The 576,716-nt window shown below is 47.8% G+C and overlaps 1 protein-coding gene and 1 long non-coding RNA gene across 14 annotated transcripts; one reads left to right on the plus strand and one right to left on the minus strand.

Moving 5' to 3' along the window:
* Nucleotides 1-72,067: 72,067 nt before the first annotated feature.
* Nucleotides 72,068-108,871, minus strand: LOC146863312 (uncharacterized). Its single transcript, XR_014978238.1, has 2 exons — nt 108,651-108,871; nt 72,068-72,909 (listed from the first exon to the last, which is right to left on the minus strand). It is a non-coding gene; the product is annotated as an uncharacterized LOC146863312 (long non-coding RNA).
* Nucleotides 108,872-108,880: 9 nt separating this feature from the next.
* On the plus strand, nt 108,881-474,866 carry LOC146863313 (uncharacterized). Of its 13 annotated transcripts, none has more exons than XM_085642735.1 (7): nt 108,890-108,995; nt 109,678-109,757; nt 110,425-110,617; nt 131,257-132,156; nt 143,257-143,288; nt 184,023-184,072; nt 279,053-282,930. In XM_085642735.1, exons 4-7 carry the CDS (start codon nt 131,698-131,700, stop codon nt 279,637-279,639), a joined length of 1,128 nt encoding a protein of 375 aa, XP_085498861.1. In that variant the 5' UTR covers nt 108,890-108,995; nt 109,678-109,757; nt 110,425-110,617; nt 131,257-131,697; the 3' UTR covers nt 279,640-282,930. The 13 variants fall into 13 exon arrangements, with proteins under 13 accessions (XP_085498857.1, XP_085498852.1, XP_085498860.1 ...); XM_085642727.1 differs by lacking the exon at nt 279,053-282,930 and adding an exon at nt 331,775-333,062 and having other exon boundaries at nt 108,891-108,995; XM_085642733.1 differs by lacking the exons at nt 110,425-110,617; nt 279,053-282,930 and adding an exon at nt 473,754-474,866 and having other exon boundaries at nt 108,891-108,995.
* Nucleotides 474,867-576,716: the final 101,850 nt, after the last annotated feature.

The following is a 576,716-nucleotide window of genomic DNA, read 5'->3' on the forward strand; positions in this document are numbered from 1 at the left end:
TCGCAACACCGCGCTTAATCTGCGGCGTCTGCACGGGGTGCTCGCGCGGGTCCCGTTCATACGAGAGCCAGCCATTTTGGCGTCCTTGGACGCCACTATGGCGTTCGACACGCTTGAATGGCCATATATTTGGGCGATGCTGGCGAAGTTTGGTTTTGGCCCGGGATTCATTGGCTGGGTGAAACTGTTATACTCCGGACCTCTGGCGCAGGTGGTGGTGAACGGTAGAGTGTCGGCTCCGTTTGAGCTGGGAAGGGGTACGCGGCAGGGCTGCCCGCTGTCGCCGCTCCTCTTCGCGCTTGCCTTGGAGCCCCTGGCGGAGTGGCTGCGGTGGGAGCCTTCCATTCGTGGTCTCCGTTGGACCCCTGAGTATGAGGATCGCGTATCTCTTTACGCGGATGATATCCTTTTATACCTTGCTTCCACGCGTAAATCGCTGATTGTATTAGTGGATGTTTTGCATTCTTTTGGCCGTAATTCTGGCCTAGTCATCAACTGGGCTAAATCCTGTGTGTATGTCCTCTCCGGGGAGACTCCTATCCTACCGCGGGGCTGCCCTATCCAGGTCGCCTCGCAGGGATTTAAATACCTGGGTATCTTTATTACCCTGGATGCTGAGGCCCGATATAAACAAAATTTGCTCCCCCCCCTCCAGCGCCTGAAGGAGGACGTGGCGCGTTGGAGGCGCCTGCCGCTCTCGTCGCTTGGCCGTGCGGCATTGTTTAAGATGATGTCGCTGCCATGTTTCCTATATGCTTTACAGAACACGATGGATGTTGTCCCGGCGCGCTACTTTCGCGAGGTAGAGAGTTTGCAGCGCCAACTATTCTGGGATGGGAGACCGCGTATCGCCCTTGCGAAGCTGACACTCCCGTGGTATGACGGGGGGGTCGCCCTCCCAGACATCAAACGGTATTACTGGGCCTCCCAGCTGGCCGCGATAAACCACGGCCTTTACGGGCCTGCTTTAAACCCGGCCTTTGAGATGGATAAACTATTACTGCCGGGTGGTGACTACAATCGGGCGCTTTATTCTCGATCGCTCGACGCGCGTCTGACGGGCCCTACGCGGGTCATGGTACGGGTGTGGCACGCGGCAAACTTGGCGATGGGGTGGAAGGATCGCTTGACCCGGGCGACGCCACTGTATGCCTCTGAGCGGCTGGGCTCCCTGTGGACCTCGAAGGGTTTTGAGAAGTGGGACATGATAGGCATCAGCAGGGTGGGCGATCTCTGGACGAGGGGGGGATTCAAGACATTCGATGTGCTGCAGACGGAATTCCAGTTGCATGACAGGGAGTACTTTCGATATCTACAGGTCCGTCACGCGCTGGTCTCCGTATTCCCGGATGTTGCCTCCATCCCGGAGTACTCCCCTCTGGAAGATAGAGTGCTAGATGGGCATGTGCCGGATGGCACGATTTCCTTGATTTACAAAAAGCTCATCAATGATCGCTCGGGACTGTTGACTAGCCTTCGTGAGGCGTGGGTCGCCGATGGATTGGAGCTGGACGACGAGGACTGGGTGTCTGCGGTGGCCTCCCCGAAAGAGGTGGCCATACCGGCCCGCTTTCGCTTCGTCCAGCTCAAAATACTCCATAGGGTCTATGTTACGGGGCCGGGTTTGCTGCGTATGGGATATTCCGTGGATGGGTTGTGTAAGCGTGGGTGTGGTTCATTGGGGACCTTCGTCCATATTTTGTGGGAATGTCCGGAGGTGGCGCGATTCTGGCGTGGTGTGCATGCGGTGTTGCGGGCGGTCACACATGTGCTGCTGCTTCCTGAGGCGAGGAGGTGTCTGCTAAATGTGTGGGAGCCAACTGATTACTCAGTGCCGCAGATGTGGTGGGTGACTCTGGGCTATATGGTGGCAAAGCATGACATAGCGCAACTGTGGGGCTCCCAGAGGGCGCCTACGATCTCGGCATGGAAGGACAACATGGATTGGTGTATGTTTCGGGAAAAAGTGGTGTATGTCGCGAGAGGTAAGCCTGGGAAATGGGTGAAAGTGTGGGGCCCCTGGAACTCCTACCGTGGCGGAATTTGTACCCCGCCGCTGATGCCTGAACTGGCACTGGCCCCGTCTCCCTAGTCTCCTTGTCTCTTTGGTTCTGGGTACGGAGTCCGCTTTGTCTCCGCTCTGGCCTGTCCCCCCCCGCTTTTCCTGTGTATCGGTAGGGTCCTCCCGGGGGAGCGCATATTGCTGCTTCGATTTTTTGCTGCCTTGTGGATTTGTATGTTATTTCTTACATAAAAATGGAACTGCCATCTGGGGGGTCCGGACGGTGTGGCCGCCAATGTTTTTTCTTTCCAACTCCTGTGATCTCTCTCTCGCTGCAGCGTGTGTTTCTCACTTGTATTCTATGTTCTTATCATTTGCTAGCGGCCGGCCCGAAGGTTGTAGGCCCATCTTTGTAACTCTTTTGACTTCTGTAATAAAGGTTTCAAAAAAAAAAAAGAACAGGAAGTATAGGACCCCTGGCACCTGCGAACGCCACGACGTCCGACTCTGGTACGACTCCAGCACCCTCCACGCACTCAATGCCGGACGATCACGCACCTGCTGCCTGGCCGTCCCAAAGCGCACCCAAGGACCTTTCTCCTGCTGGAACTGCAGCTTCACCAGCATCCAGCCCGCCAACCCACCTAACAAAGAACCCAACCACCTCAGATGCATCCTTCTCAACACCCGCTCCGCACGCAAACACGCCGTGGAACTCTGTGACCTACTGGAATCCAACACCCCAGACGTTGCCTTTCTGACGGAGACCTGGCTGAACCCCTCCTCGGCACCCGACATCGTCATAGCCATCCCGGAAGGCTATAAGATCACCCGCAGGGACCGCACTAATGGAGTAGGAGGAGGAATCACCATCATCCACAGGAACTCTCTCAAAGTCTCAACCGACACCAACGACACCCTCAGCACCGCCAAACACCTGCACTTCCAGACCCACACCGATCCCAACACCACCCTCAGAGGAACCCTCATCTACAGACCCCCTGGACCACGAGCACAGTTCAGCAACTCCATCACCGACCTCGTCAGCACACACGCCCTCGCCTCCACGGACTACATCCTCCTCGGGGACCTGAACTTACACCTCGAGAACAACGACACCATCTCCTCCACCCTGATCGACAACCTCAACAACCTCAGACTCAGACAACTCGTCACTATACCCACCCACTCAACCGGCCACACGCTTGACCCCATCTTCTCCACAAGCCCCCACGTCTCCTTCAACCACACCACCGAGCTCCACTGGACCGATCACCGATGCATCCACTTCACTTCCGGAAACCCACCACGCACCACCACACCCAACAGATGCCGCGCTGCTGCTGGAGCAAAGTCACCGAAGACCAGCTTTCCACCACCATCACCCGCAGCCCACCCGCAGATCCGACCGACCCCGACACCGCCGCTTGCAACCTCAAACAGTGGATCAACGACTGCGCCAACACCCATGCACCGCTCAAGAAGCCCTCCAACACCCACACTAGCAAGAAAGCCAGCTGGTTCACCGAAGACCACCAGGTCTCAAAGTGAACCTGCTTAAAACTTGAAAAAAACTGAATGCGTGAACGAACACTGGAAAGCTACACAGCCCACAAGAACGCCACCCGCAGACACCACCACCTCATCAGATCCGCCAAAAGGACCGCCTTCAAAGACCACCTACGCACACAACAGCAAAGAGCTCTTCAACATCGTTAAGAAACTCTCCAACCCTAGCTCCAACACCAACGACATCCCACCTTCACATGACCTGTGCGACTCGCTGGCCACCTTCTTCCATCGCAAGATCGCAGACATCCACTACAGCTTCAACGCCGTCACCACCCCGGCAACCACTGACACCCCCGCTCCTACGACCACCACCTGCACCAACCGCCTGATCGCCTGGACAGACATCAACGACGACGACACCATCAAGATCATGAACACCGTCCACTCCGGATCCCCGGAAGACCCCTGCCCACACCACATCTTCAACAAAGCCAGCAGCACCATCGCACCCCATCTCCGGAAAACCATCAAAATCTCCTTCGAGACAGCGACCTTCCCGGAGAGCTGGAAGCACGCAGAGATCAACACCTTACTCAAGAAACCCAAGGCGGCGAAGATAATCAAAAAGGCCGTCAACAAACAACTTACCAGCTTCCTCGAGGAGAACAGCATCCTGGACCTGTCCCAGTCTGGGTTCCGCAGCAACCACAGCACCGAAACTGCCCTCGTCGCCGCCACCGATGACATCAGGACCCTGCTAGACAACGGAGAAACCGCGGCCCTCATCCTCCTCGACCTGTCAGCCGCCTTCGACACGGTCTGCCACCGCACACTATGAACATGCCTCTACGATGCCGGAATCCAAGAGAAGGCCCTGGACTGGACCTCCTCCTTCCTCTCCGGCAGAACACAGAGTGTCCGCCTCCCCCCTTCCGCTCCGAAGCCACCGAGATCATCTGCGGCGTACCCCAAGGCTCATCCCTCGGCAAAACGTTGTTCAACGTCTACATGGCACCACTTGCCCACATCGCACGATGGCACGACCTCAACATCATCTCCTATGCCGACACCCAGCTGATCCTCTCCCTCACCAAGGACCCTCACACCGCCAAAACCAACCTCCATGAAGGAATGAAGGCCGTCGCCGACTGGATGAGGAAGAGTCGACTGAAGCTGAACTCGGACAAGACGGAGGTCCTCATCCTCAGATCCACCCCCTCGGCCTGGGACGACTCCTGGTGGCCGACTGCACTAGGAACACCCCCAAAACCCACCGACCATGCACGCAACCTAAGGGTCATCCTCGACTCTACCCTCTCCATGACGAAGCAGATCAATGCCGTCTCCTCCTCCTGCTTCAACACCCTCCGCATGCTTCGCAGGATCTTCAAGTGTATACCCACCGAAACAAGAAGGACGGTCACCCAGGCCCTCGTTAGCAGTAGACTGGACTACAGAAACGCACTCTATGCAGGAGCCGTGGCCAAACTCCTGAAACGGCTTCAATGCATCATGAACGCCTCGGCACGCCTGATCCTCGACATTCCTCGCCACAGCCACATCACACCCCACCTGACAGACCTGCACTGGCTCCCTATCAACAAGAGGATAACCTTCAAACTCCTCACCCACGCACACAAGGCACTCCACAACACTGGACCAATGTACCTCAACAGCTGACTCAGCCTCTACACCCCCACCCGCCAGCTCCGCTCCGCAGACACGCTCTCGCCACCGTCCCCCGCATCCGAAGAGTGATCGCCGGTGGCAGATCATTCTCCCACCTCGCCGCCAAGACCTGGAACACACTCCCCATCCGCCTGCGGCAGACCTTCTGACCTTCAGAAGACTTCTCAAGACCTGGCTCTTCGAACAGTAGCAGCTCCCCCCCTAGCGCCTTGAGACCCTTGCGGGTATGTAGTGCGCTTTAGGAATGCCATGATTGATTGATTGATAGATAGGACGGTTACATGTGCTGCCTTCTGTTTCTTTTATTATCTCCTAATGTATTAAATCAGAGATAACCTCTTTGAGACCTTCCTCCCGGGATATTTTGTATTGAGGCAAGGCAACACCTTTTTTAACAGTGATTACTATGGGATCTATGTCCATTTTACCAGCATCATTATCTCCTGATGCCCAGACCATTTTATCAATTGCCTGTAATTCAGGTGGTAGGTGAGTAACATCTGTCATTGTAAAACATTTGCTAAATTTATCAGAAGCTATTGATATAAAGACACCATCAGGATAACAATAAATGTTAGCATTTAGTCTTTTCACTAGGTCCAGACCTATTGAGTTCTCAGCACAATTTTTAGTAAGCGTATAGAAACATCTAGGGGTTTGGAGATGAGGCGCTGGATGGTAATATCTGAGAATCCCACTTATGTATTCATTCTGCGGGAGAGGGGAGCCCCTGGAAATTGGTCATGAGCCACAGAGGTGCGAGTGGCCATTGTATCAGCAGGAAGTTGGATACTTCCCCTTCTATATCCACGGTGACATATGGATCTGCTTGATTAACTGGAATCATGACCCTATTTCCACCCTTTCCATTGCTGTCCGATTGAGAATACTTAAAGGTAATGTAATCAATGTCAGTAAAATCTTCAGTATAAAAACATCTGTCAACTTGTTGACTATCAAAATAATTTTGACATCTGTTGTCATTCTGACGCTGGATGAAATCTTGCCTCTTTGCACGACCTCTCCCTGTACCTCTTGGCACTGAACTGTGGAAACGTGTAATATTTGACGTTAGCATAAGCGACAGTCATTTTTGCTGTGGTGTCCATTTCGTTTCCTTCGTAACGCTTCCGTCCTCTGCTGCTCTTCGTTTTCACTCTGCTTGTGTTTTCTATTTTAGTTGACTTCCTCACTCAGCTAAAGCAATGTACGTGCTGGGGTTTTTTTGGCTGCTAGTGCACCTGGTCTTAGATGTTAACTGTTGGCCATTTACTGCTGCCATAAGCCTTCCTGCTCCCCCTCCCACTTTGCTGACCAAGTGGTTATTCATCTGCCCTTGTTTGCTGATAGCTATTTCTAAAACTGTTCTTTCCATTTCTGTTCACATGCTTTCACTGCAACAAAATGGTATAAATGGGACGATGGTTTGTGAATTCAGTGTACTACCTCCTGCAGTACTTGAGAGTGTTGTGTGGATGTGGTCCCACTCATGAGTGATTAATAAACTTGTTATTTATTCCAACTCCAGTGCCGATCGCTATTTTGTTGGTCTTTGGACCCGTGGACAAGAGGGCGACCCTGCACCAGTGTACCCACTTTTAGGCACATTTCCACTGTTGGCACCCGACACGTGGGGCCCCATCGGAGACGTGGCCGTCCGAAGGAGTGGTCTCGACGGAGGATCGGAATATTACTAAGGAAGCGCACTGCATGAGGAGACCCTTGTCTTCGCAGGCCGACATGACTTTTCCGGTTTTCCCGATTTGACCCTCCAGGTGGTGGCCGGTCTCGACAGGGGTTTTCTTTTGCGTAATTTTGCAGTGACCATTAGGTCAACCAGGGATCGGCAGGTGGGAGTTGGAGACTTCTGTTTGGTAAGGTCGCTGAAGCGGCACTCTTGATTTGTTTGGCCTAGGTCTTTTGATTTGGATTTGTTATTCACTTTTTGTAAAAATTGAAGGCAGGTAATGTGGAGATTACTCTCCTTTTGGAATATTTGTTTGGAGTAGTAATATTATACATATATTTGTAAAACATGCCTGTTCTCAGCACACTCTGTAAGTGCTGTTGCTGCTTGTGTGGTACCAAAGTGAGCTTGGAACAAAGTCAGCCGGCTCCCACAGAGGGGACACCTATTAGAGACATGTATGTCAAATATGGTATTTCTTCCATATGTACGGTACACTGTGGAACAAATACACAAAGAAAGATTCTGATCTGCAATGGCCAGTGAATAGGTCATTCTATCCTAAAAAGGTTCAATATGTAGAGCAGTGTTTATTTAAAAGAAAATTGAGTGTGTATGTGGGAGAAAGAAGTGCGAGAGAGAGCAAAGAGAGCAGAAACTATAGCAGAAAAAGAACAGCGGAAAACAATATATCAAAAAGCGCTAGAATTAAAAAATGAAGAAAAGAAGGAAAAAATAGAAAAATAAGATAGAGAACGTCCATTAGAGGTAAATGGCCAGTATCCTATTAGGCGCCCTCTCTATTCCCTACTTGATAAGTCTCAGGATGATTGCATCGCATTAGAACACCTCCCACCCCTGTATAAATTTCCCACACCAAGTGCCCCTGATGAGGTTTCTGACGACAAGCACGTCTTCAGACGAAAAAGAGCAAGATCAGCAAGGTGGGCGGCAGACTCGCTCTACTTTTACTGAAGCAGAAAAGGATAAATTGAAAACCACTGCTAGAGAGGAGGCTCGTCGGCCTCACACTGCATCTGTTATCGTAGCTATGGTTCAACAGTGGCAAAAAATAGAGCAATTTTATTTTGTACAAAAATTTATTTGGGAGGTAATATTTGATTAAAGACAAATTTCTCAGGAATTAGAGCCAAAGGCTATAAATACTGATTATAAACGATTAATAGATGGGACTTTCCCTTTTTCAGCCTTATCTGATATGATTAGACGAGTGGTTAAAATACGAGACGCAGCATTGCGTTTACGAAAGGAGCAAGAATTAGCTAGAAAACAGAAAGGTTTAGAAACAGTTCAATTCCCACCACAGAAAGTAGATGCTCTGGTCGATGAGGTTGCACCTGTTAGTAGTACAATAATACAAAACCTTCGGAGGGGATAAGCAGATTTAATTGTTTTTTCAAACCGTGACTATATATACTGCGGCTTTCTGTATACCCTTGAGGAGCGTGCGTACATTTTAGGGAACACCCTTAGAATAAAAATGAAAAAAGGTATTGACTTCCTTTAGCAATGGACACAATAGAAAAATGATTTTTTAAATTTTTTTATTAAGCACAGTAAAATATATGTCTGAAGACAGAATCATGGTAAAAATAGAATTCATGTCAGGAACAACAGGCTATTGGGGTACTACAATTGTATTTATAGCTCAAAGAGCAATCACTAATGCATATTTATGAGGGATTCCCTCTGTGGGTTTTTTAAGAACAGGAAGTATAGGACCCCTGGCACCTGCGAACGCCACCGCGTCCGACTCTGCTATGACTCCAGCACCCTCCACGCACTCAATGCCGGACGATCACGCACCTGCTGCCTGGCCGTCCCAAAGCGCACCCAAGGACCTTTCTCCTGCTGGAACTGCAGCTTCACCAGCATCCAGCCCGCCAACCCACCTAACAAAGAACCCAACCACCTCAGATGCATCCTTCTCAACACCCGCTCCGCACGCAAACACGCAGTGGAACTCTGTGACCTACTGGACTCCAACACCCCAGACGTTGCCTTCCTGACGGAGACCTGGCTGAACCCCTCCTCAGCACCCGACATCGTCATAGCCATCCCGGAAGGCTATAAGATCACCCGCAGGGACCGCACTAATGGAGTAGGAGGAGGAATCACCATCATCCACAGGAACTCTCTCAAAGTCTCAACCGACACCAACGACACCCTCAGCACCGCCAAACACCTGCACTTCCAGATCCACACCGATCCCAACACCACCCTCAGAGGAACCCTCATCTACAGACCCCCTGGACCACGAGCACAGTTCAGCAACTCCATCACCGACCTCGTCAGCACACACGCCCTCGCCTCCACGGACTACATCCTCCTCGGGGACCTGAACTTACACCTCGAGAACAACGACACCAACTCCTCCACCCTGATCAACAACCTCAACAACCTCAGACTCAGACAACTCGTCACTATACCCACCCACTCCACCGGCAACACGCTTGACCCCATCTTCTCCACAAGCCCCCACGTCTCCTTCAACCACACCACCGAGCTCCACTGGACCGATCACCGATGCATCCACTTCACCTTCCGGAAACCCACCACGCACCACCATACCCAACAGATGCCGCGCTGCTGCTGGAGCAAAGTCACCGAAGACCAGCTTTCCACCACCATCACCCGCAGCCCACCCGCAGATCCGACCGACCCCGACACCGCCGCTTGCAACCTCAAACAGTGGATCAACGACTGCGCCAACACCCATGCACCGCTCAAGAAGCCCTCCAACACCCACACTAGCAAGAAATCCAGCTGGTTCACCGAAGACCTCCAGGTCTCCAAGTGAACCTGCCGAAAACTTGAAAAAAACTGAATCCGTGAACGAACACTGGAAAGCTACACAGCCCACAAGAACGCCACCCGCAGACACCACCACCTCATCAGATCCGCCAAAAGGACCGCCTTCAAAGACCACCTACGCACACAACAGCAAAGAGCTCTTCAACATCGTGAAGAAACTCTCCAACCCTAGCTCCAACACCAACGACATCCCACCTTCACATGACCTGTGCGACTCGCTGGCCACCTTCTTCCATCGCAAGATCGCAGACATCCACGACAGCTTCAACGCCGTCACCACCCCGGCAACCACTGACACCCCCGCTCCTACGACCACCACCTGCACCAACCGCCTGATCGCCTGGACAAACATCAACGACGACGACACCATCAAGATCCTGAACACAGTCCACTCCGGATCCCCGGAAGACCCCTGCCCACACCACATCTTCAACAAAGCCAGCAGCACCATCGCACCCCATCTCCGGAAAACCATCAACATCTCCTTCGAGACAGCGACCTTCCCGGAGAGCTGGAAGCACGCAGAGATCAACACCTTACTCAAGAAACCCAAGGCGGCGAAGATAATCAAAAAGGCCGTCAACAAACAACTTACAAGCTTCCTCGAGGAGAACAGCATCCTGGACCTGTCCCAGTCCGGGTTCCGCAGCAACCACAGCACCGAAACTGCCCTCGTCGCCGCCACCGATGACATCAGGACCCTGCTAGACAACGGAGAAACCGCGGCCCTCATCCTCCTGGACCTGTCAGCCGCCTTCGACACGGTCTGCCACCGCACACTATGAACACGCCTCTACGATGCCGGAATCCAAGAGAAGGCCCTGGACTGGACCTCCTCCTTCCTCTCCGGCAGAACACAGAGTGTGCGCCTCCCCCCCTTCCGCTCCGAAGCCACCGACATCATCTGCGGCGTACCCCAAGGCTCATCCCTCGGCCAAACGTTGTTCAACGTCTACATGGCACCACTCGCCCACATCGCACGATGGCACGACCTCAACATCATCTCCTATGCCGACACCCAGCTGATCCTCTCCCTCACCAAGGACCCCCACACCGCCAAAACCAACCTCCATGAAGGAATGAAGGCCGTCGCCGACTGGATGAGGAAGAGTCGACTGAAGCTGAACTCGGACAAGATGGAGGTCCTCATCCTCAGATCCACCCCCTCGGCCTGGGACGACTCCTGGTGGCCGACTGCACTAGGAACACCCCCAACACCCACCGACCATGCACGCAACCTAAGGGTCATCCTCGACTCTACCCTCTCCATGACGAAGCAGGTCAATGCCGTCTCCTCCTCCTGCTTCAACACCCTCCGCATGCTTCGCAGGATCTTCAAGTGTATACCCACCGAAACAAGAAGGACGCTCACCCAGGCCCTCGTTAGCAGTAGACTGGACTACGGAAACGCACTCTATGCAGGAGCCCTGGCCAAACTCCTGAAACGGCTTCAACGCATCATGAACGCCTCGGCACGCCTGATCCTCGACATTCCTCGCCACAGCCACACATACCCCACCTGACAGACCTGCACTGGCTCCCTATCAACAAGAGGATAACCTTCAAACTCCTCACCCACGCACACAAGGCGTTCCACAACACCTGACCAATGTACCTCAACAGCTGACTCAGCCTCTACACCCCCACCCGCCAGCTCCGCTCCGCAGACGCGCCCTCGCCACCGTCCCCCGCATCCGAAGAGTGATCGCCGGTGGCAGATCATTCTCCCACCTCGCCGCCAAGACATGGAACACCCTCCCCATCCGCCTGCGGCAGACCTTCTGACCTTCAGAAGACTTCTCAAGACCTGGCTCTTCGAACAGTAGCAGCTCCCCCCTAGCGCCTTGAGACCCTTGCGGGTATGTAGTGCGCTTTAGGAATGCCATGATTGATTGATTGATAGATAGGACGGTTACATGTGCTGCCTTCTGTTTCTTTTATTATCTCCTAATGTATTAAATCAGAGATAACCTCTTTGAGACCTTCCTCCCGGGATATTTTGTATTGAGGCAAGGGAACACCTTTTTTAACAGTGATTATTAAGGGATCTATGTCCATTTTACCAGCATCATTATCTCCTGATGCCCAGACCATTTTATCAATTGCCTGTAATTCAGGTGGTAGGTGAGTAACATCTGTCATTGTAAAACATTTGCTAAATTTATCAGAAGCTATTGATATAAAGACACCATCAGGATAACAATAAATTTTAGCATTTAGTCTTTTCACTAGGTCCAGACCTATTGAGTTCTCAGCACAATTTTTAGTAAGCATATAGAAACATCTAGTGGTTTGGAGATGAGGCGCTGGATGGTAATATCTGAGAATCCCACTGATGTATTCATTCTGCGGGAGAGGGGAGCCCCTGGAAATTGGTCATGAGCCACAGAGGTGCGAGTGGCATTGTATCAGCAGGAAGTTGGATACTTCCCCTTCTATATCCACGGTGACATATGGATCTGCTTGATTAACTGGAATCATGACCCTATTTCCACCCTTTCCATTGCTGTCCTATTGAGAATACTTAAAGGTATTGTAATCAATGTCAGTAAAATCTTCAGTATAAAAACTTCTGTCAACTTGTTGACTATCAAAATAATTCTGACATCTGGTGTCATTCTGACACTGGATGAAATCTTGCCTCTTTGCACCACCTCTCCCTGTACCTCTTGGCACTGAACTGTGGAAACGTGTAATATTTGACGTTAGCATAAGCGACAGTCATTTTTGCTGTGGTGTCCATTTCGTTTCCTTCGTAACTCTTCCGTCCTCTGCTGCTCTTCGTTTTCACTCTGCTTGTGTTTTCTATTTTAGTTGACTTCCTGACTCAGCTAAAGCAATGTACATGCTGGGGTTTTTTAGCTGCTAATGCACCTGGTCTTAGATGTTACCTGTTGGCCATTTACTGCTGCCATAAGCATTCCTGCTCCCCCTCTCACTTTGCTGACCAAGTGGTTATTCATCTGCCCTTGTGTAGGAAGGTGGATGTCTGACTATGGTTACCCCCAACTTTTTGCCTATTGTCTAGCTGGTTTTTCGACTTAGTTGGCCTGAGATCCTGCCATTCAGGGTCTCAGGCTGTCTGCTCTCTCTTTAAAATGGACTCCATGTACCCTAGGTACATTCCCAATTGGTAAGGATCACCTTATTGGACCCTGTACAGTGTACCCTAGGTACCCAGGGCATAGGTGTACCCTAGGCCTCCCAGGGGCTGCAGCATGTATTATGCCACCCCTGGTCTGGCCTTCCAATCAGACACAACTGGCTGATCACTCAGCTGGGGCAAGGTCGTGTAATCACCCCTTGCTTAGATATAGTATGCCTATATCTACCCTATATATAGACACATGTGTACCTGTCAGTCACTCCTATGGCAGGCCTTAACAATCCTGGAGGCAGAGTGCTTGGTAACATGTGAGATGGTGCTCTAGCATGAGCTGAGCCTGTCTGCAGCTTTCGGAACCATGTCCTTATAGCTGTTCTATGATATAGCCTAAGCCTACCATATACTCTTAAAGTGCCTTATAATCTTAAACGGTTATGGTAACAATGGTTTGGCTTTATCAAAACATGTCGTGTAAGGTGTCTAACACTTTGGAATAATACCCCCATACCATTTCTGGTGATGAGGATATTATTCCTCCCTTCTAGAGGGAGAGACATGTTAAAATCCTACTTTGCTGTTTAACTCTAACCAAAGCCTCAGCATCACAAAATGGATGCTGCTGCCACAGACACAAGTCTGACCTCCTGCTGCTGGGAGCCCTCCCAGCCAGGGAGGCTTGGATAATAGATTTCCTGCTTGGGGAGGTGCTAGCACCTCCCCAGACAGACTTTAGTGTATTGGGGCAGGGAGGGCTGAAAGGAATGAGACATGCCTGGGGCACACAAGGTGTCCCATGCATAGTCCAGTTCAAACCGGTGCTGGGGCACTCCAGCCCCAGTCCTGGCGCGAAACTGGACAAAGGGAAGGGGGTGTAACCACCCCCCTCCCAGGTCCCACCCATAAGGCGTGACCTAGCAGGCAACCCAGGACCCCCGGATTAGTATAAGAGTGGTAGCTGGGCCCCAGGAGATTAGATTATCCTGAACCTGCAACTTGAACAGAAACTCTGGTCCTTCGACATTCGATGAAAGAAGAAGACTGAAGAATCTCCCTTGTGGCCAAGGAGTGGCTACCCTGTGCAAACAGGCACCATCAAGAGACTACCCTTTGCTTTGCTGAAGTTCTACGAGGGACCGACTGCAGAGCCCAACCAGAGCCTTGACTTCCAGACTTCTCCGACCCTGATCCACATCCACAGCCGAGCTGAGATCCGTGGAGGCGACGAGAGACGTGGGACCGGCTACCTGGGAAAAGTGGTGAGTATCTTTCAGCGCAGCTTCTGAGGCACCCTCGAAGTTGTGCACCGGGGATTGAGAAGCCCCAACCCCAAGCACCATCTGCACCGAAGATCAGCCCCCCGCACTCCACGAGTCCTGCGTGGGGCCCTTCTGCATTTTCCTGCTTGCCGCGTCTGTCCGGTTGCTTGCCCGTTGGCTAGCGGCCTTTGTGACGACGCACCCTGAAATCTTCACTGCTGGTTTGGCTCCTCCAGACTGGCTCCCGCTTCCTGGCAAAAGAGAAGCACCCCAGACCTTCCTGGTCTGCACCAGAAGCAAGTCCTCCGTTCTTCGTGGGTTCCGCTTGCCAAGGCTTGGTGAGTCCTAGTTCGACTTCGACGCCGCCGACAGCAAGAGCCTTCGTGGGACAGCTCGCCTCCTGGTCCTGGTCGTCCTCGACGTCTCCTGGTACCCGTGGCTGCAGCGACAAGCGTCACCTTTCACCTGCAATCTTCACGACATCGCCTGGTTCCTTCCTGGTTCCACGTGGTCACTGGCTAGTGACCTTGACTCTGTCCCTTCTGCTTGCAGGTATCCTCTCTTCTTGATCCCAGCCTTGGGATCTACCGGACACTCTTCACTGACTGCCTGTCAGCAACTTTCCTTCAGGCACCCATAGAAGTCCACGACGAAACCCGACGCAAGTTCACACCTCTGCACCCGCAGCCCGTGGGCTAGGTAACTTGGGTACTTCGGTGCTCACAAGGGTAGTGACTATCCTATGGTCTAGTTTCCGAGTCTCGACTCTCTAGCTGCTTCAGAAGTGTCCTTAAACTGTTAATTTCTAACTGCTAGTAATTCTATCGACTTTTACGCATTACGCGTGAGTGTTTCCACTCTGCACCTGAATCCCGTGGGCCTCCCACTTCCTAACTGTTGCTAGTGTAGTGTAGCCCCAGCGATTCCCTAGGCCTAGGCCTATCCTATTTCCGTGACAGTGGTCCTTATACCACTTCTTTAGTATATGGTTTGCGTGGCCCCTAGGACCTAACTGTATTACTTACCTGTGTGACTTAATGTATGCTTAAATAAGACTGTGTTGCACTTACCTCTAATCTCATAAAGAGTGCTGAGGGTTTGACTAGAATAAATACACTTTATTTTATATATATATCTGTTGTGGTGTCCTTTCATTTGGTATTCAAGGGATTATATATGGTATCATAGCTGGCTTCACATGCCATTCAGAGTTTAGCCTAAGACTGCTCTTGTCCATGCTACCACTAGGATAGCTGGTCTATAAGGTTGACTTTACAACCAATCACCATAAGGGTTGTTTGGACTGATATAAGGTGTACACTAGAACTAGTGACATCATACATCAGGCCAACTTCTCACATTGGTGAGCAGCGGTTGGGATCTGAGCTTGCTGTTGTAATACCATTGTAATCTTGAGATACTAAATTGAAAGATCACACAGATATTGTTTAGGTACATATAACATAGATTATAATACTTAAGTCCTACTGGACTTAGTGGTTGTAGGTTGAAGGGAGTAACACACCCTGACTACAACTACCAGAGAGGTTTAGTAGAAACAACTAGTGTAGGTAGGTGCACACACCACACCCTCACTAGATCATGTCTCTGGGAGGAGATCAAGTAGATGCTCTCTCAGGAGGGGCAGGTCTGAAGAAGACCCCCTCTAGATATGATACCCTAACTTTTCAGGAGATTAGACAATTGTGTACCTCCAGAAAGTTAAAACAGGGTGCAAACCCTACCCTCCTTCAGCTAGTACAACTCCTAGAGGAGTATGATACTTGTAGGGCCTCACAGGCCAGTACCCTAGGTACAAAGGAGGGTCTACCCACCACAGATGAGTCAGATGGGACTTCAGATGAAGAGGTAAACAGCCAGGGCCAAGTAGGAAGACTTAGCCAGGCTAATCTAAGCTTACATGGGAGTTTGCATGGGGTCCCCCCATACAGACCCCCAAGTGGGCTTACACAGAGAAGCAGGAGAGACAGATCCCCTTCAAGGGAATCCATCCACTCCCATGTCTCTAGCATCTCTAATGCTTCCTCTCACAGGGGAATGACTTCCCCTGAGAGAAAGGAGCATGAAGCCAGAATGAGGGAAACTAATCTGAGGATTCAGAGGGAAGAACTTGCCCTTGCCAAGGAGAAGCTTGCTCTGGCTGGAGAGCAAAAGTTAAGTGGGTCAGAACCCACTGGTGGCAGCAATATCCCTAAGGATAGAGATAGGTCTTATGACCATAGAAACCTAAGCAAGATAGTCCCCCCATATCAGAATGGGGATGACATCCACAAGTGGATGACTGCTTTGGAGAGGGCCTGCAAAGTACAGCAGGTACCCCAGAGTCAGTGGGCAGCTATCTTGTGGCTCTCCTTTTCTGACAAAGGTAGAGACAAGCTCCTCACAGTCAGTGATGAGGATGCTAACAATTACAAAGTCCTGAAGAGTGCTCTGATAGATGGGTTTGGCTTAACCACTGAGCAATATAGGTTGTTGTTCAGAGACACCCAGAAGACACAGACACAGGACTGGTCTGATTTTGTGGATTGTGCCACTAAGGCTTTGGAAGGTTGGTTAACTGGCAGCAATGTGCAGGACTATACAGGATTGTACAACTTGATTATGAGGGAGCAGATCCTTAGTAATTGTCAGAACCAGCTTCTCCATCAACACCTGGTAGACTCAGATTTGACCTCTCCCCAAGAATTGGGAAAGAGGGCAGATAAATGGATCAGGACCAGGATTAGGCCTAAAAATCAGGGTGGTGACCAAAAGAAAGATACCACCAAGCCTCAAGAGAAGGGTGGGGATAAAACAAAAGAGAAATCTTCCTCAGGGCCCCAAAACTCCACAAAGGGTGGTGGGTCCCAAGCTCCCTCCTCTACCACAGTTAAAAAGCCTTACTGCCATGAGTGTAAAACTCCTGGGCATTGGAAAACTGACAGCAGTTACCCAAAGGCTAAAAACAAAACTGTTCCTCCAACTACTCCTGTCACACTACCTATTACTGTCAGCAGTAATCACCCAGGTGGTGGGAGTGCCCCCAAAAATTTGGTTGGGTTTTCTTGGGGAACACAGGGGGACCCTGGCTTAGCCAATTCCCCTACAGCAGCTACTCTTGTCTGTGATGGTGGCATGGGGTTTGCCAACTTCACTGCCTGTCCCAACACTTTGGGTAGGTACAGACAGGAGCCCTACATCAATGGTAGAAAAGCTGGGGCCTACAGAGACACTTGAGCTAGCATCACTATGGTGGCCCATAGGCTAGTTCCCTCTGAGCAGCTTTTGCCTGGTTTCTCATACCAGGTAACTAACATTGATGGCAAACAGAACAGTCATCCCATGGCAGAGGTATGTCTCAGCTGGGGAGGTGTCACTGGCCCTAAAAGGGTGGCAGTGTCTCCGACCTTGCCTGTGGACTGCTTACTGGGGAATGACTTAGAACTCTCAGCTTGGGCTGGAGTTGAACAAGACACCCATTCTAAAATGGTAGGCCTTTCACAAAAGGGTAGTGGGGTTGTGCCAGCCACAACCCCTGTCCAAGTAGATTTCCTCCCTGAAAAGGTTGGAAGGGCAGTGGTAGCCACAGCCCAGGCAAAGACAGACTTCCCTGTAGAGATTGGCAGAGCTGTGACAGTCACAGCTCAAACCCAAACTGAGTGCCTCCCTGAAAAGGATGGCAAGGCTGTAATGGTCTCAGCCCATACTCAGACTGACATAGGTGTAGTGAAGCCTGAACCTATGGATCACTCCACACAAACAGAGAGTAGTGGGGAGGAAGAAAAGTCTCCCTCTCCCCAGACATTAGGAAAAGGTCAGCCTCCTCAGGGATCTGACCTCACCCCTTGTGAAGGAACTGCCCCAGAGGTAGCCAGGCCTGGCCTGGCAGAGCCTCTGATGTCAGTGGCCCCTTCCAAGGTGGGACCCAGTCTGGTGCAGGTAGCCTGCCTCTCTCTACCCTGCCTCAGTCAGCCCAGAGCTGCAGAGGTCAGGGAGGCCAGTGGACCCCAAGAGGGCCCCTGTCCACAAGAACCCCCCCGTCAAAAGAATGAGGATTGCCTGGCTAGTAGCCTTAGCCAGGTGATGGTTAAAAACAGTCCTGAGGGATCTCCTTTACAGGTAGTTAGGGACCTCCCCCAGGGGGATTCTGTTGGGCACAGGCAAACATGGGACCTTAGGGCCCCAAACCTGACCTGTCCCTCCAGTAAGCCCACAAAAGGGACCCAGCCTCCAGCTTTAGGTAGCCAGAGGCTGACCCTGAGAGCACAGTGCAACTCAGTGAAAGAAAGAAAGGCATCCATGGTGGAGGATGATTGGAGGAAGCTGAAGCCTCACTTTAAGGACACTCACTTCAGTACCAGCCTTTTACTTTGCAAAGACACACCAAAGGTAGAGATTCCCTATGGCGGAGACCCTATGATACCTTTAGGGTGAGGGATTGCTTAGTGGACCATGAGACAGGGGGTAACCATGCCAGTGCTGGTTCTTCCTTATATGGCCACTTAGGCAATAGAGACTTACCTTGTCAAGGCCAGCCTTATCTCCTTTTGTTTGGGGGGGGGGGGGGGTTGTGTAGGAAGGTGGATATCTGACTATGGTTACCCCCAACTTTTTGCCTAGTGTCTAGCTGGTTTTTCGACTTAGTTGGCCTGAGATCCTGCCATTCAGGGTCTCAGGCTGTCTGCTCTCTCTTTCAAATGGACTCCATGTACCCTAGGTACATTCCCAATTGGTAAGGATAACCTTATTGGACCCTGTACAGTGTACCCTAGGTACCCAGGGCATAGGTGTACCCTAGGCCTCCCAGGGGCTGCAGCATGTATTATGCCACCCCTGGTCTGGCCTTCCAATCAGACACAACTGGCTGATCACTCAGCTGGGGCAAGGTTGTGTAATCACCCCTTGCTTAGATATAGTATGCCTATATCTACCCTTATATATAGACACATGTGTACCTGTCAGTCACTCCTATGGCAGGCCTTAACAATCCTGGAGGCAGAGTGCTTAGTAACATGTGAGATGGTGCTCTAGCATGAGCTGAGCCTGTCTGCAGCTTTCGGAACCATGTCCTTATAGCTGTTCTATGATATAGCCTACCATATACTCTTAAAGTGCCTTATAATCTTAAACGGTTATGGTAACAATGGTTTGGCTTTATCAAAACATGTCGTGTAAGGTGTCTAACACTTTGGAATAATACCCCCATACCATTTCTGGTGATGAGGATATTATTCCTCCCTTCTAGAGGGAGAGACATGTTAAAATCCTACTTTGCTGTTTAACTCTAACCAAAGCCTCAGCATCACAAAATGGATGCTGCTGCCACAGACACGAGTCTGACCTCCTGCTGCTGGGAGCCCTTCCAGCCAGGGAGGCTTGGACAATAGGTTTCCTGCTTGGGGAGGTGCTAGCACCTCCCCAGACAGACTTTAGTGTATTGGGGCAGGGAGGGCTGAAAGGAATGAGACATGCCTGGGGCACACAAGGTGTCCCATGCATAGTCCAGTTCAAACCGGTGCTGGGGCACTCCAGCCCCAGTCCTGGCGCGAAACTGGACAAAGGGAAGGGGGTGTAACCACCCCCCTCCCAGGTCCCACCCATAAGGCGTGACCTAGCAGGCAACCCAGCCCCCCAGATTAGTATAAGAGTGGTAGCTGGGCCCCAGGAGATTAGATTATCCTGAACCTGCAACTTGAACAAAAACCTCTGGACCTTCAACATTCGACGAAAGAAGAAGACTGAAGAATCTCCCTTGTGGCCAAGGAGTGGCTACCCTGTGCAAACAGGCACCATCAAGAAACTACCCTTTGCTTTGCTGAAGTTCTACGAGGGACCGACTGCAGAGCCCGACCAGAGCCTTGACTTCCAGACTTCTCCGACCCTGATCCACATCCACAGCCGAGCTGAGATCCGTGGAGGCGACGAGAGACGTGGGACCGGCTACCTGGGAAAAGTGGCGAGTATCTTCCAGCGCAGCTTCTGAGGCACCCTCGAAGTTGTGCACCGGGGATTGAGAAGCCCCAACCCCAAGCACCATCTGCACCGAAGATCAGCCCCCCGCACTCCACGAGTCCTGCGTGGGGCCCTTCTGCATTTTCCTGCTTGCCGCGTCTGTCCGGTTGCTTGCCCGTTGGCTAGCGGTCTTTGTGACGACGCACCCTGAAATCTTCACTGCTGGTTTGGCTCCTCCAGACTGGCTCCCGCTTCCTGGCAAAAGAGAAGCACCCCAGACCTTCCTGGTCTGCACCAGAAGCAAGTCCTCCGTTCTTCGTGGGTTCCGCTTGCCAAGGCTTGGTGAGTCCTAGTTCGACTTCGACGCCGCCGACAGCAAGAGCCTTCGTGGGACAGCTCGCCTCCTGGTCCTGGTCGTCCTCGACGTCTCCTGGTACCCGTGGCTGCAGCGACAAGCTTCACCTTTCACCTGCAATCTTCACGACATCGCCTGGTTCCACGTGGTCACTGGCTAGTGACCTTGACTCTGTCCCTTCTGCTTGCAGGTATCCTCTCTTCTTGATCCCAGCCTTGGGATCCACCGGACACTCTTCACTGACTGCCTGTCAGCAACTTCAGGCACCCATAGAAGTCCACGACGAAACCCGACGCAAGTTCACACCTATGCACCCGCAGCCCGTGGGCTAGGTAACTTGGGTACTTCGGTGCTCACAAGGGTAGTGACTATCCTAGGGTCTAGTTTCCGAGTCTCGACTCTCTAGCTGCTTCAGAAGTGTCCTTAAACTGTTAATTTCTAACTGCTAGTAATTCTATCGACTTTTACGCATTACGCGTGAGTGTTTCCACTCTGCACCTGAATCCCGTGGGCCTCCCACTTCCTAACTGTTGCTAGTGTAGTGTAGCCCCAGCGATTCCCTAGGCCTATCCTATTTCCGTGACAGTGGTCCTTATACCACTTCTTTAGTATATGGTTTGCGTGGCCCCTAGGACCTAACTGTATTACTTACCTGTGTGACTTAATGTATGCTTAAATAAGACTGTGTTGTACTTACCTCTAATCTCATAAAGAGTGCTGAGGGTTTGACGAGAATAAATACACTTTATTTTATATATATATATCTGTTGTGGTGTCCTTTCATTTGGTATTCAAGGGAGTATACATGGTATCACAGCTGGCTTCACATGCCATTCAGAGTTTAGCCTAAGACTGCTCTTGTCCATGCTACCACTAGGATAGCTGGTCTATAAGGTTGACTTTACAACCAATCACCATAAGGGTTGTTTGGACTGATATAAGGTGTACACTAGAACTAGTGACATCATACATCAGGCCAACTTTTCACACCTTGTTTGCTGATAGCTAGTTCTTTCCATTTCTGTTCACATGCTTACACTGCAACAAAATGGTATAAATGGGACGATGGTTTGTGAATTCAGTGTACTACCTCCTGCAGTACTTGAGAGTGTTGTGTGGATGTGGTCCCACTCATGAGTGATTAATAAACTTGTTATTTATTCCAACTCCAGTGCCGATCTCTATTTTGTTGGTCTTTGGACCCGTGGACAAGAGGGCGACCCTGCACCAGTGTACCCACTTTTAGGCACATTTCCACAGTTGGCGCCCGACACGTGAGGCCCCATCGGAGACGTGGCCGTCCGAAGGAGTGGTCTCGACGGAGGATCGGAATGTTACTGAGGAAGCGCACTGCATGAGGAGACCCTTGTCTTCGCAGGCCGACATGACTTTTCCGGTTTTCCCGATTTGACCCTCCAGGTGGTGGCCGGTCTCGACTGGGGTTTTCTTTTGCGTAATTTTGCAGTGACCATTAGGTCAACCAGGGATCGGCAGGTGGGAGTTGGAGACTTCTGTTTGGTAAGGTCGCTGAAGCGGCACTCTTGATTTGTTTGGCCTAGGTCTTTTGATTTGGATATGTTATTCACTTTTTGTAAAAATTGAAGGCAGGTAATGTGGAGATTATTCTCCTTTTGGAATATTTGTTTGGAGTAGTAATATTTTACATACATTTGTAAAACATGCCTGTTCTCAGCACACTCCGTAAGTGGTGTTGCTGCTTGTGTGGTACCAAAGTGAGCTTGGAACAAAGTCAGCCGGCTCCCCCAGAGGGGACACCTATTAGAGACATGTATGTCAAATATGGTATTTCTTCCATATGTACGGTACACTGTGGAACAAATACACAAAGAAAGATTCTGATCTGCAATGGCCAGTGAATAGGTCATTCTATCCTAAAAAGGTTCAATATGTAGAGCAGTGTTTATTTAAAAGAAAATGGAGTGTGTATGTGGGAGAAAGAAGTGCGAGAGAGAGCAAAGAGAGCAGAAGCTATAGCAGAAAAAGAACAGCGGAAAACAATATATCAAAAAGCGCCAGAATTAAAAAATAAAGAAAAGAAGGAAAAAATAGAAAAAGAAGATAGAGAACGTCCATTAGAGGTAAATGGCCAGTATCCTATTAGGCGCCCTCTTTATTCCCTAATTGATAAGTCTCGGGATGATTGCATCCCATTAGAACACCTCCCACCCCTGTATAAATTTCCCACACCAAGTGCCCCATATGAGGTTTCTGACGACGAGCACGTCTTCAGACGAAAAAGAGCAAGATCATCAAGGTGGGCGGCAGACTCGCTCTACTTTTACTGAAGTAGAAAAGGATAAATTAAAAACCACTGCTAGAGAGGAGGGTCGTCGGCCTCACGCTGCATCTGTTATCGTAGCTATGGTTCAACAGTGGCAAAAATAAGAGCAATTTTATTTTGTACAAAAATTTATTTGGGAGGTAATATTTGATTATAGACAAATTTCTCAGGAATTAGAGCCAAAGGATATAAATACAGCTTATAAACGATTAAAGATGGGACTTTCCCTTTTTCAGCCTTATCTGATATGATTAGACGAGTGGTTAAAATACGAGACGCAGCATTGCGTTTACGAAAGGAGCAAGAATTAGCTAGAAAACAGAAAGGTTTAGAAACAGTTCAATTCCCACCACAGAAAGTAGATGCTCTGGTCGATGAGGTTGCACCTGTTAGTAGTACAATAATACAAAACCTTCGGAGGGGATAAACAGATTTAATTGTTTTTTCAAACCTTGACTATATATACTGCGGCTTTCTGTATACCCTTGAGGAGCGTGCGTACATTTTAGGGAACACCCTTAGAATAAAAATGAAAAAAGGTATTGACTTCCTTTAGCAATGGACACGCTAAAAAATGAGTTTATTTTTTCTTAATTAAGCACAGTAAAATATATGTCTGAAGACAGAATCATGGTAAAAATAGAATTCATGTCAGGAACAACAGGCTATTGGGGTACTACAATTGTATTTATAGCTCAAAGAGCAATCACTAATGCATATGGATGGTAATATCTGAGAATCCCACTGATGTATTCATTCTGCGGGAGAGGGGAGCCCCTGGAAATTGGTCATGAGCCACAGAGGTGCGAGTGGCCATTGTATCAGCAGGAAGTTGGATACTTCCCCTTCTATATCCACGGTGACATATGGATCTGCTTGATTAACTGGAATCATGACCCTATTTCCACCCTTTCCATTGCTGTCCTATTGAGAATACTTAAAGGTATTGTAATCAATGTCAGTAAAATCTTCAGTATAAAAACTTCTGTCAACTTGTTGACTATCAAAATAATTCTGACATCTGTTGTCATTCTGACGCTGGATGAAATCTTGCCTCTTTGCACCACCTCTCCCTGTACCTCTTGGCACTGAACTGTGGAAACGTGTAATATTTGACGTTAGCATAAGCGACAGTCATTTTTGCTGTGGTGTCCATTTCGTTTCCTTCGTAACTCTTCCGTCCTCTGCTGCTCTTCGTTTTCACTCTGCTTGTGTTTTCTATTTTAGTTGACTTCCTGACTCAGCTAAAGCAATGTACGTGCTGGGGTTTTTTAGCTGCTAGTGCACCTGGTCTTAGAAGTTAACTGTTGGCCATTTACTGCTGCCATAAGCATTCCTGCTCCCCCTCTCACTTTGCTGACCAAGTGGTTATTCATCTGCCCTTGTTTGCTGATAGCTATTTCTAAAACCGTTCTTTCCATTTCTGTTCACATGCTTACACTGCAACAAAATGTTATAAATGGGACGATGGTTTGTGAATTCAGTGTACTACCTCCTGCAGTACTTGAGAGTGTTGTGTGGATGTGGTCCCACTCATGAGTGATTAATAAACTTGTTATTTATTCCAACTCCAGTGCCGATCTCTATTTTGTTTGTCTTTGGACCCGTGGACATGAGAGCGACCCTGCAGCAGTGTACCCACTTTTAGGCACATTTCCACAGTTGGCGCCCGACACGTGAGGCCCCATCGGAGACGTGGCCGTCCGAAGGAGTGGTCTCGACGGAGGATCGGAATATTACTGAGGAAGCGCACTGCATGAGGAGACCCTTGTCTTCGCAAGCCGACATGACTTTTACGGTTTTCCCGATTTGACCCTCCAGGTGGTGGCCGGTCTCGACTGGGGTTTTCTTTTGCGTAATTTTGCAGTGACCATTAGGTCAACCAGGGATCGGTAGGTGGGAGTTGGAGACTTCTGTTTGGTAAGGTCGCTGAAGCGGCACTCTTGATTTGTTTGGCCTAGGTCTTTTGATTTGGATTTGTTATTCACTTTTTGTAAAAATTGAAGGCAGGTAATGTGTAGATTATTCTCCTTTTGGAATATTTGTTTGGAGTAGTAATATTTTACATATATTTGTAAAACATGCCTGTTCTCAGCACACTAAGTGGTGTTGCTGCTTGTGTGGTAACAAAGTGAGCTCGGAACAAAGTCAGCCGGCTCCCCCAGAGGGGACACCTATTAGAGACATGTATGTCAAATATGGTATTTCTTCCATATGTACGGTACACTGTGGAACAAATACACAAAGAAAGATTCTGATCTGCAATGGCCAGTGAATAGGTCATTCTATCCTAAAAAGGTTCAATATGTAGAGCAGTGTTTATTTAAAAGAAAATGGAGTGTGTATGTGGGAGAAAGAAGTGCGAGAGAGAGCAAAGAGAGCAGAAGCTATAGCAGAAAAAGAACAGCGGAAAACAATATATCAAAAAGCGCTAGAATTAAAAAATAAAGAAAACAAGGAAAAAATAGAAAAAGAAGATAGAGAACGTCCATTAGAGGTAAATGGCCATTATCCTATTAGGCGCCCTCTCTATTCCCTACTTGATAAGTCTCTGGATGATTGCATCCCATTAGAACACCTCCCACCCCTGTATAAATTTCCCACACCAAGTGCCCCATATGAGGTTTCTGACGACGAGCACGTCTTCAGACGAAAAAGAGCAAGATCATCAAGGTGGGCGGCAGACTCGCTCTACTTTTACTGAAGCAGAAAAGGATAAATTAAAAACCACTGCTAGAGAGGAGGCTCGTCGGCCTCACACTGCATCTGTTATCGTAGCTATGGTTCAACAGTGGCAAAAAATAGAGCAATTTTATTTTGTACAAAAATTTATTTGGGAGGTAATATTTGATTATAGACAAATTTCTCAGGAATTAGAGCCAAAGGATATAAATACTGATTATAAACGATTAACAGATGGGACTTTCCCTTTTTCAGCCTTATCTGATATGATTAGACGAGTGGTTAAAATACGAGATGCAGCATTGCGTTTAGGAAAGGAGGAAGAATTAGCTAGAAAACAGAAAGGTGTAGAAACAGTTCAATTCCCACCACAGAAAGTAGATGCTCTGGTCGATGAGGTTGCACCTGTTAGTAGTACAATAATACAAAACCTTCGGAGGGGATAAACAGATTTAATTGTTTTTTCAAACCTTGACTATATATACTGCGGCTTTCTGTATACACTTGAGGAGCGTGCGTACATTTTAGGGATCACCCTTAGAATAAAAATGAAAAAAGGTATTGACTTCCTTTAGCAATGGACACGCTAAAAAATGAGTTTATTTTTTCTTAATTAAGCACAGTAAAATATATGTCTGAAGACAGAATCATGGTAAAAATAGAATTCATGTCAGGAACAACAGGCTATTGGGGTACTACAATTGTATTTATAGCTCAAAGAGCAATCACTAATGCATATTTATGAGGGATTACCTCTGTGGGTTTTTTAAGAACAGGAAGTATAGGACCCCTGGCACCTGCGAACGCCACGACGTCCGACTCTGCTACGACTCCAGCACCCTCCACGCACTCAATGCCGGACGATCACGCACCTGCTGCCTGGCCGTCCCGAAGCGCACCCAAGGACCTTTCTCCTGCTGGAACTGCAGCTTCACCAGCATCCAGCCCGCCAACCCACCTAACAAAGAACCCAACCACCTCAGATGCATCCTTCTCAACACCCGCTCCGCACGCAAACACGCCGTGGAACTCTGGGACCTACTGGACTCCAACACCCCAGACGTTGCCTTCCTGACGGAGACCTGGCTGAACCCCTCCTCGGCACCCGACATCGTCATAGCCATCCCGGAAGGCTATAAGATCACCCGCAGGGACCGCACTAATGGAGTAGGAGGAGGAATCACCATCATCCACAGGAACTCTCTCAAAGTCTCAACCAACACCAACGACACCCTCAGCACCGCCAAACACCTGCTCTTCCAGATCCACACCGATCCCAACACCACCCTCAGAGGAACCCTCATCTACAGACCCCCGGACCACCAGCACAGTTCAGCGACTCCATCACCGACCTCGTCAGCACACACGCCCTCGCCTCCACGGACTACATCCTCCTCGGGGACCTGAACTACCGCCCCGAGAACAACGACACCAACTCCTCCACCCTGATCGACAACCTCAACAACCTCAGACTCAGACAACTCGTCACTATACCCACCCACTCCACCGGCCACACGCTTGACCCCATCTTCTCCACAAGCCCCCACGTCTCCTTCAACCACACCACCGAACTCCACTGGACCGATCACCGCTGCATCCACTTCACCTTCCGGAAACCCACCACGCACCACCACACCCAACAGATGCCGCGCCGCTACTGGAGCAAAGTCACAGAAGACCAGCTTTCCACCACCCTCACCCGCAGCCCACCCGCAGATCCGACCGACCCCGACACCGCCGCTTGCAACCTCAAACAGTGGATCAACGACTGCGCCAACACCCTTGCACCGCTCAAGAAGCCCTCCAACACCCACACTAGCAAGAAAGCCAGCTGGTTCACCGAAGACCTCCAGGCCTCCAAGTGAACCTGACGAAAACTTGAAAAAAACTGGATCCGTGAACGAACACTGGAAAGCTACACAGCCCACAAAAACGCCACCCGCAGACACCACCACCTCATCAGATCCGCCAAAAGGACCGCCTTCAAAGACCACCTACGCACACAACAGCAAAGAGCTCTTCAACATCGTGAAGGAACTCTCCAACCCTAGCTCCAACACCAACGACATCCCACCTTCACATGACCTGTGCGACTCGCTGGCCACCTTCTTCCATCGCAAGATCGCAGACATCCATGACAGCTTCAACGCCGTCACCACCCCGGCAACCACTGACACCCCCGCTCCTACGACCACCACCTGCACCAACCACCTGATCGCCTGGACAAACATCAACGACGACAACACCATCAAGATCATGAACACCGTCCACTCCGGATCTCCGGAAGACCCCTGCCCACACCACATCTTCAACAAAGCCAGCAGCACCATCGCACCCCATCTCCGGAAAACCATCAACATCTCCTTCGAGACAGCGACCTTCCCGGAGAGCTGGAAGCACGCAGAGATCAACACCTTACTCAAGAAACCCAAGGCGGCGAAGATAATCGAAAAGGCCGTCAACAAACAACTTACCAGCTTCCTCGAGGAGAACAGCATCCTGGACCTGTCCCAGTCCGGGTTCCGCAGCAACCACAGCACCGAAACTGCCCTCGTCGCTGCCGCCGATGACATCAGGACCCTGCTAGACAACGGAGAAACCGCGGCCCTCATCCTCCTGGACCTGTCAGCCGCCTTCGACACGGTCTGCCACCGCACACTATGAACACGCCTCTACGATACCGGAATCCAAGAGAAGGCCCTGGACTGGACCTCCTCCTTCCTCTCCGGCAGAAAACAGAGCGTCCGCCTCCCCCCCTTCCGCTCCGAAGCCACCGAGATCATCTGCGGCGTACCCCAAGGCTCATCCCTCGACCCAACGTTGTTCAACGTCTACATGGCACCACTCGCCCACATCGCACGATGGCACTGCCTCAACATCATCTCCTACGCCGACACCCAGCTGATCCTCTCCCACACCAAGGACCCCCACACCGCCAAAACCAACCTCCACGAAGGAATGAAGGCCGTCGCCGACTGGATGAGGAACAGTCGACTGAAGCTGAACTCGGACAAGACGGAGGTCCTCATCCTCGGATCCACCCCCTCGGCCTGGGACGACTCCTGGTGGCCGACTGCACTAGGAACACCCCCAACACCCACCGACCATGCACGCAACCTAGGGGTCATCCTCGACTCTACCCTCTCCATGACGAAGCAGGTCAATGCCGTCTCCTCCTCCTGCTTCAACACCCTCCGCATGCTTCGCAGGATCTTCAAGTGTATACCCACCGAAACAAGAAGGACGCTCACCTAGGCCCTTGTTAGCAGTAGACTGGACTACGGAAACGCACTCTATGCAGGAGCCCCGGCCAAACTCCTGAAACGGCTTCAACGCATCATGAACGCCTCGGCACGCCTGATCCTCGACATTCCTTGCCACAGCCACATCACACCCCACCTGACAGACCTGCACTGGCTCCCTATCAACAAGAGGATATCCTTCAAACTCCTCACCCACGCACGCAAGGCACTCCACAACACCGGACCAATGTACCTCAACAGCTGACTCAGCCTCTACACCCCCACCCGCCAGCTCCGCTCCGCAGACGCGCTCTCGCCACCGTCCCCCGCATCCGAAGAGTGATCGCCGTTGGCAGATCATTCTCCCACCTCGCCGCCAAGACATGGAACACCCTCCCCATCCGCCTGCGGCAGTCCTTCTGACCTTCAGAAGACTTCTCATGACCTGGCTCTTCGAACAGTAGCAGCTCCCCCCTAGCGCCTTGAGACCCTTGCGGGTATGTAGTGCGCTTTAGGAATGCCATGATTGATTGATTGATAGATAGGACGGTTACATGTGCTGCCTTCTGTTTCTTTTATTATCTCCTAATGTATTAAATCAGAGATAACCTCTTTGAGACCTTCCTCCCGGGATATTTTGTATTGAGGCAAGGGAACACCTTTTTCAACAATGATTACTATGGGATCTATGTCCATTTTACCAGCATCATTATCTCCTGATGCCCAGACCATTTTATCAATTGCCTGTAATTCAGGTGGTAGGTGAGTAACATCTGTCATTGTAAAACATTTGCTAAATTTATCAGAAGCTATTGATATAAAGACACCATCAGGATAACAATAAATGTTAGCATTTAGTCTTTTCACTAGGTCCAGACCTATTGAGTTCTCAGCACAATTTTTAGTAAGCGTATAGAAACATCTAGGGGTTTGGAGAGGAGGCGCTGGATGGTAATATCTGAGAATCCCACTTATGTATTCATTCTGCGGGAGAGGGGAGCCCCTGGAAATTGGTCATGAGCCACAGAGGTGCGAGTGGCCATTGTATCAGCAGGAAGTTGGATACTTCCCCTTCTATATCCACGGTGACATATGGATCTGCTTGATTAACTGGAATCATGACCCTATTTCCACCCTTTCCATTGCTGTCCGATTGAGAATACTTAAAGGTAATGTAATCAATGTCAGTAAAATCTTCAGTATAAAAACATCTGTCAACTTGTTGACTATCAAAATAATTCTGACATCTGTTGTCATTCTGACGCTGGATGAAATCTTGCCTCTTTGCACGACCTCTCCCTGTACCTCTTGGCACTGAACTGTGGAAACGTGTAATATTTGACGTTAGCATAAGCGACAGTCATTTTTGCTGTGGTGTCCATTTCGTTTCCTTCGTAACGCTTCCGTCCTCTGCTGCTCTTCGTTTTCACTCTGCTTGTGTTTTCTATTTTAGTTGACTTCCTCACTCAGCTAAAGCAATGTACGTGCTGGGGTTTTTTTGGCTGCTAGTGCACCTGGTCTTAGATGTTAACTGTTGGCCATTTACTGCTGCCATAAGCCTTCCTGCTCCCCCTCCCACTTTGCTGACCAAGTGGTTATTCATCTGCCCTTGTTTGCTGATAGCTATTTCTAAAACTGTTCTTTCCATTTCTGTTCACATGCTTTCACTGCAACAAAATGGTATAAATGGGACGATGGTTTGTGAATTCAGTGTACTACCTCCTGCAGTACTTGAGAGTGTTGTGTGGATGTGGTCCCACTCATGAGTGATTAATAAACTTGTTATTTATTCCAACTCCAGTGCCGATCGCTATTTTGTTGGTCTTTGGACCCGTGGACAAGAGGGCGACCCTGCACCAGTGTACCCACTTTTAGGCACATTTCCACTGTTGGCACCCGACACGTGGGGCCCCATCGGAGACGTGGCCGTCCGAAGGAGTGGTCTCGACGGAGGATCGGAATATTACTAAGGAAGCGCACTGCATGAGGAGACCCTTGTCTTCGCAGGCCGACATGACTTTTCCGGTTTTCCCGATTTGACCCTCCAGGTGGTGGCCGGTCTCGACAGGGGTTTTCTTTTGCGTAATTTTGCAGTGACCATTAGGTCAACCAGGGATCGGCAGGTGGGAGTTGGAGACTTCTGTTTGGTAAGGTCGCTGAAGCGGCACTCTTGATTTGTTTGGCCTAGGTCTTTTGATTTGGATTTGTTATTCACTTTTTGTAAAAATTGAAGGCAGGTAATGTGGAGATTACTCTCCTTTTGGAATATTTGTTTGGAGTAGTAATATTATACATATATTTGTAAAACATGCCTGTTCTCAGCACACTCTGTAAGTGCTGTTGCTGCTTGTGTGGTACCAAAGTGAGCTTGGAACAAAGTCAGCCGGCTCCCACAGAGGGGACACCTATTAGAGACATGTATGTCAAATATGGTATTTCTTCCATATGTACGGTACACTGTGGAACAAATACACAAAGAAAGATTCTGATCTGCAATGGCCAGTGAATAGGTCATTCTATCCTAAAAAGGTTCAATATGTAGAGCAGTGTTTATTTAAAAGAAAATTGAGTGTGTATGTGGGAGAAAGAAGTGCGAGAGAGAGCAAAGAGAGCAGAAACTATAGCAGAAAAAGAACAGCGGAAAACAATATATCAAAAAGCGCTAGAATTAAAAAATGAAGAAAAGAAGGAAAAAATAGAAAAATAAGATAGAGAACGTCCATTAGAGGTAAATGGCCAGTATCCTATTAGGCGCCCTCTCTATTCCCTACTTGATAAGTCTCAGGATGATTGCATCGCATTAGAACACCTCCCACCCCTGTATAAATTTCCCACACCAAGTGCCTCTGATGAGGTTTCTGACGACAAGCACGTCTTCAGACGAAAAAGAGCAAGATCAGCAAGGTGGGCAGCAGACTCGCTCTACTTTTACTGAAGCAGAAAAGGATAAATTGAAAACCACTGCTAGAGAGGAGGCTCGTCGGCCTCACACTGCATCTGTTATCGTAGCTATGGTTCAACAGTGGCAAAAAATAGAGCAATTTTATTTTGTACAAAAATTTATTTGGGAGGTAATATTTGATTAAAGACAAATTTCTCAGGAATTAGAGCCAAAGGCTATAAATACTGATTATAAACGATTAATAGATGGGACTTTCCCTTTTTCAGCCTTATCTGATATGATTAGACGAGTGGTTAAAATACGAGACGCAGCATTGCGTTTACGAAAGGAGCAAGAATTAGCTAGAAAACAGAAAGGTTTAGAAACAGTTCAATTCCCACCACAGAAAGTAGATGCTCTGGTCGATGAGGTTGCACCTGTTAGTAGTACAATAATACAAAACCTTCGGAGGGGATAAGCAGATTTAATTGTTTTTTCAAACCGTGACTATATATACTGCGGCTTTCTGTATACCCTTGAGGAGCGTGCGTACATTTTAGGGAACACCCTTAGAATAAAAATGAAAAAAGGTATTGACTTCCTTTAGCAATGGACACAATAGAAAAATGATTTTTTAATTTTTTTTATTAAGCACAGTAAAATATATGTCTGAAGACAGAATCATGGTAAAAATAGAATTCATGTCAGGAACAACAGGCTATTGGGGTACTACAATTGTATTTATAGCTCAAAGAGCAATCACTAATGCATATTTATGAGGGATTTCCTCTGTGGGTTTTTTAAGAACAGGAAGTATAGGACCCCTGGCACCTGCGAACGCCACCGCGTCCGACTCTGCTACGACTCCAGCACCCTCCACGCACTCAATGCCGGACGATCACGCACCTGCTGCCTGGCCGTCCCAAAGCGCACCCAAGGACCTTTCTCCTGCTGGAACTGCAGCTTCACCAGCATCCAGCCCGCCAACCCACCTAACAAAGAACCCAACCACCTCAGATGCATCCTTCTCAACACCCGCTCCGCACGCAAACACGCCGTGGAACTCTGTGACCTACTGGACTCCAACACCCCAGACGTTGCCTTCCTGACGGAGACCTGGCTGAACCCCTCCTCAGCACCCGACATCGTCATAGCCATCCCGGAAGGCTATAAGATCACCCGCAGGGACCGCACTAATGGAGTAGGAGGAGGAATCACCATCATCCACAGGAACTCTCTCAAAGTCTCAACCGACACCAACGACACCCTCAGCACCGCCAAACACCTGCACTTCCAGATCCACACCGATCCCAACACCACCCTCAGAGGAACCCTCATCTACAGACCCCCTGGACCACGAGCACAGTTCAGCAACTCCATCACCGACCTCGTCAGCACACACGCCCTCGCCTCCACGGACTACATCCTCCTCGGGGACCTGAACTTACACCTCGAGAACAACGACACCAACTCCTCCACCCTGATCAACAACCTCAACAACCTCAGACTCAGACAACTCGTCACTATACCCACCCACTCCACCGGCAACACGCTTGACCCCATCTTCTCCACAAGCCCCCACGTCTCCTTCAACCACACCACCGAGCTCCACTGGACCGATCACCGATGCATCCACTTCACCTTCCGGAAACCCACCACGCACCACCATACCCAACAGATGCCGCGCTGCTGCTGGAGCAAAGTCACCGAAGACCAGCTTTCCACCACCATCACCCGCAGCCCACCCGCAGATCCGACCGACCCCGACACCGCCGCTTGCAACCTCAAACAGTGGATCAACGACTGCGCCAACACCCATGCACCGCTCAAGAAGCCCTCCAACACCCACACTAGCAAGAAATCCAGCTGGTTCACCGAAGACCTCCAGGTCTCCAAGTGAACCTGCCGAAAACTTGAAAAAAACTGAATCCGTGAACGAACACTGGAAAGCTACACAGCCCACAAGAACGCCACCCGCAGACACCACCACCTCATCAGATCCGCCAAAAGGACCGCCTTCAAAGACCACCTACGCACACAACAGCAAAGAGCTCTTCAACATCGTGAAGAAACTCTCCAACCCTAGCTCCAACACCAACGACATCCCACCTTCACATGACCTGTGCGACTCGCTGGCCACCTTCTTCCATCGCAAGATCGCAGACATCCACGACAGCTTCAACGCCGTCACCACCCCGGCAACCACTGACACCCCCGCTCCTACGACCACCACCTGCACCAACCGCCTGATCGCCTAGACAAACATCAACGACGACGACACCATCAAGATCCTGAACACAGTCCACTCCGGATCCCCGGAAGACCCCTGCCCACACCACATCTTCAACAAAGCCAGCAGCACCATCGCACCCCATCTCCGGAAAACCATCAACATCTCCTTCGAGACAGCGACCTTCCCGGAGAGCTGGAAGCACGCAGAGATCAACACCTTACTCAAGAAACCCAAGGCGGCGAAGATAATCAAAAAGGCCGTCAACAAACAACTTACAAGCTTCCTCGAGGAGAACAGCATCCTGGACCTGTCCCAGTCCGGGTTCCGCAGCAACCACAGCACCGAAACTGCCCTCGTCGCCGCCACCGATGACATCAGGACCCTGCTAGACAACGGAGAAACCGCGGCCCTCATCCTCCTGGACCTGTCAGCCGCCTTCGACACGGTCTGCCACCGCACACTATGAACACGCCTCTACGATGCCGGAATCCAAGAGAAGGCCCTGGACTGGACCTCCTCCTTCCTCTCCGGCAGAACACAGAGTGTGCGCCTCCCCCCCTTCCGCTCCGAAGCCACCGACATCATCTGCGGCGTACCCCAAGGCTCATCCCTCGGCCAAACGTTGTTCAACGTCTACATGGCACCACTCGCCCACATCGCACGATGGCACGACCTCAACATCATCTCCTATGCCGACACCCAGCTGATCCTCTCCCTCACCAAGGACCCCCACACCGCCAAAACCAACCTCCATGAAGGAATGAAGGCCGTCGCCGACTGGATGAGGAAGAGTCGACTGAAGCTGAACTCGGACAAGATGGAGGTCCTCATCCTCAGATCCACCCCCTCGGCCTGGGACGACTCCTGGTGGCCGACTGCACTAGGAACACCCCCAACACCCACCGACCATGCACGCAACCTAAGGGTCATCCTCGACTCTACCCTCTCCATGACGAAGCAGGTCAATGCCGTCTCCTCCTCCTGCTTCAACACCCTCCGCATGCTTCGCAGGATCTTCAAGTGTATACCCACCGAAACAAGAAGGACGCTCACCCAGGCCCTCGTTAGCAGTAGACTGGACTACGGAAACGCACTCTATGCAGGAGCCCTGGCCAAACTCCTGAAACGGCTTCAACGCATCATGAACGCCTCGGCACGCCTGATCCTCGACATTCCTCGCCACAGCCACACATACCCCACCTGACAGACCTGCACTGGCTCCCTATCAACAAGAGGATAACCTTCAAACTCCTCACCCACGCACACAAGGCGTTCCACAACACCTGACCAATGTACCTCAACAGCTGACTCAGCCTCTACACCCCCACCCGCCAGCTCCGCTCCGCAGACGCGCCCTCGCCACCGTCCCCCGCATCCGAAGAGTGATCGCCGGTGGCAGATCATTCTCCCACCTCGCCGCCAAGACATGGAACACCCTCCCCATCCGCCTGCGGCAGACCTTCTGACCTTCAGAAGACTTCTCAAGACCTGGCTCTTCGAACAGTAGCAGCTCCCCCCCTAGCGCCTTGAGACCCTTGCGGGTATGTAGTGCGCTTTAGGAATGCCATGATTGATTGATTGATAGATAGGACGGTTACATGTGCTGCCTTCTGTTTCTTTTATTATCTCCTAATGTATTAAATCAGAGATAACCTCTTTGAGACCTTCCTCCCGGGATATTTTGTATTGAGGCAAGGGAACACCTTTTTTAACAGTGATTATTAAGGGATCTATGTCCATTTTACCAGCATCATTATCTCCTGATGCCCAGACCATTTTATCAATTGCCTGTAATTCAGGTGGTAGGTGAGTAACATCTGTCATTGTAAAACATTTGCTAAATTTATCAGAAGCTATTGATATAAAGACACCATCAGGATAACAATAAATTTTAGCATTTAGTCTTTTCACTAGGTCCAGACCTATTGAGTTCTCAGCACAATTTTTAGTAAGCATATAGAAACATCTAGTGGTTTGGAGATGAGGCGCTGGATGGTAATATCTGAGAATCCCACTGATGTATTCATTCTGCGGGAGAGGGGAGCCCCTGGAAATTGGTCATGAGCCACAGAGGTGCGAGTGGCATTGTATCAGCAGGAAGTTGGATACTTCCCCTTCTATATCCACGGTGACATATGGATCTGCTTGATTAACTGGAATCATGACCCTATTTCCACCCTTTCCATTGCTGTCCTATTGAGAATACTTAAAGGTATTGTAATCAATGTCAGTAAAATCTTCAGTATAAAAACTTCTGTCAACTTGTTGACTATCAAAATAATTCTGACATCTGGTGTCATTCTGACACTGGATGAAATCTTGCCTCTTTGCACCACCTCTCCCTGTACCTCTTGGCACTGAACTGTGGAAACGTGTAATATTTGACGTTAGCATAAGCGACAGTCATTTTTGCTGTGGTGTCCATTTCGTTTCCTTCGTAACTCTTCCGTCCTCTGCTGCTCTTCGTTTTCACTCTGCTTGTGTTTTCTATTTTAGTTGACTTCCTGACTCAGCTAAAGCAATGTACATGCTGGGGTTTTTTAGCTGCTAATGCACCTGGTCTTAGATGTTACCTGTTGGCCATTTACTGCTGCCATAAGCATTCCTGCTCCCCCTCTCACTTTGCTGACCAAGTGGTTATTCATCTGCCCTTGTGTAGGAAGGTGGATGTCTGACTATGGTTACCCCCAACTTTTTGCCTATTGTCTAGCTGGTTTTTCGACTTAGTTGGCCTGAGATCCTGCCATTCAGGGTCTCAGGCTGTCTGCTCTCTCTTTAAAATGGACTCCATGTACCCTAGGTACATTCCCAATTGGTAAGGATCACCTTATTGGACCCTGTACAGTGTACCCTAGGTACCCAGGGCATAGGTGTACCCTAGGCCTCCCAGGGGCTGCAGCATGTATTATGCCACCCCTGGTCTGGCCTTCCAATCAGACACAACTGGCTGATCACTCAGCTGGGGCAAGGTCGTGTAATCACCCCTTGCTTAGATATAGTATGCCTATATCTACCCTATATATAGACACATGTGTACCTGTCAGTCACTCCTATGGCAGGCCTTAACAATCCTGGAGGCAGAGTGCTTGGTAACATGTGAGATGGTGCTCTAGCATGAGCTGAGCCTGTCTGCAGCTTTCGGAACCATGTCCTTATAGCTGTTCTATGATATAGCCTAAGCCTACCATATACTCTTAAAGTGCCTTATAATCTTAAACGGTTATGGTAACAATGGTTTGGCTTTATCAAAACATGTCGTGTAAGGTGTCTAACACTTTGGAATAATACCCCCATACCATTTCTGGTGATGAGGATATTATTCCTCCCTTCTAGAGGGAGAGACATGTTAAAATCCTACTTTGCTGTTTAACTCTAACCAAAGCCTCAGCATCACAAAATGGATGCTGCTGCCACAGACACAAGTCTGACCTCCTGCTGCTGGGAGCCCTCCCAGCCAGGGAGGCTTGGATAATAGATTTCCTGCTTGGGGAGGTGCTAGCACCTCCCCAGACAGACTTTAGTGTATTGGGGCAGGGAGGGCTGAAAGGAATGAGACATGCCTGGGGCACACAAGGTGTCCCATGCATAGTCCAGTTCAAACCGGTGCTGGGGCACTCCAGCCCCAGTCCTGGCGCGAAACTGGACAAAGGGAAGGGGGTGTAACCACCCCCCTCCCAGGTCCCACCCATAAGGCGTGACCTAGCAGGCAACCCAGGACCCCCGGATTAGTATAAGAGTGGTAGCTGGGCCCCAGGAGATTAGATTATCCTGAACCTGCAACTTGAACAGAAACTCTGGTCCTTCGACATTCGATGAAAGAAGAAGACTGAAGAATCTCCCTTGTGGCCAAGGAGTGGCTACCCTGTGCAAACAGGCACCATCAAGAGACTACCCTTTGCTTTGCTGAAGTTCTACGAGGGACCGACTGCAGAGCCCAACCAGAGCCTTGACTTCCAGACTTCTCCGACCCTGATCCACATCCACAGCCGAGCTGAGATCCGTGGAGGCGACGAGAGACGTGGGACCGGCTACCTGGGAAAAGTGGTGAGTATCTTTCAGCGCAGCTTCTGAGGCACCCTCGAAGTTGTGCACCGGGGATTGAGAAGCCCCAACCCCAAGCACCATCTGCACCGAAGATCAGCCCCCCGCACTCCACGAGTCCTGCGTGGGGCCCTTCTGCATTTTCCTGCTTGCCGCGTCTGTCCGGTTGCTTGCCCGTTGGCTAGCGGCCTTTGTGACGACGCACCCTGAAATCTTCACTGCTGGTTTGGCTCCTCCAGACTGGCTCCCGCTTCCTGGCAAAAGAGAAGCACCCCAGACCTTCCTGGTCTGCACCAGAAGCAAGTCCTCCGTTCTTCGTGGGTTCCGCTTGCCAAGGCTTGGTGAGTCCTAGTTCGACTTCGACGCCGCCGACAGCAAGAGCCTTCGTGGGACAGCTCGCCTCCTGGTCCTGGTCGTCCTCGACGTCTCCTGGTACCCGTGGCTGCAGCGACAAGCTTCACCTTTCACCTGCAATCTTCACGACATCGCCTGGTTCCTTCCTGGTTCCACGTGGTCACTGGCTAGTGACCTTGACTCTGTCCCTTCTGCTTGCAGGTATCCTCTCTTCTTGATCCCAGCCTTGGGATCCACCGGACACTCTTCACTGACTGCCTGTCAGCAACTTTCCTTCAGGCACCCATAGAAGTCCACGACGAAACCCGACGCAAGTTCACACCTCTGCACCCGCAGCCCGTGGGCTAGGTAACTTGGGTACTTCGGTGCTCACAAGGGTAGTGACTATCCTATGGTCTAGTTTCCGAGTCTCGACTCTCTAGCTGCTTCAGAAGTGTCCTTAAACTGTTAATTTCTAACTGCTAGTAATTCTATCGACTTTTACGCATTACGCGTGAGTGTTTCCACTCTGCACCTGAATCCCGTGGGCCTCCCACTTCCTAACTGTTGCTAGTGTAGTGTAGCCCCAGCGATTCCCTAGGCCTAGGCCTATCCTATTTCCGTGACAGTGGTCCTTATACCACTTCTTTAGTATATGGTTTGCGTGGCCCCTAGGACCTAACTGTATTACTTACCTGTGTGACTTAATGTATGCTTAAATAAGACTGTGTTGCACTTACCTCTAATCTCATAAAGAGTGCTGAGGGTTTGACTAGAATAAATACACTTTATTTTATATATATATCTGTTGTGGTGTCCTTTCATTTGGTATTCAAGGGATTATATATGGTATCATAGCTGGCTTCACATGCCATTCAGAGTTTAGCCTAAGACTGCTCTTGTCCATGCTACCACTAGGATAGCTGGTCTATAAGGTTGACTTTACAACCAATCACCATAAGGGTTGTTTGGACTGATATAAGGTGTACACTAGAACTAGTGACATCATACATCAGGCCAACTTCTCACATTGGTGAGCAGCGGTTGGGATCTGAGCTTGCTGTTGTAATACCATTGTAATCTTGAGATACTAAATTGAAAGATCACACAGATATTGTTTAGGTACATATAACATAGATTATAATACTTAAGTCCTACTGGACTTAGTGGTTGTAGGTTGAAGGGAGTAACACACCCTGACTACAACTACCAGAGAGGTTTAGTAGAAACAACTAGTGTAGGTAGGTGCACACACCACACCCTCACTAGATCATGTCTCTGGGAGGAGATCAAGTAGATGCTCTCTCAGGAGGGGCAGGTCTGAAGAAGACCCCCTCTAGATATGATACCCTAACTTTTCAGGAGATTAGACAATTGTGTACCTCCAGAAAGTTAAAACAGGGTGCAAACCCTACCCTCCTTCAGCTAGTACAACTCCTAGAGGAGTATGATACTTGTAGGGCCTCACAGGCCAGTACCCTAGGTACAAAGGAGGGTCTACCCACCACAGATGAGTCAGATGGGACTTCAGATGAAGAGGTAAACAGCCAGGGCCAAGTAGGAAGACTTAGCCAGGCTAATCTAAGCTTACATGGGAGTTTGCATGGGGTCCCCCCATACAGACCCCCAAGTGGGCTTACACAGAGAAGCAGGAGAGACAGATCCCCTTCAAGGGAATCCATCCACTCCCATGTCTCTAGCATCTCTAATGCTTCCTCTCACAGGGGAATGACTTCCCCTGAGAGAAAGGAGCATGAAGCCAGAATGAGGGAAACTAATCTGAGGATTCAGAGGGAAGAACTTGCCCTTGCCAAGGAGAAGCTTGCTCTGGCTGGAGAGCAAAAGTTAAGTGGGTCAGAACCCACTGGTGGCAGCAATATCCCTAAGGATAGAGATAGGTCTTATGACCATAGAAACCTAAGCAAGATAGTCCCCCCATATCAGAATGGGGATGACATCCACAAGTGGATGACTGCTTTGGAGAGGGCCTGCAAAGTACAGCAGGTACCCCAGAGTCAGTGGGCAGCTATCTTGTGGCTCTCCTTTTCTGACAAAGGTAGAGACAAGCTCCTCACAGTCAGTGATGAGGATGCTAACAATTACAAAGTCCTGAAGAGTGCTCTGATAGATGGGTTTGGCTTAACCACTGAGCAATATAGGTTGTTGTTCAGAGACACCCAGAAGACACAGACACAGGACTGGTCTGATTTTGTGGATTGTGCCACTAAGGCTTTGGAAGGTTGGTTAACTGGCAGCAATGTGCAGGACTATACAGGATTGTACAACTTGATTATGAGGGAGCAGATCCTTAGTAATTGTCAGAACCAGCTTCTCCATCAACACCTGGTAGACTCAGATTTGACCTCTCCCCAAGAATTGGGAAAGAGGGCAGATAAATGGATCAGGACCAGGATTAGGCCTAAAAATCAGGGTGGTGACCAAAAGAAAGATACCACCAAGCCTCAAGAGAAGGGTGGGGATAAAACAAAAGAGAAATCTTCCTCAGGGCCCCAAAACTCCACAAAGGGTGGTGGGTCCCAAGCTCCCTCCTCTACCACAGTTAAAAAGCCTTACTGCCATGATTGTAAAACTCCTGGGCATTGGAAAACTGACAGCAGTTACCCAAAGGCTAAAAACAAAACTGTTCCTCCAACTACTCCTGTCACACTACCTATTACTGTCAGCAGTAATCACCCAGGTGGTGGGAGTGCCCCCAAAAATTTGGTTGGGTTTTCTTGGGGAACACAGGGGGACCCTGGCTTAGCCAATTCCCCTACAGCAGCTACTCTTGTCTGTGATGGTGGCATGGGGTTTGCCAACTTCACTGCCTGTCCCAACACTTTGGGTAGGTACAGACAGGAGCCCTACATCAATGGTAGAAAAGCTGGGGCCTACAGAGACACTTGAGCTAGCATCACTATGGTGGCCCATAGGCTAGTTCCCTCTGAGCAGCTTTTGCCTGGTTTCTCATACCAGGTAACTAACATTGATGGCAAACAGAACAGTCATCCCATGGCAGAGGTATGTCTCAGCTGGGGAGGTGTCACTGGCCCTAAAAGGGTGGCAGTGTCTCCGACCTTGCCTGTGGACTGCTTACTGGGGAATGACTTAGAACTCTCAGCTTGGGCTGGAGTTGAACAAGACACCCATTCTAAAATGGTAGGCCTTTCACAAAAGGGTAGTGGGGTTGTGCCAGCCACAACCCCTGTCCAAGTAGATTTCCTCCCTGAAAAGGTTGGAAGGGCAGTGGTAGCCACAGCCCAGGCAAAGACAGACTTCCCTGTAGAGATTGGCAGAGCTGTGACAGTCACAGCTCAAACCCAAACTGAGTGCCTCCCTGAAAAGGATGGCAAGGCTGTAATGGTCTCAGCCCATACTCAGACTGACATAGGTGTAGTGAAGCCTGAACCTATGGATCACTCCACACAAACAGAGAGTAGTGGGGAGGAAGAAAAGTCTCCCTCTCCCCAGACATTAGGAAAAGGTCAGCCTCCTCAGGGATCTGACCTCACCCCTTGTGAAGGAACTGCCCCAGAGGTAGCCAGGCCTGGCCTGGCAGAGCCTCTGATGTCAGTGGCCCCTTCCAAGGTGGGACCCAGTCTGGTGCAGGTAGCCTGCCTCTCTCTACCCTGCCTCAGTCAGCCCAGAGCTGCAGAGGTCAGGGAGGCCAGTGGACCCCAAGAGGGCCCCTGTCCACAAGAACCCCCCCGTCAAAAGAATGAGGATTGCCTGGCTAGTAGCCTTAGCCAGGTGATGGTTAAAAACAGTCCTGAGGGATCTCCTTTACAGGTAGTTAGGGACCTCCCCCAGGGGGATTCTGTTGGGCACAGGCAAACATGGGACCTTAGGGCCCCAAACCTGACCTGTCCCTCCAGTAAGCCCACAAAAGGGACCCAGCCTCCAGCTTTAGGTAGCCAGAGGCTGACCCTGAGAGCACAGTGCAACTCAGTGAAAGAAAGAAAGGCATCCATGGTGGAGGATGATTGGAGGAAGCTGAAGCCTCACTTTAAGGACACTCACTTCAGTACCAGCCTTTTACTTTGCAAAGACACACCAAAGGTAGAGATTCCCTATGGCGGAGACCCTATGATACCTTTAGGGTGAGGGATTGCTTAGTGGACCATGAGACAGGGGGTAACCATGCCAGTGCTGGTTCTTCCTTATATGGCCACTTAGGCAATAGAGACTTACCTTGTCAAGGCCAGCCTTATCTCCTTTTGTTTGGGGGGGGGGGGGTTGTGTAGGAAGGTGGATATCTGACTATGGTTACCCCCAACTTTTTGCCTAGTGTCTAGCTGGTTTTTCGACTTAGTTGGCCTGAGATCCTGCCATTCAGGGTCTCAGGCTGTCTGCTCTCTCTTTCAAATGGACTCCATGTACCCTAGGTACATTCCCAATTGGTAAGGATAACCTTATTGGACCCTGTACAGTGTACCCTAGGTACCCAGGGCATAGGTGTACCCTAGGCCTCCCAGGGGCTGCAGCATGTATTATGCCACCCCTGGTCTGGCCTTCCAATCAGACACAACTGGCTGATCACTCAGCTGGGGCAAGGTTGTGTAATCACCCCTTGCTTAGATATAGTATGCCTATATCTACCCTTATATATAGACACATGTGTACCTGTCAGTCACTCCTATGGCAGGCCTTAACAATCCTGGAGGCAGAGTGCTTAGTAACATGTGAGATGGTGCTCTAGCATGAGCTGAGCCTGTCTGCAGCTTTCGGAACCATGTCCTTATAGCTGTTCTATGATATAGCCTACCATATACTCTTAAAGTGCCTTATAATCTTAAACGGTTATGGTAACAATGGTTTGGCTTTATCAAAACATGTCGTGTAAGGTGTCTAACACTTTGGAATAATACCCCCATACCATTTCTGGTGATGAGGATATTATTCCTCCCTTCTAGAGGGAGAGACATGTTAAAATCCTACTTTGCTGTTTAACTCTAACCAAAGCCTCAGCATCACAAAATGGATGCTGCTGCCACAGACACGAGTCTGACCTCCTGCTGCTGGGAGCCCTTCCAGCCAGGGAGGCTTGGACAATAGGTTTCCTGCTTGGGGAGGTGCTAGCACCTCCCCAGACAGACTTTAGTGTATTGGGGCAGGGAGGGCTGAAAGGAATGAGACATGCCTGGGGCACACAAGGTGTCCCATGCATAGTCCAGTTCAAACCGGTGCTGGGGCACTCCAGCCCCAGTCCTGGCGCGAAACTGGACAAAGGGAAGGGGGTGTAACCACCCCCCTCCCAGGTCCCACCCATAAGGCGTGACCTAGCAGGCAACCCAGCCCCCCAGATTAGTATAAGAGTGGTAGCTGGGCCCCAGGAGATTAGATTATCCTGAACCTGCAACTTGAACAAAAACCTCTGGACCTTCGACATTCGACGAAAGAAGAAGACTGAAGAATCTCCCTTGTGGCCAAGGAGTGGCTACCCTGTGCAAACAGGCACCATCAAGAAACTACCCTTTGCTTTGCTGAAGTTCTACGAGGGACCGACTGCAGAGCCCGACCAGAGCCTTGACTTCCAGACTTCTCCGACCCTGATCCACATCCACAGCCGAGCTGAGATCCGTGGAGGCGACGAGAGACGTGGGACCGGCTACCTGGGAAAAGTGGCGAGTATCTTCCAGCGCAGCTTCTGAGGCACCCTCGAAGTTGTGCACCGGGGATTGAGAAGCCCCAACCCCAAGCACCATCTGCACCGAAGATCAGCCCCCCGCACTCCACGAGTCCTGCGTGGGGCCCTTCTGCATTTTCCTGCTTGCCGCGTCTGTCCGGTTGCTTGCCCGTTGGCTAGCGGTCTTTGTGACGACGCACCCTGAAATCTTCACTGCTGGTTTGGCTCCTCCAGACTGGCTCCCGCTTCCTGGCAAAAGAGAAGCACCCCAGACCTTCCTGGTCTGCACCAGAAGCAGGTCCTCCGTTCTTCGTGGGTTCCGCTTGCCAAGGCTTGGTGAGTCCTAGTTCGACTTCGACGCCGCCGACAGCAAGAGCCTTCGTGGGACAGCTCGCCTCCTGGTCCTGGTCGTCCTCGACGTCTCCTGGTACCCCTGGCTGCAGCGACAAGCTTCACCTTTCACCTGCAATCTTCACGACATCGCCTGGTTCCACGTGGTCACTGGCTAGTGACCTTGACTCTGTCCCTTCTGCTTGCAGGTATCCTCTCTTCTTGATCCCAGCCTTGGGATCCACCGGACACTCTTCACTGACTGCCTGTCAGCAACTTCAGGCACCCATAGAAGTCCACGACGAAACCCGACGCAAGTTCACACCTATGCACCCGCAGCCCGTGGGCTAGGTAACTTGGGTACTTCGGTGCTCACAAGGGTAGTGACTATCCTAGGGTCTAGTTTCCGAGTCTCGACTCTCTAGCTGCTTCAGAAGTGTCCTTAAACTGTTAATTTCTAACTGCTAGTAATTCTATCGACTTTTACGCATTACGCGTGAGTGTTTCCACTCTGCACCTGAATCCCGTGGGCCTCCCACTTCCTAACTGTTGCTAGTGTAGTGTAGCCCCAGCGATTCCCTAGGCCTATCCTATTTCCGTGACAGTGGTCCTTATACCACTTCTTTAGTATATGGTTTGCGTGGCCCCTAGGACCTAACTGTATTACTTACCTGTGTGACTTAATGTATGCTTAAATAAGACTGTGTTGTACTTACCTCTAATCTCATAAAGAGTGCTGAGGGTTTGACGAGAATAAATACACTTTATTTTATATATATATATCTGTTGTGGTGTCCTTTCATTTGGTATTCAAGGGAGTATACATGGTATCACAGCTGGCTTCACATGCCATTCAGAGTTTAGCCTAAGACTGCTCTTGTCCATGCTACCACTAGGATAGCTGGTCTATAAGGTTGACTTTACAACCAATCACCATAAGGGTTGTTTGGACTGATATAAGGTGTACACTAGAACTAGTGACATCATACATCAGGCCAACTTTTCACACCTTGTTTGCTGATAGCTAGTTCTTTCCATTTCTGTTCACATGCTTACACTGCAACAAAATGGTATAAATGGGACGATGGTTTGTGAATTCAGTGTACTACCTCCTGCAGTACTTGAGAGTGTTGTGTGGATGTGGTCCCACTCATGAGTGATTAATAAACTTGTTATTTATTCCAACTCCAGTGCCGATCTCTATTTTGTTGGTCTTTGGACCCGTGGACAAGAGGGCGACCCTGCATCAGTGTACCCACTTTTAGGCACATTTCCACAGTTGGCGCCCGACACGTGAGGCCCCATCGGAGACGTGGCCGTCCGAAGGAGTGGTCTCGACGGAGGATCGGAATGTTACTGAGGAAGCGCACTGCATGAGGAGACCCTTGTCTTCGCAGGCCGACATGACTTTTCCGGTTTTCCCGATTTGACCCTCCAGGTGGTGGCCGGTCTCGCCTGGGGTTTTCTTTTGCGTAATTTTGCAGTGACCATTAGGTCAACCAGGGATCGGCAGGTGGGAGTTGGAGACTTCTGTTTGGTAAGGTCGCTGAAGCGGCACTCTTGATTTGTTTGGCCTAGGTCTTTTGATTTGGATATGTTATTCACTTTTTGTAAAAATTGAAGGCAGGTAATGTGGAGATTATTCTCCTTTTGGAATATTTGTTTGGAGTAGTAATATTTTACATACATTTGTAAAACATGCCTGTTCTCAGCACACTCCGTAAGTGGTGTTGCTGCTTGTGTGGTACCAAAGTGAGCTTGGAACAAAGTCAGCCGGCTCCCCCAGAGGGGACACCTATTAGAGACATGTATGTCAAATATGGTATTTCTTCCATATGTACGGTACACTGTGGAACAAATACACAAAGAAAGATTCTGATCTGCAATGGCCAGTGAATAGGTCATTCTATCCTAAAAAGGTTCAATATGTAGAGCAGTGTTTATTTAAAAGAAAATGGAGTGTGTATGTGGGAGAAAGATGTGCGAGAGAGAGCAAAGAGAGCAGAAGCTATAGCAGAAAAAGAACAGCGGAAAACAATATATCAAAAAGCGCCAGAATTAAAAAATAAAGAAAAGAAGGAAAAAATAGAAAAAGAAGATAGAGAACGTCCATTAGAGGTAAATGGCCAGTATCCTATTAGGCGCCCTCTTTATTCCCTAATTGATAAGTCTCGGGATGATTGCATCCCATTAGAACACCTCCCACCCCTGTATAAATTTCCCACACCAAGTGCCCCATATGAGGTTTCTGACGACGAGCACGTCTTCAGACGAAAAAGAGCAAGATCATCAAGGTGGGCGGCAGACTCGCTCTACTTTTACTGAAGTAGAAAAGGATAAATTAAAAACCACTGCTAGAGAGGAGGGTCGTCGGCCTCACGCTGCATCTGTTATCGTAGCTATGGTTCAACAGTGGCAAAAATAAGAGCAATTTTATTTTGTACAAAAATTTATTTGGGAGGTAATATTTGATTATAGACAAATTTCTCAGGAATTAGAGCCAAAGGATATAAATACAGCTTATAAACGATTAAAGATGGGACTTTCCCTTTTTCAGCCTTATCTGATATGATTAGACGAGTGGTTAAAATACGAGACGCAGCATTGCGTTTACGAAAGGAGCAAGAATTAGCTAGAAAACAGAAAGGTTTAGAAACAGTTCAATTCCCACCACAGAAAGTAGATGCTCTGGTCGATGAGGTTGCACCTGTTAGTAGTACAATAATACAAAACCTTCGGAGGGGATAAACAGATTTAATTGTTTTTTCAAACCTTGACTATATATACTGCGGCTTTCTGTATACCCTTGAGGAGCGTGCGTACATTTTAGGGAACACCCTTAGAATAAAAATGAAAAAAGGTATTGACTTCCTTTAGCAATGGACACGCTAAAAAATGAGTTTATTTTTTCTTAATTAAGCACAGTAAAATATATGTCTGAAGACAGAATCATGGTAAAAATAGAATTCATGTCAGGAACAACAGGCTATTGGGGTACTACAATTGTATTTATAGCTCAAAGAGCAATCACTAATGCATATGGATGGTAATATCTGAGAATCCCACTGATGTATTCATTCTGCGGGAGAGGGGAGCCCCTGGAAATTGGTCATGAGCCACAGATGTGCGAGTGGCCATTGTATCAGCAGGAAGTTGGATACTTCCCCTTCTATATCCACGGTGACATATGGATCTGCTTGATTAACTGGAATCATGACCCTATTTCCACCCTTTCCATTGCTGTCCTATTGAGAATACTTAAAGGTATTGTAATCAATGTCAGTAAAATCTTCAGTATAAAAACTTCTGTCAACTTGTTGACTATCAAAATAATTCTGACATCTGTTGTCATTCTGACGCTGGATGAAATCTTGCCTCTTTGCACCACCTCTCCCTGTACCTCTTGGCACTGAACTGTGGAAACGTGTAATATTTGACGTTAGCATAAGCGACAGTCATTTTTGCTGTGGTGTCCATTTCGTTTCCTTCGTAACTCTTCCGTCCTCTGCTGCTCTTCGTTTTCACTCTGCTTGTGTTTTCTATTTTAGTTGACTTCCTGACTCAGCTAAAGCAATGTACGTGCTGGGGTTTTTTAGCTGCTAGTGCACCTGGTCTTAGAAGTTAACTGTTGGCCATTTACTGCTGCCATAAGCATTCCTGCTCCCCCTCTCACTTTGCTGACCAAGTGGTTATTCATCTGCCCTTGTTTGCTGATAGCTATTTCTAAAACCGTTCTTTCCATTTCTGTTCACATGCTTACACTGCAACAAAATGTTATAAATGGGACGATGGTTTGTGAATTCAGTGTACTACCTCCTGCAGTACTTGAGAGTGTTGTGTGGATGTGGTCCCACTCATGAGTGATTAATAAACTTGTTATTTATTCCAACTCCAGTGCCGATCTCTATTTTGTTTGTCTTTGGACCCGTGGACATGAGAGCGACCCTGCAGCAGTGTACCCACTTTTAGGCACATTTCCACAGTTGGCGCCCGACACGTGAGGCCCCATCGGAGACGTGGCCGTCCGAAGGAGTGGTCTCGACGGAGGATCGGAATATTACTGAGGAAGCGCACTGCATGAGGAGACCCTTGTCTTCGCAAGCCGACATGACTTTTACGGTTTTCCCGATTTGACCCTCCAGGTGGTGGCCGGTCTCGACTGGGGTTTTCTTTTGCGTAATTTTGCAGTGACCATTAGGTCAACCAGGGATCGGTAGGTGGGAGTTGGAGACTTCTGTTTGGTAAGGTCGCTGAAGCGGCACTCTTGATTTGTTTGGCCTAGGTCTTTTGATTTGGATTTGTTATTCACTTTTTGTAAAAATTGAAGGCAGGTAATGTGTAGATTATTCTCCTTTTGGAATATTTGTTTGGAGTAGTAATATTTTACATATATTTGTAAAACATGCCTGTTCTCAGCACACTAAGTGGTGTTGCTGCTTGTGTGGTAACAAAGTGAGCTCGGAACAAAGTCAGCCGGCTCCCCCAGAGGGGACACCTATTAGAGACATGTATGTCAAATATGGTATTTCTTCCATATGTACGGTACACTGTGGAACAAATACACAAAGAAAGATTCTGATCTGCAATGGCCAGTGAATAGGTCATTCTATCCTAAAAAGGTTCAATATGTAGAGCAGTGTTTATTTAAAAGAAAATGGAGTGTGTATGTGGGAGAAAGAAGTGCGAGAGAGAGCAAAGAGAGCAGAAGCTATAGCAGAAAAAGAACAGCGGAAAACAATATATCAAAAAGCGCTAGAATTAAAAAATAAAGAAAACAAGGAAAAAATAGAAAAAGAAGATAGAGAACGTCCATTAGAGGTAAATGGCCATTATCCTATTAGGCGCCCTCTCTATTCCCTACTTGATAAGTCTCTGGATGATTGCATCCCATTAGAACACCTCCCACCCCTGTATAAATTTCCCACACCAAGTGCCCCATATGAGGTTTCTGACGACGAGCACGTCTTCAGACGAAAAAGAGCAAGATCATCAAGGTGGGCGGCAGACTCGCTCTACTTTTACTGAAGCAGAAAAGGATAAATTAAAAACCACTGCTAGAGAGGAGGCTCGTCGGCCTCACACTGCATCTGTTATCGTAGCTATGGTTCAACAGTGGCAAAAAATAGAGCAATTTTATTTTGTACAAAAATTTATTTGGGAGGTAATATTTGATTATAGACAAATTTCTCAGGAATTAGAGCCAAAGGATATAAATACTGATTATAAACGATTAACAGATGGGACTTTCCCTTTTTCAGCCTTATCTGATATGATTAGACGAGTGGTTAAAATACGAGATGCAGCATTGCGTTTAGGAAAGGAGGAAGAATTAGCTAGAAAACAGAAAGGTGTAGAAACAGTTCAATTCCCACCACAGAAAGTAGATGCTCTGGTCGATGAGGTTGCACCTGTTAGTAGTACAATAATACAAAACCTTCGGAGGGGATAAACAGATTTAATTGTTTTTTCAAACCTTGACTATATATACTGCGGCTTTCTGTATACACTTGAGGAGCGTGCGTACATTTTAGGGATCACCCTTAGAATAAAAATGAAAAAAGGTATTGACTTCCTTTAGCAATGGACACGCTAAAAAATGAGTTTATTTTTTCTTAATTAAGCACAGTAAAATATATGTCTGAAGACAGAATCATGGTAAAAATAGAATTCATGTCAGGAACAACAGGCTATTGGGGTACTACAATTGTATTTATAGCTCAAAGAGCAATCACTAATGCATATTTATGAGGGATTACCTCTGTGGGTTTTTTAAGAACAGGAAGTATAGGACCCCTGGCACCTGCGAACGCCACGACGTCCGACTCTGCTACGACTCCAGCACCCTCCACGCACTCAATGCCGGACGATCACGCACCTGCTGCCTGGCCGTCCCGAAGCGCACCCAAGGACCTTTCTCCTGCTGGAACTGCAGCTTCACCAGCATCCAGCCCGCCAACCCACCTAACAAAGAACCCAACCACCTCAGATGCATCCTTCTCAACACCCGCTCCGCACGCAAACACGCCGTGGAACTCTGGGACCTACTGGACTCCAACACCCCAGACGTTGCCTTCCTGACGGAGACCTGGCTGAACCCCTCCTCGGCACCCGACATCGTCATAGCCATCCCGGAAGGCTATAAGATCACCCGCAGGGACCGCACTAATGGAGTAGGAGGAGGAATCACCATCATCCACAGGAACTCTCTCAAAGTCTCAACCAACACCAACGACACCCTCAGCACCGCCAAACACCTGCTCTTCCAGATCCACACCGATCCCAACACCACCCTCAGAGGAACCCTCATCTACAGACCCCCGGACCACCAGCACAGTTCAGCGACTCCATCACCGACCTCGTCAGCACACACGCCCTCGCCTCCACGGACTACATCCTCCTCGGGGACCTGAACTACCGCCCCGAGAACAACGACACCAACTCCTCCACCCTGATCGACAACCTCAACAACCTCAGACTCAGACAACTCGTCACTATACCCACCCACTCCACCGGCCACACGCTTGACCCCATCTTCTCCACCAGCCCCCACGTCTCCTTCAACCACACCACCGAGCTCCACTGGACCGATCACCGCTGCATCCACTTCACCTTCCGGAAACCCACCACGCACCACCACACCCAACAGATGCCGCGCCGCTACTGGAGCAAAGTCACAGAAGACCAGCTTTCCACCACCCTCACCCGCAGCCCACCCGCAGATCCGACCGACCCCGACACCGCCGCTTGCAACCTCAAACAGTGGATCAACGACTGCGCCAACACCCTTGCACCGCTCAAGAAGCCCTCCAACACCCACACTAGCAAGAAAGCCAGCTGGTTCACCGAAGACCTCCAGGCCTCCAAGTGAACCTGACGAAAACTTGAAAAAAACTGAATCCGTGAACGAACACTGGAAAGCTACACAGCCCACAAGAACGCCACCCGCAGACACCACCACCTCATCAGATCCGCCAAAAGGACCGCCTTCAAAGACCACCTACGCACACAACAGCAAAGAGCTCTTCAACATCGTGAAGGAACTCTCCAACCCTAGCTCCAACACCAACGACATCCCACCTTCACATGACCTGTGCGACTCGCTGGCCACCTTCTTCCATCGCAAGATCGCAGACATCCATGACAGCTTCAACGCCGTCACCACCCCGGCAACCACTGACACCCCCGCTCCTACGACCACCACCTGCACCAACCACCTGATCGCCTGGACAAACATCAACGACGACAACACCATCAAGATCATGAACACCGTCCACTCCGGATCTCCGGAAGACCCCTGCCCACACCACATCTTCAACAAAGCCAGCAGCACCATCGCACCCCATCTCCGGAAAACCATCAACATCTCCTTCGAGACAGCGACCTTCCCGGAGAGCTGGAAGCACGCAGAGATCAACACCTTACTCAAGAAACCCAAGGCGGCGAAGATAATCGAAAAGGCCGTCAACAAACAACTTACCAGCTTCCTCGAGGAGAACAGCATCCTGGACCTGTCCCAGTCCGGGTTCCGCAGCAACCACAGCACCGAAACTGCCCTCGTCGCTGCCGCCGATGACATCAGGACCCTGCTAGACAACGGAGAAACCGCGGCCCTCATCCTCCTGGACCTGTCAGCCGCCTTCGACACGGTCTGCCACCGCACACTATGAACACGCCTCTACGATACCGGAATCCAAGAGAAGGCCCTGGACTGGACCTCCTCCTTCCTCTCCGGCAGAAAACAGAGCGTCCGCCTCCCCCCCTTCCGCTCCGAAGCCACCGAGATCATCTGCGGCGTACCCCAAGGCTCATCCCTCGACCCAACGTTGTTCAACGTCTACATGGCACCACTCGCCCACATCGCACGATGGCACTGCCTCAACATCATCTCCTACGCCGACACCCAGCTGATCCTCTCCCTCACCAAGGACCCCCACACCGCCAAAACCAACCTCCACGAAGGAATGAAGGCCGTCGCCGACTGGATGAGGAACAGTCGACTGAAGCTGAACTCGGACAAGACGGAGGTCCTCATCCTCGGATCCACCCCCTCGGCCTGGGACGACTCCTGGTGGCCGACTGCACTAGGAACACCCCCAACACCCACCGACCATGCACGCAACCTAGGGGTCATCCTCGACTCTACCCTCTCCATGACGAAGCAGGTCAATGCCGTCTCCTCCTCCTGCTTCAACACCCTCCGCATGCTTCGCAGGATCTTCAAGTGTATACCCACCGAAACAAGAAGGACGCTCACCTAGGCCCTTGTTAGCAGTAGACTGGACTACGGAAACGCACTCTATGCAGGAGCCCCGGCCAAACTCCTGAAACGGCTTCAACGCATCATGAACGCCTCGGCACGCCTGATCCTCGACATTCCTTGCCACAGCCACATCACACCCCACCTGACAGACCTGCACTGGCTCCCTATCAACAAGAGGATATCCTTCAAACTCCTCACCCACGCACGCAAGGCACTCCACAACACCGGACCAATGTACCTCAACAGCTGACTCAGCCTCTACACCCCCACCCGCCAGCTCCGCTCCGCAGACGCGCTCTCGCCACCGTCCCCCGCATCCGAAGAGTGATCGCCGTTGGCAGATCATTCTCCCACCTCGCCGCCAAGACATGGAACACCCTCCCCATCCGCCTGCGGCAGTCCTTCTGACCTTCAGAAGACTTCTCATGACCTGGCTCTTCGAACAGTAGCAGCTCCCCCTAGCGCCTTGAGACCCTTGCGGGTATGTAGTGCGCTTTAGGAATGCCATGATTGATTGATTGATAGATAGGACGGTTACATGTGCTGCCTTCTGTTTCTTTTATTATCTCCTAATGTATTAAATCAGAGATAACCTCTTTGAGACCTTCCTCCCGGGATATTTTGTATTGAGGCAAGGGAACACCTTTTTCAACAATGATTACTATGGGATCTATGTCCATTTTACCAGCATCATTATCTCCTGATGCCCAGACCATTTTATCAATTGCCTGTAATTCAGGTGGTAGGTGAGTAACATCTGTCATTGTAAAACATTTGCTAAATTTATCAGAAGCTATTGATATAAAGACACCATCAGGATAACAATAAATTTTAGCATTTAGTCTTTTCACTAGGTCCAGACCTATTGAGTTCTCAGCACAATTTTTAGTAAGCATATAGAAACATCTAGGGGTTTGGAGATGAGGCGCTGGATGGTAATATATGAGAATCCCACTGATGTATTCATTCTGCGGGAGAGGGGAGCCCCTGGAAATTGGTCATGAGCCACAGAGGTGCGAGTGGCCATTGTATCAGCAGGAAGTTGGATACTTCCCCTTCTATATCCACGGTGACATATGGATCTGCTTGATTAACTGGAATCATGACCCTATTTCCACCCTTTCCATTGCTGTCCTATTGAGAATACTTAAAGGTATTGTAATCAATGTCAGTAAAATCTTCAGTATAAAAACTTCTGTCAACTTGTTGACTATCAAAATAATACTGACATCTGTTGTCATTCTGACGCTGGATGAAATCTTGCCTCTTTGCACCGCCTCTCCCTGTACCTCTTGGCACTGAACTGTGGAAACGTGTAATATTTGACGTTAGCATAAGCGACAGTCATTTTTGCTGTGGTGTCCATTTCGTTTCCTTCGTAACTCTTCCGTCCTCTGCTGCTCTTCGTTTTCACTCTGCTTGTGTTTTCTATTTTAGTTGACTTCCTGACTCAGCTAAAGCAATGTACGTGCTGGGGTTTTTTAGCTGCTAGTGCACCTGGTCTTAGATGTTAACTGTTGGCCATTTACTGCTGCCATAAGCATTCCTGCTCCCCCTCTCACTTTGCTGACCAAGTGGTTATTCATCTGCCCTTGTTTGCTGATAGCTATTTCTAAAACCGTTCTTTCCATTTCTGTTCACATGCTTACACTGCAACAAAATGGTATAAATGGGACGATGGTTTGTGAATTCAGTGTACTACCTCCTGCAGTACTTGAGAGTGTTGTGTGGATGTGGTCCCACTCATGAGTGATTAATAAACTTGTTATTTATTCCAACTCCAGTGCCGATCTCTATTTTGTTGGTCTTTGGACCCGTGGACATGAGAGCGACCCTGCACCAGTGTACCCACTTTTAGGCACATTTCCACAGTTGGTGCCCGATACATGGGGCCCCATCGGAGACGTGGCGGTCCGAAGGAGTGGTCTCGATGGAGGATCGGAATATTACTGAGGAAGCGCACTGCATGAGGAGACCCTTGTCTTCGCAGGCCGACATGACTTTTCCGGTTTTCCCGATTTGACCCTCCAGGTGGTGGCCGGTCTCGACTGGGGTTTTCTTTTGCGTAATTTTGCAGTGATCATTAGGTCAACCAGGGATCGGCAGGTGGGAGTTGGAGAATTCTGTTTGGTAAGGTCGCTGAAGCGGCACTCTTGATTTGTTTGGCCTAGGTCTTTTGATTTGGATTTGTTATTCACTTTTTGTAAAAATTGAAGGCAGGTCATGTGAAGATTATTCTCCTTTTGGAATATTTGTTTGGAGTAGTAATATTTTACATATATTTGTAAAACATGCCTGTTCTCAGCACACTCCGTAAGTGGTGTTGCTGCTTGTGTGGTACCAAAGTGAGCTTGGAACAAAGTCAGCCGGCTCCCCCAGAGGGGACACCTATTAGAGACATATATGTCAAATATGGTATTTCTTCCATATGTACGGTACACTGTGGAACAAATACACAAAGAAAGATTCTGATCTGCAATGGCCAGTGAATAGGTCATTCTATCCTAAAAAGGTTCAATATGTAGAGCAGTGTTTATTTAAAAGAAAATTGAGTGTGTATGTGGGAGAAAGAAGTGCGAGAGAGAGCAAAGAGAGCAGAAGCTATAGCAGAAAAAGAACAGCGGAAAACAATATATCAAAAAGCGCTAGAATTAAAAAATAAAGAAAAGAAGGAAAAAATAGAAAAAGAAGATAGAGAACGTCCATTAGAGGTAAATGGCCAGTATCCTATTAGGCGCCCTCTCTATTCCCTACTTGATAAGTCTCGGGATGATTGCATCCCATTAGAACACCTCCCACCCCCGTATAAATTTCCCACACCAAGTGCCCCTGATGAGGTTTCTGACGACGAGCACGTCTTCAGACGAAAAAGAGCAAGATCAGCAAGGTGGGCGGCAGACTCGCTCTACTTTTACTGAAGCAGAAAAGGATAAATTAAATACCACTGCTAGAGAGGAGGCTCGTCGGCCTCACACTGCATCTGTTATCGTTGCTATGGTTCAACAGTGGCAAAAAATAGAGCAATTTTATTTTGTACAAAAATTTCTTTGGGAGGTAATATTTGATTATAGACAAATTTCTCAGGAATTAGAGCCAAAGGATATAAATACTGATTATAAACGATTAACAGATGGGACTTTCCCTTTTTTTAGCCTTATCTGATATGATTAGACGAGTGGTTAAAACACGAGACGCAGCATTGCGTTTACGAAAGGAGCAAGAATTAGCTAGAAAACAGAAAGGTGTAGAAACAGTTCAATTCCCACCACAGAAAGTAGATGCTCTGGTCGATGAGGTTGCACCTGTTAGTAGTACAGTTGCTGTAAAACCTATGAGTAAAGCTGCACCCCTGTATGTTCCTCCTAAGGGCGCGGGAACAAATTATGATAAAACTTCGGATGATGCAAAGGGGTATTTTATATATAATTGGGTTATACTTCTTGGAGTAGAACAGATGTGATGGCTCTCAAGGCTGCTTTGCCCGACCCCTGGAAAAATCCATTCGCCTTCTATGAGGAGGTGGAAGGAGCCATTAGCTCTTGCACTATGACCGTGCCAGATATCGATATGTTCTGTGGGCTTATTTTGCCCCCTGATATGTGGAGAACAATACGTAAAATAGATGACAATGTAGCATATGGTGATATCTGGGAACATTTAGAAAATATTGATGCGGAAAGGGAGCCTGAGCAGAAACCTCAGAAGGCGATATTAGATCTTCCTGAAGCTGTTGTGACGAAGTTAAAGACTCTAATACCCCCTAAGAAAATAGATTGGACTACGTTAGCGTCCTGTAAACAGAAAAAGGATGAGTTAGTTTCTGATTACTTTTCAAGATTTGAAGAGACATTCCCTGATTTTAGTGGTCAGTCATTGGCCAATGATATGGGTAAGCATTTGTTTGTTGATAAATTTGTCGCTAATATGTTACCAGAAATAGCTAGCCGCTTAAATGCCAGCGAGAGTTCTTGGACCACGTCTTCCCCAGTTTCCCTTTTGACTATGGCCCAATATTATGGACGACAGGAACAGGAAGAGAAAGTCAGAGAGGAAAAGAAGGTTAAAGAATTAAAGACAAAAGTTATGTTGGCTCAAGTATATGGTCCACCATTTAGGAAAGGTGAAAGAGGCGGACGTGCAATATATACACCTGGGGTGCCCCTTCTTCCTCGAGCAAATGTATCCCCTGATCAGTGTGCTTATTGTAAAGAGACTGGGCATTGGCGTTCTGAGTGCCCTCTTTTGCGAAGTCAGCAGTACCAGCGGGGAAGGGGAAGTACGAGAGGACGCCCAAGGAATTCAGGAAACCGGGATTTGAAGCAGTTGAAAGGACCGAATTACTCTAATACTTTTGATAGACGAAATCAATATCAAATGTCTGATTATTCTGCTGATGCCCTTGCAGATTCCGATTATGCAGAGGAATGCCTAGGATGGGGTAGGGAACCGGTTGAGGTGCCAGTAGATCAAATGGGTCCTTATGTTGACGCAAACGTCTTGGGATCTACTGATCGGTTTCTGGTTGATACAGGGGCTACCGTAGTGCACTGTCTAAAGAATTGGTTCCTAGGGCTCCTCTGTCCAGCAGAATGATAACATCGATAGGATTCAATGGGACACCTACACCTAGCCCACTTTCACAGCAACTTGAATTCAGACTTGATAAATTCACTGCAGCATGTCCATTTTTGCTTCCCTCTACCACACCAGACAACATTGTGGGTATCGATATGCTTAAATATTTTCATGGCACAATATGTTGTTCTCTGGAAGGTGCGCGTGTTATTTTGAATGACAATTATCCAATGGCTGAGAGATCTTGTCTTATCAATGAGGATGTCGCTCTGGCGTCCTTACCTAGTACTTTGTGGGCTAAATCAGATACTGATGTAGGTCAAATGGTTATTCCACCTGTACACATTCAAGTAAAGGAGGGTGTTTCATTGCCTTGACTGCCCCAATACAAAATATCCAGAGAAGGTGAAGAAGCATTAGCACACATTGTTCAAGATTTGATTAAAGTGGGGGTAGTAAAAGAAGTGCCCTATATTACTTGCAATAACCCTATCCTTCCTATTTTGAAAAAAGACACGGTCACTAAAATCTACAGATTCATTATTGATTTGCGAGAGGTTAATAAAATTGTAGTGCCCCAATATCCAGTAGTTTCTGATATGACTACACTTCTCACTATGGTCCCTCCTACTGCCACTACATTTTCGGTGATCGATTTGAAGAATGCTTTCTTCTTGCTACCTATTCACCCTGAAAGCCGCTATCTTTTCGGATTTACGTTGAAAAATAGATCATTCCGGTTTTGTAGAGCTCCACAGGGCTATACAGAGTCCAAGGGGCATATTATCAAGAACGGAGTTAAAATTATCGCCGCTTTAGCGGCAGCAAACTGCCGCTAAAGCGGCGATAATGGGCTTGTTAATATGGCCTTGAGAATTCCAATAGAGGCCCATGTTCTGGTGTGAACATGGGCTTCTATTGGAATTCTCTAGGGCATATTTTCAAGCCCATTATTGCCGCTTTAGCGGCAGTTTCCTGCCGCTAAAGCGGCGATAATTGTAACGCCCTTCTTGATAATATGCCCCCTAGTATGTACAGTCAGGCATTAAAAAGACAACTTTATTCCTTTCCTGTACCAAAAGGGGTGGCTCTTATCCAGTACATCGACGACATCTTGTTGGCTGCAAATACCCCTGAGATGTGTGAAGAAGGAACACTGTTATTGTTCTCCTTTCTCGCCTCTCATAATCACAAAGTCTCGCGAAAGAAATTGCAATATTGTAGACAGCAGGTTGCCTATTTAGGTCACCTCCTGTCTAAGGAGGGACGTGCACTCACACCAGACCGCATTCAGACTATTTTAGATACCCCTGTGCCCTGTACTCAGAAGGATGTCTGTGCACTGATTGGCCTCACTTCTTTTTGTTTCAAAATGTTTTTATTTCAATTTTTCTTCAGAGAATGCAACAAAAGCATTACAAATGTGACAAATTTCAGACATATCATCCGCCCAGACATACATATCGTTCATAAGAGCTTCAGTTTACCCTCATGTCCAAAGGAATGAAGTTTAATATATGACACAGTTTCAACAGGACAGGTCGCAAACCTGTTAATGTAAGCTGATAACCATCTACCCTCCCATGAGAGTAACATTAAAAGGAAACTTAATTATACCTAAGAAGAAACAAAAAAGAAAGGAAAAAGGAATGTATCGAACTAAGATGTCATGGTGCAAATGAGAAATGAGCGAGAAGGTTGGGGAATCGAAGTCTACACCCCGATGTTCAGCGCAGCAGTCCTAGCTCTCTACGATGGTGAGTAATTAGATTAGGAATAAATGGAGGGCCCTGAACCTTGGATTACAAGCAGTCAATGGGAGCCCCTATGATAGGTATCTGACCAGTGGAGACCAAATGTAATCAAAACCGTTCCTGGTGTCCTCAACGATATGTCATACACTCCAATGCCAAAGCTTGCCACAGTCGTGCATGCCACTGGGTTAGGGATGGGGCCTTTGGCTTATTCCAAGCCGCGGCTACTGCCATTTTCGCGGCCCCCAAGCAGAGCCATAGTACGGATTTGTCACTCTGTGTCTGCCTTCTTAGGAGTGGTCCCGAACCCCCAGCAAGACATGTTCTATAGAGTCGGGAATGAGATAGCCTAAGATAAGTTTTATTTGGGGCAGGATCTCCTTCCAAAAAGGCTTGATGACAGGGCAATCCCACCAAATATGTCTGAAATCGCCTAAGAACCCACACCACCTCCAGCACCTATCAGAGGTTCCCGGAAAAATCGTATGTAGCTTCTGAGGGTACAGGTACCAGTCATACATCATTTTGTAGTGTGCTTCCCTGAGATACATGGAACGATTGAATTTCAACATATCCCTATCCATGTGGTCCCACTGCTTGTCTTCCAAAGGGGCATCCAACAAATTGTTCCAAAAATGTTTGAAGCGCGGTGTTGCCCTGGGGCTCAGCACTTGGATAAGAGCATACAAGAAGGAGATACACCCCTTGGAAGAGGACCCCAATCGCGCGAACCTCTCAATAGAGAGCAACTCCCTGGTAGCGGCCTGCCGCACCAGTGGCTGCTGCACCCAATGTTTCAGCTGCAAGTAGTGGTATTCTTCTTTATTAGTTAATGCATACTGTGCCTTGCATTCCTGGAACGTGAGTTCTCCCTTATCAAACAAGTGGGAAATCATGAGGCAACCCCCCTCCCGCCATGCATCAAAGGGACCGTCCTGTAAAGCAGGGGGAACGCCGCATTAAAGTGTATAAGAGTGTGAGGGGATAGAAAGGTCATAAGCTGAAGTTTGGAGGTCAGAGCGTCCCATACCCTGAGTGTGGTGGAGGTAGGAGTGCTAATGTAAGCATTGAGTGGCCTATCTCTCTTATGTTTCCAGAGGAGATCCTAAATAGTGTGCCCAGTTATCTGTCTATCTATGTGAAGCCAATGCTTCTCTGATTCCCTCAATGACCACTCCGTGATCACACGCATTTGTGCTGCTCTATAGTAGGATTGAAAGTCCGGTAGCGCTAGGCCACCCTCCTTGCGTGGTCTGATGAGCAGTTTATATGGAAGGCTAGCCCTCTTCCCCTGCCAGATAAATTTGGACAGCATGGTTCGCAATTACCGAAAAAGTACTCCTTCAACTGAAATAGGAAGCCCCTGGAAAAGATAAAGTAGATGGGGGAGAACATTCATCTTAATGGCATTAATCCTGCCTAACCAGGTGATGTAAGCCGCGCTCCATTTGCCCAAATTGCTCATCAGTTGACGCAGGAGGGGAGGGAAATTAGCCTGATACAGGTCCTGCACCCGTGGGGTAAGCTTAACTCCCAAATAGGTAATTTCCCTCGAGGTGCAACGAAAAGGTGACATCCCTTCGATCCTCCGCCATTTATCTTTGGGTATTGTTAGGTTCAGTAGGAAGGACTTTGTCAAGTTAACCTTAAAGCCTGCCACCCCTTCGAACGCTTTCAGCTCCGATTGGGTGGCCAGGAGGGAAACCTGGGGTTCTGTCACCGGGAGGAGCACGTCATCGGCGAATAACAATATCTTATGATCATCTGTGCCAAAACTCATCCCCGAATCTCCTCATTACTCATGATCCTATGCGCCAGAGGTTCAATGCTCAAGGCAAAGAGAAGGGGAGATAACGGACAACCCTGTCTCGTCCCACGCATCAGGGGAAAGGAGGAGGACGCCACACTGTTGACAAGGACCCGAGAGCTAGAAGAGTGATAGTTAGCGCGAATCATTCCAATGAAGGTTTCGCTGAAGCACTTTAAATAAGAAGGACCATTCCACGTGGTCAAAAGCTTTCTCCGCATCTAGCGAGAGAAGCGCGTGGGAATATTCTTCTTGCGGGCCTTTTCAATGATATTTATTTATTTTGCACATTTATAGAGCGCTCTAATACCCGGAGGTGTCCTGGCGCTAGAAAGATAGACTGGTGTGTTGAAGCGTGCTTACTGAGTGAAGAGCCATGTTTTTAGATCTCTTCTAAAGGCCATCAGATTCTGGATTTGTCTGAGCGCGGGTGGAAGTTTATTCCAGGCCTCTGCGGCCCCAAGAGAAAAACTCCTGCCTCCCCAGCGAGCTCTTTTAATTCTGGGGACCGTGACCAGAGCCAGTTGTCCTGACCTCAGAGTTCGTGCTGGTTTATGCCAGCAGAGAAGAGATTTCAAGTGCCTAGGTCCCGAATCGTGGAGGGCCTTAAAGACCATGCAAACTGCCTTGAAAATGATTCTTTTACGGACCGGCAGCCAATGAAGCTTGACCAGCTCCTGAGATACCGAGGCAAATTTGGGTGTGTCAGTGATTAGGCGAGCGGCAGCGTTTTGCAGAAGTTGGAGTTTACTTAATACGCTCTGCTGGGCGTTAAGCATCAGGCTGTTGCAGTAGTCTAGGCGTGAGAGCACTAGACCCGTAACTATTGTTTTCCTGTGCTTCTTCTCAAGATAAGGTAATATTTTCCTGATGGTTTTAAGTATGAAGTGAAGTGAGGAGGAAAGAGCACTCACCTGGGATTTGAAGGTCAGGAAGGTATCCACCAGAATACCGAGATTTTTCACTTTGTCCACCGGATCTGGGAGAGGTCCCATTTCGACTGGCCACCATCTCTGGGACCAAAAGTTGTCTCTGTCACCAAAGAGCAGAACCTCGGTTTTTGAGGAGTTCAGCTTAAGGCAGCTTTGTGCCATCCAGCGGCCAACTTCAAGCATACAGTATCTGAATCTATCGGCGGTGTTTTCTGTGTTGCCGGGAAGGAGGGACACCACAATCTGTGTGTCGTCGGCGTAAGCCGTGAGTTGAAAGCCGAACGATCGGATCACCGGGGCGAGGGTGGACACATATACATTAAAAAGGGTTGGGCTTAACGAAGACCCCTGGGGGACTCCGCAAGGAAGCACAAAGGAGTGAGATTCGTGGCTGCCCAGCGCCACTGTCTGGGATCTGTCAGACAGGAAGGCTTGTAAGATTTTTAAAGCCTTACCCTGAATTCCACAGGCCCTCAACCGGTCCACCAGTAACTTATGGTGGACCGTATCGAAGGCCGCAGAGAGATCCAATAGGATCAGAGCTGCTCTGCCCCCTGTATCCATCACCTGCCTGATATCTTCCATAGATTTAATCAGGGCGGATTCCGTGCTGTGCCCTTCTCGAAAGCCATGTTGGGAGGAATCCAGTACATCCGCAGATTTTAGGAAGGCGCTAAGTTGTGCGTTCAGGTAACCTTCTATTATTTTAGCCGGGAGGGGGAGTCTGGCAATCGGGCGATAATTGTTCATCTCCGTGATGTCAAGATTGGGTTTTTTGAGCAGGGGTAAGATGGAGGCTTGCTTCCAGCTAGAAGGATATTCCCCTTTCTCCAACATCTGATTGAAGAGGGGAGTGAGACCCCTGGCAATTGCGTCTGGTGCAAGTTTAGTTATTGTTGTGGGGCAGGGGTCATGAGGGGAGCCTGATTTAATTTTTAGTAGGCGACTTCTCACTTCTTTTTCCGTGATGGACGGGAAATATTGAAGCGTGGGTTCAGGTCTGGCGGGATCGGGGGCCTCCCTCGGTGAAGAAGTCATCACTATCCTATCTAAGGGGAGAAAGATGTTTTCCACCTTTTCACGAAAGAATGATGCGCCTCAAGTTGTCATGAGTTTGCCTCCCCTTAATAAAACCGGATTGATCCGGATCCACGAGAGCGGGTAAGATAGTTTCTAGCCGTGTAGCCAGGATTTTGGAGTAAATTTTGGCATCATGGTTCAGCAGAGCGATCGGGCGATAGGAGGAGCAGTGTACTGGATCCTTGCCAGGTTTAGGAAGTACTGCCACTATTGCTTCTCCCATGGAAGGAGTAACCTTGTGTGTAGAAGCGATGAAATTAAACAGTGTAGGCAAGAAGGGGACAAGCTCCGATGCTCACTTCTTTTTGTAGGCAGTGGATTCCCAGTTTTTCGCACATTATTAAACCTTTGTTGGCCCTCTTGAATAAAGACACTCTGATGCCCCTCCCATGGACTACTGAATGTCAGAATGCCTTTCAACAGTTATGCCAAGCTCTTTGCTCTGCACCAGTATTAGGAACTACAGACTACACTAAGACTTTTACACTCTACGTACACGAGAGAGAAGTTTGTGCCCTCTCGGTTTTAACACAGACACACGGTGATAAACAACGTCCTTGTGCATATTTCTCAGCTGTCCTTGACCCAGTTGTCCATGCGCTGCCTGGATGTTTCCGAGCGGTGGCAGCAACAGCTGTATCAATACGTCAAGGAATAGTTTTGTCACATAAATTGCTTGTGTTAGTACCCCATTCTGTTGATGCTTTGTTAAATCAAACGAAAACACAGCATTTGACTAGTGCTCCCTTGACAGGATATGAATTGACACTTTTGGCCCCTCATATTACGCTGAAAAGATGTCTGACCCTAAACCCTGCCACACTATTGCCATTTCCAGCTACTCAGTCTCAGTCGCAAGAGTTATATGATTGTATATTCCTTACTGAAGAGCAAACAAAAGGCCGCGTTGACCTACAAGATACACCTCTCTCTAGTGTTGATGGGGAGTTATGGGTTGATGGCTCGTGTTTAAAATTGCCTGATGGCACTACATCTGCTGCCTATGCGATTACACCACTTCAGACAGTAGGGGAAACAGCTGGCATCAAACAGAAGTCGAGAGCATGTGAGCTTAGTACAGACTTACTTGTTAACATTTTTACTGACAGCCAGTACGCTTTTGGGGTGGCACACACTTTTGGTTGCTTGTGGAAAGAAAGGGGCTTCCTCACCTCACACAGGACGCAGATAGTGCATGGAGAATTAGTGCATAATCTTCTTACTGCCCTAAACTATCCTAAGAAAGTGGAAATTGTTAAATGTAGTACACACAAGAAAGTGACTGATAAAATAGGAGCAGTTAATGTCTTTGCGTATCACACAGCCCGTGAGACCGCAATGCAGCGAAGTACCACCTCCATGTATGTGGCAAAGTCACAAGCTGAAGTTGGCATGATGCCAGGCAAGAGGTGCTGGACATGTAACAATCCGCCTCCACTGACTAACTAGACCAATGGTCTAAGGAGGGAACACTAGATGATGAGGGCTGCTGCAGGAATAAAGATATGAACAAATGGAAGTTACCCACACAGGTTGGTGCAACCTCAATGGCAAAACAACTTATGCAACTTTGGGATCATCCTGATATTGCCGGCACTGCTAGAAAGATAGTCCAGTCCTGTCTACTCTGTCTCCAGTGTAACCCTGGAAAGGGAACACAAACTCCAACAGGAGGGTTTGCTACACCAACTGCACCTTTTGAGGTCCTGCAAATTGACTACATTCAGTTTGAGCACTGTAATAACCTAAAATATGTCCTAGTAGTGGTTTGTGCCTTCAGTAAATGGGTGGAGGTGTATGCTACGAAGGATAATACAGCTCTCACAACAAAAGTTCTCCTAAAGGAGTTCTTTCCTTGATTTGGCATTTGTCGGGTCTTATGGAGTGACAACGGACCACATTTCATTGGGCAAGTTGTCGAATATGTCATGAAAGGGTTAGGGATTAAACAGAAATTTCTTGCCGCTTTTCACCCACAATCAGCAGGCTTGGTGGAGCGTTACAACTCCACCCTGAAATTGAAATTGGCTAAAATACAGGCTTCCGCGTCTATGAAATGGCCTGATGCCCTGCCCCTACTTTCTATCAGATCAATACCACATACACGATCTGGCTTTACTCCGCATGAAATAGTTTTTGGCAGGCCCATGAATATTTGGGGGGGTCCCTAAGCCTCGCCCTATACATGATGTACCCCATGTGTTGATGAGTGACTATTTGTCTCAGTTAACTGACAGCTTGTCTTCTATTTATCAGCAGGTTCGGGAAACCCTTCCAGACAGGTCGCAGGGTGAGGGCCACGATCTGCAGCCTGGTGACTTTGTCTTGACAAAGTCGTTTCAACGAGCCAGTTACTTGGCACCTCGTTGGCCTGGACTGGAACTGCAGGGCGAGTGACAACCGGAAAAATTGAGTGCATGCCACCCCTTGTTGAAAGGTTCCGCATGCCCTCGTGAGCCTGCGTTGACAAATCACCGCGACATCCTGTTCACCGAGAAAGGACGAGCTGCGTCACCTGAAAGACCTGAGGAAGTCTTCCCGGACCACACGATCCCTGGTACATCTAGATATCTGCTTCAATCCAGGAAGAAAGACATTTCATCGCAGAAAGAGACTGTTTGAGCCACTGTCCTGAGTGGTTAAAGACTGACTACAAAGGGAGGTAGTCTATTAGTGACTACTCGTCTCAACGTTAGTGAAGAAACCAACGTCTGCCAAGGACCTTAGGGCACCATCTGTTCTGTTGTTTACTGACGAGATGAACATGCCTGAGGAGAAGAAATCGAATGCTGAAAAAATCTGTAGCAAATACACGTTTGTTACTGGTCTAACTTCGACTGCTGTTATCATGGCTGTGATAATGTGGGTTAAGGAAGAAGTAGCTTCGGCTCGAAACTTACTGCTACTACTCCTGTCCCCACCTAACAATATTTCACTCTTCCTTATCATGAAAAGAAACACCGAATGTCATATCTCGATTACACTTTCATACAAATGTTGCATCATACTCATAATGCTACGAACACTACCAACTGCTAGGTATGTGGAATGATGCCAGCTCATCAGAAGAAGGGATGAACGCCTTTCATTTCCTTGCCATTCTTGCATAATGGCTCCTGTCTGGTTCGCACTATTGTGGGCCTCTGAAATTGCTAATATTACTCTAGCTCATGGGTACTCACAGACTTTCTCTCGGGGGCCAAATTTACAGTGTGGTTTGTGGCCGAGGGCTGCAACATGGGGGCGGGGCTAGAGCAACAAAAACAAACTGTGACCATGAGGTGGAACACAGGCCCCTGCAGCGGATGCCTTTATCCACTGAGCCACTGGACCCGGCATACACATCTCTCTCACTCTCTCTCTCTCCCTCTCTCTGTCTCCCTCCCTCTGTCTCCCTCCCTCCCTCTCTCTATCTCTCTCTCCCTCCCTCTGTCTCCTTCTATCTGTCTCCTTCTATCTGTCTCCCTCTCTCCGTCTCCCTCTCCCTCCATCTCCCTCTCTCTCTGTCCCCCTCTCTCTGCCTGTCTCCCTCTCCCTCCCTCTGTCTCCCCCCTCTCCCTCCCTCTGCCTCTCTCCCTCCCTCTGTCTCTGTGTCCCTCCCTCTGTCACCCTGTCTCCCTCCCTCCCACTCAGTCTCCCTCCGTCTCCCTCTCCATCTCTCTGCCTCTATCTGTCTGTCCCTGTCTGTCTTTGTCCCTGTCTCCCTTTCTGTCTCTGTCTGCCCCGTCCGTCTGTCTCTATCTCTCTGTCTGTTTCTGCCTCTATCTCTGTCTGCCCCGTCTCTATCTGTCTCCCTCCCTCTGTCTCCCTTTCCATCTCTGTCTGTCTCTGCCTGTCTGCCCCGTCCCTGTCTCTGTCTGTCTCTATCGCTGTCTGTTTCTGCCTCTATCTGTCTCTGCCTCTATTTTTCCCTGCCTCTATCTTTGTGTCTCTCTCTGTCTCTATCACTGTCTGTCTCTACGCCCATCTGTCCCTGTCTCTGCCTCTATCTAGCTCTTTCTGCCCCTATCGCTGTCTCTGCCTCTATCTGTCAAGTCTGTCCCCGTCTCTATCTCTCTGTCTGTTTCTGTCTCTCCCTACTGCCCTCTGTCACCCTCTGTCACCTCACCCGACTCTCACACTCTGCTGTCCTCTGTCGTTCTTTGTCACCTCACCCCCGCTTGTGTGGCAGCTGAGGCAGCTTCCCTTTCTGGGCACACACACAGGCACTTCACCCGAGTACTTCACAGGTCTTTAAGAGACCATTTGCCTGATAACGAGGCTTTGTTGTATTTCACTTCTTCTTAGCGCCCCTGCAGCTCCACTCGGACTATCACTTGAATCGCCTGGCCCCCACAGAGCAGAGTCTGTGTTAGCTGACAATGTAAAAAAAAAACGGTACGATGTCTGCAAGGTCCGTGGGCCGCCAAGAAAGGCTTGCCGGGCAGCTGGCGGCCCGTACTATGAGTACCCGTGCTCTAGCTGATGTAGGAGCACTTAATGCAAAACTTAATAAAGTTTGTTACCCCGATGAGGATGGGGACCCACAAGCCAAAGGAACTGTATGGGAAATGGAGGAGAATTGCAAAGGAAATTCCTCCACACGTTATGTTTTCCCCAACACTCGAACGGCCAAGGGTAACGGGCCTTCTGTTATCGCTGTTGCTAGAGCCCGAGCAAATCTTTGTGTGAGCAGTTTTGGTAGTATCCCAGTGGAAAAAAGTGACTATACTACAGTATTGAACATTACTGGAACAAACAATAGCAGTTTTCTATCTTCACACAATACTTACTTTGTTTGTGGAAGTAAAGGTTACTATCATTTACCAATCGGATGGTCTGGAATATGTTATGTGTCCTTCTTGCTTCCTCCTGTGTTCTTAGCACCTGCCTCTTATTATAAAGATCAAAAACTGTTTAATGAAATTTCCTTGAACCGATTCAAAAGATCTATAAATAATGATGAAGTGGATCACACTGAGACTGCATTACAGCAATATGTTGACTTTAATTTGGGACTCTATTTCTTCATTGGTGCAGCTTTAAATAGCAGGAAAATCAGACGCTTAACCCGTGTAATAGAGGCTGTGACTAATCAACAGCAATGGCTCTTGGAAATATTACAGAACTACTCCAAATTACGAGAATTGTAACTTTGCAAAATAGAATGGTACTAGACGTTATTCTAGCTGATCGTGGTGGAGCATGTTGCATTATCGGTAGTAGCTGCTGTGTGTTCATACCTGACCATGCCCCTTCTGTTTACGATGCTATTTCCAAAATGCATAAAATAGCTACTGAGATACATCAAGACTCAGGAACATGGACTTGGGCTGGATGGTTCTGGAAAATATTTTCTGTATGGGGTTTGACAATATTGTCGGCCTTATTCATAATTATTGCAATTCTTTTCTCTTGTTGTTTATGTATCCAATGCGGGCCAATGCTTTGTTCCCTCTGTATTTCCACTTGTACTACCTGTCTACCATCTAAAACGAATGTCCAAAATGTAAATGTCCGTTTAGCAATAGACCGAGAAGTCAGCAATATGCTGCTAATTGATATACATCAAATTTATCATACCCCTTTTAAAGCATAAGAAAATGTCTTAGCTTATGCTAAATGGGTCGTCTGTAGAAACGTTTAATATTTGACGTTAGCAAAAGTGACAGTCATTTTTGATGTGGTGTCCATTTCGTTTCCTTCGTAACTCTTCCGTCCTCTGCTGCTTGTCTTTTTCAGTCTATTTGTATTTTTTATTTTAGTTGACTTCCTGATTCAGCTAAAGCAATGTACGTGCTGGGGGTTTTTAACTGCTAGTGCACCTGGTCTTAGATGTTAACTGTTGGCCATTTACTGCTGCCTTAAGCATTCCTGCTCCCCCTCCCACTTTACTGACCAAGTGGTTATTCATCTGCCCTTGTTTGCTGATAGCTATTTCTAAAACTGTTCTTTCCATTTCAGTTCACATGCTTACACTGCAACAAAATGGTATAAAAGGGACGATGGTTTGTGACTTCAGTGTGCTACCTCCTGCAGCACTTGAGAGTGTTGTGTGGATGTGGTCCCACTCGTGAGTGATTAATAAACTTATTATTTATTCCAACTCCAGTGCCGATCTCTATTTTGTTGGTCTTTGGACCCGTGGACAAGAGGGTGACCCTGCACCAGTGTGCCCACTTTTAGGCACATTTCCACTGAACTACCTTTACCTCTTGCCATAGTTGCTTGGCCCCGTAGGCTAGGGCATTCATCTTTCCAATGACCCTATTGAAAGCGATAGGCACACTGATTTTGGCCTAATCCTGCTCTGTGTTGCTGCGCAAGAGCTGATGAGGCTCTGCCAGCCCCTCTTCCACGTCTACCTCCCCTCACATTGCCCATACCCCTTTGTCTTCCCGTGTCTGGGAATGCTTGCTGTAGCAAAACCTTTGTTTTTAATTCTTTCAGTTTCTTATCATTATTTTCTTTATTTTCTGGTAATTCTCATAATATGTAGCCATTACCAAAATATCTGCAGGTTCTTTAGTTGGCCAGGTGCTCTCTGATACTTCAATCAACTCTCCAAATTTTTTTCATCAAATTATTCACAAACTTGTCAGCAAACATTTTTTTCCCTGGGACAGTTGCCAAATTCTGACCACTATGAGCCCTGAATATTTCCTCCATCCTAGTGAAAAAGTCTTAGACTTCTTCTGTAGGTTTTCCCTTGGTATTATTTGTAGCAATTTAGCAAGAATAAGATCAGGTAAATCAAGTATAAGTTGATCTGGTCTGTCTCCTGGTCTTCTCTGTGTGTCAATATTTTCAAAATATACCCAAGCACGTCCAAAGTGCGCTACATGATCATGTCTACGTATTCCATTCCATATTTCTCTGTGGAGTAAGGCATCAAAAAAATACATACTAGCGACTTCGCCTGGTTCAACTCAAAATTCTGCACCGGGTGTATTTCGATGCCAAACTGTTGTATAAATTGGGTAGACGTCCAGACGCACTCTGCCTACGGAACTGTCACCAGACAGGTACATTTCTGCACATACTATGGGCATGCCCCCACATTCAGCAATACTGGATAGAAGTCACCCGACAGATGGTGAGGGCAATAGATAAGCCTGTCACCCCTTCCCCCCAGCTCTGCCTCCTTAATGTGTGGGAAGATACGGACCTCATACAGGTGGAACAGGAGTGGGTGGCGGGGGGTTGGGCCATTGCAAAAAGGAATATTGCCCAGAAGTGGGAAGTAGACACCATGCTGCGCGACTGGGCCACAGATATGGATCAGGCCATGGTGGCGGAGAAAACGGTTTACAAAAGTCGAGGCTGTCCGCGGAGGTAGGATCGCAAGTGGGGACGCTGGAATAAATATCGGGGAGACATTTGTATCTCTCCAACGGTGGAAGTTAGAAGGGAGAGACAAGCTATCCTGGATAAAGGAGGGGCAAACGCAGTGACCTAAAAGCTCAAGACCACCATTCATATGCTGTGTATGGGGAGCTCCCCGATCCTAATATGTGTATGTAACCACCTCTGTAATGTTTTACTGATCAGTTTGATTCCAGGCATACTACCCTGGGTGTATTGCTTGCTGTCTCCAAAGTCCGGATGTATATTTTGCCGGAGAAGGAGTTATTTAAGTGTCATTACTGCTGCAAGGTTGTGGATTTTATTTTCAATAAAATTGTTATTTAAAAAAAAAAAAAATAGATACAAGTCCTTGAACGTCATTACACATAATCTTGTGGCTGATTCTTAGGTTTCATAAAACCCAAAGTCTGGCAAATCTTTCTTTATTGACATTAATTTTACCTACTCCACGGAGTATGAACAAATTGAGGAATGGGGTTTTGAAAAGGCACACAGGGCAGCAGGGGGTGCAAGGGGGTGTTTTCCCTCATGAGATATTCCCCATTCATTTTTTTTTATATTTTCTTCTAACCTTAACACCCCAATGCAAACAATTTTTAATAGCCTGTGGACCATCTGGGGAAGGGATCATGTGACCCTGCGCATCATGCCACAATTGTAACACCTCTGCGCAATATTTTTATTACACCATGTCCAGCAGTCCTCTATCCTTTCAGTCATATATTGAATGAGTACGTTTTGCTGAAAAACATCAAACCTATTTACAGTTGGCATACAGTATGCATGGTGGCATTATTTATGTCATCCATCCATCTATAGGCTATCCTTTTTAACTCTTCTGGATCTGCTCTCTGTGATCCATATCTAATATTAGGTGTGTCCCTCCAATTCCCACTCCTATCTCTCAAATTACCACTATGCTTGTGAACCAAAGGTGGGATACCTGCAGGCATATTTCCATCAGTATGGGATGCAGAAGGGGTTTGTCCAGTCACTAGCCTTGGTAAAAAATGGACCTGAGGGGTAGTCAATACATTTGGTGCTGGTATCGGTTGTCCTGCTTGTGACTGCTGTTGAACAGCAGACGGATTAAGTATTGATCTGGGTGGGATAGGCAGTTGCTGACCTGGTAATGGAGCAAGAAGGATTGTTTCATTTAAAATGGGTACTAGAGGTGCATGCTCCTGCTGACCCATCTGTAGTGGTACATTTTGTTTCTGTACAGCAGGTATGGGAACCTGTGGGACATATGGTTGCGGATTTTCCAATAGTCTCTCTAATACCTCATCCTTATCCATATGTTCTTTCTTTTGCGTCACATACGTCTTGTTAGTGGTCAGTCTAAACTCTCTGTCCATACATCTAATACTTTCAGTTTATTTTAATTGTTCATATGCTTTGGATTTCCGCAACACTCCCTTTTTCTGTTCTCATTCCTTCTCTTTTTGTTTTTTAATTACTAACAATGTAGCAAGTTTTTCCCATTTATTAAAACTGTACCACATTGCTTGTCTGACCATTCTCTCAAACAAACATTGCTGCAAATATTGAATTTTATCTAGATCAAATGAACCGTCCAACGGCCATCTCAAATCCTCCAATCCCTTAGTATATCGATGTCATAGTCTGTTTCACAAGTTCACACCTGTCCCATATTTTGTCATCTTCCATGCAGGAGTACCCTCAACTGGGACGGGTTGGGACTCATCCAGGCATGGACTCATGAAACAGCAACAACACCGTGAAATATATTTCATTCGTTTTCTCATTGTGCCTTAAAGCCAAAGATCATCTAAATGAGAAAACTTACCAATACAATCAATAGAGGCCTATTTATCAGGTCCAACCTGAAACCCAACCAATATAATACAATAAAATTCTCAATACCAATAACTAATAAATAATTCAAAACGCTTGTTACAAAATAACTCAGAACAATCGCACCAGGTATTTGCTGAAGACATACGACACTCTGTAGTCTGCAATTCAGCCACTTTTCGCTTGATCAGTTTGGAACCTCTGCAGGGGAGATTCTGTTGCCGAGGGACAGCAGTTCGGGACTTCAGATGGCAGCTGCGAGAAACTAGTCTCATTAGCAGGGGCCCCAGCAATCCGTCAGCCTCGGGTCGTGTCATCTCAGCTACAGACATAAATGCTGTTGGATTACCCATGTAGAGCTCCCACATTACGCACCATTAGAGAAAACGCACCTCTTGTCCACATTAAATCAAAAGGAGTACAGGGAGTCGGAGGTAAAACATTTGGTTTATTCAAGCTTCAGCGGATGCAAGACCAACAAGGAAATAGCTGTTCTGTGTAGGTAATGAACAACCACAAAGAATAATTCTTTCAAATTCATACTATACTTCATAACAAGTCTGCCTACACCCCTTCACTCCCCCCCCCCCCCCCCCAATCCATTGGAAATTTCCTTCCAGATGTACATACAAAAAGAATAGCTAACCACACTCCATTTTCAAGATAAGTGATCACAAGCCAATGCTTAATTGCAAATTGAATGGAAAAACACCAGTGTGACTTTCCAAGGATATGGAGAGAAAAAAACATAATAGAATGTACAATGTCAGAACTTGCATGGAAAATTCCTCAAACAACATTGTACAAAGTCAGGTGGACTTGAAAAAATGTCTGCACTTATGTTCATATTATATAACCTTTTCCTCAACGTTACTCTAACCATTTCTTTAGTACATTTTCTAAAGTTGAAAAAATAAAATCTTTTTATCACACCTAATTATAATGCTACTTTAACCTTTGCTTTTTTCAGGAAATATATAATATAAATACATACAATGCACCTATCAGGAAGTCAGATTGAGATACCACTAACATGATTCTAGCGACCAGCAGGGGCGAAGTATGAGGCTATTAAACCTTTCTCGCCCTTATGGTGTCTCCTGTGAGTGAACGAGTCACAGCTCATACAAAAGACCACTTAGGAGAAAGGGAAAAAAGGGATAAAATAATAAAGATAGAGACTGCTGTGCAGTGTTGGACCAACGGCTTCCGCTTTAGCGAGGATGACATCGTCCTATGCTCTCTGGGGCAGATAGGCTGGCAAATGTGTTTCTGCAGAAAGAAGGAAGATATAACATGAATGTGAACTGCATGCTTATGACCTCAGCTTGTCAGTCCGTGCTACATACTTACAATTCTCACACACTGCAATCAACCAAGGAATAGAGAGCAATACTAATTCTTTGAAAGGACAGTGTCTTGATAAGGATGAGAGCACTGTAGAGGAACAGTCCTTCAGGAGATCAAAGCACTACAGCAGAAAAGAAGCAACACTTCATACTCAAAGAAATAATAAGAGGCAATAGTACTTAGCTGTGGCGTGCCCCTTGTGCAGCAGGATTGTGTCACACTCTGTATCCGTCACAAGGTGCATTGCAAATGAGGCTCCCAGTGCAGACAGGACCTTGGACTACCATTTACCCAGGCGGTCGTAAAACAGTGAAGAGTTTCTGCTCGTTATAACCTCTCATGGGCAGTACATCCACTGCAGCTTCTGCCAGAATCCTTCACGTTATCAGGCACGAACATAAAACAGGGTTTTACAAATGCCTAGCACCAGCGTAGGCTGAATCGTCATGAAGCGGGCAAGCTCTCCAGGACGTGAGGAGCTGCCCGTAGACTTCAACAAAAAGAAAGGTTTGCGCTCCTATGCGTTGAACAACAAAAATAAAGGTTCGGGCTCCTACGCGTTGAAGGGAAGCCCGCAAAATCAGCATAGGAAAGACTTGCACATTAGCGAACAAAAAACAACTGAAGGTATGCCCTGTTCGCTCTCCTGAGCTTGAGGGCAACTACAGAGCCAAAAGGAAGTTGCGCCTGCGCGAGCACAAGAAGCCCAGTGAGGGTTGATCTCCAGAGTGCCTGAGAGAGAAAGTCAAGGTCGCCTCGCTCGCCTGAGAAAGAGTCCTGATCCTCTGGAATCTAATGCTGACTCGGATTGTCAAGCACCTGACATTCTGAGGGCGGAGCTTATATATAGGCCTGATTGCTGAGGTTTGGGCAGCAATCTGCACTGTGCCCTGGAGGTTTCCTGGTTTTTGTAGTCCCGCCTATCCCGACACAGAATCATTGATGCCGCACTCAACCCTGTTTCACAGCAGCAAATACACTGCCCGGGCATGGCATTTCTGGATGTATTTCCCCTCTCAATCGCCTGCAACCAGGGTCATGACAGCAGCACAATGTCGACTTCATTACTTTAAAAAAATAAAAATAAAATCTTTTTATTGCAAACATGCTCAGCACAGAACTCAACTAAACAATTAAACAGATCTCTGCAGTCACCCACCTGTCAGGTGATCATGGCACAGAAATCAAAACATTGTGTTAAGAATTTGAGTGCACTTAAAAGAAGGAAATAACAAAGACAAAGTAAAGAACGTAGGAAAGAAAGAAGAGGAAGAGAGAAATAAGTCAAATAAAGAAAAATAGCTAAAGAAAGACCGAAGAAAACAACAAGAAAAATAGAAAGAGGAAACAATAACAAAGGAGGGAATGGAAAGAAAGGAAGAACAAAACAGCAAAAAGAGAAGTAGAATAAACGAAAAATTTAAGAAAAAAAGCATAAAAATCAAGAAAAGGGGGAAAAGGAATTGGGAAAACATGGCGGCCGGCGAATAGCAGTTCACGGGTGTGCTCCTGGGACGTCCGTGAACTCTCAGTATGGGACTTAACATGGGATTGTAAGCCTTGAGTTTTGCCTTTAGAAAGGAAGGTAAAATAGATGACCCGCTTCGGTTTTTAAAATATCGCATATTATTCCTACCTTGCTGGTTCGTGTTCGTCTCCAAATCTCCCGGCTTCCCGGCATTTGGCTCCTGTGTGGTAGGAGGGCGGTGAGAGGGCCTGATAGGAGCTTGGCGAGCGAGGTGGCGTTTCCATCGGTAACACGGCGCCGGAGCGAGTGTGGCGCAGAGTGGCCCTGGAGCTCCGTAAGGGGAGAGGAGCCGCGGCAAAAATCTCCTTCCGGGGGACAGAAGATAGCGGCGCAGAAGATAGTGGTGCTGGTAAATGGGGAAATGCTTCTTTGGGTAAGGAAGATCTAGCAGATGACTACGAGCCGAGAAGAGTACTCGACGGAGTAAAAGTCACCGCGCCCCAGAAGCCCAGCGATATTGTGAATGTAATTAAAAGAAGCAGGAGGAAAGGGGCATTTGGAGGCGGGTTAGGAGAAGAGGAAAATAGGTATGCCCTGCGGAGTGCAATTGAAACGCAGGACAAAGGAGCTAGCTGGGAGGCAGGTGAAGCCCAGAAGGATAGAGAGCTACCTCGAACACGAGATAGGAGGCAAAAGTGCGAGAGAAGTGGGAAGAGAGAAAAGGAGAGGGAGTGTGGGGAGGTAGAGAAAGTAGAAAAAGGAGTAAAAGCAGGGGTTTGCAAAACCCCATTCAGTACAGTGAACAAAACGTTTCCCCTCCCCCCTAAGACAAAACATAGGAAAACCCCACAAGAGCCCTTACAAAATAAAAAATTACAAAACCTTAAAGTTAAAATTATTCCCTCTCTCAAAACCTACTTTAGAGTCCTTCCGAAAATTCTAATTTTGGATGAAAAGACGATGGCGGGGTCAAAGAACAACCTGGCAAAGCAAGCTGAGAGACAGCTAACTCTCCCTGAAGAGCCCTCAGGCTACTTCGAGGGGAAAAGGCATGAAGTAGGTGGGCCACAAGGAAACTTTGAAAATGAACTGAATAGGCCAACCACTAATCTTGAAAAAGAAACTGAACAGGGCTCAAATCATCCGGGCAAGGAAGATGTGTCAGTGGGTGCGCTTCTAGGTGCATTATCAGATGAAATTAGGAACAGATTTGAGATATCGGAGTCTAACCAGCTAGAGATTAAAAAAAGCTTGCGAAGTGATGGAAAAGAAGATTGATGGCCTCAGCTGCAGAACAACAACCCTAGAGAAGGTCAAAGACCTTAGAGAAACAGTGCAGGCAAAGTCTGTCGAAAAAGAGAATATGGATAGAGTGGAAAGGCTGGAGAATTTCTAGAGACGCAACAACCTGAAGATTTTGAAGGTGCCTGAAGGTAGAGAAGGGGAGGATATTAAATCTTATATTGTAAAGCTGATCAAGAATAAACTTCAGTTGGAAGAGTCAGAAGAGGAAATAGCTAGAGACTTACAACGAGTTCATAGAGATCCTTTCAGACTCAACACAAATAAGGCAAAGCCCAGGAAGATCTTACTAAACTTTTTAACTTACACATTAAAAGAGAAAATTCTCTCGAAAGCCCTGGGGATGAAATCAATAGAGGTGGATGGAGTCAGGTACGAGATAAGATCGGATGTTTCTGCTACCACCTCTAACAGACAATAGGAGATGGGGCAAAGGATAGACAGTTTGAAACGCCTGGGCGCGTCAGTACAGCTAAGATTCCCCGCCTATTTAAAGGTTATGTTCAATAACAAGATGTACATCTTCCACTCCGTGGATAAGCTAGACGTCTTCATAAACGACATAAAATATCAATGCGCTTCGTATCCCTGGCCCACTTGTTGGCCAAACGCTGTATAGCCATGCACTGGCGCGCCACATCAGGCCCCCCATTGGCGGCATGGGTGGGGGCGGTTCTTAAATGGGCGGCTGCAGAGGAGGAGGCAATCCGTGCGGAAGAAGCCAAAGGTATCCGCAAAGTCCCAATTTCTCTAGAGTGGGCGCTTCTATTGTACCAATTCAGACAATCCCAGACCCCGGAAGACACAGTCACTGCCATCCAGACCCCCAACGTGGTACAGCCATCTGCTCTGCAGGCTCCCGAGACAACGGATTCTCCACCACGACCCCCTGTACCACTACCGGACCAGCCGGGTCCGTCTTCGTCCTTTTCTCACATCCAACGGCCCCCCACACTAATCCACACACCCGCCTCCCCCTAGGCGAGCAGCAGCTGCACTATCGAGTAGGCACTAATGGATCCATCGCGTATGCCCCCCCAAACACTATAAACCCCATGGCACACCCCAGTTCAGTTTCTTTTACTGGCAATGCTCTGCTATAACACAGACCACATCCTCACTGCACAAGACATTGATGTACTCCCTATTGTGCTGAAGGTCTACTCCGCTACTTATGAACCACATTTACTTATACGGCACATGTTGTATGTACGTTTACATCTTAAAAATGCCAATAAAAAGAATTTTCAAAAAAAAAAAAAAAAAGCTAGACGTCTTCATTAAAAGTTTCCAATCAGGGAGTTAGGCCGCTTTACTACTGGTTTTAAAACACTGCGATGTTTTGACAGCAGTCACGCTTATGGGTATAAATTAAAGTGAATTAAGTTTACAAATAAGCGAAATTATAGGCAAACTCACATTGTAGCTGAAATAATACTTTAATTCTTTTTTTCCCCCTTGTTTTTTTCTTCTTTCTTACACACGTTCGGCCTGAGGGGGGAGCACCCATATGGCCATGTGCCATGTAGTAGTTGGGGAGGGTCTTCCAGGGGGTGGGGGGTGCACGTGGTGGGGAGCAGTGGGAAAAAATAAAAAAAGAGATCCTCAGATGCCTCTAAACTTTTTTTTTTTTTTAGAACTGATTAGTCCTCTTTCGTTTTTTGGCCTCGTGATTTTTTTTTTGATAAGATGGGTGATAAGAGAGGAGAATTAATAAAAATTCTTTCATGGAATGTTAATGGTCTTAAGGTACGAGGGAGAAGGTACAAAATATTACAATATCTAAAAGACTGCCCAGCCCAGATTATTATATTGCAGGAGACACACTTACCAGAGGGGAAGGCTTGGTCTTTTTAGGCGCCAAAGCTGAATCTCTCAAGTAGCTTGTACATCCCACTTGGCTGTGACAAAAGGGGTTGCCATTTTAGCAAAGAGAGGGTCGCAATGGTTTTTGATTCCCATATTTCAGATAGAGCTGGAAGATAGTTATTGGTCAAGGTAAAGGTTTCAGGTTATCCTTTTACTCTAGTGGGATATTATGGCCCCTTCTGGGGGGAGTTACTAGCGGAACTAGTGGACTCTTCGGACCCAATTATTATGGCTGGAGATTTCAACGCAGTTTTAGATCACAATTTAGATAGGACTTCATGTAGTAGAGCCCGTGTCAACCCAAAAATGTCAATGCTTATCAAACAAATAATGTCCCAGTTGGGACTTTGCGACATCTGGAGGCAGACGGCGGGGCAAAGAAAGGGTTTTACATTTTATAACCAAAAATACAGACATCAGTCTAGGATAGATTATTTTCTAACTGATGATAATCTGACTAGATGGATTGATAAGGTTGAACATGTGGGTGTTCATCTGTCCGATCATTCGGCAGTGGTTCTACATTTAAAACTATACGAGAAAGCCTCCCAACCTAGGTGGACTCTAGACCGCACTATTCTACAGGATGAGGATGTAATAGCAACACTGTCCAGAGAAACAGAGGAGTTTTTTCATTTTAATCAGGGGTCAGCCTCATATGGAATAATTTGGGACGCTTATAAAGCTTTTCTTAGAGGCAGATTAGGGACAAGAGCGTCTGGAAGAAGGCGTTGTTACTATGAGGAGGTATCAGCAGTAGAGGAACAGCTCCGGTTTCTAGAGAAAGATCAATCAATCAATCAATCAGTGCATTTATAGAGCGCGCTACTCACCCGTGAGGGTCTCAAGGTGCTGGGGGGGGGGGGGGCGTGCTACTGCTCGAAAAGCCATGTCTTGAGGTGTTTCCTGAAGGCGAGATGGTCCTAGGTCAGTCGTAGGTGTGTGGGGAGGGAGTTCCATGTCTTGGCAGCCAGGTAGGAGAATGATCTTCCTCCGGTGGTGGTTCTGCGAATCCGTAGGACGAGGGCGAGGCTGGCGGAGCGGAGCTGGCGGTGTAGAACGAGTGGCGGCTGTTGAGGTATTCGGGGCCCATGTCGTGGAGCGCTTTGTGTGCGTGGGTGAGGAGCCTGAACGTGATCCTCTTGCTGACGGGGAGCCAGTGCAGGTTTCTCAGGTGGGCGGATATGTGGCTATGGCGAGGGACGTCAAGGATGAGTCGTGCGGAGGCGTTCTGTATGCGCTGAAGCTGTTTCTGAAGTTTGGCAGTGGTTCCTGCGTATAGGGCGTTTCCGTAGTCCAGTCGGCTGGTGACGAGGGCCCTGTGTGACCGTTTTTCTGGTTTCGGTGGGGATCCACCTGACGATTTTTCGGAGCATGCGCAGGGTGTTGAAGCAAGAGGACGAGACGGCGTTGACTTGCTTGGTCATCGTGAGGGAGGAGTCCAAGATGAATCCCAGGTTGCGTGCGTGGTCCGTGGGTGTCGGTGTGGTGCCCAGCGCTGTGGGCCACCAAGATCTGACCGACCTTATGATAGATGAAGAAGCTCGGGAGAATTTACTACAAAAAGTGCAGACAGTAAAATCTAAATTTGGCGACAATTTTACATGAAAGGGTGAGAAACAAATGGGAGGCAAGCAAGCTGGCTCACTTTGAATATAGTGAAGGCTGCAATAAGCTGTTGGCCTGGAAGACTAAAAAAGAACAGGCGAGGAATAGAATTGACCAGGTCAAATGCGAAAGTACAGACGCCCTTACTAGTGACAATAAGGAGATCGAGCAGGCTTTCCATAAGTATTACAGTAGGGTGTATCGAGAAGATCAAAAACCCACTCAAGATGAGGTTGGAGCTTGGTTGGGCCGGGGACAGGGCTCAAGAAAGACCCTTACAGATGAAAAGAACAGGATTTTAAATCAGGAAATTAAGGAAGAGGAGATTGAACTGGTATTAAGACAAGGAAAGAAAGGGAAAGCTCCAGGCCCCGATGGTTTACCCCTTGAAGTCTATAAAGCGATGGCAAACACATTAAAACCTATTCTTTCAGAAATCTTCAACAATTTTTTTATCAACGGGGCAGATATGCCTGCCTCTTGGAATGAGGCAAATATTTCCCTTATTTTGAAGCCTGGCAAATGTCCAATTAGCTGCGATTTGTATCGGCCGATATCTTTATTAAATTGTGACTATAAGATTTTCGCAACGATACTGGCCGATAGGTTGAACGGCTCCATTGCGGAGTTGATCCATTCAGACCAAAAAGGTTTTATACGAGGAAGGTTTTAAAGGAATTAACTTTTTCTCTGATGGGTTCAATAGATCTGGCATATGCCTACCAAATGCGGTCATAGCTTTAGATGCCACTAAAGCTTTCGACCGAGTTAATTGGGTCTTCTTGCAGTCTGTGGCTGAGTCAGCGAACTTGGGCCAAAACTTTTGCAGAGTATTGGAAGCTATATATAGGTCCCCAAAAGCTAGACTATTGATCAATGGCTCTTTGAAGGACCCGGTTTCTATCAGCAGAGGCACGGGGCAGGGGTGTCCCCGATCACCACTCCTATTTAATTTATATATAGAGCCTCTGGCCAGAAAAATCCGAAAAGACCCGGAGATTATACCTTTCCAATTTGCGGGATGGAGTAGGAAACTGGGTTTATATGCAGACGATATTCTTATCTACACAACTAACCTTCAAAACACCCGAAGTCGTATTATGGTATTAATAGCGGATTTTGGGAAAGTATCGGGATACAACATAAATTAAAGTAAGACTGAAACTATGTCCTGGAATTTAGAAACAGGGGAAGTTGCTAAAAAAGAAGTAATGAGACATCTAGGGATATAATCCCACATGATATATCTAAACTAACAAAAATTAATTTGGAAAAGGCAAAAAAGAGATTAGCGGGCTTTTAAAAATTTGGACACATCTCCAGCTTACTCTGCTAGGCCGAGTTAACCTAATAAAAATGATGTTTCTCCCCAAGCTAACTTCCTTGTTTGACACTATTCCTCTCCCCTTTGAAAGTGAGACGCTTAAAAAGCTGCAAGGTCAAATTAGCAGTTTTATATGGGCAAGCAGAGGTCCAAGAATAGCCTGGAAGAAATTAAGAAGGAGGGTGGAGAAAGGGGGCCAAGCATTGCTGGATCTGCTTTTTTATTCCTGGGCTTTTTTTATTAAAAAACGGGAGAATGCTATTAAACACACCCACACAATCGGAAATTGGGAGACTGTTGGGAGTTATGTCAAGACAGGAGCTAGGAGGCAGCCAAGGTTTCATGTTCAAGTATGCAGACCCTAAATACTTCAAGAAAGTTAGGTTGAAGATCCTGAGAGGCCTAGCTGAGACCTGGTACAGGGTTAGAAAAGCCCTTAAGATATCATATTATAGTTCTAGGGCTCCCATCTGGGACTCACCAGGCTCACCGGGATGGACAAAAGATGCTCTGGCTAGGCATTTGAGAGAGGCAGGCTTAACAAGCTGGAACAATATTACACTGGATTCGCAACTAATAAGCTGGGAAACTTGAAACTTTCTGTCGAACCAGCAAGTTTCTAGATTTAAATATATACAAATACGGAGTTGGTTCCAAGATGTAAGCACGGAGATAGGAAACACAAATGAATTGGAGGACAGACTTCTGGATGAGACAATTACTAAAAAAGAACTGGCGATGAGTTATTGGCTGTTAGTTGAGATGGAGGATGGTGTTTTTACATTACCTACGGAACTATGGGGAAGATGCTTGCAGGAGTCCTCACTGGAAAACAAGTGGCAAGTATCAATTTCTACGCTTTTTAAAATGGTAAAACCTGCACACCTAAGGAGAAATCCCCTTTTCTCCATACACAGAGCTTATTGGTCGCCACAGAGGTTGTCAAAGATCGGGAGAGGAGGTGACGTTGCCTGCCCAAAGTGCGGAAGTCTGAAAGGAGACGATGTGCATATGTTTGTGGATTGTCCTGAGATCCAGAGATTTTGGGCTGACGTGAGTAAGGTTCTGTCCACCATGATCGGTTCTGACATTAAGGTAAGCGCTCTGTCGATTATTTTTGGCTGTGAAGACTCCCTCGAAGGATCCACAGAGAACAAGGCAAAGCTGTTTTTTTTGTTGTTTATTTATGCTTTTCTGTTTTCATACAAAAACCTCAACAAACGATATACAATCATTCAGAATGCGGCATCGGCATAATACGCATATGACATTCATGTAGAGTACGTAACTCAGATTGCATCATGGTACAAAATCCAGGGCATATGGAATCACAGAGACAACAATCTCAGAAAATACAGTGCAGGGCTAACATGCGTGAGAGAGCAGACGACCAGCTTTTGGGCCTCAAACACCATCAACTGCCAACAAATAGGACGTTAGCGGTCCCCATATATCCCGCGACTGGGACTTAGCAGGCAGTTCCTCTGCATAACACGTGAACTGGTCCCGGCAGTAGGTCAAATCCTGCAGCCATAGCTTAGTGGTAGGTATTGCCCTACTGCCCCAGCACAAGGAGATCCTACGTTTAGCCAAGAGCACCGCTATGGAGACAAATTTTTTGCTGGATGGTTTCACCTTTGCCCCAACCCCCAACACACACACCTTTGGACCCCAGTCTACCGCCTCATCAATCATTTGGCCAAGAGCTCTCGTAATCGAACCCCAATACTCATTTATTTTGGGACAAGCCCACGCCAGGTGATAGAAATCAGCCCCCTGGGCTCCACAACGCTTACAAATGTCTACCGGCTGTAGCCCATACCGATGAAGCTGCGCCGGCGTGTAGTAGAGCTGATGCAAATATTTATAGTGCACTAGTCGCAAATTACCATTTGCTGTCAGTTTACCTGTTAGGCGGCAGCTATCCAACCAGTCAGTCTCAGATAACGGCTCCGGAAGCACAGCATTCCACCTGGCCAATGCGGCCGCCGCTCCCGGTGGCACTTTCTTCTGTGATGCGTTATAAAGCCGAGTAACTAATTTGGCTCTAGACGTTGCAGTGTATAGCAATTGCAGTGCCTCCAGCGACGGAGGCTCCGTAGGGAAAGTAGGGTATAGGGCCCGCATCGCAGAGCGCAATCTAGTGAAGGCAAACAGATGCATAGTGGAAACGTTGGCTCGGGCACTGATGCTATCTAAAGCGATGAATCGACCACTCGGGAACACATCTGCCATTGTGGTCAGCTCCATGTCTTTAAGGAGGTGCCGCATGCCAGCCTCACCAGTGACCGAGAGGTCCGAGTGGCAGAGGAGCGGCATCCCGGGTGCATATAATGGCAGCTTATGCGCTCGCCTATCTAGTACGCGCCAGGCCCCAGCCGTAGTCTGCACAGTATCAACTTCCCCCTTGTCAAACACCGTATAATTATTTACTATCATCGCCTTGAGCGGTATAGGGCTTACCACACCGGCCTCCACCGCCACATGTGGAATATAAGCTGGATCGTGTTGCCAATAATAGGCATAATGCGCCTGCGCACAAAGGTAGTAGAGGTGAAGGTCAGGCGCCGAGAAGCCGCCTTGATCATATGGAAGGGTTAGAGTCTCCCACCTAAGGCGAGGCTTTTTACCTCCCCAGGCTAGCGTGATCAAGAGGGAGCGCAGCCTGTCGAAAAAGTGTTGCGTCAGATGCACCGGAATGTTCAAGAAAAGATATAAGAAACGCGGGAGAACTACCATTTTTATCAGCGCTATCCGATCCGCGAACGAGAGCGGCAACTTAATCCACCTGTTCACCTGCTCCTCAAGCCGCGCTATGGCAGTGCCGAAGTTAGCCTGTATAACAGCCTGCGGGTCCCTACACAGCCAAATTCCTAAATATTTCACAGCGTCTGAGCACCATGTTAGGGGGTATTCCACGTCGAATGGCTGTGTACTCTCTGTGAGCGGCAGTATAGTCGACTTGGACCAGTTAATGCCCAGGCCTGAAAAGCGCTCGAACCGAACATATTCCCGGATAAGCTGCGCGAGAAACCTCGCCGGTTCTCGGACATACAACACCATGTCGTCCGCATACATGGAGACTGCAAGCGGACGCTGCAAAAACCGCAAGGCTGTCTGGGCATGACGCTGCCGTAAGATACAAGCTAGGGGCTCTAACACCAGAGCAAATAACAGTGGCGATAGTGGGCATCCCTGCCGCGTACCCCGCTGGATAGGGATTGCTTCGGAGAGCTGCCCATTAATCCTAACTCGAGCCACCGGATTAGTATATAATAATTTAATCCAGTTCGTGAAAGCAAATGGAACCCCCATACGATGCAGGACCGTTATCATATATGACCAGGATATCGAGTCGAACGCTTTCGCAGCGTCTAGGAGGACTGCTACTGCTGGCAGCCTGGGTTCCAAAACATGCATGACCGCAAAAATCGTACGCAAATTGTGCGACGTGGATCGAGTGGGGACAAACCCTGACTGATCCGGAAGGACCATAACAGGAAGAAGCAATTGCAGTCGAGTGGCTAATACTTTTGCTAAAAGTTTTACATCTGTGTTTATAAGGGATAAGGGATGATAAGACTCGCAGCTGTCTGGGGCCTTCCCCGGCTTTAAGAGTGCAACCATTAGCGCCTCTCGCATGGTTGGCGGCAAGCACTGAGCCTCATACGCCTCCTCATATAACTGCAGGAGACGTGGGGCCAACTGATCTATATATTCTTTATAGAACTCGGCCGGCAATCCGTCCGTGCCTGCAGCCTTTCCATTTGGCAAAGCTGCGATAGCATCGCGCACTTCACCCAATGTAAGCGGGTGCATGAGGAAATCTTGCTGCCTACGGGACAGCCAGACCAGAGCAATATCCTCAAGATAGCGCTCGAACTCGGCCGCATTAGCAGTGGGCTTATGAGCATACAGCCCGGCGTAGTGATCTGTAAAGGCTCGCAACATACTCGGCGTGTCATAGTGTATGCCCGTATCGGTGGAGATTGCTTGGATCGTGCATGCTCTATTCTGGGGTTCCAATATACGACTAGCCAACACCCGACCCGGCCGACCCCCCTCCCCATAATAGCGTGCCTTGCACCGACGCGACATGTGGTTTATTTCTTGGTCAGCCAGTGCATTGTATTCCACTATTTTCTCCTTAATGCGCGCCAACGTACTGAAGTCCGCACGGTCATCATATTGGCGTTCTAAATCACCTAGCTCCTATTCCAGCTTGATCATGGAGCGACGCAACGACTTTAACACCCCGTCCTGAAGACTAATACAGTTCCCCCGTATAGTTACTTTAAATGCTTCCCACAGCAGTTCGAAAGTCTGAACGGACCCTGTATTCAATGCAAAATACTCAGAAATAGCCTCCCGGATCCCCTCCCTAAAAACCTGATCTAGTAATGAGGATGATTGTAGGCGCCATTAAAAGGGGGGAGGGACTTGAGACGGCAAGGCCACATCCAGAGCAACCGGTGAGTGATCCGACAATGTTCGAGGCAGATGCCTCACCATCACGGTCCAGGTACAGACCTCCGGTGTACCGAGCCAGTAGTCCAAGCGGGACCAAGACTGTCGCGCATATGAATGACACGTACCCTCTCTATCCTGTGCGTGTCTAAAGCGCCAGATGTCTATAAGATTCAGAGACCTCATCCCCTCCTGCACAGCTACCGCAGCTCGCCGGAGGGGAGAGCCGCCGCGGACATCCGATCCAATGCTGGATCTAAAACCACGTTAAGGTCACCCCCACAGATAATCTCCGCAGGCGATAATTGACAGAGTTTACCCCATATTTTATCCAAAAAAACGGGATCATCCACGTTGGGACCATACAAATTCACAATAGTCAGTTTTGTGTTATACAGCTGACCTCGCACTATAATAAAGCGTCCTTCGACATCTTCATCCACATGCGTCGGCACAAACGGAACACCCCTTTTTACAAGGATCATAACTCCCCACGCATACGAGGAGTAGGAAGCAGCCAGTCGCACCCCCGCCCACCTAGCGAGAGCCTGTGGAATTTTCTGTTTCGTAAGATGAGTCTCCTGCAACAGGGCAATATGGATATGATGCCGGTCCAAGTAAGACAACACCTGTCGCACTTTCTTGACAGTGTTAAGACCCCTCACATTCCAGCTAATCCATGAAACGTTAGACTGTTGCATAGCCATCATGCCCGTACCCCTTAGTCACTGAGCCCCACACAGGATTGAGAAATCTTGAGTTACACCATACTGCGCTCGCTATGCCAGTCCAGCCAATCCAATCCAATCCAATATTGAACCCCAACCTCCCTCCCCACCCACAGCAGCACAAAACACATACTGCAAGCAACCCCCCCGTGAACAGAACAAAAACAAAAGAATCTTCCTCTCACCTCCCACATTAAGCAAGGAATGGAGAAAAACAGTGCCCCCGTAAGGACGCCCAAACAAAACCCAACCATAAACAGAGCCTTGAGGGGTATTCCCATATGGTGGTTCGCTAGTAGCCCTTCGGCCCCCCGCATAAACAGGGTGGGCCGAGATAAGTAGAGACAGGCTAACCAATACATGACGTCGCATCAAATGTCATTAGCTAAGAACCTCAACCAATCAATAAGTCAGCATCTGGTGCTGAGTACTCCCCAGGGCCCGAACCACTGCCGACATAACTCCCATCTATGCACAGTCCCCATTAAACAGAAGAGAAAATATTATGGATGACTTTCACACTGTGGAGAAACAGAGACCAATCAAACGCTTTGCACATTTAAAATTATCATCAGAGGACTAGCAGTATAGTTCTAAGGAACTCCAACAAAGCCACAAGGGCTCAGTCTTCCGGATCAGAGTTCCCACCCTTCTCCAAAGGCTTCTCCTGTCGCTCAATTCGCCGGATATATTGAAGAGCGTCGTTCGGTGTCATAAAAATACGTGCCTTCCCATTGTGCTGGATGCGTAGGCGAGCAGGGTATAGCATGGCATACTGGATCTTGACAGTTTGCAGCTTTTTCTTGACCGCTTGAAACTCCCGGCGAGCTTGCTGTACTGCAACCGTAAAATCAGGGAACAGTTCCACCTTCATCCGTTGGTACTCCAGCCGTCCCTTTTCCCTAGCCAGCCGGAGCGCAGTGTCTCTGTCCCTATAATTCAGTAGTCTGGCAATTATAGGGCGCGGAGGAGCGCCTGGGACCGGCCGAGCAGCCAGAGAGCGGCGGGCCCGCTCGACTAGGAGTACCTTTGAGAAGTGCTCCGCCCCCAGCAGTGTTGTGAGCATCGTTTCGACATAAGATTCCATGGGGCCAGTGTTGGTGGTCTCCGCAACCCCAGTAATGCGAAGATTATTTCTGCGGGAGCGTGCTTCAATGTCCCCATTCTTCGCCCTGATTACCTCCAGTATTTTTTCCATGCTGACACATGTAACACTAATCGCCTCCACGCGATCCTCCGCAGTCGAAATGCGCTGCTCAGCCTCTGCGATCTGCGAGTCGTGCTTTGTAATCTTCGAGGCCATGGTGTCCATACGCATGTTGATATGGTCAATCTTGGCGTCAATAGTGTGCAGACTCTGCTGCATACTGAGCATCATGCGCTCTAGTTTGGTAGTTGCACCCGCCTCCAGGTCAGGTTCCGCGTCCGAGGCGACGGGCGCTGTGGCCTTAGTGTGTTTCCTGGCCTCAAATTGCAGTTTGGTTTGCTGCTTGTTAACTTTGCCAATGCTGACAGACCGCTAGCTATCAATCCAGCAAGCCAGGGGACGCCACCTGAGGAGCCAGAGACCAGCGAATCAGCACACCCCAGGGCGCAAGCAGCTCAATCCACGTAGAAACAATCCAGCCCCAGAGAGCCACAGCACTTCAGAGATCGCATCAGTGGCGGGGCACAAAATCCGGCCTCAAGCCCAAAATGCTCCCAGACTGATAGAGCACAACCCCCAGCGTCGCCTGCCAGTTGTGGAACAAATCACACTGCGCAGAGGATTATCCCTTGCGAAAGCCCTCCACTGTGTTGAATCAGTCCAGCCCAAGGCAACCAGGGAAGCGAGCCGCTCACCATGCCAGTAGTGACCTCAGCCCCAGCCCCATCTCAGGAGTTAGACTGGCACGCGTGAAGTGCAACCCAGGGCCCAGGAGAATACAGGCAGGGCGAGTAGGGCGCCAGCCAGTCTGCACACAGTCGCCCCCAACTTCCTTTAAATATGCCAGCAGTAGCTGTCAACACCCTTCCACAAACGCTGCAAACAAGGGTCCGCAGGCAGTGCTAGATCTCCACACGTCACCCAGTGGGTACCTGTAGTGCAGTAGGAGGTGGCGTCAGCGTCCTAACAAGATCCTCACTGAAAGTGACAGGCAGGTGAACAACAATACTGCAGGGTGGCCAGAGCAGACTGTGTAGGATTCATCAGCAGTCTATACGGTAGCAAGAATGTGCTCGCAGCTCACTCCCAGGCGCTGACCAATTTCTGAACGGAGCCGCCGCAGCCGCCACCCTGTCGGCCCATACTGCGTAGCAGAGGAGCTCCCGGCTGCCTGCCAGGTGACTGCCGCCACGCCGCAACCCCAGACGCGGCTGCAGCCCGCGCTCAGGGCCGCGCGCACCAGCTGCCAACCACAGACTCGCCGGAGACTCGCGGGCACACCGGAGCGTTCTACAGGGCCCCCGCTCAGTCCCACTCGCCGCTTCACCTCACCCCCGGTGCCGGCCCGCCGCTCGCGAGCTTCCGGATCAGAGCCCCGCCTTCCAGCTACAGTCCGAGGCGGAGGCCGGCAGGTAGATGGCAGCCTCCCGCCCGTCCTCCCTTCAAGCAGCGAGGCAGCAGCCAGGCACACCAGCAGCGGGGGGCAGCGCCAGCGATCCTTCCGAGTGCCAGGGGCCAGACAGGTGCCCCCTAGTGTAGCGCCCTGCTGGAGCAGAGTTTTCTGTTGAAAATTTATTGAGTTTTAAGCTCCAGTTTTGTTTATATGTTATGATTAAAATTACCGATTTATAATCACTAATTATTAGTTTTGTTAAAAGTCTTGATTAACCAACATTACTAATGAGAGAAATTACACGTGGGGATGCATATATGTTGCTTAAATAATACGTGAACTAAGTTGGTGTGCAATTTAATTAAATAAGTGTTGCTAAAGTGCTATTTGTTTGGTGTTTACGCTGTTTAAATAACGTGCTATAATGCTTCCTTGTGTCGCAGATGGCTAGGTAATTACATACACATAAGGGTATTAGTGGAGATTAACACTGTATAATCATTATGATGTGGTAACGTTGTTTTGTGTTTCTTTTAATTAAGATGGTTCGTTTTGGCCTAAACAAAGATGGCTGCTATTTACAGCCTGCGCTCGAGTGATTGAGATGTGACGAGAGGCCTTGCTGAACATGGTTGAAAGTCACCTGACCACAGCCTCTGTCTGATTTAAAAGTTTCCGTGAGGACAGCAGCTCCGGGCATGCTTCCAATTGTCCTTGGAGAAGAACAAAGCCACATTGAACTATGATAAACCTGCGGTGGCTCTGCTATGGTACCAAGGAAGAGCATTCATGAATGTATCGCTTCCAAACTCGAGTTTCCTTCTTCCGTGTTTTTATTTTTGTGATTTTTCCTGAGCGGAGGTTTTCTAAATGTTGCCAGATGACATCCTTTCCTGCTCGCTCTGCTCAGCGGCTCAACGGACATTCAGAGTTTATTTGTTACATTTATTTTGCTAGTTTTGTTATAAATATTACTAGACTAGAGAGGGTCTGTAGCATTTTGCGATTGAGGCCACTTCTTCCTGAACCTATGTTCGTGAGGATCGATGCTGATCGAGAGGACGGCGACTCGGGAGACTTTACTGAGAGACCTGTCCTGACCCATTTAGCTAGATTAGGTAATTATGAGAATAATGATCTTGCTATTGATTGACTTTCATTTGAATTAATTTAGATAAACAACCATTTGTTTGAATTCCAGTGTCGGGTGGTTATTCCTTTGTCATTTATTGAGATACAAATGTTTTCCTTATGTTTAAAATCATGACTCAGGACAATTTCTTTATGATTGCATTGACCTCGTTTAGATGCAGATTGAGAAAGTACCCCCGAAAGAGACAGACTGGGTTAAGATAGATCGAACACATCAGGAAGCGAAAGAATCAGTTCATGCTTTTTACGAAAGGCTGATACTGGCTTTTAAACAGTTCAGTGGAGATGAACACCTGGGTGACAAGGATTTGAGTCATTTTGTTTACAGATTTGTATATGGCTTGAGACCTGAAATCAGTGAAAGAATACGTGAGCATACAGTTGATTGGCAGAGTAAAAAGATTGATGAAATCTTTAGACATGCAAAGTACTTCAGTGATGAGATTGAAGCAAAACAGAGAAAGCTGAAAGAAAAGGCAATGTGGGCACAGGTGAAGGTTGCTGAAAGACAAGAAGCACAGTTGGTGGAACAGGCAAATAATCCAGGAAATAGACCCAGATATGCAGGAAAAGGAAAGGGGAATCTAGAGGAAGCAAAGAAAAAGTTCCCTTGTCACAACTGTGGACAATTGGGGCATTGGAGATCCGAGTGTACCAATCCACCATTAGTGAGTAATGAGAATAAACCCTTAAATCAACAGGTGCAGAACGAGGGGTGTAATCATCAGCAACAACAGCAGAAGGTTGTCAGACAGCAGAGTCAAGAGCCAAAACCGCCCTTGCCGCAGAATAGAGGGTCCCAAAAGTATAACCAGGACTCGGGATTCTACAATGATGAGCAGGTAAACAAACCGAGACGTTCAAACCCGGTACAGCAGTACTGGTTAAAGAATGAGGGGAGTGAGTCTGAAGGGGACTATTGACGGTGCCGAAGAGAGGAGGAAGAGTGCATACTTGGTGCAACTCTAGAAATAGACCAGGCAGGACCATTTGTAGATGGGAAAATAAATGGGGAAAGTGTTACTTTTTTGGTAGACACAGGAGCGACGAGATCAACTGTCAGGTCAGCAGATATTAGAAATCTTCCTCTCTCGGACGAAGCAATTCAAGTAGTTGGTGTAGCAAATACACAGATTAAGACTCGTCTTACCGAACCAGTAAGGGTAAGAATAGGGAAATTTTCAGACATGCACAGGTTTGTAGTCTGTGACACCAGTCCAGTGAACTTGTTAGGTAGGGACTTATTGTGTAAGATGAACTGCACAATTTTTTGTACTCCGGATGGAATAGCTTTTGAGACACCTGATGAGGATGTTTTGTACAGGATGACTCTAGATAATAGAGAGAGTGAGATTGTTGGTACATATGCAGTGTTTAACCCAGATGATTTGCCTCAGGAGTTGAGACACACAGTAAAAACAGCGGTTTGGGATTTTACTGGAGAAGATGTGGGATTGATGAATAATGTAGATCCAGTGAAGATTTCAGTGAAAGAGGGGATTGTTTATCCTAATATTCCTCAGTACAGATTGACGCCAGAGATAATTGAGGGAATAACCCCTATAATCGACAAGATGATTCAACAGGGTGTTTTGAGAGAATTACTGAGTAGCCCGTGTAATTCACCGATAATGGGGCTAAAGAAACCTAATGGAAAGTTCAGGATCGTACAAGATTTGAGAAAGGTTAACAAAATTGTGGTGGCATGTTGTCCCATTGTGCCAAATCCTTCAGTGATTTTGTATCAGATTCCTCATGATGCTGAGTGGTATACGGTAATTGATTTGTGTCATGCTTTCTTTTCAATTCCATTGCATCATGACAGCCAGCCAATTTTTGCATTTCGGTTTGGACAGCGTATTTTAGCATGGTGTCGTATCCCACAGGGGTATACAGAGAGTCCATCGATATTCAATCAGTTATTGAAGAAATCATTGGAGAGTTTGATCATGCCTGAAAGCTCAGTACTGGTGCAGTACATCGATGACCTACTTGTGGCATCGAAGACACGTGAAGCTTGTGAAGTAGATACCATAGCTTTACTGAATCATCTGGCAGATGGAGGGTTAAAGGTATCTCCAGCCAAATTGCAATTTTGCAAGAAAGAGGTGCATTATCTTGGACACAAAATTGAAAAGGGTTTGAGAAAGGTGACCGATGACAGAATCAAAATTATCAGAGGAATGAGAGCCCCGATGACCCAGAGAGAAGTGAGGATGTTTCTGGGGATGGTGGGTTATTGTCGTCAGTGGATAAGTAATTTCTCCCTGATAGCAAAGCCACTGATTAAATTGACTAAAAGTGAGGTGAGAGACCCATTGGAATTGGATGGAGAACAAATGGCAGCATTTGAAGAGTTGAAGAGCAGAATGTGTGAAGCCCCTGCTTTGGGAATGCCAGACTATGAGAAAGAGTTTCAGTTGTACTGCAGTGAGAGAAATGGTTGTGCACTTTCAGTGTTAATTCAGAAACATGGACAACTGAGAAGGCCAATTGCGTACTTCTCATCGACACTTGACCCCATAGCTGTGGGTTTGCCAGGTTGTCTGAAAGCAGTAGCTGCTACATGCAGAAGCTTGGAACAGAGTGAGGGTATAATAATGGGATATCCTGTAAGGGTATTCGTACCTCATGATGTGGCAATTCTTTTGACAAGAAGCAGGACCCAGTACATGTCACATAGTCGGCTGACTAAATATGAGAAAATCATTCTGGGAGCATCAAATGTGACTCTTGAGAGATGTGTGAATGTGAATCCAGCAACTCTGTTGCCAGATGCTGACAATGTGAATGTGGGAGATGATGTTGATCATGATTGTTTGGATGTGCTTGATTACTGCACAAAACCTAGACCAGACATAAGAGATTTGCCACTGCCTGAGAGTGATCATGTGTTGTTTGTGGATGGATCTTGTCTGAGAACTGATGATGGTGTGCTGAGTGCAGCATATGCGGTGTGCAAGGTTTCAGAGGTTATGGAAGCTTCACCTTTGAAAGGAGTAAGATCTGCTCAAGTGGCTGAATTGGTGGCATTGACAAAAGCTTGCAAGATTGGGAAGAATCTGAGAGTGACTGTGATGACTGATAGTCAGTATGGATTTGGAGTCGTTCATGATTTTGGCCAACTTTGGCTACAGAGAGGTTTCTTGACGTCGAGTGGGACTTCAATAAAGAATGCTGAAGTGATTGGGAAGTTGCTTGAGGCGAAACAGCTGCCTAAAGAGCTAGCAGTTGTGAAGTGTGCTGCTCATGGACAAGGAGATGATTTTGTTACTCTTGGTAATCGTTTTGCCAATGAGATAGCACAGTATTGTGCAAAGAACAATCATTCGATTAACAGGGCACGAGAAAGGGAGATGTCTTTTTGTTCTGTGATGTTTACTAATGTCCTAGAAACGTGGGATGAAGTGAAACAGTTGCAGGATGAGGCAGGAGATGAGGAAATGAGAGATTGGATAAAGGCAGGTTGTGCCCCAAGAGAGACAGATCATGTTTGGATCTATAGAGACGGTAGACCAGTCATGCCTAATTCCATGCTGTCGACAATGGCAAGAATGTATCATGGCCAGGGACATCTGGGGAGGGATGCTGTTCTGCTTTGGTTTTTCCTCCAGATAGAACCTGCTCCACAGAGCCTTTTTAACCCAAACCAGAACGTTACCCCCTCCCTAGGGCCTTTTTACACCTAAATAACCACATATATATGTACCACCTAAGGACAGGGAATTCCTATTATATATATATATCAAGACCTCACAGCCTCGCAATCTCAGCACCCACAGTCTCGCGGCCTCAATCAGACCCAGAATCTCCTACCTATCTGGCAACAACACACACAGTCTCGCGGCCTCAATCAGACCCAGAATCTCCTACCTATCTGGCAGCAGCACACACAGTCTCGCGGCCTCAATCAGACCCAGAATCTCCTACCTATCTGGCAGCAACACACACAGTCTCGCGGCCTCAATCAGACCCAGAATCTCCTACCTATCTGGCAGCAACACACACAGTCTCGCGGCCTCAATCAGACCCAGAATCTCCTACCTATCTGGCAGCAACACACACAGTCTCGCGGCCTCAATCAGACCCAGAATCTCCTACCTATCCGGCAGCAACACACACAGTCTCGCGGCCTCAATCAGACCCAGAATCTCCTACCTATCTGGCAGCAACACACACAGTCTCGCGGCCTCAATCAGACCCAGAATCTCCTACCTATCTGGCAGCAACACACACAGTCTCGCGGCCTCAATCAGACCCAGAATCTCCTACCTATCTGGCAGCAACACACACAGTCTCGCGGCCTCAATCAGACCCAGAATCTCCTACCTATCCGGCAGCCTTAGCACGAGCTCATCCTATTATTACCGTAGTACACGACAGGGGAATCGGGATTACCATATATCAGATCACACAAAGACTATTAGTTGAGCACAACCTGTTCTCTAGTTTGAGGAGCTCGTTTCCCCCTCATCCAGTTATCACTCACCTGACCAGGATTAACCTCTGTTCATGTTAAGACAACCCTAACTACAAGAATAGGCTATCCTCCTATACAAAAGTACACAACACATGCTAACGTACAACAAGCTAAATACTTTATTTAAATGCCACATGCACATTCGCAGAATACATTATATATATATATAGACAACCTGCAAGGAAAGTGAAAGGTTAAGTTGTATACTCTAATAGTAAAGGGTTAACATCACCTGATTATATACAGCCTGTACTCAAAGGTCATCTAGGTTCCCTTCCCATCTGCGCCTCGGCTTCGCCTGGAAGTCACACCTCTGTAGTCACAGATCTACTCCCTTCTCTTTTTCTCCTAGTCACTGGAACCTCCTCCTCATCAGCTGCTCTCTCCTCTTTAGATTCAGGTTCGTCATCTGTCTTCCCTGGAATAAGTAGTAGCTTTACTGCTAACGGCCAGATGCCGCCTATGGACTAGAAGCAAGTGCAAGTGTCTGCCTCAGACTTTCACTAATATAGATGTGCATTCTCTCATGGAAATTTCCAGCCCGAAACCTGCCGCCCACCAAATTCCTGTACCTCCCCGTGCCAAGGACACGTTCCCAGCCGGCCGGCCTGATGTAGCGTCTTCGGCATGAGGGAGAATACAATCCTTCGATAAGGGCCGGCCTGAACCGGTTCTCTCCAAGCGAATAACACCTCCTAACTAAAACACTGCCTATGACCTAGAAACTTCCCAAGCTGCCAGAGCAGGAGGAAAGATGGAGTCTCTCCCGTTTAAGGCCTACCAGGCCTGAATGCAGCACAGCTCCATTAGATACCCTCACTACAGAACAGATTACCCCTAATGCTAACGAATCTATCCCCTAGGATATGTATGCAAACCCTGATCTATGGGGAAGAACACAGGATCATGTTGAAGTGCCTAATAAATAGGCTCTATACACTACTCTAACCCTTAGACTTGAATGGAAAGAGACTGAAGTCACATTAGGCCCCCCTTAACACGGAAAGGCCGGGGAAATCGAGCATTACATTCCACCCTTGACTTCAGTCTATTATACATTCATTAAAATAGGACTAACATCGGTGGAAGAATAATATCTCTCCCATTTAAGGCCTACCAGGCCTGAATTCAGCTCCATGAAATACCCTTACTACAGAACAGATTACCCCTAATGCTAACGAATCTATCCCCTAGGATATGTATGCAAACCCTGATCTATGGGGAAGGACACAGGATCATGTCGAAGTGAATAATATCTCTCCCGTTTAAGGCCTACCAGGCCTGAATTCAGCTCCATGAAATACCCTTACTACAGAACAGATTACCCCTAATGCTAACGAATCTATCCCCTAGGATATGTATGCAAACCCTGATCTATGGGGAAGGACACAGGATCATGTCGAAGTGAATAATATCTCTCCCGTTTAAGGCCTACCAGGCCTGAATTCAGCTCCATGAAATACCCTTACTACAGAACAGATTACCCCTAATGCTAACGAATCTATCCCCTAGGCTATGTATATAGACCCTAAGCTATGGGTAGGAGCACGGGATTGTGTCAAAAGTGTCTAACAGATAGGCCCTATTCACTACTCTAGTCCTTAGACATGGATGGAAAGAGACTGAAGTCATATTGGTCACTTTACAATACAGAAGAGCCGGGAAAATCAAGCACTACAGATGCGATGATTAGGTCTTTCAAACAAACCTGGTACAATGCAAAGTTCAGGCTGATTGCAGAGAGCATCTGTCAGAGATGTTTGATTTGTCAGCAGTTCAATACTGGGAAAAAGACAGTGGTGAGTCTAGGAACAATAGGCAGGGAAGGAGGTCCTTTTACCAGGATGCAAATAGATTTCATTGAAATGCCTCAAGTGAACAGATTGAGGTATGTTCTAGTGGTAGTCTGTTTGTTCTCAAGATGGGTGGAGGCCTATCCGACTAGGAGAAATGATGGAATAACAGTGGCAAAGTTACTGTTAAGAGAGTTGATTCCTAGGTATGGGTTCCCAGTGACAATTGAGTCGGACAGAGGTGGACACTTCTACAATGAGCTCATGGGTTTAATTTGTGAAGCATTGAGCATACAGCAGAAGCTACATTGTGCATACAGACCAGAGGCTTCTGGAGTTGTTGAGCAGATGAATGGCACAATCAAAAACCGAATTGGTAAGATGTGTTTAGCCACTGGAATGAAATGGCCTGATGTCTTGCCTCTAGTGCTTATGACTATTAGGTCTACTCCAGATAGAACAACAGGTTTGAGTCCACACGAAATATTAATGGGACGTGCAATGAGACATGCATTCGTACCTGTCAACAAGTTGATGACAATAACTGATGACATGATTTTGGATTACTGTAAAGGCCTGGCTGACGCAGTTCATTCTGTGTCTCACCAGGTTGGAGAAGACGCTACCACACTTGAGAAGAAGCAAGCTCATGATCTGAGTCCAGGGGACTGGGTGAAGATTAAGGTGCACAGAAGAAGAAATTGCTTGGTTCCAAGGTGGGGAAGGCCAAGACAAGTCATTCTGACTACGACAACTGCAGTGAAGTGTGCTGGTGTGAAGAACTGGGTTCCTGCAAGTCATACTCTGAGAGTTCCAAATCCAAAGGATGGAACTGGGAAGGAGTATTTTGAAGAGTCAGATTCCAGTGATGATGCAGAAACTGAACCAGTGAGAAGAAGAAAGAATCCTGAAAGGGGTGAAGGAGAAAGAGAGTCAGGTGATTCTTTTTTCTTTCCAAGAGAGGCTTCAAGGGAAACATTGGGAGTCTCAGAGGAGAGATCGGATTCTGTAAGAGTGCCTGAAGTTCCAACAAGCGGTAGAGAAGAAAGAGGAGAAAAGAGCAATTCCACAGAGACTACACCTGAATCAGATGGGGAGGTTGAAAATCCACTTGAGATTACACTTGAAGAAGCAGGGTCAGTAGAAGATAGAGAGGGACAGATTGCGGAAGACCCCCGAGGAGGTGTATGGAACATTCCTGATAAGCTAGGTGAAGGGACAAGTAGACAGCAAGAAGATTGCGTGTCGGAGACCCGAGGAGGGACAGAATTAGGGAAATCTCAATCAGTGGTGGAAGAGACTGTGGAGCGAAAGAAAATTGTTGAAGAACAAGGGGCAAATGAAACAGAATCAGATGAGAGTGAGAATGAGAAATTAGAGGGTCGAGTTCTGAGAAAGAGAACTTGGATTGGAGAAAGAAATAATAAAGAAGTGAGACCAAAGAGGGTTGTAAGAGGAGATCTTTGGCCTAACAGAATAAAGAGACTGAGGTACAGACTGACACGAGCAAATTCATCGAAAGCTGAGCAGGTGAACGAGGTGTCGAGTCAGAATCAAGCAAAAGGTGAAAAACAAAAGGTCACAAAGGAACCGGAGGAGATTAAGAGAATGAGAAAACCTAACCAGAAGTATAGGTCACCGGAATGGACGTACGTGGCACTGTCTGAAGGTGAAGAGGCAGAAAGTCAAGGAAATCCAGAGGGGACCATACGAGAAGTGGTTGAGGAGAAAACTGTTGGAATCCTGAAAGTTATCCTGACTGACATTGGAGAAGAGTCGGATGCACAGGATTTTGTTGAAGATCTGATACAATTCGATGTTGCTGAAGAAGAAGTGAAAAGTGATGAAAATCCAAATTGAGTGAACTAAAGGAGTCACTTGGAGAAAAGTGCAAAGAAGAAAATCTAAAATTAGCTGTTTGAAATAATCTAGTGATCTAAATTTCAGTAGTGGAGTAGAAGAGGCTAAGTCAAAAGACACTGCCAAAGTAGTAAAATGGCTAACACAGAGAATAATCAAAGTAGATGTGCCTTCTTGAAAAGATGGTGTAGAATGTGCTGCTTCTGTACTGGATTATTAATGCCATTATGGGGTGTATTAGCTTTACTAGTTACTTTTAGAGTCACGATAGACACTTTTGGAATACATACTGAAAATGTGACTAACATAGAGAAGAATTCACAGAAAGTAGTTCCAACTAGAAGTAGTAATATTTACATACATAAGGATAGGTCAATTAATGATTTTTCTAGCAATGTTTTTTCAAAGTTGTTGTACGAATACGTAAAGACAATGGAAGTGAGGGATTGCTACGTCTGTATGCAATTACCTGCATCCGTTTCAGAAGGTGTTACTTATCACCATTTACCAGCTACGTATGGGATTTCATGTAGTGTGTTAAGTAGTGTTTTTTACTTGTTAGGGAAAATAGATTATGAGATGTCTAACAAAGATAATATTTTTGGGCAATTGCTTATGAATAGAAAGCTGAATCCAGCTAAAGCAGCTAACATTTTTGGTGAGATTTTTATTGAGAAAGAAGAATTAACATTAGATTACATTTTTAAAAAACAATTTAACTTGTAGTTTGAAAGAAGAAGAGAAGGCTTTCCTAGACATGGTAGAGGAAAGGAGAATGAGCATGCATGAAAAGGCAGGGAAATATAAAGTGAGTGAGACAATATGGGATATTGAGATGGGAAAGGAATTGAGGAATGGAGCTAGTCCAACTTTAGCTTTAGATGCACCACAGAAGGGTAAACTATGCATTACCAGAAAAAAATCCCAATATGATAGGTATTTTGTTGGGACTAGTGAGTGTCATGATACATACTTCATTGCGACAGGATGGGGTTTTAAAGGTGGAGAAGATCCAGTTTTCCCAGGAGTGTATTATGTTTGTGGGAACAAGGCTTATTACAAGTTGCCTGACCATTGGTATGGCACGCGTTATGTGGGCCTGGTCTTTCCAAAGATTTTTCATATAGATAGGATAGAAGATGTAGAACACATTAATTTACTAACACGTTTTAAGAGAGAAACTTGGTCAGAAATTGTGGGTGATATTTTTGGAGCTTTAATTCCAGCAGTGGGAATTTCTTTAAATGCATATGGAATTCGGAAACTGTCAACAGTGGTGGATCGCTTATCGACAAGTACCGCTGGAGGGTTTCTTTTAGTAAATACGGAGATGATTGCCGTACGTGCCATGTCTATGCAAAATCGACTTGCCCTTGATATTCTATTGGCCAAGGAGGGTGGAGTTTGTGGAATGCTGAAGGTTCAACATTGTTGTACTTACATTCCTGATGAAAGCAAAGATCTAAAGGTCTATATCAAAAATATTACTAATTTGCATGAAGAATTAGTACCACTGGAAGCTGAAAGTATCTGGACTAAAATAGCTAATAAGATAGTTGCTGTTAAGAGTTTTATTGCTAAAATAGGTAGTACCATTATTGGTAAAATATTATTTCCATTGACATTAGTGATTGTCGCTTTATTGATACTACGATTGGGGTGTTTGTGTTGTAAAAACAGGGGAGGGAAAAAGAGAATAATTAGAGGAAATACTGAAAAGAAGCAAAAAAGGTCAAGGAGAGACCAACAAGAAATAGAATGAGAAGAATTGAGGGAAAGTGTTTATTTGGAGTCAAAGAGGGATGATGAGAGAGAGTCTGGTGTTTAATGTTGTGTCATAAAAGACATTTTCAATTTCTCCTAAAATGGGACTAAAATTTTTTTTTAGGTTGGTTTTTGTGGTGATAATATATCACCAAAGGGGGGATTGCTGGAGCAGAGTTTTCTGTTGAAAATTTATTGAGTTTTAAGCTCCAGTTTTGTTTATATGTTATGATTAAAATTACTGATTCATAATCACTAATTATTAGTTTTGTTAAAAGTCTTGATTAACCAACATTACTAATGAGAGAAATTACACGTGGGGATGCATATATGTTGCTTAAATAATACGTGAACTAAGTTGGTGTGCAATTTAATTAAATAAGTGTTGCTAAAGTGCTATTTGTTTGGTGTTTACGCTGTTTAAAGAACGTGCTATAATGCTTCCTTGTGTCGCAGATGGCTAGGTAATTACATACACATAAGGGTATTAGTGGGGATTATGTCGCGATCATCGGCCAAAGGAGGTATTACACTACAATCCCCAGAAGCCCCGGAACCCGTCATCCCGGAAACAGGAAGTTGCCCCCGCCCAGCCGGAACTACAAAGAAGCGCCGCTCCCACAGGAGGGGGCTTGTCAATCCAGAAGTTCCGGATCCTTGAGCTGCTCGCTGTAAAGCCACAACCAGCGCGTCGCCAGGAGCGGCGCTTCCTCAGGCTTCGGTGTTTGTTTTCCTGGTGCCAAGCCTTCGGGATATTTTGCCCCCATTCCACGAGACTCGGTCGGCGGAAGGTGTTGTCCCCGCAGGACGACCGAGTCTCACTCCTGCCACTGACCTCAGGACAAGGGTAGCGGTTGCAGACGCTTCCCTCCATCGTCGCCCCGGTACCTTGGATTCTGCGGTGACGTAACCGTATGGAATCCGACATTCCCTACTGCACGACGGACGCTACGGTCAGGTAACGAACAGGCCCTGGATCCCCAAGGCCTTGCTGATTTTGGTTTTGTTTCTTGTTGTTTTTGTTTTGGTTTTCAGAGAAGCTCACGGGCCAAAGTCACGTGTGATACTTCTAGCGCCTGCGCTTTTCCTCCTTGCTGATTTTTGGGTGCATTGCCTACCTCGAGTTGCCTGTTCTTCCTTGATTTCACTTATTATTCCCCGGAGCACTATTCCTTCGACGTCACCCTGATTGCTGCTGGGAGAACCGGTCCAGTCATCCCCGTGCTTCATTTCCAGCTCCATTCCCAGAGCACCCCAACTCTCTCACAGGTACAGACAACGTCAGGAAACCGAGGTCCCGCAAAAGGGAGGAACGGGGGTGGGTCTGCCTACCTTCTCAATTGTTCTTCTCTCTCTCTTCCCCTGTGCAGTTTCCTTCACTGACCTGGCTGAATACTTAAGTTACCCGGAAGACCGGAGAAACGCTGTGGTGTCACATATTATTTCCCCTTCTTCCGTACCTTCCCCAGAGGGCAGTCCCCATAGCGGAGAGTATTCCCATTTCCCTGTGAGGTGCTGCGCCCTGGGGAATCTAAGGGGTTATTCGTCAGTCATCGTTCCTGCTGGTGTTCTACAGAGGTTAGTGGCTATCACAGGTCGCAAGCTGCTAGCGCCACGACAGATTGACAAGCCCACGTACACCATCAGCCTGGACGATGGATACCAACACAGTGTTAGCCTCCTTAGTGGAGAGCCTGGCTGCCTTACAACAGGAGGTTCACACCTCCAGACAAGAATCCCAAGGGCTGAGAGCCGAGATTGGGACCTTACGCAGAGAAGTCGCAGGCATCTCCCGTAGTGGAAAGAACCCCGTACAAGGGAAAAGTCAGTACATCAAGGACTGGACTTTGCCCCCACCGACCACCTCTTTAGGGGCTGGTAGCCCGGCCCCGGGTTTCTTTTCCACACCCACTCTCAATCCTCCAACCGTAGGAACTCCCCCCACAGTGCAGGTGATACATAACCCAGGGATACCATTGGCCCCCCCCCGAACGGTTCTATGGGGAACCAAAGAAGTTCGAGTCCTTCTTGAACCAAAGTCGTCTCCATTTCCTCTGCAAACCTGCCATCTTTCAGGAGGATGCGGCGAAGACTTCATTCATGATGTCCTATATGGGAGGGAATGCGGCCAACTGGACCATCCCCTTAATGGAAAGGAATGATCCCGTCCTACACGATTTTACGGCCTTTTGTCTCGAGATGAGGAAACTCTTCGACAGAAAGACGCACATGTTATCATTGGACAAAGAACTCCTCACCCTTCGGCAAGGAACGCAGGACCTGTTAACGTACATCACCGCGTTCAATCGTTTGGTGGTAGAAACCGGCTGGCCCCCCGAGAAGAGAACCACGCTGTTTTACCAAGGGCTCCGAAATGAACTCAAAGACGTACTAGCCCAAGTGGTACAGCTTCCCCAGTCCTGTGAGGAACTAATCGAACTCACAGTGCAATTAGACCATCGAGTGCAAGAGCGGAAAGGGGACAGGAGCCGAGGTGATATACGCCCCTTCACTGTGCGATCACGACCCACCCAGGGAGACGCACAAAAACCCTCCGACAGGCCGGAGCCCATGCAGATCGGAGGATTAAGAGGGCCCCTGTCAGCGGAAGAGAGAGAAAAAAGACGACAGCAAAAACTCTGCTTGTACTGCGGGAAAAGCGGACATTTCATTAGAGAATGCCGAGCACGAGAGAGAGGTCCCGACAGAGGCTCCATCCAAAAACCACAGGCTACGATATTTCAGGAGTCGGAAAACTAACGAACCCAAGGAGCGATGGGACCAACGCCTTGGGTTTTGCTTCCTCTATGGTCCCGGCGCAACTGGCCAACACCATCCAACCGGCAGTAGCCCATATCACAGTAAATGTCGAGTTGTGGATCTTAGACGCCACCCCTCTCAGTACCTCAGCGATGCTGGATTCGGGGGCTACAGGAAACTACATCGACCAGCAATACGCAAAACAGGTCGGAGTGTCCTGCGAACGAAAAAGGACCCCAGTAGCAGTGACAGCAGTTGACGGAAAGGCCTTGACCTCAGGACCGGTCACACTGCATACCCTGCCCATTACCCTACAGATAGGGGGGCATTTCGAAACCATACGATTCGACCTGATAGATGCTCCACATTTTCGCCTCATCCTGGGAATGCCGTGGCTGACGCTACACGACCCAGTCATCCGATGGGCAGAACGATCCGTCTCTCTTACATCCACGTTTTGCCAAAACCATTGTACTCAAAAACAGGTGATGCCTGAGCTACAGACCACCACGCAAGCGGAGTTGCTGGCGATAAGTTGCAGCCCTGACAGGTACCAATGTCCAACCGTCTTGCCCGATGACTACCAGGAATACGGAGAGGTATTTGACAAACGAAAAGCAACACAGTTGCCGCCCCATCGATCCTACGATTGCCGTATCGACCTCGTTCCTGGAGCAAATATCCCCTGCAGTAGAGTGTACGCGCTTACTGAACCAGAAACGCGGTATCTTCAGGAGTACCTGAAGGAACATCTCGCATCTGGATTCATACGTCACTCAACATCCCCGGCTTCGTCTCCCCTCTTTTTCATTTCGAAGAAGGACTGTGACGAGCTCAGGACCTGCATAGATTACCGGGCACTTAACAAAGTAACGATAAAAAAATCGATACCCGCTACCTCTGATTCCAGTCCTGTTGGACCAACTGCGAGGGGCTCGGATCTTCACCAAACTGGATCTGCGGGGGGCATATCACTTGGTGCGAGTGAAGGCTGGAGACGAATGGAAAACCGCATTTCGAACCAAATACGGCATTTACGAGTACCAAGTGATGCCTTTCGGATTGTGTAATGCCCCTGCAGCGTTCCAGTATTTTATGGATGACGTTCTCCGCGGCCTCTTGGACACTCACTGTATTGTGTATATCGACGACATCTTGGTATACTCGGACAACCTACCAGAACACATTATCCACGTCAAGAAGGTGCTAGACCGACTCCGTGCCCACTCTTTGTACGCCAAACTAGAAAAATGCTTGTTCCATGTGGAAGAGGTCACCTTCTTGGGGTATGTCGTGAATGCTCAAGGCTTTCAAATGGACGCAGGGAAGGTCGAGGCCATAACTGGATGGAATCCGCCCCGTACCGTAAAGGCAGTTCAAAGCTTTCTGGGATTCGCCAATTACTACAGGCGTTTTATCAAGGACTTCTCTAAGGTCATACATCCCATCTCAAGGCTCCTAAGGAAGAACGTCCGGTTCCAGTGGGACGCAGAAGCCAACCAAGCGTTCGAGACATTGAAACAAAAATTCACTCAGGCCCCTATCCTCAGGCATCCCGATACTTCCTTGCCGTTTGTGGTAGAAACGGACGCATCACAATATGCCTTGGGGGGCATACTATCCCAAAGACACCCCGAGACGGGACAGCTCCATCCTGTCGCATACTTCTCCAAAAAGCTTGCTCCGAGTGAGATCAATTATACGGTGTCGGATAAAGAACTACTGGCCATCAAACGGGCCTGTGAGGAGTGGAGACATTACTTACTAGGAGCAAGACATACGGTGGAGATCTACACCGATCACCGCAACCTCCTCTTTTTAAAAACCGCTCGAGCTCTAACTCCCCGACAGCTACGATGGTCCCTGTTCTTTTCGGATTATGATTTTCTGATCAAATACAAACCCGGACCCCAGAACGGAAAAGCCGACGCCCTGTCCCGGCAAGAAGATGAACCGAGTGAGACCCCGGAAGAAATCCCCGAACCTCCACCCATCATCTCAGCCGCAGCATTTCGGGATAAATGCATCGCCTTAGTGATGTCCCAGGATTTCATAGACGAAGTGAAGAATGCAGGAACCTACATCGACATCCAGACCTGGTTACGCGAAGACCCGGAACACAGAACCTCCAACGGGGAATTGTTGTACCACCAACAAGCGTTGTACATACCTAATGCTGCTCTACAACAACGAGCGTTACACTGGGCTCACGATTCCAAGTTGGGGGGCCATTTAGGGGAAAACAAGACCATTGCTAACATCAAGAGATCCTTTTGGTGGCCTACACTGCACAAAGACACCAGAGAGTATGTGAAACAATGCGCAGTGTGTGCACAGGGGAAAACCATACATACCAAACCTGTAGGGCTCTTACGGCCCATACCAATCCCACCAGTTCCCTGGCATACGGTCTCTATGGACTTTGTGGTAGAAATGCCCCCCAGTGAAGGATACACGACCGTCCTCGTGGTGGTGGATCATCTAACTAAGATGGGACATTTCATCCCCCTTAAAAAACTGCCCTCTTCCGCAGAATTAGCCTTGCTCTTCCTACAGCATATCGTGAAAGCCCATGGGATCCCCCGGATCCTCATAACCGACCGGGGTTCCCAGTTCACATCCCGTTTTTGGAGGGCATTGTGCACCTCGATGGACCTAGACGCCCGGTTATCCACAAGTTACCATCCCCAAACAGATGGGAAAACCGAGCGGCTCAATCAAACACTAGAGCAGTACTTGCGATGTTTCTCTCTCCAAAACAGTGAGGACTGGTATTCCTTGATTTGGACAGCCGAATTTGCGTACAACAACGCAGAACACTCCACGCTAGGTTGCTCCCCCTTCTTTTGCTTAAATGGGTTCCACCCAAACATGCTACCATTCGACTGGCCAGTGAAATCACGACATCCGTCTATACAGGAACATCACGCCCACCTAAGAGCGGTGCTCGCAGACGCCAAACAGCATTTGGCCCAGGCCCAGACCACACAGAAACGGGTAGCAGACACCAAAAGAACACTCGAACCCACATATCAGATTGGGGACAAAGTATGGCTGTCCACAAAGAACCTCCCCCTAAAAGGGGCAGGTAAACTAGCACCAAAATACGTTGGGCCATATGAGATAGAGGCTATCACAAACCCTGTAGCGGTACGGCTCACCTTACCCCCCACTTGGCGAATCCACCCTGTGTTTCATGTGTCCTTGCTGAGACCATGCCCTAGAGCAATGAGGTTACCTGTCACGCCGACTGCTCTGGACATAGATGGACAGGAAGAATACGAAGTCCGGGCCATACTCGATTCTCGTCTCCTAAGAGGAAGAGTGCAATATCTCATCGACTGGAAGGGCTATGGGGTTGAGGAAAGATCGTGGGAACCAGCCGGTAACCTCCATTGCCCGCAGCTCGTACAGCGGTTCCACAGGACGCACCCCGGTAAACCCGGACATCCGCCGGGACGGCGGTCGGTAAGGGGGGGTTCTGTCGCGATCATCGGCCAAAGGAGGTATTACACTACAATCCCCAGAAGCCCCGGAACCCGTCATCCCGGAAACAGGAAGTTGCCCCCGCCCAGCCGGAACTACAAAGAAGCGCCGCTCCCACAGGAGGGGGCTTGTCAATCCAGAAGTTCCGGATCCTTGAGCTGCTCGCTGTAAAGCCACAACCAGCGCGTCGCCAGGAGCGGCGCTTCCTCAGGCTTCGGTGTTTGTTTTCCTGGTGCCAAGCCTTCGGGATATTTTGCCCCCATTCCACGAGACTCGGTCGGCGGAAGGTGTTGTCCCCGCAGGACGACCGAGTCTCACTCCTGCCACTGACCTCAGGACAAGGGCAGCGGTTGCAGACGCTTCCCTCCATCGTCGCCCCGGTACCTTGGATTCTGCGGTGACGTAACCGTATGGAATCCGACATTCCCTACTGCACGACGGACGCTACGGTCAGGTAACGAACAGGCCCTGGATCCCCAAGGCCTTGCTGATTTTGGTTTTGTTTCTTGTTGTTTTTGTTTTGGTTTTCAGAGAAGCTCACGGGCCAAAGTCACGTGTGATACTTCTAGCGCCTGCGCTTTTCCTCCTTGCTGATTTTTGGGTGCATTGCCTACCTCGAGTTGCCTGTTCTTCCTTGATTTCACTTATTATTCCCCGGAGCACTATTCCTTCGACGTCACCCTGATTGCTGCTGGGAGAACCGGTCCAGTCATCCCCGTGCTTCATTTCCAGCTCCATTCCCAGAGCACCCCAACTCTCTCACAGGTACAGACAACGTCAGGAAACCGAGGTCCCGCAAAAGGGAGGAACGGGGGTGGGTCTGCCTACCTTCTCAATTGTTCTTCTCTCTCTCTTCCCCTGTGCAGTTTCCTTCACTGACCTGGCTGAATACTTAAGTTACCCGGAAGACCGGAGAAACGCTGTGGTGTCACATATTATTTCCCCTTCTTCCGTACCTTCCCCAGAGGGCAGTCCCCATAGCGGAGAGTATTCCCATTTCCCTGTGAGGTGCTGCGCCCTGGGGAATTTAAGGGGTTATTCGTCAGTCATCGTTCCTGCTGGTGTTCTACAGAGGTTAGTGGCTATCACAGGTCGCAAGCTGCTAGCGCCACGACAGATTAACACTGTATAATCATTATGATGTGGTAACGTTGTTTTGTGTTTCTTTTAATTAAGATGGTTCGTTTTGGCCTAAACAAAGATGGCTGCTATTTACAGCCTGCGCTCGAGTGATTGAGATGTGACGAGAGGCCTTGCTGAACATGGTTGAAAGTCACCTGACCACAGCCTCTGTCTGATTTAAAAGTTTCCGTGAGGACAGCAGCTCCGGGCATGCTTCCAATTGTCCTTGGAGAAGAATAAAGCCACATTGAACTATGATAAACCTGCGGTGGCTCTGCTATGGTACCAAGGAAGAGCATTCATGAATGTATCGCTTCCAAACTCGAGTTTCCTTCTTCCGTGTTTTTATTTTTGTGATTTTTCCTGAGCGGAGGTTTTCTAAATGTTGCCAGATGACATACTTTCCTGCTCGCTCTGCTCAGCGGCTCAACGGACATTCAGAGTTTATTTGTTACATTTATTTTGCTAGTTTTGTTATAAATATTACTAGACTAGAGAGGGTCTGTAGCATTTTGCGATTGAGGCCACTTCTTCCTGAACCTATGTTCGTGAGGATCGATGCTGATCGAGAGGACGGCGACTCGGGAGACTTTACTGAGAGACCTGTCATGACCCATTTAGCTAGAATAGGTAATTATGAGAATAATGATCTTGCTATTGATTGACTTTCATTTGAATTAATTTAGATAAACAACCATTTGTTTGAATTCCAGTGTCGGGTGGTTATTCCTTTGTCATTTATTGAGTTACAAATGTTTTCCTTATGTTTAAAATCATGACTCAGGACAATTTCTTTATGATTGCATTGACCTCGTTTAGATGCAGATTGGTTTAGGTTTCTCTCATATATTCAGTGTGGATAGAGTAATAGAATGAATGATAGTGTTATGGGCCCTAGCGTATGATGAGTGTATGTGCGTGCGACTGTAGGTTTACTCTGTCTGTGGAAGTAGGGAGAATTTATATGCTCCGATCTGCAGCACAGATCCTCCACAGAGCCACGCCAACCAGGGACAAAGCGATCAGCCCACGCTCCGGGGGACCGCCATTTTGCTGCAGGCGAAGTCCAGCCAGACGACCTGCGACGACGGCAGTCAGAAGCGACCCGGGGCCCAGGAAAAACAACCAGAGTGCTCCACAATGTTATACAGCCAGACACTGCTCCAGCTCAGCCATGGATGGCGCCAGGTAACGCAGATATTTGACGGATTGATATCTCGGCCAGCAGAGCTGCACTACTGTGCGGCCATTTTGCTCCTGGCTCTCTAGCGCCCCCAAGGCAAAGCTGTTTTTTAATTCTATGTTACTAGCACGCAGAGACATATGTAAGCAGTGGGTTTCTGTGTCTCCCCCCAGGTTCCTTGATTGGCTATCTTCTATTAAATACGTGGCTAGTCTAGACATGAAGGCTTTTAAAAAGCACAGTTTTTGGTCTCCTGTTTTTGAGTGGTGTGAACAACAAACAAATGCTGATATCCAATGATTATGCCTTATCTGCCGGTACGGCTGGTTTTCGTTATTTCTCCCCTTTCTCTTTGCTTCCCAATCTGTGCCCTGGCGCATGGGGGATTGCAGACGAGTGATAACAAGGGAGCTGAGATCGGAAGGCGGCACTTCTTTTTATACCAGAGCGGGAACAACTCTGAAGCAGGCGTCTCCTCTCCCCCCTCATTCCAGCATAAATGTACAGAACGGCAAGATACTCTCCATTTTACTGATGCAAGTGGAATGGTGCTTTCTTTTCTTTTAAGAGGCAAATGAGGATTTAAAAAATAAAAAAATAAAAGGGGGAAAAGAAATTGAAACCAGCAGAAAGAATGCAATATGTTAAGGTTACAAAGAAAGGCGAACGAAAGCAAAAAGGGAGAAAGAAGGAACGAGAAAGATAGACATGGAAAGAAAGGCGAACAATAATCATCCAGAGAAAGAAGCAATGATACCTGCAACAAATGTGGTACACCGCTCGCCATCCTCTTCTGGATCCCATTCCACTCAACCAATAAATAACGGTGAGATGCGGGAAAGTCTACGGCATCCTGAGAGCCACGCATCTCTAAGACACGAAGAGATTCGCCTCCGAGTCATGACTGGCTGAGGAGCGCATGCGCTAACCGTTCCGCCTCACGCGCCATCTTGCCAAATGGTACCTCCAGGCGCATGCGCTTCAGTGAGGATTTTCACCCAAATATGACGTAGCAGCGTGTGTGTCGCCGTTTTCATACGTTGATGTGGTTAGTTCTGTTTCGGGCGAGTTCGAGAAGGAGAGCTCAGTGAATCACCCGCAGGTAAAGAGAAAGATATACGCGCACATTGTTTGCAGTGATACGGGAAAAAAAAGCTTGTTTGATTCGCCGCTGGTCACGGGTTGCGTTTGTAAGCAGGCCATGCTTGCGGAGTTACACTATAGTTGCGTGTGTGCACTCGAGGACGAGTGCTGCTTTAGGCTATGGGCTCCAGCGAGACCCTGCGCTGCTTTCTGGATCAACAAACACGTGTCTCGTTCCTCAAAGACCTACCGTGTACGTTTTTCAAAACCAACCCCAAATGATGCCCCTCCCTTCATGGGCTAAAAGCACAAATGTATCAAACCTGTTTTTTAAGGATCAAGGGCAAGACCGGGTAAAGCAGTAAATGCGTTATTTATTGTGTAATATGCGAGATTATATGCATAACCAATAGCTGCAAATCTAGTGTGAATTATAATTGTACTGGCACGTAAAGATGGGCATTGCTACCAAGCAGTCGAAAGCACTCTAATTGCATGTTAAACAAGCATTGAAAATGCAATAGGTCTCGCCTTTGATTACGTTAAAGTCATTTGTTTTGCTAATGGTATTGTTTAGCAAAGCAGATGGCTTTAACTTAATGAAAGGCGAGACCTATTGCATTTTACATTTTTGTTTCTCATTGAGAGGCAAGCTGTTGATGAACGCAGTGGCATGTACTTCTGTTTCTTTTGATTGATAGATGGATGCACACCATCAGAAGATATTGATGGACCCTCTGAATAGCTATCTCCTAAACCTGTCCACCCCAGCGCACTCCAGGTAGAAACTGAGCTGCCAGTGCTCCGTGGTCTGCTAGTTACTAAAGCTAAGTAGCAGTGCATTGAAACTGTTAGTGGGCAAGAACCAGGTAAACGGAGAGCTGGCGGTTGTACTATGGTAATGGTGTAGCCACACTTCATTTCCTAAAGGAAACTTTAAGCTAAATTGTTCATTTGTTTTACTCTGAGTTTAAAAAAATAAATCATTGCTACGGCTGCTGTTTCATGAACAAAATACGTGTTAAAAAGGAAAACAATATAATAAGAAACCTAACTGAAGTGTTAAGTTGTTTGCTTTGAAGAAATTTATATTTTGCTTCTGGTGTTAATTTGTCAATAGTCCATGTGCTCGATTCAGTTAGGATTGACTTCTGCAGTTGATTGCCCCATGTCCGCATTGTAAGGTTGGATGCAAGATACAAAAGATTTCACTTGCTCTGTGATCTGAGTATGCTTTCAGATTGCGGCAAGTTCCCAATGATACAATAGGAAATTGATCTATAACCACTGTGGCCACGCGAAATGAAATTAACTTACCAAATGTATTGGAAAAACATTGTCATGTGCTACTACAAAGCTTGTCAACTAAAACACAGCTACAATAGTATTACAGCAGCTATGTAACTCGAGAACTAACATGCCTCCTTTGCATTTCACTTCTTCCCTAGCCATGAATGGAGGACTGAAGAGGATTGAGGGCTGAGATGTGAAAACATAGCAATGCAAGTGTATTGGCTGCGGCGCACAGCCCTCCCCATCTTTATTCGACCTTCTGCCATTTGACAGCAGGCTGCACCCCGTGCTACCCACAGTGCCCCGCGCCGCTCGCTCACGCGTGCACATACAGTCAAAGTGACAACGGCAAGTACTAACCACCCAGCCAAGTTGTGTGTCCCTAGCCCCTCCCCCCACAGGTCCCAGTGTGCCGCGCGCCCTACAAATTGAGAAGGAATATTAAGGGAAGATAAGATCCCAACTTACCCACCAGTTGTGTGTCATGAAGTCAGGTGGCGCTGCTTGCTGCCGCTATCCGACCTCAAGGTATGGGTGCAACGGAGGCCACACCTATACCTCAAAGGGGGGGAGGCAGGAGGCGCCGACAGCGGAACAAAGATGGCCGGACCAGCTTTTAATCCTGGCGCTGAGCTGGGGCCAGCAGCAGATCTCTGGCGCGTGCTCGCTCCCTTCTCACATGCAGAGAAGCAGACATGAATAATTAAGTGCCCGTCTCCCCTGTGCGACCCAATCACAGAAGCCCCGCTGCTAATGGGCTTCACAAGCTCTTGCCAGCAGGCATCTTTTATGCGGTTGCGGCCCCCACGGAGACAATGGAGGTAAACCGGGCTCCGGCCAGGTGACATCGCCCGTGCAGACCCGAGCTACTATGGGAAGGAAGAAGCTTGGGCGGAACGGCATCTTTACTGTATGACCAGGGCTTGCACATTAACTATCCAGTTAGCCCGAGGTATTAAGATGCAGCTTTTCTTCCAGGGAAAACAGAAAACCTGCAATTGGTAAAGCCACCCTGTTTTATCACGAGGACGTCACAAACAGCTTTAAAAAAAAATACATGTTAGGCCAGTCGGCACAGCAATTGCCTATACACAGACCCGCATGGCGTCCTCCCATGTCAAACATTACAATAAAGTGATATTTATTGAGACCTCATCTCAGTCTGCATCCTGGTATGCTGCTACTTTGTGCGAGATGCAGAGGTGGGGCGCTGCCACCTCAAGTACCCCCAAACCACATAAGGCATGTGAAACGATAATTATTATTTTTTTCCCTTTGCATTGGAATCTGGGGTAAGGCGAGTGGGTGTCCTAGAACAAGCCGTGTGGTGTCTGTGCAGCTGGCTCTGTGCTGTTAATGTTCAGCTACATGGTGGAAATAAAAATTAAAACAGACTCGTGGAGTTGGTGAAGCGGGCACGGTGCTGTTTTAAAACAAGCTCTCGGCATTGCGCAAAGGCAGCTGCGTGTTAATAATTGCATCGCGCTTTCACTTTAGGTGAAAGCGTGATACAAAAATAAACACGCGGCTGCCTTTGCCAAAGCCGATAGCCGAATGAGAACAAAAAAGTGCGTAGCGGCTAATTGGGAGACACTGTCTCCCGCTGCCAGTAAAAGATGCAATCCCGGTGGGCGGGGCCAAAAACGGACAGGGTGGTGACCAGGAGGGACTAAAAAGCCTCCTGGGCAATCATAACACCCGGTTTTGCATAATTGGTGACGCAAAATGAAGCGCACCAATGCAAAACACGGGCGGAGCAGAAAGCGAGCTTCTGGAATTGTATCGATTCCAAGAAGCCCTTGCATGGCGAGAGTAGCGCAGCACGCTGCTAACGCCAGGTGAGACCTAAAAACTATCTTCTTGGTCAAGATTGTATATTGGGTTACTTCCAGGTCTCTGCCGACTGTAAAATTAGAAGTTTATCAGAAATATTTGATTTGTATTTTTAAGGATAACGGACTCCACTTTAGGTCTCTTTTTCCTGCACTGTCTTCGTACAGCGGGGCTGCCAAGTTTTCAGTGTACTTATCTGTGACTTTATCATGTCTGCGATGCACTTATGTAGTAAGTGTGACATCTCGAGTGACTGTTTATCACAAGTTTGAATTAAGTCTATGCTTATCTTAAATGAACACACTTTTTAAATATTGAGCACTCTTCTGGGGCTAATATTTAAGTTCAAACCAAATTCTTCACTTAAGCTTTCTTCTCCATCACTCATGTGATCTCCGTCCACCATGCTCCACAGGTACTTTCTCCCTTGGCTATCCATCTTGCTGTCAACTGCATCCCTTCTAATGTAATTCCCCCTAATCTTGATTTATCCTGGTGTATTCCTCTGTGGGACTCTCACCCTACTCCTTTCACTACCTCCTCTATAATCCTAACTCAACCCCACTCGCGTTCTTTCTGTTCCACACTTGTTCAGGTCATCTGTGTTGTGTCCAAGTAACCATTCCTCTATTTTTTTTCCTAGGAGTTTCTTTATCCACCTCTACTTGAGTTCTTAACCCCACAGTCTCCCTCAGGCATGCTTTAGCCACCACAACCCCATACTACTTTGTTTCTGTTACCCCTGCCTCATGATGTTTTATCATTTCTTGTCAGATACTCCTCTCATCTTCCCCACACAGCTAGCATCTACTCCATACCTGTACATGCAATCTTTGGGAGCCCTTTATTTCAGTAATATCTCCCATTCGTCTCGGGTATGTTTGCATTCTCTTCCCTCATGTACTCTTTGTCATCCTTTCCATACTTTTTGTCACACACCTCTACCACCATTTTCTTGCAGGATTTTAATCTCTTGTCTCAATAAGAGGTCACCCGCCCCTACAGGTTTACTTTACCTGTAGTATTTAGGCATTCTCCAACCACTTTGCTGTATCTTTTATCCCATCAGCCACGTTCCTTCACCCTCCCCTTAAGGAGCGGTCCATGCTATTTGGGCTTTCTTCACCAATAGCCTCCTAAGGCTTTCTGCTTTCTTTCAGATCCATTTCTCCACTGTCCCTCTCTTATTAATACTTCTCATATCTTTCCTATGCACCCTCCATCTCCAGTTGGTATCTTCAGTTTCCATGGTTCAACCTCGGTGTTTTTCTACATTCCACTCGAGTAACATACAAACATTGCTCCTCAACTTCATCTTGGATGTATGCATTTGCCCACTAAGCCCACCTTTTGTCTTTGAAAGCGTGCTCCCAATGCTCCGCGTTGTTCCTTTAAAAAAGAATATGACAAAATGTGGATTCCGTCTGTGTTTTAGGATTTTCATCACAGTTCAACCTTTGAAGGTGGAGGAGGGAAATGTTTGACCACTCGCTGGACGATGGATTTATACAGACTCACATCTTGCTCAATCTAGTCCCCACACCAGGTTCAGCTGTGTAGGCTGCTCAGTGAGTCTAGCTTTAAGGCATCTGCTACTCAATCAGCCAAAACGGTGATTACGAGGTGCATTTTTCAAAAGATATATATTGAACTACTAGGGAGTTTGCTCTATACGATTAGAGAGTCTTCAAGAAATTCACTATTAGATAACTATGCTATCTTTATTTACAAGATGTAATATACACCAGCGTCAATATGAAAAGTATATGATGTTGTCTTGCATTGTAGAGATACTGTTGGGAAATTGAGATTGGAGGAGCGGTGATCCCCTCCCATCATTGCCACCATTTATTTGGATCGATCTGAGCTAAAGATAGTCTATATATGAAGCTGACATAATTCGATTACATTTACTTGTTTTAATCTTTTTAGTGACAGCTCCGACATTTTTAGGAGCGGGGTTGTTTATATCTCCACGATAAGGACTGATCGTGTTGAGACGGATTAGAAAAGTAAGCATGGCTATTTTGATAGAAACACGTTTGTAGCCAAGGGTGGAGATAGACACGCAGCATGCTACCATCTCTTGACCTGGAATTTATACAAATTGTAACACTGCATAAATGTTGGATTAATTAGGTTGCCACCGTAGAATTGTTTTTGGGTTCTTGTTTGCACACGGGTATCTTGATCTACTGTTGTATCAAATGGTCACAGTTCAATTATGTTTACATTAATGTAACTGACTCTATTATATTTATATAGGGGTCCTTCCTCATATGCAATATCTACTGTCCTGAAGATGGTCTGACGGACTGACGCCATTTAAGACCGAAACGTCGAATCCATGTTTCCGAAATACTTTTTGTATTCAAGTAACCATTATTCTCAGTAGGAGATATGTCACTGATCTTTTTAGGTCTCGTGACCTGCGTTGCACTGCGCAGCAGTGCTCGCGCAGGAGAGAGTCCTTTTGTCCGGGGTTCAGAAATGGGCCCTGGAATCACACAAGCTCGTGCGTGTGCGATTCCTTTTGTGCAACGCGATTGGCCATAGCGCGCGTCTTTTTATAAATGACTGCACGCAATTGGCCAAAGGCAGGCGCATTGCTCCGCCTATGGCGTCTATACGCGCCTGGTGCGCGTAATAGACACCAATAGGCCGTCATGTCGTTTCAATTATCGTGCCTAGACACGGGCGCGAGAATTGAAAGCACAGGGCTCGCAGTGGCGCGCGCGCGCACCACTATCTGGCTTTTTTTGAACACTTTCCCTGCTGCTTGGTTTTTTTTTTTTAAGTTGAATTCTGGATCTTGTATTCGGGGTTTTATAATGAGATGCACATGGCCATAAATACCACAGTGCACCGAAAAACACCTTGAGCTACCCACGCACAGAACTCGGACACACGAGGGCCGTGGTTTCAACGGTGTGCTGAACCTGTGGTAAACTCTGCTGCTGGTGACGTCTGGTTTAATTCAAGGCAGATATGCCTTGAATGACCACGACACGACTCACTGTTGCGCATTTTTGAAGAGTGTTCGCAGCTGGCCGCATGGTGGAATTGGACCCTGGGCCTGAGTTATGACTGCCGAATGGAATGCATGCCTTTCCGGGGAAGAAGGTATTTCCGGTCAGGGGCTCAGACGCCCTGGGTCACTGAAATTGAACGTACAATACTGTTTTCTGCGCACTGCTAGGCGCTTGGAAGCCACTCTGCCGTAATCTGGGCGGTGTCTCGCCAAGCTTTTTACGACCTTTCAGTGTTTGAAAACTTGGAGGATTATTTGTAAGAAAGTGGGTTTCTGTTGCAGTAACCCCCCCCCCCCTTTTTTTGCCTGATAGCTGATGCACTTTTCCCTGTTGTGCCCTGGGCTCCTGCCAATCGGGTGCCCAGGGCCTGTGTTCCTTCCCTAAAAACTGCCTAACAGCCAAAACCCAAATTGGCAGCCCCTGGTAAATGGTACCCTAAGTGCCCAGGGCCTGGTGACCAGGGAAGGCCTCCAAGGGCTGCAGCACTCATTGTGCCACCCTTAGAGGCTCTGTACCCTAACACACAGACTCTGCTCCTGCAGGCTGAGTGTCTGGGTACAAGACAAAACAGTCGACATGGCACACATCCCTGTGTGCCATGCCCACCACCTACACTGCCCTGGCATATATCAGCCGCCCCTCTAGCTGGGTGCCCTATGCCAGTGGTGTGGGCACAGGAGCATGAGCCCTGTGCCCCTACAGTACCCAGGTCCATTCCTGGGCACAGTAAATGCAGTGCTGCCATTTAAGAGTACATGGTGTTGAGAGCTCGTCCGACACGAACTCCATGGCAACACTGAAGACTAAGAAGTTTGCTATCAAACTTCTCAGCACATTAAACCTGCACTAATGCCAGTGTGGGATTTAATGTACCAAGCACCCCAGAGGGCATCTTAGAGATGCCCCCTGAAACCTAACCTACAATCCACGTCTGGTCTGAGAGGCTGCCTAGGCTGCCACACAGCAGCCATGTTGCTGGACCCCTGGGAAGGGGAGCCCCTGCTCTCCTGGGCCTGCAACAATGCACATCCTGGGCGAGGTGCTAAATCTCCTCCCCCAGGATGGGCAGGGGGAAGCTTCAAAGGCATGCCGCCTCTGTGAGCTTCCCCAGGCCACTGGCAGCCCCCACTCTGGCGGGAAGCCTGGCCGGGAACCCCAAATAAGGACAGGGGATGTGCCAGTCTGCCAACCCCACCCCTCAGGTGGGGGAGGCGAGGTGAAGCACATCTCCGGGCGCTCGCCATCTTGAAGATGGGAAGCCCTGCCCAATCAGGACTAGGCTACTGCCCCCCTCCCACAGGAGAGAGGCAGGATAGGGGGTGTACCCACCCCAGGACAGGGACCCACTGGTCCATGCCCTTCACCTACCTGTAACACCCCTAAATCTAGTATTTAGGGGCACCCTGAACCTTCCTTCCCCAGATTCCGAAATACAAAGAAGAGCAAGAAGAAAGAAGACCTGCCATGCAGCTGCTAAGAAGAGGAAGACCCCAACTGCTTTGGCCTCAGCCCTACCGTCCTGTCGACCCTCGAACCTGCTCCTGCTCCTAATCTTAATCTTATGTGGCCAGCAACCTCACAAACCCCGGAGGACCTGGCTAACTTTTGGCTCTAAGCACCTGGGACTCCCATGAGTAGAGGCTCTACTCAAAATCTGCTTCTAATCCCTGGCATCAGACGGAACCGCGAACCCTTCACATTGGCCTGTGCCGAAGTGAACAAAGACCACGAGGACGACCCAACGGCGACTGTGACCCCGAGTCCGGCACCCAAGGACTTCCCTCGATGCTCCCGACTACGCCTAAAGCCTCAGAACCAGGTGCCCCCCCAACCGCGATCAACAGAAGGTAAGATTTCCTGACACTAAAAGGCGCCCCGCGGCCCCCTGTGCCCAACTTTGGGATACCTACCTATCCTCCAACTACACAACTTCATCTGATATCCTTCAGAAAGGAAGTCAAAACATGGCTTTTCTCCACACAGCCTTAGTCATCATCATCAGACCCAGTGGTATATCTCAGCGCCAAGACGCCCTCGGGCAATCGCGCGCTATACAAATAGATAAATCAAATCAAACAACTTACCTCTCGAAGTGGTGGTGGCACCTGAGGAATCTTCGTCCCCGAGCTAGCAGTCTTTTTCTAAACCGGAGTTTTCCCATTTAAATCAATTGAGCGCCCGAAGGCTCAAAAGCACCCTGCACCCAGCCGCCCGAGTGGCCCTGGCAGTGCAACCTCTACACCTATCTACTTCCCCATTTGCCCTGAGCAAGTGACCAGGAGCCCAGCTCCCACAGCCGCGTGGCCTGCGTTTCAGCAGCCACCAACCAAGGCCCCCCCTGCCGCCCATAGGATAACATTGGGCCTAACTCTCTCTGCACCCAGCTGCCCCTATGCCGCTGAGGGTGTAACAACTGTACCTACCTGACCCTGGGAGACTACTGAGTCTATGCCCAGAACCTTAACTCTGCCAGTCGAGTACATACCTTTAAACCGATGACTCAATTTTCTCCATAGGGTAACATTGACTGGTTTTACCTGAAATTTCTTCTGCGTGTTGACTTTTCAAAACTTAAAATATTCACCAAAAATCAGCCGAGTAACAAATACTCACCTGCTATTAGGTGAGCTCCCAGTGCTGGATCTTGGTGCCCAGCACTGACTCTGAAAAGTATTCACAACCGTACTTACCACTAACCCAATTTTCTTCCCTAAGAAACCACTGACTGTTTTTCTGTGAAATTTCTTCTGTGTCGATTTCTGCAAACTTTAAATATTCTTTAAAAATCGTATAAATTGTGAAAACGTAATTACTTACCTGTTTTGGATAAAGGTCCAAGTACTGAGTCTAGGCACCCAGTACTGGATTACAAAAGTAACGAGAACATACTATATCTGCAACTTGAATTTTCATCTATGAAATATTTTGTAAGTGTCAACTTTTAAAATGGCAAAATATTGTCTAAAAATCATAATAGTAACTAAGTCGACTTTTATCACTTGTTTCTAAGTACTGTCCCAGGACTGAATCTAGGATCCAGTCCTGGAATCACCAAAGTAATCCTAAAAGTAATCTATTGCAAATAACTTGAAAGTTCCATTGACTTCAATGTATTATTGTGTTGCCTATTGCAACCACTTGTAATTATTTACAAAAGACAATTGCATATTGCAAAAGTAATTGTATAAAGCTTCTCATTCTGAGAAAGTATATTTTAATACCTATTGTTGGTTCTAAAATAAAACGAGCATATATTTTTTTTTTATATATAAACCATTGGCCTAGAGTTAAGGTTGAGTGTGTGAAACCATTTGCTGGCTGAGTGTGTACAACAAAGTGTTTTACACTGTCCTCTGATACTGCCATACTGTTCAACCAAACTACCACTTTAGAGAGTAAGGTTTATATCTAACTTTAGCCTCTGCCAAACTTCTGGGGACTGTGGACTCTGTACACACTGTACCTATTTGGGAACAGTATATACAGAACCACTTTCTCACAGTGCTGCATAATTTCCCTTTTTTGCTGCAAGATTTTACAAACCAGTCACATCATTTGGATTTCTCCTGCCACATGATTCCAGTGGCATGATTATATCAAGGCCACTGGAATTATGTGATTGTGCGGCCACAATGATTTTTGTATATTTATAGATTTTCTGCATTTGCCACATAATCCATCATCCACTGCATAATCTGTAGATTTTACAGCAAAAACGTTTGCTTCTAGGTTATACAAATCAAAAGTTAATAAAAAACAAAGTGTTGCAGCGTACTGGAAGGCTCTTTGCAAAGCTTGACGTAGCACATTTCTGTTGCTTATTGCTATATTTGCTCTCAAAACTGGTTGCATATGTTAGTGTTTTGAACCTAGCGACTGACACTGAAAAGTACATTTGGCACAATATTTTCTCTAGAAGATAGAGTGAATGAAGCCAGTGTGTGTAGTGCATAAAAAGCAGTGTGTAAACTGATCCTGATTGCTGGGGGATGGGGGGTGGGTCAAACTGTGATTACTTAGTTGCTTTTTCATCTCCAGGTTACTGCATACCAAATGATGCAAACACCCTAAAAAATAAATGCAGCTGTGAGACATTACTTAGGAACACTTAAAGGGTGCTAAAAACAATCTTCATAACTAGCAAACATTTCCATTACAGCGCCAATAGCTCGAACTCTTTAAAAGGAAAAAAAAAAATAATAAACAATTGCTTGTTCCCTCTTCTATCCCACCACTATCCTTAATACAAATAACTGACTAACCTATCCGCCACTCAAATTACTTTCATATTTTCACTATACTAATTCACCACTAATCCTTTATGGGTTCCGGTGTAGTGTGCTACTCTCCGAAAAGTACTTTGATGCCTCGTCAGGGGTAGTAAGTGCTATATAAATGCAATTACAAATAAGTGAATATTGCACACTCCTAGTTTTCATTGCTACTTCTCTGCATGTGCCCTGGTCTCGGGTACCTTCATACATCTGTGTACTGTAGTTTCAGCAACCATCGTGCTCTTTGTCTTAATTGTAGTATCCATCAGGTCTCTTTTCTGGATTATAGTTTTCGTCGGGTCCCTTTGTCTTACTGCCAGTACCTAGCAGGCCTTTTTGTCTAGGTCGTAGTGTCCCTCAGGAATCTTTCTCTTGGTCTAATGCCCATTAGATCTCTCTGCCTATGTGCCAGAACACATCAAGTCTCTTGTTCCAGTTTCCACTAGGCCCATTTATCTTAAGTTCCAGTATCCATTGTCATTTTGTCTAGCCCTTAGCCATCAGGTCCCTTTGTCTTGGTTCTAGTACGAAATAGGCCTCTTTGTCTTTGTTCCAGTGCCCACGAGGTCTCCCTGCTTTGTTTCTAGTAACCATCAGGTCTCTTTGCTAGTACGTCAGGCCTCTTTGTCTTAGTTCCAGTACACAATAGGGCTCTGTGTTTGAACCAGTACCCAGGAGGTCTCCCTGCCTTGTTCCTAGTAGCCATCAGATCTCTGTGTTGAGATCTCTTGGTTCAAGCAGCCATCAGGTCTCCATGTATTCTGTCCCCAGACCTCAGTCCGCTCCCCGTGCACCCTGGTTCACTTCCACTGCGTTCCTAGAGCCGAGCCCTGCACTTCCATGACTCAGGCTTGGACGGGGTCCCTGGCTCACGTGAGACTCACACTTGTGCCCCTGCTCGCTGCGAGTAACAGCTCACTTGTAACCACAACAGGAAGCGCTCCGCCTCCAAGGGGCTCGCGAGAGCAAGGGCTGTGCGCGCGACATGCTCCAGAGACGACGCGGGAGGCGTCGGGGTTACAATACTTTCTCCCGCTCCGAAGAATAACAGGAAAACTACAAATATGACCGAGTCCTTCAGAGAGGGGAGGGGAGGAATGAGTTAAGGGAGACCTGCCGTTATGGAAAGGTGAAGCAGTAGGGAGCGCACAAGCGGAGGGTAAAAGATGTGGGAGAGTTGAAGTTTTTTTAGGATTTCACTTGAGAGGGGCTAATTCTAAGCACATTTTCCCTGGGTCTCGCTATTCAGGCCTCTGTGCTCCCATGTAGTAATGCGCCGTGTGACTAGGCGGCGTCAAACGCCGGAGCTACATAGTACAGTTACCTTATTTACCTGTAACATATGTGTTTGAGGCATATGAGCTGCAGATCACACACTTAGGATATTAGATCGCCATCTGGTGTTGAGCTCGGATGCTTGCAGATTGTTGTTGTCTTTGGTCACGAGATAGGTGACTCCTCCCTTGGACCACAGTGCGCATGGGCATCCACTCCATCCTCAGATTGTTTTTTTTCCGCCATTGGGTTTGGATGTAACTTTTCCACTCCGGTAGAAAACTTCAAAAACAAGCTTTCGAAGCGAAAAACTTTTACAAAACTACATCGAGGCACCGTCACTCGACATCGGACCGGTTCCAGACATCGACGCGGGCGATTGGACCCATCCGTGCCGTGAGGCCTACGGCTCATGGAAAGAATGACGTTTAAAAAATGCCCCCAGTGTGGAGCAATATTACCACACAGTGACCATCATAACGTCTGCAACCTGTGCCTCATAAGGTCTGCAACCTGTGCCTGTCGCCAGAACACCACGAGTCCAGATGTCCAGCCTGCGCCGCAATTCGATCCAAAAAGACCATTCGGGATCGACTAGCTCGACGCCATATCATGGCACACAGACCAGCCCCGGAACTAGAAAACATTTTCAATGAGGGTCCCGATGTCCCGGAAGAAGATTCAGAGGAACTTCAAATGATCTCAGAAGCAGACGACTCAGACGACCCCATTACTCCGGGGCAACGCATGAGTACCACTGCCCCTACCCCAACCCCTCCAAAACCAAAGGCATTGGTCAAGACTTCGCCAGCTGGCCCCAGTCGAGACCGAAAACACCCTTCAGAAGCCCCGCCTTCGGGCTCTGCTCCGAAGAAACACAAACCTTCCAGTGGCTCGGGCCCGAGCAAACCACATAGCATTGTGCTACCGGCACCGAAGACACAAGACCTCTCGGCACCGAAACCGTCTCCGGCGCCTTTGCCACCGAAAACACCGAGGCCCATAGACAAACCGGCACCGAAAGCTCCCAAGCTCAAAGACTCCACTTCGGCGCCGAAACCTTCATCGGCGCAGAAACCACCGGCTAAGGACTATAATACAGCTCCTAAAGCCAAAGACTCTACCGATCACCCAAAACCTCGATCGGAACCGAAAAAATCGGCGCCAAAGTCTGTTCCTGAAGACCAAGAACTTTTCCACCCAGATCCAACACAAAAAAGGATCTATATTAATCCAAAAACTGGACATGTCACTGCTGTACCTTGTAGGAAACTGAAACCGGATACAACACCTGCCACATTTCCTATAAAGAAGTAGGACTCGGCAACATCACCAATTCCTCCTTTCTCTCCTGTACCACCTCCTACCCCACCGTCTCTGCCTACACCACCATTACCTCTACCATCTCCATCAAATACACCACCCCCACAGGATGATTATGATGACCTAGGGGGAGGGGGTGATCCTGATGATCTTAATAATCCGTTCACAAATCCAGATACCGTACCATTGGACGACTGGGCATACCCTCTACCAGATATGCCTGACCCTACACCATATCCCTCCAAACCATCACCTCCAGATGACCACCTGGGGTTTGGACAACTAGTACACAGAGCAGCACTTTATCATGGCGTCACCATGCACTCAGATGCACCTGAGGAAGACTTCCTCTTAGACACTTTTGAACAGTCTCAGAAGTCGGGTCAAATTTTACCCATTGATTAAAGGGGTCATAAAACACGCCACAGAAGTATTTAAAGACCGTGTACGGGCCAGGGTACTCAACCCAAGAATTGAGAAAAAATCTAGATCTGCCCCAGAAGATCCTTGTTACATCAAAGGGCAGCTCCCTCTGGATTCTCTGGTCATTTCCAACGCAAGGAAATGCGCCAACTCCCAAACTACGGGAAGATACACCACCCCGACAAGGAATCCAAACTATTGGAGGCATCGGGCAAAAGAGTAGCAGCACAAGCCGCTAATCATTGGCGTATCGCCAACACCCAAGCCCTATTCGCACGTTACGATAGGGCTCACTATGATCAGTTAGAAGATCTGATACAACACCTACCAGACGAATACAAGGCCCAGGCAAATGACCTTATACAAGAGGGAAAACTTATCTCAAATGCCTCAATTAAATGTGCACTTGACGCCGCAGACACTGCCTCTAGGGCAATAAACACAAGTGTACTCCTTAGGTGCCATGCATGGCTACGCATTTCAGGCTTTAAGCCAGAAGTACAAACTACTATACTTAGCCAACCATTTAATCAAGAGCAACTGTTTGGACCAGCAGTAGACCCTGCACTTGAGAAAATGAAAAAAGACGCCGAGACTGCTAAATCCATGGGAGCATTGCAGTCTCCACAACCACGTGGCTCCTTTCGACGCTCCTTCTACAGAGGAGCCTCCAAAAACATTGGAACTGACACCTCCTCCACATTCAAACCCTCTACACAAACATCCCCCAGTCGAGGATATTTTAGAGGAGGATATAGAGGAAACAACACCAAGAGAAGAGGTCGAGGCAGTACCAACACTCGTACCTCTCCCGCCACAAAACAGTGACTTTCCTCCACTCCCCCCAGACCATTCCACTCCAGTCGGGGGAAGACTCAAACAGTTCCTACCTGTCTGGAACTCCATCACAACAGACAAGTGGGTAAGACAAATTATCCAGTATGGTTACTGCCTGGAACTCACCACTACACCCCCACACATTCTACCCAAGCAACGCTATGTCACCAGACCATCTTACGCTCCTCAAACAATAAGTGCTCTCATTGCTTCAAAAACACACAATAGAACCAGTTCCCTTACAACATCAGGGTTCAGGGGTATACTCACTACTTCCTAATCCCCAAAAAGGACGAGACGCTCAGACCAATACTGGACCTCAGACTCCTAAATCAGTACATAAACTCAGATCATTTCCATATGATCACTCAAGTACTCCCACCACTACAACAAGGTGATTTCCTTGCCACATTAGACCTCAAGGATGCCTATTTTCACATCCCCATGCATCCTGCTCACAGGAAGTATCTAAGATTTGTGGTGGACGGACAACACTATCAGTTTACAGTCCTTCCATTCGGGGTAACAACTGCGCCCAGAGTGTTCACCGAATGCCTAGCAGTAGTAGCAGTGTATCTCACGAGACAACAAATTCATGTCTTCCCATATCTAGACGATTGGCTCCATAAAAGCCAATTCATTCAAAAAATGCATCCTACACACTCACCAAACTATTCAAATCTTACACAACTTGGGATTCACAATAAACTATCCCAAATCTCATCTCCAACCCTCCCACATACATCAATATCTGGGAGCCACCATAAATACCTCCAAAGCACTAGCATATCCCAGCCCAGCCAGGATAGCCAAAATACAAGCTCTGATCGCAAAATTTCAAACCCAACACTCTCTTCCAGCAAGAGTGTTCATGCAGCTCATAGGTATGACGGCGTCATGCATCTTCATTGTGCCTTATGCAAGACTTCAAATGCGACGCATCTCACAGGATGGGGAGCCCATCACCTAACACACACCACTCAGGGCACATGGACCACTCAACAGAAATGGCTCCATATCAATTACCTGGAGCTACTGACAGTATTCCTAGCACTAAAATCATTCCAATTACATCACCAGAACAAAACTGTCCTCATCCGGACGGACAACATGACAGCCGTGTATTGCATACAAAAACAAGGAGGCACACATTCTCTCCAGCTGTCCCAGCTCGCACAGAACATTTGGAGATGGGCCATTCCCCAGAACATATACCTGCTAGCAGAACACCTTCCAGGAGTTCACAATCAGATTGCCGACCTGTTGAGTCGACAATCTCAACAGATCCACGAATGGGAACTACACCCACAAGTCCTACTCCCATTCTTCCAAAAATGGGGCCAACCAGACATAGACCTGTTCGCCACACACAAACGCAAAATGCCCAACCTTCGCCGCCAGATTTCCCCACCCACAGTCGAAGGGCAATGCAATATGGATGAACTGGTGAGGCAGATTTGCGTACGCTTTTCCGCCTCTCCCACTCATTCCATTTGTGGTACGCAAACTCAGGCAACAGTCTCTCAAGCTGATACTAATAGCTCCCACATGGGCGCGTCAACCCTGGTTCACAACACTGCTGGAACTCTCTCGTTCCACACCAAAAACTGCGCCTCTCCCTGTCCTTTTTAACCCAGAACCATGGAGAAATCAGACACCCAGATCCACATCAACTGAACCTAGCGATCTGGCTCCTGAAGTCCTAGAGTTCGGTTACCTCAACCTACCACCAGACTGCATGAATATTATAAACGAGGCCAGACTGCCTACTACTAGAGCCTGCAACGCTGCAAAATGGAAAAGATTTGCCATTTACTGCACTAACAATGATATATGCCCACTGGATGCATTCATCCAGAACATCATTTGCTACTTACTACACTTGCAAAGATGTAATTTAGCGTACTGAGATTCACATCGCTCCTCTTCTCGGCGTCCTGCCTGGTTTTCCAACACGGAGACACTTCAAATCTGCGGCAACTCCCTCCATCAGCAACGCCTGCTTTTGAGACCGCGACGACGCCAGCCTCTGATAAGTGCTACACATCACCTTCACACATACTCTTACACGGCCAGGTCACCCAAAGCATATATACTACACTCACATCCCTCAACAATACTCCACACGCTGTCTTGTTTTTTTAAACTTTCGCTGTTAGTGGCACCTGCAATTTACCTTTAGCCATGTTCAGCTAAAGCGCGGGTGCAGCCATTGTTGAAAAAGAAAAAATCTATTTTTTTGAACTTCTTTACTTTTGCAGCAATCGCGGCACCCACGCTTTAGCTTCACATGGTTAAAGGCGAAGCACGGGTGCCGTGATTGCTGCGAAGTAAAGAAATAGGGGGGGAAAAAAAGTGGTCCGCCATGTTTTTTTTTTATTTGTGTGTGACGTAGGAAGGTCTACTGCTAGCTCAGGCAGAGCGCGGACAGGCTCTCCTGCAAGCCGCCGGTTAACTGCATAGTACAGGTAGGAAGGCGAACATATTCAAATGGAAATTAAGCGGCTCTATTCAGCAGGAGACAATGCAATGATGACACCTGTATAGCGCTCCCTATGGGATTAGCCGTTTCTGTGCACTAAAAGCAGGTGATATTACTACCGGCTGAGAAGGGGGTGATGCCTTGTTTGTGTAACCTTTAAACCCAACGCTTGGGACCTTTTGGTGAAATAGCTGACGTTGTGTGCAGATAGAGGCCTCTCTTGGTGGTGGGGGGGGGGGGGGGGAGAGAGTGCCGGTGTGGTCGGTGCCCCCTCCGTAAATGTTCCAGCCCACCCTGGCAAAAACGCGCACCGGCTTCTCAGCCTTGGGACAGATGTTGTTTCCTTTTACATGTCATGGTTTACTTGCTTTTGCATTTTTTTCGAGAATTTGTTTTGTCCAGGAAGTTGTTTTTCTGTAGTTTTCATGTAACATATTACTCACGCGTAGTTCGGATTACATGCTCATCCAATGTTTGGCCTCTCTGCAGAGCGCGCAAAGCAATGGTCGGGTGTGCCGGTTGTGATTATATGCAACAGTGCGTGAAGGATGCAGACACCTGTAAATACTGAGATTTATTTAATGCATTTTTATATAGCGCGGACTTTACCCGAAAGTGTCGGAGCGCTGTACAATAGAACCAGTTACGTTACATGAGAGAAATATTACAAAATAGAACGTTACAAAAATAGACAGGAGACTAGAAGAGGTAGGGTAAAACCATAGAAGGCAAGAAAGTGTAAAAGTTAAAGAAACTGCCGTGCTTACTGCTGAGTGAGCGTGTTGCGGGGGTGGGGGGCGGTTAAATGAAGGAAATGCAAGAGAAGTAGACGCAGAAGAGTGCGAAAAGACAAATGAGGGCACTGAAGAGGAAAGAGATGAGGTGTGAGACATGCAGATCAACTGTTTCCGAAAGATGTGCTTGTAAAAAGAGCACACGTCCATTTGCGAGACTGCAGAGAAGAGTGGTGTGCAGAGGAGAACAAGAGAGACAGAGACACTCCGACATCTGTCCCTTCCACGGAGATAGGAATGGAGGGCAGGGAGGAATGGAGAACCAGAGGACAGGCGGAGGGAGAGGAGGAGAGAAGTGACAGTCTTTTGGGTGGGGGGAGATGGATGAGGGGAAGAAAACCACAATTTGAAGACGTAAAACATAGAGTATACGGGGATATAATGTACTCTGGAATAAGCTAAAGAGTGAAAGAAGGGGGCATGGTGGGGAAGAGGGGTGAAGGATGGACTGCAAGGGAAAGAGAGAGCAAGGGATGGAGGGCGGGAAATAGTGAAAGGAGAGAACGAGAAGCAGGGAGGGAAAGGGGCAGCGCAGGGCAGTGAAGGAACACAGAGGAAGACACAAGACTGGAAGACATAACCATAGAATCTTATAAGGAAGACTTTGAGGGAAGAAGTGCATGAATGGAGGGAATGGGAGATAGGGGGTGAGAAGGAAGGAGTGCAGTGAGGAAGTATTGGCTGGTAGAAGTTGGGTAGCCAGCAAGGAAGCAGCGAAGGACAGGGTGGATGAATGAAAGGAGGAACACACATGAAGGTAAGGGGCGATGGAAGGGAAGTGTAACAAGCTCCTGCCCCTGTCTTATTTATCTGGTTTTGTATAATGCTCATGTTGTCTGTACTTTATAAATTTTTGTTGCACTACCTTTCATATGCTTTTATACCCTATGTGCCTTATACTATCCTTATCTTGTAAAGCGCTCTGATGCCTCTGGGTCTAGCCAGCGCTATATAAAACCTTCAAAATAAATAAAAATAAACAAGAAGGGATGAAGGCAGGCGGGACGGCGAAGGGAGGGAGGAATGAAGTGCTGAAGCTCTTTGAATCTATAGCTTCAAGGCACTACTTGCGTATGAGGAAGCCCCAAGCAATTTCACATTTGCACGTTTTGAGTATTTTTCCACAGGGGTATTTTTTAAAATTTTTATTTTTGCAGTTTTATATAGCCCGACCCGAAGGTATCAGAGCACCTTACATGAGAACCAGTTGCCTTACCAACGTGCACATTCATATTTAGGGCACATTCATATCTAGGCATGGGGAGATGAAGTGATTTGCCCAGAATCGCAGGATGCTTCAGCCTTCAGGACCTTACTGGACGCACTGTTCGTGTGGTGGCAACACCGTGACCAGGGATGGTTTATCAAGGCGGGCCTGCCCTTCATCCGTTCTCATACACTGAATTGACAACAGGATTTATTTCTTTGCACAACCTGACACGTATCCGAAATCTGACTCGATTGGGTTCTTGCTCTATCGTGATTCTTGACATACCGAAGATACTCTCGGTCATCGCTTGAGGTTCACATACATGTCATCATGACTCCACTGAATAAGTGTGGCCTGGTTATTTTTCTCCAGATTCTCGTGCAATCTGGGATCTTGACTATCTTAGGATCACTGCGATGGACTTTGATCTGTGCAATCGCCTTGATAAAGTCTGCATACGTATTGTGGTACAGACGAAACATGTGTTGGCCTGATTTCAATTATTTGCTGCTGGGAAAATCCTCATAAAAGAATAAAAAGAAGATGAATACACATTATCGGACATTTTACTGAGAACGCAAGCATTCATTATTCTGTACTTTAGGCGAGCATCGCCAAGTGTAACATTTTCAATTCAACTGCTTCCGCCGAACTCGAACCTTGTTCCACAGCTTCAAAGTCGGCGGCTCTGGCCCTTAAGCCACATTTGTTTATCTCCGTGCATAAGTGTCAAATTGTGCACCATATACGTGTCGAAGTGCCTCCTCGTGACGTGAGAAGGTCCTCGGGGAGTGCTGGGCATGACTACCTGTGCTTTGCAACGACAATAAGGCTGTGCTTTACTGTAACCAACGTTTCTATTTACTATCCCTCTCCAAGCTTTGGCTCAGTGCCAGTGAAGGGCGCTGTTTAATGCAAACAGGAAGCCGGAGTCTGCCATAGATACAGAAATCATACTACAAAGGTAGCTGCAGTGTAAGCTTCCCTCACACATACAGGACAGGGTGATGCAAAGGCAGCATTAGTGCATGCTTCCCTCAAACATACAGGACAGGTATTCCAGGGGTAACAGCAATGCAAGCTTCCCTCACAGACACAGAACGGGGGCTGCAAGAGTAGAAACAGTGCAAGCTTCCATCACAAATACAGGACAGGTGATGCAAGAGTAGCAGCAGTGCAAGCTTCCCTCAAACATACAGAACGGGTGCTGCACAGGAAGTATCGGTGCAAGCTTACCTCACACATACAAGACTAATGCTGCAAGAATAACAGCAAAGCAAGCTTCCCTCACACATACAGAACTGGTGCTGCAAGAGTAGCAGCAGTGCAAGCTCCTTCACACATATAGGACATGTGCTGCAAGTGTATCAGCAGTGCAAGCTTCCCTCACACATACAGAAGGTGCTGCAAGGGTAGCAGCAGTGCAAGCTTCCTCCGCACACGCAGAACACCAGCTGCAAGGGTAGCGGCACTGCAGGCTTCCCTCACACATACAGCAAATGTCCTTCAAGGGTAGTAGTAGTGCAAGCTTCCCATGTAATGCAATACATGGCACACAGGACACTCATCCAAGATGCTGGCATACTGATGGTGATTCTTGGCACAGGATACCAATGGGGAAAATGTTGGTGCAGCATACTGGCGGGAACCCTTGGTGCACGGCGCCATGGCAATCCCTCGCTCGCCTCTTTCCCTACAATTCAGGGCAAGAGTTATGCCCACCACTTGGCAAAGACCACCAGATCCCACTGCAAGAACAGAAGGTAAACAGTTTCTTCTTGACGAGCAGTGGTTACTTTAATCAACTCACATTAGAACTAGAAACATATTTTTAAACCAGTTGTTGCCATGTTTCATTAATGTGACTACATGAAAAATGATGGGTTGAAAAAATCTTTTCTTTGCTTCGCACGAGTGATTGTGCCTTGAAATCATCATCAATCAAAATGTACTAACAATAAGGAACAATTGAAGCTAGCACTATAGTTCATAATAAATATTTGGTTTATTTCAATAAATACCCCGGGGTTATAACTAAGATTATTTTTTTTTTAATCTCTTTTCTCCCTCCTGTATAATTTATCAATACATTTCTAATTGTGGTATACACGCAGGGCGCTATAAAATACCAGTCTGTGGTATAAATGATTTCACCTCCGAGTGCTGTGTTTTTTTTTTTGTGGGGGGGGGGGGGTTTTGTGCTATATCCTACTCACATCATCTTTAATGCAATACAAAGAGAAACGAGTCATGCTCTCTTGGCAAATCTGATCAGTTCCCTAGTATAGGTGGCCCTTCAATTTCACATTTGTCTGTGTTGTGGTGTTATAGTAATAATGCACTTATTAAACATATAAATACATCTGCATCTCTATAAAAATGAAAAAAATACATGCATACATATGCATGTATATTCATGTTTTCACATATATGCACCTATATACAGGCATACATATGCAAATATATATAGATGTAAATATGTATGGACATGTCACACATAGAGATATATATATATATATATATATATATTATACACACACAGAGAAAATGAATGAAAAACCATAAATATGCGCACGTTTGGATACAAACTGTGTACACATATATGTATATATCCATCCGCATATGCAGATATCTATTTATTTATACATGTATATATGAATCCCTATATATACACATCTGCATCTTTATAAAAATGAGAATCAATACATGCATACATTTGCATACAAGTGCATGTATATTCATGTTTTCACATATATATTCACTTGTATACATGCATACATATATATGGATGTAAATATGTATGGACATGTCACTATATATATATATATATATATATATATATATATATATATATATACATATATCTATATACATATATGTATGCACATATAGAAAATGAATGTTCAACCCTAAAAATATGCACACATGTTTGTATCCAACCTGTGTACATATATATGCATATATCCATCCACATATGCAGATATATATATATATATATATCCCCCTATACATAAACCTATAATTACAACTGCATATCTATAAAAAGCATTGAAAATGCAATAGGTCTCTCCTTTTTATTAAGTTAAAGCCATTTGCTTTGCTATACAATACCATTAGCAAAACATATACAAGCCAATTACAACAATGAAATCCAATGCATTTGTTCCTCTGAGGGTTTGACTCCCCCAAGGAACCCCCATGTTCAGATCATGAGGTTTAACGGAGTTCATCACACCCACACATCAAATGTTTGCATTTCAGTGTCTATAATGTCGGACATCATTGTCAGCTGTGCCAGTGAAAGACTGCGGGACTCCGCCCATCGCTGCCAAATGTTTTGTGTTTCTGTGGGCTTCCGATTTTGAAAAATACTAGCTGTTCTCATTAATGTCCTTTTAATGCCTGAATCGAATTGCTTTGAAAACTATGTTTGCTTTTGTTGTGGACTACTGCCGCAGTTTCCAAAATTAATGGAAGGTTTTCTTTTTTACTTTACATACACAGAGAAGACTTGAAGCTGCAGTGCAAGCTGGGCTTCGCGCAAAAAAGTCTGAACGAGGCAGCACATTGAAAATCGGCGGCAATCACTCCTGAAAAGCTGATACAGCACATCATCTTAAAGCAGTTTAAAAACGAGCTTGACTTTCAGCTGCAGATTCGTAAAGGACATTGGATTTGGAAGTACTGGTATCTGAGATCATAAAACAGCGGCATCCACTCCTCAAAAGTTGTTACAGCACACCAGATTAAATCAGTTTAACAAAGAGCTTGATTCGTAAAAAGCATTGGAATTTAAAGTACTAGCTTATGATTTTCAACACATGGCATCAGCAAAGAGCCACTGAAGATCTCTCTCTCGCAACACTTGGATAACTCTGATAGCAGGCTAACTTTACTGAATCCTGGTAGTACACTTCTGAGCACTAGCACTGGCAACTTCTCCCAATGCCTGGCGCATGCATATCTTCTGCAGTGCTTGGCCAGGGCAGTTCTTTAAAGAAGGAGAATAAAATGTCAACCCTTCTAGTGGTTGCAAACAAATCTAAAGAAAAGGCTGATTCTGGCTGTGAATCAGATTCGGATTCGAACTATGCTTGTGAAGCACCTGCCTTCGATGAAGAGCTCGGTAGAGCGTTCAGCAGGCCCTCTGGAAAGCAAAACTGTGATACTGGTTTGTACTCCGCAAAGACTGGTGCAGGTAGCTCTCACTTTGAGAATGTCAGCCTTGACTCTGCTGGAAGGCCTTGTAAGAAAAGGAAGACTGAAAGCTTAAACCCTGTGAATGCTTCCACTGTTAACCTGACAGCCAGCAAACCTTGCTCTGCTACCACATTGCCAAACAGTTCACATGTCCCCCAAGAGTCCAAAAACAACTCTGTTGATGTATGTTGTGATGTCCACAAGGTATGTAGCTTTCATTCAGATCAATTTCCTTGAATGTGTGAATTAGTGAGGTATGCTATTATCAGAATTTCTTCTTTCTAGACTAAGCACTTCTAAGTATGTTGCAATAGTAATGTTTGTGTTTTTTTTAAAGTGGGGAAAACCTTGTAATAGATACAGCTATGATACTTTTATTTGGCCCACACTTTTAATTTATGTTAATAACTTACAAGACTGCAGATGTCCATTAGTCAGTTAACTATTCTAGTGTTTGCTTAAATTGATAGAATTAGGCTGCAAAGCTCTGCAATTACCCCAGTGTCTACACATCCTGTGGCCCCCAAATCGTTCTTCTGACACTAGAGCTCCCAATTACAACTTGGGTCTAGTGCTTTTTTTGTAAATATTTTTTTGCATTTTAGAACCGAGCACAACAGATCCAATGCATACAACAAAAACACACTATAACCAGCAGGCTAATCGCAGGGACCTATCAGCTAGAATCAGAGTTCAATGACCAAGCCACAGTGGGCAGGCATACTAATGGCTACATTTCCAGCAGTAAAAAGACTCTCCCTGAACAGAAGAGGCAGGGAATCCTGCAAGAGAAGCACCTACAGACAGTTACAATCCATTCCAGCCAGTCACACCTCAGTGATCCTCGCTCACAACCGAGGTGAGGGGGGCGGTAAGAGTAGAACCAGGGGATCAGGGAGAAAGAAGTACTAATACCTGGAGCAAGCTGGTGTAAGGACAAATGCACCATCATCCGAGTTTGACATGGAGTGGCCAACAATTGTATCCCAAGTCGACAGTCTTTCCATCCTTCTAACCCCCATAGCTTCCTCTCGGTGAATCTCATCCCTTTCACAATCCACCCACCTCATCAGTTCAGCCCCCAACAGTCAACATTGAGACCACGAGAAGACTTCCAGCTTGTGGTCAGTTGCTGGTGGGCTAGAATTAGGGCCTGTTTCAGAAACTTAACAGTAACCTTCCTGGCTGCCAAACGTTAATGATGGTCCAGCACGCACTGTGTGAAACTATCAAGGAAGTATCTGTCTCCCTGCACTACTTGCAGAACTATGGCCCAATAAGGAAGTAAAAGTGAGCATTACCAAACCATGTGAGAGAAACTCTGCAACAGAGCAGCGGGGGCATGCTTAGGACGCAGTCAAACATATCTTGGAACACGAGGGGGTATTCAGTGTGCCCGATGTAGATAAAAGAATTAGATATGTTTGAAGCAAGCGTTCCTGGAGACCCGGAAAATATTTTCCAGTATTCTCCTCCAAGAGGAATCAGGAAGGGGTGTTTGCAAAGTCGTTCTCCCAGCTGGCCCATAGGGTCGCAAGCATCCGCCAAGCCCCTTCCAGTAAAGCTCTATAAAGCAACGTGACCGCCTTAATCCGGCCTGATACAAGGAAGAAAGGTTGCATACTGTCATGCTCGGAAGTTCCGCGCTGCCAGACCCGCACCACTCATGTATCCTGTATACCAGGACACCATGGAGCAGGAAATGGCCCACTGGTATGTCGTGAGCTTCCCGAAGGCCTGAAAACTAGCATAATTCTCCCCCTGCAAAAAGATCACCGGGAACATCCATTCCCACAGGCGCCCACTCGGGGAGACCCGGCCAAGCCCGTGGGCGGCTCCAGCACCAATATTCAGACGGGGAGACGCGTTGGACTACCGGTAATGCCTGTTCAATTTCGTGGGTCCGCTCCAGTTGTCGGGCTGCCTCCCCCACCTCTTCTATGAAGTTTCACTCTCCACCGAAGTGAGGTGGAGATACATTGCGGGTTCCTGAGTTAGGAGCTTGCTTTCACTTATTGAACATCCCCTTAATTAGGGGAGTTGGTAGTTGGTCCTCCACCATTTGGGACCCTTCACATTTATTTTTGGTCCTGAAAAAGTGTCCCTCGATTTTGGAGCCTTAACGACAAGAAACATGCTGACCACATACACCCAATAGCTACCTAGGTACCTTGAGTCCGTGTGGTAGCCCCACTGTTTTTACTTAGTCCCAGTTCTAATACCCGAATTAAAATATTCATAGGGCTGGAGCCTATTTTAAATCACCTTGCCACCTAAAATACACGCTAAGATTCACTCACTGTTTACTCACACACACCCTTCACATAAGGCGATCTCAGATCAAAAGAACTCCGCTAAAGATGCCACCAGGCCCGTTGGACATTGCAGCGCCGGTCTGATGAGAAGTGCCCTATGATGAAGCATGACACCCCAACAGGTGTGTGAGGGCATTATGATCTGAAAGATAAACTCCCCTGAGACTTCAAACAGTAGGCACACCGTGACCCTTAGTACTTCTGCCACATTAGAGGAACTGACTCCCTTCCATGAATCAGATGTACACATATAGGAGCATAGGAACAGGACCTCTTTAAATAATTAGCTCTTGTGTCCCCCTGTTGATTATAGGCTCCAGCACCTGACCACAAGATGTAGCTCACGGGTGTGCGGGTTATGAGTCTGCTGTAAAGTGGGGGTCCAAACAGCTCTTGGTCCTAATCAAAATGTGCAAAGTCTGCACCCTTGAGGGCACGCAATAAGCTCCGCCGACAATCCTTGGACGGAGAGCCATACTTTGCCATCCACATACCCTCCCAGAGAATGGCTCGCCAGCATGCTACCCACTGTAGCTGTGCCACTAACTAATGCAATTCAAAGTAATATCCCCTTAGCCAGTGCTAAACGCATCTTCCAAAGTGCAACCCGGTAACTGATGTACCCCCAAGAAAGTGAGAATAACAGACCATCAGGTTCCCGAAAGAATCTTTGTGGCTTCTCCAACTGGAGTGCCGCAAAAAGATCAAGTAAGCGGGGTAGCATAATTCTCTTGGATAAAACTACTTGACCGAAAGAGGCAACGTGGTCCAGAAGTTAACAGAGCGACGCAAGCAGGTCAGTACATGCCTGTAGTTTATCTCCTATAGCAAGTCTGGAGAGTGGTACACCGCCATTCCAAGATACTGCACCATTTCTCGTTCCCACTGTAACGTTGGTGACAGGGCTGCGCTTGGGGGGCATCTCTCCACAGGGTATAGGCCCAGGAGTTGTCCCATTTGACCAAGTTCTGAGCAGGTCCAAACATGATTGTGAACAATCTGACAAAAGGTCAGAATCACTCCCTCAAAGATACAGCAACATCTCATCTGCATACAGAGATGGGTAGGTACAGTTCATGACATTGGTCAGACTCTGAAAGTGTTCACGCTGAAGAAATACCAGGCCCTTTGATGTTAACGGCCATAATTATTACTTCTTACTCAGTGGCTTCTTAAACATTATGCGCTCAGAACTGCAGAGGAGTTGATGAACGGCAAACCATTTTAAAGATTGGTTTTTTGTATGATCAGCAATATTGGCTTGATTCACTGTAGAGACAGACCAGATGGTGCTTTTGTTGCCTTAGTTAATGCTTTAGGCAAGTTAACCAGAAAAGCCATATCGGGCAACCATGGGAATGACCACACCTCCAAACATGATTGTGAACAAGATTGTATGTATTTATTTTTTCTTCCTAAAACAAATTTTATTGTCAGCATTTGGGGTCACTTGATTTCGTACAGGATATTTTCGATAAGAAACATTGATCATTGTGACATCAGATCTGCCGACATCAATATAAAGTTTATGAAGAAAAAACACAAACATTATGAGCTTAGATATGCTAGCTTGCAACTGTTCACCGTATTGTGCCATATCCATTGAATTTTTTGGTGACATGGGTATGTCCCATCCCAATACCGCTGAAAGACTCCCCTCTAGAATTTGAGAAGTTCAGTGCTTTGCCAGATTATATGAATGAATGTGCCCTCGGCACTGCCACAGCGCAGGCAGACGGGAAGGTATCTGTCCCGCCCTCCACAGCCTGTGCCTAGTAAAATAAGCTTCGTGTAGATATTTGAATTGAATCCGCTTTATTTTGGTAGCTATTACGGCCCCCCCCCCCCGTGGGTGCACCACAGCCTCCGTCCAATCGTCGTTATCTAGGGGACCTAGGTCCGCCTGCCATGTATCTCGGAGTGTATCTAATGTGGTGGGAATACTTGTCACGAGGCATTGTTATATCGATATTTCATGCTCCCCCAAGTCTCCCTAAAAACCCTTGGCCTCTATCGGGTTGAACTCTGATGGGGACTCTAATTGTGTAATATATGGAGTCAGTGCGTGACGGAATTGCAAATATTTATAGAATTGTGAATGTGGCATGTCCAAATCCTTCCAGAGGTCCTGAAATGACTTCAGAGTGCTGCCATGCATGTCAATTCCCAAAGTAGAGATACCCATAGCACCCCAACCTCTGAAACCAGACAGTGTGGACAGTTGGGGAAGAAGCCCACTTTGCCTCAGGGGTGTGTCTCCCGTCAGGTGGCCGCCACCAACCCATTCTGTGCAGTGATTGTTTTCCATGTCCCAAACACCACCCTTGTAGCTGGCAGTAGTAGCCGAAGTTCCCTTGGTTTATGAAGGAGAGAATGAGGTAATGCATCGCCCACCAGCCACTGCTCCAAGATATATGCCGGGTCTCGTCTATCACCGTACCACCATTCATTCAAGATGTGGCAGCATAGTATGATTGGACATCAGGGGTTGCTATCCCCCCACAGAAAGTTGATTATAAGCCTGTGTTCATAGCGACTTGCAGTTTGATCAGCCCATAGGAAGCGATTCAATCCTGTGTTAATCTGACGGAACCAGGCGGATGAGATCGGGAAGGGGTGGGTCTGTAGCTGATAAGAGACTGGGAAGCATAACCATATTGAAGATGGCTGATCTCCCTAGGGTAGAGAGCGGCACGCGCGCCCATGTTTTCATCTCGGCCTGTGCTTGTAGCCAGATGGGGGTAATGTTTTTCTCCCAGGAGATGGACTGAGATGTCGCTAGATATACCCCTATGTATTTAAACCCTATTGTGACTATCGTCACATCTTTTGACCTTGCACCTATTTCTGTTATCCTCTACAGTGGCCAGAGTATTGATTTACGGACATTCATGTATAGCCCCAATGTCCCTCCGAATATCCATTATACGAAGTAACCTTGGTCCTGTCCAGTGCGGCATGGTAAGGAAAAAGAGGACATTGTCCACGTACAGGGCTGTAAGGTCCAATATCCCTCTGGACCACTCAAAACCCCTGACCTGCACGTTGATTCTAACCCACGAAGCCAACGGCTCCATGGCTAACGCAGATGGGTATGGGGACAGGGGCACCCCTGACGGATACCTCGCCCAATAGAAAAGGTGCTAGACACTGCACCCGCTACCCGAACTGAGGCTGTAAGGTCTGTGTATAACAGGCGAAAATATGAGATATAGCAGGGCCCAAGATATAGGCGTTGTAGGACGACAAATGGATAACGTCCAGCTCAGTGAATCAAACACCCTACCATTGTCAGCCAGTAACAGTGTAGATGTACTTTTGTTGTATGATTGTAGACCTTGTTCTTTTTAAGAGGCTGGTACAGCTCTCTTTATGGCTTATGTTTGAAAGGTTAGTGAAAGGCAGCCTAAAAAGAGGGATTCTAAAGGTTTGCTTGTTTGAACTTCATAAGTCGACTTTTCATTCTACTATCTTGGCTAATTTTAGCATTTGGTTTTGCGTATGTATGCTGAAAGCTGTACCATCCAAATGTCATTCCATAAATTTAGAGGAAAAATACGTTTTTCATTCCCTATGGACCATTGGTGTGGTTTGTCATTTTTACCAATGGGTAGGCACAAAGAGTTAATCTAGGATCGGAAGAAAATGTATAACAAGCATTGAAAATGCAATAGGTCTCGCCTTTTAAGTTAAAGCCATTTGCTTTGCTAATGGTATTGTATAGCAAAGCAAAAGGCTTTAAGTTAATGAAAGGAGAGACCCATTGCATTTTTAATGCTTGTTTTCTTTCGAACTAGGATGTATTAAGATGGATCTTTGTAACAAAAAAAAACAACCACAAAAAACAGTTGTTGTAAGCGTATCTTATGCAAATGGATTTCTATGTAGGTATGCAAGGCAACTCTGCTGTGCGAACTTAACTATCCCGTTATGGAATGTTGTACTAAATGAGGGAAAATATAGTAATTGCAGAAAGCTGAGTTCACAGATGCACATCAGCAGTTTTGGGGTCTTTTCCAGGGTGCCTGATCACCGCTCGCACAAGGATGAAGTGGTGTTTGAAGAGTTCTATTTTGGTGGCTCAATGCAGTCGCGAGCCCGCATGAAAGCACAAGATCTTTTTATCACTGCAGACCTGGCTCGGGGTCAGGTTGTGGGGGGTGACTAACTCATTTACCCTTTACCTTAGCTGTGGGTGACCGGGTCAAATGGGCTAAAATCCAGTGTGCCCAATAATGCATATATCACTCCACCTCTTGCTCATCCCAAGACGACTCCTCTTGCTGTGAGCTCCAAACAACCCTTTTCAAGCCAAATACCAGACCAATATGTCCACCACTCAAATTTCATTTTCAACTATACTGATTCACCACTAATCCTTTCTGGGTTCCAGAGTAGTGTGCTACTCGACGAAAAAGCGTTTCAACACCTCATCTAGGCTAGCAAGCGCTATATAAATGCAAAACTTTTCCCCTCTTCTATTCCTACACTACCCTTCTCAATCCAAATAATCAACATATCCACTACTCAAATTACTTTCATATTTCACTATACTAATTCACCACTAATCCATTATGGGTTCCGGAGTTGCATACTACTCTCCAAAAAAGCGATCCAACGCCTCGTATGGGGATAGTAAGCACTATAAATGCAATTCCGATACAATCAGTGCTTTAAATGGGGAAAAAATAAGTGCAAGTACTCCTTAAAATAGAGGTGTGGCAAGTGGGCGGGGCTAAGGGCAAAATATGATCATACATAATGACTTTTGTACCAGTTGCAGCACATATCAAAACACACAATAAATGTGTTTGTCAATAAAACAGATTAACTCATAACACATGAAAGCCATGATGGCACTTTCACCCGAATGGTCCCTGCGCACCTGATTGACAGTGCAGGGTCTATCTAGACTATCTAGAGACCCTATCCTGTTAATCACAGCGTGACACAAGCCCTCTCAAACCCAAGCAGTTTGGGGATCAAATGGGCGCTGCGGGAATCTTCACAAGTAACTCTGCAAAAGGCCACTCCACGGCTCCGTTAATTACATGCTCCACGGAAGCAGAGCAGAATGTAGAGGAGAAGCCTAACCTGTGCCTGCCGTGCTGTGGATCAGGGTACTGGTACACTCCCAGGCTACAGAGAATTGCCAGTACTGAGAGCAAAAAAAAATGGAAGTGCCGGTACTCGGTACCGGTGAGTTGCGGCTCATTTAAAGCAATGAGTACAATACCTTGCGCTGTATCCAATGGCAGGATTATCTCTGCCACGGTGACCTGCTTCACGCACGAGATGGAAACGCTTCCCCCAGAAGTTCGATGCAAAAACAGCACCCTCCACCCTTGCCACTCACTCACATATGTCCCAACACCATACACAAGGAGAAACTAGGATATAAGTGGGAGAGAGACAGCATACGACAGATTGTCAAGGACTCTGGAGCAGGAGCATTTTCATTTGAAAATAGTTTGCAGGAGCCAGAGTGTGCCATTGCATCCCTGGGCGGAAGCTGCCTGTGTGATAGACACCCAAGGTCTCTTGCGGTAGTGGCATTTGTATGGGCAATGTGGCAGGTTTCAGTGCGTGATCGGTGCATGAGAATGAAGCACAGCATGAGTCACATATGTGGGGCCTGAAATAATAGGGGCTCAGTATCTAAATGTCCCTGTCTCCTTGCTCGTAGGTACAAGAATCTGGATTAGCTGTCATTATTTTATTTTCAGGGCATCAAGATGGGCAAAGTTAATCAATTGAAACTACAGCCTGAGTGCACAAATTGCATACAATGGCTCCACCAGCGTGATGCTGGAACACAAATTAAGGCTTGATTCAAGAGCAGGCGAGAATGTGTCTACTATACTGGGGATACACCTAGGGGAATAAACGTACTACATTCGGTAGAGGCCTGCTGCTCCATCACATGACATCCACACTGTTTAGATTGGCTGTGGAGCCTTTAGTGTGTGATGACTTTTGGTCAGAGATAATTCCGTGTGTGGAATGGTGGTGTGCTCGGTCACACTCGTGGTTGAAGTCTCGGAGATGAGTGAATGCAATGATACAGAAGTTCACAAAGAACAATAGATTTGGCTCATTAGGCATGGACCCCTTAGCGGATCGTTTGTAAGTTAACCCTGCTTGTGTATTGCACAAAGACCTTTTGGAGAAGCTTGCAGTAGATTTTTCCAGCAAATAGTGTGATCAGTTTTGTGAGATTTAAACTGCCTGTCTGCCGTAAGAGCAAGAACAACAAATGACAAAGGGGTTAGGGTTGTAAATGCTAGGTGTAAGGCCACATCACCCACAAGGGGGACATTAAGGGGTACAATCCCTTAGTCTAGTGTTTTCACACTGCAGGGGGATAGTATTCCTACAGTGGTCACTTGGCTAAGCAAAGTAGCTGTAGCCAGGTGTGATCTAAGCCCTTGAAGCTTGGGCAAATAACGTAGTCTGGAGCAGGTTGGGTGTGTTTTTTGCAGGCGTGCACTCCTGCTCTCCCACTTTTCGTTGACAGCAGCATATGAAAGAACTACGCCCACGCGTCATGCACCGAGTCTGAAATACAAATAACATGTTGAGTTACAGCACTGGAAGCGGGGTTAACGGGAGAGCCAAGGCAAGATTTACCCAGGATACGTTGGGCTCGATCTGGAGGGAGATCCTTTGTGTCTGGGAGCCCAAACCTGGAACCAGCTTCCGGCGACCATCGGAGCCACAACAGATCTGACTGTTTTAAGGAAACAGCTTAAAACCTGGCTATTCTGCAACTAAGGGGCACAGCCAGGGAAAAGTGGAGCGATGCCTATTAGCGCTGGTACACTCTTGCTGAAAATCTGTGCGCTCTACAAATGCGAGTTCATTCAAGATGCGAAAAGTACTCCGGAAGGAGAAGGGGGGTCGCAAACTTTAATATTCTCAGGCCAGAGGGGCCACGAGAAGGACGTGATGGCGACTCTGCTGCCCTGTAATGTGTATGGCAAGTACGCAATCGCTGCGTTTCCAGGAGGCTCTGTTTTGGTCTCGTAATAGATGTCGGGGGCTAGTCCTAAATAGTGCTGAACACTTGGCTTGCCCGTAAATTAATCCCACAGACCTATTGCATAAAGACATTTTGAATATACTTTCAACAGGTTTTCCCAACAAATAGTACGTTGTCAGTTTTGTGAGATGTAAACTGTGAGTCTGCTGCTGCAGCAAGAACAATAAATAGAGGGGCTGGAGTGGAAACTCTAGACATTTTTTAATTTATGCATGTATTTATTTTGACTTTTATATAGCGCGGACATGGCCGGAAGGCATCTGAGCGCTTTATAGGCATTCCCACGACACTGAATTTTCTCATTACCTTTCACTCAAAAGCATCCCAGTCACGTCACTCTTGTTCAGTCAAGAAGATGTAAACACATACGGTCCCCCTGAGTAGGGCACTGACATTCACCTCTGCTTATCACAGCGCCATGGGAGGGGCTAAGAGTCCCATGCTCAGGCGTGTGCCATGCCGGGAGATCGCTCTGCCTGTAGCTTCCTGTGGGGTTGTGCACAATGTCACCATTTCCGGTGACCTATGTGGTGTTGTGTGCGCAGTCACTGCATTCCAGTAGTTTTAAAATATATAGACCATTTTTGTGTCTCATGAAGCGGTTTTATACTCTTTGCCTTTTGTACGCTATGTTAAGATTTTGTGTGTGAAAAATGTTAAGAATTTAAGATAAAAAAAAAGACAAAACATCACGGTTTAGAGTTAAAACGCAATCCGATAAAGTTGCGGTTTTACCCCCATTACGTTCCGTTACATATTACTTTTCATCAGGCTCATACGTACCAAAAACTTTATACAAAAATATACGAGTAAGTTTAAAAAAAAAAAGAGAAGAAAGTATATCCGCCTCGATGACTGACTAAACAGATTTGCGTGGGGTAGAAAACCTAACACGCCGTGTCTTTCCGCTCTTGTTGGTAATAGCACGACTTTTCGGGAATTAAATGTTTAAAGACAAGTGTTTCCAAATGATATCTGAAACCAAAACAAACATCTTCTATTGTACTGGAAACAAAAAAAGCATCGCCGCGCGAAAGCGATCGCGCTAAGTCCACGCTATTTAAAAGTACGCCGCCATGCGCGCGCGAGTGCGACGGGAAGACCCGAGCAATGAGACTATGGCATGGGACTGTCCACTGTCCCACGGACATGCGCATGCTGTCTGCATTGGACAGATGGCGAAAGCAGCCATCTTTGTCTATGCAGACGCGTGCATGAGCCCACGGGGAGAATTGATTCCAAAAGGTCTCTGACTAGTGCCGCGCATGCGCTGTTTTCGCCAGGCGAGACCTAAAAAACGGTTTTTGGAGCAACGTCTTTGCCACCTATGTTGTGGCAGATGTTTCCCCAGTGCAGCACCGCTAGATGAAGTCAAAACAATATTGAAAGCCAAACTCTTTGGAGCCTATTGCAAGCAGGCAGCCGTAGAGAGAGAACCGTTGTTTTGGGTGAAAGTTCCAAAGTAGGCTAGGTGATTTAATATTGTTTTTTGTTGAAATCATTAAAGAGATGTTTTTAGAGCAGGGTTGAGTCATTTCCTCTGGAAGCAATTACCTTCATTCGAATAGCACCTTCCATCTACATCCCTTGGCTCCAAGAGATAGTAGAGTTCAGACCTCATATGCTTTGAGAGGTAGTAGATAGAGGAATGTTTTTGCTTTTCATCTTTCTTTATTGAAGCCATAAAATCATTAGAGCCCTGAGGCTCATTTGAAGTTAGATGTGTTGCTCCGAGTTGATTCAACCGTCCAGACTGGTTCAGTTATCCAATGACGACACTTCAAGGACCATAGCAGTAATCTGTATGTTGGTGACAAATCTATCAAATACATTGTTATACAAATGTTACCAATAAAGTACTTCTGAGAGTTCCTTGTGTGTAAAAAGCTTCTACTTGCCACCTGCTTGTCTCCGCATTTTCACTTAAATACTTTCTATATTTTACAGGCTGATGGAGAAGAAGCTGCCCACGTGGAAGAGTAAGTATATAAAGGTGTTGATGAGCTACTGTTGGTTTTAGTGACTGTAAATAATTGTACTCAGTGCAGAAAGGCTCATTTAAATTTCAGAAAATAAAATGTGAGCAGTCAGTGACAAAGTGCTTTATGGTTTACATTTTTTTTTTGTGTGAAATAACTCCTAATTTTAGACTTTGTTTAGAGTCTCTGGTATAGAGTAAGTATCTTTGTCAGGAGCATGTAATCCAGGTTTTGTTTACAACCTTCCTAGGTCCCCAAATACGGTAAGACTTCGGTTAAACTCTTCTTAATGTGAAAGCTCCTTAATAAATTATCATTTCTGCGGGCCTAGAACTACCCTTTTGGCAGAAAATAAAACAAATCCTCTGCGTCCCAGTTCTTTCTTTGTAAACATTGTAGTCCACCTTGCAAGGCACTGAACAAGAATATTAACTGTTTCGAGTTCTTACAGTTTGACTGACATCTCTGCTAGTTTGAAGACCTTCTCTTAACGAAGATTAGTGTGGCAATGTGCTTCGTTATTTACCTATCCATTTTGGGAATGTTTCTACCTGGGGGGCGGGCATTCAGGATGTGGATCAGGAATTGATTGCACTCAAGATGATTTTAAAGTATCTCTGAATGCATCTTTAGAACATCTTTTTCTGTTACATTTTCTACATCTGACTCTATGCGTCGTCCCTCCGAGTTTTTCTTTGAATGATTTACAGTTGCTCTGCTAATTGTTAAACCTATAGTCCTCTTAAGTGTGCTTTTCATACTTGTCTATGGCTATAACTTGCTTATTGTCTGGTATAATGCAGTTCCCTTGACGTCCTTTAGTGTTCGCTCGCCAGGTACACTCATTGGGCTTCTGTCCTGTTCTGTCGAGGACACTTCCCTTTTTTTTCCGCCCTTAAAGAACAAAAACCCCTGCATTACTTTGAAATGGTCTCTCCAGAGGTTGGGACTGGATTGAGTTGGAAGACTGGCTGAAGGTGAGAAAGAGGAGTGCCCAGTGGCTTGATTGCATTTTCCCACTGGTAAACAATTAAGACTTCCCACCTGTGACAATGTACCTGAGAGGAAGGCTTGCTCACCAACACATCATGTAGCATCTGGGAACGGGAATCCTTTTCGGTTGGGAACAATGTGCAATTGTTGAATGAGGGCCATGTAAGCCATGACGGGGGAGACGGGAGAAGGATGGGCACTTGTGTTTCTATTCTTTGTCATTGTAACCCATCAGTGCTCTTTTACTAATGACCTTGGCGGCAGCTGAATTTTAGGTCTTTGTATGGCAGTGTCTAAGTAAGCTTGTGACCATCTCCCTTTGCTAGTAGCAAACTCCATTTCTCCCTACTGTATTTAACCACTGAACAGATTATTCTAGTTGATGTGATTATCTTACCTATCAGTAGGTGAAAATGTACGTTTTGTACAATAGAATCTGTTTTCAGCATGTGTTGTAAATCAAATGCTGTGCTCCTTCTTGCCATCTAGTGTTGGATTCAGAATATTGCATGTTGGTCTCAGACGTGCTTGTGATGACTTGCAGTGGCTGCTCCCAAAACACCAGTGAACCAGGGTATAGACTCCACTGTTGAAATCTTATTTCCATCATTGAGTTCAGAACTGTTGCCAAACGCTTAGGGCACAGTTGACACTGGAGACTGGTAACACGGCAATGACGTAGCCACACAACAACATACTTTTGTGAAAGTGTAGTGATACAGAGGAAACACTCCACAAGAATGACTTGTTTTGGGTTGGAAACCCCCTTTTAAATTTTGACCAAGTTGTAACACAAATGTATCAGAACCCTACTGGGTCAGGATTTATGTCTGCTGATGGACTGCAATGAAAGTAACCGCTGATTCAAGAAGACCACTCGACAGTACAGAAATGGATGCTGGGGGTCTCTAAAACCTTATAATACACAGGACTCTTACAAAGTCACCCCAGGGTGCATTTGTGGAATATTATAATGCTGATATCATTGAGGGGGATGAGACTAGCTGCCTGGTAGATAAATGAGGCTTAAGAGGAGAGGAGCCAATCCCTTGGCATGATGACTGTACATACTGGCAGTGGAGACACCAATCCTCCTCCAGGGCACCCATATTCACCCTTGACATTTAGGACTAGCCTCAAAAAGCGCTGCAAATCCATTGTTATTATTGACCTCAAAAATATGCTCTCAACTGGCTTGACGATTGATATTAAAATCGGAATCGACTTCAAGAACTTAACTTACCTCAAAATTAGTTCTTTTGTGAAGGGCATTCAGCTCCGAAAATGAGCATGTCAAGTTGTATCCCATGGTGCTAAACCTAAAGAATTGAAAGAGCACAGATATTCACTCCATAGAGGCAGATCTTAACCATTGATCAGAACCAGTGTGACACATAGTAATCACCTGATGGGGGTCTTCTAATGGATGCTCCTCGGAAGAAGAGGAAGCTATTTTTCTAGAATCTAGAGCTTTTTCAATACCAAACGAAGAACAGAAAATCTTTGCCTGACTCCAGTACAAGAGGGACTCAGTATACATTTCCGGAACTGGCAAAGACTGTAGGCAGACTGATATGAGCAAATGTCTCCAATTATTAGTTTTCTCCCCCAAAAGGTGCAGCAACACTCTATAGGCATGCCTCTTTGTTTGACGATTGAGACCAACTGTGAGGGGCTTTCAGCAACTTTCTAATCGATGAGGCAAAGCATCCAGTTAAGACAATCCTTTGCAACCCATCATTATAAACCTGCAAACTAAGCATCACCAACAATTAATTTGATTCAAAGTATTATTTGTGATCCATTATGTCCACCTTGAAGGCATAGGCATACTGTAGAAAATAAATCTGTCAGCGTGCTGAAACCAGTCAACAAAATGAGTGTTTCCAGAGTTTTTACTGTTTAAAAGTTGAATGTCCAAGAAGTCTCAGCAATACAACACAAGTACAAGCTGAAGAGCAGTAAGTCCTCAAGTAGGAGCGGCTTCTGATACCATGTACATTGTTTCTGCATCATTGTAGTCCTATAACTGACACTGCGTTATTTATGATAAAGAGGAGGGCATTGCTTCAAGTTCCAGACACTACCACACTGACAACTTCCAACTCTCCACTGTCAACCCAACTAGAGGGAGAGAATATCACACGCATGTTTCCACAGCAGTAAAGTCAGTCACATGGCATTTGCCCCAGGATCAAAGGCTTACATTTCCAACTTTTAGGCTCTAACGTCTCAGACGGCACACGTCTCCGTGTAGACTTAAGTTTTGTCACCCTTCACCACTTTCCACTTTGCTGAATATTCTAGAAGCTGCCATGTTCAAGTGTATAAGATCCCTCCTAATAACCTGCAACTCCTATCCACTTTATTTCATCATTTTACTCAGACCAGGGGGAGAGACACATTTTGTTTCCTGATTTTCTGCTTTGCAGCAGCCCACTGGACAACTACTCTGACCGAGACTGGCTCATGCTACAAAAATTGGATGTGCTCCCATGGTCTCTGGTGTTTTTATTCCTGGGCTTGTGAGCCTATCAGCCTTGTTAATAAATACTTAAGGTTCTGCTGCCCCTTGCAGCGCGTCACTTTTTAGACAACTGCAATTTCTATCTCTGACTCCATTTTGGAGTAGTTCCTCCCACGTTGAATGAACCGTGCCCTCAGTATCCATTTGTCCACATCTACTGATGTTCTCTGCCTTCTCTTGACACTTACCTTGTGTCTCGTTGCCGAGCAGACCGTCTTTAGCTTGCATCCTAATAGTGTAGATTCTCAGTTAAACTTGGGACTTAATGCCATAGACAGCCAACACTCTGCAATGTGAACCTTTGGGGTCAGGAAAGTACTGGCCCCCTTCCTTGGGTTTGTTTTCATTTGAGGCCCCCACTCTCACCGCTGCCTATCTTGTTGCAATGTGATGGGTTCGACCTGTCCAGTGTATGTGTTTTCTGTTGCAGGTTAAGCGATCGGGTCCTAAAAAGTCCTTGAAGCAGACCTGACTTTGCCATGAAGTCTAGGACTGCTCTTCCTGGGCTCTCCAGTGCCTGCCTTGCCCCCTGGTATAGCATCTCAAACTGAGCACTGAGCATCAGACAATTGTCTGCTTGTACTTCTGTCTCCGCATCACCATACCCAACAACCTGCCACATTTTACTTATGGGGCATGGCCATAGTATACAGGGAGGCATCTACAGCAAAATTATGGCATACCGAAGGTAATTCCTAACATGGGATGGAACGATTGCAAAGGTTTGAAAAAAATAGGGTCCGCTTCTGAGGGAAAAACAGGTTTTAGTGGCACACCGTGAATGGACTGGAGTATGTCAAGAGCCTCTCCTAGAAGAATTGTCACTCACTTTGCTCACTGCGTTCGTGGCATGTTGTACACCACTCACTTTTAAAGATCATGACCAACCACTAGTTAGCAGGAGTGGCAGGGGCCTGAGAGGCACTTAATGAGTAGTGGGGGTGGGGAGGGGGTGCAGAGGAGACAGCAACAGATCTTTGGCAATTAAAGTAACCGCACGGTTCAGTCTTAAAAATGAATTAAATTGGGTAAATTTCACAAGGAAATAAGCCTGCTGCCCTCGGTGCTTCAATGATCCCAAACCATGCTGGTGCAACTGAAAGTAACATTGGCAAAGGCGCTAGGTGTCTGCTGTGAAAGCATTTGCTGCATCTAAGCACGGATTTAAAAGGTAGAACTAAAAAGGGTAGTTTTCCAAGGGTGGAGGATCTGGTAGAAGGGTGAAGTGAAAATGAAAGAACAGGGACTAACAGACCTTAAAGACTGCAACCGTAAATCTTCCCTCTCAGTTCTAATGTCTGACATCTGTGGATTGACTAGACTGCTAGCCTGGAGGCTTGGAATGGTACAACTTCTACACACCTGAATATGTCCTCTGGGAGGAGTATCTATGGCCTAAACACCATCCTGTCAAATACCCTCCTCGTCAATATCCTGTCAGTTTAATATTGCAGAACTTCAATTATATGGAGGTTACAGACTGGCATCTTTTGTCTTCATAATTTGTGAAAGGTAGATTTGCTTGGACAGGTCTTAACCACCATGATCTCTGCATCTGCAAGATGCATAAAAGAGCACCATGGAGAACCTAGCCACCTTAGGGTGATCTACTGGGTGGGTGGGGGCAGGAGGCAAAATGAGCAGGGGGAGAAAAGGAAAAATTGGGAGAGGGCATGAAAGCGCATGCATTCTGATGGCATGTTTAAAACAAAGTCTCTCAAATATACTGTGGAAGGATACAGTTCTGAATTGAGGCTGAAATGCTGCTGTGCAGTACAAACTCAAGAAAAGAGAGGAAAACAGTTGAATTAAGACAGAATGTAAAACTATCCTAGCTTGTTTAACGGACTGACCCAAAAGCCCACTCAAAGTATGTTGCATATTGGAAATAAATGTCTACCTCCAGGTGTCTGAGGCTTTAGCAGAGACCTCATGAGTACTGTGAACTGCCATTTTACTTATTAGGTTTTATAAGAGGGGTAAGTTGAAATATAAAGCGATGTTGCTTTTTCAGTGTGCCTTCTGGTGTGCCAGTTACTTATTGTGACTGTTATCTTGGAATGTTAATTTATAATGCGCACTAATCACCCCGGGAGGGGTATCTCTGCGCTGTGCAGATCATAAGCAGGTGGTCAGACTAATTAGGCCATACATAACAATATGTTCGAGGCATATGAGCTGCAGATCACACACTAGCATAGTAGATCGCCATCTGGCGTTGGGCTCAGATGCTTGCACATTGTTGTTGTCTTGGAAGAAGTCTTTGTAGTCACAAGATAGGTGACTCCTACCTTGGACGATAATGCACATGGGCATCAACTCCATCGTTGGATTGTTTTTTTCCGCCATTGGGTTCAGATGCAACTTTTCCGCTCCGGTTGGAAATCTCAATTCCAAGCTTCTCGAAGCGCAAAATTTACAGAAAAACCATCCAATCACCTTCATCTTCGACATCAGTTTCATCGGCTCGGTTCCGGACGTCAATGTGTGCCGCTGGGCCTATCCACGCTGTAAGGCCTACGGCTCATGGAAAGGACGCCTTTCAAAAAATGCCCCCCATGTGGAGCAAAATTTCCACACAGTGGCCATCACAAGGTCTGCAACCTGTGCCTAACACCTGAACACAACGAGTCCAGCTGTCCAGCCTGTGCATCCTTTCGATCCAAAAAGACCATCCGAGATCGAAGGGCTAGAAGACACATCATGGCACAGAGACCAGCTCCGGAACCAGAGGACATCTTTGAAGGCCCGATGTCCCAGAAGATGATTCCGAGTATCTCAATCATCTCTAAGGCAGAAGAGTCAGACGACCTCATCACTCCTGGGCAACGTGTGAGTACTACTGCCCCTGACCCAACCCCTCCAAAACCAAAGGCAGTGGTCAAGACTTCGCCTGTTGGCCCCAGTGGAGACCGAAAACATTCTTCAGAAGCTCCATCTCCGGGATCGACTCCGGAGAAAAAAGAGAAGCCTTCTGGTAGCTCGGGACCAAGCAAACCGCATGTCATTGTCCCGCCTGCACCTTCGGCACCGAAGCCCAAAGAACAAAATGCCCCGAAATCAGCTCTGATGCCTTCCACCTCCAAATCGGCCCCGAAAACGCCAAGGCCCATAGATAAGCCGGCTTCGAAGGCTCCCACGCCTAAAGATCCAGCTTCGGCTCCGAAACCAATATCCTCGGCACCAAAACAAACGGTTAAGGACTCTTGATACACCTCCTACAGCCAAAACCTATAAGGATCAACCACAACCTCGCTCGGAACTGAACAAATTGGCACCGAAAACTGTTACCGAGGAACAAGAACTTTTTCACCCAGATCTCATCGATCCAAGGCAGAAAAAGGTTTAGATCAACCCAAAAACTGGACATGTCATGGCTGTGCCATGTAAGAAACGAAAACTGGATACACCATCTGCTCTAGTTCCTGTACACAAGAAGGACTCTGCAACATCGCCTATGCCCCTTCTCCTACACTGCCTCCTAACCCACCTCCTCTGCCTACACCACCCTTACCTGTAACTTCTCCACCACATACACCACTTCCGGATGATGATGATGACCTAGGGGTTGGGGGTGATCTTATGACCCGTTCACGGATCCAGATACCTCACCACTTGATTGGGCATTCCCTATCCCAACAGACCTACCAGACCCACAGCCATATCCCTCAAAACCATCTCCCCCTGATGATCACCTGGGGTTTGGCCAATGATTAAATAGAGCTGCACTTTATCATGGCGTTACAATGCACTCCGACGCACCAGAGGAAGATTTCCTCTTGGATACTTTTGAACAATCTCAAAAGTCAGTGCAAATATTACCTATGATCAAAGGAGTCATTAAGCATGCCCCCGAAGTATTTGAAGACCCTGTCCGTGCCAGGGTTCTTAACCCTAGAATAGAAAAGAAATATAGGCCTGCCCCTGAAGATCCTACTTACATCAAAGGACAGTTGCCTTTGGATTCTCTGGTCGTTTCCAATGCTAGGTAACGCGCCAAATCCCAGACCCCCGGAGATGCACCACCCCTGGATAAAGAATCCAAACTGCTAGAAGCTTCTGGCAAGAGTAGCAGCACAAGCATTTAATCACTTGCGTATTGCCAACACCCAAGCACTCCTGGCACGATATGACCGGGCACACTACGACCAGTTAGAAAATCTCTTAAAACATCTGCCTGACCAGTATAAAACCCAGGTTAATGATCTTATCCAAGAGGGCAAGCTAATTTCAAATACGTCAATTAAATGTGCACTTGACGCAGCAGACACTGCCTCTAGATCAATTAACACCAGTGTGCTCCTTAGACGACATGCCTGGCTACGCATTTCAGGCTTTAAGCCAGAGCTGTAGACACTGCCCTTGAAAAAATGAAAAGACACCGAAACTGCTAAGTCCATGGGAGCATTACAGTCTCCACAAATTCGTGGCTCTTCTTGACGCAGACACCTCATTTACATTCAAAGCCACTACACAAACATCCCCCAGTAGAGGATATTTTAGAGGCGGATATAGAGGGAACAACAACAAGGGACGAGGTCGAGGTAATAACACTCGCACCTCCCCTGCCACAAAACAGTAACTTTCCTCCGCTCCCCCCCCCAGACCATTCCACTCTAGTCGGGGGAAGACTCAAACAGTTCCTACCTGTCTGGAACTCCATCACAACAGACAAGTGGGTAAGACAAATTATCCAGTATGGTTACTGCCTGGAACTTACAGCTACCCCCCCACACATGCCACACAAACAGCGTCCGATGTCTACAGACCATCTTGCGCTCTTCAAACAAGAGGTTCTCTCACTGCTTCAAAAGCACGCAATAGCCAGTTCCCTTAGAGCATCAAGGAACAAGGGTATACTCGCTGTACTTCCTAATCCCCAAAAAGGATGGAACTCTGAGACCAATACTCAACCTCAGACCCCTAAATCTGTATATACACTCAGATCATTTCCATATGATCACTCTTAAACAAGTGCTCCCACTGCTGCAACAAGGCGATTTCCTTGCCACACTAGATCTCAAGGACGCCTACTTCCACATTCCCATATATCCTGCTCACAGGAAGTACCTAAGGTTTGTGGTGGACGGACAACACTACCAGTTCAGTCCTTCCATTCGGGGTAACCACCTCACTCAGAGTATTCACAAAATGTCTTGCAGTAGTAGCCGCACATCTCAGAAGGCAACAAATTCATGTCTTCCCGTATCTAGACGACTGGCTAATAAAAGCCAAGTCATTACACCAATGTGTTCTACACACTCCCCAAACCATCCAACTATTACACAACTTGGGGTTCACTATCAACCATCCCAAGTCTCATCTCCAACCCTCTCATATACACCAATATCTAGGAGCTACCATAAACGCCTCAACAGCCCTAGCATATCCCAGTTTAGCCAGTATACAAGCTCTTATCACAAAATTTCAAAACCAACACTCTCTTCCAGCCAGAGTGTTCATGCAGCTCATAGGCATGATGGCATCTTGCATCTTCATTGTGCCTTATGCAAGATTTCAAATGCGTCCCTTACAGGAATGTCTAGCACGTCAGTGGAACCAGGCTCACGGACAACTCACAGATCTGGTGTTGGTGGACAGCCGCACACATCGCTCTTTACAGTGATGGAACATAACAAACTTGTCCAAAGGGCGGCAGTTCCTAGAGCCTCTTCCACAGATAGTGCTGACAACAGATGCATCACTCACAGGATGGGGAGCCCATATCCTCGGACACACCACTCAGGGCAAATGGACCACTCAACAGAAAGTGCTCCATATCAATTACTTAGAACTGCTAACAGTATTCCTAGCACTAAAATCCTTCCAACTACATGTACAGAACAAGGCTGTCCTCATCCGGACGGACAACATGACAGCCATGTATTACATACAAAAACAAGGAGGCACACATTCTCTGCAGCTCTCCTAGCTCTCCAGAACATTTGGAGATGGGCCATTCCTCAGAACGTATACCTACTTGCAGAACACCTTCCAGGGGTTCACAATCAGATTGCCGATCTGTTAAGTCGGCAAACGCAACAAATCCACGAATGGGAACTACATCCCCAAGTTCTACTGCCCTTTTTCCAAAAATGGGGCCAACCAGACGTAGATCTGTTCACCACACACAAACACAAAATGCCCAACCTTCGCCGCCAGGTTTCCTCACCCGGAGTCAAAGGACAATGAGATATGAACTGGTCAGGCAGATTTGCGTACGCTTTTCTGCCTCTCCCACTCATTCCACTAGTAGTACGCAAGCTCAGGCAGCAGTCTCTCAAACTGATCCTAATCGCTCCCACATGGGCATGCCAGCCGTGGTTCACAACACTACTGGAACTATCTCTAGTTCCACACCAAAAACTGCATCTCTCCCCGTCCTTAACCCAGAACCATGGAGACCTCAGACATCCAGAACATTATAAAAGAAGCCAGAAGACCTACTACTAGAGCTTGCTATGCTGCAAAATGGAAAAGATTTGCGATTTACTGCACTAACCATAATATACACCCACTGGATGCATCCATCCAGAACACCATTTGCTACTTACTACTCTTGCAAAGATGTAATTTAGCATACTCCTCCATACGTCTCCACTTAGCAGCTTACTTACAAAATCGACAGCACTTGTCACTCTTTAGAGTCCCTGCGATCAAAGCCTTCATGGAAGGACTTAAAAGAATTATTCCTCCCAGATTACCACCCTCTCCAGTGTGGAATCCAAACATTGTTCTTACTAGGCTCATGGGACCCCCATTTGAACCTCTACATAAATGCGAACTACAGTTCCTCACATGGAAAGCAGCTTTCCTTATTGCAATCACATCCCTCAGAAGGGTAAGTGAAATCCATGCTGTAACCATACAAGAACCATTCTTACAATTACACCGTAATAAAGTGGTTCTTACGACAAATCCAAAATTCCTTCCAAAAGTCATATCTCCTTTTCATCTTGACCAATCAGTAGTTATCAGTGTTCTTTCCAAACCCAGACTCTGTAGCGGAAAGAGCTCTTCATACCGTAGATTTTAAAAGAGTCCTTCTTTACTACATTGACAGAACCAAATCTTTCCGCAAAACAATTGTTTGTAGCTTTCTCTCCACCACATAAGGGCAACCTCCATCTCCAAATCTGGGATTGCTAGGTGGATAGTTAAATGTATCCAAATATGCTACCAGAAAGCTAAACGCACACTAACAGTTCCCCCTAGAGCGCATTCCACACGCAAACTAAGGGCTTCCATGGCATTCTTGGGGAACATTCCCGTAGACATTTGTAAGGCAGCCACATGGTCTACAACACACACCTTCACTAAACACTATTATGTTGACGTACAAGGAAAGCAACAAGCTTCTGTGGGCCAAGCTGTCCTTAAAACTTTATTTCAAACTGCTGCAACAGATACGGGTGATCACCGCTAGGGGAGATACTGCTATATAGTCTGCTAGTGTGTAATCTGCCGCTCATTTGCCTCAAACAGAATATGCTACTTACCAGTATGCATCTGTTCTTGGCATGTAGAGCTGCAGATCCACACACGCCCACCCACCTCCCCGGGACCTGTATCTGTTCCAGCTTTATCTTACTTAGATATCACACATGGACATCTCTTCTACTAACTCCATCATGGCGAAAAACAATCTAACAATGGGCATGCGCACTATTGTCCAAGGGAGGTGTTGCCTATCTCGTGACTACAAAGACTTCTTCCAAGACAACAACAACGTGCAAGTATCCGAGCCCAACACCAGATGACGATCTACTATTTTTTTTTTTTGGGAAAAAAACCTTTATTGTTCACTGTCATTATCCCATAGCGTACATGCACCATCCAAAGTGGCAAGTCAATTAGACAATAGGTATATGCGTCCAGTCAGTATGACACAGCCATTCAGCCGACAACCCGGGGGTCCGGCGGCGTTATACACGTTGGCATTAGTACAGTCAGTAGATGTGTAGTTTGATTAATCGGCAGGTCTATTTTGTGTTTTTTGGTGTTTTGTTGTGGTGTACCTTATTCGTACTGGCAGCAACAAAGATGGCGCTATATACCAGCCCGCATCGCGGCCACCGCGGTCGCCACCCAGGCCCCTGTCTAGAGTTGTGCAGGTCATCGCGGTTAACCTCAAGCTGAAGGGCCTCTGGGCAGCTCAGCGTCATTCTCGCAATGCAGGCCGGAGCGCGACAAGTGTGTCGGTATAGCTCACTGAGACACAGAAGCTAACGCTTAAGTCCGGCAGATCCAATCTGCAGCTTCGCAATTCGAGTCTATGTGTGGGCCACTCGGTGCGCATCCGACTCCCCAGCGCAACGTCCGTAGAGCCGCTGTGTGTCGGGGTACGTCCAGTATGCAACACAATGTGCCCCTAGCAAGGCCTTTCTGCACGTTTTGGACGTACCCGTCCCTGGTAGGGTACGCATGTCATCGCTGCTCCGCTGCCAGTGAACAGGGTACGCTAATTAGGGTAGCGCTTCGGGGGCGCCGGAAGGCGTATCCATCGTCTACTATCTGTGATTAGGTAGAAATCCGGTCAGAGAACGTGACCAGTAAACAAACTGTTCCCTACGCATATGCAGCGATAGGGGGAGTAGGGGTTAGGGTCATAAATGCAGGCAGGATCAAGGGGGAGAGGGGGGGGCATTGGAGATCATCTTGCGTGTGAGCAGGGGGGCCAGCAGTTATCGGGTGGGGCACAGCGGGCCTGCGCGGTGCACGCGGGAAGCAGCGGGGGGGGTGGGGGGGGGACCTCCTAGGAAGATCTGGATCTCGAAGCGCCAACGTCCACACGTATGGTCTTGGCGCAGGGTGCTCCGCTGCGGTAAAGGGGGACCGGCGGGGTGAGGCGAAGTGGCCGTGCCTTCTCGTCTGGGTCCTCAGCCAGGCATTATGCGTATTTCTACAGGGCTTGGCAGCAGCGTTCACTGGGTGCGCGCGATATCTGTACAGTGATAGATCCCTGGTGGCTGGCCCATTTGGGGCGGGAGTAGGGTCCGCCAGAGGCGAGCGGGGGGGGGGGGGGGGGGGGCTCCGTCGCGGTTGTAGTGTTGTCGCTGCCAAGCAGCAAGAGATCGGCAGATCCCAGAGATTCAGGTTACCCCTCGATCCTGGCAGGCCTCCTGAAATGCTTTGAGGAGGTTATCCCAAGGCTGGGCAATGGGGAACTTTCGGAGCCCCGCGGTTTCTTCACGAAGGAGCACCGCGCTCTCGGCTTGCGCCCAGTTAACGAAGGAGGTTTTCCAATGTCTAACGTGTGGGGGGGCCGTGGCCTTCCAGTGTTTGGTGAGCAAGCGCTTGGCCGTTTTAAGGCCCATGTCCCAGAAGCGTGCCTGTACTTTGTTGTTTTTTGTGCGCTTATACAATCCTAAGATGCATGCTTCCCATGTGTGCGGTAGTTGCCCGTCAGTGTCGCGCGCAAGTAGTGTCAATACATCGCCCCAATACACCCATACACCAGGGCAGTGCCACAACATATGTAGGAGGTCCGCTCCTGGTAGCAAGCAGCGCTGACAAGTTGCATCCGTCCGCGAGAAGTATCTATTTATCTTGTCGGGCGTGAGGTATGCGCGCTGCAGTATGTAGTATTGTATTATTTTAAAGCGGGGGTTGCGTGGAATGTTGGTCGGGCCGGCCAGGATCAATGCCCATTCTTTGTCTGTCCAGTCTCCTCCCCTGTCCGTCGCTCAGCGTTCCCTCAGTGGTGACGTGGAGGGTTGCGAGTGTGTCTGCAGTGCCTGCGCTAGCCAGTGTATAATGTGCGAGCCATTGCCCATAACATGCAGGTATTGTATGAAACTGTGCGTCGGGAGTTCTACGGCAATGTCGCCCCAGGAAGTAGTGAGCGTGCGCAAGAGGGACGCATGCAGGAGGAACTGTCCCGCCGGAAGAGTAGTGTCAGCAGCCAGGTTCGCGAAGGTGAGCAAGTCACAATCTGCGTATAGGTCACTCAGCGTGTCCACCCCCGCGCGCTCCCAGCTAGCCAAGTGGGCCTCTGTGAGCGGCCCCGTCGGGCCAGGTGTGCCTAAGAGCGGTAAGATCGGGGCATATGGCGTAGTCGCGCGTGTGAGGCGAAGGCACCGCAGGAAACACCGACGCGCCTCCGCCAGGTATATCTGGGAAGGGCAGAGCGCGCGGGTTATCGGGTGGAACAGCGTGTTTTATTTGCGTACGTGTCCAGGCAGCTGCGTTCGAGGCGGTGTCGTCGAGTTGTTTGCCACTCATCCATCCCGCTACCCATTGCATCTGTGCTGCGAGGTAGTATAGTTCCATATTAGGGACTGCCAGGCCCCCTGAGTCCGTGGGCATGTACAACTTGGTCAGCGCTACGCGCGGTCTCCCCTTGTTCCAGATGAGGCCGCGCAACAGCACCTCTAACTCACGGAAGAGCTTGGTGGGAACATACATGGGCATGTTTGCAAAGTAATAGAGTAGTCGAGGCAGCACTATCATCTTGGTCAACGCTACGCGGCTAGGCACATTCAGGGGCAAGGTGTTCCAGAAGCCAATTTGTGCTCGGATAGAAGCTATCCCCCGGAGGAGGTTTCCCTCCAAGAAGTCCGCTGGGGCTCTGTATATTCTTATCCCCAAGTAGCGGAAGGTGGTGGGGTACCACTGCAGTCTGTCCCCTCCCAGACGGATGTCACATTCAGGCGTGTCCGGGCTAAAGGGGTAGGCTCCCGACTTGGACCAGTTGACTCTCAGGCCCGACACCTCCTCAAAGGTGCGGAAAATGTCAGTGAGGGAGGCGGGGATGGCGGTCATGTCCCTGATGTATAGCAATAAGTCATCCGCATACAGTGACCCCGCATGCAGACCGTCCGCCAGTGGGATTCCCCACTCCAGCCCACGCGCCCTGAGAGTCGCGGCCAGGGGCTCCATGGCCAGGGAAAACAACAATGGCGACAGTGGGCAGCCTTGTCGAGTGCCTCTGCGCACCCGTATGGCGGCTGAGAGGAGGTGGCCCGTGCGGACTCGGACTGTCGGCCTGTCATAAAGCAGGGCGACCATGGCTCTGTATCCTCCCCCTAGTTGGTACTTCTCCGTGACTGCGCTCAGGTACGGCCACTCGACCGAGTCGAAGGCCTTCTCCAGATCCAGTATCAGGTATCCCGCTCTGGGCCAGTGCTGTGTGGCGTATTCCTGCACCCGAAAGAGCCGTCGGATATTGTAGGAAGTGTGGCGTGTGGGGACAAAGCCATTTTGGCCCCGGTGCACCAGTGTGAGCACATGGGGGGCCAGTCTCCTGGCTAACGCAGAAGCCAGTATCTTGTAATCCGTATTTAGCAGCGCCAAAGGGCGGTAAGAGCCCACCTGTGTGCTATCCTTGTCTGGTTTAAGAATAGAGATCAGCGTGGCCTCGTTTAACGTTGTGGGTAAGGCGGCGTCTTCCGTTGCCGCATTATACATTCTCAGTCGCTCCGGGACGAGGATATCCACGCCTGCTTTGTAAAGCTCAGCTGGTAGCCCGTCCGGGCCCGGGGTTTTGCCATTTGACAGGTGAAAGATAGCTTCTCGGAGCTCGTCCGACGCGAGCGGGGCTCCCAAATCATCCTGCTGCGCAATGGTCAGTTGTGGCATTGGCAGGGGGGATAGATAGCCGGTTATATCAGGGCAAGGGACCGGTAGGCGGGAGCGATATAATGCTTCATAATGGGCGATGAAGGTGTCGTGTATGCGCCGCTGCGTGTTTACTAGATCCCTCCGCCCGTATGGCCGCCACTGGGGCTGAGCGGGCAGCTTGAGAGATCAGCCAGGCTAAAAGTTTGCCAGGCCTGTCGCTGAGGTGGTGCGTTCTCGCTGAATGTGCGGCATAATTGACATTTCGGAGTCTCTAACAGACGCGCATGTTCCGTGTGGGCTTCGTGCAGTGGGTCCACATCGCTGTCCACAGCCCCCTCTCTTGCGAGTAAGTCAGATTCCAACCTAGTGAGGTCCCTCTCCAGCTGGTGCCTCACGTGGCCCTGCGCGTGTAGACAGTGTCCTCGGAGCACTACCTTGAAGGAGTCCCACTCCACCTGGGGAGTGGATGCCGTACCTGCATTATCTTCAAAATATTGTGCAGCGCGCGCGAGTAAGGAGTCACGGAAAGCCGCGTCCAGCAACAGCGCAGGCTGCAGACGCCATGTGGGCACCGGGGGGTGCGGGTGCTCCCAGGCTATGGACATAAAGTGTGGGTTGTGGTCAGAGTGCGTGCGGCCCTTGTAATGTGTATCTGTCACATGGGGTAGGAGGCCAGTGGATGCCATGAACCGGTCCAGGCGAACATGTAAATCATGAGCACCTGAGTAGTAGGAGTATGTCCGTGACCCCGGGTTGCGTGTGCGCCAAACATCGTGCAGATCCCACCGTGTGGCCCACTCCAGTAATGCTTTCGTGGCTCCCCGTGTGGAGGCGCTAGCTGGGGGTGGGGAGGAGCGATCCAGTGTTATGTCTAGAGTGCAATTATAATCGCCCCCCAGTATCCACGAGGTTGCATGCCAAGGTGCCATGATCGCTGAGAGCCGCGCCAGGAAGCTGCCCTGATCGACGTTGGGGGAATAGAGGGACACTAGTGTAATGTGCTGTCCATCTAGTCTGCCCTGTGCAGCGGTGTATCTGCCCTCCCGGTCTACTACAACATCCGTGACTACCCAAGGGGTCCCAGGGCAGATCCATATCAGTGTTCCGCGAGCGTATGAGGAATAATCCGTGGCATACAATTGCCCGCGCCATCTGCGGTGCAGTGCCCGTACCTCAGCTCCGTTCAAGTGTGTTTCTTGGAGCAGCGCTATGTTAATTTTATGTCGCTTTAGGTAGGAGTAAATGTGATAGCGTCTAGCCGGTGTGTGCATTCCCCGGACGTTCCAGGTGCAGATTTGTACACTAGCCATAGCGGTCGTGTGTGTGCGTGTTCCCCGCTCCTCTCCAAGGTGGAGTCCCCAGCTCAACGATGCCCCGGCGGTCCGCCCCCATCACATGGTTAGAATTAGTGCCGGGCACGCATTGCCATGATCTCCAGCAGGATATGGGGAGAGGACAGAAAGGGAAAACATATAGCCTCAACATGGCAACAAAGTCAAAAATACCAAAAGGTCGGCTGCACAACATGTCGCCGTCCAAACACTCGAGTGAGCTCGTAAACTATACAGTCTTAGGGGGTATCTTGTGGTTTATAGTCCAACAGGAAACAAGGCGGTGTAGACTTGGGAGAGCCCGACGTCCCTCCCGGGTAAGGTGTGGAGGCCGATACTGTCCGGCGGTCGCGCAGCGTCTGCCGCGCAGTGTCACAACGGCAGTCTGTCCGCGTGGTGGTCAAGCGCGGGCGAAAGCCCCAGGGGGGGGCGCACCATTCTCCCAGCAGCTCATGTGGCGGCAGACCGCTAAGAGAGCACCGCAGGGCACGTGTGCGTGCCTGCGATGCGGGTGATTGAGTCTCGTGTTTATAATTAGAAAATGTACTCACAGTGACTGGTTCTGTTCTCGAGTCTCTGGAGCGGCGATGGTGTGGGTGCAGGTAGGCCCAAGACTTCTCCAGGGGAGGGCGGAGCAACCAAGCAGGAGCTTAGCAGGTCCGTGTCATGTAGCAGGTCGCCACCGTGTTCCCATCAGCCAAAGAGATCCACGGTTTGCGGCGTGACGTCCGGGGGCCCCCCCGAGCTCTGAGTATCCGGGATACCATAGATAGCCTCATCATCCGTTAAGGACACAGCAGGGCTAGCGCCCGGGTGAAGTGAGGGCGCCAGGGAATTACTGATTGCCGCCACCCTGCGCAGGGCATCTCGCTGTTCTTGCTGAATGAGGTCCACCGTCTGGGGAGTGAATCATCGCTTCTCTGACCAGTGGTGGCGTGGGCGACCTGCGACGTCGTCGTCTTGGCCCTCGGGTCCGTTCTGTGGTGGTAGTTCCCGACGATCTCTTCGGCGCTTCGGGCATTCCGCCAGGCCTCCGCTTCCTCCGGGCTCGTAAAGAAATGTCTTGTCTCGTGCCACCACTCTCAGTTTGGCAGGGAAAAGTAGCGAGTACATAAGGTCTGCCTCACGCAGTCTCTTTTTTACTGCCAGGAAGGAATGTCTCTGCCTCTGTACTTGCACCGTGTAGTCCGGAAAGAACATCACCGTGGCATTCCCTATGGTGATTTCCCCTAGTTTCCTGGCTTTGCGCAGTATGGCATCTCTGTCCCTGTAGTTGAGGAACCGAAGGAGAACGGTCTAGGATTAGAGCCAGGGGGTAGCGGTCTCGTGGGCACCCAGCGGGCTCTCTCCACCACAAAATAGGGGGAGAGCGCATCTTCTGGCAGCAGTTCCCTCAGCCATTCCTCCACCCGGCGCGTCGGGTCCGCTCCCTCCCACTTCTCCGGAATGCCCACTAGGCGGACGTTGTTTCTTCGTGCCCGTCCCTCTGCATCCTCAGCTCGGTCTTCCAAGAATTCGACTCTGTTCAGGAGGTCCTGTACTGCTTCATCTGTTTGCGCCACCTTTGGTTCCATAGCCGCCGCTGTGTCCTCCAGCGCCTTGGTGCGAGCTTGCAACTTCTTATGATCGGCCCGGAGGTGGGTTAAGTCTATCGCTACGCCATCGATTCCGGTCTCCAGGGAGGTGCGTGTCTGCTGGAGAGATTCTTCCATCCGTTCCATGGCTGCCAGGACGCTGTCCAGCTTCGACGCTACTTGTTCAGTATCCATCCTTGGCGTCTCTTTCGCTTGCTTTCCCTTCGTTGACGCGCTCCCCGATCCGGTGCGTGTTCGCACCCCTCCAGGCATGGGGCTGGCAGTGCGTGCAAGGTATCCTCTCCTGTCGCGGTGGGGGGGGGGGTGGAGACCCGTCCCGCGTGGCGAATCCTCCCTGCGGTGCCGAGGCTATCGGTGCAGGTCGTAGATCACCTCCGGGGAGAGGGGCACTCCACACACTTATCCCAGTGTGGCACCGGGTTCTTCAGCTGTAAGCCGTCAGGCCTCGCACGGTGCGTCCTGGTCGTCGCGGGGTCAGTAGTTCCCGGCAATGAGTGGCACAATGGCGGCCGGGCGGTCGTCAGGTGCCTCCCTTCAAATGGCGTGGCCGTATCCGTGTTTCTCGCCCATTACGCGCATGTGCTCTCCCTCCGCAGCGGCTTGAGGCTCAGGGTCTGCGTCACAAGGGTCTGTGGGGCCGGCCAGCAACTTCATCAGTCCCCTCGGCGCCGGCGGGCAGTGGCAATGTGGGCAGCGATGCCTATCCGTGGCGGAGCCCCCGCCCGGAGCAAGTCCGCCTCCAGGTCCCAATGTCCTGCACGGAAAAAGGGGGGGGAGCAGCCCCAGCTCAGGAGTAGCCGGGTCGGAGCGGGGGGAGGGGGAGCCACGGTTTCTCCTCGCGCGTCCCAAGATGTCTGTTGTTGCTGGAGTGCCTCACCTCTCCAGGCGGTCAGCTAGTCCCAGCAGCGCCCAGAGGGCATCCACTGCAGCGTGGCAGCGGCCAGGCACCGTCACCGCCCTAGCGCCGCCTCGCCGCTCCCAGGATCCCAGGCAGGCACCTCACTCGCAATTCAGGCGTGTGGGACTCCTTCCACGTGGTTGCCCCAGGCCGCCCTCAGCTTGCGATTGCCCCCGATCAGATCGGGGGGGGGGGGGCTCCAGGCGTCCCCGGGCCCCGCCTCAGCCGTGTGGGGGGCCTCTCCGTGGTGGGCCGCGCGTCCTCGCGATGTTTCTCCGGAGGCCGCAACACAAGGCCCAGCGGTCTGTCAGGAGCCGCGGACTCGCGTTGCCAGAGTTCCAGCAGCGGCTCCGTAAAGGCGGCTTCAATCTCGTCCTCGGGGCCGGTGCGGAGTCCTACCTCCGATCCGCCTCAAAGTCAGCCAGGGCACGCAGCAGGTCCCAAGGCAGGTCCGCCGGCAGTATCTGGCCGTTTAGGAGAAGTTTCACCGGATAATCGACCCGGGACCGGGAGGCTCAGCCAGGAGCTCTACCCGGGCACGTCAAGCTGCATCGCGTGGTAAGCCACGCCCCCCCAGATGACGATCTACTAGGTTAGTGTGTGGATCTGCAGCTCTACATGCCAAGAACAGATGCATACTGGTAAGTGGCATATTCCTTTTTAGATGTTTTCTCAATTTAAAATGATCTGTACCTTGACTTATATGGAGTGGGAGCTCATTCTAAAACGGGGGGGCTAGGTATGAAAAGGATCTGCCTCCTGATCGAGATTTCCTGATATGTAGTATTGTGAACAAGGCTTAATCACTAGATCTTAGAGATCTGCATGGGTAACTGAGGGTGAACTTTGAGGATAGATAGCTCGGGTCTTTTCCGTGCAAGGACTTGGGTGTCATTCAGCATATTCAAAAGTGATTCTTTTGTGGATTGGCAACCAATGCAGAAGATGAGCACAGGCTGTCCGGGCTGGTAGTTTATTGATGAGCCGTGCTGCCGTGTTTTGAGCGATTTGCAGTTTAAGACAGTCTCATTTATGGAAGCCAATAAACCATTGCAGTAATCCATGTGGCTAATGACCAAAGATTGGACCAGTGTGTTCCTCACTGAATGTGGGAGGAGAGGAAAAAGTCTCTGTAGCAGACTCAGCACAGAAAACCTCATCTCTTACCACCCTGGGTGTAGGGATTGGGTACCTGGGCCCCGCTCTAGAGTGGCACCTCGCCTCAAAATCCCAAGATACAAGAAAAAAACCATGGGTGGCACAACCTTCCCTGTTCAAGCAAGCAAAATATGGAACTCTTTAACCCCCCCAACATCAGATCAACCAACAACCACCTTATCTTCAGAAAACTATTTGAGAATGGGCTCTTCCCCACATAAGCACCATACGCAAACAGAAATATACAGCATATCCCTCTCTATATAAGCATTTATTTGTACTATAGATCGGTACCTATACATGTGTATTGCTTTGTATAATCATGTCGAATAACTGTTTTAAAAAAAAAAAAAATACATTTTTAAGTACAACACTTCAAAATCAGTGTTTATCGAATGCATCTTTAATCTACTTCTATTCACTTCCTTTATACTTCTATTTACCTTCCATGTACTTGGATCTATGTATTTATTACTTTCCTCCCAAAAAAAATCAAAAAAGCATATTCAATGCACAACCCTATTTTTCACCCAATGCCTCTATCAATATCTTTAATCTACATCTACTTACTTTCTTTATGCATCTATAAACTTTCCATGTACTTAATGGGTCTATATATGTATTACTTCTAATTCCGCATATCCAATGCATTACCCTATTTCTCACCCTAAACCTCTCTCAATATATCTACCTCCACTCTCTCATTCATCTCAAACCCCATACCACTACTATGACCCCCAAAATAGCCCTTTCTAGACTCTCCCCACCTCTAGCCCTCCTTGCACCATCTGACACCTTTACTTTACTGGCCTCCCCCCCCCCCCCCCCCCCCGTGCCCCCAAACAAGCCTTTCTGAACTCTTCACTCTGACTCTTCCCATCCCCATCCCTTTTTAGGTCGAGGACCGTCCGGTCTGCCGAAGGCAGAACCGGAAGTCGTTAATTTAATGTTTCTGAGAGTGGCTCTTTAGCCCGCCTCTTTTTGCCTCTCCTCCATTGGCTGGCTTCCTAAACGGAGGCCAGCCATTGGAGGAGAGAGCCGTCCCTCCAAATAGGGTCCGTCTTTTTCAGATTCGGGGGCGTGTTCCGTGCGGTTCTTTCCCCTTTTTAGCCACGCCCTTTTAGAACAGCAGGAACACGCCCCCGAATCCGAAAAAGTTTCGAAACTTCCATCCGCCATTTTTTCGCTATCCTCTGGCCGTGAGGATCTTCTTGCTGTTGTGCAAGGAGGACATGAGGAAACAATCTTATAGGTAAGGCATTTTGTCTGTTTGTCTCGTCTGCCCCTGATGATCGTCTTGCTCTTGTCTTTCCATTCGGCTTTAGCAAAGTCAGCCGTGTGTTTACTTTTGCATCGCGCTTTCACTTTTGCGCGATGCGAAAATAATCATGGGGCTGCCTTTGCGGTACCGCGCTTGTTCAGTACAGATTTTGTCATGGACTTAGTAGCCCGTAACTTACATTCTTAAGCGTCTCTTTAAATCACCGCGGTGGCCCAATAGCATTTCTCCTAAAGCTATATTTTGAAAATCTTAGTACTGCACCCTGGCGCTGCGTGAAACCACGAGGATTAAAGTTTAATGTGGGGTGTCATTTCAACCTTAAAAGAAATACACAAGGCACCTACGTTACTTCTGTCATTCGAAGGAATGGCGCTAGCCTTTGCATCAATCTCACGGACACGTTTCATGTTCTAATCATAACGAAAGGTGCATAATGGCTGACGTGTTTTGCCTTCATCTTTCGTTCGAGAGGATCTACAATCGTTTACAAGCACCCCGGGCTTCAGAGGGAAACACTCCGATGTGTTATCAGACTGTAATCTACACCTTTCGATGTTTGCGCAGGCACGCAGACATACTCACCACTTCTGTGTTTACATGTCTCTCTGTCTCGCAGTCACTCTCTGTAGACACCTACAGACACATGCATGCACACACACATATACACACGTACACAAGACACATACAGACATGCACACATACACACACATACACAAGACACAGACACATACAGACATGCACACACGTACACACATACACAAGACACAGACGCACACGCATACAGACATGCACACTCGTACATGCATGCACACACATACACACACATACACACGTACACAAGACAGACGCACACAGACATGCACAGACACGTACACACCCACATGCATGCGCACACACGTACACACACTTTTACCTACAGGCACGCGCACACATACAGATGCAGACACACAGGTACAGGCACACGTCTATGCACAGAGTGTAATGTTATTTGTTATCGTATCAAATATGGGGAGGGCTCATGACTCAAGAGATGCCCCCCTATCCTCCCTCAACAATGGTAGTGGAGAGGCCGCAAAACAGGGTCTTTCTGTTGTCACTTTTGCTGTACTGCGGTGATGAGCCCAAATTCGTCGTTTGTACCTCAGTAATTAATGTATGTATGTGTGTATAAATATATATACCCAAACATATTTCATCCGTCATTATTTGTAATGACCTTTTTCTGTATAGCGCTCAAACGCCATGGATGCCTCCTCCGCGCTTCATGAACACATGTTAGTTATATATACGTTTATTGCACACTGAACTGGAAGTCGATCATATGCGGGCTGGGATATTTGGAATCTTGATAGTGACTTGTAATGTGACTCGCACTCTGGCCGTGTACGTGTAGAACGGTGACCGGAAGCTAAGCTCAGTCTAACTCTTATCTGTATTACACAAACGCCAGTCCTGCTCCACTGGCCGCTGAGACGATGGAGAACCTGGGGCTGCCTGAGCCTCTTGAACTGTGTTGGGCCCCTGGTGGTGACCGCGGAACCTTGGGCCCCGTGACATGGCTTTATGTAGAGATCAGTCCTTCTGCAGAGCGCCCTCAGATAGCTCTGATCAACTGAGGACTGCAATGACTCTGGGTCCCTTAATAACAATCACCCCGACCCACCACCGATGATTGTTTCAAGAATCAATGGTGCCCTCTAAATCAGGCTCTGCGATTCCGGGAAATAAAACAGCAACATGTCAACAGCAGCGTCTGTCTGCAGCACAGAGGGCCATGCTGTTAGTACACGCACTGAGTATCCTCTGAGAATAAACCTCGCTTCCTGTAATGGACAATGTTAGTATGCACTGAGTGATGGCTTATTAGGAGAGAAAGAGGGTTTGCTTTCACTTTACATGAACCTGTGTGTGTAAAGCCTGCCTAGGCATTAATAAACCATCACCGTGGCCCATCTATACCCAGGACCACTGAAATTATGACATTTCGACGCCGTGGACGTTCCCGCGTAACTATGGGCTTGACTTATTTACCACATAATCGATCATTTGCTACCTAATCTGAAGATTGCTGAAAAAAAAGTGTTTCTGGTCCAAAAGTTACAAAAAAAAATTGCAACACATACTGCTTGATTGTGGAAGGCCCTTTGCAAAGCTTAACATGCCACGTCTCTGTTGCTTACCGCTATATTTGGCTTCTAAACTGGTATCAAGGAGGTGCAACCAATGCCCAGACTATGTTAAGTGTAAACATGACAAAATATTTAAATAACATTCACAAAATGTGCTGCATTATTACGCCGCATAATTTGCCCTTTCTTGGAGAAAAAAAATTACTCCCCCTGCTGCATAATTTGGCCCTCCCCTGCCGCATAATTCTAGCGGCCCTGGTTATGGCACATTACAAAAAGGTGCAGTGCAAAAACATCTTTACAAACAAGCTGACATACCTATGTCACATGCAGGAGTGGGAAATATTTCAAGCAAATAAAGAATCGGTGACATAAAAAAGCATTTGCAATGCAATAGGTCTCGCATTTACGCGAGTTTAAGCTATTGGCATTGTAAATGACTGCCATTTATTTATATTTTAAAAACCAAAATAAAAGGGATTGTTATTTGCCATTTCAATAGCTCAAACTCCTGTAAATGATAGGCCTATTGCATTGCAAATGCTTGTAATATTTTACCTCCCTGCATTGCTTTAGGCAGTTTGGGCTGACAAGCAGAGGCTTTCTTGGGTATTCGTTTTCGTTATGATCTTTTATTTGACGGGCTCCAGCCCTCGAATTTCGATCCTCTAGAAATAATGGATCCTTCCTGAGCATAGTCAGTTCTGCTCTCAGGTCCCATGGGGCAGTCGCCTGCACTCTTTTACAGACTCATTACAGCCAATGATGCGTAGGCTATGATTACCAGAGGGGGCTGCGGCGGTGGCTCTACTGAAGCCCTCCTTTTCACAGCCACCTTATGCACACCCACTGGTATGCCTATCAGGTCACTAATCCTCACTGCACTAGTGTTCCTCCCCAGACTAATGGTATGACTGACTGGTTCAAATATACATTCAAGGTCATGTTTGCTGAACACGTGGCCGAGAGCTCGCCCCCACCTACTTTCTGCCCAGCATGAGCTACCCTGTTCAAAAAGGGCCAAGAGAAGCAGTGGCCTGGCTGCCAAATCCCCACAGTTCTCCAAGTCTGGCCTTTGAGATGCTTGAACTACATGAGGCAGTTACAGTAGCTCAAAACGTCCAACTCCTCCGAACAGGCTGACTGGGCTGCCTCCTTCCCCTCCTGGGACGTTTAGTTAGCTATAATTTCTACAGATCCAGATTTTTCTTTTTATTTCTTGCAGTTTTCTATAGCAAGAACTCGACCCGAAGGCATAGGGAGCGCTTAACATGAGCATCAGTTATACTACACAAGGAGACACTCATTTTTGATAAGCAAGGAGAGATTAGTGATTTGCCCACAATCACAGGGTGTGTGTGCTTTCCAGTATGGAGCAGCTTTGCTCATTCATTTGCTGGTCGCTGAAGTAAAACGCCTGAAGGCGTATTCTCTCGCTCGTGACTTCTTCAGAGCGCTGCCGTGACAGTGTTATCTATTTCTGTCTCACTCTGGTGCATGTACCTCTCTCTCACTACATCACAACATCACTCTATGCTTGTATATCACTACCTCACAACATCCCTCTCCCTCACTACCTCACTCTTTCACTTCCTCACTCTCTCTATCTCACTACCTCACTCTCTATCTACCTCACTCTCTCTCACTACCTCACTCTCTCTCACTACCTCACGCTCTATTTCAATACCTCACGCTCTCTCTCGATCTCACTCTCTCTCTGCTAATGCAATAGGTATCACATATGCAAAAAAAAAGCTAATGCCAATAGAAATGACAATGCGATTTATTTAGGGATACAAAAATAATAAAAAAATAATGAGCAATACCAATAGCTCTACCTATAATATTGCCGAGACCATTGCATTGTAAATGCTTGTTGTTCATCCCAAGCATTCCAGTACTGCTAAGAAGTCCCAATTTTTTTTTTCAATCCTTCACTCTTCTATCCCTTCACTATCCTTTTTCAATCAAAATAAAACTGACATGTCCACTTATCAAATTTCAAACACCTCATTGGGGGAAGCAAGCACTATATATAAATTCAACCCTTTTTTCCCCGCTTCCATCCCTTCACTATCCTACTCAATTCTAATAACCGACTAACATATCATCCAGCAATCTAATTACTTTAATATTTCACTATACTAATTCACCACTAATCCTTTAGGGGTTCTGGAGTAGCGTGCTGCTCGCCAAAAAAAGCTCTTCACCCCATCAGGGGTAACAAGCGCTGTATAAATGCAAACCTTTTTCCCTCTCCTATACCTCTGCTATCCTTCTGATTCCAAATAACTGACCTATTCACCACTCAAATTACTTTCATATTTCACTATACTAATTCAACACTAATCCTTCTTGGGTTCCGGAGTAGTGCGCTACTCGCCGTAAAAGCGCTTTGACGCCTCGTCAGGGGTATTAAGCGCTATATAAATGCAACTACAATAAAATTCAAAATGGAAACGGGTGCCATTGGTGGTCTCAATCTGTTCTTTGATTGTGAGTGGTTGGTCAAGGTGAACGCCAAGTTTTTACAGCCAGTTTGGGAGTTGGTGGTTGGATCAATTCAGAGGGCCACCAGTCGGGTGTCCAAAGCTGTTGAGCCTTTCCAAGCAGCAGGATTATAGATTTGTGAAAGGCACCCTAAACTTGCCATTTTTAGGTCTCTCCTGACCCACCGCATGCGCTGGTGTGACGAGACTTATTGAGAGGGCTCCAAAAAGTGCTACCAGGCCAGCCTAGAGCTACAATGCATGTGCGTGGGCGCGCGCACCGCGATTACTTTCACGGCCGCTTTGCATAGCCAATAGGTCTCGCTTTTGGGATCTTATAAGTATTTAGTTATGCAACTGTTGAATGGCTAAACACTTATAAGGTCCCAAAGGCGAGACCTATTGGCTATGCCAATGCTTGTTTGTGATGTCACTGAGATATGGGAGCAAATAGATAACGAACTAGCAGATCCCCCTCAGGCCATCACTGTTTTTTTTCGCCTCCTCGTTTTGCTGTAGAGAATTTTCATCTCAATCACTGGCTTTTCTGCAGTTTAATATGCTTTAGAATCGGATCGCAATCCATACTTAACACAGAGTAATGCTCGGGGTTTAATCATTTATCTTGACTATTTACGCATTAACTTCCCTATTCAATAAGCCAAATGAAAAGAAAAATAATTGGCTATTGCACAGTGACTTGGAACATTGTCTGATAATTGCAGCACCTGTTTCCTAGAAGGGAAAAGTCCGATACCATAGCAGATTACAGATCAGAGGGGTAGAGGTGGCGCTATTTAGGGAGGGATTGTTTGGTGTTAATTGTATTATCTTCCCTTATCTTTGGCATATGATTTAGTCCAGCTGGCCTGCAGTTGTATGTGGGTGCAAGTGTTCTTCCACAAATGCCTAATAAAAAATGTAAACCATAAAAGAATAACATTCTGCCCTTTGGTTTATGTGCCCGTAATAGGTACAGATAGTGATGAATTCTGTTTTGGAAGCAGGTAAACTTAATTGGTTGGCAGTCATTCAATCCTGGATCTTGGAAACGTTCTGATACTAACTTGTGATAAACTTGGGCTTGTGTGACAGTGGAAAGACTGGCTATATATCATCAGAATATTTGAGTTTTGATCAGTTGGTGTAAAGATTACATACATATATTGAAAATCACTGAAGACAAGCCGGGCCCTTGCAGGAGCGCACAGTCCACCTTCATTGCGGGGGTGGGGTGGGGGTCAGGGGTTACCTCTTCTCCTAGGGAGATGGTAATAATTTCATAGTTTCCTGAGCCAATACTTGATGGCTCACACATTTTTCGTGGACATAGGTCTCCCTTACAGAAGAAGGCTTATTTGATTTCATAATGGAGATGGTCTGTAAAGGGACTTTAGGCACGTTTTCCTTCAGTTTTCTGTCTGTAGAGAAAGGGTTTAGAGGTTCCTGTTAGTGATCAAGGACCTTCTTTCAGCTTGGTGCAGGAATGCCATCTTTTTTATTGTTTAAAAGTGAAAAGTTTCAGAAAGAGTGTCAATAAAAGCGATTTTTGTTTTTTTTATACAATGGAGCGTACGCCTATTGTTTGAAGTGTCTATCTCCTGTTCAAGTTTTAATAATACTACATTGACAAGGATTGTTCTGGAGTCCCTGTAGGCTGGCGGGAATCTTCCACATTTAATACTTCTTTGAGGTTACCCACGGTGTAGAACCGGGAATAGAAGTAAGTACATTTCCGTTTTTTGGGTGTTAAAACTCCATAAAACTAAATTTTTACAATGTAATTGCTTTTGCTGTGTAGTGAGTTGCAATGTGAGCATACTTATGATGTACTTAACAGTGATGTAGTGAGATCCGTAGTATAAACTAATCTGTATTATCTGAAACAAACACGTTCGTTAGATTCCTCACCTTAGAATATTCCCAGGTGTGAGGCTGGATCCGGAAAGATTTTTGTAGCAATACCCCTTGCGCGTCGCTAGGCGTTGTCTGCGGCTCCGCGTCCGTCGTAGGCGTTGTGTGCAGGATTGACGTCGTCTGAGTACTTGGACGCCACCCTCGCGCGCTGACGTCAGTTCTGCTTTTTTCTGCGCCAGACAGCGCCGATCCGGGAAGAGCTTACGCCTTAGTCAATTTTTGACTGAACTGTTTTGACTCTTTTTGGTCTTCTGTCGACTCGACTGTGGTGCCGGTAGGATGCCTGGGTTTAAAGCCTGTGACTCCTGTCATCGACTTATTTATTTATTTTAAACCGTTTTTATTGCAGAACAAAAAGATAAGCAGCTTACATACATAATGACCCTGCACCGCAAATGCCAGTGCCTTTTCCGTTCTTGGCCATGAGGCTTCCGTACACAGCTTGTGAGCCCACATCCCAGAGTACGGGCAGCGATAACATGTAGATCATTATACTTAACCATATTTCAACCTGTACATTTGTTTATATCATTATAGGATGTCTGCGTTCCGCTTTTAAGTTTTCTCCCCCCTTCCCTCCCACCCAGTCCCTCCCCCTCCCTCTCCACCCTCCAGTGCCCTCGCCAATGACTGGACTCTGCCTTAATATGTATTCTTGGGTACTTATCAGAAGTAAATGACTATCTACTGTGTATGTGTGGTTGGGACGTTTCGGGGATCAGCATCCGTATCAGAGGGCTCATCTTCCTCCTCAATCTCGCTGTTGCGCAGGGCCTGCACCAACATCTCCCACTCTGTGGCCGCCTCTAGTGCCCTATAATCTGACCTACGACACGCCAGTTGGTATCGAAGTGTACTGTCACTCGCCGCCCATTTCTGTAGTTCATTAATCCACCTCCTATGTGTGGGGCCCACCTTCGACTTCCAGAGCCTCGTCACTTCCCTCTTTGCCAAGAGGAGGCCCATATCTATAAATTTACTTGTGGTCTTGTTCTTGGGCGTGTGAGGAAACCAGTGCAGGACACAGACCGCCTTGTTATATTGCAATTCCCTGTCCGTTACCGCAGCCAGTGTCTCACCCACTTCCCTTCAGTATTTGCGCAGGTGAGGGCAGTCCCATAGCATATGACCTAGCTCTGCTCCTATTGCGCCGCATCTAGGGCACGCCGCATCCTCCACTCCAAAATATTTCCCAATTTTACCTGGTGTTAGGTAGGCCCTGTGGAGGACATAAGTGTATCAACTGGAAGCGTGCGTTCCTTGTGCTCTTCCTAGCCCTCCTCACTATACCCGCCCACGTGGTGTCAGGGATCTCTGTCTGTATATCCAGCTCCCATTTCGCCTTCAGCGCCGCCATCGGCTGTAAGGTTTCGCGCATCATTCTGGAGTACAGACAATCCACTGCTTTGTAAGTGCCAGCAGACATCATGGTGTATTGGCAAGCCGCAGATGTGGTAGGCTCTAGGAGCCCCTCTCCCCAGTGCTCCTGCATCGCTCCAGTCACTGCCGCGTGCATCAGATAATCTCCCCTCGGAAGACCAAACCGCTCCTGCAGAGTGTGATAAGGGATCAACGCTCCCTCCTCGTACAAGTCACCCAACATTTGTAGGCCCGCCTCCTCCCACACCTGTAATCCCGACCAATCTCCTCCGTGCGGGAGCGCCGTCACCATTCCCAGCGGTATCTCCGGTGCATACGGACGCCACACTCCCGCTCGATGCTGCGATCGGTTCCAGCATTGCCTGAACGTCTGTTCCTCCATGGACCAGTCTCCGATGACCAGCCTCTGCTACAGCGTGATATACGCCAGCACATGGCGGGAGTGCCTCCTTTTCTGTCTTGCTCCGGCCCCCGATATACTCTTGCCACCTCCTGTGTAAAGACCTGCAGCTGCGCCGCCAGATAGTAAAACCCGAAGTCCGGGACCGCTAGGCCCCCCTGGTCCTTTGGACGGGTCAGAGTCGCCATCGCAACTCTGCGCCTTCCCGTGCCCTGGAGGAACGAGACTAACAACGATCGCAGCTGCCGGAAAACAGAGCCCGGTATCCACACCGGGAGCGTGCGGAAATAGTATAGAAGGCGTGGCAAAGCTATCATTTTTAATAATGAGATTCGTCCTGTTACCGAGAGCGGGAGTGTGGCCCAAAAGGACAAGCTGCCCTTCAATGCCCGTATAAATAGTCCCACGTTGCCTTCCAGCATATCCACAGCAGGATGGTATATATGTACTCCTAAGTATTTAAGGCAACTAGGCTCCCAGTTGAGCAGTGGTCAGATGTCAGGTCGCCCTGGCGCAGCGGGAACAAACAGGTCTTGGACCAGTTTACTTGTAGCCCAGATATCCTGCCAAATCTCGCGAGAAGTCTCTCCGCGCCCTTCAGCGCGTCTGCGGCGTCCTCCAAGAACGAAAGCAGATCATCTGCATACAGTGAGATAAGTTGCGGGGTCCCTCTGTAATCCAGCCCCCTGTAGTAACGGCCTGTTCTGGCCTCCGCCGCGAGGGGCTCTATTGCCAGCGCAAACAGCGGGGAGAGTGAGCACCCCTGTCTGGTGCCCTGGCACACTTGGTACTGGCTCGAAATGAGGGATCCTACCCGCACCCTCGCCACTGCTGATGCATATAGGACCTTTGTCCAACCTATGTATCCATCACCTAGGCCAAAACGCTTCATGGCTCTGTACAGATAATCCCACTCTAGGCTATCGAATGCCTTCTCTATATCGATTGATAAGACGAGTGGCGCTTGTGTGCTCGCCATCGGGTCCCCCAGCAATCGGATTAATCGGATGTTAGCGGTAGTGTTTCTCGCAGGGATGAACCCCGACTGGTCACCATGAACCAGTTCCGGCATGTGCCGCAGCAGTCTGGTCGCCAGTATGGTGCTCAGGATTTTATAGTCTGTCGTCAGCATTGACAGCGGCCTGTAAGAAGCTGGGTCGGTACCCTCCCTTCCTGGCTTCAGCAGTGGGATCATCAGTGCCCCGCACATGGATTGTGGCAGTCTACCCCTATTCTTGGCCTCATTATACACCTCCTGGAGCCTCAGGGCCAGTTGATCCAGGTATCTACCATAAAATTCTAAAGGCAAACCGTCCAGGCCCGGGGTTTTGTTCCGAGCCATTCGTTTCACTGCCCCCCTGATTTCCGCTAGGTCAATATCTTTGCCTAAGGCCTCAGCTTCTTCCTGGTCCAGTTGGGGCAGCTGCAGCCCCTCCAGAAAGGTGTCAATGCCCCCCCCCCCCCTCCAACGCGCTCTTGTAAAGTGTCCCATAGTACGAGCAGAAACTATCCAGTATGTCCATCTGGGCTGTGACCATGCCGCCCACACCCTCTCTATGGCCAAGATCGGTTGGCTACGTTTAGTGGGATTGGCCAGCCAAGCTAGCAGCGTTCCCGCTTTGTCCCCCTCTGCGTGTGCTCTCACCAAATAGTTCTTGTAGTCGAAGCTGCGGAGCCTCTCCACTTCAGCCGCCACTGCCTCCCTAGCCTCGCTAACTGCCTCCCGGAGCTCGGGGTGACTAGGCCGCGCCACCTCAACCTCCCGTAACTTCCCCTCCGCCTTGTCCAAGTCCTCCAACAGAGTCTTGCACACTCCTGCATATTTCCCTATACAATGTCCCCTATTTTGAAAGCGTCCCACTCCATCGCTCTGGTCGCCGTGGATCCGCTATTCTCGTTAAAGTATTGAGTAATCCTCTCTCCCAGTGCCTCCCGGTATGGTGGGTCATCTAGTGTATCAGGCCTCAGCTGCCACGTTGGGACCCTCGAGATCTCGGTCATCCATTCTAGCGTCAGTAGTAAAGGGTTGTGATTGGACAACATGCGGTTTAAATACTCTGTGTACCACTGACTGAAGCACGGCCGGGGAGCACAAAAAAGCATCTAGCCTGACATGTAGGTCATGCAGTGTTGAGTAATACGAGTAGTCCCTCATTGTTGGGTGTTGTGCCCTCCAAGCATCCACCAGTCCCCACCTCCCCTGCCACTCGAGCCTACGCTTCGCCAGCCGGTGTACCGGGGATGTCCCTAATGGCGGATGGGACCTATCTAGTGCAGGGTCTGCTATTGAGATAAAGTCCCCTCCCAGCATGATGGGACCTGTTAGGTAACTTGCCAGCGCCCCTGAAAGTTTCGTGAAGTAGGGTCCCTGTTCTATATTGGGTGCATACACACTACAGAGCACGATGTCCCGGCCCCGGAGTTTGCCCTCAACAGCCACATACCTACCCTCTGGATCTATTGTGTGCCTAACTACTTGGAAGGGGGTCCCCGCTCTTATCCAAATCAGAGTTCCCCTTGCAAAGGCGGAATACGTGGTGTTGAATAATTGCCCTCTCCACCTACGCTGCAGCGCAATGCCCTCCTGCTTCGTCAAGTGCGTCTCCTGTAATAGCGCAATCTGAACACCCCTGCGCACCAAATAAGCGTGAATCTTATGCCTCCTTGCCATGGTGTGGAGTCCCCTTACATTCCATGTCACACATTTCACCGTTCCAGAATTAGCCATAGTCCCATGTCAGACGCCAGGATGCAACACCCTTCCATGTCCAGTCTCGTTCGGTGACACTGTCCCATCCCTCCCCCGAAGAAACTGTTCCCCCCCCCCCTCCCCCCAACTACTCTCGGCTCCCTCCCCTCCCCCCCCCCCCCCCCCAGAACAGGACCTAACTTCGCAAAAGCAGCCCCCATCCAAACTAAGGAAGAGCAAACTTGCTCAACCACCCACCTAAACCGCAGTCTACACTGCGGTGGCCTTGCGTGCCTCTAGGGTGTAACTCGATACAGAAGGTGGCAACCACAATCCCGTTCCCCCGCCCCCCAATCCCCCATTGTCACTCACGAAAATCCGAACAGCTCTTCTGCATGCATCAACCTCGGCAGGAGCCGGCTCCCCGGCCCCCTTGCTCTGTCTGCCCGGCAGGACTTCTCCATCAACCTTCAATAATTTCTCCCGATGTCTGCGGGGTCACCACTGGGCCTTTGGCCCCATTAAGTTCTGAATGGTCCGTTTCTGAGCCCGTGACGTGGCTTTCCGAGCCCGATCCGCGGATTGACTGGGTCGCTACAGTTCCTGACAGTTCCACCACCGCTTGCAGTGCCGCTCTCCTCTCTTCTTCTGTTTGTGATTCTGTGGGTTTTCTAGCTCTGCCTCCGCTTCCGGAGCCTCTGCGATTTCCGCACTGGCTGCAGTCCTTGCCCCTCTACAGCCCTAAATCTCGCTCCATCCGTCCCCGCCTTGTAAGTGTCCCACCACGCCCAGGCGTCCGCCGATGTTGGGAAGAAGAGTCTTGTCTACAACGACTCGCAGCTTGGCCGGGAAGAGGAGCGAGTATTGTATTCCATCAGTTCTCGTTTGAGTGATAAAAAGGAGGCACGCAATTTCTGAGTTTCAAATGTGTAATCCGGGAACATTGTGACGTTACTGTTAACCATGTGAAATGGACCCGCATCCCTGGCTCGCTGCAGCAGCCAGTCCCTGTCCTTGTAGTGCAGCAGTTTTATCACCACCGGACGCGGTTGGCCTGGTTTGGGGGGCTTTGCCGGCACTCTGTGCGCCCGCTCCAATGTAAAGAAGGGCGAGAGTCCCTCTGGTGCTACTTCTGACCGCAGCCAAGCGTCCAGGTATCCCACCATGTCGTCGCCTCCTTTTTTTTTTTTTTTTTTTTTTTTTTTTTTTTTTTTTGTTTTTTTTGTTCCGGCAGACCCACCAAGCGAACATTGTTCCGCCTACTGCGGTTTTCTGCATCCTCCGCTCGCCTCTCCAGGACCTGTATACGATCTAACGCACTTACCAGCCGCCCCTCCAGGGAATTGTGTGCTGGCATCAGTTCCTGCAATGTGTCTTCCGTAGTTTTAACTCTGTCCTTTAGTTTCCCGTGGTCCGCTCGCAGGATCCCCAATCCCGACGCCACTTGGGCTATGTCCTGCTGCAAAGCAGCCTTTGTGGCCGCTATGGCCTCCAGGATACAGTCCTGCAACTGCTGCAAGTCTGCGGGGCTCTGGGTGGCTCCGTCTTGAGCCTCAGAACCGGGTGCTACTTCTCCTCCTTTAGTCCTGGGCTTGTCCATCTTTCAGACGTGCCAGTTGGTCGCGGTCGTTCCGCAGCTCGAATAGGGGCTCCTCCAGCTCCCTCCCCACCGAAGGGGCGCAACAGTGCTTCTCCCAAGGGCAGCAGGTCCGCGAGGCCAGGCCCCCAACCCTCTTCTAGTGGACCCTGGCTGTCGGGCCCAAGGGCCAATCGGTGTTGGCGCGCCGTCTCTTGGGTCTCCTATGCCCCTACTCCCGGGAGCTCACCCTCTGTCCAAGCTCTCTCTGCGACCTACGTCGGGGCACAACCAGCCTCCTTGTGCCGCTCAGCAAGACCGTCTGCAGTGTGCCCTCCTCCGGGGCTCCGGGGGTCCCTTAACGCCCTCTCTTCCCTCTGTCCTTCCGTCTCGACGCCAAATCCAGGCAACTCCACGATCTCACCGCTGCCTCTGCCCGCCCGCTGGGCCCTTCGCCGCCGGGGGGGCTCTCCTGGCGCTCTCGCCCAATTCCTAGCAGCAGCCTCCGTCAGGGGGTCCTCCCAAGCCTCCGTGGGTCCCCACACGTGGTGATCCTCTTGGTGCCACGCTTCTGGGAGCGACCCCCGCTGAGTATCCTCCTCCAATCGGGGCTCTTCTAGACTTGGGTATGCACGAGGGCGCCGGCTGCCAACCCCCAGTTCCGTTGCGGTGCTGTCCTCTCTTCTCGGGGGCTCTTCCTGCTCGTAGGCTGCTCCACGTCCCCGTGAATGTGTCCTCCAAGCGCGTGGGCAACCGCAGCCCAGCTCCAGCGGCACACCTCCTCGGAACCAGCTCCCCAGTGGATGCTTCCTCTCGCTCACCCGGTGCTGGCCTCTTAGCCACATCCAACCGACCTTTCAAGGGCTTAAGTTCATGGGTCCCAGCCGTCCGGATGTTCTTCCTCCGTCAGGTGGACACCTCTCGCTACTCGTGGAAGGCGCAATCCGATGCCCCCTCGCCGCCGCGCTCAGCAGCTCCCGCGCCTGTCGATTCTCGACCCAGTATCTACTGCGCCGGTAGGGCCCCAGGTCGCTCCCCCACTCAGGTCTCCTTTATCAGATTCTCCCGCAAACCCTGTAGGCACTCCCAGGGGTATGGGCAGACTCTTCGGGGCCCCGGGCCTCTCACCTCCTCCGTGCCGCTGGTACTGCGGGCCGCCCCTCTCACCGTGTGTCCAATGGGGCCCTTCACCAGCTCCTTTAGGGTCGCCGCTGCCTGGGTCGCAGATCCTTTCCCCCCCCCCCCCCCCCGCTCGGTAGGCGGAGGTGTCAGGCCCCCCCCCCCCCCCCCGGAACTTCAGTCAGGGCCTGCCGACCGCCGCTCTCCCAGTCTATCTCCCCGCTGCTTCGTCCTGCAGCGCCGTCAGTCTTCAGTGCGGCCGCCATTTTAATCCCTACCCCCCGACGGTCGATCAACCGCCCGTGCAAACTCTGCCCACGGCGTTCAAGATCGCGGCTCACCTTGCCGCCTGTGTCCAGGGCAATCCCGGTAGGGTGTCCTCGCTCTCAGTTTGTTCCGACGAGGGCTACGCGGTCCAGGCCCCTTTCAGTGGTGCCGGCCCTTGGCCGCAGCCGCCATTTTAGGCCGTGTTACTCGCCGGACACTCTGCACTCTTCGGCGGGCCGATCTTCAATGAAGCAGTGCTGGCTTATGACTTGGGAGGTGCCGCTGCCCGTCCCACGCACAGCGCTGTTTCAGTGGCACTGTTCGCGTCGGATTCCGTGTATTTTGTCAGGATTCTTGTGGGGATCGGGCGCGGAGCTCCGAGCTCAGGCCGCCGTTCCCCTCTGCATCCAAGCCACGCCCCCCCGTCATCGACTGATGTCGGTGACAGACCACCATCGCCGGTGCCTTTACTGCCTGGGGGCCGACCACGACGCGGAGTCGTGCCCCGATTGTCAGGCCTTGACCTCGAAGGCTAGGCGGGAGCGGTCCCGTTACCTTCTCGAGCTTCGGCGCTCTGCTCCACACACTCACGGTCCCGGTCCAGGAGGAGGTCCAAGGACCAGTCGCGGAGCCGCAGCCACGATCATCGCTCGTCGGGCTCGATGTCTTCGGGTAAGTCTAAGCGATCAAAGAAGTCCAAGAGGCGACACCGCTCTTCGGACTCCCCTTGCGCGACTCAGCCGAGGGTCAGCCGCATCCATCCCCATGCCCGCCAGTTCCTGGGACTGACGCGACCCCGGCGGAGGTCGGTGCTTTCCTCTCGGCCATGAGGGGCCTGGCTCCGCTGTCGACGTGCCTTCGGGCCCCGCGGGCTCGACTGGGTGACCTCGCGTGCCGGCGGCTCCGGCGCCGTCGACGACTTTGGTCCCGACACCGCAGGTCCCCGAGGGATCCAGGCCTGGATCTCTGCCGGCGCCTGTCGACCTCACGACGCCTCCTCCGCCGACACCGTTACCGCCTCCGGCGCCGTCTCCAGATGACGCTGTTCTCCGGTTTAGCCCCGGTCCCGGCCCGGCACCGGTGCGGCGCCGCTCGATGCCGCTTCCGACGCCGATGGATGAGGGTTTCATCTACCGTCCGGCTCTGATCATTCCTCCTGTTTATCAGGAATCGGATAACGGGGGTGACTGGGAGGGGTCTGAGGACCCTATGGCCAGACAGGGCCAACTTTCACAGGACTGGGCAGACGAACTAGGGGATGCCAGTGGTGTGGACACCTCCCCGGATGCTGGTTTCATCTCTCCTCCGACTGTGGCCTCGGAGGAAGGTGCAGCTTTCTCAGCGGTGCTGCTCAAGGCGGCCGAAGCCCTGGGGCTCGAGTTGCCTGCTGTGGCCGTGAGGACTAACATCCTCAGAGGTGCTTCAACCATCAGCAAGCTCCACAGAGCCTCTGCTGCAGTTCGAGGCCCTCATAGACGTTCTGCAGGGCACTTGGTCCAAGCCCTCCACAGTTCCTCCTGTGGATCGGAACGTGGCCCGGCACCACCGCCCTGCTCTGGGCGACCCCCAGTTTCCTGTCCCAACACCCCACCCCCGAGAGCCTGGTTATCCAGGCCTCCACTTCCCAATTCTCCTTCCTGTCCGCTCCTCCGGATCAGGAATCCAAGAGGCTGGAACAGTTCGGAAAGAAGCTGTTCTCTTCCCTGAGTTTGGGCCTGCGGTCTTTGAACACCGCTTGCCTCTTGGACCGTTTCTCCCACTCTCTGTGGGATACGGTGGAGGACGTGCTGCCCCTGTGTCCGGAGGAGGCCCGGACACGCCTCTCCCAGGCGCTTGCTGACGGGCGAGATGCAGCACGACATGCCATACGGTGTGGACTAGACACCACGGACTCGCTGGGTAGGGCGATTTCCAACACGGTGGCGCTCTGGCGCCACGCCTGGCTGCGGTCCACGTCTTTCTCGGGGGATGTCCAGAGTACCCTCATGGATATGCCCTTTGATGGCACTCGCCTTTTTGGTGAGAAAGCGGATAGTGCGCTGGCTCGTTTTAAGGACTCCCGGGCTACGGCCAAGTCCTTGGGTCACTCTGCCCCGCGGCCGCAAACTTCCGCCTTTCGCCCCTTTCGTGGCCAAGGCAGGGGCGCCTCCTCATGTCCGCCTAGCCACCGGCCGCAGAAACGACGTGGATTCCGCCGTGGCGGTACTGGAGGACAACGTGCCGGTCAGTCCACATCCACCCCGGCAGCATCCGCCTCAAAGCCCTCTTAGTCCGAGCTTTCAGGCCCAATCCACGCCAGTGGGCGGCAGAGTTCGCCATCACCTGCTCCACTGGCGATCCATCACATCGGACAGGTGGGTGCTGCAAATCGTCCGATGGGGCTACTCCCTCCCCTTCGAGACGACCCCTCCAGCCATGCCACCGCATGTCGGAGGATCACTTGAATCGTCTGCGGGAGGAAGTTACGGCCCTCTTGGCCAAAGAGGCCGTCAAGCGCGTTCCTGGTCCAGAAGTAGGCCTTGGTTGCTATTCCCACTACTTTCTGGTTCCCAAGAAGGGTAAAGGGGGCCTACGCCCTATCTTGGACCTCAGGAGCGTCAACGCCTTCCTCCGGAAGGAACGGTTCAAGATGCTAACTTTAGCTCAGGTTATGGCTGCCCTCGACCCTGGAGACTGGATGGTAGCGTTGGACTTGCAGGACGCATATTTCCACATCCCCGTCCTGCCGGCCCACCGGCGTTGCCTGCGGTTCACGGTGGGTCAGGAGCACTTTCAGTTCACCGTGCTCCCCTTCGGCCTCCAGTGCCCCTCGGGTGTTCGCAAAAGTGATGGCGGTGGTCGCAGCTCATCTGCACAGATCGGGGGTTCCAGTCTTCCCCTATCTCGACGACTGGCTGTTGAAGTCGGGCTCGCCCCAGCAAGTCGTCTCCCACCTCCAGACTACGGCTGACCTCCTGCATTTGCTGGGGTTCTCCATCAATGTGCCGAAGTCACACCTGAGACCCTCCCATCGGAGCGGTTCTCGATTCGGCGCAGTTCCGGGCCTATCCTCCGGAACAGCGGGTCCAGGATATTCAGGCTCTGATTCCCATCTTTCGGCCTCTAGCCTGGGTTTCGGTCAGGTTGGTGCTGCGGCTTCTGGGGCTGATGGCCTCCTGCATCCTGTTGGTGCATTACGCCAGGTGGCGAATGCGGGCTCTGCAGTGGGACCTGAAGTTTCAGTGGGCCCAGCATCAAGGCAAACTTGTCTGACCATGTCTGATCTCGGAGGGCACTGCGAAACAGTTGCAGTGGTGGCTCACGGACCGCGGACATGGCTGGAACACCAGGGCATCATCCTGGTGGTTCAACATCTGGCGTGCTCTCTGAACGCCAGAGCAGACTAACTCAGCCGCCGGTGCATGATGGATCACGAATGGCGTCTGAACTCTGACGTGGCGCAAGGTCTTTCTGCAGTGGGGAGAGCCTTGGTTAGATCTATTCGCCACCGAACAGAACGCGCAATGTCAACAGTTCTGCGCGTTGGAATTTTTAGTCGCGAGTGGAGTTGCGGTCTGTTGTGCGCCTTTCCGCCTATACCACTTCTGCCCAGAGTGCTGAAGATCAGGCGCGTCCGGGCCCAAGTCATCTTAGTGGCTCCGGATTGGGCACAAAGGTACTGGTATCCCGAGCTACTCAGTATGTCAATCGATCCTCCGGTACGACTGCCTCTTCAGGAGGACCTTCTGTCGCAGCAGCAGGGGACGGTCCTCCACCCGAACCTGGCCAGTCTCAACCTCCATGCGTGGAGATTGATCGGCGACAGTTGATGCCCTTTGACTTGCCTCCTGAAGTCTGACGTCATTCTGGCAGCCAGGCGTCCCACCACAAAATCGGTATACGCCTGCAGGTGGAACAAATTTGTGGCATGGTGCACAGCAAAGGCTGTGGATCCCCTTTCCGCCCCGCTTTCTGAGGTTCTACTCTTTCTTCTTTCTTTGGCCCAGCAGGGCTCTGCTCTGGGCACCTTGAAAGGTTCTCTTTCTGCAATCTCTGCTTTCTTACGGCTTCCTGATCAGCCTTCTCTTTTCAAGTCCCCTGTTTCGCGTTTTCTTAAAGGCATTACTCGCATGTTTCCTCCTGTCCCCTTCGTAATGTCTCAGTGGGATTTGAATCTTGTCTTGACCTTTCTGATGTGCGCTCCCTTTGAGCCTCTTCACAATTGTCCCCTTCGTCTTCTGACTCTTAAGACTGCTTTCCTGGTAGCTATCACCTCGGCTAGATGGGTGAATGAGCTCCAGGCTCTGTCATCTAAGCCTCCCTTTCTTTCTGTTCATCCGGACAAGGTTGTCCTCTGCACTCGTCCTTCTTTTCTTCCAAAAGTGGTGACCCCCTTTCACATCAGGCAATCGGTCACATTGCCCATCTTCTTTCCGCATCCTTTGAAAGAGGGAGAGGCTCCACCGTCTGGACCCAAAACGAGCGCTGTCCTTTTATTTGGACCACACCAGACAGTTCCGGGTGGACGACCAACTTTTTGTTGGATACATAGGTGCTAAGAAAGGGAGGGCTGTACACAAGCGGACCATTTCACGGTGGGTCGTCTTGTGTATAAAGGTTTGTTAGTCCTTGGCGAAAAAGGACTCTCCTGTTGGGCTGAGAGCCCATTCCACCCGGGCCATAGCGGCGACTACTGCCCTGGGACGGGGAGTTCCCTTGCAGGACATCTGTCAGGCGGCGACGTGGCCCTCACTGCACACGTTTGCCAAGCACTATTGCCTGGAAAGCCAAGTCCGGAGAGATGGCTTCTTTGGCCGTTCTGTTCTCCAGGACTTTCTGGTGTGATCTTGGTTCGCAGACCCTCTACTGGGGTTGGTATTGCTGGGGTATCTATTCTAAGGTGAGGAATCTAACTAACGTGTTTCTTTCAGATGAACAAGTTACTTACCTTCGGTAACTATGTATCTGTAAGAAACATTAGTTAGATTCCTCACCGACCCACCCATCCTCCCTGCTCTGCGAACCGACATCTAGGGTTAAGGTCATCCTGTTCAGGGCCCTAGACTTTTTAGCACCAGTGTCTGTCTCTTGCATGGCTCTGCGTTCCTGGCGCGGAAAGCTATGTACAAGAACTGACAGCGCGCGAGGACAGCATTTAAGTACTCCGACAACGTCATTCCGGCGCACGACGCCAACGACTGACGCGGAGCCGCAGACTACGCCTAGCGACACGCAAGGTGTATTGCTACAAAAATCTTTCCGTATCCAGCTTGACGCCTGGGGATATTCTAAGGTGAGGAATCTAACTAATGTTTCTTACAGATACATCGTTACCGAAGGTAAGTAACTTGTTCGTTACTGCATCCTTTTCATACACAAATTTTCTTTTGCCTTGGATCTTGAGGTAGCGCTAACTGCTGTACTCAAACTTTTTGTTTGTTAGTAATGAAAAAGTGACCCCCAGCTGCAGTCAAGACTCGATACAACGGGCAGGTGAGTTGAATTGACACGAATATATAAATTTTTTTAATGATATACCTGTTTGTGCATTCCGTAGCCTGCATCCAAGCCCTTTCTTAATTTGCACTGAGAGGGTTACTGGTAGGGTGAGGTGAATTAATATTGAGTGGCTATTAACTCTGAAGTTGTTGCTGGGTCCCATGACACTTAATTTTGTTAAAATCCAAACCCTATTGGAACAGGTCAGGTTTCATGGATTTTTAGCATCTCAAAATGTGTCTACGTGGATGAGTAGAGGAAGCTTTATATATGTAATGTTCTATCTATGCTCAACTGTATTTTGGTAGTTGAATGGAAATTCTGTTTTGAGTAGCCAACTATAAAAGCCTGTTCAGCCTGGATGGTGTCAAAGTCGAGGTACATGGGTGTGGTGTGTTTTTTTTTTTTTTTTTTTTTTTTTTTTTTTTTTTTTTTTAAACGGCTATTGTAAAAGCTACGTAATTCAGCACCTTTGTGCACTTAACCTAGGTCTTAGTCTGAGGATATCTTTAGATTCCTTTCAGTAGTTACCTGCAGATGACTGCAGCTAGTACAAGGGTGACTGTCCCATTTTTTTTTTTTTTTTGCCTGGCATATTCTTATAGGAATGGTAATGCTGTTGTTTCTCCAAGAGTAGTAGAAATGTCACCCATCTTAGGAATGAGTCTGGGCAGAATACAAAATATTCCAGCTATCGCAACAATTTTAGATTCTATTAAGGACACTGAGGCGAGGATTATGCTGTCCATTTCTTTACTGAACTCACAGCAGACAATGAAAAATGAACTACACAAGTAAACATCCCATGAGGCTTTGAGCCACGCCTCCTCATAACAGCCAATGGCAACATATCGAAGTAAACAAAGCAGAGACACTTTCTTGGCCTCCTCTTGCTTTGCGAAAACCAGTCCATAAGTCCGAACGAACAGCACACCAATTCGACTCTCAACTGAGAGAGAAACAGTTCTTTAGAATTCTCAACGGAGAACATAGTCGCCCAGTCATGAGATCAACATCTTCTCACAAGGGGAGATCAACCTCCAGCCGGAGTAATACATCAGTTCTTGATAGTCAATTCTCAGTCGTGAGATCAACATCTTTTCACCAGGGGAGATCCATCTCCAACCCGAGCATTACTTCAGTTCTTGTTAGTTGTTTCCTGAAAATAGAAACTAGGTTGAAAATAGGGAACCCACAAACAGGATTCCTTAAGGGTGGGCAATAATTTGTTATGAATATAACGATAATACAACATAACAGTTGATACAACTGGCCCAACGGGTGGGATAATCCTTGCCTCCTTGTCCTTAATAGAATCTAAAATTCTTGTCGTGATAGCTGGAAAATTTGTATTCTCGGTCAGGACGGGAGGCTTCTGAGTATGCTGGTTCAAAGCTCGTCAATAACAGAAGAAACATGTGATAAAGGCTTGTAATAAAACATTTTGTACATTAGAATCTGTTGACCAGTCAGCCGCTCTCAGGATATCCTCTAACCGAGAGCCCAACATATACACTTTAGAGGCCATAGCTCCTCGAGTGGAATGAGCACCATATAGAGAGACATCAGTGCCCGCTTCTGACATCACCCACCTAACCCACCTGGCCAAGGTGGCAGCTGAAACCGGTCTATAAGGCTTTTGAATCGCAATTAACAACTGCCCCAAAGGGTCCGACCTATGGGCAAGTGTGCGTTCCTCATAACTTTTCAGGCAATGCAACACACATAATTTATTATTGTGAGGGAAAGCGGGATACTCTACCGAACGTGACCTTGTCTTTGTCCGCCTCGTCATGATAAAAGACACCCTGTGGAGAAAACATTCTGCCCGCCAGATCTAGAGCTCGCACATCCGAAACTCTACGACAGGAAATCAGACATAACAAAATAGTGAGTTTGGCCGATAATTGCTTTAAGGAAAGCTCTGGATTATCCGGCCAAGACCTGGACGAGGGGGATTGGCCACTTTAACCCCTTTAAGTAACTTGCACACCAGGGGATGCATTCCCACAGGTTTACCATCAATAGTCATGGCCTGCCGAGATAGCTGATCTGAAATTATTAACGGACCTGTAAGCAAGTCCCGATTCTGCACACTCCGACAAGGAAATTCAAAATCTCAGTCACATCCGATCCCACGGTATCTACCTGCCGTTGAAGGCACCAACCCACCCATCGCTTCTAGGAAGCTGAATATAGTTTTTGGGTGGACGGAGCCCAACTTGTCGTATAAAGCCGGCAGCTGCCTGTGTAAGGCCCTCAATGCTCTCGTGTCTCCTGAGAGCATCCACACCATGAGGTAATTGGTCCTGCAGGATTAACAGGTGACAAGCTCCCACTGGGTCCTGGAGTCATCAGGAAGTTTGGGAGTTGAAAGGGAAGATCCACAGACCACTCCAATAGTGTGGGAAACCACGACTGAGTCTTTCACAACGGTGTCACCAACACTACTGAAGCCGTCTAGCGACAGACAAAGGTCACCACTCTCGGGATCAAGGCAAACGGAGGGAAGGCATAATTCCTCTGTGGGCCCTAAAGCTGAAGGAACGTGTCCGTTCCCATCACCATCGGGTCCGGTCTCCAGCTGAAGAACAAGGGAATCTGCGCGTTGAGGCGAGAGGCAAAAAGGTCTATCCTGCAAGGGCCTCGCATATTCATGATCTCCGCAAACAGCGTGGGATGAAGCTTCCAATCGCTGTAATCCCTCAGGAACCTGGAGTTCCAATCCGCTACCTGGTTGAGTTTGCCTGGGAGGTATTCCGCTATGTCTGTGATCTTGTGATTTAGACAGAAATGCCAGAACTCCTTCACAATGTTGACCAACATTTGCGACCTCGTCCCTCCTAACCGATTGATATATCTCACTGCCGACACATTTTCCATCCGGAGAAGGATGCAGCAATTGCTCTTCAGGGGAGATATTGACTGTATCGCAAACTAGCCTGCTAACCACTCGAGGCAGTTGATGTGCAACCTTAACTCGTCGGCAGACCATCGTCCGCCTGTGGCAAAGTCTCCACATCGAGCGCCCCAGCGACTGGCGTCGGATTCGATAATTACATGCGGGGAGGCGCAGAGAATCGCCCTTCCGTTCCAGGCCGCCATGTGTTCCAGCCACCACAGAAACTCCTCTTGAGCGTCTGCAGATAAAGGAATGAGGTGGTCGTAATGAAACTTCTTCTGAATGTAGTGTATTTTGAGCCGTTGAAGGGCTCTATAATGTAGGGGACCCGGGAAGATGGCCTGAACGGAGGCTAGAAGGCCCACGATCTTCGCCAGTACTCTCGGAAATCATCTGTTTGGACAAGGTGGATTTGATTTCCCGTTTGATAGACCTGATCTTGGGCAGGGGGAGGAGAAGTTGGGCAGAGACTGAATTGGAAACCCAAGAATTCTATCTGTTGGTTCGGAATCATCATTGACTTCTTGATGTTGATGACGAACCCCAGATCCTGTAATAGGGACGTCGTCCACTCCAAGTGAGTGAGCAGAAGATTCAGATCCTTGGCCAGGAGCAACATGTCGTCGAGGTAGACAATCATGCGCACCCCCATTTCCCGAAGTCGGGAAACCACCGGTTTCAAGAGTTTTGTGAAAACCCATGGGGCTGACGATGGGCCAAAGGGAAGGGTATGATACCGGTACCATTGTCCTTTCCATTGAAATTGAAGGAATTTATAAAGAAAGGGACAAATTGGGACCGTGAGGTAGGCATTCTTCAAGTCCAACCGGACCATCCAGTCCTTTTCCAGCAGGAGATCCCTTAGAAGATGGATGCCCTCCATCTTGAAGTGCCTGTAGATGACAAAGGGGTTGAAATCTGAGGTTCAACACTAGTGTCTGACCTCCTCCTTTCTCTTGCACCAAGAAGACGTTGCTGCAAAACCCTCCGGGAATGAAGGGCCCTACGGCAATAGCCTGTTTGGCCAAAAGCTCATGAAGTTCGGAGTCTATAAAATTCTGTTCTAGAAGGGGGAAAAAAGGAGAGGTCGAGGTGGAATCAGTTGACATGGGGGTCCCGAAGTTCAATCTGATATCCTTTAACTGTGTGCAAGATCCAAACATCTGTGGTGAGGCGAGCCCAATTTACAACGAAATGCAACAATCTGCCCCCCAGGGAAATCGTAGGGCACACGGGACTTACCGGAAGACTGGGACTCAAGTTTTTGTAGCATCGGTTGAAACGGCCCCTGTATCCACGCGATCTGGAGGGGGTAGAAGCCAGCCTACTCTGGTTCTTTGGTATAACCCCTGCGTCTGGGCGCGAAACCTCTTTGAGGACTGGGGTTGGAGTAGTGGCTGGTCGAGCGTCCTCTGCCACGCCCAGCCCTGCCAGAGACCTGATGAAACACACTCTTCAAGGAGGATTGAGACTTGTCGAGTGAGGCAAAGGTGTTCACAAATTTGGCAATGTCCTTTACGAATTTGTCACTAAAGAGCTGACCTTCTGCTAGTGGGCCCGGTTCTGCCGTGGCCAATTCCACCAATTGCGGATCAATCCTCAGAAGGACAGACTTGCGCCGCTCAGAGGCCCAGCTTACAGATTGCTCGTTGAGCCCATCCAGCCAAAACCTCAGAGTGAATGGCCGCGCCGGTTTCTTGCGCCTGTAGGGCTAACTCGAGAATTTTTGTTAAAGGGCCCGCAAGGTCAAGAACCTTATCTTGACACGCCCGAAGGGGGCGATCGATCCCCTTCTTTGGATCCTTTTTGTATTTTGTAAGGAAAGTGGTCATGGAGGAATCTGTCAGGGGTAATTGCGACTTTATGGGGTAAATCAGGACGCGGGCATTCAGACTTTAGGCGGGCTCCCACCTCCTTATCAAAACTTTTCCGTAAGTGAGTCTGCATGTATTCGGCCACCGCTGAGGGTGGGACCCAGTCTGCAGAGCGAGGATGGACAATATCCGAAGGGTCAAACAGAAAAGGGGAGGGTTGGACGGGAGACTAAGAGTGTTTGCGCTTCTTCGCGCATTTACGAGGCTTGGACTCCAGAGAAGAGTCTGTCAGTGGCGGGACCTGAAGTGGTGTCCACTACTGGAGTAGGAGAGGAAGGCTTAGGCGGGGAAGCTGGGGCGCCCTCATGGACCTGTTGTTGGATTTATAGAGCTTAGAGTAAGAGTGTGTATGTGACCAAGGGGCTTGGTAAGGGGAGTCTGAGCAGCACCAGTGCCAGCGGGAGAAGGGCTCGGGGTAACCAGGCGATATAACTTTTGAGCAATAGGTAATAAGGCGGAGGAGAGCGCTTGATCTAGCTTAGCATCCAACTTTCTATCGATTTATATCCTCCATGGACTCATCATAGTAGTAATCATCATCACCCTGGTCCTCACACGCAGCCACCTCCTCTTGGTAGAACTCGCAGTCTGCCATATTTCAGGTGGATAACAGTTATTCAATCAATAAATCCCCTGAGGGAAGCTCAATTATCAAACCACCACTTCAGCAAGCTAGGGTGTCAGCTGGGAGCAATGCCGGGACAAAAAGAGCCAGAGTACATAAAATCCACACAGGGATCGCAATAGAACCTGCTCAACCCGGGGCTAATGGGGGAGGAAATACTCCCACCTGCCTGGGTGAGCAGAAGTTCCCAAAAATTAGTTTAAGGCTTCCAGGACCTGTAATGCCGGGGTTACTTCTCTTGAACTGTAGAAGAACCCAAGCTCTGCTTTAATTTGCCTAACCGGCCCGTACTCAGAAATTTGTCGGCTGCGTGTCTCCCCTATTCAGCCCGGGGCAGGGCGTCCGACCGGCAATCAAATGGGAGTCGCGCGCTCCCGAGGCGCACGCAGGAAGCCGATCTGGCCTCGGCGTGCGTCTCACTCCCTGGGGGGCGGATGGGCCACCCCCTCGGACCTCGATCAAGATAGCCGGCGGAGGCGCAAGAACAAAGGGGGCAAGACACGGAGGAAAAACCAAACAGCGCAACACGTGCTGGGAATAGGAAATTACCGGTAACCAGAAACGCGTCTGAGAACGCAGAGCGCGACTATGGAAGGCAAATCTGCATTACGCCGGGAAGCAAATCAAACAGCAATACCACAGTGTTACAGCTTAGGATAAATCAATGACCATAAATCAATTACAATAACCATTAACTCGTTGGCATTCAGGTTCAGAATCAAGGTATACAAAAGAGAGAGACACTTATCTTGACTGCGGAGCAGCAAAGAAAGAGGAGGCCAAGAAAGTGTCTCTGCTTTGTATACTTCGAGATGTTGCCATTGGCTGTTATGAGGAGGCGTGGTTCAAAGCCTCATGGGATGTGATGTTTTTTACTTGTGTAGCTCATTTTTCATTGGCTGCTGTGAGTTCAGTAAAGAAATGGAGACCGCATAATCGGAATCCTCCGGTCCTGACATAGAATCCTGCTGTGAAACCTGCAAGTTAGTTATCACGCTTCCTCTGACTTTCCTGCTCAGTGTCCCTTTCGATCCAGATTATGTATGGTAGTGATACTAAAAGTACGGTCTCATGGCTGCATGCGGCCCTCCTGACCTTTACCTGCAGCCCCTTGAGCAACAGCAGCACTGGGCTGCTGTTCACTCGATTCAGGACTAACGTTAATAAGATGCTAAATATACAGGCAAGCCTTTATTCAAAGGTTAATTTAAGTTAAAGAAAGCAAGTGACTTAAGTTTTCCTGCACCACTTCAATTTAAGTACACTTTTACTTTCAAAGCTATCTTGCACCCCCCCCCCCCCTCCAATCGTCACCCTGCTGGCATCTTTGCGGCCCTCGGTCACATAACAGACCAAGCAACTTGTTTGCGGGTACCCATGTTGTATGGGGTCAGTAGTAAAGGGGCTTCTCTTCATGCTTGTGTTGATCCTAGGAGATTACATGAACAATTGTGAATGCAGTGGAGCTTGTATTGGATCCTTCCCTTCTCTTTGTTCCAAATCCATAATGCTCATGGGTAGTGAAAGGGTCCCCCTGCATATGGTCACAGAATTGGAGTTTGGAGGTACGTCCAATTTGTCTTCCAAGACATCGACTGGCAACATCATAAGTCTACTCACTTGGCACTGCCTCGATCGACTGGTAACGTTGATATCTGCAGGTTTCATTAAAGTTATTCTACTGACATAATTTGAGAGCTGTTCTACTGGCATCTTGTTAAGTGTCATACACCAGCTCATTTTTCTTCTGCCTGTTTTCTTTTTAAACTGGTAGTACCAGTTAAAAAGATTAGAGATTGTCTGGTTGAGTCACCGTCACTGGGTTAGGTAGTACTCACAAGCTGGGGTCTGGCAGCTGCATTTCTTGTTGCTGATGTGCATGTGGCAGTCAGTGGAAATAAGCAACATTTTCTAGACTAATTGTCTCGTACTCTGAAGAACGGTTAGATCTTCACCCTGGAAAAGCAGTGGTGTTATGTGCTGAAAGGCCTCGCTAGGTGACGGGCTTCAGCGTCACATAAGATGTTTGTGGTGGGCGCATTGGGTTTAAGCTCTGTAGTGCACAGGTCCTACACATCAGTGTCGGGTAAGGCACCTTGTAGTGTGCAGGTACTACACATCTATCTTGGAGAAGGCACCCTGTAGTGAATGGAAACTACACACCCGTCTCTGGGAAGGCACCCTGCAGTGTACGGGTGATGGACCTCAACTTTGTGGAAGGCACTCTGCAGTGTATGGGTGATAAGACATAAATCTTGGGGAAGGCACCCCCGCGGTGTATGGGTTCTAGACATAAATCTTGGGGAAGGCACCCTGCAGTGTACTGGTGCTAGACATCAATCTTGGGGAAAGCACCCTGCAGTGTTCGGGTGCTAGACATCAATCTTGAGGTAGGCACCCTGCAGTGTACTGGTGATACACATCAAGCTCGGGGAAGGCGCCTGGTAGTGAACGGGTGCTACACATCAAGCAGCACCGTGTAGTGTACGGGTGCTATACATCAATCTTGTGGTAGGCACCCTGTAGTATACGAGTGCTGCGCATTAGTCTCGGGGAAGGCACCTTGTATTGTACAGGTGCTACACATCCATCTTGGGGAAGTCACCCTGCAGTGAATGGGTAATAAACATCAATCTTGGGGTAGGCACCCTGTGGTGTACAGGTGATACACATCAAGCTCGGGGAATGCGCCCTGTAGTGAATGGGTGCTAAGCATCCGTCTCTGGGAAGGCACCCAGTAGTGTACAGGTGCTACGCATTAGTCTCTGGTAACGCACACTGTAGTGCATGGGTGCTTTGCATCCATCTTGGGGGAAGGTTCCCTGTAGTGTACAGGTGCTACACATCCATCTCGTGTAAGCCACCCTGTAGTGTACGGGTGCTATGTATCGGCCTCTGGGAAGGCACCCTGTAGTGTAAAGCTTCAATGCATCCATCTCGGTGAAAGCACCGTGTAGTGTAGGAAGGCACCCTGTAGTGTATGGGTGCTACGCATGAGTCTCTGGGAAGGCATCCTTTAGTGTACAGGTGCAACGCATCACACTCGGAGAAGGCATCCTGTAGCGCATGGGTGCTATGCATCATTCTTGGGGAGGCACCCTGTAGTGTACGGGTGCTACACATCAATCTTGGGGAAGGCACCCTGTAGTGTACGGGTGCTACGCATCCATCTCGGGGAAGGCACCCTATCGAGTATGAGTGATATGCATCAATCTCAGGGGAGGCATCCCGTAACACCTCGCCATGCGTTCCAAACTAGTCACAGGGAGTGGTGATGTTTATGATGCTAACCCACTCTCGGAGGAGTTGGGAAAGGGTTGAGGTAAATATTGAAGCATGAGGCAGCAGGGATGATTCTTGGCACTGGAGCTTGTGGAGTTCATCATTTCACTCCCGTGAACAGCTGGTTCCATGCACAGCTTCCAGTGTTGTACTGAGTGCTCAGCTTTCATCAGGTAGCAGGTGCGACTGTCTGCAGTCCTGGTGAAATGGCTTATTGGTGAGTATATGTGAGGGAGAGCATGCAACTTAAATTAATTTGAAAGAACAGGCATTGTGCAGATCAACCGAAGGGGGGTGAATGGGGGTACATTTTAAAAGCCTCTTTCCCTCTATACACTTTTTTTTTTTAGGTCGAGCCTAGCGCAGCGCTTATGCGCTGCTCTATGGGGAGGCTTCTTGTAAGCACTCCCAACTTCCTAGAGCTTTTCCCGTGTGGATTTGTTTACACCAACACATTTTATATGCCATTGCGTATGGCTTTCACAAATAGAGCACGCAAATGGCCAAAGGCGTGGGTATGTCTCGCCTTTTCTTTAAATGTTCTCCCTCCCCCCCCCCCCCCCCCCCCCCCCCCCCCCCCCTCATAGCCTATATGTCTCGAGAGCGGAGTGAGCAGCGGTGCGCAGTGTGCTAGCTGCATTCCTTAAATTCCTTGCAGCGCGCACACTTCTCACGGGCTTGTATAGGACTTGTGCCCTTGTTGTTCAGGACCTTCGTGGACTGGCGAGCGTGTTGGACTACGATGTTTTTTAATTGTCATTCTGGCGCTGGAGAGCATGGCAGACTGGCAGCTTTTTGCATAGTAGTTTGTATCCCAGTGACCAGAGTGCACTGGGTGCTGTAAAAGTTGCCATGGAAGTTTGTTCAGTGTAAGGACTGGAAATAAAATGGCTGGCTTGAAGCCGTCGCTGTTCATGTGCACAAACCTGAGAACACGCTGGTGGGAAGCCGTCGCTATGCTTGTCACAACAGCATGCGCTCAAGATGTCTGCGATGCCAGCCAATTAGCGCAGTTACTCTATCCCGCAGCAAGCACAAGTAATTATTTGACTCCACTCTGAATCACACAACCAGGCCCAACAAGGCCACATCGATTGGCCGGGTAATTGACTGATTAACGGGATTCTGATCCGCCAAAACAGCTGTAATTGAAGAGTGCACATTAATTTATGCTGAGGTATCTTGGCGCTGTAGGCAGCTGAAGGATGTTTTTGCTCCCCACATTCAAGGTACTGGTTCGGAAGGATGATAAGAAGCGGCGACGTGCTACATATTGCTTAATAGAAAAATCTTCACAATGCAGAGAGTTGGTGTTTTTAATTGAAGTTTCTGGTTGTGGCCAGTGGGTCGTTTAAAAAGGTGATGGGCAATTAATGGGTTAATACTTAGCTCTTATTGTACATGTATTAAGCTTTTCGTTTTCCGGGTAGTTGTCTTTTGCGGCTTTAAATAAAACAGGGGCTTTTGTACCAGCCCCAGAGGTCCGTTGGCCACAGTTTATTATTCCACATTTAAATGGTGTCGTTTTGAAATAGGATTTGTCAATTAAGTTGTACTTTCTTTGCCGTGCATTAACCCAGCTTTGTATCCCTCGTAGGTTGATAAAATAAACATACTTAATAACTGCACCAATTGACTGGGCGTGCTGAGACTGCAGTGTTCACTCTGTGTGCTATAAAATATTAGAGATTAAGAGACTACATTGGTAGGTTAGAAATCAGTTGTATTAAAACAAAAAAAAGTAGATTCAAAGGCTGCGGAAGTCAAGTTTTAGACTTAAATGTGTAATTCTTCAATAGAAAGATGAGCGCCTCCACCCCATGGTGATTTTTCATAGAGAACGCATGGAAAAGATAACGTCCCGTAAATTCATGTATTTCTTCGAATAACACTTGTTTAATACCGATTTAAGCTGTGGGAACTCGCGTGTCCTTCGAGTAGGAATGATAGGGGAAGTCGCTCGCTGGTTTAAAGCAATGTCTGCAGAGTTTTGTAGGCGCGGTATAAGGTCCGAATCTCTTACCCAAACTCATTCAGCCTTTCATCCGCTGCACGACTGATGAAATTAGTAACACATAGATTTGGAATCTGGCTTAAGCTTCAGATACAATTCATATTAAAACTAGTGCTGTAACCGAGAGAGCTGGCTCAGTAAATGAACACACGCGTGTTGTGACCAGACATTGAGATGCCCACCGATGTCTCCCCCATACTTTTAAAGTTGTGTTAACCCACTCGCTAATTGTTGTATCAGTCCGTAACCCATCCGCCTCTCCCCAGAGAAGGTCTGTCTGTGATTACCGGCTGCATTACTGTGACACCCCCTCACACCTGTGGCGCAGGCTGGGCGTCATAGAGAGCGCCAGTGCCCTGGTGTGTGGGTGTTATCGAGGTCTGCCCCAGCTCGGCGGTCAGCTCCGCAGCGCAGACTTTGCTGGGAGAACTCGGGGAGCGCTCAAAGAGGAGAGGACGTCGCAGCATACACACCATCTTCCTTTTTAGGTCTCGCCTAGCGAAAGCAGCGCATGCACTGCTCTCGCTATTGCGAGTACCTTTTGGAATCGATTCTCCGAAAGCCTTACATGCACGCGCAGGGATGGACAAAGATGGCTGCTCTCGCCATTTGTCCAAACCTAACAGCATGTGCGTGCATGTAAGGACAGTGGAGAACCCGCCACCATCATGTTGAACACGGCGTGCTTTCACTTTAAACACAGTTTAAAGTGAAAGCACGCCGCCATGCATGCAACGAAAGCAACGGAAAAGTAGCCCATTCGGCTATTTTGGGCTACTTTTCCGTTGCTTTTGGGCTTGAAAGTTGTGAAAAAATCTGGCAACACTGGCTCCAAGACACCACCTCTTTCAGTGAAAGCTAAGAAGAGAAGGCAGCGCGAGACGCGCTATCAGAGGTGGGTGAAATAAATCGTAATATTCCATACAGGCCTCCCTTCGGTTGGGTCCGATCTACCCGCTAGTCTTAGCAGCTCTCTGGTTTTCTACAGCCGTCGGTACTCTCTGATCCAAGGGGGGGGGGGGGGGGGGGGGCGGTTATATTTGCATGCCAGCATATGTCGTTTTACAATGTTCGGGACGTTACTTGTAATACGCCAGGACTTCAAGTCCCAGAATGCGAAAACGACTGAGTCTTGGTGAAATACTGGCTTGTAAACTTGTTGTTGGTTTTCTCGTTTACATTAAACTGGTTCAACATCTCATGTTTCTGGAAGCTGAGTTATTTAACTGGGCTCGGCGATGGATTACTGTAACCCCCCCCGACCCCCAACACACACTGACCGCGGCTTTTCCCTCTTACACTCTGCTGATCCCGGTAGTACTCAACCCATTTCCAGTAACTTGCTGACCTCCCTGGTTTTAAAACGCAGTCACTTGGGACAGTCTTCGTGTGCATTTCACAGCCCAGGTATCGAAGGACCCTGCTCGGTCTTCGCTCCTGCCAGACTTTTAAACCCTGCCACGCTGTGATCTGAATTAATGAGACTCTATGCTCTCTCCTCCTCCTCCCCCCCCCCGCTGCCGCTGATCCCTGCCAAAAAGTCAGATTGAATATTACCCTTCATTAAAGATGTATAATCGGATCACCTGGCCGTAACAGAAAAGCATGCGTGTAAGCTGCCAAGCAAGCTGGCTACTACTACTAAACAACTGCAGAACGACAATACCTCACTTGCAGGTTATTTACACTACCTAACTAGATGAACAACCCCATCTCTCCCCTGACAGACGCGAGAAAGGATACATTTTAAATCCATTGTGCTCGAGTCACCCTTTGCGCACTGAATTCACGCTCATCCAGACCCAATACTGAAAGGGCATTTAAAGTTATGGCGTGCACTTATTTAAATAGCTCTTTCTTGTGCATTTTGTAAAGTTTCAGAATAGTTGTACATCGTACGATTTGACAGATCACAAGCATCTTTTAGCGCATTCATGCACAACTATGGGTATGCGTCAGCCTGCACCATCATTTTCTCCAGTCAGAACCCAGACGTTTCCTCGACCGTTTTCGTAACGTTGCATTTTCTGCTGTTGTAATTACCATTTTTGCTAAATTTTGCCTTTACTAAACAGTTAAAGGACGACCAGAAAGCGGTGGCATAGTGACACAGGCAATCGGCCATTCTTACTTTGTGTATGCCAAAGGCAGTGCATGATGTGACGTGGTCGACAGGTTTTAGGACTCTTGAAGTACTCATTACTGGGGTCTCCATCTCTTGCCCCAATGACTGCCAATTGTAGATCATTTTTTTCTTTTGTATGTGATGGCTGCAATCACTCAACTGGCTTTACGTCACTGGAGATGTTAACCACCTCGATGGAGTTGACCTGAAGCCTTTCCGGCTTTGAATTAAACCAGTGTGCTGATCTTCAACACTGAAGGCAGGGGCAACAACAGCCACATAGGGGGTGAGAGTCACCAGAACAGGTGGGAATAAGGGAGAAGACAAAGGCACGGGGATAAATTGGGCAGAGAGAAGAATGATCGATAGAGTACAACAGGAGCTGGGTGGAGAGTGGGAAATAAAGGTATTGTGGCAGGGCGCAGATAGTACACTCACACTGCAGAGGGGTGATGGGCTATAGGCCCCGTTAGTGAATAGATTATCACCCCCACCATCCTCCATGGCTAATCTTGCCTCCATCCACTGCTACAGTTTTAAAGTCCCCATCACCAAACGCCGTACAACGCAGCGTGAGAACTCTGGGACCCTTACACCGTATACCACCACCCATATCTTAAAGAGAACCACAAAACCACCTACTATATGGTCACCAAATACTAGACACACCAAACAATGCACACAAGTATATACAATAGTCTGCAACTACACCCTACGTCACCTTCACAACATACACCACATTTACACTTTTACCTACACCACCTGAATCTTTTTAGGGAAGATGCCTTAGCAGCAGAGTAAGCAGGTATCAGCACTATTGTATAGTATCTTTTACATCAAACATACGCCACCTTTTACAACCTTCTTTGCCATTAATACTTATGCACCAGACCCTATAGTGCAACTGCACTTTATACAACTAAAACGCTGACTAAACCGCCTACTTCTTACAACCTTACACTATTCTGTAAAAACGGAACTACCCAACTCCAGAAGATACTATAATATTTTAATTTTCCATTAGTGTAACTGTACTTACTGCAGTCGATTTCTGCTTAGACTGCCAGAAATGGAGTTATTTTGGGAAGGGGTGCCCTACCAATTCAAACAAGCATTGAAAATGCAATGGGTCTCGCCTTTGATTAAGTTAAAGCCATTTACTTTGCTATACAATACCATTAGCAAAGCAAATGGCTTTAACTTAATCAAAGGTGAGACCTATTGCATTTTCAATGCTTGTTAGATGGAGTATTTCTGTTCTTATCCAAATTGTCGATGGTGTTCCACCTGTATTACAACTAGTGCCATGCATTCTAAGGGGCAAGTATATCAGATGCCCCTCCATTGAAAATGTTGATGTAATGCAATTGGTGCTCCCATAAAACGCTGTGTTCGTGCTTTATAAAACTGCAAAAACAAAAAACAAAAGAACACAAAACAAACATGTCTGTCTGCTGCGTGCCCGGATCAGAGGGGCAATATGCACAACTTGCACGCTGTTTTGCACTCCAAAAGTAATTATTTATTAAAGTTCTTATCCTTGCACGTACACCAAGTTTTCGATAATGGACAGTCGTATACTAACGGTATTTCTTTATTGCAGTTGTGAGCGCACATAGAGCACTACAATTCGATGATGCACAGTGTGCATGATGTTCAGTCTTGTACAAAAGCTGTGGTCTAGTATGTGGTCGCTAGCTATTGTTGGTGGCTCAGAAGATTTCAATCATTCCTTCCACCACTGGGTTTATTTTTTTTACAGTTCATGATATTGATGTGATTTTCTGCCATCTGTTTTCGCACTTATGCACATGACCAGATTTACCTGCATGCTGATAGCCAGCTGAATCTGCTGCATACAGTCTCCAAGATTTTAAAGGCTGTAGAATTGTTGCGTAAACTGAGTCCCTGGCTAAGCTCTACAAGGTTTGTTTTCATATCCAGGGGTGACCTGAATGAACTTAGTTCACTGCACCAGTGCTAAATGTGAAACGGGTTAATGTAGCCCCGCAGAATTGCACCCAGTACATAAATGGTGTAAATGCTTCTGGGTTACTAACAGGGAGCAGTGGTAATACAAATTATCATTCATTAATAATTGGCACGCTCAAGATCACTAGAAACTGAAAATAAATGTCAACATTTATTTTAAAATAGTTGTTAAAATGCCGAGCTCTAGTGCAACTAATATTGGAAACCTCACAGAAGATAATAAAAAGCTAACCTTTTCAATAACACTGAATACAGGGAACAATCATAACATCACAATTTATAGCCCTTACACCCTCACTGTGCACCCTCACTGTGCTATCTCTAAGCGCTCTGCGAGTTCTAAGAGGTGAATAAATAATAAGCCCGAGTCTCGGAGGTGTTGCGCACACCTTTACAATAGTTTTTCTCTCTTTCGAATAGCTTGTTGGCTATTCTGTGCATACGTCCAAGAGCTAGGAGATAGCGTATTTGAGCTAACATTATCTTGTAGCCAGTTCGTGAGGGCAGAGTGGAATGCTTCGCATAGCCTTGGAGTCTTGCTCGACTCTTCTGTAGTTGAGATGGAATCTGGTGCCGTGGTGATCTTGATAGGAGTCTGTGACCTGGGTGAAGTGTCTCTCCGAACTAAGTGGTAGTTCTAACATATTATATCGAAGATGGAATTTGCAATGTCTTTGGCAATGTTTTGACAATCGTATACATCAGTGGATGTACTAATAAGGAGAAACTATTGTCAATCTAGGATACATTATTTGAGTTAGTTATTATGACCTTGAAAAAGGCACCTGCCTCGCAGTGGAGGTTTTGTTGATGTCTTTAATTGAATGATTTGACATTTTCACAGTTCTTAGAAAGATGGGCACAGACATTTGTGTCCAAGGCAGACATGTTGATGATTCTGCATAATTTTAGGAACTATGGCAGCCTCCATGATCTAAGATGGCCACTTTAATTTCCTACGATGGCTTCGGGGCCAAAGGTAAACAAGTTGGACAGGCTAACTAAAATGGAGATTATGGCTAAAATGGGACCTGTCCTATATTTAAGAACATAAAATCTAAGGAAAGAAGCATTAAAAGCTAGTGATTAAAATTGATAAAATAATGTAATAATGGTGAGAAATAGTCCTAAGATGTGACCTTCATGGAATAATTTCTAGTTTAAATAAAGTATTGCTGAATGTTTTTGATTGATCTTGCTTATCAGACATATTCATTGTATATTTATGAAATAAAAACAAATTTCCAGAAAAATACATTTGATGAAATATCAATTCATCACTTGTTACATGTTCAATAACACGTCTCCGAATTGAAATGAAAAAGGGGTCTCTGCGCTGAAAGATGTTTTCCTTGCAACAGAACTTTGAGTGATGCACAATAGGCTTAATCATTTTTTTGGAAGCTGATCTAAGTATCATTTACAAAATCAAGGTGGCTGTGAAATGCAAATGTTTTTTTTTTTTTTCCACTGTCAATTTTGCATACAATCCTATTTTTCCTTATAGTAATCAGGCTTTACTGGTTGAGTTTATTAACACAGTCGGATTATGCAAATACCTTTTGCGGGTGCCTGTTGGCTGATGAAAGTCGAAGATTTTGTGAAGTGTATAATGCGCCTGGCAGACACGTAGCCAAGATGCCCATATCTCAAAACAGCTCTTTTAAAATCTCTCCAGTGATTATCGTGTGAACACTTGTAATGTATCAAATTCCTTCCCTTTTGCTACTTTTGTAGATCAACATGAGGGGAGTTTTTCTATTCTTAGACCTAAATTAAAAATACTTTTACTCTTACAGTAATTTATAAGGTCACTGGCCATTGCGGTCTTTTACAAAACTGTTGCAATCACTTTTTTATGTAACAATTTAAACACAAACTTAAAGGTTCGACACTGTAATAGATGTCACTTTCTTAGTTGACTATGAGATGGCCTAGCACAAGAGTTGTTTTGTATTGCTACTATATCTTGTAACTGAATTCCTACTATGTTTCTGTGCTGAATTCATTTTGTTTTGACTATTTGTTCCTTCGACCTTGTGTTTTATGCTATTTGTTGTTCCTTTTTTTTTTTTAAGTGATGCATGCTCTTGTATTCATTTTTAGAAAAATGTTTTTCCGAATACCTAGTGACCTTGTGATGTAAATTTAAGGTATGAATAAACAGTCTAAATTCCTAGCGGCTTGATCACATTGGTTGAAAGTCTTGATCTCATCCTAGTCACCAGTAGAAATGAGAGGGAGACCCTGCAGTGTAAGCATTCAGTGTTTGATAAGTTGGGTACATTGAAACAAATAACAAATATAGGAGCAAGAGATTTGATGATGGTTATCCACAGCACAGTGCACCTAAAGGGTATGATTTTCAAAAGTGTGTGGGGCCTAAATAGGATCATGAGATCAGATTAATAGAGGAACTTGATTTGAATTCTTAGAAATGGTGACTTGTCAAATACTGATATTTCAGATAAGGAAGCCAACCACATACCTGCCCACCTCTGGTCTGCTCTTCACCTTGGTGTTTGCCAATTTGGTTGAGAATGGGCTACTATGTAGGAGGCCTTTGTGTTGAAAAATTATTGTAAAGCCAGTTATTAGGTTGTTGTGTTCTCCATATTGCCTTAGAGGGGACAGAGGCTCTATAAGAGAAATTTAAAATTATCATGTGTAGACCTAAAGATGTTGATTGTTTCCCCAAGTTAAGTATTGTGAACATAATTATGTGCATGCATTTCATTGTCATGCCATTTTCTTGTGAGCATTTTCTTGTAAGCTACAGTTTTATCATGGAGTATCTCATTGTTTCATGCTGTAAGTAAATTTAACAAAAACTGGTTAGATTGTTACGGGGAATGACTAGAGGTGTGAAACATAAAGGCTAAGGGATTATGAGAAGGGGTTGTTAATGAATGTGTAAAAGTCTTAAGGGAACAAGCGTTAAGAGTGTAAGGTTCTAGGTAACTGGGTAATGTATTAAAGGTAGGGGTACAAATGGGTAAAAGGTTAAGATGTAAAGGGCTCAAGATAATGGTTAAAGGTAAATGTGCAGGGGTAGGTCTAACCGGGTAAGGAGTAGAGTGTAAATACAAGGGTGCAAAAGGATAAGGGTGCAAAGATAAGGAAGTGTTGGGATTTAAGGGTAAGGTTAAGCCTAAGGGGATAAGAGGTTAAAAGTGGAAATGTAATGTGAAGTTTTAAGGGATTTGGCTAACCTAATTTAGAAGTTTGAAAACCCATTTTTTACACACTCGCACTCTTTATGTACTCCTGCCATGCCACTAATCAGAAGGCTTGGTTATCCATTTTGGTATTGCCTAAAGAGATTTTTAGGTTCACTGGGGTCTTGGATTAGAGGGCCTTGTAAGTTCTGCTTCTGATCAAAAACCCAAAGATATGTTGCTGATGTGAGAGAACTGATCGATAGGATGAAAGACAGTACAACTCTGGTGTGTACTTTGGAGCAATTTGAGAGTCACTTGAGCACAGAATATTAGAAGGCGTATTTCTGCTGAGACTGATTCTTATGGGATTTCTGGAAGGATGGTTGGAAGGTTAATACTTCCTTACAGAAGGGCTTCTACTTGGAGATCATGAACTCTGGTGTCCCCATGATCACTGTTCCGCTAAACATTGAGGTGGCCAAGTAATGTCTCTTTATCACAGTTCAAAAACTAGAGGAGAGTGCGGTTTAGTGACTCTTCGATCTTAATTTTCCTTAATGTGAATTGTGTTAAACAGCGGAGAGTACTGGAACCAGCAAGCAATACCTTCTTGGTCATCCAAGCAAAGGTGGGTGAAATGTACCTCACAAATTCAAAACTCATTAGAGATACTAATTTTGAACTCTGAAGGAGACCTATGCCATTTTGATGCATTGGCCAGACCGAATCAACGATTTCTGATGTGTAAGGTGAACACCTAATGTATTGATTTGAGGAAATGTTTCTGATTAAGGTGACTCAACCCTCCAGTTGGATGTCCCATATTTGGAATATAGGCTGGTGTCAGGTCTCGGGTCATAGTTGAATATGTAGGGCAGTTGGTCTTTGGACAGAAAGAAGGATTGAGAAGATTTGTTTTTGCACAGGTGGTCTAAACCCCAAGAATTGAGATGGTGTGACTTAATGTGTTTTATTTACCTTGTAACCTGTTTGCAAATGATGTTGGGGAATTATCTTATCGGTTCTGTACTCTTGTTAAAATCTATATTAATAAAAATAAACGCTTTCCACATCTAAAAAGGTAATCAAGCTTATAAATGACCGAAGAAAAAAAGGAGAGGAATATTCTTAATAGAGCACAAACTCCCCAAGATATTAGAGGAAAGATATTTTGGGATTAAAACCCAAACTTGGAATTTAGTGTCTATGTATAGGAAATGCTAAAAACCTAATCGCAAATAGACCTTCTGCCAGATTTCACAAATCCTTCTAAGAACATATGGGGTAAACCAGACTACGTAATAAAATCACTTTTTCCTATGCACCTCCCTATGAATGATGCACAAGGAATGAACCAAACTCGTTGTTTCATCATGAACCTTTGTAGGGACCTGCATGTCTGAAATGCGTGATCAGACTTGCACAAGACACCAAGTCGTAGGAGCATTTTTCTATTCTTTGCCACTTGATGATGGTTGTCTTGAAATCCCAAGAAACGGACCAACCTAGTATTCTTGTGTGTATTATGATAGTGAGCCACTGCCACATGTTGGTCTGGAGTTTGAAATGGTAGATTCATTTATAGAAAACAGAAAGCATGTTCCCCAGACCCCCTGTTTCGGAGTGTAAAATTAGAGCTCTTGATACAAAAGAAATGAGAGATTTCTTTTTTTTTGCTGCAGACGTATGAACAGACCAACCTTACAAAGAATTTACTACAGCTTTTTGGTGCTGCCAGTATGATCTCCATGCATGATCAGCACTTCTGTATTCCTGTAATTCAGCTTTAAGATGTTCTGGGCCATTCATCTCTGAATGACTGCTCTCCGCATTATCAAACCAGTTGAGATTAGTGATCAAACTGCAGCAAAAGTTGGTTGTCGTCCTCATATGACTGTATGAAGCCGGATGTTCAGATAAGTTAAACCATAAAGGCTAAATCGAATACAGTTCTTTCCTATGGTTGTCAACAAGTCACTTGGCCAAAGCATACTGCTTGAATCTGACCGTTCAGGAAGTAGCTTAACTAGTCTATGGCTGTACTGGCATACTCCATGACCCTCAGCTTTTATAGCTTAAATAGTTATTGCTTTTAAATCGATATACGCAATTTCCCGGTGGGGAAGCATATACAGGAAGAATTGATAGAGAGCAAAGGTAAGAAATAGAAGACGAGGAAGAGGGGTAGTTGAGATCTGGGCGCGTTCTGTGTTTCCTCCTGTGCTAGAGATTTGTATTACCTAGGACTGAGCAGCGGGTGGTGTGTTCATTAGAGAGTCGAAGGAGTCAGAGGTATCGTGGGCAGATGAGTTCTATGAACTCTGAGGAAAGAGAGGGAGCGGTGGAGCCCCACATTTTCTCGAATCTGGGTAGATTGTGGGAGAGGCCTGATTTTGACCTTCACCATGCCTACCAGTTCCCAAATCTTGTGTAGCCAGTCTGTCCTAGTTCGGATTTCTGCTGTACCCCAGCGTGATATTAGTGTTTGCTTGGCGGCGCCTAATGCTAGCGTGATTGCTTTCCGCCGGTCAGACTTAAGAGGGTAGGTAAGAGGGTTAGGGAGGCCTAATTGGATGAAGCTAGGGAGCTTTAGAATTTCTGTTTGTATGTTGTCAATATCATTTAGGATTGTCCCAATATGCCTGTATTTTCAGGCATTGACAAAGGATGTGTGTAAGTGTACCCGTTGCCCACAATTGCGCCAGCACTGGTCATCCCCCCAGGCTTAAAGCGTGCAGTTCTGGCTGGGGTATAGTACCAGTAGTGCGCAATTTTAAAAAACCTCTCCTTTCCAGCTGTGCAGCAAGAAGATGCTCTCGCTCTGTGGAATATGTCCTGCCATTCTTTGGGGGAAAACTTGTACTCAATCTCTGATTCCCATCTGCGCTGCGCTGGTGACTTGTCGTTCATTATTCAGGAATGCATATATATCCGAAAGCAAATGTTTCTCCGAGGTGTGGGTTATGAACCACAATTCAAATTTAGTGAGGGGGCGAACTGCGTCGGGTTGCATATGTGGTTGGGTAAGCCAATGACTAAGTGCTAGGTATTGCCAATATGCTTCCTTAGGGAGACCGAAGCCTAAGACCAGTTGGGGGAAGTCCATAATCACGTTTTCATCAGAGGTCCCCTATTCTTTTACAATTAGCGTCTTGCCACTTAAGGTGTCTATTCCCTTCCAAAGCTGGGGGAAAATCTGGGCTGCCTATAAAGGGCGTCAAGGGCGACCACTGGGTAGAGAGGCTATAAGCCTCTTGTACCCTGTCCCAAGCTCCCATGGTCACCTGTAACACCGGTGAGGGAGATGCCCAAACTGGATGGCTTCTCTTAGGACACTTTCCATATGTACATGCCTGCTATCCCTCGGTCTATAAAGCACCAGTGCTTCTCAGATCCAAGCTTGTACCATTCTGTCATGTAGCGCAGTTGCGTTGCCTGAAAATATTTCTCCAAGGTCAGAACCCTGAAACCACCGTCTGCTTGGCTTAAGTATGTCAGCCGTTTTGTCATGCTCGCCTTCTTCCCCAACCAAATAAAACTTTCCATTAGTAGCTGCATCGGAGCTAGCACGCGGGATGGGGGAGGGGGGATGCGGGGGGGGGGCCGGAGGGGGGGGGGTTCAATGAAAGTGTTTCCAGCACATATAGAATGTGGGGCTACAAGGTCATTTTGATAGCAACCAAACTGCCCAACCATGACATTCTGTGCTTCTTCCAGTTAGGGATCTCCCTGCTTGTCCCCTCCAAGAGCGACAAATAGTTTACTTGAGACGGTTTCTTAATTGTGGGAAAAATCTGCAGCCCTAGGTATGATACCCCCTTATGGGCGAATGGGAAGCGAGCGGTCAGTTGCTGTTTATCAGCTGCAGATAAAGTGATGCTGAGGGCAAGGGTCTTCTGAATATTAACTTTAAAGCCTGAGACTTTGCCGAACGCCTCCATTTCCTCCGTTAGGGGAGGCAGAGATAGCAATGGTTGCGTACAAAAGACTACTACGTCGATTGCGTGGAGAGGTTTTGACTGTGGGGCAGTGTCGGACATGTTCCGCAAACTGCTCCACGTAAAGAGCGTAAAGTAAGGGTGACAGTGGGCACCCTTGGCGTGTACCTCTCGCGATTGTTACTGGTTGGTACACTATCCCATTCACCCTGATGCAGGCTTTCGGGTTGCTATAGATAGTTTACATAGCGTAAAAAGCACTCGCCCACCCCAAATCTCTGTAAGGCCTGACTGAATAAGGGCCAGTGTATATGGTCGGAATCCTTCTCGGCATTGACAGACAGGAATACTGTAGGATGTTGAAGGTGTTTGGTTTTATCCGATAGGTGACAGTCGTCTAGAGCCATCGCTACAGTTACGTTCAGGTATAAAATCGGACTGGTCTGGATCTACCAGGCCCTACATATGAGGGGCAAGGCAACCAGCCAGTATGCCAGTAAAAATCTTTAGGTCCACATTTAATAAGGAGATGGGGCAGTAGGACGCGCATTCATGGGGATCTTTGCCTGGGTTTAAGCAATACCACAACTTCAACCATATCCATGGTGGGAGTTTAAGCACCTATGCCGCTGAAGGAGTTAGAGGTGCACAAGTATCGGAATGAGATCCAAAGTGAAGACCTTATAAAAATCTGATGATCCATCTTCACCTGGGGCTTTCCCAGACGCAAGACCCTGGATTGCTCGTACAACTTACTCAGAGCGGATATCTGCCTCTAGAGTGTCTGACCTAATGTGGAGAGAGGCGCCACTGGTGCTGATTTGACATATGCTTCAGCAGCAGGCGTGCTTAAGTGTTCGCTAAATAAAGTTCTGTATAGAATGCTTCAAATTCTGGGGCAACATCTGTATCAGCCAACCGGATCACTCCCTGCGAATTTCGTATCCCAGTGATACGACCTGAGTTTGCCTGGGATCTCAAGAGGTGTGCCAAAAGCCTACCGGCCTTGTTTCCCCCTTCATAAGAGCATTGCTTCGTGCGCAGGAGAGCATATTCCGCTCTGTCATAATCGAAGGCTTTCAGTTGCTTACGGGTGGCTTATAGCTGTCGACGGGCCTGGGTGGTTACTGTGTGACGATGGACCCCCTCCAATTCCCTTACTCCTGCCTCCAGTTGTGCTAGTTTGTCTCTTCTATCCCTATTCAGCCCTGATGCGATTGCCAGAAAATGGCCCCTAATGACTGCCTTTAGTTCATCAGAAACCATGGGAGCTGGAACTGTTCCATCATTGTTCAGTGCCAAATAAGACTTTATGGCTGCCTGTATCTTGGCCACCTTGGGTTCGTATGTGAGCAGAGTATGATTTAGGGGCCAAGTCTTCTGACCTGGAGTCCCTCCTGGCAGAGTTAACTCGAGGGAGACTGTGATCTGAGAGAGCAGGTAGTGCCTATACTAATGTCTTGCGTGTGAGTGGTGAACCTGGGAGATGTCCTAAATAGATCTAGTCTGGTGTAAGTGTGATGAGCCGCTGAGAAGAACTTGTAGTCCCGGGCTGTAGGATTGCGATGTCTCCAGGGGTCCATCAGCCCCACCTTGTCCAGCCTCTGTAGCATGGGGGGCAGAGAGGGAGCTGGAGTGTCCTATTCGCTTAGAATGGTACTCAGTGTGGTGCTGATGAAACTTTCTTGTTGCTCATTTGGGCTGAATATGGACGCGACTGTGTATGTATAGGCTCCCATTAATATTCGTTATGCCAGTAATCCGTGTGGACTCCCTGTACCACTCTGGAGAAATTGGTAGCTAGCAAGATGGCTACCCCTGCCGATTTCTTTGTTGAGGAAAAATACTGTCTCAAACCATTTAGAACGGAGGCGCTTTCAATCTGCACGCGGCAAGTGTCTCGTACAATAAGCAGATGTCACATTTTGTGTCTCTAGGCAACGTGAGGCGCGCGCGTCGCTTAACTGGTGTGGTTAGGCCTCAAATATTAAGACTTACAAGTTTTGCCATGTTGGTGAGGAAATACAATGGAGCAAACGTGGGGACCCACTAGAGGTGTATAGGTGTACCTGTCCAACCATCCCCTTGCCGCTTCATTCATGTGTAGCCAAGTCTCCTCTGCCCCAATACTGTAGTGGAGATGGAGGTCTAGGTACACACATTGATATGTTAGCATAAGCGTCTCAGACGTTAAAACTCCTTCTTGCCTCTTTTGCTGCTTTTGCACACAACACCGCCTCTTTTGCTGCTTTTGCACACAACACCGCAAATAGATGTTATTATATGAAAACTGCTTGCTTGCCTTTTCTTCACATGAGAATGGTCTGTTGTTCAATTCCCTAGACGTGCACCGCGACCTTAGTCTGAGCATTGTGTGCAGAAACAGTCAGGACCAACAAACAAGGTATGTTTTTGAATTCAGGTTGATCGGGCCACGCTCTAGCCATAACACGCACACAGCTGCAAATATCAAACTCTAGCGCCCTTAATATTGCAGTTTGCATGCATGAGATACACACTTTGGAGAAGACTTTTTCCAGACACAGAGCAAAGCTGATCCTGTGATGTGATTCACCTAAGCTGATATTTACGGTATGGGGTTCCCCATTCAAACCTAGAGATCTTCTATTAGTCTAATACTAGCTTACTAGTGAAGGGAGGGTGGTTGTATTCCACTATCATTTGTAACATGATTTCTCCCTTCATTTTCTATGGTATTGTAACAATGCTGATGGTGGTTTTATTCTTAATCATTTGTCTGCTTATGTTATTTATTTGAAAGTTTTATAGAGCGCGGACAAGACCCTTGCGGGTATCAGAGCGCTTAACAGTACATCAAGTATTATACATAAACCAAAGACAAATTGAAGCATCTATATGCAAGACATGTTACAAAAGCAAGGTGATCAGGTACAATAGGACGCTATTCTCATGCGACAAACAGGAAGATGGGATGTCCAGATTGCTTAGTAGGTCCCTTGTCCTAGTCAGGGTAATGGCCACGCTGTATTAGTTCGTCACAGAACAATGGGCCTTAATCAGGTGAATTTGGCCATGAGAATTGATTTTACTTCCTTTTTGAATAGACAAAGTACTGCATCTTAGGACACGTAGTTTATAAAATAAACATTTTAAACTTTACTGTGTCTCTGATTACTCTTGTTGTGGACTGATATGAGAATAATAACGAACAGGTATTTGATTCCCACCATTCCTGAGAGTACTGTAAGTCGCATGTTCTGGGTTGTCTAATCATTGGTAGCTTCGAGATGATACGGAGAGCGAATGAGACACTGATGCTAGTCGGATAGGGGTTCTGGGTACTGAGGTGAGTTTTTGGTACACCGCAGTTCACTGAGGTCCTGGTTTCCTGCGCATAGTTCTATGCATGAGGAGAATCCCTGCAACAATACCAGACCACAGGAAAGCAGTGTGGTCCTAATAATCCATACCCAGCCCCTGGACGGAAACTATACTAAGTGGCCAACTGAGCCATTCTGGTGTGTATTGCTTGAGTGGTATATCGCCCACGGTCTTGCCGCCGTGCCACTCAGCGAGTATCCAGCGCACCAGGGTGCCTGTGGATCTCCCAGTGGGAATCCCTCCCTACCCCTAATAAAGGAAATCCCAGACATCCATAGGAAAGAACAGAGGGGGAAGAAGAGTAGAGAAAGAAACAAGCAAAGAGGATAGAGAGAACTAGAGGTTGCCTGTAACATGGCGAGGTTCGGGTTAATGTGCTTGGGTCCACATGGTCGATTGGCAAACATCTCTTTGAAGGGGGTTGGGCCCGCTCACCAAAGCCGGATGTGTCCGTCCCAGGGCTCCACTATTCTTTTACCATTTCCACTAGGCGGAATCTGCGGCTGCTACCAGATCAGACATTTGAAGATTCTGTAGGCTCATCTTGGCTTTGTAACGGACGCAAGAGGGCTTCTGTCTTTTTGACTTTCTGGCGCTGGTTTGGTAGGCTTCTGTCTTCTGCTTCCGTGTCTCCGAGGCGGCTTCATCGTCTCCTGTGATGTTGTTTCATCTTTCTGTGATCCATTGGCAGCTTCTTCATCGAAGTCGAAACCCAGAACCTCCTGCGATTCCCCGAGGGATCTTGCCGAGTGTAGCTACTTATTCCAGACAAAGGAGAGACAGCTGGGGCCACCCATACAGAATCTAATTCCTTTTTCACGCAGGAAGGTCGTGGCAGGATTCAGGGCTTTCCGTCGTAGGGTGAGCGGGGAAAGATCCTGTTAGACTCCAACCTGCAGCCCCTCAAAAGCGATAGCTGCCTGATCTGGTGTCGTACTCCTAATAATCTTTCTGCTGGTGGGAGTGAAGGCAAGTGAGAATGTCCTGATGCGTCCCAGGATTGACTGGTCTCCCTGCGCGGTGAGTGCGATCCAGAATTATTTTTGTCGCAGAGTTCTGGAGCTGCATGCCAAAAGAACCTAATCACCCACTCCTCCAATTTCCCTCCCATCCGCTTGTTGAGGGACACCTTTGATGCAGATATTAGACCTCTGAGAACAGTTTTCGAGATCTTCCAGGCGAAGGCAAAGTTCATTGTTGCTTTCTCCAAGTTTCAGGAGCGCTCGGGTTTGTTTGGCGAGGTCTTCCTCCCTGCGGTCGCTATTCTAATCAAGCGTGTCAACGCGATCCCCCAACTCCTGTATCTCGGCTCTGATTTGTTTGTCAGAGGTGACATCCTGTCGCAAGCCTGCGATATCTTCTCTCAGAGTTCCGAGTAATTGTTCTAGAGATCCGCGGTTGACCAGCTCCTCCAAACGCTCCCTGGAAGAGTCAATGTCCTTCTCCTGGATATGGGCTACTGGCTGGTCCAGGGTCCGGCTCTCGGTCTTTTTGGGTGTTGGAGGAGTTTTTTTAATAAAGTAATTTTTTTAGTCCTGTGTGGTCATCTCTGCCTGAGGGGAACCAAGAGCACATAGAGCGTGTGCATCGCTTGCAGTATATGGGTACACCCCCAGGGAGGCACGGATGAGTCACTGATCAAGCTCTTGTTTGTGTCGTTTGCACGCTCGTCTGAGGGACACAAGGTGCAGACTCTTAAAGATTCTTGATGTGGGGCATACCCAGTGGGCCACCGGGGCGTCCCGACATCGCAGCTTAAAGCCAATCCCCCTTGGAACACTGCTCCGCGATTGAGAGGGCTCACCCCTTGGGATCCCGGTTTTGCCTCCACACCGAGCTGTGGGCTTCACACCTATCCCAGATTCCAGCCGATTCCAGCCCAATATGGCATATGGTAGGCCTCGGTTGTGGGCGGGGGGGGGGCAAAAGTGACTTTTCTACCTGGGCTGATCAGCAGGATTCACAAAATGAAGTTATGCCGTTCCTCTGTAAACAATCATAAGGTCAAAAAGAAGGCTGGGTCCGGCTACGCCCTCAGGGGGTCTATAGTTGGAAATCCATATGTTGGATCATGGTGCCCTCACACACCCTTTCAGGTGTCATGCTTCATCATATAAGCTGCGCCTCGTCTGGTCGGCAGTGCACTACCCAACGGGCTCCCTGAAAAGGGCCACTTTGTCAGAGTTCTTTTATCCAACTGCCGTATGGTGAAGTGCGGGTGTGGGGCCAGAACAGTGTAGGTGTGTAGTGGTGGTTTAAAACAAGGTTTGGAGTATCTAGCACAAATTTGTTTTTATTCTGGGGGTCTCCTACCCGAATTCAAAACAGGGAACAAGGCACTCATACGAGTGTAAGGTTTTGTATTGGAGTGTCCTACGTTAGAAGATATAGGTCAACATGTTTCTCGCATAGAGTGAATGTACTCTCGATTCTTCAGGACCGAAAAAGGAATAAATAAACTATCTACATCTAAAATCTACTAATAACTAGGCTTAAAGTAGAGAAAGTGTTTTATAACTATGATACCTGTTGTGACCAGGAGCTACCTGTAAGGGGAGAGAAAAGGTTATGAAGATATCATTCAGGTTTATATGGTACACAACAGTTGTAGACACGGCCTTCATCGTGACTCAAATCTGTGAATTTAACTTAGTGGTGAACGCAGGTGCGTAAGAGGACAAGTTAAAAACAATAAAAGCTGGTGGTGAATCCCCACAGTGAGCTATCGTGACTAATTGCCCCTGTGGAAATCAAGTGATACAGCATAAATACTAAGACTTGACTTACCCAATTCAGTAACAACCCAGGCTTCAACAGTACCCGTGGTCCGTGCATGAGGCTTAGCTCCTAAGTGTGTAGGACTCCGGACGTATCTCCTAGAGGGGGAGCGGTGAGCTCTCCCGTCAGGTCGCACCTCCCTCAGTGCCGTAGGAAGGCCCGCAGATCCGGGCCAGTCGCCGCTCTCCTCTGGCCTTGCCTGGGGTATCTCAGCACTCTGCCGATGCGTTTCCCTCCCGGTCTCTCCCAGGGTACCTCTGCACTTCCCGGTTGGCAGCAGCTCTCACCGAGGGGCCATGGCTGAACCCGCCTCGCTTCCTACTCCCTCCTGCAGCCACCAGCAGGGCCTTGTATTCCGCGAGGTTTACCTGCAATGATGCACTCTGGCTTCTCATCGGATCGGCTCTCCTGACCTTCGCTGCAGCTCTCGAAGTGCCTGGTCACAAAGCTGCACATGGACGCCACAGTACCTCTTCGTCGCTGTCAGCCCATTTTTAGCCGGATTCAGGGTCCTGGGATGCCATGTGGATGTAGAGACTGCCTTGGCAAGTGGAGTTTCGGAGAAACAGGTACTCAGCCGCCCTCTTGGCCACGACCCCCGACCCTCAGCTTTTAGATCAAAACATTGATACTGTTTTTAAGGTGGTGACAAGATCTTCCATAAGTCCTGCCACCTTTCTCCCATTGGTCCTAGTCTTCGGTGTCAAAAGCAGGACGTAGCATTGCCTCTGTGCCGTGTTTGCAGTGCATATCATAGAATGCTGCTCCAATGGTAGAAAAGCAAGTTTCTTTTCCCTGAGGTTTTTAAACCAGGGCTGGCACACAGAACAACTAGTTCGGTCATTCTTGCCTGCAACCTACACATACAATATCTGTGCACACATTCTTTGTGGATCCTTAATTTTAAAATAATCATGTGAAAGCATGTGCAGGAATGTAATGTTGTGCAGTGATCCGCCCAGAATTTGACTAGGATAGTTTGCTTTCAATCAATCAATTCTTTATTCTGCCAAACCGGCCATAAAAGACAGAGAAAATACAACATTGCCCAACAAACTAAAACAACATCATTGAGAGAGAATAGACAACATTTCAGACATGAGTATAATCAAAAATCTGTAGTGCAGCAAGATAATTTGTCAATAAATATCGGCAAATCAAGGTAAATACATAGCATACTCATGTAACTGATTAAGCGTACAAATCGATGTTCAAACCACAAAAAATAAGCAGCTAAAAAAAAAAAATTACACACATCAGGAGTACAAAACATGATAAAAGAATTCATCACAACGTTAAATAATAAATTAGCCTTCCATTGTTCTCCTGGCTATGATAGCAGCTTTTAAAAAAGAGCCTATTCCAAAACAAATGATCGAGGAGTTTAGCAAGTGCTGTAACACTTTATTGCACATGCAATAACCAAGATTTTTTAACAGAGGCTTGAGAACTCCTGCATGTTTATAATAGCCACAAAAAACCTATATTGTTACCAGGATATTTCAGAGAGGTTATCACACGGGCAAAATGTTGCAGTACTCCCCAAATTAAAATAAGGGACAGCAAAGCACAAGACGCCATACAGTGCTAGACTTGAACCGAAAAAGCACAGGAGAAGCGAGCAACTTGTAATAATTCAACACTGTGCTTTTCATACTCTGTGAAGCAAGTCTTCTTTCCTCACAAAACTGGAAATATGAACGCTTAACCAGTAATTTATCCTCTTTCTTTATGGCTGTGGGAGACAAAAAGAGAGGACAACCCCAAGGCCGTCGAAGCATCAGATACCCTGCTCACCCAGGGAATGGCGGATTCTTTGTCTGATGCAAGATCGTCAAAGTTTGTGCCTGCTTAATTTGGCATGGGGATTTACCCAGATAACAATCCAAAGCAACAGAGGTGCCAAATGGACTGTCCTCGATGTATTGCTGATCAAGCTCTGCATGAATAATATAACTAGAAGCTTTCAGGGCAAGATGTAAAATCCTGTGACAAATGTGCTTTTCCTCAGTCTGAAGTAAAAAAAGCTTTGTGGTAACCCCAGACCCCCTGCCCCTTATACTGCTCTGGGATACATTGGGCATTGTACACTTTTAATAAGGGAAAGATATTACCTTTGAGTGAGGGACTGGAGAGATTAAAAACTGCTCCCGCTGATCTGCCAAGATTTATTCGACAAGAACGCCTGAGTGGCAGGTGCCAGTCGATCAAATTAAAAGGGAGTCCCAAATAGCTCAACTCCTTTACACCCAACAGAGACTGTCTTGTCCGTTACAAGTAAGTCTATTTAAGGTACTTTTACTAGGGCCCACAGCCATGACTTGAGTGTGCCTTAATTTGTAGTCAGATCTAGAGTACTGATAAAGAGCACACATCGGTTCACAAGTTCACGCAGAGTTTTTGGTGTATGGACTAGCGGAACTGCATCATAGGCGTATATCAATGCTCTAGCAGTTCTAGGGCTGTCAACTGGACTAAATGTCAAATGGTGCCAAAGAATTGATTACTCCCAGTGATTGCACTCTGGGAGTAATCAATAGAACCAGTTTTATACTCCGAATAGCCAATGGGAAGGCATTATCAAATCACCAAAGTGCATTCAATTTGGCCCGAGTACGCTTTAAAATAAACTATTTTACGTCCAATGCTAAGCTATTATAATATAACAACATACGGTCATCATGACTCTCTGCCAGACAGTTAACAAATAATCCTTGGGGCAGGTTGAAGAGAAATGCTAATGCATCAGAGGGATTATGGAGTCTCCAAACCAGCCGAAGGCTGCCGCCAGAGTGGTGAACTGGTAAAATTGTTGGTGTAGGGCGGGACCTATTTAGGGGAAGCAATCCCACAACAGAAAGTACATTATGATAACCCCATACTGTTTGAACGACTCCCCTCCCCCCCGGCTATTAAACAAAGGGTAAAGGGCTTGTACACAAAGATTTAAGCAATAGAGGATTGACCATGACCTCCATAAGTGGGGTGTCGAACTCACCCTCAGAGAATGCTTTGACTAGGTTGACTAAATGGTGCATTGCTAAATAACTGGCCAATTCACCACCCCTAATTTCAGGTTTCTACCTGAGCATCACCGCTCGAGGGCCCAACTCTTAAAATTGCCTCACCCAGTTTAGCATTAAAATCCCCACACATCACATACGATGACTGCATGGTCCTACTATTCTTGGCTGGTGCTAGATTAGATCGAAAATCAAACAAATGAGCAAAAAAAAAGGAAAAACTTTGAGTTAACAAAATGTAATAAAAACTTTGAGTAAATAAAAATGTATCACATAAAATGTCAAACTGGGAAATCTATCCCTAGAACTGCATATTTGGGACGGATGCAGATCCAGTATCGATAGGTTTAACATCCACACACACATTTGACCAAGACTGTAGGACCACCAACTGATCTCTCCCGTGAGGAAGCAATCACTTGTAGCGAGTAACGGGTATAACAATCTATAGTAACTGGGGAGGTGGCCCAGGTTTCCTGCATGGCTAGAATATATTTAGTAATGAATGAATACCCGTCGGGGTTATTAGACTTTTCTCTTAAGTCTGCAACATTCCAACTTAAAAAAGAAAATCTACAGCTTGTAAGTAAATTATTGTGGGTTCCAGTTTGGATACAGGAACATCTAAAGGGACAAGGTCTGGGAAAGCATTTGAATTGTCTACACTAGTTAGTCAATCGACTGAATAAGGGACATCAAATCTGTTGGGTTTCGAAATAGGGAAGAGGGCGACAGGTCTGCTGCAAAAACCGGATGTAATTTGCAAAATGCCTGGGAATTGAGCCAGGACAAAAAGTACCAAGGAAGCGGGAAGGCAATCCCCTCTGGCAAGCTTGAGTCTGCTGTTGCAGAGATTACTGGTTTCATATCATAGGGCTCTGGATTATTTACATAGTGGCTTGCCGGTTTGTATAAGAAGCTCAGTGGTACCAAGGTAATATTGCTGATTGCGGCTGACTGCAGACTTGATCCAAACAATACTTTACATGCTAGAAAAGGAAATCTAAAATTTACAATGACACTCTCCAGTGGTCTCTGGAGTGTGGCCCAATCCAAGCTTATTTTCTAACCATTTAGATATTCTTAGCATGCACAAGAAGGAACCTTTTATGTCTCATTAACCAATTCAGGGATTTATTAAACCTTTCCTCCAGATTCACTCTGACCCCTCAATAGGGGTGCAACCTCAGTAAGTAGAGCCACATATGTGCTGGCGGAAGATTAATAACTACATGTTCGGGCAATGAGGCAAGGATACTAGCAGAAGGTACAGTTTCAAGAGGTACAGACTGACACACTTCCTTACTTATTTCAAAGGTTTTATAGATCGCTGGCTCGACCCGGGGGCATCAGAGCGCTTTATATGTGCACAAACTAGATTTCAGGATAAAGAACGGATTGTTCAATAGTAGAGCGTTAGACCAGTAATATAAAAGCAAGTAAAATAAACTGAAATGAGCAGAGGGCACTATATGTGAAAAAGGCACTCAACGGAGTACTATAAAACATAGTAACAACAATAGCAGATACATTTACATAGAGAGTGACAGAGGTAAATTATAAGATTCTGGGCTTGGTTGTGGGTAAGGCATACTTGGATCAGAATAGGCGACGGGAACCAAATTGGGGTTGGGGGGTGCGGTCAACTGGGAGGGATTTAGGAGGAGGGAGGTAAGAGGTGGGTGGGGGTGAGGGGATGGATAGGTGGGGCATGGGGGCGTGCACAGGGGGAGAGAGAAAGAGGGGAGAGGAGAAGTGAGAGAAAGGAGTGAAGTAGAGGAGGATAAGGACAGGGGAGGCAGAGTGTGGGGTCAGATGCTAGGTTAAGGACCCCAGTATTTGCTGAGAAGGTGCATTTTAAGTTATTTTTTAAAGCCAATGTAGGAGGGGTTACAACGCAGCTCCTTGGGGAGGGCATTCCAGATGTTCTGCGCTTTTCCTGAGAAGGAGCGAGATTGATTGGTTCTTTTTGAATAAGGGGGGGGAAATGAGGAGGAAAGTGTCAGTGCAAGTACCAGGGATTGGACAACCCATTTGAACTCTTCAGGTGGAATGAAGGGTAGGATTTTCTTCAGATGACAGTGAAGAGAGCGCCTTTAGCAGAGTTTTTTTTAATGTCGTTGTTAAGGGTTAGATTTTTGTCAATAACAAGTGATTTCACTGAATTGGACAAAGCAAGCGAACAGTGTAGTGCATTAATGTCAGAGATCCAGGGTTGGATGGGGAGCCCATTGTTTTTAGGAGAGAAGAGAATGACTTCAGTTTTTTGGGGTTAAGTTTGAGATGATTGGAGTAGAACCAGGATTGGATCTTGTTCAAGGTAGGGTTAAGATGAAGTACATCAGAGTGGGACCTAATCTTGTAGTAAAGTTGGGTGTCGTCAGTATAGAGGTGATAATTGATTCCCGCTTGTTTCATAATGAAGGTAAGGGGTTCCATGAAGAGGTTAAAGAGGGAGAGAGAATAGAGCCTTGAGGGACACGATAGGCAGTCGTTCATTTTTATTTGTTGTGTTGGAGAAATGAGGTGAACCATTTAAGGACTTGTCCGTTAAGGCCAATGCCGGTCTTAAACAAGTTGAGTCAGGAATTGAGGTTGACTGTATCAAAGGAATCCGAAAGGTCAAGGTGAATGAGTAGGCAGGATTCACCGCTGTCCAGGGAACTATGGATGTCATCGATTATATTTAGCATGGCAGTTTCAGTGCTGCAGCCTATTCTGAAGCCGGATTGCAAGGAGTCCAGAAGGTCGAAATTGTTAATATGTTTATCCAATTGAAGCAAGGCACATTTTTCAAGGACTTTGGAAAGAAGTGGTAGGTTGGAGATGGGGCAGAGGTTGTTCAGGTCATTAGGGTCTGAAGTGAGGTTTTTAGGATTTGACAGTTGAAGGGAGTCAGGGACACACCCTGTGGAGAGGGAGGTGTTGATGATAGTGGTCCAATAAGGGGCAATAATGTGGTTGAGATTCTGGATAAGACTAGAGGGGAGAGGGTCTTTGGTGGGTGTGGTCGGTTTAAGTTTGATGTTAAAGACTTGGAGCTCAGTCACGGGGTGGAAGTTAGTCCAGAATGCATTGTTTTTCAGTTGCAAGAGGGGAAGGCTGGATTCTGGAGGGGTTGTAGTGTGTAGATGAGTGGAAGAATAAGGAGGTAGAGTCAGGACGGGAAGATCTTCATATGTAGTGATATCGACAAATGGGGGATTGGGTGGGATCTGAGTTAGTTGGAAGGACTCATCAATTTTGGCGATTTTATCCGAGAAGAAGTTGCCAAGTTCTATTAGTTGAGGCAGTAAGTTTAAGGGGGTGTGTGGATGTTTGGTTGCAAACCATGTTAAACAGTTCTCTGGGTCTATTTTTGGCACGATCTAGTTGTGTTCGGTAGAAGGTAGCCTTTTCCTTGAAAATGTGATTTTTATTGGTAGATCTGGCGGCCTGGAGACAGGCAAGGTGAGCGGGGGAGGGGTGTTGCCTCCATGTTCTTTCAGTCCATCTAAGTGAGCGTCTTTTGTCATTAAGGTCAGAGTTGAACAAGTTTTGGATGGAATGGTTCTTTGTTTCTTTAGTTTAGGAGGGGCTAGTAGGTCTACGACCTCATTGACTGTCTTGTTAAAAAGCATGGTGAGCTCATTGGCATTTTGGGAGGGAGGGGTGAGGAGAAGTTGAACTTGTAACTTAGACTCCACTTCACCAGGAGGGATTTGATTATGATTTCTGGTCCATTTCATTGGTTTGTAATTTTTATGGGGGGGGGGGGGGGGCGGGGGGAGTTGAATGGATTCGATCTTGAACAAGATGAGGTGATGGTCAGACCAGTGGATGGGGAGGATGCCTAAGAGGGAGGCCAAGTCATTATTGGAAATGATGGCATCGAGAGTGGCACCTTTGGTGTGGGTGGCCGAGTGACATGGTTGAACAAGGCCATTGATCTCTAGAAGATTGAGGCGGCTGACTGTGGGGTCAACAGCATTGTTCCAGTGGATGTTAAAATCTCCTAGGAAGAGATTTTTCGTAATGGAGAGTGAGGATTGAGAGAGCAGGTCGGATAGTTAATCAGCGAAGGGTATAGTATCACCCGGAGGGTGGTAGATATTATGTAAGCGAATTGGGGGAGAACCCTGTATAGTCCGTTTGGGGCCAAGATATTCAAAGGTGGTCAGTATTTTTAACACAGGACAGTTGAAGTTCATTTTTATAGATAATAGCTAAGCCACCTCCTATTCTGTCTGGTCTGTCTTTCCTAATGCTAGAGAAGCTGGGGGGGGGGGGGGGGGGAGGGTTTGGGAGGGGAGGGGAGCGGAGTATGTCAAGGATAGCAGTCGATTGGTCATTAAGCCAGGTTTCTGTAAGTAAGACAATGACAATGGATTACTTACTGATAGCAGGTGAAGAACCAGAGTGTGAATTAGGACGGAAGAAGCCCGCAGTCCCACCTTAAAAGGGGGCCAAGCGGTGTTGACTATTGGAGGAAATACCAACTGCCAAAAGAGCCTGGTTTAGACAACAAGTCACTGCGTCTGTGGATGGATGCGATATATTAATGCGTGTAAAGTCTGCAAGTGGTAAAGAAGCACTGGCTGCTTGCAGTGGAACCAACTGGGACGGAGAAGGCAAACGTTTCTTTTCCAAGGCATCTAAGCAAGCAGTTAAAGGAGAAAATTCCTATTTTAAACAAGAGAAGTCCTCTGATAATTGCTCTGTTCCACTATGAGTCAGGCAGTCCGTATTTCTTTCCCTCGATGGGCATGTATTGGAAGTAGTGAAAGTTAAACATTGTGTACCTTTACCCAAATTTTGAGTTTGGCCATGTGTAGCAGCCTGATTCAGGGCAGTAACTGTGGTACTAGGTTGATTTTGATTTGGGTAGACTCCGCGTTTGGATTTCCTGGGGATTACAGGGGAACCAATGAACCATTTCACCAATCCCTGCAACGTGCAAACTAGAGCTCTTCTGGCCAATTGTTAACAGTGGATTTAAACTTGGGAGTCGGAACAACCCGTGGTCTCCGTTCTCAACAGTGAATCAGCGTTTGCAGGTGAGGCAGGTGATGAACTTGCCCCCAAGTCCTGAACAAGCTCATGAGCCAAAGGGCATTCTTCAATCTGCAAAAGCAGTTTCATTACTTATTACTTTTACTGCACGCTCAAGTATCTGGTCGATGGAGGTACCCGTGGGAGATAGAGTGGCAACTTGACCGTTTTCTATTAGCAGCCCCTACCCCCATGCTTAATAAAGAGCTGTGAGCTGCAGAGCACTCCGATGGCTACAACAGTTTTAACTTCAATACAAATTGTGGAGAAGGAAAACACTGCTACCTTATCCCTGTTGGGCAGAGGAAAGATTTGGAATCCATAGCGTCAAACAGAGACCAGGCCCAGCCCTGCCTCCTCTGAATGATGACGGTTGCAAGATGGGCCCGCCCTTGGCCCGGGTGTGTTCTGCATCGCATCCCCCATGCCTTAGCTGGGTCGGGTGAGATAGAATGAGGTGCTCCCTCCGACTCGAATCCCACTAGGGAGTTGCCTACAGCAGCATGACTAGAAACAGTCCCTGATCAAGTAAACATTCAGGGCTTCCCTTCAAATAGATTTTTTTTTTTAGGAGCCCTACACATTCATCTCCGGATGGAGACCTTATGGTTGGCCCAACCTGGGGCTCAGGATAGCAGAGTGTGTTGTGAAGAGAAACACTGGGGCCCCGTGCCGCGCACAACAGTGAGCCATCACGTCTCATAATGCGGGGCTCCCGCTCTGCTGCTGCTCCACCCTCACGGTGCGGCCAAAGAGGAGAGCAGAAACCCTACTCACTGAAGGGCCACTGTCTTCAGTAGGGAGCTGCTCTCACTATGGCGGCTCCTCACCACATTGGAGCCTTGTGGTGAATCTGAAGTATGAGTGATGAGTCAGATGTGTGTTGTAAAATTAACACTGAAGTACACCAGCTGTTCTGCTTATTGCAAGCATTCCTCCGATTACCTTTTTTGTGTTTGATGGAACACCCTAAGTGGTAAGCGTGGGTCCTATGCTCACTGTGCCATTTAAACTAAGTTCCCCAGTCATGCGAAACCAGTCTGGGGTTGCTTGTGTTCTGGTTCAGGGAGGACATGGCCTGGCAATTCGGACTGGACTGCCCTAGTGGAGCAGTGTCAGAACCTATTTGACTGATTTGGCTGCCTGGTCCAAAGTGAGATGGCATGGTGGGCAAAATAACAGTGGGTTGGAATGCTGCTACCCAGAGCAATTGCCAGTGGTTACACGTATTGCAAGCATTCTTGTGGCCTATTGTGTGTTTGGGGGAAGATGAACGCTCGCCATGCAAACAGTGCTGAACTACTTTTTATTTACTTTATAACTTGTAGTAGGTAGCAGTCCAGCCTGGATTGCAGCCGTACATAAATCGGCGTATTCAATTCTGAGTGGTGTATGGTTATTCCGAAATATTTTTCCCAGTAACTGATTCTAGTTATTAATCCGAATCCTGTAGTTAAAGAAAATCCACACATTTTGAGATGCATCCCATAACCATTCCTGAGATCGACACTGTTTTGTTCATTTTAATTACAAAGTGCATGCATGGTCACACTAAATGGCACTCCCAATGCAATCATCAAAACAACTGGGTAGGGAAAGACCAGAGTTTACTGCATTGGACAAGGGCTCGAAGCGGAGGGATTAGAGAAAGTGAGTTCCAAAGATTGACAGCTGCTACTAAGAAAGCTATGGCACCCATTTCAATTGTGCCAGTAGGAAGGATCTGAAACGAGGCAAGGTTTGCTGATCTTTGCTCTCTACAAAATTATTGGCAGCTACCTTTTGCAGCCTCGAAATCCTGTCTGAATGTATTGCTTTTTTACTAATCGATAGCCCTTGAAATGGTCTATTTTCTTTGCAAGGGCAGACAGTTAAGTGAGGGCAGTGTGGTAAAGTTTTCCTAAGCCTGGAGTTTGATCAACAAATTTGAGATCATTTGAAGTTGAGCTTATTTGAGTTGAGATCAGTTGTTTGATTTTCACTGCTGTTCCTAGGTAGATGTTACTGTAATCGTTGCTCCGTTAAATCTCATTGTCATGTGTAAGCAACAGTCCAATGAAGACTAGATTCTGTGCGCGAGATCTCCAAACTTTTATGTAATGAGCTACTTCTGATCAGTGAAAATCGCCGTGAGCAAATGAAGGCCATTTAACTTGTGCATTGTTAGACACCCCCCTCGCCCAGCTTAATCGACTTTAAACCTAATGTCCATGGAGCCTGATACTATGGTTTGAACAAAAATGTGACATGGGGTACTATAATAGTGATGCCATGTGCATCAGTGAGTGCCTGGTTTGTGCGGGGGTGTAAACGTGTGTGAATGACTGAGATGTATGTGTATGGGTGACTGAGAGCCTGTATCATATGTACTTGTGGCACAGGGCATACCTTTTCCCAAATATGGCACCGTTCTAATTACAACACAAACATACAATCATTTTTTTTTTAAATGGGAGAAATTTAAAGAGCAGAAAAATGTTCTGCAGAAATGTTCAGAATAAGATAAAAAAAACTCTGCACTTGATGGAACATTTTTCTGAACTTCAAATTTCTCCCTTTTAAAAAATGGCTGTATTTTTCTGTTATAAATATGGCAGCATGTATACCAGCCACTGGGAGCAAGATACCGGATGTGTGTAAATGCGACACTTTGAAATGGGAGAACATTCAATTGAAGGGGTAACTTTGTTTGTATGCATTGAATAAAACAAATCATTTTAACTTTCTCCCATGTCAGTGTCTCTACACACAGCAGGCATATTATTCCCAGTGGCTTTTGGACATTGCGCCATATTTAGATCAGGATAATACAGTAATTTGTTTAAATGTGAGGAATTTAAAGTGAATAAATAAGCTACATAACATTAGGGCTTAATGGACTTAATTTAAAGTAGAGAAAAACATGAAGGCAAATTTTCATAGAAATATTTTTTTTCACTTCAAATTTCTCCCATTCAAAAGAAAATGATTGGGGCACAGGTAATCACTAGCTTTACAGAATCTGAAAGCAACATTAGTTTGTACCTCCTTTTTCTGTGGCAAAAAACTTCACAACCCCACATCTATTTGAGCTGCAAGATGTTGTTAAGCCCTGTAAAAGATGGTACTCTGGTGAGCATGCTGCACACTCCCAGGCCCCAAACAAATATGGCCACAGCAAACTAAAAGTTGTGAAAAACGCAAACCTTGAGGTCATGCTCTTACGGTTACTCTGTTTTAAATGGAGTGAAAGAGTGGCTCCAAAAGGGCGTGGCCAAAGAGGCATAACCAGAAATCTGCTATGTAGCCGATCCCACAGCTGGTTCTGGTACAATCTGAGTTTCCAGAGCAAACACCACCACCACAGCGGAGTTCCCCACAGCTATGCTCCAGCTCTTTGGATCCCTACCTACTCCCTCAGGTGCACCTTCTGAAGGATCCGAGGGGCCTTCCACCTGGAGTACTGACGACAGTTTTGCCTTCTGCGCCAGTTGAGCCTTCAGAGCTTGTCCTGACCCTACTTTTGGCACCACAAAAACCAGCCCCAGGCACTTCAATGCCAATGCTAACTCCACTGACACCAGAGAAGGAAGGTCCAGATAGTTGTCTGTGGCATCCCCATGCATGGCTAAGCTCACCTGGGTTCTATGGCGATGTTCAGTCCTCTCAAATGGTTTTGGAAAAACCGGGGCCCCTGCATGCAAGATGGCTTGCCAAGCGCGGGGAATATGACTGATATTTAGAAAACAGATTTGGGCAAGATACAATAAACACAGGTATGCAGGCATGCAATATGTGGACTAACAGAACGCAGGCAATTTTTTTTTTTTTTTATTGCAACCAGATTAAAAACATATTATATTACAACACAAATAATTGATTAATAGATCACAGAATATTACAAATTTTCAGCCTGTTTAACAATCTAAGACAAAGAATTATCTTAAAGGCAACTTTAGTAAAATTCATAAAGCTCAAGCCTCCCCTGACTCAATCACGTCTTAATAGCAATTTCAAATATCTCCCAAGGCTAATAATCAAAAATCAAACTTATTACCCCATATTTTCTCAAACTTCTTAAGGCCTCCAATGCGTGCGGCATAGGTATATTCGCTCTTCTTGACCCTCCTCATCTTCTGAACCCATTTTATAGCTGAGGGTATGGAATCCGAACGCCAATTTTGCAGCAGAAGCGACCTTGCGATCGCAATTGCTATGTAGAGCAATCTAATCATGGATTCCGAGAAGAGAAGATCTGGGTCATAACCAAGTAATATTAGCCTACTGTTAACCTCAAGTTTTATATTGCACTCTTGTTCTAATGAAAAAAAATCTCAGTCCAACGCAGGCAAATTTATTACAATATATCAAATGACTTGAATGACTGCATATTCTGTTGTCACAAAAAGTATTTGTAATCTTTATATATAACATTTAAATACTATTTTGATAGATTAATCGGGGGTGTTTCTAAACACATTTCCAGCAATACCATTGATCTCATCAGTAATAGTTCTTTTTTGAAGGGACACCGTTTTCAAGTCTTTCGACTGCAGCCTAAATATGGCACTTCTCTCATTTAATTTAAAGAAGTTTGCTGAACAGTTCTTCTTGTCAAGCCTCTTTGGTGATATTTTAAAATGTGAATCAGCTGTTTTTGTCTTTTTTTTTTTTCTTTTTCGAAAGATAATTGAAAATCGACATAAGTAGCCTTCAATACTTTGTCAAATGTATTTACATTTGAGGAAAAATATTTTTCTTCAAAAAGTATTTGTTGCTTTGTAAAGTGCTCCACGTTGCCTCGCGTAAGTAGTACAGCTCACTTCCTGATGATTTCAGAGAAGAACATTTTCTTCTTAGCTAATCTAGGATATGGAGTGCCTGGCCTAAGTAAAACAAGATTTTGGTTGGATGTGGACCCCTTTTGTTGACTCAAGGGTGTGGTTAAAGTTGCGTAGAAGCCTTTCAAAATCAATGGTGTAGCCGGTTATGGCTGCCTAGAAATGTAATGCTGTGTGGAAAGATTCTGTTAGAAGTTCTTGAAGGATCTATTGATCACCTTTGGCGTTTGCTGATCTAAAGTGGGGGTTTGGGGGGGGATGTGGTGTATATAACATGTTAAATGTGAGGGCACAATAGTTAGTCTAGTTATTATAGGAAGCTTGGTCACAAGTGCATACGAATTCCATTTACAATTGGCCTCTTTTGCAGTCTGTTATGCAAAGTGCAGTGCTTAGAGATGGCCTCATTTATGGTTTTGGAGGTTGCATAACCTGGGAGATGAGCCATGACTACTATGGCAACTTCCAAGTAGCTGCTCAAAGTTATGGTAGGTGAACTATAGGTGAGGTGGAACTTGCTGGTCTTTGTGGCAGATAGCGAAAATTGTCAGGAGAGGAGCTCGAAGGAGTTGTAAGTTGGCTGAAGATGAATGCAATTATTGATGAAGAGGTGATCGATTTGTGTGATGGCATGTCTTGTGCTGGGCAAATCGATTGTGAATTGATGAGCTGTGGTGCTTAGTGCCGTACAATTTACATGAAGCCAGCACAGGTTCTTGTCCTTGTTTCCTAAAAGATTAAACAAGCTAAACAAGGTGTTTTTATTTACCTGTCTTTTCTCTTTATTTGGAATGCCTTGAGGGATCTGAGGTTTAAGCTTCCAGATTAGAGTGAAATTTTCCTTTTGATTATCCCAAGGACGTCTGTCAGGCCATTTGTGGTAGTCATATTTAGAATGTTAGTGTTGAAAATATACTCTGTTTGCATGGAGAGCTGTTTCACCTTATTTATGTGGCAACCTACGTTTGCTATCAGTTGTTTTAGTCGAGCCTGGCCAGCGCGTGCGTTGCTCTGCGAGGCATGCTATATTGAGGTAGGGACTTGCAGCTCCGCCCATCTTTTTCAATTTGCTTCTATTACCGTACTTGCGAAATCGTTGCTTTTCTTTCCTGAATAGGCTCGTTAATCCCTCCTTGGTACCGCCTTGTCTGCATTTTTTAACCTCCCATAACGACTGGAGCTTTTACTTGTCTTATTACACTGTCTGCTTTATCTTGGCTGTGCAAAAGAACAATTGATGGACAGAAACTGAACAATGCCATAGATTCACCCCAGTACAGAGATCTGGGCCTAAATCCATAGTTTTTAGGTCTCTCCTACGCAGCGCGCATGCGCTACATAGGAGGGGACCTTTTGGAATCAATCATCATTTTGACCAAAAATGTGCATGCTTTGCACTGCTTTCTATTGTAGCGTGTGCACGTTTGGCGTTTCCCTCGCGGGAGCGAGCTTTGGCGACATCTGTTTTGTAGTTATCATGCAAACAGATGGTGCCCCTGCTCGCTCCCGCAAGGGAAACGCTGTCTGTTTTTTGTATTTGCTTTTTGCTCGTGCCTTCGCAGAATCGCAGCTGCCGAGTGCATGCCGTGAAGCAGTCCTGCTGACAACCGCCTGTGCAGTCCGTTTCTGCCCGCCGCTGCTGGGTTGTGCTTATTTTTAATGAAGTGCATGTAAGCCTTACTTGATTCTTTTAGAGTCAGGCGCACAGTGGTTCAATTGATAGGCGTGTTCTACTGCTTTTGCTATATACTTATTTTCCTGTGCTGTCTCTGCTCGTGCCCCTTTGCTCCAATGCCCCGGGGCCGATTTCAGTCGGCCCCGATTTAATTGTGTGCGATAACTTCTTTTAGTAAACGTATTGTAAATACAAATTGTGCAATAAGTCTGCATTTTCCCCTGGTAGATTTCGGTAGGTAAAACCTGCTGAAGTTTACAGACTGCGAAATGCCCAGGAAATAACTGGGCAAAGCAGCAACATTATTAAACTGTGCTTATGCCCCATTTTTCAGGCAGTGATCGTAAACAGGTAGAATTTATCACACCCGCTCAATGCCCAGTTAGAAATATATCGGGTGTGATAAATATTGCACCTTTGGCCGGCCAACCGCAATCAGGGCCTAAACGTGTCCTTCCGCCCCTATGATCAGGCGCACGTGATTTTTCCGTTTCCTGTGTTTGTTTGGAATAAGCACGTGTGTGCTGTACCAGCTTGTTCTTTTCAGGTCGTGTCCCTCTGCTGTTTTTTTGTTCAAAATACTTCATTAGTATTTATAGTTTTGAAATGAGCCTGGCCCTCTTGCTTTTTCAGAATCTGCACCTTCTGAGAATAGCACTCTAAATGACCTGGTTTCCTTCCCTCTGCGCTTGCTAGCTGCATATATCAATTCCCGTAATGGGTAGCAGCTGTCTCTCCTCTGGGCATGTGCTCACTCACCTGCATAGCCCCGGGGGGGGCGCGACCCACCCTTTGCAGTGGCCCATGTGCAAAGGAGCACCGATTCTTCTCGGTTTCTCAACTGTTGTTGACTAGGGCTGTTTTCTTTTAGAACAGTGTATGGACAGTTGCAGATTTCAAATCTACGCACTTCCATGTTTAGAGTTAAGTGGGCAGGGGACCATCATGAGTGGCAGAATTAGTCGCACATCCGGGCCTCTGTCCCTGCTCGCGATATTTCCCTACACACCACACAGCTGCTTTAAACTTTTATAGTTTAAGGACCATTCAGGCACCAGTGTAACTCAGTACACAACAAGATTATTGAATGCCAAAAATGGATTATGTATGCAGATTTTCGCTCTTTGGAACCGTGGCCATTTGGTTCCCAATACAGAGCATTTATGACACCCCTTTTGCCCTAATTAATTTAATTCACCAGTATTTACTCTAGCCTGCATTCTAGTCCATTGGTTTTTTTTTTTACCACAACCCAAAGGAGACTTGGTCCATGCCTTGTCTCCTCCACATGCAACCATGGCTGGTTTCTGCATGTTTAAGAATCATCCCTAAGTTGTAGTCTGAGTCTTGTGACACAGAAAACAAGGGTCCCTTGTCTGGGTGCACCCTTCTCACTTAGAAAAACAAACTAGCATTGGCATAGCCAATAGATCTCGCCTTTGGGACCTTATAAGTGTTTAGCCATGCAACAGTTGATTTTGTTGCACCAAGGATATTGTGCTGCATAAAATACTTATGGTCCCAAAGGCGACACCTATTGGCATTGCCAATGCTTTTTTTTTTTTTGCTCACATGCCATTCCAGTTTGGACCCAGCCATATGCAAATCACTTTACCCTGTGCCCAATGGGAACAGTCCAGCCCGAACTGCCAGGCCAGGTCCTCCCTGGACTGGAAACAAGCATCCTAGGACCGCTTTCAGGCTTTCAGCCCTCATCAGCCAAGTGGCATGGAGAGCATGGTACCCATGTCTGGGCATACCTGTTGCACTCAGGGTGACAAATGCAAAAAGAACAATTGATGGACAGAATGCAGAACAATGTCATACATTCACCCCAGTACATAGATCTGGGCCTAAATCCATCGGTTTTTTTCTTGGCTGTGAGTACCATTTTGTTAAATGATTTAGCCCTATTTCACCCACTAAGTGGCAGCACGCCGCCCGCTTATATTTAATTTACTAATGGTGGTCCACCTGAAGTATAGCGGGCGCGCGTATTTAATTTTTTTGGTTTACTAGCGAACATGCGGTGCTTTCACATTAATGGAGGCTGCGCCCCTTTCTTTAGACTAGCCACGTTTAAAGAAAGGTGCATGGCAGCTATTAAAGTTATGCGCGGCATGGGGCGCTTTATAATAACCAAAAAGCATCCATTTGTCAACTTAACAAACTGATGTTTTTTTGTTGTCAAGAGTCCCCATGCCGCAGTTTCACCTTGTCGGCCGCGCACCTTTATTTATACATTGCTTGTCTAAAGAAGGGGGCCTGGACTCCATTAATGTGAAAATGCAGCAGGGGGCGCTTTGACACAAAAAAAGTTGCACTGCAATAGCTGTCGCATTTGCGAAAGTTAAAACTATTGGCATTGTAATTTGCCAATAGCTCAAACTCTCGTAAATACGAGACCTATTATATTGCAAATGCTTGTTTTACAGTGTGTGGTGATGAATAATAGGAGTACACTTGAACCTTCCTATTCTGTATTTCCAGTGCTCTGTAGTCTGAGTTTTGTCATTTCCCGACCTTTTCTGAACCCTATTGCAGAGCTGCATGGACAAAAAATACTCTTTCAAAGAAATGTCAATGAACAACCTCTGCTCAGGCAGATACAATATATGTACACAGTCCTGACCACCATCTACGTTCACTCATCTGCTACTCTTTAGTGACCTGCCAGAGTTCTCATTCTGTGTTCTTGGGATCAATTCATTTATGATTTCCATAAGTTTCTTGGAGATTTTTTTTTATTAATTGGATTCTTAGGAAGGATACAATGTCCTCTACCAAAACAGGAAAACTGTGTAAACCCATGTTATTTAGAGAATATGGACTCCTATAATATTGCACGACAGTGTATCCAGACTTGTTGTATTTGTAATAATTTTAGTTTGTATTTCTTTGTCTTATTTCATGCAGTCACATTTTAATGTGTACATGTTTAACATGTTAAACAGCTGATACAAGTTATAAAGGGTGAAACATGTAACTAGAGTTTTCAAGTGTTGCTTACTGAGGCATAAATGTCCTAAAACCTGATAATGTGAGAGACCGGCCCCGAAGTCCTTTGTGAGGCTTAGATCGAATCTTGTCAGTGGTAGCGTCACTGTCTTCAGGTGAAGTCTGTTGCATTACCATTGACACTGGGTGTAAAGCTGAACTGAGGAATTGCTATCCATGTAGTTTGTGCTCATTTTGTGCTGAGATTGTACTGCCCTTTTGAGGTCTAGATATGTTGCACTCAATCAATCAGGTGTTCCGACTACTCACCCGTAAGGGTCTCAAGAGCCCCTTTTTGGGGGGGGGGGAGGAGTGGGGGTGAGGGGGGCATCTGTCGAAGAGCCAGGTTTTGAGGTTTCTTGCGAAGATGGGGAGCGATGTTTTCTGTCTGAGATGGAAGATCGTTCCAGGCTCTGGCCGCGTGGAAGGAGAAGGAGCGGCCTCCCGATCTGGTCTTCCTGGTGCGGGGGACCATGGTGTGGGAGAGCTGGGCTGATCGTAGGGTCCTTTGGGGTGCATGGAATTTGAGTCTACTGTTCAGGTATGCTGGTCTGGTGTTGCGGAGGGCCTTGTGAGCGTGGGTTAGCATCTTGAAGTGCTGGGGGACTCGGTAGGTGTAGGTTCCGAGAGGAAAGGGGGGGGGGGGGGGGGTCTGACCTTCTGCTTTCTGCCAGAGATTAAGGAGCGGATCTAGTCGAGGGCCTTGTCTTGGATCCCTGCGTCGTGGAGTCTGCATATTAGGGTGCGGTGAGAGACTGTGTCAAACACTGCTGAGAGGTTGAGGAGGATGAGGGCTGCTGTTTCTCCTTTGTCCAGTAAGGTATGGATGTCGTTTGTTGCAGCAAGGAGGGCGGTTTCCGTACTATGGTTTTTTTCTGAAGCAGGATTGGGAGGAGTCGAGGATGTTGTGCTCTTAGATGAATGTAGCGAGGTGACTGTTGATGGCTTTCGCGATGACTTTCGCTGGGAACAGGAGCAGGGAGATGGGTCTGTAGTTTTTGAGGTTGGTGGAGTCCGCCGAGGGTTTCTTCAGGAGGGGGTTGATCTCAGCAGGTTTCCAGTCAGGGAATGAGGCGGTTGCCAAGGAGCGGTTAATGGTGTGGCAGAGCATGGGTGCGATCGTGTCGGAGGCTCAGTTGAAAATGTGGTGGCGGCAGGGGTTCGTGGGGGGCCCCGGAGTGGATACTCTTCAGTGTGTCTTCGGTGGTGAGGGCTGTACAGTTGTCGATCACGTGCTTCAGGGTGTCGGGGGTGGTTGGTGAAGCTTCAGTGTGTTGGTTGTCTTCGTCAAAGTTGTCGTAGATGCTCTTGTTTTTGTGGTGGAAAAAGGTGCTGAGTTTGTCGCAGAGGACTTGTGAGGGAGGGATGTTGGTGGACTCGCTGGTGGGTTGGGCGAACTCCTTGATGTTGAAGCGTTCTTTGCTGTTGTGTGCATGATTGGAGATTGTGTCTTCCATCGCTTTTTTCCTTGTTTTTCTGATGAGTTGGTGGCGGCTCTGAAGTTGTTGTGGGCTTCCGTGGATTTGGTGTTCCTCCAGGCCTTTTCGAGGCGGCAGCAAGTCCGTCTGGACTCTCGAAGTTCGGTGGTGAACCATCTAGCGTTCTTGGCGTGGGTGGTGTTACCTGAAAAACACGTTAGATTCCTTACCTTAGAATATCCCCAGGCATCAGGCTGGATTGGGAAAGATTTTTCGTCAGCAATACCCCTGCGTGTCGGTAGGTGCAGTCTGCGGCTCCGCGTCCGTCGTAGGCGTCGTGATCTCCGGGATGACTTAGTCGGAGTACTTAGACGCCGCCCTCGCGTGCTGACGTCAGTTCTTTTTTGTTCCACGCCAGCAAGTGCAGATCCGGGAAGAGCGTACCCTTAGTCATTTTTTGACTAACTTTTTGGAAATTTTGTCTATCTTTTTCGAGTCGCGTTCGACTCCTGGTGCCGGTAGGGATGCCCGGGTTCAAGCCGTGTGACATCGGTCACCGACTGATGTCGGTTACCGAACCCCACCATCGGTGTCTCTACTGTCTTGGGGCTGACCGCGATGACAAGACGTTCCCCGACTGCCGGGCCTTGACGTCGAAAGCTAGGCAAGCTCCTCGAGATCCGACATTTGGCTCCGTGCCGCTCGAGGTCCCGGTCGAGGAGGAAGTCTAGGGACCGGTCGCAGAGCTGCAGTCGTCATCACCCATCTGGATCCAAGTCCTCGCAGTCAGGTAGGTCGAGGCATGGCAAAAAGGTCGAAGAAGCGACATCGTTCTTTTGACTACCCTCGCTGGTCGCGCGATTCGGCCGAGGGTTCGGGTGGCACCACCCGCGTGGCTCCGCAGGAGTCTCATCCGGCCCCACACCCTCTGGTTCCTGGACTTCATGTGACTCCGGGCGAGATTCGAGACTTTCCTCGTGGCCATGAGGACTCTCTTCCCGCTGTTGAGGCCTGCCGGCGCGCCTCCAGGCCCCGCAGGTCCGACTGGGGGTCCTAGTGAGCGGACTGCTTCGGCACAGTTGTCGACTTCGGTCTCAACACCGCAGGCCCCTGTGGGATCCAGGCCTGGATCCCGGTCGACGCCAGTTGACCTCACGACTCCACTGGCGCCGACCCCCATGGTGTCGCTCCCGGCGCCGTACTCTGACGCCGTTCCTGGTTTCAGTCCGGGTCCGGCGTTGGAGTGGCGCCGCTTGGTGCCGTCTCCGGCATCGATGGGTGAGCCTTTCGGCTCTGTCATTTCTGCCTGTTTACCAGGACACGGATGAAGGGGAGGACTGGGAGGGGTCTGAGGACCCTCTGGCAAAGCAGTGCCAGTTAAGTCAGGACTGGGAAGATGAGCTGGGGAAGGCCAGTGTTCTAGACACTTCGCCGGACACTGGTTTCATCTCCACCTTCCGTGGCTACGGAGGAAGGTGGCAGCTAATTATGCTGTGGTGCTGCGCAGGGCATCCCAGGCCTTGTGCCTGGAGCTCCCTGCAGCGGCCGGGAGGACTAACCTTCTTACTGAGGTGCTTCAACCGCCAGTAAGCTCTTAGGAGCCTCTGCTGCAGTTTAATGAGGCCCTCACCGACGTTCTGATGGGCACTTGGTCCAAGCCCTCCACAGTCTGTCTGGTTATCCAGGACTCCACGTCCCAAACCACCTTCCCGTCCGCACCGGGAATCCAAAAGGATGGAACAGTTTGGCAAGAAACTGTTTTCCTCTCTCAGTCTTGGGCTGCGGTTCTTTAATACTGCATGCCTTTTGGACCGTTACACCCACTTTCTGTGGGCTATGGTGGCAGACGTGCTGCCCCAGTGTACTGAGGAGGCCAGGACCCGGCTCGCCCAGGCTCTTGCTGAGGGGCGTGATGCAGCACGGTATTGCATTAGATGTGGACTTGACACCACGGACTCGCTCGGTAGAGCGATTGCAACGACGGTGGCGATTTGTTGTCACGCCTGGCTGAAGTCCACAAACGTTTCAGGGGATTTCCAGAGCACTCTCATGGACATGCCCTTTGATAGCGTCGCCTTTTTGGCGACAAAGCAGATGGCGCGCTGGAGCGCTTTAAGGACTCCAGGGCTATGGCCAAGTCCTTGGGTCTGTCGGCCCAGCGCCAGCAAACTTCTGCTTTTCGCCCCCTTTCGTGGCCAAGGAAGGGGCGCCCCCGCACGTTCGTCCAGCCACAGGCCGCAGAACCAGCCTCAACGCAGATGTGGACTCCACCTCCGCTCCCGCAGCATCTGCCTCCAAGTCTTCCTAGTCAGAGCTTTCCGGCCCATCCCACGCCAGTGGGAGGCAGAGTTCGGCATCACATGTTCCACTGGCGTACCATCATTCCGGCAGGTGGGTGCTGCAAATCTTCCAAAGGGGCTACTCCCTCCCCTTCGAAGCGACCCCTCCAGCCATGCCACCGCATGTCGTATCACTTGCGACTTATGCAGGAGGAAGTTACGGCCCTCTTGGCCAAGGGGGCCATCAAGCGCGTTCCTGGCCCAGAAGTAGGACGGAGTTGTTACTCCCACTACTTTCTGGTTCCCAAGAAGGGCAAAGGGGGCCCACGCCCTATCTTGGACCTCAGTAGCGTCAACGCCTTCCTCCGGAAGAAGTTAAAGATGCTGACTTTAACTCCAGGTTCTAGCTTGCCTAGACCCTGGAGACTAGATGGTGATGGTAGTGTTGGACTTGCAGGACGCTTATTTCCACATTCCCGTCCTGCCGGCCCACCGGTGTTACCTGCGGTTCACGGTAGGCCATGAGCACTTTCAGTTTACCGCGCTCCCCTTCGGCCTCACCAGTGCCCCTCGGGTGTTCACGAAAGTGATGGCTGTGGTCGCGGCTCTGCCAAGATTAGGTGTTCCAGTCTTCCCCTATCTCGACGACTGGTTGTTGGAGGCGGGCTCGCCCCAAACAGTCGTCTCCCACCTCCAGACTACAGCCGACCTCCTGCATTTGCTGGGGTTCTCAATCAACGTGCTGAAGTCACATCTGAGTCCCTCCCAGAAGCTCCACTTCATTGGAGTGGTTCTGGACTCTGCGCAGTTTCGGGTCTATCCTCCCGAACGGCGGGTTCGGGATATTCAGGCTCTGATTCCGATCTTTAAGCCTTTATCCCGAGTTTCGGTCAGGATGGCCCTACGGCTGCTGGGTCTGATGGCCTCCTGCGTCCTGCTGGTACATCACGCCAGGTGGCGGATGCGGCTCTGCAGTGGGACCTGAAGTTCCAGTGGGCTCAACATCCGGGCAACCTGTCCGACCACGTCCTGATCTCGGAGGGCACTGCAAGACAGTTGCAGTGGTGGCTCATGGACCGCGATTGGGTCAGTGGCAGATCCCTCTCCCAACCAGAGCACGTAGTGGTGACGGATGCGTCCCTCCTGGGATGGGGGGGGCCACATGGGAGAGGCAGAGATCAGAGGCCTCTGGTCTCCAGCGGAGTCCCGGCTCCATATCAACCTATTGGAGCTGCGGGCGATCCGGCTTTCACTGAAGGCATTCCTTCCCTCTGTCCGGGAAGTGTAGTGCAGGTGTTCACAGACAACACCACCGCCATGTGGTATTGCAGCAAACAGGGCAGGGTGGGGTCGTGGACCCTTTGTCGGGAGGCTCGGAGTCTCTAGACATGGCTGGAACATTAGGGCATCACCCTGGTGGTTCAACACCTGGAGGGCTTTCTGAACACCAGGGCGGACGAACTCAGCCACTGGTGCATGATGTATCACGAGTGGCGTCTGAACTCTGACGTGGCGCAAGGTCTCTTTTGACAGTGGGGAGAGCCTTGGTTAGATCTATTCGCCACCGAAGAGAACGCGCAATGTCATCTGTTCTACGCATTGGAATTTCCAAGGTGCCACTCACTCAGACACTTTTCGTCGTGAGTGGAGTTGTCGTCTGTTACACGCCTTTCCGCCTATACCACTTCTGCCCAGAGTGCTGAAGATCAGGCGCGACCGGGCCCAAGTCATGCTTGTGGCTCCGGATTGGGCACGAAGATACTGGTATCCCGAGCTACTCTAGTCTGTCAATCGATCCCCCGATTCGACTGCCTCTTCAGGAAGACCTTCTGTCGCAGCAGCAGGGGACGGTCCTCCACCCGAACTTGTCCAGCCTCCACCTCCATGCGTGGAGATTGAGCGGCGGCAGTTGATGCCATTTGACTTGCCTCCTGAAGTCTGTGATGTCATTCTGGCAGCCAGGCGTCCCTCCACTAAAACGGTATATGCCTGCAGGTGGAACAAATTTGTGGCATGGTGCATGGCTGTGGATCCCCTTTCCGCCCCTCCTTTCTGAGGTTCTCCTCTTTGTTCTTTCCCTGGCCCAGCAGGGCTCTGCTCTGGGCACCATCAAGGGATATCTTTCAGCTGTTTCAGCCTTCTTGGGGCTTCCTGATCAACCTTCTCTTTTCAAGTCTCCTGTTGTCAATAGATTCTTGACAGGCATTACTCACATGTTCCCTCCTGTTCCCTTTTGTAATGCCTCAGTGGGACTTGAATCTGGTAACTTGTCTGATATGGGCTCCCTTTGAGCCACTTCATAACTGTCCTCTTAGTCTTCTGACTCTCAAGACTGCTTTCCTGGTTGCCATCCCCTCTGCCAGAAGAGTGAGTGAGCTCCAGGCTCTTTCTTCTAAATCTCCTTTCCTCTGTCCGGACAAGGTGGTTCTGAGGACTCGTCCTTCTTTTCTTCCTAAGGTGGTTACTGCCTTTCACATCGGGCAGTCCATTACCTTACCCACCTTCTTTCCGCCTCCGCATCCCTTGAAAGAGGAAGAGAGGCTCCACCGTCTGGACCCAAAACGTGCGCTCTCCTTTTATCTGGATCGCACAAAACAGTTCCTGGCTACGTGGGCGCTAAGAAGGAGCGGGCAGTGCACAAGCGGACCATCTCTCGGTGGGTCGTTTTGTGCATTAAGGTCTGTTATTCCTTGGCTAAGAAGGATCCTCCTGTGGGGCTGAGGGCCCATTCCACTCGGGCCACAGCGGCTACTACTGCCTTGGGACGGGGGAGTCCTTCTGCAGGACATTTGTCAGGCAGCAACGTGGGCCTCGCTGCACTAATTTGCCAAGCATTACTGCCTGGACAGCCAAGTCCGGAGAGACTGCTTCTTTCCCCGTTCTGTTCTCCAGGACTTCCTGGTGTGATCTTGGTTCGCAGACCCACCACCGGGGTTGGTATTACTGGGGTATCTATTTTAAGGTAAGGAATCTAACTTGTTTCTTTCAGATGCACAAGTTACCTACCTTCGGTAACGATATATCTGTAAAACATTAGTTAGATTCCTTACCGCCCCACTCATCCTCCCCGGTCTGCGAACCGATATCTAGGGTTAAGGTCATCCCTTTCAGGGCCCTAGTTTCATGGCACCAGTGTCGGTTTCTTGTATGGCTCTGCGTTTCTGGCGCGGAAAGCTATGTACAGAACTAACGTCCAGCGTGCGAGGGCGGCGTCTAAGTACTCTGACAATGTCATCCCGGCGATCACGACGACTGACGCGGAGCCGCAGACGACGCCTACCGACACGCAGGGGTACTGCTGACAATCTTTCCGGATCCAGCCTGACGCCTGGGGATATTCTAAGGTAAGGAATCTAACTAATGTTTCTTATAGATGTATTGTTACCGAAGGTAAGTAACTTGTGCTTTAATGAGGTTGGCCCTTTGTGTTGGCGCTGTCTGAGAGCCATCTGTGCAGGGTTCGAGCTGCAGTGTTGGGGGTCGCAATTGTCTGCGATGGTTGGGGTGGAGTTGCTGAGTGATGAGGTTAGCTGGTCGTCAGTGATTCTGGTCCAGTTTCTTCGTGGGAGCAGGTGCTGGTGTATGTGGATGGTGGGTGTTCTGAAGGTGAAGTGGATGCATCGGTGGTCAGTACATGGGAGTTCGGTGGTGTGGCTGAAGGTGATGGAGTTTCCTGTTGTGAAGAGGGGATTGAGGGTGTGTCCTGCTCAGTGCATGGGTTCGGTCACGATCCCGCGGAGTCCAATGTTGTGGAGGTTGTCCTGGAGGGATGTGGTGTTAGGGTCCAGTTGGTTGTTGAGGTGAAAATTGAGGTCTCCCAGTAGGGTGTAGCTGGTGGTTGCGATGGCATGCGGGGAGATGTCCGTGATGGAGTTGGCTAAAAGTCCGCAGGGTCCAGGGGTCGGTTGATGAGGGTTTCTCGGAGGGTGGAGGTAGGGCTGACCAATATCTTGAAATGAAGGTGTTCCATCAGGGGAGTGTGCTCAGGCGGAGGGTGGATTTGTGGACAATGGTGATTCCTTCTCCCGGGTGGGTGGGGTATTCCTTCCTGGAGATCTTGTATCCTTGGGGAAATGGTGTTGACTATGTCCGGTGCCGAGGTGGCGTTGGTCCAGGTTTCGGTAAAGAATGCTACGTATGACTCACCTCTGTGAAGATTTTGTTTTATTAATTTTTTTTTTTTTTACTTTGACTTTGATTTCGGAGGTGCTCAGCTAGGCTACCCACTTCCTGTACTCCTAACTGAATTTGAGGGCTGCACCGCCTATAAGTAGCAGCCATCCTGGCTCCATAGAGAAAAGAGTAAGTAGCTGATCGAGATTTGGATAAGAATGGAAGTACCACAAGATCTATTATTTGTAAGCAGATGTCCTCAAGCCCCACGGTTGTGGCCCAGTAGCACCTGGTGGCAATATGGCCCTCCGAATGTGACCTGAGAACTATGATCTGAGAAATAGTGTTCAAGTTTCTATTGGGTGCGAGTAGCACAATCGCAAACTTTCAACTGTTTCTACCAAAACTAAGTACACTGAATCCATGCTGCATTCCGTTTAATTCTTAGTCACTTCTGATACACAATTGTTGAATTTTTGAATTCAGATTAAGGTTTAATTTGTACTTCAACGATTCGGACCTTTCAGCCAACATATGTTTCGTGCCGAATTCAGCACCCTCATGACTGAAATCGATTTTCTTTGCATTATGTTAAAAGTAGAATGATGGAGCTACTTAAAGAAGCACCCGGTGTATAGCACGCTTGGTACCATTCCTATTGAGCTACGATAACAGGTTATTAGTCAACCAGTATTGACCAAGCCACTAGCATGGCTTTAATGTACCAACAAATGTCAACACAGGCATTCACAAATGCTGTTTGTATGCATTGTATGCAGAAATATTCATCACAATAGTGTTTCTTACTGCTTCGTAATGCTGAGAAAACCTAGAAAAGATATAGGCGAAAAAGTATGGACTATGACTAACAGCATAGTTGAGGTTCTTTTTATATTTAGATTAACCTCCCGCACATTCTAATGAAGGCCCTTCCTGGAAGGGAAGTGGTACATCAGCAGCTGATTGCATGAGGTATGACAGTAATACTCCTCTGGGTGAAACCAAGCCGAAGCCCACTCAATGCATATTTTAAAGAATTGCTAAAAATGTGATCTATAGAGCTGCAATGTCAAGCTAAACCTGAAAAAGAAAGTTTACTTTCGCCCTTATGTAAAACATGAATGCACTAATATTTTATTTTCTTTCGCGGAAAACTGTTGGGGGTCATTTAGAACATGCGGGAAGCTGTAGAAAATCTGGTAAAATGTGTGAAATGCTGCTTTCACTTCATTAAATGCTATTTTGCATTTTGCGAAAAATACTGCGTTCTGTGCCTACTGGTAGCTGAGCACAAGCAAGAAGCTGATGCACATTTTGCACACAATTGCGGAATAAGAGACAAACAGTGATTGCACATCTTGCGGTAATGTCATAACTCATTGTGGTAGGTGTATTGCTGAATTGTGGTACAACAGCAAAACATCCACTGAGGCCCTGGAAACGGTTTCCTAGCTTTTTAGTTTGTATTTTCCTGTTGCTCAGTGCCAATATTTGCCATACAACAGTGTCTATCACCTGGTAACTCCTCCCTAGAGTTGCTGATACCAGGGACATTGATAACTGCGGGTAAGGAGGTGGCAATAGAAATAACCGGGACCCTGAGGGTAACTGTAGACTTACTGGGGGAATCAGTCTTTTGAGCTCCAATTTTTCCCACTATTTCACCCTTGGGCCTTGGAGTGAGCATTAAGGAGTAGTAAGATATTTGTTGGGTTCAGGAATGGGTAGACTTAAATGGTAGTGAAAGCATTTTAGGGTTCTGGCAGTGTAATTTCAAGGCGCAGTTAGGGTATGTAGTGTTTATGGATGCATAGCGTTAAGATAGTAAGGGATTTGTAAGGTTCAGAGAAAGGTAGTATCTTAGATTTCTGCTGCTGATGCCTTACTGTAGAATATTCTCCACGCATCAGACTAGATCCAGAAGCTTTGGAGCAGTACCTCTTTGACCTGGTAGGTGGCGTCAATAGCGCAGGATGTGACATGCATGGTGCCTATATATAGGCACCACCCCAGCAAGCTGACATCAGTTCTTTTCTTTCTGTGCCATCAGTGCAGATCGAGAGAGACCTACCTCGATATACTTTTTTGAAGACTATTTTGATGTTTTGCCAAACCTTTTCACTCCTATTGTGTGATGGTTACTCCCTAAAATCCTGTGGGATTCAATTCCTGTGGTTCCTGTTACAGATGTCTGTGACAGACCCTCACTTGGTTTGCCTCTGGTGCCTGGAACCTGACCACTAGGCCTGTCCTGACTTCCGCACAATGAATCCCTAGGCGGTTTGAGAGCATTTCCTGAAGCTAAGGGTCACCCGGGACCAGTCCATTCTTCAATGTTCCCTGTTGCGCGGAAGGTCCAGTGCCCGTTCACGGAGCCGTTCCCTCTCCTAGTCATCGCGATCTAAGTCCTCGTTAGGTAAGTACCACAAAAACAAATCTAAAGTTGAAGATCTCTCCATAGTTGCCAGGCCAAGTCTTTGGACAAGGCATAAGAATGACACCCCCATTCTAGGCCTCGCTCTCTTGCGTCTCCTCTAGATTTTTCTGAGGTCTGGCACCTCATCTGGGTGTGCTGATCCCTATAGAAAGTCTTGGGGCCCTATAGGTTTGGCTGGTGTTCCGATTGTTTTCCCACCTTTAGGTTTGCCCTCTACGGCATTGGGGCCCCTTGTGTCCGTTCCTGGATCCAGATTAGCACCAGTCACAAAACAAGAAAGCATCTTTCCTCAGGACTGGTCGTCCAACCTGACTCAGAAACGAAGCCAGACCGGTGCCGCCAGAACTCAACCTCCCGAATCAGAGCCAGGGACTCCTTTTTTTGATAGGCTCTCTAGGGAATGATTGGGAGGGATCTGAGGATCCTTATGGCTACCCCAAGAGCAGCCCGAAAAGAACTGGTATGAGGAACTGGTGGATGCCAGTGGTTGGACACATCCCCAGAAACTGGCTTAGTCTCAACTCCTAGTGTGGCTACGGAGGAAGGGGCTTCATTTGCAATAGTGGTAAGGAGGGCGGTTGAGGTCCTGGAACTTCCGCTGCCCTTGGTGGCAGTCAGGATGAATGTCTTGACAGAGATGCTTCAGCCAGGAGTCGCCCCACATTGCCTCTCCTTCCATTTATCGAAGCCTGCACAGATTTCCTGCTCTGGGCAATGGCCAAGCCCAGCACAGGCGCTCCTGTGCATAGGACTATTGCCCACTGCCACGCCTGGCTCCTGGGGAACCAGAGTTCCTCACCCAGCACCCTTCCTGGAGAGCCTGGTCGTCCAGGCCTCCACATCCAAGTCATCAATGGCACTTTCCCTACCATGCCACCATATAGGCAGTCCAAGAGGCTGGACACCTTTGGCAAGAGGATGTTCTCCTCTGCCAGCCTTGCACTGTGGTCGGTGAACACTGCACGCTTCTTGGACCAATATTCCCACACAGTTTGAGATTCAGTTGCGTAAGTGCTGTCCATAGCCTCGGAGAAGGCCTGAGCCATCCTGACCCAGGCTATTGCCGTTGGCAGGGTCGCAACTAAGTTCACCATACGCTGTGGACTGGATACAACGGACTCACTAGGCAGATCGATTGCTTTGTCAGTGGCACTCCCAACGCCACACCTTGCAGAGATCTACTGGATTTTTGGGAATGTCGAGGCATCCATTATGGACATGTCCTTTAGCACGCACCTCTTTGGCGGACAGGCAAATTCAGCCCTCAAGTGTTTTAAGAACAGCAGGGCAACTGCCTCATTGCTAGGAGTCTCTGCAGCCCTGTAGCAGCAACATTCTGATTTTTGTGGCTATGGTACGGGCTACCAACTGTGCCCATTCCTTCCCAACAGCCAAGGCCAGCAGGCTACGCAGACCCTTCGTTTCGCTGATGTGGTTCCCACAAGCCCCGGTGAGACCCAAGGCCAGAGGTCTAACCAGTCCACCACTCCCTCGTGCAGCTGCAGGATCAAGCACCATGTACCCCACTGGCAGTTCATAACATCGTAGAAATGGGTGCTCTAAATTATGCAGTGGGGATTATACCCTTCCATTCACCGAAACCCCACTGCCCATACCCGCAGTCTGAGATCAGCTGATGGAGGATCTCCAGTTCTTGCTCCGTCAGGAAGTGCAGGTTCTTTTTGCCACAGGAGCCACCAGGAGGGTGCCAGCATCAGAAGTCGTGGTTGCTACACGTGGCCTTGGTGCCCAGAAAGGACAGAGGGCTCCGCCCTTTACTAAACCTATACCCTCAACTTATTCCTTAAGAAAAAGAAATTCAGTATTCTCGTGTTAGCTCAGGCCCTATCTGCCCTAGAGACTGGATAGTAGTATTGGCCTTTCAGTATGCCTGTTCTCATTTACCCCTCCTGCCTGCCCTAGTTACCTGCGGTTCACAGTGGGCCAGAAGCTCTTTCAGTTCCTCTTTGCTATCCTTTGGCCTTACCAGCACCCCTTGGGTGTACACAAAGGTGATGGCGGTAGTTGCAGCCATCAGAGTTCCTGGTCTGCCCCTACCTTGATGACTGACTGTTGAGGCGGGCTCTCCCCAGGCAGTCATCTGCCACCTCCAGACTACGGCAGACTTCCTGCATTTGTTGGAGTTCACTGTCCATGTGTCGAAGTCACACCTTACTCCCTCTCAGAAGTTTCCTTTCATCTAAGGTATTCTGAACACGTTGCAATTTCAGGCCTATCCTCCAGAGCAACAAGTCCAGGATATTCAGGCAATTATTCTGATATTTCAACCTCTGTCCTGGATTTCGTGAGACGGAATCTGCTGGGCCTAATTACCTCCTGCTTCCTGCTGGTAACACATGCTCACTTGCATATGCGGGCTTGCAGTGGGGCCTGAAGCCCCACTGGGCGTAGCATGAGGGAATCAATCCGATCTGGTCTGAATATTGGAGGAAACTGCAGCAGATCTGCAGTTGTGGCTGACTAATGACGATTTGCTCAGCAGAAGACCCCTCTCCCTTACCCGCCCGAAGCTCATTGTGGTAACAGATACATCAGTCCTGGGTTAGTGCGGCCATCTGAGAGAGGTGATCAGAGGTCTCTGGTTTTCAGCGGAATCCCAGCTTCACAACAACCTGATGGAGCAAGAGTGATGCGGCTGTTATTGGAAGAGTCTCTTCTTTCCATCGAAGGGGGGGTGGGTGTAAAGTTCAGGTGTTGACAGATACCACCACCGCCTTGTGATATTGAAATAAGCAGGGCTTGGTAGGGTCTTGCACACTGTGTCGAGGTCTTGCGTCTCTGGACTTGGCTGGTACATCAGGATATATTCCTGGGCATACAACACTTGGTGGTATCTGACACCTGGGCAGACTAACTCGGCTGTTGATTCCTCAAGGATCATAAATTTTGTCTCCACCTAGAGGTGGTGCAAGGTCTCTTCTGTGACTGGGGAGAACCGTTGCTAGATCAATTTGCCCCGGATGAGAATGCCGTGTCGGAGCTTCTGCGTACCTCGCTCGGTGACTCATTTTGTCTCGAGTGCTCTACAGGCCTCCTGTACGCCTTTCTGCCCATACCACTCCTGCTTAGAGTTCACAAGAAGATCAGGAAAGACTGGGCCCAAGTCCTCCTTGTGGCTCTGAACTGGGCTCCAAGAGTTTGGTACCCCTGACTTGTTGAGCATGGCCATGGGTTCTCTGATCTGGCTGCCCCTTCAGGAGGATCTTCTGTCGCAGCAGCAGGGGAGGGATCTCAACTGTTGACCGCTTTCAACCATGTTCTGGAAGTCTGCAATGTTGTCTTTGCAGCCAGCTGTCCCTCCATCAAATTTGTTGACGCCTGCCTTTGGTGCAAGTTTGTGGCATGGTGTACAGACAAATACCCGCCCCCTGCCCAACCCACGTCTGCTCCGACCTTATCAGGTTCTTCTGTTTATTTTTTTCCCTTGCCTAGTCCTTTAAAGGGCTACCTTTTTGCTATCTAAGCCTTTTTGAGGTTGCCTGACCAGCCATACCTCCTCAAATCCCTTTTGTACATAGGTTAATGAAGGGTTTGCAAAATTTTGTTCCTTCTTTGACCCTTCTTCATGCCTCAGTGGGACCTTAATCTAGTCTTGACATTCCTGATGTGCACTCCCTTTGAGCCCATGCACAACTGTCCTCTCAGGCTCTTTACCATCAAGACAGCCTTCCTGGTGGCAATAACCGCGTGGGGGGCAGTGAGCTTCTGGCTTTGTCATCCAAGCCTCTGTATTTAAACATCTATTAGACAAGCTGGTTGTTATATGAACTAGGTCTTCCTTCTGCTAAAACTTTTGCATAAACTTTATGTTGGCCAGTCCATCACTCTGCCTACTTTTTACGCTCAGCCACATCTCGATAAAGAAGAGGAGCCACTTCTCTGACTGGACCCAAAAAAGAGTTGTCGTTCTACCTTGACAGCACAAGAGTTCAGGGTGGACGACCAGCTCTTCCTGGGGTATATCTGAGCAAAGAAGGCAAAAGCTGTACAGAAGCGGACCATCTCATGGATGGATCGTCCCCGTCATCAAATACTGCTATGCGTTTTCTAAGGAGCAACCCTCTGAGGCTTGCATGCTCATTCCACCAGATCCAAGACTGCAGCCACTGTTAACAGGCGGAGTCCTGGTCCTGGACATTTGCCAGGCAGCAACATGTGCATCTCTGCACACATTAACCCAGCACTACTGCCTGGAAAGTCGGGTCATTTGGGATGGGCACTTTGCCTGTCCGGTCCTGCAGTCCTTTTTGGTGTGATATTGTATCGCAGACTCCCTTCCGTAGAGGTATTGCTTGGCTCTCTATTGTCGGGTAAGGAATCTGCAGGTAGGAGTCTCTATCAGATAAACAAGTTAATTTCAGTAACACCTTATCTTGTATATACTCTTATCTAGCTGCAGATTTCTTACTGACCCACCCACCTTCCCTGCTCGACGAACTGATTTTCAGGGACAGGGCTTTCTCCTTTCAGGTCCCTGGGTTTCCACACCAGCATTTGGTGTTCTTTGTGGCTTTGTGCTCCTGGTGTGAAAAGTTGCACACAAAAAACCAGACTGTGCACTGGTGTCATCTATATTGGCACTGCGTATGTTACTTCTGGAAAACACCATATAGAGCTGAACGCTGCCACCTACTGCTGCGTAGGGGTACTGTTCACAAAAAACTTCTGTATCTAGTCTTAACGCCTGGGGATAATTCTAAGGTAAAGTATCTGCAGACTACCAGATAAGGTGTTACCGAAAGTAAGCAACTTGTTCGTTGATCCCCTCTCTGCACCCTTGTCTGAGGTGTTATTTGTTCACTTGTTAGTCTATCATGGCTGTGCTTTGAGCACAGTTAAAGGGTATATTTTGTCTTTCTTGCAGTTGCCGAATAAGCCCTGCCTGTTCTAGTCACACGTGACTAGTGTTCTTAAAGCACTCAACAGATGATCCCTCTAAATCCCTTTAGAATACCCCAATGGGAACTGAACTTAGTCTTGAAATTTTTGATGTGCTTGCCGTATGAACCCATGCATAGCTGCCGTCTGTTTCTCTTATCCATCAAAATAGCATTTTCTAGTGTCCATTAGATTGGTCAGGAAAGTTAGCGAGCTGCAAGTATTCGGTTTACCCTCCATACACCAACGTTTTTCCAGACAAACTGTCTCTGAAAACTCATGCCTCGTTCCTTCTAAATCTGCCAGGTCATCACATTACCGACCTTCTTTGCTCAGCCTCACCCTTCTACATGGGAGAGACTCCATTGCTTGGACCCTAAAAGTGGTATTGTTCTACTTAGATCATACCAAAGAACACCAGGTGGACTATCAGCTCTTCCTTTCTGTGTTCTGGCAAACCCAATAAAAAGCTGTGCGGAAAAGGACCGTCTCCAGATGGGTTGTACATTTAAATGTAGCAACTGGAGGGCTTGCAGGCTCATTCCACCATAGCCAGCTCTGCCACCACTGCGTTTGCTCATCGAGTCCCTGTCTTGAGCATCTGTCTGGTAGCAACGTGGACATCTTTGCACCCTTTTACCAAGAGCTACTTGTAAGAAAGTGCCATCTTTTTGCATGGTTGCCCCACTTTTTGCTGAACTGCTGATGTACTTTGACTGAGTGTGCCCTGTGCTCCTGTCAAACGGGTACCCAGGGCCTATGTTCTTTCCCTAAAACTGCATTGAAAACAAAATCCAGTTGGCACTCTCTGGCCACAGGTCAGTCCCTTGTAAGTGGTACCACAGGTACCAAGGGGACTGTGGCCAGTGAAGGCCTCTAAGGTCTGCAGCACTTATTGTGCTACCCTTAGAGGTCCTGTACCTATATATATATATATATATATATATATATATATATATATATATATATATATATATATATATATATATATATATATATATATATATATATACACACACACACACACTCTCCCCTCCCCCTTTGCAGGCTGCGTGTTTTGGTGTAGAATAAAGGGAAGTCAACATGGCACACATCTGTGTACCATGCCTACAACCCACTGCCTTGGCATAGATCAGCCACCTCTCTAGCTGGGTGCACTATACCAGTGGTGAGAGTACAGTTGCATGAGCCCTGTATCCTACAGTGTCTAAGCCAATTCTTAGACCATGTAAGTGCAGTAATGCCCTTAAGAGTATATGGTGCTGAGAGTTTGTAATTACAAATTGCACAGTACAATAATGGCTTGACTGAAAACTGGGAAGTTTGGTATCCAACTTCTCAGCACATTAAACCGACACTGATGCCCGTGTGGGATTTAATAAAAAAATCCACACCGAGGGCATCTTAGAGATGCCCCCTGAAACGACCTAACACTAGTGTCCAGGCTGAGTGGCTGCTCACCAGCTGCCACCACCAGACATGTTTCTGGACCCCTGGGTCGAGAGCCTGCTGCTCTCGGGGGTCTGAAACCATGCACGTTATGGGACGAGGTGCCAAGCCTCCTCCCCCAGGATGGGCAGTGTCCATGAAGGGAAACTTCAAAGGCTTGCTGCCTTTGTGAGCTTTCCCAGGCCTTTTGCTGCTTCCAGCAACTGTCCCCCACTGGTTCTGACACCACTTTGGACGGGAAAATCGGCAGAAAACCAAGTGAGGTAGGGAGGTGTGCCCGCCTTTGCCAACCCCACCCCTCAGGTGGGGGAGGTGAGGTGCAGCACAACTCTGTCCTCGCAATCTTGCACATGGGGGGGACCCAGCCAACCAAAGTGAGGCATATGGCCCCCTCCCACTGGAGGGTGGCATAATGGGGGGTGTACCCACCCCAAGGAAGGGACCCATTGGTCCCAACCTTTACTTACCTGTAACACCCCTAAATCTAGTAGTAGGTGAACCTTGCCTCCCCAGACGAGAACCGAACAAGAAGAAAAGAAGGACCTTTGTGCTGTGCTGAAGCGAAGAAGAGGACGCCCCCTGACTTGGCCCCAGCCCTAACAGCCTGTCCCCACCTCAAACCTGCAGAAGCGAAATCCTGGTGTGTCCTGCAGCCAGCAACCTCAAGAACCCCAATGATCTCCCCTGCCTTATGCTGAAAAGTCTGTCTCCAGTGAGCACCGGATTTGCTCACCCACAGACTCTGGCTCTGGCCAACCCGCGAGTCTGCACCACTCTGCACCCAACGCCCATTACCTGAGTTCGAGTAGCCCAACATCACAAGGAGGTCTCCCCGGTGATCCTGACCTGAGATCTTGTGATCTCTGACCTGCCTCGACCCTCTCCACGATGCCTGCAGTCTTTCTGGAGAATCCCCCAGACTGGAACTGGTAAGAAAACCCGACGCCTAAAGACACCCCTGCACCCGAAGTCTCACGGCCTTGGGTGGCCCAACAAACCGTGTCCCAGCATCCCCTGGCATCCCAACTTACCACTCCAACCGTTGGTCACCTCCAGAAGATCTTCGTCCCGAGCCTGCAGTCTTAGTGTAACCTGGAGAATCCCCATTGAAACAAACAGGGCACCCGACGCCAAAGCAGCACCCTGCACCCAGCCGCCCACGCGCCACTGTGGGTGACTTTGGGTGCTTACTCGGATCCCCCTTTGCCTTGAGCCTAACACCAGGAGCTTTGCTCCCACAGCCCTGTGGCCTGCTCGTGAGCAGCCACCAACCGGAGGCCACCTATCCCCCATTGGATAACATTGTGCCTCAGCACTCAGCATCCGGCCGTCCTAGTGCCACTGAGGGTGCTTTGAGAGTGCATCCTTGACCCTGGGGGAACCCTGGTTCTAACCCCAGAAACTCAACCCCAAAGACCGTGTACTTACCTGTTAACTGATAAGTTGATGTTCGAGGCATGTGAGCTGCAGATTACACACTTGTGCATAGATCGCCATCTGGTGTTGGGCCCGGATGTTTGCAGTTGTTTTTCCTCTTGAAAAGTCTTTGGAAGTCACGAGGTCTGTGACTCATCCTTTGGATTGTATTGCGCATGGGCTTCGGCTCCATCCTCAGATTGTTTTTTTCCGCCATCGGGCTCGGATGTGATCTTCGCGCTTCGGTTCCGAACAGCTTCCAGTTCGACGATCGACGCGCAATCCTCACCCCAACTCGCGGTATTGTTTTCGATAGCGGCTCCCATTGGCAAGAACCTTTGATTCTGGTCGCCGACGACTGCCTTTGGGCCTACCCAAGCTCCGGTCCTGGCTAATGGAAAAGACTCCCTTAAAGTGCCCTCGATGTGGGTCCAAATTCCCCCACACCGATCTCCACGAAGTATGTAATCTCTGCCTCTCCCCTGAACACGAGGCTCGAGATTGTCCGGCGTGCAAGTCCTTCCGGTCCAAGAAAACCATTCGAGACCAAAGGGCCAGAAGAACCATGGCACACGTCGACGGCGATTCCGGACGACCTCTTCGGGGAAGGCGTCGACGCTCCAGAAGAACACCACACCGACTGACTCGTCAGCACCTCCGAAGCAGACTATTCAGATGTGGAGGACATCACTCCGGCACAGAGGGTCGTGAGTACTAATCTACTTCCCCTCCCCACACCCTCACCGGCAACGAAAAAGGCTTCGGTCACGCCTTCGCCTCCTGCCCTAAGCAAGACCAAAGACACTGCTTCCCACACCGCACCTTCGGGCCCGGTAAAGAAGCCGATTAAGCCTTCCGGCGGCTCTGACTCGAGCCAGCCCACTGTCAATGCCGATAAACACTCTTCGACACCGAAAAAGAAAATGGCCTCCGCTTCGACACCGAGCCCCGCACCGAAACACTCTGTGTCGAGAACCGGCTCCAGTTCCTCAGTGCCGACACCATCTTCGGCACCGACCAAAGCACACAAGGCCACCGGCACCGATAATTCGAATCCGAAATCAATCTCAGCGCTGACCAAACAATCAGACTTTTTCAAGCATAGTTCCAAACAACGAACCAGCGCGGATAAAGCCAAAAAAACGGCTATGGCGCCGACGGACCAACCTCACCAGAACTCTTTACACCAGATCCATTACAAAAAACACTAACCAAGGATCCTAAAACCGGACATTTGATGCTCTCCATCAAAAAGACAGCTGGAAAAACCTGCTCCACCTCCAAAGAGGAAGGACTCTGCTACCTCTCCTTTCAAAGTACCTTCCCCACCTCCACCGCCCCCTCCACCTTCCCCTCCTCCACAGTCTCTGCCCCCACCTCCTCATTACCCAACACCCTCTCCGGATGATGATGATCAGGGGGACCCATATGATGACATAGGAGACGTGCCACAAGATTTACCTACAGGGGACCCCACTCCCACAGGCTCCCCAGACCCATGGGACGATTACAATATCCCTGACATCCCTAACGTCCCACAGGATGAACTCTACCCTTCCAGACCTTCCCCACCAGAAGACTCACTGGGGTTCAACCATCTACTACAAAGGGCGGCACACTATCACGGGGTAGATCTCCATACCGACCCCGTGGAGGAGGATTTCCTCCTCGATACGTTTGACACCACACATAGGACTACCTCCATATTGCCTATGCTCAAGGGAGTTATAAGACATGCGCCAGAGGTCTTTAAAGACCCCGTTAGAACCAGGGTCATTAACCTGCGCATTGAAAAGAAATATAAATCCGCCCCTACAGATCCCTCCTACATCAGAGGGCCAGCACCACTAGATTATCTGGTAGTCTCCACAGCACGTAAAAGGGCCAACTCCCAAGCGTCAGGCGAAGCACCACCACCTGACAAAGAGTCAAAACTCTTGGACGCATCAGGCAAGCGTACTGCATCCCAAGCTGCCAACATATGGCGTATCGCTAATACACAAGCGCTACTAGCCAGGTTTGACAGGGCCCATTATGACGAATTAGAAGCCATAATGCAACATCTACCTGATAAATACAAACCTAGGGCCAACAAGCTAATTCAGGAGGGCAAAACCATTACTAATACCTCCATACGTTGTGCACTAAATGCAGCAGACACATCCTCCAGGGCCATCAATACTAGTGTCCTCCTCCGTCGCCATGCCTGGCTAAGGATCTCAGGTTTTAAACCGGAGGTACAGGCCACCATCCTCAACCATCCCTTTGACCAGGAACCTCTGTTTGGCCCAAAAGTGGATGAGGCCCTAGAAAAGATGAAAAAGGACACAGACAGTGCAAAATCCACGTGAGCTTTACAATCACACCCTCCCAGGCGCTCCTTTCGCCGCTCTTCCTTTCGGAGCACATCCAGAGGCTACTCCTCCGACACCGCTTCCACTTCATATAAGGCCCCTACCCAGTCCACCTTTACAAGGGGCTACCAAAGAGGTGGCTACAGGGGCAACAATAACAAAGGCAGAGGCAAGATAAACACCGCCCACTCTGCCACCGCATGTACCCAATGACTTCTCTCCACTCCCCTCAGACCATTCCACTCCGGTCGGGGGCAGACTCCAAAATTTCCTCCCTGTCTGGGCTACCATCACCTCAGACAAATGGGTAACACAAATAATTCGGCCAGGCTGCTGCCTAGAACTAATATCTACTCCACCCAGACAACGCCCAATGTCACAAGAACATCTAACACTACTAAAGCAGGAGGTAATCTCCCTCCTACAGAAAAGGGCGATAGAACACGTTCCTACCATCCAACGAAATATGGGGGTCTACTCCCTATATTTTCTCATACCAAAAAGGGACGAGACTCTGCGGCCCATCCTAGACCTCAGGCCCCTGAACAGATACATACACTCAGACCATTTTCACATGGTAACGCTTCAGCAGGTACTTCCACTGCTTTCCCAAAACGACTTCCTGACCACTTTAGACCTAAAAGACGCTTATTTCCACATTCCAGTGCACAACGCTCACAGGAAGTTCCTCAGATTTTGTAGTGGACGGCCAACACTACCAGTTCAAAGTACTCCCGTTCGGAGTCACAACAGCACCACGCGTATTCACCAAGTGCCTAGCAGTAGTGGCAGCACACTTCGGGAGACCACACATCCATGTCTTCCCATACCTAGACGATTGGCTAATAAAAGCCAGTTCATACAGCCAGTGTGTACAACACGCATGCCACTATCCAGCTACTTCACCAACTGGGCTTCACAGTAAACCACGCAAAGTCCCATCTACAACCATCCCACATAAAACAATACCTCGGTGCCACCATAGACACCTCAAAAGCGCTAGTCTACCCCAATCCTGCCAGGATTACAAGCATTCAGGCTCTACGCGCAAAATTCATTGCACAACACTCCCTTCCAGCTCAAGTGTTTATGCAACTAATAGCGATGATGGCCTCTTGCATCTTCATAGTTCCTCATGCAAGACTCCAGATGTGTCCTCTCCAAGAGTGCTTAGCGCGCCAATGGAACCAGGCCCAAGGTCAATTAACAGATCTGGTGTTGGTAGACGGTCGCACCCATCGTTCTCTGCAGTGGTGGACCACCACAAACCTTTCCAAAGGTCGACCGTTCCTTGACCCCGTTCCCCAGATAGTACTAACAGACGCATCGCTCTCTGGCTGGGGAGCTCATCTATTGCATCTCACCGTGCAGGGTACATGGACACCTCAACAAAAGTTAGTCCATATCAACCATCTGGAGTTACTAGCGATCTGCTTAGCCCTAAAATCTTTTCAAACAGATTTCATGCAAGGCACTCCTAATCCGCACAGACAACATGACAGCCATGTACTATATTCAAAAACAAGGCGGCACACACTCTCCACAGCTCTCAGCTAGCACAGAGCATATGGAGATGGGCCATACCCCAGAAAATCTTTCTCCTAGCTCAGCATGTCCCAGGAGTCCAACACTATGGCAGATCTGCTCAGCAGACAAACACAACAAATCCACGAGTGGGAACTCTACCCACAAGTTCTACACCCGTACTTTCAGATGTGGGGGCATCCACAGATAGACCTCTTCGCCACCCACGAAAACACCAAATGCCCAAGCTTCGCCTCCAGATATCCACACCCATTGTCCAAAGGAAATGCAATATGGATGAACTGGTCAGGCAGATTGGCGTACGCTTTTCCGCCTCTCCCACTCATTCCACTAGTGGTGCGCAAACTACAGCAACACTCCCTCACACTAATCCTAGTAGCTCCAACTTGGGCCAGACAACCGTGGTACACCACACTGCTGGAACTATCTGTAGTACCGCACCAAAAATTACGCCTCTCTCCACACCTCTTAACCCAGAACCATGGAGAGATCAGACACCTGGACCCGGCTCAGCTCAACCTTGCGATCTGACTCCTTAAATGCTAGAATTCAGTTATCTAAATCTTCCCCCTGACTGTATGAACGTAATCAAGGAAGCTAGGCGACCCACCACTAGAGCGTGCTACGCCTCCAAGTGGAAACGTTTTGTTGTCTATTGTCACAACACCATCAGTCCCCTAGACGTCGCCATTCAACACATCATAGGCTACTTACTCCAGCTACAAAGGTGTAATCTAGCCTATACATCCATTCGCCTGCACCTCGCAGCCATAGCAGCTTACCTACAAAACAGGCAACATCTATCACTCTTTAGAGTACCTGCCATTAAAGCCTTCATGGAAGGCCTTAAAAGAATTCCCCCCCAGAGTGCCACCCTCACCTGTGTGGAACCTTGATATCGTTCTCACCAGACTAATGGGGCCTCCCTTCGAACCACTGCACAAATGTGAACTCCAATTTTTAACGTGGAAAACCGCTTTTCTCGTAGCCATCACTTCCCTCAGAAGGGTCAGTGAGATACAAGCATTTACCATTCAAGAACCTTTTCTACAAATGCACCATAACAAATTTGTTCTCCGTACCAACCCAAAATTCCTCCCTAAAGTCATTTCTCCCTTTCACCTAAACCAATCTGTAGAATTACCAGTATTCTTCTCGCAACCACAGACCGTTTCAGAAAGAGCTCTCCACAGACTAGATGTCAAACGAGCCTTACTTTACTATATCCAAAGAACACAACCTTTCAGAAAGACCAAACAACTGTTTGTCTCTTTCTCTCCACCACACAAGGGCAACCCCATCTCCAAGTCGGGGATACCTAGGTGGATTGTCAAATGCATTCAGATTTGCTACCACAAAGCAAAACTAATGCTATCCGTTTCCCCTAAAGTCCATTCTACACGTAAAATAGGGGCTTCAATGGCTTTTCTAGGAAACATCCCATTAGATGATATCTGCAAAGCAGCTACATGTTCAACACCGCACACTTTCGCTAAACACTATTGTGTAGATGTGCAAACTAAGCAATAGGCTAGTGTGGGCCAGGCTGTACTCAAAACATTATTTCAAACCACTGCAACAGATACGGGTGGTCGCCGCTAAGGGTGGGTACTGCTATATAATCTATGCACAAGTGTTTAATCTGCAGCTCATATGCCTCGAACGGAATATGCTTCTTACCAGTATGCATCTGTTCTTAACATGTAGAGCTGCAGATCTACACATGCCCTCCCCGGCTACCTTTATCTGTTCCAGTTTATCTTATTTAGATACAACACACATGGGCATCTTCACTGTTATTACTACGCTCCATCTTTCCCTGCTGGCGAGAAACAATCTGAGGATGGAGCCGAAGCCCATGCGCAATACGATCCAAAGGAGGAGTCACCCACCTCGTGACTTCCAAAGACTTTCCAAGAGGAAAAACTGCAAACATCCGGGCCCAACACCAGATGGCGATCTATGCACAAGTGTGTAGATCTGCAGCTCTACATGCCAAGAACAGATGCATACTGGTAAGTAGCATATTCCTTCTCTCCATAGGAATACATTGACTGTTTTCCCTTGAAAAAATGTCGAAGTGTTGAGTTGAATTGTTTGAAAATCAGAAAAACTACAACTGTGCAAAACTGATTTTACTCACCTTTTGTCTAGTATATGTCCCAGTTTGATATCTAGGCATATCACAGTAGAAAAAGTAACTTAAAAAGTAATCTGAAACTAATTTTGTCATTTTAACTTGCTTGTATTTCAATCCACTGCATTTGAACCTGCATTCAAATGTAAAACGCTGCATAAGATTTTGCAAAGCATTTATTTTACTTACCTGTGCCAGGCTTGGCTAGTTTCTAGAAATAAAACAACTTAACAATATTTGTATTCAAACAATTGGTTTGAGTTCTGTCTTTGAGTGTGTGACATCTGCTGATTGAGTTTGTACAACAAATGCTTAACACTACCCTCTGATGAAGCCTTACTGCTGGCCCACACTATCACAAATGGAGAGTAAGGTGCGATCTACTTTTACCTCTGCCTACCTTTGGGGTTCCACGGGACTCTGCACACTATACCTCAGTTTGGTGTAGTATATACAGTCCGCTTCCTACACTACTACATAGACTGTGAGGTCCGTTCTCCGACACTTTTGGATTGAACCCCCTACCCATGAACTAGTCCATGCGGTACATCTCATGGGAGAGGGACATCACCTTACCCGTTGGTTATACAAGGGCATCAGGGCACACTCAGGAATACCACTAACTCTACTCCGAGCGAAGTGGACCATGGAATTGGGCAAGGACCTAACTGATGGGGAATTCCAATATGGAAGCCCATTCTTTAAGTGTTTTGGAACGCAAAATTTAAATATATACAATACATGATTTTACACAGGGCAATAGTGTATACCCGAATGCACAACTCCCTTGTCCTCTGTCAGGAGGGTGATGCTGACCTACTCCACATGTTATGGGATTGTTCACGGTTAAGAGGATTTTGGCACACGATAAGATACAGGGTGCAAGAAAGAACTGATACTGATGTCTGGTCGACAGCAGAGTTGCCTATTGGGTCTGCACAGATGTCCCAAAGGGCAGAAAGTCCGTTACAGATTTGCGGACCTGACTATTTTAATAGCGAAACGTGCCATCACTGTGAGATGGAAATCTGCCCCCCTCCCCCACCCTTTACACCACTTTCATGGCATGCAGAAATGACTCGTTGGGTTACCACAGAGTCCGATTATTAGACAAGAATTTCGTGGTCTACGTAAAATACTCCTCTCTATGGAATGGGATCAGGTGCTGGAAGCTTTGAAAACTATAGATCCATTGGCTACTCCAACATCTCAGGCCGCAATTACACCTTCCACATTCATATTAGCCAACTCCACCGAACCCGTATAATGCCATATGTCTCACACGGTCTTATTAATAGGAGCATAAAAATGTATATTAGTAAAACTGTTTGGGTGAGAGAATATAACCTTTAGTTACCACAATTACATAGGAAGCCAGAGAACCGGGGAGGGGGTTAGTGTTAGTTTAAGTTCTAGTAGTTTATAGTTGACTGCGTAGCTATGAGTTTTATAAAATGAAGCTGTCCATTTACAATTGTAATTCTCATCCAATATACTTGCTACACTGCTGTAAAGTAAAATGGTAATATGTATAATTGCTCATGTATACGATTGCAGTTTGGTTGTATTACTGTATCACTAGACCACCTGTTAAATTGTTCTTTTTACTGACCAGCTGTGAATCTCATATGCTATAAGAATCGAAAAAACTCAATAAAATTGTGTAAAAAAAAAAAAAAAAGAATAATAAGACCGTGAGGTCCATCGTCACTGCCATTTTACCCATTCGGTCCTCCAGGACTTCCTAGACTGTATTTGTTTGCAGACCTACCTCTGGGGAGGTTTTGCTTGGGTATCCATTTTAAGGTAAGCAATCTGTGGCTAGAAGTCTCGATTAGATGAACAAGTTTTGCAGCGTGAATCTTTCTGGATTCACTATGCTGTGCATTATTCCGCGATCTTGTGGTTGGGTCCGGATTCGTAGTCTTTTCGTTTTTTTTTTTTTTTTTTTTTTTTTTTTTTTTGTAGCCCAGGTGGGCGGCGACGACCACCATTTGGTGCACCTTCCGTGACGTCGTCGTGCTTCCTGCGGAAGTCCCACCTTTGGGGCGCCATTTTCAGATTCTTTTTTCCGCCGTTGGGTCTGGATCGTCATCGAGAAGCTCCAGAGTTACAACCGAAGAAAGAAGAAAGAAAAGCGAGTTTCGTCGACAAATACATCGGAGTTTTCACAGGAAAGGAGGTTATTTCATCAGCAGCGCGAAGAAAGGAGGTTCAGCGCCCTTTTTCTTCGACGACCTGGGAGAATGCGCACTCAGAGGCCCTGAGCGCGATGGACAAGACGCCATTCAAGTTCTGCCCAAACTGCCACCACAAATTCGCGCAGAAGGACCAGCATCCGGTCTGCAACCTCTGCCTACCGGTCGAACACCAGAGTAAGGACTGCAACGCCTGCTCAGCCTTCGCGCCGAAGACGCTCAGGGTGAGAGATCGGCAGAGAAGAGCCAACGCCAGCATGGATGGCAAGGGTAAGGCCCCGTCGCTCTACGATCTGGGCCTCTCCTCGGACGACGAGGACAACGTCGCCGGGACAGCCGAAAACTTCACGGTCGTAGAGACCGACAAGAAAAAAGAAGACTAGGTAAGAGAATCGTCGAGCGAAAAACAGAGTACCTCAAACACGAGGGTGACTCGAAAAAATCTGAGTCTAAGTCCACGAAGGGAGCCCCGGCGCCGAAAATTTCGACGACCAAAGGGGGAACCATGGACAAGAGGCCGAGCGGATCCTTAAAGAAGGACTCCCTGGTGCCGAAAGGCAAGGGTCGTCGAAGACAACCCAGGGAGCGGCCCGATCGACACTGAAAGAACGGTCGACGTCGACGCAAGTTTCGACGAAAAGATCCGCGGTCGACGCCGAAAGCATCTCCGAGATGGAGAAAAAGAAAAGACGGCTCGAGGCCGAAATGGAGAACATCCTTCAAAGGAAGAAGGAGTTTGACGCCAAGATGAAGGAATTCAAGATTCCAACGGTTTCATCGGCGGACGTCGTCGAGGTCGAGGAAGAATTCGACACCGAGGGACTGATGAGGGATCTCGAAGAGGAAGACGAGACCTATTATGAAGAGGAAGCCGAGGAAGAAGACCAACAGTCGGTCTACGGCTCGGCACCATCGACCAGCCACGAGATTGAATGGCAGGATCTCGACACCGAGAACCCGGAGGAGTCCGTGGACACGTACCCTTCGAGGCCTTCGCCACCCGACGACATCGGGGTGTACAATATGGTGGTCAGGAGCGCAGCGACAGCCTTCGGCGTCAAACTCGACGAAGAGAAGCCGAAAGCCGATTTTCTCGTCGAAACCCTGCTCCCCATCCAGACGAGGAGCCAGTTCCTCCCCAAGCTTCAAAGCGTGATGAATCAGGGGAGAGAAGCCTTCAAGGAACCAGCGACCTGCCGGTCGATTACTCCCAGGACTGAGAAGAAGTATAAGCACTCTTCCCTCGACCCCCCCCCTTACATCAAAGGTAGCGTGACCGCAGACTCCATCATAGCGTCCACGGCCAGGAGAAGGGCCAACGTACCAGCAACCTCGGGCCCACCACCTGATAAAGAGAGCAGGAGGATAGACCTCACAGGAAGAAAGGTCGAGAGGAACGCCGCTATGCACTGGCGCATGGCGAATTCCAATGCTCTCCTCAATAGACACCAGTACCAGCACTGGGACGAGATGGGAGAGCTAGTAAAGCATCTCCCTGAAGAATACCGCCAGAGAGCCTCACACCTAGTTGATGAAGGCAAAAACATCGCCAACTCCTGCATAAAGACGGCGTTGGACGGGGCAGAGACTTCAGCAAGACTCATGGCCATAGGGGTCACCGAGAGAAGGCATGCATGGTTAAGAATCTCGGGATTCAAACCGGAGGTGCAGAACAACATCCTTAGCACCCCCTTCAACGGAGAGACACTGTTCGGAGCAACAGTTGACGAGAAGCTCACCCAGCTAAAAAGAGATAACGAAACGGCGAGGTCCATGGGAGCCCTACAGCAGAGGGGAATGAGGCGAGGCAACCCCTCAAGGAGACCCTACGGTAGGGGAGGAAACCAACAGGGCCCGTCGCACCAGACGTTCCAGCAGGGTCAGCAGGGTGAAGGTCACGGACAGGGTCAGCAGAAGCAAAACTGGCAGTACCAGCCCCGGGGCCAGTCCTTTCGCGGGAGAGGGAACGGACGTGGCCAGAGAAGGAGAGGGGGGGGAGCAGCCCTCATCAAAGTGACTCTGCACGCAGGAGGACGCCTACCCTCGACATGCCCCCAAGGGTGAGGCGCGAAACAGTAACATCAAGGGGGAGAGAAGGATCAGAAGCCTACGAGCATACAACACCAGTAGGCGGAAGGCTGAGACTCTACCTTCACGAGTGGCAGCGTATAACCACAGACAAGTGGATACTGAACATCATGCAGTACGGGTACTGCGTAGATTTGGAAAGGAAACCGCCAAACAGGAAGCCAAGGGGAAGGCAAAGATCGGGCCAAGAACTGACCCTACTCAGAGAAGAAACACGGAAGCTTCTACAAAAAGGAGCCATAGAGCCAGTGCCGTTCAGAGAACGCAACAAGGGGGTCTACTCAAACTACTTCGTGGTCCCGAAGGTAGACGGGAGCCTCAGACCCATCCTAGACCTGCGATACCTAAACAAGTTCGTCAGAACGCAAAGGTTCAAGATGACTTCGCTGCAGGAGGTGCTGCCCCAAATAAGACATGGAGACTTCATGGTCACCGTGGACCTCAAAGATGCCTACCTGCACATCCCAGTAAACAGAAGACACAAGGGACTTCTAAGGTTCAACATCGACCAGGAACACTACCAGTTCACAACCCTGGCATTCGGATTAAAATCAGCACCAAGGGTTTTTACAAAATGCCTGTCGGCGGTCGCGGCCCACCTACGAAAGCAGGGGATACACGTCTACCCCTACTTAGACGACTGGCTGGTCAAGGCAAACTCGTGCGAAAAGTGCGCAACGCACACAACGCGTAACAGACACTCTCACGAACCTGGGGTTCTCAATCCACTGGGGGAAGTCGTCGATGGAACCGGAGCAGGTGAAGATTTTCCTGGGGGCAAAAATCAACTCCCTGAGCGGCACCGTGGTGCCCAGCGACAGGAGGACAGATGCCCTACTGAAGGAGACGCGGCTCTACCAGAAGGGGCGAGCTCTGACAGTGAGGGCGGTGAGCAAATTGATGGGGATGATGGCGTCGTGTATCCAGCTAGTGCCGAATGTACGCTTGCACATGAGACCATTCCAGGAATGGCTACAACAGCAATGGTCACAAGCAAACGGAAGTTGGGAGGATCTAGTGGTTCTTACGCACGCAGTGCAGAAGGAGATAACTTGGTGGAACAGAGACAACATGACAGCAGGGAGAAGCCTGACACCACCAAACCCAACAATGACCATTACCACGGACGCATCGCAAAAGGGATGGGGGGCACATATGGACAACCTCAGAGTGAGGGGTCTGTGGGCTCCAGCAGATGCGGTTCGCCATATCAATTACCTCGAGTTGAAGACAATCCTACTAGCCCTGAAGGCATTCCAGAGGCACCTGTACAACCAGAGGGTGTTGGTTCAAACAGACAACACCACGGCAATGTTCTACATCAACAAACAGGGGGGGACAGTCGTTCCCTCTCTCCTCTCTGGCTCAGGAGATTTGGAGATGGGCCATAGCTCTCAGGATAGATCTACTGGCAATTCACCTACCGGGGAAGGACAATGTGGAGGCAGACTGGCTAAGCAGGCAGACCTCTGCATCTCACGAGTGGGAGCTCAATGGCCAGGAAACGAAGAAGCTTTTCCGGAGATGGGGAACTCCCACAATAGACCTATTTGCAACACGCCAAAATGCCAAAGCTTCGCGTCCAGGGAACCAGATCAGCAATCCCAGGGGAATGCCCTATGGATAAGCTGGTCGAGGACATTTGCCTACGCCTTTCCACCGATACCCCTGTTGCACACAGTGCTCAACAAGTGCAGGACCAGCAACATGACTCTAATCCTAGTGGCTCCGCAGTGGGCGAGGCAGACATGGTTCTCACAAATTCAAGAAATGGCGCAAGGCAATCCGTACAGGTTCGAGAGGAGAAACGACCTGCTCTCAATGCAAAACGGGGAGGTCCTGCACCCAGAGCCAGAGACCCTCAACCTGGCAGCATGGCTCCTGAAGACCTAGAGTTCGCACACCTAAGGTTGCCTCAGAGCACTATGCGAGTGCTACGGGAGGCAAGGAAACAAACTACAAGAAAATGCTACAGCGCAAAATGGAAAAGATTCACGGTGTGGTGCAGGAAAAAAGGCCTGCAAAACAGAATGACAAGAGACTCAACTGTGCTGAGGTACCTCACACACCTTCTAAAGAGTAACCTCTGCTCGAGCTCCCTAAGGGTACACCTAGCAGCGATCGTTGCCTACACCAGAGGTGAGAAGGGTACAAGTTTCTTCACCTCGCAGGTGGTGAAGAGATTCATGGAGGGAGCCAAAAGAATGCCCCCCCCGAAAAGGTTGCCGCCGCCGGCATGGAATTTAAACGTGGTTCTGACGGAGCTCATGAAGGCGCCGTTTGAACCCATTCACAAGGCCACTCTGCAAATGTTGACGATGAAAACTGCCTTTCTAGTGGCCATAACCTCACTACGCAGGGTGAGCGAGCTTCAGGCACTAACGCTACAGGAACCCTACATTCAAATTCACAAAGACAGGGTAGTCCTGAGGACGGACCCACACTTCATGCCCAAGGTAGTGTCGGCGTTCCACATGAATCAGAGTATCCAGATACCAAGTTTCTTCCAAAACCCGACTACAAACGCAGAAAAGGCACTGCACACCCTCGATGCCAGAAGAGCGGTGATGCACTACATTGAAAGAACCAAGGAACTCAGGAAGTCGAAGCAGCTGTTTGTGTCCTTTGCTACTAGCTTCATGGGTAGACCAGTGACCAAGGGCACCATCGCCAGGTGGATTGCCCTCACTATTCAATTCTGTCACAAACAGGCTGGACAGGAGCTAGCGGAGGGGCCCCAGGCTCACTCCACAAGGAAGAAGGGGGCCACCGTTGCCTTCCTGGCAAACACGCCCATCCAAGACATTTGTCTCGCTGCAACTTGGGCATCTGTGCACACGTTCACGAAACACTACTGCGTAGACATTCAGATGAATAAGGAAGCACAGGTCGGACAGAAGGTGCTACAACACATTTTCAACGACCAACGATCATCTTCCACCCAGCCACCACAAAATTAGGAAAACCGCTACAAAGTCTATGCACAGCATAGTGAATCCAGAAAGATTCACGCTGCAAAACGAAAAGTTTCTTACCTGTCGGTGTAGTTTTGCAGCTTGAAGATCTTTCTGGATTCACTAGCGAACCCACCCACCTCCGCCAGGAAGATGAGGCTGGAGGAAGAGGGGGTGAAATGGAAAAGATCAAAGAAATGGAAACGTTCAGAAAATGGACAAAAGGATTAAGCAATCGCCTAGGGTAAAAAAAAAAAAAGAGGGAAAAAAGAACCCGAAGATGGCGCCCCAAAGGTGGGACTTCCGCAGGAAGCACGACGACGTCACGGAAGGTGCACCAAATGGTGGTCGTCGCCGCCCACCTGGGCTACAAAAAAAAAAAAAAAAACAAAGAAAAGACTACGAATCCGGACCCAACCACAAGATCGCAGACTAATGCACAGCATAGTGAATCCAGAAAGATCTTCAAGCTGCAAAACTACACCGACCGGTAAGAAACTTTTCGTTACTTAACTTCAGTAATGCCTTGTGGGGTAGAGTGACTACCTAGCTGCAGATTACTTACTGAATTTCCCATCCTTCTTGCTCCTGCAAATGGATTGTTCCAACAAGTATAGTTCCTGTAGGTCCTTGGGGCCTGCCTACTAATACAGCAGCATTCTTTCGTGGCTTCGTGCTTCAGGTGCTGAAATGTCCCGAAAAATAAATCACGTCTGTGGCCTTGGGTGGCGCCTATATAGGCAACTCATACGACACATTCAGCAGAGCAGATCGATGCCACCTACTAGTGCGCAGAGGTACTACTCAAATTTCTGGATCCAGTCTGATGCCTGGGGATTATTCTAAAGTATGGAATCTGCGGCTAGATAGTCTTTACCAGCTAAGGTGTTACTAAAGGTAAGCAACGTATTCATTATGCTGTAGCAAGGAGATTTTAGGGTTCAAGAAAGGGCTGCTTTAAGGAGGCAGTAAAGGGTTTTAAGGTTCAGGGTACAGTAGTGTTAAGGGGTAGCAAGGAGTTAAGGTACAGGGAAGGGAAACAATAAGGAGTGGTAGGGGATTTTTAGGTTAGGTTGTAGGGGGTTTCGGTTTCAGGGATTGCTAGCATTGAGGACACTGTTTCTCTAGAGTGCGCACCTGGGCTGCCACACACGTTATTTATCGCCACGCACGAGTGCCCTCCAGAGTGCGCATTACAAAGGGTCCTTTTGCTTATCAGCCGGAGAGCTCTTTACGCATTTAAAAATCAACAATGACACGGGCGCCAGCAATAAAAAGAACACAGGGCAGGGGTATCTGTATTCTTTAAAGTACATCCAAATTGAGCATGTTTACTGTGGGCTGCGACTGTCCTGGCATTTGATGTTACAGAATCGACTAAGCAGTGCACTGTAAATTTAAATATACGCATTACAAAAAGGATTGTTTTTCTCTTTTTCAACAACTATATTTTGTTTCTACCTTTTGTACATTTTACAATTTACAGACATTCATTTAATTTTAGCCGTAGACCAATGTTTCTCAAACCTTTGATTTATGGTGGTATGTGCAAGGTATAACTAAAGATTCCTTTAAATTCTATATTTATCTTGCCACTTTGCTGTGCTTCACACACGTCAAACATCTGGCTATATTTTCTGCTGTTTGTGTTAACTCAACTTATGTTTATAAACTCTGCTCAGTTTGCAGTTGGAGAAAGTAAAGTTAATTATGGTCCATTATTGCTGGGGTACATGAAGTGGGGAAAAAAGGGAAGGCTGTAGGAAGTCATTTTTTCATAGCATACAACAATGTAAATACCTGTAAATAAACGGTTTACATTTTGCAGTTAGAAAAGCAAAAATAAAGCACGTTCTGTATAATTCTGAAGTGTGATTTCAATAGGATCAGAACAAGTCAAGACCCTTTACTCTGTGTTGCACAAATAATAAATATTGACAACTTGATTTCCACCCACTATCTGTGCAATATAGTTTAAAACTGTATGTATGGGTAAATTTACTGACCATTTCAATGGAAATGTGCTCTCTAAGTGACAATGTGATAACACACCATGCATTAGTTGAATTTAAAAAATCGCCTACCTCGTGTTAATTAAAGCTAGGTGTGCAGCAAAAGTTGATCGTACTAAAAAATGGGGTGTGGTTCTAAAACGTTTGGGAAGCACTACGCTAGGCACAAGTGATGGCAGTAAAATGACACCAGAAAAGTAATGTTACTAAAGATCTTGGTCCAGATGAATGATGCTCTGGTCACAAAATACTGGTCGCACTTTGTAGTTCGCATAGATTTCCACGAAAGGTGTTCCAAGTGCCCCACACCCGGGTCCATTTTTTGAGGCAACTCCTATGCATATAGACTGCCTTTTCAGTTACCATAGCATTGTCCATATCACGACACCAATTTTGCAGCGTAGGAGTTTGCCTAGTTCCCCAGTTACGAGCTATATTTCGCTTCACCAACGTCATGCCTAGTGTTACCCAGTCCTGAGTCGTGTGGTTAAGGTTAGTCGGTTCCCAGATATTAAGCATCTTTTTGGTTCGGGTGGAATTTCTACCCTCGTGACCTGGGAGATTGTGTTCATCACTGCCTCCCAATATGTGATTTTAGGGCATTCCCAGATGGTGTGCAGAAATGTGCCAGGTAGGCCGCACTCTAAGGCAGAGTGGTGTGTCCGCTGCTCCCAGTTTATGTAGAAGCATACGTGTGTAGTATGTTCGGTGTAGAATTTTTAGTTGTATTAATCTTAGTTTAGAGGGGATTGCTACCTCCCTGGGGAATGGCAGCGCTTCCTGCCAGTCAGTCTCGTCCAGTGTTCCCAGGTCTTGCTCCCATCGTTCCTTAAAAGCTATCATGGGGGGGGGGGGGGCGTGGCCAAGTAAGATGGCTGACTGGTAGTGCACCGAGTCAGCTCCGGCCCCACGGACTCCTGAGAGCGGCCAAACGGGGGCTCTAGACCGGCGCTTTTCGTGGAAAACTATCGCGGGACGCCTGTGGAGGCAAATGGCCCGGCGGCGAGGATGAGGCGGCTCCGGTGCGGCTGGGAGGCAAGCGCGGACCCTGGAGCGAAGACCCAGCAACATGGCGGCGGACAGCCACGAGCGCTCGCCGAGCGGCGGATTCCCGGCTCCAGGAGAGTGACCAGAGACTGATCGCGGTGACCGCGCACCGGGAGGGGAACACCGCGACAGGAGAGAGGCTGGGCCGGACTCTGCAGGCGCCGGTGAGCGGACCATCACAAAGGGACACCTCTCCGAGAGACGTGCGGGCGGATGCGGAGATTGCGACCCTTCCGGAGCCCGTGAGGAAGGACGGACGGCCGGCAGGAGGTAAGTGGTCCGCCCGGACGGAGACCGCGCCAGGCTGCGGGGAGCGGGGGCGCCCGGGCGAGAAACGATGCCTGACTTCAAGATGGCGGCCGGGAGGGACACCTGCCGGCGCCGGGACCGGGGGAGCCTCCGCGGCGCTGGTTATCTGGCACGCGAGATGGGACAGATGCTGTGACAGATAGGAGCGGGTTGCGCTGGCGAGGACTCCCTGGGGCGCGACACGTGGACCTGATTGGGTGCCTGAGCGGAGCCGGGTCGGTCCCTGCTCTGGTCTCCGGGATCCCAGTAGCTGTGCAGCGTTGATCGGACGCGAAGAGGCCATAGAACCGGAGGAGGCGACGTCGTGTGGCACAGAGTGGGTGGTCTGATGGGGAAGTCGTCCCGTGCGCCCCCGACGAAAAAGGCGCCAAAGCCTCAGGAAAACCAAGTGGCGAAGTACTTCCAGGCGCGCGCCAGCACTGCGGACGAGGGTGGTCCAGGCGGAGGGGAAGACATGGCCTTGACGAAGGACGACCTGGTGGCTGCGCTCCGGGATTTCAAGAGGGATCTCTGCGGTGAACTTAAAAGGGACCTCCACGCCAGCCTGGACCAATTGCGTGGGGACCTAACGGAAAAGCTTGGCGATCTGCGCAGAGATGTGGACGCCGTGGGGTCGCGCACCCTGGAAGTGGAGGAGAAGGTGCAATCCCTGGAGAGTGCGGCTCAGGCTTCCCGGTCGGAGTGCGCGGAGCTTCGCGCTCAGCTGGCGCAATCTACTCTGAAGCTGGAGGACTTGGAGGACCGTTCCCGGAGGGAGAATATACGGGTGAGAAACTTGGAAGAAGGCGCAGAAGGTCCGGACCTGGAGGCGTTCATCATAGGTCTCTTTGGAGAGGTGGTAAACAGGCCAGACCTCAACATAAAAGTGGATCGGGTGCACAGGGTCGGACCACCGGTCCACGGCGAACGCCGGAGACCTAGGGATGTCCTAGCAAAGCTGCACGCCTTCCCGGTCAAGGAAGCCATTCTGGAAGCGGCCAGGAAGAAGAAGGAAGTCTCGTTCCAGGGCCACAGTTGCTCTCTTTACCAGGACTTGTCGCAGGCCACACTTGTTCGGAGGCAGCAGCTCCGCCCGGTGACCAGCAAACTCAGGGAGGACAATGTGCGCTATCGCTGGACCTACCCCTTTGGACTCAGCTTCGAATGGCACAATAAAAGACATCACATCACGGACTTGAGTGAAGGGGTGCGTATCCTGGGCCTCCCGTCGGCACCGGAGGAGGGAGGTGGCCCGGGGCCATCCGGATCAGTGGCAGTCGGCTCTCAGGGGGAGCAGTGGCACAGAGCGCAACGCCAGCGAGGAGGGCCTCACCGTGAGTAGCGGCCGCAAGTTGGGAGAACGGGATTCTCCGGGATGCAGTTCTTGAACATCCGCGGGGGGCCCTCCGGCCGGGAGGGTCCCGGGAGCCCGAGCGGCGACGCCAGGTGGCTGGCAACGAGTCTGTGACGGCCCAGCGGAGAGGGATGCGGCAATCTCCACAGAGACACTGAGGCTACATGGACACTGAGGTTTTTGTTTTTCTCTATGAGCCCTTTGTTTGGCCCACATGTCGTTGTTGCTCTGCCGGTTGCGGAGCAAGTTAATGAGGTTAGGAGTTCGATGGGGCGGGGTCTTGGTTACTTCCCCTGGAACTACCCCAGGCATGTGGGGTTCCATGGTTGAGAGCTTGTGGTGGGGGGGGTGCGGGAGGGAGGGGGGGGGTCTGAGGGGGTCGGGTTGGGGGGGGGGGGGTGTCAGAGGTAGGCTGCAAAGAAGTCGTGAAGAGGGACCGGGGAGAGGCAATGAGATGTTAGGAGGGGGTCCCGGGAGGGGAGGAGGACAGGCGCTGAGGGTTGGCATCGGCGGATCCTACAACACGGGGTGGAGAGGGGGGCATACACTTATTTAAGATGGTGACGTGGGCTACATGGAACGTGAAGGGCCTGAATTCACCCCAGAAGAGACAGCAGGTCCTGAAGTACATTGTGGATCGGCAGGTCAAGGTAGTTGCTCTGCAGGAAACGCATCTTACAAGGGAGGACGTGGGTAGGCTCAAGCATAGGGCTTTCCCGCAGATTTTTCACTCAGCGGCCACCACCAAACACAATGGAGTGGCGATATTGTTCCACAGCTCGATGCCATTCCAGATAGTGGACTCGCAGAGAGATAAGGAGGGGAGATGGCTCATGCTCAAGGGGCGGCTTCAGGGCCAACTATGCACCATTGCGGTTGTCTATGCTCCGAACACGGGCCAGGCGGTGTTCACAGCTCGCATGTTGGGGTCCCTGGGCGGATTCGCGGAGGGCCCCATCATTCTGCTGGGGGACTTTAATTGCCTGTGGGATGGTGTCCTAGACGGCTCTCACGTGGCGGGGGCAAGATCATCAGTGTTTTCCAAGCGAGTCAAGGACCGCTTCGATTCCCTCGGGCTGCGGGATGGGTGGCGGGCTCTCCATGAGACGGCAAAAGACTACACTTTCTACTCCCATGTCCACCGGACTTACACTCGCATAGATTACATTTTCATTAGTCAGGCATTAGTGGGGAAGGTGGCAGGGGCGCAGATTCTCCCCCTTTCGGTCTCGGACCACGGGATGGTCCTATTGGAGCTTCAGTGGGGGGAGCGGGGTCGTGGCAGGTGGTACTTTCCGGGGGCCCTCTTGCGAGACCAAGTGCGGAGAGTGGAATTGACCGAGGCCATAGGGGAGTACTTCCAGGACAACCTGCCTGCTGACACCTCACATCAAAATACATGGGATGCCTTCAAGGCGGTGATGAGGGGCAAATGTATCCAACTACAGGCGTCGCTGCGGCGACAACCAGCATTGGAGTGGGAGGCACTGGAGGAGGAACTTAGGGGGTTGGAGGGCAGACATAAAGATAAACCCACTCGAGCCCTGCAGCGACAACTCACGGCGGTGAGGGGTAAATTGCGGGCGATATATAGCGCCAGGGCGGAATATACCTTACTGAGGCTGCGCCGCGCTGGGTATGAACAGGGGGACAAGGTGGGTTCTCAGTTGGCCTGAAAGCTTCGCATTCAGCGGGCAAAATCCTATGTGGAAGGCATTCGGGTTGGGCCAGACCGAGTCACACACGAGGAGGCAGCGAAGACCAGAGCCTTTAGGGATTTTTATGGTGAGCTGTATGGGGGGAGCTCGCTGGCGCACGACGCGCAAACGGCATATCTTGATGGGGTGGAGTGCCCCCAGTTGTCAGCGCTGGACCGGGACCGGCTGGACGAACCGATTTCCGTGGAGGAGGTGCGAAATGCCATAAAGCGTCTCAAGCTCCACAAGGCACCTGGGCCCGACGGCTATACCGCCCACTTTTATAAACACTTTGTGGACGAGCTCGCCCCGCATCTGACGGCTCTGTTTCGGGCGGTGGCGAAGGAGGCAAGAGTGTCCAAATCAATGGCAGAGGCGGTGATTACGGTCCTACCTAAACCGGGCAAGGACCCGCTGGTGTGTGCATCATACCGCCCCATAGCACTTCTGAACCTAGATGCCAAGCTCTACTCCATGATCCTAGCTAGCCGCCTCGATGACCTGCTGCCTCGATTGATCCATCCGGACCAATCGGGCTTCATTAAAGGGCGCCAGACGCACGATAATATACGGCGTACCATCCACCTTATTGAGAAATCATCCAGATTTAAGATCCCAGCGGTGCTAGTAGGATTGGACGCTGAAAAAGCGTTCGACCGCGTAGATTGGCCCTTCCTCTTCTTAACCCTGCAAAAATTTGGGTTCGGGGACGCTTTTATGGAGATGGTGCGAGCCAACTACAGCCATCCCTCCGCGAGAGTAGTGGTCAACGGGACCCCTTCCGAGCCCTTCCAGCTGACTAGAGGTACCAGACAGGGGTGCCCGCTGTCCCCTCTGCTTTTCGCCCTCCGCATAGAGCCACTAGCCATTCGGGTGAGGGAGAATGCTTCCATTAAAGGGATCCGATTTGGAGGGGAGGATCACAAAATCTCCCTCTTCGCGGATGATATTCTGCTGACTATAGGGGAGCCACAGGTCTCTCTGCCCGCAGTACAGGAGGAATTGAGGGACTTTGAGAGAGTGGCAGGGTTCAAGGTCAACATGACAATCCTACATACTCAATCTCACGCTCTCGCGAGCGGAGGTGGCCTTGCTCAAAGCCCAGACGACGCTCTCATGGGCCCAACACTCGCTACAATATCTAGGGGTACAGCTGACACCGACGGTTTCGGGACTGTACGGGGCCAACTACACCACAGTTTTGCCACACTTGCGGCAGGAGTTGCGGCGGTGGACGCCCTTATACATATCCTGGTTGGGGCGAATCAATGCGGTAAAAATGATGGTGCTGCCCCGGATCCTTTACTTGTTTCAGGCCTTGCCGATCCCGCTGGAGAAGGCATTCCTTCCGCAGCTGAAGACACTGATCACTCAGTTTGTATGGCAAGGAGGGAGGGCTCGGCTCCCCTTCACGGTGCTTCGGAAACACAGGACGGATGGAGGGATGGGGCTACCGGACTTTGAGCTATACTATCAAGCGGCCCAATTGCGGGTCGTGCTGGAATGGACGGTACGGGAGTCGGAGAAGCATTGGCTTCATATGGACCGGGCGATAGCCGGCAGGTCCATCTGGGACCTGCTGTGGAAACCGAGGGGAGATAGACCGCCGAATGCATATCTTAGCACGCCAACGCGCACTACATTGGAGGTTTGGGATAAAGTCACGCGGAGGGAGGGGTGGACGACATTCCCTTCCCCTTATACCCCGATACACTTTAATCCGGCCTTTGCTCCAGCCAGAGAGGAGGGTCCCTTTGATGGGTGGCGTGAGGGAGGGTGCCTAAAGCTGGCGGACCTATTCGATAAGGGGGCGTTCCGCTCGTTCCAGAACTGTAAGAGTGAGTTTGGGGTCCCCCACAGTGAGCAGTTCCATTACTTGCAGCTCAAACACTGGGCCACGGCGCCGCCGTTCAGGGAGGCGGGCTGCCGGAGCCTTACGGAGGTGGAGAAGCTGGTGCTGTCACGGGCAGGCTCGACGAAGGGGGCGATTTCGTCTCTATGGGATGCTGCTGACTACACTACACACACCCAGGGCCAGACATATGGAATTCTGGGAGCGTCTCCTGGGGAGGGAGGTTACTGAGGCTGAGTGGGGGGGCCTGTGGCGGGACATTCCTAGGCACAACTTGTCGGTAGGCTTGAGGGAAGCTCACTACAAGACCATCTTTGATTGGTACCTATACCCCACAAAATTGGCTAGGATCTTCCCGGGGACCTCTGCACTCTGCTGGCGGGGATGTGGTCTCCTCGGGGATTTCAAGCATATCTGGTGGGACTGCCCTAGTATTCAGCCTTTCTGGGCAGAAATTTTTGCGCAGATTAAAGAGATTTTGGGCTTTGAACCCCCCGGGGACCTTGCTCATGTCATCCTGGGTCTTCGGGGAGAGGACTGGGAGGGAGTGTCCAGGGGAGATAAAGCTATATGGTGGCTCTGCGTGGGGGCAGCTAAACTCACGGTGGCAGCCGCATGGAAGAAACAGGCTGCTCCCGCTCTGTCACTGTGGCATGCCCGCCTGTGGCGCCTGCTTTCGATGGAGCGCTTGGCGATGTGCTTTAGGGAGGATCCCACAGCCTTTGAGGAGTCCTGGGGCTCGTTGCTGACCTACCTATCTAGGGGCCTCCCGTCAGCCGTCTTCCCGCCCGCATGGAGGGCGATGCGTCTCTTCCGGACCTGGCTTTCCCCGGACTGAACAGGTTTCCCTTTTTTGTCATTTCGGACGCTATGCAGCAGCCTCTGGGGGGGGGGGTGGCGGGAGGGGGGCAGTGGGGGGGGGTGGGGGGTGGGACGGGGTACCAGAGGAGTCTGAGGAGGGGTTCCCCTGGGTCGCACTTGGAGCATCTGAACCACCTATGGGGCATTCTGTAGATACCTAGGGCCGGGGGACTCCCGGCAGTTACTTGTTATTGTTTGACTGTGCTTGTGCAAAGCTACTGTTATTCTGAAAATCAATAAAAACGATTGCTATAAAAAGCTATCATGGGATCTGGCATGTTAATGATTTTCTTGTATGGCTTTCTTACTTAGATGGTCCGTTAGGAGTCTGTCTTCTAGAGGTGAAGCCTCCGGTAACTGTGTGCCTTGTGGGATTACACCCAAGAGTGCATGTCTAATTTGCATATATCTAAAGGTCTGTCTGTGCCAACCCCGTATGTTGTCTGCAAGTGGGCTAGTGGAACAACCTCGCCCTTTTTCCAGATGTCCCCGACTTTTGTAATGCCCATCAGATCCCACTGTTGGAGCCCCTTTGTATTTTTCAGTTTGCTTGGGGGCCGGGTGTCCCATATTAGCGTGGCCTGTGTTAGCACCCCCTCCCAGCCCCTCTTGCGCTGTGCATCAAACCATATTCGGACCGTATGTGCCATTGGGTCCGTAAGTGTAGAGCGTCGTGTTTTGTTATATAGTGTCCCCAAGATCCCTTCTCTATCAAGGAGGTCTGTCCATGCGGAACGCCGGCTCGTCCTGTGGCACATGGAGCCATTGGTTTATGACAGCAAGTTGTGACGCTCAATAATACTGTTGTATGTTGGGGGGGCAATTCCACCGTCATACCATCCTAATGAGTTTGTGCAGGGCGATTGTTGCCCTTTTGTAGAGTTCCTCTGGTAGCCCGTTGGGCCACAGTGTTTTCCCCATGTGTAGTGCCCCATATGCTATCAGTAGTTCATCACTCGTCAGATCATTCTCCAGGTCTTCTGCCTCTTCAGGCCACAGTGTTTGCATGCGTATGCCTTTGAGGAAAGCTAAGTTGTCAGCTGTTGTGGCCTTGGGCGTGTATATCCGCTGAAAATGTACCGCAAAAGCGTCGACTATTTGTTGCGGATCTGCTGTAAGTGTGCCCGTCTCCAGCCGAAGCTGCGCCACCCAAATGCTAGCCTTTTTCTTTTTGTCGAGCCATGCTAAGAGTTTCCCGGCCTTGTCTATCATCTCGTAGACTGTTTTGGGTGCTTGAAATCTTAGATTTTGCCTCCTCCTACACATATGCCCTATACTCCTGTTTGGCCAAGTGCAGCTTTTGCATCGATGATTCGCCAGTGTCTGCTGTGTAGTCTGTTTTTGCCTGGGCTGCGTCTTGCTCTAAAGTCTCACATTGTTGCCATTTGTCCCGTTTGTGTTCTGTCACGAGGCATATGGCCTGTCCCCTGATCACTGTTTTGTAGGCTTCCCTTAGTGTCGTCTGGGATGAGACTATGTTTGCTTTCAGTGAAATACTGTTCTGTGGTTTTAACCAGTCCTTTCCCAATTTTTCGGTTTTTAAATACCAAGCATATAGAGGGAATATGCGACGTCTTCCCAGGGTGTGTGAGCTGTAGGTGAGCATCACTGGTGAGTGTTCTGAAATACCACAGGGCAGGTGTGCAATCTTTTATCTTGTCTAGCCCTGTTGCCTCTGTGAATATGTAATCGATTCTGGAGAGGCTGCCGTGTACCCCTGAGAGAAACGTGTAACCCCGCTCTTGCTGGTTAGACGCCAGATGTCCACTAGGCTGATCGCCTCCGTGAATTCAAGTAATTTCTGATTGGGTCCGCTGGGATCTCTGGGGGGTTGTCTATCTACAGATGCGTCAATGATGGTGTTGAAGTCACCCCCTATTGTGAGTTCTCCCGGTGGGAGTGATCAGAGAAATTTGCCCAGGGCTGGGAAGGTTGTCTGGTGCAGCGCCGGGGGGGATATATATCGACACCAGGTTGTAGGTCCACCCCTCCCATTGACAGGCTAGTGTCGCGAAGCGTTCCTCATCATCCGTCCAGGACCCTTGTATCAGTGAAAAACGTTTATTAATTAATATTCCTACTCCCCGGGATCCTGAGGTAAAGTCAGAGTGTGCCGCCATTTTGTAGCCCCATCTGTCCAGGGCTTTACATGTCGAGCCTACCAGGTGCGACTCCTGTATTAGAGCGACAGCAGGGCCCTTACGTTTAAAGTATTGCAGGACCAACCCTCTTTTTTTATTTTATCTCCAAGGCCGTTAATGTTCCACGAAAGTATAGTAAAGGGAGGGTGTGTCTTTTGGAGGGCTGCCTCCCAGGTGGTAGGGCCTTCTGTTAACGCTTCAAGGAGCTTTCTTTATGCCATCTTGTAAGTGAGCGTCTTGCCCCGTCTGTCGTGTACTGTCGCCTATCTGTGTATTGAATCTTACCTCGACCTCTTTGTGTACGAATGCATCTGTTATTCTGGAGTTCATTTTTGAAACTTCTGCCCTTAGGAATGTGATGTCTGTAGATATCGTGCTGATCGATGTTTGTACTTGATGCAGGGTTGCCATTATGTCATGTAAAGTGATCTCCTTTGGTTTGTCTTTTGGTGGGCCATCAGTGGCCTCTGAGGGTGGAACTGGCTGGTCTTTGGTGAATGTGTATTTGTCCAGCATATTGGTTTGGATTGTGCATTGGCCACGATCCCCCATATTGTCTCTCCAATCTTTTTTAGGGGGGGGTGGGCGCAGTTATCGCCGTTGCCTGACCACAGGAGATACTTCCACGTGCGGCCTACCAGTTTTCCTGCGCCTCATTGCCTGCCTCCCCCCCCGAAAGTGCAGGCTGTTTGTGCCCCTGATTCTTGTCTGTGGCAGGAGGTGAGCGGGGTTCGTTAGCCAGGTCACTCCACCCCAAGTGCAGGTCTGCTCTCCACGCCGTGGTGGTCTGGATACTGCAGCGGTGAGATCTTCTTTAGAGGTCTGGTTCTGGTGGTATTTTCCCCTTTTCCACGTATAGTCTATTGACCAGTTTGTTTTTGTGTGGGTTAATTAGCGCCTGGAGTCATCAGCGCGCTGTGTTTAATCTGGTAGTGTGACTGAGGGAGACTCCGCTGGGTCTATGGATATGTCGCTGCCTACCTCCAGCGTTCAGTACTGGCTGTGCTGATTGCGTGGCGGTCCTTCACTTGCGGTCCCAGCGTGCGTGTCTTACATGTAGTTTTGTTTGCGTTTCTGCTGCGTCGGGCCTTCAGCGTGTTCTGGGGGATTAGTTTCGATCTTCTGCCCCAGGCTCAGGGCTCCTCCAGTCTGTGTGCTGCTCTGGGGGGGGGGTTTGTCGCTGTGTGGCCTGCGGGCGACGTCAGTTTTATATCGCCGGCCCGCGTCTGTCGTTATAGGTGGCGGCGTTTAACTTTAGCCCCCGTATTCAACTACTGCGTCTAGGCCGCCAACCCTTCGCATGATACCGCTCTTTGATGGTTGTTCGTACAGGTTTTGGACTCTGTTCAGGCTTGCAGCAGGAGTTCTGGAACCCTCGGCAACGCCTTTCTTGTCTGCCTCCGTCGGATTAAGTACAGGATTTTGCAGGAGAGGTGCTCATTCAGGCTGTGGCCATCTTCGTTGGCTGCTAGCCACCACCCCGCCCATCTGCTATGTTTAGGTCCCGCCTACGCAGCGCGCCTGTGCTGCATAGGAGGACCTTTAGCTGTTCTGCTCTTTTTCGAAGCACATTCTCGTGCTTGTGGCGGCATCCACCTTGCGGGAGCACGCAGGGGCGCGCCACAAGCACGAGTATGTGCTTCCAAAAAGGAGCAGAACTTTGATTCATGCCTCACTCCCGGGCTCTTGCTCGCATTCACTCTCACTCTCTCTCCCCTTCTCGCTTTTTTTCTTGGCTGGTGCATGCCTTAACTTTTTTTTTTTTTTGCTTTCTGCAGGCACACTTCCCCCACTTTAAATAAACTTTAGTTTACCTATCGCCACACTCGCGGCCTCGGGCGCTCTATTCCGTCCTTCCTAGTTTTTCTCTGCCAGCTCTCCTAACTCCTGCCCCCTCACCTTACCCCGCCCCTCCCATTTTTCCAACACTGAGACAATTCTAAACTGCAGTTGGGAGGAGGTGCCAACCTTGCTTTCGCCCACGGCTCTTTCTGCGCAAATGCTAGGTCTGACTGCAGGTACACACATTTGTCTGTTGCACAGTGTGAACGGACTGATTGCATCTGCGGCTGTACCACTGCTGTAAAAGTGTGCACGATCACACTGTGTCTGCACCTCTATCTACCATGCATCCCCTGTAGACAGTCCAGTCCCCGTGCAGGTAAGTCGTTAGCACAACTGTTTGTAGCTTTGACACACTGTGCCCAAGCTCCTGCTCTTTACGCAGATTAGCCACCGTGTTTTCTGGTTGAGCAGTTTGTTCTGTTTTGCGTTTGTTCGTGCCGTCTGTGTTTGTATTGTACTTCGTCAGAGATTGTGAGATTATTAAAGAGAAGTGAGGTCATCCCGCAGTGTCCATCCTGCACTGTCTTTAACCTCCATTCTGAATATTACTGTTCTTTTCCCCTTCAAGTTACTGCGGGTTGGGCTGCTTTTAATCGTAAAGCCTAGTTTGCTTTGAATTTGTTATATTTATTTAGGCTATCGCTTTTTTGTCCATCTTGGTGTTTTAGGTGGAATCAAAGTAGGTTCGGACAACCTTATTTCAATAATAACAAATGCTGTGTTCAGTTTGTCCTCATTACATAGAAATCCATATATCACTGTGAAGGTCTCTCACTGCCCATGTTGTCCAGTAAGGCGGAGGGATATCTTCGAGGTCTAAGCTTTGGAGACGATTTCTGACCTTATGTGAGCTGCAGCTCTCATGCTACCTACAGTGGTTCAGAGGCGACAACCCCTTGGCACACGCTGCTTGGCTGTCTGCCAAACACAGGGGTCCATGCACTCCACTGACGGTGGGGTTAAAACCCACCCACATCACTCCTGTAGCACTCTCAAATGGCTGTTTGCCAGACCCCATCGAGCTCCCTACGCTTATCAAAACTCAAGCCTGTTAACTGTAACCACACTGACAAGTTCTCTTCAAAGTGTTGTTCCTCTAAGATTCTCACCCCCAACTCTGTCTGAGCTACACCTGGCCTCTAAATTCAAAGATGTCCTTAAAACTAAACTCCCCACTTTGTCTGAATTCAGGATAATCTTCCCCATCAGCTTCTTGGTTCACAAATGTCCACCAACACCCGATACTGCATTCCTAAACCAACCCTGCGTTGAATGAGCATTGCTCAAGGCAACCATTGTGACTTTGTACTGTGAAAGGGTTTGTGCAAGCTTCACTAACGTGCATCAAAGCTACAGCAATGTAAGATTCCCTAACATAACAGCAGCAGTGCACTTATCCGCAAAACGGAGAACCGATAATGGACAAGAGGCAGGTGCATCAGTGCAAAGCACTTCCTCTCCCTCGCCCTCGCTGTGTTACACCAACACAACTCAAGTACAAACAAGCATTGGCATAGCCAATAGGTCTCGCCTTTGGGACCTTATAAGTGTTTAGCCATGCAACAGTTGATGATGTTGTGCCAAGAATATTCTACTGCATAACTAAATACTTATAAGGTCCCAAAGACTAGACCTATTTGCTATGCCAATGCTTGTTTAAGTTGATCATGTATGGTCTGTTGAAACCTCTGTCACTCCGAACAATACAGTTGTGCAAGTGAAATATATTGGCCTAAGTTTAACATGCTTAGCATTGATAAAGTGCCCACCACCGAATCCAAGTAAGAAATACTTTGTACAACTTGCCAGAACTCTTCTGGTCGTCAATGGCACCTAACCAACTTTCTCTCCAGTGGGGTGTGTGGAGCACGTCTATGTTCAGTACTTGTGTTGCATAATGTTTTGTTTGAGTTGTGCATCTCTTTCCACAGGACCTTCTCTGTTTTGCGCAGCCTTAAACGTCCTCTTCCGGCATAGAAAGTCTGGCAATATGCTTGTGAAAATAACCCTTACTATGGTTATTGTGGAGTTGAAATGTGTAAGTAGCACTGTCCCCTTGAGCCCTCATTCTAGACAAGTACTATGGCTTTAGAATCTGCATCCATTTTAATCTCCTGATACCATGTTCGGCACTTTCTGCTGAAAGGAAGCCTTGTGCTTAAACCAGGACTGTGCTGCTAATACTTTCCTCCTCCAATTGTGAGACTACGTTTAGGTCCAAAGTAACTAAACCGTAATGTAATCTGCATAGAAGATCAAGAGATGGACAACACTGCAAGAGGATTGCTGCCCTAGAAATAGAGAACAAGAGCCAACACTCTGCAGACAATTTGGACAGCAAACGAAAGCGCCACGTGGATCTACAGATTTGCTTAAACAAATCAAGATGGTGAAGGCCAAATGTAAACTGCCAGGGCTTTTATCTTATCAGGCTAACCTGTGTTGTCAACTAGACTAGATAGATTGACACCACACTGTGACCATCTGCAGTGCTTTACTGAAAATTTAGAATGAGACCGTTGAAAGGCAGGAAACTATGGACTCGGTGTGTGGGAACTTGGTGACCATATGATTACTTCTTCTGTACTGTATGTAGTTGATTGGCTACTCAATAAAATTTTGCACTCGTTTTCACTGAACACCCTTTTGGGGTTTCAAGGACCGTCGTCTTGCAAGTGTCACACTTATACTCCTATATACTTCTTTAATCTTAATGGAAGTTGGCAGTGTGAATGTCCTAGTCTAATAGCCTTTATCAAAGGGGTCACTGTTTTTCCTAGCGTTCATGGTTATTTGGTCAGGTTGTTGCTTATAATTAAGTTGGTCCTTTGAAAAAGAGTACAGTGGGTCACTTTTCTAATTTAATCTTCAGAGAAGAAGCCCACTGATAGTATTGATCAATTCTGATTGGTCTTCTAAGAGCCTAGTATTGGATTCTTTCTACAAACCTGGGTGGTTTCAGACAAGGGCCGTCTTTTGGATATGAGTTTTTGTGTTGATGCTCCAGATGTTTCATACTATCATGATTTACTCGCGTGTTTGTGGTACTTGGTATAAGATCTTCAAGATCGAAGTAACACAATGTGCTCTAGTATAAATACGTTCATAGTGATAACCTTTAAACTTGTTCTTGCTGTTTAATGACTGTAGTTTCCTGATGGAACGCTCCAGCACCTTTGCTCTGCATCTGCTGCAACTGTTTCTTGAAAGCTCTCAAAGAAAAGTTAAATGCAGCAGGCAAGTCTGCTCTTGGTCATGTCACACTGGTGATACCTTATCCATGAGCGTCTGCAAAAAACAACCAGTGGGGTAAGATGCATTCATGTGAGGAGCATAAGAAAGGAGCACTGAGGAAATAGATGAGTGTGACGTCTTTCCTATTTGCAACAGCTGTTAAACGTGAAGCTAAAGTGAGTATATAGTTGTACAGACTAACAAAAGCAACCATGTAACGGTTATGTTTTGGGTATTTGTAAAACACGCCATCACTTGGTAGGGTGTCCTGGCTCTGAGAAGTTGAGTCTAGCCTCGACTGAGGTTGTCTGGTAGGTCTAGGCTCTGATTTGTTGAGGTATGTTGTTTCAGAGTTTAGGAGTGATGTAGGAGAAGGCCCGACAGCAGGTTCTGCGTATATGTGGAAGTAGAAATCTGGCCGAGTAGAGGCGCCTGGACGGTTTGTGAAAAGAGGTACGACTATTGATGTAGGCTAGGCCAGTGTTGTGTAGTGCTTTGAAGTTGTGTGCGAGTAGTTTGAACTCTGCTTGTTTGTGTACTGGTAGGCAGTGGAGCTCTGGGGTGCTGTGATGTGTGTGATGTTCGAGGAGTGTGATTCTTGCTGCGGAGGTCTATGCTGTCGCCTACTGAGTTGTTTGCTGATCCCTGCTTAGTGGATGTTCCCTTAGTCTGACTTGCTTGTGACGAGGGTGTATGCGTGATCGTTTTGCAGGTGCTTGTTGGGAGCCATTTGAAGATCTTCCTCTGTACCTTTTTGTTGTAGAAGCAGTAGGTTTTGATGGCATTGACTTGGGCAGTCATTTTGAATTTGCTGTCGATGGCAATCCCAAGTTCTTATTGAGTGGTTGTAGTGGGTTTTGGTTCTAGGTCAGTTGGACGCCTGGTGGAGTTCCACAGTGATGGGTTCTTTCCAAAAATCAGTACTTCTGTCTTGTCTGAGTTAATTTTGAGACAGTTGGTTCATCCATTTGGCAACTTTGAATGATTTAGCTCATTTTTCATCTGCACTCCAGTTGTCTGGGGTGGTGGTTAATCATCCTGAGTTCCTCCGAGTCCTAGCTGGCTTGTGATTGGTATCTTGTGGCTTTGTTGTGCCTGAGGGGAGCTTGGGTGTTTGCGCAGTGTTATCAGTAGATGATTAGTAATTGATGGAATCGAATGGGCTACTGCTTTGTTATGGCTGGTGCCCCTGTGTCTATCATGTATGGTTCCAAGTTTTTTAAAGCTTTGGCTTCTAACATATTTTGTGAGCAGGTTCAGGTCCTGCTGTTATGTTACAGTTCTCCCATTAGTTAGTAAAAGTCAACTGGATGTTAGAGCTACCAATAAAGCACTTTTATCATTTTAGTTCTTGCATATTGTGTCCAATCTCAGTTTACTCAGAAGCTTCTCTTCCTGTTGAGAATTGTGCAAACTTTAATATGGTTAATGTAAACTGGGAGTTCTAATAAAAACAGCAAAGTGACAAACATATAAAATACTTAGTTTAGATTGTGCACATCTAGCCGACTTGGTACAAGAGATGTAACTAAGAAGCAGTACCTAAAATGTTGGATTAAGCCAAATTTAAATTAATGACAATTGAGAAGGTCTCTGGTGCAGCTGTAGGTTAGTTTTATTGCGAGAATTTGAAACTGTTCTATCAGTTACTATGCTCCTGTTGCTCTATAGTCTGGCTCAGCATATGTACTTAAATATTATAATATTTTATTTTACTGCACATTAAACACTTTATTTTGTGTCACTGAATCCACAGAGGTGGCTGCTGTGATGCCTGTCAGAAGAACACAGAATGTCTGGGTTATAGGTGACTCTTGGATCTTCTGGTTGTGGAAGCATGCTCTGAAAAGCCATGTGGAAAAGCATTTGAACCTGCCAGACAAGAAAATCTTTTGGTTTCCAGACAAGGATACGAGGCTTTGGAAGACTGTTGTTCCTATCTTGAGAAGTACAGCGGGCGTTCCTTCGCCGGACATTCTCATTTTGCATTGTGGTGCGGATGACCTTGGTTATCAAAGTGTGGTCTCTTTGACTTCAGCTATTAAATCTGACATTTTGAAGATAATGTCGATGTTTCCGAAATTGAAGATTGTTTTTTCTTGTATTGCGCAGCGACAGATCTGGTTGCGCCAATTCGACTTGTACAGAAGCCCTGAAAAAGCAAGACGCGCCCTTAACAGAAATATTACTGAATTTCTCCATGAAAATCTGATGTTCAGCATCCATCACGATAACATCGTATTCTCTGTTGATCAACTGTTCCTCCCTGATGGTGTGCATTTAAGTTCTGTTGGAAATAGCATTTTTATGCACAATATTTGTGATACTTTACAAAAGCTGTAATAAGAAAATTAAAGGTCCTTTTCAGGGCTTCTTAAATAGTTAAAAACTGTAATGTTTCCATTTTCAATAGCTCATTTCCAGTAGGGCGATATTTGTAATAAAAATCCTTTCACTTGCATTCTTGGGAATCTCCTTTGCTATTTTAGATGTACTTTTGTTATAAAGTTTGAAATGTACTATATCATTTTATATTTGTTTTTCTTTTGTTAACTATTTGGACGACAAAAGTGAAAAACAGAATTCCAACGTCGGAAACCTGAATCTAAGTGGCGTTCAAGCAACCCCTTCATTTGAGGGAGTGTTTTAATATAAAATGATAATCGGACGCGTATATATTTTGTTTTATTGTGGTAGAGTGATAGGATTTATTATAATGGCTACAAGTAATTGCAGATCTCTTTATTTTATAAAAATTAAGGAAATGTAGATTTTACTTGTTAAAATGGAGATTCATATCGCTGTACCTGTACAATAACTTTCTGAGCTCTTAAATGTTGGCCTGTCAGGCGGTTTATTTTGCATTAAGTGAATTAACCACATCTTGGTGTTAATTGATGCCATCTGAAGGAATAATAGTGACATTAACAGAAGCCCACAAATAAATAGATTGTTTTATTGGAATAACTGCCTCTTACTATAAGTTAGTTATTTAGCTAAAATATAGCTTCAGAATGTACTTGGTTATTATGTATACTTTACTTGGTTGCTGCCTTGCAGCTGGAGAAAAATAGCGTCCACGGCATAAATGTCCACCATTTAAAAAACAAAAAAAAAGCCCGGGAGTAGTTAACCCTTTCCTCGCCCACCCCTACCGCCAATCAGTTCCCCTGTCTTGCTCTACAGTGTGGGAGCATTATGCATGTACAGAGCGCTTTAATGTGTAATAACCGTTTTTGAGTGTCTTACTTCTGGATTTGGGTAAGGGATGAAATGTTGGTCCTTGCATCGGCTTTCTGAAGCCTAAGATTAGCTGTAGGTCAGGGGTTTCAATGAATGTGTTTATGATGGATTGTTACTCCGAGACTGACACTCCCAAGTAACCATCTCGCGTTTATATGACAAGCCCCTTTCCAGGCCCCATCAAGAACTGCTTGTTAAAGTACCTTCATCAGCGCTCTAGAACTGTCATTAGAAATAACAAGACAAACAAATTAATCGTGGTTTCTTTACTCAGCAGCCTAGTCCTTTGGGATTTCAACCACTAGGTATTTCCTTGTGGTACAGGGCAGTCGGTCATGGATTGAACCTTGGTCAATCTAACACTGTACGCTAGGTATTGCGCTAAACTGACTATTCTGGCACTTCGGTCTCCAACAGGATGCCTGCTTCTATTATTGTGCAGTTTGTTCCGGGAACCTTCTTTCTGCCAGGACATTCATTGTGGTGGCAAGCCAATATTATTTGGGTTTACATAATCAACTAGTACTGTGAAAAGACACCATAACTCTTGAGTTAACCAATGGGGAATGAGCTAAATCCAGGATATCTCTGTCCTCTGTCTAACCATCATTCCAGTATGGAAATAAACTAAATGTTTGTAGGCCATGCCACTCAAAGCAAGAACGGAGGTCTTGTATTGCACGTGAAAACACCTCTGAGTGGCATTGCCAGAAACCATTCCTTGCTAATAGGCTCATCAGAATATGCAAATCCCTGTGGCGTATAGAATTGGAGCATACTCCACTTGGACATCATCATAGACTCTTCAAAGTTTACGCCAGTTTGGCATATTCAAAGAGTGGATCCCACCAGTTTCTAAGAAGCTGAGAGTGAGACAAGATTGTTGGCATTATTGAATCGCTGTAGAAGTTATACTGCGAGGTCTTCTGGAAGCAGTTTGTTGTCAAGTTACAATTGATTGCGCTGCTTAAATGAATTTAGGTGCTCATTTGGTTGCAGACTCACCTACTGTACTTGCTATCCCACATATTCTTTGGATATGTCTTTTACACCTTTTCCAAAAGCTTTCAGTTTGATATTTGTAAAGGATTTTGGGTCTTGGTCTCCTGCATCCACATAGCGGTGTCAGTACATTCAAACCTCCAAATTTACTAATCTATTAGAAGATGGAGTCTGTTCCTCTGATCATGCTTATTGCAGTTTCAGGGCACATTGTTAGCTCTGCGATGGTGGGTGTCACCTCTGAATCGCTATGTAGGAAGTTAATTTTGTGGCCTAGGTTCACAGGTTGCCACCGCATCCGAATCTTTAGCGTATTAATAGTCGTGGGGGTAAGGAGGATGGTCGGGGCTGCTCCAGGTTAATGCCGGATTCTTTATCCGGATAAAAGGCTGGGACGTACTTGTCACCTCTTCGTGAACTGCAGTTTGATTTCTGGATATGGGCCTTCTTGCTGGCTCCTATCTCACGGCCAAACATCTGTGATGGGCAGACTCGCCCATGTCTCTTCTGACTTGGGAAATTTGTGTGCAAGTGCTCTTTTCCTGTCATTCTGTCAAGGCATCTGCTGGTTCTTCATTACCCCAACCCCTCTGCTGAGCTTGGTAATTTGGCTCCTGTAAATTTTGTTTGTGTATGGCTACCTTGTCCCAACTCCGATATTGTGATAAGACAAAGTCTTCTACGTGGGAGTAATATCGGAGCAAATGGTGGAGTTAAGTCACTGTGCTCCAGAAAAACCAGATCTTCTTGATCACTTAGTAATGTCCAACTTGCTGAATCTCACATAGCTGAGACATATCCATATGACCTCCTGAATGTCAGTTGGATTTCTCCATACAATTTGCCGGCCATGATCTATGCCTATATGTGCTCTAGTACTCTGGTATGGATAGAGTGTGACTTGTGCAGTGGAATCTCTGGGTTGCAGGGAGGGCATGTGGGAGGTGTGGGTGCATGCATGCTTAGGTTCAATGCCTTGATGCTCCTTTTCTTAGACAGACCTTTCTTCTGTGCAAAGTTTCTCAGGTTCCCAGTCAAACTTCCTGTGGATTTTCATGATCTTCAAGGAAGTGCTTGAAAAAAAGTCTGAGAAGTTTACTATAAATACTTAATTTTGACTAGTGGGATAGTTGCACTTATTTTTTTATCCCAAGTGTCATTACTGTAGTGTTGTTGACCAACAAAGCAACCTGTGGATAATGTGGTCATGTTTTAATTATTCAAGTATATAATTCAAAGTTGTTTAAAAAAAAAAATAAAAAAAAGTATAGTTCTGTTGTGATTCAATGTTGAGCAGTGTTTTTCTTTTAAACAACTTTTTTTGAAAGGACTATTTCAAAAATGAAATGAGAAATAAACTGTTTATTATTAAAGAAAAAATAACATGCATTTTGTGTGGCTTTTTTTTCTCACCGTGTATTTTGTGGTCAGGGAGACTTGGGGGTCATGTGTGAACATCAAATAAGTAAGAATGGACCTGATCTATAGATTTAATAGATTGTTGGCTGAGTGGAGATTGATGTGAAAGGTGTTTCACTGGTTTTCTCCATGTATTCCGAGAAAGGGCTCTTTAGCAGTGTGTGGTATTCTGAATTCAGGATACCAGAGGGCTACGTAAATGATATTCACCTTGTCAGTGAGTATATTAACACGTGGTCGCCAGTTTTCTTTTAGTATCTGGTGGGTATTGAGTGCCGCAAGTAGATTTTCAGAAGTACGTGCTCCATGACTATTGTCTTCTGGTGCTTCCTGAACCTGGTGATTGCACCAAGGCAGTGAAATTGTGATTCTCCTATTAACATGACTAGAGAATCTGGATTGCATTAAAGACATGGAGGCTAACATTATGCATTATTTATTAATGCAGTCACAAGCAGCCGCACTACATCACAAAAACAGTTCTAGAATGGAATAGTCAGATAGTATAAGAGGCACGAGCACCAAAAAGACTGCCTCTTTTAAATGTGGAGAATTAAATAAATGTTCCCAAAAAAATTAACTTCATCTCGAAAATCCGGAAGAGAATGAAGAGAAGTGAGGAGGAAACAAGGATGAGACGAAGAGTCCATTAAGAGGAGTTGTCTGAAAAAGGAGGAAAATTCGAGTATCATTGAAATAAACAATACATCAAATAGGAAAAATACAGTAATAAGTACAGGCAGTAGAATAAAAATTAACCATCAGAATAAGCCATTCAATAATACATTTAAACTAAAGAATAATCCGTCCAAGGGAAGGGACGGGTGGGATAATGTTAGCCTCTGTCTTTAATGAAATCCAGATTCTCTAGTCATGTTAATAGGAGAATCACAATTTCATTACAAGACCGGAGGCTACATTATGCATGTTGGTGGCAGTGTGGGACAACATCAGACATGTGCTCAATTGCTTTACAATAATGTTGAGGAAAGGTGGATGCATTAGACCGGTCCGCTGCTTTGAGGATATCATCCAACTTACCACCAGACTATAAAGATTTACTGGCCATTGCACCTCTAAGGGAGTGGGCTTAGAATTTAGATAAGTCAACGCCGGCTAGGCTCATAGCGGACTAGACCCATTTGGCAATGGAGGTAGAGCTAATGGGTTTGAATGGTTTGACAAAGGAAACCAGCAGTTGATTAGCATCATGAGGGTGAAGGTCACTCATTCTATTATCATAATCCTTCATACAATCTACAACAGTTTCTCACACAGGTCAAAACGCGGATAAAAAATAGAATCTGACAGTTTCTTCTAACTATTTCAAATTTAACAGCAAACATAAGATCTATAAGAAATATCAAGACATTTGATATCAAACTCTACGGCAAGAAATTAAGCACAAGAGTTGCAAGCTTAATAGACATTTCTTATTAAGTAAAGTTATCAGGCCAACTTGAAAAAAGGTCTAAAATAGCCTTAACATCCCACATGGATTGGTATTAAGGTCTAGGAGGTCTCTTCAACCTGATACTCTTCATGACTCTACAAACAATAACATTTTTACTTACCATTGATAAGAGTGACCAGCAATAATGGCTGATCTATAACAATTGATCTATAAGAAAGGCCCTTATCAAATTGTTCGACAAGAAAATTAACTACATGTATGATAGGAGCCTCCATGGAATCAAAGTCCCTCTCAAGGTACCAACGCAACCATTTTCTCCAAATGTTGTTGTACCTATAGTGTGTTCCAGGGGCCCAAGGTTCTCCGAAGAGTGTTGCAGCTGATGACGAAAGGCCAGACAATTCATTCGATCTCCTGACACTTTCCAGGCAAGAAGGTTCAAAATTCTGGAATGACCTAGGCTGTGATCTTCCCCGCCAGCGTTTGAAACCATACCCTTGACTTCTGGAATTAAAAAAGGGATGCTGCAAGCTAAGTCTAGGGTGGTCGGGAACCAGGCCTGAGAAGGCCAAAATGGGGTTATTAGGATTAAAGAACATTGGTCTTGTCTTGCCTTCTGCAGAACCCTTTGAATCCTAGCAAAGGGAGGGAATGCGTAACCCCGAAGGTCTGACCAGCACTGAAGAAAGGCGTACACTGCAAGAGCGCCTGGATCTGGCATCCAGCTGAAGTATTTCTCTAACTGGCATGTCAGCCTGCTGGCAAATAAATCCACGTCCAGGGGACCCCAGATTCGATTCAGAGCATCTGAAGACATTCATGTCTAGTTTCCAATCACTGAAATCTAAGAGGAATCTCGAGTTCCAATCTGCAGAAATGTTTGATTTCCCGGAGAGATATTCTGCCCTTAGAGCAATCTTGTGTTGTAGGCAAAACTTCCAGAGCTTCTTGGCTAAATTGGAGAGGTCTGCTGATCTGGTCCCACCTAGACGGTTGATAGAGGATACAGCGGAGATGTTGTCCATCTTCAGGATAACTGATCTCCCTTGAAGAGATTGTCTGAAGCTCATTAGAGCGTATAGACCTGCTGTAAGTTCTAAGTAGTTTGTGGTGAGAGGACTCCACTAGAGACCATGCACCACCAGTGTTCTGATTGAGGAGGCGAGCGCCCCAACCATGAAGGCTCGCATTGGATTCCAAAACTAACTGGAGTTGAGCCGAAGATCGCTTTGCCATTCCAGGCATCCAAATTCTCCAGCCGCCAGAAGAGTTCCAATCTGGCTTCCTGATCTAGGGTTACAAGATCTCTGTACCACAGGCCAGATCTCGGAGCTTTCGCTTTTATCCTTTGAAGAGCTTGGTAGGTGAGAGGCCCGGGGAAGATGGCTTGAATAGAAGACGAAAGTAGGCCTAAAGGTCTGGCTAACTCCCTTACAGTGAAGGAATCCTGTTTTAGAAAAAACCTGATCTCGTTGCGAATTTTGCATATTTTCTTTGGGGGCAGTTAGGTGTCTACAGTAAAACCGAGAAACTCTAGGGATCTGAAGGTGGTAAGGATTGATTTTTCCCGGTTTATAATAAAGCCTAAACTCTCTGAGATCCATTGCAATCTTCAGGTCTTTCAAGATCTGAGAATGGTGTTGGGGCATGATGAGAATGTTGTCCAAATATATAATTAAGCGAATGCCTCTTTCCCTCAGAAGCCAGGCGATTGTTCTCAGTATGTTGAAACACCAGGGGGCAGAAGAAAGGCCGAAAGGTAGGGCCTGAAATTGAAAAAGACGGTTGTTCCAAACGAACTGAAGGAAGAGTTGCTGTTCTAGGGCCATTGGAATGGTAAAGTAAGCATCCTTTAAGTCTAGTTTGACCAACCAGTCTGCTTCTAGAAGCTCTCAGGAGGTGAATGCCCTCCATTTTGAAATGTCTGTAGACCAGATACTTGTTTAATTCCCGAAGATTTATGATGGTTCTCCAAACTTTCCCTTTTTTTTTTTTTTTTTTTTAAACCAGAAAGTGTGCTTACAAACCTCTTTAAAATCCAAGGAACCTCTGATTGTGCCTTTTTGAAGCATGGAGTCAATCTCCTCTTCTACAATTTTTTGTTGATTCTCTGAAAGGGTTCGCTACCTCGGGAGAGATGTTTGTGTGGGGGTATTGACAAAATCTATTCTGAAACCTCGGACAGTTTCCAATACCCAGGGATCTTGAGTTAAGGTTTCCCAAATATGGAAAAAGAATTGTAGCCTGTCCCCTACCTTTGGAGGGGAAGAAGGAGGAAGAGATGTACTTACTTTGAAGACTGGAATTGTTTGGTATACCATGCGATCGGAATCCTCTGTTCCGAGAGCATCTCCCTCTTTGTGGGTAGAATTGAGGGTTGGATGGGAAGACGCCTCTTCCGGAACCTCTGAATCTTGAAGAGCCTTTGGCTGCCAATGACGAAATAAAGGACCCTTCTTCCAGCTTGTCCAAAAAGGTTAGAATTAAAAACGCGCCTCACCAGTACCTGGGTATTTTTATAACGATAGACTCAGCACTATTTTATGAGCGGAACCTCGAGGGCCCACTACAGCGGTTTAAGCCCGATGTGGTCCATTGGAAAACACTGCCCCTTACACTTCTGGGCCGGGCAGCCGTTTTTAAGATGCTAGCCCTCCCCCGTTTTCTCTACGCCCTTCAGAACACTCCTATAAAGATCCCAGAAGCCTACTTCCTAAAGATCGACGCAACTCTACGTGGGTTGCTGTGGGATACCGGGCCGCCGCGCGTTGCAATGCAAAAACTAACTATGGGCTGGTATGATGGAGGGATTGAACTACCGGACCTACGCCTTTATTACCAGGCGACACAACTGATCACGATAAACCAGTGGGTGTTTGGATTCCAAGATGACCCGAGCTTCCAAATGGACCGTTGGCTCATGGGGAAGGGAGGATATAACAGGGCATTGTACTCCAACCCGAAGAAACTAGGCTTGACTGGCCCCACGGCCAGAACGGTGGAAACCTGGCACCGGCTCCAGAAGTGAATGGGATGGGCTGGACAGCTGACTAGGGCTACCCCACTCTGGGAGCCAGACTGTCTGGGGCGGCTGAGTGCCTGCGCGGGGTTCGATAAATGGGATCTTATTGGCATCCTAACTGTGGGAGACGTATGGGTTAAAGGCAGGAAGGCGTCTTTCGCAGAGCTTCAACTTAAGTATCAGCTTGCACCCACTGAGCATTATCGTTATCTACGAATTAGCCATGCTATAGACGGTGCCCTGCCCCCTGGGTCGGCCCTTCCAAACTACTCCCCTTTGGAAGACAGATTGTTGCAAGACCCGATGGACCATAGAGCCATTTCCATAACCTACAAAAAGTTAATTAATAATCTCGCTGATCCAATGCAGAAACTTACGGGCCAGGTGGAAAAATGAGGTGGGTGACATGCCTGACGAGGACTGGAGGGATGCGGTGGCCTCCCCTCGGGAGGTGGCGATACCACTGTGGCTCCGCCTGGTTCAGCTCAAGGTTCTGCATCGGGTGTATTTTGATGCAACCCTGCTATGTAAACTGGGTAGGCGTCCAGATGAGCTCTGCCTTCGTGACTGTCATCAAGTAGGTACATTCACACATATCCTGTGGGCCTGCCCCCCCCCCTACAGCAATATTGGACAGAACTCACCCGTCAGATGGCGCGAGCCATCGGTAAGTCGGTTGCTCCCTCCCCCCAGCTTTGCCTCCTTAATGTGTGGAATGATACGGACCATACCCAAGCGGAGCAGGAGTGGGCGGCGATGGGTTGGGTCATAGCCAAAAGGAATATAGCCCAGAAATGGGGGGTAGCCGCGGTGCCATGGCTGCGCACCTGGGCTCAAGATATGGATGTAGCAATGGTAGCGGAGAAAACGGTCTACAAGAGTCGCGGCTGCCCCAAAAAATGGGACCACAAATGGGAACGATGGAACAAATATCGGGGGGGGACATCTGCATTTCTCCCACAATAGAACTCCGACGAGAGAGACATGCTATATTGGACGACTTGGGGGCGGAGCACCGACCGGAGTGCATGGGGAAACCTAGCCTACGATGCGAGGATTGAAGCCTCCCTGGCCCCAAACTATGCCGGGAACCACCTATATCAGTTGTAAAACTGATTTGATTTCTGCGTTAAATGCCCTTGATGTAATGCTTGTGGTCTCTAATGCCCTAATCTGTATTCAAGCCCAATGGGTGTCATGTGAATGTCATGGTTGATGTACTTGCTGTGTATTTCGCTGTTACTAAAATGTTATTTAAAAAAAAAAAAAAAAAACGCGCCTCATATTAGGTTGTGCTTTGTCGAGGGCGGTAAAGGTAGATACGTACCTGCCAATAGACTTCATCATAGCCTCACCAAAGAGGAGGCCCTTGGGATTTTGGGAGGGTTCTTTTTCGGCCATATCACCTAATTTCAGGTTGATCTTAATAAGAATGTCTCTACTTCTCTCAATGTTAAGGCTTGTGTTTGCATTGCCAAGGAGTACTATGGCCCATTGGCCCCAGCCTCTGACGAGATCTGTGTCAAGAGGAGTGCCATCAATGTGGCATTCTTGAGCCATATCTATAATTCTGGACAGGGGCCCCAGGATGTCAAGAAGGCGATCTTGACAGACCTTAAGAGACCTTTCCATACCCTTCCTGGGGTCTCTTCCAAGTTTGAACAGGAACTTGATCAAGTCGGAGTCAAGGTTGGGGGTCGGACAGACCTTATCCTGTATTGTGGGCCTAGGACACCACTCAGCCCTGAGGATACTATGAGTATCTTTCCAGGGCGTTTCTGAGCAGTCTCTTAATAAATTTCGCAACATGGTCCTGGGGAAACCAATTAGAGCTTCTGGGGTGAGAGATGTTAAGGGGTGGGTAACATTTCTTCGTCCAAAGGGTTGAGGATGACATTCTTAGACGAGGACGGGATTTCTTCCTCAGTAGGTTGACTGTTAAATTCAAAGTCCTCATCGTCTAAGTCTAGGAAAAATTCATCACAAGAATTGGGGGACCTATCCTCGTCCTCGATATCAATGTCTGTATTATTATGAGCCCTTCGATAGTTTGTGCCGCTAAGGACACCCGTATTACTTGTGCAGCAAGGGACACCTAAATGGTTTGTGCCGCTATGGACACCCGAAGTATTCGCGGTGCGAGGACCTCCCATAAGGTTTGAGGTGCTGAGATCTCCCAAATTAATTGGAGGTGCTAGCACTTCCCACAGTGCTCTGGTTAGGCTCTATTTTTTAATTCTTTTTTTTTTTATTATTATAACTCTTTTCCCCTTATTAGTGGGCATGTCATTATGAATGGTAGTAGAGCCTTCATTAGAGTTGTCCTGTTCAGAAGGAAGGGGTCTATTAGTGGACATAACCTCCTTAAGGGTGTCCAGCATACAGGACGTCATTTCTCTTTGAATACATTTTTTTTTTTTAAAGAGTCATCACTAAAATTGGGGGTGCTTGCTACAGCGCCATCAGAATCTAGATCCAACATTTAGGCTCAGAAGGTAGTTAATCTAGTAGGAAAGGGGGTATGCCCCTTTTTAAAAAAATTATTTATGCCACACTATAGTGATTAGAGATCTACCCTAATTAACTTTTTTTTTTTTTTTTGTCCCTAAAACGGAGGGGCAAAGGATGGGCTAAAACGCAGAGAGAAAACGCTAAAAATGAGCAACGAGTGACCGGCAGCAGCTGATTGTAGGTGAGCAACTGTCAGAAGCTGCTCGAGCTCAGCTGCTGCCGGGAGGTGCAGAGGAAAAGACCTTGGCAACAGAATGACGCGGCGTTTCCATTGCCAAGGTCCACTTGTAGAAAGGAGGGTAGCGCTCGAGTTAGCGGATGCGAAGCCAAAAGTAAAGGGCAGCGCGGTCCAAACAAGTGCGAAACAGGCTGAATTAACAAATTAAGAAGTGGAGGCAAGGAAGCGCGTTGTCCCACGCTTCGCGAGCACATACAAAAAGCGAGGTAGAATGAAAACACAATCGCAGTCATGAATTCAAAGCATCGCATTGGTATTTGGCAACAGGAGAGATTGAAGCGCATAAAGCATGCGCCTGCCAAAAAAGCCAGAGAACCAGGAACTCCGGTGAGGAGGGAAATGAGTGTGGGGGGATTCCGAAAGAAACCATAAATTGGAATCCAGGCATTGGGAACGTGGCAGGATACGCGGGGGCGGGGGAAAAGCCCTTTCAGGTCGCAATAGGGGTAGCAAGGCAATGCTAAGGCAACAGAAAAGAATCACAGTAAGGAAAAATAAAGGAACTTATGTGCTTGTGAGCTGCATTTAAGAGGCAGTCTGTTTGGTGCTCATACCTCTACTATCTCACTATTCAATTCTTAAACTGTTTTACTTTGTGAAGTAGTGCGGCTGCTTGTGACTGCATTAAAAGATAATGCATGATGTAGCCTCCGGTCTTGTAATGAAATCAGTGTGCAGCATATATTTTTGACATATTGGCACTTGCCTACACTGATTTTGTTCTGGGCAATTATATAGATATCCCCGAAGTGACTCACTCGCTGGCACCTCAGATGGGATGTGAGTAAATTAGGTTGCATATTTTAACCATCTCGCTGGCATAGTTATAAGTGAGTGCCCCTTCACCCTTTTACATAAACAAGCATTTGCAAGCCTAGCCGTTTGGCTATGCAAATGCTTATTTCGCTTTGTCATGTTTTTTGCTAAACTTTATTGTTCGGGAAGATTTCAGGCCTTCATCAATCAAAAATAAGAAACAGTGGCTAAAAGTGGGTCTCAAAGAGCACACAGTAGCTCCTGGCATTGAAGAGAACTATTTTGTGGGTGGTCTGGTCCTTGTGAAAGGGAAGAATGCTGCCACTCACAGTAAAGGCAACCAGTAGCTGTAGCGTGCTGATTCATTTGCTGTAGTGAGAGGAAGAGAAATTTGAATGACCTAACTGACAAATGGATCAAGAGCGCTTTTAAAAAAAAAAAAAAAAAAAATCCCATATAAACAAGTATATGTGTAGGGGTCCCGGTTTCATGGAGTTTTTGTTTTTTTTTACATTTCTGCCTGTATTTATACATAATTATTTTTTTGGCTTTTATTATTTATCCATACTATATGTTTTGAGAATAAATGGAGCCGTAAAATGGCATATTTCCACATTTAACTGTTGAACTTGCACTCATACATGGATGCTTGTCACGATCGAGCAAATTGAGCAGCCATGTATTACAAAACACTACACTCGCAGGTACACTTTAATGTTGTACTACAAATATATGTTAACATATTCATGTATTTAAGTTAATCTCCACCTGTTTTTTTAACTTTCCATGCTGTCTATCTGCTCAGCTGTTGCCTGGGATTCATGAAAGAGAGCATGGAGATTTTCTCATAAGCACAATTTTCAGTATTTTTCCGCTTTTAAAAATAAATACAGACTGGAATCGCATTGTTTTGTCTGTATTTAACTGTAAAAATTAGTAAAAATGGAAAACCAGAAGCCTTAAATACATGTATAAACCACTGAAATACGAGTGTTATAACTTTAACGTGTACCCTGATTACGCAAAGTTATGTCATTTAAGATTTCGGTGATCTTATCAATGATGTCGTGGAACATGTTATGAGTGATGTAACGTGAGGTTTTAAGCAGTGCATGGCAAGGGGCAAGTTTTGGTTACTTGAGTAAATTATGCCTGGTAAAATTCAGTGTTTGTTTAAAGTGTTGCGTTTTAACTGAAATCTTCGCTTTACTTTAACTTTACATTAGCCTTTATTTTTTTCAGTGAACTTATGAGTTTTTTTTTTTTTTTTTGAAACATAAAGTAAGATTTTATTACCATACCTAAATTTGCCAACCACCTGCTGACCACTGCTTCGGACCTGTGGCCAGGCCAACAGCTGGTGACACCAAACCTCTCCATAATTGTTTTTCTGATCCTGTGGGCATCTTAAACGAACAAGTGAGCCACAGTGGCTCCCCTTGAACTCCTATGAGTCTAGGGGTCAGCACTGGTTACCTTGGGACTCCCATAGGATGGTGGTGCCCCAAAACCATATGTTTTTAATTTGATTATGCGGGGATCCTTCTCGAACACCCTCTTACAAGACACAGGGAGTCCGGGTAGCCCTTCAAGGCCCTCCTAAGCCTTTATTTTATTTTTAATTTCAGGGCTCACTGACTGAGTCCTGTAATATCGGCAGCAACATTTTTGTTCGGGTTGCAGCCCGTCAATCGGTGTTTGAGTTCCAGCAGGCAGTAAACGAGAAGAAAAGCCATCTCGGCTAATCGGATCACTCTAGTTTTAAGGTGCCTATGGAAATTGCATCAAGGAATTGGGTTTAGTTTTGCCCCTTTTTCTCTACAGCCCCGCCCCTCACCCCTTGATGGATCGCTCTGAAACTTTCCGCCGGGAAGGAGCTGAGGTGGATGACAGTTTTTTTGCAAGTTTAGTAAAGATTCATCAAACAGTGCCTAAGTTGTTACCGGGCGGCCCCCATCCGGGCTACTCCTGGGGATCGTGAGCCTGTGTGGAAATAAAAATAAATATATGAAAATAAAATATATGCTCTGCTTGTGCCGGCCCTCCCCGCTGGGATTGGCCACAGAACCTGACGTATGATGCCTAAACCCATGCAGCATGGGGTTGGTCCAGGGCCCGATACCCATTTCCCTGCGGGCATGCATACGACTTAATGTGATGTTATGTTAAGGGTGTCCATTTAAATAATGGAGAACTACTGGCTTTGTCCAAGGATCAGAACGCCAAAATAAATTGGCCTTTTGGCTTCATGAAAAGGGCAAGCATATTAACCTATATAAAGCTGACCTGTTTGTCAAAAAGTCAACAATTACTATCGGATGCACCTTATAAATTCACACGTCGTAATGTTTAGCAAAAGTGATTCTCAGAATTCTTTTTTTAAATGCCTAATTTAAAAAAACACCACCTCAATCTTTTTTTGTGTGTAATATTTTTCAGGACATAAAGTGCAGCCATGGAAACCACCACAAGGGGGCTCTACACAGTTGGAGAGCATACAGATCCAGCTAAGATTACTTAAAAAAAAAAAAAAAACAATCATGGCGTACTATCCTTGGGTCATGGACTTAATAACCCAGGAGACTTAGTATGTTTTTTTACAATGGTGCTTGGGGGGGTGGGGGTTGCTGCAGTCCCTGCAGCCCCCACCACATTAAAACAAGCATTGAAAATGCAATAGGTCTTGCCTTTGATTAAGTTAAAGCCATTTGCTTTGCTAATGGTATTGTATAGCAAAGCAAATGGCTTTAACTTAATGAAAGGCGAGACCTATTGCATTTTTAATGCTTGTTCCTATTGGTCACAGTTAGTGTCCAGGTCCTGAACGCAGATTCTACACTATATATATATATATATATATATATATATATATATATATAGGACCCACAACATAGGTTTCAAATATGTCCGGAACGTGAGACGCGAACAACGAGGTCAAAGAGAAGCAATGAATAAAAAGTTTAAGCGCATCAACTTGGGGAGGCTAAGTTGCGCGCTGATCTAAAGCTGTGGCATGAAGGTCCCGAATTGAGGCAAGTCCCATGCTGTTCACATCTGAGAATTCGAGGGGATTCCACTGTCACGAAGGAGGTCTGGAGATGAGGTCTCCTAAGGAGTTCAGGGCGGAGCCATACATACAAAAAAAAAACCTGTGCCAGCCTGCCTCAAGCGCCCCTCCCGGGCAGCCCTGCCTGCCGATCTCAATCTCCCCATGCCTGAATGTGCCCTTGTGTAACATAACCAGAGCTCATATAAAGCGCTCCAATACCTTCAGCTAGAGTTTGCGCTATAGAAATCTGCATTAAAAATAACGAGCCTTGGCCGGAAGGAGGTGGCAACAGGAGCACGCGGAGGTGCATTCTTAACAAGCTGTCAGCGTTGTGTGAAAAACATAGTGCGTCCCAGCTAATGAAGGACAGTGTGTAATGCCGCAAGTGAGAGATCCAATCCCGCTGGGCAGGCCAAAAAGACTGGGTGGCAACCAGGAGGGATTGAAATGCCTCCGGTGCAATCATTGCACTGCCTTTTGCATAATTCGTAATGCCAAACGACGCGCACAAATAAACTGCAGGCGGAGCTTAGACACCGCTTCGGAATCCGTATTGATTCCAAGAAGCCCTCATGGCGAGAGCAGCGCATTCGCTGCTTTCGCCAGGCCGAGACCTAAAAAGGGCTTGGTGATGCCTCTGCCACTGTACAGTTTTATCGGGTGCCCATCCTGGGCACTAACTTTTTTGTCTAAATATTGGTGGGTCCTGGGGGAGTCTCCAGGCCCCTGCAGCCCAGCTCACCAGCCCCCACTATTACAGGAGCCAAGCATTGCTTTTGTTTAAATTTTTTTAAAGTGGATGCCTCGGTGGCAACCGGGGGCACCCACATGCACCAAATAATTTCGGGCAATGGGGGGCAGCAGTGACCCATTACTGCATGCTAGCCAGTTCCCATTGTGGTGCTTGCGGAAGACTGCTCCATTCACCTTTGCTTCACATAGGCAGGAGCAGCTGTTTTTCTGGCAAGGAATATGCGGGCAGGGTATGCCCATACTCTCCCAGACAGAAAATATCAGTGGCCTAGGGACGGAGTCCCTGGGAGAATGCTTGTATTGGACCCTGGGAACGGTGTCCTTAGGGACAATCTAGGCTTGGGGTGTGAGGCTGCAAGCACTCATCCCCTAATTATTAAAATGGCCCCAGGGATGACTTTCCTGGGGCCTATTATAGGTACAAGGAATGTCACCATGCCCCCTCCCCTTTTAAAAGAATGCCATTCCCCAGCAAATGGGGCACCTGGGTCTAAAAACGGCTAAGTAAGGGTAGTCCCCTCCCCATCTAACGTTGTGCCAGACTCTATGGGATGGGGGTCCCTGAGGCTGAAAGCGGCTTGGGATGGGAGCCCCCATGCATGCGCTCTCCTGATACGTAAAACAATGAAAGTGGTTTGACCCCGGGCCCGAGTCCACCACGGTGGTTGTTTATTTATAAAAAAGAAAAGTGCTGACATTCGTGGTTTCTTTTTTTCTCTTCCCTTTTTCCATAACTATGTTCCCGTTAAAGGTCTGTGGGATCATAGTTATAAAAAATAAAATTAACCTTTAGCCCCGTGGATCCCCTCTTCCTCAATGGGTGGGGGTAGAGGGCAAGATATCCCTACCCTGCCTCCTCGTGATGTGTTTTGTAAAAACCTTTTCAAGACAGGGAACCAAGTCCCCATGTCCTATAATGGCTGCCGCAACATTTCTTTTCATGCCAATCGGAGCTCGCTCTGGAAAAGCCCAATCAGAAGACTTAAATTTTTTAATGTCAGTCCAACGGTCCAGATGTACAAATATTTTTTACTTTAAGTGCTCTAAAACTACTTAACAAATGTAAACGAAATTACACATTCTTGGTAAAGATCTAGCTTTTGACAAATTTGGTGTAATTGTGAAATTCGTATGGAGGTATTGCATTTTGGGTTCCGCTTTTTTCCTGCCCGACATTTCACACCGAAAACTTTCAAGGACGGAGCTGAACTTTTTTTTGGGAAAGTTTTGTGGACATTTATGTTATGTTATGTTATTAGAACTTTTATAGCGCACAGCTACCCTAGGGTGTCCCGGCGCTTGCTGTAGTTCTCCCAACACCTGCACAAGAAAATCAAAACAACCAAGTTTTGAGCGCTTTCCTAAAGGAAAGAAGATCCTTTGAATTCCTCAAATCAAAAGGAAGCTCATTCCAGGCCCTGGCCGCCCCTGCTACAAAACTTCTCCTGCCCCATCTGGCTTTCCTTATGATGGGAAGGATGATAAGTTTTGCTCCCAAGGAGCTCAATGATCTAGCTGGAACATACCAGCGAAATTGTCTCAGATGTAGAGAGCCTGTATCCTGCAAAGCGCGAAAGACTAAACAAAGAGCTTTGAATAGGATGTGCTTTTTTACAGGCAGCCAGTGGAATTTTCTTATAGCGTCAGAAATAGGGGTAGACCTCTAAGTTCCCGTAAGCAGCCTAGATGCTGAGTTCTGGAGCATCTGGAGTTTACGAAGGTTACCCTCCTTCATATTCAAATAAAGACAATTGCAGTAGTCAAGGCGAGACAAAATCAACGCTGTAACCACGGTGAATTTACACTCCGAAGGTAGAAGCGGGAGCACTTTCCTCAGGCTCCTAAGAGTGTAAGAGGTGGTGGAAACTACCGCATTCACCTGGGCTTGCATGGAGAGGCAATCATCCAATAGTACACCCAGATTTTTTACTTTTCTCGAGGGGACTGGAAGAGTACCCATAGACTCAGGCCACCAACTAGGAGTCCAGATATTGGCATTATTGCCAATTAGCATCACCTCCGTCTTACTTGCATTGAGCTTTAAGCAATTTTCTGACATCCAATCTCCTACCGCCCCCATGCTGTTATGTAGCCTTTCCCCTGAGGCCCTCTCCTGGCCTGGTAGCATGGAGATTACGATTTGAGTATCGTCAGCATACGATGTAAGACAGAAGCCAAACGATTCAATCAAGGGGGCCAGACGGGATACATAAACGTTAAAAAGGGTACGACTAAGGGAGGAACCCTGTGGAACCCCACAAGGAAGTGAGAAAGGGTTCGAGACTAAGTCACCAAAAGCCACTGACTGTCGTCTATCGGAAAGGAACGACTCTAAGAGAGACCAGGCTTTATTCCGTATTCCGCAAGCCGACAACCGGTCCATCAGAACTCCATGATGGGCCGTGTCGAAGGCCGCGGAGAGGTCAAGCAGGATCAGCACAGCCTTACCACCTTGGTCCAGCCCTCTCCTAATCTCATCCGTTGATTTGAGAAGAGCGGTCTCGGTACTGTGCCCCTCTCTAAAACCAAACTGGGTGGGATACAGGGCATTGGTGTCACGCAGAAAAGCTCTCTACTTAATATTCAAATGTTTTTACACCAATTTCGCCGGTAGGGGAAGACGCGAAATGGGGCGAAAATTGTTTGGATCGTTCATATCGAAGTTGGGTTTCTTCAGCAAAGGAAGTACCGAAGCTGCCTTCCAACATTTAGGAAACTGCCCAAGAGTAAACCTAGCATTGTAGAGAATCGTCAATGTCAAAGCTATGGGTTCAGGTGCCAATTTTGCTATTGCCACGGGGCAAGGGTCATAAGGTGACCCAGATTTCGCAGTTACCAGGAAATTAAGGGTCTCAGAGTATGCTATAGGAGGAAAAATATCCAAAGTGGAATTTAACTCCAGACCGGCCGACGAGGCTGAGTTAAAACTAGCCGGACTCTTGAATGTATCGAAGATTTTAGCCACTTTATTCTGGAAGAAAATGGCAATTTCCTCACAGAAATCCCTCGTTGGTGTAAGGAGGACGGGCAATGGGTGCGCCAGCCTAGTTACTATATTGTAAAGTTGCTTCGTGGAATTACTCGCAAGTTTAATCTGGTGTGCAAAAAACTCTCTCTTAGTTTCCAACAGCAAATGTTTATAAGTATCTTTAGCAGATGGGAGATAGCTCTTTCTCCAAGCCGTTCCAGCTGTTTACATGTTAATTTTTGGGACTTCAATTCTGGAGAGTACCATGGGGCTGTGGGTTTTAACCTTTTAGGGACAATGGTTTTTTTTAAGAAGCAAGAGTCAGGCAAACCTCCTCCAGCCAAGATGTATACATCAAGGCGGCTTCTTCAACATCTAAAGGGAGGGATTTCTGTGTGGAGAGTAAAAGATCCCTAAGATCATTTCCTTCAACCTTATTCCAAGATCTAATTTCCTTAGGCTCCCTCACCGCGGGGGTTCTACCCTGATCTTTCACGCCCCTTACCTCGAACCTGACTGCATAATGATCAGACCAGGCAAGGGGAAAGATATCAGTAACCGAGAGCTGTGTGGAATTGGAGAAGATCCCATCCAAAGTGTGCCCTGCCTGGTGAGTAGGAGCCCACACCAGTTGTTTAAACTCCAGACGACCCATGAGGTCAAGCAGTCTTCCAGTGGCTCTGTCCCCATCCGTCTCTAGATGAAAATTAAAATCACACAGGAAGGTAAACGACTCCCTGGACAAGCTGTCCTCAAGCACAGCTCCCACGTCTGTTAAAAACGGGCTCCTAGGACCCGGAGGTCTATAGATTAAAACACCCCTAAAAATGTGGCCATGATGGAGGGTGAAGGCAAAGGACAGAGCTTCAAAGCAGGAATAGACGGTTGTATCAAAAACGGCTTTGATAGAACTGTCGTGGAGCACGGCCAGCCCTCCCCCTTTCTTAGAGGGTCTATTTACAGTATAGCAAGAATAGCCAGGAGGCGTGGCTTTCACGAGATCAGGTCCCGAAGCTTCGTCCAACCAGGTTTCCGTAATAAAGGCTATTTTAATATTATTATCCTCGATTAATGTTGCACACTCGACACTATGTTTGACCAAAGAGCGTGCATTAACTAATAGGCATTGAAATACAGCCGTAGTCCTGCCATTAGATAGATTAGAATCCAATTCCCGGACTTCTCCAAGCGTTTTGCCAGAGCCAAGTACTGGTAAAGTTGTGAGACAAGCCGGGCACAGCCGAGGTGTAAACCCAGAACCAGAGCCAGGTGAGACACAAACACAGTCCGGGCGCCTAGTAGCCTTGTTCAGAATTCGTAGTTGCCTACTAGAATAGCTAAGAGTAGTTAGGTCACCAAGGGAAAATTGGCCAGGGATTTTGGCGCATGGTGCGACCAGTGCGCGGACGGGCGCAGACTGGCTTGCCTTAGGCGCGCCAGCGGCGCGCACGCGATTTGAGTGTTTAAATAGTAATGAGCCCTGAAGAGCTGGAACGCGGATCACCTCTCCACCCAAGATGGCGGCCCCTGCCGATCGTCACCAACTCTGCAAGGGGCAGTGCAAATTAGCAGGAAGTGTCGAGTGCCAGGTAAGGTGGTATTACCTCCGATTCTAAGCAGATACTGTGTCCCAAGATAGCAGCAAGACAGTTAAAATATTAAAAGTCCTAAAACAGTAGCAGCAGAAGCGGTTAAAATATTTAAACAAGATCAAATAATACCGCAATAATAGGCGAAGCCAGCGCTTCTCCCGGCTCAAGCCTCAGGAGATTCCAGCCTCCAGGCATTTGTCAAACTGTCCAACAGACCGTTGGAACAAGGTGTGAGTGCTGGCCTGACGTCAGTTCTTCGAGCCTCTCTGACGTGCAATTTTAGCGTAGATGTTCCGTGAACAAGACATGAATAAAAGAGAAACACATGATGCTAAGCATAGCCTCGGATCCGAACCCATAGAAGAATTACTAGTAGGTTGCCAGATGGGAACACCAACACTGAGTCCATTTTGGGCTTAGAGGCCCCGCCTATCCTACAAAAACAAGAAGTAGTTGGACGAATTCACAGTATAACATTAGCAGTGACAAGTACAAGATAACCCCGCCCACCCCATATGAGATTTATGACTCTACTTTTGGTCCTGATGAAGGTGGCGTATTAGATGGTCCACCGAAACGTATTGACCAGTAGCATACAAATGGGGATTCCTCTCAGACATTCACAATGGAAGAAATTCATTGGATATGATTGTCCCATTAAAAAAAAAATGTGGCTTGTCTCGGACAACAGGTTGGACAGTAAATGTCTTGTGTATGAATGATAGTATGAATGTGATGGTATGATAGGGGAGAATGCAGGTGTGTAGTTCTAGTGTGGCGTTACTTATGAATTTGACGTTTGTCATTTGAATTTAAAATTGAGACTTATCATATTGTGGACATGGTTATTTACAATATGGCAATTTCCCATGCACTTGTGCAGTAGTTATATGCATTTGTAAATAGTGTGTTTTATAAATCAACTGCAGTGAAACTTGACCAATATTTTTTTTTTTATTGAGAAAAATAATCGTGTTTATATGAAGAATGAAAAACAATAAAATGTATATTTTTTTAAACCATTTTTTGTGTGTGACACTGAAATTTGGTTTCGGCAATGAGCCCCAGGAGGCCATAGCAAAAGCAATATAGATTGGATAAGAGGTTTTGTTCTAATACACATTTGTCAAACTGTGCCAAAGTTATTGGCAAACCAAAAAAACACTTACTGTGGTAGCTAGGACCTAACTAACTACACAGTGGCGAGTCGCTGGGCTCTGGGTTCTCTAGAACCCCCACGTTAAACGTTCATGTTCTTGCTATTGCTTCTTTTTTTTTTTTTTTTTTTTGCAGAGTTTTATATAGCGCGAACTTGACCCGAATCCAATCAGAGCGCTTTACATAGCACCAGTTACGTTACATGAGGACACACATTCATTTTTTTGTTAGGCACAGGGAGATCAAGTGATTTGCCCAGAATCACAGGATGTTTAGCGTCCTTACCGAGACTCTAACCCCGTTCCCCCAGGTCCGAGGTCGAGCGCCCTAACTGTTAGGCTAACTCCTCTCCTCCTTGAAAAGAAATATCAAGTTTAGAGTGAGTGCACCACTGCAGAATCAACCAACTGTCTGTGGCTCTACGTTGCACGTCGTCTGATTTACTGTTCACATCAGATATGAATACATGGGAAACGGAGAAGCAGGCTGGCACGCTCTCCTTATTCAGTGAATACCTGCATACTGGCCAAATACCAACCCAAACTAGTATTTCAACAATGGTTTTTGAATCCACAGTTAAAACTTGAACCTACTGGAGAAGTAAGCGAAACGTGAGCTCATCAAGTGGTGGGAAGTGACATCTCACCAACCGTATAGAAGTGGGTCGGGTTCCAAGAGGACCGAGAATTTCCATCATACCCACTTACGAAAATCCTTCCCCTGAGCTGTTAAAGCATTGGGCTCCTTGTTTGGCAAAACATGTAAGGAAATGCTGGAATGTCTTGTAAAATATGCCAATTGTATTGGATAAAACAAGACCGGATCTCCAAACAGTGAGGCCAGAATTGGATAAATACAAGGAGATACTATAGTCATTGTTTTTTTATGTTTTGTTTTTTAAAAGCCTTAGATGGATGTTTAAAAATCTATGAAGATGCCATAAAAAATAAAAAAGCCACACAAGTTCTTATGAGACAAAAAAAGCTATGCAGTAGGTAGGATTTTGACATGTGCCAAATGTTTTGATTAGGCTCAATGAGATCTTCAAATCATCCAGCAGCAAAGACCACAGGATGTTGTATCTACTGACTCCAGTTTGGAGTTGGGTTCAGACACACAAGGCCAGACCCCGGGGATCCCTTTAGGAATACGCCCCCTGACCTTTATACACAAATTTCAACTTTTGAAGCAAAAGAAGGAACAGGCCTCATACGATCAGACTACTACAAAGGGAAAAGGAAGAGAAGACCAAGGAAAAGGCGCAATCAAAAAAAATAAAAAGAGAAGAGTGGGTATAAACCTATACAAAGATCCAGGACTACTGATGATAAACCCATTGTTAATCTCTCATCCCGTACTCTAACACCTGTGGAGAAATCTCTGTTAAAATTGAGCTTATCATTTTGTCCAACTGTTGACATGAGAATAGATCTAGTCCTTTATGTAAGAAAATTGAAACTAAAGAAAATATACAGTATGCTGAGATCATGGGAATGTTGGCGGAGAAATTTTATTGAATAGGTCATCTGAAATAACTACTGATTTTACTTTGCAGGATATTGATTCTATTCTAACGACTTATAATTTGGAACTGGATCAAGATGATACTGGTGTCAGTGATGTGGGTGAAACGTTAAGGGCTTTGGGGTTTGTCAGATATGACAAAGTAGTGGTTTTAAACTAAAATCTAGATTGTAATCCTAATGTTCCCTATGCCAATATTGTGGCTTTTCACTCGCTCATGATATAGGAACTATTTAAACTACATAATGATCAGGACTATAAAATGAGGGATGACCTAACAAAAGAACAAAGTATTGGCCTTAAGAGTTTGTTGAATGAGCCTACCTTAATTGTCAAGCCGTTGGACCTAGTCCAAATGAATGTTGATGATCACAAAATGGAGGCTATGAGACAATTAAGTGATTCTGCCCGTTATGAAGTAATCAATTGTGGGGGGGCGTGGCCAACCGGGCAACATGGCGGACGAGAGCTGCTGAGGCTCCGACCGTAATCCCCTGACGATCCTGACAGCGATCCTGTGAGGGGACAGGACGTGGCGGCGAGATGCGGGCCCAGAGAGAGGAGACCGCGAGGAGTCCGCGCAGCCCAGCGGGCGGCGATTTCATAGCGCCGGGGCCCGGCGCGGGAGACGAGGACGCGCGCGGCGGCCTGCGAGGAGGGGCCGGCCGCTGGAGCCCGCGCTGGCACTCGACGGAGGCCCTGTGACGGTGCCTCGGAGCGGAGAGACCTGCAGGCTGCGAACTGCCGGCGCCTGGGGACGCGACCTGACGGGACCCCTGCCGGGTGCTGGGGCATTGTGAGGGGCCCAGAGGAGGCGGCACGAGGCGGTGCCCAAGACTGCCTGCTGGAGGCCTGCTGCACCCTGTGAGGCGACTGGAGACGGGGCATCGTGGGGCTGTGGCCCGTGCGGACGAAGAGACCCGGACTGCGAGGGGGAGCCTGAGGCCACGAACCGTCGCCGAGCACTGGACAGTACGGTGAGCTGGGGCCGGGGGCCTGTGCCGGTCTCCCTGATGAATGTGAGCCCGCCATGACTGCGACGGCGATGTGAGGTGCGGAAGGCCCTGGCCCCGGGGGGTGATCCACGGTCGCGCCTGAGGCAAGACGTGGGCGCAGGAGCCTGGACTGGAGTGGCCTAGAGCCGGTGCACCTTGAGGGACGCCGGGCGGTGAAGGGTACAGCGAGCCCGGAGGCCGCGCGCGGCCGCTGCTGAACCTGAGGCCGGGCATAAACAGGGGCGGACGCCATTTCGTCGGAGGCGCCATCTTGGGTGCGGCTGTGGATGCGCCTGGCCCGCTGGACGCTGCGGGGGTCGCCGACCGGCACACAGCGGAGCAATCTGGGGCCCCCCCCCATGAGCCGGTGAGCTGGGGAGTGGAGATCGCGGGAGTGGGACCCCACCCGTGGGACTGGCTGATGGGACTGGACTGACTCACGCCCCAGTGGGCACGAAGACGGCGAAGGCAGAGTGCGTCGGGGGGTGCAGCGGTCTGCTAGCGGGCACCGGTCGGGTGTACCTGGCAGGACTGGAGAGGGCCTAGACCGGAGGACGCGCCAGGGACAAGTGCTGTGGTGCGGTGCCCTGAGGAGTGAGGGGTGACTGGTCCCGAGCGCCCCACCTGGGCGGGGAAGCCTTGCTGGTGTGTTTCCCTTTGGAGTCTGTTGTCTGAGCGGACTGTGGGGTGCTCTCTGTCCTCCTCCCGGTTGTTCGCGGCCTGGCGACTGCGCCCTCGGAGGCCGAGGAGGACCCCGGCGGCCGCGCCGGGCGATGTGTCGGTGGGTCCGGAGAGCCCACGCCTGGCTGTGGCCGCGACGCCTGGGGCCGAATCGTGAATGCCATCCGCCCAGCAGTACGCAATGGGCCGGCTTTGAGACAAATCGCAGCAGGGACAGCTGCGCGCTGGGAGCCTGGACCCCCCGCAGGGGCGCTCGGAGGGAGGTGCGGAGCCGCAAACGGCGGCCCTCTCCGCCAAAATGGACACCATGCTCGCGGCGGTGGAAAGACTCAGCACCACCCTGGACCAGACACGGGAGTCCCTTGAAACAAGGATAGACAAGGTCGCATCGGACTTCACCCTCCTTCATGCTGACCATCGCAAACTGGCCGAGAGGGTAGCGGCTCACGACCAAACGCTCCAGGAGCTTCCGCCTGTTGTCCAGAGCCACAGCGCGGCATTGCAGGATGTGCTGGACCGGGTTCATGCCCTTGAAGACCGGGTGGACGATGCGGAAGGGCGCTCCCGGCGCAACAACATCCGCGCAGTGGGCCTTCCGGAAGGAGTGGAGGGTAGGCACCCGGAGCGCTATGTGGAGACCTGGCTGCGTGATCTCCTGCCCCAAGGGGTACTGTCCCAGCACTTCGTGGTGGAACGGGCACACAGGGTGCCGGCGCAGAAGCCCAAGCCGGGGGCTCGGCCCCGGCCGTTCCTCTTCAGGCTTCTCAACTACCGGTACAGGGACGCAGTTCTGAGTGAAATCAGGAAGTCTGGCGACCTGACAGTGGGCAGCAGCCGAGTCATGCTGTTCCCGGACTACACTGCAGCCGTGCAGCGGCGAAGAAGCAACTACATGGCAGTGAAGAGGCAGCTCCGGGAGCTGGCGCTACCCTACTCCCTGCTGATCCCGGCCCGCCTCCGAGTGGTGGCGAAAGAGGGGGCCCGCTTCTTCGACTCCCCGGCGGACGTGTGGGACTGGCTGGAGGAGACGGGGCAGTGGACGGGGGCGAGACCCGATGGTCCGGACAGCGAAGGCCGCCCTAAGCGACGATCCAGAAGACGGGGGCGCAACGGGGCACGGCAGCTAGCGCATCCAGGACGAGTGGCGCCTAGTCCAGAAAGAATGCGGATGGAACGGCAGGAGGCACTTGAGGCGGTGGCGACGCTTGGGGCATCGCCTGCCAGTGGGCGAATGGAGACTGGTGCGCACAGCGCCCCGGGCACGAGTGGGGCGTCGTCCCCGTCCACTGTGGTCTCGGAAGACTTGCTCTTGCCTGTGGTGACCCCACAAACTGCCGACCTAATGGTGTGATCAGCTGTTGCAGTGTTGCGGACTGGGTGGGGACCATGCAGGTTAGATGGTGCAGAGTACTTGCAGTAGCGCCGCGCTGGGTGACCCTGGGGACCCTAAGCCCGGTTTGGGGGGGGGCGGGGGACAGGCGCGGGGAGCGACTGGCCTTGTGGGGGGGGGTGGCGCATGGCGCGCCCCACTAGATGTCGCAGCCGCGGGCTCCCTCCGTTGCGCCTTGCGCTGGGTCTGCGCGGCAGTTTGGTCCTTGCCACGAAGCTGCCCCTCCTTCTATCAGCGGCGATAGGGGAAGGGAACCGCCACTAAAGCGTAGTTACACTCGCGCGAACCCCATTAGGCACCATCCTGCCATAGCCTAATCTTGCTTAGCAACTCAGAAGTTTGGACGGATGCCCCGTTGGGAATACGCCCCATTTGTTAACTTGTTCATAGTAGTTATATTGTTTGTATGGCAGCGCATTAACATGCTCCCTCCGCACTGTGGCCCGCCTTCCTCCCCCGGCGCTGACGCTTTGCCCCTGGCCCGGCTTGCTCGACTGGCTTCGCAATGGCGCACACCAACATTGTGACCTGGAATATACGGGGCATGCACACGCCGTCCAAGCGGTACTCCATCTTCTCCTACTTACAGCGACATTCCGTTGGGATTGCACTCCTACAGGAGACGCATATGACCCAGACGGAGCTAGGCAGACTCTCCAGGCGCTGGAGGGGGCGGACTTATGGCACTGTTTACTCGGCGCACGCACGGGGCACGCTGATCTGGGTGCGGGCAGGCGTCCCCTTCGACTGCAAGGAGGTGGTGGTGGACAGGGAAGGCAGATACACGCTTGTGCGAGGGAAGCTGATTGGGCAGGAGATGTTGCTGGGCTCACTCTACGCGCCTAACGTAGATCAGGCCTCCTTTTTGGTGCACTTGACACAGCTTCTACATCCTTATGCTGGGCTCCCCTGGATGTTAGGGGGGGACTTCAACATGGTGTTGGATGTCCAGTTAGATAGATCCTTCCCTCCCCTCCGTGCAACGACGGCATAGTCCGGTGCCCGGGCGCTGGGAGACTGGCTCACACACTGGTCGCTGCTGGACCTGTGGCGCATACTACACCCTCAGGACAGGATATACTCTTACTATTCGGCAGTTCATGACCTACACGTACAGCTGGATAGGATCGTGGGCTCCCGGTCCTTGCTCCCGCTTATCGAGCAGTCTGAGTACCTGGGGCGGACACACTCCGACCATAACCCCTTGTGGTTTAGGATTGGCTGGGTGGCGGATCGCCCGCCTGTGCCTACCTGGCGACTCCAGCCGAGCGCGCTGGAGGACCCGGAGTTCCGCTCTCCTCTTGGCAAGGCTGTGCTGGAATACTTTGACACCAATGAGGGGACGGCGGGTAGCGCCTTGGTGGAATGGGACGCCCATAAGGTGGCCGTTCGGGGGCACTGCCTGGGGGCCCAGTGGAACATACGTAAGACCCTGTCCGACTCCTTGGCGCGCCTGGAGGACGAACTCCTGCAGTATGAGAGGGAGGGAGAAGGAGGGGGTAGGTACTCCCGTAGCCTGGAGGACCTCCGTGGGAAACACGCGGAGCTCTTGGAGCGGCTCCGTTGCCACAACTACGCAGCGCACACGGCCAGAACGCACGCTAGAGCGGACAGGGCAGGCCGCCTGCTGGCCTGGTTGATCCGCCAGGACGACCGTCGTGGCCCGGTCGGGGCGATCCGCACGGAAGAAGGGGTGGTAGTGTACACGCAGCACGAAATACACCGGGCCTTCACGGCTCATTACAGGCGACTGTACGCGGCCAGGGGGACGGGTCCTCGACACCTCCTTGGGGAGTTTATGGCTTCCGTCCACCTACCGGTGGCCTCCAGGGAACACAACGCAGCGCTCGGTGGCCCCCTTTCCCTAGAGGAAATTGGGGAGGCGATACAGTCCATGGCGTCGGGAAAAACGCCGGGGCCGGACTGACTGCCCGCGGAGTACTACAAGGCTTACCGCGAATCTTTAGTGCCGCTGCTGCGAGCACTCTACAGTAAGGCGCTGGAGGACGGGACGCTCCCACCCTCCATGCGGGAGGCGTTCCTGGTTTCTCTGCCTAAGCCGGATCGTGACAGCACATCCCTGGGCTCCTACCGACCCCTGGCAATGCTCAACGTGGATTACAAAATCCTAGCAAAGGCTCTGGCGGACCGGCTGGCGCCAGTGGTTCCTCACCTGGTGCATCCGGACCAAAACGGGTTTGTCCCTGCGAGGTCCACGTCATTGAACCTTCGGAGATACTTTCGGGTGGCTAGCGAGGCCGTGCACAGGTGGCCCAGAGCGGGGTGCCTTCTTCTAGATTTGGAGAAGGCGTTCGATTGCCTGGAATGGGGCTACCTGTCCACGGTATTGTTGCAGTACGGACTGGACGGGGAATTCCTCCAAATGGTCGACCTGCTCTACAGGAACCCCACGGTTCGTGTCCGGCTGGGCCCCTATATCTCGGAGGCGGTGCCGGTGGGCCGGGGCACCCGGCAGGGATGCCCTCTGTCCCCACTGCTGTTCGCCCTGGCGATGGAGCCCCTGGCGGCGGCCATGCGGATGACCCTGGGAGATGGTATACCGCTGGGGGACGCGGTTCATCAAGTGTCGCTCTATGCCGATGACCTGTTGGTATACGTCAAGGATGTGGGGTGCATCCTGGAACAGTTGGCCCAGTTGTTGCAGACCTTTGCCACCGTCTCGGGGCTCCGCGTCAATGCAGGCAAATCTTGCCTATACGCTTTCAGCGCAGAAACGGAGAACCCGGGTTACCGCCTGCACGGCACGCCAGTTCAGTGGCGGGAGGGCACCTTTCGGTACCTGGGGTTGCAAATATACCGCTGCCCGACTGACCTCTTTGATGGCAACCTGGGAAGGGCGGTCACGGCGCTCCGGTCGCAGGTGCGTTTTTGGAGCACGCTCCCCCTGACGACCACGGGCAGGGTGGCACTCGCCAAAAAGGTTATGCTCCCCCGCCTCCTGTACTTCTTTGTTAACCTGCCGACGTATGTTCCCCCCGCCTTTTTCGGTACGCTCACTAGGATGTTGCAGGATTTTGTTTGGGGAACCGGGAGACACAGGCTTGCGCTCGCAAAACTATATTTGCCGACGGACAGGGGTGGTCTGGCGGCTCCTTGCTTTGAGCACTACTACCTGGCCGCCCAGCTGCAATGGGTAGCACGATGGTTGGCTGATCGAGGCAGGGACGACACAGCAGCGGCGGAGGCACCCTACTCGCTGGAACGTGTGACCGGTCTCTTTCACCCCCTGGCCGCGGTTGGGGGGCCGCTGCCGCTTCTCTTAGCTGTGGCACACAGGTGCTTCCGGAGGGCACTGTACCTCACTCGCGCGGTCGTTCCATACGCACCAGCCATCCCCCTGGAGGGCTCCTCCGGAGGCGGGGGGGTGCTTGCGGCCTCTGCATTGGCGGGCTGGTGGGAGGCCGACGTGCACACGCTGGGGGACCTATATAGGGACGGGGAGCTAATACCATATGAGACTTTGGTGTCGGAGGATGGGCTCCCGCCCGGTGGGTTTCTTACACACCGCTCGCTCCTGGCGAGGTTGACCGCTAAATGGGGGAACTTGACTACGGAGCCCCGCCAGCACCTGACCGTGCAATACCTGCACGTCATGGGGAGGGGCGGGCACCTGGTCCGCTGGTTCGCGGCTTCGATGCGGGAGCACGCGGCGATTGATCTGGGCCCACTCCGCGTCAAGTGGGAGCGGGACCTGGGGCGGCCATTCGCCGATAAGGAGTGGGAGAGGGTGCTTAAAGGCCCAGTGCGTGTCCCCAGAAACATGCGGTTCCGCTAAATCCAGCTGTTCATAGTGCACAGGGCCTACCTCACCCCCGAGTTGATCAATAAGTACTTTCGCCGTGATGACGCATCCTGCCCGAGGTGCGGAGAGCTGGGGGCGGGGTTCTTACACATGCTGTGGAGCTGTCCTGGGTTGAGCGCCTATTGGAGGGAGGTCAATAGGCTACTGCAGGGGAGCGTGGGCCGCAACATCCCATTTGACTGGCCCGAGCACATTTTGCACCTCTTCAAGAGACCACCCAAAGACAAGGTAACGTCCCGATTCATGGACCTCGGGCTCGTAGTTGCAAAGCGCCTCATTACCAAGAGATGGAAGGCACACGACTCGCCACACACGTGGGCATGGACCTCCTCATTCCAGGCGTGGGCTAGGGCGGAGGGGACAGCCATCCGTAGGGAGGAGACTCTGGGGCTGCGGAGGGAACCTATGGCGGACCGCTGGGAGCAATTACTTGCTGAGCTCCGGCGTTTAGAAGGGGAGGGGCGCACAGACCAGGAGGGGATGGATGGAAATGCCTGCGCGAGTGACGGCGTGCGATCAGCTGCCCCGTAGATGGGATAGCATAGTCCCTGATGCTTCTGACCCGTGGACAGGGGCGCCTGCGGCCATATGGAGACAACTGCATTCTCAGGGCTGGGGGGGGCGGGCTTGGGGGGGGGGGGAGGGGGTCGCGGGCGAGAAAGGGGGGGGGGGACTTTCCGTGTACAACTGTTCAGGCTGCCACTGTTCTGAGTTTTTTTCCGTTTGATCAGTTTGTGATTCATTGGTTCTCCATGTCTAAGTTGCTTGGATGGCTCACACTGGCTTGTATGGCTAAGTGGCTGATGTGTGGTGGCTGCTGCCCCCTTTTAAGAGACACCACTGGAACTGATGAGACACAGGCATCCAACCCCCGGGCAGGTTGCGACTGGTACATTTCTTAACTGTGGGGATGTCTGGCTGGCTAGGCCAGACACGGATCGGCGACCCGCATATGTTTATATACTTCCATGTGTAATGTATCCTGCTGAACCACGTATGCTTTCTTTGTTATACCTTAAAAAAAAAAGCAATAAACAGATTTGCAAAAAAAAAAAATGAAGTAATCAATTGTGAATTTTGAGTCCTCTAGACACATGTACCACAGTATTTTGAAGGAATATTTAGGTGTTGGTCTACAGAAGAAGTTGAGTATCAGTTTCTCAAAACTGACAATCCACGAGGGCCTTGTTTATATCTCTTACCTAAGGTACACAGACATCCCACTAGACCCTCAGGAAGGCCTATTGTATCGCACAATGGTGGCTTATTGTAAAAGGCTTATATTTTCCTTGATCATTTTATGGCACTTTTTGTCACAAATTTAAAGTCGTACTGTTGTAACAGTACGGATTGTTTAGGGAGGATACATGACATAAAATGGGAACGCACCCATTTGATGATATCTTTGGATGTCTGCTCTCTTTACGTGTGAATTGACTACGTGAAAGGGATAGATGCTTGTATTAATCTTTTCCAGAGTAGGCCTATATCCATGTTAGTTCACACTAATATTGGATTGAAATTGCATTAGAGGGAGGAGCCTAGCGCTTGACCAAGATGGCCGCGTTAGCTTTGAGCTCCCGAGACCCTCGTGCCCTCCGTCGACTATCCTGTCTCTAATCCTGTCTGTATGCATGGCATCGTGTAGATGACTTGTCAGGGAGGCGATTGATGCTACCCGAGGTCGGATCGCCCACCGGGAACCGGAGTTACGCATGGCGGAGGATTGAGGCCTATCTCCGAGGGATGCCAGGGGCTAGAGTTGGCAGGATCCCCGTCCTCTAATTGAACAACAGCGGCCAGGCGAGGTGTGAACTACCGGACGGAGGTCCCCATACTTTCACTTTCACTTTCTCTCCCTTTGTTTGCCCTGCCCAGGGAGTGCTCTCGGCTGCTTTATTATCATTTGGACGCTCTGCACGCTACTCTGGCGGCCCATCGCAGGACTGAGCACGCCTGATTCCTTTCGCTGAGAGAGGGCCGTCCTGTTTGTACCGACCTGCTTGAACCAACCATGTCGGGCAAAGCAGAGGTGGATCGGCTGAAGCCTAAGGCCACCAGGCGGGGAGCCTATACTCAAGCCAATAATATGGACCGCTATGCCCAGCAGAAGGGGTCACCGGGTGGATCGAGCCAGTCGCCGGATACACAGAAGACTGCCTCACCCTTGGCCTCGGAGCTCTCGCTGCAGGATGTTATGGGCGCGCTCGAAGGGCTGCAGACTTCGATTGGGAGACAGTTTGATGCCCTGGCGCACAAAGTGGATACCATCTTGGTGGACGTTAATCTGATCCGCGCGGATCTGGGCAAAACAAATGAACGAGTTAAAACCCTGGACCTCAGGACCACGGGCCTCGCTGATGAAGTCTCGGAACTACAGACCGAGGTCCGTAAGTTGCGGACCGAGAGTGATCTCGCCGCCTGTCGGCTGGAGGACTTTGAGAGCCGGGCCAGGCGCAACAACGTGCGCGTTATTGGGGTCCCGGAGTCCTCGGACGAGACTTCTGTAGACCTGCTCGTGGAGGACTTGGTGCTTAACCATCTGCAGCCTAAGGGTCTTGGGAAGTTTTTCGCAGTTGAGAGGGCCCATAGAGTGCTGGGTGGGAGGCCCAAGGTGGGAGCCCCACCGAGGCCGATTGTCGCCCGGCTCTTTCATTTTCGAGATCGGGACGCTATCCTGCAAGCGTCGAGGGTGACGGGCCCGGTCCCTTTCCAGAACGCGTCGGTGAATTTCTACCCTGACTTCACCCAGCAGGTGCAGAGGCAGAGGCAGGGCTTCCTGGGGGTGAAGAGGCGGCTTCGGGAGAGGGAACTGAAATATGCCATGCTCTTCCCTGCCAGACTACGTGTGGTGTACGAAGACCGAACATTCTTCTTTGAGTCGCCTGTCATGGCCGATGAATGGCTGGACGCTCTGCCCCGACGACGGACGGGAGAGGTCACTGCCGCAGACGGGGACAGTGGCCGGGATGAACAAGGTTGATGTCTTCGGAACCGGACTGACTCGATTTGACTCTAGCTAATGACTTGAACAGAATGCAGTAAATACGGAGGGTTGTGGGAGGACGAGGGGAGCTCTTTCCTCCCTTAGGGTACTTTTTGTAGATTTTGGGTTTGGTAGGGCGACAGGCACACTGCAAGTTGGGGGGGCTTTGTAAGCTGCAGCAGGGGTGCAGGGTGGGGGGGATAGTTGGGATTTTGGGTTTGTTATTGGGGGGGTTCGTTTCTGCAAGGCGTAGTGATTATTTTCAGGACTGTTCCATGGTGGCTCTTCGGGGGTGGGGTGGGCCTCTTCACGTGTGGGGATGGGGGGTAGGGGTTTAAGTGTTATTAGCTGGAATGTTAATGGTTTGGGGGATCGCATTAAGCGCGGGATTGTTTTGCAATTCTTGAAACGGTCATTGCCGGATGTCGCCCTATTGCAGGAGACGCACCTTATAGTTAACACGTGCTATGCTCTTAATAGGAAGGGTTATAAATTCATAGCTCATTCGGGATTCTCCTCTGGGTCCAGGGGTGTGGGCATCCTAGTCAGAGCCTCGTTACCATTTGAGGTGGACTCCACCATTGTTGACGATAGGGGGAGGTTTGTGGCGGTGGCGGGGCGGTGGGAGGGAAGAACTTCGGTTTTAGTTTCGGTTTATGTCCCGCCAGCCCTGCAGGCCTCCACGTTTACAGATCTGGGTAGGGCCTTGCTGGATCTCCCGGGGGGTATGCTTGTGGTGGGGGGTGACTTCAATGCTGTCGGCTCTGGGCTGCTGGATAGATACCCGCCCAGAGACACAGGGGGGGCTCAGAAGTGGCTTCCAGACTTTTTAGACACACTCGGCCTGATAGACTGCTGGAGGCTCCGGCACCCCACACAGAGCCAATACACCTTCCACTCCGGGGCGCATGGTAGCCTCTCTAGGATTGATTACCTGCTCACTCTGGCTGCGCACGCCTCATTTGTGTCCGAGGCCGGGCACATGGCGCGTGGTATATCGGACCATTCGCCAGTGTGGGTCAGGCTGGATGTCGGCCGAGAGGGAGGGGGAAGGGTGGCTCCTATTAACCCTTGGTACTTTCGAGACCCCAAGATGCGCAGCGCACTGGTGAAGACAGTTGATAATTTTTTCAAGGAAAATCAGGGATCCGTGGACTCGGCTGTGTCGCTGTGGGAAGCATTTAAGACCGTGCTGCGAGGGGAGGCTCTCTCCCTTGTAGTGGCGGCCAAGCGGCGGAGAGATGGCGAGGTTATGCAGGTTGAGGAGGAGATCGTGGCTTTGGAGGGAGCGCTAGAGGAGGAGGTTACAGAGGCCTCACTGCATGAGCTGAGCTTGAAGCAAGCCGAGTATAAGGACCTGGTGACGAATGCCGCTAAGACCCTCAGTAGGGAACAGCAGGGCCGCCTGTATGATGTTGGTGACAAGGCCGGGAAACTCCTAGCTTGGCTGGACAAAAAAGAACGGGTTAATAGAGTAGTGCCGGAGCTGACGGGAGAGGGGGGAGAGGTGATTGTGGAACCTGAGAGGATTGTACAGTGTTTCTCTGACTATTTCCGTATGGTTTATGCCTCAGTGTCGGATAGGCCGCCCGAGGACTCGCGTGATCTCTTGCGTGATATCGCTTTGCCCTGTCTCTCTGACGTAGATAGGGATGATCTTGATGGTGACATAACGGTCGATGAGGTGGCGGGAGCTATCCGCGCGCTGAACTCTGGTAAGGCCTCGGGCCCGAATGGCTTGCCGGTTGACCTGTATAAGCTGTTTCCGGATAGGGTCGCCCCTCACCTGCGCGCCATGTTCGTGGAGGCGCGGGGGAGTGGGGCCCTCCCGTTGGATCAGCGACTGGCGACAATTGTTGTTATACACAAAGATGGTAAACCCCGAGATAAGTGTGCCTCATATAGGCCTATCTCACTCCTTAACGCCGAGCCGAAGATTCTGGCTAAAATCCTGGCGGCCCGATTGGTCAGGGTACTTGGAGACTTGATCCACCCAGATCAATCCGGCTTTATTCCGCATCGTAACACTGCGTTAAACCTCCGGCGCCTTCATGGTGTAATCGCCAGGGCGGGCACGCTGCGTGAACCAGCTATTTTGGAGTCTCTCGATGCCACGATGGCCTTTGATACGGTGGAATGGGCATATTTGTGGGCTGTGCTGGCCAAGTTCGGCTTTGGCCATGGTTTTGTGAGCTGGGTGAGGTTGCTGTATGAGGGACCCCTTGCGAGTGTGGTGGTAAATGGCCGGGCATCGACTCCGTTTCAGCTTGGGAGGGGTACTCGGCAAGGTTGCCCCCTGTCGCCATTGTTGTTCGCCCTCGCCCTTGAGCCGCTGGCAGCGTGGATACGCTGGCACCCGGATATACGGGGACTTAGATGGTCGCCCGAGCACGAGGACCGCATTTCGCTATATGCTGATGACATCCTGTTGTATCTTGCCTCGCCCAAGAAATCACTTATAGTGGTCTGTGACGTTCTTACATCTTTCGGTAGGAATTCGGGTCTAGTCATCAACTGGAGTAAATCGTATTTATATGTTCTGAGTGGCGAGGCTCCACCGATCCCGCGAACTTGTTCGATCCAGATCGCTCAGCAGGGCTTAGTGTATCTGGGGATCTTTATCTCCACGGACTCCGCTTTGCGGTATGAGAGGAACCTGCTCCCCCCCGCCCCCCCCCCCCCCCCCGGCGCGCCTGCGGCGGGATGTAGAGGGCTGGCGGAGGCTGCCGCTCTCCCTCGTTGGGCGCGCTGCCTTGTTCAAAATGATGTCTCTTCCCCGGTTCCTCTACGCATTGCAGAATACTCTAGATTGGGTACCGGCCAACTACTTTCGGGAGGTCGAAAGCCTCCAACGAACGTTGTTGTGGGATGGGCGGCCGCGAATAGCAATTGCTAAGTTGACGCTTCCATGGTATGATGGGGGTATTGCGCTTCCAGACATTCGACGCTACTATTGGGCCGCCCAGCTGAGCGCGATTAATCATGGTCTCTATGGCCCTGTCCTCAGCCCTGGTTATGCCATGGACAGGTGGTTGCTGCGTGGTGGTAACTATCACAGGGCGTTGTACTCGCGGTCCCTGGACTCGTCCCTCACGGGGCCCACTGGGGTGGCGGTGCGTGTGTGGAAGATGGCAACTGACTCGCTGGGCTGGAAGGATAGGCTCACCCTTGCTACCCCGTTGTTTGAATCTGAAAGATTGGGTAGGCTTTGGCATACAAAAGGTTTTGATAAATGGGACTTGATCGGCATCTCCAGGGTCGGAGATGTGCTGATTAAGGGGAGGGTGAAGTCCTTTGAAGAGTTGCAGAAGGAGTATGAGCTGGGGACATCCGAGTTTTTCCGCTATGTTCAGGTGCGTCATGCCCTCCGGTCAGTGCTCGTGGAGGGTGAGAAGGTGCCTGAGTCCTCTCCTTTGGAGGACCGGATCCTTGATGGCCATATGCCTGAGAGCACGATCTCGCTCATCTACAAGAAATTGATAAATGTCCGGGCGGATATGCTTCTGGGGCTGCGGGACCAGTGGACTAGGGATGGACTCGAGTTGGATGACGAGGATTGGCAGTCTGCTGTTTCCTCTCCCAAGGAGGTTGCGATCCCGTCGCGTCTGAGGCTGGTGCAGCTCAAAATACTGCATCGAGTGTATGTGACGGGGCCAAGGCTGGTTCATATGGGATTCTCTGAGGAAGGCCTATGTAGGAGGGGATGTGGTATGGTGGGTACTTTCCTGCATATCATTTGGGAATGTGGTGTCATCACGGAATTCTGGAGGAGAGTCCATGAAGTGATGGGGGAGGTGACGGGCATTGCTATGCAGCCGGAAGCGCGGTGTTGTCTCCTGAATGTCTGGGGGCCCACTGATCACGATGAGGCACAGACCCAATGGGTGACTCTGGGTAACATGGTCGCTAAGAGAGATATCGCGCGATTGTGGGGCTCCGTGGGGCCCCCCACATTGACCGCGTGGAAAGAAAATATGGACTGGAGTATGCTCAGGGAAAAGACAGTATATTGCGCTAGAGGCCGCCCTCGGAAGTGGCACGCCATCTGGGGGCAGTGGAATCAATACAGGGGGGGAATATGTCTTGCCCCTGATTTGGATCCCCCCGAGGAACAGCTTTCTTCTTGACATTCTTTCCAGCTCAGTATATAAGATGTGATGGTTAATTGACTTCTTGGGCCTCTGCTGTCCCCCTTCTTCCTCTTATCACAGTACTGTGACTGTTAGCCCCCCAGGGGAGGCCGGACCCCAATCATCTATCACCATGGGCATTCAGTGTTCTTGCCTTGCTGGGGTTTGTTGTGTGTTTGCGTTTATTTAAAAATGGAACCTTTTCACTGCTCCTTAATGCAATGTGGACGCTTCTCTGTCCTTCTCTACCGAAGCTGCCGAACCTCCGGGTTGTCGGCTGAATAGCTGTGTCCAGACTCTTGAAGAAATAAAGGTTTTTTTAAAAAAAAAAAAAAGAAAAAAAGAAATTGCATTTATATGGTGCCTATTACCCCTGACGCGGCGTCTAAGCGCTTTTTCAGCGAGTAGCATGTTACTCCGGAACCCATAAAAGATGCGTGTTGAATTAGTATAGTGAAATATGAAAGTTATTTGAGTGGTGGATAGGTTAGTCAGTTATTTGGATTCAGAAGGATAGAGGAGGGAAAAAAGGTTTGTATTTATATAGTGGTTGCTACCCCTGTTGGGGGTGTTGAAGCGCTATTTTGGCGAGTTGCATGCTACTCCGGAACCCAATAAGGATTAGCGGTGAATTAGTATAGTGAAATATTAAATTTGAGAAGTGGTCATGTTGGGCTTTTTTATATGTTGAACACGTTCTACTGTTTGGAACGAAATATTCTTCTTGATATAACTGTATGTTGACAAAGATCTGTGACAGTGATGGGCACCAGCTTCGCCTTGAACCTAGCAAATTTGTTCTTGGGCTGATAGGAGAATCAGGTGGTCTGGGCTGAGGCGAAGTACACTGAACATGTACCCCTATGGATCAGATACATTGATCTGTTTATTTGGCATGGGCAAAAAGATCTAGCTTTTGAATTTATTGACATCTTCTCACAAAACAATCTGAATCTTAGCTTCACCCACAATATCAGCGATACATATTGTGAAATCTTGGATGTGGCTGTTACCATCAGCAATAAAAAACTGGTCACCTCTCTGTTTAGGAAAGAGACTGCGGGCAACAGCACGTTGCTTGCTTATAGCCATCACCCTACTTCACTCATCAATTGTATAGGGTATGGTGAGTTCTTGCGAGCACGTAGGCACTGCAGTACAGAGGAAGGCTTTCTTGAGGAACAAAACATGAGACAAAGTTTCAGAGAAAGGGGATATTCCAATAAACTCTTCTCAGTCAAAATGCAAACTACGAGATACTAAAGAGGAGGACGTTTTGTTTTTAAAAAGTCTCTACCCTCAAGAAGAAACAATCTGACATGATACCTAGAATGATTACCAAGTATAATAAGAGATGCAACAAATTTAAGAGTGTTCTAAGGAAACTGGTCTCATTAAAGCGTAGCTTGTGATTGGAAAAAGCCTAGGCAACTCTCGCTTGGTTACTTACAGAAGGGCGAAGTTAATCAGGGACAAGCTTGTTCACAGTATTCAGGAAGCCCCCACTCCTATTAATTATTTGGGATCACGAGAGGGCTTCTTTATATGCAATTCTTGCAAAGCATGCAGAAACAGCCATAGTTGTAAGGATTATAAGACCTATGATGGCAGAATGAGACAAATCTGCAAGTTCAGTACCTCAGGCCTCGAAATATCTACTCGCCCACTCACAATTGCCAGTAAAAGTTTTTCAGGTTGAGATATTTTTAGCACCTGTTAGTCCCATCTGGCAGTAAACTTAGGCTGGAAAGGAACAGGTGTTCTGCTCATTCAGAAAGTGAATGAGCAAAAAAGATGCCATTAAATCTTCTTTTTATCTTGACACATTAGCTGTCTTTTCTGGGAAAGAGGTCAAATGTCAGTTTGTCTTAACTAATTGCTGCTTGGAAAATGGGGTTTACTTTTCTCTTACTAGAGTTAGGGGTTCTTCCTCAAGTGAGCTGTCTGAAGATGTCATTTATTCTCTAACACAACATTTAAATACATAGCCTGTAAATTAATATTACAAATATTTATAAATATATCAGAAATCACAAAAGCACATTTTGTTTCTGATTAGAAAATAATGCAAACAAAGATTTAAATGGGAGCAAAACAAACCAGAACACTTTACTTGGTGATGTGCAAATGACACATATTTGCAGAAACTCTAATTCCAAACATTGTTTGTACACTATATAGTGTCATCAGTAAATCTGCATGTCGGTGGCTCCCATAGCCAACCCGCAGTAAAATGTTGCCAACAGCATTTCTGTAATTTCAAAAATATATAGACACATGGACCTTACATATGTTTAGGCGAATTGCACAATTTATGGCTAAAGTAATCGTGCCTATGCGTTTTAAGTTCAAGGGGCATGAAATAACAAGCATTGGCATTGCCAATAGGTCTCGCTTTTGGGACCTTATAAGTGTTTATCTATGCATCGGTTGCCGTTGTTGCAGAAAGGATATTGTGCTGCATAACTCAATACTTATAATGTCCCAAATGCGAGACCTATTGGATATGCGAATGGATAGCTAATCGGTATGGTTTCTTCGACCTGTTTAACTATTTTGTTAAGCAGTTTAATACTATTGGTGCAACAATATTACTTTTTGAATGGCTAAACAGTTACAATGTTTGTAAGGCTAGACCTACTGGATATGCTTTTTTTATTTTATTTTGCGAGTGGTTTTTGAATGTAGTTATTGTGAGAATGTGATAGTTAGTGAGAGAGAGGGTTTATTAGTGAGATTGTTAGTGAGTGATTTTTTTTAGAGCGAGTTTGTTAGCTATTGTTTGAGAGATACATGGTATTTTCTTAACAGTTTGTTCATGTGAGTGTGTATGTGATAGTAAGTTAAAGAGTTAGTTATTTAGTGTGAGTGTGTTAGTTTGTGAAAGATAGTGTGAGTTAGTGAGAGAGTGTGAGAGTTAGGTAATAAGTGAGCGAGAGTGGGTGATTTAGTTATTGAGTGATTGGAAGAGTTACTTTTTTAGTTCATGATGGAGAGTAATTTAGTCAATAAAAATGAGACTGCTAAACTTTTAGGCGCCATCTATCAGTTGGTCCCTGGTAGGGGACCCAGGTCGCCCTGCTGCTGCTTCTAGTATCCTTGTAGAGCGATAAACGCTGCTTGTTGCAGGCACATGGACTTGCCACTCCTCGCCGAACCACCCACAGCATTATATCTGCAAGCTTGTCCAAGTGACTGGCAGAAACGGAAAGGGTTCTCTGCTTAGTACCTGCTAACCAGCACCTCTCTCGCTGAAACGTGGAAACAGAACATGCTGTAAGCCATGTGAATTGGTGGTAGTAGCTGGCCCTGCCGGGGCGCATCCGCTACACGATACGCTTGCAGCCATTTTAAAGTGCTCAATTTCCATATTTGATGTAAAGAATACTCATGAACTAAAATGCGTTATGGGTATTTTGGTGAAAAAACACATGCTAATGTACTTTTTTGCGTGGTTTATGGAGTTTTCAGTGTGCCTCCATTTAAAATATTTCGACATTTAAAACTTGTTACGGGCAGTGCATTATGATGTGGTGTCTTCAATTACAATGTAAACAACGGCACGCTTGGAAATGCTTGTGTGCTCTTTTTTTCTGCTTAAACATATTAACGGTACAGCAATTCAATAGCAAAACGTAATTATGGCCACTGAAGTGCGCATGGTCAAACTACGTTCTGGGGAGGTGTATTTAAACACACAGTGACTAGGACAAATACACGCGGGGGAGTTCAACTGTGTCTGTTTTTTGAGAACCTGAAGGGGTGCATTTATAAATTACGACGACTTGGTGTATTGCTCTCACAGTGTGATGTGCAAGGTCGTTAAGATCTGGGTTGCTGTCTTCAGCGCAGTGTGAACCTAACGGGTCGTAAGTACATACGAGGTGGACACTGGAGACTTATTTTTTTTGGAGAACCTAGAGGGCGGGCTTTTAAAGTCCGACGACCAATGGATATGGCCGGGGGTGGAGCGCAGACTTTATGTACAGCCAGAGACGAGTGTAATCTCCACCCACAGCTTCACCTACAGGCTAAATGGTATGAGTTCACAACCAAGGGATAGCTTTCAGCGTACTTAATAGAGTGAGAGGGGTGAAAAGCACGCGTGAGATGTGCTCTGTGGTGGGGGAGGGGCGTGCGTTGAGGCATGGGAGAGCGAGAGGAATGCCAGACTGCGGCTGCGCACGTAACTGCACGATGGTGGCTGGCAAAAGCCTTTGATAGCACTTTAAAAACCTGCTTACTTAATGTCTCGCAGTGCAGCGCATCCGCTGGCTCAGGCGAGACCTAAAAAACTTACAAAGGAACATCTTGTGTTAATTTTTCTGTTCCTGGTAGACCATGTTGCTTCTTTTTGCAAGCCTACAAAACCATCTATTTTTCCACACAAAGATTGTATCTTGCCTAGGAGCCAGCAATGATGATTGTCTTCGTTTTCCATTCTCAAAGACAGCATGACCTTTCGTACTCTGGGGGATGCCTCAGCTGGTTGAAGGTAAAACAGAACCAATTGATTGAGGGGTAATCTAGAGGGGACAAGGGGTAGGGGCAGAGGCAGAGGGGAGCTTGACCTGCTGAGCACAACAAGCGAGCCAGGCCGAAAAACTATGTTCTCTCTTTAGCAGCCCCTCACACTACCCGAATCCCTATACTAGTCACCCAAGGATTGCAACCAGCTGAACTCATTTCCCATGCCATCAATACCTGTACCTACCACCCCTTTGCACCCACCGCCTACATGCCAGTGCACCCCCACATTGCTGTAGCCTTGAAGGATCGGCTCTCAGGCTTAAAACAGGGATTTACCAAACAATAACAAGTGGAACCACGACCTAATAATGATGGTGGACACAGCAGGGTTCAGTTACAAGCAACCGCAATGACACAAAGTCACTAAAGTGATATGCTCCACTTTTTTAAAACGGTTAATCTTGGTAATCATTTCAGGATTACCAGGCAATACACCTGCACTGTTCATTAAGATATGCATTTAGCTACACGATAACAAACCTCCAAAGGAAAAGCGACCCCAGTGTAAGTCAGTTAAAGAAGAAAGGGGTACATTGATAATGACATAAACAAAGACTACATCACTAATGACACATACCAATCCTAACAACTAAATATAAGTAGTTATCCACATCCCACTGAATTGTTAAACTTCCATAATCCCGAAGTTTAAATAAATATGCACATTTCAACTGTTATACACTTGCACAATAGGCACATCTACTTAAGATTTTACATATAAATGGTTGAGTTGATCAAACTTCTTCATATTTACACACTGATACCAAGTCCACGATGCAGTCTTCAGGTCTTGTTTCTTGAATAAATATTTTCAACCATTTTTGTGGTAATTTCACAATGAAAGTTCAGCATTCCATTCAATGTTGCAAAATTTACCCCTTACATCAAGACATCAGTTTTACTAAAATTGTGTAATGCATTTGGCCGACATCCAGTGTGGAAAGCATTGGGTCACCCAGACTCGGCCTCCTCTGCAGCCATCAGGCAATGTAAGGTGCACCCGTCTTTTAAGGGTAGGAAATGAGGGAACCAGGGCGTGGTACAGGACGTTTTCCTGCCTGAACTGCAGCACGAGAGCTTCTCTCCACCCCCGCCGATCCCCAGTAAGAGGATCAACTGAGGCCAGGCCGAAGGCTCCCTGGAGTCACTGTTCGTTACCTTATGTTTTTTTGGGGTTTTTTTTTTTACGGAGTTTTATTTAGCGCAAACTTGACCTGAAGGTATTAGATATCAGAGCGCTTTACATAGCACCAGACGCGTTACATGAGGACACATTCATTTTTGTTAGGCACGGAGAGATTAAGTGATTTGCCCAGAATCGCAAGATGTTCAGCGTCATTGTTGATACTCGAACCAACTCCTCTCCTCTGTAATATGTTATTCTGTGTTTTGGTACGTCACGAGATGGGCTGGTACATTCCATTAGGCTCATTTAAGCTACGGTATATTAGGGTAAAGTATGGTGTGTTACGATATTATATGGTATATGTTGGTACCGTATGTATTTTGTGTTATGATATGGAGTTGGATCATACATTATATTGTACCAGTTTGTTGGTATGTTGTGAGTGTGGACGGTATATCATGGTACAGCATAGTAAGACAAGTTATGGTATATTATGGTACTGCCTGGTATTTTGGGTTATTGTGCAGTATTATGATACGGCATTGTATGTTATAGTAAGTTATGTTGTGGTTTGATATGGTATGTTATGGTAGAGTTGGGTACTTTAAGGTTCACAATGTTGTGGAATACTAATGTGTGTTATGGTATAGTACATAGAGTACAGTATATTATGGTACTAAATGTTGTATTCTGTTACAACCATGTGTGTGCAAAAACAACAATTGATGGACAGAATGCAGAACAATGTCATACATTCACCCCAGCACAGAGATCTGGGCCTAAATCCATCGTTTTTTTGCTCACCATGCCATTCCAGTTTGAACCCAGCCATATGCAAATCAGTCTTGACCCTGTGCCCCATGGGAACAGTCCAGCCCGAACTGCCAAGCCAGGTCCTCCCTGGACTGGAAACAAGCATCCTAGGACCGGTTTCGGGCTTTCAGCCCTCATCAGCCAGGATAGCTTGATTCCAGTGGCATGGAGAGCAAGGGACTCACGTCTGAGCATACCCTTCCCACTCGGGGTGACAAATGCAAAAACAACAATTGCCAGAAACCGGTCCTAGGAAGCTTGTTTCCGGTCCAGGGAAGACATGGCTTGGTAGTTCGGGCTGGACTGTTCCCATGAGGCACAGGGTCAGACTGATTTGCATATGGCCATGTCTGAACTGGGGTGGCAGAGTGGGCTAAAGAACGGTGATGGATTAAACCCAGATCAGTTGACTGGGGGTGAGTGCTTGCAATGTTCAACACTCCGTCCATCATTTCCTTTGGTTTTTGCTTTGTTCGCCATAAGTTGGCAGGGTATGCTCAGACGTGAGTCCCTTGCTCACTTTGCCACTGGATTCAAGCAAGCCTGGCTGAAGACGGCTGAAATGCCAGAAACCGGTCCTAGGAAGCTTGTTTCCGGTCCAGGGAAGACATGGCTTGGTAGTTCGGGCTGGACTGTTCCCATGAGGCACAGGGTCAGACTGATTTGCATATGGCCATGTCTGAACTGGGGTGGCAGAGTGGGCTAAAGAACGGTGATGGATTAAACCCAGATCAGTTGACTGGGGCTGAGTGCTTGCAATGTTCAACACTCCGTCCATCATTTCCTTTGGTTTTTGCTTTGTTCGCCATAAGTTGGCAGGGTATGCTCAGACGTGAGTCCCTTGCTCACTTTGCCACTGGATTCAAGCAAGCCTGGCTGAAGACGGCTGAAATGCCAGAAACCGGTCCTAGGAAGCTTGTTTCCGGTCCAGGGAAGACATGGCTTGGTAGTTCGGGCTGGACTGTTCCCATGAGGCACAGGGTCAGACTGATTTGCATATGGCCATGTCTGAACTGGGGTGGCAGAGTGGGCTAAAGAACGGTGATGGATTAAACCCAGATCAGTTGACTGGGGGTGAGTGCTTGCAATGTTCAACACTCCGTCCATCATTTCCTTTGGTTTTTGCTTTGACAACCATGTGTGTGCCATGTGTCCTGCCTGGTGCATTGATTCTTGGCTGTCCAATATTTTTAGCGAGAGACATGCTGGTACCTCCGACCTGAGTGATGATGGAATGGGACATGAGCTTCAGAGACCACACAGGCCTCTCTTCACCTGGAGTATGTGGCCTGCCAGGGCAATGAAGGAAGAGAGGCCTGCCGGGGGAACGAAGAGGGAGAGAGGGCCCTGGCAGAGCACGTGAAGCAACTCGTGTTCAGTCATCACGCGCGGGCACATGATGGGCCAGGGCCTCGCAGCACAACAACCAACTTGGACCGCTAGCTCATATTTACCACTAAATGTGAGTAGAATAGTCTCCAGAAGAAAACCTCCAGTTTTCCACCTGGTAATTCTGTGCCTTCGAAGTTATTCCTCGTTCTGTGGACTGAATATCATACTTACAGACCTGGTATATTTCCATACAGGGTTCAGGCAACTTGTGATCGGGCCTTTAGTTTTGATGATGACCTTGTTTCCTTAAAAATAATCATAATATGAATAACACCTTATTTTGGTAGCTTCACAGCGTACTTCTGCCATTTTTAAGCACTGTAAATAACAAGGTACAATTGCTCAGTTTGTTGTTACTCAATTGCTAAGCTGGTAGGAATAGATTCAACCTTGGGATTGGAACTCGTGATTAGAAGCACACCACGTATTTCAGCAGTGAGTGTTTTACGCACTTAAATATCCTGATGGCAACAAGGGGAAGTCCAGACAGCTCTTGGATGTGAATGGACCACTTGTTCGGTAGTCCTAGTTGATGGAGGACATTTCACCCAAGCAGGAGGGATGTCTGAAATTAGACGGTATTAGCATGACAGGTGTGCAGTGGGACTCATTCAGACCCTGCTATTTCCGTTCTCACTGTGCAGGTGTCATGACTTTCCAGAACTTTTCTGTAGCATTAGTTAGGATCTCGAGCTTGATTGTTGGTTGCTCCATAGACTGATCCAAGGCCCTTCAAGGTTCTTTCTCCGTTTTAGGTCGAGCCTGTATTCAAGTATCTACTTGAAGCCCCCGCACACTCTTCACCCTAATCGTCATTGGCTTGTGTTATTGTCCTTCGTAAATGCAGGCTTCTGATTTTGTTAATAGGCTTGTTAGTTCCTCCTTGGTACCGCCTGGTTTTCATTTGTAACCTCCCATGAGGACTAGCTCTTTTACTTCTGTTGCTACACGGTATGTTATATGTAGTCTGTAAGCACTATTTTCTTTAATGAGTTTCTACATCTGCAGGCACAACATGCTTTCCTGCAACATTCAGAGCACCATGTGCGCTTTCACTTTCCAAGCAGCCCGGGACAATGGCGGCCGCTTCTTTAAAATTAAATAGGTCTTGTGTTACAAGAGTTTGAGCTATTGACATTGTAAATGACAATGTCTTTTATTTATGTGCTAATTATCAAAACCGATAAAAGACCTTGTACTTTACAATGCCAATGGCTTAAACACTCAAATTCGAGATCTAATACTTTGCAAATGCTTGTTTATTATAACTTTTCAACATGATGCACAGTAGCCACCGGGTTCTTCAACATAGCCAATAGTTCTGCTTAAACACTTATAAGGTCCCAAAGGCGAGACCTATTGGCTATGCCCATGCTTGTTGTTGTTTTTTTGTCAGCCAAACTGCTCTGGGCGTGATTAAGGTGTCCGGGTTCGGGAGTGCACATTTTATTTCTTCCACCACCATTTCGCCGTGCAAGCAGCCAGGCATTCCCGGCCCTTGTCTGGACACTCTGCAACTCAGCTGTCGGGGGGGCTGCAAACTCGCTCTGGTAATTCATAGTTGAGTTTCAGGGGAGCTAATTGGTGGAGGCATTCCTCACATTCCATGCACTCACTGCGCTGGGTGATAAATCCCTTGGGGGCATTAGTGTGACCCTGGACAATGAGCAAGTGTAATGATCCTAGGGAGTGAGGGCAGCAGCAGCTGGTAGAATTTGAAACTGGTGAGGCATATGCAGAACAAATCAACGTATATGAGCGAGCGCAGCGAGCGAGGCCAACGCCAATCTGGGAGGTTCGGGGGGGGTTCTCTCCCCATGAAGAATTTTTTTTTAAATTGCCATCTTTTTGGTGCGATTTTCAGCACTATTTCTGTGATAAATGGACTAAAAATTCAGTTCTTCTAGGCATTCATAGAAAAAAACTCCTACATTATTTCAGAGAATTTCTGGGTTACCAAGCAAGTTTGACTTCTGAAGAGGGCTAAGATACTAAGCAAGACTGCTTTGGCTCTACCCTTTCCAATAGAAGACACTAGTTGGCGATGGGAACAAGTTCAATGGACAAACCTGGGGTCTAGGGAGAGAAAGAAATTTAAAAAAGATGTGCAAATGGTGCATTTTAAAGCAAATGAATGCAGCGATAAAGCAAGGCTTAATAAGCAGTGGGAACGTATAGTCTTGAAATATCAAACACCTTAAAAACTGTCTGTATCTTCTTGCATTAATTTGTTCAACAGTTACTGTAATATGTAAATTGATCTGCATGACAACTTAAGCCCTTTAAAATGTATGCTTGCCCAGTGTCTTGCACTGCATGCAGCATTAACTTTGGAAAAATATGCTCTAACGAGACTTCGGGAAGCACCCACAGCTGCTGGCTGTAACCAGTCATTTTTTTGTTTAAATCTGTTTTTATTTATTTCGTAAACATAGTTGCAAACTTACAGCTCACTGGCATATGCAATCCGTAGTCGGAACTCTTAGTGTCAATAGCATTATACATCGCACATGCTAGGGACATGATCAAACAGCTCATCGACTGGTAGCTCTGTCCAATGCCTCAGGACCCCTGTCACAGTTCAAGCCTTAAACAGTACGATGCACAACCCACCATTCCTCTGCATTAGTCCATCAAATTGCCTCAGTAAGTCTCAACTAGATCCGCAACTATTTTCAACAAATGGTAATAGAACAACAACCCCATGGAAAACCTCAACCACCTCGAACCTAGACCAGCTCTGTTGTACATAGCCCTGTTCCTGACACCGGTCCGCCCCCTGTCCCTCACGTTAATGTGCTGTGGCTCAGCCGTGACTCAGTCTCGTATCTAAGCGCGTGTTCTCATGATACCTAAACTAGATGCATAGCATGCGTGGAACACCACGAAATCATTCCGGCAGGCCCCCAGGCACCCGCCTCGGAGTAGTCTCCCCACTCGCTGTCTCACCCTCTCCATCCACCTCCCCAACACGACTGAGTGCCCAGAGTAACTCCTCCCACTATGTGGCTATGGGCGTCTTCCGCAGCCCTAATGTCTCCTCCTGTCTGATAGCAGTCCCCTCTGCCCCGGCCCATGCAGCAAGCGAGCACCTCCATGCCCGCGGGTGAGGTGGGTCCTGTGCCTTCCACCTCTTAGTTATAAGGCGCTTTGCAACCGCGAATCCCAGGTCTAGGAATCGAGACTTCACCTTAAGGTATGTCACGGTGTGTAATAGCGCGCAGGGAGTCGTGGACCGCGTTCCAGTAGGATTGTAGTTTACAACAGCCCCACAACATGTGAATGAGATCAGCCCCCATCTCCGCGCACCTAGGACATTTTGCGTCAGTACAGCGAAAGTAGCTATAAAGAGCCGCAGGGGTGAGATACGCTCTGTGGAGTACAAAGAGTTGTATCTGCCGAAGGTGCATATTTCTAGGGATACGCACCGGGCTTTTCAGTATACGGACCCACTCTTTGTCTGTCAGCTGTCTCCCTAAGTCCGTTTCCCACTTGCCTTTAAGTGGTTCCAGGGCAAACGCCGTATGCGTCCGTAATGACGTTGCAAACCAATGAATCAGTCGCCGGCCTCTCCCCATCACGTGCAGATACTGTACGGTAAGGTGCTGACTGGGCTCCGCAGTCATATCTCCCCATCTGGCAACCAGGGTCCTAACTATGGAATGATAAGTCAGGAATTGCCCAGGCGGTAGCCCCCACTCCTCCACCAGCGAGTCACACGAAAGGAGCACCCCATCCCGGTACAAATCTCCCAGAGTCTGAATATCTACCTCTCACCACTGCAGTAACGCACGGGAAGTGAGCGGTCCCGCCACTCTGGGGGTGCCCTCCAGCGGCAGCGCGTATGGGGTCACATGGCGAGTGAGGAAGAGACTCCTGCGAAAGCAGCGGTACGCCACAGCCAGTAGGAGCGGGGCCAGCGCTGCAGTCCTGGCGGCCGGGTGGAAAAGCACCAGTAACTGCTCAAGTGAGTACGGCGGTAACAGTTTCGTGGTGTCTTCCCGGCCCCTGTCCGCCAGCCAGCGGGCTATCCACTGGAGTTGGGCCGCCAAGTAATAGTGTTCAAAGCAGGGTACAGCCAATCCTCCTTGGCCTGTAGGGAGATAAAGTTTCTTAAGCGACATCCTATGACGGCCATTCCCCCAGATGAAGTCTCTAAGAATTTGTGACAGTTTGGTAAAGAAAGCCTCTGGGACATATAGGGGCAGGTTAGCAAAGTAATATAAGAGTCGCGGAAGGATCACCATTTTAGATAGTGCCACCCTGCCCGTGACCGTCAGCGGCAATGTGGTCCAGAAACGTATCTGGGATTTTATAGCTGCAAATGCCTTGCCTAGGTTGCCATCCAGCAGGTCCGCCGGTCGGCGGTAGATGCGAAGCCCCAGGTATCGGAAGGTGTCTCCCCTCCACTGTACTCTGGTGCCATTCAAGATATATCCGGGATCCCGTTGCCCCTCGCCAAATGCGTAGACACAAGATTTGCTGGCATTCACCCGTAGTCCCGAAAGGGGAGCAAATTCACACAAAATTTGGTCCAACTGAGGGGGTATATCATAAACGTCTCTAACGTATACCAGCAGGTCATCCGCATAGTGACACGTGATGGATCGCGTCCCCCAATGGGATGCCAGCCCCCGTCCTCTCACGCATGGCCACCGCCAGCTCGCTGTAACCAGTCATATGGATATATGTGCAGACAGGGCTTTAAGTGAGATGAAAAAAGTGGGTGCTCCCTATAAAGGAACATGCCAAATACATTTCTGTGATCCCCATTGTGTGCCATTAGACCGGTATTTTGGTTTCTCGCTGAGATGTTATTTTATCCAGATAAATGGCACAGCAACGGACATACGCCTAAAGCCGGTCAGTATGATTGGCTTTGTCACTGGGTGTTAGCTGTTTAAGATAAATGAGTAGAAACAATGATTTCTTATAAAGAACATTGAAAATGTTTAAATTCTGAAATAGTGAGTCTGTGAATTAAATAGCATTGAGGCCTTTGGAAGGGGTTTTGGCCTTCAATGGTGTTAAGATATGTATCCTCTTTTTCTCTGCATATCTTGTCCATCTGCACATCTTCAACCCCCTCTTTTATCTCTTCAGCATCCTCTTTTCACTCTTCCCCGAATGCCCTTCCTCACATCAGTCACTTCACCGCCCCCAACATGCACTGCACTCCCTCAAATTTAAGCACTTTAATTTCTCTTACTTTTGCCTTGGAAATATTTTGACATCAGCGTACCCCCTTCACACACATTTCCACAGAATTTCAGTTGAAAATGGAATACACAAATATTGTTCTGTGTGCTCTGCAGAGAGGCCAACCCCTTGACAGGCACTTTGTTTGGCTTTAGCCTTCGTGCCTGTGTGCTCAATCAAAGCCCCTCAAACACCTGGCATGGCTCAAGCCTCAAAGTATGCACAGAAAAAAATACAGATAAACAACATTATAAAATAGCTAACTCGTTGGGAATGCAAGATCAAGTAAACATGTAAAATAAGTGGGGAATAAATCGCTGAAATGCATTCCCTCGATGTTTTTATCATTAATTTTTTGCAAGTCAATCCATGTTTTTGGCATCAGTGTTAACTTAGGGGCTACACAGGGCCAGTTTTAATGCCATACATCAGAGGACTCGCCAATGTAAGCACATGTTACACAGTAAGCACATAACTCTCGATTTGGGCCTGACTCCGATATTTGGATCCATTTCACAAGGGAAAATGCCACAGCTCCACTTCTAAAGGAGCGATCAGTGTGCAGCGAGGGCCAATCACAATTCCTGACACCAGCCGCTGGCAAGTGCACCATTCCTCAGACTTCATCATTTCACTGAATGCCAAACATTACAAAGGCCCGTAATGGCTCTCCCTGTTCCCAGTCGGTCACCCACCTCCACTGTCCGCTACTCTTTCCCACTGAGAAATGGCAAACAATCTCACGCACACAAACACTCACAACCACCAGCTCAAATTAAGCACTGGTTATCCCTGATGTTGGGGACTTTTTCTTTGCAATTTACCACCGGCTGCAAGCAGTTGGTAAATTGAAGCAGAATAAATGAGTCCCTTAGAATTTGTTTGCGGCAGTTCCCTGCTGGGGCTAGTGCTTTGCCACCAGACTCACAACTGGGTCCTTAGCACGCTAGGTTCCGATCTCACTAAATTGGCGGCGAAAGCTCTCCGAACACTACAACATCCTGTCCTACATAAAGACCAGTATTTACGCCCACCCTTTTCCTGGTTACGGAGACTGAGGGCCTGGCATTTTATGCCAGCACAAAAAAATGACCAGCCCAAAATCGAGCATGCGCACTATTGCAGCTGAGCTTAGTGCTCGTCGCTGTCACTCAAACCCTTGAGTGCTCCCGCAGCCCCGCCACGACCCCCTTCAGCGCGAGGCAATCGGATGCTGAAGGGGGTGGGGGCGGGGTACTGTACATTAGCGTTTTCAGCCGTCGTTCAGCGTGAGACAGCCCTGCGAGACTGTTATATTATACTGGGATGGGGCCATGTGGCATTAGTAGGGCAACGCCTCAGCCCCCCAATGGACGCACTTTGAGGGGTGGAGCTAACCCTCAGCACGGAGCAGCTTGTAAAACACTTCTCGCGCCGTGAAGATGGCTGGAAACTACAGCCTGCTGCTGTATAGTAACTTTTGCTCAGTTACTTATTGCTGTATTTGAGTGTTAAGCTTCCACTAAAAGTGTGAAAAGTTGCCCATACAGAGTTAACATAAGTGGAAATGACAAAATAATAAAGTAATATTGCAAAATGTGCTGGGCTATGCAGATTATTTACTCAACCCTACCACATAATTTGGTCTCATCGTGTAACTCCAGTGGTCCTGCCTACACGTAACGCAGTCTCCTTTTGCATTGAGTTGCATAGCGGGTGTAGTGCCTTCCAACCAATAAGTGTACTAAGGCAGTCTACACTATGACATTGTAAAAACAATAACATGTGCAAAGCATTGACTGACTTAATTTAATAATCATTTCTGTTTTATATGGTGCTTCGCACTGCAGTTTTTGCCATCACCGAGACCTGAAAAGTTACCCAATTTAATCACACACAATATATCAACCTCAAATGAATAGAATGCTGAGTTGACTCTGCTCTGATATGGACTTGTGAGTAGCAGATGGCAGCAGCGAGTGTTTAATTCACCGAGTGATCTTACTGGCTTACATTTCAGTGGACCAAATTGTCTTCTGCAGCCCTTTTGTCGAATAGTACCAAATATAACTTTGTAGCTGAACTATTGCACCTTTTTAATATAAATAAATATGCCTTCAAGTTTCCCTGCTATTACACAAGAACAATATTAAACGAAATGTAATCATAGAGATGGTGGTAAATTTATGGATCCACCTTAGGTTTGTCTCTTCAAGGCGGCTTTTACACTCGCATTTTATTGGGCCATTAAAGTGGGAGAACTGGTTGCGCGTGACAAACTGGACTGGCACCGGGCGGGGGGTGGGGAGGGGGGGGGGGGTGATGGGCTACAGTTTGCCCATATCATGCTACAAGGGAGCTCGCTGTCGCTATCAGTCCCCAGATCCAAAACAGACCAAATCGTCAGGAGGGGATCATATTATACTGCAGAAGGCCCTGGGAAGCTCTTGCTGTCCGGTGGGCAACCTCAAGACTTACTTGGAATACAGGCTGCGAGGAGTAGGGTGGGGCACTTCTGATTCATGAGGATGGCACCCCACTTACCAAATTCCAGTTTAGCAGGGTGCTGGGCTTAGCGTTGGGGGTTGTGGGCTAGTCATCAAGGTTTGGTACCCCTTCTTTCAGGATTGGGTCGGCCACAGAGGCCACGGCTAGAGGCCTTTCAGGGCAAGCAATGCTGAAGATTGGTCGTTGGTCTTCTGATTGTTATAAGTGATATGTGCGGTTACACATGCGTTGAGTTATGACCAATGACGGTGTTTCTTTTATCTTTGGTCTCCCACAGTTTTCTTGCCCTGTGCCGCAGGAAGGACGCTTGCTGTCGTGCAACGATCACCAGAGCCTCGTCCAGTCCAGGTCCCCGCCTGGGGGCCAGGTGTGAGTGAAGTTTGGGTAGTAGGTCACTCTTATGTGAGCAGATTGAAACACTATTTTTTTACAGAACGTTATGCTGAATGGGCACGTCATGCTGGTTTCAATGTGTCTTTTTATGGACAAGAAGGTTTGCGTCTGGAACAGTTGCGGAACTTTTTGGAAGCTGTGCTGGCTGGGACTCATACACCACCTGCAGCGGTGATAGTGCATCTGGGGGGAGACGACCTGGTGCATTTGGGTCGGAAGGGCGTTGGTGATGCAGTGGTCACTGAGATAGGATGGTTGGCAGAGAAGTTCCCACGGGCAGTATTAGCATGGTCACACATCATCCCCAGGTCCCAATGGCAGGGAGGTGAGTCAGTCCTTGCCTTGAATCACTCGGTCAGAAGAATCAATAATAAATTGGACAAGCGTTTTCAGTCCTCAAAACTCCAAACCATTTCACATGAATGCATCAAGGGAGAGAGGTTTTTCATGCAGGATGGGGTTCACCTGTCGGAAATGGGCAATGAAATTTTCTCTGGGGATCTATTGCAATGGTTGGTACGGTGCACGAAACAGATTTCAGGACATTTCGGGGAACGGGGGGGCAGATAGTCAGTCAACTATGCTGGCCTGTGGCGGTAAGGTCATGGGTTATTCCTGGGGGAGGACTGTGGTCTTTCGTGGAACCCCAGGGGGCGTTTTAAGGCAGGTAGGCTGGAGGGTGCAAGGGGTAGGAAAGCTCCGCTTCCAGTAGGCCTTTTGGGCCAATCCTCGCACAGACGCCCAGTTGGCAGAACAGCACAGCTCCTTTGGGGGTAGTATTTGAGGGCGTAGGGGGTGCCTGAGCGAGGTAACCTTTCTGGGCAACAGTGCCCCCTGCGCATAGTCACTTCAGGGGGAGGGGTATACCTAGCATTTTAGTTGGACCAGTCATGACCTTAGCTGTAGGCCCATCCGGGATACGCAGAAAACAGAAATGTACGGAATTTAGTTTTACATTAGGAGTGGCTATGTATTAGACATTATGTTAAGGTTAGCCTTCCATAAGAAAATGTAAATACATTGTTTACAGAATGGGATTGTGTGTATTAAGAGTTGGAACTGTTTGGCGGGATTTCTACGTATTGTAAATTTGTAAATGTATAACAATTTACTCCATGTTTGTCATTTTAATAAAATACGGCCGGGGTTGTTCTGACCCCTAATCCAAGACAGTTGTGGCTTCAGCGTTTTTCTATGCCTCGGGGGAGAATGGAGGGGTGTGGGTCTCTTCGGGGTGAAGGGGGGGGGGGGGCTCGTTCCTGGGAGGGGACTTTGCAAATACCTGGCCATATGAACTAGTGTAATGATCCTAGGAATGAGGGGTGGAGCTAACACTCAGCACGGAGCAACTTGTAAAACACTTCTCGCGCCGTGAAGATGGCTGGAAACTCCACAGCCTGCTGCTGTATAGTAACTTTTGCTCAGTTACTTATTGCTGTATTTGAGTGCTAAGCTTCCACAAAGTGTGAAAAGTTGCCCATACAGAGTTAACATAAGTGGAAATGACAAAATAATAAAGTAATATTGCAAAATGTGCTGGGCTATGCAGATTTACTCCAGTGGTCCTGCCTAAACTTCACTCAGCATCACGCAGTCTCCTTTTGCATTGAGTTGCATAGCGGGTGTAGTGCCTTCCAACCAAAAAGTGTACTGAGGCAGTCTACACTTTGGCAGAGTAAAAACATGTGCAAAGCATTGTCTGACTTAATTTAATGATAATCATTTCTGTTTTATATGGTGCTTCGCACTGCAGTTTCTGCCATCGCCCAGACCTGAAAAATTACCCGCTTCAATCACACCCAATATATCCACCCCAAATTAATGGAATGCTGAGTTGACCTCGCTCTGATTTGGACCTGTGAGCAGCAGATGGCAGCAGCGAGTGTTTAACTCATGGAGTCATATTACTGGCTTACATATCAGTGGACCGAATTGTCTTCTGGTGCCCTTTTGTCGAATAGTACCAAATATAACGTTGTAGCTGAACTATTGCACCTTTTTAATATAAATAAATGTGCCTGCAAGTTTCCATGCTATAACGCAAGAACTATATTAAACTAAATGTAATCATGGAGATGGTGCTAAATGTATGGATCCACCTTCTGGTAAGCCCGTAGATCGCTCAATAAGACAATCACTCAATGCTTAAATCCATGTGAACCCTGTAGGTCAACTCTATGAATCCTGGTAGGAGCAACTCAGCGCTTCTTCCTTCTGAGATTATCAAAAGGAGTAAAGCCTAGTTGTGTAATAGTGTATGTTTAGTGCTTTGCACAGAACGCACTACAAGACCTACTTGTGTGCTATTGGTGCACAGTGGCGGACTGGTGTGACGTGTTTGGGCTCCATGTGCGTCTGTGTGTGTGTATGGGTGTCCACGAGTGTGCCAACATCTTCTCCTTCCACACACACCAGACTGGAGTTCCGACCCACCTGCCTGCCCGAAAACACTCAGACTAATAGTGTGTTGTAGCTCACCATCTGCTATTGTAAGAATGGTGTGATGCTGCGACCGTCCGGAGCAGTTCACCGCCCTGCACTTTGCCTCCCATACTGGCCCCCAGCAAACCTAAATCAACGCTCCACTGTGAAGGCTGACTGCCGTGCAATGCCTTACCCGATCCTCCCCTGGAATCCCAACGAGATGTTTATGAATTGTCCCCTAATGCCAAGCAGAGCCATCCATGCCACTCTGAGCCAGTGTGTTTCCTGTTGGTGCTGCCTTTTGCCATCCTAGCGCTCCATTTATGCCTAATTTGGTTTCTAGTTTTGGGGCCTAATCCTACCAAACCCTGACACCTCCCAAATTATTCCCATGGACCCCAATTGTGCAACACATCATTTATGGATGCCGCACCCTGTAATGGTAAATTTCTATTTCATATTTTTGAGCCTGTCTCTGCCACCACAGATGTGAACAAATCATACACAACAGAAATTACTCGACACTTAACCCAGACTGGCAGTAGAGTGAACATTGTTTGTCAATCCTCCTCTGTACACATACATAGGCAACTCCAGGCCACTGGAGTTGTTTTTTTCTGTGAGTTCTGACCTACTTCATTAAAACTGAAAATTGGATAGATTTGTAATGTTAAAAAGGTTGTGGGGGCATTGCTGTTTGTTTGTATCTGCTTTGCTTCATTACAAATATGCTTCATAGAATATTTGTGCCGTTTGTTGTTTGAATACATTGCATCAAACTTGTCAGAAAAGGATTTTGCATGATTGGAAGGGCAATGTTTCCTAATTACTTGCATCTTGCGTGCACAGTCCTAAGTGTGAGGCTTTATACGTCTGGGAAGGCACACCTTGGTACTACGGTGAACATTAGCCAGTAAGATGGCAACAGATTACAATAGTGTTAAGGCAAATTGGAAAACTCACAGGAATTAGCCGAGACCTTTTGAATTTACTAAAATATATAAATAATATATTCACTTATGAGCTTTCAGTCTCTTTATCCGTTGATCTGTTGTATCATTCACATTTTTTTTTATTAAAACTTTGCTCAGACCATCAAACAATGCAGGACATTTAGCACAATACATGCGGTGAATTACCCATCCTCTGAACAATGACCGACCTTCAAGGACACAAATGAGACAAATAACAATAGCTGTTAGGGTCCTAGTCCTCCCCCCGTCTGCCTGTAGTTCCGCCATGGCCCCCATACCTTACGCCATTTTTTGGTGCAACCTCTGCTTTTGTAGATAGTTTCTTCGGCCCTTTGGCACCAGTCTATGTCCCGTACCCATTGGTCGCATTGGGGTGGGGTCCGCGAGCCCCAGTCCCTCGCGATATTCCTCTTCGTCACCCCCGCCGCCAGGGCCAGCCAAATCTCCGTGTCTAGTCCTGTCCGAGTCGCTCCTAATCATTAATAGCAGCCATCGGGGCTCCAGCGGGACCACTGAGCCCACCACTGCCGTCATTATGTCAACTACCTTGGTCCAAAACGGGACTATCTGCGGGCTCTCCCATAGGGTGTGATAGAAGGTGCCCTCCTCCCCACATCCCCGTACACAAAGGGCCGATCGGCTCCTCTCCCAGGTGTACAGATGGGTGCGGGGGTAATATACTCGGTGCAGGATCTTAAGCTGTACTAACCGGAACCTACACCGGATTGCAATCTCCCTTGGGCTCTGTAGGGCGTCCTGCCAGTCTTCGTCATCCAGTTCACCTATATCCCCCACCCATCTCTCCCGCAATGTCACCAGGGGTTCCGTCATGTTATTGATGAGTTTGCAGTATATTGTGGAGGTGGGTTTTCCTGCTATCGGGTCCAGGAGCAGCCTATCCTCCAGAGGGGAGTACTTTGGGATGGTCGTACCGCACCTTATGTGAGTCCACAGGGCGTGGGTGAGGCGTAGGTAGTGGTAGTGTTGGGAGTCATGTAGATCATACTCTTTTTTTAAGGTAGGAAAAGACCGCGGAGCGTCTCCCTTCCAGACGTCCCCCAGGTATTCGATTCCTATGAGTTTCCAGCCCCGAAACCCTGTCAAACGGCCAACAGCTGGTCCCCGTGCCATAGAGGGGTTCTTCCCGTCAGGGAGTCCGACTACCCCAAATATTTATTGGCCTCCCTCCAACATTGAATCACCACTCTGGTGTGTGAGGGCCAATCCCTACCCTGCTTACGGGCATACAACAGGGGCTCGTAATTACCGTTCGGCATTACCCATCGGTCCACTCTGTAGGCCGGTTCTGACCGATCCGCGTAGACCCAGTCGTTTACCACCTGTAACTGGGAGGCCCAGTAATAGTCTGACGTCCGGAAGGGCCAGCCGCCCATCAAAGACCCCCCCCCCCCCCCCCCCCCCCCCCTCCTCCCTCCTCGTCAGGTTGGGCAACGATATCCTGAGACTGCCACCATCCCAGAGCAGGACACGTAGATCCTGCGCTATCTTCTTAAACACCACCCCTGGTATCGTGTATGGCGTGTTTTGCAGGATGTAAAGCAAGCGCGGCAATGCGAGCATTTTAAACATTGCCGCCCGACCCATCAGGGAGAGAGGCAGCGACCTCCAGTGGTGCACGTCTGTTTTAAGATGCGATAGTTGGGGTTCCAGGTTCCTGGCAAAGAACTCCGCCCTGTCCCGTGTAATGTAGAGTCCCAGATATTTGAATCCGTCCACGGCGATGGAAGTGGGACACCGAGTCGGGACTCTCGGTGGAGGGCCTGAGAGCGGGAAAATCACTGACTTTCCCCAATTGATTGTGTAGCCCGAATAGCTACCGAACAAATCAAAGAAGTGTAGCGCTTGTGCGATCGAGTGGTAGGGCCTGGCCATGTATAACACAATGTCATCTGCGTATAGAGAAATACGCTCCTCCCACTCATCACTCAATGCCAGGCCCCAGAACGACCTATCCCTCCTAATCCAGTGTGCCAGCAGTTCCAGGGCTAATGCGAAAAGGAGGGGGGGATAGAGGACACCCCTGCCTGGTGCCCCTTCCTAGCGGAAAGGCTCTAGACACGGCCCCGTTCACTCTCACCCTCGCCATTGGTTGTTCGTACAAGAGCCGAACCCAACTACGGAATACGGGACCGAATCCCAGTCTGCGGAGCACCATAAACAGATAGTGCCATTCGATACTATCAAAAGCCATTGAGGCGGCCAGCGCCATCAATGCTGTCTGGGTGGCCCCCACCTCCTGTCATATATAGCACTCCAAAGAGGCGACGTAAGTTGTGTCGGGTGCTCCTACGGGGCATGAACCCAGACTGGTCCACGTGCACCAAATCCGGCAGAACCGATAGCAGCCTATCTGCCAAGGCCTTAGCCAATACCTTAGGTTCTACATTTATGAGTGAGATCGGGCGGTAGGACGAGCAAAGATCGGCTGGTTTGCCCACTTTGTGGATCACAACAATCATGGCCTCTCTTTGATCAGGCGGAAGCCTGCCCACCTCCCGCGCCTCTCTATACATCCGGAGGAGCGGGTCCGTGTTAATATTGGACTGTCGCTTGAAAAGCTCCACTGGGAGGCCATTGGGTCCCTGCGCCCTCCCAGACTGGAGGGAATTGAGGGCCTTTCCCATTTCTTCCACCGTGAAGTCTGCCTCCAGGCGGTCTATTTGTTCAGTCGACAAAGTGGGGAGCGCAAAGTCCTTCAAGAATTCCGCACACTCCTGTTCAGTGCGGGTGCAAACCGGGGTGTATACCCCTTCGTAATAGGATGCAAAGGCCTCCGCTATCTCTGTACTCTTGGAGACCAGTGAGCCCGCAGGGTTGCGCACCTCTGCTACCCATGAGCGCTCCCTATCTCTTCGCTTGAGCCACGCCAACAGCTTGAGAGCCATATCCCCCACATCGTAAATTCTATGCTGGGTTGCGATAGAGTAGGCTTGCGCCTCACCCTCCGCTAGGGCACAGAGTTCCTTCTGTTTGAGAGCCAACTGGTGACTGGCATCCAGCGAATGCGATACACCGGCCTCCCTCGCCATCTCCTCAATCTCCCCCTCCAGCCGGGTGGCCTGCAGGGACTCTTCCTTCTTTTTTGCCCCTATCAGAGCCTGGGCCTGTCCCCTTAGAACGGTTTTGAAGGCCTCCCAGAGCGTGATGCAAGACTCCACCGACCCCTTATTTTCCTCAAAATACAGCTGGGAGTCCTCGCAGAGCCGAGCACTAATAGTATCATCTCAGATGCGCCACGAGTCCACCCTCGTAAAGGAGGCCCTGTTAATCAGTGGCCCTTTAATAGTCACCCCCACCGGTGAATGGTCGGAAATTCCCCGGGCTAGGACGCGGGGCTCCGCTAAGTCGCCCAGCTGGACGATATTTTTGAAAAAGTTGTCCAACCGCTAGAAGGAGCCATGTCTAGCCGAAAAGAATGTGTATTGTCGTTGTGTGGGGTGATGCGTACGCCATATGTCACTGAGCCCCAACGAAGAGATGAAGTCCCTCAACCCATACTCTCCCCCGGGACTCCGCCCCTTGCTCGATCGGTCCAAGTTAGCGTCCATTACGGCGTTGGTGAAGTCCAGGCGGGACGTAGCAGGATCCCAGTACTATGGTTCGTCCATCCCACCTGCCTGCCACTGCGACCAAACACCCCAAGTCATCTACCCAGGTGTCCGATATTAGGGGCAGTGCGTTGCGGATTAAGATGCCCACACCTCTGGACCCCGACGTGAACCCCAAGTGGGCCACCATTTTATACCCAAACCTGTCGAGTGCCCTGCATCTGTTGCCTCGCAGGTGCGTCTCCTGAAGCAGGACGACATCCGCCGCGTGACGTTTCAGATATTGGAGCACTAAAGTTCGCTTTATTTTGTTTCCCAGCCCATTGACGTTCCACGTCCAAACTGTAATACGTGTCTGATTACCCATCGTCGACATCTGGTCTACCACTGATTTGATCGCCAATGTCCCCCTGTGACCCCTCTGGGCTAATTCGGCCTATGAAAGAACTGTAATGGTCTCGAGCATAACTCACCCCTGAAACAAGAACTCCCCCCTCCCCCCTGTAACTCCCGCCTCCCTGCGTGGTGGGTACCCAACCTCCCACCCTATGAACATGCAGAGCGCCTGTCGTCCCTTCTGCCCCATATCAAACCTGAAAAGGAAACATGGGCTTACAGCCAGCAAAGAAGGCTATACATAAATGAAGGACGTTACACCCTGCATGATAACCATTAACTAGTAGCCCCCGGTCAACCCCCCAGGCCCCCCCAGCCCCAGCCGGCCGAGCTAAGTGCATGTTCCAACCAGCTTGTCCAGTGCGCCCGGCATTTCCCCGTTGGGCAGCAACGCTCACCTACCACATCGCAGGCCCCAGGACCTTGATATACTGCCCTGTCCCCATTATCTGGGCCCACTAGGGGCACTGTCGCTGTTCTCTATACAGTGGGTGTTCTTTGGCATATCCTCCCGGCGAGGTCTGTCCAGGTCCGTGCCGGCTCCCACTCCTGCTCACCGACCGCCATCCCTCCAGCCAGTCACTGGCCTCTTCAGGCGACTCGAAAAAATAGGACTTGCTGCCATCTAGGATCTTGAGACGAGCAGGAAAGAGCATCATATACTTTACACCTTGCTCCCGGAGAGCTCTCTTCACACCTTCAAAGGACCGGCGGAGGCGCTGAATGTGGAGCGTGGGAAGAAACGGATGGTGGCGTTATCCAGCTGAAGATTCCCAGCCACCCTCGACGCCTGCAGAATGGCATCTCGGTCCCTATAGTTCAGGATCCGGGCGATGATTGTGCATGGCGGGGCCCCTGGTTTAGGTTTGCCTCCAAGTGCTCGATGGGCCCGTTCAACGGAGAAAAAATTGGAGTCGTTTCGGTTTCAGGTGATTAAGGATTAAGTCCTCAACGAACCAGTCCGTGGATTGCCCCTCCATTCCTTCCGGAACCCCCACTATGCGGACGTTGTTCCGCCGTGCTCGACCTTCCTGGTCCTCCAGCTGGGCCTGAATGTCGGACTGATTTCTCGTTAAAGCAGCCACTTGGTCTTCCAGTCTCTTCGTTTTAGATTGAAGACTGCCTATCCCGGTTTCCGCCGCCGTGACCTTTTCGGACATCTTACGAAAGTCGGCCCGCAGGAGGTTGATCTCCTCCGTTACGGAGTCCAGCTTGGGTTCCAAGGTGCCCCGCAGGTCTCTGATCGCGCCCATGATGTCCCTGAGCGACGGGTCTGGGTCGCCGTCTACTGGTTCCCTTTGAGGACTGCCACCGGGTGTTCCATGCTCCCTGCCCACGGCCACCGTGAATTTATCAATATGATTAGACTGGCCTTGCCCAGGCGGTCTCGTGCGGCCCATACTGGAACGGTCTGCCGCTCCGGTGCGCGGTCGTGGGTGTCACACAAGCCCCTCTCAAACGCCCGAGAATGGGGCCCGAATCCGTCAGTGGCTGCGCGCTCCGGAAAATTCTACCACCGCAGGCCTGCTCAGACCCACCCTAGGCCGCAGGGGGCCCTCGCCGCCACCCCAGCCGCCTCGCACCTGTTGTCTCGTGCTCTTGTTCTGGAAGGTGCCCGGCCGGGGGCCTCCGCGGCCCTCTCACTGCGAGGTCCGACCTGTCGTGCTCGATCTCGCCCGGTCCACTGCCCTCAGTCCATGCCCCGGATCCAGGGGACTCTGGGGAAGCCGCCAGGTCCACCACTCCAGCCACCGCTCGCCGTCCGACCTGCTCTCACAGCCCTCGAGTGCAGACTCCCCAGGGATCTCGCCCCTATGTAGCCTTCAGAGTTAGGCTCCCCTGCTGCCACGGGGGGAGTCACTGGTGTCTGGTATGCAGGCTCCCTCTACCGCCGTCTTGCATGGAAGATGCACATTAACCAGGGAAGGGGGGCTGTCCCGCAACTCCGAGGCCGGCTGGGCGCCACCAAACAGCCCTCCGCCAGGACCACGTGTCCCCCGCTGCCGCTGTACGCCCCGTGGGAGGCCCGGGGGACGCCTGCTGCACTGCCCGCTATTGCCGGAGCTTTATCTGGCGGGCGCCATCTTGACGACAGACAAGCGCCGAGGAGCCTCCAGGTGCCGCTTTGAAACCGCAGCGGGTCCCGCCGCCTCCCAACGGCTTCCGATGCCATTGGGACCCGCTTGCGGTCAGGATGATGTCGGATTTCGGGCGTTTACAGGCTGGCTGCTACCGCAGCTCTGTTAGTGCGCGGCCATCTTCGGTGGTCGCAAGCCACGCCCCCCCAATCATTCACATTTTTATGTGTGATTACTGCAGCATTGTGCAGTGGGTCGGCCCACTTAAGCCTTTGGCTATTTTCACTGTGAGTGGAGACATTCTGGTCTTACAGGAGCGCATCCGCACACAAAGTAGTTCTATTCAGTGCCAGGGGCTACTATGGCAACGTGCTTTTCTTTAAACAAAAAAAGTGCTTTTATTCAGTAATAATTTTTATATGGTTATCCTGGCGAGGTCCTAACTGCTCCCACAGTAATAAAGTTTTAAAGAAACTAAGAAAATCTAAATGAGAATTAATAATTACTTTGCTTGCCCTTGCCCGGTGGCATACATTCAACACCACTGTAGAGATCACTCACTTGCTTAACATCAGGAACAAAGTTGCAACCATTTTGCTCGTTCCCTTACCTGACTCTACTTTATCGCTCTATTGTAGTACAGTCTAAAGTAAAACTATTACTGTTTAAACCAGCCCGTCTTCAGTGTGCACTCACTCGCCACTCATAAAACAATAAAAGTTTGCAATGCTATAGATCTCGCATTAGTGATAGTTTGAACTCGTGGTGTTACAAATGATGTTTGTAAGAAATTTTTTTTTGTTGGCAAAAAAGATCCTAGCAGTAGTAAAAGTAATAAAAGAAATCCCATGAAGCAAGGAAAGGGTGCAGTACCACAGGCTATTACTAGGTGTCTCTGTGGATTTGTAAAGGGACCTCTATTAGCAACATAAGGTACTGCACCCTTTATGCAAAATCATTGCAACGCCAATAGCTCAAACATTTGCTAATGTGAGACCTATTGCATCGCAAATGCTTTTTTTTTTTTGTAAGCTTTTTTGATAGATGACTTCTATATTGGCGAACTTTGTAGTGAGTATTTTCGTTTTGCGCCAGGTGCGTTGCAGCTTTCAAATTTTTAAAAATCTTTTTTAGTTCTGCATCCATCCAAGGTGCTTTTTATTTTGGTATGGTTTGTTTTTAGTGGAATTGGCAACGGCGGTGTGTCCATTTGGGCGCTGGGGTGTTGCCCCACTAATGCACATGGCCCAATTTCATCGACATCATCAACATCATTACAGCAATAAAGAAGTAAATGTTATGTTCAAATGTCTGGCGTATTATTTATTACATGAATTCCGGGCCGTGGCCGGTCGGTGTCTGTGACGGTCACCGGGCCACGACCGAGCAATCATCAGGATTCTGAAGGGGATGGTGGCATTTAAGCAAGGGTGGTGTGTGGTGGCGTCGGGTCTAGCGCACTAAGCGTAGCAGCAATATTGCGCATGTTCGGTTTTGGGCTGGTAATTTTTCTGACCAGCCCGAACATGCGCACTAGCCTGCACATTAGGAGAGCGAGGGTTGCTTCATGGCGCAGCCCCCGGTCTCCTTATGAGCGGTGAGTATCCCCTGCTCAAGCCAATCCTGGCGCTGCTGGAGCAGCGTCAGGATTGGCTCAGAGTCAGAGCGAGGCACGCAACGCGTTCACGCAGCAGAAGCAGGCTGCGCCACACACACCACAACACACCTCGTGTTCTGGTGCCACCATGCCTGCTACTACTGCTCGTCGTGGGTGGCTCGTGCTCGGATAAAGATTGAAGATCGGGATCCTGATCATCGACTTGGACGACGTCACGTAAGTTGTTAATCAAAGGATTACGCTGATCGATAACCATAATATACTATTTTCCTGCTTTCACCAGCGCCACAAAGCTGATTTTTGTAACTTGTAAGTACATTTTAAATTACTTACAGCAATCAGCTTGGTGGCGCAGACGAGAGGAAAATAGTATATTAATGGTCAGGTCATCAGCGTGTGACATGATGATCATGTACATGTACTGTATGCATGTTGCTGGCTGCGTCACGCGGGGCAGCAGTGGCACCGTGATTTCCAGCGCGAGGAGGGGCCCAGGCAGCTGGGCCCGACATGGTGCCCTGCCTGCTGCTGGGCTTCTGTCCAACAGCAGAATGTGTACAGTGAGCTGTGTGCGGCCTCTCGGCTGCCATTCATGTACGCAGGCCCAATTACACTGTTTTTGCCAGTGTAGCGTCTCACTATTTCGAGTGGGTATTAAACACCTTGCATTGTTCCCTGCTTAGCACCTTCCATTCAGGTACAGCAGCCCCTTCCACGAAATCTTCTACAAAAGCGCCTCTTTTGTGTTCACGCACTTGCTCATTTTCGAAAATGCAGCCCCACTATATCGTTAACAAATACTTATTGGAGGAGCCTAGCGCGCAACCAAGATGGCCGCGTAGGTGCGAAGCTCCCGAGGACCTCCGCGACCTCCTGAATTAATCCTGATTATATCCTGTCTTTGATGAGGGGACTGTGTCTGTGTACCCGAGCTGAGGCGGCACCCGTTTTCCGTTTTCGAATCGGACCCCGGACACTGGTGGGAGCACCGATCGAAGATTGCGGCCTTCTCCGCGCCGGCCCCCCGGATTGGAGTTGTGGGGCGATCCGGGGACAAAGCGAACAACAGCGGCGGGCAGGGCTGGGCGACTCGCGTACCCCGCGCTTTCACTTTTGCTTTTGCGCCCTCCTTGCCCTCAAGCGAGGTAGGGTTGCGGAGCGGGGTGCGGTGGTGTGGCCTTGTCCCGGTGCCCGGCTGACCCGCCGGCTGTGAGTTGTCCTGCGGTCCAGTGGTCACCCCCCCCCCCCCGGAACCCGTGAACTGGTTTATCGGCCCTTTTGAGGAGATTGGCACGACTTTGGGAGTGCGACATGTCCACAAAGCAAGATGGCGACCGGGCGAAGGTGAAATCGACCCGCCGTGGCCCGGCTCATCAGTCAAACAGTATGGACCGCTACACCCTCCAGAAGGGATCCCCAGAGGCACAGCGTACATCCCCCGCGGGCCCGGCTGAGGCGTCTGCTCAGCCCGCGGATCTGACCCTCCGGGACGTCATGGGCGCCATTGCCGAGATGAAGGCCTCGGTGGACCAGCGCTTTGATACTCTGGCGCAGAAGATAGACTCGGCCCTGGTGGATGTGAGCCTGGTGAGAGCCGACTTGTCTAAAACAAATGACCGGGTCGATTCCCTGGCCCACACCACCTCGAGTCTCACTACAGACGTGGCGGCCCTTCAAAAGGAGGTGCACCGGCTTGGCCAGGCGAGCGCCCTGATGGACCGTCGATTGGAGGACGCCGAGGGTCGGGCCCGGAGGAACAACGTTCGCATTGTCGGGGTGCCGGAGGGACGGGAGGAGGAGGCGGCAGATTTGTTTGTGGAAGACCTGATCCTCACCCATCTCCAGCCCCGGGGGCTGAGTAAACTTTTTGCGGTGGAACGTGCTCACAGGGTCCCCGGAGGAAGACCTAAGGCCGGAGCCCCGCCGCGGCCTCTCATTGCCCGGTTTTTTAACTTTCGGGACAGAGACGCTATCTTGCAGACTTCCAGGCTACAGGGACCGGTCAAGCTCGATAATATGGACGTGAATTTCTACCCTGACTTTACTCCGACGGTCCAAAAGCAGAGACTGAGTTTTCTCGGAGTTAAACGTCGCCTACGGGACCTGAACCTTAAGTACTCAATGCTTTTTCCAGCTAAGCTGAGGGTGGAGGTGGATGGTCGCACGCACTTTTTTGACAGTCCCGAGGCGGCTGGGGACTGGTTGGATACTCTGCCTGGGGATCGGGGCCGGGGGGGTGGGGGGGGTGCGGTTGGCGGGGAGGGCTCGCCGGATCAGAACTGAGGGGTGAATAGTAGGCCTTGCTCTGGACAACATTCCGGTTACCATTCACTGATCGTGTATGTTCCCCTCCTATGGAGGTCGTACGGGGTCCATTGGGGGCTTTCCCTCCTCCTCTGGGGGACTAGTTAGTTTTTCGTCTATGGGGCGACAGGCACACTGCACTTTGGGGGGGCTGTCTGGGCTCATGCAGGGGTGCAGGGAGGGGGGAGTTCTGTTGGGATGGGTGGGCGGGGGTGGAGTGTTGTTTGTTTGCACCGCAAGGCGAACCCTTTACTGTATTGTTGTTTTTGAGATGCTCTTTGGGGGACGACTGATGGCTTCCATGTATGATGGGGGGTAGGGATTTGACTGTGCTATCATGGAACGTTAACGGACTGGGGGATAGGATTAAGCGTGGTGTGGTCCTGCAGTATCTGAAACGAATTTCACCAGATGTGGTCTTCCTGCAGGAGACACACCTTATAGGTAATTCCTTTCATGCCATGAATCGGCGAGGCTATCGCTTGGTGGCCCATTCGGGCTTCACCTCGGGCTCGCGGGGGGTGGGCATCATGATTAAGAACTCGCTCCCATTGGAGATTGATGAGGTGCGCCATGATGAGAGGGGACGTTACACTGTCTTGGTGGGTAGAATGGAGGGCAGAGTGGTCGTTTTTGTATCAGTGTACGTTCCGCCGGGGTTGCAATCTACCACGTTTGCGGACCTGGGGCGCCTCCTCCTTGACCTCCCGGGTGGGCTTCTGGTAGTTGGGGGGGACTTCAATGCGGTGGCTTCTGGGTCTATGGATCGTCATCCCCCCAGGGACCTCCCCCGGGCACAGGCGTGGCTGTCCGGCCTTTTAGATACACTAGGATTGGTGGATTGCTGGCGACTAAAGCATCCCGCGCAGCTGCAATACACCTTCCACTCGGGTGCCCATGGTAGCCTCTCGCGGCTTGATTATGTCCTTGTCCCTGCGGCCTATGCTGGGAGAGTGGGAGAGGTGCGCCATTTGGCGCGGGGTATTTCAGATCACTCCCCACTACTGTTGCACTTTGATGTCTTCCCGAGGGGGGAGGGCAGGGTAGCCCCAATCAATGCCTGGTACCTGCGCGACCCCACTATTCGAGCCGAATTGATCAAATCCTTGCAGCGGTACTTTGAGGAGAATGTGGGGTCTGTCCCTTCGGCTATCTCCCTTTGGGAGGCTTTTAAGGTAGTTCCCAGGGGGGAGGCCCTCTCCTTTATCTCCCATGCCCGGAGGCGCGAGCGGGAGGAGGTAACCCGGGTGGAGGCCGAAATTACTGAACTAGAGGGTGACCTGGGGAGCGGGGTGACGGATGCCACATTGCATGTTCTACACCTCAAGCAGGCGGCCTATAGGGCCCTCGTCACGGAGGCGGCCAGGGGCCTCAGTAGAGAGCAACAGGGGCGACTGTATGATGTGGGTGATAAGGCTGGTAAATTGATTGCGTGGTTGGACAAAAAGGAGAGAGCGAGTCGTGTGGTTCCGTTGATCGAGAGGATGGATGGTGTGTGTGTCACCGAGCCGGACGCCATTGTCTCCTGCTTCGCGGATTATTTCCGCGAGGTGTATTCCCCGGTTTCTCCCTGCTCGGAGGAGGATTCCCATGCCCTGCTTCGGGACATCGCGCTGCCCTCCCTTTCGGTGGAGGACAGGGATTCGCTGGACGCTCCTCCCACCTCGGACGAAATTGCCCTTGCTATCCGCTCGGTCGCATCTGGCAAGGCCATGGGCCCCAATGGCATCCCTATCGAGCTGTATAAGCTGCGACCGGATGTACTGGCGCCCCACCTGCGCGCGATGTTCCTGGCGGCCCGCTCGCGGGGTTCCCTTCCGCCGGACCAGCGTCTGGCCACGATCGTGGTGATCCACAAGGAGGGGAGACCCCGTGAGCGGGTCACATCCTATAGGCCTATCTCGCTCTTGAACGCGGAGCCCAAAATCCTCGCCAAGGTGCTGGCCAACCGGCTGGTCGGCGTGGTGGGCGATTTGGTCCACCAAGACCAGTCCGGCTTCATACCCCATCGTAACACGGCCCTTAATCTGCGACGCTTGCACGGGGTGCTCGCGCGTGTCCCGTTCGTGCGGGAACCGGCCATCTTGGCGTCCTTGGACGCCACCATGGCGTTTGATACGCTCGAGTGGCCATACATTTGGGCGATGCTGGCGAAGTTTGGCTTCGGACCGGGCTTCATCAGCTGGGTCAAGTAGTTGTATTCCGGCCCATTGGCGCAGGTGGTGGTGAATGGACGAGTTTCGGCCCCATTCGCACTGGGACGGGGCACGCGACAGGGTTGCCCCCTGTCGCCTCTCCTGTTTGCACTGGCCCTGGAGCCCCTGGCGGAGTGGCTGCGGTGGCACCCTTCCATCCGAGGTCTCCGCTGGACCCCCGAGCATGAGGACCGTGTGTCTCTCTACGCTGATGATATCCTTCTATATCTCGCCTCCCCGCGTAAATCACTGATCGTCCTAGTTGATGTTTTGCGCTCATTCGGTCGCAACTCAGGCCTCGTCATCAACTGGGCGAAATCCTGTGTATATGTGCTTGCCGGGGAGGCTCCGGTCCTACCACGGGACTGTCCGATCCAGATTGCCTCCCAGGGGTTTCGGTACCTGGGTATATATATTACTCTGGACCCGGAGGCCCGCTACGAGCGGAATTTGCTGCCCCCCCTCCAGCGCTTGAAGGAGGACGTGGTGCGTTGGCGGCGTCTGCCGCTTTCGCCGCTCGGCCGAGCGGCCTTGTTTAAGATGATGTCGTTGCCGCGCTTTCTGTACGCTCTCCAGAACACTATGGACTTGGTCCCGGCGCGCTACTTCCGGGAGGTGGAGAGTTTGCAGCGTCGCCTGTTCTGGGACGGGAGGCCACGTATTGCCTTGGCTAAATTGACGCTCCCGTTGTACGATGGGGGGGTCGCCCTCCCGGATATTAAACGGTATTACTGGGCCTCCCAGCTAGCTGCGATTAATCATGGCCTTTACGGGCCCGCCCTGAACCCGGCATTTGAAATGGACAAGATGCTCCTGCCCGGTGGCGACTACAATCGAGCGCTCTACTCTGGCGCGCCGGACCCTCGCCTGACGGGACCGACGCGTGTCATGGTGCGTGTATGGCACGCGGCTAACGCAGCTATGGGGTGGAAGGACCGTTTGACCCGGGCGTCACCGCTATATGCGTCTGCGAGGTTGGGCTCCCTGTGGACCTCGAAGGGCTTCGAGAAGTGGGACACGATCGGCATCAGCACAGTGGGAGATCTCTGGACGAGGGGGGGATTCAAAACTTTCGAGACGCTGCAGACGGAGTTTCAGTTGCAAGGCAGTGAGTACTTTCGGTACTTACAAGTCCGCCACGCGCTGGGCTCCGTCTTCCCGGATGTCGCGTCCATTCCGGAGTCTTCCCCCCTGGAGGACAGAGTGCTGGATGGCCATGTCCCAGACAGCACGATCTCCCTTATATATAAAAAACTGATCAACGACCGATCGGGCCTGCTGACTGGCCTCCGCGAGGCCTGGGTTGCGGATGGGCTGGAGTTGGACGACGAGGACTGGATTTCCGCGGTGGCCTCTCCGAAGGAGGTGGCCATCCCGGCTCGCCTTCGCTTCGTCCAGCTTAAGATCCTCCACCGGGTTTACGTGACGGGGCCAAGGCTTCTACGTATGGGCTTTGCTGAGGATGGACTGTGTAAGCGTGGCTGTGGTGCTTTGGCAACTTTCTTGCATATTCTGTGGGAATGCCCAAAGGTGGAGCGATTCTGGCGTGGTGTGCACGAGGTCCTGCGAGTGGTTACGCGTGTCGCGCTGTTGCCTGAAGCGAGGAGATGCTTGCTGAATGTGTGGGAGCCAACTGACTACTCGGTTCCGCAGACGCGGTGGGTGACTCTGGGATACATGATAGCTAAGCGTGACATTGCTCAATTGTGGGGATCCCAGAGGCCCCCGGCGGTGTCGGCCTGGAAAGAACACATGGATTGGTGTATGTTTCGTGAAAAGGTGGTGTATGTTGCGAGGGGTAAGCCTGGGGCGTGGGTGAAAATCTGGGGCCCCTGGAACGCCTATCGCGGGGGTATTTGCGAGCCGCCACTGCTGCCGGCTGCCTCACCAGCTCCGTCCCCCTAGCCGACCCCCTCCCCCAGCCATGGGCACGTGGTTCCCCAGTCCCTGATCTATTCTCATTCCCCTCTTCAGAGTTTGGCGATTGGTTGGGGTCCCCCACTTAAGGAGCGCGTGCTGTCTATTGGGATTGCGGGTTGCCTTGCGGGTGTGGTTTTTTTTTTTTTTGTGTTGTTGTGTTTCGACAAAAGGAAACCGTATTGTGGGTTTGGAGTTATGTGGCCTGCACTACTGATATCTCCTGATTTATCCTTTTTGCACCGCCAAGAGATTTTTCTGTATGTATGTCATATGCTTCTGCCACTCTAGCGGCCGGCCAGACGGTTGTAGGCCCATACCTGTAACTATTTGAGATTGCAATAAACGGTTTCAAAAAAAAAAAAAAAAAAAAAAAAAAAAAATACTTATTACCCACATGCATTCTCCAGCGACCGCAGAGATGTGCAGCGATGTACCTGTCTGGACATAATGACCCTTCTGGCTCTGCCCTATACAATGATGTCATGATTCATTTTTTTTTTTTTTTTTTTTTGCAAAAACAATTTTTATTGCATTACTCAATCACAATTGACATACACAATGTAAATCAGGTCAGTGGCCGCCATCGGCAAATAGTGCTATGTCCATGTTCAATCCGGGCCACTTCCAACTACCAATGCACTGTCCCCAAACCTTCCCCAAAATGAACTCACCCCCCCCCCCCCCCCCCCACATGTCAGTGTGCCGAGACGCCTGATACCAGGATAAACCTCTTTCAGAGGTAGCTGTGTTAGGAGCCACGAACCCCCCCCCCCCCCCCCCACCCACCACCACAATCAGGCCCCCAGCAGAAAGGAAAAGGAAAGGGAAAGCCCCTGGCCCCCATGATCAAATCAGCTAGCCTCTCCTCACCCCTAGGTTCCTGCCGGGTGTTCCAGTGCCTCAGGGTCCCCCTCCTCCTCTAGTCCCCACCCCTGGAGGTCTACCACTAGCGCTTCCCATGCCCGGGCCAAGGCCAGAGCCTTGTCATCACTTCCCCGAAGCGCAAGCTGCAGCCGGAGCGTGCCCTCGCTACTCGCCCACTTGGTAAAGGTCGTTCTCCACCTCGTGAAGCTGGGACCCGTCTTTGACTTCCAGTGGAGGGTAATTTCTCTTTTGGCCACCACCAACCCCAGATCGCAAAACTTGCTCGTGGTTACAATGATGTCATGATTCATTCGGTGAAGCAGGCCACTTATCTAGCATGCAACAGAGGAGGATTTCTGAATGAAAGGCGTGCTTCTACCATAAGTACACAGTCACTCAGAGTTTCTATGTAAGTCATCGTCCATGTCTCAGGTTCTTTGTTTCCCTGTCTGTGTATCCATGCATCCAGGTTCCTGTCCATGTTCATGCTTCCTTGAGTGTCCATGCACCCTGGTCTGTGTCCATGTCTCACTGTCCACATGTCAGGTTCTGTGTCTCTGTGTGTGTATCAATGCACCCTGGTCTGCGTCCATGTCTCATTGTCCATGTGTCAGACAGGTTCAGTGTGTCTGTGTCCATGCATGCACCCTGGTCCATGTTCATGCCTCATTGTCGCGTTATCAGTGCCTCTCTTCCTCAGGTGCTGTGCTATCCTGCTCCACTGTCCATGTTTTTGTGAGCGTGTATGATGGGAATGAGGTGGAAAGGCAGGGGAGGGATGAGACTATGTGCTGGACTGCTAAAGAGAAATGATAGCAATGTTGTAAATCTATATCAATGAGGGCTCCATGGACAAGGTGGGAGTGTGATATTACTTAAAAATGAAATAGATGTTGCATACATTATAACGAGGAAAAAAAACATGAATTTTCAAGCAAGATATTCAGTCCTGTAGTGCATGTGCACGAGTAAAAAAATTAAAATAAATGAATGTAGAAACGCTGACATAAGTCTACAGGTGTTGGTGCGGGAAATTTGTGATATGGTTTGCACAGGGATTTGTGGAGCCAGGTCTGGGATATGGTTGGCTTGGTTTATACTCTTAAGCTGTCTTTTTCAGGCAGTAAATAATTATGCATTTCATTTACCTTTGCCATTTGTCGCATGTATAACTTTTTTCCCAGATGAAGTGGAACATTGGAAATTGGCTTGAAAATGCACCCTGTGCCCACTCTTTTTTCGAATTTTTCTCGGGGACAGCACCCCGCCGAACTCCACCACTCATTTTACGCTCGCCACTTTCAAATGTCACCAGCCGCCACTGGGAATTAGGATAGCAAAAGCATCCAGGAGCCACTCTTATTGTTTGTTGTGTTCGGATCTGTGTTTAATGTTAGTTGTGTTTCTATGTCCTCAAAAATTGAGTTTGTTCCAAGGTTGATAAGTGCTTGCTGGTAAGTTGGCCTTGGGTGTGGAGAGTTCAGGGTGTCTTGTGCTTGAAAGCTACCTAATGGTGGTCTGACCACATTCTTGGAGTAAACCTTTGGAAAGTGACTAGTTCTAGTGACTATTGTCAAAGACTGATTGACTAGAAACTAGTGACTAGATTGGCAAAAAATACATCTAGGATGTGTCCAGTGATGTGTGTGGGTTTGGCAAGGATCTGACGTAGGTTCAGTATGTCTGTACAGTAAGTGGTATACGTCAATATTTCTGGATTCATGAAAAACTCATTGAGAAATAAAATAATAAATTACAAATGACGAAGGGAATGCTTTTTGGTTTATTTAAATGGGAGTAAACACCTAATACTTATCTTACTACAATCAAAGGCCTAGAACCTGGAGGCAATGGGAGCCCCGGCTCAAACAACCAACCACAGCCCTAGCCCTATCAATCAATCAGAACCCTAGCCACCAATCCAATCCTTTGCTCTACCAACCAATCGGAACCCAAACCCTATGCCCAATACAAACCCTACCCCTGGAAATAATCAGAACCCTAGCCCTGGAAACAATCAGAACCGTAGCACTATCAGGCCATCAGAACTCAAACTAAAAACCCTGGATCCAATACAAAGCTAGCCCTAGGACCAATCAAAACACAGATGCAGCAAGCAATAAGAAAAATATTTTAAGAGTGTGTGACCTTAAACTTAAGGGGCGGTACAGGTTTTTAGAGGAGGCCAGATGCCTTGTCAGGTGCCCTGTGGGCCAGTCAGTAAAGCAGAAACTGGTGTGCAGGGCTGTGGGTAGCGGCTACTGCTCCTGACCTCAGAATCTCTTTGGATACGGACGGTGTGCATGCACTATCTTCGCCAGAGGTAGAACGTATAAATCAAAGAGTTTGGGGCTTAGGGAAGAGCCTTGTGGGACGCCACAGTTGATCGATGAATGGTGGATAGGAAGATTTCTTCACAGTTTAGGATTCTGTTTTCCAGCAACGTTGCCAGACAATTGAGGGCTGCTCCTAATAATCCTAGTGATTGGGTGTGAGACGGTGTCAAGGCTGCGCTGAGGTCTAACATTATCATGGCTGCTGAGCTGCCTTGGCCCAGAATTGACAGAATAGGAGAAATTGATTTGTCAGCCTCCCTTTGGATATAGGACCAGTAACAGGATTTTAGCTTTTTCTTTGAGGCATGAGTCATTGATGTAAGGTCTGACCAAAAAGATCCAAGGCCCAGTATTTCCTACCAGGATTGGACATCCCTGTGTCATGGTTAAGTAGGGCAACAATTCCTTTACTGCATTAAGGTATGGCTTAAACTTCTCTGTGGTGAACATTGCCAGTAGTGTGTACTTTCCAGCCTCATCAGTTTGACTACTGCACTAGTTTACAAGCAGGCCTCCCCAATTTACACTAGAACAAGGTTATAAACTTTATACCCAAAACTTGTTAGTCTGCCTACCTCGCCAGGCGGTCTGACCTCAACCAAAACAGCAGTTTACAAGCTACAATGAATGGCATGGTACCTAATTACTGCTTCAAAATTGTATCTTTGTACACAATTACATGGAATCTACGATCTACTAGCCATAGCCTTCTTTTAATGCCCACACCACCGTCTGCTGCATCAAGCATGTTAGAATATGTTGCAGGGTCAGAACCGTGATGCCAAGTCCCACATATCAAAAACACCTATTTCTAAGTTATAACAAAAACAAAGTCTTGCGGAAATAAAAAATACAGCAGCTCCAGCATTTAGTGCTACGTACCAGTGTTACATGTTTCAACTATATCATCATTAATACATATGACAGATTTGCTTTAAAAACTATAGACCGATTTTGCAGCATAAGCAGAGTGAGCCCTTAGAAAGCGACTAGAGAACATTTACCCCATTGGTTTGGGTGTCCCCAGGAGTCATACTCACTCTCTCGTGCCAGATATAAATTTGGTACCCATATGAGAACACTCCTTGATCTGTGGAACATCGGAAGAGGGCTGATCCTGCTGCTGTAGGCCAGGGAGGGGCCTGGAAGACTGGAGCTGCTCTCTTTTGCACCTAGGTCAAAGAAGTAGACTCTAAAGGTCATAAGGCTGATCTCCTGTTCAAGCTACAGGGATACAATAAGCTACAATAGCTGCAACTGATAATCTGGCAACTGGATGTGGACTGCACTCTCCTGTTTGCCTCTGCCTGTCACCCTGTGTGGTCTGAGGAGGGCTTTAGAAGTGTACTCCTGTGATTAAATGAGACGTAAAAGACTAAGCGACCCTTGACCTTGCCTGGTAGGTCGCTCCCCTCCCCCCCCCCCCCCCCCTCCCCGCTGCAGCTCCGCCTGCACTCCTGCTGCCGCCGCTGAAGTCGAGGCCCTCCACCACCCGCAGGCTGCCACCTGCAACTCATCCCTGGTGGCCAGTGGTGGCCTTAGGTTTGTATCTGCTATCTGTTGTGCCTGTACTCTGTCTGCCCGCCTCTCTCCTGTACTCCGCTGTCCTCGTTCTGTATACCCGTTGCTCTCTTGTACCCCCCTGCCCCCGCTCGCCGCTGCGACCTCCTTTACTTCTGTGCCCCCACTGCCCGGTTTCTCCCTCTGCCCCTCGTTCTGCCTCCCGACCCTGCTGCGACTTTCTGCTCTGTGCCCCCTTTTTGCTTCTGTACCCCTTTTTTGCCTTGTTTCCTACCTACGACCGCTCCGCTACCCTGCTCCCGTCCCCGCCGCTGCTTCCCCTGCGGCCCCGCCCCCTCCGCGCCTATTCGCTGCCCCTGCCACCCGCCTCCCAGCTGCTCCTCCCTCCTCATATATGGCGGCCGCGGGCCCACCGCTGGCCCATCTGCGCCAGTCTGCTCCCGTCTGCGCCTGGACCGCGCCCAGCATCAGAACCCCTGGCCCCCGCACCAGCTATGGAGACCGCCTCCGCTACGACGCCAGCACCCAGGTCGCTCTCAACCCAGGAAGAACCCACACCTGCTGCAGGGCCGCCCCGAAGCGCACCCAAGGTCCCTTCGCCTGCCGGAACTGCAACTTCTCCTGCCACGAAGGCGCCGAGACACCCGCCACGACGGAACCCAACCAGCTCCGATGCATCCTGATCAACACCTGCTCCGCACGCAAACACGCCGTCGAGCTCTGGGACCTACTCGACACCGCACCCCCGGACGTCGCCTTCCTGACTGAGACCTGGATGAACAAAGCTTCTTCTCTAGACATCGCCATAGCCATCCCCGACGGGTACAAGATCACCTGCAGAGACCGCACCAACGGAGCCGGAGGAGGAATCTCCATTGTCCACAAGAACACCATCAGGGTCTCAACAAACACCAACGACACTCTCAGCACCGCCGAACACATGCACTTCCTGATCCACAAGAACCCCAAGACCACCCTAAGAGGCACCCTAGTCTACAGACCACCCGGACTCGACCACAATTTTGCGACTCCATCGCCGACCTCATCAGTACGCACACGCTGACCTCCACCGACTACTTCCTCCTCGGAGACCTGAACTATCATCTGGAGAATAACGACCACAACTCCTCCACCCTGATCGCCAACCTCGACAGCTCGTCACGATGCCAACCCACATCGCCAGTCACACGCTTGATGCCATCTTCTCCTCAAGCCCCCACGTCGCGTTTAGCCACGCCTCCAAACTCACCTGGACAGACCACCACTGCATCCACATCACCTTCCGAAAACCCCTGACACACCACCGCACCCCACAGATCCCCCGCCGCTGCTGGGGCAAAGTCACTGAAGAACAACTACAGACAAACCTCACACTCAACCCACCGACAAACCCCACCAACCCCGACGATGGTGCACGCACCCTCAGACGCTGGATGGACGACTGCGCCAACACCGTAGCCCCGCTGAAAAAGCCAACCTACAGACACCAGCAAGAGAGCCAGATGGTTCACCCCGGAACTCCTAGATTCAAAGCACACCTGCTGGAAATTTGAGAACAAATGGCACAGCGACAAGACGCCGGACAGCCGTGCTGCCCACAAAGACGCCATCCGCAACCACCACCTCATCAGGACCGCCAAAAGGACCTCCTTCAAAGACCGCCTTGACAACAAAGCACACAACAGCAAGGAGCTCTTCAACATCTTGAAGGAACTCTCCAACCCCAGCTCCAGCGCCAACGACATCCCGCCATCGCAAGCCCTGTGCGACTCCCTCGCCACCTTCTTTCACCGCAAGATCACAGACATCCATGACAGCTTCAACCCCCAGACGACCCCTACAGGCCTCGACACGCCGGACCCACCGCGCACAATCGACCACAACTCCCTGACGACCTGTGCCAACGTGAGCTTAGAGGACACAATCAAGACCATGGACACAATCCACTCCGGCTCCCCGTCTGACCCTCTCCCACACCACATGTTCAACAAAGCCGGCAGCTCCATTTACCCCCCACCTGCGCAGCATCATCAACCTCTCCTTCGAGACCGCTACCTTCCCTGAGAGCTGGAAGCACGCCGAGATCAATGCCTTACGGAAGAAACCCAAGGCGGATCCGAGCGACCTCAAGAACTTCCGTCCCATCTCCCTGCTTCCGTTCCCAGCAAAGGTCATCGAGAAGATAATTAACACCCAGCTCACCCGTCACCTCGAAGACCACAGCATCCTGGACCCCTCCCAATCAGGATTCCGCAGCAACCACAGCACCGAGGCCGCCCTCATCGCCGCCACAGAAGACATCGGGATCCTGCTAGACAACGGCGAGATGGCGGCCCTCATCCTCCTGGACCTCTCCGCTGCCTTCGACACCGTCTGCCACCGCATACTACGCACACGCCTCCACGACGCAGGGATCCGAGACAAGGCCTTGGATTGGACCACCTCCTTCCTCTCCGGCAAAACTCAGAGTCCGCCTCCCCCCGTTCCGGTCCGAAGCCTCCGAGATCTGCAGCGTCCCACAGGGTTCCTCCCTCAGCCCGATGCTGCTTCAACGTCTACATGGCACCACTCGCACGCATAGCCCAACAGCACGACCTCAACATAATCTACTGCGCCGACGACACGCAGCTGATCCTCTCCCTCACCAAGGACCCTCTCACCGCCAAATCCAACCTCCATCAGGGAATGAAGGCGGTCGCCGACTGGATGAAGGAAAGCCGACTTAAGCTGAATTCGGACAAGACGGAGATCCTCATCCTCGGAGCCAACCCCTCAGCATGGGACGGCTCCTGGTGGCCCGCATCACTGGGGACACCCCCGGCTCCTACCAACCACGCACGCAACCTGGGAGTCATCCTCAACTCACCATGACCAAATAAGTCAACGCAGTCTCGTCTACCTGCTTCAACACCCTCCGTATGCTTCGCAAGATCTACAGATGGATCCCGACAGACACGAGGAAAACAGTCACCCAGGCCCTAGTCAGCAGCAGACTCGACTACGGAAACGCCCTATACGCCGGAGCCCTGTCCAAGCTCATCCACAGACTGCAAAGAATCCAGAGCGCCTCTGCACGCCTGATCCTCGACGTCCCGCGCCGCGACGACATCACCCCACACCTGAGGAACCTGCACTGGCTCCCCGTCGACAGAAGAATCTCCTTAAAGCTCCTGATCCACGCACACAAGGCACTCCACAAAACCGGCTCAGCCTATCTGAACAGTCTACTCTCCCTCTACGTACCCAACAGGAAACTCCGCTCCGCTGACAACGCCCTGGCCACGGTCCCGTGCATCCGTAGAACCACTTCCGGAGGCAGGTCCTTCTCCCACCGCGCCGCCAAGACCTGGAACACCCTCCCCCTCAACCTATGACAAACCGAAGACCTGCTGACCTTCAGGAGACGACTCAAGACCTGGCTTTTCGACCAGTAGCCGCAGTACCCCCCCCACCCCCTTCCCCCCCCTCAACGCCTTGAAACCCTCACAGATAAGTAATGCGCTTTACAAATTGACTGATTGATTGAAGTCAGAAGGTACAAATTTTGACCAGGACAAACTTTTTAGTGTATCTAACCAGCGCTCCATTAGTCAGCAGTAAATTGTGCCTAGGTTCTGTTCTACTGTGACCATTAAAAAAAAAAAAAATTAACAGGAGTACAGCCCGTTAACCCAGGTGAGACCAGGCGTAGACTGCAACAAAAAACGTCAACTGGAGAGTATTTAGGAGAGGACAATTTACAAGCAGTGAATTCAATCACATGTGGGGAGTGGAACAAAGGAGGGGAGACCACAGCATCGGGGTGAGGTAAAGAAAGTCAAATTTATATAATTCTGTAAGTAGTAGGGAAGCACTACAGTACATATATTTATACAATGACCATAACACACAAGGTGGGCACTGGGCGTGCTAGTGAGAAGTGGACGGCGCAGTGACACAAGGGTGCAAAAAACAGCGTGAACGGCAAGATAGAGGAAATTTAAAGTGGTCAAAAAACAATGCAAGTATATATATGCAAATTGCCTGTACATAATTATTCAGGTAATTGAATTGACCACAAGAGCGCCTGAGTTCTAGGCTGTGTAGTCGACGGCGTTTCAACCTGGATGATTTCAGGTCATCATCAGGACAATAGGTCATTAATTTGAAGATAGTGCTTCTATGGAGAAGAGGGGGAGAAGGGGGTGGTCAGAAACAGTGGTCCCGGGGGACAAGGACAGTAAAAGTAAATTATTGCGAAAGAAGTCACCTAGTAGAAAAACAGTTGGTGGGGCGTCATGTATGGTTGTAGCTCTTAAATGAGTAGAAGGTGCTGTATGAATCTGTGGGCGAAGAGGAATGTAAGCGGAAGAAGAACACAAGTTGTAAAATTGGGCACTGGGTAATGGAAGTGGTGGGATAATTACCCGGTGAAGAATCCAAGGGGGCGTGCGCGTTGGCAGAAGGCCAGTTGCGCGTGAATAAATCGGGGGCGTCGGTCCGGTGGGCCGGGAACAGGGCGCGTGGGGGACGAGAAGTAGATTCTGAAAAGACATGAGCAATGATGGTAAATATCACCGCAGTGCTTAGGGGGACGACATCCAAGGGTCAGCGAGGGCAGGGAGTGGTAGGGACTTACTGTGAGAAGGCGTCCCAGGAGGAAGAAATGAATCAGTCGGCTTGTGGAGAATCAATCAATCCGCCAGGGAGGAACGAAACCTCTGTGTGGTCCAGGCGATCAGTGAAGCGTCCGATGCAGCCGCATACGGGACGCAAGGGAAGAAAAAGACCCGGAAGTGGGGCACGCAATGGCGGTCACGAGGAAGGGAAACAACTAGACAGGGGAAAGAATAGTATGAGTTAGGTACCCCGGGGGCCCGCAAGTAAAAGTGATAGTGCATTCCGAGTTTGAGGATGCACTCGGGGGGGTATGAAAAGGAGAGAAAGGAAGGGAGGGGTAGAGGGGGTATATCGTGAGTGTGTAAACCACAAGTGAATGATTAAAACATAACAATGAGGAAGCAGCCAACAGGAATGGCCACAGCCTGAGTGAGCTCCGGCCTCCCCGTATCGGAATCCTTACAATATCCGCAGCCATCCACATGTAAATCTATAAAAACAACGACAGTACAGTATCTTACCCCTCTGGAGTACGCGACGAGAGCGGTGACCCGCAGGGTGCCTCAGGCTGCTGATACGAAGCTCCGGCATCGGAGCAAGCATGGCGGTGGTGGCAGACTCCCGCTGAAGAGAAGATGCGGCGGTGGCTGACGAACCCTGGCTGCGGAGCGGTGCGAGACAAGCCCCGGTGTGCCCAGGTGCTGGACTCTGCTGGCGAAGCGCCTGCTCGTACTGACGCCCGTCGCTGCAGCTGTGGCGGAGAAGATCGGGCGGAGGCGCTGTCTACCCGATTCCCCGGATGAGGGGCCTGCAGGCGGGACGGCTGAGGCCCTAGATCTAGCACCCGGCGAGGTGAAGAGGCCCGGGCAGGCACACGGTTGTTGGCGACGTTGGAGAGGGGGCCCGGCGGTGGGACTTCCCTGCGTGCTACGGCCCTGATTCTCACAGTGGATTGATCGCAGGGGAGGGCGGGGCGACCCTTTGATCCTCCGCGGCTGCGGGACTGGAGCTACACGACGCCCCGGCTTGAAGGTCAGCGAGGCCTGCGGGCGGACGGGCGGGGGGCTGCTTGGTGCCCTCCTGTTTCCGGAGTGATTTGCGGCGCTGCAACTCGCCTAAAGAGTTGGCACATTAGTGGAGAATAGGCACTGACTGGTAGATTGGTAGACGATTGTGCAACACCGAGATACGGAAGGAGCAGCTACTCCGGTCGATTGTGGGGAGGCACAAGCTCTGCTAAGCCCTGTCTGCTGATTGAGGGGCTCGCCCAGAAGATATCTGGGGCCTGGAGGAAAAACGACTGGGAATATACAGCGGCCCACCGGGGATAGCGTCGATGGGTGTTGCTGGGGCTCTGGTGTGAAGAGCGCGGGAGTAATCCAGGCGGCTAGACATAAACCCTGGTGGTCGGGAAACCCGAGCTGAGGCGGCTTGGACGCTGGGCCCCCCTCCCCCGGATCTGCCTGTCGGGGCACAGCGGCTGGTGAGGTGCTGTCCTGGAGCGGGAGTGAAGACGGAGCCTAGATAATACCACGGACCGGAGGTGTCCCCTGCGGTGGGGGAGGAGGGGCGGAGGACTTGTTGAGTAATGTTGCAGGCCCACGTACTGAGGCGCATCGGAATGAAGCTGCTGGTGTAGGACGGACACTAAAGAGGCCCCACGTTGTCAGAGAAACGCAGGGGGTTGTGAACTTTGGCGTGACAATCTGCTACCTGAGACCGGAGCGAAAGCGAGGTATCGTCAGCGGACACCCCAGCTTCTCTAGCTGCTTCCTTGAGGATTCTGCGGGAACCATTTGAGGCGGCCTAAGAAAATCGCTGGCGGCGCAGGCTGCCGCCACGCCTAAATGGCGACGGGAGGGAAAGGCCCTAGGACCAACGCGCAGAAACAGCTTGCCAAGTTTGCCTGGTCCAAGACCGGGGATAAAAGTGACCCCCCACCGATGGAGAAAGAGGGTGGGGGAGCTGCCCCTAAGCAAGACTCTGAACCGACCTTACATGATGTTATGGCGGCTATCGGTGGAGTGCGGGCTTCGCTAGACTCCGTCACGGTAGAGGTCTCTCTTATCAGGGCTGACTTTCGGAAGATGGATGAAAAGGTGAAAGAGCTGAAGCTGGTCACCGGCACACTGCAGGCGGACACAACGGAACTTCAGGCCCAGATGGCTGACTTGCGAAAGAGTCAGGAGAGAATGGTCCAGCAACTTGGACTACGAAGGCAGGGCGCGTCGTAATAACATCCGCATCCTAGGCGTTCCGGAGCGGGCGGAGGGACCGGCAGCTGACCTCTACGTGGAGGACTTGATTATGAAACACCTCAAACCCAAAACTCTTTCCAGCTACTTCTCCATTGAAAGAGCCCACAGAGTGCCAGGTGGCAGGCCAAAGCCGGGGGCGCCCCCGCGGCCACTCATCGCCCGAGTATTTAACTTTCGCGATAGAGATATTATCCTCCAGACTGCTCGATCTAGTCCCCCACTAAAAATAGAGAACTATGAGGTAACATTCTTCCCCGACTTTACGGCCAAAGTCCAGGCCCAGCGTCGCAGTTTCCAGGCGGTAGAGAGGGAATTGCGGGACCGAGAAGTGAAATACGCAATGCTTTTCCCAGCAAAGCTACGGGTGGAATCGGATGGGAAAACATGTTTTTTTGATTCGCCGGAGGCTGTATGGGACTGGATGGAAGGCTGGAACAGAGTAGGTGGGCAGAGACGCGAGCGAGTAGACCTGGCTTGCAGAGAAGCGCTGCGGCGGAGGTGCGAGGTGCAGGCTCGGCGGCGGAGGGCAGCCAGTTCGCGGAACAAAGTTGAACTCCTATCGCTACTGTGAAGAACTGACACCCTGTTGAGAGCGCAAGTATGGGGGGGGAGATAAGATATAATTTGACTATCGATGCCTGACATGGGAGTGGGGATAGGGATGCCCCGGCCCGGATGGTTGGGTTAACCGAAGGTGATTGGAAGGACAATGGACTATTTGGCATAAGTGGATGGCTGAATGTATAACCTTTGTGATCTGTGCCAGCGGGGAGGTGGGCTGACCAACCTCATGTATCTTGAGCATTTCTGGGGGGGGGGAGAGGCACTCTGCCGTGTTCGGGAGTGGGTAGTTTTAGATCCACGGGCAGGGAGGCAGGGAGGGGGGAGGGAACCAAAAGGTTAAGAAGTTGGGGACGTTTAGGAGTTAACGGTTTAATTGGTTTGCAATACAATTCACAGATTACATTGTGTAAAATAGACACATGGTACACAGGATACGGGTTGTTGGGTGGGCAGGTACAGATTTTACATCCGAACAGGATACTCCGTAGATATGGAATTGCAATGAGAGGTGTGTATGGAGGGAGATAGGGATAGAGTGCTCTCGGTATTGACCTGGAATGTTAATGATATTGGTGACAAAATTAGGAGAGGAATAGTGCAGCAATATTTAAAACTCCATTCACCGGATGTGGTCTTATTGCAAGAAACGCATCTTGTGGGTTTGAAATCCAAAGCCCTCACCAGGTAGGGATACACCCTTCTGGCCCATGCGGACTACACCACGGGTTCGAGGGGAACGGCTGTACTGGTTAGGAAGAGTGTACCTCTCATTGTTCACAAGACATGGACAGACCCAGGGGGGCGATTTGCGGGGGTAGAGGCCCAATGGGATGTAAGGGGCATCAATATACTCTCAGTATATCTGCCGCCCGCTCTGGGTAGAACGGCATTAGAGGACCTGGGAGGCAGGCTGGCGGGACTCCGAGAGGGCACACTGATCATGGAAGGAGACTACAACATGACGATGGACGATACTATAGATCGTCACCCACCGAGGGCTAGAGCCACCTCCGGTGCTCACATGGCTGATTTCACAACGGCAATGGGGTTGAGGGATGTGGGTCGAGAGCTTCAACCCACTAGCAAACAATTTACATATTTTTCTAATGTCCATCAGAGTCTCTCACGTATCGATTACTTTCTTACACATGTGTCCTCGGTTGGTGACTTTTCCCAATATAAAGTCTTACCCAGAGGCATATCAGACCATTCCCCTGTCTGGGTGGAATATACACATTGGGAGAGACAGGCACGCACTACTATTATTCTTAACCCATGGCTCTTACGTATACCAGATATTAGGGAAGAGTTGCGTACGCAATCGTCGAATTATTTCACCGAAAACGTAGGCTCGGTCGATTCGGTGCAAACACTCTGGGAAGCTTACAAAGTGGTTTTGAAGGGGCAAGCTTTGTCATTAAAAACGGGGTATTTAGCCAAAAAACGTCAGCTCCTGACCCAGGTTGAGTCGGACCTCCTTGACTTGGAACGAGAACATTCACAAAATCCCTCACCGGAGGCGAGCCATAGGCTCTTAATGAAGCAAGATGAATATAGGCTCAAAACCAGAGAACACATGATGGCCAAGAACCGTGCCACCAACCATAGACTATGAGCTAGGGAATAGAGCTGGTAAGACACTGGCGTGGCTGGAGAGGCGAGAACAGGGTTCTAGATGGGTACATGCGTTGATGACTCCAGGGGGTACAACAGTCATGCATCCATATGACATAGCTGAGGAATTCGCTGCGCATTTGGAGAGGGTCTACTCCCCCTCATCCCAATAAGCGGCCGAAGAGTCCCGTCAGCTCCTCCGTGACAGTACTATACCCAGCCTTACGGAAGCTGAAAAGACGTCCTTGGAGGCAGACCTCTCGGTCGAAGAAATTAGCAAGGCCATAGGGCAAATTAAATCCGGTAAGGCCATGGGGCCAAATGGCTTACCAGTGGAATTCCTGAAAGTTAACGCCTCTCTGACGGTGCCACACTTAAAAGCTATGTATGAAGAAAGTCTGACGGTCGGGAGGCTGCCATTGGACCAGAGGCTCGCCACCATTGTGGTTATCCACAAACAGGGAAAGCCGACAGATAGATGCAGCTCCTATCGGCCGATCTCACTGATCAATGTGGAGGCAAAAGTGCTGGGCAAAGTTCTGGCGAATAGATTGGCGACGGTTATTACGTCACTGATTCATCCGGACCAATCAGGCTTTATGCCGGGAAGGAATACGGCCCTCAATATAAGACGCCTAAATAATGTGATGGCCCGGAGGAACTACATTGAGGAGGATGCAGCGGTGTTGTCCCTGGATGCCTTGATGGCATTCGACTCCATAGAATGGCCATATCTATTTGAAGTGCTGGAAAGGGTGAGACTGGGCCCGAAGTTCATAGCTTGGGTGAAGCTTCTATACACGGGGGTGCTGGGACAAGTGAGGGTTAATAGCTATACATCCCGAACATTCCAGTTGAGGAGAGGTACTAGGCAGGGCTGCCCGCTTTCCCCGCTGATATTTTCGCTTTTGCTGGAGCCCCTTGCGGCTTGGGTTCGCGGGGATGTGATGGTGAGGGGGTTGCGGTGGGCGGACGGAGTGGAAGATCGCATCTCCTTATACGCTGACGACATACTGTTATACCTAGCCTCCCCGTCTAAATCAATAAGGGTGGTCCTTGACATTTTCACCAATTTTGGTAGGTACTCGGGGTATGCGATCAATTGGCACAAGTCGGTATTGTTTATGCTGAGGGGACAGGTCCCCCGACTCCCGGCTGATTGCACGGTGGCGGTAGCAGAGGAGGGGTTTCAATATCTCGGGGTTTTCATCACATCAGACCCAGTCTGCTTCTACAGATCCAATTTCCCCCCCCCCCCCCCCCCCCCCCCCCCTTGGCTCGGCTGCGAGCAGACGTGAGGCACTGGAGATCTCTGCCTTTAACACTGGTGGGGCGTGCTGCACTCTTTAAAATGCTGGCCCTTCCTCGTTTTTTATACATACTCCAAAATTGTCCACATAAAGTCCCAGACTCGTACTTTAGGGCGATTGAAGGTGAAATCCGAACGCTGTTGTGGGATGGGAAGGCCCCCAGGATAGCATTGAAGAAACTGACTAAAGGTTTGTATGACGGGGGCATGGCTCTCCCTGACCTGCAATTATACTACTGGGCAGCGCAGCTGGTGACCGTTAACCATTGAATGTATCGCTCACCAGGCGACCCAGCGTATGCTCTCGACCGTTACCAAACTGATAGATCTGGATTTCTAGGGGCCCTATACGCCAGTGATAGGAAGAGTAGAGGGATATTTTTTGGACCAACCCAGCATACACTTGGGGTATGGTGTGTAGCTAATGCTAGACTGGGATGGGCGGGAGTTCTTCCACAGGTGACTCCGTTATGGTACACCCAGAAGCTGGGCATGCTATGCTATCAGCCCGGTTTCGACAAATGGGACCTCATTGGTATCTCCGCGGTGAAAGATTTGGTGAAGAAGGGAGCCGTGCTTACGTTTCGGGACCTTCAGAGGCAATATCACCTGGCCCAGGGGGAACAATATAGGTATTTACAAATCAGCCATGCGATACGGGCGGCCTTTCCGTCCCTCAAAGATATACCATACTCATCCCCACTAGAAGATCGACTGTTGGACGTGCCCTTGGTTTCACGGGGCGATATCCCTGACTTACAGGAAGCGAAGTAATAATCTACCGAACACCTTTCCAAACCTCAGGGAGCGATGGCAGGGCGACCTAGGCCCGATAGATGAGGAAGATTGGCAGTCGGCTCTCATGTCCCCCCGAGAGGCGGCCGTTACACTTAAATTTCGGTTGATCCAGCTTAGGATACTCCACCGATCATATATCACAGGGGTAGTCCTGGCGAAAATGGGAGCTAGACCGGATGATCCCTGTGTGAGGGGATGTGGACAACAGGCCACATTCTATCATATGATATGGAGTTGCCCAAAGATACGTACCTTATGGGAGGGAGCGCCAACCCATATGCAGGCAGCTTTAAGGAAAGAAATAGTATTGAAGCCACAACTGGGTATATTGAACATATGGGAGGCGACTGACCTCACGGAAGTTGAACAGCAATTCACAACATTGGGGTACACATAGATTAAACGTGAACTGGCAAGGAGCTGGGGGTGCGCAGACCCACCATTCGTTACCACATGGGCTAAGGAAATGGACAGATGTATGCTTGCAGAAACAGAGGTTGTTAAGATGAGGGGATGCCCCAAAAAATGGGATAAGAAGTGGTCACAATGGAATAAATATAGGGGAAATCCCTGTGTGTCGCCTACAGTTGAACTGGAACTGAATAGACGTGTTGCATGAGAAAGTCCTACTTAATTGTTCTATACATCTATGGCTATCCAACTGCATTGTTGTATATCCTGAAAATATTGTCCACGTTTGTGTCTGTGGCTGTGATGAAAAACCAATAAACAAAGTTAAAAAGAAAAACATAACAATGAGTTACAATTTGAGGCAATCAATTTAGAAGGTAGGTGACGAAACATGCACAATGGATATCTTACTCGATTGGCGGTAGACATTAGAAAATGTCAGTATATACATTCCTGAGTACATTAATGGACATAAATAACTGGCAGCAATAAAGAGGTATGTAAAACAGAATTTCATCGAATCAGACCCATTTAGTATGAAGTTGTACGAGGGGAGAGAAGAAGGGTACATAAGGAATGAAGTCTGGCAATTTAAGGCGATAAATGCAAAACATGGATAACAAAGGGTACATCCTAAGTGAGTAGCACATCAAATATTGGCAATAGTATTGCATGCAACAAAGGCAAATCAATGCAAATTATGCAGGGTTGAGAGATGTTTAAAAATGACAAATAGGCATCAAGGACAGTCGGTGCCTAGAAGAAAGGGGTGGGGAGGGGTGGAAGTTAGAGGGGGTTAAATGCGTGATAAGGCTAGCTCAAGGAAGTTACAGCAGTAGGGGGAGAGAATTCATGTAGCTGTAATGACTGTATTCCATTCGTCAAGAGTGTTGAGCCCTTTTTCCACAGAATTGCAGCGTGCAATCCATCTGCATTTGCATTTATTAAGTAGATGCTGTAGATTCCCACCCCTAAGTGGCAATTTGGGGGAGTCAATCACCTGCCAGATAAGATCTGTTTCTGAGTGATTTTTTTCTTTGTAGCGACTGACCAAGGTTGCTGTGTCTACATTACACATAATGCGACTTTGATGTTGGAGAATGCGTACCTTTACTATCTGTGCTGTTTGGCCAATGTATAGTAAATCTCAAGGGCAACATATTGCATAGATGACATTTGAAGTACGGCAGTTGGTGAAGTGATTCAGTTTGTATGCATGTCCATCGTTAACAAATTCCTTTGTGTTGTATGTAAAATTACACGCTATACAGGACTGGCATTTGTAGTGACCATCAATTGGTGGTAGTCCCCAGAGTGAGGTTACGGTTTGATTTCTCTTGTCAGTTTTTGTGGCCACGTAATGGAGTGGACAAGCTTGTCAGCAATGTTGTTGCCCCTTTTGTAGGAGAACATGGCGTAAAGACTATTTCAAGGAAGCAGCCATTCTCTCAAAAAAAAGGATCGACCGAGGCAAGAAAACTAGAGTTCCCATTATTGTAAAAGGGTGCGCATGTGGCATGGTGCACGCATACCGGAAGAGAGGCAGTATCAAAATACTTCTGCCATCATCCTAAGGGACACATCATGGTGCTACGCACAGAACCCACAACTGCGCACATTCCTTGGAAAAACAGGGGTAGACTCTCGGGGAATGATGAAAAGCCGGACAAAACAGAGTGGAAGTTGGTGTAATGGAGGCATTGCACCCTGAGAGTAGTAAGTGGACTGCATGACTAATTATGACAATAAGAGGAAAGTTGCGTTCTTTTAAGGGGCCCCTAACAATCATTATCTTTATTTTCTGTTCTAGTGTGTGACTACAGGGTTGTGCACTAGGGCCTGTCCTTTTAAGGGGTTACATTAGATACTCTTAGGGTACGCATAGCTATAAGATTTACTTCACATCGTTCTCCACGAGTGATACATGTGTACAGTAATTCACGAGATATGCTCACAATGCTTTACCAGTACTGGTCATGGTATTTTGCATGCGGTGTGCCTCTCTATCAGCCATAAAAAGTGTGTGAAAGTGGCATGTGTTATGTTTGTAACATATGTAATCTGCATGATTCATTTGTTGGTCTTTCTTCTTTGAAATACCGGCATTAATAGATGCTCCAGTGAAAGGCAAATAAGCCTGTTTATTTTTATGGTTGTCTAGTTTTGTCTTGGAGTGTCCTGACTGATAGGAATCGGGGTACAGGACATAGGACTAATACTAGAACCCCACTCGTCACTAACGAAATCCCCAGATCTGGGGCACCTACAGTGAACTCAAGAACTACTGTCCCATCTCTCTCCTCCCCTTGGCAGTTGCAGGTATTTGTTTCAATCTTATCAAATCTCCCCCCAAAAAAATTCGACTCCGGCCCCTGGTAGCCATGAAAACTGTAGCATCTGCTCTCACCACATCAAGATAAGACTATTTTAGCAGTGTCTCTGCTGGCTGAACCAAACGCCTGAGTTATAAACTTCATATGGTACTGCATGCAGCAGCCAGATTGGTTTTACAACTTTCCCAGCAGAGCTCTGCATCGGCTGTGCTACAAAAAACTGCATTGGCTACCCATTTATAAAAGGATCCTTTTTAAAATACTTTTTCTGGTTTATAGAGCCTTTGAGTCTACTGGCCCTAAATATCATACGGACTGGGTCTGTCATTATTGGCCCCAACGAACTTTAAGATCCATGCTGCCAACCTCTTGAGACCTCCCTCTTTTCGATTGAAATCTCGATGGGAAAGTCCTCTGCAGTGCTAGGCTCCAAGGCTAGGAACTTGCTTCCTAGTACTCTGCGCTCCACTGAATCTGAAGAAATTGTTAAAAAATAATTAAAAATCTGTCTCTTCCTAGCTCCAGATGCATGCTGTAGTTAATTAATATAACATTTATCAAACTCTTATTATAGGATGTCTAGTAGTCCCCAGTATAGCACCAGGATGCTCTCTTTTGAGTTGATCTCACTTTGCAAATATTTTTTCATTTAATTTCCCCACCAAAGCCCTCAAATGCCATCAACCACAAACTCACCGAACACCTGGAGAGCAACAATCTGCTGGGCACCTCCCAAACCGGCTTCCAAGCCAACCACAATACCAAGACTGCCCTGATCGCTGCCACCGATAACATCAGGTCCCTCCTTGACCACGGGGAGAAATCGGCCCTAATCCTCAGCAGCATTCGACACGTATCCCGCCACATCATCAAAAGACTTCACCATAATGGGACCTGGGAGACGCTCTCAAATGGATTGCTTCCTTCCTCACAGGATGAACCCAAAAGATCTGCCTACCATCCTTCACTTTCGAACCGAAGAGCATCATCTGTGGCATCCCTCAAGGCTCATCTTAGCCCCACCCTGTTCAACATATACATGACGCCCCCAGCTGACCTCTTCAGAACGCATGACCTCAACATCCAATCCTATGCAGCCGGGACTCAGCTCATCCTCTCGCTCTAAAAAGACCCCTCCACCACCATGAAACGCCAGATCAACGCAATCTCCTCTGCCTGTGTCCACACCCTCCTCATGCTCTGAAAGATCTTCAGATTGCTCTATGTCAACAGGTAAGCAGTCACTCAAGCCCTAGTTACCAACTGGTTGGACTACTGGAACGTGTTCTACACAGGACTCCACATCCAACTCCTGTAGAGACCCCAGATGATACAGAACTCGCCTACCAGACTCATTCTCGACCTCCCCAAACGGACTCGCAGCACCTCACACCCCCAACCTCAGGAACCTCCACTGGCTCTCCATCCAGAAAAGATGACAAATCAAGATATTGACACGCGTCTACAAGGCCCTCCACGACAAGGACCATCATACATAACCTACCGCCTAAACTTCCACCAACTCTCCAAACACCTGCGCTCCGTCGCTCACACTTTCTGCATCCACTGAAGCAACAGTGTAGAACTTTCCTTCTCCTACCTTGCCGCCAAGTCCTGGAGCAACCTTCCCCTGCACCTCCAAACAGTATCCGCTCTCCCTGAATTCAGAAAAGCACTCAAGACCTGGCTCTTTGACTGATCCCAGCAAGAACCTAGTGCCTGGATACCCTTCAGGATGATTAGTCGTGTTCTACAAATCAGAGTTGATTGATCGAGGGCTGCAGCCTGTCTACAGTACTTGGGGTGTAGGGACATACCCAATCCATAAAACCCATTCAGTTTTTTTAACCATCACAGGGGCACCTTAAAATAAAGGGATACCAGGGTGCACCCTAGGTATTTCTTCTTAAAATATATAGACCCCCATTGGAGGTAATATCTTAAGTGTACCATGAAATACGGTTGAGCCCATCTGGTTTATAGGGACCAGGATGAGACCCGATAATGAAGCATGACACCAATAGGGGGTGTGAGGGTCGCAAAAGCAGATGGGGGTTGGAATTTAGGTAAGCAGGAAATAGGTTCTTTTACCCACTGACTAGGCTACATGATAGTCAATGTGACCCCCTCGCAATAAAAGTAGAAATATGTCATAATAGATGAATGCAACCCTTATTAAAATCACTAAGTGGTCCAATTTTACAATAACACTGATTAGGGCACGATTGTCATTGGAAGATTGTACCATTACTGTTAAAACTCACCTATTGAGTCTGCTTTGCTTATTTAACTGTATTTTTATATGCTGATTTATACCTTGTCTTGAGACCTATTACCTCATGAAATTGAGGTTTAACATAGTCTCTGATTCCCCAACCAATGGGCGTGTTAGTGAGGTGTCTTTTGGGCTGTAAGAATTTTAGAAGTACTTTGCTTTCCACAGTGTATAATTCAGTGAAGCGCATGCACTTTTCGCTAATCAGTACAGATGCACATACTCACTCAATGCCATCTCATGTTATAAGGGCTACCCATGTCATTATTGTCTATTTGAAAATGTGGACCATTATTTTAGCTATTTTTACTAATTGGGGGGGAGGGAGTGTCACTTTTTATTTTGTACTCGGGTTCTGCCCCTGTGGCTCATTTGGATGGTGCTCCGTCAGGCAGCTGAGGTCCTCAACCTCTATCTTCCTACGGTGGCCCTCAAGACTAATCTCCTCACTGAGGTGCTCCAGACGGTGTCCACTTCGTCAGAGCCCCTGCTTCCCTTTAACAACGCCCTCACTGACGTCTTGTTGGGCACTTGGTCGAGGCCGGCCACAGGGGCACCTGTGGATAAGAATGTCGCCAAGCGTCACCTCCAGGCACCTGGTGACCCCGTGTTTCTGACCACCCATCCTACGCCTGAGAGCCTGGTCATCCAAGCCTCGACGTTGCAGAGTGCCTTTCCCATGGCTCTGCCGGATAAGGACTCTAAGAAGCTGGAACAGTTCGGAAAGCGGTTGTTCTCTTCGGCCAGCTTGGGACTGAGGTCGGTGAACACCGCCTGATATTGGGCCGCTATTCCCACGCGGTGTGGAATTCGGTTGCTCAGGTGTTGCCTCATTGTCCTGACGAGGTCCACGCTGTGCTGTCCCAAGCAGTTGCTGATGGTAAGGATGCGGCTAAGTTCGCTATTCGGTGTGGTTTGGACACCGCTGACTCACTGGGCAGGGCGATTTCTAAGACTGTGGCGCTTCGTCGCCACGCCTGGCTGAGATCCACCGGGTTCTCGCCTGATATCCAGAGCTCGCTCATGGACATGCCCTTTGATGGCACTCGCCTGTTTGGTGATAAGGCCGACAGTGCACTGGAGCGTTTTAAGGACTCTTAGCCAAGGCCAAGTTCTTGGGTCTTTCCGCAAAAAGCCCGGCCAGTCCTGGGTTTCGTTCCTTTCATGGCCACGGCAGAGGTGCCCAGGCACGTTCCTTCAGCAAGCTTGTGCAGAACCAGCCTCAGCGCGGATGCGGCTTCCGCAGGGGTGGTTATGGGAATCAACGTGGGGGTCAGTCCGCCCCCGTCACTTCTACCTTCCTAATCTGAGCTTTGTGGAGCACCCCACACCGGTGGGTGGCAGGATCCGCCGCCACCACCTCCCCCACTGGCGCGATATCACATCGGACAAGTGGGTGTTGCAGATCATCCGCAGAGGTTACTCTCTTCCCTTTCAGTCCTCCCTACCAGCCATGCCACCTCGGTGCCACCGCATGTCGGGGGATCACTTGGTACTTCTCTAGCAGGAAGTCATGGCCCTCTTGGCCAAGGGGGCCATCGAGTGCGTTCCTGGGCCGGAAGTAGGGAGTGGTTGTTATTCCCACTTCCCACTACTTTCTGGTCCCCAAGAAGGACAAAGGGGGCTTGCACCCCATCTTGGACCTCCGGAACATCAATCGCTTCCTCCGGAAGGAGAAGTTCAAAATGCTGACTCTGGCTCAGGTCCTGGCTGCCCTCGACCTTGGAGACTGGATGGTAGCAGGACGCATATTTTCACATCCCCGTCCTGTCGGCCCACCGGTGTTACCTGCGGTTCACGGTAGGCCAGGAGCATTTTCAGTTTGACGTGCTCCCCTTCGGCCTTACCAGCGCCCCTTGGGTGATCACGAAAGTGATGGCGGTGGTCGCAGCTCATCTGCGCAGGTCGGGGGTATCAGTCTTCCCTTGCCTCGACGACTGGTTGTTGAAGGCGGGCTCGCTCCAGGCAGTCGTCAACCACCTTCAGACTACGGCCGATCTCCTGTATGAACGTGCCGAAGTCGCACCTGAGTCCCTCTCAGAAGCTCCCCTTAATCGGAGCGGTTCTGGATTTGACGCTGTTTCGGGTTTTTCCTCCCAAACAGCGAGTCCGGGATATTCAGACTATAATTCCGATCTTTCAGCCTCTGTCCCGGGTTTCAGTCACGATGACCCTCCGGCTCCTGGGCCTGTTGGCCTCCTGCATCCTGCTAGTGCAACATACCCGATGGCATATGCGGGCTCTGCAGTAGGACCTGAAGTTCCAGTGGGCGCAGAATCAGGGCAACCTGTCCGATCAGGTCCAGATCTCGGAGAGCACTGCACAACAATTGCAGTGGCAGATCCCTCTCCCTTCCCCAACCGGAGCACAGAGTGGTGACGGATGCGTCCCTCCTGGGATGGGGAGGCCACTTGGGAGAGTCTCTGCTCCATATCAACCTTTTGGAGCTTCGGGCGATCCGGCTTGCAGTGAAAGCATTCCTTCCCTCTGTCCGGGGAAGTGTGGTGCAGGTGTTCACGGACAACACCATCACCATGTGGTATTGCAACAAACATGGCGGGATGGGGTCCTGGACCCTATGCCAGGAGGCTCTGCGCCTCTGGACATGGCTGGAACATCAAGGCATTACCTTGGTGGTTCAACACCTGGCAGGTTCTCTGAACGCCAGGGCGGACAAACTCAGCCGCCGCTGCTTGATGAATCACGAATGGCGTCTGAACTCGGACGTGGCGCAAGGTCTCTTTCACCAGTGAGGAAAGCCTTGGTTAGATCTATTCGTTACCGAAGAGAACGCGCAATGTCATCAATTCTGCGCGTTGGAATTTCCAAGGCGGCACTCGCTCTGCAACGCTTTTCGTCACAAGTGGAGTTGCGGTCTGTTGTACGCCTTTCCGCCTATATCACTTCTGCCCAGAGTGCTGAAGAAGATTCGGCGCGACCGGGCCCAAGTCATCCTTGTGGCTACGGATTGGGCACGAAGATACTGGTATCCCGAGCTATTTAGCATGGCGATTGTTCCCCCGCTCCGACTGCCTCTTCGGTAGGATCTTCTGTCACAGCAGCAGGGGACGGTCCTTCACCCGAACCTGTCCAGCCTCCACCTCCATGCGTGGCGATTGAGTGGCGACAGTTGACAGCTTTCGATCTTCCTCCCGAAGTCTGTGATGTCATTCTGGCAGCCAGGCGTCCCTCCACTAAAACGTTATACGTCTGCAGATGGAACAAGTTTGTGGCATGGTGCACAGCTAAGACTGTGGATCCCCTTTCTGCCCCTCTTTCCGAAATCCTTCTGTTCCTTCTCTCTTTGGCCCAGCAGGGCTCTGCTCTGGGCACTATCAAAGGTTATCTTTCGGCCATCTCCGCCTTTTGCAGCATCCTGATCAGCCTTCTCTTTTTAAGTCCCCGGTTGTTAACCATTTCCTGAAAGGCATTACGCACACGTTTCCTCCTGTGCCGTTTATAATGCCTCAATGGGACTTAAACCTTGTCTTGACATATATGATGTGCGCTCCCTTCGAGCCCCTTCATACCTGTCCTTTGCCTCTTCTCACTCTCAACACGGCTTTCCTGGTAGCTATCACCTCTGCCAGACGAGTGAGTGAGCTCCAGGCTCTTTCTCCTAAACCTCCTTTCCTTTCTGTTCATCCGGACAAGGTGGTTTTACGGACCCGTCCTATCTTGCCAAAGGTTGTCACGCTGTTCCACATTGGGCAGATCATCACTTTGCCTACCTTCTTTCCGCATCCTTCTAAAGAGGAAGAGGTTCCACCGTCTGGACCCAAAAATGGCGCTCTCGTCCTACCTGATGCGCACGCAACAGTTCCAGGTGGATGGCCAGCTCTTTGTTGGCTATGTGGGCGCAAAAAGAGGTCGGGCTGTGCACAAACGGACCATCTCTCGGTGGATCGTTCTCTGCATCGTTCTCTGCATCAAGGCCTGTTACTCGTTGGCTAAGAAGGAGCCTCCTGTGGAGCTGCATGCCCATTCTACCAGGGCAACGGCAGAAACTACTGCCTTGGGACACGGCGTCCCCTTGCAGGACATTTGTCAGGCAGCTACGTGGGCCTTGCTGCACACGTTTACCAAGCATTACTGCCTTGACAGTCAGGTCCGGAGAGACTGCTTCTTTGGCCGTTCTGTTCTCCGTGACTTTCTGGTATAATCTATTCGCAGACCCACCACCGGGGTTGGTATTGCTGGGGTATCTATTCTAAGGTAAGGAATATATCACGAACGTGTCTCTTTCAGATGCACAAGTTACTAGTGTAACGATATATCTGTAAGAGAAATTAGTGATAGATTCCTTACCGCCCCGCCCATCCTCCCCGTTCTGCGAACTGATTTCTAGGGTTAAGGTTATCCCTTTCAGGGCCCTAGTTTCATGGCACCAGTGGTCAGTTTCTTGCATGGCTCTGCATTCCTGGCGCGGAAAGTAGTGTACAGAACTGACGTCAGCGCGCATGGGTGGTGCCTAAGTAGTCTCCGTGACGTCATCTCAGCGCATACGATGCCAGTGAGGGACGCGGAGCTGCACGACGCCACCTACTGGTGCGCTGGGGTACTGCTACGAAAAGACTTTCCGGATCCAGTCTAGGGATATTCGAAGGTAAGGAATCTATCACTAACTAATGTCTCTTACAGATATATCGTTACACAAGTAGTAACTTGTGCATTGTGCCCAGACACTGGTGCGATAATTGAAAACAGATGGGCTGCTCGCGCACGCGAGCCCTCTTTTGTTTCCCTCTCGCTTGGCGCTCTGTAATCTTGTTACATCCTGTTCTCAATTCTCATCAAAATCATCGAATTCCCTGGCAGCCCTAATGCCTTCCACTCATGTTATCTCCTATTGCACGATCTTAATAGAGCAAGAGCCAGCCAGAGGTGCTTCTTGGTAAAACAAAATCCAGTTTAAGCCCCATACAAACTGTACCCAAACCTGTTCTGAATGCGCGCGGGGAAATTCCGCTCATTTCATGTTATGCGTAAAGAAATTAAATGAGCTTGTAACACTTTCTTAGCAACAATCCCTGAGAAAGCCTGCATTACAAAGGGGTTTAGGGGCAGCAAGGAGAGAAAAAGTACACCGAGCCCTTGCGCGTGTTTGCTTTAAGTGTGCGTCTCTAAATACACGGGAACAGTACATGGAGTCACCCCATATCTGTGGGTTGTGAGCGAGCATCTCAAAACTCAGACTGTCAGCATTATATCTACATGTGTGCATTGTGAGTGACGAAACTCCGAATTATACCTACATCAGTGCGTTGTGTGTGACAAAACTCACTAACTTTATCAGCATTATACCTACAAATGTGCGTTGAGTGTGAGAAAACTCACACATTGTATCAACGTTATACACACATCTGTGCGTTAGGAGTGTAACAACTCACTTTGGCAGCCTTATATCAACATCTGTGCGTTGTGGGTGACCACTCAGACTGCATCGGCATTAACCTACAGCTGTGCCTTGTGGATATATGTAATATAATAATAATATCCACATTTGTAAAGCGCGAACACTCACCCGTAAGGGTCTCTAGGCGCTGGAGGCCGTCGGGAAGACTAAGCAAGCTATTGCCCAGAGTCACATGGTGCTGGGCTAATCTGCCGCCGGCGCCGGGGATCAAACCGTGATCCCCAGATTTTGGAGTCAGTCGTCCTGGCCGCGGCGCCGCACCTCTTCCCCTATGTACATTTGTGCATTGTCTGAGGGGAGGGATACCTTGCGAGTGTGATACCGAGATATGCGCATTGTGTGATACCGGCATCTGTGCGTTGTGAGTGTGCATCTTAACACTCAGTGGTACTATATCGGCGTCATATCTGTGCGTATCTTGGAACTCACTGGTGCCGTCAGAGTTGTCCATTCCCTCGTGTGTGAGTGTGCGTGCGCACGTCCATCAAAAACGTCACTCAACAAATATAATGGTGCTTGTATATACTGCGTGTTATAATTGTGTGCTTGTCTCTCTTGAGTCTGATTGGCACTAGGACACATATGTGCATGTTTAAGATGGCGGCAACCTCTGAAAAGTCACCACGGTTGTATGGGAGAGGAACCCGTGCAGCTTTTATTTGGGTACTCGGTGGAAACACGTGAGATTTTGGACAGACAGACAGGCATTGTTGCATTGACCAGTCCCTTTAATCGGAACTAGACATATTTTAGGAGGAACAACAAGTAAACGATTAAAAATATCTGCTTGGGATCAACAATCGCGCGCCCCTCTCATACAGCAGGAATGTCCCAGTTAATGTGTGGCTGCTTTTTGCTTAATATGCTTTTATTTTATATAGCCGGTATGTAGCTCCTGTCAACAGTGCAGCCCAACAGGAGCATGACGACCCTGATGGCTGTGTTTGGAAGAGCAGCGTGTGTTGGACCTGGTAAAGAACCGGTTACAGAGGCCACGCAGCTGCCTTTATACTGGGACTTTTATCTGGCGCATCCCAAGGGAGAAAGCGGATTTGCACAGACTAACACGGTTTGTAGTACTCGTAGAAGCCGGGATTAGAGCTCCGCCGCCGGGTTCTAAAGTTCCTCAGGACATGTCAGGCTTGTTGCTTTGTTGAATTTACTGAAGCAAGCGGCCTAAAATTTAAATTACCTGCTGTTGTGTACAGTGGTTTTTTGTTTTTATATGTAGCAAAAAAACATGAATTTTAGGAACAAATGTTACATTACATTCCTACAGTTTTACCTACTGACCCTTAACTAACATTCTACCAAACTTTAACACAGATCAAGACATTTAGAGGCCCTGAGCACTTTACTTACAAGATTTTGGTGCCCCACATATATCTAACTCAAAATATAAACAATAATAAACCGCAAAATACAATTTTATTTTTCGAAATGAGAAAAGCTTATAGTAACATGGAAAAGAATGTTTCTTTTTGTACACTACCACTTTATAGGTTCAGCTGCAGCATTTGCAGTTTTGCTCAATATGGTCCATGGTAAATCCGGCAATGGAAAAGTTCTGTGGTGCCCCCTCCCTTGATGCCCTGAGCACGTGCCTATTTTGCATAATGGTTAATTCTGCCCTGCACAGATCAATGCACAATGCCATGTCCGCACCTAATTTTGATGTCTGTGTTTAAAGAGCTTGATTTTCCCAGTGTAAATTCCAGCTAGAAGTCACAAAACATGAACTTACATTTGCCGATGGATTTTCTCACACATATAATTTCACCACTGTGGTATACTTTTATTTCTTAGGCAAGCTGTGACATGGCTACGGAGGGGCAGGATACCTTGTACAGAGATGGCTGCCTGTGAACTGCTCTTTTTTTTCTTTTTAAGTAATGCACATTCAGATGGAGAGCTTCTCCATCCATATGCAGGAGACCTCATTGCCCCCTTACAATTGGAGGCCAATAGATTTTATGATTTTAGGTGACTTGAATCTACATTTTAATGAAGTTTCCTGTATTACCAGCTCCACTCTCTCAGCCGACTTGGCTGCTATGAATGTTTTCCTCCATAACTCAGGCCCCACTCATAAGGCAGGACATTTATATGATCCAATTTTCTCCAACCTTACCACCATCTCTTGGAAACAAGCTATTCCCCAGTTCCGGGTCCGACCACTTTCTTGTTGAATTTAAGATTACAAATAAACAGTGCCTGAAGCACTTGGCTTCTCTCGCCGATCCTAGAAATTGCAGAAACTAGAAAAATCTAGACATTAACAGCTTGAACCGGTTTCTGAACAATACCATGCCTATAACTCCGACAGCTAACTTAGAGGACGATAAGGTCATCCACAGTTGGCTTACCTCTGCCATTGATGCATGCCTTCCTTTGTCCAATAAAAAAAATAAACTGGGCCACCATCGCCCTCCAGCTCCATGGTGCTCAGAAAAACTCAAAATAGAAAAAACGAAATGTAAAAATTTAGAAAGAAGTTCCCGGAAAAACTATCAGCAAAAAACAACATCCTTGTACAAACTAGCTTTGAACAACTATCACTTAATGTGTAACGCTGCTCGGGCTGAGCATGCCAACCATATTATTTTACAATCACTAAATTGCCCCAAAGTGCTGTTTAAAGTAGTGAAGGAACTCTCTGGTGACACCTGTCAACTCGAGCCTCCAGGTCTTGACTCCAAACAGTGCAATGATTTGGCGACATTTTGTTGTGGACAAAATTGATAAAATCTACTCCGAATTTTACAAACATACTACTACCACTTTAAAACTTCAACCTAATTATTCTACATCGCCTTGTACCTCACAGGAAGTAGCCCAAGTCAATAGCGACAGTCTCCTGAACTACTGGACTCCCCTAGACATTTGCTCCTTCCGTAACATTCTTATGAGCATTAAGTCTGGCTCCCCTCAGGACCCGATCCCCCCCCTACTGTGCTTCAAAAACTAGACCTCCCCATACTCTCCTTTATCATGGAGCTCCTTATCACTTCACTCCAGGAAGCTAGGGTTCCTGCAGCCTGGAAACATGCAATGGTCCTCCCCCTACTAAAAAAAAGCCAACTCCGACTCTGAGATCCTCTCTAACTTCCGCCCTATTTCCCTGCTTCCCGTCTTCTCTAAGATCTTGGAAAAGCACATCAACCTCCAATTGACCAAGTTTGTTGAGGCTCAAAATATCTTACATCCTTCTCAATCTGGCTTTAGAGCCGGCTTTTCCACAGAATCGACACTACTGGGAGTTACCGAATATATTCGTCAATTAGTCGACAAAGGAGTGACGGTGGCACTTATCCTATTGGATTTAAGTGCAGCATGTGATATGGTTTCCCACTCCTCACTCATAAAGATTCTCGATACTAAGGGCATCGGCGGTAAGGCACTCATGTGGCTGTCCAGCTTTCTATCAAACAGGACCTTTCAGGTCGTCTCCTCTACTGCTCATTCCTGGACTCAGGTGTCCTCGTATGGAGTCACCCCAACGTTTAGCACAACATCAGAGGATCTAGCGGCCCGCCCTTGTTGGACGAGCACCATATACGCTGTTCCTTTTCTCTTTGGGGTGTAGTATGAAAGGTGCCGTATGAAAGTGATATGCATGTAGTATATTTAGAGGTGTGATTGGTGTGGGGATATTCCTTGAATAACTGTTGTGATTTGTATGTTTTTGACATAAATCAAATTTTCTCTCATTTTGTACTAAAAAAAGAGATCTATTTTTGTATAGTACGTTTATTCACAAAAAAGAGATGAATTTTTATTGTATGAGGAAACAATGTGAAAAAGAAATTAACCAAAAAAAATAACTATAAAATGAATAAAATAGATAAAAATACAAACATAGTTGTGGTATTTTTCTCCATGTGTACCCACACCAAGTAAGCAATTTAGGTCTAGAGGGATACTGTTTATTATTGTTGGTTGTTTTTTGTCCCCCTGTTCCCTGACCTCAAATTAATTCATTAGGGGGTTACCTTATCTTTATTGTCCCCCCGGGCTCCATTCTCAGCCCACTGCTTTTTAACATATATGTCAGCCCGCTGGCTACGATAGCTGAGCAAGTAGGTCTAACTATTTACTCCTGTGCTAACGACACCCAGCTTATCTTCTCGCTTTCCTCCAAGGAAACTTTAAGGACACCCTCTCTCCAACCAGGGTTATTAAAGATAGCCGACTGGATGCACGCAAATAAACTTAAGCTAAATGGAGGAAAAACTGAACTCATCTTCGGTAACAAAAAATCTCTTTGGGGCCCCCAACATTGGCCTCCACAGATGGGTGATCTTCCCCTCCCATCACAATCTGCGCGCAACCTTGGCGTCATTATTGACTATCAACTGATAATGAAGCAGCAAGTGATTAAAGTTGCTTTAACTTGCTTTGCTATTCTAAAGTGGCTTCGAAAAATCCTGTGGATGCTTCCCTCTGCCACTCAAAAAACTGTCGTCCAGGCGTTGCTGGTATCCAGACTGGACTACGGTAACGTGCTCTATCTGGGTGCCGGCAAGGAAGTGCTCTGCAGACTTCAGGTGGTCCAGAATTCCGCTGCAAGACTGCTCTGCCAACTTCCCAGACCAGCTCCCACTTCTGGTGCACTCCGTGAACTTCACTGGCTGAGAATTGACAATCGCGCCAAATTCAAATCCCTCTGCTATATGCATAGAATAAAAATGGGCTCAGCTCCCCACTATCTTAGTGCCTTGGTCCAACATTATCGCCCTTCACGCTTACTTCGATCCTCGAATCAATAAAAATTTCAGGTGCCCAGAATCAAACGATCCAGAACGGGAGGACGCTCTTTTGCCTTTTTAGCTCCCTCCCTATGCACCTACGTCATGAAAGGCAGTATCTCAAATTTCGCAAAGATCTGAAAACATGGCTTTTTAATCAGTAAAACCTGTGAATCCTCCTGTCTGCCCATGCCTCTTGTCTTGCATTGTCCCCAGGCGCCGGGAATCCTCCGGGTAGCTGCTCGCCATACAAATTTAATAATAATAATAATAATACGAGACTTGCACGTGTTCTGTTAGTTCAGACCATGGGTACTCACAAACATTTTCTCAGGAGCCAAAATGTTTGGCTTGTTATGTGACTAAGGGCTGCATTGATGCCAGTAGGGTGGTGGTTGGGGCAGTGGGTGTGGGGTTGACTTGGGGTGATGGGGTGTTGGTGGGTGTTTGTGGTATGGTGGGTATAGGAGACGCTGAATATATATAGTGGCTGAACAGAACAACGTGAAACCAGAAAACCTGGGATTAATCCCGGCTTCCTCACTTTACCAAATTGTGTGATCCTAGACAACTGTTTTATTACACTTTTCCTCCTTTTTCTTCATTACTACATAAGAGGACCTCCAAATGCATGATTTCAGGATGTGCGCTCTACAAAACCTTCTCCTGTATTTGATTTAATAAACTATAATGTTTATATGTAAGAGGAACACAGGCCACCCAGAGGGTGCACGTAACACCTGACCTGCCTGTTAGTTCACTATTGGCATTGTTGTCGGGGGGGGGGGGGGGGTGTTAGAATTAATCTTTCTAAATTCATGTTTGGAAACTATCACTTTTTAAAATAATACTTCACAATGCACTCATATATTCATGATATACGGTTCTGCATATTAATGATATACCCTTTTTGAATTTAAAAAATACTTTATCATATTTTTACAGGTTTGTTGCAATATGTCCTCAGTTTACCTTAACATAAAAGCTTTTCTGTTTTTTGACGTTTTTTTTTATTTTTATTTTTTACTTGAGCCAACAGCCCAGGCCTGCTGTTGACCAGGGGTTCCCATGTGGCCCTGGGGCCATACTTTGAGTATTACTGGTTTAGATAATGTGGCCGCTTGAGGGCATGTCACCCTGGCTGGGACAGGCCTGGTGACTGGTCAAGGTATAATTGAACCTTTTCTGTGTCCAGCCATTGAGGGCAAGAATGGTAGTGCGCGTACTACTCTCTTCTTTGCATAATCTAGTCCGACCCTCAGTATGCAGCACACCACTAACAATATGCAATTCGATGAAATATCAAACCTCACGGACACTAGAGCGGACACATTCGCCTTTGGACATGACGAAGCCGCCAGAATTTACGCGCTCATACACGAGGATTCAACAACATATTCCAGTCACAACACTAAAGAACAGAACATTCGTCAACTTCTCTACCTTTCCAAAAAAGAGATCAATCAGCGCCTTCATGCAAGCACCATGATCAGATACCACAAAGCACAAAGAATTCCCAGGGGTCTCAGAATACCACTAAAACCCTCGCTTTGCAAGAACCAACAAAAATTCAAAGACAAGTGGTTTGCAATTTTGAATAAATGTTCGCTTGATCTAATTCTTTTGATCATCGAAGAATTGTCATCTATACTGGAAGAGCTCACCAAAGACATCAACGACATCAAAAACGAGCTACAGAACTCATTAACATCAGAGGAACTGACTAACATACTAGAGAACATTAACTCCCAACTAGCTAAACATACCGCGGAAGTGAATGAACGCAAAATTCGCAAATTTCGCAGGGACACAACGGACTACAAGATGGGAGAAGTATACTCATGGGCAGAAATATACGCCAAACGCCGACAAAATAAACCATATTCAGCCAACACCGACACTTCATCGTCGGACAGTGACCGCACTCAACAACCCAGAAAATTTACACCTAGAGATAGTACACCGGAAACCACGGTACCAACTGACTTACCTTCAACATCAACTACGTCCTCAACTTCCGTAACTTCTGAAGAAACGGTTCCTTCACCTTCTTCTTTTTTAGAGGTAGGTCACACAGACCAAGACGACCCAGGAGGAGCAACAGAAAAAATCAGAGACAAAGAAAAAGAGAAGGATCAACCTCAAACTCGCACAACCTCAACCAAGAAGGACCGACAGAAACGAGCGAACCAACAGAGAACCTAGTCATCAACATTTCCGATCATCACTTCAGCGACATCCAACTTAGAATCTTACAGAAAGGCACGTCCTTCGTACCAACGGCCTCTAGTAACACGCTTGAACTAGACATTAGTTTTTTCAAATTGATGAGAAAACTCGGACTGCGCCACTTTTTCGACAACATTCTAAAGACCACCAAGGAACAGGAACAAGATCCCCTCATGGGCTTACAAGTCAAAAGCACCTATATGGCTCCCATAAGCCATAAAAGTCTTGACCTGTTTGAATCGATAGTGAAAAAAGACATAGCGAAACTCAATCCTAAAAAGACACCTAAATTACAAAATCTTACCAACAAAGAACTGGGCATCATCAAAGCGATCGCACAAAATCAAGATATTATCTGTACCAAGGCTGACAAAGGAGGAGCTCTTGTCATCCTCAATACCCACTACTACAATTCCCAGATAATGGCACATCTACAGGACGCAAACACTTACATGAAACTGGCATTCAACCCCACAACATCATTTATGGGAATTCTACAATCCTTGATTCAAAAAGCCTTCGAAATGGGTACCATCAATGAGAAGGTCAAGAAATACCTCACACAACCAAACCCAAAAAGCCCCACTATATTTTTGGTACCAAAAATCCACAAACATCCAACCCAACCACCATGCCGACCAATTGTCACCACACGAGGAAGCCTACATGAACCAGTGGGTAAATATCTTGACCGTCACTTGCAACCCAACGTTTACAACATGAGATCTTTCATTAAAGACACAACCGACTTCCTAACTAAATTACATGAAACAACCATCACCGAAGAAGAGAACATCATCTTATGTACAGTGGACGTTAACTCCCTGTACACATCCATCCCCCATTCATCTGGTTTGGAAGCCATAGAACACGCATTATTACAATCCAATTATCCATAAGATCTACAAGTTTTTCTAATGGAATTGATGCAATTCACCCTTCTACACAGCTATTTTCAACACAACAATGAGTGGTTCCAGCAACTAACGGGCACTTCCATGGGAAACTGTGCAGCCCCGGCGTACGCCAATATCTTTATGAATCGGTTCCAAGAAGACAACATTCTAAGCATTAAAACATGGGTGGATCACCTAAAGCTCTACTTAAGATTCATAGATGATATCTTCATAGTATGGAACGGTCCAAGCGATGTCCTCGAAAACCAACTGGAACAACTCAACCACATCGACCAACGTATACAGTTTACCTTCAGCATCAGTACTCACTCCATTACCTTTCTGGATGTTAACATCACCCGATCTTCCACCAGCTTTGAAACAGATCTTTACAGGAAATCCACGGACAGAAACAACACCCTTCACTACCACAGTTTCCACCCTTTACCCCTCAAACAACACCTTCCGTACTCACAAATGCTCAGGATTAAAAGAATCGTCTCCAACCCAATCAGATCCAACACACAAACTGATACCTTAATGAGCAGATTTAGATCTCGAGGATACCCTGATCATGTATTGCACGAAGCACTGAAACGATCATCTACGAAGACACGCAATGAACTTCTGAAGCCTCAAATCAAAAACTCCAAAAATCAAATTACTGTAGTGTCCAAATATTCAACCTTGAGCACTTCATACAAACGAATCATTCGCAAACATTGGCAACTTCTTACACTGGAACAAGACTTCATCCACATATTTGATGAAACACCCATTTTTGCTTTCACCAGGAACAAAAACATCGGGGAAATCCTACAACAAACGCAACCAACTATCCAACAAACATTCAAAGGCACAATCCCATGCCTAAACTGCAATAACTGTCACAACATCATCAAAGGTACGCACATAACACATCCACTGAAAGGGCACAAAATCAAAATCAGAACAACAGCCACTTGTGACACTTCCAACGTCATATATATGCTCAAATGCCCTTGTGGTATGGTTTATGTTGGACAAACCGAACGAAAAATCAAAGTCAGATTAAACGAACACAAGTCCAATATAAGAACTAAACAATTGAAGTCATCTGTTGCCCAACATTTTACGGAAGCAACGCACTCAGTTAGCCAATTGAGATTCTGCATTTTGGAAACCATCGAGAAAAAAGAAGGGAGAGACAACCACAATTTCCTCCTACAACGGGAAAACCATTGGATATACCTACTGAACTCTATGAAGCCAAAAGGAATGAATGATCGTACAGAATTTTCCTGTTACCTATAATAGAAATCACTAATCATTCAGAGAAGGATTAACCACCAGCATTGTTTCATCCAAACTATGTTCTGTTCAGAAATGTTGTCACTGCCCTCATTTTTTTTTTTCTCACCCATTTTTTTCACCTTTTTTTCCTTTAACTATCTCACACAACTCTTTAAACACTCTCTTAATACAAATCCATTCCAGAAACCCATTTTAATTTTTATCGTTTTTTATACTTCTCCTCGTTTTAGTTTTCTCAATTGCCACCTTTCAATTTCATCTATCACGCTTATATTCCTACACATTCAACCCTCTTGTCACGCTCTTAGTCTTTCTTTTGGTTCCTCGCATAGTCTGTCTTCACCCTCTAAAGCACCACCTACATCACGTGATGACGTCTCTTTTTTTAAATCTTTTTTTAAATCTACGCATGAATCCCGACAACCACTTCACCACTGAACCTACGCACCAGAATTCCGTACACTCGGTAAGAAAACATCTACGTAGACATTAGCGCATGCAGTAACTCGTTTAACTGCATGCTCAGTAGCATTGATCTCACAGGTTACCACTAACACATTATTTAGTCGCTTATCACTCAACTACGATTACCGGCACAACCTGTAATTTCTCTATAACCTCTCACAAACAATTGAAGACACTCTGCACAACCCGTTAATCGTTAGCACTAATCAAACACCAGTCACACTCTATTTTTTTACCGTTTACACACGGGCACTTACTCATTCGTTTATGGTTCTTACCATCACTAAACGTACTTTCAGCAACTTACTTTTCACCATCACCATTCCACTTTTTTATGCTTTTATCGTCATCAGATGCACTTTTAGCAACTCGCTTTTCACCATCTTCTTAATCATGTACACTGCATTGTATCCTCATTTAGTATATACATTGTATATTCATGATGTGTATGATTACTTATAGATTTCCCCTGACGAAGGCAGGTTCTGCCGAAATGCATTGGGAACGATTATAGGAATGATCATGTAATTGCAAATTACAATGGAGATATCGTCGTCTATGGATTAAAACTGCCAATTGTTCTTCTATGAACGAATAGAAAACAGTAAAAGCTTTACTTTAAGAACACTTCAACTTGTGATAAACTTTTTTCACTAAACGAGTTAAAAACCGCACACGCGGCTTTTAGCCAGTGCCTGGGGGACACACCCCAAATCATTGGGGGTGCTTTTCAAGGCAGGAATAATTTCACAGTTTTCGACCATTCCCAATGATCAAAAACAAGTGTAAACTTACTTCAAACACAGGAGTAAACGTGTCAGGTGTCACAAAGTGGCATGTACGTGCTATGTTAAGTACTGGAAAAAGAGTTTTAAAATTCAAAGCAAACTTATTATTCACTGTTCTCTCTGTGTAAACTGTTGGAAGGCGGTGTCACACATCATTACGTCTAATGTTACAGAAAAATGATTTTCACATCTTAACACACTCTATACTATAGAATTACTGTGGTGGGAAACTCTGGAACACAGAAGAGGCCAACAAATAAAGACCAGTGGCCACAGAATTTAGTGAACATTGAAGGGTACAGAATGAGCTTATTTGTATTTTTTTGGAGATCCGCGATTGTTTAGAAAAATATTAGCAGATTAATAAAGCATATTTACATAATACTGCAAAATTGAATGGGGGCCCGACTTCCAGAAGTGAGTCAGTGGGACATCAATGTGCGCTGCTCACACTGCTCTCTTGAAGTTCTAGCATGACGTCATGCCAGGTGAGCTTGTAGGGGAAGGGAAATCCTTTAAAGAGTCATTTTCTCTCTGGATTTCCCTTCTCTTTTTGAAACTCAGGAGCAGCAACATTGTCGTGGTGTCACCAGGGCTTTAAATGGCAGCTTTTTTCAATATTATATATAACAAGCAATAGTTGCTGCTTATTTATCTTACGCAACAAACAACCATTGACAAAGTCAATAGTCCTGGCTTGTTGTAGGATAATGTTACTTGTTGTATCATATATCTGGATGCAATGACAGAAACCGCAAAATACCAGTCGGGCGCACACTATGCTAAGCACAGATTTTGAGCTTAGGTGTTTTAAGTCACGCCCTTAATCACACTGGCCACGCCCCTTAATGAGACCCCCCAGTTTTTTCATCCCACTTAAAGCCCTGATGAAGTCCCTATTCAGAGGTCTTTCATCAAATGTTTTCAACAGTTGTTCATTTAGCAGTCACTGATTTGGTCGAACAAACTGATGTCGGAAGAAAAACAGAGGCAGAGAGAGGTTTGTAGGTTTTAATCAAGTGAGCGTCCATGAGAATCCCTTTACAGTAAAGGGCGCGCAGATTATGAAAGCAGCGTGGGACCCTAGAAGTGGTAGAAATGCGCTTTAAAATTGCTGGTAAGATCAAAACACAGACGAACAGTGGTATTGGGCACAGGTACAGGCGCTGCTGGAAAAATTCACTACTTTATCCTGATAGGAAATGGTATTTGAGACCTATAGATGACCCGTCAACTCTGCCGATTGAGACAACTCTCCTGTCGTCTCCAGGCCCAGTTCTGCTAGACTTCCCGCCCCTTTCGGCTGCCGCATCCTTAGCCTTGATGAGGAACCTTAGATCGGGCTCACCGCTAGATCCCTGTCCAGCAAAATTCTTAGCGAGAATGGCAGATGCCGTTAACCCCATAGCTAATCCCATTCTTAACCTTTCCCTGAGTCAGGGATTTCTGCCCCAGTCCTGGAAACAGGCCATGGTCATCCCTCTTATCAAAAAGCCTAATCTTGACCCAGAAGTGCCCTCCAACTATAGGCCAATCTCGCTCCTTCCAGCACTTACCAAGATCCTGGAGAAACACGTTCATAGCGTGCTTTCTAACTTCCTGGAGTCAAACGAGTTACTCCATGAATCCCAATCGGGCTTTCGCTCCAACTTAAGCACCGAGACGGCGCTCCTGGAAGTTTCTGAGATCGTGAAGGAGGTGCTGGATACCGGAGGCAGGGTGATGTTAGTTATGCTAGACCTGTCGGCGGCGTTTGACACCGTCCCCCATGAGGATCTCCTCACTAGACTACACGACATCGGTCTGGGGGGGACGGTGCTCAACTGGTTTCGTTCCTTTCTAGCCTACCGCCGGCAGACGGTCTGGGTCCCACCTGGATCTGCCGAAATGCCGCCATTGGGAGTCGGAGTGCCTCAGGGCTCTGTATTGAGCCCCACTCTATTTAACATCCTTATGACCCCTCTGGCGACATTGGCAGAGTCCTATGGGGCCCGGATCGTCTCTTATGCTGACGACACCCAGCTTCTGTTTACCTGCCGTAAGAGCGAAGAGTTCGATGGAGAAAGGATCCGTGAGTGCCTTGGGGCTGTTTTTAATTGGTTCCAACTCAACAGCCTCAAGTGCAACTCGGATAAATCCGAAATACTATTCTTCGGATGCCCATCGGAACCAGATTGGCATGGGTGGTGGCCTGCTGACATGTTCCCTCCAACTCAGTCATCTAAGTGGGCTAAGAACCTGGGAGTAAAAATTGACAATGAGCTTTCGCTCAAATCCCAGGTTGCTACTCTTACGGGAACATGTTTCGGGATCCTCAGAATGCTGCGTAAGTTTTTTCCCCTTCTATCTGAGGAACATCGGAGGATAACTGTCCAGGCACTTATAGGATCCAGATTGGACTATGCAAATGTTCTATATCTGGGTCTGCCAGAATATCTCCTTCAGCGTTTGCAGGTGACCCAGAACGCTGCCGCTCGAGCGATCTTTGGCCTGCATCGTCGCACTAGTGCCTCTAACCTTCTTCTATCCCTCAATTGGCTTCCTGTACGGAAGAGGATACTGTTCAAGGCCATGACCCTAGCCCATAAGGCCCTGCATGGTAATGGTGCAAAATATCTCCAGAAGAGGCTGGACTTCTACCGACCTACACGATCCCTCAGGTCGGAAACATTGGCTCTAGCTCGGGTACCACGTATCAAAAGAGCTCGTCTAGGCGGCCGGTCCTTTAGATTCCTTGCCCCCCAGCTATGGAACTCTCTACCGGTGTCCTTGCGGACTACCTCGAACTTGCTTGCCTTCAGGAAGGACTTAAAAACTTGGCTGTTCTCTGGTTAGTCCGCTTCCTCTTTTAGGCTCCTGTCTTTTTACTGTTATGTTTTCCAGTTCTTTCTTTAGGTCTGGAGCACAAAGCGCCGGGACACTCCTTTGGAGTAGCCGTTGCGCTATAAAAGTCCCATTTTAACATAACATAACATAACATATTAATACGGTGCTACAAGGAGGAGAGAACCACCCACCTCTCCTAAATGTGCGGCCTGAGCTGCAACATAAGCTTTTACCAATTTCCCTAGCACACGTAAATTATAATCCGAGTGTAACAGCAGTAACACATTGACTCTTTAAACAGCATATATCCACAACCCAAGTAAGTTGTAAAAAGTCTTGAGTCTTAAATTCAGTGGTCTTCTTCTGTCACTCATGTGACTGGTCGTAAGCACAAAAAGCCAACACATGTTTCCGTACTCTGCTTCACTTGAGTGGCGGCGTCTAGGACTACATCATACCACATTAGTTTTAACGGGACTTATCAGGATCCCCCGGGTTCACAGATAACCTTAAGTAAGACGCCGCTAAAGACAGACACCCATTGTGGGATGGAATTATCACCACATACTAAATCACTATACTAAGAAAAAATAGCCTTGAAAAAGTCGCTGGTGCACTACCCATGTATGTGACGAAAAACATGTTGGCTTTTTGTGCTTATGACCAGTCACATGAGGGACAGAATAAGAAGACTCTTCTACAGAATTAAAGACAAGACTTTTTACAACTTACTTGTGTTGTGGATATATGCTGTTTAAAGAGTCAATGTGTTACTGCTGTTATACTCGGATTATAATAATTTACGTGTGCTAGGGAAATTGGTAATTGCTGGTAAGATGACCTCTCAAGGCACGCCTAAAGTGAGTGTTAAACCCACCGTGCTCGACCGTCTGCCCTCCACATGCGATTCCTCGAGGGCCGGCTCACCAACGCTCCTTGGTGTTGTGATACGTATATCCATCATGTGGCAGCGGCCCAGCCCCTGCCTCGAGTCTGAATGACCTGCTGCATCGGCGTCCAGTTGCTGTTGTTCCCCAAGGGGACGGTTGTTGCTAGGTAGCGCCTCCACGCTGAACGGACGCTAGCGCCTCCATGCCGAACGGAAACATATCTACATTTTGTGCCTCTGCTCCCTTATTGGGTTTAGCTATTTTCGTGTGTGGATAACGTTACTTAGGTCCTTTCTTTTTATTAGTTTTTTGCTACTAGAGTAACTTGAACTTGTGTTTTTTGTCAATTCTGAAGGCTCTTTTCAGGTTTCTCATTTCATATTAGTTTTTGTGTGGTTCTACCTTTACGCATTGAATTTGTGCTTCTGTTTCGTTTCTGCGTGTTTCACCATCATCACTAGAGTGAGAAACGCTCATTGGAAGCTTTTTCCAGTTCCATTGTCCACTCATGTATTAGTCTCTTCTCGCTCCTCTGTTGGCTGGCGGTCTGACTCCCTTGGCTCTGGATCATCCTTCCTTCCTCCCTTGGTCAGTTTAGTCCATTAGCCTGGCAGTCTGTCTCCCTTGGCCTGGTGTGGTGGCTTCCTGGATTGTTGGTCTGCCTGCCTTGTCCTGGGTGTCTGCCTCCCCTTGTCCTGGGTATCTGCCTCCCCTTGTCATGGGTATCTGCCTCCCCTTGTCCTGGGTATCTGCCTCCCCTTGTCCTGGGTGTCTGCCTCCCCTTGTCGCGGGTGTCTGCCTCCCCTTGTCGCGGGTGTCTGCCTCCCCTTGTCGCGGGTGTCTGCCTCCCCTTGTCGCGGGTGTCTGCCTCCCCTTGTCGCGGGTGACTGCCTCCCCTTGTCGCGGGTGACTGCCTCCCCTTGTCGAGGGTGTCTGCCTCCCCTTGTCAAAGGTGTCTGCCTCCCCTTGTCGAAGGTGTCTGCCTCCCCTTGTCAAGGGTGTCTGCCTCCCCTTGTCGAGGGTGTCTGCCTCCCCTGGTCCTGGGCGGTTTGCCTCCCCTGGTCCTGGGCGGTTTGCCACCCCTGGTCCTGGGCGGTTTGCCACCCCTGGTCCTGGGCGGTTTGCCACCCCTGGTCCTGGGCGGTTTGCCACCCCTGGTCCTGGGCGGTTTGCCACCCCTGGTCCTGGGCGGTTTGCCACCCCTGGTCCTGGGCGGTTTGCCACCCCTGGTCCCGGGTGTCTGCTTCCCTCTTTGTCCTGGCGGCTCCCTGGACTGTTGTTCTGCCTTCCCCCTTGTCCTGGGGGTCTGCCTCCCCCCCCCCTTGTCCTGGGGGTCTGCCCCCCCCCCTCTCCTTGTCCTGGTGGTCTGCCTCCCCCCCCCCTCCTTGTCCTGGTGGTCTGCCTCCCCCCCCCCCCTCCTTGTCCTGGCGGTCTGCCCCCCCGTCCTGGCGACCTGCCTCCCCCGTCCTGGCGACCTGCCTCCCCTGTCCTGGCGACCTGCCTCCCCCCCCCCCCTGTCCTGGCGACCTGCCTCCCCCCCCCTGTCCTGGCGACCTGCCTCCCCCCCCCCCTGTCCTGGCGACCTGCCTCCCCCCCCCCCGGCGACCTGCCTCCCCCCCCCCCCCCCCTGTCCTGGCGACCTGCCTCCCCCCCCTGTCCTGGCGACCTGCCTCCCCCCCTTGTCCTGGCGGCCTGCCACCCCCCCCCCCCCACCCCCCCTTCTCCTGGTGGTCTTCCTTCCCCAACCACCCCGCCCCCTGTCCTGGCGGTCTGCCTCCCTGGCCTGGCTGGGATCCTCCTTGGTCTGGCGGGCACCACCGATGCCAGCGCGGTGCCTTCCCTGGTGTTGGCGGGACGCTCCTCCTTGGCCTGGCGGGCTGCACCTTGACCTGGCGGGCTGCACCTTGACCTGGCGGGGTGCCCCCCTGGTGTCGGCGGGCTGCCCCTTTGGGCTGGCGGGGTGCCCCTTTGGGCTGGCGGGGTGCCTCTTTGGGCTGGCGGGGTGCCCCTTGGCAGAGGCGTAGGAGACACTAAAATTCTGGGGGGGACAGGGACAACCTTGTGCACTTTCCAGTGACCCTATACAAATCACCGCCCGTTAAACAAATACAATTGCATACTTTCGAAGTGAAATATTGAGAAAAGCAGGCATGTAGTCACAGTTTGCATGTATGCTTTATTGTTATTTACATTCATATAGTAATGAGACCAAATGTTTAAAAAAAACATATATATGAATCTTGCATCTTAATGCACAAAGCAAACAAAGGCCGCTGACTTAGGGTGGGGGCGTCGTGTTTGCAAGTGCATTATGGTTTGAAAAGTACCTGCTGCTGCATTCCTGGTCTCCAGCAATTTTCAGGCAACAATAAAAATGTGAAGATAACTTTGGTGATTAATGTTCTTTTTTTGAGAGAGATCGAAGGCTTGTCTAGTGAAAGTTTTAATTCAAAAGGTCAGTGAGTTACTGCTTTTGTCTGAGATATTCTTTTGGTATTTGAAGTTTATAAGTCAAAATCCTAACATTGAACAGTGAGCTATTAACCGTCATCAAAGAGCTGCATAAAAACTTCAATGTATAGATTAGAACGTTATGATTTTTCCCCAGTCTTTCCCTATCCTAATGTTGGAAAATGGGTTCATTAGGATAGAAATCAATTCTGATTATTGAAGAGAACCCCCCAACCATGGTGTTTTGTTTTACATTCTGAGTTTGTGTTTCTCTAGTGTTGCAAAGCCGCCCTGGGCACTCCCCAACTTTTTGCTGACTGGTACTGGTGGTACCTGACTGACTGATCCTGGCCTCTGCCTAAACAGCCAGTGCTATTCTGAAAGAGGCACTTAAAAATACAGTGAAAACACCTACATACACTAGGGTGCACTATGGGTTAGGGTACCCCTATGATTGGCATGACCTCTCCTATAAGGCCCTAGTACATAATAGAGCAGGGGGATTAGAACTACTTTTAAGTCCCTAGAATATAATAAGGCATGGCAGTTTAGAGGCCAGCAGCCCTTTCTGCGCTTGCATGTGTGCACTGCTGAAGCCCTGAGGTCAGTTTAAAAGTAGCCCTGTGTTATAGGGCTGCTTTTAAAATGCAAATTGTGCCCAAACTCGACTTTTGGTTTTGGGGAACTTACAAATTGATCAACTACAATGTTGGGGCAAAATTAAGTGGAAAAATGTTTTCCACTTAAATATGGCTGGATCATATTTGCCACATAATACATCATCTGCTGCATAATCTAACGATTTCCTCCAAAACAATTTTGTAGCTCAAACGGATCCCAAATTACTAAAAGAAATGTGACTTGTGGTGCTGTGAAGTTTAGGGCCATTTGCAAAGGTTAGTAAAGAAAACAATTCCTAAGAAAACAATTGGTCCCAGACACTCCTAATGACACTCAAGTTAATACCTGTAGGAGAGTGTAGTATGCAATCAATTCATACAACCGAAAATTTATAATGTAAAGGCACATTCAACAGGGAAATCTCATAGATAAGAGGCCAACCAAAGTCAATTAAATTGCAAACATCAATTTATTTCCCGCTGAATCATATTCATAAAATGCAAACTTAGGGGCTGACTACGATGGCAGGCAGACTTCAGTACCACCGCCATCGAATCGGGGAATGGGACCGCTGGCCTTCAAGGTGGAGGCCCCACGATAGGCATTACAATGCGACTGCCACTACGGTGTTCGCAGTGCCTATCTTTTACATTGCAGCAGGTGCTGCTGGCTGCATCATCCGCCGCAAAGTAAAAAAAAAAAGGAACATGTCGGTGCTAGCCACATGGTGCAGTGATATGTTTTGGGGCATCATAGATGCCCCCCAGGACCCATGTCTGGGGGCCAGGGGTAAAGGGGCCTGCTACGGGCCCCCAATGTCCCTTTCGCCAGCATTTCCATGGCAGGTGAACCGCCATTGATAAGCTGGCCGGTAAGGGACATCGTAATCCCTGCTGCGGTGCATGGTAGGCACCACCAGCATTGTAGGAACCACGAGCCCCTCCACCACACCGGCGGGCTCAAGAAGCCCGTCGGGTGCGTGGTGGTTGGTCTTTCCGACCGCCAGGTAACCCCCCGCCATTGTAATATGGCGGGCTGTGATGCAGTCACCAATGGCGGTGGGACCGCCACCGACGGGGTGATGTGGCGGTCCCACTGCCATTATAATCACCCCCTAAGTTTGGTGTGCATGCAAATCCTACATTGCCAACCCCTGGCAAGTTGCACTGCTAGTGCTGGAAAAAGGCCAATGGAGGTACCAATGGGTGAGGTGGACTGACCTCAAGGGTCTTGTGACCTCAGTGACAGATTCACTGTCGATCTAGGATGTGCTTCTTCATATGCCTGCCCGTAAGACTGGAAGTGAACTGCAGTATGGATTGTGGTGGACAGGTCCACTTGCGGGTGCTAAGACACCTGGGCTTCTAAGGTCTATCGGGCCTTCTAAGGTGTAGCATCGGAATAAGCTCTGTCAGGAGTGTGGTATGGTGAACTGGTCATGAAGGTCTGAACATGGTTCTCCAGTTCCAAATTCAGCAGCTCTGGCCAGAGTGCCACATTCTCTCCCACACTGAACACCATACTGCCCCACTGAGAGAAACTTGCACTGCCTTCAGCACAACTCAATTGTGCTGCGACTAAATTCAAATTATGCACTAGACAACAGTAAAATGCTGCCTGAAAAAAAATGAATAACACCCTGGAAAAAGCAAACACTCATAGGGAATGCAAGAATAAGCAAAGCATGTGAACTGTAATCAGAAAAAAACATGGTTACCTTAACGGTTTTAAACTCATTATTCAGAAATCAGTAAGTGATTTTGCCTGAAAAGTTCAAGACATGGCTACAGGACCAGGAAGGGACCCCTTTCAATGTCCATTGCTTATATCCTTTCAAAATGTATGCAGTTTGGTTTAAAAAAGACCACATACCCAAACACAGAGCCGCATTTTATAAGCTAAAATAATTAAAAAGTTGAAAACGATCATATTAAACGTTTCCACTCTACCCATCAAGCAGGTATTGCAGTCCCTTTAGGAATGGCGCACTTACCCACCCTGGGAAAACAATGTTGTTCAAAGAAAGAAGATAAAAAGAAAGTAGCGCTTTCACTGGCAAACTCTGTAAAGTGGCGCTAATGTGTGTGGGTGTGAATAACAGTCTGGCCTGTCTGCTGTCCACTCTGTATTGCTTTATTTAGGTATTTAACTATTTTTTCTCTACATTCCGAGGTTTTTCTTTTCAATAGAAAACGGTCAGAAAATGAGGACATTTACAGCCAAAGTGTTCAGCCTTTTTTGGATCAATTTCACAGGGGAACAAATAAAGAAAAGGAGAGGCAAGAGAGAGTACCTTAAGAGCTGCCTCTTGAAATCAGCACGTAAGCAGGAGCGAGACAGAGACAGAGACAGAGACAGAAAGAGATGGAGGAATAAAGAGAGGAGGGCAGCCGCCAGAGGCAGATCAGGAGTAGTGGACACGGTCCTTGCCATGAAGGAAAAGAGGGACAGCGTTTATTTTTTCTCCGTTCTCTCCCCTTCCCAGAACGGCTGAGCCTTCCTGCAGCATAACAAAAGGCAGAGCGCGGGTGGCGTCTGACTCCAGGCAGGTCAAGTGCAGGGCCATTAGGTAGCGCTTTCGCGTGCTAATGGCCCTGCGATAACAGAAGGGAGAGGGGAAATTCCTTTGTCCCCTCGTCCCCCCCACCCTTGTCCCCCGTGTCCCCCCACTCCAAAATCTGGTGGGGATATATCCCCTGCGTCCCCCACACTTCCTACGCCCATGCCCCTTGGTGTTGGTGGTCTGCCCCCCTGGTGTTGGCGGGCTGCCCCTCCCCCTGGTGTTTGCGGGTGCCCCCTTTGGCCGTCGCTCTGCCTCAGATTCCCGCTCTGTGCCCTTCAATGGCCGGCGCGGGAGGCCGAGTGGAGCGCGGCACCTGCCTCTCTCCGCGGGATCGTTTTCAGGGGATGCCGGACATTGCATCACTGGCATGATGTGCCCCCGGGGGCCATGTTTGTGAGTCCCAGGAGAAAGGAGTTTATAATTAGGAGAATTGGCTGTTCATCGGCCCGCCTGAGGCTGGTGAAGTGAGGACACGTTCAGCGGTGTTTGTGAGAAGCATCCTCCAAAGGGCCGCGTCCATGTGTGGAGACAAGGACACTACTGCGTGGGAAAATGAAACCAAATAACGGAGAAAGCACTCGTAAGGAGATAGTAAAGGTGCAGAACAAGACTGCCAACCAGCTGCCGCTGGACACCCTGCGAAAGTAAGACGCCGTTTCAGCTCTTCGATTCCAATTTTGCAAATTGCAGTGGCTAAGCTGTTCATTCGTTGGTACTCGCCGTTAACATGTGTAACTATTTAAGCCCTCCGTGTTTTCGCTGCGCTGTCACTAGAAGTGACGTGTTGGCCTTCGAGGCCACGGTGCGTCACATAAGATTTAGAAGAGTCTCGGCGTCGGCTCCACGTCCTGTGATTCTCGGCAAATCAGTTTGCTCATGTGAAGCCATCAGTGCCTTCGGTTTAAAAAACCGATCTTCCGAGGCCAGTGATGATTTGAGGTATTCAGCAGTGCTGACAGTAGGGCATGCTCCGCTCAAGTTACTATCGAGTGGCCATCACACACTAGGCAAAAGCAGCCGCATCCAGCCAAGTTTTCTAAATTGTACGATCGCACCCGCTTCACTGCTCGGGCAGCAGCAGCGCACAGGCTTTGCACCCTGGCACCAAACCACTAAACTGGGCCCGTTTCACAAATCTCTTTGCACATACATTTAACTTCAGCTCAAATTAACAAATGTGAAATTTGAATTGGAATAGCCAAATATTTACTTAAAGTTGTTAAAGCGAAATGTCGCTAACTGTTAGAACATATACCGGTATAAAAACATTTGCACAGTAATAATTGTTGAGTAAACACGAGTGAGCCAGTAGGGCAATTATGAAACATGCTTCGAAAAAAGTCGAAACCTTGTGGTCGTCACACACTGTTTGCATGGCCATTCCCGCTTTGGAAACACGTACGTTTAGCTCTACACGAGGTAAGAGGAGCACTGATTTGTGGTAGAGTAGGAAGTACTTAAAGTATTTGTTTTTATTTTTCAAAAGTTTAAAGAACATCCCAACTGTTACAGCTATAGTACCAGCATGCACTTCCATTTTAGAGAAACAAGTATACAATTAAATGTGTAAAGGCACATTTCCACAATAAGCCCTACTCCATAAGTCTGGCGCGACAAATAGAAATTGATTTGCGTAGATTTCCTTGGGTCCTGCAAACGTTGTTGAATTCCCTAAAAAATGCAAATCGACAAATATCCTCGGAGTTTCATGTCTGCATCTCCAACATGTCAGTGATTCAATAAGTCAGACCCTTCATTGTGATATTATTCTTTTACATAGAGTAGTAAAGGGTTTTTCCTAATACGTTTTCATGAGATGTTTTAGAACAATTTGTCAACATTAGCTTATTTGGTAGAATGTGTTTATTTTTAACAATAAAGCTTATTAATCCAGAAGAAGATCATGCAAACTAAATGGCAATCGAAACATGTTTGATTTCTAGATGTCATATTTCAGTTTTCTCCTTAGATTATACCTGCCATTTTACCTTGTTGGATGGGTTTATTTTGCAATGTCTGTGTGGGTTACTTCAGGCTACAAACAACTTTGTAAACATTTTCCTTGGCTTGTTTTGCTTGTTACATTAATCATATAATAGGATTTATAATATTTGCTGTGTCAGTGGGTATCATTTGAGAAACCATGAAATTCGACTCATGTTGAACACGATCAGAATTTTACCTAATATTGTTCCACAATACATTTAGAAATGTGTATTAGTGAGAATATATGTAGTACGGTAAATAATATTTTGACGAAGCGGAATGATAAATCTATTGTTTTACTCATGTAATGTATTAGTTTCGTACAGTCAGCAATGTCTACACCATACCCGCGGGTCAAATGTTTGTGGGATGGGCTAGAAATCTTCAAGTAAACAAGACTTGTTCTGAGAGCACTTGAGTAGTTCTCTCAGTGTACACCATTTATGGACGACTATATTAAATTGTAGGTAGCTATGTAGTGTAGGAACCTCCAAGAGTATTGTCGGAGAATTTAGAATCCACTGTTGTACAGCTATGGTTTTGTTATAACCTGTTGTGTTGTGTGCATCTTCCTCATTGCTACTCTGTCCCTTGCTGCTCAGCCATGTGTGATGTCACTTAGAATGTTGGGTGTGAGGGACTGGAGGAGTTGGCAGTTGGAAGAGATGGGGCTGAGCAGCAGGGAGGCTGCTCCTGGTGGGGCTCCACTGGAGATCTGAGGCCTTACTTATGATCTTTATATGGACTTTGTTACTTGTCAAATAAACCTACAACTTGTTCTAAGCGGCCTGTCTACGAGACATCCTTCATTATTACACTGGCGACGATTTGGAAGGACTTATGCGTGTGTTACTTCAATGGATTATGGTTTCTGATGCTTAAAGAATTTACAAGAAAAAAAGGAACTTCAAGAGAACTTACAAGCTGTGTATTTAAGGAATTTGGCACCCCTGAGCCCCACCAGTGACCACTACATCGGTCGCCCAAATATGTAAGTGCCAGTTCCAAGTGAAAGAGAACCTACATGTTGAGGGAGGATGGCTGTGATTACCCTTTCATTTTTTACTGCCTTTGAGATGTTACTCTTGCCCAGCTGTTCTTTCTACCGTCGTGGGACAAGCTACTAATTTGGTGTGGCAGTGACAATTAATTCTTGGGATCTGGCAGCAGTGATGGCTGCAGGGAAATTTGGCAACTGTGACTTTCATGGCGTGAATCCTTATTTACATAGTCTGCCACCACAGCAAACAACCCATCTGCAAAGTGTGTCAGTGTCTGGTTGTCTACTCTGAAACGTCCAGCTCATGAAGTCTGGCGCCGCAATGGATATTAAGTCTAGCGCTAAATTGTGTTCCGGCAAGCTCTACACATGAAGCGTGTGTCATGGCATGCGCCTGCATGCAACAACGTACCGGGAGCCATCCAGCGTGTCGTCGTCAGCGTCCCGCCATCTTGTGCTTGGAAGTAGCACTTGAAGGGTGAAGTTGGTCTTAGTTGGTGTCCTGCGGTGGAGTTTGTCATTGCCAACCACGTATTCTGGAAAGTTTCTAGAACGACCCAACGTTCTTGTCGGCTGCAGCATATGTCGTCGTGGGATAATCCTTACAGACTTTCGGAAAGTGATCAAGGAGGTCTTTGCACAGTTAGCTGGTGAGGAATTAGAACTTTTGTGGCAAGATCTTGTGTTGGATCCCAACACGGATATTCGATCTGTGAACATGAACACATTGACGAGACTCGCAGGGTTGTTTTCCATGATCTTATCGTACTTGGTCTCTGAGTATGTTGTTATGGCCTATGTGTGTGCTCCAGTTCTCGTTTTACTGGTTGGAGTTTACCCTGACACTGTGAGGTTGTGGGGCGGTTAGTGCCCCAGTGCTATTGTGTGGTGGTTGCCGCATGTGCTTCATTTGGGTTGAAGGGACATTTTTTTTTTTCTTTTTACGTGCTGGTGTCTGGTGATAACTCATTTCACTGAGTGGTGAATATCCGTAGGCTAGCGAGTGCCCTAGTTCTCTTGTCAATGGGCGGTGAGTGAAATGTTATGTTGCAGGGAAGTTGTGGGGTGGCGTACCTGAGTGCCCCAGTTCAATTATGTGAAGTTGTGGGAGCTATGTGCTCTAATTCAAGTAGTTTTGGGAGCTATATGCTCCAGTTATAGTTCACAGGGAGTTGTGTTCCCTATTACAGTGTTCAGTGCGTCATGGGAGGTGTTTTTCCCCCATTACAGTGTGTTTGTCAGTTCACAGGGAGTTTTGTTCCTTATTATGGTGTTTTTTTTAAGGGAGGTGTTTTTCCCTATAGGGAGGTGTTTTTTCCCTATTACAGTGTGCAGTGAGTCTTTTGGGAGGTGTTTTTCCCCTATAGGGTGACGTTGTTCCCCTATTTCTGTGTTTTGTATCATAGGGAGGTTTATTTTCCCTATTTCCGAGTCTTGGGAGGTGTTTTTCCCCTATAGGGAGGTGTTTTTCCCTATTACAGTGTGCGGTGAGTCTTTTGGGAGGTGTTTTTCCCCTATAGGGTGACGTAGTTCCCCTATTTCTGAGTTTAAGGGAGGTGTTTTTCCCCTATAGGGTGACGTTGTTCCCCTATTTCTGTGATTGGTATCGTAGGGAGGTTTATTTTCCCTATTTCGGAGTCTTTTGGGAGGTGTTTTTCCCCTATAGGGTGACGTTGTTCCCCTATTTCTGTGATTGGTATCATAGGGAGGTTTATTTTCCCTATTTCCGAGTTTTTGGGAGGTGTTTTCCCTTTTACGGTGTTCCAAGTTTCTTAGGGTGGTGAGTTCCTCTTTTGCAATTACAATGTTCTGTGTGTCTAAGGGAGGTGTATTCCCCTTTGGGGTGGTGTGTTTACCCCATTGCTGTTCATTTGTTGGTGGTGTTTTCCCATCTAATTAGTTCCCTAGGGAGGGGGATGGGGTTCATTATTGGTTTTCTTGCAAGTATTTTCTGATTTGTTGTATGTTTACTTGCATAATGAATTTTCTGTTTATGTATGCAATGGTATTTTGGTTATATCTTGATTTTATGCATTTGTATCTTTATGCTTTGTTTTCGTAAGGAAGGGAGATGTGTTATAACCTGTTGTGTTGTGTGCATCTTCCTCATTGCTACTCTGTCCCTTGCTGCTCAGCCATGTGTGATGTCACTTAGAATGTTGGGTGTGAGGGACTGGAGGAGTTGGCAGTTGGAAGAGATGGGGCTGAGCAGCAGGGAGGCTGCTCCTGGTGGGGCTCCACTGGAGATCTGAGGCCTTACTTATGATCTTTATATGGACTTTGTTACTTGTCAAATAAACCTACAACTTGTTCTAAGCGGCCTGTCTACGAGACATCCTTCATTATTACAGGTTTCCCTATGAATGTGACTCAACTAGCACAGTCCGTAAGGAACTTTAAGTTAAATCTTACTCACAATCTAGTCTCGCCATAATGTCCTGAAGACCACAACTCCATTTTCTATATATTACGGTGTTTTCTCTAAATAGTTGGATTATTGGTGTGTTATTTCTTCCCCCCTTGGTACATTCCTGCCACCCCTACCCCTACATTCCTTTGGTACATCCGTAGAACCTTTACACGAAGGCAGCCTTGGAATGTTGAAAAGGTGCGCTTAACAGTGTTTCTGGCACCAGCAAGCTGAGGGTGCATCTTTCTTTCTTTGATAATAAAGAAGTTAAAGACTTACCTTTCCGGTGATTCGTTACCACATTTTGGCGACGAGTGAAGGGATGCTGTGACAGGGACAGCGCTGCACCTTCCCCTGTTGAATTTTCGTCTTGCTGGTTGCCTGCTGGAACTGCTTCGTAGCAGAGTCTAGGTGGAGAAATTCGTTCTTGGACATTTTGGAATTGGTGTCCTCTCCAGGCGGTGAGGTTTCCCCTTCATACTTGCGGGGATTGTCCATTTGTCCTGATTTGTGCCTTCAGTGTTGACTTGTGCTCTCCTTGCCTGCTACCTGCTCGCACAAGTTCACCGGGGGAGGCCGGCGTGCCTACAGCTGCTTCAGCGTTACATGTTTTAAGCCGGATTTTCATTCTACATTAAGCGTATTTCCTGCCTGTGGGTAGCCTATGAGGGAGGCGTACTTCTGCCATCTAAACATGTGAGCGGCGGTGTCACACATCATTACGTCTAATGTTACAGAAAAATGATTTTCACATCTTAACACACTCTATACTATAGAATTACTGTGGTGGGAAACTCTGGAACACAGAAGAGGCCAACAAATAAAGACCAGTGGCCACAGAATTTAGTGAACATTGAAGGGTACAGAATGAGCTTATTTGTATTTTTTTTAGATCAGTGGTTCTTAACCTGTGATTAGCAGACCCTTGGAGATCCGCGATTGTTTAGAAAAATATTAGCAGATTAATAAAGCATATTTACATAATACTGCAAAATTGAATGGGGGCCCGACTTCCAGAAGTGAGTCAGTGGGAGTCTGCAAAAGTCAACAAGCATTGACATAGCCAATAGGTCTCGCTTTTAGCACTTTGAGTGTTTAGCCATGCAACAGTTGATGTTGAACCAATGATATTGTGCTGCATAATTAAATACTTATAAGGTCCCAAAGGCGAGACAGCAGGCACATCAATGTGCGCTGCTCACACTGCTCTCTTGAAGTTCTAGCATGACGTCATGCCAGGTGAGCTTGTAGGGGAAGGGAAATCCTTTAAAGAGTCATTTTCTCTCTGGATTTCCCTTCTCTTTTTGAAACTCAGGAGCAGCAACATTGTCGTGGTGTCATCAGGGCTTTAAATGGCAGTTTTTTTCAATATTATATATAACAAGCAATAGTTGCTGCTTATTTATCTTACGCAACAAACAACCATTGACAAAGTCAATAGTCCTGGCTTGTTGTAGGATAATGTTACTTGTTGTATCATATATCTGGATGCAATGACAGAAACCGCAAAATACCAGTCGGGCGCACACTATGCTAAGCACAGATTTTGAGCTTAGGTGTTTTAAGTCACGCCCTTAATCACACTGGCCACGCCCCTTAATGAGACCCCCCAGTTTTTTCATCCCACTTAAAGCCCTGATGAAGTCCCTATTCAGAGGTCTTTCATCAAAATGTTTTCAACAGTTGTTCATTTAGCAGTCACTGATTTGGTCGAACAAACTGATGTCGGAAGAAAAACAGAGGCAGAGAGAGGTTTGTAGGTTTTAATCAAGTGAGCGTCCATGAGAATCCCTTTACAGTAAAGGGCGCGCAGATTATGAAAGCAGCGTGGGACCCTAGAAGTGGTAGAAATGCGCTTTAAAATTGCTGGTAAGATCAAAACACAGACGAACAGTGGTATTGGGCACAGGTACAGGCGCTGCTGGAAAAATTCACTACTTTATCCTGATAGGAAATGGTATTAATACGGTGCTACAAGGAGGAGAGAACCACCCACCTCTCCTAAATGTGCGGCCTGAGCTGCAACATAAGCTTTTACCAATTTCCCTAGCACACGTAAATTATAATCCGAGTGTAACAGCAGTAACACATTGACTCTTTAAACAGCATATATCCACAACCCAAGTAAGTTGTAAAAAGTCTTGAGTCTTAAATTCAGTAGTCTTCTTCTGTCACTCATGTGACTGGTCGTAAGCACAAAAAGCCAACACATGTTTCCGTACTCTGCTTCACTTGAGTGGCGGCGTCTAGGACTACATCATACCACATTAGTTTTAACGGGACTTATCAGGATCCCCCGGGTTCACAGATCACCTTAAGTAAGACGCCGCTAAAGACAGACACCCATTGTGGGATGGAATTATCACCACATACTAAATCACTATACTAAGAAAAAATAGCCTTGAAAAAGTCGCTGGTGCACTACCCATGTATGTGACGAAAAACATGTTGGCTTTTTGTGCTTACGACCAGTCACATGAGGGACAGAATAAGAAGACTCTTCTACAGAATTAAAGACAAGACTTTTTACAACTTACTTGTGTTGTGGATATATGCTGTTTAAAAAGTCAATGTGTTACTGCTGTTATACTCGGATTATAATAATTTACGGGTGCTAGAGAAGTTGGTAATTGCTGGTAAGATGACCTCTCAAGGCACGCCTAAAGTGAGTGTTAAACCCACCGTGCTCGACCGTCTGCCCTCCACATGCGATTCCTCGAGGGCCGGCTGACCAACGCTCCTTGGTGTTGTGATACGTATATCCAGTGTTAGAAGTGGGGGGGAACGGAGGGGCACGGCGTGCCCCTACTTTTAAAAATTATGCTAGTCCGTTCCCCTACTTCTTGATTTTAAAAAAGCGTCCCGGGACTGCCCTAATTCAGGCCCGGTTCTAGTAAGGGCTTGAAGGCAGGCGCGAAACGCCATGGGGCTCAAAGTGCTTCAAAGCCGCCCCCCACACCTCCCCCGTCGTGTGTGCGCCCGGGCACGCACACAGACAGTTTTTGAGATTATCGCAGCCTTACCCGAGTACTTCACAGGTCTTTAAAAGACCATTTACATGTTAGCGAGGCTTTGTTTATTTTTTCACCCCTTCATCTCCAAGAGGGGCATGGCGAAAGGCGACACATCCTTTCTTTGGCCGCGGTAACCTTTGCCTACTGTCCTGCTGCGTGGATATTCTTTTTCTATGCAGCGCAGGAGAAAAGAAGTTTGTTTATTTTGATTCACCTTTCCCAACCCCTGCAGCTGCTTATCACTTCAGGCTGCGACACTAAGATTGACTAATGGAGTAGGTAGGAGAATGTGTCACTATTTGTTTTTCTTTTTAAATTCTGCACAGGCGCAGCAGGACATGTACTTTGTGTGTGCTTCATTTAATCCGTTTTTATCATTATCATGGCCGATGCAGGACAACAATAGGACAATAAAAAGATGCCCAGATAACGCTGGGGATTAATGATCCTGCTGGAGAGCAATCATTTCTCTGTTAGTAGTTAAGTGCAGATGAACTGTATTTTATGTGGAAGCTCAGTGGGTTACTGTCATTGTGACAGAGATCCTTGTGTTGCTTGCAGTTCAGAAGTTACAATCCTAACAGGACAGTGACCAATGAACTGTCATCAAAGAGCTATAGGCAAACCTGAATGGTATAGTAAGAACTTCACGTTTTTTGTTTTGTGATATAGTTAGAACTTCCCCAGTCTTTCATTATTCTAATGTTGCTAAAATGAGTATCTTTGGGCAGATATACATTTTTATCAGTAAAGACAACCCGTAACCACTGGAGTACTCTTTAAATCCTGAGTTTGTGCTTCTCCAGACCAAACCCTCTTAAAATAACTGCCCACCAGTATGGATGACATGTGATTCATACACCTTGTAATCCTCATTGGTTTATGTGACATTCCCTGTAGGCTGATTTACATACTTGTATGATTCGTTGTCTCTGTATAATGTGTGCGTGGTGTAAAGTACTGACACACACTACACTGATATGAGTAGCGCTACACAACAAATGAAATACATATGAGAGAGGGGCTACATAAAGATGAGGGGCACTGTTGGAGGGTGGCAGTGAGGGAATCCGAGGAGGAGGTAGTGGGAGTGGCTATGGAGCGATGAGGGGCACTGTTGGAGGGTGGCAGTGAGGGAATCTGAGGAAGAGGTCATGGGGGGAGGGGGGAGCTAGGGAGAGATGAGGGGCACTGCTGGAGGATGGTAGTGAGGGATTCTGAGGAGAAGGTCATGAGGGGGAGGGGCTACAGCGAAATGAGGGGCACTGGTGGAGGGTGGCAGTGAGGGAATCCGAGGAGGAGGTCATGAGGGGGAGGGGCTATGGGGAGATGAGGAGCACTTGTGGCGTATGGCAGTGATTATTGGTGTGGCTTGTCATGGCCTTTCTGTTTTTGTTTATTTAATTAGCAGTTGGGTCATAAGGGCTACTGTGGCACATACTTTAAAGTGTGTGCTAATTATATTTACTGCTATATTCAATGTTTTAAGTTTGAAGGTGATTTTACTAATGTTTTTACCGGGAAAAATGAAAGTGGAGCACGATGGTGCCTGATATGGGGCTGGGGCCCAAGGTCAGCTGTGAGATAAGGTGCACTGGAGAGGAGTAGTGGATAATCAAGCCTGTAAGGAAGTGCGTTGCGGAGTCTGGGGTCAGGTGGAGGTAGCAATGAAGAGGGATCCTCCATGAAGGCTCGAACAGAGGGAGCCCAAGTAGTGTCACTTGCCTGATACTACCACCTCAGAAACCTCCTCTTCCCATCAAAGGAAAATTACATAGAAAAAACAGTTTTTGAGAGTGATAATATTTAGAAAGAGATTTGGAAAAGAGTGCGATTTACTGGGCCTTGTAAGACTAAGAAGAGATAAAGGAGGGCCCGGAGGATTTGCAGTCTGGGTGTTGCTACTCCCAAGATAATTTTGAAAAAAAAACTATAGGGTCAAATACTGCATTTTATTTTCAACACCCCATTTTTACACAAATTCTCTCAAAAGCCATTACTGTGCCAAGACAACATCCCCAGGAGTTGACCACATTTTTTTTCAAGATGCACAATATGTTCCTCCCATAAGTAAATATTTACCTCCACTTTGCCACGGCCTGTGTTTTGTCCTGCTTGCTCACATGTTATCTCACTCAGGCTCACTACCCCCATTATTCATTCTCATTCACTTTCCCTTTTACTCAAAATTGCTCACTTGCACTCACTCTTCAACATTCGGTATCACATTCTCACTCACTCAGTCTCACCACTTTTTCCTACTCTGATTACCTCATTCTAACTTACAGTTTCACTTACTCTACGTGACTCCTTCTCACTCACTTTCTCTCACTTTCATCGACATACACTCTTTCACTCATGCTCAGTTACATTCAGGCACTCAATCATTCACACCCACATTTACTTACTCGCACTCATTCTTCTTTACAGCACACTTGAATACATATGTGCTATACTATGATTGAGCAGCTAGCTGGCTGACATGAATAAGAATTATTTATTTATTTATCTCACTTGTAAAGCGCACTCTCACCTAACAGGCATCCTGGCGCTGACAATCAAGAGTGCACAATTTGTGGATAGGAAGGAGCCCTTGTGGGTTTCCGTGAGTCAGATCAGATTCTCTTGAAGAGTTCCTTTGTCTCTGAGCCCTGCTTAACACATGTGTACAGGAGGAGCCCTATATTCATGTCCTCAATGTTTGAGACAAAAAATACTCATTGATTTCTGAACGAGAGTAAAAGCGTTAAGGTAACATGTCGTTCCTGCTTATATTTTGCATGCTTTACATAATCCTGCATTCCCTATGAGTATTTGCTTTTCCCAGAATGTTGTTACTTTTTTCAGGCACTGCATAATTTGAAATGAGTCACATCCAGGTGCTTATAATGGGGCAGAATTGGGTTGTAGGTGAAGACAGTGCGAGTTTCACTCAGTGGGGCAGAAGGGTGTTCGGTGGGGATAGGATGTGGCATTATGGCCAGAGCTACCAAATTTGGAACTGGGGAACCTGGTTCAGCCTTCATGCCTCGTCCATCAGACCACTCCTGAGGGAGCACCCATGCTAGACTTTAGAAGGCCCCACTAGACCTTAGAAGCCCTGGTCTCTTAGCACCAGCAGGTGAACCCTACCGGTGGCCAGTTGGGTAAACTTGAAGCCCTGTCCACCACAATTCATACCCAGGTTCACCACCAGTCTTGCGGGCAGGTCTACAAAGCAGCACACCCTAGAGCAGCAGTGGCTTTTTATGGGCATTTTATATGATGCTCTCACAGAATTGGGTGACCTATCCAGAAGGCTGCAGCGGCGTGATATGACCATATATGAGGCCGATCGTTCAATACAGATGCAGATTTTAGTGTTTGAATCAATGGCTGATGCACCTGGGCCCTTTGTTTGCTACAACTGCATTAGATGCTGCTGAACGGATGCAGTTTGCTGGTGTAGGACTGCAACAGAACAAAGGCTGTGTTAGCATCAATAGGGCACAGTTCTTTAGGAGCTTAGCAAATAACCTGCGAAAAAGGATGACAATGTCTAATGCATCAAATGTTTCTAGATGCACAACCACAAACAATGATGAAATAGAATACAAAGAGTTAGTACATAGAATGAAACTCCTACAACCAGTTTATTGGCCAGATCCAGAAGACATCTTATACGGTGAGGGAGAATTACAAAATCTTTGTAGCAGGTTGCATGTATTTGATACCAGGCAGTACATCCTTGGTTTCAGAGTACAAACAAAATAAAAATTGTATCTCTGAAAGCCTGAAACCATTAATGCACATTATAAACACCTTTTGTACCTCCACTGCTGAATGTGAACGGGGCTTTAGTGTAATGAATGATGTGCTCACACCACTGCGGAACAGAATATCAATCAATCGTCTGTCTTCTACAATGTGCATAAATATCGTGGGGCCACCTGTCATAGAATTTAAACCTGAATTTTATGTTCAGAAATGGTTAGAAAAAGGGAGGAGAAGTGCAGATGAAAGAAACTGCATGGCTCGGAGACAAATGGCTTATGATTCCACTTATAAGCGTATTTGGAATATTCTGTGATTGGAAACATGTCCCACATTGTAAATGAATTAAATATAAACAACTTGTATATTAAACCTCAAATAAACATGTTTATTGATTCTTTGAATTAAATAACGTTATAAGCTGTAACTGGTCAGTGAAATGCCAAACGTTCAAAAATTGGTGTGTTTTGCTATTTCTAGCCACACCTCCGACTCCGCCCACTAATCCAATCCTTGGGTTATTCCCGCCCCCTGAGTCTCCGCCCACAGTTCCCCTACTTTTTTTCCCCCACTTCGACCACTGCGTATATCCATCATGTGGCAGCGGCCCAGCCCCTGCCTCGAGTCTGAACGACCTGCTGCATCGGCGTCCAGTTGCTGTTGTTCCCCAGGGGGACGGTTGTTGCTCGGTAGCGCCTCCACGCTGAACGGACACTAGCGCCTCCACGCCGAACGGAAACATATCTACATTTTGTGCCTCTGCTCCCTTATTGGGTTTAGCTATTTTCGTGTGTGGATAACGTTACTTAGGTCCTTTCTTTTTATTAGTTTTTTGCTACTAGAGTAACTTGAACTTGTGTTTTTTGTCAATTCTGAAGGCTCTTTTCAGGTTTCTCATTTCATATTAGTTTTTGTGTGGTTCTACCTTTACGCAATCAATTTGTGCTTCTGTTTCGTTTCTGCGTGTTTCACCATCATCACTAGAGTGAGAAACTCTCACTGGAAGCTTTTTCCAGTTCCATTGTCCACTCATGTATTAGTCTCTTCTCGCTCCTCTGTTGGCTGGCGGTCTGACTCCCTTGGCTCTGGATCATCCTTCCTTCCTCCCTTGGTCAGTTTAGTCCATTAGCCTGGCAGTCTGTCTCCCTTGGCCTGGTGTGGTGGCTTCCTGGATTGTTGGTCTGCCTGCCTTGTCCTGGGTGTCTGCCTCCCCTTGTCCTGGGTATCTGCCTCCCCTTGTCCTGGGTATCTGCCTCCCCTTGTCCTGGGTGTCTGCCTCCCCTTGTCGCGGGTGTCTGCCTCCCCTTGTCGCGGGTGTCTGCCTCCCCTTGTCCTGGGTATCTGCCTCCCCTTGTCCTGGGTATCTGCCTCCCCTTGTCCTGGGTATCTGCCTCCCCTTGTCCTGGGTGTCTGCCTCCCCTTGTCCTGGGTGTCTGCCTCCCCTTGTCCTGGGTATCTGCCTCCCCTTGTCCTGGGTGTCTGCCTCTCCTTGTCGCGGGTGTCTGCCTCCCCTTGTCGCGGGTGTCTGCCTCCCCTTGTCGCGGGTGTCTGCCTCCCCTTGTCGCGGGTGACTGCCTCCCCTTGTCGAGGGTGTCTGCCTCCCCTTGTCGAAGGTGTCTGCCTCCCCTTGTCGAAGGTGTCTGCCTCCCCTTGTCGAGGGTGTCTGCCTCCCCTTGTCGAGGGTGTCTGCCTCCCCTGGTCCTGGGCGGTTTGCCAACCCTGGTCCTGGGCGGTTTGCCACCCCTGGTCCTGGGCGGTTTGCCACCCCTGGTCCTGGGCGGTTTGCCACCCCTGGTCCTGGGCGGTTTGCCTCCCCTGGTCTGGGCGGTTTGCCTCCCCTTGTCTGTGTAGTATGCTCTCTTCACCTTCGGAGCATATAATGAAGCCACAGGAACTGTTTATTCAGTAAAAGTAGAATTTATTCTCAGAGGAAAGAACCCACGACATATCCCAACAAGATCCAGTCTTCATCTGCCTTTCCACAGAGATTCTAGATCCCCAGTAACATTCTACCTACAGCTTACCTAGATACATTCCATAAAGATACACAACACATTTGCTAATACAAAATAATCTACTTACTACACACCCTCCCCTTTATACATAACAGAAATTTAAATAATTCACAAACATTACAGATGATACATAAAAGAAATAAAAAACAACAAAAATAAAATAACTCAAGTCATGACATAATCACGAAAGCGAAAAGGTGCAGAACGTAATCTTGAACCACCAATATTTCTACCACTACCCTCACCTTCTCCCCTTTCAGGTATTACACGAGGAGAAACTGGACATGGAACAATCTCCCTAGAATCACCCTGACACAAATCAGAACGAGAATGAAGGGAAGGACATGAACGTGTACCAATATTGTCACAAACACCAAACCAATCCTGATTTGAAATATCTGTGACAACAGGAGTATTCTTACTTTCCAAAATGATAGCTGCTTGTTTATCAGTGATTTTTATAAGTGCATTCTTATTCCACCAACCTCTATCTTGCAGCATAGCAGACCCCCGAGAAACAGCAACCACTTGAACAGGAGATGAAAACTTTGAGTGACCCTTAGAAACTTTAATGGGTTTCCGAATCAAAACCCAATCACCATCAAACAAAGGTTTCTCAACAACATGAAACCTATTGTCATAGTTTCGTTTGTAAGTACTTTGTTTTTTCATCACACCATCTCTAATTTTACTCAAATCAACAGGAACTTGAGATTGTTTTTCAAGCAACCATGAAGGATTAAGTTTGGAAGTTGGTATTCTGCCCCTTAATAATGTGAAAGGTGAAACACCAGTGGTAGTGTGTGGAGTAGTATTGTAATTCCAAATTCTCTGAAATAAGAAAGAAGGAATATTTAACCCATTGCTGACTGCAGTTTGTACTGCATCTTTCAACACTCTGTTGGCACGCTCAACCAACCCATTTGTAGAGGGACTATATAAAGGAGCAAGAGTGTGTTTGACATCTAACTTTTTTAGAAACAATTCAAAATCATGACTAACAAAATGAGATCCATTGTCAGTTACAATATCATCAGGTGTACCCTCAGTGTAAAACAAATGTTGCAAAAATAAAATAGCAGTGTCAGAATCTGCATTTTTGACAATAGAAAAATAAATCCACTTCGAAAAGTAATCAACAGCTACAATAAGATATTTCTTTTCTGAATTGAAAACCGAAAACGGACCAGAATAATCCAAGCCAATTTTCTTCCATGCTGCAGAGGGCCATTCAACAGGACATAACGGAGAATTAGATGACTTCCAATGTTTGTCAGAGCACAAACACTGAGCACACTGATTCACATGAGTTTTCACTTGATTGTCAATGCCAGGCCACCAATATGACATTTTAATTTTGTTAACTGTAGCCGTAGAACCAGGATGTCCCTCATGAGCAAGCAAAATAATTTTATCTCTGATACCTCTAGGAGGAACAAATTTATCTTGTCGCATTAAAATATCATTACAACAAGATAACTCTGAGGCAACTTGTGCAAAATTCTTCTCTTCTAATGATAAACTCCGATCCAGTGGCCAACCCTTAACAAGAAACTTTTTGACATTTTGCAAACAATCATCTTGTTGGAAACATTGCACCCAGTCATCATGCGTGATTTTGTGAGTTTGTATGACATCCTCTACAGAGAACACACACTCAAACTCATCATCCGCATGAAAAGTTTCTTGAGTATGAGGAAGCGGAATACGCGAAAGGCAATCCGCACGAACATTTTTGCCACCAGGAAGATATTTAATGTCAAAGTTAAACTCTTGGAGTCTAGCTAACAACCTGACTAGACGAGAAGATGCTTTATTGGAAGAACTATCCGCAAGCATATACATCAAAGGTTTATGATCAGTGTAGAGCTGAAATCGAGTCCCCCAAATATATGTGCGAAATTTCTCTACAGACCAAGAACACGCTAAAGCTTCTCGCTCTATGGTACTATAATTGATCTCAGCACTAGTTAGAGTACGAGAAGCAAAGGCTATTGTACACTCTTGACCATTGATTATCTGACTCAACACAGCACCTAAACCTTTCGCACTGGCATCAACCGTAATTATGCTTTGAACACCATAAGTAAATGGCTTAATTGCAGGAGCACAGACTATTAATTGCTTAACTGATTTAAATGCCTCCTCAACCTCCACAGACCACTCAAACTTAGCATGTTTTTTTAACAAGTTGCGAAGAGGTTGTACCACCAGAGCATACCCCTGAACAAAGCGAGCATAGTACTCACTTAACCCAAGGAATGCCCTTAGTGAGTCCTTATCTAGTGGGGCTGGTGCATTTTTGATAGCATCCAGTAAAGAATTCTTTGGTTTAATACCTTCCTTAGATAAATTGTGACCTAAATAGTCTACATCTTGTGTCAAGAATTTACATTTGTCGATATTCACTGTCATACCATTATCTTGTAATTTACATAAAACTTCTTCAAGACGAGTGTAATGTTGTTCCAACGTTTCAGAATGTACCAAGATATCATCCTGAAAGGCTTGAATGCCATCACAATTATCAAACATTTTATCCATTAACCTCTGGAATATACTGGCAGCAGACGCTAAACCAAAAGGAAGTCTCTTGTACATAAAAACACCAAATGGTGTAACAAACGTAGTCAAAGGTTGAGACTTAACAGAAAGTGGAATTTGATGATACGCCGAGCGTAAGTCGATGGTGGAAAAGAATTTGCTGCGACCTAATTTGGCAAGCATATCATGAATCTTGGGTAACGGGTGGGCATCTACAACAATATTGCGGTTCAGCATCCTCAAATCCGCACATAGACGAATATCGCCAGAGGGTTTACGAGCTACCACTGCAGCAGAAACCCACTCTGATGATTCTACGGGACAAATGATATTTTGTGCACACAATTGATCTAAGTGTTTTTTTAGATCATCCCTTACAGAGAGTGGAACGGGACGAACTTTCTGAACAACAGGGAAAACTTTCTCTTTAAGTTTGATGGTATGTTCAAAATTCTTAACCAACCCAATTTCATTGCTGAACACCAATTTATATTTGTTAAACAATTTGTCCAGAACAGGGTCATGTGAATTATCGCCATTGACTAATAGAACTGGAAAGTCACCCAGAACCACAGGCTCCGGATGACCCGGTTTCAAGAAAATACCCAAACTGGCCTGGTCACGCCAACCCAAAATGTCTCTGCCATCCAAAGCCACGTAAATTTTAAGTATTGATCACCCTACCTTTAAAATTAATAGTGTCATTGAAATACCCTCTCATTACTATGTCATACTCCCCGAAGGCTTTTGGATTAACATCAGTAGGTAACAGTTCTATGTTTGTCCATAGCCTGTAAAATGTTTTTTCATCTAAAATCGTAATGGGCGAACCTGTATCAGCCATTACTTCCATTTCAACTTGACCAATTAACACAGCACAATTAGGCCCTTTAATCTTATTCCCTTCAAGAGAATTAATATGAATTGATAATGAAGACACATTTAACGCATCACATATTTCGTCCTCATTGTAAATATAGTTCACCTTACTTTTGTCTTTTGGCAACCTACACATAGTAAAGAAATGACCAATTCTTTTACAATTATTGCACCTTTTTCCTTGAGCCGGACATTTTGGATTGTTACCAACATGAAACTTGGAACCACACCTATAACAAAAAATGTTATTTTTACGTTCAAATACTTTTGTATTCTTTAAACGATTTGCAACCACATTGACTTCTATTTGGTTACTCTGATCCATATCCACATTCATGACCTTAGGGTTACAAGAAGCGTTAGAAGTCTCTGCTAAAATCTTGGATGATGTGACAGAACATTCAATACTCTTAGCAATAGTAATCACTTCGTCTAAAGTAGGATTTTTGCAAGTTAGTATGCGTTCCTGTATTTTTTTGTTGTAACAATTAAAAACAAGTTGGTCTCGAAGCGCTGTCTCTAAATAGGACCCAAATTCACACTTTGTAGCCAACACCCTCAAAGTAGCTAAATAATCTTCAATGGATTCTTCTGCAGACTGTTTTTGTTTAAAAAAAACATGTCTTTCAATCATTATTGAGGGCTCATCTTTATATTGTTTACCCAAACGAGCTAAAGCTTCTGAGTAAACATTCCAAGAATCGTCAGCTGAAGGATTCGTGACAGTAGGAAGACTATCAAATACTTGTTGACCAGCATCTCCAAGATGATTAAATAATATGGCTCTTTTCCTAGAAGCAGAATATTCAAGTGCATCAATGGCTTCCAAATAGTTAGTAAAAACTCTTAACCACTTTGGCCAAGGAATGGGTGGCTTACCCACAACCTTTAAAAAACACGGAGGAGCCACAATACTTTCATTAGATCTTGCCATAGTGCAGAATTCAAAACACAGAAAGAAGAAAACAAAACTTGAAGACAAAAACACACCTGAGAGTTAATCCGTTTTGTGGCCAATGCTGATAGTGATGACGAGAGAAATAATTAATTTTAAAAAAAAAAAACGAGAAAAAACGATGTTTTGATGAAATACACGAACCGAATAACGTGGCCGTAATGATTAGCAAGGCAAGCGATCCCAACCTTACAAAATGGCCGCCGAAACGTGATGATGCAATCGCGCATAGACGTCACTTCTTTGTTGCTGCTTCCGATTGAGCTGTCAGCAGTTGAAACACGAACGCGGACCTCCAAGAGAATCAACGCGCTGTTTGAATGATGCTGAGGCGTAACGGGTAAGACATCCAGCAAAACCAACCAAAATAGATATTGTCGATGTACTCACAGCCTCGCATGCGAATTTTAAGCAGGATATCAGCGTCGGTGGGTTTTTCCTTTCCAGCTGTGACCAACTGCCACTTTTCCACAGTTCAAAACAGATTAAAATCTTACGAAGTTACACAGATCCCATCCTGTGCGTCGCCAAAATATGTAGTATGCTCTCTTCACCTTCGGAGCATATAATGAAGCCACAGGAACTGTTTATTCAGTAAAAGTAGAATTTATTCTCAGAGGAAAGAACCCACGACATATCCCAACAAGATCCAGTCTTCATCTGCCTTTCCACAGAGATTCTAGATCCCCAGTAACATTCTACCTACAGCTTACCTAGATACATTCCATAAAGATACACAACACATTTGCTAATACAAAATAATCTACTTACTACAGTCTGCTTCCCTCCTTGTCCTGGCGGCTCCCTGGACTGTTGTTCTGTCTTCCCCCTTGTTCTGGGGGTCTGCCCCCCCCCCCCTCCTTGTCCTGGGGGTCTGCCTCCCCCCCCCTCCTTGTCCTGGTGGTCTGCCTCCCCCCCCCCCTCCTTGTCCTGGCGGTCTGCCCCCCCCCGTCCTGGCGACCTGCCCCCCCCCCCGTCCTGGCGACCTGCCTCCCCCCCCCCCCTGTCCTGGCGACCTGCCTCCCCCCCCCCCCTGTCCTGGCGACCTGCCTCCCCCCCCCCCCCCCCTGTCCTGGCGACCTGCCTCCCCCCCTTGTCCTGGCGGCCTGCCACCCCCCCCCCCCCTCCCCCCGGTTGTCTCCCTTCCCCAACCACCCCGCCCCCTGTCCTGGCGGTCTGCCTCCCTGGCCTGGCTGGGATCCTCCTTGGTCTGGCGGGCACCCCCGATGCCAGCGCGGTGCCTTCCCTGGTGTTGGCGGGACGCTCCTCCTTGGCCTGGCGGGCTGCACCTTGACCTGGCGGGCTGCACCTTGACCTGGCGGGCTGCACCTTGACCTGGCAGGGTGCCCCCCTGGTGTCGGCGGGGTGCCCCTTTGGGCTGGCGGGGTGCCCCTTGGTGTTGGTGGTCTGCCCCCCTGGTGTTGGCGGGCTGCCCCTCCCCCTGGTGTTTGCGGGTGCCCCCTTTGGCCGTCGCTCTGCCTCAGATTCCCGCTCTGTGCCCTTCAATGGCCGGCGCGGGAGGCCGAGTGGAGCGCGGCACCTGCCTCTCTCCGCGGGATCGTTTTCAGGGGATGCCGGACATTGCATCACTGGCATGATGTGCTCCCGGGGGCCATGTTTGTGAGTCCCAGGAGAAAGGAGTTTATAATTAGGAGAATTGGCTGTTCATCGGCCCGCCTGAGGCTGGTGAAGTGAGGACACGTTCAGCGGTGTTTGTGAGAAGCATCCTCCAAAGGGCCGCGTCCATGTGTGGAGACAAGGACACTACTGCGTGGGAAAATGAAACCAAATAACGGAGAAAGCACTCGTAAGGAGATAGTAAAGGTGCAGAACAAGACTGCCAACCAGCTGCCGCTGGACACCCTGCGAAAGTAAGACGCCGTTTCAGCTCTTCGATTCCAATTTTGCAAATTGCAGTGGCTAAGCTGTTCATTCGTTGGTACTCGCCGTTAACATGTGTAACTATTTAAGCCCTCCGTGTTTTCGCTGCGCTGTCACTAGAAGTGACGTGTTGGCCTTCGAGGCCACGGTGCGTCACATAAGATTTAGAAGAGTCTCGGCGTCGGCTCCACGTCCTGTGATTCTCGGCAAATCAGTTTGCTCATGTGAAGCCATCAGTGCCTTCGGTTTAAAAAACCGATCTTCCGAGGCCAGTGATGATTTGAGGTATTCAGCAGTGCTGACAGTAGGGCATGCTCCGCTCAAGTTACTATCGAGTGGCCATCACACACTAGGCAAAAGCAGCCGCATCCAGCCAAGTTTTCTAAATTGTACGATCGCACCCGCTTCACTGCTCGGGCAGCAGCAGCGCACAGGCTTTGCACCCTGGCACCAAACCACTAAACTGGGCCCGTTTCACAAATCTCTTTGCACATACATTTAACTTCAGCTCAAATTAACAAATGTGAAATTTGAATTGGAATAGCCAAATATTTACTTAAAGTTGTTAAAGCGAAATGTCGCTAACTGTTAGAACATATACCGGTATAAAAACATTTGCACAGTAATAATTGTTGAGTAAACACATGAGTGAGCCAGTAGGGTAATTATGAAACATGCTTCGAAAAAAGTCGAAACCTTGTGGTCGTCACACACTGTTTGCATGGCCATTCCCGCTTTGGAAACACGTACGTTTAGCTCTACACGAGGTAAGAGGAGCACTGATTTGTGGTAGAGTAGGAAGTACTTAAAGTATTTGTTTTTATTTTTCAAAAGTTTAAAGAACATCCCAACTGTTACAGCTATAGTACCAGCATGCACTTCCATTTTAGAGAAACAAGTATACAATTAAATGTGTAAAGGCACATTTCCACAATAAGCCCTACTCCATAAGTCTGGCGCGACAAATAGAAATTGATTTGCGTAGATTTCCTTGGGTCCTGCAAACGTTGTTGAATTCCCTAAAAAATGCAAATCGACAAATATCCTCGGAGTTTCATGTCTGCATCTCCAACATGTCAGTGATTCAATAAGTCAGACCCTTCATTGTGATATTATTCTTTTACATAGAGTAGTAAAGGGTTTTTCCTAATACGTTTTCATGAGATGTTTTAGAACAATTTGTCAACATTAGCTTATTTGGTAGAATGTGTTTATTTTTAACAATAAAGCTTATTAATCCAGAAGAAGATCATGCAAACTAAATGGCAATCGAAACATGTTTGATTTCTAGATGTCATATTTCAGTTTTTTCCTTAGATTATACCTGCCATTTTACCTTGTTGGATGGGTTTATTTTGCAATGTCTGTGTGGGTTACTTCAGGCTACAAACAACTTTGTAAACATTTTCCTTGGCTTGTTTTGCTTGTTACATTAATCATATAATAGGATTTATAATATTTGCTGTGTCAGTGGGTATCATTTGAGAAACCATGAAATTCGACTCATGTTGAACACGATCAGAATTTTACCTAATATTGTTCCACAATACATTTAGAAATGTGTATTAGTGAGAATATATGTAGTACGGTAAATAATATTTTGACGAAGCGGAATGATAAATCTATTGTTTTACTCATGTAATGTATTAGTTTCGTACAGTCAGCAATGTCTACACCATACCCGCGGGTCAAATGTTTGTGGGATGGGCTAGAAATCTTCAAGTAAACAAGACTTGTTCTGAGAGCACTTGAGTAGTTCTCTCAGTGTACACCATTTATGGACGACTATATTAAATTGTAAGGTAGCTATGTAGTGTAGGAACCTCCAAGAGTGTTGTCGGAGAATTTAGAATCCACTGTTGTACAGCTATGGTTTCCCTATGAATGTGACTCAACTAGCACAGTCCGTAAGGAACTTTAAGTTAAATCTTACTCACAATCTAGTCTCGCCATAATGTCCTGAAGACCACAACTCCATTTTGTATATATTACGGTGTTTTCTCTAAATAGGTGGATTATTGGTGTGTTATTTCTTCCCCCCTTGGTACATTCCTGCCACCCCTACCCCTACATTCCTTTGGTACATCCGTAGAACCTTTACATGAAGGCAGCCTTGGAATGTTGAAAAGGTGCGCTTAACAGTGTTTCTGGCACCAGCAAGCTGAGGGTGCATCTTTCTTTCTTTGATAATAAAGAAGTTAAAGACTTACCTTCCGGTGATTCGTTACCACATTTTGGCGACGAGTGAAGGGATGCTGTGACAGGGACAGCGCTGCACCTTCCCCTGTTGTATTTTCGTCTTGCTGGTTGCCTGCTGGAACTGCTTCGTAGCAGAGTCTAGGTGGAGGAATTCGTTCTTGGACATTTTGGAATTGGTGTCCTCTCCAGGCGGTGAGGTTTCCCCTTCATACTTGCGGGGATTGTCCATTTGTCCTGATTTGTGCCTTCAGTGTTGACTTGTGCTCTCCTTGCCCGCTACCTGCTCGCACAAGTTCACCGGGGGAGGCCGGCGTGCCTACAGCTGCTTCAGCGTTACATGTTTTAAGCTGGATTTTCATTCTACATTAAGCGTATTTCCTGCCTGTGGGTAGCCTATGAGGGAGGCGTACTTCTGCCATCTAAACATGTGAGCTGCCCTCGTGTTATGCTTTCCACTGGCTATGCGCAAGTCTGATTAGTGGTTGCATTGCCGGAGTCCGCTTTGATGTGGCACGGTGCACGGCTCATTTAACGTTTCTGGGTGGTTTAAGGATTTATGGAGTTTCATGAATTTTTCCCATGCTGCGGCCAATAGTGCGACCGGGTAGAGCTTTTAGCTGCAAAGAGCGAGTGGGTGGTTTCCTGATTCCTGGCGGCCATCTACGTGGTGGAGCGAGGGGATCCCCCTCACGGCGCTCGCTTCAACAGTGACAATCAACGGAGATGAGGCAAAGTTGGAGATGAAACGAGTGAGCATCTTTGGAGTTTTTTCTTAAAGGGAGACGTGTGTTCGTAGGAGCTCCAGGAATGCCTGCTTTTGTTGCGCTGGAGGAACTGAGCCTGAGGAAGTCAGCGACGGCTGTCTCCTCACAGCGTTTCTGGTCAGGAAGTTCACGCCTCCTCATCCAGACTGGTCGTGTTTTTTTTTTTTTTTTTTGTAAGATCCACAGTCCTAAAAAGAGGACTGTAGTAAACTAGATTAGAGCTCTTTAGTAGATCTCTTGGTGAAAATAGTTTTTTTAACTTTCCTTCTTAAATATTGGGCTGACTAACAGTTTACATATTCTATTACCTGTTTGAATTAACCTGTTTTTCATTTATAGTGTTTCCTCTGTGTTTGCAGTTTTTATTTTACTCTTCGCTTTGTTGTGTAACACAGGATATTCTGTTATTAGTTATGGCTGGTGCAGGCATGAGTCAGCCACCCCCCTTTTTGAACGAGCTAGGAGAGCCAGATATACCCTGGAGAAGGTGGGAAGGTATTTTAAAATCATACCTTATAGCCTTAGGGGGTGGTAATTTTTAAAATGCAAGGAAACGACATATTCTGTTGCACAATCTGGGAATTCAGGGAAGAAAAGTTTTTGAGGACATTACAGGGAGACTAGTGGACGAGGATCCTTTGGAGGAGGAGGCTGGGGTTGACGTATATGAATACACGTTCAGGAAGTTAGAGGAACACTTCAGAGTTAGTCAATGTGGTCCTAGAAAGACACAAATTCTTCAAAAGATGTCAAAGAAAGGACGAGAAAGTATCCTCTTACGTAGCGGTGTTGCGGGGCATGTCTGCAAGTTGTGAATTTGGTGCGCTGACAGACTCTCTTATCAGGGACCAATTAGTCAGGTGCACAAATGATGGGAAGGTTCAGGAGGAATTACGGACTAGGAATCCTGACCTTGAAGAAGCTATTAGTATAGCCAAGGGATTGGAACACACTGCACTATGTATGAGAGAGATGAAGATTGCAGAAGGGTCTAAGGAGAAGAGTGAACCTAAGGCATCTAATAGTGAGGAAGCTGTTTGCAAAGTAGGTACTAAAAATAGAGAAGTTCCCAGTAAAAAGTCGGAAGACGTACAGTGTTTCAGATGTGGTAGCCCTAATCATTTGGCAAACAATTGGAAATGCCCTGCTAGGAACATAATATGTAGGAAATGTAATAAGAGGGGTCATTTTTCAAAAGTATGTAAAGCATTTAGTCCCAAAGTACATGTGATTGAACACCCGGAGGTAGAGCAAGAAGAGGAAAAGGATTTTATTTTTCTTTTAGGATGGAAACATCAAAGAATTAGGTATTACCCTGGACCCAAATAATCTAGAGCAAGTCTTACTCATTGATCCCCCTGTAGTTGGTGACAATCTCACAAAAGAGTTTCCTGATGTTTTCAATGAAAATTTGGGGTTGTTGAACTATATGCATGAAATTGTTCTAAAAGAAGGTGCGGTCCCAGTAACACACAAAACGCGTTCCATACCTTTGCTTATGAGAGAACCCTTAAGATTGGAATTAGAAAAACTGGTCAACCGAGGTGTCATTCAAGAAATAGAAAGTTCAGCATGGTTGGCACCCATTGTATTCACAACCAAGGACAGGGGACAGAGTATTAGACTATGTGTGGACTTGAGAGCCTTAAATGCCAACATCGTAGTTGATAGACATCCTTTACACCATACAAGGGGCTAAGTTTTTTAGTGTGCTCGACCTTTCCTCAGCTTATTATCAGATCAAGTTACATCTTGAATGGCAACCTTTGACCGTATTCACCACCCCTTTTGGCAACTTCAAATTTTTGAGGATGCCATTTGGGTTGGCGTCCGCAGCTTCAGCATTTCAACGAGCAATGCAACATGTACTGAAAGATTGCCCTAAGACTGTGTTTTCAGGATGATATTTTGATCTATGGTTCAAGTGAAACAGAACACAATTCAAATGCTGGCTTGTTTCTCAAGAAACTGAGCGAAGTGGGGTTCACTACTAAAGAAAGCAAATGTAAACTAGGTGTTACTTCAGTTGACTACCTGGTACACACAATCTCGGAGGAGGGCATAAAACCCAAGTTAGATCTCGTTGAAGCAGTGAGAAGAGCGCCCATTCCAACGGGTAAAGAGGAAATTCTGTCTTTTTTAGGTTTGGCTGAATATATGGCTAAGTACATTAGACATTTTGCTATGCTGTCACAACCCCTCAGAGATATAAAAAAAAGACTCCACGTTCATTTGGGGAAAAGATCAAACGGAAGCGTTTGAGAGTATAAAGGAAGCTATAATTTCGGCCCCATTCATTGGCAATTTCGATGTTGATAAAGACACAATCATTTCTACGGCTGCCAGTGGAAGAGGCATTGGAGCCACTCTATCACAAAGATTGAACAAAGTAAAAGTAGTTGCTTTCGCTTCCAGAACTTTGTCTAAGGCTGAATCAAATTATTCCACAGTAGAAAAGGAGGCGTTAGCTGTGTTTTGGGCAATAAAACACTTCAGTTTCTATGTTTGGGGCCTACCTTTCGAAGTATGTACAGATCACAAACCCTTATTGTCATTGTTCACTAAAAAGGACATGGAAAACATGACCCCCTGCATTGCAAAATGGGTTCTGGGTCTTCAAGGCTTCAATTTAAAAATGGTTTATATTCCTGGTCAACTGAATAAAGTAGCAGATTTTTTGTCTAGGGCACCAATGGAAAAGGAAAGTGTAGAAGCCACAGGAAAAGAGGGTGTTCTGGAGGTAAGGCTCCCTGCTGTAACAAAAGAGCAATGGGACTATCACATGGAGCAAGATGATATCATCAGCAAAGTAAAAACGTATGTAATAAATGGTCGGCCCAACAAATGCAAAGATCTTCATGAAGATATTCAACCTTATTGGAACGTCAGATGACCCGTCTATTGACGGGAGGTTGCTTCTCAAGTCAGGGAAAATAGTTCCGCCAGACGGGATGAGAATTCAAATAATTGATCTCATACCAAGGACATTTGGGGAGGAGTCTATGCAAGGCAAGATTAAGATCTGAATATTGGTTCCCTGGCATGGATCAGTTAATGGAAGAAAAAGTGAGGGACTGTTATGCTTGTGAAATGAGTGATAAATCCAGAAGTACCAGGCGCACCCCTCTCATACCAGTTGAAATTCCTAAGTCTCCTTGGGACAAGCTGGGTTTTGACATCACAGGCCCTATACATGCAAGGGGACCGCAGGATTGGTACCTTTAAGCGCTCATGGACTACTACTCGAACTGGATCACATACACATTTGTGAATAACAACAACACGAAATCCCCAAGTGATGTTTTCTAAGGAGGGTATTCCCTCCACCATAATAACGGATAATGGTGTCCAGTTGGTGTCGGAGGAAATGAAGGAGTTTTTAAAGGACATGTCCATTGCCCACATTTACACTCCTTTGTATTGTCCTAAGGCAAATGGGAAAGTTGAGAGGGCTAATCGTATGATAAGAGTGTATTCAACTTGCTGTCAAGTCTGGGAAGCCCATTGAGTCAGCAATTAGAGATATGCTATGGTCATACCATACTGCACCTAGTCTCACCACAGGTCATACTCCCTTTGAATTGTTGAGGGGGAGGAAGGCGGGCTCAAAGTTGTCTCCCAACTGGTTGTGCCCGAAAGATAAGGTAGAGGTCAATCAGGAAGAGTTCAGTAAGAGGGTGGAATCCAGACAAAAGAAGTACAAGGAGTGGTATGACAAGAAATGGGGCGCAAAGGACAGGTATCTCAGAAGGGGGCAAAAAGTTTACATCAGGAAACCTGAGGGCCTATATGGTAAAGGCGACAAATAGTATGCTCCTGAGAAAATAAGAGAGGGTAAAAAGAATGTGGTCATTATGGAAGACGGGAAAAAATGGAGCATGGATCGTGTCGCCATATGCCCCAAAGTAGTGGGACACAGGGAGGACAGAATGCCTCTCGCCCAGTGTACCAAGTCTGATGAGGTTCAAGTGAGAAGAGGAATAAGACTTAGAAACTCTCCTGGTTGGCACAAAGATTACAGAATGGTGTGTTAGGGCATCACAATGTAACTGGATATGTATTTGAGTCGTCTGTGCAAGACTTAATGTTGTAAAGTTTATTCTGTTCAGTTTTTTTATTTTACTTCTTTTTTTCCCTCTCTTCCTTATCTCCTCATTCCCCTTGCTGTCTGCCAGTTCTTCCCCATCCTCTTCCTCATCTTTCTATTTTTTTAATCTCCTTCTGTCTCTCTCTTTTCTCTTTTTTGCTCTCTTCTCCACTCATCTTTTTTTCCCCTTCAGGGAGGAAGAAGTGTTGTATCTTTCCCCCCTTGGTACATTCCTTCCACCCCTACCCTACATTCCTTTGGTACATCTGTACAACCTTTACATGAAGGCAGCCTTGGAATGTTGACAAGTTGCGCTTGACAGAGTGTTTCTGGCACCAGCAAGCTGAGGGTGCATCTTTCTTTCTTTGATAATAAAGAAGTTAAAGACTTACCTTTCCGATGATTCATTACCACATGGTGCTTATAGTTTTAAGTCAAATCTTTGCAGTAATATAGTGATGCACTTGCCTGTGCCCTCTATGGTAAAAGTGATGTTATGTATACGTTTACTTATTTTCATTTAAAATCAGTGAATTAGAACTTATTTGGGTATGTCCTCAATACAGCCTCCACAAACTACATTTCCAGCAGACCCGTAGTGATTTAATACCTATGAATGGAGCACACCTTCAATTTAATTAAAGTCACCTTTATTTATCTTTTACTTTTTTTCCTAATCAATTAAGTTTCTGATATTGGCAGCTTTGATTGTCTATAGGCAGTCCTATTGGTTCCAATACATATATACTCAAAGTGGGATTTGGGTCAGCCCCTGCTTGTAACTGGATGGCTTTGTGGTCTCTTCCAGTTGTCTCCTATAGATTCAATGGCTTACCTCCCTATTCTTGTATTTTTCCTGCCCAGGAGCAGTTTGGGTCTGTGTTTTAACTGGATGAATTTTATCCTTCAACTGCATACCTTTGGGACTCTTATTTTATTCTTGTACTCGATCGGAGTGTATCAAATTTGGGTGCTGGTGGGACAAGTGAACACTGCTTTACACATTATTCTTATGGGGTTGCCCCTTCTCAGAGGATGAAGCCACTTTATTTCCCAATATGCTTTGAAACCATGGTGCACTATTCTGCCAAACCTCGTCTCAGGCAAGCTCCCTAGACAAACAATTATGGGGGTGCATTTCAGCTCTACTTTGTTTTCCCAGAAGAATCCACAACTCTTGGGCTTAGCCCCCTCTACCTCGAGGTATTGGGTACATTTTCGGTTCACCTGAAGGTGGGAAGCCATTTATCTCCCTAAACAAATAGACTTATGCCAGTATCTGCTTTTTTTGTTTGTTGCAAAATTAGGTTGGATGCGGAATTAGGTTAACTTATTTCACAATAAAGGCATTAATGAGCTGGGAGAGGTTTGTGGGCGATAAGTAGGACTACAAGAGATCCTTAGACATAAATATTGTTAATTTATTAGTAAGCCTCCTGGCAGTCTCTTCAAGATGGTTTTCTGTGTGGTCTTTCATGAGCAACTGATGATTATAAAGCCTCTTTCTATGTCCAAATACAAATTAGTTGGTGGTTTCACTTGGCCGGCATCAAGCAGTTTGGGGACTCGGTATGTTTCTTTTCCTTAATCTAAACCTGATCAGATTGGTAGTGATGACCATATAATCTTTAGAAAGGCACCAGACCCCTCTTGCTGTTTCGTGACGGTATATGTGGGTTAACATTTGGCTTCACCTAGTCTGCCATGCCAAGGGATTATATCATGCACTCTAAAGGGATTTCCTTCCCGCAGTTCCAGTTTGCTAAGGTGCTGGCGATGGACTGAGCAGGCATTGATTCATCTATCTTCAGGTCTCAGTCCTTCAGGATGGAGGCTGTCACTTCAGAAGCTAGTTAGGGGATGGAGCCAAGAACGGGTGAGAAGACAGATACGTGGAGGTTTTACTGTTAAATGCACTATATATGTTCAAACTTAATCTAAGAACTTGTGCTCCCAGCTTTGTTTCTGTTTGGGTCTGAGTTTTGGATGTCTTAATCAATGCTTTAGTTTGCCTTCCATTTTTAGGTCTCGCCTACGTAGCGCGCATGCGCTGCATACGAGGACCTTTAGCCGTCGTTCTGCTCTTTTTCGAAGCACATACTCGTGCTTGTGGCGGCATCCACCTTGCGGGAGAGAGCAGGAGGCACGCCACAAGCACGAGTGCAGTGCTTGAAAAGTGAAGGCTGCGCGCGCAGGCACCACTTCTGGGCTTGTTAATCCAGTCACAAGAAGCTTTACGTGGGGTTGCGCGCGCGCTGCTATGAGGTCCATTTTCCCGCAGAATCGCCGCTCGTGGTTTTGCTGCTTTGTGTGCCCTTTTGAGGGAAGGCGGCGAGCACGCATGCACGCATGCACCACTCTCGGGCCTGTTTTTTGTCTGGCGTTTTACAGTGCCAACAATAGGGGAGGACCCGACAGGGTCATCCCCCTCTTATTGAAATTCACATCAGCTCCTGCCGCCGGGCCGCAGGTTTCCCACAATGCTGTTGCACCTCTCGCATCTGTGCAGCTCTCAGCGCCCCATTCATGCCCAGGCATTTGTCACTCACTCGCAAGCCTCGCGGTCCCGGGCCTCAAAGGAGGGCGCCGGGTGCAATGACAGAAGCCTTGGATATCATTAAAGACAAGAAGCCGCACATTAAAGCACTCCCGGTAAGAGGAATGATGAATGTCTAAGATTTGAAGGAAACTCCGTTAATTTTATTTCGTTTGGAAATTAGAAATATACCACACCAATTCGGGGGACTGATGCTACAAACAGGCAGAGGAGTGCTTAAAGGCATAAAAAATGCGAATTGGATTTCACCTGCCGGTTCCAAACTGCTGTTGTACCGATGCCTTCTCCCTCTACGAGGCTCCCTCCCACAAGCGCCCCCCCCTCAAATAGTGCTTTCAGGTAGCACTTCGGGTGGTGCTCCTGCGCTTTTCCGGTCAGCAGCCTGATTGCTGCCTGTTTTGCTACAGCTGCAGGTGCGGTGGTTGTAGTCGCGGTCTCAGTGCAGAGTAGAGCGTAGATGGTCTTGATCCAGTCTTCTTTTCTCGCCCAGCACTCCTGTGCGCCGCACTGCTCCGTACCGCTGCTCAGCTGCTGCGCGTCGTGAACCCGGAACCAGATACTCTCATGCAATCATGTGCAATCAGGGCATGTGTTTTCCAGCTGTATCCCTCCTGTACACCCCCTGCTGTTGTGCTCATGATTTGTTTTAAGGCGTGTTGGTCCCATTAAACTAAACGACCTGGTGTGTCCAAAAACGGGTAGTCCGTGATATCAGTCACCTGAGCTTAATTTTTGATTTGTCTTAACAAGCAGGAGTCAACGCTTTATGGAAGGGCGTACCCTCCTGACATTAATCTGTTCCCTTTCCAGGACTGTCGCACTGCAGTCTCGGACACAGCTTTTTATACCAACCCCGTACTCCACAGAGCGAGTCAGATCCTCCCGGGACTGTTAGTGGCCGGGAACAGCAAATTGTACATGTAATTTTATAATCTGTACAATACTGCCAAGCGTAGCACAAGCCTGCAGTACCATCTAGCAGTTGCAGAGACACTCTTCCACATGCCGTGCTATTGATTGCCCTAGGCGGGTCTAATATACCACTAATAAATATTATTACGGACAGCACAAGGCCCCCTGCACATCTAGCACAAGCAAGAGTCGGTGGCGTTTGCACTTAGACTGTCTTCGGGTACAGCTATGAAACCAAGGCAACTGAACTTCGCATATTGCACAGATCAGGGCCTTATTCTGCCTTTGTCTCCACAGATCTTTACTTTTAGCTTCGAACCAGCAAAGTTCCCTTTCTGTCATTTCGAGGTGGAAAACCAGGAAATCCCCGGATGCGGCGAGAACGAAGGTAAGGTGACGCCCTCATCTGGAGGTGTGGAAGGGGTTTATGCCTTTTCCTGAAACTTCACAGCAGGGTTATCTTAGCGTAACGGATGAGTTACTATAGCACCCAGCTCAGTTGGACTGCAAGCTGCATTTTAAGTTCAATGCCAAGCTTCCACTTCTTTCTCCGAGGTCAATAAACCAGTAAAAGGAATCTTTTTACATATAAACCTATCCACCGATCGGGTGCGAATTTTGCAGATGTGGGCATATTGAGGCTAAAGAAGCGTGGCTTGATACGGCTTTGCTAAATTGTCGGAACCCATTTTTAGGCTTCTTCTTGTGCTGTTTAATTTCTTTCTGGGTAAGTTTGAAAAAAATCTTCAATTGTTTCACCAGGGGCGACTGGCTAATAGTTTGCAGTAAGACCCCAACAAGCTGTGAACAAGCATTGGCATAGCCAATAGGTCTTGCCTTTGGGACCTTATAAGTGTTTAGCTATGCCACAGTTGATGTTGTTGCACCAAGGATATTGTGATGGATAACTAAACACTTATAAGGTCCCATAGGCGAGACCTATTGGTTATGCCAATGCTTGTTTTACATTAGGTGTGATGACTCCAGCCGAAGTCTGAGTAGTAGAGCACTCTTACGTCCGGGCAACATTTTTTGCAGGTGACTTTAAGCAGCGGGTGCTGGAAGCTGGCATAAGGATAAAGTGGCGTGGCATTGGTAGCCTTTGCATGGTGAAAATGAAGTAATTCAAAAGGCTTTGGACAGGGATCTTATGCCTGATGCAGTAGTGATGTCACACAGTTGTGGGAATGACTTAGCTCTGCAATGCAAAAGGGACTTAATGAAAGTCTTTATCAGACATTTCATGATTAGCACAGGATCGCACCCCGGGCAGTCATTGGTTGGTCACATGCACACCCCAGGATGCTTTGGAGCGATGGGTCTTCCATAAAAGGCCTTAATCATTCTGTCATGTACCTAAATAGTTAGATGTCTAAGCCTCTTAACAGTAGTAATCTCAAATGAGGCCCTCCTTCCCCCGCCCCCCCTGGTTGCTTTATGGCGGTGCGTATTACATCCTGATGGAGTACACCTTTTGCAAGCTGGCAATGAGTTGTTTGCAGATTCAATGATTTCCTTTTCAGAACAGCATTTTGATTTTGACAGGGCCCTTTTGTTTACGCAATAGGTTGGATTATTGGGTGCGGGGAAGACCTTTTTGAAAGGGCTGTTATGAACCTACAAACTTACCAGGTATGATGTTTGAGTGTTTGTCTAGAAAGCACTATAAGTATTTCGATGATGTGAGCCTCATTCTGTGTTCCTGTGGTCCCTATTCTGTTAGACTTGTACCATAGGGTATCTGATTGAGTTAAACTTAAATGCTTGTGTCATTGTGTGTTTTAAAAAAAAAAAAACATTTTTAAGAGTGTGAATGGTTGCCTATTAGCATAGAAGAACTTACCTCCAGTAACGCCTTGCCTGGTAGAGACTATATCTAGTCGCAGATTCCTTACCCTAGAATTATCCCCAGACATCCGACTGGATCCAGAATCTTTTTGTGAGCAGTACCCCTGTGTGCTGGTAGGTGGTGTTAGTTCGGCTCTTCGTGGCAGCTGTGTCTATGCCGGAAGTGATGTAGCAGTGCCTATATAGGCACCACCCTAGTGCGCTGATGTCAGTTTCTTTTCCAGACTTTGCACGCCAGTAGCATGGAGCCATGAAGAACACGGATCAATGGTGTGGAAAACTGGGACCCTGAAAGGGTAAAGCCCTGTCCCTAGAAATCCATTCGCAGAGCGAGGAGGATGGGTCGGTCGGTCGGTAAGGATAAACCTAACTGTACAACCAGTAGTGTTTTGTGAACGCTGGCAGACTCCCCCGTTGCTGCCTGGCAGATGTCCGGGATTGGAACTCTGAATGGTAACACAGTAGTCGCAGCTTTTGCTCTGGTGGAGTTAGTACACAAACCCTGAGGGAGTTGCTTCTTGTCAATGCGTAGTTGATCTTGATACAGAGCACAATCCATCTGGAGATAGTCCGCTTCTGCACGGCCCACTCGTTCACTCCGACATACAAAGAGTTGCCCCCACGAAGAGTTGGTTGTCTACTTGGAACTCTTGTGTGCGGTCAAGGCAGAAGGACCACGTTCTTTTTGGGTCCTACCAGTGACATCATTCCTCTTCTTTGGAAGGATGTGATGTAGCGTAAAAAGTTGGCAAAATGATGAATTTTGCCTACGTGAAAGGGAGTGACCACTATGGTAGAAAGGAAGCTCTCGTACGAAGCACTAGTTTGGGTAGATGTTAAAGTTAGGAGGCTTGGATGATAAAGTCTGAAGCTTACCTACCCTCTGGGCAGACGTTATAGCCATGAGAGAGGCCATTTTGATGGTAAGGACCCTGAGTGGACAATTGTGCAACGGCTCCAAAGGAGCGCACATAAGAAAAGTGAGGAAGGGTTTTAAGGTCCCATTGGGGCATAATGAAAGGGGAAGGTGGAAATAAATGTTGCAAAGCTTTCAAGAACCTATTTACAAGAGGGGATTGAAGAGGGATAGCTAGTCAGCCAACCGCAAAAAGATAGAAATAGCAGAGAGAGAGGGCCTGTTACAGTTCCCAGAGCAGAACCCTACTGGGCAAGAGAAAGGATGAAAAGGAGAACCTAAGGAAAGGGGAGGGGGTGCAGAAATGGGATCGATTTGTCTTTCTGTACACCATGCCACAATTTTTCTCCAGTGTCAGGCGTACACTGTCTTGATGAAGGGACGCCTGATTGCCAAGATAACGTTACCAGACTTCGATAGAAAAGTCGAAAGTGGCCAACTGTTGCCACTCACTCTGCATGCAAGAAGTCGAAGAGTTGACAAGATCGGGTGGTGGACCCTCTCATGCTGCTGCAACAGAAGATCATCCTGAAGGTTTAGCCTGATTGGAGGATCAATTACCATGCTCAACAGGTCAGAATACCAATCTCTCCATGCCCAGTCTGGAGTTACAAGGATGACTTGGGCACAGTGGTTCCTGATCTTCTTGAGAACTCTGGGCAGGAGTGGGCAGAAACACGTATAGGAGGCCTGAGCTCCACTCTAGGCCAAAGCGTCTCTAAGCGAGAGCTGCCTTGAAAACTCCAGTGTACAGAACTACTGACCACATTCTTGCAGCAGCTAACAGATTTAACAAAGGCTCTCCCAACTGCTGAGAGAGACCTTTCACCACCTCTGGATGGAGATGCCATTCGTGATCTGTTAGACTTCTTTGACTGAGCTTGTCCGCTTTGACTTTCAGAGGGCTTGCCAGATGTTCAACCACCAGGGAAATGCCCTGATGTTCCATCCATGTCCAGAGATGAGGAGCTTCCTGACAAAGGGTCCACAACCCCACCCGGCCCTGTGTGAACACCTGCACTATCCTTCCCTTGTTTGAGGATAGAAAGGCTTTTAATGTCAATCTGATCGCTTGGAGCTCCAACAGGTTGATGTGGAGTTCGGATTCTGCCGGAGACCAGAGTCCCTCTGATTGCCACCTCTCCCAGATGGCAGCCTCATCCCAAGAATGACACATGTCTCACTACTGTCAGATCTGGTTGGGGTAGGAAGAGTGGTCTTTCACTGACCCAATTGCGGTTCATAAGCCATCACTGCAAGTCTATTGCAGTTCCCTCCGAGATCTGGACTATGTCGGAGAGATTCCCCTGATGCTGCGTCCACTGGAACTTAAAGTCCCATGGCGGAGCCTGCATATGCCAGCGGGTATAGGTCACCAGCAGGTTGCAGGAGGACATAAGGCCCAACAGCCTCAGTCAGTCTCACTGAAATTCAGGATAGAGACTGAAATCTTGGTACCGTATCCTGTATGTCTTGGACTCGCCATTAGGTAGATTAAACCCAAAACTGCACCGGGTCCAGAATGACTGATGAAAGGGAGCATCTGATGGAGTCAGGTGTTACTTCAGCATGTTGATAGTGAACATCTGCGAGTGTAGGAGGCCTGCCATAGGCTGGAGGTGGGAGCAAAGACTGGGGCGAGCCTGCCTTTAATAGCCAGTCGTCAAGATAGGGGAAGACTAGCACCTCTGATTTCCACAGATGAGCTGCACCCACCGCCATCACCCCAGAGAACACCAGAGGGGCACTGGTGAGGCCAAAGGAAAGCACGGCGAACTGAAAATGTTTGTGGCCCACTGTGAACCGAATGTAACTCCTGTGTTCAGGCAGGATGGAGTTATGAAAGTATGCATCCTGAAAGTCCAATGCAACCATCCAATCTTCCGAGTCGACGGCAGACAGGACCTAAGCTAGTATGAACATTTTGAATTTATCCTTTTTGTGGAAGAAATTGAGAGAGCGCGTGTCTAGGCTAGAACAAAGGCCTCCTCCCTTTTTGGGCTCCAGAAAGTAGCGTGAATAACAACCACGACCTATTGCCAGAATCTGCGCCCTCTCTATGGCTCCATTTGCCAAGAGAGCCATCACTTTCAAATAGAGAAGAGATAGGTGATCCTCTGTCAGCCGGTCACAAGTTGATGGCATGATGAGTTGCCCCGAAGGGGAGGAATTAGCCCCTTTGGCAAGCTGCAAAATTCACCTGTCCAATGTTATGGACTGCCAGTGGGGCAGGCGATGGCCAATATTGCTGCTCATTGTGTGCCCTTGATGGTAAGAGGGCAGATTAGGAGGGTTTGGAGTCAGTGGCTACTGGGGGTGCAGGGGAAGGGGGTGGTGTACTGACCAGACCTCTGGCTGCCAAACCAATGGGGTCTATGGGTACTGAGTCCTCAGCCACGCGGAGGCTAAGAAGCGTGTGTGGTGTCTGGTAGATATAGACGTGGCTGGAAACCCCTTGCGTGGCTGCGAAAGGCGTATTGGGGGTGGCAAGGAGCCATGGAATGACCTGAGGACCTGCCCATAGCCCTGCTGTCTTTAAAGCACTCCAGTGCAGAATCGACCTTGAGCCCGGAGAGACTGGAGCCATCAGAGTACATGTCCATAAACAATGCTTAGGCATCAGTAGAAAAGCCAGTCATCTTCAACCAGGCATGGCATCGTAAAGCCTCTATCAATGAAACCCCTCTACCCAGTGAGTCGGTCGGGTCTAGTCCAAGTCGTATTGTGAACTAAGCATCTTCCTTGCCGTCTGTAACATCCTGCAAGAGTTCATCTTGGGCCTCTTTCGGGACTGTTTGCAGCACCTGTGCAACAAAAGCCCACAGAGCATAGGAATAGGAGCCCAAAACGCACACTGTGTTCACGGACTGCAGTGCCAGGCTGGTAGAAGAAAACATAATCTTCCCTAAAAAAGAAAACATCATCTTCCCAGCCTTTTCAATTCCCAATCCTGTGGTGCGGTTGGGAATGCACTAGAATTTACGTGGGAGGTTGAGGCTTTTATCCCCAGGTGAGGAAGTTTGGGTCCTCACTAGTGGGGCGGAAGCAGTGGGCCCCTGTGCTTGGCTTGGAACAAGTTCCAAGCAGGATGTCAGTAAGTGCCTCAATGTGGAGAAGCAGTTCTGATGGAAACACTCCTGGCTGAAGCACTTGAATGAATGTGTGTTTTTTATATAGCGCACGGCTACTCAATGATTGTCCCGGCACAAGGCATGAAAGATCAGACAAGGGATCGGGCGGGGACTGTAGAATTAAAGTTTAAGGAGAGATGCTTTCAGAGATTTCTTTAAAATCGCCTCATCCCTAATTGACCCGAGAAGGACGGGCATCTGATTCCAGATCTTCACAGTCAGAACCAAACGTTCTACATCTACGTTTTTCTTCTAAAGTGGGGTACTTCTGTCAGGCATGCATTACTTAAGTGCAACGGCCTTCCAGGACTGTGCTTGAGAATCTGAAATTCCCGGGTACAAAACATTGACATGGTATAGCCCAGAGAGAATCGGTGATCTAACCACTTTTATTTGTGCATCACCTGGAATAAAGTCCAGGATTTTTTTTGAGTATTCTTAGAATCCAGATGCAGGATTTCACAATTGCCGCAATCTTGGCTTTGAAGGAGAGCGGAGTGTCGAACACTTCTGTCAAGACGTTCCTTGTGACTGCTACCGAGGGCAAGCTGAGGTCCAAGACCTCTACCGCCCTCCTCACCACCATTGCGAAGGAAGCTCCCTCATTTGTAGCCATGGTAGGGGGCGAAAGCATGCCAGTATTCAGAGAAATATACAGTATACTAGCTTCACCCATCCTCAATCCAGTCCAAGGTGTCTTAAGAATGGTATTCCTCAGGTTCCAGCAACCCCTCCCAGAGTCCTAGCCCATAAGAATAGGGTTCCTTCCCTGAAGACATGGTTCCAGTCTGATTCAGTGCCAGGGGTTGAAATGGGATGGCACCACCAGGAACATATACATCAGCAACGGCTCTGGGTAATATCGAAGTGACACGACTGACGTTTGTACGGATTCAGGAATGGATTCTAGGGGTTTGACTGGGGCTGTAGCCGCTGGCGCTGAACCTTCGGGGCCCCGGCAGAACACTCGGGGCCCAATGGTGCGCCAGAGGGAACGGGCCACCCAAACATGAGGAGCTTGGCCTCAGAATTCTTTGACGTGTTTGGGGGTCGCTAAGAGTCCTGAAAACTCAAGGTGTGGAGACGGCCTAGTCGCTGGCTCCGTGGAATGTGGACACCCCCTTCTCTCGCCGGCCAACAGACTTGTGGTGGTGTGACTTACCTTAATTACCTGATGACTTCGAGTGTGACGAGGATCTTGGGCTCCCCAACAACTCCCGGGACCTTTACTGTTGCACGCCGGGCAGCTTAAGGGATCAGTCCTTTAAGGCCTTCGGGTTTATAGTGTGGCAATCGGCGCAGGCCTTGGAGTTGTGGGCGCGCTCGAGGCACCAGAGGCATACTATGTGCAGTTTCATCAGTGACATTGATCTGTGACAGGTGCCTTGAAACTGGTCTTCCTTGACGACATACGAGCCACACAACGAGGAAAAACCTCAAAAAGATAGACTATAGTCGAAAAAAGTTTTGTACAAAAGAAAAATATGACTCTTCTCCGGATCTGCACCGACTAGCACATAAAGAAAAAAACTGGTCAGCACGCTGCGGTGGCGCCTCTATAGGCGCTACACCCGTCACTTCCAACGTGGGCACAGCTGTCGCCACGTGGGGCCGAATGAATCCCCCTTCCTGCTCGCAGGGGTACTGCTCACGAAAACATTTCTGGTTCCAGTCTGATGTCGGGGGTTAATTCTAAGGTAAGGAATCTTCTGCTAGAAGTCTCTATCAGAATTCTGAAAACTGTTCATGAAAGGCAATCTATGCCCCTTCAACACTTGGTTTATTACTTTAGGTTGCTGGCCAGAATTACAAATTGAATCTTTTTGTTTTTAACTTTTTACAGAGTTGCCAAGTGGCATATTGTTTTGTTTAACCTCTTCAACCAGTTCTGGTTTTTGAGGATCCACAGTGCTGCCTTCTCGGGCTAGTCGTTAATTCAACCTTGTAAGTAGCAGCTGAAAATCTTAACTTGAAAAGTGTTGCTGACTAAAAAGCTAGAGCTGAATGAATGACTCGCACATGACATATAATCACTTGAGCTCTTTGTTTTTAAGATTTATAAAGTAGTCCAGTCCGTTTCCAAAACTGTTAGTTCTTGTCCTGCTTATGAAAGCAAATATAAACTTTAGTTGCCTTTTTTTGCGAACATGTACTGTTGCATTCTTTTATGAAAATGCACTATTGCATTCACATCCTGTTTAACAACGACCATTACCAATGGTATCAGTTTTGACTTTTGAATCTTGTATTGAGTAAATGCTTTTACATAGCTTCACCAGCAGGCACTAGAGCAGAGGTCTTCAAACTATTTTGGTCTGAGCCCCCCTTAAGCAAAATGTTTTGAAGTTGGGCTCCCGCCAAACCTATAGGGCAAGGATTTGGGGAATGGGAGGGATGATCACAGGGGTCAGGGATCATGAGACCATTCCAGGGATGATTTTCTGTAGCTTGTAATCCACACTAAATGTAGCATCAAACAAGAACAGAATTGACCACAAACACTACTGCCTGTAATTGGGGTGCCGTGGGCCCCAATGCACTCCACCTGCTGCACTACTGATGGATGTAGCCCTGAGAAACAAGCTATTTCCTCTTCTTTCATTTCTTCTCCACCATGTCTGACCATCACTTCAATCTCAAAACAGGTCCAGTCTGTCTGAAAGAAAATCAGCTACTCTATGTTTCCCCAGTTGTTTTGCGCCAATGGCACAATCTGCCCTAATGCTAGCAAGGAAAATGAGCCCCCATGCCCAGATTCTATTGTAAAACATTCATAATTGTGATGCGGTGGGCCCCTTGGCAAAAGTGTCACTGTACTTGCTTCACTAATGTCAGCTGCTGCCTTGCTGTTGCCTCTGACCTTTAACAACATGGGATCCCATCTCACGCCAACCCGCTCCCTCCAATCCCTCCTCATCCTCTCATCTCTCTGATGCCCAAATCAAGGTGTCACCTCTGTTTAATTTCCCCCCTCCCTTGGGTCATTACTCCATGGCTCAAAGAAACACTGGCACAGGAAGTGTGCCCTAGACCTCTTATACAGCTGCAACATCAAAGATGCCTACAGCTCTGCAAAGCAGGCTGTCTACTCTGCCCACTCAGTTATGTGCAAAACAATGGTGTCTTGGGCCCTAATGATAGCGAGGAAAATGCACCCCATGTTCTTTTTCACAGCTAGACTGCCATAACTGAGATCTAGTCCCCACTCCGTGTGTGTGGAGGGGAGGGCTCCTGTGCTGCAAAACAGATAGAGAACTAAAGGAACATGCCTTCTCACCAAGGTACCCGCTACCTGAAAGAAATGCACATGTGTGGAATGGTTGGAGCCAATGTAGGCTTTAATTAATAAAGACATACTTATTCTTTCTGAGAGGAAATGTATATGTCCATTAAAAGGAGTGCGCCCTTTTAATGGGCATATATAACATATTTATAATAGATATAGTCTGGATTCTTATCACTAAAATGTATATTTTTTTAAGCACTTGGTTTTATCTGAAACAGTGTTTTGCTGCAGTCTGTTTGATACAGTGTAATACAGTTTTAAAACCATGACATTCACAGTGCTCTCTGTCACAGACTGGGACCTTGTAACACTATAAACAAGCCACTTTTCCTCCTTGCACCAATCAGCATTTAATACTGTGACTCAGTCACACATGAAGACAGCTGCTGTGATCACATTAGCTAACTGAGGTTTCATAAGGTAAAAGAGTGTATTTCCTTTTGGTTAGTTTAACTTGCATTTATTTTTCAACTGATCTGCGTGTGTCTTTATTACAAATATAATTACATCTTCAAAAATAGAACATAAATTAGATATTGCATTTTACAAAATGTAATGTAGTCTCGCAGATAGTAATATGTAGTTTCTATGACAAACCAGATGTCTCTTAACTGCATAACCTCAAAGTCCTTTTACAATGGTCACTGCGGTGCAGTAATTGTGTGCAGGACAAGTGACCATCACTTCTGTCAATGCCCCAACGAGCATGCTAGGTGATAAATGTCATCCATTTACCACTCTCCTGCCTGCAATCTCCACATTTGAAAACAAAATCAGAAACATTGAACGCACTTTGTCCGCACCAGCTCCAAAATACAAAAATGCAGCAGTATGTCCTGTGAGGTTGTACTAGTGCAAAGTTTATTTTTCACAAAAAAGAAAAATCCCTGTTTGTTTGTGCCTCCCAACAAGTAGTTCTTAAAGACTTGATTCAAAGTCCACTTGAGTAACAGCTTAAAAAGCATACATGCATTTTAGTTTGGTAGCAAGTGTTCACAATCCTCAAAGGTGTACAATGGCTATATAAAAAGCATTTTCTCTAGATAAAACCTGCTTTAATGTTAGGCAGTCTGTATGAGTGAGTGGCAGTCTGTAGGTACCGCTAGTCACTGGTCGGATTGCAGCCAATCATCTCCTGTGATGCATAGGTCATGTGTAGGAAGCCATCTTCATCCATATGATCTCGATACTTCTGACATTGTGACAGACATGGGCAGTAAGGCCTTGTTATTCACCATAAAGAAAACAGCCTTTCAATGACCACCGGTAGTAATGGACGGAAACTCACTGTTTATATAACCCACCTCACTTTTCCGAGTTGCCTAACACTTCCACAGGGATTGGGTTTTAGTTTCATTGCAGACTTTCCATTCCCTGTCCGATTTACGCTGTTGCCTGCTGACCACGGCCTCTACGCCTAATGGACAGTTAATTGGTGTTTTGTGCGTGTTGTTAAATGCAGTCATTCCAAGGTGTGTGTGCGAGGGCGCGCGCGCGCAAGAGAGTGGGAGAATGAGTATGTGATGGTGACTGACAGTATGTGTAAGTGTGTGAGTGAAGGTGCGACAGTCTGTGTTCTGCTTGCAAATGTGCTACTGGCTCTGGCATTCTGGGGATAATTTTTGCCTTATGGGGTAATTCTCGCATTGCATAAAGGTTGAGGTGTTACACATGACATAATGCAGACCCAGTATACTGGAAGTAATTCTTTGTGCATGGGGACAACCATTGCAATTTGCTGGTACTGACTTTTTGGAGGTAAGCCTGGTCATAAAAGGGGAACACCATAGCAACATGCTTGCCTCAGCATACCGGAGATCATTTTTGATAAATGGGGGCACCCCCAGTATTATGAAAGTATCTATGGAAAATGTGGGCATCTTCATATTGTAATTCTTGCTTTAAGAGGACTACCCATGGCATATGGCAGGGCACCAAAAATCAAATTCTAGGCCAAGCAAACTGGAGGTAATTCTTGACACCCTGGGCAAACTTTGACTCTGGATTACTGAAGGTAATTCCTGATTCATGGGGTGAGTCCTTTGCTATATTTGACACAATGGGGCAGTTCATGGTTTTCATCAGTTTCAATCCGAAAAGCCCAAGCTACTGCTAGCGTTTATTAAAGCTAATGTTATGCTTTTCTTCTTCTTGCTGGCTTCTATAGCTTTATTTTCCTCCTAAGAATTGCTAACTGGTGTTTCTTAAAGTAGTTTTTTCAAAGTTTTGATAAAACGTCAGTCATTGGTTAAGTGTTGAAAGTGGTGTAAGCTATCTAATCATTTTAAGATTTTTTTTTCTTATAGTCTGCATATTCTGAGGCAGTTCATAGCTCCGAAAACACAGCAGCACAACTGCACCTGCTCGATTGTAGACTAGTGCGTATGCTGTGTGATCAGAATGTGGTCTTTTGAGGTTAGGAATGTGAAATCCATATGGTCAGGTAGACGCTGTTGTCCCGTGGGGAAATCCCCTTCCCCCAAAACCCCACCCGCCTTAACACCCATTATCAGAGACCATGAGTACCAAATCAAGTTCTTGGGTTAAGGGTTGGAAAACCTCCTGCTGTATTTATTAAAACATATAAACAAGAGAACACATTTCGTCATTTTATGCACACTAACCCATCATTTTACATTTTGCTTGCAGAATTGCATCCTAGCCTTAACAGAGTATATGGGAGTTATCTAACTATAACTAAGATTGTTCCTGGTCATCCTTCACAAACATCTTCCCTGGAGATCATGACTGGTTCTGGGACACTTCACCTTGGAACCTCCTTGTCCAATACCAAATAGACATGGATGGGTCCCTCCTTTTGAGAAGACCCCATCCACTGATCTCCCATATCGGGAGTGCCTGTGCGGTGGGCCCAATTGCCCACTAGAATACCTCCCTCGGGTACCCCCTACATCCATCTTCCTCCTCCCAAGAGCCTGTGCTACCTTTCGCCCACTTTGCATGCATGGGTGAGTGCCCGGTAAGGGACGCATATCAACGACCACCGTCAGACCTCCGCGGTACTGCAACCTTCTTTTGAGTTGCTGCCAGCAACCCTTGGAGAATCCAGCGATGCCGCTGTTTTGTTCTAAAAGGGGGCTTTACATGCAGCCGAATGGTCCTGCCAATCATGATCTCACCTGCCACAGGCCAATAAAACGAGGGCTGCAGAGTCGCGGCAGTGGAACATGCCATTCCTGTACTCAGGCGAGGTTTTGTTGTGTCCTAGGCAGTGAGCGGAAAAGAGACCCGCCCGTCGCCTCACAGCTCCTTTTAAGGGGTCGGGCCACGTTGCAGACTCATCCCGGGTGCCGCGCCACAGGCACCCAATGCTACACCTGACCATGCCCAAAGGATGCAGCAACCCATGCCACCACCCCCGGTCTTTGACCTAGAGGCTCCACTCCCCCTAGACGGGAGAGCCTCTGCATTATAGTTGACATCATCATCAAGACACTGACATCTATATGCTGCACTCACTGTCTATAATTCAAACACAGTAAAAATGTATAATTTACTCTGCAGACTCGCCACATAATGCATATCTCTGATAACACTTTTCATATCGCTGCATTATGTAAATATCTGTACTTGCCAACTTTCTACGACCCCAAAAAATGTATATTTTCATGTTTTTTAACCACCAATTAGCATAATATCAGTAGCAATTACATCACCTGAAGCCTGATCAAAGATCACAGCAAATCTGTTTATCTAGATGAGAATTACACCCATTACTCCAAGGCATGGGAGTATCGTTCTGTGGGGAGGCTGTGCTCCAAGTTTTGGGACTGTGCTCCAAGATTGAGACCGTGCTCCACTTGCGTGGAGCTCCTTCTCAATGTCTTCTAGTTTGTTAGACTCAAAAGTTAGCGCCTTAAGGTGTGAAGCTTAACTTCAGGGAGTGCTTGCGGCGAGGCTACATTTCCTAGTGGGCAGCTAAAGCTCAGCAGGTGTCAGTGTGCTCCTTAAGACTCTTAAACTATAGGTGAGGCTGCAGTGCGGTTGAGATTGTGTAAACCTTCTGGTACCCTGCATGAAACAAGGTGTGGAACGTGCCGTCGGTGAGGGCTACAGTTCTCCAAGGCGTGGAGCTTTCGGAACCAATGCATGAGTTTTGGTTTCTCTTTGGTAGCGAAAGGCATGTGAATGCCAGTGGGTGTAAACATGGCAGCCTGTTGTTGCCTTTGCCTGCGGCACAGCTGCCAACGATTCCACGAGTTAGTGTTTGGAAGGTCCTGGACTCCAGAAATGTCCAGTGCCCAGGTTCTGGTTGACAGCCCAAGTCTAGGATAGGTCCCTCTGCCTCCAAAGTCGGGAGGAGAGATACTAGTGCAAGTCAGAAATAAAGCATTAGTTAATCAAAGGTAGGCTTTTTCTCAGAGGGCAATAATTACCACAGTGCATTGGGGCAGCTGTGGAGTAGTCCGGTCTTAGTGCACGATGGACATGCGGTAGGAGGACTGCTTCCTCTACTCACACACACTTGCTGAGACTGCCTGTGTCTGCCTCCTGGTGCCCTCTCTAAACTGACGGGTGAGTCTTTGCAAGTCTTTTCTTAGTTTGCATCTGCTCTACGGGACGAGTAGGCCCTCATTATGAGCTGCCCTTAAATTCTGAAAGTCCGGTAACAAAAGTTCCTAGCCCCATGGGATTTCAAATGTTTCTCACCCATTGAGAATGTGTGAAAAACTGGGGGGAAACCTTGCGAAAGGCATAGTGAAAGCATCGATTTTTAAAAGTTATTCTACAAAAATGTATTTGTATTTTCTATTATTTCCGGTCTCCAAAATGATTGTTTCCTCCCGCCTCATGGAAAGCCACACCACTGCAGGATGAAATAGGTAGGCGGTAATGCTGCCTCAGTTGTTAGGGTTGTTGACGAGTATGTAAATCAAGACTGCTGGCTGGGTCTTAGGATGTCCTGTAACCTGAAGGAGCTTTATTTGTTTTAGGGTTTTTGAGGGAGCCGCGTGCCACATTCGGCCACCTCAAAGCACTATACAGAGGAGACACTCGTGCTTGAGCAAGGCTGCTGCAGAAATCAATTCAAGAAGTGTGTCACCGCGTGTTGCTTTTGAACAGATTGGCCCCATCATCTGAAAGTCTCACCAATCGCACTTTGTGAGGTGGGAATATGAGCACTTCTTTACGGCAGATGGATTCCCTCTAGGTTTTCCATGACCGCTGCGGTGATGCAGGCAGTGATTCCGACAGACTAGGAGATAAGAGGGGAGTTAGACACTGTATTGCCCACTTATCCTGCATACTATTTTCATAAATAACTGTCCTGAGTGACCAGAGTCTTTCTGTCAGATGGCCACTTTTCACCGGCTCGGATGTCTCTTTTCCTCCCTGTCGTTGACCCTTTGTCAAGTACATAAGGCTCTCCCCAGTGGTGCACGGTTGTACTTATCCAAAAGTTCGTCTCACTAAAAAACAGTCCACGATTGTCCTTGAGGTCTGTATCTATGTCACATATTCATGAGACTGTAAACGTGGCAAATAGCATCAAATGGGAGCTGTCAAGCACTCTCCTGCCCAATAACTGCGAGAAATCATAAGATGTCCCTGCAGGCATAGCTGTCTTCTTGAAAATGGACATATAGATGTCATGAGTTAATTATGTCCTCCAATGCTGACAGATTGACAGCTAACACAAGTCCACAGTTGAGCCCCATTGAACCCTTGTTGATTTTATATATAGAACCTTCCCGGGCACGTTCTGACTCTTCGTTTTGGAAGCGATGTGAAGGATCTTGGCTTCCATGCTGAGAAGCTGTTAAACTCCTCCGATTTCTTTGCTAAGCACGCACGCACACATGCATATGCTATTGATAAATGAACAGATGCTTGTCTTCCCAATATGAGCAAGCATGGAGATCGGCCTCAGCTGCAGACAGACCTAAGATGGAACCTAGGATGCATGGCTTGGATGGGGGTCCCAAGTTCACGCCTAACTTCTCCATTTAATAATAGTTTTGGGAGTTGTTTATCCAAACACAGAGGTTCAGTGACGCTAAGGAACTGAAATGGAGTTGGGGCAAATACGCCTTTCCTGGTGAAGAGTAAAGGCAATGACTGGAACATACGTCAATTATGTTAATTCCTATAGTCTAATGAAAGTGTGAAGGATAAAGTCCAGTAATCTGGGAATGTGGCTCCTTTTGTTGCCTAGTATAGGTTTCAGTGACAGTCACATGACCTATGTCTCGACCTAGTCAGTTTCAGCTGCGCCTTTAACTTCTGCCAGCATGTACATGCATTTTTTAGTAGGTTGGCAAGTGCTAATCTCTTCATTTTTGGTACAGATATTTTATTGTAAATGTGCAATAGCACATAGGGCATTACCACAGAATTGAAACTTGGAGAATGTGGTTGCACCAAGTCCATTGAGCTTTGCCATTGCTTCCATATAGCATAGCCACTATAGGAGGAGAAGGAACAGCAACGTAGGTAGATACTTCCCATTAAAGATATAACAAAAAGAATAGTGGTTTTATGTGTGTGTGTGTTCCTAGTAATTAGCCTGCAATGATCAGTCCTTCTTGAGCTTCATAAGTGGCAGCAGGCATGTGAAAGGCACATAGCATTCGTTTTCAATGAACTTTCTACTCGCTTGGAAGTCGTGGACATACAGATCCACATAGGTCTGTTTTTATGGTTTACATCCATGACAATAGCATTTTTAGGTTGACTTCGTATCTATTTCTATTGCATAGCGGAAATTTTGTTCTAGACTTTAAGACTACAGAATTAAAAAATGATGGACTCTGGCCAGCTGGCCCTTGTAGCTCAGATCCCAAAAAACAGAAATCTAACATCCTAAAAGGCTTGTGGAAAAATCCTCTTCCCTTTTGAGGATTCAAATACTCATGGCTCCTAGCAGAGCATCTACAAAAATCATAAGAGTATTGGCTTCTAATATTCTGCCATCCTTCTCGCTAGTTGATTTGATATAGTGTTTCTGATTTTAAGACATAGGGCAACATTAATTGTTTATGCCATTTAAGTAAAATTCTAGCTAGCACCTTGTTGTCAGGGATACCATAGTGTAGATCTTGACTTTTGATTGGGGGTGGGGGGAGCATGTTTTACGGTTTGCACTTTAAACCAGGTTAAAATGTCATTTGGATACACAATTGCAGTAAAAACACACTATATTTGAAGAAATTATAGGGTGTCAGGGATATCTGCACTAATTTGAGGGTTTCCTGTTTTTCTTTAGCACTAGAGTTAATGGCAACTGTCCACCATATCCTAGCATTGGAAAGTTTGGGTATCTTCAAAGCATTGTTGCCACTTTATGCCTGTCTCAATGTGTTTGTATGGTATTAATTGTAATAGACCCTCTGGAGAGACTGCATCTAATTTTGATGTTGTTATGGTGCGGTCGCTGCCTGCTATATACTGGATCTTGAGTTGCCTCCCTGGTAGAAAACCTCTTCATCCCAATCTCTAAGGGGATCCACAGGCAAGAGGGGGCCAGTTTAACCCTGTTTCTTTAAGGTTAACCAGTGGCAGCAGGGCCAACCATAGGAGGTACCTGCATCGTCTTGGCAAAGAAGTTCTTGAACTCTTCCATGATTGGGGACAAAATTAAAGGGTATAAAGATGTGCGTTTTCAAATCCTGCATTTTCAGAATATACTATTTTCCAGAAACTGAATATCTCAACGGTTTAGCCAGTAAAGAACTTGGGGCCACATGTACGACTGCTAGATTTAATTGTTCGCAATTTGCGAGGTTTAGCGAGTCGCAAATTAAGAACGCTAAATCTAATGTGCACAGAAAGCTGGCCACCAAAATGTGACTCGCAAATGAGTCGCAGCGCAGTTACTGACACCACAATTTGCGAGTTAGTAACCCGTCGCAAATAGCGAACCCGCTCGTGCATAGCCATTGCGGTTGCAGATAGTGACAGCCCCTTTAAAAATGCCTGTTCACTTCCTGGAACAAATTAAGGACCTCAAAATCAGGAAGTGGTGGCTGTGGAGAAGCCTGAACAGCAGCTAGAGGGCATTGGGAATTCCTTAAGCACAGACCTTAAGTGCATCCAGGCTCCAAACAAAGCACTGCAAAGGCCATTAGACAGCCCAGGAGCTACGCCGCAAACTTAGAGTTCTCGGAGAAAGAATTGGACATCCTAACAGAGGAATGCTGCAACCACAATGAGCAGCTATTTGGACGTGCTTCTCAGGCTTTCCCAGAATCTGAGAAAATAAATATCTGGAGGGAAATCAATGCCCTGGGTGTGGCAGACTGGTCAAATTGAAGAGATAAAAAAAAGAGCTGGTATGCCAGCTCGCCTGCTGGACTCCCAGTGAAGTGGAGGTGGTTCACCTAATGTTCCCACACCGTCAACTGGAAAAGCACTGGTCAAGACTACACTGGAGCCAGAGGCAGCGGCTGGATTTGGGTCAGTCTACACGTCTGCACCCCCACCAAATCCAGGTTAGTGCAATAATACTACTATGCCAACAATCCTGCCCAAAACCTACTGTCCACATGCATGCAACACACCCTCACCCTGATATACCTGGATGATCCATTTAGGTGATCAAAATTTCCGCCCCTGGTGCATTATGGGAAATGTAGTCCTGTACATAAACAGTGCAATTACTATCAGACATAAGCTTAATAACGTAGTATGGACAATGAGTGTTTCACACGTTTCTTATATTTATCTCCCCTTTACAGCATAGATACATCTGAAATGGGATGATATTGAGGGGGGGAAGACCAGGATCAGGCCCAGATGGAGAAAGGGCAGGATGAGGTGTCTCTGAGTCTGCTGAGTGCCTCAAATGGCCATGCCAATGCTATGTCCAGTTTCCCACAGCCAGCTGCAATTAAAGTTCCAGGTTTCCATCAGACTGCTACTCCTCGATGGACCAGAGTCCGGCAGCTGCGCCCAACACAACAGACACGTAGGCGACAGCTCGCAAGGCAGGCCTTTCGCTATCAGAAAGGATCCAGCAACCAGGCATTGCATGGCAGCCTGGAGGAGGCCAGGCTGCAGGTTCAGCGCCTGCAGCAGAAACTGATCAGCTTACTAACCGTAAGATTACAGAGGGATTTTCTACCATCACCCAGCAGATGTCTGACAACCAGATCTGCCTTGATGCTAAATTTGATGCCTTTACTAGGGCTATTTGGCGACTTTGCACAGAGCTGGCAGAGGACCAAAGCCAGCAAAGGCACCGTGAGCGTAGCAGAGGTACTAGGTTGGAGGCAATGACCAGAGCAATTGGGAGGCTAGTGCAGACTACCACTCAGCACACCAGACGCACCCTGGCCCTGCAGCTAGAGATGTGCAACTACAGTGGCGCAACTCCTCCAACAGACAACTGCAGCCATGGAGGCTTTCCAGTAAGGTTGGGCGGAGTGCCACTTCGCGGAATTCCACAGAGTTGGCTAGAAACTCAGTGCAATTCCGCTCTGCTCCGCCCCCTGCTGCCAACCACCCAGAGGGCACTGCAGACTTACCTGGTCACGCCGGTATTTCAGTGCCCTGCCTGGGCCGTCGTCCTGGCTGTCTCCTCACTCCACTCCAGGCTCGTCCGACTCCCCAGGCAAAACAAAACTCTGATGCTCTCCGTCACTCTTGTGAGGACTGCGCATGCGCAGTCCTGCCAAGAGTAACGTAGATCGTCTGGGGTGTCGGACGAGCCTGGAGTGGTGAGGACTGGAGTCAGTAAGGAGGGGAACAGCCCAGACAGAGCACAGAAGCACTGGCTTGACCAGGTAAGCCAGAAAGCCTGCGGTGGCAAGTCTCCTCTGGGTGTGTGGCAGGGCAAACTCCCTACAAGTGTTTTTGCTAAACTCTGCATTCCAAGCAGAGCGCTGAGTTGGCAAAACTCTGCATATGCTGGCGTGGCGGAGTTCTGTGCCTGGGGTTACCTTCCAGACTGCCAGCATTGCCACTGGGAGCTACTGGTGATGCACCGGACAGTGAGGTGTCAAGCCACAGTAGTGTGTCTGCCGCAGTTGCATGTGTGCTGATTAGGAGCAGCAGCAGCCAACCTGTATTTCAACTGGCAGCACCACCAACATCCACCCCCTCGCTGCCGGAGATGCATCAAGGAAATAAATGCAGTGTGCCATTGTGTTTACATTATTGTTTGTTTGTAGGGGAGTAACCGTGCTACATCTGCACCAACTTAAGTTTAGTTTCTTATGATGGACAGGGTGTTTGAACCCTAACATTAGTTTGGAAAATCAAAGTGTTGTTTTGTCATTTATGGAGAGTATTGTGTACATGTAGATTTGTTACCATGCAAAGTATTGTATGCTTATGTGGTCCCTGTGCTGCTCTACTTTCCTCGATTTGCTGTTCGGTAGGTGGACCAGGGTTTTCCTCCTCCGAGTCTGATCCAGAGACTTCTATGGGTAAGCCTCTCCTGCAGGCAATGTTGTGGAGTATGGCACAGGTTGCCACAATCTTGCACGCAGTCTCAGGAGCTTACTGCAAGGCTCCCCCACTCTTGTGAAGACACCAGAAGCGCAATTTGGGGAGGCCAAATGTGCGCTGATTCACGTACCTGGTGCACTTATTTGCCATGTTGTAGCACCTTTCAATTTGTGGTGTTGGGAGACAGGGTGTGAGGATCCTTGGTCACAAGGCATACACACTGTCATCTAGTGAGATGCATTTAAAAATGAGACAACACACACAGAGTAACTATTGTGCTCATACATTTTACTTAGGACAATACATTCCAGTACCCAGCAAGTTCCCTTCGTCAAAATCCCCTCTTTCTAGTAGCTGGTATATTCCACTGTGCCTGAACATGTAGGAGTTATGTGTGGTCTCTGGATATTTGGCCACAATGTCTGTGATGATAATTGTGTGCATTGCAGACAACTTTGATGTTGAGGGAATGGGTGTTCTTGCAGTTATGGAGTATGTATTCCAGAGTGGATGGGGGACAGATGGGCCCATGGGTCCTGTGTATGCACCTGATGACCTGTAGGAATCTGGCTATGAGTAAGAATTGCGTTTTGGTACTTTGCATTTCCACATCATCCCTGGTTAGGTAGATGTGTTGGTGTATATAGAGGAGCATGGAGTCTAGAAAATTGCAAGAAAAAAAAATCGAAAGCGCACTCGGACACCCATCCAGCCGCTGCTATGACATTTTGATAGCTACCACTGGCCAATAGCTGGAGGGAGCACAACACCTGGACATGGTTGGTGATTGCATTGCTGCGCAGCATACTGCTTTCAAGGTGCAGCTTTAAGATAGCTCGAGGATCACATTGCTACACGGCCTGTATTGCTCATGTATCTCTTCCTCTGTCAAAGATGGTCAGCTTGACTCCGAATAGCCTCTCCTGTCTCTGCCTCTCTGCTAAGCAGCCAATATCCGCATCTTTCTCTCTATCACATACAGGGCAGCCACTGTGGACTTCCCTGATGCATTCTGGGACTGTTTTTATTGTTTGTGCCCTGTTACCACCTGTTATGATTTGATGGTAAATTGCATGTGCAAACGTGGCATTTTGCGCGATGTACAAGAAATCTCAAAATGGAAAATAGCAATGTGAGAATTGTGACTCGCAAAAAATAGCAACCGGAGTTTGCGAGTCTTAATTCTCTCACACCGCTATTTTTCATTTTGCAAAAACTTGTACATCGCATACAGCCGTTTTAGCATTTGCAAAATGGATTGAAACCGATTTGCGATTCTCAAAATGGTCGTACATGTGGCCCTCACTTTTATTTTATTTTTTTATAACAATTTTTATTAAATGATAGAAGCACAGTCATCAATACAATATCACAGTGACTTTCAAGGAGCACATAATACAAACAATTGGTGCCAGCATGTAATAGGCGTTAACCAGTCAAGAGTTCAGCAAGCCTGGTTCTTTCCATTGCCATATCCTCTGTTGCATTACTGCAAAGTTCGCCTCTAAAGGCGTTCCACTTTCCCCACTTTTTGTCCCATTTCTTGGGGCAGCCTCTTTGTTTATAAACCTCTTTCTCTGCGATCACACACCTGTCCATTTCTGCCACCCACCCGTTTGACAAAGGCCTCGTGTTGGATCCCCAATGCATCGCAATTGTACGTTTCACTAGTAAGTATCCCAGTGCTACCCATTGCTGCTCTATGTCCATCAAGTCTGTGGCCTCCCATATGTTCAAGAGCCCCAACCGCGGCAATAGTGAAATATGCTTAGCCAGTGTATCAGTAATTCTTTGGGTTGCCCTATCCCACATTGGCCGTATGTGTGGACAGTCCCATAAGATGTGATGAAATGTACCAGTTTGGCCTCGTCCCCTCAGGCATAACACATCTGGACGTCTACCAATTCTGGCCAGGAGGACTCCGGACAAATAAGATCTATGAAGTATTTTTAACTGTATCCGGCAGAAGCGATGATTTATCGCTGTCTCCCTGGGGGACATAAGCGCAGTCTGCCACTCTTCATCGTCCAATAGTCCTATGTCAGACTGCCAATGTTCTCGTAGAATCTGAAAGGAGTCAGGTAAATTATTGCATAGTTTGCGATATGTGCAGGAGATGGCTTTCGTCAGGAGTGGCTCAGAATGTAATCTGTCCTCCAAGGGGTAGGAGTCTGGCAGGAAGGAAAGGTCCAGATCCTGTGCGAGGATAGCATGCCGGATATGTAAATAGCGGAAGACATCACCCTGTGCAAGAGCATATTTCAGTTTCAGGTCCCGAAAGGTAAGGAGTTTTCCCTTGCTGACCAAATCCCCCAGAGTAGTGATGCCTATAGTGTCCCACTTGTCGAACCCCGCGTGGAAGCATAATGATCCCAACCTCTGGTAGGACCACAATGGTGTGGCTTTTGTAAGTTTGTCCGCCCACCCCAGTCGTTTGTTGGCTTTATGCCATATGGCTACAGTTTGTGCTATCGGGCCTAAGTAACGGTTCTTGTGGGCCCCGCTGTAGAGCGCGCCCAAACATCCCTCCCGACCCGTCTGGTAGTGTTCTAGGTGGAAGGCCGGATTCGCAGGGGATCCGTAAAGCCAATGGCTAACGGCCACCAACTGGGAGGCCCAGTAATAGAGACATAGATCTGGAAGAGCAATTCCCCCGTCATACCACCCTTTTGTGAGCTTTCGGAGAGCAATACGAGGCGCCCTCCCATCCCGGAGCAAGAGACGGAGTTCACCTTCGAAAGTGTTAAAATAGGAGTCAGCAATGGAGAAGGGGCAATTTTGAAGTACATATAAAAATCTAGGGAGCGCTAGCATTTTATATAAGGCCGCTCTGTCCAGGAGGGAGAGGGTAGCGACCTCCAGTGTGTAACATCTTCGCGTAGTCGGCCTAGAAGATTGTGTTCATAAAACAATTTAGAATCGGGCGTTATACAAATGCCCAGGTATTTGAAGCCCTCTGAGGCCAGTTTTATGGTGTAACCGCGGGGTAGGTGGGGTGGGGGGCCATGTAGGACATACAATACCGATTTGGGCCAATTAATGGAGTAGCAAGCATATTTACCGAAGTTAGTAATGACGTTCAGCAAGCTGTTAAGGGAGGCTCGAGGGGATGCTAAATAAATAAGGATGTAATCCGCGTATAGTGAGATTTTGTCCTCTTTTTCTTCACTCCACTGTAGTCCTCGTATAGAGGCGTCACGTCGTATCCAGTGGGCCAGCGATTCAAGGGTCAGCGCAAACAATAATGGGTACAAGGGACAACCTTGCGTGGTCCCTCTTTGTAATGCAAACGAACGTGAGGTGCGATTATTCACTCTAATCTGTCCCAACAAGTCTGTGTACAGCAGTGCCACCTATTGTCTAAATCTCGGGCCAAATCCAAATCTCGCCAACGTTTCGAATAGATAGGGCCACTCTATTGAATCAAACGCCATGATGGCGTCAAAAGAACACCACAGCGTCTTCCTGTAGATAAGGCTGTTGCCCCAAAACGTTGTGGACGCGGCGAATATTCAGGGCGGTATTCTGGCCTGGTATAAAGCCCGATTGGTCTTCATGGACCAAGGAGGAGAGAACTGTGAGTAGGCGGGTCGCGAGATGTTTGGCCAGGACCTTGGCCTCAGCACTGATCAATGAGATAGGTCTATATGAACCACATTCGGTTGCTGGTTTGCCCGGTTTGCGGAGGACCACTATTGAGGCCAGTCTTTGATCTAAGGGCAGGAGGCCTCTTTCTCGACTTTCAACGAATATATTTTTTAGGTGAGGAGCTATTTTAAGGGCCATCCCCTTAAGGAATTCAATGGGGATTCCATTGGGTCCCATGGCTTTCCCAGAATTAATGGCAAATATGGCTTTACAGATTTCTTCTGCTGTAATATCGGCGTCTAGGGCTGCCTTCTCGGCATCGGGGAGCGTGAGCAGGGTCATCTCCTCTAGGAGCTGACGAGAGTTCTCAGAGGTGTATTCAGTTCTAGAGGTATACACCCCTTCCAGGTGAGCTGCAAATGTTTCCACTATTTCCTGGGGGTCTATTATTTGCTTTTCGGCTGGTCCTGAAAGTAGTGGGACCCATCTAGCCTCCTGATCCTGTCTTTCCAGCCATGCCAGCATCTTGCCGTCTTTTTCACCAAGCTCATAGACCCTGTGACGAGTCTGAAGCAATCTCGCTTCGGCCTTTTCTTGCGCCAGGGCTTTGTATTCTAATTGTTTAATCCGGAGTCTGTGGACTGTGTCGTCTGTGGGAGAGGTATTGTGTTCGGATTCAAGAAGAAACAAGTCACTTTCCATCAGAGCCAACTGTTCATTATGTTTACGGAGGTAACCAACCTTTAAGGCTAGGGCCTTCCCCTTGATTACTGCCTTTTATGCCTCCCACAGTGTGTTAGCCGATTCCACTGACCCAACATTGTCAGTGAAATAGTAGTCTGTGTGCTCAGCGAGGTCTTCCTTGATGTCTGGAATTTTGAGAAGCCAAGGGTTTATGACTATGGGGCCACGGATGACTTGTCGGTGGAAGGTAAGCTCAAGACTGAGTGGGGAGTGATCCGAGATACCCCGTGGAAGTCCTCTAAGACGTTGAAAGTGGCCTATGTCTGCCAAAGATGTGAGGAAATAGTCAGTGCGAGACATACTGTTATGGGCATTGGAGTAGTGTGTAAGGTGGGATGTGCCAGGGTTTAGTAGTCGCCATATGTCAACAAGTCCTATTGCGTGAGTGAATTCAGCCAGTCCAGTCCAATGATGGGGGGGGCGGTTGCTGGGGGTGCCTGTCAAGCATATCTTCCATTGTCATATTGAAGTCACCCCCTAGTATGATAGTGCCCTGGGGGAGATTAATCAGCACTTTACCCAGATCATGTAGGGCCAATTTACCTAGCGCTGGTGGGAGATAGGCCGAAATTATGTTTAACGGTTTGCCTTCCCAGATGGCCTCTAGAACTGCGAATCTCCCGTGGGGGTCAGCCCAAGTATTAGTAGGTGTTGGGGCCAAACTTTTCTGAATGAGAATACCCGTACTCCTTCATCCAGAGGTGAACCCAGCATGAACAATGAGTTTATAACCCCATCTATGAAGGGCTTTACAGCTATTTCCCACCCGATGAGTTTCCTGCAATAAGACCAGGTCCGGTGAGTGTCTTTTGAGATATTGCAGGACCATCCCTCTTTATTTTACTATCTAAACCATTCACATTCCACGACAGGATTGATGGTGTTCTTTCCAGAGAGCCCACCATTTGTGGGATTTAGGAAAAGCTAAGGTGGGCCTTAGTTGCAGGATTAGCGATACAAATCTGAGGGCCCATCAGGGGAGAGTGGAATGCATGTGCGTTGTTAGTGGAATTGACCTCCAACTCACCCACCCTGCTAGGCGGCCAACCCCCTTCCGTGTCCCTTGAGGCCATCGAAGCCATATTCTGTGGAATTTTCTGCGCAAAGAAAACTGTCAAAACCTCAATAACCCCCCACCCCTCCCTGCCCCCCTGCCAGTGGAATTCGAACTATCCACTCCCCAACAAGGCAGAGTGCCTGTCGCCCACCCATCCATTTGCGGGGTGCCTGGCTAACCACCTCTGTCCCTCGCCTTACCAGCATGATATTTTCATAGTACTGTTAAACGTTGTACATTATAATCCAGTCTCCCTACATGTTGCAGGATTTATTTCCAACCTCGGTGTATATGCGCGGTCAGTTAGGAGCGCAACAGCTACGCAAACTGGAAAGTCCCAGCTACTCCTGGAATCAGTACATGAAGAACAGAAGACCTGGAATCAATCGAGTCTCCCAATGAAGGCATGTGAGCTACATCTCTCGGATCCCACCGGCAGTGGTTAATGTGCTCCGTCTGAATCACCTTCAGAACGTTGTTCCTTCGTTACTGGAAGGGCCTGCTGATTGTTGTTGGGGCCGCCATTCCTACGGCCATCCGATTGCTTCCCCACGCGGCGCCATCCTTCTATCCAGTCTCAGGCTTCTTCTGGATATAGGAAAAACCACGCTTTACCCTCCGCTTCCACACGTAGCTTAGCCGGGAACAGCATGGAATACTTTAATGTTTTGATCCCTATGGGCTCTTTTAACTTCGGTAAAGCTACGCCGTTGTGCCTGAACCTTGACTGTGAAGTCTGGGAAGAAGGTGATTTGCGCGTCCTCAAGTTTCGTCGGGGGTCCTGCTCGTGCAGTTTATAAAATCACGTCCCTGTCCCGAAAGTTAAATACCCTTGCAATAATAGGCCGTGGAGGAGCCCCAGGTTTGGGACGACCCCCGGTGACTCTATGGGCCCGTTCGATGGAGAAGTAGCTGGATAGACATTTAGGCTGTAATTTGTTGAGCACCAAGTCTTCCACAAAGGTCGTCTGCCGGCCCCTCCAATCGTTCCGGGACTCCAAGAATATGGATGTTGTTCCACCTTGCCCTCCCTTCATAGTCATCCAAAAGCTCCCTCATTTTCTTCTGTTGGTCCTGGAGTTTGACCACTTGTTGTAGCGTAGAGGTATCTGACATGAGGGCCGTGGTCTTGATTTCAACTTCTTTGACTTTGGAGTCCATTTTCCTAAGGTCTGCACGGAGAAGGGTGACCTCTATATTGACGGACTCTATACGTGTTTCTAAGGAAGTCCTCACCCCAGCTATAGCCTCCATGACATCTTCGAGGGTGAGAGGCTTGGTCTGGGGATTGGGTTGTGATGACTTAGGGTCTCCCTCAGACGCCATCACTTTGTTCTCACCTTGCTTGTTCCAGGCAAACTACGCTAGTTATTTCTGCGCATTGGATTTAAGTCCCTTATTGGTGGCCATCAGAATATCCTAGAAGCAGTGTTGTAGGGAAACACACCTGTAATGGCCGCCACCTGCGTGGGGGAAGGAACCGTCCTCCACCGGCCTGTCGGTTTTCCAGGTGGATTCACTGGGCCAAAGAAAGGGAGGTCGCTCCTCTAGAAGGTCGATGCCTCCAAAGTCCTACTCTGTCGTATACGGCGGCTTCGCTATTTCATGTCTCTACTGCTGCCAAAATGTCAGGGTACCCCTCTACCCCCCGGTGCAAGCCACAATGGTGGGCCCGCTGTGGTCGATTGCTGCGAGAGGCTATGTCCTGGGGCCGGTTGTATGTGGAATGGGATGGTGGGCTCTCCGGTAAGTCTCTTTTGGCGTGCACCCACTGACTCTACCCTCCTAGTGCAGGCTGCAATGTTGGGCCCTCTGTGGTTGGTTGCTGCGGGAGAGAATATATCCTGGGGCCGGTGTTATGTAAAATGGGATGGTTGGCTCCCAGCAAGTGTCTTTTAGCATGCACCCGCTGACTTTACCTCCTTGTTGCAAGCTACAATGGTGTGCCCACTATGGTCGATTGCTGCGAGAGAGGCTATATCCTGGGGCTGGTTTTATTTGGACTGGGATGGTGGGCTCTCCGGCAAGTCTGTTTTAGCGAGTCCCCGGTGGGAGGATTCTCCAGGCCACCATTCGTACAGGTCGCCGCCGGCCCCCCTCTCTGGCCGCGACGTACCACTCCTATAGGCTCCGAATACAAACAGAGATCTAGGGGGGAATGTATGACAGTTCGCCCCCTCGGAAAGTAGGCCGCGCGTCAAGGGCCTCGCACGGGTAAAAAATGCCTCCTCCGCCCCTCACACCTCGCAGTCTGTGGCAGATCAACAGTCACTGTTCCACCAGCCCCTAGTCCTCTCCTCTTCACCTCCGCTGTACAGTTGCCACCGGGGAAAGGGGGGGGGGGGGGCGCAAATCCGATGGAGGCTGCAAGAATCAAAGGTCCGGTAGGTAGGCCCGGAAGCCGGGGACCTCAATTAGGCCGCTATCCCGATCTAAGCACCGCAGCGGATGTGCCCCCGCCACGGCGCTCCTCTTCGTGTTGCAGCCTCACTCTCGATCCCTCCTCTTGCACACCACGTCCCGGAGGCCACCGCCAAGTGTCACGGTTTCCCCGCTGGTGAAGAATGTCGCTCTCGGGACCCGGTATCGAGGGCTCTTGAATTCCGCTCGGGGTTAGACTCCCTGCACCTTCCCAGCCGCCATCTTAAGTCTCCCGAAGCTTGGTGGTGTGGGTCTTCGCCCCGGCACTTGGAGGATGTTTAAGGCCTCACGGGCCGGTCCGCCAAGGAAGACTGGTGCAGGGAGAAGTCCCCTGTGCTTTGGGGAAATCTCTGACTCAGTAAGCGGATATTATTGACGGATAATGCGGTGAGGGTTACGAAGCGCTTCAGCAAGCGACCATTCCCTCTGGCCACTAGCCACACCCCCACCGGCCCTTACTTTTAATGGTAAATCCGCAGGTGGTCAAGGTCATGTAACCAAAGATTCCACTCAAAAATTACAGTATACATATAATCTTACATAAATATCACTCTAGGTATTTGCTACCCCTAGTTTTAATATACATTTTAGGAGCCGATGATCAGGGTTGCATCTGGAAAAAAGCCCTGCACTAACACTTTAAGTTCTTGTTAATTCTACTAGAGTTAGAGGCACTCTCACTAAATATAACAAAAGTGTAGATGAAAAGATTAGCACCTGATTAGTACCTTTTTCTAAGGCCACTTCCTCCAATAGCTTGGTATTGATGCAAGTTTGGAACCATCATATAATCTTTTATTAATGCAGAATGATTCTACCAAGTTCATACCTATGTGTTCTGGATCTATTTTTAAGGCCAAGTTTTTTTTTTATGCACCAATTATTTAAATTGCCAAACAGTGCCGCAGTGCCCATATTTTCTTGATTAGTTTTGTTTCCATTCACTTACATCACTCAGGCTAGGTATGAGTACATGATAGGTCCTGGTAGGGTGAACAAGGAAAAAGGCAGGAATTCCCCTTTCATGTCAGCGGGATCCCAGCATTGACTGATGTTTCTTCCACTGCCAATGACATGTTGGGTAATGAGCAGTCAAAGGTTTCGGACGTCAAAGATCAGGTATGAGTCATTGCTGTGTCGGTACTTGAAGGGAAATAGTTTACAAAAACCAAAAGAAAGCTACTCAAACTGTAGCAGGACCGGGCTACCAAGACTTGAAACAGAAAAATGAATTTAAACTCGGTATAGCCAAGAAGGTTAAAATAATGATTTGCTACATGCCAAACAGCCGCTCTGTTAAGATATACTTTAAATTAATCCTTGTTACCTGTGCCATAAATTGTAATTGCAAACCCTTTGTTTTTCCCTCTGCTATTCTTAATCCAAACCTTTTGATGGTACTCCGTTCTATGTATGCTACTAAAGAGTATCCTTCGGCCCCAGGATACCAGTACTCTCCTAAATGCTTTGTACCCCTTCTGTGTAAGCTGCTAAAGTGTCCTTCGGCCCCAGGATACCAGTACTCTCCTAAATGCTTTGTACCCCTTCTGTGTAAGCTGCTAAACTGTCCTTCGGCCCCAGGATACCAGTACTCTCCTAAATGCTTTGTACCCCTAAGCTGCTAAAGTGTCCTTCGGCCCCAGGATACCAGTACTCTCCTAAATGCTTTGTACCCCTAAGCTGCTAAAGTGTTCTTCGGCCCCAGGTTACCAGTACTCTCCTAAATGATTTGTACGCCTTCTGTGTATGCTGCTAAAGAGTGTCCTTCGGCCCCAGGATACCAGTACTCTCCTAAATGCTTTGTACCCCTTCTGTGTAAGATACTAAAGAGTATCCTTCGGCCCCAGGATACCAGTACTCTCCTAAATGCTTTGTACCTGTACTGTGTAAGCTGCTAAAGAGTGTCCTTCGGCCCCAGGATACCAGTACTCTCCTAAATGCTTTGTACCCCTTCTGTGTAAGCTGCTAAAGAATGTCCTTCGGCCCCAGGATACCGGTACTCTCCTAAATGCTTTGTACTTGTTCTGTGTATGCTGCTAAAGAGTGTCCTTTGGACCCAGGATACCAGTACTCTCCTAAATGCTTTGTCTGTGTAAGCTGCTAAAGAGTGTCCTTCTGCCCCAGGATACCAGTACTCTCCTAAATGCTTTGTACCCCTTCTGTGTAAGCTGCTAAAGAATGTCCTTCGGCCCCAGGATACCAGTACTCTCCTAAATGCTTTGTACTTGTTCTGTGTATGCTGCTAAAGAGTGTCCTTTGGACCCAGGATACCAGTACTCTCCTAAATGCTTTGTACCCCTTCTGTGTAAGCTGCTAAAGAGTGTCCTTCGGCCCCAGGATACCAGTACTCTCCTAAATGCTTTGTACTTGTTCTGTGTATGCTGCTAAAGAGTGTCCTTCGGCCCCAGGATACCAGTACTCTTCTAAATGCTTTGTACCCCTTCTGTGTAAGCTTCTAAAGAGTGTCCTTCGGCCCCAGGATACCAGTACTCTCCTAAATGCTTTGTACTTGTTCTGTGTATGCTGCTAAAGAGTGTCCTTCGGCCCCAGGATACCAGTACTCTTCTAAATGCTTTGTACCCCTTCTGTGTAAGCTTCTAAAGAGTGTCCTTCGGCCCCAGGATACCAGTACTCTCCTAAATGCTGGCTTCCTGCGGAGGAAAATCCCTTGGTGGGCAAATGCCTCTGAATATTTTATTCTTGACCCGTCGATAACCTTCAACAGAGCGCTTCAGACATCTTTTCAGTATTTTTCAATGATTTATTTAACAGATGTGCCATACATGGTGATGACAATCCTTTCATTTATCCAAGCAAACCATTTCAGAAGTGCTTGCTTCATTGCAATTGCAAACAATTCCTTCATCGCCCCAAAGCATGTCAAACCTTTCCAAAGTCGTCTTTGTCAGGGGGTATCCTTGTGCTTTTATCTTTATCATGGTAAAGCCGGTCATCTAGTTGTGGAATCAGTTTGGCAGATCCTCTGTAGCCTAACACTGTCACACTGTAGCAGAACACTTGGATGACCCTTGGGCCTACACCTGTTCCATAAGACATACATCTGAATAAAAATAAGCCTCCTGAAAATAAAAACGCGGACAGGCTTTTAGACGCTGTGTTTCAGGCTGTGTAAGACGAGCAAGGGCCACCCATATCCCATCGCAGGGCAGCTGCACAAACATTTGATTTGTGTAGACAGTTCAGCTAGCTGTTAGGTCATAGAGCACTTCAAGCAGAATTAATACGTGCACATGTTTCTGGAGAGGCTCCATTCGTGGAATATATTGCGCACCAAATTTCATTCATATGTCCTATGCAGCCGTTCATTTTAATGACATCTTTTCTTTTACTCATTCTATTAGGTTTTCAACAAACAGTACCGTACAATAAAATTGCTTGAGATCAGTGTCCGTTTGGTACATACATTCGCATTGCAGTGCACTGCAGTTGCGACATAGGGACAACATGATGAGCTGAGTAACTGATGAGGCCGAAGGTAGAGGAGGCACATCTGCGGAAACGCTAGGGGACACCTTGGAGATTACATGCACGGGTATTGAAATTAACTCCTATGCCTGTGCTGTCTGGCATGCAAACACAGGGACAGGGTCTGCTAGAGTGTGCCTCCCCACCCCATGAAGTTAGTTTTCTATAGTTGTGAGCGAGTGATGGTGGGAGGGCCACGGGGCCCCACCCGGCAGCACCCAGACTAGGGAAACAAAAGGCCAATGGGCCCAACCATGCAGAAGGAAAAACAAAACCAAAGAAATAAGCCTCCAGCTAAGTGAGGAGAGGGACCACGCTAGCATGTCCTAAATACCAGTAGTGGGGAGAGTAAATCAAGAAGGGGACCATGAAGAGCAAGAGGCCTCCCTTCAAGTACCCCTCCACCCAACCGTCCATCAGTGTCTGGGCGGCCACTGGAAAGCGTTAGTCAAACAAGTGAAGTGTTCGGAGTCTAGGTGGCCAGAAACAAAGGTATGCCATTCGGGACATCTAGTTGATCAAAGGCTGCCAGTGGAGCACAAGAACTTATTAGACATTTAGACAGTACGAAACAGCAGAGAGTCGGCATTCTTTGGGGGCCCCCAGTGGGTTGGGAACCTGGTTTACGTTCTCAGTGCTACCAGGCTCCTAGTCTAATTCTGATTGATTGCAAAAACACCAATGGGTATCCAAAATATACTGAACAGGTTTGCACCAGCCTGCACTGACCTTGGTCTAGAGATAAATTGCTCAAAGACCAAATTCATGGCTTTTAACCCCCATCGCAGTTTCAGAGGGAAAATTAGGCTTGACTCAACCACCGTTGAACAAGTTATTGTCTTTGACTACCTAGGTGTCAGACTGAATAGGAACCTGAGCTGGACAGACCAAATTGAAAAGAGTACTGTAACTTTACAATATGTCGACTCAGCAGTGGTTAAAAAACGAAATCAATCTGTTTATCGCCCCTTTTCTCCAACCATTGAAATACACCGAGCTAGAGATCTGGGGGCAGCACTTTATGGTGTAGAACTATGGGGTCTGGACCAGACAAAGAGTTTAGAACTGTCAGAAAACAAGTTTATAAGATCCCTATTAAAACTGCCAAACAGCACTCCACTCCGAAGGTCTGGCTAGATCTTGGCTTAAGAAGTGCCAAACACATAGCAGAATTTACATCTCTGTTGTTTTGGGTCAGGTTATGGTCCAGTAAAACACAGATTTTAGTAAAAGAGGCGGTAAAGGAAGTACAAAAGTTAGATAGAGGAACAGAACGGGTGAAGTGGTTCAGAGGAATGAGGAACTGGTTAATGAGACTAGGACTGAAGACCAGGTGGGAAGACCCCAAATTCTTAACAAAAGAAGCAGTACCTATTTTAAAGGAAATGTTCTGGGCTCATACCCAGGACTCATGCTATGTCGCTACAGCAAATGGCTCCCTAACAGGAAGGTTTTTAGAGTTTAAAAGTATTTTTATGTTCGAGTCAATAATGGACGAAATTGAACCTCCACATGCACGAGCACTTTCCCTACAATGTAGGTACGGAACGTTACCGCTGTACAGCATTAGAAGCAGATGGACACCGGCCGCTGTAACTCCGATATGCCCTGCATGTACTCTTATCCCTGAATCATTAGATCACTATGTTTTTTGTTCCTACTACGTACAGATCAGGAAAAAGTGCCTTATACCTCCATGTCGGATTTTATCGTTTAGGTGATCATCAGATGCATTTCGAGTTTTTAGGTCAAATTTAACAAAATAGCTAGTATTTGCCATATCACGATATCTGCTTTATACCTGGCGTATTAGGTCTAAGCTACTAACTGTAAAGTAGAGGACAAAGCAGACTAGGGCATAGCTGGGTAACAATACATTGAATCTTTAAATATTTTTCTCTGCTTTTTTAAATGTTAATTGATTACAAGTCTTCATTCACTTTTTAGCATTTAAAATTTGTATAACTTTGTATGTCATGATTATTTATATTTCATTGTTTATTGTGTTTTATAAGAAAGATTGTTGTTTATGAGCTTGTGAATTATCTATTTTTTTGATTGAATAAATAATTAATTGTCTGCCGTGGTATTAACAGTGGTAGGACCTGGCGATATAGGCCCGTCTTTACTTGTATTATCACGCACTTCCAGAGACAGTCTCCTTTCTGTTAGTGCAGTTTCCGTTGAAATAATCCCCATGGCCCTCTGTAGCATTTTCTTAATGCTGGTGGTCTTTGGTGGGAAGAGTGCCTTGGACATGCCCCTTTGAACCAAATCACAATGGGCAAACAATGTACAAAGCCACAGTAGATAGTATCCACACAGTAATGACCGCAAAGTTATAGGAATCTCCAATGCAGAATAAAATCACTCACCCCAGAATCAAGGCATCAGAAAGTGGGCTTCGTGCCCCTCGTCATAAGGGCCTCACATCAGCCCAAAATTTGCCTCAAGATATGGCAGCACTCCAGCAGCAGCCCCCTGCACAATCTGATCAGGTTCTTTCTCTCCATCATCGCATTCCTCCTGATGCTTTTCTTGCAGGAGACGTCGAGGCTCAAGGAAGCCATCTCGGAATGTAGCCTTTGTTTCTGCTGCTGGTGCTCTGCCTCCTTCCCGGCTAGTGGAAGGGCGTGCTCAGACTCAGTCCCTCCATGCACTGGCACTCACCTGCCATGCTTCTGGTGCGCATGTGTCTACCTCAGCGGGGAGAGGCATTGGCTAGTATGAGTCGGGGTGGCGTTGGTTACTGGCGTTGGCAGAGGCTGGAGCCCCTGCCGAGCAATGCTGTGTGCGGGCTCCCACCTGGAACATTTGACCAGAGTAGACTGCATGATACTGGTGTTTGCTAACATGGGCTATAAATGTAATTTTTCAAAAAATGAAAGATTGCCCACCTCAACGTTCTTTTTCTGGGATATGAGCTGTCAAGTGAAGGCAAAAGTCTTGTAACCCATTTCTTAAAGAATTGTGTGTTGCTTCAACCACTAACAACATTGAAAAGACTACAATCCATATTGGGATTTTTGAATTTTGGCAGAACCTATATTCCAGATTATGCAGAATGGGTTAAACCACTCTATGATTTGATACGTCCAGATCTACTCGGGTATACACTGAACACAGGAACATACAAATATCTTACGTTCCATTCAAGCTGACATGACTGCTTCCAAACACCTACACACACGTGCAAACACAATGAACGTGGGGATCTGTGTCATCGCTGGGGCATCAGGCTACACTTACTTCACTGACAACAGTTCCTATGCACACGCATGCAAATAAATTACAGTTCAACGAATTTCTGTTTGTAAGAATGAAGACAATGGTGTCCTTAAGAATAATTTCTTCTTCTTTAATTTGATATTGCACAAAACACCATGCTGGTGTTTTGTGCAATATCAAATTAAAGAAGAAGAAATTATTCGTAAGGACACCCTTGTCGTCGTCCTTACAAACATGCGTGTGCATAGGAACTGTTGTCATTATATGCGGACCCTAGAGTCCCAAATCTGAGGGTTTAGGGGTTTTTCCCTCACCTGTGGCACCGCACTTATGTGTATCAATTTATTTACATCACGCAATTTGGCGAGCGCCCTTGGGAGATCCTGTGATAATTAATACCCCACGTTTTCTACACTTACTTCACATTCAATTAAGGTGACACAGTACCAATTGCATATAATTTGCATTTAAACACCAATACTGAAATGCGATTTGCAACTACTAAAAAAAATCCTTACATGCAGGACAGACCGCTATGGGAGGAGAATGATACCTGGCTTGGGGTAAATACAAAATTGTCATGACCCCGGTGACAACGTTAGAGGCGGTCATCAGAGCAAGCGTTCTGAACGCTAAAGCATTACATCCACAATGTATACAATGGTTTAACTCAACTCACCGCAACAGATGTAGATTACAGATTTGATTCTGCTTTACAACCACAAGTCTTTCTGCAGTACGAATAAGAATACCCTCTACCTAATGAAATAGTGCCTCTAGATTTCTAGGATTACATCATATACACTAATGGATCTGCCCAGTCTGCCATAGTCACAAAGCATCAATACTCTGAGGGCATGTGCTATAGTAAAAGGGTGCATGCGTAATGGATAATTCCAACCTGAGAAAACCTACAAGCAATCACTTGGTGATTGCACACCACTGGCAGAACTAAAATGGCTTTAGTACTGGCACTGGAAAATACGTATCCTGAATTCTCCATACTCAGTGTGCAATTAGTATTACTGTGTACAGTCATATAATGAATACCTACACTATTGGAGCCAGAATGGGTTCAGAGACTCAAAGGGTTGCATGGTAAAGCACAAGCTGCTTTGGTCAACCGGTGGAAAAGCTGAAAGATAGCTTGCCACGGACTCATGTCATTCACACATTGAGTCAACAACATGTAGGCGTTCACATAGAACGTAATTTCATGGCTGATGAAGCCACTAAAACAATAGTTCGTACTGCTGCAGTTGCTGTACTAACTCGTTTTAGCACAAGTATAGACCGAGACATCATGGTCGGCAATCAATGCTGCTCGCAACAACATTCAATACTCCTACAAGCTAGATGCACAGGATGCAGAATATGCTCAGATTTCAGGAGGGGGGGAGATAGAGTAAAACCAAACACTGATCTGAGATTGGGGTTAATTTTAGCTGCACACGAGGGTCAGCTTCTGCACATGCAGGGGTGGCTGCTACAATTTCATTATTGCAGCAGCACAAACAGACCAACTACAGCAGATGAAGGGTTACACCATAGCTCATTCACCACTGATGCCTTTACTGGTTTCAAACAAGCTGTTGGCTTGTGTCTATTTGGATCATTGCAGCCCTTTGTCATCTGATGGGGCTTACAAGTATATCTTGGTAGCAGTGGATTCCTGCTCTCATGTGGGTATGGCCATAGCGGTCGGCTGACGCCTGAACTGTTATAAAGGATTTGTAAGTCTTAATCGGGACCTACGCAGTGGCACATTACATTCTAACCAGGGTCCGGTGTTTAGCTCTAGGGCTTAAAAAGAGACCATGGAAAGTTTGAGTGTGACCCAGCGTTTCTCTTCTCCATACCACCTCAAGGAAAAAGTGGTCGTGGAGAGAAAAAACTGTGACTTAAAGCAGTCTTCAACAGCAAGGGTCCTAGGCTCTGATCTAAATTGGGTCCATCACCTATATGTGGTCCAGAGTGCTCTTAACAACATGCAGAGAAAATCCCAGGGTGGTTGGACTCCTTATGAAATCTTGTTTGAGATAAAGATGTGGGTCCCAGATCTCGACAATCCCAGCATAGTGGCGCCAGACACATCATTTGACATCAATAAATCTTTAGCTGTTTTACAGGAACTTAACGATTTTCGGGACGAGCAACGCAACGTCCAAGTAAAACGCACCGCCACTGGAGAAATATAGGTAGTTCCAGCAACTCCTGGTTGGATCCCGAAGGTAGAGTATCTGGTGAGAGACTAAATTGTGGTGAAAAAAGAATTTGGGCCATCCTACAGAGCGCCTGTAGCTGTACTGGAGATTGAGGGTACCCGCACTCAACTCCTTCTGCCCCTTACCGGTCGCAGAGACAAAAGATTTATCTCCATTGATCTGATCCAATCACACTATTTGGCTGATTCTCAACAGTAATCCACGTGGGCTGGGTAGCTACCTGGCTCCCCTCGCTACCATGCAGGAAGTTCAGATGGAAGCTTTAATAACGAATGAAGCATCCTGTCTCCAACGAGAGATGATGATAAACAACAACAAAGTATGTTTTCTGCCTGTTGCTACAACTACAACAACTGTACAGTCAACGAGTACAGAAACACAGATTTCGATTTGGAAACCTGAAAAGAACATGGTCCATGTGAATGTACCACAGATGGAGTGCACATCTCAACAGCCAAAGATAGAACGGTGTCCTCTGACTACTTCATCAACTTTGACTTCTCTTTGATGCATCAAAACCACTGCCTCCTCCTTTCAGGCTGAAGGTGTGGGTTTTCTATCTTTAGATGAAAAAAAAGTCACTTTGTTTTGCCATTGTTACACCTATGGATTACAATTGCGTTACTTTTGTTGGTCCTTTGGATTGGTTTTGTGACGGTCTGTTTTCTGCATCTCAATGGACATTTTATCCCAGAACGCTATGCAGTACAATTGGTGAACTTGGCTCTCAAACCACATGTATCATCACACCGTGAACAAAGAGACCTTTCCATGGTGAACATTTCAGCTTTTCCAGTTCCTGATGGAATTGTTTGGGATAGGATAGCATATGATGTGTATGGTCTTACTGAACTCTTTCTAATTCCACATTTGTTTAAAATGTCTTTGAATTATGTCATTAGCCTGATGATTAGGACACTGATACAGTGCTTGAAATGCTACCAGATCTAGAGCATCCTACTTATTCTTCTGATGAGTTATATGGTGGTACAGCGAAGTATGATGAAATGTTTTGTTTTCAACATTATGGTCATTATGTTTTGCAACTGAGGTATTATTTAGACCTTGTCTGATACCTTAACAAAACTGTGCAACAAACAACATGTCTTGGACTCACCAAGATGAAGAATTTTAACACACCACACATTCCCATACTTGCACATTTTTTACATTGGCAAAAACTGACAGCATGCAGTGAGGATACATGCTGCATAATCGTACATGCAACTCATCAGACCCCAATTGAAAGGGATGGTTAGTTTGGCCATTTGGCACGAACAGATGTCAGAAACAATGACTAGATAACCTCAAGGGTTTTACTACGAACAGACCTGACATTCAGTACATGCAGTCTGAACATTCAGGAGTGGTGACAACTTAGTGTTGGGAAGTTGTTCCTTAATTGGCTAAAAACATCAACATTGTCTCAGGTAAAACAGCACTTGTCCCTTTTATCTGATGACCTGGAACTACGGGACTTTTTATTAGGTCCTCCAAAACCACATCAAAAACGCTTCCTGTATGCTATATACAATACAATATGGAACGTCTCTCTGCAGAAGGCTGCTGAAATATTGTTCGAATGTGATAGGGCTAACTTAGAACAGGCTCTTGCAGTAGTAGACAACTGTATGACCACTTTATCATCTAGAATCTACTCTTTGGATAACTTAGTATCCTCAGCAGTAGACCATGTTTAGCAAGACATGTCTGCATTACAACATGGACTGCCACAGCTTAGGTCTATTATGCTCTTCAGCTGGACATTACAGACACTACGTTCTGGTCATGTGCCCTGGCAACACATTAACATCATAGGTCTTTTTTTCTCCATTCCATCTTACTGAACAACAGATAATCATGGCAAATAAGGATGCAAAATACACTATTTTACATATAGAAAAGCTAGAGAAAATTCCTTTTACAATTGCTGATTGGATAATCCATGGGTATATTGCATTGCCAATTTCAACATTTCATTTTCAGGACTGTCTACAACACCACCAAGTGGGCAGATATGAAGCGTTGGGAGAAGGGTTCATACATGAATATTGGGAGCTTCCTTTCAAATTCCAGTATCGGGATAAGGAAACTAAAGTTTTTCTCAGCAGTTCCAATTGCGAGAAGACTTTAAGTGTGTCCTTAGTTTGCAAGAATGTCGTTGCACAGAGCCTGTAATGCTTCTGTGCGAACCTATCTTGCTACTTGAAAAGCTCCCCAGTGGCAGTGATACGTCCGGCTTTCCGATTACTCTCAAATGGGAGTTACCTGATGTTAACAATCAAGGTTGGTATGGGATGAAACTGGGGGTTGACGATCCTGGTGAACGTTTCTTCCATTATTACTTGTTATACACAAGTCCTGTTTCCACCTGCCCGTACAGTTAGGGAGGATATGCTATGGCCTTCAATTAATCTTACCAATGTGCGTTTTGATGCCCTGAGCAAACTGAAAACCTTACTGTTTCAAAAAGATGTGGCCTCAATGTCTCCTAAAGAGACGTTTGATCTTCTGGTGGCAAGGTCCTCTTTAGAGATACAGGTGCTACTCCGGACTAACTTCCCACGACATTCTGGAGAGCTGGTGCGTTGTTTCAAAATGTCTAGTATGTTGGGAAAGCGCATTTTTTGTTCAAAGTTATAGACTTTTGGTTGGTTAGCACCTTCCAGACAGTTTTCTGAGTCAATCCATCTTTTATTCACTACATCCTCGGGAACATCTTTGGAGGTCTTCCGTTGTTGCTGCTTCTAATTTCCGGGGCAGTGGTTTTTATATTTTTGCTTGCTATGGATGTCCCATTTCAAGGTCAAGTGGTACTGGCACAGTTGCATGTCCTACAGTGCCATGAATGCATGGTGCAGTGCTTTGACACACCCTTGCTTCGAGAACTTGCTGAGCTTTGGTTCATGTTTTTTCGGCTTGTATGGCTTCACTGCGTGCAGCCCGTGTTCCGCTGTCTATTATGCATATTGAGTGTCTTGGATTTGTGCCTGGGATCATAGTTGGTTGAACCTTCGGACATAAATGTACTGGTGGACCTGTTAAAGGCACATTTGTATACCTGTCCCGTGCAATTCCATTGCTCCTGGCCGCATTCTACAAGCCTCTCTGGGTTGCTTCTGCCCTTGGTGGATTGGATCTTGGCTCTGGTTTGTCTGAACCCCGACTGGCTGTTCTTCGCTCCTGCTGCGACTGCTGTGGGGGTTGGATGGGAATATATTTGCTCTATCAACCTGCTGTGAGGGATGTCTCTTGGATCATTGTCTGCAGATGCTGGGAACAGAAATGTTTTGTCTACCACTCTAAACACATAAACATCTGGATATTACTTTTGGTTGGAACTTTGATTTGGCCTATTTTTACAACCGCAAATTGTATTCATTTGACCTTTATACGCTTTAAAAAAAAATTATTGTCTTTCTTTGGGCTTCTAAATCGCATGATTGCCTTTTAAATAGCTTTTACTTTGATTTTAAAGTATGATTTTTAAAGATTTACTTTGCATATGCTGTTGCATTTTTATCAATAGGATTTATTCATTTAGATAGCTTCTTAATCGACTTATGTCTTAGGAGAAGGTGTCATGTGTCCCAGTTAGGCCTGGAAGGAAACATTGCCATTTTACATGTGCACGGGTCTTTCCTAAAGTTGCCCTCACTTTCACACATCAACTGTTGACACACATTTGCAGTCATGACTGTTTGGATTAGTCTCTTGGAAAACTAACCTTGCTTACAGAATCAACTTTGCAAGAACACGATCATGCTACCTTGACACCATGTACAAGGTTTATGTAAATGTGCTTGTTTTTTTTCGTACATATGGTGACATAGCTATGTATAAATCACAAACAATGGCATATTGCTCAAGATCTTGGCCCAAGGCAAGGATGCCCTTTGTTATGAATAAACATCCGCTTATGGGTGTTAGCAGAGCAGCACTTCTGCTGTCATTCTGAGGTCCGTACACACTGGTGCTTCAGCCCAGCAGCTTACTGATATATCTGGAAGGGGTGTTCTGCTTGTGATCATGACAGGGTCCTACATTGTCTCCAATCAGGTAAAAGGATTGATTCATCCAGTACGGGGATTATTGGCAGAACACACACACACATACACCCTAGATCCGTGGTACTCATAGTACGGCCCGCGGGCCGCCAGCGGCCCGGCAGGCCTTCATTGGTGGCCCGCGGACCCGGTCCTTGCTGTGTCTAAGTTTCTAGTGAGACCAGCAGTAAACGCAGAAGATGATCGCAGGAGCATACATAGTGATTACTTATTAAATAGGTATTCGCTACGTATGCTCCTGCAGCCATCTTCTGTGTTTACTGCCGGCCTCTGTGACCTCAGTGGCACCGCCGGAAAGCTTCCCAAAAGACCCTTTAAAAGTCAGCTATAAGCGCTTTCACAGCTGACTTTTAAAGGGCCTTTTGGGAAGCTTCTTGCTTGGACAGAGACAGATAGAGGCAGAGACAGAGACAGATAGAGACAAAGACAGACAGAGACTGATAGAGACACAGACATATGGAGACAGACAGAGATGGAGACAGAGAGAGACAGATGGATAGGGACAGAGACAGACAGAGATGGATAGAGATAGACAGAGACAGACAGACCGATGGAGATAGAGAGAGGGAGAGTTAGAGAGAGATAGAAAGAGTTAGAGATAGAGAGGTGTGTATGCCGGGTCTGGTGGCTCAGTGGACGAATGCGTCCGCTGCAGGGTCCTGTGTTTTAACCTCATGGTCACATTTTTTTTTCTCTCTAGCCCCAAACTGACTCCGCCCCCACCTACGCCCCTCCGGTGCGGCCCTCGGCCACAAACCACACTGTAAATTTGGCCCCCCAAGAGAAAGTTTGAGAGTACCCATGCCCTAGATGCTTAGGTAAGGGAGCGCATCGCAGGAGTACGTCAGATTGCTATATTGTGTTATATGCATCCTGTCTTGCGTTACACTCCCAAATAAAAGAAATTCAGCCCTCGCAAACCGAGGCACTCTCACATAAAGCCAGAGATCCTGTGATCAAGGTCCGAGTGAAGGACCGAAACGTGTTGGGCATGTAACTGCTCTTTTGCATCAATAAAGAATATTGCAGCAGAACACCCGTGAGTGCGTTCTCCTCTTTATCACAGTCATTGAGAGACTGTGAAAAAAAAAAATATATATATATATTTATAAGTGTGTGTGTGTATGTATATGCAGCAGATCAAATGCAAGAGAAATAGAACTCAAGCAACTAATAATAATACTTGACGTCCACTGCAAGAAATAGGAACTAAACCCTATCAAAGGAAAGCATGGAAATATGTAAAAAAAAAAATATACACAGAATACATCAGATGATTATGACACACATATAAATGAATACCAAGAACCACTGAATACTTGAATGTGCACACAGACGACCTCAACATCACAATACCAATAATCAGAGAAAACACCTCACTGGCTGCAATAGCATCATCTTACTTAGCCCACACGAGGCTGGGGGATTCCAAATCCCAGTCATAGGGTCTAGAGACTCCTCAAGCTGGGAAATGCAGCACTGAGTAGATGCGTCCATCCCTCTGGACTAAATCATGCTTCCAAGCCAAGAAACCCCATGTTTTATAATCTTAATGTATGAGATGACATCCTCTACAGCAAGGAAACTTACTGGTGCTGGCTGAGCTCCATGCAAGCTTCTCAAGAAGAGGAGTTCTCACATATTCTCCTTCGCTCCCCCATGTTTTTAGCCCCTTATCTTAGTGAATCTTGCAAAAGTTAAAAACCTCTCCAAAAGTACAGAAAACAATCTTGCACATTTGGACACCACTGCCTATAGCACTATATTCCGTGACAGAGAAGTACATTCCACACCTTTCTCTCTCTCATGCTATCAAACGCACGTCCCACACGTTCTCTTCCTGGCAAGGCTGTTCTACTGTGTGAAACACTCCCACTCTGCAGCTTTAAGGCGACAGGAAAGAAATCATAAGTCCATGCAAGTGCAGTAAACATGGTGTAGAACATTCAAGATAGAGTACATTAAAACACCTAAAGTCAATTAAAACAATGGTAGTCAAAGGTCATCACGTGGTCCCAATACATGAGTGCCTATAGCACTACACATGCGTATGCTTATTTATATATAAATAGTTTCAGCACGATGGGGAACATTTTATTCTGTTCACGGTCCTGATACTCCTAATAACTTTCATTTGCTTCTGTCTATTGATCATTGCAGCACATATATTTAATTCAAGAATCACGTTGGTTCAATAAACATTGAAATCGTCCCTCTGTGTATTCTTTGTGTGTTTCTCTGGGGAAAAAACAAGAAACAAGTGACTGAACAGAAGGGTTCTGGATCAGCTACCGTGATTCCTGAGGGATCGGGGTTTTTCCTGTTCAGTAGTTGCCAGAATTATTTGCGGCCTGTCTAGGTTTAGGGGTGCTTATGGTGTCACTGTGAACTAGCTGGTCTATGGGACAGCATATCCTGAGGGGGTGCTCTGAATCAGTCTGGCATTAAATCAACGTTTATGCTGCCCACAAACGCGCAGTTCCTACTGAATAGTAAAAACTACATGACAAGGCACTCTCCAACATTGGCATATAAGCCATGTACACCTTTATTTTACATCTCATCAAACAGCAATTATTCATGATTTTTAGAACCTCAAAGATTCTATTTTCTTCATGCCTCTAGTCTAGAACGACAGTCCTATTTTTATTTTCATGGCATAAACATTCCAGCTCTCATTAAGGAAACAGGTGAAAATTCCTCCGCTTTAACTGAATTAGCAGGCCTTGGCAATGGAGCACAGCGGAAATCCAATACCCAGCCTCATTTTCTAGCATGCTGTTAAGCAAGATGTTTCTGGCCCCGTGTCACGAGGATTTTTGCAAAACCACTCCCAGCTTTTTGGATCTGCGTCACGCATCTGATGCCACATCGGCAGACCAGTTGGTCACGGAGAAGGAAAAACACATTTAAAATGTATTTAAGGTTATTGCTGCTCAGCTGCGACCATTAAATTACAAAATAAAAAGCCTTCTCTGGTGACCTTTGACGCCGGACATTCTTCGAGCTCCAAAGACAGGCACATGATTCTCCTTAGAAGAGCAAGCATACTTTCCGCCAGTCGGGGGCGTACATTTAGGCTCTGCTGGCACAGTTGCAAAGTGGTGCGATGTGTTTTCATTTGTGGCCTATATTTTGCTGTTGAACTGTGTTACTTTTTGAGAAAAAACAAAACACAATTTAGTCAGCACTTGACTGGAAGGCGTGTCCATTCAAGTGAAAAAGTATCTGTCCAATCAGCCCATATAGAGTTGTTTGAATTCCTCTTTTACCATGAGGGTTTATGGCAAAAGCTTGCTTTTCTAACCTTTTCTGACAGATGCATTGCTATCAAGTTCAGCATTATAATTAGGCCTGGGCGGTAAATTCCGTTCCGTTCGCGGAATTTGCGGAATTTGGGTAATTTCGCGTTCCGCGGAGAACGCGAAATTGACCAAAAATCCGCGTTCCGCGACTTCGCGAAATTTTTTGCTTGTTCGCGTTCTCAATATGCGTGTTCGCGAGATATTTCACCCCGAGCATGCAAACAGCGATCGCGAACAGGAAAAAAGTAACGCGAACAAGCAATTCTGCGTGTTCGCGGAATTTCTGCGTGTTCGCGGAGATTTTTTACCGTTTCGCGGAGATTTGCGTAACGCGATTACGCAAATTCCGCCCACCCCTAATTATAATGTCTCCCCACGGCAAACACTGCCACAGTCTAGTGTAGCTGGACCAAAACCGAAATGAAACTGGCCTCTCGTGTTCATGGAGGGAGCTACTTTAGTAATAGTTATTTGCAGATAATGGTAAGTGCATGCCTAGGTGCCCCACCAGGAGCCGGAGAAGGAGACTGAGCAGGAGGCCACCCAACCGATCTTCACATTCACACACCAATGGGATGGCACATGCCACAAATAATTGACATTCCAGACTGTACAGCAGCTGGCCTCGAGGGGCATAGAAGAAGTAAACCCCAACACACCTCCCTCATGAAGCGAAATCCAACAGAGACATCCTCCCTGCCTTATCGCCTCTCTCGCTTGGTTATTTATTTCTGACTGCCAATTCAAGAAACATGACTCGTGTGCTCTGTTTGCGACTGTCATGGTGGTAGGACTCTTTGCCTTTGTGCAGTTAGGTTAGCATGTAGACCTAATGATGCTAGGTCATTGATTACTTTCTGGTTTCTGATTCCCCCACATCTATTGTGTTCTTGTGTATTATGTACATGAACCGATAGTTCAGGTTCCACATTTTGAAACTGGGGTAATTTTAGAGCTGGTAGTGAATAGCAGGTACTCCTGTCAATAAAAATGGTCTATTCCAGAGGTAAATCAATTACCTGACAGTTGAAGAGCATTCTTCTGGATTACTACCAGTGATAAGTTTACCATCAGTGGTAAACAATACTGACGCCTTAACTGCTTTAAATGCTGAAGTGATGTGTTATTTTAGTAGTATTTTTACCACAAGCAAAAAAGTAGAACTGTCGGTATGGCATGTCCCTATAATACAGAATGGAATTAACACAGGATTACTAAACGGTGAGCTGAAAAAGGTAGAAAAGTGGTAGGTTACCACCAGAGGTATGTCACTGGGTAAAAAGGATTATAAACAATCTGGGGAGCTGCAGGAGACCCAGAAATCCAAATACTTAGTCTGATTGCCCTGGCACTAGGGACAAGATTAGGCGGATCTGCTTTTATAGAGCAAACCTCGCTAGACTGAAGCGGAGCACTGAACAGCAGGCGTGAACCCTAGGGTACCATGCTAGGTCATTTACAGGAGACAGGTATGGGTTTGTATGGCATAGAGACCCGCAAGACATTCTAGGCCAATAGGCAGAGTTCCTTTGTAACATTTTAACCACAAACAAATGAGTAACAGTGAACATGGAACATGAATTAGATAAAAGAAGAAAATGAAATTGGGCATGCCTTCCATTTCAAGGCCAGAAGAACGTCACCGAGCTGCAGAAGGTGTTCAGAATTATGCATCTTTAAAAAGGTTATTCATTGAAATATCAATGTGATGTGGCATTTTTTAAATTATATTCCCTCTTAACTTTAAAGAGAATGAGCGCCCAGTAAGAGTACAGTAAATGAAATCTCTCCATGGGCGTGTTGAACGAGTGGTGTGACCACACACCATGGAGCAGGAGACATTTATCTGCCATAACAATCACTGGCGAAATGGCAGGTGTAGCGTTTCTGATATTAAGAGGGGCTGTGGGGGTTGGCTCGGACATCACTTGCCAAGTGAGAAAGCAGGATGTTGGGAGACTGACCGGGCTCCCTATTACAGTTCAGATTCTGTAGAACTTTTCAAGGGTTTTAGGATGCTGTTGTTCTGGTTGAAATGTTGGTAATGAAGTTGTGCATGGTTTGGCTATTTCTCTGGGAAGATCTCACACTTTCTAGGATCACGTTGTCAGAGGGCTTGATGAGACGAGAAGCACAGTTAAGGCATGGTGTGATGGGCATTTGCTAGGGCAAACCAAAACTGGCCAAATAGGTAGGGGACTTTGGGTTACTCTATGAGAAGTAGTTAGTGATGTGTTATGCCCTTTATGTTTCCGTATTTATTCGAGTATCATTACAGCATAAAGATGGGTATTCCCATCTGCTAACTTCATCATCACTATAAAGAACATTTTCATGAACCTCCTAGCCTGCCCCCTTTGCCCCTTTCCATAGCGCTCTGCTCCAATCCCGAGCCACTCCTCTACCCTTAAAAATAACTCCGTACCTTTCTGCTCCCACTTACCCTGTACCTTCATATCCCCAGCCTTTCTGTCGACTCCATGCTGCTCTCCTAGGTTGAGTGCTGTACTCAACTGCACTCTCTTAAAATCACATTTTGAATAATGTGAATAATTGACTACTAGGCTCCAAAGTCTTGTACATTCTCTACACTATACTCAGTTTCTCCATGCCCTTAACCACCATAGTTTGTATAAACAGCTGTCAATAACACATGATTTGTGATCTCCAGTAACCAAGTATGGCCTGTTTTGCTGCTAACAGTAAGTGAGATATTAATTTTCCTTCTCTGGTATAGAGCAGGTACACCCCTTCAGATGGACTAAACAATAGAATTACCCCCAATTATTTTTGCCAGTTTCTTGCCTTTTATGTTGCATACTCAAACTATTATTGAGTTGAAGAAATGCTTTAGAGTATGGCATAACCCCAATATATATATGTGAGCATATTTTTTCTCGACATCCTTGCCAATATGTCATTTTCTGATTGGTCAAATCTGCAGACCCTCTCTGATGTGTAGTACCACGTACGTAGACTCTTGAGTGGCGTTTCTCTTCAGCTCGTGTGTTGTGAAGATGGTCAACTTCTTCCTTATATCTCAATAGCCATCTAGGGTTATAAAAAAGTTTTCCTTACTAATGGTTACCTCAACACCTCCTTTGTGATTTAGTAGCTTGTTAGGAGGGATGCAGCGCGTCTCTTATTGTCCTTTTCTAGAAGCATTGTGTCAAACCTGGTCAGTTTCCTGTTGACTCCCTCCCTCTTTTCTAGGTCCAGTCCCCAATATCTGATCTGAAGGTACATGAATCCTGCCTGCTCTCTCCAGGAGGCAACCGTATGCTCTCACTCTTTCAAAGGGTTTGATTTGCCCACCTTTCAACATTTTATGACCTTTAGAAGCAAGCAGATTGCTACTGTGAGACCAGAGCTTCCGAATAATGTTTTTGACGCTTTCATCAGCATTTCAGCTGTTGAGACATTTGAGGTGTGCTTTATGGAGGCTGCCATATCCACAGGACGACTGTGCAACACATTCTTTCCGAATTGGTTCTATGACTGAGGCTGACAGTTTGGGATCTCCCAGGTCAGACACTGAGCACATTGGGACATGGATGTTGGATTGTTGCAGGAAATATTAGATCTTGTGGGTTTTCTGTTCATGATTTTTGTTGTGTAATGTTTGTTTTTTGTCTGTTACTTGCAGGTTGTGTTCCTGGGCCAACATTGAAACGGAACTCAGTTTGGATCGTGGGCCATTCATATATTGAATTGGCAGCTAAACATGCAGATACCAAGCCTTTTGGACGACTACTGGGTCTGGATGGAAGAAGGAGTACAGTTCTATGGTGGGGCCTGGGAGGCATGAGATGGGGTCAGCTGCTACCAACGTTGGCCGAGTTGTCTAATAGCAGAGGTTGTCCTGATATTTTAGTCGTTCACCTCGGTGAAAATGATTTAGTTCAGCTCCCCGGCGTAGCGCTGGCAAAAGCAATTAAAGTAGATTTGTCATGTTTGAAAAGAGTGTGGCCTGGTACGCACATTGTATGGACAGAGCTGGTTCAGAAGGGAGTTTGGAAAGGCGCAAAGAGCCCGGCAGCGATTGACAAGGCGAGACGAAAGGTTAATCGTGAGATATCAGGGTTTTGCACGACGGAAGGATTTGGAATGATAAAACATGCTGACATTTCCTACAAGGATTTTACATTGTTTAGGTCAGACGGAGAGTTTTTGTCGATTACAGGGAATGAACGTTATTTGAATGGGTTGCGGAATGTGATCTTAGAAAGGTTTGATTGTTTAAGGGATTAAGAAAAATGCTACCAATTGTATTTCATGCGTTTTGCTATTGGTGATTTTTCTTAAAAGCTATGTGGGAAGGGCGGAAAAACACCCTTTTAGGGATTTCCTGGTTGGTGGGTATCTTTTTGAGTATAGAGCAGCCATTGGATTATCACTGACTAGGCAAATCCATCTCAAAAGGGGATTGTTGAGGAGAGAGTTGTTCAGTTTTGACATTTTGTCGAGGAAGGGAAGACGTTCAGGGGCAAGGAGTCTAAGATCAAGACGACCTGCATTTGGAAAGGACGGGGAGACGTGTAGAGCGCTTACAAGGCAGAATTTGGGTTGTACTTGGGGCCTGGGTGGGAGGGGGGGGGGGGGCTCTTGTGTTGCAAGGAAGTCTTAAGGGTGAATTTTAAAAAAAAACATTTAAGGTTTAATGCATTTTAGAGTTATTTTTCTTATATTGTTGTAATTGTTTTCTACTGTTATTCACTATTAACAAATGCAGACATGTCCTAATAAAATATCCTTTTCATCTCCTGTCTGTGGTTATTGGCCCTGCCTCGCCCAATCTGGTGGAGTGAAGTAAATGAGGTTAGGGAAATGGGTATTGGGTGGGGCTTGGTTAAGAGCTTTAGAAATGCTGCATGGGATTGGACCGCCTCTTTCTCATACCGCTGTGCTCCTTTGGGGCTGGTTAAGGAGTTTCTTGTAAACCAAAACTTTTTTTCTGATTGCTTCTTTTGGGGGGAAGGGAGATGTGGGTTGTTTTTTAAATGGATAGAGTTGTCATTATTTTTTTTTTATTATTTTTTTTTTTTTTTTTTTGAAAACCTTTATTGACAGTTCAATAGAGAACAAGTATGGGCCTACAACCCCCCGGGGCCGGCCGCTAAGCAATCAGAGCAAAAACAGGCAAGTATAAACACAGGCAGCACATCGGGGAGCAGAATCGTGATGCTAATACTGTGAACAGCGTAGGTAGGGCACCAGGAGAAAAAGGTTTTCGTTTTATAATGAAACAAGGCAGAAGGGTCAGGTGCCAGACAATTTTCAAACAGCAATTACAGGTACGCAGAGTAATAGAAGTAAACGATTTACAGCAATCTATTAGGTCAATGGCGCAAACACAAGAACATCAGGATGAGGAAGAGTATCATAAGCAGTTGCGCCTGCAGTCCCCCGCCAGAACTCCCGGAGAGCACCCCGGAAATTGTGGTACACATGGAGCGGCAACGAGTCATAGCAAAGGAGGTGTATCACACTGATCCCAGAAAAAGAAAAAACAAAAAGAATCAGAGAAGAAAAAGGAGGCCATGGAAAAAGAGATAAAAGACGAAAGAATCCCCTCCCCCAACCCCCCACCCTGCACCTCTGCAGATGAGTACGGCCCCCCCCCCAGCAGTGTGCCTGTCGCCCTGGAACCAGACCCGAAATATAGGAGAAGAGGGAAAAAGAAGTAGGAAAAGAACCCCACCAGACGGGGGGTGGAGAAAGTATTAATAAACTGGAGGAGGGCCTTCAAAACATACCCCCGGCTTCTCCCTCCCGCACGGTAAGTTTCCCCCAAAGTGGACAATAAACAGCACAAAAGCGATCTTCTCAAAACAAGATGGGGAGCACTATGCACCTATTATGCTGTTAGCTATGCCAGGAGAGCACGCAACCCCTGAGCCCGCCCGTCCACTAGATGACCACCCCTGAAGGATCAGCCTTATCCCTGACCACTCTTTGGAATTCTGCCCATGCCTACCCCTCGACCCAGCACCATATCCAACGTTCCAGGGTAGAGAATTGTCCAAAAACGTCCGAGAAGCGACGCACACAGGTGGGGTGGAAGTCTCTGAGCATCAACACAGTCCGCAGCGTGGAGAAACAGGCTTCCCAGTGCTGCCCCAGGATATGCACTGCACTCAAGGTCCAGGAAGACAGAAGCAGCCAAAGCAGACAATAGTTGCTGGAGTTGTCCCTGGGTCGCAGGAGGGCACGTACGGGACGAGGCTACCACACCCCACTCAGGTCCGACGCCTCCGGGACAGATCAGGCCCTCAGCTGGACGAACACACTGTAGCATACTGGCCTGAGTGTCCAGCCGTGCACTAACCTCAGGGGTGGCCGCCAAAGTGTCCCCCTGTGCGCAGTGTGGGTAGGCCCTATGTACGTGCGGACAGGCGGGCCGCCTTTGCCCCAACGCCGACGCCACACCGTCGAGCTTACTCCCCAAGACCCCGACACCATGAATCAAGGAGGAGTGAAGAGCACCAAGGGCCTCGAGGAGGTCGCCGTACCCCAGCACAGCTCTCTGCGATCGCGCCGCCACACTCCCAAAAGTCGCACTCTCACAATCCCGCTGCGACCCAGCGGACAGGATGGTAGGCTTCATCTCAACAAGATGGCCGCCAAGTACGCCCGACCCCCACCGGGGCCGGGACCCTGGGACAAGCGTCCCGATGGCCACGTCGCTGGTGACCGGGTTCCGGGGGCAGGCGAAAAGTTATCCGTTGCGTGGTCACGGGCAATAGTCGTCCCCACTACGGACCCGCTCCCGTAAAAAGCCGGGGGCGGCCCGCAAGGATCAGGGCAGGATACGGGCGGCAGCCGGGCAGCTCACCATCAAAGGCAGGGGCAGCCACCGGAGGATCTGAGAATTGCACCCACGGGCATGCACCCGGACCGCTACACTTGACAGTAGAAACGACCACGACGAAATGTAGGCCGAGTTTGGCACCGCTCCGGTGGACCGCCTCCGCCCAGTCACAACAGGCCGCTGTTGTTGAACTGCCACCCGGCCACGGCGTCCACTTGAGGTCCCGGCTCCAGGGCCGCACAGGCCGCAAAGTTCAAATGCTCGTTTCTCCGGCGATACCGCAGCCAGAAACCTCAGAGTCACACAGTCGGGTGCCACTCTCCTTCAGAAACACAACCGCGTAGCACAGGTTGAGGATCTCGTGCAGGATATCCGTGCGGGATGCGGAGGTTCACGGAGCCGGGAGTCTACGCTGCCGTCCCGGTCGCCATCTTGGCTCCTCCCCCCCAGAGTTGTCATTTTTAATGTTTTTATTTCACTTTTGTTTTTAACAAGTTGGTTAAAATGGCCGTTTTGGGAATATTTGTGATGCTAACATTGACTGGACTGGCTGATTTTTGGGTTTGCACTGTAGGACACTCTGAGGCAGGATAATGATCATCAGCTTGCGTATAAAGCAAGGATTGAGTGAATCCAGTTCAGGATGAGCATCTAGCCGGGAGCAGGTATGCTGTTATGATGGATCAAAGAAGGGTAGATTTTCTGCGGATCAGGCCTAGAGAAAGGTCTCCAGAGAAAGTAGGTTTGAAGAGGATCGAAATGGATAACGGTGGATACTGTTTGGTGCTTCCAGGGGCTCCACGATTTCTAGGGGGTATAAGAGTTGAAATATAGCAATTGTTTCATTTTCTATGTATTGCAAGAAATTTTACCAGCTGCTAACAAGCGCAGACTTTACCTAAATAAGTGACCTTTGTCACCTGATTTCAACAGAACTGTGGTTATTGGTGCAGGCCACCTTCACACAGAGAAAGGCATTCCACTGTGCTTCTATGCTGTTGTGGTGATTCATAAACCTTCCGTTTCATCCGTAGAACTATTCTGATGTCCACCACAAAAATGACAGGCAACAGTCCGGAGGTCTTTAAATCAGTAGAAAAATCTCAGTGACTGTGGAGGAAACATTGGGTGGGGGGGCACTTTATTCAGTTTGCTTGTTCGAAGACACCCCCCAAAAAATGAGTAATTGTGAAAAGAGAGGTTGAACTTTGAAATACATATGAATTTTGTATAGATAAACAGATGCAGGCTGCAGTTGGTGAACAAACTGGTGTGTGAAATGTTAGAGCTGCCATTATTTAATGGTGTCTGGAAACTATTGCGCATGCATGTTTCTTAATAATGAAGCAGTTTCCCTTGTTATTACCATACATTCCAAACCTGACACATCAGCAGGCGTGACTACACAGCAAGATGTCTCCCTGCGAAGGGACAACTATTGCTTCCTTGGGGTGGTTCCTTCTGAAGTGGTCTGAAGAGGCGTCTTCCTATTGGCTTAAGGGACCATTTCTCACCAATTTATAACACACTGGATAGAAAAGGTATACAAAAAAGACTAGAGAAATAATGACGAAAGCATCCATATAGTACAGTATGAGTGTATGTTCTTGGTAATTCACGACCCCTGCCCTCTACCAGACTTCCCAAGTGAACTACCCGATCCTAAATGGACAGCTGCTGGTAAACTTTATCCCACTCAGTTACATCAGAGAAATGGTGATACATTCCTGTGGAGAATGGTTGTAAACTGGCACAAGTGCAAGTCAGTGTTATTGGTCAAAGGGATCCCCTGAGGGCTGCTTTGCTGGATCAAGAGTGGGTATGAGTCAAAATAATGTTGGGGCTCCAAAAGAGGGAAGAACACTAATCAAGGGAATTCCTCTTGAAGGGGGAAGGACGGGAAGGCAGGAACTGGAACAAGGTAAATGAAATGTCTAAATACCTAAATAGACAATGCAGGAGCAGATCTGGTCAACGCAAGCAGTCTTAGCTAGTTGTCTCTTGTACTGAGGAAGTTGATTAGACACTGCCCTTTTGTGACTGAGCCTTTTTATGCACTTTTCGTTGATTGGTAGTTGGTTTGGGGTGAGCTGGCTGTGTGTGTGTTTTGAGCTAGTGTGAGATGCACTATAAATTCAGAGCTTGCCTGTCCGTGACCTCCAGCTTCCTGTCTGGTATTGGTGTATCCTGGAGCCTCTTGCTGTGTGGAATGTTACCCAACTAAATACCCAGAGTTTCCATTGTACTCTTATCTGCTGCTGCAGTCTCCAGATTGTGCTCTTATCTGCTGCTGCAGTCAGTAGTACAGTAGTTTATAAGTCAATTAAAAAAATAAACAATCACACAATTCATAATGTTTAAAAATACATACAAAATGATTTAAAAAGAGATCTGTCATACAGCTAATACAACCACTGGGAATCGCGCTACAAGCCCATTCGCTTTCTTCAACTTTTCTTCCTAGGTATTATAGTCGCCAAATACAAAACTAATATTGAATAAAAGTGGCTAAACAGGGGCTGATCTTTTCCCTAATGCAGGATCGCCATACAGACAACGAATGATCCCCTAAGTAGTTTAATATGAGTAGTTAAGGTGCATATAAGCAGGACCAAGGCAGGTATATACACAGTGCCGGATGGGATATGAGTCCCACAGTAAAAGTGCAAATGTGCACAACTTCACATCATTAAAAATACCAGAGTAGACAAAGTGGTTATCTAAGTGTAACGGGATAGGGAGCGGCTGATTATTGCAATCCCTAGCAACCTGTCCGTAACGATTATCTGCGCATATTAACTTTGCCTGAGAGATTTCTGATTTATCACGTTTTAAAATTAGATTTGAAAGCCCCCTCCAGATTACTCGTCACATAACCGGTTAGCTGATCATCTTTTTAAAAATATTCAATAACTGAGTGTAGGCGGTACAGGGACGCAGGTGGAAAAAGGATACACTACTCGTATATTATAGGGAAATTTCAAGGGTTTTTATTCTTTTATGTGACGCTGGCTTCCGGACTTTTTGGTATCTCAGTCCCAAAAGTTTTACGTCTTGAAACAAAACACAAGAAATGGTCCTTTATGTCAGGAATATAATGATATAAACGAAATAAAGGCTTTTATAGGGGCTCTTCTTGGCTGTCCTCTCAGGCTTTTCAGATCTTGGGTTCTGGCCGGGTCACTCCTGGTACGTCTTCTGGAGGCACAAAGAGGCAGAAAAGGGAGGGGAAAAATAAACAACAAACACTCTTTAGTGTTAAGTGTCCTACTTTCATCTGCTATGTGCCACCGTCACCAGCCACAGTGGGGATAAGGAGAAGAAAAAAAATAACAAACTCAGGTGCAAGAAGGGTGGATCCGGTTGTCGTTTTCACCCAATGACGTGTCTTGGGGCCTCACACCTTCCCACCACCCCCACCAGAGTGCCCCTCCTAAGGGTACTCGCCTGGAGCCACGACCCTTGCTCCAGGCCATGGCGTAGGGACCCGGGGCATCCTCCCTCTCCTCTGGGCCGCCGGGTTTGTTAGCGGTATCGGCAGCTCTTCTTCTTGTGTGTCTGCTGTCTCCTGCTTCCTTGCACTCCCCCGTCACTCCGCTCGCTTCTCCTCACACCGCTACCTCCGTCCTGGATCCGCTCTTTTCACCGTCGGACGCCTTCCTCTCCGACTTCCCCTCTCTTTGTTCGTCTCCTGTAGGTGACTTCCGGACCGCTTCCGGCCTCCTCTCCAGAGCCGCTAGACTGCTGACCGGTCTTCCTGTCAGTTGCGCGTCCTGCCCGATTTCGTCGCGCTTTCGGGATTCCCGACCCTCGGACTCTTCACACTGAGTCAATCTAATGTTCAGCATTGTGTTGCATGGGTCCATGGACTCCACCAGTGCAGGCCTGCATGACCTAAGTCCTGTTCAAGGAACTCCTGTCTCAATAGAGCTCTGCATTGAACAAACAATACAGGACAAGTACATACAATGTGAAGCAATGTTTCATTCCCCTGGTGCCATAGACGGCAGGACCAATCTTCACTTAGACCAGTAATCCTCCATTTTGGCATAAGGTCTAGTGTGGGTATTTCTCAGACTCTTAAGGCCAGAAATGTCGGTTTGATCTTCCGGTGGAATGGTGCGGCCAGCAGAGCTGACTCTCCGCAGTCTCCAGATGCCACATCGTCCCCTGTAGCCATGCTTTGTGGGTGTTTGTTGTGCCTGGATATAATGGTGGGGTGGGCGGGGGAATGATGGCAGGTCAAGCACGGGCTCAGTTCTAACAGGGACTTTCTTGTCATTAAAAAATGCCAATCTACCATGTCTCTCCATATGCAGAAAGGAAAAGATGTGAAGATGGATCAATAATGTAAAGTAACATAAAGGTTCATCAATTAGCATACGTCACTCATCTGTACATTAAAATCTCCTCCATTCAGTATCTCAAATCCTGCCGCAATCTTATCCAGAAGTAGCTGTAAAGAACTTACTTAAACCTCAACTTGATAAATACTTAATTCCTATTGTTAGCCAACAGCTCTGTACATCCACAGACTACCACAAGTCTGTCTCTCGCACATAAACCGAGAGGGCTTCACCCCTTACATGACAGAAAATTCATTATCATTTCACCATCAACACAGATCTCAAATCAAAGAACAGGTTGCCAGGGTATCCAAGCCAGCATTGTACCAGCTTTCCCTCCTCAATAAAGTAGAACAGTTTTTTCCAGAGGCCAATTTAAGTACCACAGTGCAAGCCCTGGTACTATGTCACTGAGATAGTGTGGTGCTCTGCTAACAGACTTCCAGGCATCATTTCAGTCAATCAATCTTTACTTTCATAGCGCAGCTCATTTTAGTGAGCAGGTAGCAAGGTAATCATTCTATTAGAGAACCTAGTACCCTGCAATCTCAAACAAACACCTTAATCTCCTCAAGGGTGAAAGATCACGGTCCTTCCACCATAACACCTCCATATGACCATGAACGCTAATACAAATTTCTGGCAAGCAGCAGCTTTTAAAGCCAAGTTGTCACTCAGTCAAAGAGCAGAACACATACTCCTTCAGGATTCAGTTTACTTTTTGCTTTTATGATGCCCGTTCAATATGCCCCCTTCCAGGCTGTAAGGGGCTTTCAACCAAACATTCTGTTCCTCAACCGTAGAAGTGGCATCCACCCAGACATTATAAAGCTTAAGGGAGGCCTCTAGAGAGAAACTACACCCCTGGAAATCCTGTGGGGTTTCCTTTTGTTGACATGATTCAGAAATGCATCTCCTACTGTGGGAAACACTGTGGTGGACCTTGTTGGTTGACAAGAGTAAGCACCTCCTATTCAGGGCCTCACACCGAACCCTTGAGGAGTCCAAGCAAAGTCTGATGAAAGCCCTTCCCGACCGAAATGAATGGGGTGGCACCTCACAGACATTTTGAGAGTGATTATCCACGAGCAGGTAAAACGTCTCCAACTCAATCTGCTGTCTGTCTCTCTCCGGCTACAGATGTAGATTCACATGAACCCTCTATAACGACTCCCACCAGTGCTCACTTAAAGTGGCCAGCTCCTGAGGACATCCCCCCTCTGGATACTAGCATGCCCTTGTTGGTCCCCCCCTATGGTGGTATTTAACCCTCAGGTCCTCTCTCCGTCCCTGGGTGAGATGTGCTTCCTGAAGCCGCTCACAGCAGCACGTTGTTCAGAGAATATTCCTTTTCGTTGTCTGCCCTGTCTTTGCAGCTCACATTTTCAGACTCCACGTTAAAGTATCCTCAGAAATGACTGGCAGTCACGTTCTCCAATGATACATCAGATTATAAAAAAAATGAAAACCAGCATTTGTAAAGCGCACAGCTACCTCGGAGAGGCGTCCCGGCGCTGGGGGCCGTCGGGAAGATTAAGCGAGCTATTGCCCAGAGTCACAGGGTGCTGGGCTAACCTGCCGCCGGGACCGGGGATCGAACCCCGAACCCCGTGGTCCGGAGTCAGGCACCCTGGCCACTGCGCCACACCTCTTCAATTGCACAATTCACTCTCTCAGGCAAAACGAGCATCAAAAACCTCAGCAGTCTTCCTGTAGGAGAGTGCCTGTTTGCAGCAGAGCCCACCTTACAAAAGGTGACGCTCTTGGGAATCCTATCGAGCCCAAGTCACCTTCACTGACAAAAACAAGGTCCCACCTAACAAACATGGCTTCCTGTACTGTCCCCACACATCAGACAACTTCTTTCTCACATGCATACTAAGCTTGATTACAGGAGGCTCTACTAAGGACAGGCTGGGTGACCAAAGATCAAAACATTTTATTTCAGTTAGTGTTCACAATGGACCGTTTAGCCCAAGTTAATAACGTTAAACAGAATTCCCAGTCTTAGCACCCAAGGGTGAGAAGATGAAGGATTTTGCGTGGCTTTATTTCACTTTTCTCAGTTACACAAATAGGTTATTTTAGAGGGCCTGGCATGTTCGGCAGCCGAATAGCGAACTGCAAGTAGGAGCTGCACACCTAAAAACATTCTAGACAAATGCATAAGCTGCCAAGTTTCATGATGTGCTGCTCCAGGTCAGAGTTCAGACTGAGTGTGCCATCCACAGTGGAATCAACCATTCTGTTACTGCAAGTTTTCTATTAAATGAAACCTCGGGAAATAAATGATGATGTAATTTGAAACAAAGCCCACAGGAATACATGCACAGTGATGTAACTAGCGTTTCTTGAGCATGACAGCAGTGGAGTGCCCATGACAACACTTTTATAGGTATATGATCCCACCTTGAACGTTAGGAGGGGCGTGCTCTTTGGTACAGGCATCCAGTGTTCCTTGGGCGCAGCTCACTAGCTCTGCTTTTCAACAACGTGATGACTTCTGTTCCCGATGGAAAGGAGTTGTCCTTGTTCTAGGAGAATGGAAGTGCTCTGATCCCATGTTTAGTTATGGCTTGACAAGGGTCCTGTGGATCCCTCTGAGTGTGTGTGTGCTGCACGTGTGGATTCCCACTCTTGTGCATGCATGCCCCTTGGCCATACATTTTTTAAATTTAATTTCTTATTTGCAGCTAGTAAAAGCGAACATAAATAGACAATGCATCCAAATAGAATCATCATTAATACACATGAAGAATGCTCATTGATTAACATACAGAGAAATCTATATGTTCGAGGCATATGAGCTGTAGATCATATGCATGGGGGATGGGAGCACACTGCCTCACCTCCCAGCACAGTTCGCCCCTTAGCATTGTGGTAAATGCAGTTCACAGTGATTTCTTACTTGGATTTTAGCTGTAGTGGTTCACCAAAGTTGGTGCAGGTTAGTGCTGTGAATCTCTAGACGCATGTGTTTCTGGATATTATCCGTCTTCAGTAGAGATAAAAAACGAAAATTCCTTCTGGGGTTGCTGGAAAGGCTGCCATAGTCTCTCAGGTCTCAGTACCTCTCTCTGGCGCACAGGTGCATCGCCAAGAGCTCGTCAGCTCAGGGGCTCAAGGGAGCCTTTTCAAACAAATGGGGGATGGGAGCACACTGCCTCACCTCCCAGCACAGTTCGCCCCTTAGCATTGTGGTAAATGCAGTTCACAGTGATTTCTTACTTGGATTTTATCTGTAGTGGTTCTGTGTGTGCCAGAAACACATGTGTCTAGAGATTCACAGCACTAACCTGCACCAACTTTGGTGAACCACTACAGCTAAAATTCAAGTAAGAAATGACTGTGAACTGCATTTACCACAATGCTAAGGGGCGAACTGTGCTGGGAGGTGAGGCAGTGTGCTCCCATCCCCCATTTGTTTGAAAAGGCTCCCTTGAGCCACTGAGCTGACGAGCTCTTGGCGATGCACCTGTGCGCCAGAGAGAGGTACTGAGACCTGAGAGACTATGGCAGCCTTTCCAGCAACCCCAGAAGGAATTTTTGTTTTTTATCTCTACTGAAGACGGATAATATCCAGAAACACATGTGTCTAGAGATTCACAGCACTAACCTGCACCAACTTTGGTGAATCACTACAGCTAAAATTCAAGTAAGAAATCACTGTGAACTGCATTTACCACAATGCAATGGGTGAACTGTGCTGGGAGGTGAGGCAGTGTGCTCCCATCCCCCATTTGTTTGAAAAGGCTCCCTTGAGCCACTGAGCTGACGAGCTCTTGGCGATGCACCTGTGCGCCAGAGAGAGGTACTGAGACCTGAGAGACTATGGCAGCCTTTCCAGCAACCCCAGAAGGAATTTTCGTTTTTTATCTCTACCGAAGACGGATAATATCCAGAAACACATGTGTCTAGAGATTCACAGCACTAACCTGCACCAACTTTGGTGAACCACTACAGCTAAAATTCAAGTAAGAAATCACTGTGAACTGCATTTACCACAATGCTAAGGGGCGAACTGTGCTGGGAGGTGAGGCAGTGTGCTCCCATCCCCCATTTGTTTGAAAAGGCTCCCTTGAGCCACTGAGCTGACGAGCTCTTGGCGATGCACCTGTGCGCCAGAGAGAGGTACTGAGACCTGAGAGACTATGGCAGCCTTTCCAGCAACCCCAGAAGGAATTTTCGTTTTTTATCTCAACTGAAGACGGATAATATCCAGAAACACATGTGTCTAGAGATTCACAGCACTAACCTGCACCAACTTTGGTGAACCACTACAGCTAAAATTCAAGTAAGAAATCACTGTGAACTGCATTTACCACAATGCTAAGGGGCGAACTGTGCTGGGAGGTGAGGCAGTGTGCTCCCATCCCCCATTTGTTTGTAGATCATATGCTTTAGCATAGATCGCCATCTAGTGTTGGGTCCGGATGTTTGCACTTTGTTTTTCTTCGAAGAAGTCTTTCAAGTCATGGGGGGTAGGTGACTCCTCTTTTCGGTGATAGTGCTCATGGGCATGGACTCCAGCCTTAGATTGTTTTTTCCGCTATTGGGTTTGGATGTGTATTGCTGTGCTCCAGTACGGTATCGTCTTCGAACCCCTTCGACACGCAATCCACTACCCTCGACCGTATTTTTATCGATCGCGGTTCCCCATTTGACGCGCATCGTCTCAACTAAGAAAACCTTCTTTCGGGAAACTCGAGGCAGGCCGTCAGGCCTAGAGGTGCCGACCACGCTAGCAGTCAATGGAACCAACTCCATTTAAGCTATGTCCCGGGTGTCGTGCTAAGTTCCCACGCACCGACTTGGACGAGGTTTGCAACCTCTGCTTACCCCAGGAACACGACGAAAAGAACGTGTCGATGATTCCGATCGAAAAAGGCAATTTGTGATCATCGGGCTTGACGCCACAAGATGCAACATCACAGCGGCTCCGTACCAGACATCTTTGGCAAAGATTCCAATATCCACCATCCAGCTGAAGGAGCTGAGGACGAAGAACTGATCTACGTGTCCAAAGCCGACTCCGACATGGAAGAAGAACAGCACATCACTCCGGGTCAGGATACCGTGAGTACAGATCCCCCTGTGCCCAGTCAACATAAGGTAAAGGCTCTGGTAACCCCTTCACCGTCGGGCTCAGGTCGGCACCGACAAAATGTTTGAGGCCCCGCCCTCCAGCCCGGCTACGAAACATAAAGGAAAGCCTTCCGACTCAGGCTCGAGCCAGCTCCATTCTGGTGCTGAACCAACACCTTCAGCACCGAAAACATAAGTCAAAACATCTGCCGGTCACCACACCACGGGGACCGAAGGCACCTTCGACACCGAAGAAAGGTTCGGAGCCAAAATCCTTAACGCCTAAAGCCTCGGAGCCGATACTTTCCGCACCAAAAGGCTCGGAGCTGAAATCTTCAGCACTGAAAGGTTTGGAGCCGAAACCACCTAAGTCTAAACACATGGAGCCGAAACCTTCGACGCCAAAAGGCTCGAAGCTGAAACCTTCGACGCCCAAACCAGCACATAAAGAAAAGGACACTCCATCCTAAGAGCCTCGGTCTGAAGAACTACCTTTGGATCCAAAACAGAAAAAACTTGTCATTAACCCTGAAACAGGACACATCCATGCCACTCTTCCTAAAAAACAGAAGATTGATCTTGCAGAGGACTGCCCTATACCTCTTTAAAAAAAGGACATGGTACTAACCCTTCTCCCCCTTACATTCTACCTCCCTCTCCTCCCCCTAACCCGAATTTGATTATCACACCATCACATTTACCACTACCTCCACTTTCACCTGACCCACAGGATGAAGAGTATGGGGATGGAGATGGGGATGGGGATATACCACAGGATCAGGATATACCACAAGACACTGACCCTTGGGAAAATTATCATAGGGAACCAGATACAGACAACGACCCTGACCTGTATCCATCTAGACCCTCTCCACCTGATGACAACATTGAATTTGCTCAGCTCATTAACAGGGCTGCTCAACATCACGGGTGGAGCTCCATAAAGAGCCTCTAGAAGAGGATTTCCTCGTTGAGACATTCACTCATTCCTAAAGATCTACTCTCACTTTACCAATGTAAAAGGCCATGTTAAAGCACACAGACAAAGAATTTAAAGACCCAGTTAGGGCAAGAATACTCACACCCAGAGTAGACAAGAAATATAAACCAGCTCCTACCGATCCTGCTTACATCAAAGGTCAGTTGCCTTTAGACTCTCTTGTAGACTCTAACGCTTGCAAGAGAGCTAACTCTCAAACCACAGGCGAGGCACCCCCTCCCGACAAGGAGTCCAAGCTCATTGATGCCTCAGGCAAGAGAGTGGCTTCACAGGCGGCAAATTATTGGCGTATTGCCAATGCTCAGGCTCTGCCAGCACGCTATGATAGGGCTCATTACGATGAGTTAGAGAAACTCATGTAACACTTACCCGATGAGTACAAAGCTAAAGCTAATCACCTTATTCAGGAAGGTAAACTCATCACTAACACTTCCATTAAATGTGCACTAGATGCAGCAGACACAGCAGCTCGTGCAGTCATTACTAGTGTGCTACTGCGCAGGCATGCTTGGCTTAGGATTTCTGGATTCAAGCAGGAGGTACAATACTCCATACTTAACCAGCCTTTTGATAAAGAGCATCTTTTCGGACCAGCTGTCGATACCTCGCTGGAAAAGATGAAGGACACAGAGGTCACAAAGTCTATGGGGGCTTTACAATGGCCTACTAATAGGGGTTCCTTTTGCCGCTCCTTTTACAGGGGTGGTTCAAAAACGGTGTCCACTGAAAATCCCTCCTCCTCTTACAAGGGTAACAACTAATCCCCCTCTTCCAGAGGATTTTTTTGAGGAGGTTATAGAGGAAACAATAATAAGGGAAGAGGCAGAGGTAACTCCACACGCACCTCCCCCGCAAACAAGTGACTTCCTTCCGCTACCCCCGATCATTCCACCCCTGTCGGGGGACGTCTCTCACAATTCCTTCCTGTTTGGTTTTCAATCACCTCAGACAAGTGGGTACTACAAATTATCCAGTATGGGTACTGCCTAGAGCTTACAAGCACTCCCCAGCTATTCTTCCAAAAGCACGTGCAATGTCACCTGAACATCTCACCCTCTTAAAACAAGAGGTTCTCTCACTCTTGGAAAAACATGCTACAGAACCAGTCCCATTTCATCACTAGGGGAACGGAGTATACCCCATGTATTTCCTAATTCCCTAAAAGGACAGCTCTCTCAGGCCTGTATGAGACCTCAGGCAGCTAAATCTCTACATTCAGTCAGACCACTTCCACATGGTCACACTTCAACAGGTGCTCCCACTGCTTCAGCCGGCGATTTTCTATCCACATTGGATTTAAAGGACGCCTATTTCCATATTCCCATTCACCCGGCTCACAGAAAATATCTCAGGTTTGTGGTGGACGGGCAACATTATCAATTAAAAGTTCTCCCATTCGGAGTAACTACGGCACCCAGAGTCTTCACCAATTGTTTGGCAGTAGTCGCAGCTCATTTAAGAGGACAGCACATTCACGTCTTCCCTTATCTAGACGACTGGCTAATAGAAGCCTGATCGCAACACAGCTGCCTACACCACACTCCGAAAACAGTTCAACTGCTTTACGACTTGGGGTTTACTGTGAACCTCGCCAAGTCTCATCTCCAGCCATCCAACACACAAGCGTATCTCGGAGCCACAATAGATACTCGCAAAGCTATAGCATTCCCCAATCCAGTCAGGATCCGCAACATACAAAATCTAATATCCCAATTTAATCTTCAACAATCATTACCAGCCCGAGTGTTCATGCAATTGATCTGAATGATGGCTTCTTGCATTTTAATCGTTCCTTATGCAAGACTCCAAATGCGTCCTCTACAGGAATGCTTAGCATGTCAGTGGAACCAGGCTCAAGGTCAGTTAACAGATCTAGTGTTGGTGGACGGCGCACCCATCGCTCTCTGCAGTGGTGGAATATACAAAACCTTTCCAAGGGACGGCCATTCGTCGACCCGGTTCCACAGATAGTGCTCACAGCAGACACATCGCTCAGTGGTTGGGGAGCTCATCTTCAAAAACATACCATTCAGGGCATGTGGACTGCACAACAAAAATAACACCACATGAACCATTTGGAACTACTATTAATTTTTCTAGCATTGAAAGCATTTCAACTCCATCTAGTAGGCAAAGCTGTACAGACAACATCACTGCAATGTGCTACATACGAAAACAGCTGGGGCACACTCTCTACAGCTTTCACAACTAGCTCAAAGCATCTGGAGATGGGCCATACCTCAAAAAGTATATCTCCTTGCAGAACACAATCAGATTGCAGATCTGCTCAGTCATCAGCGACAGCAGATACACGAATGGGAACTACATCCTCAAGTCCTCCTCCCATTCTTCCAGATGTGGGGCTACCCAGAAATAGATCTGCTCGCCACACACCTCAACGCAAAATGCCTAAGCTTCGCGTCCAGGTATCCACACCCATTGTCCAAGGGCAAGGCGCTAGGGATGAATTGGTCAGGGAGATTTGCTTATGCTTTTCCACCTCTCCCACTAATTCTGTTAGTGGTTCGCAAACTCAAACAGCATTCCCTGACACTAATCATGGTTGCTGCCACATGGGCCCGACAGCCCTGGTTCACAACACTGTTGGAACTCTCGTAGTTCCTCACCAAAAACACCTTTCCCCCAAATTTCTCACTCAGATCCATGGAGAGATAAAACATCCAGATCCAAGTCATCTCAACCTTGCAATCTGGCACCTGAAATCCTAGAGTTTGGCTACATTACTCTTCTGCTAGACTGTATGAATGTCATCAAAGAGGCTAGACGCCCTACCACAAGAGCATACTATGCAGAAAAGTGGAAGCGGTTTTTAATTTACTGTACCAACAATCAAATCACTCCACTAGATGCTTCAATCCAAAACATAATTTGCTATCTATTACACCTACAACGTTCTAATTTAGCATATACATCCATACGCTTACATCTTTCTGCAATAGCTGCTTAACCTGCAAAACAGACCGCACTTGTCTCTGTTTAGAGTGCCCGCTAATAAAGCTTTTATGGAAGGCCTCAAGAGAATCATTCCTCCTAGACTTCCACCCTCTCCAGTGTGGAATCTCAATATAGTTCTTACAAGACTCATGGGTCCACCATTTGAACCTTTGCACAAATGTGAACTACAGTTTCTCACCTGAAAAGTAGTTTTTATTATAGCCATCACATCTCTCAGAAGAGCGGGTGAGCTTCAGGCACTAACTATACAAGAACCATTTTTACAAATACACCAAAACAAAGTGGTTCTTAGGACTAACCCCTAATTTTTTCCCAAGGTCGTTTCTGCCTTTCACGTCAACCAGTCTGTCGAGTTGCCTGTGTTCTTCCCTCAACCAGATTCAGTGGCAGAGTGTGCTCTTCACACATTAGATGTTAAAAGAGCCTTATTATACTACATAGAAAGAACAAAACCTTTTAGGAAAACCAAGCAAATTTTTGTTGCTTTTGCACCACCGCATAAAGACAATCCCATATCAAAAGCAGGTATTGCACGGTGGATAGTTAAGTGCATTCAAATATGCTACGTTAAAGCTAAGCAACATTAACAATTCCTCCTAGAGCACACTCTACATGCAAACTAGGGACTTCTATGGCATTCTTAGGGAATATACCACTAGATGACATCTGCAAGGCTGCAGCATGGTCTACATCACATACATTCACCAAGCACTATTGTGTAGATGTGCTAGCAAGACAGCAAGCTAATCTGGGCCAGGCAGTTTTACGAACACTATTTCAAACCACTGCAACAGCTACAGGTTAGCCACCGCTTGGGAGATAACTGCTGTATAGTCTATGCTAAAGCAGATGATCTACAGCTCATATGCCTCGAACGGAAAATGCTACTTATCCAGTATGCATCTGTTCTTGGCATATAGAGCTGTAGAATCATTTACTCCCATCCCCCTCTTCGGGTACCTATATCTGTTGCAGTATTATCTTACTTAGATACATTATACATGGACATCTCTTTACTACTTTTGCTAACTTCATCATCACCCTTTATGGCAAAACTATCTAAGGATGGAGTCGATGCCCATGCGCACTATCACCGAACGGAGGAGTCACCTACCTCGTGACTGGAAAGACTTCTTCGAAGAAAAACAAAGTGCAAACATCCGGACCCAACACTAGATGGCGATCTATGCTAAAGCGTATGATTCTACAGCTCTATATGCCAAGAACAGATGCATACTGGGTAAGTAGCATTTTCCTTATATATCTGAAAGGAAACTTTGTGTGCATGAGAACGTATTTTGACCCAGTTCTCACCCCATATTTCATTATATTTCCTTAAGGCTCCTATCCTTTGCGAAAATAATTTCTATTTTGACTTAATGCGAGACATCTTAGCCAACCATTGCGAAAATATTGGAGGATCTGCTTCCTTCCATCTTTGCGAAATCAATGAACTGGCAACAAGTGATGCTGTAAATACATACTGTTGCTGACGAATTGGTAAAGCAAGTGAATTAGTCATACCTAAAAGCGTCGTATTTGGTACGGGTACTAGGTTTATCTCAAGCTTGTTGATAAGCCACTGATACATCTGATTCCAGAATTTTGCTAAAACCCGACATTCAAGACAGATATGAAGCCAATCCCCAATAGGATGTGTACACCTAAAATATGCTCCTGAAATAGAAGAATGCATTTTAGCAAGTTTGAAAGGAGTGTAGAAGAGATTCCACTTCGAAAGGAAAGACATATGTTTGAAATTAGCACCCAGCTATTATAGGCTTTCCATGATTGCATATCCAGTCTACAACCAACGACGTTTTGGATCATTTGGAGAGTTTTCTGCACGGTTTTAATCTGAAGATAGCTGCGTAGTATTTTATACCAATTACCTATCCCTCGGCTTGCTTTTACGTAAAAATTAAGACTGATCAGATCTATTTGTGGATCTGAAAAAGGTTGAAGATTTCTTACAAAATTGCTAAACTGAAAAAATGAGAAAATTAAAGAAAGTAGAAGTCCTGGATATGATTGTTTAATTTGATTCCCGGATTTGATTTGCTCGCCTACAAAGAGATCCTTAAAACGATATACTCCTAATCTCTCCCAGGCTGTTATATTTCTTAGAGCAGTCAGTTCTACATCTTGCCCAAGATCCACAAAGCCCAGCATCCTCCACTGGGCCGCCCGATTGTCTTAGGGATACAATCAGTACTGGAGCCTTTGTCCCAGTTTGCCGACTTTTTCATTAGGGAATCTGTTATTACTCAACGATCATTCATGCAGGATACAATGGATGTGTTAAATATCCTAAAGACAGTAGAATACAATCCGTCTAGACAGCTGTTGATAACAATAGACATTGAGTCTATGATGTACCCCAAACATTTGTACTACCGTGCATTGAACTTGCTCTTCAGAGAAATTTCTTTGCGTATAAGGATCAGATTTATCTCCAAGTGTCAGGGACATCAATGGGGGCCATATTCGCGCCGAGTCTGGCCTGCATTTATGTGGGCCAGTTCAAGGAGAATGTGGTCTATCATCCCTCCAACCCCTTCCAGGAGAATATTTCACTCTGGAAGAGGTTTATAGATGATGTCCTCTGTATATGGACTGGATCAGAGGTCAGACTTTTGGAATTTCTCTTGTGGCTGAATCCACAAGATGAAGGCCTTCAGTTCACTTGGAGTGAGAGCAAAGAAACGGCTGTATATCTGGATGTAGATATCGCAGCAGAGAGTAACGGACTGATGACGGCTGTACATCAGAAACCCACTGACCGGAACTCTCTATTACACTATCGATCATTTCACCCTTGAGCCCTCCGTGACAATTTGCCTGTAGGGCAGTTTTTGAGGTATCGAGGAAATTGCTCCTTAACTGGATCGTTTTTGGAGCAATCTGAAGATTTAGTAGTGAAACTTAAGAACAGAGGATACCCCAACAACGTTATTAAAAGGGCCCATAAACGTGCCTTAACACACCACGGGAGGCACTTCTAGAAAGGGTTAACAAACAGAAGGATCCGTGTGTACCGGTAGTAACAACTTTTGATCCTCGTTCGACCCAAATCCGACAGGTTATACGGAAACATAGGCCATTGTTGGATACTGGGGGCAAGAAAATGCCACCCCCCAGATTTGCCTTTAGGAGGGCTACCAATTTGATGGACAAGTTGGTCCATACTCGTCCGGAACAACAGAAGAAGGAATCAAGTTTACCCACAGGGCATTACAGGTGTGGTGGTTGCTCGGTATGTGGACTCACAGAACCGACAAAGAGTGTCAAACTTGTTAGCTGTAAAACATGGTACCTCAACAAGTTTCGTAATTGAAGCACCACACACGTGATCTTCAGGATCATGTGTGGGTTGCATCACATAGGCCTCACAACCTGGAAGGTCAAGGTACGGATACAAGAGCATTTAAGCACCTTAAAAGCAGGAAAGCTTACCACACGCCTCGTCCAGCACTTTTGTGATTCTAAACATGATCTCAGGGACCTGAGATGGACAGTGTTGGAGAGGGTAGTGGGAGAGAAATACAACATTGACGATATCCTGGCTAGGAAGGAGGCGAAATGGATTTTCCCTGAGAAAGTGGATCGCCAGAGTCTAAATGATTCCATTGAGTGGAATAAGATAGGTTAATGTTTGATCCTATGCTGGGAAGGCACACTCATTGATATGTATAGGGTAGTCCGGATTCATTGATGTGCCATTTGGTGCTTTATTCTGAAACTAATGTTTGCCTTCATGGACAAATATATCCCTCTTCTAGAAAGCATAACTGAGTTTGGGTGTGAAGAATAAGATAGGTTACTGCCTTGATTGTGTACAAGGGTGGCAAACACGTGTATATTTGTAGGGAAACTCATACTTTGTGATGTGCCATCAGGTGATCCATTCAGAAATTGATGCCCGATTCTATGCATTACAATATTTCTCATCCAGGAAGTGCAATCGAGTTGGGTGTTGTCTTGTTGGACTACAGACTGATATCAAATAGCGATTGATGTAAATCAGTATGTAGGCGGGAGGTTTCTTTAAAATGCAGGAGCCCAGCACAAATAAACCAGTTCAAAATGGCCGCCGATCTGGTAGGTGTTTTTGAGTATACATTTGCCTATGGCCGTTCTTGGTAAGTCTTCTCTTTTTCCAAACTACACATATTACAATTAAATAATTATTATTTAATTGTATTTGAGGTCCTAAATACACTTTGTACATTGGTAGTGGTATTTGCAACGCTGAAATTTGACCTTTTTATATGGACGCGCTTCACGCTTGAAGATGGCCGCCGCATTCACATCAATCCTTGGGCTTCACTTCTGCGTCACGTGGTCCCGGGCGCCATTAAAAAAACACTGGCGCCGGGGACGGGTGTTCGGGCTGGACGAGAGAAAGTGCAGCGAGCTCACGAATGCGGTAATGGGGTTCCGGTAGATGGGCCTTTGTGAACGGGCCGTTCACAGTGTTGGAACATGCGGGTGGCCTTCTTAAAGGGCGAGAGAGCTGCAACGTGGCCTTTATGCTTAAAAAGTTGGCTATAGTGCCACTCGAAATGTGCTCATTAGATTGACAGTGCAGCAATAGAGGTGGAGTAGCGGTACCTCTGCTTTATGAGAGGAAGTCTAATGAGAATACCGGCTGATATATTAATATACCAATATGCCACTAGAGAAGCAATTGTTTTAATCATTTGAGGGTCCCACCATTATTAATAGTGGGTAGTGTACATAAGGAATAGTGTGATACTTTCACAATGCGGCTGTGTGAAGACATGTGGACTATTACGAATAATACATTGTGTGTGTGATTGCAGGAGGGGACTGACAATTGCAGTTTTCAAAGTGGAATGCGTCCATTTCTGCGCAGGTTCCTGTACTGAAGGTGGTTGTAGGTACGCTGGACACAAGCAACCACTCGTTAATTATATGTCTGGATGTAAGGGGTTATAATTTCAATTAGATGTAGGGTTGTTTATGACTGGCACGTTCTTCATTTATCAATAACCACATATTTGGTGTGAAAAAGGACTGAGGTTAAGATTGGTGCCCCAACAGCCCTGACAAAGTTGCCTAGATGGTTTGGCAACAAAACATGTTGGCCTTTGGCAAATGAAAATGACCAGTTACATGCCTGTTTTTTAAACTGGGGACGCTCACAACATTGAATAAAGGTTGTGTTGTGTGTGAGCGATACCTAATCTGTTGAGAACTTTGTTCTCTTTGCACGGTTGTGGACGAATGAACACTGAGTGAATTACGAAGCCTCAGTATTGCCTGTCACACACTTTCTATGTTGTTTTTACCTTCCACTTCTGTGGAATTCTAACACACAACTCTTTTCCTTTCTCCTTCTTTTTGTTAAGGTTAAGAAAGCAACCAATGATGATAACGTGGGAATACTGGAGAGTACCATCCAGTAGCCCTGTGGGTTTGCGCACGTGAGGTGCTTTCTAACCGTTCTCACATTTTTTACTTTCTGTCATTTGATGAATTTGATACACACATTGATGTGAGGATTCTTTACCACTGTGGTATTTATATGTGATGTGGGTATTGACAATCTCTTTTTAAATTGGAGCAGGAAGGACTAATCAGTTTGTGGATTGTCTAACGGAACTGTACTGGGAAGGTGTTCTCTTAAGGGTATAGTAACTCCCAGGAGTCTCTAAAATTTGTGACTGGGTGCTCTTGAAGGTCAGACCTGGTTGTGTTTATAATTGATGGGGTGGGGGGGGCAGTATGACTTCCTGATCCCCCTGTTGCTCCTATTGTTGATGTTATATTTCTTAAGCTTATTTGTCAGCCTATCTCTCTACTTTGAGATATTAACATTTTGGGATGAAAGGCTGTAAACTATTCCTATCTCAGTTGAAAAAACCTATCAGAAATAATTTTGAGAGTCTTATATCTTCTTCGCTTTGGGAGCCTTTGAATTTTAATAAAAGGAGCAAGGTGAGAATCGGATTCCAAAACCATTTGTTCCAAATAAAAATTGGATCCCATATTACGTCTAGTAAGTAACCTTATACACCAATCAAAAATTGCTGCTTGATAATATTTTTTTTAATGAGGTCGTGCAAGTCCACCATCTATAATCAGTAATTTTAAAGTTTCTAGTTTCGTATGAGGTTTCCTGCCAGACCAGACAAACTACCAAACCATTAAAGGCACTTTGATTAATAGATTTGAAAAGACGAAAAGAAAGAAAGACAGAATCATCATTTTGACAACCGTAATTCTGCCTATCAAAGAGAGTGGTTGTTTCTGCCACTGTTTTAAAAGATTTCTTGCTTTCATAAGTGTACTTTCATATTTTAACGGATATAGCTGGGACGGATCCTGTGAGAAATATATCCCTAGGTATCTAATTGCTCGTGAAGAGCATACCTGATTCTGCATTTCTGATGGAAGGACCTGGTCAGAGCAATTGAACTGAAGAATTTCAGATTTGGAATGATTAATCTTGTATCCACCCAGATCGGAGAACAATTAGATTTTTTTAAAGGCTTTCATAATGTTACGTTGCTCGGCCGATAAATCTAGAATTATTTCATCTGCGAAGAGCTTAAATTTGGGAGCACCCAGAAGAGGTGCTCTAATTTGCGGATCCTGATGTAGTAAAGACGCTAGAGGCTCTATAAATAGCGCAAAAAGAACAGGAGACATTGGGCACCCTTGCCGACTGCCACGTTTTATTTGTATTGTACCTACCATTTGGAAGTTTATTATAATCTTTGCTTCGGTGTTATTATAGAGATTGTTTAATAACTTTATAAATTCGAGGGGGAAACTAAATATTCTTCAAATCGCAAATAGGATTTTCCAAGAGACAAGATCAAAAGCTTTTTCAGCATCAATCATAATTATCGTGGCATCAATATCTTTTTGTACATAATAATCGATTGCCTGGATTAAAAAGTTAGTATTACTTGCCAACATTCTACCAGGCAGAAAACTTGACTGATCTTCGTGGACCAATGGTATTTCTTCGTGCCATTATTGTAGTGAACAATTTATAATCGGTATTTAATAAACTGATCGGGGGATAAGAACCGGTATTATTGGGTGGTTTCCCTTTTTTTAATGAAACTTATAATAACTGCTTCGGAAAAGGATTTCGAGAGATAATTTCCTTTTAAGATCGAATAAAGAGTTCGACTAAAATTTCCGTTAATTGACGTAAAAAGATCTTGTCAAATTTGAATGGAAAACCATCATAGCCGCATGCTTTACCATTAGCGGACCCCTTGATCGCCACCGAACTTCTGCTATAGTAATTGGAGCCATTAGACGTGTTTGCTGAAGATCATTGATTTTGGGTAATTGAATAGGATTGAGAAACTCTTCTATGGAAAAAGAAAAGATTAAAGATGGAGATGAGTATATTGTCTTGTAATGAGACAAGAAAACTGTTCCAATATCTGCCATTTGGTCTACTCTTTGAATTCTGTTTTCATCGAAAATGGTCTTGATCGTTGCTTTATTAGTTCTCTTTTTTTTTTAAAGAACATGCTAGAAGTTTACCGGCATATTCACTTTCCTCATAGAGTTTCTGGAAGCATGTATTTTGATTATCTAGGATAGTGGACGCATATAAAGCTTTTAAATCGGTTCGTGCTTTAGCCACATTATTTTTTGAGGTTGGGGAATAATGGATTAAATGTCTCTAGACTGCTTGATCTAGGTTGTGCTGTAGCGCCGGAGCAGTTGCCCTTCTTGATTTAGCTATATTAGACTTGTATGAAATTATATTGCCTCTTATATAAGCTTTACAGGCCTCCAAGACAAAAATAAGGGGGGCAGACCCCTTATTTTTCTCTAAAAACTCCTTAATTTTTATTTTCATCCTCTTTTCCCATTCTTCCTCAGTTAAGAGAGTCTTATCTAAAGTCCAACGAGGATGCTTGCGTCTAGCTAAGTTAACTTTGATTTCTATTACCGGGACAAAGTGATCTGAAAATGGGTTTACAAGAATCTGGCTCTCACCTCGTTCTCAGTAATGTGAGATAAAAAAAAAATCAATACTTGATGCGGAGTTGTATCTTTTCGAAAAACAAGTATATCCGCGTGCCTGAGGATGCTAAATTTGCCAAGGATCTAACAGAGCAAATTCTTGAATAAGGGTGGCAACACATCTTGCTACTCTTGGTTTATATTGATTTTTATTCTTTCGGGAAGAATCAGGCTGTAGATTCTGAATTACGTTGAAATCACCCCCTGTAATAATATGACCTGGAAGTAGTAGAGAAAGAGTGTCTTGAAGACCCTACAGTGCGAACGTGTCATCCGGAATTGGACCATAAAAATGAACTATCTGAAAAATGTGATTACTCATCTTCCAATTTACAATAATCCATCTAGTGTTAGGATATTTTTGAATGTGCTAAATTTCCCCAGGACAGTGATGTGTAAACAATATTGCTACCCCTCTAACAGTAGCCCCTGCAGAAGCAAAAAAGGCCTGGGAAATGAAACTCTGTAGCTTGCAGGGAAATGTTTCTCCTTTTAAATGTGTCTTCTCAAGGATAATCTGAATTTGTGCAGAGACCAACCATTGTAACATGGCCTTCAATTTAATCTGGTTGTTAATATTGCATGAAGCCAATATAATAATTTGTTGTGTAGACATTTGGATTTTGAATTATGCCAGAAAAATAAAACTCAAATTTCAAAATGATTTTATGTCTTGGTGAAGTTTTTTTTTCTAGAAATAGTAAGCAAACTTTTTACTAGCTGCAATTTTTCGTTGGCCATACTTGTTCTGTTTCAAATGTTTTGCAGCTTTCACTCACCAGAGAAACAATTTTGCCAGGACCACCCCAGCGCCCCTTAGGACAAGTTTATTATTTGTTGGCTCTACCACATCTTAAGCACCAGTGTAGCGATGCAATGGTGGTGCTCTTGGCCTGGGGAGTTAAGTATACACACACGGGGCTTGCTGCAGATATTTGGGCAAAATGACACACAATCTTCAGAGAACAGGCATGGATTACATCTAGCAACACACGCATACGTCTCCACATTGTATGTATGTAAAACATGGCAGACAGAACAGGTGGATGAAGGATCATCTTCTTGTTTCCTGGAGTGGAATCTATTCACAACTTACACATTAGAGTTAAATCCATAGCCTAGCCCTGCAATGCCATCAAAGGGCCCTGGTGATGGAATAAGGAAACAACAAAATGTATTCAGTGCATCATTTTAACCAAACTCTCAGGACAAGAAATCTATCTCTCACTTCTTGGGATTTCCATGGGAAGAATATTTTGTTGTTTGCCACTTAAACCTTTACCATGAGTTCATCAAACTCAAATTATTCTGGTTAAGCACTGTGTGATTAATGTGTTAACACAATATATATAGCTTAACAGTAAGTCAGAATGAGAGCAGTTGATTCCCCCCATTTTCAATTAAATTAAAAAACAATTTGTATGCATTAAAGTGTCCATAAAAGTGTCGCACAGTGAATACAGTAAGACTGAGTGATAAAACATACACTTCATAAAAATACAATAAAACGAATACATATTAAAAATGTAAAAATATAAGAAACAATCAATAATGTAGTCATATTAGCAGCAAAAGATTAAAATAATATAGACCTACGAGCTCATACAGCAGATCTGAGAAAGGCCTTAACATGCTAAACAACTTCTTTGTTCCATAGTTAAAGAAAAATTCTAAGAGCGGGCCTGTATTGTCTAATGCTATGACAATTGTTTAAAAATGAAATTAAAAACAGTCTAGTACGGAAGCGCTGGGCGGATTACAGGGGACTGGACTTAGAGCCCATATTGGAGGAATAGTTGGGTGGGTGGTGGACCATCTCCCTCTAGCTTTAAAGAGGCATGGCACACTGGAGTACCAGGCACAGCCGGGTCTGGGGGGTATGGGTCATGGACGGAACAGAATAGTAGTCGTGCATAGATCTGCTGCCTTGACTGGATGGACAGTGCGATGGGTGGGGGAGTGGGGTGGGGGGTGGTGTTATGTTTTTTTAAGGGAGGGGACTGCTTTGGTTCTGCATGTCTCTTTTGTAGTCTGTATACGATACTTCATGAGAAAAATGTCAAAACTGGTATGTTGTCTTTTGATATGGTTGAAGTCTCTGGGTCACAGAGCTTCGCTGGATGTGTCTTTGACGAATTAAATTTTTTTACAAAAAAAAAAACAGTCTAGTATACCTTATATAACATTTACAAAAAAAATGCAAAATGTAACATTGACTGGCGCAAGGTTCTGCGAAAAACCCAGGTGGAAACATAACAGATATTTTACTGTGTCTGATCAGAAGCGAAAGAGAAGAGAAGGTTCCCATCGACCACGTGCACCCCAAATATAGTTAGTGGGGCTGTCAAAATCAATAAGAGTAAGATAATCAATAACATTAGTTTTCCCTTCTAATTCCCTTAAACGTCGGAGTCCTCATAATTATAAAGTGTTTGTGCAATAACCTTTTTGCTTAGGGTGGTACATGTTAACGGATCCGTAAAGCCAGATTGCATACCAATCCTACAGTATTCAGCCTTGACATAGGCCAGCCAAGGAATGAGAAGAACTCTGTCAAGGGAAAGACAGTCCATTAAAATATCTTTCGATAACCCAGCCTCTGTATTCCTCAAGATTGTGTGCTACAATAAAGCAGGCCGGGCACTAATCCGGTCCGCTAAATAGGGAAGACTAAGTTTGTTGTGGCGGATGAAGTGCGAAGATGATATGTGGACAGAGGATTTTTCTACAAAATCTATTCTCTTCAAGGTGTAAAGCCCTGCTTTGTGAGGTACCCTATAGCTCTGCCCCATACATAGCCATAGGTATACATTATGATTTGTATATTTTTAAGAAAAGTGTCCAGAAACCTCCCCCCGCTGGTCGTGGGAGGCTGCATAGGGAACCAATAGCCATCAACAATTTGGTTTGACCATGCACAATGCTAGGAGTCCATGACCCTCGGGCTGAAAAGATGACACCATGGTAGAGAAAAGTACTGGTACTGCTCAGTTAGAACCAATTGAACCAATCAGTTTTGTGCACCTTGGACCACAGGATATGGTATTTTGTAAAATTAGTCTGCAGGTCCAGTGAGGCCATAAAATCAGCAAAGGCAAACACCAGCTGATGCAGTGCCATAGGGGTGTGTGCCATAAGCACTGCATTGTCTGCATAAAGGAGAGTACGTACACTAAGATGCAAAACAGGTCACTCTCCAGGTGGTTTTGGGAACCTTTTATTTAGAATACAGCATAGAACCACCAACCCTCCAAGCAGCAATATCTCGCACAACTGCTCACCTTCTCGGATCTCCTTTCGCATTCCAACCCTGATGAAATATCAAACCTTCTACCCATTGATGACATCTCAATGTTCCAACCCCAGTGACTTTCACAACCTTCCACAATTGCTGCTGAGATAAGACACAGCAAAGTAACATCTTAACTCTAATTTTAGGTACATCAGGGGAGATGTGTGCTAAAAATGGATGGAGCTCGTTGATATTTGAAATACATAATAGGGGAGCCAGCACACAGCCCTGTCTCGCTCCACGGTGAATGCTTATATCTCATGAGTCCTTTCCCTGTATACTAATGCAAACCCTAGACTTCATATCCTTATGCCGGTAAGCAAGAAAGTGCACTGGTGCTGAATCCAAACCTTGTGCAATAAGTAGGGACCATAATTTGGACCCATTTACGCAGTCAAAAGGTAATGATGGGTCCATAAATACAAGGTAAAGAGGGTATTGTTTGGCAACTGTATATTTTCCCAAGTTTAAGTTAAGGCATTGCTCAACCGTCCCCACTTTGTTCCTGAACCCATACTGACCGGAAGAGGTGTGGCGCAGCGGCCAGGGCAACTGACTCCGGAACCCGAGGGCTCACGGTTCGATCCCCGGTGCCGGCGGCAGATCAGCCCAGCACTATGTGACTCTGGGCAATAGCTCGCTTAATCTTCCCGACGGCCCCCAGCGCCTTGACACCTTCGGGTTAATTGTTCGTGCTTTACAAATTCTGGGCATTTACATTTACAGGGATAAAGCACTGATTCAGCCTGTGCCCATTCTGTAATTCTATTGTAAATTACTCTCCCAAGGATTTTAGCCTTAGATTAATGAAATCGGCCCATAGTTACCCGGAAGTGAGCAATCCCCTGTTTTAAAAATGGGTACGATGATAGATGTACCCCAGGTACCAGGTAGAGAGGAGTTGGAAAATTAATTAAAAACACAAGCATGGAAGGGTGCGAAAAGACTGCATTACTTTAAATTAGATCAATTGAAACACCATCAGGGTCTAGTGCCTTGCCATGGACACTTTGAGTAATGACATCTTCTACTTCAGTTAAGAGCGCCTGAAAGCATGATAAAAGGTAATAGTCTATAGTAATAGTGTCGGAGGATGATGGGGCAGCACAAGTCTTACTTGCAGTGTGGCACATGATGGAGCTCACGGGCTGATTTTTACACTTCTGCTCTGACTCAACTCCCCAAAAAGACTTACTATTGTGCAAGTGAGATGCGTGCACTAATGAATCTCATTGTGACACGATTACCTCCTGCCACCAATTGGCAGTGACTTTTTGATATTGCTTGCACAGGAGGGCCACTAATGCAGGGTCCCGGGGTTTGGAAACCCAGGCCAAGCACAGTGCACAATTTGCCGCTGAACATTCGTGGTTAAACCATCTCAGTGTGTTAAATTTGGGATGTAAGGGCTTTAAAAGAGCTTTCCTAATACCAGAACATAGAGTAGTTTAAGCCTCCACCACCTCACAATCAGGCACCTCTTCAGATCAGCAAAGCACTACCAACCCCAAATTCTCCTTAAGTATTACGTTGAAACAATGAGCCAAGTCAAGCACTCTCCACACCCACCGTAAACTATCATTTGACGGTTGCAAATTGTAAGCCCCTCTGACATCCTAATTTTTAGGTCTCGCTTGAGACAGCGCATGCTGTCTCTTCGAGACATTTAGTAAATGGGTTTAAAAGTGCCACCAGAGGCTTTTGGTGGCCTAAAGCTTGAGTGCACGTGAGTGTGCACGCCCGCAGCCGCCATCTGCCTTTCTGTCATGGCTCATTAAGCCTCCTCCACCCCCTTGCTGTCTGCTCTAACTAACTCCCTCCCTTCTCCCCCTCCCTCCTCGTTAGCTTATTATTCTTAACTTCGCAACTCTGCCGTCATAGCACTTTTCCCATTTTTTTTAGCTGTGTTGCATGGCTGAAAGTTATGATGAAATAGCGCTGAGGTGCATTCGAGCGCCATGAAAAAAGCGCTACAACGTGTTAGTTGGAATGAATGGAGCCACAACAAACACATCTTTGGCTGCACCAGGCTGGGCCCGAGCACAGAGCTCATTAATGCTATAAGGTATGTTTGCAGTATGTCAAGCACAAGATACTCCAGATTGTAGCCCAGCTGAGGAGCCTTAGAAAACATGGCTTGTATTCAACGTATCAATAGTAGTACACTATACTGCTAGGTGAAATGATCCGCATTCACGGGTGACTGTTTGTGGAGGGGGTTGGTCTGAAAGGGAATAGATGATTTATGGATGGAGCTTAGAAAAGCAGAACCCAGACGTCCATTAAATGAGGCCCGTGCTAATAATTCCAAACAGAAAGCAGAGGCCAGCGCTCATCAGCTGACCCCGGGTTCTATGAGTAGCTCATATTGCAAAGCATGGCAAGTGTATATATATATATATACACATTCTCTTCTGTCCACTGAGTGCACGTGTAGAGATCGTGTGCACCAGCAGGCAAAGCAAGGCAGGCACATTTCACTGTCACGATATGGAAAACCAATATACATGTACATGTGTTTCAAACCTTTGCTCTAATAACATAATAAACCGTGCCCGCCGTCTTAGCTATTTAGCCATGTTGCATGGCTGAAAATTATTTAAAAAATAGCTCAGTGCTGCTTTGTAGTGCTTTGACAAAAGTTATTACACAACCAGCACTGCCAATACCTTTTCATCAATCCACGACCCATTTATCCACTATTTCACCTTTCCATCCACCCACACATTTTTCTATCAATCACTTTCTCTTCTATTACCCTTTCACCTAATATCCATCTATTCACTCTTTCATCCTTTCACCCTTTCCTCCTTCCTGTCCTCTATCGATCCTCCCAGTCATCCTTTCACTGTTCATCCATTCACCCATCCTTTCTTTCTTCCATTCTCAACTCATCCATCCACCCAACTCCCTTCTATGCACTCTTCCATCTTTCCACCCTTCCATTCATCCTTTTGTTCCAGCAGTCTTCCAGTCCTCTTTTCATTCATCCATCCTTTCACTCGTCCTTTCATCTTTCCAAACCTTCTTTCACCCTTGTTTTCCTCTTTTCCTCCAACCCCCTTTCCTTCTGTCCCTATTTTAATTCTTCCTTCCACACTTCCTTCTTTGCACCCTTCTTTTGTTTCACACTACCTCCCACTCTTCCCTTCACATTTCTTTGTTTTATCCTTCGATTCATACTTGTATCCTTCCTTGTTCCTTCATTTTTTCCCTTCCTCATTTCACCCTTTAAATTTAGCAATCTATTTCTTTTCTTCCCTCTTTGATTTTTTACTTTATTATCTTTCTATGTACCTCTATCTGTTTGATGCCTCTATTTTTCTGGTTTTCCACATTTTATTCATTCAATCCTCTGTCACCTTCACCCACTTGGCTCAGTTGTCAGCCGTAGACCTAAACGCCTCAGCTCTTTCTGTTCTGCAAACCTGAAGACAGACGAAGCCCTCAAAAGAGTCAACATTTTAGTGCCTTAACAGCCAAGTGGCTCATGTCAACACCCACCACACCTTTAGCTGCTATAGTAGAGGGTTTAGGCATAGCCAATAGGTCTCGCCTTTCGGACCTTAAGTGTTTAGTTATCCAGCACAATATCTTTGGTGCAACAACATCAACTGTTGCATGGCTAAACACTTATAAGGTCCCAAAGGCGAGACCTATTGGCTATGCCAATGCTTGTTTAGTCTGTGCGTAGGAATAGTTCAGTCTCAATAGGGTTGTGATCACTGGGGCTTGAAAGGACAACTATGATGTGCAAAAGTAAGTCCTCTAGACTACGAGTAACAAAAACATAAACTATTATGGAGGGGCTACCTCTCCCCCTAAAGGTGGGTACTTCTGATCAGATTGTGCCCACAGCTTCCAATGCATTGAGCGAGAAAAGAGACCAGTTCCTCACTGTGCAGGTCAGTGTTGGTTGGTGGGCATAGTGCTGCATTAGATGCCCACGGTTTCAAAGGGAGTCTCACATTGAAGTCACCAGCCAAACAGAGATATGCCGAGTGCCCAGACGATGCTAAACCATCTACCAACTTGGAAATGTGCTTAAATAAAGGTGGAAACTTAGTATTTGGTATGCTGGTAAAGTCATTGTAGTAATAATTCACAAAGTTGAGAGTCAAGTGGGTCTTTACAACTATAATTTGCAAACCACTTTCTTGAGTCTCCACAGATTTAACGTGCCCCCCCACCCCGTATAGCTATGCTCACCCAAATAGCCAACCCTCTGCAGCCAAGCCTACATCTAGGGGGAATATCTGGGATGCTAAAACACTGGTAACCATCAACTAATGAGGGCGATGTTTCCGGGGGCGTGGCTTGCCAGCCAACATGGCGGACGCGGGTCCGTGAAGCCTGAGCCGTTAATCCCCCAATCCTGGCAATTTCTCCTGACATTACCAACATTCACGCACCTGCCAGCTGAAAACCGGTGTCGGAAGCTCTCCTGCATCAAATAGGCTGTGCGCTGTGCCTCTTGGACCGCCGGTGCCACGGTGGTGACTGCACGGCCCTGCCAGTTGTCCACTCGCATGCGGCGTCCCCACATCACAAGATGGACGCCCGCACTTGAATACAGTAGCTAACGGCAACGGTGGAATCTGGCCCTGAGAAGCACCAAGCGGGCTGTGTGGCAGAGACATCCTGGACGGTGGTACACATCGGACCACGCTGCTCCCCCTTCCTGCAGTTCAGCCCGGGGTGGTGTGCGGTCTCTGGCCTCGCCTGATCAGCGGAGTGCTCCCTGTGCTGACGGCGTCACCAGAGGTGAGCGGGATTGACGCTTGCACTGCCCTGGGTGCCCCCAGGTGGTAGTGGCGCTGCGTCCGACGGGGCCCAACCTGCCCGCAGCAGTGGGGATCGTGGGGCCCTGCCTGTTGTCAGCCTGCGTGCGGCGTCCCCACATCAGAATGCAGCAATTGCAAGCAGCAGAGGAATTCGGCCCTGAGCAGCACTAAGCAGGCTGTGCGGCAGAGTCATTCCGGTCGGCGGTAAACATCGGACCGGTCTGTGGCTTCACCTGGTGCGCGGAGTGCTTCCTGTGCTGGTGGCGCAATCAGGGGTGAGCGGGACAGACCCTTGCACTGCCCCGGGTGCACTTGGGCGGTGGTGGCGCTGCGTCCAACGGGGCCCCACCTGCCCACACAGGCCCTATGGGGGTGATACGGCCAGAGGCCTGGGGCCTGCCAGTGGTGGTGGCTGGCTGGGACTCTGCCTGCCCGGACTGAACTGCATGGTGCCGGCGAGAGCTGGTGCTGGAGCTCACTGAAACAGCACGAGTCGCCTCTTGGAGCCTTGACGGTGTCATTCCCGGCGAGTTGCGCCTACGGCAAGCGTGTGGCCCTGATGTGGCAGGATTGCAGGGGTCAGGTGCAATCTACGGAACTTCTGGAGAGGCTGAGGAAAAGGTAGGCCACCCCACGCCGGCCTGTGGCGCCACCGGTAGTGGCCCTTGGTGGGAGCAGCGGTGAGCCGTGCCCACGGAGTACTACCTGGTGGTCCCCGCTGGGACTGCCCTGCTATGACCCGGCACCTGTCACTCTGAGTGGTCACCCCCGAGTCAGGTGCCTGGACGTGTGGCACCCCGCCCGAGAAACGATGGACAGCGCAGTGGCAGCCCCCGCGGAATACCCTCGGAGTGGACAGTGCCAGTTTTAGGTGTTAGCAAACACATCGTGGACTGCGCAATTAGGGCCCAGTCACCAGTGAAGCAGCCGTCCACGTGGGCGGCCGCCCACGTGGACCTCCGCATCACCTAAACTGGCATATAGCTGTGTGGCCTGCCGACCACACACCCCGGCCTAATGACCGACGTGATCAGCTGCCACGCCCTCGCCGGACAACTGGAATCGGAGTCTATCCAAGGCCCCCATGGGTCATCATCTGAGCGCTGGCCGCAACCAACGGGGGCTACGCTTTGCCTCACCGGACCACACTCACGTGCACCTACCACGGGAGCGGCCTCCCCTGTCAGTAGCCTCCTCACTGTCATACCGCTTCGGCTGGTGCCCACCTGCGAATGCCCACGGCGCAGCAGCTCGTGATGGGTCGAATGAGAACCAAAATGCAGCAGGAGCCCCTGCGCGGGAATGCTCTGGACCCTTTGAATCTGAGTACTGGTGGAGAGACGGAACCCACATCCACGGCCCTAGCAGCCAAAATGGACTCTGTCCTTGCAGCAGTGGAAAGGATAGGTGCCGCGCTGGAACACACCAGAACCTCCCTGGAAACCCGGATCGACAAGGTCACCTCGGACTTCACCCTCCTACAGGCTGATCATCATAAGCTGGCTGACAAAGTCACCGTGCAAGGCTGAGCAATTGAGGAGCTCTGGCCTATCACGCAAAGTCATGCTGCAGCGCTGCAAGACCTAATGGATCGTGTTCATGAACTGGAAGACAAAGCGGACGATGCGGAGGGTCGCTCCCGCCGCAACAGCGTTTGCGTGGTGGGCCTGCCGGAAGGCGAAGAAGGTAGACACCTGGAGCAATTCACGGAACGGTGGCTTCGCGATCTTATGCCTCAAGGACTACTGTCACAGCAGTTTGTGGTCGAGAGAGCCCATCGCATCCCGGCACAGAAACCTCAGCCGGGAGCCAGACCACGGCCATTCCTCTTTAAGCTACTCAACTATAGAGACCGTGATGTGGTCCTCCGTGAAACACGCAAGATGGACGATCTCAAAGTGGGAGGTAACTCAGTTATGCTCTTCCCCGACTATACAGCCCGAGTGCAAAGACGTAGGAGCAACTACACAGTGGTGAAACGACAACTCCGCGCCCTAGAGCTACCATATTCATTGTTGTTTCCAGCCCTCCTGCGTGTTGTAACTAAGGAGAGGACCCACTTCTTTGACTCCCCAGAGGAGGTGTGGGACTGTGGTCGGGCGTGAGGCCTGCAAATTCAGAAAGTGACGCTGCGACAGGTAGAAGAACCCAACGACGTCGTCGACGTGGGACCATGAGGACCACCCAGCCTGGGACCAAAGCCCCGAACCCGAAAAACATGCGCAGGGAGAGATTGGAAGCCCTAGAAGCGGTCACCACCCTCGGCTCCCCACACGCCCAAGAACGCTTGGACTCCCGCATGCAGACCACCCTGGTACCCAGCGGCTCCTCCTCGCCATCCACAATCGTTTTAGATGATCTTGCACTACCAGTGGTGACTCCACAAACTGCCAATGATATTATCTGAACTAACTTTCTTGTGATGGTCACCATCATGGACAGCTCACGCAAGTAGATCATTGTCTGTTCATTCTGTGTCTTAACTATGGTTGGGTGTAGGGGTGGGCCTATTGCACTAGCGACACTGCCCGGCCTTCATGGTGGCGGAGCAGCGGTGACCCGCCTGTCGGGTCATATACATCATCCCATGGAGACGGGGAGGGGGGTTGAACGTGCGGGGCAGCGCATTTCCCTAGCCCACCAACCCGACTCACAGTCCGTTGGTACCACATGGCGACACTGTGCTTACACTGTTGACACACATCATATGCAGGAGCAAAGGGGACGGCTACAGCATGACACCACTGGCACGCACGCCCTCACAGGCACCCCACTGACCTAGTTTACGCCACTTTATAGTTATAGATGTTTGGACGGACACCACGCAATGTCTGCCTCAGATGTTACACCGTTCTTTGTTCATCAGTTGTGTTTTTTGTTGCAGCACACCGACATGACAACGCCTGACCCCGTCCCCCACGCCTCCTGGGCCTACCCTAGCCCCGGCGCCTCCATTGCACTGGCTCACCCGAGATGGCGCGCACTGATATAATTACATGGAACATCCGCGGCATATACACACCCACGCGTCGCTACTCCATCTTTGCATACCTTCGGAGACACTCCGCTGCCATTGCCCTCCTACAGGAAACACATATGACACAGCCGGAGCTAGACAAGTTACGCAAATGCTGGAGAGGCCAATTATATGGCACCACATACTCAGCGCATGCAAGAGGCACACTGATCTGGGTGCGGGCGGGTACCCCGTTCATCTGTACCGACACAGCGATAGATCCTGCAGGCAGGTACACTTTGGCTCGTGGAACACTTAACTGTCATCAAATACTGTTGGGCTCCATTTACGCTCCGAACACTGACCAACCCTCATTCCTGGCGCAACTGTCCACGTCATTAGCCCCTTACGCTGGACTCCCCTGGCTGCTGGGTGGGGATTTCAATTCGGTACTGGACATACACCTAGATAGGTCCTTTCCACCCCTCCGAACCACACTGGCTGTTTCGAACACGCAGGCCCTCGCAGAATGGCTTTCGCACTGGGCGTTGCTAGATGTGTGGCGTTGCCTACATCCTGATGCCCGTATCTATTCTTACTACTCCGCAGTGCACGATCTTCATGTGCGATTGGACAGGGTGGTGGGCTCCCAAACACTGACCCCACTGATTGAGGATGCTGAGCGGACACATTCTGATCACAATCCCCTGAGGCTGAACTGGGACCCCGGTCGCCCCGCTGTCCCCACATGGCGTCTCCAACCGGCCGCGCTAGAGCATCCGGAATTTCGTGCATCCCTGGGGACGGCTATCCTGGAGTATTTTGAACTGAATGATGGGACGGCGAGTAGCGCACTGGTGGAGTGGTATGCCCATAAAACGGCTATCAGGGGCCACTGCCTTGGTGCAACGTGGAACATACATAAACACCTGGCGCTGTCACTCACCCGCCTCGAATCGCAATTACTCAAATATGAACGGGACGGCGAGGGCGGAGGTCGCCACTCCACTCATCTGGCACGCCTTTGGGCGCAGCATGCAGACCTCATGGAACGCCTGTGTTGCCACAATTACACGGCCCACACGGCACACACTCATGCCAAAGCCGACAGGGCGGGTCGCTTGTTGGCTTGGCTACTCAAGCAGGAAAATACCCACGTCCCGATTGGGGCCATACGCACGCCCGAGGGGCCACTGGTATACACGCAGCGTGAGATACACCAGGTGATGTCCAACCATTATGTGCAACTGTACCGCTCCACAGGGTGCTGCTCCGGACCCGAGCTGGACAGGTTCCTGGAAACTGTCCGCCTGCCCACAGTCCCTGAAGAACACCTGGAGTCGCTTGACCGCCCCCTCACCTTGGAGGAGATTGGAGAGGCGATCAGCTCCATGACCACTGGGAGGGTGCCGGGGCCAGATGGCCTCCCTGCTGAATACTATAAAGCCTATTGGGAGTCCCTAATGTCGAAATTGCACGCCCTTTATTCCACAGCTCTCAAGGAGCGCATCCTGCCCCCTTCAATGCGAGAGGCCTACCTGGTGTCCCTGCTCAAGCCAAACGGGGATCCCGTGAGTTTGGCATCATACCGACCCCTGTCTCTGCTTAACGTGGATTATAAAATATTCGCCAAGGTGTTGACGGAGCACCTGGCGCCAGTAGTACCTGAGCTGGGGCACAGCGACCAGAACGGCTTTGTACCTAAGCGCAGTACCTCACTGAACTTGCGGTTCTTTAGGGTGGCATCGGATAGTGTACAGAGGTGGCCTAAGGCGGGTTGTCTTGTACTGGACCTTGAAAAAGCCTTTGACTGTCTGGAGTGGGGATATCTCGCAGCAGTACTGATGCGCTACGAGCTGGGCCTGGGGTTTCTCCAGATGGTTGCACTCTTGTACAAGAATCCCACAGTGAGGGTGAAAACTGGGCCCTACATCTCCGCCGCAATACCAATTTGTAGGGGCACCAGGCAGGGGTGCCCGCTCTCGCCCCTCCTGTTCACGCTGGCAATTGAACCCCTAGCTGCGACCCTGCGTACGACACTCGGAGACGGCATCCCCTTAGGGGACGCGACGCATCAGGCGTCACTGTACGCGGATGACCTCTTGGTGTAACATCCTGGCCAATCTAGAGCACATATTGCTCAACTTCGCCGCTCGGTCGGGCCTTAGGGTGAACGCCACCAAGTCCTGTCTTTATGCGTTCGGCGGGGATATCCCGGACCCAGGCTATATCCTAGATGCCGTGTGTGTACAGTGGAAAGCGGACACTTTCCGATACATAGGAGTTCAGATATATCGCCAGCCGGCGGACCTCATTGAGGGCAATCTGGGCAGGGCTGTGTAAGTCCCAAATGCGTTTTTGGAACACGCTTCCACTCAGTCACCGGCAGGGTAGCCTTATCCAAGATGGTGATACTCCCCCGTCTCCTGTACTACTTTGCCAACCTACCAATATATATCCCGGCGGCCTTCTTCACCACACTCACGCAGTCGCTCCGGGATTTCATCTGGGGTAATGCCCGTCACAGGATGGCTCTGCCCAAGTTGTACTTGCCCACCGACCAGGGAGGCCTGGCTGCGCCGTGCTTTGAACATTATTATCTGGCAGCGCAGCTACAATGGATAGCCCGCTGGCTAGTGTGAGATGGATTAAGCCACGCCCTATTTACAACACTAAGTTAGCATAAACGAGATCATTGTTAGCAAGCAAGCTTGTCGTTTCTGCTGCGCTGCACACGACACTGTTGTTATGTGTTATTCATTTTAGAAATGCTGACTCGACTTTGCCCTACAGGATAACAAACTGTTGTTTCACATTCTTAACCGTGAAATGTGCCCTTGGTCTGTACATCATGCAAAGAACGCGTCTGGGTCACTAGAAGGTACAGAGTGTTGTGTTTAGATTGATCGTACCACTTGTTAGACATATCATGCATACAGCTGCCAATATCTGAAGGACAAGCGTCTTTAATATTGCAGAACAGTTTGGTTTTACATTCATTCGAACAGAAGAGCTGATGCATGCGAGAGCTGATGCTTTGATGTGATTCTACTAAGCTGATCTATACGGTATGGGGTCCCCCCTGTTAGCCTAAGAGACCTTCTAATAGTCTAATAATAATAATGTATTAGATTCTAGTGAAAGGAGTGTGGCTGTATACCCCTGTCATTATTAGTATGATTGCTCCTTTCATTTTGTATGGTATTGTAATAATGCTTATGGTTCTGATTTGTACTGTTAGTCTGCTAGTGTTAGCCAAAGTACTGCATCTTAGGACGCGAGGTTTATAAAATAAACTCTTTAAACTTTACCGTGTCTGTATTATTATGTTGTGGACTAACAAATAGATACGAACAGGTATTTTGGATTCCCACCACTCCTGAGAAATATCTAAGTCGCTTGTTCTGGTTTGTCTATACATTGGGACCACCTAGCTAGATCTAGGTTAACAAATGGGATACTAAGCTAGTCGGATAAGGGGTTCTGGGTTCTGAGGGGAGTTTTCTGGTAAACCACAATTCTCTGAGGTCCTGGTCTCCTGCGCATAGTTCTGTGCAAAAGCAGAATCCCTGCAACATGGCGCACCTAACGTTTGGTCTTAAGATCTGAGACGCTTTGGTAGTACTTGTGTTTAGTCCACAACTACCCTCACTCTCGTTTCCGGAAAACTTGAGTGACGGTTTAACCTACCTAGGTTTAGACTAAAGGTTCTATCAAGCTTGAAAATTAAAAAGGTTATAATTTTTGAGCCCAAGTGCTACTGTGGATATCGTTGTTACTCTTTAAGGTGTCCTTATGGCGGTTAATATTCCCGCTCATAGTAGGGTTCCTCTGTGCGCTCATTTGAGGGCGTATGGGGTATCTGATGACGGGATGGCCGTGGTCTTTGTGGTCAGTGCTGATACCACCTACCCATATGAGTTGTTTTACTCATGGGTGAGCTTTGAGGAGGTGGATACGGACGATAATTTGTTCCACAACTATACAGCCTCGGCTGTACCTGCGGCTTATGCCCCATATCGGACTCTAGAAATTCCTATTTCTGCCTGGCAGCATACAATTTTGTTTAATGGCGCCCTCCCCCATGAGGTCGTATCGGCGAGAATGGGCCCGTTGTCAATTGCAGGGGCCACTTGGCCGGTACTGGCCGGATATACTCCACACCCACGCTACATGACGGTGGGAGTGGGTGATTTACGAACACTACACACAGCCCTGATTACGGTCCATAGGGCTTTAGTGCAGTATGTGTCACGCACAGTTCAGGTGGGAGCACCTGCGGTTGCTGGACACAGGGCGGATCACCATCACGCGGTGGTGATTAGCCCTGTTATGGTTAACGCGGTTGTCGGCAAGCGCCCCCTCAGTAAGGATGAATTTCCTTACTGGCTTGCGGAAAAATTTGATCAATTAGAAGCCTTGTTTCCAAACACTACACCTGTGGATAAACACAGGATACTCACCATTACTTTGCCGAAGGACCTGGTCCCTGAACTTGTTGATTGTGACAATTGGGGCAAGGTCTTTGCTGCGACATATTCGAAGTGCTACGGCACTCCGTCTATGGCTGTACTACCCTCCGTCATCAAGAAAGTCCAAGAAAGTCATGGTGCGGAGGCAGCTATTGAGTTGGGATTAAGGCTTGTCGACAGTTTCGATGTGGTTTGTTCCATGGTAATGGGCAACCTCAAAGGAGATGCCATGCAGTTCCAAGTTGGTAATATGCTGGAGCTTGTGGCTGATGCCGATAAGCCAAGGGAGTTCGCCAAAATTATTGCGAAAGCCTATAGGATGGTTGGACGTAGTGCCTTAGGTGTGAAACCCACCATCAAAATTCCTGATGTAGTGCAGCAAACTAAGGTGAGTTCGTCTACAAAAGACGAAAAGCCCAACTTTCCTAAACAAAGTTGGCGAGCCAAAAAACAAGAGAAGCAGCAACAGAAACAGGTTTCTCGTCCTGCCTCACCCGTCCAGTCGTATAGTGAACGCACTTATGATTTGCGCGATCGTACTCGTATTAAGTCACCTGATAGATTTCAGGTTTCTGAACAACGCTCTCCTCGTTCTTCACAGGAAACATCGACTTCGCACACTGGTGGTGGAGACCGTGGGAGAGGACGGGGTGCTCAAGGTCGAGACCAGCCCCGCCAGACTGACGGTAAAGGCAAGCAGGAAGACGCTGCTAGACCACGTCCACCGTTTCAGAAAAAGAAAGTTGCTGCTATCTCAGCGAGATATGCCTCAGATGGTCAGGACACAGCTTCGGGACCTGACATGGGCACTAACGCTGCTAGACAGGGCGGCGGAGGTTACAGTAGTGCGGGAAGCATTGCGTCCATTTCTGGAGGCGACAGCAACTGACATTTATGTGACAGTTGAAACTGCTGATACTCGCGTAGCCCCCCCGGAAAGATAATTTGAAATAGTTCTTAATATTGAGGGTGATATACAACGCAAAATTAAAGTGGTTTTTTGGGATAATCTTACCACCACATATGATATTCTTTTGGCGGAGAAAGATTGGCCTCCGGCTTTCATTTTGGACGCCCCAAGGGGAGAGGAAGTTATACTTCCTTCCTTTGGGCACGCAGTGCCCACGGAGGAGTCTACTAGGTTAGCCGGGGAGTGGGCTCAGGTGCTTGCGCCTGCGTTATATCGTAATCAGGTTGGCTGGGATAAATGTTCTCCCAATCACGAGATTCCATTGCGATCCGATCCCCAGCCTCAACCCCAATATCCCATGCGTCGGGAGGCAAGACCTCACGTCGCGTCCATCCTTGAACAATTGGAATATCAAGGAGTGATTGAAACACGTGTGTCACCCATGAATAATCCTTTATTCACTGTAACGAAGCCTGACGGGTCGTACCGCCTAGTTTTGGATTACCGGCATTTAAACTCGCATTGCCGGACGTTTGCGGTACAAAATACTCATAGTTCGGCTCTCGTAGATAGTCTTGTGAGAAAACGTTTCAAAACTACGCTCGACTTATCAAATGGCTTTTATTGCCATAACCTGGCCCCTCTTAGTTATGAGTGGACAGCTTTTACCTCGGGTGGCAAACAAAAATTGTTCAAAAGGCTCCCGATGGGCTATAAAAACAGCCCTGGAGTTTTTGCCGCTCGCGTGGTCTCTCTCTTGGAGATGGTAGACCCGGAAGCATACTCGTATGTTGATGACATCTATCTGACTGACGACGAGTTGCTTCCACACCTTGCTCGTGTGGATAACATAGTGACTATGTTTGCGGACTTCGGTTACAAGTTTAACTTTAAGAAGTCCCATATTGCTGAATTTACAGTGTTGTTCTTGGGGTACGAACTCAATAATGAGGGTCGAGGCTTGGCACCGCAATTCCTTGAGAAATGCGCACGCCTTCGTATCCCTACGACACTGAAAAAACTTCAATCCCTGCTGGGTTTTCTGAATTTCGGGCGATCCTACATTCCTGATTATGCCCAGCGTATCAAGACGCTTTATGCCTTGATACAACCAACTTTTACCAGATCTTGCTGGCTGCCAGAGCACTTGGCATTGTATACTTTGCAAACTGATCTTCTTACAGCTAAATATCTAAAAACTCGTGACAACCACACCAACCTGGTCATTAGAATTGTTCCAGGCGCGGAAGGTTTCACGTACTTAACGTTCAATGAGGGCGACACAGTCCCCATTGCTTACAAATCTCATCTGTACACTTCGGCTGAGCTGCGATTTTCCACTGTTGAAAAAGTCTTGACAGCAGTTCAGATGGCGATCCTGAAAGAATGAGCGCTATCACAGGGAAAGCGCATGCTGGTGGTAACACCGTTTCCTGCTCTCGAAGCAGTCACTAAAGCTAGTGTACCAAATTCTAAGGCTTTGCATCCAAGGTGGATACAATGGGCGACCTCCTTAGCCTCGCCTGACGTCGAATATATCTTTGACGCGGCGTTGCAGACTCAGGAGAGTTTGGAGTATGAATTCGTTCATCCCGCTCCTCTGTCATTGCGCCCCATCGAGGAATACCATTGTGTCATATACACTGACGGGTCGGCGCAACCCGCAACTGGATCAAGGCACGCTTATTCAGCGGCTTGCGCAATTGTAATCGGTACTTTCGTAAATGGAGAGTTCCAATCTGATGCAGTGCATACGCAGTCATTGGGTGATTGTACCGCGCAGTTGGCGGAGCTTCGTGCTCTGGTGCTTGCACTTGAGTTTGCTGATCACAGAGTCACTACTCTTATAGTGAGTGATACTTACTATTGTGTTCAATCCTACAACGACAATTTGCTTTTTTGGATTATGAATGGTTTTCGTGATTCCAAAGGTGGCACAGTAAAGCATAAAACGCTTTGGGCTCGAGTGGCTGAACTTAAAAGGAGTCTGCCACTAGTGAATGTAATTCACACTCTTGGTCACCAACGAGTTGGTGTCCATGCTGTCGGTAACAGTTTGGCTGACGAGGCAGCTAAAACAGCAGTGGCGACATATTTAGTAGCAGCAGTTACAAGATCAAAATCTAAGATAGATGCTGACATCTTGGCAGCTATTGCTGCCTCTGAGACAGGGACAAACGTCCCTAGAGGTTTCCCTTCTCGATACCATTATCACTTAGGTCCTGATAACGTCCCATTAGTGAGGATTAACGACGTTGGTGATAGATTGATTCCCAACGCGGACTGCAGACCAAATTTGATAACAGCTGCCCACGAAGGTGTTGCGTCTGCGCATGCTGGAGTGTCAGCAACTGTGTCTCTTTTACAGCAACGTTACTGGTGGTACGGTTTGTATAAACAAGCGCGGGCTTATGTACTTAATTGTGACATTTGCCAGCAGATCAAACCTTCTTCTGTTGCGCGTCCACCTCCAACGCAGCTGCATATATCTAATCAACCACTTGCGTGTGTTTATTTAGATCACTGCGGTCCTTTTACCTCTGATACTGCGTACAAGTACATCTTGGTTGCAGTGGATTCGTGCACACGTTTTCTGTGGGTGTGGCCACAAAGGAGTGCTGATGCCAGGACTGTCATCAAAGCATTGCGTGTCTTTATAGGGAGTTTTGCGTGTGGTACCCTTCACTCTGATCAGGGCCCGGCGTTCGCCTCTAAGGCGTACAAAGAAGCAATGAGAAGTTTGGGGGTCCAAGTCAAATTTTCGTCTCCATACCGGCCTAAGGGCAATAGTGTTGTGGAACGGATGAACCGTGACCTAAAGCAATCGGTGACAGCCAAGGTGTTAGGTACAGGCCGGAACTGGCTTGCCCACTTGTATGACGTCCAACGTGCACTTAATAACCTCCCTAGAAGGTCTCTGGGTGGGCGGACCCCTTACATGATGCTCTTTGGAGTGAGAATGTTTGTTCCGGACCTTGATGGTCTAGACATGGCGGCGGCTGCCGCGCCTTTTGACCTAGATGACCACTGTGCTGTATTGCAGAATCTACAAGAAGCAAGAGACACTCTGGCAAAGGAACACGTGCCCTCTACATCTGAAGAAGCGCTCCTGATTCCGGTAGTCGGCTGGCTGCCTCGAGTTGGTGACCTGGTCCGTGAGAAGGTGGAGAACAAGAAGGAGTTTGGCCCCTCTTATCGTGCACCAGTCCCGGTGCTCGGAGTATTGGGTACCCGTACAGTTGTTTTACCACCACTTCCTGGTCGCAAGGGTAACGGGTACATTTCAATTGAGAATGTCAAGCTACACAGGGTGGCCGATTCTCCATGGTATGACACCTTCAGTTTCCTGCCCTTCGATGCTGAGAAACTCTGTTGTGATGCCACCCTCTATCATCGTGCCTGAGGTTTCCATTGAGATGCTTACAGTTTCAGATCAGCCTGTGCCACCTTCTGCTGGTGGTTTGCCTGGTGATCCTGAGTATGCTTATCCTGCAGAAGTCGCTTTGCCCCTATTAAATACAACAACACTTGCCCAGTCCCATTCTTCCTTTGAAACTGAATCATTGACTTCCACTGTCCCTTCCAAAATTTCTATATTTTTTGCCTGGTTCAAGAGACATTTTTTGGTTGCACCTTGGACTTACATCTGGTTGGTGCTGATTTGTATTTTTTTATTCATGACAATTGGCTTTGTGGTAGTGTTTTTTAGACTTATCAATGGACACTACCTGAATGAGCGTTCTACAATTCAATTGATTGATGGAACTTTGGCCCCCCCATTCCTCATCACACATCATGAAAAGAGACCAGACGTTTGTGAACATCACCGCCTGGCCTGTACGTGATGGGATTGCTTGGGATGCAGTGAACTTTCAAATTCATGGTCCCACCGAAGTTATTAATGTGCCAACTGTTTTTCGTGTTTCTATGGGTGATGTAGTTAAACAAAACATCCGCTCAGATGATTGGGATGTACAAGCAATAGAAGCACTGTTTTCTGATTTAAAATATTATGCTGCATTTGATGCTGAAGATCTGTATTTAAATACTGCAAACTACGATGAACAATTTTGTTTTCAACATTATGGCACACATTTCTTACACAGAGCAAATACTTTTCGAAATTTTGTTAATTTCACTCCATGGGAACATTGTCCTGTCCCTATGCCTGGTAGCTCTGACACTTTATTGAAAAAATTCACATACTTTTCAGATTTTAGTGTGTCTAACCCTGATTCTTTTTATTTTAAGATGGCAGTAGAACCCACTTCTAAGGTCAGACTGACACACACAAAATTATTATATTCCAAATCCTTTATGGATGAATTGGCTATTGGAGGTTATGACATATGGAAAGCTACTATCAATCTTAAATCGGTTTGGGGAACTAGACCGTGGCAGGTACAAGGAACAGAAGCTTTGCATTGTGCCTGTCTTATCCCAAACCATATCTTATTTTTAAATTCGTCTATTTTTCAGACCACTTGTTTTGGATTGGCTATATCTAAAAAATTAATTTCCCCCTCGATCCCTGATCTGGGTGCTTATCCTGGTTGGGAAAATCACTCAGACCTGTCCCTTACTATGTTGCAGTCCCTTGTTTCCAATGGCACCTTCAATATTTCAACATTGAATCCTGAGGGTTGGTTGGTGTGGCAAACAAGCTCAGATTCCTGTCAACGTCGGTTTCTGGATTTGGCTCCAGGGTATACACAACTTAGGGTTGACCCTCGTTTCACATCTTCACACACGGTGACTACCTACTCTGTAGGTAAGTTATGTCAGTCATGGCTGCAACATTCCACGTTAACTTCAGTTAAGCTTCATTTGTCACGCTTAAATGAAAAAATAGATTTGAATGATTTCATTAAGGGTCCTGTAAATGGTAGATCTAAACGATGGGCTTATGCTATTTACAATGAAATTTGGAAATTGTCGCAAATTGAGGCTGCTTCTAGATTACGTGCTATTGACCAGGCCAATATGGAAAAAGTATTGGCTGTGATAGATAATAGTATTAATACTTTGTCTTCTAGAATTTATACATTAGATAATATTGTTTCTTCTGTCGTAGACATTGTGCAAGATGATGTATCTGTGTTGTATCATGGTCAAAATCAGTTGCGTTCAATTATGCAGTTTGCATGGACATTACAAACGTTAAAGGCAGGGAAAGTCCCTTGGGATTACATGAATATTTCATCATTGTTCCTTCCGTTTAATTTGACGGAAAAACAACAGTTCATGTCCATGAAAGATGCAACTTATGCATTGCTGCACATTGAAAAATTAGAACCTTTACCTTTTTCTGTAGCTGAGTTAAATTCAGCCGTGTGGCTTATTCACGGATTAGTCACTTTACCGTTCAGTTTGTTCAAATTTAGTTCGTGCATGAAGCATTATGCCATTGGCAGATATGAACAACTTGGTGATGCGTTCCTGCACGAAGTTTGGTCGCTTCCGTTCACTTACAGATGCGTAAGGGATGGCAAGGAGGTTTACTTAAAGGGTGAAGAATGCACTTCCGCTCCTGATCACTCTGTGGTTTGTAGACATATACAATTACATGGCGCTTGCAATATACACGCTCCTAATTTAGCTTGTGTCCTAAAGGGGATTCCAATGCCAGTTATAACGTCTTCTTTTAAGCTGCTTGCCAACGGTAGTTATTTGCTTTTAATTAGTGAAGCTTGCTGTGGGATGCTAGTGGGTATTCCTTACATAGTGACTGTTTCGCAAAAAGTAGTTTGCTGTAATAACGTCCTTTTCCCACCCCTGCAAGGCCGACTTGATATATCCATCTGGCCAGCAATTCCAACCTTGAACGTAGAGTTCAATAGGATGAGCAGAATAAGGGCTCTTTTGTCTAAAAAAGAGGTTGCGTTGACTTCGTCCCGTGAAACATTTCTTCTTAATGTGGCGAACACACGCACTGAGGTACAAGCTCTTTTAAATACCGACCTCCCCGTCCATTTTGGAACCTTGATTCAAACTATCTTTAATGCTTCGTCTACGACTGGCCTTGTTCATTTTTTTAAAATTGTGGGCTCGGGCCTCGTGACATCTTTCCAAACTGTTTTTGGTGTGATCCCCGCTTTTTTACATTCTATTTTTTCGAGTGTCTTCGGAGGGTTCCCCTTGCTCCTCGCTTTGGTGGCTGGGATCCTCTTGTTGATTTGCGCACTTCGATATGGCTGCACACCGTGAGTTGCAAGACAGCGTGCTGCGATTGCTCCATCTTCGTAGCCGGATGCTTGATTACTACGGCACCTTACCACTGGCAGTATTAAGCGTCAAGTATGGATTGTCTTTCCGGTTTCCCTTTTTTACGTGTGTACAACCTGTCTTTCATTGCCTAGATTGTCCCTTCCAATGGGCTCTGGACTTGTGCCTGTCAAACTTGGCGTCACCTGACCCAGATTTTGATGAACTAATGTGTCCCTTAGTGGCTCATGAATTTGATTGTTCTGGTGTCGGGTTTATGGCTTTGGGTGCTGCACACGGAGTCCTTGGTAACTGGGATATCGGAGAGGCAGCTATTGATTTCCTTGAAAGGAGTTATATTGAGAAGACTGACAGTTGTCCTATCATGGTGCTGGATGCTGCGATACTTGATGAACATGTGTGTTCCTTTCCCTTGCTCAATTGGATGGCAGATACTTTTGCGGAACGCTCCGATGATTTCCTCTTGGAAGCAGTTGCAACTTACGGTGCATATACCTTCATGGATTGACTTTGTCACTCCAGGGTGCATCCAGGATTGTTAATTTTCTACGAAAGTTTTGCTTATTTTTAACATATAATTTTTCATTTTTTAAACGAAATTTTTTTATTCTCGGACTTTACACTTCCTTATATGGACTTATAGTTCATGCCCTTGGTTCCGTTCTGAATCACTTGAACTCTGCGTTCTTGATAAGTGTATCCCTATTGGTTCGTGCTCCGGTCATGGGGGGTGTGAGATGGATTAAGCCACGCCCTATTTACAACACTAAGTTAGCATAAACGAGATCATTGTTAGCAAGCAAGCTTGTCGTTTCTGCTGCGCTGCACACGACACTGTTGTTATGTGTTATTCATTTTAGAAATGCTGACTCGACTTTGCCCTACAGGATAACAAACTGTTGTTTCACATTCTTAACCGTGAAATATGCCCTTGGTCTGTATATCCTGCAAAGAACGCGTCTGGGTCACTAGAAGGTACAGAGTGTTGTGTTTAGATTGATCGTACCACTTGTTAGACATATCATGCATACAGCTGCCAATATCTGAACGACAAGCGTCTTTAATATTGCAGAACAGTTTGGTTTTACATTCATTCGAACAGAAGAGCTGATGCATGCGAGAGCTGATCCTTTGATGTGATTCTACTAAGCTGATCTATACGGTATGGGGTCCCCCCTGTTAGCCTAAGAGACCTTCTAATAGTCTAATAATAATAATGTATTAGATTCTAGTGAAAGGAGTGTGGCTGTATACCACTGTCATTATTAGTATGATTGCTCCTTTCATTTTGTATGGTATTGTAATAATGCTTATGGTTCTGATTTGTACTGTTAGTCTGCTAGTGTTAGCCAAAGTACTGCATCTTAGGACGCGAGGTTTATAAAATAAACTCTTTAAACTTTACTGTGTCTGTATTATTATGTTGTGGACTAACAAATAGATACGAACAGGTATTTTGGATTCCCACCACTCCTGAGAAATATCCAAGTCGCTTGTTCTGGTTTGTCTATACATTGGGACCACCTAGCTAGATCTAGGTTAACGAATTGGATACTAAGCTAGTCGGATAAGGGGTTCTGGGTTCTGAGGGGAGTTTTCTGGTACACCACAATTCTCTGAGGTCCTGGTCTCCTGCGCATAGTTCTGTGCAAAAGCAGAATCCCTGCAACACTAGCAGACAGAGGCCTCGACGACACTGCAACCACGGTACCTCCCCTCTCTCTAGCTGACATTACCAACCTCTTTTACCCCGCCACGAAAGCCTCAATGCCGACACCACTCCTCATGGTGGTGGCCTACAAATGCTACCGCCGCAGTCTCTACCTTGCTAGAACTCTGGTCCCCTACGCTCCGGCCATACCACTGGAGGGCTCCCCCAGCGGGCTGGGGGCGCTCACCACTTCTGAATTGGTGGAGTGGCACGAAGCAGATATACAGACCCTGGGCAACCTCTATCGGGACGGCACCCTCATGACGTATGAATTCCTGGTTGACGAGGTGGGCCTGCCACCTGGGCAATTCCTCAGACACCGTTCCCTGATTGCGACATTGACCGCTAGCTGGGGGGACATGAAGGAGGAACCGAGCCAACACCTCACCATACAGTATCTCCATGTTATGGGGCGGGGTAGGCACTTGATTCAGTGGTTTGCGGCCTCCCTACGCACACACGCAGCGATCAGCCTGGAACCGCTCCGCCGCAAATGGGAAACAGACCTAGCGAGGCCACTAGATGATAAGTAATGGGGCAAGATGCTACAGAGTCCAACACGTATACCCCAAAACATGCGGTTCCGCCAAATACAGCTGTTTATACTTCACAGGACATACCTCACACCCGAAACGATCAACAGATACTTTCATCGCACAGACACGGTGTGCCCCCGCTGCACGGAGCTAGGAGCTGGGCTAGTACACATGCTGTGGAGCTGCCACAAGCTACGCCCATACTGGGAGACAATCCAAGAGGCGCTACATACATGCACAGGCCGAACCATACCATTTGAATGGCCCGTTTACCTACTGCACCTCTTCCGCAGAACGCGATCCACAAAAGTTACCTCCCCCTTCCTCGACTTGGGGCTGGTGGTGGCTAAACGGCTACTCACTAAACGCTGGAAGGCGCCAGACCCGCCGCACACACAGGCGTGGAAGTATTCGCTCCAGGCGTGGTCCAAGGCGGAAGGCATAGCTATCCTGAGAGAGGAAACACTGGGACTACGGAAGACGCCTATTGCAACACAATGGGAAGGTCTCTTACAGGCCTTGACACAGATTGGGGGGGGGGACACTGCGGAGGGACATCCAGTGCATGGGGAGGTGCTTTCCCGGAGATTGCTGAATAGGCTAACGAGGATCATTTGTTCATCAGGTAGATTGCTGTGTACTATCTGATACTCAGAGTGGGCAGTACTGGGCTTCCTGTGTGGTGATGCCCGCCTGGGAGATGCCAGGGGTGGAGGGGCGGAGGCGATGGGGAAACAATGTGGGATGCACGTTTACATGTTGGACTTTGCTGCTGTTCTTGGTTATTGGGAGTTCTCGAAGTTCTGCCCCCTTTTCATGTTCCCTTTTTACTATCTGTACCTGCATGTATCCTGAAGACTCTGCGTAGACTCTGTGCACCATGTCACTGGGCCTATATTTCCAAAACATGATGCCGTGTACCGTATCATGGTTCGAATTGCCACCACACCGTCACTGACACCACTGTATGTCGGCAGGGGGGTTCTCCTGTTCCACGGTACTGCTCATCTGTTCTTGTCTAATACTTTGTTGTATGGTCGATGTTAATTGATGACTGATGCCTGTCTGTAAGCTGTAAACTCTGCAAAACAATAAAAACAGATTTATTAAAAAAAAAAAATGAGGGCGATAGTTCCCATGTTTCTTGGAATAGGACAATATCTTAGCCCTTATTAAAATTAAACCAATTGGGCATATTAATTTTTGAGCCATGTTCCAGCCTAAAATTGTAAGTGGCAAAGCTTCTCTTTATATAGAAAGAGCTCCTGTGGTGACAGTAGCAGAATGCAGTGGAAGTGTGTCATTATGAGTAGTTAATTGCAGCAGCACAGCACTCATGGCATGATCCCCCCCCCTCTGTCGAAAGGGCCCCTGGGATGTCAATAATCCATGCTAGGTGCATCGTTATGATTATTTAATTGCTACAGCTCAGACAAACTACCTTAAAGTCGTTCTACCTTCTCCAACTCGCTAAGTGAAGAAAACATATTGGTGCACGGAACGCAGGGTACCTGTCCAGGATCAGTAAGAGCACATAGGCGAGATACAATTGGCTTGTAAAAATACCCAAGGGCAGGGCAACAACCTTGCTTTCAGTTGAACAATTAAATTAATTTGCTCTCAGTATATTCCTTACACAAGCAGGTCTTCGAAACTTTATGACAGTACAACCCCCCACAGTGTTTTTCCTCGATTGTCCAAGCCAACCCACCCTCCTCGCCATTATAATCTCAGGTTTGCCCCAGGAGATAAAATGTTGAAAATTACTCCACCAATGAACAGTCCTGTTCCGAAGCTGTACCCATGACTCCTGGGGAGGCTCCAAGTGTCCTGACGAGGAGAAAGGGCGGAACCTCCAACAGCCTTAGGATGAGGAGTCGTGATTGGTAGGTGGGGAGTGGCTGAAATCGACTGGCTAATGGTATTTCTGTCCATTATCCTCGGAGTAGCTATACAACTTGCATTTGTAGTTGTTACGGGTGCGCAGTTGCCGCCCACAGAGTACATAAGAGGGCTCTTACTCGTGGCCTGTGGGTTGTCACGGAAAGAATTATGTGAAGTTGTATGTCCGTGTGCTGGTGGTCCTTTCCCCATGTTCCCCGAGTGCTCTGTCGCTGAGTGTTTAAAGGCATTGTCCAACAGACCCTCTATACGGTCCAAACGGTTGGATAGCAGACTCTCCCACATTGTTTAAGGTTTGAATGAAATAATACTATATGCGATTTGATTTTGCCCTATAAAAGTGATCAATAACTTAGAAAACTTATAAATATTGCTAAGAATTTACAGGGAAAGTACTGCCAGATAATTAAGTACGAGTGGTGAAGTTGAACCACCTGTAGATGTGTGTCTGAAATGACAAATGGTCCAAAGATTCAGGTACATGTTTGACTGAGGTTGATTGGAATAATATACTGAAACTATTGGAAAGTGGATTATTAGTAGTGGTAAATATATATCTTTCACTGGCAATAAGGCCATTAACACAGTCTAGGGCTCAGAATATGTGGCAGAAAATTATTCCCATTCTCAGCCCTTGCTAGCTTGGCTGCGAGCAAGCAGGTTTAACTTCAAAAACAGGTATGTAAAGCATTTAACACCAATTCAGTAAATAAATAAGACACAATAAAAATCCAACACCAGGGGCGTGGCTTGAGACGTCAAGATGGCGGTCGCACTCTAAGAGTGCTCCGGACCCCCTCCGTCATCCGCCTTGCATCCGCCGCCAACTGCTGCCATCCACCCTGCCTACCTGCTGCTGAGGCTCCACTACAATCCTGGGCTGCATATTGGGCCGTTCCCGGGCCTTCCCCGGTCGAGTTGGTGCTCCTGCTGCCACAGCGTTCTCTCTTCGTGCCGAAAATGGCAGCCTGATCCTGGGGGTGAAGCCAGCGCGGCAGACTCTGAGTGGCGCTACTCCCTCCTCTTGGTGCCCTGCGTGGCGGCGTGGGCAGCTGCCTTCATTCACAATCCAGCAATGCACGGATATTCCGGGGGGGGACTGATGCTGCCTGCGGCTCCGGGCGGTGTGGCGGATCCAGCCGTTGGGGGCATGGGACGGAGGGTGGAGCCTGCGTCCAGCGGCTGGCCCTGAAGAGCTCCGGTTCCTTGACGCTGCAGGGCGGTGAGTAACGCTTCGGCTGCCGAGATCGGGCAGCGGTGGGACGGGCCGCGCTGAAGCCAGGCTCGCCTCTGTGTTCACGGCCTGTGCTGCACTGCTGTCCCCGGAGGTTGGGGTGTTGGGCCTACCCGGCGGCCGCGCCTGAAATGCAGACGAGCTGGGGTGGACGGGCCCCGAAGCTAGGGGCTGCTGAGGCTGACTACTCGACCTAGTTGTGGCTGGGTCCCTGCGTGGTTGTCCGGAACTGCAGGGGGCGCGGCCTTCTATTCCGGACCTGCCGCTGTCGCCCTACGGGACGGGCCCTGCTTCTACGCCCTGCCGGTGAGGTGAGGCCTTACTCCCCTACTTGGCGCCATACTTTTCACCCGCGGCCGGGGGGCCTGAAGTGGGCTAGAGCCGGCCCTCGGCTGTTGCTGTGTTGGTGGGGGTGCCTTTCTTCCTCCGGTGGGGGGGTGCGGCCATCGCATCGGGTGACAGGGGTGGGGGACCTTCCAGGTGCTCCCCGCCCCCCCTTTCTCATCAGCCTTCTCATCCTCCCCTGGTGGGTGTGGGCCCGTTTACTGGGGTCTGCCAGGGCGCCTCTTCTGTCCATCGCTGCCTGACTTATCCGGTGTTGAGCCCGCTGCCCGGGGGCTCGGAGTACCGGGGAGGTCGTCTGCCAGGTATAGTCCCACTGGTGGTGGGATCCTAGTTCTCCTGTCGGGGAGGTCCGGCCATCGTATCGGGTGGAGAGAGACGGGATGGTGATCTGCTGCCCCTGCCTCCCACTCTTCGTTCACCTCCTAATCCTCCCCTTGCGGGCTGGGGCCTGCCTCCCGAGTGGCCTGGGGTTCCACGAAGTGCCCTTCTTGGCCTCAGTTGTTTGGATTGTCCTGGGCCTGCATCTGCGGGTCGCTGCTGCCCTTCCTCCGGCGTGGGGTTTGGACCTGGGACCTCCCGTCCACCCAGCGGGTGGGGCTGGGGGTGGGGTTCGGCCATCGCGTCGGGTGGCGGTGCAGGGGTGCAGCGCTGGTGCCCCTCACCCCCCCCACGCCTCTGCATTCCGGCCTGACGCCCGTGCTGGGCGGCGGCTGATGCGGTGATCGCCTGGACCAACCTGATAGCCTCCTCTGGCAGCGGTGGGCATCTGGGACTGAACGGTGACGGCCAGAGCTGACGAACCCTGGGCCCTTCTCCCCCGGTGGGCCTGGCGACCTAACTTCGCTTCCATTGGACTGTTGGGCCCCGGTGACGATCGGTAGGACCCGAGCGCCACAGACACCGGTCCCCCCCACTCAAACGAAAATAGACCAATTCACCACGGCGGACCGAGACCTAGTTGGCGGATCGTCTGCTGCATCCGGGGTCACTGGGGGAGATCTCTCCACCATCCTTCAGGCGATCAGCACGTCACAGGCCTCCGTGGAGGGCAATATCGGTGAGGTGAAGGTTGACGTGTCTCTCATCCGCCAAGACTTGCGCAATGCAACGGCACGCATCACAGAGGCGGAGTCCCGCATTTCCACCGTGGAAGATGACATCTGCCAACTCAAGACTCAGGTGGCTCGCCTCCAAACCCAAGCCTCCGAGCTCCACCGAAGGGCGAAAGATGCCAAAAACTGATCGCGGAGGAACAACCTGCGCCTTATTCGATTTCCCAAGGGTGCAGAGCAGGGCCACGCCAACACATTTGTGAGGAGACCTGGGTGCGTTCATGGATGCCCGAAGCGGACCTTTCACTCTGGTTCGCTGTGGAGCGGGCCCACCGCTCTTTGGCTCCCAAACGGCCACCTGGCGCTCCCGCCCGTCCCATAAGCCTGAGGGTGATGAACTTTCGAGACAGAGACGCTATCCTTAACGCGGCCAGGGCACGCTGTCCCCTTCAATTCCAAAACCATCGAATTATGGTATTCCCCGACTATTCCAAAGAGGTGCAGACCCAGCGCCGCTCCTATGACGACGTCAAGCTGAAGCTCCGTTCCCTGGGACTCCGATATGGTCTCTCTTCCCTGCCCGGCTCAAGGTCATTTTCCAAGACAAGATCCTTTTCTTTGACACTCCCCAGGCGGCCTGGAACTGGCTCACGGAGAAGCGGCCTCTTCGACGGGGGCCGGAGCCCTCCCCTGTCCAGCGGGGATCCTCGCTGCCCTGCTCAGCCCTGCCTAGGCCCCAGAGACGTCGAACCAGGTCCCGTAAGAACAGCAATTGTTGGGAGGCCGCATCTCGATCACCAGGCGCGGAGTCATCGCAAATCCTCTCCCCGGACCCGCGTCAGGGGTCTGTCTTCCCAGGCCCGGCTGCCCCTCTGATGGACCAGGGCAGCCTGCCTGGGCCCTCGGGCGAAGTGCAGCACACGGTGTCGGACTCTGACCTGTCCCGGAGCCCCGAGATCCGTATATCCGGTACCGACGAGAACGACTGAGGGGACCACACAAGGAGGACTTGTTCTCGCCTCCTGGTAGCTTCTACAGAGACATTGATCGCGGCACCTTGTAGTGAGGAGGTTCCGCTCCATGCTGGTTCGTCCAGGTGGCGTATGCCCGGCTTTATCTCCGGACTCACTTTCATACTATGCACAAACTGGACTTGATTGTTATGGCAGCAGTTGACGTATCTTTACCCGGCTACATGGAGGGGGTCCATCTTTGCCAGGCTCCTGTCCTGCTAATCGTTTTAGCTTAGCACTTAGCCTCCTTGGGGGGTTGTTGGTTTGACCTAGTTTACTGTTCAGGGCGACAGATGCTTCCTCTTCAGAAGTATAGGGTGGCGAGTGTTAGGGGGTTGGGGAGGGGGGGAAGACCATTGTCTCCCGCTAGTTTGTTGTTTTAGCCGCCTATGGGCCACTGTTCCCAGTTCTGCACGGTAGCTACACACGCCTGTTTACCTTAGATGACTTGAAACTCGATAGCTCACACACCTACTCCACGACTCGGACCTTGCCCTGTCGCCTTCCCTGGGCCTGGGCTTTCTCGCGCTGGCCCCCCCCCTCCCGCACCACCCATCCTGATGGCACATACCTTTACTAGAGCCCTCCATATCCTCTTCTGGAATGTTAATGGCCTGTTAGACCGTATTAAGCATACGGCTGTCCTGCGTAGCGCCCCCCGCCATGCGCCAGATATCCTGTTCCTGCAGGAAACGCACCTCTTGGCTCCCAGTGTAATTTCCTCGCCCGGTATGGGTTTGACAGGGTCTGGCACTCTGGCTTTGCACGGGGTTCTTGGGGGGTTGCTATCCTAATGCGGCGTGGCCTTCCCTTCACTCTCATTCGCGCCGAGCTGGACACGCAGGGTCGATTTGTAGCTTTGACTGGCGCGATTGAGGGACAACCCCTTAGTCTCCTTTGCACATACATTCCCCCCGCCACTTTGACCTCCACATTCCGCACTCTCCTCCTTCCCTCCGGGCCGGACGGTGGTGGGGGGGACTTCAATGCCGTCCTGCAGACCTCATGTGACACAACAGGTACTCCCTCGCATCCCCACCTAACCTCTGCAAGGCGCCTTTCTGAGTGGTCCTCTGCCATGGGTCTCTGCGATGCCTGGAGGGTGTGGCACCCTCGCAAGGAACTACACACCCACACTTCGGAGGCCCACCACACCCACTCTCGTATTGATCTTTTCCTCCTGCCAGCCACGGACTGTCAATTGCTATCCGGGGTCACTACACTGCCCAGGGGGATCTCGGATCACTCCCTCGTTTCCCTCCGCATTGGGTCCTCCACCTCTGTAACCCGTCCGGTATGGCGCATGAACGCCTGGTTCCTGGAAGATGCCGACTTTGTGTCCTCTCTCGGGCGGGAATTGCAGCTTTACTTCTCTACTAATATGGGGTCAGTCTCCTCACCGGGAACCCTATGGGAGGCTGGAAAGGCGGTGGTGCGGGATGTTGCTAGAGGCCTGGTCCACGCGAAACGTACGGAAAAGTCGGCTCGACTCGTGAGGCTGGAGGCACAGGCGGCCTGCTTGGAGGGTGCTCAGGCCGCCGACGGCGGGGAGGATTCTGATCGGCAGCTCGCACGTCTTCGTGAAGAGATCTCTCAAATCTCGTTGGAATCTGCCAAGATGCTATGGCAGTCGTCGGTGGCACGTATATACGGTCGGGGCGATAAGAATGGTAAATTGCTCCACAATTTGGTGTCGTACCCCAGAGCCGCCCGTATCATTCTTGAAATTCGGACTGAGACTGAAACCTGCCAGGCCACGTCTCAAGCCATTGCCCAAACCTTCGCTAAATACTATGCGGCCTTATATGCGGCCCGACCTCCCCAGACCTCCTTGGCGGCCGTATTGGCCGAGACTCAAACCCATTTACCTTGTCTCTCCCGGGCAGCCTCAGAGACCCTTGATCTCCCCGTTACCTCGGAAGAAATACACGGGCTATCTCAACCTTGCATTCCGGCAAGATGCCTGGTCCTGACGGCTAACCGCAAGAATACTATGCAACTTACCGCAACACCTTGGTACCTCATCTTCTGGCCCTGTTCACGCACGCAGCGGAGCAAGGATCCTTCCCACCTGAAGCTGATGAGGCTACCATCGTCGTTCTTCCCAAGACACCCTCCCTTGACTGTGCCGATTATTGCCTGATCTCGCTAATCAATACTGAGATCAAAATATTTGCCACTGTGGTGGCTCAATGGCTCCGGCCCCACCGACACGACCTGGTCCACTCGGACCAGTGCGGATTTATGCCTGGACGAGATACCCGGCACTGCATACGCCGCCTCCATCTTGCCCTCGCTCATCGCCATTGCCTTACCCCCTACTTGGCGTTGCTTTTCATAGACTTCGAAAAGGCGTTCGACACAGTGGATTGAGGTTACCTTGGCGATGTGCTGGAGAGGATGGGTTTCGGCCCCCTCTTCCGACGCCTTGTCCGGGTTCTATATTCTCAACCCAGGGCGCGGGTCCTCATTAACGGTGTGCTCTCCGAGGCATTTCCCATCCAGAGGGGCACCCGCCAGGGTTGTCCACTTTCACCCCTACTATTCGCCTTGGCGATGGAACCTCTAGCTGCGATGGTCTGTCAGGACTCTCTCATCCGCGGCTGGACCTGGGACCTGAGCCACACCGATAAGATATCCCTGTACGCCGACGATGTCCTTCTGTATTTAGCAGACCCCGAACACTCTGGTCCGCGCTGCCTGGGCGTCCTTTCGACGTTCGAACGGGTCTCTGGCCTTCGGCTCAACCCGGCGAAATCTGCACCCATCTCGGTGATGCTTTGATTGGCAAACAAATATTCCCTTACGTAAGCAGTCCTTTAAATATCTGGGTGTGTGGGTCGCTCTCCTTCCGGAGCTCGAATGGGCCCTGAACATTGCGCCCCTGGTCGCCAGAGCCAAAGCGGACCTTAAGAAGTGGCAATACCTCCCTCTTAACCCCTTAGGTCGTAGTGCCCTTTTGAAAATGATGGTTATTCCCCGTTTTCTGTACATTCTACAGAACACAACCGCCCACCTCCCGAGCATCTGGTTTCGGGAGATAACCGGTGTCCTCGTTCGCTTTCTATGGGGTAACGGGAGATCGCAAATGTCCCTAACCCACTGCTGCATCCCTCCCTATGACGGGGCATGGGGGTTACTAACCTGCACCTTTACTACCTAGCCACATGACTTATCGTGATCCACGACTGGTTCACAGGTGGCTGGTCGGATCCGACGTACCAAGTGGAACTCAGAACCCTGGACTTTTCACGGATCCAGGATTACCTATATGGGTGTCCAGTGCCGCGGGACCTTCCTTACATCACAAAGTCGGTGATCCTGTTCAGGCGCACGGCTTTGCGCTACGTCCGGTGGGACCGGAAACTCACCAGGCAGACGCCCTTGTGGAATGGAGCATGGTTGAGGGAGGTCTCCTCCCTTCGAGACTTCTGGCGCTGGGACCTCGTAGGGATCTCGCTGCTGGGGGACATCTGGGTGGGGGATCACATTAGAACTTTTGCAGACCTGCAACAGCGTCACTCTCTCCTTCCCTCACAATTTTACAAATACCTCCAACTTCGACACGCTCTCCAGGCGCACATCCCTAACCCTACTACCCTTCCAGAATTCAGTCCCTTGGAGGCCCAGGTGTTGATGGGGAACCTTGGCAGAGGGGGTGTGTCGAGGATTTACAGATCCCTGGTTGACAACGGTCCAGCATCTCTCGCCCGACTATGCACACGGTGGGAGGGGTGGCTGGGCCCCCTGGAGGAGGCACACTGGAGGGATGCCCTTATGGCACCCAAGACCCTGACAACTTCCTCCAAACTTCGCCTTACCCAACTCTATTTCCTACATACAGCCTACCTCACTCCCGCTCGGTTATATAAAGCTAATATGCGGCCCTCCCCAGCTTGCGCGCGTTGCTCTCATACCTCTGCAGACTTCTTTCATGTGGTCTGGCAATGCCCCGTAATTGAGCCGTTTTGAAGGGGAGTGGACGAGGAGCTCACAGGCGCCCTGGGTAGGGTGGTTCCCCATGAACCGCTGCGCCTGCTGCTAGGGGTGTTGGATGGCCTGGACGGATCCCGGGCAGATAAACTCCTACTGGGAACGAAAGTGGCGGTGGCGAAGCGGGACATTGCCGCATTGAGGTCCCAAGCCAGACCACCCACTGTGCGGCGCTGGAGGCGGGGGTGGATTGGTGTGGAGCCCAGGAGGAGCCCCTTTTTGCGGCCAGAGGTTGTCCTGAGATGTTTGGCAGGGTATGGGGTAAATGGTTCAATCTCCTTCCCCCGTGAGTGCCCGATTGCGTAAGAGATAATGCTAGTCCTCATACAATGGTCTATCTATTCTGTGTTTTGTGAGCATCAGCCTTGATAACTTGATTATACCTCACCTGACTAATGTGTTGCTCTGCTACCGCTATAAGTTTGTGTTGGCATTGATAACTATAAATGCAATAAAGTTTACTATAAAAAATAAAAATCCAACACCAATTTATTAAAATAAAAAATATTTGTATCTTTAAAATGACACCAAAACGAAGAAAATCCACTGTAGTGAACCGGAGAAATTAATTTTTAAAGGTTTAACACTATATAGCACATAGAAACTTATAGCGCCTATTGGGACATCTAGTTGCGCTAGATTAGGACAAAGTCAAGGTTTCATGCTGACCGTGATGGAGCCTTGCGCAGCTACCCCTCGCGGTAGGTTTCGGTGAAAGTTTTTACCTACTGACTTAGAAACATTTCTGGAGCTTTTTCTCCGGGGGTCCCTCAAAGCCCTCCACCAGTCAGGAATTGGTGAGGGTATGCCGGCTTGCCTTTTCCAGAGCTCCCGGTCAAATTTATGGAAGTCAGACCTCCGGAGCTTTCCAGCAGGACGAATCAAGGATCTAGGCTGGCTCGCAGTGAAGGTGGGCGTATTGACTCTCGTGGATTGCCCTGGCCACCTTTTCTACCTTCCGACTTGGAAACTTTTACGGATTCATAGTTTTACGAGTCAGACAACCCTGCCAGAGAACGTTTTCATATGCGAAAATATGTTTTCCTAGTAAGGTTGTGGTTCATTCACTACGTGGGGGCCGGTGAGTGGGGAAGGTTTAAGGAGGCTGACAGCAGGAGTGACTTCAACACCACACCACCAGGTATGTTTCTCTACCCCCACCATTTAGATTTATGTTTATTACAGAGTGTACAGTACAATGTTTGCTTACGAAGGGGATGAGGCGGGAACACTAGAGAATGGTTGGATGTTAATTGCATAGGACTGAGAATGAAGCCTATAACAAATAAGGGAGAATGCCCTGTATTTAGCAGTCATTGCATCCTATTCCATTGGTACATACTTGGAATTTAAGAGGATGGTATACCCTGTTAAGCAACTCAATTTTTGGCTAGTCTTACAACAGGAATTGCTTAATATCATTTGCTTGCAAGAAACCCATTTGATCACTAAGCAAGGTAAGAGGCTTACCTGGGCCAAGTTGAGGCAGAAATGAAAGGCAGAGCTAGGGGAAGTGGAACAATACCTCAAGGACACACAATCTGTGACCACCCAAAGGAAAGACTCATATTTAAGAGGTCAGTTGAGTATAATCCTGGCAGAGTGATCTGAAAGAAAGTTCCTTCAGTTAAAACACATTTCTATGAGTGGATGATTAAAGCAGAAACATTATTAGTTGCCAGGTTGTTCGCATCCAGAGACTCAGAGGGGGTAAATGGCTGGCTTTTGCTGCTTTTTTCAGAACTCTATATTGTGGAGAGGTGCAAGACCTTCAGCGGTTTACATCGATTTGTTATGAAATGGATCTTCCAGTATTAAATGAACAAGGAAAAGAGGACCCAGAGGGAGATATTACAGTACAGTAGAAGGAATGGGTAACTAAAGGCTTACCAATAAATAAAGCTCCAGGACCAGACAATTTAATGAGCTCTTTCTACAGGATGTTTCATTTACTTGCATTTTGCCACCTTACTAAACTTTCCAAGTGCTTCAGGAAGTGTGGCATAGTTACACCAACTATGATAGAGAAGGACTTAACTCTCATTCAAAAGTTGGTTAAATCTAAAAAGTCATATGTGTCATACTGACCGATTTTGCTACTTGATGTTGAACTAAACCTTTTCACAACGCTTTCAGCTTACAGGTTCAAATCAAATCAGGTGTTTGTTAAGCGCGACTACTCACCCGTAAGGGTCTCAAGGCGCTGGGGAGGTTGGGGGGGGGGGGTTTCGCAGGTTCCAGTCCATCAAGGAGGGGGTCTGTCGAAGAGCCAGGTTTTAAGGTTTCTTGCGAAGATGGGGAGCGATGTTATTTGTCTGAGGTTGTGCGGAAGGTCGTTCTAGGCTCTGGCCGTGCAGAAGGAGAAGGAGCGGTCTCCCGATCTGGTTTTTCTGGTCTGGGGGACTACGGCGTAGGAGAGCTGGGCTGATCGTAGGATCCTTTGGGGTGCGTGGAATTTGAGTCGGCTATTCAGGTATGCTGGTCCGGTGTCGTGGAGGGCCTCGTGAGCGTGGGATAGCATCTTGAAGATGACTCTAGCTGCGTTGGGGAGCCAGTGGAGTGTGCACAGGTGCTGGGAGATGTGGCAGTGTCTTGGCAGGTTGAGGACCAGTCTTGTGGCGGCGTTTTGGATGTTCTGTAGCTTGCGGTGAGGTTTTTGTTTATTCCGGCACAGAGTGCGTTGCCGTAGTCGAGCCTGCTGGTGACCAGGGCGTGAGTGACAGTCTTTCTGTGTTTCCAGGGGGATCCATTTGAAGGTCTTACGTGGGAGGCGGAGGGTGTGGAAGCAGGAGGACGAGACGGAGTTGATCTGGCGGTCCATTTTGAGCTCTGAGTACAGGATGTTTCACAGGTTGCGTGCGTGGTCCGTGGGGGTGGGCGGGCTTCCGAGGGCGGGGGGCCACCAGGTGTCGTTCCAGGCATCTGGTTTGGGCCCATGATGAGTACTTCCGTTTTGTTGGTGTTTGGTTGTAGGCAGCTGTTTTTCATCCATTTGGCGACGGCTTCCATGCCTTCTCGAAAGTTGTGTCTGGCGGTGTTGGGTTCGTTGGATAGGGAGAGGATGAGTTGGGTGTCGTCTGCGTATGACACAATGTTGAGTCCGTAGGTTCTGACGATGGGGTCGAGCGGAGCCATGTGAATGTTGAAGAGCGTAGGGCTGAAGGAGGACCCCTGGTGGACTCCGCAGGTGTAGGGTCCGAGAGGAAAGGGGGGAGTCTGACCCGCTGCGTTCTGCCGGAGGGGAAGGAGCGGATCCAGTCGAGGGCCTTGTCTTGGATCCCTGCGTCGTGGAGTCTGCGTATTAGGGTGCGGTGAGAGACTGTGTCAAACGCCACTGAGGGCGAGGAGGATGAGGGCTGCTGTTTCTCCTTTGTCCAGTAAGGTACGGATGTCGTCTGTTGCGGCGAGGAGGGCGTTTTCCGTACTGTGTTTTTTTCTGAAGCCGGATTGGGAGGAGTTGAGGATGTTGTGCTCTTCGATGAATGTGGCGAGTTGGCTGTTGATGGCTTTCTCGATGACTTTCGCTGGGAATGGGAGCAGGGAGATGGGTCTGTAGTTTTTGTGGTTGGTGGGGTCCGCCGAGGGTTTCTTCAGGAGGGGGTTGATCTCAGCATGTTTCCAGTCAGGGAACGAGGCGGTTGCCAGGGAGCGGTTGATGGTGTGGCAGAGCATGGGTGCGATGGTGTCGGCGGCTCTGTTGAAAATGTGGTGGGGGCAGAGATCCACGGGGGGCCCGGAGTGGATTGACTTCATCGTCTTCAGTGTGTCTTCGGTGGTGAGGACTGTCCAGTTGTCGATCGCTGGCTTCAGGCTGTCGGGGGTGGTTGGTGTGGGTTCAGTGTGTTGGTTGTCTTCGTCGAAGTTTTCGTAGATGCTCTTGATTTTGTGTTGGAAAAAGGTGCTGAGTTTGTCGCAGAGGTTTTGTGAGGGAGAGATGTCGGTGGACTCGCTGGTGGGTTGGGCGAACTCCTTAATGATGTTGAAGAGTTCTTTGCTGTTGTGTGCATGAGTGGAGATTCTGTCTTCAATCTCTTTTTTTCCTTGTTTTTCTGATGAGTTGGTGGCGGCTCTGAAGTTGTTGTGGGCTTCTGTGGATTTGGTGTTCCTCCAGGCCTTTTCGAGGCAGCGGCAAGTCCGTCTTGACTCTCGAAGTTCGGTGGTGAACCATCTAGCTTTCTTGGCGTGGGTGTTGTTGTTTTTCTTGAGTGGGGCTATGGTGTTGGCGCTGTCGGAGATCCATCTGTGCATGGTTTGGGCTGCGGTATTGGCGTTGTCGTTTTCCGCGATAGTTGGGGTAGAGCTGCTGAGTGATGAGGTTAGCTGGTCATCGGTGATTCTGGTCGTTTCTTCGTGGGAGCAGGTGCTGGTGTCTGTGGATCGTGGGTGTTCTGAAGGTGATGTGGGCGCATCAGTCCATGGGAGTTCGGTGGTGTGGCTGAAGGTGCTGGAGTTTCCTGTTGTGAAGAGGGGGTCGAGGGCGTGTCCTGCTGAGTGCGTGGGTTCGGTCACGATCTGGCAGAGTCCAATGTTGTGGAGGTTGTCCAGGAGGGATGTCGTGCTGGGGTCCAGTTGGTTGTCGAGGTGGAAGTTGAGGTCTCCCAGTAGGGTGTAGTTGGTGGACGCAATGGCATTTGGCGAGATGATGTCTGTGATGGAGTTGGTGAAAAGTCCGCGGGGTCCAGGGGGTCGGTAGATGAGGGTTCCTCGGAGGGTGGAGGTAGGGCTGGCCAGGATCTTGAAGTGAAGGTGTTCCATCAGGTTTGTGGGCTCGTCTAGGAGTGTGCTAAGGTGGATTTGTGGACGATGGCGATTCCTCCTCCCGGGCGGGTGGGCCTGTCCTTCCTGGAGATCTTGTATCCTTGGGAAATGGCAATGGCGATGTCCGGTCCCGAGGTGGTGTTGGTCCAGGTTTCTGTAAAGAATGCTACATCCGGGGTAGTGCTGTAGAGGAGGTCCCAGATTTCAGTGGCGTGTTTTTGGAGGGATCGGACGTTGAGGAGGATGCATTGCAGGGCCTTCGGTTCGGTTGTGTTCTTGCGGGCGGATTGCGCTGGGTCAGTGGTCTTGGCGTTGCTGCAGGTGTGCCGGCAGCAGTGACAGCTGAAGGGTCCGTGGGTGTCGGCTGGTGATGCTAGCTTGCAGTTGTTGTTGCGGCCTGGGTTGAGAGCGTGGAGTGCCGCTGGGTCGTAGCTTTGGCGGTGCAGAGACCCAGGGTTCCTGGCGCTGGTCGCAGTCGGGTCGCAGACGAGCTTGCCTTTGGTGCCCCGGCCGCGCAGCGGCCACCATTAAGTAGGGGTCGGGGAGGGCAGGACAGCTGGGAGGCGGGGAGGGGAGCTGGATTGGGGCATTTGCACTGGTCGTGCTAGGGGGGAAGGGCCGCGTGGGTAGCAGCGACGGGGAAAAACGGGCTGAAAAAGGCAAAAGGAGAGAGAGAAGTGCAAATAAGGCAGCAAGGCAGCAAAAGTGCAAGAAAGAGTGGAGGAAAGACACAGGACACAGGAGAGTGAAAGAGGGCGATTGAGATGAGGGTAAAAAACGAGTGAAAACAGAGGAAAGACACAAGTCGAGTGAAGAGGGAGCTTGAAATGAGGGGAAAACGACAGAAAAAGTGCAAGAAAGAGTGGAGGAAAGACATAGAGGACACAGGAGAGTGAAAGGGGGAGATTGAGATGAGGGTAAAAAACGTGTGAAAAGCGGAGGAAAGACACAGAAGGAGAGTGAAGGGGGGAGCTTGAAATTAGGGGAAAACAACATAAAATGGAGGAAAGACCCAGAAGGAGAATGAAGGAGGGAGATGGAAGTGAAGGAAAAAACAAGTGAAAAGGAGAGAAAAAGCAGAGCAAGAGAATGGAGACTGAGGTCCACTGGACCACCAGGGATGAGGCGCAGGTGAAACATGCGGGTGGAGGAGGGCCTCGAACACCAACACTCGAGTGCAGGGGCTTGGGGGAAGGCCTCACTTAATAGTTGGTATTCCATATGCCCCATCTAATACACTTCGATCAGTTTGGATTCATTAAACATTGACAGGTCTTTTATAACATCATATGCATGTTATATTTTTTTGAAAATTCCCAGAGATGAAAGAGCCCAATGATAATACTAGTGCTCGATACCAAAAAGGCTTTCTATTGAGTTGATAATACCTTTTTGAGATATATACTAGTTGGATTCAGAAGTGACTCCAAATATGCAGCAGCTCATTAAGACCCCATCAACCTAGGTGGTGGTGAACAGAGGAAGCCCCCCCCCCTTTATATTATCAAGAGGACAAAACAGGGATACCACGTTCCTTTCTTATATGTGGAACCTCTTGAACAGAATATCAGGAAAAGAGGATGGAGTATATACCGTTGGAGGGTGTTACTTATAAAATCTGTCTATTCGTGGGTAATGTATTGCTGACATTGCGTACCCCTTTAGCACTCCCAAGTGGAATGATTGCGATAATAGAGAAATATGGGTTGATATCTTGGGACAAAGTGAACCTTGAAAAATCAGAGATGTGAGTATGGGTGGACTGCAAGGCTGGGAGAAAGTTAAGGCTTAATATTTGGGGATATACATTACTCCCTCATTTCAGATTTGATGCCAGGCAAATTAGCACTCTAGTTAGGAAATCTCCATAGATGACAACCAATGTTTATATCATGGCTGGAGAGAATTGCAATTGAGAAAATTAACACCTTACCTGAATTGTTCTATGTGTGTCAAACCTTCCTGGCTTTGATCCCAGCCTAAGACGTGACAAATATTCAAGTAAAAAAGCTACTCATTTGTGTGGAAGGGTAAAATTCCAGATTGAGAAAGAAATTACTATTCTCGCCAAAGGAACAAGGGGGTCTGGTCATAGACGTTCATAATAACATTTTGATTTTTGGAGAGACTCTGGAGGAATGGAACCTTGCACTAATACAGGCTTTGGACAGACTGTCTGATTCTGGTCTTACTGTGAGAAAAGACAAAGTAAATTTTAAGTCCGAGAATACAGTGTTCGAGGCATATGAGCTGCAGACCGTACACTGTTGCATAGATCGTCATCTGGTGTTGGGCTTGGATGTTTGCTCTTTGTTTTTGTCTAAGGAAGAAGTCTTTTGTAGTCACGAGGTAGGTGACTCCTCCCTAGGACGATAGTGCGCATGGGCATTGGCTCCATCCTTAGATTGTTTTTTTCCGCCATCGGGTTCGGATGTGAATTGCTGCGCTCCGGTTCGACGTCTGTTTCACATCACCCTTCAACTCTCCAATCGACGGTATTGTCTTGATCGTGTTTCCCCTTTTGACGCGCTTCTCTAAAACACACTTCTCGAACTCCAACTTTGACGCGGGCAGTTGGGCCTCACCGCGCCGACGACACCTGCAGTCAATGGAAAGGACACCTTTCAAGAAATGCCCCGGGTGTGGTGTTAAGTTCCCACACACAGACTTGCACGAGGTTTGCAACCTCTGCCTCTCCCCGGATCATGAAGATCTCAACTGCAAGGCCAGTGCATCCTTTCGGTCGAAGAAAATAATCCTTGATCGTCGGGCTCGACGTCACAAAATGTCTCGCGGAAGCAGTTTGATTCCGGACTTCTCCGAATCCAGTCGGAACAATCAGGTGATGAAGACATCGCCGTCTCCGAGGCCGACGACACCGAAGAGGAGACAGTCACCCCAGCTCAGCGGTCTGTGAATACCAAAGCCCCTCTCCCAAAGAATAGACCAAAGGCTTCGGTGACACCCTCGACCTCGGGCTCGGGTCGACACCGCGAGCACATTTCAAGCGCCCCGCCCTCGGGCCCGGCCACAAAACATCCCCATAAGCCCTCCCCGGCCCCGAAGCACCCAGTCAAAGACTCTTTGTCGATGCCGAGAACAGGCTCGACGTCGAAGCACTCCGAAAGCAAGCACTCGGAGCCGAAGAAGGCTTCCGACTCCAAAAAGCTGTCGGAGCCGAAAAAAGGCTCGGAGCTGAACAAACAAACACTCCAAGACTCCACAGAAAACCTCACTGATGCCGTCCAAAGGCTCGGCACCAAACAATGACAATTTGTCCATTCAGCCTACACCTGATTTTACAGATCCCAAACAAAAGACTTTGTTCATCGATCCCAGCACGAGCAAAGTAGTCACCAAGCCTCCTAAGAAGAGAAAACTGGACACTAATGAGGAACCTCAAATACCTCATAATTAGGCTTTCCTGTTTTCAGTTACTATTTTTGGGAAATTCTGGTGGTGTTTTTTCAGTGTTTTCCAGTGATTTCAATACCTCAAAAAAACAGTGCTTTTCAGTGGTTACTCCTTTTCGCGCCATAACAAACAACTGAAACAGTGTTTTACCGGTTTTTATGGAATGCTTTGCTTTTGCCATTTTTCTTCAGAAATTATATACTGCTCTACATTTCAGAAGCTTAATACATTCATGAAATACTTTCCATTGTCCTTTGATTCTGCAGCTGAGATTTAGCGTATTGCTGTCAGAAACCTGTTTCAAATTATCCCCAGCAGTTTTGAGAAATAAACCGCAAACTTAAAGGAAGGCACAGAAACACACACTTGGTCACAGCTATTATCATTCTTTTAGCACTAAAGTGACAGTGCAATACAGGCTGTTCATTAAGACATCACATGACATTCACTGCAGACTTTGTATGTAAACATTTCTAAAAGGTGGAGGTAAAGGGATGAGAAGGAAAAAGAGAAGGAAGAAGAGAAAAAACTGAGGGAGGGAGAAGAGAGAGAGAAGGAGGGAGACAATGGGAGTAGGAAGAGGGGTGAGAGGGGCGGAGGTAAACAAAAGGAGGAGAGAGGGAAAGAGATAAAAAAGAAGGGGTGTAGGTGAGATTGGAGGAGAGAGAGGTGACCGAGTTCCGGACAGCCTAGGTATAGGCATGGTAGAGGTACAAGGGTATATCAGGAAGAGAGATAAGAAGGTAGAGCGAAGGGCTGAAATAACTGGGTAAAGATATGAGAAGAGGAGCAGCCTGTATTCCACAGCATGTTGAAAATCAGACATGTTCAAAACAGCATGTATGCAGTATGCAATATGGTATGCACTTCCACTGTCACTTTAGTGCTAAAAGAATGATAATAGCTGTGACCAAGTGTGTGTTTCTGTGCCTTCCTTTAAGTTTGCGGTTTATTTCTCAAAACTGCTGTGGTTAATTTGAAACAGGTTTCTGACAGCAATACGCTATCATCTATGTTGTATGGGAGATTATAGAACAACGCAGAAAATGCAATATATGCACAGTCAGCCATTCCTTTGAAAGACACCAAATGAAGTGCCAAACAGCGCTTCGCACACACAACACGTGTGAGGGCGCTATATCGATGATACAATGCAATGCAACACTCTCTGAGCAGGAGAGGGGTAGCGACTCTGGAACACAGACTGTAACTTCCAACTTGCTGAGTGACCAATTAACGCTTTCATTTAAAACAAGCATTTGTAATGCAATAGGTCTCGCATTTACGCGAGTTTGAGCTATTGAAATTGCATATAACAGTGACTTGTATTTTTGTTTTCGTTTTTAAAACATAAATAAAAGGCTTTCCCATTTACAATGCGAATAGCTTAAACTCGCATAAATGCGAGACCTATTCCATTGCAAATGCTTGTTAAATCTGAGCTGCAGAATCAAAGGACAATGGAAAGTATTTCATGAATGTATTAAGCTTCTAAAATGTAGAGCAGTATACAATTTCTTAAGAAAAATGGCAAAAGCAATAATAAAAGCAAAGCATTCCATAAAACCCGGTAAAACACTGTTTCAGTTGTTTTTTATGGTGCGAAAAGGAGTAACCACTAAAAAGCACGTTTTTTTCGAGGTATTGAAATCACTGGAAAACACTGAAAAAACACCACCAGAATTTCCCAAAAATAGAAACTGAAAACAGGAAAGCCTACCTATACCGTAGTACCTCTTCCTATCATCCTTTCATTACTCCTTCTGTTTTCCACTTAGTTGTGTTCTTGTGCCGGTTTTTTCATCTCCTTTATATGGTGTTTTTAATTTCTTCAGGTTTTTCCAGGAAAGGGTTATCCTCTTTTTTGGAAATTCACACTGGTGTTCTAACAAAGGGTTATAAGCAAACAAACAGCTATTGTTCATTTTAGCATGGTTCTGAAATGAAGATTATTTATACAATGTTAACCAATATTTGGTGAATTTATAATTGGCCAATAGAATCAGGGCAGATAGAAAGTATAGAAATTGCATGAGAAAAATCATTATGTCATCTGGATGAACTACAGTTGACTGCCCAACCGCTGAGTGTTATGGTATTAGTATATATTCTATTAGAATTGCATTTAAACAGCACTAACTACCACAAAGAGGTATTGTAGCGTTTTAAACCGGGCAGTATACTACTCTGGAAATTGTTGGTTATTGGGATTAGTCTTGCACTCTTATGGAAACCATAGCATGCATTTACTCCAGTTTCTGTATGGCAGAATAAATTAATAGATGTCAGGTGTAATCTTTAGTGGGAGGGGGGATATGTGAATTCATGTATTGGTTGGTGGTGTTAATAGATAAGCTACATGAGATTGGATATTGTTAGGTTGCAGGGTATGACTTTTAAAGAAGACATTGTGATCTTTGAAATGCAGTGTGGGGAATTTGTAGAGATCCAAAAATAGAGATTAATGCACACATGCATGGGACTTAGAGTAGGCGGTGCTCGGAGACACGAAGCATGCAGAGGATGAAAAGGAAGGAGAGTCATTTGAAAGAAAAAGGAGAGTTGACAATCAGAAGTTTTAAATCAAAGTCAATTTTCATCCAGGGTTTTTAGGAATATTGTGGAAGCTTCTTGAGACTGTATGTAAAACTGTAGAAAGAAACAACATTATTTGTGTCACACCAAGGGCCACTCACCTGAGTAAGCAAACATCTTTCACCACCTCCCCTTGATGTTCATTTTTAGTATCAGAGGTGTAGGAAGGTGGATATCTGACTATGGTTACCCCCAACTTTTTGCCTAGTGTCTAGCTGGTTTTTCGACTTAGTTGGCCTGAGATCCTGCCATTCAGGGTCTCAGGCTGTCTGCTCTCTCTTTAAAATGGACTCCATGTACCCTAGGTACATACCCAATTGGTAAGGATCACCTTATTGGACCCTGTACAGTGTACCCTAGGTACCCAGGGCATAGGTGTACCCTAGGCCTACCAGGGGCTGCAGCATGTATTATGCCACCCCTGGCCTGGCCTTCCAATCAGACACAACTGGCTGATCACTCAGCTGGGGCAAGGTTGTGTAATCACCCCTTGCTTAGATATAGTATACCTATATCTACCCTTAAAATAGACACATGTGTACCTATCAGCCACTCCTATGGCAGGCCTTAACAATCCTGGAGGCAGAGTGCTTGGTAACATGTGAGATGGTGCTCTAGCATGAGCTGAGCCTGTCTGCAGCTTTCGGAACCATGTCCTTATAGCTGTTCTATGATATAGCCTACCATATACTCTTAAAGTACCTTATAATCTTAAACGGTTATGGTAACTATGGTTTGGCTTTATCAAAACATGTCGTGTAAGGTGTCTAACGCTTTGGAATAATACCCCCATACCATTTCTGGTAATGAGGATATTATTCCTCCCTTCTAGAGGGAGAGGCATGTTAAAATCCTACTTTGCTGTTTAACTCTCACCAAAGCCTCAGCATCACAAAATGGATGCTGCTGCCACAGACACGAGTCTGACCTCCTGCTGCTGGGAGCCCTCCCAGCCAGAGAGGCCTGGACAATAGGTTTCCTGCTTGGGGAGGTGCTAGCACCTCCCCAGACAGACTTTAGTGTATTGGGGCAGGGAGGGCTGAAACGAATTGGACATGCCTGGGGCACACAAGGTGCTCCATGCATAGTCCAGTTCAAACCGGTGCTGGGGCACTCCAGCCCCAGCTCTGGCACGAAACTGGACAAAGGAAAGGGGTGTAGCCACTCCCCTTCCTGGTCCCACCCATAGGAGGGACCTTGCAGGTAGCCCAGCCCACTAGCCCAGTATATTAGTAGCTAGTTGGGCCCTGCTAAATTAGATTATCCTGAACCTGCAACTTGAACAGAAACTCTGGACCTTCGACATTCGACGAAAGAAGAAGACTGAAGAATCTCCCTTGTGGCCAAGGAGTGGTCACCCAGTGCGAACAGGCACCATCAAGAGACTAACCCTTTGCTGAAGTTCTACGAGGGACTGACTGCAGAGCCTGACCAGAGCCTTGACTTCCAGACTTCTCCGACCCTGATCCACATCCACAGCCGAGCTGAGATCCGTGGAGGCGACGAGAGACGTGGGACCGGCTACCTGGGAAAAGTGGCGAGTATCTTCCAGCGCAGCTTCTGAGGCACCCTCGAGGTTGTGCACCGGGGATTGAGAAGCCCCAACCCCAAGCACCATCTGCACCGAAGATCAGCCCCCCACACTCCACGAGTCCTGCGTGGGGCCCTTCTGCATTTTCCTGCTTGCCGCGTCTGTCCGGTTGCTTGCCCGTTGGCTAGTAACCTTTGCGACGACACACCTTCAATTTTCCACTGCTGGTTTGGCTCCTCCAAACTGGCTCCTGCTCCTCTGTAAAAGAGAAGCACCCCAGACCTTCCTGGTCTGCACCAGAAGCAAGTCCTCCATTCTTCGTGGGTTCCGCTTGCCAAGGCTTGGTGAGTCCTAGTTCGACTTCGACGCCGCCGACAGCACGAGCCTTCGTGGGACAGCTCACCTCCTGGTCCTGGTCGTCCTCGACGTCTCCTGGTACCCGTGGCTGCTGCGACAAGCTTCACCTCTTCACCTGCAATCTCCCGACATCGCCTGGTTCCTTCCTGGTTCCACGTGGTCACTGGCTAGTGACCCAGACTCTGTCCCTTCTGCTTGCAGGTATCCTTCCTTCTTGATCCCGGCCTTGGGATCCACCGGACACTCTTCACTGACTGCCTGTCAGCATCTTTCCTTCAGGCATCCATAGGAGTCGACGACGAAACCCGACGCAAGTTCACACCTATGCACCCGCAGCCCGTGGGCTAGGTAACTTGGGTACTCCGGTGCTCATCAGGGTATTGACTATCCTAGTGTCTAGTTCTCAAGTCTCGACTTCCTAGCTACTCCAGAAGTGTCCTAAATCTTATTAATTCTAAACTGTACTATTTCTATCGATTATACGCATTACGCGTGAGTGTTTCCACTCTGCACCTGAATCCCGTGGGCCTCCCACTTCCTAACTGTTGGTAGGGTAGTGTAGCCCCAGCGATTCCCTAGGCCTAGGCCTATCCTGTGTTCGTAACAGTGGTCCTTATACCACTTACTTAGTATATGGTTTGCATGGCCCCTAGGGCCTAACTGTATTACTTACCTGTGTGACTTAATGTATGCTTAAATAAGACTGTGTTGTACTTACCTCGAATCTCATAAAGAGTGCTGAGGGTTTGACTAGAATAAATACACTTTATTTTATATATATATCTGTTGTGGTGTCCTTTCATTTGGTATTCAAGGGATTACATATGGTATAACAGCTGGCTTCACATGCCATTCAGAGTTTAGCCTAAGACTGCTCTTGTCCATGCTACCACTAGGATAGCTGGTCTATAAGGTTGACTTTACAACCAATCACCATAAGGGTTGTTTGGACTGATACAAGGTGTACACTAGAATTAGTGACATCATATATCAGGCCAACTTCTCACAAGAGGAGATAATTGAAACTGGTGACTAACCGTGGGACAGGGGAGGCTGGAGAGAGAGAGAGTGAGTGGGTGGGCGGGCGGGCAATCGTGATGGTGTACTTGGAGCTTCTATGAAAAGAATGGCTTGTGGGTAGTAATCCTTCTGAGTAGGACCCCTCACGTTCTAGTGGCAAGGTGCACCCGTTCAGTTGGGATAGGTACTTTGCAACAAGAACACAATCGTTTCACACAATACATGAATGCTTTACAATCAGCCTGATGTGAGTTCTTAATGAAACATACCAGCAAGTATTGCTATTAGAAATGTGAGTCCATGTGCAGGCCTTTGAGCACAGACCTAAGCCAGGTACCAGGGTTCAGACTTGTTAGACCCAGTCTTGAAGGGACAGAGTCCCAAGAGAGGTTTCTGGCCCCCATCTTCCAGGCAAAGTTGTCCCGTTTATTCTAGTTGTAAGCGGCAGGGCTAGGAACCCAAGGACAGCGCTGACGGCAGACACAACTCTCTCTCAAGACGAATCGACAAAGCCAAGCAGGGGCCTGTGTTTGACAGCTGTATTTATAGTCTGTCATACAAGTTTCATCTGGGGCCTTCTAGAAGATAACCGATTGTTTCATGTCAGTTAGACGGCTGTCTCCTGTGGAAGACTAGGGCAGACAATTAAAGGTTGAGTAAACAAACACACAAAGCACTGGAGCCTTCTTGAAGCCTGGGTGTTTCCTATCAAGTATAAAGCTGTCTCCAGCAGGAAACTGAGACAGGGAGTGTAGGCCTTTGATTAGATGGCAGAGCAGCTGAACTAATTAACAAACAAACATGCATACAAGGCGACCTTGAGGTCAGCTGGAAACAGAGGCTTTTAACTAATCAGCACCACTTTTTTGCATTAGCACTTAAGTAAACAGACCTTTCAAACAGTGAACTAAACTAAAATGCCCACCTAGAAAATATTCAAAAGTACATAGAGTACATGACACCTGCCCAACTAGAAAACAGTGACAACAATGGGGAACAAACAACACAGACAGGTGGCATGACAGTTTACATGTGTTGCAGTGTTACTGTATGCCGTGAGAACAACAGTGCTCACACACAATTACCCACTAGTGAACAGAATTAAAATATGGTTTCATTTTCCCACAAATCAGATGGAAGGAAAACAGGAATGTTGTACTTTAAATGCTTGTGCTGGAGATACTTCCCCTTTCCATCTAGTGATTAGCATGGAATATAGGACAGTATAGTCTGTTCTAGTGAATTCGTATAAAGCAATGCTTCACAGGGCAGGTAGTACTGGGCTGTCGCCAATCTGGCGAACCCACAACATAGGCACAATGAAGTGTGAATTTTTGCATCGGGCTGTCATTCAGCTTTCCCGTAGCAGCAATCAGACTAACTAAAGATAAGGCTCTGCCTAGAGACTTCCTCACCTAAACAATAGAAACTGCAGCCCCACCACCCTCCCCCTCACAGTTACTGTCTACCAAACTGTAGTACTAAGGAAAAACAAGTAATAAGCAGTCCTTTTCTAACAAGACCCTCACTGAATTTCTAAAGGGAACGCTCTCTCACTTCACTGTCTTATTTTCGACCTCAGCCCATAGGAATCCAGCCAGTATGCTTCTACTATCTGAAGATGTGACTGCCTTTGCTTGTATTGAGTTGAGAAGCAAGGCAACAGGGCTCACCTTTGAGGTATGATTTTACACCTGGACAACGTAGAGGTGAAGACTTCACGCTAAGAGCTTGATCAACTGTATGCAAGTGCATCTTTCAAAAAACTCATAGAATGTTAAAAGCCAGGCAGTGTGATGGCCATAGCATAGGGTGCTCCATATTTATTGTAATGTTATAGACATTACAGGACACTTGTTCTATATATGGTATACCACTAGGTGGTTATACAATGCTCAGAGTCCAGAGATTTCCCCAGAAGTGTACATTGCTCAATGCAAACCAAAAGTGCTCTATTTGTGGTAGTGTGTGCAAGCAGCCTTAGGCCTAACACAGAGGAGTGTAAAACATGTGTTGTGCACACAATGACCAATAAATGACATGCGACTCAAAAAGGAGAGCCAGACCAATTTGAGAAAAATAAGCTTTGCTTAAGATGTTTTTTAAGGTCAAGATCTTCGCAAAAAGGTAAGTACATTTTTAAATAGAAATTCTTTTCAGTTTTAAAAGTGGATATTTAGTGCAATTTTCAGTCTTCGCAATGTTGACCTATGGAGGAAAACAATACTGTGGTTTTACAGGTAAGCAACCAATTTAGAAATCCAGTCTTTGTGTTGCATGGTCAGCAGAGGGCAAGGGTCTGGTAGGCACAGACATTGCACCACCAGTGGCACAGGGGTAGCTGGGTGCAGCGGTCAAAGTTGAAGATCAGGCCCAATGTTACCCAATGGAGACTGGGGTGCTTGAAGACACACTGCTTGCAGGTACGTAGATCGGTTGCAGGGTTTAAGCTTCAAAGGTTAAAACAAGCACAGCGGGGGGCCACAAGGCAGCACTAAGCATGCACCACCAGCGGCACGCGATGGCCGGTTGCAAACACTGTGTTGGGCACCCAATGCAATTATTTAGAGAAACATGGTTTGGGAACCTTCTGTGTACTCTGCAGGTGTCGTCGTGGAGTCCAGAATGGGTAAGCAATCTCTGGACTTGAAGTCAGGATCGCTGGGGAACCTTTTCTGGATCGGTGAGCCATCTGGACACAGGCTAGAGGTGTCAGGTGCAGATGGTCAGAGATTGCGGATCCTGATGGCACCAGAGTCCTTTAAGTTGCTTTCTTGTAGACAGAGTCGCTGTCCTCAGGAGTTCTGGTCTTCTTCAGAGGAAGGCAGTCCTCCCAGGGTTTTTGGAGGTGGCTTGTTGCAGGACAGGCATTGTTTCTTCACAGGATCTTCGAAGGGCTGCAGACAGGCTGGTAGGGATGGGGCCAAGTCAGTGGGCATTGACAGTCTTCTCTGCACTGCGTCTTCTTAGTCCTTCTTAGGTTGGCAGGAACTAGTTTCAGGGTCTGGGGAAGCCACCTAAATACTAGATTTAGTAGTGTTACAGGGGAGTAGCAGGTAGGGACCAATGGGTGCATTAACTGGGGTGTCTACACCCACTATTATGCCGCCCTCCTGTGGGAGGTGGCATAGTTGTAGCCCTGAATGGATAAGTCCCACAATCTTCAAGATGGTGGGCACTGAAAAATGTATTATACTTTGCCTCCTCTACCCTAAGGCTGGAGTTGGTGAAGGAGGGCACACCTATTCTGACTGAGGTTTCCCGCTGGGTCTACCGCTCAAAGTTGGGGTTTGAACCAGGGGCTGCCATCTTCTAACAGCAGAGGATGGGGGTTGCATTACAAAAACGGCAGGCCTTTTAAGCTTCCCTCTCGAGCACGGTGTCCATCCTGGGGGAGTAGGTGTGACACCTCTGCCCAGGATGTGCTTTGTTTCTGGCCACAGAGAGAAGAGGCTCTCCAGCTAGGGGTCCAGAAACGTGTCTGGTCGTGGTAGGCAGAGATATTTTAAGGCATGGGCAAAGTGGGCTCTGGCCCAGGGCCCTAGCCTTTTAGGGGACCCCCACTGAAAATCTGGGTTCTGTTCTCCCCTCCCACATAGTCCTGTCCTAATGACCTTGAATGATCCTTAAGCATAGATTGTTTTGAATACTTTATTTTAGTTTATTTTTAATATGGTTGATATGTATACATTATGCAGAGAAATGTTGTGTTTATGTTTTTCAACACCATGCAACATCCATAAAAAAGTTACTTTTAGGTCGCAACAGGACCTCACATGTGATAAATGGGAGTGGCTCACAAAACTTATTTGTAATAATATTAGTGAGCTGCTGTTGTATTACAATTTTGAAAACACACATCACTATCCCTGAATATTAGATGTAATGACATTTAGACTTTGGATCAGTGTATCTACGCACTGTCAGTTTCCTGGCCAAAGAGGACATAAAAAAGATGAAATTGGATCATAAATTCAAAGCTGTTCAAAACAGGGTCCCCCAAACTATGGTTACCCAGGGCCCCCCAAATCCTTAAGATGTCCCTGGTGGCAGGCTGCCTAAATCCAGTCTGAGACCACACCAGGAACAATAGGTTTTCAGGGGGCACCTCTGAGTACATGGTTTAATAAATCCAGCACTGGCGTCAGTGTGGGTTTATTAAGAGGAGTTGTTTGGAACCATACACTCCTTTGTTCAGTGGAGCCATCATGGTGCTGGAGAATTTGAGTTGTCGAGTTTCCAGCCCATGTACACACTATGGCTTCCCTGGCACTTACAATATCTAAGAATAGACTTAATTATTGCAGGGGCATGTCTGCTTATGCAGACTTGTCCACATATGTGATATAGTGCACCCTGCCTTACTTAGGGCTTGTAAGGCCTGCAAGATGGGTGACTTACCTATACCCGAGGCAGTGCTTTTTGGCATGGCACACAGGACAAAAAAGCCATGTCAATGTTGTTGTTTTTCTCTTCACCCAGGCATGCCGGTGGCAGTTAAATGGCCTGGGTGAGGGGTCCCTAGGGTGGCACAACTGGTGCTACAGCCTAGGGTATCCCCTTTAGTCCCAATGCCCTGGGTACCATTTACTAGAGACTTATAGCGGTATCTGAAGTGGTGCCAAACAAGGTACAGTACGGGGGAAAATAACACTTACTCTGGACCTGATTAGCAGGGACCCAACACACTTTCAGTCAAATTTGCAGCAGAGACAAGACAAGAAGTGCGTGGTGGGTCCTGCAACAGAACCCCATTTTCTCACAGACATGCCTGGAGATTCTCTTTTTTTCTTGCAGTGACGCAGTGTGATAGGCTTTCCTGGGGATGCTCTTTATTTCTTAGAAATGCCAGGAGTGTTCTTCTCTCCACTGTGTGATACAGTGAGAGACACATGTCTGCGGTGTTCATTATTCTGTAAATGAAACAACAAAATGGTTATGTTTTGGGTTGTTCTTTTTTTGCATCCAGTGATCCGGTGAGATTTTAGGGATGCACATACCACGACATATGGTGTGATGTAGTGGAGAGCGGGCATCAGTGCCCCCACAGAGCTCCTGTCCGCCTCCAGACGAGTCTCAGATTTGCATTCAGAGACCCAGATGTGGATTACAGTCTGAAGCATTTTGTGAAATTGGAATAAAGAACAGTGGATTCAAAATGACTTTTGCATCCTTCGCATGGGCCATTCTGCATCAGAGACAAAGTAAGAGGTCCGTAGCGATGGGTTGTAATGACAGATTTAAATATGTTCCGATCCCAGGACTGTTCAGCCTGTGGAGATTAAAAAGCCTTATCAGAAGAGGTGTGAATGGTGAGAGATGCACGAAGGGAAAAAAGAAAATGTATGTGCAGTGTGTCTAGACTGCATACACGGAATATACTGTACAGAGAGCGTGCACAGACAATATAATCTACACACTAAACAAGGCCCTGTAAGCACACAATATGTTCACGCAACATACAATGCAATCATAACCAGCAAATTGTAAAATCAAATAAAGAAAGAAACACCATACACCGTCTGTTATAAAAAACACGATAAGAGCAAACATACGCACACACACACATACAGCAAGCATGCACCCAACCTGCACACACAATATAGACGTAGTTCTGTATTTCCACGGTCAACACATCTGGAAAAAAAATATTAATTGCAGCATCATTGATGTTCTCAGCAGTGTCAGAGGGGAATGCTCTGTAATGTCACTAGTCACATTGTTGATGATGTCATGCTACAAGTGGCTGAAGGTGGTGCACGGCAGGAGTTCGATGATTCAAAGTGGTGTGAAGTACATCTCCAAAAAACAGCTGCGAAACGTTGTTCATGGTAAGTTATGGTGTCCTCTGCTCACTAGACATCTTTATAAAAAATCTCAACAGTTCCCTGATAAAAAGTTAAAGTGCAGTTATTGTCATTAAACAAAACCGAAAAAAACACTGAAATTGTCAAGCCATAAAGCTCATGTCCTTGTATGTAAATCACAGCACTCACTCCAAATCCATTGCCTATGGTCGCGGCATATTTATTCCTATAAATAACAGGACAATGCCATTAAATAAAAGAAAGGATACTGTATCCATAGTGGTCACTGATAATGTCAATGTTAAGGTGATATAGGAAGGCATCAGTGAGGTACTTTGTGATGTCACTTGTCACGTCATTGGTGAAGGCATGAGTCTTTCATTTACTGGCTTTGGAAGGATTGAAGGAAGTGTCTGCTTTGCTAAAAGTTACCTCCGATGGGTTCATGGCTTTTCCATCCTTGTGGGGCCATCTGACATGAGCTCCTGTGACCCTGGCTTTGCTGTATCTGATTGACTGGTTATATACTACTGGCATTAGCTTCTTATACTGTGTCACTTTCCCACACAGAAGCGCCCTGAGGCTGTGCTGTGCAGCGCCGTACGGAAAACTCCAAATAAAATACATAATTTTAATCATCGGCAAATTTGAATCATTAGCAGCAAATGGCCATTTTATATGGAGCACTTGCAAGAACTTGGAGAGGAAACGTGAGGAACCATCTGTTTGAGTGAGACAGCATGGCCGCCCGAACGCGTCCGGCTCAGACCCCGCCCAACATGAAACACAAACAGCCCTGTCTCTGTTCCTGGGCGAGAAGGTCCCTCTTGGACGCTGCCGGAAGCTCAAACGCGCCACCTAGTGGGCAACACTCCACTGTGGTTGAAATGCAGCAGCTCTTCTGTTTCGTAGTCGACCTTTTACGGAGCAGCCCTGAGCCTTCGAAATAATCGTTTAAAATATTGTTTTTGATCATTCAAGACCGCGTGATACTTGTTGTGTCGCGTACCAGGTCTCGGATGCGACCGGCGCGGACACTCAAGAGGGGGTCAGGTGCTGGTGGGCCGCACTTGATTATCAATAATACTCGGGAGCAAAATGTAAATATTAGTCTCGCCGTCGTAGCCTTACTGGCCTACGTACGTGCGCGACCCCCCCTTCGCTGCTAGGCCATTTTCCCCTCCTGTGCTAAGCCTTTTTTGGGTTATTTGGGGTAGTGCGCGCTTAGGCCCCTGTAACTTTTTGACCACAGTAGGTATCCACGCCAAATTTGCGTCCTTTTCTTCCAACATCATGGGGATTCTAAAGGTACCCTGGGTTTGTGGATTCTCCTAGAGGGTTCCGAGAAATTAGTCAAAATACAGCAACATTTTGTTTTTTTTGTGAAAAATGGGGAAAAGTGGCTGCAAATGAAAGCGTCCTTGGTTTTTCTCTGCAAATGATATCAAAAAAGGGTTTGTGGGGCTGAAATCACCATTTCTCCAGCTTTTAGGGAATGACAGATTTTTGTCAGAAATCCAACATTTTTTACACAGTTTTGACATTTTTCTGGGACATACCCTATTTTTAGGTCTCGACCTTGCTATCGCGTAAGCGATCGCAAAGCGAGACTATAGAAAGCGGGTTTGAAAAGTGCTCCCAAAAAGCGGATTGCATGGCTAGCACGCGCACAATCACGCGCATCGTGCCGCCATGCAATCCGCCTTTTGGGAGCACTTCAAAGGGTCCGCTCCCCGCCCCCAAGCGCGCGCGCGCCACGCTCCGCCGGTCTTGTCTTGTTTTTCTTTTTTTTTTTTAACTTCAAGCGCGAGGCGCGCGTGCGGCCAATGCTTGTTTAAATTTGATATTTTTGGTTTCCACCGCTCTTTGGTACAGAAAGTTGTTATCTGAAGCCAGCATACCAGAGACGCCAGCCACTGACAAACGGTGTCCACGTGACTAAAATGAGATGCGGGTTCGAAACGCACACGCTACCTGCATATAAACACACACTCACCACCACACATGCTTACAAACAGCCCTGAAAAACAAACACACAATTTACGACCAGTGCACACATGAGCAACCACACATAAACAACTGCGCACACACACACAGGAATACACGCCAGATACTACACGCGCGCACATATAAACACCCATGCATAGTTTTTGAACCCTAGCCCTGCCGGCACCTAGGGAAACCTAGCAAACCTATACATTTTTGAAAACTAGACACACAGGGGAATCCAGGATGGGGTGACTTGACTGCCTCCCACCATGGTCTGTTACCCAGAATCCCTTGCAAACATAAAACATTGACAAAAAAAACAAATTTTCCCCACATTTCTGTGATGGAAAGTTCTGGAATCTGCGTGGATCCACAAATTTCCACCCACCCCGCGTTCCCCAAAGTCCTACGAGAAAAATGGTACCTCACTTGTGCGGGTCGGCCTAGTGCCCGCGACAGGAAACGGCGCAAAACGCAACGTGGTCACACCTCAATTTTGCAGTGAAAAATGACCCTTTTTTGGCAAAGTGACTAGCTGTAGTTTTTGAACCCTAGCCCTGCCGGCACCTAGGGAAACCTACCAGACCCACCCATTTCTGAAAACTAGACACCCGGCAGCTTCCAGGGAGGTATGGCTTGCGTGGATCCCCCAACGTTTCCTTACCCAGAATCCCCTGCAAACCTCAATTTTAGCTGAAACAATCACTTTTTTCACACATTTTGGTGTGGGAAAGTTGTGGCATCACCGGGCTCACACTAATTTACCACCACCCAGCGTTCCCCCAGGTCTCCCGGTAAAAATGGTGCCTCACTTGTGTGGGAGGCCCACGTACCCGCGGCAGGCAAGGGCCCAAAACGTAGTGAGGCGACATCAAAATGGCCTATCGCAAAACCACCTGGTTTTGCAAGGGGGGTCACTTGGGTTTTTGGCCCGGTGCTCGGCGGCCATCTAGGGAAACCTACCAAACCCACGCATTTCTGAAAACTAGACACCCAGCGGCTTCTAGGGAGGTATGGCTTGCGTGGATCCCCCAACGTTTCCTTACCCAGAATCCCCTGCAAACCTCAATTTTAGCTGAAAAAATCACTTTTTTCACACATTTTGGGGTGGGAAAGTTGTGGCATCACCGGGCTCACACAAATTTACCACCACCCAGCGTTCCCCCAGGTCTCCCGGTAAAAATGGTGCCTCACTTGTGTGGGAGGCCCAAGTACCCGCGGCAGTCAAGGGCCCAAACATTTTTTTGATAGGCAATGTGGATTTCGCCTCACAACGTTTTGGGCCCTTGCCTGCCGCGGGTACTTGGGCCTTTACTCAAAAAAACACATCCCTGGTGTCTAGTGGGCTATTCTGCCCACCCTGGGAGCAGAAACGGCTACATAAACGACCGATCTGCCCCCAGAAAAGTCTTACAAAAAAAATGGGGGCCCAGGAAGCGACCCTTGCCCAAGGGGCCCCTTCCTACAACAACACACACATTCCTGGTGTCTAGTGGGCTTTTCTGCACCCCCTGGGAGCGGATACGGCATCAAAATGAAACCGATCTGCCCCGAGAGGGGGCAGAAAAGTCTCACCAAACAAATGGGGGCCCAGGAAGCGACCCTTCCCCAAGGGGTCGCTGGGAGCAGAAACGGCAAATTATAAGACCGATCTGCCCCCAGGGGGGGCAGAAAAGTCTTATAAAAAAATCACCCCCAGGCAGCGACCCTTGCCTAAGGGGTCGCTTCCTAATACTAAAAAAGACATGCCTGGTGTCTAGTGGGCTTTTCTGCCCCCCCTGGGAGCAGAAACGGCAAATTATAAGACCGATCTGCCCCCAGGGGGGGGCAGAAAAGTCTTATAAAAAAAATTCACCCCCAGGAAGGGACCGTTGCCTAAGGGGTCACTTCCGAAAACACAAAAATACATCCCTGGTGTCTAGTGGGGCATCCCTGCTCCACGATCGCGACGCTGTGCGCGATCGTGGAGCAGGAATGCCCAGCATTGAGACATCAGGGGAGAGGAAATACTCTTTCCTCTCCCCTGATGCCTCAAGGCATCCCAATTCCCTCCCCTCCGCCACACCGGAGCGAAAAACCTACCTGCTCTGTTGGATGCGCTGGAAGAAATGAATTCCAGCGTGTCCAATGCTTCATGATGATGTCGGCGCGCGCTGTGCACGCTGACGTCATGGGGAAGCTGCTTTACTGCTGTCCTGCTGGTTATCATGCCGTTGGTACTTCCATGATTCATTAGAACTATTGATCCAACTTTGGATTCCTCTCCACTTTGAGTGAACATTGTCTACAATACATGATTTTACCTTTATATGAGATTTTGCGTTCACTTTTAGACGTACGGACGTACTACTGTTCACCAAATGTGTGATACGTCATTATGAGTTGATTATTGCCGGATTCAAAGGATATGGAATCAGGTTTTTCCTGTGCTATCTACTTCTTGCCCTGAAGAAGTTCCTGTGTTTTAGGAACGAAACGCGTTGGCTGACATTCGCTTTAATAAATGAGAAGACCCAGAAAAATTCTTTTGAATACATACCATTTTGGACTTTGTCTTTTTGAGTGCACCTTCCTTTGTGTTTATATCGTTTTGCCCTGTCCCGCATCTAACAACGACGGATGTTGGAAGTTGTTGCACCACGTACATTAACATAGTGTACTTCTATACGAAGGAAAATAGTTGGAATCTAAGTGCTTGACCTTGGTCCGTCGTTGGGTTTGCTTTGTTGTTGCATTTATATGACTGTCATTAGGTGTCTCCGGCTGCCATTGAGGATGGTGAGGAATCGAGTCTTTGACCACTCGTCCCATGAGAAGATGCACAGGGTCTACGCCCGTAGTGGTGTGGGGTGTTTGGTGGTAGCTCCGTAGAAACGCAAAAATGGCTAATTCTGTGGACTATCCCTTGTCATGAGCAATTCTGATCACCTCATTTAAAGTCCGCATGAATCTCTCCACCTCGCCGTGCGCTTGCAGCCATCTGGGGGTGATTCTTCGATGACGGATACCAAGGGAGCTCAGATAATTGGCAAGTTCCTGCCCTTGGAAAGGCGGCCCATTGTCAGTCCTTAGTTCTTGTATAAGGCCATGGGTGTCCATGATTTTTTCCAGTTTCGGGATCACTTCTGTAGCATTGGGAGCTGATATGATTTCTACTTCCGGTTATTTGGAATGGTCATCAATGGCAACAAACGTGTGTCGACCGTCGGGGAGGCTACCAAAGTCCAAGCTGACACAGGACCACGGAGTTTTCGGCCTTGGTTCGACCATGATCGGTGCAGGCCGGGGTGTTTCCCCTGTCACTTGGCAGGCGAGGCATGACCGGACGGTAGCTTCCACCAGTTCGTCCATCAGTGGGAACCACACTTTGGTCCGGAGGCATGACTTAGTCTTGACCATACCCTGATGTCCGATGTGTGCAAGCTGGATAACCTGTGCGGTCAACGCTGTCGGAATCACCAGTCGGTGACCTCGTAGCAGACATCCCATGGCGTCTTCAGTGAGATCACCTCTCACATGATACAGACTGTCCATGATGCACTGTGCCTCAGTTGTTAGGATCCTCCATTCTTCATTAGCCTTGTGCCAGTTACCACCCTTTAGAGCCGCTATGGCCCGTTGGAGACAGTCGTCCTTGCTTGTGGCTTCTCTGAGATTCTCCATGGAGAGGGGACGGGGACAGGAGCGAGCACCAGACGTACTCTTCTGTGTCGGCTGCATATTCCATCTCCTGGACCGTGGCTGCCCGGGGATGTCGAGACAAGTAATCGGCAGGGTTCCGGGAACCGGGCTGATTCTCCACCTTGCAGTTGTAATTCTGGAGCTGCAGCATCCACTTCTCAATTCGAGGCGGTGGCTTGGTGGACGTCCCCGAGAACAAGGCTACAAGAGGTTTGTGATCGGTTGCTACTACGAAGGGTTTCCCGTAGACGTACAGGTGAAAGTGGCGGCACCCCCAGCGAATGACAATGGCTTCTTTCTCGATTTGGGAGTACCGCTGCTCCGTTTTCATGAGAGATCGGCTGGCGAACGCCACCGGAGCCCAGTCTTCCTCCTGGTGTCGCCTTTGCAATAGCAGCGCTCCTAGCCCTACGGGCCCAGCATCCACCGCAACCAGTGTTAGCTTCCTGGGGTTGAAGAAGGCAAGCGTGGTGGCCTCTGAAAGGGCTTCCTTGATTTCTTTGAATGCTTTGGCTTGATCAGGGCCCCACTTCCACGGGGTAGAGTCTTTGGTGAGATCCCTCAGGGGTAGGGTCAGGTTAGCTAGATCTCGGATGAACCTCCCGCAATAGTTCACCATACCGAGGAAGCTGCGAACCTCGGTAACATTAGCAGGAGCGTCAGCCTCTTTTATGTCCCTGACCTTTTCAGGGTCTGGATTGACGCCTTCTGTGGAGAAGGTGTAGTCGAAGAAATGTAGCTTTCTTTTTAGGAATTCGCACTTCTCCCTGTGAAGGGTGAGTCCTGCATCTCGCAGTCGACTGAGTACCTGGGTGAGGCGAGTGTTGTGTTCCGGGATTGTCTTTGCATGTACCATGATGTCGTCACTGACATTGATAACACCAGGGATATCAGTGACTAGTTGCTGTATTACGTTCTGAAAGACTTCAGCTGCGCTGGACACCCCGAAGCTCAGGCGGGTAGACCTCCGGAGGCCGACGTGGGTTGAGAAGGTCGTGATGTTCCGGTACTCTTCATCTAACGCCAGCTGATGGTAGCCGGACATCAGATCTAGCTTGGAAAACCAGCAGGCCCCGGCCATCTCCCCTATGAGGTCGTCTATTGTGGGGGTGATATGGCGCTCCCTCTTGATGGCAGCATTGGGTAGCCTCATATCTACATAGATCCTCACCGCGCCAGGCTGTTTGGGCTTTCGGGTGACCACAATTAGAGAGACCCAGGGAGTGGGCCCAGTCACTTTCTCAATTATACCTGCGGACTCCAACTTCTTGAGCTCTTCCTCTACCAGGGGCCGCAGGTGAAATGCAATTCGTCGATGTCGCAGAGCCACCGGTTGAATAGTAGGGTTGATGTGTAGGTGGACCTCTTTTCCTTTAAACCTTCCGATTCCTTTGAAGACTTCTGCGAACTCGGTTAAGAGGTGTTGGATGGACTCCTGGTGTACCCCGAAGGCGAACGTTACCACGCCTAACTCTTCAGCCGCTCGGCACCCCAGTAACATGCCTTGTCCGTCTTCCGTGACATAGACGTTAGTTGTTATGGACTGGGCACCATGTGAAATGGATGTTCGAAACCGGCCTCGTATCTTCAGGGGTGTTTCTTGACCATATGCAAACACTGTGATTGCCGAAGAGTAAAGAACCGGCATTGGATTCATGGTTCGGTAGAGGGCTGAAGCCATGATGTTAATAGTGGCTCCGGTGTCAACTACTGCCATGACCTCTTGGGAGCCTACGCGAATGCTGCACTGTAGGAGACGTCGCGCTTTCCGGGTCGTGGTGCCGATCATGTGTACTTTATGCACTACCCGCTCTTCTTCCTCATCGTCATCCATGTCACTCGGTACTCTCTCTCCTTCCGGCAGGGCATTCACTACTTGTCGGGGCTTTCGGTATCTCTTGGACCTGCAGACTTTCTCGAAGTGGTTAAACCGTCCACAGCCAGAACATCTTTTGCCTCTGGCGGGGCACTCAGCTGCCTGATGGGGTGGTCCTCTGCAGTATCCACAAGTCTTATTGGGTCCCGAGGCCGATGTCCCTGGTCCTTTCTTTATCCACCTCGCCGGGGGTTTGGTCGCCACCGCGTTCACCGGTTCCGACTTCACCGGTACCTGGAGGGACGTTTCCATGTGCGCTGCCCACACCATCAACAGCTCCGTTGTGCGCCCCAAGGTCAGTATGTAAGCAAGAGACTTCCCCGACTCCTCTAATATCCATTCCCAGAGCTTGGTGGACACACAGCCCTGGATCACTTTCCCCCTAATTTCCTCCGTCTCATCGGGGAATCCGCACGTGGATGCTAGGTTTTTGAGTCTGGCGTGATATGTGTCCAGCGACTCTTCGGGGAGTTGACGCGCTTGTCTAAATATGAACCTTTCGTAATCTTGATTGGCCATTGTCTCAAAGTGTCCGTTGAGGGCATTTATCAGGGTGTGGTGATTCTTGGGCGTGGCCTCTACAAGTGTTTTGGCGATATTATGTATGTCGTTGCCCCCGAGATGTAATAGCATGGCTCGTTTCTGGTCCTTGTGAACGTTGGTGGCTTCGAAAAATATGAGTAGGCGGTCCACCTAGTCTTTCCACTTGGGTGCAAGTGATGAGGGCGATCCCTCCACCACAAAGGGCTCTATGGGGAGTATTGTGGACATGGTCGGCGCTTTGACCGGTGTGTGTGTGTCACTTCTACCGGCTCCCCACGTGCTCACTGTCCCTCAGGAGTGCAGCTGTACTTTGGGTGAGTGTGTGCCTTTAGCAGTGCTTGTTTTCTTCTCTTGTTGCTACAGTCTGCAGTTTGCAGGCTGGCTATTTGCTAGGCCTTCCCCTTTTGTGGGAATCAGTGGTCTGTCTCCTCTCTGGGGGCTCCACGTGTCACTCCTCCTCTGCTAGGCCTACAGGGAGGCCCTCTCAGCCAGGCTTGGAGTGTGGGCATATGCTTCCTCTCCCCCCACGCGCTGTACAGGAGCTTCGCTTGGCCCTGCAGGTGGCACTTCTCTGCGTGGACTAGCCTGGGGAGGAGGCAATCCGACGGGGATGCGTCACTGAGGCCCCGCTGCCAGCCGAGGTGTCAGAGCGCCTGCACGCGCTCCATGCAGGGCGGGGCACCACGTGGCCGACGGGCTGAGGCTACACGCGCACCCGGTAGTGTGCAGGGGCGGCACGTCACACAGCCTTACCTTCTAGGCTCCCGCCGATGTCAGTAGGCTGCCTCCTCAGTCGTGCCGGGCTCTAGGCGAACCTCGCAGGTTGCCGAGCTCAGGGGCACGACGCGCCGCACACCGGGGCACGAGCGCCGCGAGCCGAAGGCAGTGCTCACGCCGCCACACTGATGCGTCACGATCAGCGAGGGTACGACCACCCTTGTCGCCAGATGTTGTGTCGCGTACCAGGTCTCGGATGCAACCGGCGCGGTCACTCAAGAGGGTGTCAGGTGCTGGTGGGCCTCACGTGATTATCAATAATACTCGGGAGCCAAATGTAGATGTTATCAGTCTCGCCGTCGTAGCCTTACTGGCGTACGTACGTGCGCGACCCCGTTATTAAAGTGAGGTCACATGACCTTGCGTGGTGCGCCTGTTGCGTCACAGGCGCAACATAACATTACTGGAACTCAGATCACGATTATATTATAGCAAACATGTATTTACCTACTAGTTCATTACTAAACACTGCATGCTTGGGAAACACCTTTTCTGCAGATTCGTAACAAAATGCATGCAACTCTAGGAAGAAATAAAACCCCCAGCTGGTCAATGAATAACATATTTTCCGTGCTTTCCTTCTCCCCTTTCTCTCCCTCTAATTAAATCCGTTTGAAAGTGGGTGCACCTGTCACCACCAGTGCGTTATACACATGCAAGAACGATGACTTGTAATAATAACTTTTTAATGTAGTGCTTAAACACTCATGTCACCTTACACCTAAAATTACCTTTTCCACGCATGCCAGGAATTCACACAGGGGTTCCTGGCAGGAGTAAATGCACTCATACTGCACATTTCTCTGCCATGAGAGCAGAGACGTCCGTAGTGGTAAATCCCACTCCAGGGGTGGAAATGGGCATTCCAAAACCTTGTGTGCTTTGGAACTATGGGAATGCCCACAAACATGTACATTTGTGGACATTCACAAACGTCGATCTGACCTCTTCTGCTCCTTGAAATGGCAGGAGATTTCCTGCAGCCAATCGCTAGAATTTGTATTTCCAGGATGGAAAGGGGAATGGATCATCCCTACAATTGGTGGGGATGGAGGGAAAATATTTTCTCCACGGAAAAAAGTGCATTTGGATGGTGGGGGGGTCTGTCTCCCCGACGTGGACTTGACCTATATGGAGAACTCCATAGAGTGTGAATGGGACGTCACATGACCTTCCCAGTAGTAAACCTGGAAACCTCTGTGCCTTGCACAGCTTTCCAGGAGTAATACCGGAAATACCAGTGAACAGGAAATAAACGTAAACATAAGTTTGAGTAGAGGTGACTGTATTTTTACATTTAATTTTGTGAATTAGCCCGGTACAATTAATTCAATGTTTTATAGTTAAAATGCCAGGCCTAAACTTCATAGCTGTCCACCCCAGGGCATCCAAGTACCTAGCATATACATTCTTTCTTCTGCCAAAGTCTGAGGCCTTCGTAGCAAGGATGACAAGTTCAGCCTGGTGGAAAAGGTGAACAACTTCCAATGCAATACCTTGTACTTTTTAAACACCCCCTGAGCTGGCAAATCTGCAAACCAAAGTAAGAGAGTGGCATAATGGTGCCAGCAAAAGATGGTGTGAAATGACAGCCAAAGGCCCGAAAAACTGCCTTTTTTGTTGGAGGAAGGGGAGAATGCCCGCAGCTAAATGTAATTTTGCCTAAGGCATCTAACATCATCGCTTCGTTCCTAGCTCCAGCAGAGCTACTAGTTCCCCATCACATTTATCCAGTGGAAATACCAGAAATCATCCACTTTGAAACGTTTTTATACTGTATATCCAACCCTGGCATCCCTTTCATTCGTTGCAGCTGGAACATCCTACAAGGTAGGATGACAATCCTTGCTGTGTGAAGGCCCAGTGGCTCTTGTCACAGGCCATAGGTAGCTTGTGTACATGTGTGTTTTATTGTATTTCACTCTAGTCCTCTACGTGAACAATTTTTGCTGAAGAGAGGGCTTATGCCCTCTGAAGCCAGCTTCATGCTTTAAGAAACCTGAAAAAAGGCCATTTGACTAGATAATTAAACATCCAGAAGAAGTTGGCTAGCTGGTTAGTTCTTTGAGGGACTTAGGCTTGTCTGTGCTCAGATGCTCCACCAGGCTGTACAGCCAATAAGCGGTGGCTTTGTTGGGCCAGGTATCGATAAGATGCTGTCCTTAATCTTAGCAAAATTGAAGAATATCATTTTGATATTTTACGGCCATTGCAGGAGTCAACACTATGTTGTTGGTGGTGTTTCTGTATATTCTCCGTGGCGGAGGTGGCTGTCGGCATGGTGTTGACAGGACGCCATTGGCACGTACCCAGCTTTGTATCTCCCACCTCTCTGGGTGTGCTTGCAGGGTTTGAATCCGAAATTAATTTTACCACTAGGGGAAGGTCGCCCGTTGCAAGAACGTAACGGGTATGTCATTAATTAGGGGGCCATATCTGACCAAAAGACCTAATAGAACCAAAAGGCCGGCATGAGTAGACAATACCAGGTGTGTAAAGTCTACAGGGTCCGTGGTGCCACAGGGCATCCTGAGGATGGAGCGCTGCCTATCACTTGGAGTCGCTTGGTGATATAATGGGCCTTGGCGAGAAACTTCTCATGAATGAGCCTATCTCTTTGATTTCAAGAGACTAAGCCAGTCTGCTCACAGCAATATTGCCAGGCTTTGATGGGTATTGGATGGCCCAGATCCCTTTCCCAACCCTTCCCGTTGCCCCCGAGCTACTGGAGGCATTGACTTGTTTGTCAGATGGTATAGTTGTGCCACCTGCCCCTCATGTCAGTGGACTAGTATATCTGTGTCAGTGGTGGGTACTCCATAGGCTCCCGGGGAAAGTCTGACCAGTGCACCAAGGTGGTGTGGTGCAACCTGTAATATGTGAATAAGGCAAGGTCATTAATGTTGACTTGCAGGTGGATTTTTTTGGGGGAAATAAATATAACCGCATCAATAGTTGTCCGACCTTAGTAAGCGCCAGCTTACGCGGTGTCAGTTGTGCAAATGTGTCCATGGTGAGCCTCGGTGAGGGACAGTGTACCAGTATAGCAGTTTAACCTAATGTGAGCTACCTGGTTTAACTGGTATTTCTAACTTTGTACTTTATGTCAAAGGAGAAAGTTGTGACACAAATGTTATAACTCAGTATATACAAAAGTGTTGTAGTGTAGTTCCTATATCCCTGATAGGCTCTGCGCATTGGAATTACATACACTATAGATTTGACATAGGACTAAGGTCAGTATGTCTCTATCGAGTATATGAAACTTAATTACTTGTGTGTGCCAACTAACTCGGAGGTCACTAGAAACTTCTCGAATATACAAGAAGGGATTAGTCTCTGACAACCGCATAAACATGACAACTTTGTGAATCGGAACAGTCTCGGAATCGTGGAAACAATAGATAACAGTTTCACTCAGTCAATCGTGCATGCTTCGTTTCTACAGAGTTGCACAGAAATAGAGAGACGAGCGTTTCAATAAAAGGGTTTATTGGACAGTCTTATTTCTCATGCAAGAGATATGAATTGCTACAATCGTAAGCCAGACTGCAAAGTACAATATGTACGAGGTTAGCAATAAGATAAAATAATACTGCAATAGCATGGTTTGTAGCTATGACATATATTAATCAAAATACATACATAAATAACATAAGCTAAAATGTGATACTCATCTGATGCTTCTAAATTGTTCTACCCCAGTGTACCCAACCTAAGTGCAGTACGAGGTTTGAAGTAAGTGCCATTTCTAAAGTATAGTTAGCTATATTTTAGTTTAGCCAAGAGTTTGCCAAAAGTTTCTCTAAGTTCTAGTCAGCTCCATACCTTAGAATGAGAGAGGTTGGAATCTCTTTTCTGGACATGATAGTCTAACCCCCCGCAAGGAAGTCAGAGAGCACTGGAGCTGGATTCTCTGCGAGGAGGATGGCAGCGTCAGGTTAGTGCATCAGGCTGGAACTCGATCTCCTTCCGAACTTGCCGTGGCGAACCGCGTAGTCTGAGTTGGATTGAATCCTCCGGGAACCGCCATTTGCCAGGGCAAGTGCTGGTATATTTATACCTTGAAGGTGTCTAGGAATGCCAGTATTGACGTAAAAGCCGGGCAGAGGAACGTCATGAATGAACCCCTAAGGAATAGATGTTCATGCATACTTAATGAGTTCTTGGAGAAATCAATATTCAAGCTGAGGGAAATTCCTAAAGGCTTATGGGTCTGATTTTCCAAGAATTCGTTGTGACGTGGATGGACGGATGTAGGTGGCCATGCCTGTATTTGGTTTGTACGGACAATGTCTAAATAAGGGCCGGATTTCTATGTCCAAATAAGGGCAATGTGAATTGTACCTATATAAGGGCATAAATCGGGAAACCTATATACGGAATCTAAATCTGCACACAACACCCACTCCAGTTTCGTATGAACGATGTTACTAAATCCTAAACATTCTAAACATATCTTAAAACAGAGTATCGCATGGGTTTGCTAAAATAAGCTAAAAACATATCTAAAACATATGTCCTAAAAATACATTACAAAACCATTGCTATGCATAAAGTGTTGTACATATTAAAGGTAATGTTCCATTCTAAGCATAGGAATGCTAAATGAATGAACCAAAATATATACATGTGATGAAATGGCTCGTAAATACAGAAGAAAAAAGGGTCTGAAACCATTTCATATCAGGTTACACAGGTCAATTTGTTATTCATGACAAGGTGGTATACTGTCCCTGGAAGTGTTATCAAAGAATTCTGTTCTCTATGAATAGTTCTACTATAAGCAGATTACTGTGCCAGTATATAATCATAGAAAAGGTTCCAAAGTCAGTATCACGTTTGAAAAAGAATGAAGGCCAAATTCAGAGTCTCTCCGGAACACTGTGTGCTTGAATCAAAAGTCAGTGTGTGGGGATGGAGAAAACATAAAATGTTCTAATCCTGTAGACAACAAGTCATCTACCGTTGTGGGTGAGAGTTGGAATACCTCGTGTAGAAGATCAACAGCACATAGATGCGAGCTATCGCCTTCAGCATGGGAAGCATCAGCAATGTCCGGATTGGATGTTACCTGCGCGCCTGGTGTTTCCTCTCGTACCTCAGCATTAGCATGTTGCGTCTGTGAGATCTCAATGAATGCCGCCATCTGGATTGGTAGCCGCTGGGGACAACACATAGCATGGACCGTTATCGGCTCCAGCAGAGTATCGATATCCTAAAGGCATGACTGATGGGAGTGTCAGACAAATGTCCTGCACGCATTTTTCACCGCATAGCAGGCAGCGTAGAACAGGTGAGATGCAATCTTGCCAGATTGGTCTGAATGACAGAAACCAAGTCGTGTTTAATTCTCGTAGACGAGGTAAATCCAGGATTTGGACGATGCGCTCACGACACTTCATCTCCAATAGACTTCTTTCAATGGTGAACTGGGTATCACTGGTGAATTGGCTTGCCATATCGTAGCAGTAGGAGCAAAAATAGTATCTCTGCAACGAGTGCTAAAAGGAGCAGCAGTCCGCCAAACACAAATTGCACAAAAGTTGGAAAAATTCCGAGGACTGCTTGAAAAGGTGCTAACAGTCCTGCAGACACGTTCTTAAATACATGTACAGTACCGCTCGTATCAGACATGTTTAAGATATGACCTAACATTTCTGAGAAATGCACAGGGCAGTTTGTATACATAAGAGTATGTATCTCCGCAGAAGTCCTTGCGACTTGGAGATCATAGGTTTCTTTGGCAGAGGTCAAAGGCACAGTTTTTTTTGTAAAAGAATGGCTTTCATTCTGCTTAGAGTACCAATTTGTATAGAAGAGATATTCAGTGAATGACATAAAGGCGACTCCCTGACTATGTCTATTTGAGGAAACAAGACTTGCATACAGCAAGTGACCCTGGATGTAACCGTTACTAGATATGGGATACCTGGCAGCATGCCACAGCAGCTGTGATCATTCAACATAATGTAACTCCCATTTGAAAGTTGACCAAAGATTGGATTAATCACTGCTGCCGGTGAACCGTGCAGGTGGCAGGATAAGTTTGTAGTGGAACCGTCACAGGCCCCGTGTTAATTAATACCCTGACAAAGGAGAGAACCGCTTAGTGCGTGTTCACAGTTTTCACTGCTAAAAAACACTTCACGTCCCCCACTCCACATCTGTGTGTGTAAGGTAAATCCCAGGATGGCTTGATGTATTCTTTACCCAACCTTTCATATTTGCCTGCTGGTATATTTTTTAGGCAATACTGAAAATAGAAAGTCGTACCAGGCATAGTAATCTTACCATGTATTATCCACTCAGTAGCTGTTTTTTCTGCCACTGTGAATGGTAATTTCTCCAGTTTTTCAATGCTCAGCACCATATAGTCTGCTCCCCTTTGTGCCAGTTTGATCTGTCTATCAGTGCGATTGAATTCTGCAAACAGTGACGTAGTATTGATTAAACGCCAAGGCACATAGCCAGAACGCAGGTTTTGAAGCGTCCAGCCTAACAGCATGATAGAACGTAGCTGTGACTGACCATGTTGCAACATGACCAAGTCTTGTTCCATGATGTCTATGACAGAGGATACAATGCTGTCCAAAGAATATATCCTGGACGACAGAGTCGTTAACCCATAGTCTACTACAGAGAGAGATTTCTCTATATTAATACGATCAATTTCTCGTATTTGTTCTGCACTCTCTGCTTGGGTGACCTTCCATGCTTCATTATAAGCAGCGTAGATACTGGCATATATGAAAAGTTTTTGATGCGGTTTTCTTGGTCCTAGCAAGAATTCCCTAAGGTCTGTGCCTTCTTGAAGTAAAGTTCAGTGTTGTTTTACATCCTCTAGTGAAGCTTTCTGTAGACAATCAAGGCAAAGTTTCCCTACACTGTAAGTTGTTACTACCCCCGGATGCTGTCTTTGGACATAACGTGGGTCTGGCCGATGAAAGGTAAAACCTTGTGTTTTGTTCAGGAATCTATCATGACAGTTGTTTGTGTCTAAGGACCAGAGCAACCATTTTTTCCATTCAGGATCTGATCTGTTATTATTAAAAATAGTATGTACGTCGATCTCCCCCTTTGTAGTGCTTTCACTTGTAGGTGCAGGTATAGACTGAGTGTTCATGTCTTTTATCTTGGCTATTCCAAGGCATGATGTTTGGTGGACAGTGTCGTTCAAAAACATAATTTGCTCAGGGATGATACAGGCTCTAAACAAAGCTTCTATTCCCTGTACTTGCCAATCTTTAGTACCACAGACAGTTTTCGTCTCAATGTTGTCTTTCCAAAAGTCGTAACCCTGTCTAGACAGTTGGACAATAAAGGCTGTAGAATAAATCTGTTTGGTATTCGTTAACATATTTTTCATTCCTGTCTTGTTCACATTTTTAAAGTAAAACGTTTCTGGATTAGACAAATTGTAGCCTGAAAAATATGGAAATTTCATTGCAAATGTTTTCGAGCTACCCTTTGGTGGCGTAGGACAATGTTCCCATTGGTTATACATAAATACATTTCTAGGTGTTGCAGATTTATGCAAGAAATGATGACCATAGTGGTTATAACAATACAGTTGTTCATAGTTTGATGAACCTTGTAAATATTCATTATTAGTGAATGCAGTTGACATCTCTAGATCAGACATTATATTATTAATAGTCTCGAAGTCCCAATCATCAGAAAAGGCACTGGAGGTAATAAAGTCACTTAATAAAATGTTAAATAAATGTGGAATCTTCAAAAGCTCAGACGGGCCAAAAATGTAATATTCGGTTTTGTCCCAAACAATACCATCGGGTATAGGAATCGCTGTGATGTTCACTGCTGACAAGTCTCTTGCTTCACGGTTCCAGGGACCACTGCCTGCCCTTAAAAAAATGAAACTGAAAAGTTTCATTTTTTTTAAAAATGTAGTCCGTTTTCCTTTAGGGAAAATGGGCTGCATTTAAAAAATAAACTGCTTTATTGAAAAAGCAGTCACAGACATGGTGGTCTGCTGACCCCAGCAGGCCACCATCCCTGTGAGTGCTAGTCATTCCCAATGGTGTCGCAAATTGTGCTTGCCTTATGAATTTTAACAAGGTATGCAATTTGCGACCCCATTGGGAATCATAAACAGTGTCTGAGACACTGTTGTACATTCACTTTTGCGAGTCACAAATTGCGAGTCGCAATTCTACGCAATTTGCAACTCACAAAAGTGAAGGGTCGTACATTTGGCCCTAAAAGTGCTCTTCGTTGTCACATTCCACATATAGGAACAATAAAGCAGATCAGTGCTTAGAATTATAAGTCAGCTCTTTTTTACAGGGACAGTTTTTAATTTAATCTATAAAACAAGGCTTATTTGATCAAACAGTGACCTTTATTATATTGATTCTTGAACAGGAGGGGGTCGGTGGAAGTACAGTAACACTGCAAACATTGTTATATTTTTTCTGGACCTCTGTGCACCTCCCTCTGGCCCTTGGATTCGTTTTTTCCATATATACCCTTCACCCTTCTCCCCTCGGTCACTACAGTCATTGCATCCTCTGCAGCTTTGACCCCGACTGTTTTGATGCTACCGGAGGCCGATGCTGTTTCCTGTCCTAGCTGCTTGTGGGCTGCATCTCCCTCTTTGTATTGCACCTGTTTTGCTCCTCAGTGGTACCCAGGTTTTGCTTCCTTTCCTGTCATTCCTTAAGCTGTGTGTTTTATCCTTATGTGACCTATTAGGATACATAACTGTCTTCTCTTCCCCTTCCCAAAAAGATGTGACGCGCCCTGCTAATCAGGAACCGGCAGATTCCTGGGGACACACGTTCATGAGTCAGAAGTGGGAGTGTGATCAGTGGTGGGTTTCCTTACATGATGTCCTACCACATCACAAGATGATCCTGTGACCCTACTTAAGGGCAACTCGAAAGGTGACTCCTCACCTAGAAGCATCCTAGCTAATATCTAACACAAATTATGCTTTCCAATGTATGCTCTTAAGGTACCTGCGTGTGAGAGTGTGTGTGTTTTGCATTGCATTCCAAAGATTCATACTCTCATTATGCTGGTATGCTGTCTATGTACACACCTAAAAGTATACTGTCATTCTATAAATCTGTCTCCATATATAGGTTGTTTGCGCATGTATGCCTGTTTGTGCGGTGTGCATGTTTGTTGTATGTGTTGGCAGTTTGTGCATGTGTGCTTGTTTGCAATTTATCTATGTACCCATATGCAGGGTATCAATGGGTTTTTATGTGGAATTGTACCTGTATGTGTCAACTGCTTGTTACTGTGGTGTAGGAGTTGCCATTTGTGTATTTAAATTGAGATGCATATTGTCTGTGCCTAATATGAGCCTGTATTGTTGCTTTCTCAATGCTGTATGTATGTATGTTGTCATATGTACGTGCACTACAGTAAAGCCTAACCTATGGGCTTTGACAACTGTTGCTTTATTTTACTTTTAGCCCTCGAAAGAAGTGTATTTTGCCTTGCTCTCGCCACCTGTTTTTCCTCACCCTGCCCCCTCTTCATTCCCTTCCGCATTCGGACCAGCAGAGCCTAATTGGCTTTACCAATGCTTGTTTCTTTTGCTTTTTGAGTTTTTTTCTTTATTTGCAGTCTTATAACAAACACATTGGCATCATCACATCCTTCAAGTCGTACAGTTACCTTGTCTCAAATTCAGTCTTTAGAGCACTAGCACATGTGTCCCCTGCTGTTTCATTTGCTTTTAATAATCCATGGGAGTCGAGGAGAATGCCTTCCGCGAAACTGTAACTGGTTGTTCTAATTGGCCCAACGATATATTATTGCTTACCTGTCGGCAGCGATATATCCTGTTTTATGACACTCCTGCTGGGGTTAAGTTGGGAGTCATTTGATTGAACTCACACCTAGTTTTGTTGGGAGGGCGGCAGATGCTTCTGGGTGAAAGTGTGGGGCAGTGGGTTGTTGGAGGTGGGGAGTTGGTACAGTTAGCCTACTCGGGCACCAGGTTTTTATTTTGTTGTTGGCTCAGTGTATTTGATGTGTATACACAATACAACACCTGCACCATAACAAATCCATGCGGTCGGATCTCGGACGCCTCTTATCAGCCTTAATTCATGGACTCGTGAGCATGCATGCTTCCTCAGTAGACCCACTCTCATCCCCATATATGAGTTTCTAACCATGACCTGGAATGCCAATGACCTCAATTATCTTATAAAAAGGCGGTGGTTCTTCACTTTGCAAAACGCCATGACCCAGCCATCCTACTGCTCCAAGAAACCCATGTAGGAGGCAATAACTATGACATCCTTGACCTTTATGAGTACGATAGGGTATAGCATGCAGGACACACCAAAGGCTCCAGAGGTGTAGTGATCCTATTGCATAGAACCTTCCCCCTGGTGGTATTCCAAGTTACGAAAGATTCTCTGGGTAGATATGTGGTGGTAGTAGGTACCCTTGAACGTTCCCCAATCCATTTCCTTAGAGTATATATTCGCCCCCCTCTGGCCAGAACCACGTTAGAGAAAGTGTGAGATGTGATACTAAAATTACCCCAGGTAATCGCCATCAAAAGGTGTGACTTTAATGATGTGCTGAATCCAGCGGTGGACTCTACGCGGCCCAGTGGGTCGGGAGGAGGTCATTGACAGGGCTGATAGAATGGGTCGAAGGCCTGGTGCTTTGTAATCCGTGGAGAACATGGAACCCCCATGACCGGTTTTAAACTCACCTGTTGGCAACACACAAGACACGATCCCGCATTGGCCTACTGTCACTCCCTACTACTGATCTGACTCAATTGTCTGGTTCCCTCATATTGCCCAGGTGTATCTCTGACCACACCCCAGTTATGCTACACTTTGGCTCTCAGAGTGTGGGACCTAGCCCAGTGTGGAGGCTCGACGCTTGGCACCTCACAGACCAGTGTTTCACACAGGTACTGGCTCAGGGACTCCAGTCTTATTTGACCCTCAACAAAGACTCTGTTGCCTAGCCTGGTATGATGTGGGATGCCTGGAAGCCTACTATCAGGGGCATAAGAAGGTCCTATCTAAAGGGCAAGGAGAGAGTGAAATACCAACATATAACAACACTTGAAGCCAACATCATGGCTTTAGAGTAGGCAAACCGAGGTTGCCACACAGGGCAGGTACAACAATGCCTGACCACTGACTAGGCGACCCTCCGCCAACTGTCCTTATACGAGGCTCACCAATCCTGGCTGGCCTTGATACAGAGGGTATATGAATGGGCTGCAAGTACGGCAAACTGCTATATTGGCTGGCACCAGGAGATACTGCATCTTTCTTGATCGTGTCCATAGCAGTAGACAATAAAGAGCAGGTGTCTGTGGCCTAAGGCATAACTACTGCATTTGTTGAGTACTACTGAGATCAGGTGTTTGTTGACCTTGTGCAACTAAGTCACACAAGGTTCGGACTACAGAGGTTACTCAATCAGCTGCTCCCCTACACACCAAATAACTCCCTTGAACTGAATTAGTCAAAAACAAAAACAATCACCTTTGGGAAGCGGAAGCAGTAGAGAGGTGGGTGGATTTTCAACAATAAAAGCATCGAAACAGTATCCTATTACAAATACTTGGGAATTGTCTTGGATACCAGAGCCTCCTTTTTAAACCAGAAAGAGGCAGTAAGGGCCAAAACTCTGTCACTCGAGGTTACTTCAGCAAAACGCGCGAAACAGCTACTTGGCCCAAGCCTAACTCCACTGCTAATGGTGATGAAGGCAAAGATTACTAACTCCCTAGCATATGGGCATGAGATCATGTTGGGCGCAATCAGTATTACACTGAATAAACCACTGAAATCTTAAAACGAGCATGGCGCCTGCCAAGATCCTCATCGCCAGCCCAAGTTAGACTTGAACTTGGCTTATTAGATCATCACGGTGTTGAGGCCTGCGCGTTTATCAAGCTCTGTAACAGATTGCGCAACTCACGGGAAGGTAGCCTGAAGGCTAAACTGTGGCAAGAAATATCGACCAACCAATAACATCGGCGCCATCTGGACCTTTCCCCGGGGTCGAATTATCTTATTTATCAAGCACGTTCGCACTTTTTTGGAAGCTTAAGTTTGTGGCACTAAGGGTGGGAGATTGGCCTTTTTTAAAGCATTTACCTGAATGGTGGCGCCCTAGTGTTAGTACCGAATGTAGGGAGTGCGGCTACCATTCTGAAGCAATGGAGCATATAGCCTGTGCCTGTCCCGCATTGCTTAACGACAGAAGGACCTTACTACAGGACAAATGGAATGAACTAGTAGTTCTTACATGCCGACGTGCTGTTATAGCTGCCATGAACTCAGAAAACATGAAGCTGAACATTCGGTTCACCAAATTTGTTACCAGAGCGGCCAAAACACTTGGGGAAAAACAGGGCCGCAAATCTTTTTGCCTCTGGTTGCACGGTCATGCCACCCTCTAATCAATTTATGAACTCTTGATCATCCAGTGTTGTTTATTCAAACATCGTTTCTTGCCCAATATTAATGGTTCACAGCTCCTTAAATGACCTTTTGAAGATATATGTCTAGCTGTCCCTTTTTAGATTTTAAAAATGATGCTATGACCCTTTTGACATATAAGGCTTCGAACATCACCGGCAATTAATACATTTTTGGACATTTTAATCATAACCCATTTTTTTAGTAAGGTTATTGCACTCTTTTAGTGTCAATATGTGTCTTTTAAAAAAATGGTTTTTTGTATACATGAATTACATGTTTTTAAAATTATGGTTTTAAGTAATCAAACAATAAAGATAATTTGAAAATGTGAAATTTGAGATTTGAAAGGTGTCTGTGGCCTAAGGCATAACTACTGCACTTGTTGAGTACTACCAGCCGCTGTACGTAGAACACGAATGCTGCCTCTGGGAAACCAAGTCATCACTTGTTGTGGATCTCCCAATGCCAGTGCTGAGACCAAGCGATTGGGAAGCACTGGACACCCCATTGAGCAAGAGTAAATCAGGATTGCTCTTGCAGACATAAATTCCGGCAAAATACTGGGCTCAGACGGCTACCATGTGGATTACTATCGTCGATTCTCGTTGCCCTTGTTGCCCAATCCTCCCCCCACTTCTCTGCATTTATCAGGAGGTGACAACAAGGGAGAGTTTGCCCCAGAACTCATCCTAATCACTATTGTAGCACTACACAAATAGGGTAACCCACCCACCCAATGCTATGCATTTTATTAATCCAATAATTTTCATTAACACTGAACTCAAAATATATGCTAAAGTTCTGGACAACAGACTCCTGGGGCTGCTTCTACAGTTGGTCCACCCAGGCCAGTGTGGGTTACGCCACACCGAAGCATTCGCAGAGTCCAAGTGGTGTTAGCACCTTTCTGAATTGAAGAACCCTACTGCACTGATGCTTATCGGTTTGAGAAGGCCTTCGACTCAGTTGACTAGACCTTTATGGAGGAAGTTCTGATGAAAATGAGGCTTGGACTCCGTTTCTGTTTATATATCAGAGTTTTGTATGTGCACCTGCGGACACAGGTCCGGGTCAATGGGACCCTTTTGTGCCTATTGACTGAAGCATCCAATGAGGGTGCCCGCTAACACCCCTCCTGTGCCACCTACCCATAGAGCCACAAGGGGTTTGGGTTAGATGCGACACACAGGTCTGGTTGTTTGACTAGGGATTAGCAACAGATGATCGTATAGCTCTGCCCGTGGATGATGTCCACCTGTTTCTTTCCCACCCCTCTCTCACGGACACCCGCTTATTTGAGATGCTGAATCCTAATTGGGAGGTGTCTGACCTCAAGATCAACTGGTCCAAATCTCTCCTGCTCCCCTTGCAGGTTGATAGCAGCATTGTGAACTGGCAATCCTGGTAGCCAGTCTGGAGACTTAGCTTCCCAAGCTGGGGATACACATAACTCTAGAACTCAACCACCATCACTTGGCCAAACTCCCTTTCAATGTGATGGGCAGGGTTGCGTTGTTGAAAATGGTAATGCTATATCGAATATTCTATGCCACCTGGAACTTTCTCCTGTTGATACCCCAGTGACGGTTCGAGACAATGTTCACTAAAATCCATGCCTATCTTTGGCTCAACTAACCATCCAAAATGGCCTATGGAAAATGTATCCAATCACCATATGATGGCATAATGGGCATGGCTGACATTCTTCTGTATTGTTGGGCCTCGCAGTTTCTGGTGGTTAATGACTGGTAGGGTGGTGGATGACATGACCCTGCATTGCACTTAGAGATAGCACCGGTGGGACACAGCAACATCCTAGGTCTGGTGTAGGTAACTGGGTTTTTGTTGCAGTATATCCATCCACTTTTTGCCTGTTATCTGGTGCAACTTTGACTGAAAGTGTGCTGGGTTCGTGCTATTCAGGTCCCCAGCACCAGTGTTCTTTCCTGAAACTGTATGATTGTTCCACAGTTGGCAACCCTTTAGGATCCATGTACTCCCCTAGTAATTGGTCCCCCTGGTACCTAGGGCATTGGAACTAAAGAAGATCCCGAAGTGCTGCAGCACAAATTTTGCCACCCTAAGGGACCCCTCACCAAGCTCTTGCATACTGCCATTGAAGCCTGCGTGTCTTGGTGCAGAGAAAACCGAAGAGTCGCCATGGCACACATCTCCGTTGCCAGCACTACATGTGTTATAGAATAGTCACCCCCTACGGCAGGCCATAGAGCCTTACGGCAGGGTGCACTATACCCATGCGAAGGCATGTGTGCGAGAGTGGATATGTCCCAGTGGTTTCTAATTTCACTTTTAGATATTACCAGTGCACAGGGAAGCCATAACGAATACATAAGCTGGACACTGGTCATTACGAGTTCCCCAGCTACATGATGGCTTGACTGTACCCTAAGGTGTTTAGTACCTAATGACTCGTCTTAATAAACCCACACTGATGCCAGACCTGGATTTATCAATAAATTCACATAGAGGGTACCTTAGTGGTGCCCCCTAAAAACCTACAGACTACTAGTGCGTTGACATACGAGTCTCTACCAGACAGCCACCATAGACAGGTGTGAGAAGGTCGGGCAGAAGGAAAAACGAGGAGGCCGAATCCGGGGATCAATTTTGACAAGGGTTTATTGAAGACAGTCCCAAAAAAAACAGCAGGGGGGCAACTCAACAAGATATACAGTCTATTTCCCGGTCTTCTGTGGTAGTGGCCGATGTCTTCCTCCTGTGTTATTCGGTATTCTTGGCGTAGTAGGGCACCCCCGGAGGCTCAAAAGAGAAAAAACAATAAAGAGGGCGGTAAGTTAATCTGTGGCTACAGGCATAAAGGATAGAACCCTTCACCGTTTCTATTGAGGGAAGCCCCACTTAACACAGGGCTAAAAAAAAAAAACAACATACACAGGTGGTGTCGCTTGATACGGGAGCATGCAAGGGAATAAACAAAGCCAGAGGAAAAAACAATAGTAAGCCACCGGTGGTGGAAACCCGCTGTCTCACAGTCTCCCTTTTCGTCAGGGTCCGACTGTATAAAGGATAGTGTAAAGCCACTAGTAACGGTATGGAGTGCTCACGAGGAATTAAAAGGGTGGTGCACAGGGTATGGGGATTACAGGTGCGGGAGGTGCACGA

The sequence above is a fragment of the Triturus cristatus genome, chromosome 2_2 (genome assembly GCF_964204655.1).
Source record: "Triturus cristatus chromosome 2_2, aTriCri1.1, whole genome shotgun sequence".
Taxonomy (NCBI): Eukaryota; Metazoa; Chordata; class Amphibia; order Caudata; family Salamandridae; genus Triturus; species Triturus cristatus.

Bases quoted from the DNA above. Each gene is read 5' to 3' on its own strand.
- LOC146863313 (XM_085642726.1), top strand. From the start codon at position 131,698: ATGCCTGGCGCATGCATATCTTCTGCAGTGCTTGGCCAGGGCAGTTCT. The intron at 132,157-143,256 runs GTATGTAGCTTT...TATATTTTACAG, and splicing joins TATGTTGTGATGTCCACAAG to GCTGATGGAGAAGAAGCTGC. The intron at 143,289-184,022 runs GTAAGTATATAA...TTTGTTTGTTAG, and splicing joins GAAGCTGCCCACGTGGAAGA to TAATGAAAAAGTGACCCCCA.